Here is a 485,313-nt window from a genome sequence, read left to right on the forward strand (position 1 = left end):
CTGCATCTCCCCACTTTCTGGGGAGCAGCCACCCCGTTTGCGACGTTTACCTGTTTTGTCACGTTCTGAACCCAGCAGCGGCACTGATTCCCATACGCTGCCCTGCCGCCAGCACCTGCCTCTTCCCTTTACTGTGCTCACCTGTCTGATGTAACTTCCTGTTTCGTCAGAGCTGCAGTAAAAGGAAGAGGCGAGTGCTGGTGGCAGGTCAGGGTATGGGAATCGCTGCAGCTGCTGTGTTTGGAATGTGACAAAACAGGTAAACACCGCAAATGTGGGGGGGGGGGGGCACATCTCGGCCTGGGGGAGGCGGCATCTTAGCTCCCTCTCAGTTGGTATCTTGCCTTGGGCTGGCACTGTCCGGGGGTACAGATCACAGGGAAATTATGCATATAATTTAACTTTGAAAATTAGTGTAAAGTCCACAAGTAAAAGATATCTCTGGAATTTACACGAACGTAAACAGCTAAAAAATTACCCCCATGAATAACTGAAAAGCCTAAAGGGCAATTCTATAATTGAGCACTTCCAGTCAGGTATGCCAATATCATTTGCTGAGCACCAATTCTGTATTGATAACTTTGTGACAGGATGCCACTATAGAATGCTAGTGTAAGTCAGTATTGACATACCTAAAGTTAGGTGTGATCATTTACGCCAGGCTTAATTGATGTGCCTAAGTGTTCCATGCTATGCGCATAGGGGTGAATTCTATATATGGCACCAAAAAAGTGCTATTCTATAAGCCACGCTTAAAATTAGGTGCGATTTATAGAATAGCATTTATGCCCGGGAATCATGCCTTACTTTAGGCATGGCCATTTACATCAAGTGAAACATGGTGGAAATGTATGTGCCTACATTAGGAATGTATCCCCCCTCATTCTATATCAATGCCCATAAATGTTAGGAACATCCCCATCCCATCCATGACCCTCCTATTTCTGCACCCCCTTTTTGAACTCATGCCTAAATTTACACACGTATATCCCAATTAAATCTAATTAGTGGCAATAATTGCTTGTTCAAAAGCCAATTAGTGGTGCTAATTAGCACATTATTCACTTAAATTGCCTGTGGAAATTGGGCACACACCCAAATTTGTATGTGCAATTTTTAGTGACTTGTATAGAATTAGGGGGATAAAGGCAGATTCAGTAAACAACACCCAAAGTTAGGCACTGTTATGATCTGCGCTTAGACCGGAGCAGTTGGGGGGAAGAGGGGGTGGTGGTTGGGAGGCGAGGATAGGGGAGGGCAGACTTATACGGTCTGTACCAGAGCCGCTGATGGGAGAGGGGGTGGTGGTTGGGAGGCGAGGATAGGGGAGGACTTATACGGTCTGTACCAGAGTCGCTGATGGGAGGCGGGACTGGTGGTTGGGAGGCGGGAAATACTGCTGCGCAGACTTATATGGTCTGTGCCCTGAAAAGGACAGGTACAAATTCAAGGTAAGGTATACACATATGAGTTTGTCTTGGGCAGACTGGATGGACCATGCAGGTCTTTTTCTGCCGTCATCTACTATGTTACTATGTAGACAGTATACTGTAAAGGGCTCTCTGTGCAGAGCACCCTTTACAGAATAGTAGCTTGGCGTGCTTCTTGCACCTAATTTTGGGTACAAGCACTTATACCTGATGGCGGTTAGATGCACAAATGTAGGCATTCTATAACAACATGCCTAATTTCCAGGGCTGGTGATAGACATTCAGGGGCCCAGGGCAGAATTCGGGGAGGGAGCCCAAAATCCGGCCTTCAGCCTATGCCTCCTTTACCTTCAGGCAATATTGGGGCCCCCATGGTATGGGGGCCCAGGGCAATTGCCCTGTTTGCCACCTTCTAATGCCGGCCCTGCTAATTTCAGGGAACGCACCTGCCCCTCCCGTGGCCACAGCCCATTTTGAATTGCACAATATGAAATTTAAACTCACATGTTATAGAGTAGGGCTTAGGGCTGATCCACACGTAAGGCCTAATTACTGCCAATTAAGTGCTTGTTAACTCCAATAATTGATTACTAGTGCCTAATTGAGATCCACACCCAAATTTTGGGTGACCCATACAGAATCTGAGGGATACCTGATGGTATTTTACAATCCTTTCCTCTCCTATGCTCTGTCTACATGTGCGCTCTCCCCTTATAGGCTAGCATGTAGTGTGCTTATGTGCGTAAGTGCCACTTTTCTGTGCACTTACGCACGCAAGGCACACATAACTGCTCAAGCCCGGTTATAGAATTGCCCTTCATGTGTGCCTTTCATTTTCAATAGAATTGCAAAGGCTATTACACGTTTTCAATATAACCAAAGAATAGTTCTGTTAAAACAACAGTTTCATATATTATGTCATTTTAAAGTGAGCTATATAACACAACTACTAAATGCTATGCAACAAAAGGTATAAATACCTATCAGATGTAATTACAAGCAAATTAGAAGAAACATTCTGTTCCTCTCTCCAATTCCAAACTCATCATTGTATTTTAAGCCCTTTCCATACTGTTTCAGTCTTGTTCATGCACTAATGTCAGAATTTTATGCTTTTCAAATGGTGGAAGGTTTTAATCAGTTGCCCAAGACATAAGAAAGTATTAATTAATGGTCTAATGCTAGATGTAGGTCCTGCAAGCCCTGTAGTGCAATGTCTTGTTCTGAAGCATCAAACAAAGAAGTCCGTACTCAGTAAGAGCATTATGTATTTGGCTTGGCTGGTGCTTTTCTTTTCTTTTCTTTGTAATCATTCGATATTTATTAGTCACAGAGAGAAACAACTTCCAGTTGATACCTCTTTTAATGAATTCATTGGTCGGTACATGTGTGGAGCTACAACTAACTTTATTTTTGCTTGAGTATCCACAGTTTGCAGGATATTAGCAGCTTTGAGAATTCTAGATGTCTCTGCAGAAAAACTCCATATTTCAGCAGTGTAGTAGATATGACCGTCTTTGCCGGACTTGCTTAGTGCCGCTGGCGTTGGAGGCCTATTTCACTTTAATTATGGTGGGTCTTGTCGGCTAGCTAGCTTTATAGAGTGCGACATTCAAATCTAGATCTTCTCTCAAGAAGGGATGAATATCGATCTACTCAACTCCTGTTTTCCATCTCAGGCATACGTTTCTCCAGATTTTAAGGCTGTGATTTCTGAGTCCTCTCCATATTTTCCATTTAACTGTTCACTGTTAGAGTCATGATGGTAAAGGTAGATTGGGACTTCAGTAATGGATGTTGCAGTGCAGGATGTGGATCTCATGGAACAATGTTCCCTTCGTCTTTGGCCCCATTGAGTTTTGTATTGCATCCACTGTCTTTTCAGTGCTCCTTGTACCTAAACAATGCAAAAAACACACACACATTTTAAGCAGGTCTATATATACGTTCACGAAATTATTTATTTATTTATGGTTCGCTTATATCCCACATTTTCCCACTCATGCAGGCACAATGTGGCTTACAGAAAGTTAAGTAAAATTACAATGTAGGAATCTTAGAAAAGTATACAAGGAGTAGACAGGGGGAACAGTAGCTAACAGTGTGAAACTAAGCAGGGTAAGGGTCAGGGAGGGTGCATCAATCAGTCTTAGCAAAGAAGTAGATCTTCAACAACTTCTTGAAGAGGGTGTGGTCTGCTTGAGTTTTAAGGTGTTGCGGGAGAGCATTCCATACTACATATGAGTCCATAAACTGCATTTGATTCATACTCAGAGCATTTTAGAGTGCCACAGTACCAAAATAATAGTATCAGAATGAACTGAATATTCCATTATTATGTCAGAGGTCAATGAAAAGAGTGCTATTGTCAAAATATCAGTGGCAACTAATAAAGGAAACAACAGAGATTTTAAATAACAGAATTTACCAAAAATACAACTTTGTGTGTTTGTGTGTATGTGTGTGTGTGTGTGGAATCTATCTATCTGTCTATCTATCTATCTATCTATCTATCTATCTATCTATCTAACAGCCTAATCGCTAGGAATAGTACTGCAGTACTTGCCCAAGCGGGGGTTTTGATGAGGGATGTAAGTTTCACCTCAAGCTTTCAGGTGATATTGGGGAATAGAGAGTTTCAGAACATGGGCGGAGTATGGGTTGGGCAATTGGCAGGGTTCTCACAGAGTTTCCTATAAGCTGTGCATGTCCTTGCTGCTTTTATGTCACTGGTGTAACTGTGGGTGCATAAATGTAAAGTGAGCTTGATACTGGGTTATGCTATTGTTCTATAATGAAATCTGGGTGCTCAGATGCTGTTATGGAATAGACTCTCAAAGCGAATCCTCAGGGTGATTAAATGGAGGCACCCAGTTATAAATTTGTCCCATAATATTTCAGGCTGCTCAAACCACACTCCCTTGAAATAAAACAACATAAATAACTAATGGACAGATCTAGGGGCCCTTATACTAAGCTGCATAAGCATCTACGCGCACCCAACGCATGCCAAAATGGAGTTACCATCCGACTACAGTGTGGATCTTACGGTAATTTCATTTTTGGCGCGTGTCCAATACGCACGTCTGAAAAATATTTTTTTATTTTTTGGTACGCATAATAGACGCGCACCAAGTGACATTTGGCATGTGTAGGTCATTACTGCCTGGATTCTTTACTGCTACATGAAACATTACCATCAATGGCTGATGGTAAGGTTTCATGTAATTGAACAGAAAATTTTCAAAACATAGTTAATAAATATCAATAAAGAATATACAGCACAATTGGCTAAGGAAATTGGAAATTATAGACCACAAAAAGGAGAAATAGAAAAGGGGGAGGGAATCCTATAGAAAATCCCAGGGAGAATTTAAAGAAAAATAAAAAGGAAAAAGAGCAGACTAAGTCAAGCTTATATAAATGTCCCTATAACGTAGACCCGCAAAAAAGGTCCAAAAATTTCCACAAAAATCCAACACAGAAAAGAAACAGGTGGAAAAAACAACTTCAAGAGATCAATCCAAGGCAAGAGGTGAGATGCTCCAGAAAAACTTTATTAAGGACCCAACACGGTCCGTGTTTCGGTTTTTAAAAAAACCTTCATCAGGGGTCTATAACATAACAACAAAAGAACAGAAAAACAAAACACATATATAATAAAATGAGAAATGAATGGAAACAAATTAAATCGAATGTATTACAACAAATTTCAATATAATATAAAGATATAACAAAATATTAAAAATATTAAAAATTATTAGAATATTAAAAATATTTAAAAAAATTAGTTATGCCTAATATAGATTAAATTTTCTGACATATAATCTGATATATTACCAAAAACAATACTATTACTATACCATCAGACAAACAACCAAGTAGGTAAAAGATAAAAGGTAAATAGACTCTATGTAATTTAATTGGCAGTATAGGGATCTATTTCCAGTAAAATCTAATAGAACAATACATAGTTGTGCATGATATGTGGTGAATTACTTTCAATAGGAAAGGTGATAATAGTTACCATGTTTCAAATAGTAACATATTAAACAAATGACAAAACATCAATAGCAGAAAATTTCTTAATCCATACATATAAAATAGTAATAAAAATAGTAATAAAAATGAATATAGAAATCCAAGCAGAGCACAGGGTAACCTAATGTTTAGGGCAATGGCCTGAGAAGAAGAGGCCCAGCTTCAAACTCCACTACAACTGTTTATGAAGTTTTTTTTAAATTGTGAGCCCTCCAGGGACAGAAAAATACATACTGTACTTGGATATATACCATTTCAATAGCCTTCAGGCTTCTTATGCATTTAGGTACAGTAGGTATTTTCCTGTTCCTGGAGGGCTCAGAATTTAAACCCCACAAAAAAGTTGAAGTGGGACTTGAACCTGAGGCCCTTGGTTCTCAGTCCACTGCACTAACCCTTAGGTTACTCCTCAGATCTGCATGGAAATTTATTAAGAATGCCTGTAGTTCCTGAAGCTGTCATAAAGCCAATTCACATCAGAGGAGAGGAAGGGGAACAACAACCACTGATGTGCCTTAATCCTTCTAGTAGACAGCTGCTCAATCAAAAAAACCCTCTGTAGCCTGGATGCGCCAAGTACCAGGTCTTAAATAATAACATCCAACTTTTTAGAAATAGATGTCCCTTCCCCCTTCTGAGATTGGCATTGGATGTCAATATTTTGGCCCCTCCCTAGTCCCACCCAAAATACACCCATACCACACTCCCTTGCCATGTTTAGATATACTGCAGTTTTAGATGTCCATATTGTCCTTTTCTTTTGGGGGGTTAGTGTTCGGTGAGGGCAGTTCAGGAGTTATTACATGAGGGAAACTTGGAGGTCTCCTGGTATCTTGTGTGGTTCTAATTCTTCTGCACATTGATTTATAGTAGTATGTGTGCTTGCCAGTCACCAGTAGGCATCCCCTTGTATACAGTCATAAGGAAAAGATTCTGTATATATAAGAAGTCCCCCCTCCCAATGTGGAGGCATCTCGGTAAGCTTCACTGCTTAGCTCCTTCAAGGGTAGAATATATTGTTTGGTTTGTTTGTTTGTATGCTAGGTGTTGGGTGTGTGTTGTTTGAGTGGAGGGTAGGGAGGAGTGGAAGAGGTTTGGGATAGGTGTGCGGTTTGGGAGTTCTGTATTAACATTTTCCTTTTGTTCATATCTGTTGGATTTATCTCCTTCCCAAATTTCGGGTTGGGGTACAGAGGGTAATGGGAGGTTGGGTTCGGGGGGGGGGGGAGGAGATATCCTATGGGAAATATTTGGTGGCTCACTTGTATTGTACATAGATTCTATTTTTTTCCTGTTGTCTTTGTAAACACCGGATCCTTGATTGAGTTATTACAGTTTGTATGAATGTAAGTCACCAATAAAAAGGTTTTTGCACTAGATGACCATATTGTGGCTTTATAAAATTGAGACTGCCATGCAACATGGACATCTAATTGCCAGTTTCCAGACATCCAAAACAAGAATATAGCTTCTAAGATAGCCATCATAGTGTTACTTTCAAAGGCATACAGGCAGGGTAAGTAGCAACAACCCATTGAAGTACTCAAAAAGTGCAGAAGTAAAAGCGAGCAGTCACAGTCAGTTTTCATTCTTAACCTTGGACAAGTATTTTAATGGATAGAAGGAATGAGTGACAGTCTACCAGTGCCAGGGAAAGAAGAAGCAGAATTTTATTAAAAAAAAATAAGAGAAAAAAAATCTATTTAAAGAATTAGACCAGCAAAAAAGTTGAAATAACTGTTTAAACAACAGTGGAAAATATAGAGTTTCTTCAGAAACCACAACAAAAATTGACACATAGAGCCCCTTCATTGATGGTCACCACTATTTCTCTAGCTGGACTCTCCTAACTTTCAGCTACTGAACTGTAGACAAACTCTGCAAGATTTATTTTCCAAGGCCAGCCCTACATAAGAGTAGCTATAGTCTTACATTATAGAAATTGCAATATTTATTGGGAGTATTTGATTTTAAAGGAGAAAAGCTAGATTCTAGAAAAACTTGATTTTGTTTCAAACTGTCTCATTGCTTGCCCCTCCTACAGAACATTTTTAATTGTAGTACTTGGCTGAATCAGTGGGAGACTTATAGTCCTGCACACCCACCCCTAGGTTTGCTACTTATAGTTAGACAATCCAAAAATCATTAATAATACTCCTCAGTTACAGGTATTCTTATAGATTATTAACACTATCATAGTACACCTGTTTATACCATTTCCAACTAATCAAGGTGACTTTTATTCAGTGTAATAATTGTGGTGTTTTTGTTCCAAGACACACCATCAGGCAGCTTAGGTCTTGCCCCAATTAAAGCAGCTTCCATTACTACACAGAATCATACCAATTAACCACCACTACTTCAAAGTATAAAACAACCCAGGAATAGATGGGTCACAGTAGGCATAGGCAGATAATGACATGTGACACAGAAGCACCTGCCCTCACAATTGCTGCCCCTACATAATTCTTTTGCTGCATTAGAGCATTATGATACTCAAGAAAAAAGAACTGAGGTGGAACCAGAACCAATGGCTGTAGCCCTAGAGCAAAGACACCCCCAAAGGACTAATAAAGAATCTCAAACTAGAAAATTGTTGCTGCTAGGGGATTCCATTTTCAGAGGCATTAACTTTGGAACACATTTCAAGGGGCCCAACAAAGTGAAATGCCTTTCGGTATCCTCAGTTAGCAGGAGTACCAGGCAAATACTGACTATAATCAGAGAAGAGACTAAGAGGCTCATTTTTGAAAGAGAAAAACTTCCAAAAAGTGTCATAAAGCACCACTTGGACAAATTTATTCTCTAAACATCCAAATCAAAACACTGAGTGGTGAAAAAATACATATATAAGAATATTCAGTAAGGCCTATGGATTTCAAGAGAACTCTAATAAATAAGGTATAAGAAGTATGATACACAGAATCTAAAACTATATAGAATCTAAAACTTTTAAAAGTATGTAAACACAAATGAAAATGTTACAAAATGAATTAATCATGACAGTATCATAAAATAATAAATGCTAATAAAACATAAATACTTCAAAGTGTAAAAATGTGCATCAGCAATTATAAAAGCTTTAAAATGCATTTACAAAAGCTTTTATGATAATTGAAGACTCCATGCTTAAATGTATGTAAAAATGAATGACTATCATGAACGAATCTTATCAGAACAGTTTCCTAAAGACATAAATTATAGTCTTCAATTATCATAAAAGCTTTTATAGATATATTTTAAAGCTTTTACAATTGCAGGTGCATATTTTTACAATTTGAAGTATTTATATTTTATTCGCGTTTATAATTTTATGATACTGTCATGTTTAATTCATTTTGTAACTTTTTCATTTGTGCCAACATACTTTCAAAATTTTTATATTTTGTGTATCATATTTCTTATACCTTATTTATTAGGGTTCTCTTGATATCCATAGGCCTTGCTGAATATTTAGATTATATATGTTTTTTAAATATATATATATATATATATATATATATATTTTTTTTTTTTTTTTTTCACCACTCAGTGTTTTGATATTTTCATTAATGTATTTTAAAAATGTTTTAACTTCTCAGGGTCCCTTTTACTAAGCTGCGGTAAAAAGGGCATGTGCTACCGGCGTGGGTTGTTTTTGCCGTGCAATGAGGCCCTTTTTACAGCAGCAGGTAAAAAAAACCAAAAAAGACATGACCATGCGGTAAGATTGTTCTTAGTGCATGGCCATATGGAGGAGCACTTACCACCACCCACTGAGGTGGCAGAAAGGGCTCCTGTGCTAACCCAGCAGTAACTGGTAGCATTTGACCCTTCTTGATTACCGCTGGATAAACCCCTGTGGAAATATTTTTTGAATATATTCACTAGCACTGGAAATGTTGCAAACTGGGGGTGGAACTACTGCTGGCACCCACATTGGGCCGGCGGTAGCTCTAGAATGGCAGAAGAGAAGCCTGAGGTGGGCTTACTGCAGCTTACTAAAAGGGCCTCTCAATGTTTTAATACCACGTTTACTCCCCTGTTTTCTATGCTGCATTAGCGGCTGCCGTGTGCTAATGCTAATGACACAGCTCATTCACTTTGAATGATCTGTGTCGGCATTGCCGCGTGGCTTAGTAAACAGGGGGTTAATGTTTTTAGCCTCCTGAGGCAGGAGCCTAGCACTGAAATCCGTGTACGAAGAACTTTTGACTCCCTTGTGGTTTTGGAAGTGCCATTCTTCTACCCTACTACATTAGATTTTTCCTAGCCAATAATACCCCACTTGTAGCACAGAGAGCTTTCCAAGAGTTGGGAGAGGGGTTAAAACCTTTGGTATGGACTGTAGCATTTTCTGAAGTTCTACCAACTTATGTAAAGGTAGAGGAAAGACTACAAAATACTGAGAACTTCAATAACTGGCTCAAAGCCTTGTGTCAACAAGAAGGTTTTAGGTATATAGGAAGATGTGAAATGATGGGCTGCATTCACTGTGGCAGGAAAATGAATCCTTGGTGAGAAATTCTGGCAATATGTTTCTACGTATTTAAACTAGAAGGTGGGGGTGGGCTATTGGAAACAGGTCAATTCATGTAGTCAACCCCAGCAAAAAACAAGCTGTGACAGAAGTAAAGAAAGCGATGAAAAGAACAATCTTAGCAATTCACTTGTTAGCAATACCGTAGATGGTGAGACATTCGCTAGATGTAATCTACTTGGATTTCAGCAAAGCCTTTGACACAGTTCCTCATAAGAGGCCCTTGATTAAACTTGACAGGCTGAAGTTAGGAACCAAAGTGGTGACCTGGATTAGAAACTGGTTGACAGACAGACACCAGAGGGTTGTGGTCAATGGAATTCACTTGGAGGAAGGAAAGGTGAATAGCAGAGTGCCTCAAGGATCGGTGCAGGGGACAATTCTGTTCAATATATTTGTGAGCAGCATTGCCAAAGGGTTAAAAGGTAAGGTTTGCCTTTTTGCAATGATACCAAGAGTTGTAATAGAGTTGACATCCCAGAGGGAGAAGAAAACATGAAAAAGGATCTGCAAAAGTTAGAACAATAGTCAAATATTTGGCAGTTAAAATTTAATGCAAAGAAGTGCAGGGTGATACATTTGGGGACTAGAAATCCAAAGTAGCTGTATTCCTAGGAGGTGAGAGGCTGATATGCATAGACAGGGAGAGGGACCTTGAGATGATGGTGTCTGAGAATCTTAGTGTAAGAAAACAGTGTGATGATGGTGGCCATAGCCAGAAGGATGCTAGGCTGCATCGAGAGAGGTGTAACTAGCAGAAGATCAGGTGTTGATGCCTCTGTACAAGTCATTGGTGAGGTCCCACCTGGAGTATTGTGTTCAGTTTTGGAGGCCGTATCTTGCTACGGATGTAAAAATACTAGAAGCAGTCAAGAAAAAGGTGACAAAAAGGGTATGGGTTTTGCATCAAAAGGCGTTTGAGAAGAGACTGGAAGATCTGGACATGTATACCCTAGAGGAGAGGAGGGACAGGGGAGATATGACACAGACATTTAAATACTTGAGTAATGTCAGGAAATTCTTTTTCACGAAGAGGGTGGTTGAAGCTTGGAATGCCCTCCTGAGGGAGGCGGTAGAGACAAAAACAGTGACAGAATTCAAAATGGCATGGGATAAACACAGAGGATCTCCAATTAGATAATGAATAGTATAAAAAAAAACCCTAAACATAATGGCTGTGTGTGTGTGTGGATGTGTCCAGTGGCACTTAGATGGCAACTCCGGCTGTGAAATACTAAGGCCGGTGCCGGGCAGACTTGTACGATCTGTATCCCATATAAGGCAATCCGGTTTAGGATGGGTTGGAAAGGGCTTCGACAGTAACTTCAGTGGCTGGGACCTAAGGACAATGCTGGGCAGACTTTTACGGTCCGTGTCTCGCAAATGATAGGCTGGAATGGGCTTCAACAGCAACTCCAGTAGTTGGAATGTAAGGACAGGTCTGGGCGGACTTCTATGGTTTATGTCCCAGAAATGCAAAAGAAAGACATGATCAAGTATGTTACTTCACATTCATTGTTGATTTAATCATGAATTGATAATGAGTGTGACAGTTGGGCAGACTGGATGGATTGTTCAGGTCTCTATCTGCCATCATTTACTATGTTACTAGGTTTGTTTTGCATCAGTTTTTGTTCATTTTAAGGAGCTCTGCCATACTACACTTATTTATTTATTCATCTTATATATCTTTATCACATAAAAAGATTTTAGAAAGAACGCTCATATTGGAATTTGACACCCAAGTCAGAATGTCTAAAGGAGTTCCGCTGGTATCTTGGAGCAGCATCTGCTGACATAGAGCCTGTTCTAAAACACATGGTGAAATGGATATTCATGTGCTGCTTACATGCAGCATGACCATCCATTTTAGAAAAATAGATGTCTAAATTATCAAGGAGGTAATGCGTAAATGTCATGAACATCTATGACAATATAGATATCTATGTGCTGGAATGTAAATATTTATGTCAAGCCATTTTAGAAACACAGGGGGCCAATATTCAAAGGGGATTAACCACACAGGAGAGGCTCCTGCTTGGTTAAATCCTACTGAGCTGGCTGGCTACCAATATGCAGCAGTACTTAACCCTTTAGTGTCCAATGTTCCCATCAATCTGTTCCCATATGGCTTATTATGGGAACATTGGACACTAAAGGGTTTTAATTGGATAGTGCTGCAGAATATCACCGCTAACCAGCCATTAAGAAACCAGCTATTTAGGAGCAGTTTAGGGTGGAGTTTGGGCAGAGCTATTACTTAGCTAGTTAATATTCGGTCTACTAACCAGCTAAATAAGAAGATAAAATTAGAACAGGAAAAAGTCTGTCCTAACTTTATCCACCTAGTTAATTTCCGGGTTGCTGCACTAACCTGAATATTCGGTATTGGAGGCTGGACATGTCTCAGCATTGAATGTCTAGGGTTAATTCAGCTCGTGGATGTGAGCAGTTTATAAGTCACTTACTTCTGCATTTGGATATTGGGACAATAGACATCTATTTCTCCTGAAGTTGTCACACAGCCCAATATCCCTTGCTAGTTTCACATTCAAGGAAGACACCAACCACTGGGGGATGAAGGAGGTGATTTCCCCTAATTTCTCCAGTGGCGTGCAGCTCAATATGAACACTTTTTTGAAACCTGGACCTCCCAAGAAACAGTTCTAACTCCCAGCATCCATCTTTTTAGAAACAGACATTCATTTCCTTCTGAAATGGGGAATAAATGTCTCTAGTCTCACTGATAATATACCCAGACCACCCCATTTGTCACTTAGATGTTTTTCAGTTTTAGACATCCATATACCTATTTATGTGGTGAATCTGAGTGTTGTTTGCAATCTATTGTAATTGTGGAGTTTTTTCCATTGACCAATGATTGAAGGGGAACGTTGAACTACTATCAGATGTGGCTGTATGTTTTAAAGCCCTGTTATTTCTGAGGTCTTTTTTCTCCACATTTTTTGGGGGATTGTAAGGCAGCCAGAAGCCCCCTTAACAGAAGAGAGGTGATTTTTTTTCTTGAGTACTGAGTGATTTCAATTACCTCAATATTGACAGGATAAATGTTACATCAGGCAGCGCCAGGGAGATAAAATTCCTTAATGTAATAAATGACTGCTTCTTAGACCATTTGGTCCAGTCCAGGAACCGACAAATGGGGGAGCCATTTTAGATTTAGTCCTTGGTGGAGTGCAGGGGATAGTATGAGACATAACGGTGTAGTATGAGAGGTAACAGTGTTGGGTCCACTGGGAAACATGATCAAGTCTGAACTACTATCTAGAATGAAGCCACAATGGAAATCTACTGTAGCAACATTTATTTTTTGAAAGGACGACTATGATAAAATGAGGAAAATGGTTAAAAAGAAACTAAAAGGATCGGCTGTAAAGGTTAGGACATTAAGAGGCATATTTTCAAAGCACTTTGGGAGGCTAAGTTCCATATGTTTCTATGGAACTTTGGGAGGCTAAGTGCTTTGAAAATAAGCCTCTAAATCAGGCATGGACATTGTTTAAAAATACCATCTTGGAAGCCCAGACCAGATGCAATCCATGCATAGACACTGAGAGGGGGGGGGGGCAAAATTTCCCGGACCCGGTGCAGGGGTCTCTCTCTCCTGTTTCTGACGGGACCCGGGTGATCGTATCCCAACAGGAGCAGGAGAGAAACAACTCTGGCATCGGACCCCCTTGCACTGCCTGCCTAGCAGCTACTGGGCCCTCAGGCCGTGCATGCTCAGTTTTGAGGAAAGCAGCCACAGGGGTAGGCAATGCTGGGCAGGAGAAGGAGCCACGCTGCCAGGAGCTGGCGGGGCCAGCCAAGGTACTTCATGCGGGCGGGAGGGGGTGGCAGCGGTGATGACGATTTGGGGGGAGGTGACAGCGGTGGCAGTGATGACTATTCTGCCCCGGGCCTGGCTCAGTCTCTCAGCGGCCCTGATTCCACATATTAACAAAGGTGGAAAGAAGAGCAAACAACAGTTGGCATGGCTAAAAGTTGTGCAAACAAAAGCTGGCACTACCAAAAGTCGTGAAAACAACGTACGACCACCTAAATTTCCGGAAATCTCTAAAAATCAACCTGTTCAAAAAGGCATACCCTATCGACCCAACCTAAGGGCCTAAACCCTGCAACACAAAGAAACCAAAGCTTGTAAAAGACACTGCATAACTCTTTCTCTCTATGATTCCCCAATGTGTCTATAATACATGAAACTTATCCAACCATAACATCTCTCTGTATTTGTTTCTCTACCAAAATGGCGAATGCCTTACGGTACTATCCAGCTTATTTTTGAAAGAGAAAAACGCCTATAGTGCGACCTAAATCGGGAGATAGACGTTTGTCTCGCAAAGGCGCCCAAATCGGTATAATCGAAAGCCAATATTGGGCGTTTCCAACTGCACTTCATCGCGGAAACGAATAAAGTTGACAGAGGCGTGTCGAAGGCGTGGTGGAGGCGGAACTGGGGCGTGGTTATCAGCTGAGGAGAGATGGGCGTCTTTAGCTGATAATCGAAAAAAAAGGTGTTTTTACCGTGATTTTGGGTCACTTTTTTTGGACCCTTTTTTTTCACGGACAAGTCACAAAAAGTGCCCCAACTGCCCAGATGACCACTGGAGGGAATCGGGATGATCTCCCCGGACTCCCCCAGTGGTCACTAACCCCCTCCCAATAAAAAAACCCCACTTTAAAAACTTTTTTCCCAGCCTGTATGCCAGCCTCAAATGCCGTACCCACCTCCATGACAGCAGAATGTGTTCGATCCTGTCACAGCCTTTCCCTGGGTCAGATGTGGCTCTCGGGTGCAGTACAGGGTCACATCAGCATTGCATTGTGGTGGGTGTAGGGTATTGGGCTCCGTGATTTCATTAGCTTGTGTTACAGTCTCACAATGTTGGTAGTTGGTAGGCTCTTCTCCCATGGTGCTTTTCCCCCTGCCTACTAGGTCAGAGTGTGCCCTGTTGTGTTTCCTGTTGTAGTCCATGCGGTAGTGGCCATTTTTGTAAGCCAGTTTTAGTTCCCTTTCCTGTGTTAGCCACGTTAGACAACTTAGTTCTTCCCTTGAATGTGGCTGAATGAGGGCATTGTACAGCATTCTGCCAGTTCTGACCTACTGCTCATCTCAGTACCAGGGAGACTCGTTGCCAGTGGGGCACAACCTCTGATCTGCAGTTAACTGTGAGTAAAGGCGGTTATTCCAATAAAGGACGTTTTCGTAGAGCTTAGTCTTCAGGTGTCAACTGGTGTGCCAAGGTTATATAGCAGCAACCAGTCCTAGAGGCCTGCGTGTATGCAGGTCCCTGGAGCACCTTTAGTGGGTACCGCAGTGCACTTCAGCCAGGTGGCCCCAGGCCCCCCCCCCCCACCTGTAACACTTGTGCTGGTAAATGGGAGGCCTCCAAAACCCACTGTACCCACATGTAGGTGCCCCCTTCACCCCTAAGAGCTATGGTAGTGTTGTACATTTGTGGGTTTTAGGGGAGGGGGGTTGGGTGTTCAGCACCCTTGGTAAGGGAGCTATGCATGTGGGAGCATTGTCTGAAGTCCACCGCACTGACCTCTAGGGTGCTCAGTTGGTGTCCTGGCATATCAGGGGGGCGAGTGTACTATGAATCGGGGCCCCTCCCACGACAAAATGGCTCAGATTAGGACGTTTTTGAGCTGGGCGTTTTTAGTTTCCATTATCACTAAAAAAAACAAACGCCCAGCTCAAAGACGTCCATTTTTTTGAAAATACGGTTCGGCCCGCCCCTTCACGGACCCGTTCTCGGAGATAAGCGCCCATGGAGATAGGCGTTTCCGTTCGATTATGCCCCTCCACGTAAGCCACATTGAGCCTGCAAATAGGTGGGAAAATGTGGGATACAAATGTAACAAATAAATAAAATAAAATAAATAAATAAAAGGTGAAGTGAAAGAGGCTATTAGAGCCAAAAGAGCATCCTTCAAAGAATGGAAAAAGGATCCAAATGAAGAAATTAAGAAGCAACATAAGCACTGGCAAATTAGATAAAAGCATGGACAAAGTTTCAAGTTCAAGTTTATTAAAGACTTTCTATCCCACTTATCAATCATATATCTAGGTGCTTACAATCTAATGGTGGAAAGAGAAAAAAAAAACATACAACAAATTAAGAAGGCTAAAAGAGAATATGAAGAGAAACTTGCTGCAGAAGCAAAAACTCACAGTAACAACTTTTTCAGGTACATCAGAAGCAGAAAGCCTATGAGAGTATCCTTGGGACTGTTAGATCATGAAGGAGCAAAAGGGGCACTCGGGGAGGACAAGGCCATAATGGAGAGACTGAATTAATTCTTTGCTTCAGTAATCATGGAAGAAGATGTAAGAAATAGACCTGTACAGGAAATGGTTTTCAAAGGTGATGATGCGGAGGAAGTGAAAGAAATTTCGGTGGACCTGGAAGATGTACTGAGCCAAATCGACAAGTTAGAGTGATAAATCACCTGGACCGGATGGAATGCACCCCAGCATAGTGAAAGAAATTGCTGAACTGCTGTTAGTAAAATGTAACCGGTCGCAAAATCATCTGTAGTGCCTGAAGATTGGAGGCTGGCGAATGTAACGCCGATTTTTAAAAAAGGTTCCAAGGGTGATCTGAGAAATTACAAACCAGTAAGCCTGATGTCAGTGCCAGGTAAAATAGTAGAAACTTTTATAAAAATTATAAATAAACATGCTTTAATGGGCAAAGTCAGCATGGTTTCAGCCAAGGGAAGTCTTACCTCACCAATTTGCTTCATTTTTTTGAAGGCGTGAATAAACATGTCAATAAAGGCGAGCCAGTTGATGTAGTTTATTTAGATTTTCGAAAGCTTTTGGCAAAACTCCTCATAAGAGACTCCTGAGAAAATTAAAGAGTCATGGGATAGGAGGCAATATTCTGTTGTGGATTAGAAACTGATTTTTGGACAGAAAACAGAGGGTAGATTTAAATGGCCATTTTTCTCAATGGAGAAGGGTGAATAGTAGAGTTCCACAGGCATCTGAACTGGGACCAGTGCTATTTAACATATTTATAAATGATCTGGAAATCAGAATGATAAGTGAGGTGATTAAATTTGCAGATGGCACAAAACTAATCAAGGTTGTTAAAACACATGTGGACTGTGAAAAATTGCATCCAAGAAAATAGATCTAGGTGTTGTTGTAGACAGTATGCTGAAATCTTCTGCCGAGTGTTCAGCTGCAGCCATAAAAACAAACAAGATGCTAGGAATCATTATGGTAAATAAGACCAAGAATACTATAATGCCTTTGTACACCTCCATGTGCATCCTTACCTTGAGTATTGCATTCAGTCCTGGTCACCATATCTCAAAAAAGATATAGCGGAACTAGAAAAGGTTCAAAGAACAGCGACAAAATGAAAAAGGGGGTGGAATGCCTCTTGTATGAGGAAAGGCTAAAGAGGTTAGGGCTCTTCAGCTTGGAAAAGAGATGGCTGAGGGGAGATATGATCAAGGTCTACAAAATCCTGAGTGGTGTAGAATGAGTAGAAGTGAATTTATTTTTTTTCGCTTTCAAAAAGTACAAAGACTAGAGGACACTCAATGAAATTACATAGAAATGCTTGTAAAACAAATCGGAGGAAATATTTTTTCACTCAACAATTAGTAAAACTCTGGAACAGTTTGCTGGAGGATGTGGTAACAGTGGTTAGCATATCTGGGTTTAATGGGGATATAATGGGTGTAAACGGTATGGTCTGAGCACATTTAAAACAATTTAAAACACTTTAGCATTTTTTTAAAGTGCATACATATATATATATATATAAAAAGATAAATTATTCTGAACCCAAGTTTACTATAGTGAGTTTAAGGTTTAACTTGGTTGGTTGGATTTGATCTTCCTGATTTTTTGTAATTTTTTAAAAAAGGTTTTGACAGGTTCCTGGAGGAAAAGTCAATAGTCTGCTATTGAGACAGACATGGGGAAGCCACTGCTTTCCCTGGGATTGGTAGCATGGATTGTTGCTACTGTTTGAGTTTCTGTCAGGTATTTGTGACCTGGAATGGCCACTGTTGTAAACAGGATACTGGGCTAGATGGACCATTGGTCTGACCCAGTATAGTACATAAGTACATAAGTATTGCCATACTGGGAAAGACCAAAGGTCCATCGAGCCCAGCATCCTGTTTCCAACAGTGTTCAATCCAGGTCACAAATACCCAGCAAAATCCCACAAATGTACAAAACATTTTATACTGCTTATCCCAGAAATAGTGGATTTTCCCCAAGTCCATTCAATAACGGTCTATGGACTTTCCTTTAGGAAGTCGTCCAAACCTTTTTTAAACTCCGCTAAGCTAACCACCTTTACCACATTCTCTGGCAACAAATTCCAGAGTTTAATCACACGTTGAGTGAAGAAAAACTTTCTCCGATTCGTTTTAAATTTGCTACATTGTAGCTTCATCGCATGCCCCCTAGTCCTGGTGTTTTTGGAAAGCGTGAACAGACGCTTCACATCTACCCGTTCAACTCCACTCATTATTTTATAGACCTGTATCATATCTCCCCTCAGCCGCCTTTTCTCAAGCTGAAGAGCCCTAGCCGCTTTAGCCTTTCCTCATAGGGAAGTTGTCCCATCCCCTTTATCATTTTCGTCGCCCTTCTCTGCACCTTTTCTAATTCCACTATATCTTTTTTGAGATGCGGCGACCAGAATTGAACACAATATTCAAGGTGCGGTCGCACCATGGAGCGATACAAAGGCATTATAACATCCTCATTTTTGTTTTCCATTCCTTTCTTAATAATACCTAACATTCTATTTGCTTTCTTAGCCGCAGGTGCACACTGAGCAGAAGGTTTCAACGTATCATCAAAGACGACACCTAAATCCCTTTCTTGGTCCGTGACTCCTAACGTGGAACCTTGCATGACGTAGCTATAATTCGGGTTCCTCTTTCCCACATGCATCACTTTGCACTTGCTCACATTAAACGTCAGTATAGCTATTCTTATGTTCTTATAAGAGAAGCCGCATGCTTTTTAACAGCGATGAGGATTGCATGAAGGAGTATCAGCTTGCAGAGAAGCACAGTCTCAGATCAAACATGGCTTCCTTGAAGTGTGTGAAGCCGGAAAACAGGAAGAGAAGCCAAGTGCTTAACGGGTACGCGATGACGTCACCAGGGGGGTCTGTCAGATATGCGCTATGGTCAGATTAGTGAAGGTCAGATAATCGAGACTGTTCTGTATATGAAGATCTGCATGTTCAAATCTGCTTTTTACATGTGCGAACAGCACCTAGTGCTTCTTAAATATTTTCCAAAGCCTGTTCAGGTTCAGCCTGCACTTTAAGAGACTCCTAGGAGCATTATTTACAAAGATAAACTTGTATTCTGAAAGGGACTTGTTCACATCAGCATCACATATCTTAAATTTATGCATTAAACTAATGAGGTCAGAGCAGGTTTTACCAGTCAGTGCAAAATGTTGCAATTACATAGTTAATTGGCTGAAACATCATGCCCAGCTGTATTTATTTGCCACTGCCAAAGAATATGAATCATCTCCAAGCAAGTTTAAACCTGATTACTGAATCCTAATGAAAACAGTCTATTCAGGTACATATATTTTAAAGGCATAAAGTGTGAAATTAGAAGTCTTCTAAGAAAAAAATGTGGATGACGTCATTGTATTGGATGCAGTGCTACAGATAGAACCATGCATGATGTGTTACAGAACAGTGCGTGCTACAGTGAGTCTAAAATAAGGGGAACAGTGAAAATTAAGTGGGCCCCACGATTTGTATCTTATTTTTCTACAGTTTTCTTCTTTACACCGGGATGGGCAGGGTGGTAATATATGTATGCTTTTCTAAGGATCTAATATAATGCGTGAGAGACCCAGAGACTGTTGGACCCAATATTTTTACTGGGGTGGGAGGGGGGGGGGGGATGTCATACAGGATGACAAGCCATTCCTGGCACATCTGTGCTTTGCTGCTTATGATGCTTCTGATGAATGGATGTCAAACAGGTGTGGACTGTGCAGTGGCGTACCAAGGGGGGGAGCGGTCCGCCCCGGGTGCACGCCGCTGGGGGGGGGGGGTGCCGTGGCGTGCACCTGTCAGCTGAGTTCGCTGACTTCGCTAACTTTGCTGCAGCTCCCTCTGCCCTGGAACAGGTTACTTCCTGTTCCGGCTGGGGCAGAGGGAGCTGCAGCGAAGTTAGCGAAGTCAGCGAACTCAGCTGACAGGCGCGCCACGGCACCCCCCTCCAGCGGTATGCACCCGGGGGGGGTGTCGTTTCGCCAGGGGGGGGCGCTGCACCCGGGGGGAGGGGCGCATCGGCGATCCGCCCCGGGTGTCATGCCGGCTAGGATCGCCACTGGGACTGTGTGAATTGGAAGGTGACCTGAGCCTAACTTGCCAACATTTATATCCCGCACTATCCAAACTTTACTTTGTTTCAGTGTGACGTACAATAAAAATCATAGAAACAGTTAAACTGACATTTATTTATTTATTACATTTGTACCCCGCGCTTTCCCACACATGGCAGGCTCAATGCGGCTTACATAGTAACAATAAAAAGAATTACAAAATCGTAAAAAAAAGGATTTACAATTTGTAGTAAACGCAATATTAATGGGGTTAACGGATAAGTAAGTTGAGCATGGGTGGAATCAAGAATGTAAATTTGAACAATCAAGGTTCTGTTACATCAAAATATCTGAACAGCAGAGTCAGTTCCTAACCTAAGAATGACCAAACCTGCTTTGCTATCATCACCAAAAAATGTCATAAAAAAAGAAAGCCTTTAGATGCTTGCGGAAACTTAATAGCTATCCATACCTCTTATTTCTTTGGGTAGAGAATTCCAATATTTTGTGCATTGTTAAGCAAATCCCATAGAACACATTGATTTATACATGAAATTCTGACAACTATGGAAATGGAGAATAAGATAGTACCTCGTCCCCAACACCACATTTCGTAATAGTAAATTTATCAATCCTGACATATATCCTGGAGCAAGGTCAAAAATAATTTGGTATACCAAAGTACATACGTTAAAAGCAATGCACACATTGATTGGGAGCCAGTGCAATGATCGCAACAACGGACTAGCTCTATCAAAATGTGACTTTCCATAAATCAGCCTTGCAGCTGCAGTTTGCACTGTTTGTATAATTAATAATTGGGACAAATTAAACTTAAAAATATTTCCTGAACATAATTTGTTTTATATAGATTTAAATAAGTACTTACCTCCCCATTGAAGAAACAGAATATAGTTGCAACAAGTAAACCCTAAAGAATTAAAACAAATACAAAATGTTGTCAGCTTTTTTCACAACAAGTACTGTATTTCAGATGATCTTTTTAATTTCTACTACTAAAACTTGCCATTTTTGTAGTGCTACTAGATTGACATAACATTGCACATGTACATATATATACCTATATATACTCTGGCCGATATTCCTAGAGATTTAAGCAGGCAGGAGAGGCTCTTGGCCGCTTAAATCATCTGTGGCCACCTGTCCCCCAATATTCAGCGGCACTAAACTGTACAGTACCACCGAATAATGCCTCTGACCACCCATTAAAAAAATGTGAAGGTCAGGGGCGGTACAAAGGATGGTATTAGGGAGGAGCATGGGGTTATATGGGTTCTGGCAATATTCAGTACCAACACTCGCATAGCTAAGCGCATGAATTTAGGACAGTCTTATTTCTGCTCGCTTAGCTATGCGGGTGGCAGCTGAATATTGGCTGGAACCCGCATAACTTTTTTTAACAGCTTTTTATAGCCCCCCATTCCCCCTTCTGGTCAGCAACAAAGCCCCCCATCCCCCCCCAGTCTGCTGCAATGAAGAAGTCTCCCAACCATCTAGGTAGCCCCCCCCCCCCCAAGCCTATCCAATGTTCCTGGTGGACTGTTGGGGGCAGGAGTGAAGCCTCTTGTGGCAGCTCACAGTGCTACACAAAGCATCAGCCAAATTAGCCCCCGTTATTCAGTGCTGGTGCCCGGACATGGCCCGACAATGAATATCTGAGGCTAATTTAACTGGCAACACTCAGGGGGGATTCATTAAGGTGCAGTAAAAGTTCACCTTTTACCGTACCCTGATTTCCCATGGGATTCAGCAACCTGCAGGATCTGAATCCTGCCTTACGAGTAATAACACTGCTTATGAGCTACCTTGTAAGCAGCATTATTCCAGTGGCCTGGAAGCATCGGGCTGCAAAGCCATGGCTTGATGCTCTCGGGCCAGTAGCTTAAGGTCCCCCCCCCCCCCCACTCACGATCCCCTGATGGTAAGCTCTCCCACTCAAGCCCCCTCCTGATGGTAAGCCCCTCACTCCCCTCTCCCCAGATAGATTGGTGGTCTAGCATTGGGATCTTCAGGCAAGAGTGATGCCCAATTACTCTGGCCCGGTTCCAGCGCCACCTTCATAATGGTGCCCCTAACGATAGCATATTAATACTTGTGTAAGTGTTCACTTACTCATGGAAGTGCCATCAAGATGCCTAAGTGCTAGTCTATAAGAGCTTGCCGAAGTGGAATAGCATGTGAATGCAAAGGGTGTACACACGGACAGAACAAGGGTGGGCCCCCAGGTACATAACTTACAGAATATTTACAGAATAAGTTACACATGCCCCTGCTGAATTTACATGCCTGCCACTATGCCTAAGGCTGATGTAACTGCGTATGAAAAAATGTAAGGATTCTATGAGTACTGTATGAAGTTTGGCACTGGGATGCTGCAGATTCTATAATGGCAATTTCACATGGAATTACCGTTATAGAACACTAGCGTAAGTCAACAGTTCGTGATCACTTATGATAGACAAATGGCTGGTGTCTGTGATAGTTTTAGCTGATTTTAATTATATATGTTTATCTGCCATGAATCCTAGATTAGTGGGTTATAACATTTTTAAATAAATAAATACATACATGCATAAATACACAGCAGAAGTGATTTGCTCCACCTCTGCTATCAGTCCCCTTTCACATGTATGTTAGATTACACATCATGCTTTTCGGCCTATTGTGACGTGCTGGGTATGGCTTTTGTTTGGAGTAAATTACATCACATTACAGATTTTCCTCATGTATTTAGTGCACTATAGAAATCATGTTAACCAGAACCTTAAATGGTAATTTTTCCAGAAAAAAATCTACGAGACAGATGTCATGGTTGGGAATTTCTTTACTACCATTTGCCATACCTGAAATGCGATGTTTCAAGGGATGTATATATTATTAGGTAGCTGTTTAACAAAATCCCACTGCTTCTCTGTAGTGACGGCTGTAACTGCTTCTAATTTTGTGGTTTTTTTTTTTTTTAAAGAATGTAGGAAAAAAATCAAGGGGTAGATATTCAGAACAATTTAACTAGGCAGGAGAGGCTCTTACCTGTTTAAATCATGGTGATTGGGCCATGTCTGGATTTTAGCAGCAGTTAACCACACAGCGCCAGTGAAAATCTGTTGTGATCCTCCACGGCACTATCTGGTTAGTGCTGGGGCAGTCTGGGTGATGGAACTGGGGCAGTGCCAAGATTTACACTGTTAGGGCCAGATTCTATAAATTGTGCCTATGAAATTGGCACTGAAAAAACTCTGCGCTTAGTGCTATTCTATAAACCTCTCCTAAAGTTAGGCGCAGTTCATAGAATACGCATAGCACCTATCCCCGTGACTAAAATTTAGGCGTGATCATTTATGCCAACTAAACCTGGTGTAAATACCCATGCCTAATTTAGACACAGATCGGACACGTTCAATAACGGTGTGCGTAATTTTTAGGAATGCCCATGACCCGCCCATGCCTCTCTCATGGCCACACCCTCTTTTGTGATCCGCACGTTAGAATTTATGCATACCACTTAACAGAATATGATTAGAAAGTTGCACATGTAAATTCTAATTGGTGTTAATTAGTGCTAATAATTGTTTGTTAGTGGCCAATTACTGGCACTGATTAGCTTGTTAAGCAATTAAGTTGCATGCACAAATTGGCTACATGCGCTGATTTGCGTGCATAACTTTAGATGCTATTTATTGAACCCGGGAGTTAGTGGAGATATTCAACTGGCTAACTGAGTAAGTGCCTAGATAAAGTTAGGAGAGCAAAAGGGCTCCCTTAACTTTATCTGGGTACCAATTTGAATAGTGCTGGTACGTGGATACGTTTCAGTGGCTGTCTCTGACCCTGATAAAAGGCCCAGCACTCAATATCTGGGTCAAATTCAGCCGGCAGCGGTCAATGCCTTTGGAAAATGGTGACCACTGCTGGCTGAATATTGGGGGAGGGGTACCCCCAGGAGATAACAGGGGTTGGAGGCAATGCGATGTGCCGGGGGGGGGGGGGGGGGGGTTGTGTAGTGGCAATCCACCCCAGGTGGCAGCAGACCAAGGAACACCATTGGGGAGGGGGTGCAAGTCTATAGAAAATATACACTATTATGAACAAATCTCTTTATAAAGGTGGATAATAAATCCCAATACATAAACAAAGAAATAAAAATATTGACATTTACAATTTGGCCATCATATTTTAAAGCTATTATTTTATAAGGCGCAGACTTGTAAGCAGAAAAGAATGTCATTCACGTTAATCTTTAGAGGCTCATATGCTTGGTTTGCTGTGGACTAAATGTACTCTTTCAAGAGATGGAGCAGTGATTTATTTAACCTGCACTGTATTCCTGGAAAGAACAAATTTACAAGAATTTCTTTGACACCTGATAACCTATTTAAATCAGATGTATATACAAGTAAAGAAAATCAAGTAAGGGCAAGCCTGGCAACCTTGGTCATACCTATTCAAATTTCAGCACTACCAACCAAGAGTGAAATTAACAGGAACTGGAGCCTTCAGAGAGCAGTGATGCTCTGCGTACACGCATGACTAAACTAAAATGCTAGCGTGGGTAAGATACCTCCCTGAACCAGAACACACACCAGGCATGACAAAGTACAAAACCAGTTATATAGCTGCAGATTTTCAGTGAAAACAATTATAGTCTTTGCAGAAAATTAAGAGCTCTGTCACTAAAACTTGTAGTAAATGTGTGTGTGTATTGCTAAAATTTTAACCATCACTAAATTATACTCACAAAATTATCAGTTCCATAGCATACTTACATTATTGAAATGTCAGTAACAGAAACTGTGGCTGAGGCTCCTGACCGGTTAAACCCTGTTGAGCTGGCCACCTTAAGTGGTCAGTTCCATTGAATATTACCTGTGACTGCCTAGGCACTGCCCCATGACTGCCAAGGGTTGTCCGGGGGCAGAGGCTGGGCAGAGCTGGAACTTAACCAGTCAGCGGCGAAATTCAGTCCACTAACGGGCTATGTAAATGGATAAGGTTAGGGTAGCAAAAAGTCTGTCCCATCTGCAGCAAGGCGCGACCCCCCCTCTGCAGCGCAACCCCCCCCGGACCGCATTCTTACCTGCGGGAGGGCCGATCCGCCCCGAGTGCACGTCACCCGGAGCTGCGTCGGCCCCGCTGGTTCCCTGCTCTCTCTGCCCCAGAACAGGAAGTAACCTGTTCCGGGGCAGAGAGAGAAGGGAATCAGCGGGGCCGGCACCCCCCTGAGCACGTGCACCCGGGGCGGACCGCCCCTCCCGCCCCCCATTCCTACACCACTGCCTATCTGTCGAGCTAACTGGGCACCTGACTGAAAATCGTCTGGTGTCCAGTTCACTTCCGGGTGACCATACAAACCTGAATATTCAATGTTGAAGCCTGTACATGGCCCAGCATTCAATATCTGGGGTTAATTCAGAAGGACTCCCATCTCCCAATTTGTGTCGGAAGATTGGCACCCTTCTCTTTGGAAAATTCACCTGAGTGTGTATTCTTTAAGGAGCATGAGCACTATCCTCCGGATTCTATATGGGTTGCCTGAAGTTGAGTGCACAGGACAGAGGCACATTCAAATCAATGAGTGAACGAGGTGTCAACAAGCAATTATCAACATTAATTGGAACTAATGTGGATTTGCATGCCCATCTGCCATGTATATCACTGCACACCTAAATTGTCTCACATGAGACCCAAAAGGGGGTGTGGCTATGGGAAGGGCATGGGCAGGTTGGACACCCCTGGTTTAGTACATGGATGACATTCCTGCTCTGTTAGCTCGCATCCCTTCTCTCCCTTTTGCATGTATCGGTATTCTGATATGGAGAGTGCAGCAGCACCCCAAGACAGTTCACTTCACAATGATAAAAGCGGTGAAGTAGATGAAGTTTTGAGAAACTTTTAATATTTATTGATTATAAAAAAGATTAAGGAACATTCTAAATGAAAAATTTTTTAAAAAATGCTTTTCCCGGTGATGTTAATCATTCTGAATTTGACTGCTTTAAAAAATTGTTGCCTTTTCTCAATGCCTCAGTGCACCACTATATTTCAGAAAAGATTTACAGAAAAAAAAAAAAGCTGAACAACCTTATTGTATTATCGGTGTAGGGAGTAAATGTCAAACAAGTTACTTACAGCAAAGAAGAAGAAGAAGTTAATTAAGTTACATATTATACTGACACCAGCAGAAAAATTAATTTACATAAATTAGAATCCTCCACACTGCAATTTTGTGGGAGAATAGAACTCATGCATTTTTCTAATAAATTTCTGTTATATCTGTCTATTTAATATCTATACCTATGGGCTGGGATTTCAGGTGGCACTATGAGTACATTAAACACCAGTACCGACTTTTAAATTAATAAGTGTTTTTAGTGCTATTCTTAGTGGGGCTGAATATAGAGAGAGTGCAGTCACTCTGCTGGCAACATCTATTATACTGGAGATCTTATTTTAGAAGAATCTGACCTATAAACAGCAGTTTTTACACATATAAAAAATCATTTTAAAAGGAGGTCATTTGTATGTGGGGAAGCTCATCCCATCTAAATATCAAGGGGGAGTGCTTATAAGTAGGAGAAGCAAAAATTGACACTTCCAAATGCTACACTAGCACTTATACATAGAAGCTGCAAGCGATGTCGCTCTTTTCTCTGCATGTATTGGTTAGAAACATGATGGCAGATAAAGACCAAATGGCCCATCCAGTCTGCCCATCCTCAGTAACCACTAACTCCTCCTTTTCCTAAGAGATCCCATGTGCCTGTCCCATGCTTTCTTAAATTCTGACACAGTCCTCGTCTCCACAACCTCCACCGGGAGGCCATTCCATGCATCTACCGCCCTTTCTGTGAAAGAGTATTTTCTTAGGTTTCTTCTAAGCCTGTTTCCTGTTAACTTCATCCTATGCCACCTCATTCCAGAGTTTTCATTCATTTGAAAAAGGCTCACCTCTTGTGCATTGATGCCACTGAGGTATTTAAACATCTCTGTCATATCCCCTCTCTCCCGCCGCTCTTCCAGCGTATACGTGTTGAGGTTCATAAGCCTGTCCCTATATGTTTTGTGACTGAGACCATTTACCAATTTTGTAGCCACCCTCTGGATCGACTCCTTCCTGTTTATATCTTTCTGTAGGTGCAGTCTCCAGAATTGCACACAGTACTCTAAATGGGGCCTCAGAGACTTATACAAGGGAATTATCACCTCTTTTTTCCTGCTGGTCATCCCTCTCCTTATGTTAGAATCATTGCTACTGCTATAAATGGCAGCATATATAGGTGTTTTTGCCGGCATCCTTATGTCTATTATAAAAAAGGTTCCTCATTCAGCAGGGTCTTTTACAAAATATTGATTAAACTGTGAATATCCTGACCTAAAAAGACCAAATCCTACCTCAAAATTCTATACGTACATAAGTATTGCCACACTGGAACAGATCAAAGGTCCATCAAGCCCAGCATCATGTTTCCAACAGTGACCAATCCAGGTCACAAATACCTGGCAAGATCCCAAAAAAGCTCAATACATTTTATGCTGCTTATCCCAGAAATAAGCAATGGATTTTCCCCAAGTCAATTTAATAATGGTCTATGGACTTTTCCTTTAGGAAGCTGTCCAGACCCTTTTTAAACCCCACTAAGCTAACCGCCTTTACCACATTCTCTGGCAGCGAATTCCAGAGTTTAATTACACGTTGAGTGAAGAAACATTTTCTCTGATTCGTATTAAATTTACTAGTTTGTAGCTTCATCACATGCTCCCTAGTCCTAGCATTTTTGGAAAGAGTAAACAAACGATTCACATCTACCCATTCCACTCCACTCATTATTTTATAGACCTCTATCATATCTCCCCTCAGCCATCTCTTCTCCAAGCTGAAGAGCCCTAGTTGCTTCAGCCTTTCCTCATATGCAGATCAGGGCTTTTAACTTCAACTTATCTTTACAATGAATCTATACCATATGGGGTAAAAGGGCATAACAGAGCATTTATAAAATTACTCTAGGGGTTATGGACTAGGGGACCCTTTTACTAAGGGTGCCTGACATGCTCCGTGCTAGTGTATTTTGGCGCTCAAGAATCACACGCTAGTTCTTACCGCCACTTAGTAAAAGGACTCCCATATATATTTATAATGATTAGAAAAACACTGGAATTCATGTTGGATAATGGATATGATAGATGGCAGTGAAAGAGTTAAGGGCAAGATAGCCCCCCCCCCCCCTGTGATGCCCCTTTCCCTTCCCCCAGCCCCCTCCCCCATGTGGTGCCTTAAGCACCTGCTTATTTTGCTTAATGATTAATCCATGGTTGAATATTAGAAAACATTAAGGGCCTGGAAGTGTTTTGTCAAACTCAGAAAAAAGTTCTTGTTGGTATTTCTCTGACATTCTGTGTAAAAGGAATAGACCTCCATAAATACTCCATATACATTCTCAACTACGCGCCTCGTGATTCCAGCAGCACATTTTGAACTGCCTGTTAAACTCACATATGTTCCTACCTAAGGTAGGAAAATATATCATTTCATTAAGTGGTCCTCACAACAGCATGACATTTACTGAATACCTCTTACTACAAAATTTCTCTTGTAAGTGGTTTTTAAATTGTGTTTATGAACTCTGAATCATGTAGCTATTGAGGGCATTTATAAGTGTGCTGTTCCTTGCAGAGCTGTGTTCATTCTGTATTCTATTTAATGTTATGTTGATATCATGACAACTACTGGAATAATCTCATGACCATGGGGTAGGTTTCTGAACAATCTTTTCAAAAAGTTGTTTTAGTGAGATTACTGAACTTATGAACAAATGACAGTGCCATTGAATATTCCCCCTGACCACCCTAGCACTGTCCAAGCAGAGCTGGGGTGGTCTAGGGATGAAGTCGGGGAAGTCTTACAGGCACAGCTGTATTCAGTGCCAGTGCCTGCCTAGCTAACTAGGCAAGTAGAATTAGTTTATTAGCATAAGAACATACGAATATAAGCATCATCATACTGGAACAGACTGAAGGTCCATGAAGACCAGCATCCTGTTTCCAACAGTGGCCAATCCAGGTTACAAATACCTGGAAGATCCCAAAACAGTACAATACATTTTGTGCTGCTTATCCTAGAAATAAGCAGTAGATTTTCCCCAAGTCCATCTTAATAATAGCTTATGGACTTTTCTTTTAGGAAACCATCCAAACCTTTTTTAAATCCCGCTAAGCTAACTGCTTTTACCACATTCTCTGGCAACTAATTCCAGAGTTTAATTACACATTGAAGAAATATTTTCTCCAATTAATTTTAATTTTACTAATTTGTAGCTTCATTACGTGCCCCCTAGTCCTAGTATTTTTGGAAAGAGTAAACAAGTGATTTATGTCTACCCGTTCTACTTCACTCATTATTTTATAGACCTCTATCATATCTCCCCTCAGCTGTCTCTTCTTCAAGCTGAAGAGCCTTAGCCACTTTAACCTTTCCTCATAGGAAATTCGCTCCCATCCCCTTTATCAATCTCGTCACCGTTCTCTATACCTTTTCTAATTCCACAATATCTTTTTTGAGATGTGGTGACCAGAACTGCACACCACATTTGAGTCCTAACTTTGCCTGGTTAACTATGCAGGTATGGCATTAAATATCAGCCATAGGTGCAAAACTTCTGGGTATCGCCACTAATATGGGTTATTGAATGCCAGTGCTCAGATGTGGCCTGGAATTCAATATCCAGATCTAACGTAGCTGGTGGCAATTAGCATTTAAAAAATGCTCACCATCATTGCCTAAATATTGACCCAATTATTTCCATTTGTGAGTGTGTGAGTACCAGTTTGCCCCTTTCACCATTTGGCTTAAAAGGCATCCATGATCTCCCTATTTATTTGACCACACTTGATATACCACACTGGGCCTACACACAGGCAGTTCACAAAAAAAAGAAAGAAAGGAAATAAGAAGAGAGTAAAGTAGAGAGGGTAAGTGAGATGAAGAATCCTCAGGAAATAACAGTCACGGGATATGAGGCAATGTCCTATTGTCAATTAAAAGCTGGTTAAAAGACAGAGAGTAGGGTTAAATGGTCAGTATTCTCAATTACAGGGTATCAGGGTATCTTTGGAAAACAGGTAAATTTAGGCTTTGGATTATTCTGTGCTTTTTGTTTTTTGGCTTTTTACCAAAATTCACTGCTACTGTTTATTCAATCTTTGGCTGCTAGCCTGGACTCCTGATGAAGGCACATGCCAAAACACAGACCATGTAGAGTCCACACACCAGTGAATGTCTGATCCTTTAATTGTGCTAACGTTAAGTGGATATCTACTATAATAAAACTCACCCTCAACATTCTGAAGACAACGTTCTGAAGTCACTCAGTCACTCCCTGAAGGGTTCGTCAGTTCATGGTGGTGAAGCCACAACACTGACCATGTCTCTCTGCCCCGCCCTCGCATGACAGACCAATCAGAAAAAACACCCTCAACGTTCTGAAACACAAAGGACCATCACAAAACCGTTCCCAGGCAACGCTAGGCGACGTAACACGGACCTATCAGAGGAAACTACGTTGCAATAAGGGAGGAGCATTCACCAGCAGAACGGCTCATTATCTGTGCAGCACCACCGCTTGAACGAGAAGAATATTTCTGCTGTGGGTATGTGCAGAAATAGACCGGGGGGGGGGGGGGGGGGGGAGAGAAATTTTTAAATGCCTAATGCCGGTATTGAAGAGTGCCGGAGGGCCTATAGCACAGACTATATTTGGGTTCGCTTGACGTGGAGTCGGTGGAGCCGGAGAACAGCGTGCCCCTCACCACCTGGGATGTGGGTGAACAGGACAAGCTGCGGCCCAGCTGGAAGGATTACCCATGACCCAGCCAGCAGCAAACAGCAACCAAGGAAGGGTCCCTACTCCTTCCCTGCTTAGGAATCACTGGAGACTGGCTGCCAAACTAACGAAACAACCGCACACCGACGCACCACCTCCATCATTCGAAAGGCATCCACTCTTTCTTCAACAGAAATGCAAACTAATAATACAAAACAAACAAAGAATACCCGGTTTCTCACGCGGCTGCAGGTAACTGCCCACCCCCTTCCTCTTTCCCTTTTGCCAAAGCGGCCAAGGACGTGCCCAACCATCCCCAGCCTCAGGCAAGCCGTCTCCCACCTCGGGGATTCCCCGAGCACCTGGAAAAAGATGGCGCTGCTTCCCGCAGCGCATAAATGTTCCAGCATTCTCCTGCAGCCGGCCTGAAATGGACCGAACATACCGGATCACCCCCCGACGGCCTGAGACCGTGCTCTTCTCCCTTCCGCCAACTTAAAACAACCATCCCCATCCTCAGGCAAGTCGTCTCCCACCTCCAGGATGCCCAGAACCCCAGCCCAATGGAAAAAGATGGCGCTGCTTCCCACAGCACATTTGTCTTCCAGCGTTCCCCTACAGCAGCCCTGAAACGGCTAAAAAATACCGACAGACCAAGAACTTGCTCCTCTACCTTCCACCCATCTAAAACAACACTGCTGTCTCAGCACAACACAAAAAAAACAAACAAAAAAAAAAAAAAACGGAAAAACAATCCACCACTCAGCAAAGGCTGACCCCCCTACAACCACATTTACATTTCACCAACAGAAAGACCCCCCTCCACAAACCTCCTTGACAGACAAAGCCACACACACATAATACAACAGAAACACACCCTCAAAGCCACACACCAATCCATCCCACTTTGCAAGCACAGCACAGTACATCCCCCAACCCCCCAAGCAAAAAACAAAACAAAACAAAAAAAAAACACACATCAACAACCTGCACACACACCCCACCCTCACACACTCACACTCACACTCACACACACACACACACACACACACACACACACACACACACACACACACACACACAAAATAACTCTGACACATACACACAGAAAAAAAAAGCCATATGCTAGCGCCCATTTCATTGGTTTTGGAAACGGGCCTTTTTTACTAGTATATATATATATAATAAAGAATAATTATACATATGTACATAAGTATTGCCATACTGGGAAAGACCAAAGGTCCATCAAGCCCAGCATCCTGTTCCTAAAAATAGCCAATCCAGGTCACAAATACCTGGCAAGATCCCAAAAAAGTACAGAACATTTTGTGCTGCTTATCCCAGAAATAAGCAGTAGAGTTTCCCCAAGTCCATTTTAATAATGGTCTATGGGCTTTTCCTTTAGGAAGCCATCCAAACCTTTTTAAAACCCTGCTAAGCTAACCACCTTTACCACATTCTCTGGCAACGAATTTCAGAGTTTAATTACACGTTGAGTGAAGAAAATTTAGTTTTTAAAAAAAATAATTTTACCAAAGGCATTTTACACATGTATACTGAAACATATGTACAAAAACTCCTCTATACAATTACCACTTAAGGGGGAAATTTTACAAAGTCATTTTCACCTGTATGCGACCACATACATGCCTAAATGGCCTCTTACTAAATTCTGACTGATATAAAAGTGTGCCCTTTGACATGATGGCATGTCCTTTGCTAGTGGGCATACAGAGGTGACGGTTAGGTGGAACATTGGCAGAGTAATGCTATGTATGCATCTCCTTAAATAATCTATGCACAGATATTTACACCTACTTGACAGCGAGTGTAAATATCTTCTCCTTTGAACAACACAATTGCTAGAATTAATTTTATGTAATGTTGAAACAACTGTTTATATCCAACCATTATAAAGTAACTAAAAGTAATATATTGCTTTCACGGTAACTTATTACTTTTATGAAATAAACAACCAGTAACTGTAATATATTACTTTGTCCATGCAGAAACTAGTGACTGTAATACATTATTTTTACAAAGTAACATAGCCAACACAGAAAACAAATCATAATAATAGCAATGAATAAACTTGAGTTATTACTATAAAGTCTCCATCTCTTTTTCCCCTTTCATTTTCATGATGAGGAACTGAGATCACAATGTAGAGAACAACATTGTTCGGTGATTTGTGGGGGAGTTATCATCATGGGCCACTGTTAAGATGGGTTATTTTACTCATAACCTCTGCTGCTTTAGCACAGTTCCCATTTTATGCAGTGAGACCTTGTTACTAATAACTGGTATTAGTAGTAAAATGACACATCTTAACAGTAGTCAGCATTGAGAACTGACTCTCATATTATCTTATAATTCCACATATTACCTACAGTCCTTCCTAATAACATGTCCATAGACCTTTTTTAGTCTCTCTTACCCTTTCCCTTTTTCTTCTTACCCTGTTCCTTCTATCCTATTTCATGTAATTGTATAACAACTGGTCTGGCGATAGCCTTATCAGTACATTGTAAGCCACTTTGAGTCTGCATACATGTGGAAAAAAGTGGGGTATAAATGTGCATAAATAAATAAATATCCTGAATTAAGTGGTAAAGTTAACTGACTGAAATGTGGTATGACAGAAGCAGGACATTACGGGGCCGTTTTACAGAGCTGCGCTAAAAGTCAGCCTGTGTTATTTTTAGCGCATGGGTATCCCATGCGCTGAAGGTACTTTTAGCATGGCTGTAATATGGCTGCAATTTCTTTTTTTTTTTCCATTAATGGCCACGTGTTAATTTCCTAATTAGCATGTTGCCATTATCATGTGAGCCATTACTGCCACCTATTTTGTAGGTGGTAAGGGCTCAAGCGCTAACCCTGTGCTAATTGGCAGAACGTGATGATTTGCCTGCAGTAACCAATTAGTGCAGGGCACACCTGCTCTCTACCCCCATACACACCCCTATGCTAACAAATCCTGTATAATAATTTGCACCTCCAATGTTCTATGTCTGGCTGCCTGGGTTCGTAACATCTCCTGACGTCAGCCAGCCTCCAGCATTCCATTCCCCCTCACTGTCCCGCCCTCACGTCAAGACATGACGTCAGAGGGTGGAACAGTGAGAGGGAAGGGAATGCTGGAGGCGAGCTGACGTCAGGAGGGAATTTACAAATGGAATGGAAGCCAGCGCCAGCCAGCCAGAGAACGTTCAGGTACAAATCGAGGGGAGGAGAGAATCGCGGGACATCAAGTGGGGGGGGGGGGGGGGGGAGGGAGGGAGGAAGGGGAGGGCAGGGCAGAGGAGAATTGATGGATGGGATGGGAGGACAGTAGAGGAGAGAATCGCGGGACACGGATGGGAGGGCAGGGAAAAGGAGTATCGCTGGACATGGAGGGGAGGGGAGAGAGAAAAAAAAAAGCTTACATGACAGCCTTCCTAGGGCCCGTTTCATTGTTGAGGAAACTGGCAGGGTTCCACTAGTATTATATATTTTGTTAGTGCAGTATTGGTGCGCTACTATCCCAGAACTACCATAGAATGCTTGGGCGCATTCCACGGTAATGCCTTTTAGCATGTGGTAAGCACATATGCAAACTGAAATGTTTGATTGAAAAATGCACCTTGTCTTTTGGCACGAGTGCAACACATTGGATATATAATACAGGGGCTGGATGCTATGCAGGCAGTACCAGTTGTGCAAATTATGGAGCCCAACCACAAATGATTGTTAAGGCTCAATCTAGAAGCATGAGAGAAGGGTGAGGCTTGGCAGGGGCTCCATCATTTTTTGATATGTTAGCCCCGGATTGGGATTGCAGAGAGTGGAGTAGGAGGTACCAGTGGCATAAAGAATTATTTTTCTAACTCCAATCTTTGCGCATGTTACATAAAATTAGCCATGAGAGAAAGCAAAGTCCTAAGAATAATATCTGCTACTTTAAATGACTGTCTTAGGGGCCTTTTTACTAAGCGGCAGTAAGCCCAACATGGGCTTACCGCTAGCCATTCCGGAACTACCACCAGCCCAACGCAGGTGCAGGCAGTAGTTCCACCCCCAGTACGTGGGATTTCTGGCACTAACGGAAATATTTGCAAAATATTTCTGCAGGAGGTTACCACCGGGTTAGCGCAAGAGCACTTACCGCCACCTCAGTGGGTGAACGGTAAGTGCTCCTCCCACATAGCCACACGGTAAGTGCAATCTTACTGCATGGGTATGTCTGTTTTCGACTTTTACATGTTGCGGTAAAAAGGGCCTCAGCATGTGGGAAAAATGGCCCCTGCCATTAGTGCAGGGCCCTTTTTACCACAGCTTAGTAAAAGGGTCTCTTAGAGCTTTATTGATGAAGTGTGTTTCTGAGAGAGCGAGAGAGAGAGAGAGAGAGAGAGAGAGAGAGAGAGAGAGAGAGAGAGAGAGAGAGAGACCATGTGTGTATGTACATTGGTATGTGTCTCAGAAAGAAAGAGTGCCAGAGAAACTGTGTATATGAAATGAGCTTTCTCTGCATGAAAGTTATGGCCTGCTAAATTTAGTTGCACTTGCTCAAAGGGTATCAAGAACAAATAAACACATTTTTCATTCTCTTTCTCTCTCTGGACAACAATAAAACATCGATTACAGCTAAAAGTAACAAAAAAGTATACAGTCCCTCATTCTATAACAGGTTGTCTAAATTTAAGCACCATTTGTATGATTACATTTCTAGAATTCACATGGCACTAGTGCGGCTAATGCCTTTCTGTAAATCCTCAATAAAAAGGTTTAGCATGTAATTGCAAGGGGGGCATTGACAGAGGAGGGGCATGTGTGGGGCAGAGGCAAGGCTGACATTTACATACACCTTACAGAATGCTGTAATTCATGTGCATAAATCAGTAGTGTACCTAGCTTGCTTTCCACCTGGGGTGGATCGTTGCTGCACCCTCCCAAAGTGCCATCACCCTCACCATTCTTCCTTCTAGCAAGGGTGTGCACAGAGTATTCATGTGGCTGTTGGCTTCGCCGGTTCGGTTTCCTGCCCTGGAACCAGTAACATCAGAGTGGCAGGGGACTGGCGGAGCTGACAGCCACATGACTGATCCATGCACCCCCTTGCTGCCTGCACTCGGGGCAGACCACCCCCACTGCCCTGCTCTTGGTACGCTACTGCCATAAATGTTGCATTTATGCCAGCCAATGACCCATCATAAATGCATATGCCGAAATGTACATGCATCGATGCTGATATGCTAGAATCCTATAAGAACACTTATGTGTTGAAGTGTTTTTACAGAATAGGATCACAGCCTGCGGAAAGTAGGTACCTAACTTTTGGGGACCAACCTCAACTATCTCATCTCCCTGGTCTCCAAACTGCGGTGTACCTCAAGGATCCCCTTTATCCCCGATCCTATTCAATCTTATGATGATCCCCCTAGCCAAAGCTCTATTCAGGCATGGTCTCAACCCTTTCATTTACGCTGATGACGTTACCATATTCATTCCCTTCAAATCTAATCGAACAGAAATCTCCGACAAAATATCCTTGGGCATGAACATCTTAACCTCTTGGGCCAACGCCTTTATGATGAAAATGAACAAAGAAACTGCAATGCCTAATCCTTTCATCTCAGCACTCCGCGCTCCTCCCAACTAATCTTAACACCTCCGACATCACAATCCCCATATCTGACAACCTGAAAATCCTTGGTGTGACATTAGACAACCATCTCTCTCTCGAATGTCATGCAAAATTCATTACAAAGAAAACGTTCAACATGATGTGGATACTGAAATGCGTAAAACCATATCTCCCCCTGAAAACATTCCGGAACTTGGTGCAATCCACGGTACTCACCCACGCCGACTACTAAGTACATAAGTACATAAGTAATGCCATACTGGGAAAAGACCAAGGGTCCATCGAGCCCAGCATCCTGTCCACGACAGCGGCCAATCCAGGCCAAGGGCACCTGGCAAGCTTCCCAAACGTACAAACATTCTATACATGTTATTCTTAGGCTGCAAGACCCATATCCTGAAGAAACTTCAGACTGCCCAAAATACAGCAGCAAGACTCATTTTTGGCAAAATCACGATTTGAATGCGCAACACCTCTTTGTGAAAAACGTCACTGGCTCCCTATCAGAGAACGAATCAACTTCAAGGTCCACACATTAATCCACAAGATTATCCATGGTGAATCTCCGGGTTATATGCTCAAGCTGAGACCTTCCCACCAGAAAGATGTCTGAAACTTCGCGAACTTATCTCAACCTACATTACCCCAATTGCAAAGGACTCAAGTACAAAGCCTATTATGGATCCAACTTCTCCTTTTTAGGCAACCAACTCTGGAATGCCCTCCCCAGACCCATCCGATCAATCAGCGACTATCTATCCTTCCGGAAATCACTAAAAACCCATCTGTTCAAGCAAGCCTACCCAAATGACCCAATCTAATCCTACGATCACATCTACCCAACACATATCCAGAAGACAATGACAATGACTCAGACTACATCTCCCACCAAATTTCCCTATGCTTTTCCCGTATCCTATCCCCTCCCGCCTCCTCTACCCCTCATCCAATGCTCATCTACCCCTTGCTCATACCTTTCCTACTTCCTTCACCCTTCCCCATCTCTACCTACCTATCTCTTTTATTAATTCTGCTATAATTAACTTATATTTTTTCTATCAATACTCTGTAATCCATATTGTTATGTAAGCCGCATTGAACCTGCTTAAAGTGGGAAAGCACGGGGTACAAACGTAATAATAAATAAATAAATATCACACAAAACTGGTCAACTTAGCAAAAGTTTTAAGCTTGAGAAAAGCACTCTTACTGTCAGTGAGTCTTGAAATCATATTACTATCCCAGTCACTTGCTTCTCAGAATCATTCTGTCTTCACATCTAGCTCCCACACAGCCAGTGAAATCGATTGCCAAGCATTTCTTTGATGATCAGTCTTTGCTAGCTAGATGTGATTGAATGATTCTGAAAGGTGAGTGTCTAGAACAGTAATGGTTTTTTGTGACCAGGATGACTGTGTGGCTGCTTTCGCATTTCAAACCTGTGTTAATTTAACCAACCTCTTGTCTAGTGAAAACACAATATAAGCTTCAAACATAACAGTAGCCTGTAGTGCAGTGAGGAAACTGTCATAAATTTTATCTTGGTGGCTGACAACACATAACTTTATCTAATCTAATCCAGTGCTTATTAACTACTAATTCCTCTGTGGGTCCAAAACAGTGTATAAATATACATACTAATACATTCAAAATACTAATTATTAAAATAATCTTTCTGCATACAGAGATAACTACATTTCTCAGCTGAATTTAGAGATCAAATGATCATTAAATAAAACAGTTTTTAGCTGTTTTCGAAAGGAATCATAATGAGTTTGAGATCTTAAATTTGCTGGCAGAGAGTTCCAAATGTTTGCAGCTTGATATGAATAAGATCATTCATGATTTCTCTTAGATATTACACTTTGAATAGATGGATACAAAAGATAATTATTATTCTTACATTAAACGTCAACCTAGAGAAAGAGCGATAAAGTAGATTATAAACAAGACTTGTCCATATAAAGACGTATAAACAGTCACACAGTTTATGCTGTGATTATTGAAATTCACTGGACGCTGGAAGCTTCCTAGAAACATAGACTATGACAGCAGATAAGCCCCACGTGCACTCCCCTCCCCACACCCCCCCAACATAATTACTGTCTCTTCCTTGCCCCTCCATTCCTGGCAAAATCACTTCCCATTCGTCTTCTTATCCCCACCTTTAGCATAATCACTTCCCCATGTACCTACCTGGACAATCATAAGGTCCTACCTCTCTGGAAAAATCATCTGTTCTATACCCCACCCCTTCCCAATCCCTATTTTTTGCATAATCCCCCTCAGTTAGCAGTAGCCAGTCAAGCAATGCTTCTTTCCTGCTACATCTTCCTCCATCTATTGAGTGAGGGGAGAGGGGAAGGTAGCAAACAATTTTCCTGAGGGGGCAGTTCCTTTGGCCTTCCCCATTTCTTTTTACCATGGTGACTCTTGCTCAATTGTGGAAACATTTGCCAGCATATCTGTGCTTCTGCTGAGGCACACAGGTTGAGAACCATTCATTTTGACATTTAGCATACTGGTTCTGAATGTTACATATTTAGTTTATTTTCAGGTAGCTTTTATGCTTGGAACAGAAGCTGGTCAATATTGAAGAACACTTAAGTTGTTGGTGACTGCATATTTTTCAGCATGGGATTAGAACGCGCTGAGTGGCACATTATTGCGTGTCCCGCTGCAGTGCTTTTTAGAATGCGGTAGGCATGTGCTAGGCCTAGCATGATTTAGTAAAAGGGCCCCATAGTTTTTTATGCAGGTAATTGTACTAAAAGTATTTTACATATGTATACTGAAATATATATCAAACCAGGGGCGTAGCCAGACACCCAACTTTGGGTGGGCAGAACTCCTCCCTGTCCCACAGGTGATTTGGTCTCTCCTTGTCTCACCTGCATGTCATCTGCTATTTACAAAAGTTGTTGGGAGTTTTCAGCTGGTGGGGCTTGGGAATCCCTGCCAGCCACACCATAGGCGTGCTGCTACTGGGTGGGCCTGAGCCCAAAGCGGGTGGGCCTGGCCCACCCAGGCCCACCCTTGGCTACGCCACTGTATCAAACATATAAAAGGTGAGTGTTGTACTCACTCGCAAATGCGCAGTAGAGACTTCCCTCTCTGCCCCGCCCCTGCATCAATACGTGATGAGGGGGGCGGGACAGAGCGGGAAGACTCTACTGCGCATGCCGCAGATGTACTCGCAACCGCTCCGCCCTCCCCCCCGAGGTCACTGCCACCGCTCCCCCACCCGGAGTCGCCGCCACCGCCGCCCCTCCACCCGGCCCGAGCACTGTCTTTCTTATTGAACTTACATCGCACCACGCAGACGCAGCAGGCACATCAGCAAAGCTGCCGTCGGGACGGCCTTCCTTCTTTGCCTGTGTCCCGCCCTCACCGCGTTACGTCACACGAGGGCGGGACACAGGCAGAGAAGGAAGGCCAACCCGATGGCAGCTTTGCTGATGTGCCTGCTGCGTCTGCGTGGTGCGATTTAAGTTCAATAACAGACAGTGCTCGGGCCGGGGGGGGGGGGGGCCGAGCAGCGGCGACCTCGGGGGGGGGGGCCTCGGAACCCCCCCATTCCAAAATGAGCCCATTTACACGGGCTCAATGGCTAGTATATATATATATATATATATATATATATATATATATATATATATATATATATATATATATATATATATATAAATCCTCTATACAATTACCATTTAAGGGCAAATTTTCTAAAGTAATTTCCACCTGTATGCGACCACATATATGCCTAAATGGCCTCTTATTATATACTGACTGGTATAAATGTGTGCCATTTAACCCGATGATGTGTATATACAGAGGTGGAGGTTAATGGAAGGGAATGGGACTTAATATACCACCTTTCTGTGGTTACATTTGAAGTGGTTTACATATTATATACAGGCACATATTTAGTACCTGGGGCAATGGAGGGTTAAGTGACTTGCCTAGAGTTACAAAGAACTGCGGTGGGAATTTAACCCAATTCCCCAAGATCAAAGTCTGCTACAATAACCACTAGGCTACACTTGTCCAGTGGAACAGGGCAGAGTAATGCTAATTTATGCATCTCCTTAAATAATCAAATTACACACAACGGGTAAATATTTTACAATATAGTTGTATTTAAGCAACAAGGCATAAAATACTGACAACTATTCAAGTACAGAATTCCTTTATTAAGTTTCAATAAACAAAAATGAATTAAAATTCTATTAAGCTCCTAATATATACCCATCCTCACACTCTTACATACAAAACACCTCCTTCTCTCACACACTTTCACCTCTCATGCACAATCACCAATCATTAACCTTCTCATCAATCAAACATATAAATTGCAAGTGACCGTACTCACCCGCAAATGCGCAGTAGAGACTTTCCCTCTCTGTCTCGCCCCCGCATCAATACGTGATGACGGGGGTGGGACAGAGAGGGAGAATGCGTGGAGGGAGGGAGGGAACTGCCAAGGTTGCTACCGCTCCCCCCACCCGGAGTCACCACCGCCGCCCCACCTCCACCCGGCCCGGGCCCTCTCTTCGCAATTCAATGTACAGCGCTGAAAACGCAGCAGGCAGATCAGCTGAGCTCCCGTCGGCCTTCCTTCCCTGCCTTTGTCCCGCCCTCGCCGACGTTACGTCACACGAGGGAGGCAGAGAAGGTCGATGGCAGCTCAGCTGATCTGCCTGCTGCGGTTTCGGCGCTGTAAGTTGAATCGCGAAGAGAGGGCCCGGGCCGGGTGGAGGGGCGGCGGTGACCTGGCGAGGAGGGTAGCTGGAAATCTCGCCCGTTTTAACGGGCATAACGGCTAGTATAACATATAGTGTAACCAGGGGCACTGCAGTGGACTTCATAAAATGCTCCCAGGAACACAGGTCCCTTACCTTGTGTGCTGAGCCCCTCAACCCCCCCCCTAAAACTCACTACCCACAACTGTACACCACTACCATAGCCCTTATGGGTGAAGGGGGACACCTATATGTGGGTACAGTGGGTTTCTGGTGGGTTTTGGAGGGCTCACTGTTTCCTCCACAAATGTAACAGGTAGGGAGGGAGATGGGCCTGGGTCCACCTGCCTGAAGTGCACTGCACCCACTAAAACTGTTCCAGGTACCTGCATACTGCTGTGATGGAGCTGAGTAAGACATCTGAGGGTGGGAGGGGGTCAGTGACCACTGGGGGAGTAAGGGGAGGCCATCCCGATTCTCTCCGGTGGTCATCTGGTCATTTTGGCCACCTTTTTGTGCAGTTGTTGTAAGAAAAACACAACCAGGTAAAGTCGTCCAAGTGCTCGTCAGGGCCGCCTTTCTTTTTCCATTATGGGTTGAGGATGTCCATGTGTTAGGCACGCCCAAGTCCCGCCTTCGCTACGCCTCCGATACACCCCTTTGAACTTTGGCCATCCCTGCAACGGAAAGCAGTTGGGGACGTCCAAAATAGGCTTTCGATTATACCGATTTGGTCAACCCTTGGAGAAGGACGCCCATCTTCCAATTTGTGTGAAAAGATGGGCATCCTTCTCTTTCGAAAATTAGCCCAATAGTTAACATGCGGTGGTTACACCTCATTATCACTGTTCCCTCTAAGCTAAGCAAGAGTCCTCCACCTACAGTCCTGCCAGTGGGGGGGGGGGGGGTGCTGTTTCGCTATCACATTTCCAATAGTGAAGGACAAACAAGCTCTGCAGAACTCCAAGGAACCTGTTTGTCCCTAGCAATTGAAAACACAATATTGAAGCACCATCAGTGCTCATCACTAGATGTAGGGTTCAAGATTGCAGGATTCTGTGATGAGATCTATTGATTGAATGAGTTTCCCAAGGACGGCTGGGAGGGGGTTATAAAACAAGGGGAAAATTCCAAGGATAGGTGAGAAAGTAAGTTTGCAATTTCACGTCTCATCCTTGGCAGGAAACCCAAGCTGGAGGATACTGCCTGGTCAAAAATAAATCCACTGGTTATTATTTTATTCATTACAATAATTACAGTAAAAAATGAGGCCGAGTTATAACAATCTGAGTTGCACCCTGTAAGTGAAGTTTCATTTTCAATAATAGGCTGTCCAAGAGAATAAATATCAAGCCTCTGGCATTGCTTAAACTCAGCAGAGCTGTCTGCTGTATAATAGCTCTGGAGATTGGGACTTCAAAATGTAATATTGCAGTGCAGTCACAAGTTATTTTGAAAGTTGCTGTTGGATATAATGGGGTCGGTTTTCACAGGATTTCTTTAGTTCTATGTCACAAGAGGTCATGATATTGAACTACAGTAGATAGATTTATAGGATGACTTTATATCACTGTAGCCAGTTTTCAGTGACTGCATTCTGTAAAACTTTTTGTAGTTTCTGCACTGAAATTATAAACTAGCTTTTACTGATTTTAGTTTGAGATCATAACATTCCCATTAGCTTTGTATTGTCAGCATTGCACCAAATCCATGTTCCTTTTCAAGCACAGTAAATGAAATGTATTTTACTGGCAACATATGGCCTTGATACTGACAAATAATGCGTTTGATACCAGATGCAATGGATAACATTACTTACAGTATGTTTATATTTTCAACCCATATACAAATAAATCAGGTAATTTAACTTGCTAAATGGGAAAAACAGAGCTGGCATTTATGGGCCCAATATTTAAAAAAAAGGTGAATTCCTAAATTGATGCTCTTAAATTAGGCTCCTGTATTTGTTACCTATTTTCAGCCAAACTTGGGAGCCTAAATTTTCAGCTGGAAATTCATCTTGATTTAGGAGCTTAAAATTTGTAGGGTTGATATTCAATGCCACGCCACGCCTTGTCCAGGCACCAGCATTGAAAATCTGGGTTTATGCAGCCGGCTATCTCTTATGAGGTTAAGTGCCATATTCAGCACTTAACCACATAAGCGACACTGCATAGAGATAGGATTAACTTTTATGAGGTCTGATTTGAATGCTAAACTTAGAGGCCCTTTTACTAAGCAGTGCTAAAAGTGTCCTGTGCTATCTCCAGCGCTGGTCTTTCCTGCGTGTTATGGCCACTTTTAGCGCTCCCAGTAAATGGCTGAATTTCATATTTCTGCAATAATGGCCATGCGACAATTTTCCCATTTGGTGTGTGACCATAACCTTGTGAGCATTTACTGATACGTATTTGTAGGCGGTAAGGACTCAGGCATTAATTAGTCAGCATATGGCAATACCCACACGCTAACTGATTAGCATACCTAAGGCACTTATCCATAGAGTGACTGCCTTTGTATTTTAAGAATCAACTGTGCTTAATAATGTCAGCTTCCCTCAAGAAAGAGCCAGGAGGCTACGCCATTGTAATGAGAAGGAACACAGACAGTCTGCTGAAACAGTTTTGGCCGAAAAATTGAGCATGTCCCAGCTCCTTTCATGGGCACCTAAAAAAGGGCCAATTAAGCACTTATTTAGAAAATACACTCTTGGGCGCTGAAATAGTAGGTGCATATTTCCAAGATGGCTGAAAGGAGACCCACTCTCCTCAATAGTAATTTTCCCTCTGGAAAACTGTGCCTACTGGTTAGGGAGGTTGTTGCTAACTACAATATCCTGTATGGGGCTGTAGCCTCCCGGTCAACTGCCAATTCAAAACTGGAAATCTGGCGGTGCATCTGCCAGTGCCTCAATGCTGTTCATCATCAGAATTGTGATTTGGAAGATTTGCCAAAACAAATGGAGGGATCTGCATAGAAAAGCATGGAAGAAGCATAGAGCAAGAACTCAGCAGCAACATTACCTTAACAGTCCTTGAGAGTGAGGTACTGGTCACATGCGATTGTGCACCTGTGGCTAGCGTTGGTGGTTGAGATGTTGCCAACAGGTGCAGAGGTAAGACTGTGCACCATACATCCCAGCTAGCATACTTGGTACATGGGTCCGTCTACACCCTCATGTAATTATTCTACTGGGCCTCCATCCTTCTTCCCCATGTTCACCCATGTTCTTTCCTATTTGATGATGGATATCCAGAACATAACTGCTGCTTCAGTATGTATTTTCAACGCATGCCACTTCTCAATCCCCACAATACCTTACAGAATACCCACTATGATAGTGACCACTGCTTGGCTAATAGTACTACACAAACCCCATCCTAACATTTCTACATGCCAGCACCTTGGGTTCCATTATCTATTTCAAAAACATGTATAACAATTTGTAAATGAACACTTTCCCTAGTAATAACTTTGTGATGCGATGCAATGCCAAAGGGCTCACTTGTCATGCCTGGCAGTGATATAGGTTGCTCCAGCAAGTTATGTAGTAAAGGTGCTGTTTCCTGGAACCAGAAGCGGGGCAGGCATGGTCCTTGTTTGGTGTGCAGACACCACCATTTGTCAGAGGTCTGGTAATGCTAATGCCCCATTTGTTTCTTTCATGCAGATGCTGCAGCTGCACGGGGCCATGATGAGGAGACAGTCATGGAGCCAGAAGAGGATGCCGCAGGTACTCAAGAATAGGCTGCCCAGCCTCACGTAGATGGGCAGCAGGGTGCAGCAGCGGCAGCAAATGAAGAGCAGGAGCCTCCTAAGGACTCTGATAATGGGGACACAGCTGTGGACCCAGAGGAGCTGGAGGAGGAGGAGGAGCCAGGGGAGAGGAAATACCTGGAGGAGGACTCTTCCCACATCCAGGCCACCCTGAGCAGGCAGAGGAGAAAGAAGAGGAAAAGATCATCACTACCCTTTCACACAACATTATACAGCAACACATCCTGCTCAGGGAAGAGGTTGCTGGTGTGTGGAAGGAGATTGTGGGTGTCAGGGAGGACATGGGGGTTAGGAGGGCCTTTGAGGAAAGAATGCTAACAGCCTTCACAGGCATCTGCTCAGACATGGAGACTTAGAACAATACCCTGGCCTCCACTCTCCCTCAGCTGCTCCAAGCCAGATATGCAGATCTCAGTTCGCCAAGCTCTACATCAGCTACGTCCCCAGCTTGCAGCCCACCCATCTTAAGAACACTAGGGCCTACAGTGCAGTCTGAACTGTTCCCAGATTTCCATGGGGGTGCAAGTCCATCAAACACAGGGGCTAATGGGGTACCCCCTGTACCCGCCCAGCCCTTCATGAGCCAGGAGTGCACTAGTGAATGAAAACAGGGTGGATGTGGTGGTTGCTGTAGCAGAGAAAGAGGGAAGCCATGACGGGATCACATGTGGCTTATACCTCCCTTTCTAGTGCTTTCAGGGATATGTTACTGCTGGGAACTCTTGCCTTTCCAGGTCTTCCCACATGGATCCCTTCCATTTATTTTCATGACAAACCTCCACCTCACGATTCTGTGATATCAGCAATTGAGACACTGGCAGATGTGATAACAGACACCGGTTTTGGATTGGCCCTGATCTATGATGCTGCATCCCCATACAGGACATTCTGGTCTGTAGGGGGAGGGGGGGAAGGGGGATTCATGGAGTCACATTTTTGTTTTTCTTATGCATAGCCAGGATCCCAGTTATGTGTATGTTTCATATTCACAAAGATTCACTGTTCTTGCTATAGGATGGAGAGGGGGAGAGCGATAAGGGGAGGAGAGGGGTGGAACTGGGAATGCGGGTGGGGGAGGGAGAGGGGTATCACATTTAGGTGCACTTTAAAAATAAATTTGTTGCTTAAACAGGGGGCGTGGCTAACATGAATGCTGACAGCATTCCTTGCTCTGGTATCTGATTTGCTGTCAATTGAGCTTTTACCTTCTACCTGATGCCGCACACTAAGCGAAAGGGGGTGGTCATAAGCCTGTTCCTCCGCCAGCTTCCACCTCCTTTCCAGTACATAGTAACATAGTAACATAGTAGATGACGGCAGAAAAAGACCTGCACGGTCCATCTAGTCTGCCCACGATAAACTCATGTGTATACCTTACCTTGATTTGTACCTGTCTTTTTCAGGGCACAGACCATATAAGTCTGTGCAGCAGTATTTCCCGCCTCCCAACCACCAGTCCCGCCTCCCATCACCGGCTCCGGCATAGACCCCGTATAAGTCTGCCCTCCCCCATCCTAGCCTCTCAACCACCAACCCCTCTTCCCCCCGCCAGTAGACTATGGAAAGGTTCGCAGTCAGGATTCCACAAGCGATGCGGGGAGGAATCCCCATAGCAAGTGAGGGCAGAGGAGAGTCTTCCTTGCAGGAGTTGGATGCTTCGCTGCCCCCATCCCCCCACGGTCAGCCCACCACCATGTCCAGCAGAAGCAAGGGGATTGGCTACATTGCTCTTGGAGGTGGAAGGCACTACACCAGGAGTCGATGCAGAGGGGTCAGCCCTGGTGCCTCTGCTGTTGTTGAGAACAAAGGCGCCAAATTGACAGCATCCGTGGTGATTACACTGGATGCTCTTTGGAAAGTCCTGAACAGTTGGAAAATCAGCTCCGTAGTTGACAAATCTTACAAGTAAAGTTGATTCTTTGGCTCTTTCTTTAGAAGAGGTTAAAAAGAACATGGAAGGACAAGTGGAAGAAGTTAAGACTGAAGTAAAAGAACTTAAGGAAGATGTCTCATCTGTGTTAGATATAAAAGATAAAATGGTGATTTACTGCAAAATTGAAAAATTGGAGAACTATAACAGGAGACTTAATTTGCTTTTATTAAATTTCCCTAAAGTCCTAGGCATGTCTCTTCTGGAATTGTTTAAAAAATACCTGATTGAAAATTTGAAGTTGCCTTTGCCAGCTATCCCCCCATTTAATAATATATATTATTTACCTGATGCAGTGGGGTACCTAGGGTAGTTGACACCCGGGGCCGGTTATTTTTTAACACCCCCCCCCCCCCAAATCCAGTACTAGGCAGACCGAGAATACAAAACACTCAGGACCTATAGAGCAATTCTACCATACCATAAGCAGTAATTTCTACGAGTCACACAAGGAAAAGGAAAGCATTTTAAACACTACAGTGAGCACTAGAACATCAATTCACCTATTGTAAAATGAAAACAGACAGATTAGTACAGATCGTCGATCCTGCACAGTCAATGCCAACTGAAAGCCATGTCTTTTTCACAAACACAGATACACCCTAATCCACTATAGAAAAAGTAATAATAAACTTTCTATTTAGACAAAAATTAAACTGAACCCCCGATGCCAGACTCTGCATACAATGTAACACCACAGAAACAGAAAATGTTCCCTAGTACTGTGCAAAATATAAAGAAAGCAGATGTAAATTTGAAAAAACTAACACATACCAATCACCACTTTACAAATTAACAAATAGAAATAAAACAAATACAGAAAATAAAATAATACCATTTTACTGGACTAATACATTTAGCTTCCAGAGACCAAAATCTCCTTCCTCAGGTCAGTACAATATAGTGCTGTTACAGTATCTTATCCTGACCTGAGGAAGGGGGTTTTGTTCTCTGAAAGTTAAGTCAAAATGTATTAAAATTAGTCCAATAAAAAGATTACCTTAGTTACATGTTCTATTTATAAACAACACAGCTACAATACTATATCCTAAAGTAAAATAATAAAAATATATATTTACAGCTTGTTGTCTCTGGTTTCTGCTTTTCTCATCTTCTTTTCACTGTCTTCCTTCCATCCAGGATCTGTCTTTGCTCTCTCTCTGCCATCTAGTGTCTGCCCTCTCTAATGTCCCTTCCATCCACTGTCTGCCCTCTCTCTCTCTGCCCCTTCCATCCACTGTCTGCCCTCTCTCTCCCTTCCATCCACCATTTGCCCCAGTCTGCCCTCTTTCTCTCTCCTCCTTCCACCCACCATCCGCCCTCTCTGCCCCTTCAATCCGTCTGCCCTCCCTCTCCCATCTATCCAGGGTCTGCCCTACCTCACGCTCCCCACTTCCATCCAGGGTCTGTTGTCCCCTCTCTCTGCCCCCCCTTTTCAGCCCCCAGTTCCACCTGCCCCTAGTTCCAGCCCCCATCTCCCACCTGCCCCCCTTTTCAGCTCCACTATCCCACCAGTCCCCAGCCCTTTTCTCCCATCAGTCCTGAGCTTCAGACCCCAGCCACTTCTCCCTGTCCCCTTTTCAGCCCCTAGTTTCAACCCCTGCCCTTTTCTCTCACCAGTCCTGAGCATCAGCCCCAGCCAGTTCTCCCTGTCCCCTTTAAAGCCCCCAGTTTCAGCCCCTGCCCCGTTTCAGCCCACAGTTCCAGCACTAGCCCCCTTATCCCAAATACCCTCCTTTTCAGCCCCCAGTTCCAGCCCCCTTCATCCATCACATGCTTTGCATCCCCCCTTTTCAGCCCCAGACCCATTCTCCCTCCTGCCCCCTTGTCAGACCCCAGTTCCAGCTTCAGACCCCTTCTCCCCTCTGAGCACCTCCACCCCTCCACAATCCCCTTCTCCCCTCTCAGCTCCCCTACCCCTCCCCAGTTCCCTTCTCCCCTCTGAGAACCCCTCTCAGCTCCCTTCTCCCTTCTGAGAACCCCTCTGAGCTCCCTCCACTCCTCCCCAATTCCCTTCTCCCCTCTGCGAACCCCTCTGAGCTCCCCCACCCCTCCCCAAATTCTCTTTTCCCCTCTGCGAATCCCTCTGAGCTCCCCCACCCCTCCCCAAATTCCCTTCTCCCCTCTGCGAACCCCTCTGAGCTTCCCCACCCCTCCCCAGTTCCCTTCTCCCCTCTGCGAACCCCTCTCAGCTCCCCCACCCCTCCCCAATTTCCTTCTCACCTCTGTGAACCCCTCAGCTCCCCCCACCCCTCCCCAAATTCCCTTCTCCCCTCTGCAAACCCCTCTGAGCTCCCCCACACCCCTCCCCAGTTCCCTTCTCCCTTCTGAGAACCCCTCTCAGCTCCCCCACCCCTCCCCAAATTCCCTTCTCCCCTCTGCGAACCCCTCTGAGCTCCCCCACCCCTCCCCAGTTCCCTTCTCCCTTCTGAGAACCCCTCTGAGCTCCCCCACCCCTCCCCAATTCCCTTCTCCCCTCTGAGCTCCCCCACCTCGTTCTCCCATCTGAGCCCCCCCCCTCCATGCAGATCGACAGAGCCCTCTTCTCCTGCCACCACCCTGCGTTTTTTTTTTAATCCATTCAGCCAGGGACGCAGGCAGCACCTCGTGTCTGCCCTGCTGTGTGCTTTGAAAAAAGAAAATCGCTTCGCTGGCGTCGGGCCGGCCTTCTTTCGCTATGTCCCGCCCTCGAGGAAATAGGAAGTTACCTCAGAAGTGGGCGGGACATAGCGAAAGAAGGCCGGCCCGACGCCAGCGAAGCGATTTTCTTTTTTCAAAGCACACAGCAGGGCAGACACGAGGTGCTGCCTGCGTCCCTCGCTGAATGGATTGAAAAAAAAACCGCAGGTGGTGGCAGGAGACGGCGGAGCACCCCCTACCCGCCGACACCCAGGGCGGACCGCCCCCACCGCCCCCCCCCTTGGTACGCCACTGACCTGATGCCCCTAATAAATCAGAGGGTATACCTAGGACTTCTGAAAATGAACAACTAAAAAAATGAGGAAAGATAATAACTACAAATTTGACTACTATTTTAGAAGAATCTTTTTCTAATTTGAAGGACAGATTGACATTACTTGTCTCATTTTTTGAGCAGGGCTTAAATGCCATTATGAGGCGTTATTTTTCAAATAGTCAAGCAAAATTTTGTGGTCAAAGGATTTGGATTTTTCCAGATGTGACAAGGTCAACACAGGAACGGCGGAAGGGTTTTCTATCAATGACAGATGAAGTTAAGAAGCTTGGGGTTTCCTACTTGTTAGCCTATGCATGTCAATGTCAGATTCATTATTTAGGGGTTAAGTATGTATTTTTCGCTCCTGAACAGTTGAGATCATTTTTGGACCTAAAAAGAATCTCCACTGAGGTTTTGCCATCAGGAAGCTGACTTCATTTTATAATATGTAGAATTAATCATGTTAAGCTTTTTTCTTATTGTATTTTCTTTCTTTTCTTTTTTTCTTCTTCTGTGAAATCTCCTATATTTAACCACTTCCCTGTCATTGGTGGTCTAAGGAAGAGATGTTTTATTGTGGTTTCTTATTATTTACCTTGCAAATTTTTCTTATTTTATTGTCTCTGTATTTCTGGTACAAGTGGTATGCTTGGATACTTATATTAAAGTTTATAAATAAAGAATAAATAAAAAGAAATAAAAAAATGGAATACATTTCTCACCATTTTCTCAAGAAGCTCTTTCTCATGCTGGTGTATATCTTTCACATCTTCTTCTGTGTTGCTGTCCTTCCTTGCCTGTCGCTCTGGCATATGGTGTGTAATGGTCAGATTATGGAGCAAATATTCTATAGGTTAACACGTATCTCATTGAAACACTATGCTGCAATTTAGATTAAATTAATATGTGAATCACAATTAAATTTTTGTGAATGGACTTCAACATGGTATGCCTACTGTTTTTCTTAACAAGCACTGTGCCATAATATCATTATTAGTCCATGTGAAATGTTTGTGCTCATATAGAAACTTGATGTTTTCTGGTGGTGGTGGTGGTGGGGAGCACTAACCTGGTGGTAACCGGCAGTGATTACTGTCGGGTACACACCGGCACTACAAAAATAAAAATATGTTTGTAGTGCCAGATATGACACATGCTGGGGGTGGGAACTACCGCCAGGCTGCTGCGGTACTTCCCTTTTAGTGAGCAATAAGCCTGTGTTGGGCTTACCGCCGCTTTGTAAAAGGGACCCATAATTTAAGGTTTTTATGTTGACTCACAAAGCACTTACTACTGGAATCCCAGATTATCCAGCTGCCATGAGAATTCCTTCTTTGCTGACTCAGTTATTAAGATCTTTGAATGACCATCGTTTGGTTCTCCCAGCCCCCAGAATCCCAGATTATCCAGCTGCCATGAGAATTCCTTCTTTGCTGACTCAGTTATTAAGATCTTTGAATGACCATCGTTTGGTTCTCCCAGCCCCTTGAGGGCTTATTGTGAATCTACCAGAAGAAGAGCTTTTTACTTTTTAGCTCTTTTTTTATGGAACACCTTTCCATTGGCCTTTTGTTCTGAGTTGTCCTCTTGTAATTCAAGACTAAACTAAAAAAAAAGTATCTTTTTACTCTTGCTTTTTGGAGACTTACTGGGACAGGAGATGAAATGACAGGGGGTGTTTGCACTTAAGAATGCAACAGTTATTGATTTATTATGTGAATGTTCTCTGGAATGATTGGTATCTGTCCTATGTTTTATGCAGTTCTTTTCAGATTGATTAAGTTTTTATTTTACATTGCCCTGATTTGCTTTGTAATTAAGGGCAATCTCATCAAATGTCAATAAACAATAAATATAACCATAACATGTCTTACTCTCTGTCTGATGCTGTCTATGAATCAATTTCTCCCTATTCAGAGGCTTCCAATGTGTTCCACTTATAGTAACATACATAGTAAATGACAGCAGATAAAGACCTATATGGTCCATCCAGTCTGCCCAACAAGATATGCGATACTTTATATGTATACCCGAGTTTGATTTGTCCTTGCCATTGTAGAATCTTGGTTACATTTTTGAAGTCTATCCCTAGAAAGGATACTGGCCTACAGGACCCATAAACAGTTAGGTCCTTGCCTTCTTTAGTTATGACTAATACCTACTAATTTCATACCATATGTCCAATCCCTATTCTGTTCAAATCAGTTGAGTAAGTTTGTCAATGGTTCCACTCAATTCTATAAACAGGGCTTTACCAATTCTTGTGAACTCAGGGCAGTTAGGACTATCCAAGAATTGTTTATTTTGTGGATCAAATCACAAAAGAGTGACTTCTGCTAGACAATGGACAAAAGTCTCTCCCTGTATTAAATTCTATAACACATTAAAGAATTCCACAAATCTCTTGTATGTCTACCTTGCATTAGGTATTTACCTTATTTCTTTCGTTTTTTAGAATGCGATTTCTTCATGATTTTGAGCTTCTGAACCATTAGCTTATTGGCTTTACTGCCTTGCTGAACTAGTTTTAATTTAATCATACTAAAATTAATCTTATGAGTATGCAAAGTGTGCAAGGCTCCTCCCTCAGCTTCCAGATGCCTTAATACCCTAGCAGAGGCCTGACCTATTTAAATATTTCAAACAGAGCAATTTCTGCTAAGAATTGTTCCTCTCCATTTTTGTTACTTTTTTCTTTGTTTTAGTTGTAAAGGGCAATAAACCTCCCTCTGCGGACCACCATTAAGTGTTCCCAATTAATGATAAAATGTGGTTCTCTGTGCCATTAAATTAGAGGCATTCTTCTATTTCCCCTCTGTTTCTTTCCTGATCCCCTTGTCATCTAGGTAGCCATCATTCAACTTCCAAAACTGCTTCCTTTTATTGGGGTTTGCAATTTCAGTTCAACCCCAAAAAGAATATGGTAAGGCCAGGTAATGTGTGACCATCTCTGGTCAATGGTGACTAAAGTCTCCAGAAAAAAAATGTTTCAATGAATATAGTGAACCAATACCAGTGTCAATTGCCACAAGGTTGATGTCCCACTATTTAGTCATTGTGGAGAATGGCAAAAACACAAATTAATGTATCAAACATATCATAATTTTTAGATGACAATAACACATCTCTGTTGATGAATCAGGCACATCTGTATGCCTGCTTTAGCACACAATCAGGATACTCTTGCTGTTGGAATCTCACAAACTAATCTTGTGCTGCTTATTTAAAACCATGAATAGAGGGAAAATTACATTGTAACTGAAAAAATTGACTCACTGGAATGCCTGCTTTCAATTTAAATGGATGAAAGATCTCAAAGCATAAAACGTTGTTATGATCCATTGGCTTGTGAAACAATGTTGTTCCCAGCCAGTTTCCATCTTTATAAATTTGCACATCCAGAATATTAATCCTCTGTAGGCTATGTTCTTCAGTAAAATTTAAATTAGAATCCAGTGTGTTCAACTGTTTGCTCTGGCCTTCACACAACCATAAAAAACCTCATTAAAGAATCTTCAGACCCTTTCCAAAGTAACAGTACATCATCCAAAAATCTTTTCCAAATTATAATATGTCCAAACCATGAAAAATTTCCTCAAACCGAGCTACATATAATGTAGCACTAGATGGCCCTCTGGCTGGTCCCATTACAATACCATGCCATTGTTCAAAATATTGGTCAGTAAAACAAAAATAATTACAAGCTAAAGATATGGTAAGTAATTCCATTACAAAGTCCACTGGAATTCTATGAGACCATGTTTGACTTCTCAAAATATTTTCTACTAGTTGTATAGCTTTATATTGGGGAAAAGATAAACACAAACCCACTATGTCCATAGATACTGTACTAACCAGATACAGTACATTCATTATGTTCAATAAATGTGTACATAAGATTTGACTTTTGAGCTAGAGGTTGCCCATATGTCAGATACAGTACAAGGAGATAGACATCACATTTTAAATGATAAAGAATAATGGCAGATCTTTAAATTAAATACCTTGTACCCCAATGGCTTAAGTAGTACCATAGAGTAGCTGTTGTTATTACGATTGGTGTGTTTAAAGTGATGTCATAGTGACGTATGTGCAATGAGTGATAAAGATGGGATGCCATTTATCTCTTTGGTAGTTACAAAAGTTTCTATATGAGCACAAACATTTCACATTGACTACTACTACTACTACTTGACATTTCTAGACCACTACTAGGGTTACGCAGCGCTGTTCAGTTTAACAAAAAAGGACAGTCCCTGCTCAAAGAAGCGTACAATCTAAAGGTCGAAATGACAAGTTGGGGCAGTCTAGATTTCTTGAATAGAGGTAAAGTGGTTAGGTGCCAAAGGCGACATTGAAGAGGTGGGCTTTGAGCAAGGATTTGAAGATGGGCAGGGAGGGGGCCTGGCGTATGGGCTCAGGGAATTTATTCCAAGCATGAGGTGAGACGAGGCAGACTAATGATATTGTGGCACTGTGCTTGTTATGAAAAACAGTAAGCACACCATTTTGAAGTTCATTCACAAAAAAGTAATTGTGACTCACAATGTATATTGGTAGTACAGCATTTCAATGAGATATGTGTTAGCCTATAGAATAGCTGGTTTACATAGAAGGACATAATCGAAACGGACGCCCAAGTTTTGCTGAGGACGTCCTTGCAAAATGTTCCGGTGGAGGGGTGGGGAAACCCGTATTATCGAAACAAGATGGACATCCATCTCTCGTTTCGCTAATACGGTCGGGGACACCCAGATCTTGACATTTAGGTCATCCTTAGAGATGGTCATCTCGAGACTTGGTCGTTTCTGATTTTCAGTGATAATGGAAACCAAGGATGCCCATCTCAGAAACGACCAAATGCAAGCCCTTTGGTCATGGGAGGAGCCAGCATTCATAGTGCACTGGTCCCCCTGAAATGCCAGGACACCAACCGGGCACCCTAGGGGGCACTGCAGTGAACTTCAGAAATTGCTCCCAGGTACATAGCCCCCTTACCTTGGGTACTAAGCCCCCCAAACCCAACTCTCCATAACTGTACACCACTACCATAGCCCTTACGGGTGAAGAGGGGCACCTAGATGTGGGTATAGTGGGTTTCTGGTGGGTTTTGGAGGGCTCACATTTACCACCACAAGTGTAACAAGTAGGGGGGATGGGCCTGGGTCCGCCTGCCTGAAGTGCACTGCACCCACTAAAAACTGCTCCAGGGACCTGTATACTGCTGTGATGGAGCTGGGTATGACATTTGAGGCTGGAATAGAGGCTGGAAAAAATGTTTTTTAATTTTTTTCTTTAGGGTGGGAGGGGGTTAGTGACCACTGGGGGAGTAAGGGGAGGTCATCCCCGATTCCCTCCGGTGGTCATCTGGTCAGTTCGGGCACCTTTTCGAGGATTGGTCGTGAAATAAAAGGGACCAAGTAAAGTCGACCAAATGCTCATGAGGGACGCCCTTTTTTTTCCATTATCAGCCGAGGACGTCCATCTCTTAACCACGTCCCTGTCCTGCTTTCAGTATACTGCCGACACGCCCCCGTGAGTTTTGGTCGTCCCCGTGACGGAAAGCAGTTGAGGATGCAAAAAAAAAATCGGCTTTCGATTATGTTGATTTGGGTGACCTTGAGAGAAGGACGCCCATCTCCCGATTTGTGTCGGAAGAAGGGCGTCCTTGCCTTTTGAAAATAAGCTAGCTTGTCTTTATCTACTTACATTTTTCTTTGTTTCTATCAGTACCATAGCAAACTTGCTATTGCCAGCTTTATGGAAGTGGAATAGATAGAATCTAGCTGTGCTAAAGTTGCTTGAGAAGGTACAGCCAGTGCTATATATGTCTCTAGAGTGTTCCAATTAAAGACACTAGGTTTGGAGGAGATGTGCAAGTGAGACTAAGGAGTAAGAAAACTAAATAGTGGATACTGTTTAACATTTGTAAATGTTCTGGCTGGTTGAAAGTTTGTGAGGAGTATGTACATTGAGAGGAGGGCATGCCTGCAGGAAGGGTGCATGACAATTATCACATGACAACTAAAAGCCATTTGACTGGCTAATGGATAAAGCAGTAGGTTCAAAGAAGATGTTTAGTTGAGACGTTTAGAAAGAGTTGGTTAGTGAAACTGAGTCCTGAAAAAAGGAATTCTTTGGCTAGGTAGACTGAGAGATCTGAGAAAAAAACAACTCGCCAAAGTTTAGAGTGAGAGACTTATCAGTGAGGGATAAATATATTATCTTCATATAATAAAATCTGATGATTTAGCTGTTTCCGTCTGTCTTTAAGGGCCCTGTTTCCTAAGCCATGCTAGCATTCCTATGGGTGTCTCTAGCATTAGCTCGCACTAAAAACGCTAGCGTACCTTAGTACACAAGGGACTTAGTCTGTTCTGATCCTGTTGAAGTCTGTGAAGCTATGGACTATTGGGGGAGTGGGGAGGTTGAGAAAGGCAGGGGAGGGAAATAGAGAGGGAGCAATGTGGGACGCAGCCTCGACTTATATATGGGTCACACCATAACTGCCCTCGACTTATACATGAGATAGACTTACAGACAAGTATATATGGTAATATCAGGAAACATTCTAAAAGAACAATTGGAAAAGGAAATTTGGCACCGTTGTGTAATATGGGTAGTAACAGGTCTATAGATGACGACATGCTCCCTGTCCTCTGGGTTGGTGTAAGAGACATAGGATGAGGCAGAGGAGGAGGAGGAACAGACACAGGGCCAGATGCACTAAACTTAACGAGCCATTAATGAGCCATTAACGAGCAAGTAGTAAACCCTGACATGCACTAAAGACTTTTTTCCGATGACTGTAGCAGCTAACGAAAACGGAATGCAGATGAGCAAATTGTGTAGAAACCCTATTGTAATGAGATGCACTAACCTTTTCCGATTGCCTTAACTCTGGAAAATCTAACGAGAGGTGTGTACCTCTCATTGAGGCTGCGCGGGATTGAAAAACTGCTACAAAAGTAAAAAAACAAAAAATCGGGGAAAAAAGTCAAGTGCTCGTCTATTTTGGCCGTCATTCCCTCCCCCCATGCAATAATAAAAACGTCTTTTTTGGCAGTGCTTCACTCAGCTGAGAGACCTGGAAGTCCTTGAACCAATCACAGTGCGTTTAGACAAGCTAAACACGCTGTGATTGGCTCAGGGACTTCCAGGTCTCTCAGCTGAGTGAAGCACTGCCAAGTGGCGGCGACCTGGGGGGGGGGGGGATCTTGGATGTCCTTGGCATGCGCAGAGCAGCCAGCATAACGCTTGGCTGCTCTGCGCATGCTTGACCGGTCGACTGGCCGACTGTTTAACGACGGAATAGAGAATGCAAGTGAGCTACAATGAGCAGCTCATTTGCATTCCTATTCCTTGATGCATGCCTGTTCTTTACCGATTCGCTAAGGGAATCGGTAAGGAAAGGGCTTTAACGAGTCTTTAGTGCATCTTGCCCACAGTCTCTTAGACTCTGCTTAATGTGGATTCACTGTATTCAGGGTATACATCAGGGGCCACCCAATTATTGCACCAGATTCCATTCCAGCTTAAAGTCTGAGCCATGCAGTAAGTAAACTAGGCCACATAGGCAAGAATTCAATAGAGCGTTTTGTTCTATTGCACATGTGGACTTCTAGTCCTAGTTTTCTTACAGGCCTTTTTACTAACCCCTCTGTTTACTAAGCTGCGCTAGTGGCTGCCGTGCGCTAATGCTGACACAGCCCATTCACTTTGAATGGACTGTTTCAGCATTGCCGCGTGGCTTAGTCAACAGGGGGATAAAATGCGCTAAGAAATGGGCTTAGCATGTTTTTAATGCAGAGCTTTCCCATGTGCGATGCCCAGTTCTAATGTGCCCTTAAAATAGGGCTTTTTTTTTTCTTTTGTAGGTCCCTTGCTAATTTTTCCATTAGTGCACCAGACCTGCAAAAATCCAGTTAGCATGCACTAATGCGAATGCACTAGCTGGACAATGATTCTACCCCCATGACATGCACCCTCCAGAAAAAAAATGACAACCCCCCCCCCCCACACACACACACAATTAGTGCAGGGTGATAGGCAAATTAATATGATGCTTTAACGTGTTTTGCGGTAAGCTTTTTTTCTCATGTTAAACATGCATTAGTGCTTAACATGGTTTAATATAAAAGACCCTTAGCGAATACCAGAAGAAAAACAAATGAATAAATCAAATCAAATCATAAATGCAATGGAGCAAAACCAGGACAGGCAGGACTGCTGTTCAGTAATCATTTTGGCCAGTATATTCTTCCCTTCTCATTACTGATCTTCCTTCAAAGGCTGCATTAAACAGGTAAAATGCGATTTTATAAACTAGGTACCCACTTTTATATGCCACTTAAGCATATAAATCTATAGAATACTAGCACGTTTGCACATAAGTGTACCATAATCCGCGAAAGTACTAGCATATCACTATTCTACAAATACCCATAGGTCCAGATTCAGTACATGATGCTGAAAATAGGCACTGGGAAAAATCAGTTCTCAGTGCTGTTGTATAATGTGGGCTCTGAGATGAGAATAGCACGTAGCAGTGATTCACACACCCAACTTTGGGAATGTTCATTTAATTTCTTTTTCATTTGGTCATTTTTTTGCCAAAGGAGTAGTCATTGACCCCCCAGATTCTACATTGTGTGCCTAGAGATTGGTGCTGAAATCAGCATGGATTCTATAACAATGCACATAATTTAACAAGCATAACAAGCTAAAGAGCGCTAACAGCACTTAATTACTACTACTATAACTACTATAAATCACTTCTATAGCACTACCAGTCGTATGCAGCGCTTTACAATTGAACATGAAGAAGACAGTCCCTGCTCAAAAGAGCTTACAATCTAAATCAGGACAAACAGACAAGCAATAATGAGCATTAATTGGCACTGATTAGAATTTAGGTGCACAACTCGCTAAGCATATTCTGTAACAAAGTGCACCGAGCTTCTAACATACACAGGCAGAGAGGGGCATGGTTATGGGCGGGGAAATGGGCACTTTGTGGGTGTTCCAAAATTTAGGTGTCTAGTTATAGAATATGACCCAGTGCATCTAAATCTATGCACCGTGATTTACACCACATTGAATGCGCTTAATCAGAGCAGATTTCAGCATTGATTTTTTGGGTACCATATACAGAATCTCCCCTTGAATGTGCACTCTTTTGAAAGAGGGCACACTATGCACATATAAGCAGTGGTTTGCACATGTGTAATAGTTTACGCATGCACAGTAGATGCCTTCTTTGCAAACAGTAAGCACTATTATCAGTAAAACAATAAAACATTAATTTTCATGGTTTTCCTGCTCATTTTCATATGATAACAACATGCAACAACATGGGATATGCTGTTGACATTTCCCATACTATTGCAAATGAATGCATTTATTTATTTTTTATTTACAAAATTTGTAACCCACACTATCTTACAATTTTAGGTGGTTAATAATAAAAACATACACAGTAAAATATACAAACTCTTTATAAAGTGAAATAATATATAAGAAGTATCCCTAATAATTCCCAAAGTTTTATAAAAAATATATATCAGCAATATCAACAATACAGAAAAGACGAAAGAAAGAGAATGCTACGAGCATGATATTCAGCCGGCGGCAATCAGCATTTTGCTGACCATCACTAGTGTTAAACTCAGAAATTCAATGCTGGGACACATTGGGGCACTAGATATGGCCCAGCATTTCCGGGTTTGTGTAGCCAGCTAACACAATCAGCAGCATAATCGAAAAAGAAGGACGCCCATCTCTAAGGATGACCATCTCAACATTTAGGTCGACCATCGCTTAGGTCGACCTAAATATCGAAATTTGGGTGTCCCAAACCGTATGATCGAAATGAAAGATGGATGCCCATCTTTTTTGATAATACAGGATGCCCCGCCCCTTTGCGGCGACATCTTCAGAGATGGGCGCCCTTAGAGATGGGTGTCCCCGTTTGAAAATGCCCCTCATAGTCATTTAAGCTGTGGTAAAAGGGACCCCTTGCGGTAGTGTCAGCACGTGGATTTGCTGCACGCTGAGGCTCCTTTTATTTCAGGAGGTAAAAGGCAAAAAAAAAGGGAATGGTTGTGTGGGGCATTTCCCGGAGAAGCCCTTACCGCCACTTATTTAGGAAGTAGTAAGGGCTCCCGGGCTAACCCAGCTTGTAACTGGTAAGCCCCTGGCGCAAAACAAAATATATTTTTTGTCACGCTGGAAATGGTGCATGTTGGGAGTGGCACTACTGCCAGCTCCTGTGGTAGGCTGATGGTAGTGCCAGATTGGCACATGCCAATGCTGCATCATTGTAAAAGGGCCCCAAGTGCAATATTCAGCTAGCTATGGGTTGTTACCGCTTAAGGATAGGACTGATTTTTATGCAGTCATATTTATGCGGTTAACCTGGCCAGTTAAGTGTAGACTATCAGCATTTAACCAGCCAAGTGCTGACTCCGCCCTAGGAATGCCCCCAGAATAGCCAGTTTTCAGTTTGGCACTAAGGGCTTTATTTTATAAAGGTTATACTCCTAATGTATGAGAATAATTTATGCTCCTAAATTACGAGCATAATGTATTTTGGAGCATAGAGTGTGCTCATAATTTAGGAGCATAGATTTAGGAGCATAAATTATGCACATAAATTTAAGGGGCAGGGGAGCTGAGTTTGATTTCCAGTACAGCTCCTTGTGACTCTAGGCAAGTCACTTAACTCTCCATTTGCCCCAGATACAAATAAGTACCTGTATATAATAAGGGGGGGGGGGGTCTATTACTAAGGTGCACTCATTTTTTTAGCACGTGCTAAAATTGGGTGCATGCTAAACATTAGAGAAGCCCATAGGAATGCTTGGGCATCTCTAACGTTTAGTGCGCGTCCAATTTTAGCACATGCTGAAAACATGAGTGTGCCTTAGTAAAAGGGGGGGGGGGGTCTATGCAGTGCTGTGCTGGAGCTGGCTTGTACCGGCTCGCAAGTCGGAAGAAAAGTTAACAACCGGCTCTTGCGAGCCGGTTGTTAAAACCCGTGAGCCGGCTCTCCTCCCTCCCTCCTCCCTCCCTCCCTCTGGATCCGTCCCTCACCGACCTGTCCTTCGAATTCTTCAGGGCAGGCTAACTCTCCCCCGCTGCTGGTTCGCGCTTTAAAAATGGCCACTGAGACTTCCAGAGGTGGTGAGGGATGGATCTGGAGGGAGGGAGGAGAAGTCGCCGCTGAACAACTCGGGAGGGGTGGCAGGGGAGAGAAGGGAGTCCCTGGGCATGGGTGGATGGAGGGGAGAGAAGGGTCGCTGGGTATGAGTGCATGCAGGGGAGAGGAGGGTCACTGCTGGACATGTGTGGATGGAGGGCAGGGGAAAGGAGGGTCACTGGGTATGGGTGCATGCAGGGCAGGGGAGAGGAGGGTCACTGCTGGACATAGGTGGATTGAGGGCAGGGGAAAGGAGGGTCACTGCTGGACATGGGTGGATGGAGGGCAGGGGAAAGGAGGGTCACTGGGTATGGGTGCATGCAGGGCAGGGGAGAGGAGGGTTGCTGGGTATGGGTGCATGGTGGGCAGGGGGAGAGAAGGGTCACTGGACATGGGTTGATGGAGGGCAGGGAAGAGGAGGGGAGAGAGAAGAAATGCTGGACATGGATGGAGGGGAGGGAAGAGTGAGGAAGGAGATGAGATGAGGGAAAAGGAAGAGAGGAGAAAAACTGCACATGGATGAAGAAAATAGGCAGAAGCTGAGGACCAGAAATGAAGAAGAAAGGAGGAAAGGAAAGAAATAAATGGAAAGGAAGCCCTGGAAACGGAGTTAAGAGGACAGATAGCAGCAGAATCGGATACTGGGCCAGCATGATCAGAAAAACAGTCACCAGACAACAAAGGTAGAAAAAAATAATTTTATTTTCATTATAGTGTTTGGAATATACTCACTTTGAGAATCAGGTGTTCAACATTAAAAGTTTATATTTATTTACTTATTTATGGCATTTTATCGCACATTAAACATGGAGGAGTGGCCTAGTGGTTAGGGTGGTGGACTTTGGTCCTGAGGAACTGCGTTCAATTCCCACTTCAGGCACAGGCAGCTCCTTGTGACTCTGGGCAAGTCACTTAACCCTCCATTGCCCCATGTAAGCCGCACTGAGCCTGCCATGAGTGGGAAAGCGCAGGGTACAAATGTAACAAAAAAAAATTAGATTGGAACCTGGGATCATTTAATTTTTTTTCCTGGAGTAATGCATTGCCACCCCCCCAGACTCTCTCCCCGGCTATAGCCAGCTCTGCAATTTGGGGGGGGGGGCACAGAGGGGGATGGGGGGGCACAGAGGGGGACTGGGGGCACAGAGAGGGACCGGGAGAGAGCCTGTTGTTAAACATTTACCAGCACACCACTGGGTCTATGTAAACCGCTTTGAATGTAGTTGCAAAAACCACAAAAAGGCGATATATTAAGTCCCATTTCCCTTTATAGAATAAGGCCCTAAACGGTTACATGCCACTGAAAATTGGTTGTTATCCCCAAACAGGCGATGCAACTGGCCAGGAGCCGTTTCTGGCTGGTTAAATCGCTTTGAATATTGACCCCTACATTTATTGTCTGTTCTGTCAATATTATTCTCCAAAAAGCTCAATGATATTTTATATTTCTTTTCATAGTTTAGGCACAAAAATAAAATGCTTAAAAAAATTATTGTATTTTAGATCATGTTATGATGATTTCATGTTTCCGCAGATTCATATACTAAAGCAAGATGATAAAGTAGCAAGTAACATTCATGTTTCTTATCAAGTTTAAATCTGTTAGGGGCCATTTTTTACTAAGCTGTATTAGGTGCTAATGCACACCCAGGTTATTTTTACAAAGGCGCACTAGCGTTTCTAGTGTGGGATAAAAATTAGCGCATGCTAAACACTACAGATGCCCACAGGAATAAATGGGCATCTCTAGCATTTAGTGCGAGCTTATTTTTAGTGCATGCTAAAAACACTAGCGCACCTTTTTAAAAGGACCCTCCAATGTAGCTTAAAATGGCAAAGAGAGGGACACTCAGGGGTCCTGCAGTAAGTGCCAAATGTCAGTGTGCTAACCGCATGTTAAAAATATCTTTAATTTTTTGAGGGGGCGTGTCTGCAGGGTGGCAAGCGGGCATTCCTGCGCTACTCAGGGCAGTTGGATTACCACATGCTGATTAGCGCTGGAATAGTGTGTGAACCCTTACCACCTACAAAATGAATGGCAGTAAGTGCATACGCACTAATGCTTTTTTAATGGCCACACGCTAATGGCAATGGCGCATGACCATTAATACAAAAAATATTTTTATAGCTGCAATAAAAATAGTCTTAGCATGTGGGGAAAACCCATGGAAGAGTGCACTAAAGCCACTTTTTACCACAGCTAGGAAAAGGTCCACGTAGTGATTTAATTCTAGCCTTAATGAGGGTAATTTTATAAAGCACTTTCTGTTATTTACATAGAAAATGGCTCTTATAAAATTGAAGATAAAATAAAACAAAAAGGAGGTAAAATCCTCACGGAACCGTGAGATATAAAAACAAAAAGTGAGGAGAGTGGACGAGGATACCAATTAGTTTATTCATTCACATAAAAAATGTTAATTACGTTATTTTTTATGTGAATGAATAAACTAATTGGTATCCTCACTTTTTGTTTTTATATCTTATAAAATTGTGCAGGGGTATTTGTGTGCAAAATTCTCATGTATATAAACAGGCAAGAACAGAATCACATATACCTGGTAATGCATTAATATATGCATGATGTAGTCATATATTTCTCCAGCGAGTCGATATTCTGGCCTCCAGGGAATAATGACAAACTGAATTCCTAGTAAAGGTACGAGGATTAAAGTGGCTCTGACGGCTTTCATGTACATGTTGGACTCCGCCCGATGAGTGTCTCTTAACTTTGTCACCAGAACTCGTACAATGTTTAACAAGAAGAACAGGTTGACCTGTAAGAATAAAAGGTTGTTTCGTTTTTCTTGTTTAATTGGTAATACTTTTATGCACACATATATAGCAGTGAGTTAGGAAAACAATTCATTTAAAACAAAATATAATTTGCCCATATATACATTTATGACATCCAGTTATTCTGAACTGGCACAGTACTTACATGGTTCAAATCCTATTTGTCAGACAGACAACAATCAGTTCTGTTCAACAACAGCACACCATTTTATCTTGGGCACTGAACTGTGGGGTGCCACAGGGATCCATACTGTCTCCCGGTTTATTTAATATCTACCTCAAGCCTCTGGCTAAGCTGCTTCAGTCAATGGACACAAAATTCTACATCTATGCTGATGATGTGCAACTACTTATATCCATTGAACCAGATCTATCCACAGCTCTGAGTAAACCGACTGCCTGCCTAACCGCAACTCAGAAATGGGCAACCGACAACAAACTTTGCCTGAACCCAAATAAAACAGAGATTCTTTGGTTACCAAACACAAGTGGACAAATACCCAACTTCAAAATACCTCCTCCTAAAATCACAGGCCAGAAATCTTGGGATACTGCTAGACTCATCACTCATTCTGATCCCGCAAATTCAAACAACCTTTAAAAATTGTCTCTTTCACCTACAATAGCTATGAAATCACTCTCCATATATTGAAAAGACGAGTCAGACCACAGTGGTCCATGTCATGATAACATCACGACTAGACTATTGTAATGCCCTGTACACTGGCCAAACCAAAAAGAGTTTGCATCAGCTCCAACTAATTCAGAATGCTGCAGCACGACTGAAAGAAGGCTTCAAGTGGCTTGACCACATCACACCCTTCTTGCTAAAAACTACTCTGCTTTCCAGACTTTACAGGCATAATTTAAAACTCTATGTTTGATTTTCAAGGCCCTCAAACAAAATGGGCCATTAGTGTGTTATATTTTCTTCATGTTTATGGTATCAGTTTGCTCCTATTTAAGAGTGGTTCTGAGGATTTCTCGATAATGAAACTGCACATAAACTGGACAAGTCAATTAAAGATGTTGGCATAATACCTCTCCTGAGAACAAAGGGGAATAACCTGTTTCTGAGATTTAAAATTACAGGCACTAGCGTGATACAATAAAAATTGATTCTTACCAATAAGGCTGCCATAATGGGACCATGAACAATATATAACAAGTGTGTCTCAACACTCATCCAACAACTGGAAAAAAAGCACAGAAATAAGAGAAAGATAAAACAAATATATGTATATTATGAATAAACATAACACAGGAAAACAGACAAATTAAAAAACACTAAACTTGGAAAAGCAGAGTTCTTTTATACTTACTTATCATCAAAATATTTAGTTCTTGCAACAGCATGGATAGACGCTGGTAGTAAAGGAAATCCTGAAAGAATTAAAACAAACATTACTGTGAATGTTAGAAGGCAGTTTATACATAATCACAAAATAATAACTGTTGTCAGGATTGTGTTGATATTATTGTTCAAGACTGCTGGAGAATATGAGGTGCCTTGAGGTCACACAGTAGGAGCCTTTTTTAATAACAGAAGTTAGACATCTAGTTCCATTATAGAATACTAGCATAAGCCGCTGTTGGTGCATTTAACATGTCATAGAGCCATAGAGCTGGTATAAGTGTGGGTGCTTAGATGTGGCAGGACATGTGTAACATAGCATTCTGTTAGTTACACATGTAACCATGCTCTGCACATTTGTACGCCCCCTTGGAAAAACCTGTTATGTAAGTTAAGCAGGTATTTGCAAGATAGCGCTTAGGCAGCACATTGGCATTTACCAATTCAATTTACTCTCTTATATCCCGCTGGATCCCAGCACTTTGGTCCAGAGTGGCTTACAAAGAGAATAGAGGGAAGAAAGATACATTAACATCAATTTAAATAAAGCCCATCAAAGAAAAAATTATACAACTATATTGCCAAATATTTCTCGAAGAGATACGTCCTTAAGGAGCACTGGAACAAGCTATACATGACTGAGATTTATCTGAGTTGGTAATGCATTCCAGAGCAACACGACTTGATAGGAAAAAGATGTTTCAAGAGCCCTTCTTGATGATACATTTTTAAATAATGAAACGTTAAGAGAAAAATGATATAGAGTCCCATATAAAGGACCCCCTATTTCTAAAAGAGATTAGATTGTTTAAATAAACTGATCCAAGACCATATAAAATTTTAAATATGTGGCAAGCCAGCTCAAACTCTATTCACGCACTTATCGGTAATCAATGAAGAACTATCAGTAAAGGAGTCACATGCATACACAGATTGTTTAAAAATCATTCTTGAGAAATATTCTGGAGTAGCTGTAGACAGCAAAAACAGAGAGGGTCCAAACATACATAAAGCAAAGTAGTTTTGGCAGTTCTTTTGAACTACGAGTTAAGCGGTTGAAAGCAACGATGTAATCTGCTTGATAATTGGCAATTTTACACACAGGGGTACTCCGTTCTCCTTTAATATACCTAAGGAGATCGATGCTGACCCCTGAGGCAGGGGCTGTTGTGTGCTGAAACACGGCCCGTGTCAGATCCAGTCCATTAAAGATTACATCATTGTTTCCAGTTCTGGGGCCCTTTTGTGCTTTTTTTGTGTACTGCAGTAGCTGTAACGTTTGCAGTTTTTGCTCGTTAAACATGTGTAAATGGCATTACAGTAATCTAACTGTGATAGAATGAATTGCTGTGTTAGCCTAGTAAAACTTTCCTTATAAAATAGTACTCTCAAATTGTGCAATATAAAAAAAACTTATCTGGATAAATTCTGAATCTATATGAAGAGTCTAAAACAATACCCAATATCTTAATGGATTTTTGGACTGGCATGATCTCACCAGACCTTAATGTAATACAGACTGGTATCAGTTGTTTATTCTTTTAAAACCGTTTATTCTTTTTAAACCAGAGAACATTTGTTTTAAAAGTATTTTTGAGTCTATGAGAATTAGCCCAATCATTTAAATTAGTAATACAATCAGACATTTTAGAGGAAATCAAACAACTATCTATAAGAGTAGTAGTAAAAAGCAAAAAGATATCTTCAGCATAGGAAAATAATGTTGTATCAATACTGTAAAACAAGGGAGACAGTGGGGAACCCTGTGGAGTTTCACAGGGGAGTCTTCGGGAGTGTGAAAGGTGGTCAGATTTCTTCATTACTGAGCAAACAGGTCAAATTTTCAGAGTGATTTTAAAGTTCTTCAGCGAGGGTTCCATGTAAATTGATAGTGGGTGGGAGTTCAATAAGGCAGGGGCAGCAAAATAAAAAGCACAGTGTCATGTGGTTTCTGACTGGGCTTGTTTGTTGGGGTAGGGTGGTCAAGACCCCCAGGCAAGTAAAAGCCCTCAGGTAAGTGAAGCACTAAATACCTCTACATAAATGGGAAAAGGGGCAATGACTGGGAACAGTATATACTAATGCCTGAAGTATAGGAAATAAGCTTTTAGATTTTGAGGCTGTGATGAAAGAGGCTGATTTGGATTTAGTGGCAATCACAGAGACACGGTTCACAGAGAACCATGCCTGGGATTTATTCAGGAAAGACAAGGTAGTAAGAAAGGGAGAGAGAGTGGCATTATATGTTAAAGATAATATTTAAGCTACACAATTGCAGAACCTACACGGTAAGGAAAAGGCACTGTGCGTCAATCTGGAAAGAGGGAATGGTAAATGTAGTTACACTGGTGTGATATACAGGCCTCCTTCACAGACGAAAGTGGACAGAGATTTAATTGAAGACATTCAAAATATATGAAAGGAGAAGTACTATTAATAGGTGATTTTATTATGCCAGATATTGATTGAGGTATCTCTATTGTGTGATCTTTTAGAAGCAAGGAGATCCTGGATTCATTACAGAGGTACTATTCCAGAAGTTGGTAATGGATCAAACGCGGGATGGGGCCATACTGGAGTTAGTGTTTACTAATGAGGAGAGTGTTCCAGACGTTACAGTAGGTGATCTTATGGCATCCAGTGATTACCAGATGGTGTGGTTTAATATTAAAATAGGTGTAGAGAGGGTTCATTCAAAAGTGAAGGTTCTAGACTTTAAAAAACTAACTTCATTCAGATGAGGGATTACCTCAAGGAATTATCATCTGCATGGGAACATCTGGAAACATTTCAAAATCAGTGGGAAAATTGAAAGGAGCTATTGTAAGGGCAACAACCTTTTTTTTATAAGGAAAATAAATAAAAGTGGAAAAGGGGGCTGCTTTGGTTCTCAAAAGTAGTGGCTGAAAAGGTAAAGAAAAAGAAGTCAGCCTTTATAAACTACAGAGATCACAGACAGAGGAAGATAGGCAACAATATCTGGAAAAGCTAAGAGAAGCTGGTAGGGTAGTCAGGAAAGAAAAGATGGAAATGGAAGAAAAACATAATAGCTAATCTGGTAAAATGGGGGAGATAAGACATTTTTTAGATATGTTAGTGATAAGAGGACTTGAAAAAGTGTCACTGTTAGACTCAAAGGTGAAGGGGAGGAATATGTAGAAGTTACTAGAGATAACACACAATTGCTTAACACATATTTCTGTTCTGTGTTCGCAGCTAAAGGGATGGGAGAAGAACCTCAGAAGATATACAAATATAATAATAGAGGGGTAGTAGTCTATGAACAATCTTCAGAGGACTGTGGTTGTGAGAGGCTGGCTAAACTAAAGGTGGACAAATTGATGGAGCCAGATGGCATACATCTGAGGGTACTGAAGGAACTTAGGGAAGTTCTAGCAGCTCTACTGGCTGACCTTTTCAATGATTCTGTAGAGTTGGCTGGAGAAGAACAGATGTGGTCCCCTCCACAAAAGTGGAGGTTGGGAAATACAGGCCAGTAAGTCTGACTTCTGTGTTATGTAAATTAATTGGAACACTTTTAAAACAGAGAATTGTAAAGTTTTTGGAATCCAATGAATTACAGGAATCGAGGAAACATAGTTTCACTAGAGGAAGGCCTTGTCAAACAAATATGATTTTATTTTTTTGACTGGGTGACCAGACATTTGGATCGAGGGAGAGCATTAGATATGGTGTGTTTAGATTTTAGCAAAGACATTGACATGGTTCCACATAGACAACTAATAAATAAACTGAGTGCCCTTGGTATGGGCCCTAAAGTGACTGACTGGGTTAGGAACTGGTTGAGTGGAAGGCGACAGAGGGTAGTGGTAAATGGAGCTCATTCTGAGGAAAAGGATGTTACCAGTGGTATGCCGCACTCTAGACTGAGAGACGACAGGTAAAGTCCTCAACATGTTCCAGTGTCTTTTAAGTATGTGTGTCACATTCCAAGCCTTAGAGGTGTATCTCATAAGTACATAAGTATTGCCATACTGGGAAAGTCCAAAGGTCCATCAAGCCCAGTATTCTGTTTCCAACAGTGGACAATCCAGGTCACAAATACCTAGAAAGATCCCATAGGCGGTCGGTGGCCCAACTGTTTGGGGAGGCTAAATGGGGCAGGGTTAGGGGTGGGGCCAGGGGTGGAGCTTAAATCCATAATTGTCTGATAACACGCAGAAAAAATAAATAAATAAAAATAAAAGTCACAATTAATACCTTTTATTAAATTTAGATATTAGATATGTATCATATGTCAAAGAATAAAGTGGTTACTCAAAGCATATTCTAACCACAATTGCTCAACTGCAAAACACTATGCACAACTTTGTCCAAAAACACACTCAGAACCTTACTGTACCATAAATATTACACTGGGCAGACCTAATACACCAATATACCACCCATACGGAAAATGCAGACTGTCAACAATATGAAACAAGGGATCATATCATCACAATTCTCATGTAGAGCCACAAAACACCCTAATTCATGTTTAATGTGGGATAAAATGCTATAAATAAGTAAATACATATAAACCTTTAATGTTGAGCACCTGATTCTCAAAGTGGACATATTCCAAACACTATAATGAAAATAAAATGATCTTTTCTACCTTTGTTGTCTGGTGACTTTTTCTGATCATGCTGGCCCAGTATCCGTTCTGCTGCTATCTGTCCTCAGTGCAGGTCAGGAAGTCATCCTCCTTAAATATCTCCCTGGCAACCCAGGACACCTCCAGCCACCCCCCCCCCCTGCTTTCCCAGCAGGAAGGTAAACAAACCATAAACCAATTTCTACAACTGCTAGAGGGCTTTCACTGCAGCTCCTGTTGTGAGGATGGAGGTAAATCAACAATTTAATCCCCTCAGAGCAGCTGGACTCCATAGCTGATCCATTCTGCTGCAGCAGGGGGGAGGCTTAGCCTCTCCAAGCCTCTTATACCGGGTGCCTATGAAAGATCCCCAAAAAGTACAAAACATTCTATACTGCTTATCCCAGAAATAGTGGATTTTCCTCAAGTCCATTTAATAATGGTCTATGGACGTTTCCTTTAGGAAGCTGTCCAAACCTTTTTTAAACTCCGCTAAGCTAACCACATTTACCACATTCTCTGGCAATGAATTCCAGAGTTTAATTACACGTTGAGTGCAGAAAATTTTTCTCCGATTCATTTTCAATTTACTACATTGTAGCTTCATCACATGCCCCCTAGTCCTAGTATTTTCGGAAAGCATAAACAGACGCTTCACATCTACCCATTCAACTCCACTCATTATTTTATAGACCTCTATCATATCTCCTCTCAGCCGCCTTTTCTCCGAGCTGAAGAGCCCTAGCCGCTTTAGCCTTTCCTCATAGGGAAGTCATCCCATCCCCTTTATCATTTTTGTCGCCCTTCTCTGTACTTTTTCTAATTCCACTATATCTTTTTTAAGCTGCGGCGACCAGAATTGAACACAATATTCGAGGTGAGGTTGCACCATGGAGCGATACAAAGGCATTATAAGATCCTCATTTTTGTTTTCCATTCCTTTCCTAATAATACCTAACATTCTATTTGCTTTCTTAGCTGCAGCAGCACACTGAGCAGAAGGTTTCAACGTATCAATGACAACACCCAGATCCCTTTCTTGGTCTGTGACTCCTAACGTGGAACCTTGCATGACGTAGCTATAATTCAGGTTCCTCTTTCCCACATGCATCACTTTGCACTTGCTCACATTAAACGTCATCTGCCATTTAGACGCCCAGTCTCCCAGTCTTGTAAGGTTCTCTTGTAATTTTTCAAAATCCTCCCGCGATTTAACGACTTTGAATAACTTTGTGTCATCAGCGAATTTACCTCACTAATTAGTCCCATCTCTAGGTCATTTATAAATATGTTAAACACACAAGTCTAAACATAATTGTCTTCCTCACCATCTTGAGATTGGGGCAGTACAAGAAGATCTCTATTGCTATATTTAGCCCTATGATAGACATTTGAAACTACCTTCTTAGGGTACCCTCGGTCCCGAAGCCGCTCACAAAGGCAATGAGCTTGAGAATGAAACTCTCTTTCTTCTGAGCAGATCCGTTGATATCTTAAGAGCTGTGAAAAAGGAAGGCTATCCTTAAGAGCTTTTGTATGACAGCTAGAGTAATCCAAAAATGTGTTTACATCACTATGTTTACGATACACCGCGGTGTTAAAATAATCATATTTCTTACATCTAAGTAAGTTATTTCCATTTCATCACATTGAACAGTGAACATTTTTGGGTGGTACCTGCCTTTTCTCAGTCTAGAGTGCGGTTTGCCTTTAGTAGAGGCAATAATTTGAAAGAGCTCTTATGCCCTTCTGTGTTGCCTGTGATCGGTTCTGATATGCAAGTATTTGAAGGACATAGGAAGTATAATGAGTGTGGCATGTGCCCCAACATGTTGGAAACAAAAGTGTTTAAAGACCCCTCCACCAAAAAAGAATTTACTCTTTTTGTCAACACAACTTCTAGATCTGACCATGTTATTTACTGCATTATCTGCCCGTGTGAAAAGCTATATGTGGGGCAGACATCTCAACAATTGTATATGCGACTGGTGGAGCATAAGACTGCCATTAAGACCCAGAAGACGACGTCACCCTTGACGATTCACTGTGTTGCCAATCAGCATTTGTTTGAGATGCTACTGTGTCTAGTACTACAACAAGTTAATGTGTTAGAGAGAGGTGGAGATAGGCGCCGTTTATTGTTACAAAAAAAGCAACAGTGGATTTTTAGATTGAATTAATTGACCCTGCAAGGTCTAAATGCCAAACTAGAATGGTGTCATTTTTTTCTGATTTTTTTAAAAAATTGTTTGTCTTATTTTTAATTTTTTAGTTGGCGCCATTTGTTGATTGGCTGCTGCCTCTTTAGGCATCTGACATCATCCACAGGCTATTTAGAGGGATCACCATTGTTCCAGGAGAGTGTCTCCAGAGTTCCATCTGTTCGTGAACGGAGTTGAAGTAAGCAATTATGGGTCGAAGGAAACATTATGAAATTTTGGAGTGTATGTTTACTATTCTCTTTTCTTTCTTGTAGACTTTTTGACCGATTGACCCTGACGCAGCTTCATGAAACACTGGCCACTATTGGTCATGGGCTGCTCTGTTATAGTTGGAAGGAAGAGACTCCGCAGCTAAGAACTGAAAGCTGTTATTTTTGATGTTTGCTTTTGTTTAATTTAAAAATTTTTGTGATTGAAATTACCAAGGAGGTTTTTTACTGCTGCTGATGAAGAAGTCCTGCTCTTTCAGCTTGTAGCTGGGAGCTTCTTGAGACTTTTTCCTCCTTGTTTATTATTTAATTTTTCCTACTGCTCACAGTTTTGATTATAGAGAATTTTTTTGTTGTTTTATATGGTTTGGTATCTTTTTGATTCTCTTCACCTGCTAATGTTCCCATTAGCACATGCCCATTAGCTCATGAGCTCCTACTGCCACCTGTTTTGTAGGTAATAGGGACTCAGGCACTAAATCTATGCTAATTGGTTAGCGTGTGTGGCAATGTAGCTGTCCACTCTCCGGCCCCAGACACGCCCCTATGCCAAAATATTTATTTTATTTTTTGGCAAGTGGGTAGCACATGCCCAATGCAGACTTACCATGAGACACCTAAGCATGCCCCACGGTAAGCCATTTTTGCTGTGGTAAGCATGTGATAATACTTACCACAACTTTGTAAAAGGGCTCTTTAATGTCCAACATATTAAGGATACAGTCAAAGGAATCATCTCATAGAGCAACTACTGCTAAATCTGCATTGCTTTGTTAAAAGTTGGGGTTATTTTATCATGATTTATGGACCCCAATATGACTCGCGGTACATCACTCCAAGTTGCATTATAGCATTTACATAGTAATGAGATGCAAAACATGTATTTGCATGCTTGCATCTTGTTACTATTGGGCTCATTTTCGAAAGAGAAGGACGTCCATCTTTTGACATAAATCGGAAGATGAACGTCCTTCTCCCAGAGATGTCCAAATCGGTATAATTGAAATCCGATTTAGGATGCCTCCAACTGCAGTCCATCATAAGGACTTCCAAAGTTCAAGGGTGTGTGTCGGAGGCGTGGTGAAGGCGGTACTTGGGCGTGCCTAACACTTGAACGTCTTTGACCCATAATCGAAAAAAACAAGGACGTCCCTGACGAACACTTGGACGTTTTCACCCGGATGTGTTTTTATTACGAATAAGGCACAAAAAGGTGCCAGAAATGACCAGATGACCACTGGACAGAATCAGGGAAGACCTCCCATTCCTCCCCCAGTAGCCACTAACCCCCCCCCTCAAAAAACATCTTTAAAAATATGTCGTGCCAGTCTCTATGCCAGCCTCAGATGTCATTCTCAGGTCCATGACAGCGCATGCAGGTCCCTGGAGCAGTTTTAGTGGGTACTGCAGTGCACTTCAGACAGGCGGATCCAGGCTCATACCCCCCCACCTGTTACATTTTTGGAGGAAACAGCGAGCTCTCCAGAGCCCACCACAAACCCCTGTACCCATATATAGGTGCCCCCTTCACCCATAAGGGCTATGGTAGTGTTGTACATTTGTGGGTGGTGGGTTTTGGGGGCTAAGCACACAAGGTAGGGGAGCTATGTTCCTGGGAGCAATTTATGAAGTCCACTGCAGTGCCCCCTGGAGTGCCTGGTTGGTGTCCTGGAATGTCAGGGGGCCAGTGCACTAGAAATGCTGGCTCCTCCCACGCCCAAATGGCTTGCATTAGGACGTTTTTGACACGGACGACTTTGGTTACAAAAATCGCCGAAAGTCGGAAACGTCCATGTCTAGGGACTTACAAATCTAGGGACGTCCAAATTTAAGGATTTGGACGTCTCTGACAGTATCTTTGAAATGAAAGATGAACGTCCATCTTGTTTCTAAAATACGGGTTTTTCCGCCCCTGGATTTCACCGTTTTGTAAGGACATCCAAATCGCAACTTGGACGTCCCTTTCGAAAATGCCCCTCCACGTGACCCACAGCAACTTAAATATCACTATGGTAAACTAAGCAAAGCTGTGTTAGGACCCTTTAAGTCGCATTAAGGGGCAACTAACACGAATTAAAAATCTAACATAGCTTGATAAGTTGTCCCCCCCCCAATTGTGCATGTTTTTGAGAAATGGGACATTAATATAGAACAACATATGGCTTCTTTTTGAGTGCTACCAATATTTTGTAAGTGTCGCTGATCGTTTTGTGATTATAAGAATGGCCAAGCATATAGTATGTGTTATATTTAAATAAATTCAAAATGGTGTGTAGAATACCTTTTTTTTCTTTTTTTTTTTTACTGACTGTTGGTCCACTGATATCAAGGGCCCAATTCAGTATTTTTATGACCCTTTCAATGGGTCACCTATCAAAATGAAATAAAAATGTCTGGTATTGTGCCAGGGATAACAGTTTTACATGTCTGATATCCTGTTGGCAATACTGGCTAATATGAACTTCCACACTGGCTCATGGGCAGACTGTTATAGTCAACAGTGGGATGTAAAACTTGATGACTGAATATTCTGCAAAGCTTTATAAAATGCATGATAAAAAGCTGTTCATATAAGCTCTATATTGAACTGAATCCCTTTTAAACACTACTCTTTAGATTCTATGAAGAGCTGTTTACCACAAATTTAAATTGAGATACTGATGTCTAGACTAAATTCTTCATAATCTGTTTGGATCTCAGTGGTCTTCGGATTCCCACCGGGGAGTTCAAAATAATCAGTTATTTGTGCTTATCTACATGAACAGACACAACATAGTAGGCATAAAGATATTTTAGTCTTTCTGAAATGCAACAGTGATAAAGGAAGAAATATTCTAGAATGATGCATTTCCTGATTACTCCTCAGACTTCAAATTATCATGAGGGCTGAGAGGATATTGGTTTGAGAAATCCAAGTATTAGTCTGATTACATTGTCTGATAGTGTTTCTACAGTGATGCTAATTGTATTTCATAAAATGTATTGTTTTCATATTTAGATATGCTATAGCTGTTCTAATTTCATTTTAATGATTTCCAGGCTCTCTGCTTTGAACTGGATACATCGAGTATGCATTTATCTGGCAAGCTTGAAGGCACTAATGCGCATTGTATTTATCTTTTTAAAACTGTAGCTTAACCTTCAAAGTTTGGTTGGGGTCTATAGAGTTTCAATTCACTAATGGGGTTAGGTGGCAGGGTATTAACCATCCATTTTATACAAGTTCTCAACCTCATCCAGAAGGCTAAGATAACACACTTAGGGGTCCTTTTACAAAGGCGTGGGAGGGCCTACGTGCGAAGAGCACATGCCAAATCAGCACAATCGCCCGGTTAGCGCATGAGCCGAGCGGTAATTCCAAATTTGGCGTGCGCTGAATCCTGGGTTGGGCGCTTACCCGGCAGTAAACAACAGTTGGCATGCGCTGCATGCTTACCTTATGGGTAGTGTGTGACACCTTGCCGCTAGGCCAACGGGTGGCGGTAAGGTCTCAGGCCGAAAATGGATATGCGCTGGTTTCATTTTTAGCGCATGTCCATTTTCTGGCCCCTTAATAAAAGGCCCCAGCGTGCACCCAAAAGACGCACTTGCACTACTGTAGGCCACTTTTTACCATGGCTTAGTAAAAGGACCCCTTAACTTGGGACTTAGACCAGAATTTTTAAACCTGGGATCCATGGATAAATTTCATTGGGTCTATGAACCAGGTGCAAAAACAGTTTTTTTTTTTTCAGTTTTCTTATTATTATTTTGAACATTTCTTTGTGAAAAAATATTTTTATGTCAATGTATTTTGTTTTGTTTAATTCCAAATAAGTGTAGCGTAGCACAGGATACTACTGTACATGGTCAGGTAATATACAGTCATGATTATTGTCGTGTTATGATGTGTAGAATAGTTTCCTGTTGGTAGGAATTAAAGAAAGCATACCCTGTCATTAAGATTATAGACATCTGCCTTTGATTACATTGGATCTTGTGAATTTAAGGAAAAAATCAGTCTTTTCAAGGGTTTTTTTTCCCATTCCAGAGTAGATATTTAATATTATTTAATACTAGTAAAAAAGGCCCGCTTCTGACACAAATGAAACGGGCGCTAGCAAGGTTTTCTTCGGAGTATGTATGTTTGAGAGAATGTGTGTGAGAGTGACTGTGTGTGTGTGTGTGTGTGAGAGAGAGAGAGTGAATGTGCGAGTGTGTGTGTGTGACAAAGAGAGAGTGAGACTGGATGCAAGTGTGTCTGTGAGAGAGAGAGAGAGAGAGAGAGAGAATGAGACTGGGTGCGAGTGTGTCTGTGAGAGAGAGAGGGAGGGTGTGTGTGTGTGTGAGAATGAGAGTGTGTACCAGGGGCCCCCCTCCCTTCCCCCTCCCTCCCCCTTCCTTCCCCCTCCCTCCCCCTTCCTTCCCCCTCCCCCTCCATTCCTTCCCTCCCTCCCTTCCTTCCCTCCCCCCTTCCTCCCAGTTCCAGGGTCGTTCCCTCCCTCCCTCCCTTCCTCCGACTTTCAGGGTCATTCCCTTCATCCCTCCCTCCCACTGACTTTCAGGGTTATCCCCTCCCTCCCTCTCTCCCTCCCTGCCTCCGACTTTCAGGGTCCCCCCCTCCCACTGACTTTTAGGGTCCTTCCGACTTTCATGGTCCCCTCTCCCTCCGACTTTCAAGGTCCCCCTCCCTCCCTCCGAGTGTCAGGGTCCCCTCCCTCAGGGTCCCCCCTCCCTCCCTCCGAGTTTCAGGCTCCCTCCCTCTGAGTTTCAAGCTCCATCCCTCCCGAGGAGTCGTTGCGTCTGCCCATACACCCTCCCATGGGGCCCGGAGAGGCAGCCGTGGCTGTTGCCTGCTTTCCTCCTCTTTTGCACCGCTCCGACTCCTGAGGTCCCCCCTCCCCCGCGCCCAGCACAGGAATGCACGAGCGCACCCGTGCGCTGGCTCAGCACAGCAGCACATTCTCCATGGCTCTGCCCCCTCCACTGATGCCCAAGGAGGACTCCGACCTTTCTTTCCCTGCCATTGGTCGGGATGCTGTCAGCTACTCCACCTCTCAACGCTTCTGTTTCTTTCAAGCTCCACCTCCGCCCCTGTGCCCTGCCCCTTTCGCCCCTCCTCCTCCGGCTCTGGCGTTCTACGTGACGTCAGCCTGATCTACGGAGCCTAGCAGACCAACTGCGAAGAAAGCCACGGACACAGGCAGCAAGATAGAACGTTGGAGGTGAGATTATTATATAGGATTTGTGGATTCTTGATGTTAAGTGCGCATGCATTTATAGTACAATACAATGAACTCAAAGTTTGTGTATGAAAAAAAGCTGTAGTGCAGCAGGAGCAGACAGAGAAGAGAAAATCTGTGCAGGACTTTTTAGCAATCACCAGTTCTCCAAACCTTCATGTACTGGTTACTATGGTAACAGGAAGACCATGCTAGAGGAGGGGTCAGGGCTGCGGCTTGCGGCTTGATATGTGTGAGTCTGTACCTGCTAACAGGTCCTGATTGTATATGTGTTTATATACATTTTTCTTGTTCTGATCAGCCAGGGGTAAACATTCCTTGCAGTAGTATAGTTTAATATGCTTTCAGGAATATTCTCGGTGGGCTCCTTGTAAAGAGAAACCAGGGGCAGAAGTTCCAAAGATCATAAAAGTCAAATTGTGGAGAGAAAAGGGTCTTTCTTTCCTCTTTTCTGTTGAGCTGAGACAGAGAGCATAGGGCTTGTGATACAGTGGTTCCTAAATACTATTCTAGGTTGTGGATAAATGATTTGCACGATTGTTCATAAAATCATTTACGGAGACGCCCCGTCATACATGCTAGATCTCGTGGACCTTCCACCCAGAAACGCTAAAAGATCTGCCCGCACTTTTCTTAATCTGCACTTCCCCAGCTGCAAAGGATTAAAATACAAATTAACACATGCGTCCAGCTTCTCCTACATGAGCACGCAGCTATGGAATGCACTACCAAGGCATTTGAAAACAATCAACTAAATAATTGACTTTCGCAAATCTTTGAAAACCTATCTCTTCAACAAAGCTTACCACGACAATCCATAATTAGCCACAACACTCCACCACTCCTCCCTTATTCTGACTGTCTTCTGTTATAAGTGCTTGACTATATCGCCTTGCTATCCTTGATATCTTTGTAACATCAATTGTATCTTTTGTACCCTAAAATGGTGATGCCATAACAGGTCTTTGTAAGCCACATTGAGCCTGCAAATAGGTGGGAAAATGTGGGATACAAGTGCAATAAATAAAAAATAAATAAAAAGGAGTGGAGGTTGAGTGCTAGCCCAGTTTAAGCACAACCCAAGGACAGAGGAAGTGGAAGTTTCCCCTTTTCCTGCCTCCCAGAATAGTCAAGAGCCCAGAACTGTGTGGAGAGTGGACCCCAAAGTGCAAATCCACCCAGGGACTGGGGAAGAGAGGAATGCTCTTAGATCCTGCACCAAAAGCCCGGCATGCTGGACAGTGGCAGGTCAAGGCTGATGCCTAAGGTGAGGGATGAGATGGCACTTCTCCCCTTCCAAGGCACCCAAAAGAAAGGGATTCCTCAACATTCTGGGCATAGGTCAAGGTAGGGAGGTCCCCTCATTGAGGAGTCCTTTTACCAAGCTGCGGGAAAAAGGGCCCTGCACTAGTGGCGGGAACCGTTTTTCCCATGTGCTAGGGCCCTTTTTACTGCAGCGGGTAAAAAAAGCCCCCAGGCACACATGGTCATGCGGTAAGAAAACTCTTTATTGTGTGGCCATGTGGCGGGGAGCCCTTACCACCACCCATTGAGGTGGCGATAAGGGCTCCTGCGCTAACCCAGCGGCATGGGTGTAGTTTGACCATTTGGTGGGGGGGGGGGGGGGGCAAAGAGTGTGGCTTCACATGTTAGCATATTCATTTGCATACATACATCTCATACATATTCATTATGGTTATTAAAAAAAAACACCACACACATGCACTAGACCAAAATGCTGAACATGAAGCCAGCATATCAAAACAATGAAGATACATTTCTTAAACTGAAATGAGCCAGCAGCATAGGATTTTTCTATCATTATGCCTCCTCTCACATTCACATGAATTAACAAGGAGAGAGTGCAATTTCTCACTCCCCCTTCCCTAGGCCTGACACCAGCACTCTACCTTTTTCTCATCCAAATCACAGCCTTTTCTCTCTCCTTAAAATCCCCCCCCCCCCCCTAAACAGGCAGCACTTTTTTTTCCTGGGGCCTCCGGCACTGCAGTCTTCAGGCTGTCCAGTCATAGGTGAAACAGTGTTAGTGATGTAAGCATGCTGCCTTCGGCCTGCTCTCCTCTGCAGCAACTTCCTGTTCCCGTGTAGGCAGGATGATGCAGAGAGAAGGCTTCCGGGGAAGGCTGAAGGCAGCATGCTTACATCGCTAACACTGCTGGCGGCCCTGAACAACCTCCTTGGCCCTGAACCAGACACCTTGAAGACTGCAGCACCAGAGGAGGGGTAGGGGAGGGGAGAGGAGGGGGAGTGCAATACCGGAACCTGCAAGGAAGGGAGTGGAAGCAGAGAGGGAGATGCTGCACCACTCGGGGCAGGAGGTGGCAAGCCGTATGGGGGGGGGGGGGCAATGCCCCCCTCACCCCCCCTCAAACTACACCCATGGTTCCAGTCAAAGGTGAAACAGCACACACCACTTCCATATCAGTGTTGTGTGCTGAGGAATAAACCAAGCAATTAATGCTAAATGTGAGATATCATTTATATCAGTACCCTCACCTAAAGTCAAACTAACAGCATCACACTTTGTGGAATCAGTTTTTAACTGCCTGTTGAAGATTGTCAACAATGTCACATGCTCTTCACCGAACAGTTTTAGCTGAGAGAGCTATATTGCAAACTCTATCTTATCTGTCTTTACGTTCCAACTCCACTTCTACCTTTGTTTATTAAGATGCTTAACTGTATATTGTGTTGACACTGTAAGCAGCCTACTATGCCATAATGGGGCTCATTTTCAAAACACTTAGACATACAAGGTACCATGGAGGGGCATAATCGAATGGGGCACCCAAGTTTTCCTGAGGCTGTCCTCGCAGGATGTCCTCGCGAAGGGGCGGGGAAACCCGTATTATCGAAACAAGATGGGCGTCCATCTTTCGTTTTGATAATACGGTCGGGGATGCCCAAATCTCAACATTTAGGTTGACCTTAGAGATGGTCGTCCCCGGTTTACAGCGATAATGGAAACTGAGGATGCCCATCTCAGAAACGACCAAATCCAGAGGTCAATATTCCATTCTCATTCTTCTTGATCTTTCCGCTGCTTTTGACACCAACCGGGCACCCTAGGGAGCACTGCAGTGGACTTCACAAATTGCTCCCAGGTGCATAGCTCCCTTAATTTTTGAGCTGAGCCCCCCAAACCCACTCCCAACAACTGTACAACTCTACCATAGCCCTAAGGGGTGAAGGGGGGGGGGCACCTACATGTGGGTACAGTGGGTTTCTGGTGGGTTTTGAAGGGCTCACATTTACCACCACAAGTGTAACAGGTAGGGGGGGATGGGCCTGAGTCCGCCTGCCTGGAGTGCACTACACCCACTAAAACTGCTCCAGGGACCTACATACTGCTGTCAGGGAGCTGGGTATGACATTTGAGGCTGGCAAAAAATATTTTAAATGGTTTTTTTGAGGGTGGGAGGGGGTTAGTGACCACTGGGGGAGTAAGGGGAGGTCATCCCTAATTCCCTCCAGTGGTCATCTGGTCAGTTCGGGCCCCTTTTTGAGGCTTGATTGCAAGAAAAAATGGACCAAATAAAGTCAGCCAAGCGCTCATCAGGGATGCCCTTCTTTTTTCCATTATGGGCCAAGGATGCCCATGTGTTAATCATGCCCCAGTCCCGCCTTCACTATGCTTCCGACATGCCCCAGTTGTTGAGGACGCCCAAAATCGGCTTTCAATTATGCTGATTTGAGCGACCCTGGGAGAAGGACACCCATCTTGCAATTTGTGTTGAAAGATGGGCGCCCTTCTCTTTCGAAAATAAGCCTGACAGTAACCTAAGGTACTTTGTGTGTCTAAGTGCTTTGAAATATGAATATTTTTTCTGCTGAAATTCTCTACTATGTTCTCATTGATCTTGCTGTACACCGCCTTGAGTGGATTTCTTCAAAATGTAATCAATAGAAATAGAATAAAATAAAACATAGAAAAGAAAACAAGATGATACCTTTGTTATTGGACTAACTTAATACATTTTTATTAGCTTTCAAAAGCAGCCCTTCTTTATCAGATCAGAAATAAGCAAATTTTGATAAGTAACAGCATATATATAAGTGAAACATCAAAGTATTTCAGTGACAGTCTGAAAGGATGAGGGAGGGGTGGGTTAGGTGAGAAACAGGGAGGGCTGAGAGGATGAGGGACAGGGAGATACACATGGTGATCAGAGGGTGACAAAGCAGTAGAATTTCATGGTTTATAATGGGCTAGAAAACCCAATATTTGTTAAGTCCTGTCTGGTGGGTGTCAAATTATTTAATCATTTTGACTTCAAAGGTCTTGCGTTCTGATCACCATGCATATCTCCCTGTCCCTCATCCTCTCAGCCCTCCCTGTCTCTCACCTAACACACCCCTTCCTCATCCTTTCAGACTGTCACTGAAATACTTTGATGTTTCACTTATATATGCTGATATTTATCAAAATGTGCTTATTTCCGATCTGATGAAGAAGGGCTACCTTCGAAAGCTAATCAAAAAATGTATTGTTAGGCCAATAAAAAAGTATCACCTTATTTTCTTTTCTATGTTTTATTTTATTTTATTTCTATTGATTACCTTTGGAAGTGGACTAACACGGCTACCACATCTCTCTATTCAAAAAGGTAGTAAGTAAATCCTAATAACTAAGGGCTCCTTTCACTAAGCTGCATTAAAAAGTGGCCTTAGCACACTCTTATGCATGTCTTTCCCACGTGTTAAGGCCATTTTTAATGCAGCCGGAAAAAGGATGATTTTCCCATTTTCCGAATTAATGGTCATGTGTTAATTTTGCCATTAGCACATGGCCGTTAACAGAAATTAGCACATGAGCACTTACTGACACCTATTTTGTAGGTGGTAAGGGCTCGTGCGCTAATCCTACACTAACCAGTTAGTGTGCGGTAATGTAGCTGCACTAACTGATTACTGCAAAAATGCCCACTTTCCACACCCCTCAGACACTCCCCCTCTGCAGAAAAATATATATATTTTTTTCCGCATGGTTTGTGTGTGCACATTGCAAAATTACCATGGGACACCTCAGCAAACATTTCACCTGAATACCGTAGCTCCGAAAGAGCTTAGGGCCCTGTTTACTAAGGTGCGTTAGCGTTTTTAATGCACCCACAATTAGTGTGTACATTTACTGTGTAGATGCCTATAGGGATATTGTAGGCTTGTACACGGTTAACCCGCATTAAACATGTTCCAGTTATTCTATAAACACATTTTTACTTATGCAATTTCAACAATGAACATACAAGTATTACACTGGAGAGAAATAGAAATAGATAAGTTTATAAAATAGAAATGTAGCACCTAAAAAAATAAATACAGTAATACAACACAGCTGACACTTTTAATATATCTCCAAACTCCTTAAAGAACTACTCGTGAGGGGCTTAACTTTAAAACACACTCCATAACCTGGCACCAACTCTCACCCTCACACAGGTGGCACATTTGAACACAGCAGGGAGGGACCCCTTCATTGTACGGCTCTGGTGCAGCTGCATCATCTGCTTCCCACCAGTATCTCTGTTACTGATACTAATTTGCATGCTGAATAGATTTCAGGGATATATGTGCCAAAAAAGCAAAACAATGTTAACAATCATAATAAAATCAACAATGCATAATTAAAATTAAGCAGTCAAACATAAGTGAACATAATGCCATAATAATAATAACTCTTTCCTGTCTGTTTCTCATTTTTCTCTCTCCTCATGTCTTCTTCACTTCTTGCCCTACATCCATCTCTGACACTGATCTTTTCCTTTCTCAGCTTCCTCCTCTGTTCTCTAAATTCATGAGTTCTGTGTCTCTACCTCCTATTCTGTTTGATAGAAAAATTACACCAGTACCATTGTTTAGGTAATTTGGAATTATTATCAATTCAGCTCAGATTTCCCAAGTGATCAAGACTGGTATCTTCTTTTTACATAGATTAAGATCAATTCAGACTATGATTGATTTTGATTCACTTTGCACTTTCTTTTCTGCCTATGTACACTCTAGATATGACTACTGCAACATTATTTATGCTGGTATTACTAAGTCTAATTTCAATCAATTACACACCCTGCAGAACACAGAAACGTTTACTATCAAGCTCCACAGTCAGTTTTCTTCCCTTGTCCATGGCACAAGTATGGAGTGGATTGGGATGTGAGTGTCTCAAATTGATGAATACTGACCTGGCTACAGCCCATTTTCTTCTATCCAAGGCATGGCAGTCTTGAGGTGATCGGGGGAGATGCAGCTCACATGGGGTGGAGGCACTGGGCTCCCTACTGCTCTGGGCCCTCAGGCAGTTCCTGGTTGCTTGAATGGTCAGTCTGCCCTTGATGTCAAGTCACTTCTGTCCAATTGCACTACCAAGATAATTGGATATTCTCTAATCCAGGCATGATAATGCAAAAGGAACAACAGCTGCCACTATTGCATTCTCCACACGCTTGGCCAAATAATAGAAGCTGCATCAGTCAAGTAGAATATAAGTTTTCTGCATTGATAAAAATCTTGGGTGTTCTGGTTGACAGCTCTGTCTCTATGGAAGCCCAAATCACTTCTTTAGTAAAGAAATCATTGCTGTTGATGAGTGAACTTTGTTGCATTCAAAACTGTTTTGAAATAGATCAATTTAGACTTTTGGTATAGGCTCTGCTGCTCTCACAATTAGATTAATGTAACTTTGGTTACCTGGGTTGCACTAAGAGGCAATTCAAAAGGCTACAGACTGTGCAGAACACAGCAGTACATCTGATCTTTAGCTTAAGTAAATTTGATAAAATTTCATCATTCTATCTTAAACTTCATTGAGTTCCTAACAAGGCTAGAATTCTTTTCAAAGAGGCCATTTTCTTTTTTTAAATATATATTCAATGATACATGAATTGGCACCAAAGTATTTATATTTCCATCTCCATTTTTCTGCATCTCCAAGGAACAGAAGGCTAAATTGTGCAACTTTACTACTACTACTAACTAGCATTTCTAAAGCGCTACTAGGGTTACGCAGCGCTGTACAATTTAAACATAGAAGGACAGTCCCTGCTCAAAGAGCTTACAATCTAAAAGACAAGAAAACAATCTAAAGACAAGTGAACAATCTAGAGGACGAGTGAACAGTTAGTCTGATAGGGTGGATAGATTTGATCTCATTTCCTTCATCATGAGGCAGGAAAAGGTTAAAAATATTTGAGATGACATTAGCATTTCAGGCTGCCAGATACTGGAAAGAGTTTGCTGGGATATTCTGGTTCTTTCATTCCTATTTGTCATTTAGGAAAAATAATAAGACTTTGCTCTTTCAGAAATTTGTATTACGTAGTGTTTTTTTTAAACTTGTTTTCTCTTTTAATTGCTCTCCCGGAGGTTTATTCTGGCTCTCTATGTTTCTGCAACGCTCTTTGAACTGCAAGGTGTAAGTGGGATATAAGACTAGATGTTATACTAGTAACATAATAGATGATGGCAGATAATGACCTGTTTGGTCCATCCAGTCTGCCCAACTAGATAAACTCATTGTATGAATTACTTTATATGTATATCCAAGAGGACAGGAGGAGCCTCCATGGAAAGTCAAAGCAAAACAGCAAAAGTAGAGGCTGACAAATGCACAAACCAATAGGGAGATAATATCAAAAACCAGTTTATTCAGAATATTGATATCAATATCAAGGACCCAACACGATCCTTGTTTCGGCGCCAAAGCGCCTGCCTCAGGGGTCACAATCAACTTTCTCTGAGAAGAAGCTGATAGGCTTGAATAATTCCTTTATGTATGCAAGTTAATCCACAGAGAGAACAAAAGAACAGCCAACCGATCAGCAAACACCATGTGAATATGAATATTCTGAATAAACTGGTTTTTGATATTATCTCCCTATTGGTTTGCGCATTTGTCAGCCTCTACTTTTGCTGTTTTGCTTTTACTTTATATGTATACCTGACCTTGATTTGTCTTTGCCATTTTCAGGGCACAGACCATAGGAGTCTGCCCAGCACTAGCTTTGCTTTCCAATGGTGTTGCCACCTAATCTCTGCTAAGCTTCTGTGGACCAATTCCTTCTAAACAGGATTCCTTTGTGTTTATCCCACACATTTATGAATTCCATTACTGTTTTCATCTCCACCACCTCCCGTGGGAGGGCATTCCAAGTATCCACCACCCTTTCCATGAAAAAAATAGTTTCTGACATTTTTCCTGAGTCTGACCCCCTTCAACTTCAATTCATGTCCTCTAGTTCTACCGCCTTCCCATCTCCGGAAAAGATTTGTTTGCGGATTAATACTTTTCAAATATTTGAATGTCTGTATAATAACACCAGTTTCTTCTTCCTCCAGGGTATACATGTTCAGGTCAGTAAGTCTCTCCTTGTACGTCTTGTAACGCAAATTCTATACCGTTTTTGTAGATTTTCTTTGCACCGCTTCAAGTCTTTTTACATCCTTAGCAAGATACAGCCTCCAAAACTGAACACAATACTCTAGGTCAGTCCTCACCAATGACTTGATATCACCGAAGAGGAAACTGCCCACCTTCTTTCCTCCTCGAAATGCACCACTTGTTCCTCTGATCCCATCCCCACCAACTTACTTAACACCATCTCTCCTACTGTCACCCCCCCCCATCTGTCATATCCTCAACCTCTCTCTCTCCACTGCAACTGTCCCTGACACCTTCAAGCACGCCGTAGTCACACCACTCCTCAAAAAACCATCACTTGACCCTACCTGTCCCTCCAACTACCACCCCATCTCCCTCCTACCCTTCCTCTCCAAAATACTTGAGCGCGCCGTTCACAGCGGCTGCATTGATTTTCTCTCCTCTCATGCCATCCTCGAACCGCTTCAATCTGGTTTTCGCCCTCTACACTCGACAGAAATGGCACTCATTAAAGTCTGTAATGACCTGTTCCTTGCCAAATCCAAAGGTCACTACTCCATCCTCATCCTCCTCGACCTATCCGCCGCTTTTGACACTGTCAATCATGATTTACTTCTTGCCACACTGTCCTCATTTGTGTTCCAGGGCTCTGTCCTCTCCTGGTTCTCCTCTTATCTCTCCCACCATACCTTCAGAGTACATTCTCATGGATCTTCCTCCACCCCCATGTCGCTCTCTTTTGGAGTTCCCCAGGGATCAGTCCTTTGTCCCCTTCTTTTTTCAATCTACACCTCTTCCCTGGGCTCGCTGATTTCATCTCATGGTTTCCAATATCATCTTTATGCTGATGACACCCAGCTCTATCTCTCCACACCAGACATCACTGCGGAAACCCAGGCCAAAGTATCAGCCTGCTTATCCGACATTGCTGCCTGGATGTCCAACCGCCACCTGAAACTGAACATGGCCAAGACCGAGCTTATCGTCTTCCCACCAAAACCCACTTCTCCTCTTCCTCCATTCTCTATCTCAGTCGATAACACCCTCATCCTTCCTGTCTCATCTGCCCGCAACCTCGGAGTCATCTTCGACTCCTCCCTCTCCTTCTCTGTGCATATCCAGCAGATAGCCAAGACCTGTCACTTCTTTCTCTTTAACATCAGCAAAATTCACCCTTTCCTCTCTGAGCACACCACCCAAACTCTCGTCCACTCTCTCATTACCTCTCGCCTTGACTACTGCAACCTACTCCTCACTGGCCTCCCACTTAACCATCTATCCCTCCTTCAATCCGTTCAGAATTCTGCGGCACGTCTTATATTCCGCCTGGACCGATATGCTCATATCACCCCTCTCCTCAAGACACTTCACTGGCTTCCGATCAGGTACCGCATACAGTTCAAGCTTCTCCTTCTAACCTACAAATGCACTCAGTCTGCAGCCCCTCATTACCTCTCTACCCTCATCGCCCCTTACGTTCCCACCTGTAACCTCCGCTCACAGGACAAATCCCTCCTCTCAGTACCCTTCTCCACCACTGCCAACTCCAGGCTCAGCCCTTTCTGCCTCACTTCACCCTATGCTTGGAATAAACTTCCTGAGCCCTTACGCCAAGCCCCCTCCCTGCCCATCTTCAAATCCTTGCTCAAAGCCCACCTCTTCAATGTCGCCTTTGGCACCTAACCTATTCAGGAAATCTAGACTGCCCCAATTTGATTGCCCCTATTTGACTGACTGTACATTTGTCCTTTAGATTGTAAGCTCCTTGAGCAGGGACTGTCCTTCTATGTTAAACTGTATAGCGCTGTGTAACCCTAGTAGCATTTTAGAAATGTCATGTAGTAGTAGTTGTAGACTTGTACAGTGGCATCAACACCTCCTTTCTTCTGCTGGTTACACCTCTCTGTATATTATGTTTTGCAAGGCCCTAATGTTGACTGTATGACCAAGTAGCTGATCACTGTCTAGCCCAATAGATAAAAGAATGTCCAACCAACCATAATGCCATCTTGTGAAATGTCTGATCTGCAATATAAACAATAGCTACAAATGGGAAGAACATTCAACAGCTCTTGGCTGAATAAAAACTGGTATAGGCACCTGAGTTCCACCTACTGATAAGTTTAGTGATCACCTCACTCATCCAAGCCTGAGCAGCATTAATAACTGCACCAATCTGGAATTATTAAGTTCTGAACTGACAAGAATTGAAACCCACAGATTCCAAACTATCCTCAAAACAGTTGTAAATTGAAAACATGTCAAAGGTGATGCATCCAAAGTTTTAAAAAATATGACCTCCACAGATGGGCAAAACAACAAATACTGGACAAGTTTCATTCTCATCAATGCAACTGAGAACCATCAAAACACCTCACTTCATAACCCTGACTACAAGTTTGCCTAGCAAGACCTTGGCACTAACTAACCCAGAATGCCCCAAAAAAGGCATAGCAGAAGGCTACCCAAAAGAGAGCCAGCTCAAATAGTGAGTTGCCACTGCCAGGAACCCATGCCTCAAGTGCATTAGGAGCCATGTGTAATGGATTTCCTCACATCCTTAAACTTTGGGAATGACTTTGCCCAATCACATAACATCTTGACCAGAAACCAAGCCCTTGGGTTCCTCCAGTACAATGCTTTAGTGAAGAAAGGAAAACCGCAAGACATGACTTAAAATTGTCTGTGAGAGAATGGATGGTATAGTGAAGACCACTCACTCACTGATGTTGCAGTTTAGCCACCTTAAAGCATGTGGCACTAGACAGCTGAGTCTGAGGCTGAGTCAGAGGGGTGGGCTCAGACCATGCTGGAATTAAATACTCTGAGCCAGTGTAGAGCGAGTGAGGCCCCGAGTGTAGAGGTTTCCAGGAGGAAGGTCATGAGGGAAGAGGATTCCATTCTAAGTGAGCTATAGTACCTGAGGAGAGGATCAGGGAAGTAGTGTGGCTCAAGCTTAAGGCTCCACAATCTGTGTGGGAAGACTGAAGGTAGGAGACAACCTTGAAGTGTATTCAGAAGGTACTTGCTTTTGAAACACAGACAGATGTAGGCAAAGACCATATGGTGTATCCAGTCTGCCCATCCATGCCATCTACTCTCCCTATCACTCCCTTAGAGATCCTATATACTTGTCCCAGGCTTTCTTGAATACAAATACTGTTTTCATCTCCACCACTTCCACTGGGAGGCTGTTCCATCAATTCACCACCCTTTCTGTGAAGATGTATTTCCTCAGGTTACTTCTGAGACTTTTCCCTTTCCCCTTCATCCTATGCCCTCTTGTTCCAGAGCTTCCTTTCAATTGTGTGATATCCTTTGGAGAGGGTCCAGTTTGGGATACTCCTTGGGAGAACCTTGTACATCTGTCCCTTAAAATGTGTTTCAGAGGAAGAATGTAATCCCATGAGTGTTCTCCTTATCATGGTAAATGTTAACAGAGACCTGAAAACCGATTTTTCAAAGGCGAACTTTTTGAGTTTCCCATGGTAAATCATACATCAACTAGCACCATGGGAATGATTTTACCTCACATACTTTGCCAATGTAAAGTGTTCAGAGTAAGGATTATGCTGGGTTTTGAAAATGAAAGTCCCATGGATAGCTCATCTGGCCTGCCCTGACCCCACTAATCCCACCCTTTTCTCTGCAAGTAAAATTAAGCACACTGTGATGGTATCTGACATAGGGGCTCATTTTCAAAGCACTTAGAATTACAAAGTTCCATAAGTTACTATGGGGCTCATTTTTAAAACAGAAAAACATCCAAAAAGTGTTATAAAGCACCATTTGAACATATTTCTTCTTCAAACGTCCAAACTGGTATTTTCAAAATCTATTTTGTAGATGTTTATCTATGCATTCGAATCACAAAGGGGCGTGTCAGGTGTTTTGAAGGCAGGATTAGGGTGTGCCTAACACTTGGACGTTTTATAGCCATAACGGAACAAACAAAAATGTCCAGGACTAAAACCAAGATGTTTTGGTCTAGACCTGTTTTTAGAACAAATAAAGCACAAAAAAGTACCCTAAATGACCAGATGACCAATGGAGGGAATCAGGGGTGACCCCCCCCCCCAATACCCCCCAGTGGTCACTGACACCCTTCCACCCCCCCAAAAATGTGAATAAAAATATGACTTACTAGCCTCTATGACTACATCATGTCTATTAGAACAGCATGCTGGTCCTTGGAGTGGTGTAGTGGTCAGTACAGTGCACTATGGAGTGAGGGAACAAGGTCCCTATCTCCCTCTATCTGTCACGCTTATGGTGGAAACTATGACCCCTTCCAAACTCACCAAAACCCTAATGTACCTATATATAGGTGCCCCATTCACCCATAAGGGCTATTGTATTAGTGTACCGTGGGGGACAGTGTTTTTTGGGTGGGTTTTGGAGGGCTCAGGGGACAAGGTAAGGAAGCAAAGGTGAGATATATACCTGGGAGCATTTTTATGAAGTGCACAGAAGTGTCCTCTAGGGTACCCCACTGCTCTCCTGGGATGTCTGGAGGACCAGTCTATTAAAAATGTTGGCTCCTCCTACATCTCAATGGCATGAACCTCTACGTTTTGCATTTATTCATTTTGTTTTTAAAAATGGACCAAAAAACAAAATGTCCAAAGAACAAAACCTTGTTTGAAACAGTATTTTCAAAAAAGGGAAAAAAAAGATAGACATTTTTCTTTTTCAAAAATGACTTCCTTTCCTATTTGGATTTTGGACATTTTGTGCAAAACATCCATAATTGGACTTAAATGTCATATCGAAAATGCCCCTCCACGTAACTTTGTAAGTCTATGTGCTTTGAAAATACGCCTCAGAATGAACTTTGGCCCTTGAAAGCTCATGCCTCAATAAATTGGTTAATCTATAAGGTGCTACCTGCCTCTGCCTTCTTTGGTTGACAGCAAACTATGGTTTCCCTGCAAAAGAGAATAGTAATTTGGGGTCATGTGGGGTATAAATGCTATAAATAATAAAATATTATTTATAATCTGCCCTTACCAGGGTGAGGTACAAAATATATGTACATAAAATATAGAAATCATACAGACCAAAAAATACTACAAAATATTACAAACTGAAACCTATTTCATAGTCCACCAGCAGTCAGCAAGAAAATCTCAAGCACTACCTTAAACTGAGCCAGCAGTAACATAATATGTGCCTTCAATTAATGCTTAAATGCCAACAAATGAATCTCATATTTTAGTCCAGTTGGCAATTTATTCCATTTAAGTGGCCCAGCAATTTAAAAAGTTCCTTTTCTGGTCACATCCAGGTGAAAGTGGTTCAAGGCAGGCACAACTAAATTACCAGCATTCATTGACCTTCACTGTCTCTGTGGTATATATCGCTGAACAGCATTCTTCAAATACAAAGTAGTATCATGAAAGAAAACTCGGTGAATTAACTTCAACAATTTAAATTTCACCCTAATGCAACTGGTAACCACTGCAATCGCTTTTATATTTCAACAAACCAAAAACTAGGTGTACCGCCAAATTCTGCACAGTTTGCAAAGCTTGAACACAAGTTGCAGGTAAACCCAAATAGACAATCTTATAATTGTCCAGGCTTAGTGAATAGGGGGGTTAACCAGCAATACACTGAATATTAGCGGATAGTCAGTTATATCACATGGTATAACCGGTTATATTGTATGATATAACTGGTTTGCCACTTAGTGCTGACTGAATATTCAGCAGGAGATAACCACCTATCTCCCACTGAATATTCGCAGATAGCTGGTTAAACGCTATTTATTATTATTATTATTATGATCATATTGATCTTATATTCTACAACATCCACTTCAGTTCCTTGTGGATCACAAATAAAAAACCCAACATATTCAACTGGGAATATACACTAAATCACACAGGGGCCCTTTTACCAGGCCGTGTAGGTACCTACATGTGCCCAACGCGTGCCAATTTGGAGTTACTGCCCGGCTACCGTGTGGCTCTTGCGGTAATTTAATTTTTGACGTGCAACTGAAAAATAATTTTTATTTTCTTATCCGCGTCATCTACGCACATCAAGTGGCTTTCTACACATGTAGGTCATTACCACCCGGTTAATGCGTGAGACCTTACCGCTAAGTCAATGGCTGGCGGTAAGGTCTCAGACCCAAAATGGTCGTGTGCCAATTTTTATTTTGCCGCACGTCCATTTTCGGCCAAACTAAAAAAAGGGCCTTTTTTGCAGATGTGTGAAAAATGGATCTGCACAAGTCCATAACACGCGCCTACACTACCACAGCCCATTTTTGAGCACGCCTTTGTAAAAGGACCCCTCAATAATCTAAACTTTACATTAACCCACAGACTGCTCAAATAACACTGCTTTAAGTTGCTTACGAAATAAAAGTTAATGAGCGAACCGCTACCAGAAGCGAATTCCACAAGGAAGCAGCCTGATATGGAATGGAAGACGAAAGCTGTCTAAAATACCTAACCGACTTCAATGACAGAAATTTAAAGAAATCTGCCCTCTCAACAACTGTCTACCTATTAAAGGGAAAAAACCTATCAGATAAGAGGGTACATTTCCCTGTAAAGACCAGAAAATTAATGTAAAGGGGAAATGGAACTTGATATACCACCTTTCTGAGGTTTTTGCAACTACATTCAAAGTGGTTTACATATATTCAGGTACTTATTTTGTAACAGGGGCAATGGAGGGTTAAGTGACTTGCCCAGAGTCAGAGGGAGCTGCAGTGGGAATTGAACTCAGCTCCCCAGGATCAAAGTCCACTGCACTAACCACTAGGCTACTGTGATTGAGCAATCATTGGTAGTTAATGTAGCTTATAATAATAAGGTATCACAGATTCTTCTCTTCTTAAGGAGAAGATAACTCTAATTGCCAGGTTTTGTACTGTTTGTAACCTCTTCATTATTGATTTTGTACAGCCATTCCTAGCTGTTTAAATAGTGCTGAATGTTGGGTTGTATATATATATTTACCCTAATTTGTTCTTTAAATGCCTTTCAATTCAATTCATACATTTCCTTAAGCTTCATACAGATTTGAACACCACTTTGACAAGAAAATCTACCATCTCTATGGAAAAGAACATTCTTGAGGATCTTTCCTTTTTAAAGAAGTTGGGATACTCACTGACAGCATGTCTATAAAGCACTTAGGAAAAATTAGTTGAAATGCAGTGTATGTGCTCAGTGCCAAGGCTTATCTCTTATTGGAAACTCTTTCATTTTATGCATTTTTTACACTGGAATTAAGAAACTTGGCAGGGGAGGGAGGATGTGGAGAATATTCCACTTTTTTGTTCTTTTAATCCATAAAATTAGCACTTCCATTTTAAGTCACAATGAGGTCCTGTACATTATAGCATGAATAACTGGTTCACCATATAGCATGTAATCATTCTGCATTCATTCTAAAATACATAACGATCTCATCATATCTAGAAGAGAGAACTAATCTTAGATAATTGTATACTACCAAGTGAGCCTGGAAAAAAATGACTGAATTCTTCCACTTTTCTCTGGTCAGGTTCTAATGGAATCATCTGTAAAAGTGAGAATTTTATTAGTTAACACACCCTTCTAGCTCTGGTAAGCACTAATGTGTGCTTACTGTAGCTAAAACTGCCTTACCATCGGAAGTGCTCAGGCATCCCATGGTAACTGTGGGATCAATGTGCGCTACCCACGTACTAAAAAATAAAAAGTTTTAAATGGCAGTACAAATGGCCTTAATGCACAGGAATGATCCGTACAAGAATGCGCTAAGGCCACTTTTTACCACAGTTTGGTAAAAGGCACCCTAGTTTGGTCATTCTGTGTTAAATGACTTCAAATATTCTGCTTATGTCGTTTCTTTCTCTTTAACATCAGCAAAATTCGCCCTTTCCTCTCTGAGCACACCACCCAAACTCTCGTCCACTCTCTCATTACCTCTCGCCTTGACTACTGCAACCTACTCTTCACTGGTCTCCCACTTAACCATCTATCCCCCCTTCAATCCATGCAGAACTCTGCTGCACGTCTTATATTCCGCCTGGACCGATATGCTCATATCACCCCTCTCCTCAAGTCACTTCACTGGCTTCCGATCAGATACTGCATACAGTTCAAGCTTCTCCTTCTGACCTACAAATGCACTCTGTCCACAGTCCCTCATTACCTCTCTACCCTTATCTTCCCTTACGTTCCCACCCGAAACCTCCGCTCACAGGACAAATCCCTCCTCTCTGTACCCTTCTCCACCACCGCCAACTCCAGGCTCCGCCCTTTCTGCCTCGCCTCACCCTATGCTTGGAATAAACTTCCTGAGCCCATTTGCCAAGCCCCCTCCTTGCCCATCTTCAAATCTTTGCTCGAAGCCCACCTATTCAATGTCGCTTTCGGCACCTAACCTTTATGCCTCTACTCAGGAAATCTAGACTGCCCCAATTTGACTGCCCTATTTTGACTGACTGTACATTTGTCCTTTAGATAGTAAGCTCCTCGAGCAGGGACTGTCATTATCTGTTAAACTGTACAGCGCTGCATAACCCTAGTAGCGCTTTAGAAATGTTAAGTAGTAGTAGTAGTAGTTATAAAAACTGAGAAACTATGAGCTTGATTCAGTAAATCAGGGCTGTGAGCCATTTTTCCAATGCTATTCTGCTGGTCATGTATATGCTTCTGACCAGCACTCATCTGGACAAAAATGAAATGCCTTGCAATGATTATAGGATGGCTACAAGAGTAGCATTTAAAATTAAACCAAAAAAAGATACGCAAATGTGGATTTCTGGAAAACAATACTCCTGGGGAATTCTGCACAAAAAATGACAAATTTTGTGTACAGGTAAAAAAAAAATCTGCACAAATCTATCCTCTTAGGGCTCCTTTTACTGTACTGCGCTAATGGGTTTAGTAGGAAGCTCATAGGATAAAATGGGCTGCATAGCACTAAATGCACACTAATTTATTAATTTGCGCTAAAACCATAGCACACCTTAGTACAAGGAGTCCTTTATTTGTCATTGTTTGGCATAGAATTCCCCTACTAAAAATGTCTGGCTCTTCTATGCTCCTCTAAGCTGTCTATCAGCTCGGGTTCATTTTCCTCCCCCCTTCCCCCCACCAGCAGACTCTTCAACTAACTTGATCTCCTATCTAATGGATTCTTTACTAAGCTGCATTAAGCCCTAAGGCATCCTTAACACATCAAAAATAGCTTAACGTGAGACCTTCTGTATTAGTTTGGGGGGCAGATAATAGGTATGGGTGTATGCATTACTGCCGTACTAACTGGTTAGCATGTCCATAACGTGGAAGCCCTTAACGCCTGCTGAATAGAAGGCGGCAAGTGCTCCCACAGTAATTTTTTTAAATGGCCAGGGGCTAATGCTAACATTAGAGCAGAGCCAGAAATAAAAATACCCTTTCTGACAGTTGCACAAGAAATGGACTTAGTGCATGGGAAAAGCCTGCATAAGGATGTGCTATGCCCATTTCTTAGCATGGCTTAGTTTAAAGAAACCCTAAGGGGCCCTTTTTTTTTGTTACATTTGTACCCTGTGCTTTCCCACTCATGGCAGGCTCAATGTGGCTTACATGGGACAATGGAGGGTTAAGTGGCTTGCCCAGAGTCACAAGGAGCTGCCTGTGCCTGAAGGGGGAATTGAACTCAATTCCTCAGGTCCAAAGTCCACCACCCTAACCACTAGGCCACTCCTCCACTCCTTTTAATAAGGTGCGCTGAAAAAAACGGCCTGTGCTGCTACAGGGCCATGTTTTGGACGCTCGCAGATCCATTTTTCAGCACACCTATAAATAATGACTTTTTTTTTTTACCGCAAAATGGACACGCGGCAACATAAAAATTGCCACGAGTCCATTTTGGGTCTGAGACCTTACCACCACCCATTCACTTAGCAGTAAGATCTCACTCGTTAACCGGGTGGTAATCGTCTATACGCGTACAACGGCGATTACCGCCTGGTTAGTGCTGCGCGCTGGAAAATAAAATATATTTTCAGGCATGTGTAGCGTAGCAGCCGTGCCTAAAAAATGAAATTACTACCCGGGCCACGTGGTAGCCGGGCGGTAGTTTCAAATTGATTCGCATTGTGCATGCGTAGGCACCAACGCAGCTTAGTAAAAGGGCCCCTAAGATTGATGTCCCTCCCATTGCCCCCTGGCAGGTTCAATCTCCAGCTTTCTCTGTCTCCTCAGATTTTTTTTTCTCAATCTCTATCCTTCCCAGTGCATAAACATCCCATACCTCTCTGTCAATGCTCCCTCCTCAAAAACATACCCGGAGCTCTCTCTCATACCTCCCCTTAGCACACACATACACTAGCTCTGTTTTTAAAATGTCTCTTGCCCCCAGCACACACATTCCATCCAGAATGCTCTCCACATACCCCCCCAGCAAGGAACCAACATAGCTCTCTGTCAATCTTTGCCCCCTACCCAGGCACACACTTCACCATAGTTTTCTCAATCTCCCCAGCAAACACAGAATCATAACTCTCTCAGACTCATTCTCACACTGCACATACTGTCTTCGTAGCTCTTTGTGAATCAGCCCCCAATACACCTCCCCAGCCCTTTTTCTCTCTATCCCCCCTCAGCACATACATACACTACTACTTATTTCTATAACACTACTAGGTGTATACAGCACTGTACACTAAACACTTATGAGACAGTCCCTGCTACAATCTATTTGAGACAAAGAGGAGAAATAAGGGATTAGGGAATTACTTATGGTGGGAATGATTAAAACTGACATGGGTACTGAACATGTAAATAGGAGTTAGGAGTTAAAAGCAACCCCCTCCCCACCAGGCTTGCCCTCCTCTTTCTATTTGCCCGCTGTATTTTTGCAATGCACATCCCTTCTTGGGGTATCCCTTCCTTAGCTTGCCCCTTTCATCTTCTCTCATGTCTCACTCCTCAAGCTATCTCCTGTCCCTGGCACACACTGCCCAGCTTCTTCCAGTCATTCCTCTGGGGCTCAACAAAAGCAGAGCAGCAGGAGGAGAGCGGCTGCAAGTCAAGATGCTTCCTGCTCCTTTGTCACACCTGTTTTCACTGCTGACTTTGAACCCTGTGGAACACTGTAAAGCCTTGCTTCTGTTCTGGTGTTGAGTATCGAGAAGGGAGGAAGCTGAGAAAAAATGAAGGGAGTAAGCTGGGGGTGCAAGCCGTGGTGACGGTAGGGCTCTACGTGTGAAGTCGAGGGAATTAACTGTGCCAGTCGTCCTGCCTCCCTGAGGCCTGTGCAGCATTCTGCAGGACAAAAGCAGATTTCCACACAGGAGGGGGATTCTATATAAATTCTGCATTGCGTAGTTGGGCAGAATCCCCTTAGGAGTTAAAAACAAGTACAGCTCAATGTAGTTCCCATACTAGTAGTTTACCCAGAGGCTATAAGTGATCAATCAACTAGCCTAAGGATAAAGACTGATGTGATTCTGTCTATGATTCCTCTATATCTTCTGTTATTGGGTCATATTGTTGCCAACTTAAATTTTTGCTGAATTGTATCCAGGAGCAGGAGAATTCAGTTCAACTCATGCATTCTCTGATGCTCTTCAGAATAGACTATTGTAACGTAGGGATGTGTATTCATTTAAAATGACTTTATAAAAGATCAACGACACTTCCCATGCTATTTCATGATGCTTTTCTTGCCTGAAATGACAGGAAAACTCTCCAAATTTTGTTTTTTTTCCCATAAAAGAGTGTTCTCTATTTTTGCCCGCATTCCTTTTGTAGAGTTTTACTCTTTTCCAACGGTGGGCACGTGGGAATAGTGCATGCATATCTGTACTACTGGGAAAGTGTGTGCACTGTTTCGAAAGATTGCATGCTTTTTCAGAATATTGGGGAATAATGTGCCTTATTTGTGAATAGCATGCACTCTTTCCAAAGAGTCTACGCTAGTTACGATATTGCTCTTGAAACAATATTCCCATAAACAACATGGAAAACTAAACAAAACAAAAATATGTTGGCTACTGTTTATTAGTTTGAATAGGCTGCAGTTCATACAAAATATGGCTGTTAGGTTGCTTTACATTTGGGAAAAGATCCGATCAAGCCACACCATGATTACAGTGCTTTTGGACTTTAGGACATAGTTTAGGGTCACTTAGGGGGTCTTTTACTAAAGCTTAGCTTGAGTTGTCTGCAGCAAGGCCCATAGGAATAAAATGGGCCCTGCTGCAGATAACTCGAGCTAAGCTTTAGTAAAAGACCCCCTAAAGTTTAAGGTACTGTGCCTGAGATTTTATTATTATTATTATATATTTATTACATTTCAAATACAATACCACAAATCTTTTTCTTGCAAACAGATATATAAACAGAGGTCAAGAAAGAAAATGATCACAAATCAAGAAATATAAAAATGAAAAATACGTAAGACCAGAATATATAGGGGAAGGAGAAAAAAGCATGGAGAATTCACAAAGGGGCCCTTTTACTAAGCTGTGGTAAAAAGGGCCCTGTGCTTTTTGTTATCATCCCCTCCTGCTTCAGGCTGATACTCAGAGTCCTCCCTCCCCCTACACCTACCCACTCTCCCTCCCTAACCCTCCCTTGCGGACGTTACCCATTCAAGATCCTACTACGTGCTGTAGGCGTTCATTGTATCCTCTGTTGAATAAATAAAGTCTAAAAAAAAGGGCCCTGTGCTAGTGGTGGGGGTGGTTTTTGCAACGCACTGAGGCCCTTTTTACCACAGTGGGTAAAAAGGCTGAAAAAAGACATGACTATGCGGTAAGATTGCTCTTACCGCATGCCCAAGTGGAGGGGGGAGCACTTACTGCCACTCACTGAGGTGGTGGTAAGGGCTCCTGCACTAACCTGGTGGTAACCCCCTGTGGAAATATTTTCAAATATTTCTGCTAGCGCTGGAAATGCCGCGTGCTGGGGGGGGGGGGGGGGTGGAACAACTGCCAGCCCCCGCGTTGGGCCGGCGATATTTTTGGATTGTCGAGTGTTCGGCTTACTGCCGCTTAGTAAAAGGGCTCCAAAGGAAACAGTTCAAAAGAAAAAAATGCTGTAGATGAGGTACTCTCCCGAAATCAAGAATGTGTTGACCATCATCCCCGCCCTGTTGACCTGAGGAAATGAGAAAAAAAGCAGTGCCTAGAGCCACAGTCTCCTGGCACACGGTAAGAAACATTCTACATCTTTCCTGAGTGGTGCAATATATATGCCCCATACACAAATGTATATTCATGCGTTATGCACCAGAAAATGGTGTTATTTGTGAATATTCAAACTATGTAGTTGGTTTATGCAGAAATATTTTCACTTTTCATTTAGTAAGCTACATGCAGAAGCAGTCCTGACCACTGATATTCAGCTATATGTCTATGTACAGACAATACAGGCTGTGGATTCAGTAAATAGGGCTCAACATTCAGCACCCCTCCCCCCAAAATCAGCACTGAACGGTATTGTATAAAGAGTGCTCTGGGATGGGCACCGATTATAGAACAGTGCATAGCACCAGGATCTGCACTCAACTTTGGGCGTGAGGATTTATACCAGGTGTAAATCCTGGCACACAAGTTGGACGCAGATCTGCACTATTCTATAACACTGCGCATATCTTAAGGGAACGCCTCGACCTCCCCATGTCCATCCCATCATCATGCCCCCTTTCCAGATCCATGCAGAAACACTTAGGTGCTATTCTACCAAAGGGCATGAAAGTGTATCTTCATGCGGATCTGCAGTTTCAGCCCCATTTCGGCGACTTGCATTCATTAGAACGCTTTTTTATGCCGAAAACTCAGCACAGAAGTAGCGCTTGAAGTTAGGTGCCATATATAGAATCCGGGGGTATATGTTCAATTTTTTTCTGTTTGGAAATTCTACCTTTTTGTGGCCACCACTAGAAAAGGCTGTCCATGAGAATCCTTACAAACAACTTTCTAAATTCTGTAACTTCAACAGTAATATTAGTAATAAGAACATAAGGGGGTAGATATTCAGGTGACAGCCTTGTGCCCTGATGTTCAATACTGAGCCATGTTTGGACTTCAGCACTGAATATCTGGGCATACGTGGCTGGCTAAAACAGTTAAGTACAAGCAAAGCACCAAGAGCCTTCAAAAATGGGACACGAAATTTGTCCTATATTAGCACACATTTGACCCCTGATGCAGGCGCTGTGCGCCAAAACACGGCCCGTGTCGGGTCCACAACTGAAGATAGTTTTTCAAGTTTCACAATTAAAAGAAGTGTGTCCTATTTTTGAAGGCTCTTGGTGCTTTTTTTGTGCTTTGGATTTTGTTCTGTACTTTGGACCCTCTCTGTGCTGTTTCGTAAACAAGTTAAGAGCAATATCGAGCACTTAACTGGCAAAGAAGAAATGCAAGATAGGACTGTGTTTTATGCGGTCCTATTTATATAGTTATCTTAGCTAGTTAAGAACATAAGTGTTGAATGTAAGCACTTGACTGGCTAAGTGCCAACACTGCTCCAGAAGCTCCCATGAAACAGCCGGTTTTGGCTTGGGCACTAATCGGACAATTTCAGCAGCACAATCCGGTTAAGAGCTGCTGATTATGTTTGGTTAGTCCTGGGCTTTCATTTTGAAAACTGCCTAGAGAAAAAGTACCCACAGGCACTTTGTAACATTAGTAAATGATAGCAGACAAAGATCAAACTGGATATCATAAAATTCGGTTACACTCTGTTGAGGATATTGGTATTACTGGCAATGTGCTTGACTGGTTTGGTGATTTCTTGGTTCATTCTTATAGAGTTAGGATGAAAGATGCTTTTTTCCTCTTCATGACGGAAAACAGGTGGCGTTCCCCAGGGATTGCCCCTTTCACCATTACTTTTCAATATCTTTTTACGATCTTTAGGTCTTTTGTTGCAAAACGTAATAGTTTTTTTACATTGCATCTATGCAGACAATATCTCAGTTTTGATACCATTTGACTCTATATCTGGAATTGATCCCCTGATGATTCAACAATGTATGTTATTACTAGATAACTGGATGTTTTGTCATAAACTGAAATTGAATACAGAAAAAAATTAAATTTTAATGCTTTGATACTAATCCAGTGAATATTCCTAGGTCAATTTGCATTAATTAAGTCAACTTAGAATTTTCTTCACTAATTAAGAGTCTGGGTGTTTTAGCTGATAGCGCTATTACTTAGGAAAATCAAGTTTCCTCTCTAGTCAAGAAATGTTTCTTTTTAATGAGGAAGCTAAGGTATGTGCATAGTTATTTTGAACAAGATCAATTTAAAATATTGGTTCAGGTGCTTTTGATTTCTCAATTAGATTATTGCAACCTCCTATACTTAGGATGTAACAAAGGTCTTCTTAGGAGATTTTCGGTTTATTCAAATATGATAGTATTTCTCCCAGTTTTCTAAGATTACATTGGTTGCCTATTGAAGCCAGAGTATACTTTAAGTTAGCTTGTTTTCTATTTAAGGTTTTATATGGTTTAGCACCTGACTGTATGACTGTTTTTTTCTTACTCAGAGAACAAGACGAAAATATGTTGTTGGTTATTCATTTCAATTGGCTAAAGGGAAGAAGAGATTATTAAGCCTGGCCTTTCAAGCAGCTACTCTCTTCAAACTTACTTTGTTTTCAGGAAAAGGATAAAATGTTTTTTTTCAGAAATACATTTTGCACTCAAATTGTTGATTATATCTAGTAGTGGAATTTTTTTCCCAGATAACTGATTCTGGTCTCTTGTGATTGAGTAGCCTGCTTTGAACTGTGAGGTATTAGCAGCATATAATACCAGTTTATTATTATTATTATTATATGCAGTCCACCAAGTTTATCTTTCTGTAGATGCACATATATAATTCTCACATAAAACCCAATGTCTTAAATACACCATTACCCATGTCCTACTTAACCTTATAACCCTTCCTTTATGCTTGTCCCAAGCACACCTAGATCCTTGTTTTCTTAGGGCTTCTTGTACTAAAGGCGCATTTAGGCCACTTTATAGCACAGCTTAATAACAGGACCCCTGAGTGACATGAAATATCCCTTTGCTGTTTAGGGCTGTAAATGCCACTCCATTTAGACTACCTCAGTGCTAAATTTCCTTCCTCTTTTTACTAGAAATCTTCTGTGCTTATCCCATGCTTTTTTATTTACCATTTTTCTACCACATCCTCTGGAAGGGAATTCCAAACACCTGTGGAAAAATATTTCCCCGACATTGTTCTCCAATTTTCCTTCCTTAGAGCATTGCATCATGATCCCCAGTTCTACAACTTTTCTTCCACTGAAAAAGTTTGACTATTCTGCCTGTTTCTACCTGTCAAGTATTTAAATAACTGTATCATACTCCCCCTGTAAGGTGCAATTACCCTATTTTTTTTGTCTCCTAAGTCCTTTAGCTTTTAGTACAGTCCCCACACTGCCTTTATTGTCTTTTTCTGAACTACCTCTAAACTAAAAACAATGCACATCGTTTTGAAAATATTAAACTGTGCATGTTAAAGCAAATCTTCTGCTGTAGGCTGGTTCAGTGCTAGACATGATGGGGCCCAGGACAGACACTATGGAGGGGCTCCAAAGCTTGCTTGCAGATTGTTCCTCTTTCAGCTTCAGGCAAGTTTGGGGTCCTCAGTGACATGATGGGCCCAGGCAATTGCCCTGTTTGCCCACCCCTAACGTCCGTTGTTCATGGATAAAAGTACACGTGTTGTGGAATGCACCTTTATGAGCACACATGGGATGGGCAATTTTCAAGTAGCCTTTTAACTGTGTAGCTAGTCATTCACATGTGTAAATGGCATTGGGAAATTACCCTCATGCTGTTTTGACAATGGAGACAACAGGTATCAGTTTGCACATATGCCTCAAAAATACTTACCCCATCCTAAAAGATAATACCAGTGCAGATGCTGCTCCTCGGCAAATACTGCCACCACTATTAAGGTATGAAGATAAATGCCTTCACAGAGCATCCAGAAATAATTACATCCCAGCATGTACTGGTGAAAAAAGTGTAGCACTTTACAGGTCACCTGCCAGCAAAACAGAAACCGCAGTATTAAATGTGAGAAATTTACAGGTAGACTGTATTCCATCCTATAGATAAGCATAGAACTTCTTATGAATATTTGCATAATACATGCCAATGGTAGGATTCTAAAAATGTCTAAAACTGTGGCAAGCACAATACCGGGTCTATACGCTAAAGAGCAGTAATGCTAACACAAGCACTTATAGAGTGCTAAACATGTTAATCTATGTTAAATGCCTGTGATACTTTGTGCATTTTAGCTTGTAGACTTAATACAGTCTAAGGAAAATACAAGGGGCTATGGAACTTAAACATGCAGGCTAAATAGCTCAAGAATAATGAATTAATTTATTTTTTAATGTAGGTTAACACAAACCTCATTAAGCAAAATGAACTGTACTACACTTGTCAGTCATGCTACAACTTTGTTAGAGTCTCTGGTGTCATAGTTAAACTTTTGTGCTAGCTGTTCAGAGCTCACACAGCCTCCAGTCACTCTCCCCGAGATGCTGTCAATAAGGGCCTCTGATGATTTAAACTCTTTCCCCCAAGAGCTATTATCAAGAGCCTTTAATAACCCAATTTACTCCCTTGGGCCCCATATCTTGAGGGCTTCCATCAAGGGCCTATGATGACCCAGTTCAACCCAACATGTCCCCAAGGATTTTCTCCCTCCCTCACACAAGAGCTGTCATATGGAGCCTACTACAATGGCAAATCCACCTTCTAGCCCCTGCCCCTTATCTCTAACTATTCCTTTCAATGCCTTTGGGGCATGAGATAGCACTGCTGCTGAGATCCAAAATAGAACTGGATGACCTGTCATACTTCCTTGCCAAGCAATGGAGGGGCAAGAGGGAGGGGCAGACCTGTCTGCCTCAACTCCTTGGGAAGGCATCAGAAGAGGTAGAAAAAAGTTAGTAACAAAAATGGAGAAAAACATAATTTGACTAAACTCCCCTGCCTGAACTGCGACCTTACCTGCCCACCAGACCCGCTGCCTCTCCCCTCCCATCTATTCCTTTTTTGCCTGTTTTTTTTTTTTTAGGGGAGCAATAGTTTTTTTCTCCTTTGTGGAGTTGTCTTCTAATGCTCTTGGGTTTGGGGCTTTCTTCATTGGAACCTGTGATAATAGCCAATGAAGAAGGTAAGACATTGTAGCTCTTCCTTGGCAGCTGAGGTTTACTTTCTTTTATTATTATTATTATTATTATTATTATTATTATTATTATTATTATTATTATTATTATTATATTTGAGTCTGTAGCTAGGTTGTTCATAATCAATGTTAGCAACATTTTGAATAGTATAATATTTATATTTTGCTCTCCAATGAACAATTTTTCTTAGGCCACATCTACAATAGCCATTATACTTGCAGGTGACATATATTCAGGTACAGTAGGTATTTTAATGTTCCAGGAGGGCTCACATATTTTTACAAAAATAAGAGTTCAGTTGGGAGTTACACCTGGGTCCCATTGTTCAAAGTCCGCTGCACTGACCACTAGATTATTCCTTACACTTGCTTGCTGCTCTATTAGGAATGCATTTTGAAGGATTTTAAAGATCTGATAGAGTGATATTAACTTGTTATTAAATGGTTTAAGAAGGGGAAGCAGAAGGCTAAGGTTAAGAATCTGATGACATGTACTTCAGTCGTTAGAGGGTCTATGGATAGACATCTTGGAAAGACCACCCCAGCTGTGAATACTTTGTTGGTATCCTCCGGTGGTATCTCCTTGAGTTCAGAGGCACAGATTCCTCCTATACTGCCCACAAATAAAGACATTCACCAGGCCATGAAACCCATGCAATTGCAGCAGTGAGGTGAACTGGAACTTTCTTCCTTATCTTCTTCCCTGTGTGAGGAGCAGCCTCCTAAATTAGAACCTGTTGTTTTTGGCCCAGGTCTTGATATTCCATAAGCCAAGTTGGTGAAGGAGAAATTTCTTTAGTAGATATATGGAGAGTTGTGACCAGAACCAAGGAGTTATTGAAAGGGAAGAGAGTCCAATTGTGTACTTTTTCTTCTAATGTGGCTTCAAATTTTTCAGATTTGCAGAATAAGTTCACTAAATTGAATGCCGTTACTAGTGCTATGCAAGCGCAGGTAAAGCCTTTGCAGGCTGTGCAGGTCTCAGCAGTGAAGGATTGCCTGACGCTTCATCACAAGATCAAACATCTTAAAAATCAATGATGTATAAATAATTTTAGGTTTCTAAATGTTCCTGTAACTCCATTGATTTCAGCGGAGATTTTATTAAGGAAATATTTAAAGGAAATTCTGAAGATGGATAATCCTGATTCAATTTCTTTTTTGAAATGCTCTTACCTTCCTATGTCTGTGAAATGGCCCTACGAGGAAGTGGTTAAAAGAATACCTGGCCTTGGACCAGGGGAATTGACTACTTTCCTGGAGGACACACAGGATATTATTGCCTCTTGCTCTACTTTATTAGTGACTTTTGCAACTAATATTGAGCTCATACTTAAACTTCTAGAATTTGTTTTGTGGGCACCCTATACAAAATTCTCCTCCCCCCCCTTTTACAAGCTGTGCTAGCAGATGCCGCATGGCAATGCTGACATAGCCATTCACTTTGAATGGGCTGTGCTGGTATTACTGCACCAGCAGCTACTAGCATGGATTTGTAAAAGAGGGGTTTTTGATGGACTTTTTTTGGTCATTTTCAGATGTCCATCTGCTTACAGTTGCAAGACTAATATACAGATTGAATAGATATACTAGTGTTTCAACTAATCTAAATAAACTGCACTGGCTTCCCATGGCAGAAAGCAGTGGCGTAGCCAAGGGTGGGCTCGGGTGGGTGCAGGCCCACCCACTTTGAGCTCAGGCCCACCCAGTAGCAGCACACCTATGAAGTGTCTGGCAGGGATCCCCAAACCCCACCAGCCGAAAATTCCCAACAACTGTCCTTCCTGCATACCAGCCTTCCCTCTAATGTATTCCCACCTATGCAGAAACAGGAAGTTGCATCAGAGGGAAGGCTGTGGGGCCAACATAAGCAGTGTGTATTAGTTGCTGCTAGCTGCCAGTGAAAATCTGCTATTTAAAAGGTATGGGGGAGGGGGATGTTTGAGAGACCATATGGCATGCAGGTGAGAGAGGGAGAGACCAAATCACTTGTGGGACAGGGCGGAGTTCTTCTGCCCACCCATCTTGGGCCCAGGCCCACCCAAAATTGGGTGTCTGGCTACGCCCCTGGCAGAAAGACTCAGGTTCAAAGCTGCTTGCTTAGTTTTTCAAATATTACAGGGCTTTACCTCTGAACTGCTGACTAAGACCACTTAACTACATCTGGTCCAGTCTAACAGACTGAAACAACAACTAATGCTAGCATCACCATTTCAAAAGACAATTCGAAATCAGAAGATTTTCAGCTCTCTATTCCCCATATTTGCAGTCAAACTCTCTATTCCCGGCATCAACCCCATCAGAACAGAGAACAGCTATTTCGACTTCAGGAAAGAGGCTAAAAACCTTTCTCTTCCCAAAAACTGCCTCATAATAATCCATCATGACTTCTACTTCCTAGTATCATCCATTATCCTTTCCTTTAATGTTTTTAGTCTCATGCATTACACCAATGGTCTTTAATGTTTCTCATACCTCATACTAACACTATCTACTTTTGTCTCACCTAGAATGTAAACTGCACTGAACCCTGGAAAGGGGATATTAGCGGTATACAAGAATTGAATTGAAAATAAGCACCAGAGGTTTTAAATATATCACCACAGCTGCCAGTTCTCAGTTATTTTAAATCTGAACAAAAAAAGCATTTGCTGAGTTAATTTTTCTAGGTAAACCTGGTAAGTCATACATGAAAATGTTCCAGGAACAAGGGCTTTAAGAAAACGTAAGAACTATTTTAATAATTATTCAAAAAAGAGAATGTAATTTAATAAGCTTGATTGCAGAAGTTGTAAAAGACTTACACCATTGAAAATTAACACCTTGAAATTATGTTTTGCGAGGAGAAGAATATGCAGTCATTTAGATTTGCTTAAGTGGCTGATTTCATAACTGATTTAAGTTAAATGCAGCAATTCAAAGGAGAGAGAGTTATAATCAGCTACAACACTAAATACTGAAAAATGCTGATTAGACAGACTTCAATAACACAATGGTGAAATCACTGACATTAGTAACATGTGGCTTATAGTCAAAAGATGTGAGAGATTAATTTTAGGAGTTAATCAGGTATAGTTTCAACTTTTAATGTCCTGGGTTGACAACTCTCATACGTTTTGTCTGGGCATCTCTGCTTTTTGTAAACTGCTTTAAAACTCTGCTGCATTAAATGGTATTTCAAGTTAATAAATCAAATCATCTCAAAACGCTAGTTATTAAGAGGGTCTTTTACAAAATGCGCTAGTGTTTTTAGTTCACGCTAAACATCAGCTGGCGCTAAGCACTGAGGGGCCCTTTTACCAGGGGTGTAGCCAGACTTCGGCAGGACGGGGGTCCAGAGCCCGAGGTGAGGGGGCACATTTTACCCCCCCCGGCACCACTGACCCCCCTGCCATTTTTGACCTCCATGCCACCACCGCCACCGCCACCACCACCACCACTGCCACCACCACCACCACCGCCACCACCACCTTTGACCCCCCCCCGACATCAACCCTTTTGACCCCCCTTCCCGCTGTCAGGTACCTTTGCTGGCGGGGGTCCCAAACCCCCGCCATCTGAAGTCCTCTTCTCCGGCGCGGCCGCATTGCTGATCTGCAAGCAAGGCTTCTGTTTCTGTGAGTCTGACGTCCTGCACGTTGTACGTGCAGGACGTCAGACTCACAGAAACAGAAGCCTTGCTTTTAGATCAGCAATGCAGCCGTGCCGGATAAGAGGACTTTGGCTGGTGGGGGTTGGGGACCCCTGCCAGCAAAGGTACCTGACAGCGACGGTGGCGAGGGAGAGATGGCAGTGGGAGGGGGGTTGAGAGGGTCAGCTGCGGGAGGCCAGGGCCAAATCTATAGGGCCCATGCCCCCGTGCAGAGCCATAGTGAGGGCAGCAGCCACCCGGGGCGGTTCGCCACGGCGCACCCCCCCCCCCGGGTGCAGCACAGCGCAACCCCCCCCCCCCCGGCATGCACCCCCTCCCGGAGTGCATTCTTACCAGTGGCGTAGGAAAGAGGGCGGGCGGGAGGGCCGGTCTGCCCCGAGTGTACGTTGCTGGGAGCTGTGTCAGCTACGCTGGTTCCCTGCTCTCTCTGCCCTGGAACAGGAAGTAACCTGTTCCGGGGCAGAGGGAGCAGGGAACCAGCGGAGCCGAAACCCCCCTGCAGCTTGCACCCGGGGCGGGCCGCCCCTCCCGCCCCCTTCTTACACCACTGCCCCCGTGGCCCCACATAGCTACGCCTCTGCCTTTTACAAAAGGGTTGCCACATGGCAATGGGCTTGCTGTGTGGCAACTTGGAACTACTACTGGCCCAATGCAGCCACCTGTGGTAGTTCCGTCTCGAGTGCACACCATTTCCGACATGCTGGAAAATATTCACAGATTTCTAGTGCGGTGCTAACCTGGTGGTAATCGGGCAGTGTTATTGCTGAGTTACCATGGGAGCCCTTACTGCTACCTCAATGGGTAATGGTAAGTTCTCCCCCCTGCATGGCCATGCGGTAAGAATAATCTTACCGCATGGCCATTTTTTGGGAGGCTTTTTACCACTGCAGTAAAAAGGGCCCTTGCGCGTGGGAAAAATGGCCCCCACCTCTACCACAGGGCCCTTTTTACCACAGCTTGGTAAAAGGACTCCTGAGACACCCATTATATTCCTATGGACATCTTAGCATTAAGCATCAGCTGATTTTTAGAAAGAGCTAAAAACGTTAGCGCACCTTAGTAAAAGGCCCCCTAAATTAGAAGATGTGAAGTAATAGCTGGGTAATTTATGTGCTTTACTTTATGACCATAAGAGACAGCTATTTAGGTGCTAGTGAGTGCTGAGCCTCCACCCCCACAATATTGAGCAAGCTCCTTCATTGTGTTCAGGCAGGGTTAATTTGTATTGTGTTTGGCACCCCAAACATTTTGAAATGTTAATGCCTGTGTTTTAGAAATATGACGTAGAGTCATGTTGCCCTCACCCACTCACACTGCTTATTCAACTGAATTAACCAAATAATGGAGGAAGTTATCGATGCGGGCTACTGTTGAGACATGTTATTTTACTGTTAACCTCAGTTATTAGTAACTAGGTCTCATTGCATAAAATGGAACCTATGCTAAAATAGCACAAGATAGTGGAATGATAAAACACTTTAACAGTAGGCCCACAGTTGACTAACGGCCTTATTTTTGAAAGTGATGGGCGCCCATATTTCGACCCAAATTGGGAGCCGATTTTGGGCATCTTCAACTGCACTCCGTCGCGGGAACGAACAAAGTTGACGGGGACGTGTCAGAGGCGTGGTGAAGGTGGGACTGGGGTGTGTTTATCAGCCGAGGAGAGATGGGCGCCTTCAGCCGATAATCGGAAAAAAGGGCTGCAGAAGCGAGAATTTGGGTCACTTTTGCTGGACCCTTTTTTTTCACGACACAAGTCCCAAAAAAGTGCCCCAACTGGCCAGATGACCACCGGAGGGAATTGGGGATGACCTCCCCTTACTCCCCCAGTGGTCACTAACCCCCTCCCACCACAAAAAAAGAACTTTAAAAACTTTTTTTGACAGCCTGTATGCGAGCCTCAAATGTCATACCCAGCTACCTGACAGCAGTATGCAGGTAACTTGGAGCAGTTGTTAGTGGGTGCAGTGGATGTCAGGCAGGCGGACCCAGGCCCATCCCCCCTACCTGTTCCTCTTGTGCTGGTTAATGTTGAACCATCCAAAATCCCCCAAAACCCACTGTACCCACATGTAGTCGCCCCCTGGCACCCCTTAGGGCTATGATAATGATTTAGACTTGTGGGCAGTGGGTTTTGGGGGGATTTGGGGGGCTCAGCACACAAAGGAAGGGTGCTATGCACCTGGGAGCTATTTTAATTTTTTTTTTAATTTGTAAAAGTGCCCCTTAGGGTGCCCAGTTGGTGTCCTGGCATGTGAGGGGGACCAGTGCACTATGAATCCTGGCCCTTTCCATGACCCAATGCCTTGGATTTGTTCATTTTTGAGCTGGGCGCCTTCGGTTTCCATTATCGCTGAAAACCGATCATGCCCAGCTCAAAAACGCCCAAATCCTGGGCATTTGCCCCGCACAACCTGTAATATCGAAAAAAAGATGGGCGCCCAACTTTTTTCAAAAATACGGTTTGTCCCGCCCCTTTGCATGGCCGCCCACGGAGATGGACGCCCATGGAGATGGGCACCCACTTTTGATTATGCCCCTCCACATATCTGGTTAAAGATAACTGCATTAACTGGATATTGGTTGGCTGAATATCAATCTTCATATGTAAAAGATGGAGAGAATAATTAGTCTCCAATTCAGTTTCATTTTGAGCCTGGAAGCTAATTTACCAACTGTTTTGAGTTTTACATTTAGAAATGAAAAATCAGTTTGTAAAAACACTGTGGGAATTCAGAACTGATTTGATTTCATTTCAAATTTAAATATCCCCACAGTTTACATATTATATATAGGTACTGATTTTGTATCTAGGGCAACAGAGGGTTAAAGTGACTTGCCCAGCATCACAAATTGCTGCAGTGGGAATTGAGCCCAGTTCCCCTGGCCAGCTGCTGAATATTACACAATGTTTGTTGTAGTCTGGGGTAAATGATCCATATTTTCAGTTAGATTTGTCATTAGACCTATCACCCATTTAGTTTGTGTTTGGACTTAAGTGTTTGGATATGTCATTATTTGGGTCTATTAACATCATTGGGGCAAGCAATTTTCACTCTAACAGTGGGGTTTCGTACATTTATAATCAAATTTGCTTAAAGATTTCTGGTGGAGAGGCAACAGCACTCCAAAACATCAAGTGGCAAAGAACCCATGGAAACCTGAAAGGCGAAGGACTTGAACAGTGACATGAGGACTCCAAACCACTGTCAGAGGGGGTAAAAAGTGGCACCAAGAGTGGAATGAAGATCTCAAGGCACAGGAATAGGGGCAACACAGCACCAACATTGTCAGGAAGATCTCAGTGCAACAGGAGATGGGTAACGTGGCACGAAGACTGACAGGAGCACTCTGAAGAAGTTAGAGGGGAAATTCCATAAAGTGGCACTAAAATGTAGTTGCGACAAAAGGGTGCACTTAGCACTAATTCTAGAACAGCGTTAAGGCATATCTAAATTATTATTATTATCTACTATAATAAAACTCACCCTCAACATTCTGAAGACAACGTTCTAAAGTCACTCAGTCACTCCCTGAAGGGTTCGTCAGTTCATGGTGGTGAAGCCACAACAATGACCATGTCTCTCTGCCCCGCCCTCGCATGACGGACCAATCAGAAAAAACACCCTCAACGTTCTGAAACACAAAGAACCATCACAAAACCATTCCCAGGCAATGCTAGGCGAAGTAAGATGGACCTATCAGAGGAAACTATGTGACAATAAGGGAGGAGCATTCACCAGCAGAACGGCTCATTATCTGTGCAGCACGGAGAGCACAGAACCACCGCTGGAACGAGAGAAGAATATTCCTGCTGTGGGTATGTGCAAAAATAGACCGGGAGGGGGGGGGGGGGGGGAGAAAATTTTTAATGCCTAATGCCGGTACTGAAGAGTGCCAGAGGGCCTATAGCACAGACTATATTTGGATCCGCTTGACGTGGAGTCGGTGGAGCCGGAGAACAGCGTGCCCCTCAACATCTGGGACGTGGGTGAACAGAAGCTGTGGCTCAGCTGGAAGGATTACCCGCAACCCAGCCAGCAGCAAACAGCGACCAAGAAAGGGGGAGGAGTAGGTAAACATGCGGAGTGTGTTTTCCTACTCCTTCCCTGCCTAGGAATCGCTGGAGACTGGCTGCCAAACTAACGAAACAACCGCACACCGACGCAACACCTCCATCATTCGAAAGGCATCCACTCTTTCTTCAACAGAAATGCAAACTAATAATACAAAACAAACAAAGAATACCCAGTTTCTCACGCAGCTGCAGGTAACTCCCCACCCCCTTCCTCTTCCCCTTTTGCCGAAGCGGCCAAGGACGTGCCCAACCATCCCCAGCCTCAGGCAAGCCGTCTCCCACCTCGGGGATTCCCCGAGCACCCGGAAAAAGACGATGCTGCTTCCTGCAGCACATAAATGTTCCAGCAATCCCCCTGTAGCCGGCCTGAAATGGACCGAACATACCAGATCACCCCCCGACGGCCCGAGACCATGCTCTTCTCCCTTCTGCCAACTTAAAACAACCATCCCCGTCCTCAGGCCAGCCGTCTCCCACCTCCAGGATGCCCAGAATCCCAGCCAAATGGAAAAAGACGGCGCTGCTTCCCACAGCACATTTCTCTTCCAGAGTTCCCCTACAGCAGCCCTGAAACGGCCAAAAAATACCGACAGACCAAGAACGTGCTCCTCTACCTTCCGCCCATCTAAAACAACACTACTGCCTCAGAACAACACAAAAAAAAACCCCGGAAAAAACAATCCACCACTCAGCAAAGGCTAACCCCCCTACAACCACATTTACATTTCACCAACAGAAAGACCCCCATCCACAAACTTCCTTGACAGACAAAACCACACACACACAATACAACAGAAACACACCCTCAAAGCCACACACCAATCCATCCCACTTTTCCAGAACAGCACAGCAGTGGCGTAGCAAGGGCGGGGCGGTGGGGGCGGTCCGCCCCGGGTGTCATCGGGTGAGGGGGTGCTCCGCTCCCGCTGCTCTGCCTTTACATTTTTTTTTCGAAGCGCCGGAGAGTGGCAGGCAGCGCGCCTCGCGTCTGCCCTGCTAGTAAAGAAGATCTCGCTGACGTCGTCGTCCTTCCCACACTGAGTCCCGCCCACCCTCGCGGTAATAGGAAGTTGCCTCAGAGGGGGGGGGGGGTGGGACTCAATGTGGGAAGGGTGACGACGTCAACGAGATCTTCTTTACTAGCAGGGCAGATGCGAGGCGCGCTGCCTGCCACTTTCCGGCGCTTCAAAAAAAAATTTTTTTTAAGCAGGACAGGGTAGGAGAACGGATCTCGGGTCGGGTCGGGATGGGAGGGGGGATTCAGAGGGGAGAAGGGGATTGGAGAGGGGTGGGGGCGCTTAGAGGGGTGCTTAAAGGGGATTAGGGAGGGTGGGAGAGCATCAAGGAGGGGAGAAGGGGATTGGGGAAGGGTGGGGGACCTCAGAGGGGTGCTTAAATGGGATTAGGGAGGGTGGGGAGCTCAGAGAGGGGAGAAGGGGATTGGGGAAGGGTGGGGGAGCTCAGAGGGGTGCTTAAAGGGGGTTAGGGAGGGTTGGGGAGCTCAGAGAGGGGAGAAGGGATTGGGGAAGGGTGGGGGACCTCAGAGGGGTGCTTAAATGGGATTAGAGAGGGGATTGGGGAGGGGAGGGGACCTCAGAGGGGTGCTTAAAGGGGATTAGGGAGGGTGGGGAGCTCAGAGAGGGGAGAAGGGGATTGGGGAGGGGAGGGGGCCTCAGAGAGGGGAGAAGGGGATTGGGAAGGGGTGGGGACCTCAGAGGGGTGCTTAAAGGGGGTTAGGGAGGGGAGAAGGGGATTGGGGAAGGGTGGGGGAGCTCAGAGGGGTGCTTAAAGGGGATTAGGGAGGGTGGGGAGCTCAGAGAGGGGAGAAGGGGATTGGGGAGGGGTGGGGGAGCTCAGAGGGGTGCTTAAAGGGGATTAGGGAGGGTGGGAGAGCATCAAGGAGGGGAGAAGGGGATTGGGGAGGGGTGGGGGAGCTCAGAGGGGTGCTTAAAGGGGATTAGGGAGGGTGGGGGAGCTCAGATGGGTGCTCAGAAAGGGGAGAAGGGGATTGGGGGGGAGGGGAGTGCTCAGATGGGAGAAGGGGTCTGAAGCTGGAACTGGGGTCTGACAAGGGGGCAGGAGGGAAAATGGGCCCATGCCTGGGGCAGGTGGGAGAATGGGTCTGGGGCTGAAAGGGGGGGATACAAGGCATGTGGTGGATGAAGGGGACTGGAACTGGGGGCTGAAAAGAGGGGGCAGAGAGAGAGGGGACAGATCCTGGATGGAAGGGGGGCACGTGAGGGAGGGCAGACCCTGGACGGATGGGGGAGGGAGGGCAGACGGATTGAAGGGGCAGAGAGAAAGGGCAGATGGTGGGTGGAAGGGGAGAGAGAAAGAGGGCAGACTGGGGCAAATGGTGGATGGAAGGGGCAGAGATAGAGGGCAGATGTTGATGGAAGGGGGAGAGAGAGATGGCAGACTGGGGCAGATGGTGCATGGGAGGGGCAGAAGTGGATGGAAGGGGCAGAGAGAGAGGGCAGACACTGGATGGCAGAGAGAGAGAGAGAGAGCGAAGACAGATGCTGGATAGAAGGAAGACAGTGAAAAGATGAGGAAAGCAGAAACCAGAGACAACGAACTGTAAATATATATTTTTATTTTTTGCTTTAGGATAAAGTAGTATTGTAGCTGTGTTAATAAATGTTTATAATAGAACATGTAAATAAGGTAATCTTTTTATTGGACTAATTTTAATACATTTTACTTTCAGAGAACAAAACCCCCTTCCTCAGGTCAGGATAGGACACTAACAGTACTATACTGAATTGACCTGAGGAAGGAGGTTTTGGCCTCTGAAAGCTAAATGTATTAGTCCAATAAAATGATATTATTTGTTTTATTTCTATTTGTGAATTTGTAAAGTGGTGATTGGTATTTGTTAGTTTTTTCAAATTTACATCTGCTGTCTTTATATTTTGCACAGTACTAGAGGACATTTTCTGTTTCTGTGGTGTTGCATTGTATGCAGAGTCTGGCATCGGGGGTTCAGTTTAATTTTTGTCTAAATAGAAAGTTTGTGATTACTTATTCTATAGTGGATTAGGGTGTATCTATTTGTGAAAAAGACATGGCTTTCGGTTGGCATTGACTGTGCAGGATCGACGATCTGTACTAATCTGTCTGTTTTCGTTTTACAATAGGTGAATTGATGTTCTAGTGCTCACTGTAGTGTTTAAGATGCATTCCTTTTCCTTGTGTGACTCATACAAATTACTGCTTATGGTATGGTAGAATTGCTCTATAGGTCCTGAGTGTTTTGTATTCTTGGTATGCCTAGTATTGGATTTCGGGGGGGGGGGGGGGGGGGGGGGGGGGGGTGTTAAAAAATGACCGGCCCTGGGTGTCAACTACCCTAGCTACGCCACTGCAGCACAGCACATCCCCCAACCCCCTACCCAAAAAACAAAACAAAACAAAAAAGACACACATCAACAACTTGCACACACACCCCACCCTCACACACTCACACACACACACACACACACACACACACACACAAACACACACACACACACACACACACAAATAACTCTGTGACACATACACACACACACAAAAAAAAGCCACATGCTAGCGCCCGTTTCATTGGTTTCGGAAACGGGCCTTTTTTTACTAGTTATTTTATAATAGTAGTGTAAACCTGCTTTGAAGCACTAAAAGTTAGTTCAATGGCAGGTATAAGCTGGTGAGCCTAAGTGCACCTAGTAATATGCTTATCTGATACTATTCTATAAGATGTGTGTATTGCTAGGCAGAATGCCCATGACACACCCATTCTCCGCCCACTGGTACTGCCCATTTGATGTTACATGTCATGCAACTAGTGCACTTATTATATCACATAATATAACTGACTATTTGCCGATTTTCAGCACGTTTGGCAACCATATTTGGCCAAGTGAATACCAGGCCTGTCTTTAGGCAGTTCACATTTAACCAGCCAGCGCTGAATATTCAATATTATATGAGCACGCAATTCTGGAATACACTACCACGCAACCTGAAAACGATCTACGAATTAACCGACTTCCGCAAACTATTGAAGACTCATCTCTTTGAGAAAACTTATCGCAAGGATCAAAACACATGAAGTCCATACACACTAATAGAAATGCATCAATACACTCTCTTCTGAATTCTCTTCCCCCGTATTTTCACCACACTTAAAACTCTACCCACAGATAAAATTGTCATACCCAAATGTTCTCTCGCTATTGATCTATCGCCCTACCATTTTCCCATTGGTACATTCCATTGCTCTATTCCCCTAATGATATTTTGACTTTGTCTTCCCATAACTCTTCATAATGTAACCCATAATCGAATTGTAACAAACTGTTTTTTCATCATTCACAATGTATTGTAAGCCACACTGAGCCCGCAAATAGGTGGGAAAATGTGGGATACAAATGCACTAAAATAAATAAATAAATAAATAAATAAAATATTGGCTTGGCTGGTTAAATTTGAACCAGCCAAAAATAAACTGGATATTCAATGCTGGTCACTGGAATTGGCCTGGCATTGATTGTCTGGGCTCGGCACTGACTGCGGGCGTTACCCGGGCTAACTCCCACGGTCTGAATATTGGGCTCTTGTATTTTTTTTTCATTCTCTGATAATAGTGCAAAGAGTGTGCATCTTTCCCAGGTAGTGTGCACATGCATGACCTATTATACATGAACGAACTATTGCGGTTGCATGCACTAATCCAGAAAAGCGTATGACTTCTTTGCAAATAGTGCACACTCTTGATGACATTGCTCCCATAATGAACAAATGCTTAGACAAAATGAACAAAATGAAAATTTCTGGAAACAATGCAGGAAATGACAAGAAATTAAAATTATCTGACTTCCCATCCCTATCAGTTTGCAGAACATTAAACTCTAATGTCCATCTTAATTTATAGCTAACATCCCCTATACATTACATTTGAAATCTTACATGTAGAGACCCCTAAGGTTCTGCTTCAGGTGGATGACAGAGACACTTGGAGGGGCATAATTGAAAGGGGCGCCCAAGTTTTCCTGAGGACGTCTTCGCAGGACGTCCCGGTGAAGGGGTGGGGAAACCCGTATTATTGAAACAAGATAGACACCCATCTTTCGTTTCGATAATACGGTCAGGGACGCCCAAATCCTGACATTTAGGTTGTCCCTAGAGATGGTCGTCCTTAGACTTGGTCGTTTCTGATTTTCGGCGATAATGGAAACTAAGGATGCCCATCTCAGAAACGACCAAATGCAAGCATAACGCTTGGCTGCTCTGCACTTGCTTCCCCTCCTTAGGAAGGAAATCGTGTGCAAATGAGCTAACAGCGAGAAGCTCATTTGCATGCGATTTCCTTCATGCATGCCCGTTCCTTTCCAAATCTCTAAGGGATCAGTAAGGGAAGGACTTTTTCTGTTCAGTTAGTGCATCTGGCTGAAGGTAAGGGAGCTATGTACCTGGGAGCAATTTGTGAAGTCCACTGCAGTGTCCCCTACAGTGCCCGGTTGGTGTCCTGGCATGTCAGGGGGACCAGTGCACTACGAATGCTGGCTCCTCACACAACCAAATGGCTTGGATTTGGTCGCTTCTGAGATGGGCGTCCTCGCTTTCCATTATTGCTGAAAATCAGAAACGACCAAGACCTGGGGACGACCATCTCTGCTGGAGACGACCATCTCTAAGGTCGAGCTAAATTTGCTGATTTGGGCATCCCCGACTGTATTATCGAAATGAAAGATGGCCGCCCATCTTGTTTCGATAATACAGGTTTCCCCACCCCTTGCTGGAGCCGTCCTGCGAGTATGTCCCCAGGAAAACTTGGGCATCCCTTTCGATTACGACCCTCCGCGAAACACAGTCTCTTGTGGGGGGGGGGGGGGTACAAATTAGGAGCAAGACGAGAGGCCTCTAAGGGGATGAAAGGTAAAAAAAAAAAAAGAATGGTTCTGAAGTGAATTGGTTCTTTTCTTTTGAAAAGAAAAGCATATTCGTAACAATTTTTCTTTTCTTTTCTTTTGTTTTTAAAGAAAGATTTTAGCAAGTTCAGATTTTCCACATAATGAATAACTGCATGATTTGTTTTCAAGCTGGAGTCAATTAGGTATGGCAGAAGATAAATGTACTTCACTGAAGTGCCATATAAGTATGCTGTGTATGTTCTTTATCTCCAGAGCTTTGGATCCAGCAGGTTGACGATGTCTGGCCAACACCCCTTTACTTGGAGCATACATATTGACTTGGAAGTGAAACCTAATTCTGATGGGAAAAAATGTTAGAGTTGTTCTTGTGTCTAAAAAGGATATTGTTTGGCTTTAACCTGCTCCCAAAATAGACCAAGCGATTAAAATTTGTAGGACTAAAATGAATTATTAACATGCTTATATATCATTTTGGTTATTGCAAAATGTACTGCATTGTAGTATGAATAAAATTGGATTATTTTCCTTTCTGAAACCCCAGGGAAAGCATAAAAAACAGCATCAATATTTAGAACACAGTAACTTAACATGTCTGCTTCCATCCAAAAAATGCATTAAGTTTTGCTATATGGGAGAGATTAAAATGTGAATTGGGAAGAATAACCTACTAGTACAGATCTATAAAGTTATTCATATGTGGTAAACATTTAAGGTAAGTGACTGAATAGCCTTATTACTGCTTATATTACTACCATGACTACTGCTACCTATTTCCATAGCACTACGAGACATATGCAGCACTGAACAGATATGCTTAAGAGACAGTCCCTGCTCCACAGAGCTTACAATATATTCAAGATAAACAGGGAAATATGGGAAATCATTTAAAACAATGGGTATAAACAAAAGAATAATGGGTTATAAATTAAGAGCAGCTCTCAGCCTGGATTTGAATAGAACCAGAGAGGGAGCATAATGTAGTTACTCTGAAAGTCTATTCCTGGAATATGACACAACATGGTGTAAGGTATTAAGTCCGGAGCTGGTGGTGGAATAGGGCACAGATAAGTGTCACGAAATCAGCAGAGCTCTCAAGCAGGGGTGTAGGGAGGGCTAAAAAAGATGAGGTAAGGAGGAGCTGTAAAATGAACGCACTTTTAGGACAGTAAATGAGTGTGTAAATGAAATGCATGGTGCTCCGTTAAGCTATTCTCAGTATCGTGATCAAAAGCTCTGTTCCTGAGGAAGCCTTGATGTTAGGGTGAAACGGAGGTGGCCCCCGTCGAACATAAAGATAAGAGTGTTTTACTTTTGTTATTAAGCGAAGCAATGCTGGAAGTTTAACAGTTTAGCAATCAAGAATCATATCTTTAGACAAAGTTAAAATGTTTGATAAAACCTTGAAAAAATCCCAATAAGTAAATAGTGGAGCTTTTATACCCAATGATAGAATCTGAGCGGGTGTTACTTTTGATGTCAGTAACCTCGCTCTAAACCTGCGACTGTCTGTCCCAGGTTTCTGAGGGTTTTCTCCACTTCCAAGCACATCTTTTTGAAATTTGTTTCCTAGAGTCACCGCACATTTTGTATTATATTACGAGCCTTTAGACTCTAGACGATACTGCAACATTGTAGTCTTTTCAAAATATACACACTAACTGATCCATTTACGCAAAGAGAGACTTCTATTTGAAATATCAACTTGAAGGTAAAGGAAGGAAAAGCCTCAAAGAGCTCCAAACCCAAATGTCTATAGAGATAAATGTGATCCAATAGATCTACTCTTCATCATCGGCTAAAAAAAAACCTTCCCAAAGTTTTAAATTTGTATAATTGTTAGTATTCATCAAGCCTAACACAGAATCCAGCGTCCATAAAAACATTTTTTGCAAAACATTTTTTCAAAACATTCAATATTCCACTAGATAATGTTCAATATCAATGGGTGTTTATACAATGCTGTTCTCACTCCCAGCGCGCTCCATTTCTGGTGCTACAAAAATGTTTTTATTTTTGTAGAGCTGGTGTTTACTCGGCAGTAATTGGGCAGTGCTACATGCTGCTGGTTACTGCCAGGTTAGCGCAGGAGCCCTTACTGCCACCTCAATGGGTGGCGGTAAGTGCTCCTCCCCCCCCCCCCCAAATGGCCGCATGACAGGTTTTTTAAAAAACAGCCTTTTACCTGCTGTGGTAAAAGGGGGCTTCAGCACACATCAAAAACACGTGCTCACACCAGCGCAGGCCCTCTTTTGCTGCAGCTTGGTAAAAGGACCCTTAAATTCTTCTGTCCACAGACATCACTGGTCTTCTGGCCTCCTTGTCTCTGCCTTGAATGACAGATCATCTGTCTTCACATGTCCTGAGGACTCAGGGTGGGAGGGGGATCGAATGTAGATAATCCTCTCCATACCCTTTCATATAACACCCCCCCACACACACACACACACATACATACACACACACCCTCACAACTAAAGCAAGCTCAATTTTGGAAAATAAAAGTTGTGTGGAGTGGGTATAATTCTGAATATCTACTCCAGATATAGATAAAAAATTGCCCTGGCTCTGGATTAGTGTGGAAAATATAAAGAAGCATCTAGCAATGCTTTGGAAATCATTTGAAGTGAGAAGCTAAGTTTTAATGCAAAAAAATGCACTTGGACTGCAAAAACTCAAGGGAACAGTACAGGATCTGGAAGTGATCATATGTAATGCTCTTAAGGTGGCCAAACATGTAAGTAGGGTGATGGCAAAACTCTGAAGGATGCTTGGCTACATAGGGAGAAGAGCTGCCAGCAGCAAAAGCAGGTGAGATTACTTCTGAAAGAGTTTCTGGTGAGACTGTGTGCAATTCCAGAATCAGTCCAGAGCACAATATCAATAGTCTTCATAATAAGGTACTTGCAGTTAACAAATGTTAATTTAACACCTAATGCAGAAAGGGGCAGAGAATGGGTGGAGACTAGAAAGAGAATTAGAGGCCAACTGAAACTGTTTTTGTTTTCCAGTTTTGGCGAAAACCGAAACTGCCTGAAAGCTCCCGGCTGAAATTGAAAATGCAGCCGAAACTCATCACCAGTAAGGGTCGCTGGGGTGTGTCAAAGTTTGCAGTCCGCATCCCTCTGCTAAATCCACAGTATCCATGCAAGAATATTAGAATTTAAATAATGAAAGACCTCATTTTACTTCCAAGCAAAATAGCCTCCGTACACATAGACCGCAGCTAATAAAAACTGAAACTAAAACCTATGGTAATTTTACAGTGACTGATATTGTGCCACACTCAGAGTGACAGCTGACATCATAACTCCTTAGAAGCTTAGGATCTCAAATTTACAGACAAATTCCAGCTCATTTTTTGTATCAATTATCAGAAGCATTTAATTGGAGCACTGTATTATAAAATAATCTGCAAGATCATAACTGCATTACTTGCAATCGCAGTACAAAAAAATAATACATAGAGTACCCCCCTCTTCCCAGGACTAACTTAAAATCCCTGGTGGTCTAGAGATGTAGTCAAGGCATGAGCGATGTCCCTTGTCATGGCAGCCATTTTGAGAGCAGAGTCAGAATGGCTAGGAGTAACTGGGGACCACTCTTGCTCCAACTAAACACCTACTACACCACCAGAGATTGTAAGATAGGCCCAGAGGGCCGTATGGGTGAGGCACTCATGGGAGTCTAGGAGGAGGGGCAACTCCTGTTTGGGGGAGGGAGGGAAACAAATATGACGAAGCACATATTTTTTGCTTTCACATTTTGGGCCGAAACTGAAAATATGGCTGAAATTTAAAATAACCTTTCGGCCACAACTGAAACTGGGCAGAAAATGGGTTTGGGGCCTGTTTCGATGCCCTAACCGAAACCAAAACCGAAATTGACCTACAAAAGAGAATGGGCATATGCACTACCTTACGGTTAATACAAACACTCTTTGACACAATGCAAGTACTTTGGTGAGCACTAGAAGTAAATTTGAGAGATTGAGATCATTTTCCACCTGCCCTGGCTTAGGAGTGAGGTTCATTTCTGTCATGGTATGCGCAAAACTAACCCATTTGAAGAAACTGCCTTTAATACAGAGATAGTTACCACTCTTAAATGTCAATGCAGCAGATAATGTGACAGTTACTGTCCCCTCAATAGATGCAGCTCACTGCACTGCATCATCTCCAATGCAGGTAACCTGTGGTAAGAAACTGCCTCTGTGTTATCTGTATTGTATTATTGATTATTGCCTTGGGTGATGATGGGGCAGTCTATAAAAAACAAATTATGGGGTCCTTCTACAAAGGCGCGCAGAAAAATTGCTTGTGGTAGTGTAGGCACGGGTTTTGGGCACACACTGATCCATTTTTTAGTGCGCCTATAAAAAAGGCTTTTGTTTTGCTGAAAATGGACGTACAGCAAAATGAAAATTGCTGCGCATCCATTTTGGGTCTGAGACCTTACCGCCAGCCATTGACCTAGCAGTAAAGACTCATGGGGTAACCGGTTAGTAATGACCAACACGCGCCAAATGCCACTTGGTGCACGTCCGTTATGCATGCCCAAAAATAAAAAAATATTTTTCAGATGTGTGTATCGGTTGCATGCCAAAAATGAAATTACCGCAAGGGCCAGGCAATAGCTCCATTTTGGCACGCGTTTGGTGCGTGTAGGTGCTACGCGGCTTAGTAAATGAATAAGCTGTTTGAGAAGATACTTGGAATGTCCTCTACAGTTAACACAGGGGTTTTGCAGTTACTGTGCTATAATTTTTGTAATTACTTACATTAACTGCAAATACCATACTTTAATAAATAGTCATAAAATCTGAGAAGTAGCATTTAATGTACCCCCTTCTTAAAATCCTTCAATCATCTTGTATCTCTACTGGTTACAGTAGCTTTTGATAATATTAAAAATAATAATAATAAATCATTATCATAATCAAATTAGCTTTATTTGGATCTTACATGCTACTACTACAATTAGCGCCCAAAGCATATTCCAGCATATGTAAAACAAAATCCTCATAGAAGGAATGGATCCTAAGGATCTTAGCCGAGATTGGGTGGCAGAGCCGGTGGCGGGAGGCAGGGATAGTGCTGGGCAGACTTATACGGTCTGTGCCCTGAAGAGAACAGGTACAAATCAAAGTAGGGTATACACAAAAAGTAGCACATATGAGTTTATCTTGTTGGGCAGACTGGATGGACCATGCAGGTCTTTTTCTGCCGTCATTTACTATGTTACTATGTATATAGTAATAATACTCATAGCACAGTAATAGTTTCAAAATTAAATACTAAAACAATATTACTGAAAAAGCATTCAAAACATATCAATAAATAAGAAAACATTAAAATAAAGCTGCATCAAGCATAATCAAGTAAGGCTGTTGACAAAGAAAAACCTGTACACCATCCCACAATACGCTGTAATTGCCATTAGCATTAAACTAATCTAATTGAATTCAGTTACACTTGGCAATAATAGATTGTAATAACAGGCACCTTGCCTGGCCTTCATTAATTTCCAAACCACCTGCACAAAGTGCCAAGTTTTCAGCATATATCTAAATAAAAGATAATCAGATATCAGACAAAACTCTTTTTGACAGATTTTTTTCCAGATTTTATGGGACAGTGCAGGAAAAAGCTCTTTTACGAGTTGTCACTAACAGCCTGTTAAACAAATGGAATTATTAGCCCTAACCTCTCCTGCACAACTCAGGGAATGGGTTACAGCTCAAATCCAGAACCTCTAGGGTAGCATTTTCTGAAATGCTACCCGTTCCACATGCAGGGCCCAAGAGACAGGCAGAGCTCCGGAGTCTCAATGCGTGGATGAAATGATGGTGCAGGGAGGAGGGTTTTAGATTTGTTAGGAACTGGGCAACGTTCTGGGGAAGGGGGAGCCTATTCTGAAAGGATGGGCTCCACCTTAACCAGGGTGGGACCAGGCTACTGGCATCAGCATTTAAAAAGGATATAGAGCTATAGAGCAGCTTTTAAACTAGAAACGGGGAGAAGGCCGACAGTCGCTCAAAAGCACATGGGTCGGGATAAGGTATCTTTTAAAGATATCACCAAAACAGGGAAGATAGGGTATCCTGATAGTGAGGTTGCAAAAGAGACCGTAGTAGATCAGGTGTCCTTAAATAAAAATAAAAAACAGACAAAAGATTGCAAATTAATACTGTCAAGTACTGAGCATGATGTAAATTAGATATAATAGCCATCTCTGAGACCTGGTGGAAGGAGGATAACCAGTGGGACACTGTCATACCAGGGTACAAATTATAACGCAGTGATAGGGTGGATCGAATTGGTGGAGGGGTAGCTTTGTATATTAACGAGAGCCTTGAATCAAATAGATTGAAAATTCTTCAGGAAACAAAGCACTTCTTGAAATCACTATGGATTGAAATTCCATGTGTAAAGGGGAAAAGGATAGTGATAGGAGTGTACTACCGTCCATCTGGCCAGGATGAACAGAAGGATGCAGAAATGTTAAAGGAAATTAGGGGCGCAAACAAACTGGGCAACACAATAATAATGGGTGATTTCAATTACCCCGATATTGACTGGGTAAATGTAATATCGGGGCACGCTAAGGCGGTAAAATACCGTGATGAAATCAAGGACTGCTTTATGGAGCAGCTGGTACAAGAGCCGACGAGAGAAGGAAGAATTCTAGACCTAGTCCATAGTGGAGCGCGTGATCTGGTGCGGGAGGTAATGGTGCTGGGGCCACTTGATAACAGTGATCATAATATGATCGGAGTTGATATTAGCTTTGAAGTTATACATAGGAAATCAAATACGTTAGCGTTTAACTTTAAAAAAGGAGACTATGATAAAATGAGAAGAATGGTGAAAAAAAACTTAGAGGAGCGGCTGTGAGGGTCAAAAATTTACATCAGGCATGGATGCTGTTCAAAAACACCATCCTGGAAGCCCAGGCCAAATATATTCCGCGTATTAACAAAAGAGGACAGAAGACAGCTGGCATGGTTAAAAAGTGAGGTGAAAAAAGCTATTAGACCTAAAAGAAAATCCTTCAGAAAATGGAAGAAGGAACCGACTGAAAATAATAAGAAACAGCATAAAGAATGTCAAGTCAAATACAAAGCACTGTTAAGGAAGGCTAAGAGGGACTTCGAAAAAAAAGATTACGTTGGAGGCAAAAACACATAGTAAAATTTTTTTTAGGTATATTAAAAACAGGAAGCTGGCAAAAGAATTAGTTAGACCGCTAGATGACCAAGGAGTAAAAGGGGCGATCAGGGAAGACAAAGCCGTAGCGGAGAGATTAAATGAAATCTTTGCTTCGGTCTTCACCGAGGAAGATTTGGGTGGGATACCGGTGCCAGAAATGGTATTCGAAGCTGACGAGTCAGAAAAACTTAATGAATTCTCTGTAAACCTGGAGGATATAATGGGGCAGTTCTAGAAACTGAAGAGTAGCAAGTGGTATTCATCACAGAGTGCTGATAGAACTGAAAAATGAACTTGCGGAGTTATTGTTAGTAATATGTAATTTTTCCTTAAAATCAAGCGTGGTACTGGAAGATTGGAGGGTGGCTAATATAACGCTGATTTTTTAAAAAGGTTCCAGAGGAGACCTGGGAAATTATGGACCGGTGAGTCTGATGTCGGTGCCAGGCAAAATGGTAGAGACTATTATAAAGAACAAAATTACAGAGCATATTCAAAAGCATGGATTAATGAGACAGAGTCATGGATTTAGTGAAGGGAAATCTTGCCTCACCAATCTACTACATTTCTTTGAAGGGGTGAACAAACATGTGGATAAAGGGGAGCCGGTTGATATTGTGTATCTGGATTTTCAGTAGGCATTTGACAAAGTACCTCATGAAAGACTCTAGAGGAAATTGGAGAGTCATGGGATAGGAAGTAGTGTTCTACTGTGGAGTAAAAACTGGTTAAAAGATAGAAAACAGAGAGTAGGGTTAAATGGTCAGTATTCTCAATAGAGAAGGGTAGTTAGTGGGGTTCCCCAGGGGTCTGTGCTGGGACCGCTGCTTTTTAACATATTTATAAATGACCTAGAGATGGGAGTAACTAGTGAGGTAATTAAATTTGCTAATGACACAAAGAGGGGCATAATCGAACGGGGTGCCTAGGTCTTCATGAGGGCGTCCTTGCAGGGCAGCCCCCATGAAGGGGCGGGGAAACCCGTATTATCGAAATAAGATGGGTGGCCATCTTTTGTTTCGATAATACGGCTGTCCTTAGAGATGGTCGTCCCCGGTTTTCGACCATAATGGAAACCGAGTACGCCCATCTCAAAAATGACCAAATCCAAGCTCGTTGGTAGTGGGAGAAGCCAGAATTCGTAGTGCACTGGTCCCCCTGACATGACAGGACACCAACCGGGCACCCTAGGGGGCACTGCAGTGGACTTCACAAATTGCTCCCAGATGCATAGCTCCCATACCTTGGGTGCTGAGCCCCCTAACCCCCCCCCCCCCAAACCCCACTACCCACAACTGTACACCACTACCATAGCCCTTACAGGTGAAGGGGGGCACCTACATGTGGGTACAGTGGGTTTCTGGTGGGTTTTGGAGGGCTCACATTTACCACCACAAGTGTAACTGGTAGGAGGGGATGGGCCTGGGTCCGCCTGCCTGAAGTGCACTACACCCACTAAAACTGCTCCAGGGACCTGCATACTTCTGTCATGGAGCTGGGTATAACATTTGAGGCTGGCATAGAGGCTGACAATAAATGTTTTTATATTTTTTTAGGGTGGGAGGGGGTTTGTGACCACTGGGGGAGTAAGGGGAGGTCATCCCCGATTCCCTCTGGTGGTCATCTGGTCATTTTGGGCACCTTTTTGAGGCTTGGTCGCAAGAAAAATGGACCAACTAAAGTCGGCCAAGTGCTCGTCAGGGACGCCCTTCTTTTTTCCATTATCAGCCGAGGACGCCCATTTCTTAATTATGTCCCAGTCCCTCATTTGCTACGGTGCCGACACGCCCCCGGGAACTTTGGTCGTCCCCGCGACGGAAAGCAGTTGAGGACGCCCAAAATTGGCTTTCGATTATGCTGATTTGGGCGACCCTGAGAGAAGAACGCCCATCTCCTGATTTGTGTTGGAAGATGGACGCCCTTCTCTTTCTAAAATAAGCCTGCTAGTTATTCAAAGTCGTTAAATCATGGGAGGATTGTGAAAAATTAAAAGAGGACCTTACGAGATTGGGAGGGCGTCTAAATGGCAGATGATGTTTAATGTGAGCAAGTGCAAAGTGATGCATGTGGGAAAGAGGAACCCGAATTATAGCTACGTCATGCAAGGTTCCACGTTAGGAGTCACAGACCAAGAAAGGGATCTAGGTGTCATTGTTGATTATATGTTGAAACCTTCTGCTCGGTGTGCTGCTGCGGCTACGAAAGCAAATAGAATGTTAGGTAGTATTAGGAAAGGAATGGAAAACAAAAATGAGAATGTTATAATGCCTTTGTATCGCACCATGGTGCAACGCACCTCGAATATTGTGTTCAATTCTGGTCGCCATATCTCAAAAAAGATAGAGTGGAATTGGAAAAGGTGCAGAGAAGGGCAATGAAAATGATAAAGGGGATGGGACGACTTCCCTATGAGGAAGTATATCGGTTCTGGCAGAATATAAGACGTGCAGCAGAGTTCTGAACAGATTGAAGGGGGGATATACTCATATCACCCCTCTCCTCAGGTCACTTCACTGGCTTCCAATCAGATACCACATTCAGTTCAAGCTTCTCCTTCTTACCTACAAATGCACTCAGTCTGCTTCCCCTCACTACCTCTCTACCCTCATCTCCCATTACGTTCCCGCCCGAAACCTCCGTTCACAGGACAATTCCCTCCTCTCATTACCCTTCTCCACCACCGCCAACTCCAGGCTCCGTTCATTCTGCCTCGCCTCACCCTATGCTTGGAACAACCTTCCCGAGCCCTTACGCCAAGCCCCCTCCCTGCCCATCTTCAAGTCTTTGCTTAAAGCCCACCTCTTCAATGCTGCATTCGGCACCTAACTCTTACCTTTCAGGAAATCCTGACTGCCCCAATTTGACTGCCCCTATCAGACTGACTGTTCACGTGTCCTTTAGATTGTAAGCTCCTTTGAGCAGGGACTGTCCTTCTATGTTAAATTGTACAGCGCTGCGTAACCCTAGTAGCGCTTTAGAAATGTTAAGTAGTAGTAGTAGATACCTTTAAGCCAGGCCTGAACAGATCCTCCAATTCTTCAACATCTCTAAGCAATCTATTACAATGATAAGACCGAGCATAACAAAAGCCAGTGTTAGGATCAGAACAGATGACCCTTTTTAATCCACTGCCTTTAATCAACTATGATGGAGGTAAGAACAGATTTTCTGGCATATATGAAGTCCATTTTACTCATAAATTCTTTTAACTGAATACATAAATTAGAAAGAACTCTTTTATGGAATTCTTTGATGAAGATATTTATGTGAAAAGAAAACTCACTTTACATTCCTCACTGCTTTATCATAGGTAATCATTTTCTCTTTTATTGCCCACCAGTCACTGACTGTAGCTTAATCTATTTTTTTTCCAAATGTGTTCTCTCTTTTTTCTCTCTGAACTCTGCAGTGAACCAAGGAGGTGCATTCTTCTTCTTTTTTTTTTAAACATAATTCTTCATGGGGGCTATCTTATCTAAGGCAGTCTAACATTTTTGAATTCCACATGTCTACCAGTTGTGTGCCAGATATTTGAGTCCAGACTGCGAGAGAAATATCCAATAATTCTAATAATCTGCTTGGGAGTCATTACACTTTCCAGTGTACATGGTATGCTTTTTTATTCACCTTAACTGTTGAAAAATCCTTCAACAATTGCCATATAATTTTTTAATTATCTAAATATGGTACAAGGGTTACTGTCCTTGGACATCTACAATTCCCTATTTCCTACTGAATCCCCTATGAAAAAAATTAAATCAAGACAGTGACCTACTCTGTGAGTGGGCTTCTTAACCATCTGTTCAAAGCCCATCATTTCCATATTTTCTAAAATTTAACCAACTGTGGTTCACTTAAGTCATCTATGAATATTAAAATGGCCCACTAAAAACAAATTAGACAAATTCAAAGCAGCTGCAGGCAGCTATTAAATTTAAGAGGTTCTGACGAGATGAAGACAGGTGTCTTCTAAACCAACAGATACTAATCTCACATTTCACATGGGATCTCAAACCCTCTGGTTGTGTAGTAGGTCAAAACAATTTCTGCACCCCGCCACTTCTATCTCTTTTTCATTGGTGGAAGACAGAAAATCCAGTGGACTCATCTGATTCAGTGTAACATTATACTGGCTTTCTATCCAAGCCTTCATACAAATCCTCATTATGCATTAAGGTCTTTCCCACATGCTAAGTCCAGTTTTAGAACAGCAGTCAAATGGCTGATTTGTGAATTTTTGTATTAATAGCCAATGCATTAATGTTGCCATTATACATTTTATTTTTTTTTGTTACATTTGTACCCCACGCTTTCCCACTCATGGCAGGCTCAATGCAGCTTACATGGGGCAATGGAGGGTTAAGTGACTTGCCCAGAGTCACAAGGAGCTGCCTGTGCCTGAAGTGGGAATTGAACTCAGTTCCTCAGTTCCCCAGGACCAAAGTCCACCACCCTAACCACTAGGCCACTCATGATCATTGAAAAAGATTACAGCGTGAGCCCTTACTGCCACCTATTTTGAAGGTGGTAAGGGCTCGCGCACTAATCACATGCTAATCAGTTAGAGCGCGGTTATGTAGATACACTAGTTGATTACCATAGAAATGCTCACTCTCCACCCCCCCCGACATGCCCACTTGGAAAAATATAAATTTTTTTAGCTAATGGTTTGTGCCGTCACATTGCAAATTTACCAGGGGATGCCTCAGCACGCCAGGTGGTAAACCCTTTTAAGCTGTGGCAAGCAATCATTAGTGCTTACCGCAACTTAGTAAAAGGACCCCTAAGTCAGGAATCAGATTACAATGTGGGCAATTCTATAACTTGGTGCCAAGATGTAGGAGCTAGAGTGGAGTGCCCCTAGAGCCAGTTCTATAATGGCAATTAGGCATGCCTATGCCTTTATACAGAATACTAGCATAAAATTGCATAGGTGTCCCAAAATGTAGGTGCACTCACTTATGGCAGTTGAATGGCTGGTGTAATGCAGCACAGCTAAGTGCTCTATGCAATCTCCACAAGTGATTATCCTATAAGTTATGTGCATTGCTTAGTGACATGTCCATGCTCTGTCCATGTGTATGCTCCCTGCAATTCCATGCTAAGTGACTGTCAGGCTTATTTTCGAAAGAGAAGGGCGCTCATCTTTCGACACAAATCAGGAGATGGGCGTCCTTCTCCCAGGGTCGCCCAAATCGGCATAATCGAAAGCCAATTTTGGGCGTCCTCAACTGCTTTCAGTTGTGGGGACGACCAAGAGATGGGCGTCCTCGGCTGATAATGCAAAAAAGAAGGGCGTCCCTGATGAGCACTTGGCCGACTTTACTTCGTCCATTTTTTCTTGCGACCAAGCCTCAAAAAGGTGCCCAAACTGACCAGATGACCACCGGAGGGAATCGGGGATGACCTCTCCTTACTCCCCCAGTGGTCACTAACCCCCTCCCATGCTAAAAAAACTTTAAAAATATTTTTTGCCAGCCTCAAATGTCATACCCAGCTCCCTGACAGTAGTATGCAAGTCCCTGGAGCAGTTTTAGTGGGTGCAGTGCACTTCAGGCCCATCTCCCCCAACCTGTTACACTTGTGGTGGTAAATGTGAGCCCTTCAAAACCCACCGGAAACCCACTGTACCCACATGTAGGTGCCTCCCTTTACCCCTTAGGGCTATAGTAGTGTTGTACAGTTGTGGGGAGTGGGTTTTGGGGGGCTTAGCACCCAAAGTAAGGGAGCTATGCACCTGGGAGCAATTAGTGAAGTCCACTGCAGTGCCCCCTAGGGTGCCCAGTTGGTGTCCTGGCATGTGAGGGGGACCAGTGCACTACGAATGCTTGCTCCTCCCACGAGCAAATAGCTTTGATTTGGTAATTTCTGAGATGGTCGTCCTCGGTTTCCATTGTCGCCGAAAACCGAGGACGACCATCTCTAAGGACGACCATCTCTAAGGTCGACCTAAATGTTGAGATTTGGGCATCCCCGACCATATTATCGAAACAAAAGATGGCCGCCCATCTTGTTTTGATAATACGGGTTTCTCCACCCCTTCGCCGGGACGTCCTGCAAGGACGTCCTCAGGAAAACTTGGGCACCCCGTTCGATTATGCCCCTCCATGGTGCATACTTACAGAATAGTGCCTAACACTTATGCGATAAATGCCATTTATTGCTACCTCTGATGCACGTGTTGCTAATAACTGCACTTGCCCCTGGATTCTACATATAGCGCCAAGTGTTAGGCACCAGAATTTGTGCGCATAAATGAGGTAATAGGCACCAATTGGCTACTTTATTGGTGCTAATTAGTGTCTAGTTGAAGTTGTTCTTGGATCTCCCCTGCATGCTATTCTATAAATTGGTGCCTAACTTTTCTTGTGCACAATCAAAAAGGGGGAGTGACCATGGGAGGGTCATGGGCAGCCCCTAACAGTGATTGTCAAAAGTTACAGAGGAAAAATGAATTATATCATTTTACCTTTGCTTTATTATGTAAATGGAATAAAATGACATAGGAAATGTCAAAAGCACTTCCTGCTTGATATTCAGTGCAATTTAACTGGCCAGGAAGGCTACAGGCTGGTTAAATAGGGCTTAACTGGCTATCCACGAATATTCAGCAGAAGATAGCCGGTCATTTCCCACTGAATATTCCTGGTCAGGGTTTAGCAGATAACCGGCTATATCATACGACATAGCCAGCTGTCTGCTAATATTCAGCACATCGTCAGCTATATTTGGTGGCCAAATTGGGCCACCAAAATAGTAGGCCTATCTTTGGAGGGATTAAACTTAACCGGCCAGCATTGAATATCAACTTGGCTGATTAAGTTTAAACCTGCCAAAAATAAACCAGTTATTCAATGTCAGTCACCGGAAATGGCCCAGCATTGAATATCCAAGCTCAGCACTGGCCATGGAAGTCAGCCCGGCTAACCACCACCGTCTGAATATTGGTCTCTTCCTGTTTTGTTTCACATGAAAACAAATACTTATTATGTAATGACAGCATTTGGTATTCCAGACAAAAAAATAATACATTTATTAGACTGTTCTTTATTCATAAATAAAAATGATAATTTTAGGATGCTTGCAACATAAGGCTCTGACTTACCCCCCCCCCCCCCATTTACTAAGCCATGCAGCAATGCCATTAGATCACCTTGAATGGTCCCTGGGTAAGTCCTGGGGTTGTTTGAGGGGGTTGAGGTGGGTGAGAGGCATCAAGGAGGTTGGGTAAGGAGTGATTGGATTGGAAAGCAGGGTTTTGAGTGGGAGGAGAGTCTGATTCAAAAGGGGAGCTTTGAGTGTGTGTAGTGGGGGGCATCTAACAGAACAGAGATCACCACATCGACCCTCTCCTATCACCACAGACATTGGAAAAATGTGTATGGTAGAATGTAGAAAAACTAATGAACTTATAGTCTGTCAAGATGAAATCACAGACTAACCAAAGCATGCCCAAAGTTTGCAAAAACCAGCTCCTTAATCTGACTCCTATGTTGGTGTAACAAAGTCAGCACACAACCCTCAGGTTCATTGTGGCTCCAGCATCTGGCCCGGCCTTTTCATTCCACGGTGCATATGATAATGTCACTTGGGGGCTGAGTCAGCAATGTTCTTGGTAAGGCCACTGAAGATCCCAGAAAGCATGATGGGAGCTATATTAAGGCAGGAAATGCTGATGGTAAGATCCTGGTGTGCTCAGAGCTGATGGAAGCAGCCCTTGAACCTCTGGTGATGAGGAACTTTATGACATCACCATGGGCTACAGTCAGCAATGTTACAGGTTGGCAGTGGCGTAGCAAGGAGGGCTGCCACCCGGGGCGATTTGCCGTTGCACCCCCCCGGGTGCAGCACGATGACACCCCCCCTCAGCGCATCAACACCCCCCCCCCCCCGACCCAGTGCCTACCCTCCTCAGCTCCCTCCAACCTGCTGAGAACCCTACCTTTAAAGAAATTTCGGAAGCCGTGGAGAGGCGAGGTGCAGCGCCTCGTGTCTGCAAGTAAAAGAAGCGAGGATCGTCATTGGGCCTTCCCTCACGCTGTCTGTCCTGCCCTTGCGGAAATAGGAAGTTGCATCAGCGGAGGGCAGGACAGACAGCGTGAGGGAAGGCCCGATGACAATTCACGCTTCTTTCACTTGCAGGTGCGAGGCGCTGCGCCTCGTCTCTCCACGACTTCTGAAATTTCTTTCTTTCTTTATTTTTTTTATTTAAATTCTTTATTGATTTTCAATTTTACAAGTACAACAACTTGCATAGGAAACACAGAAAGCAATAATTTCAAGAATCAGTTATAATGCACTTCATTGTCTACATTGTGACATTTTTCATTCTTCCTTAGACCTCAAATGTGTGTGTGTGTGTGTGGGGGGGGGGGGGGGGGCGTTAAGAAACATGAGGAGAAATTTTAAAACATAACAATTAATTAAATAAATCGGCTAACCTTAATTCCACAAACTATCTTAATTGGTCTGATGTTATTACACTGTGGGGGTTTGGATCCTTTTAGCTTCCACAAAAACTTTTAGCTGTAGTGGATCAGAAAAAACATACTTATTTCCCTGGAAGTTAACTCTACACTTACAGGGATAAGCTAACAAGAACGATGCTCCCAAAGCTTTTACATTCTGTCTTAAATCCAGGAATTGTCTCCTTCTCTCCTGAGTTGCCTTCGCAACATCAGGGTACATCCAAATTTTCTGTCCATAAAACAGTTTAGAAGAATTCTTAAAATACAATTTAAACACATGGTTCAGATCTTTCTCAAATACAAACTGAACTAACAATGTTCCTCGATCTGTAATCTCAAAATTCGAGTCTTCAAGGAATTGACTCGATTTTCCTATGAATTATTTGTTTGTCCTTAATTAAAGCCGTTACTGAGGATTTTAAACCAGACATTTCCTCATGTGTCTTTTGTATTTGGGCATCCACATTGTTCTTAATTTTCTCCAAAGATTGATCAAACTTTTCAATTTTACTCACTATTACAGCAAACTCTTTTGTTGAATTTGAAACAGCTGACGTTAATGCCTGTACTGCCTTCCAGACCACCATCAGGGTAATCTCTCCCGGTTCTTCCTGGGACTCTAAGTCCTCCCCGTCCGATCTCCGAGGTGCCTTGCCGACCAAAATCCCACCAGCAGCGCCTTCCACATCCAGTGAGGTTTCCGGCCCTCGGATCAAAGCAGGGCAAGGAGGCGGGACCAACTCCAGCGGCGTGAGGGAAACCTTGCAGCCCAGGAACGCCGATGCTCCTCCGTAGGGGCTTAACAGCGGGCTCGCCATGCCGGTCACTGGTGGAATATTCTGCCACAGTTTATCGAGCGACTGCTGCACTGGGGTCGACGCCATAGCCTTCGGCAATGCGCTTTTCATTGCCTCTTTTCTCTTAGTGTGTGGCATGTTGTTTAGAAGAAAAAAATTCCAGCTACCACTTGCTTCCTCTAGCAGTACTCAGGCGGCCATCTTGTAACGCCCCCCGAAATTTCTTTAAAGGTAGGGTGCTCAGCTGGTTGGAGGGAGCTGAGGAGGGTAGGCCCTGGGTCGGGGGGGGGGGGATATCATCGTGCTGCACCCGAGGGGGGGGGGAGCTGGCAGGGAGCACCCCCCAAGCTGACACCCGGGGCGGACCGCCCCTCCCCCCTTGCTACGCCACTGCAGGTTGGGCCACTGAAGATCATAGAAAAAAAAACAAAGGGAGCTAAATTATGACAGGAAACACTGATGGTAAAGTTCTGCTCAGCTGGACAGGCATGTTCAAAGCTGGTGACATTTTATGACTGAGCAAAATGTTTTAGGTTCTTGACAGTTGGAATTTCAACATGCTCAAGTAAAGAGACAATTTTGGTATCAGTAATGGATGACTTTTTTTCAGAGATAAATGTGGGTAATTAAGTACTTATATTTATTTATTGAGGGATTTATGAACTGCCTTTATGAAGAGATTCATCCAAGGCAGTGTACAGCAGGTACAGTTTAACATAAAACATACAATTTTGTTAACAGCATAACAATAGTAAAATGACCAAGTATAAACATAAATACAATAAATGAGGTAAACTTGAAAACAGCAAATTGAAACCTATTAATAGATCTACCATGAAACAATATAAAAAATATATACATTTAACAGTATTGAAATTAATATCAGAGATATAATACAATGTTAGCATAATACTAATGATACATTTAATAAGCACACATTAGAATATTTAACTAACATGATACTAAAGATTTTCTATAATATGGCTTTACATCTTATTTTTTAGGCTTCTAGCAGTTGTATACAGGCAGTTCAAATTGTGTTTTTTTCCTTGGATCTACAAGCTGCTTAGAAGTCGACGGGGATAATGTGCATCCTTTATCCAGCTCTCTCATTAAGCACACCTAGCTTACTTTCAGCATTGTTGAAACCTCTCTACTGGGATTCACTAAATGCCCTATTTCAATAGTATCCTTCAAGGATACTCCACACCGAACCATGTGTTTCTGGGCAACTGTCGGTTTTCCCCCCATTCTAGTTTAAAAGCTGCTCTATCTCCTTTTTAAAAGTTAGTGCCAGCAGCCTGGTTCCATCCTGGTTAAGTTGGAGCCCATCCTTTCGGAACAGTCTCTCCCGTTCCCAGAATGTCGCCCAGTTCCTAACAAATCTAAACCCTTCATCCCTGCACTATCATCTCAACCACGTATTGAGACTTTGGAGTTCTGCCTGCCTTTTGGGTCCTGCGTGTGGAATAGCGAGCATTTCTGAAAATGCTACCCTGGAGGATCTGGATTTCAGCTTTCTACCTCAGAGCCTAGATTTGGCATCCAGAAACTCGCTCCTACATTGTCCTATTTCATTAGTACACACATGTACCAAGACAGCCGGCTCCTCCCCAGAACTATCTAAGATCCTGACTAAGTGACGTGTGAGGTCCGCCACCTTCGCACCAGGCAGGCAAGTGACCAGGTGATCCTCATGTCCACCAGCCACCCAGTTATCTACATGCCTAATGATTGAATCACCAACTACAACAACTGTCCTAACCCTTCCTGCCTAGGCAGAAGTTCTTGGACACATCCATTGTGTGAGAGGATAGTGCATTCCCTGGTGGGCAGGTCCTGGCTACAGGAGTACGTCCTACTTCACCAGGGTGAAGCTGTCCTTCTAGGAGACCTTCCTCCTCCAAGGCAGCATAAAGGTTGCCAGACTAGAGGTGGGACTTCTCTACAATGTCCCTGTAGGTCTGTTCTATGTACCTCTCTGTCTCGCTCAGCTCCTCCAAGTCTGATACTCTAGCCTCAAGAGAACAGACACGTTCTCTGAGAGCTAGAAGCTCTTTGCACACATATAACCGCTCACCAACTGGGTGATAATCATACATGTGACACTCAATACAAAAAACTGGATAGCACCCTTCTCGCTGCTGGACAGCTGTCTCCATCTTAGAATTTTTGAGTTTTTCAATAATTTAAAACTTTATTAGGGATATTAGTCTAATTTAAAAATGTCTTTCGCTTATATGGTATATTGTGTGATTTATTTAGTGTTTTCTTAAGGTAATGAAATGTAATTAAAATTCTATAAGAGCATTCATCCCTTGTTATCCTAATTAGAATAACTGACTATAAATGAAGAGTTGTGCTAGGGGTGGGTGGGACTGAAGACTAAACTAGGTTCTGCTGTGCCTTCTAGAGGCTATCTGTTAATGTTTTAGGCTGTGACAGAAAGTTCAAGCTAACTCAGTAATCCGAATGCCCTTAATAACCTCTGCAAATATTCTACTTCCTCACACCTTAATTAACACCTAATTGAGGTTAGTAGCAGTGCTACCTTTCCAGCAGCCAAAGAATAGAAAATAACTGTATTTTAGAACAAAATTTGAGCCTTGCTACTATCCTTTTTAATTTTCTTTGGCTACGTTTCTACCTCTAGAAAATGTTTCAGTTTAAAACTATGGGAAACATTTCTACCTCTAGAAAAAATTTCAGTTTAAAACTACAGGAAAAGGGTTGTACACTATCCAGCTTATAATTGAAAGAGAAAAACACCTATATTTCGACCCAAATCGGGAGATGGGCGTTTTTCTCGCAAATGCGCCCAAATCGGTATAATCGAAAGCCGATTTTGGGCGTTTCCAACTGCACTCCATCGTGGAAATGAATAAAGTTGATGGGGGCATGTCGGAGGCGGGACTGGGGCGTGGTTATCAGCCGAGGAGAGATGAGCGTCTGTAGCTGATAATCGAAAAAAAAGGCATTTTTACTGCGATTTTGGGTCACTTTTTTTGGACCCTATTTTTCATGAACAAGTCCCAAAAAAGTGCCTCAACTGCCCAGATGACCACTGGAGGGAATCGGGGATGACGTCCCCGGACCCCCCCAGTGGTCATTAACCCCCTCCCACCAAAAAAACACCCCACTTTAAAAACTTTTTTCCCAGCCTGTATGCCAGCCTCAAATGCCGTACCCACCTCCATGACAGCAGAATGTGTTTGATCCTCTCACAGCCTTTCCCTGGGTCAGATGTGGCTCTCGGGTGCACTACAGGGTCACATTAGCATTGCATTGTGATGGGTGTAGGGTATTGGGCTCCGTGATTTAATTAGCTTGTGTTACAGTCTCACGATGTTGGTAGTTGGTAGGCTCTTCTCCCATGGTGCTTTTCCCCCTGCCTACTGGGTCAGAGTGTGCCCTGTTGTGTTTCCTGTTGTAGTCCATGCAGTAGTGGCCATTTTTGTAAGCCAGTTTTAGTTCCCTTTCCTGTGTTAGCCACATTAGACAACTTAGTTCTTCCCTTGAATGTGGCTGAAAGAGGGCATTGTACAGCATTCTGCCAGCTCTGACCTACTGCTAATCTCAGTACCAGGAAGACTCGTTGCCAGTGGGGCACAACCTCTGCAGTTAACTGTGAGTAAACGTGCTTATTCCAATAAAGGACATTTTCAGAGAGATTAGTCTTCAGGTGTCAACTGCTGTGCCAATGTTATATAGCAGCAACAAGTCCTAGAGGCCTGCGTGTATGCAGGTCCCTGGAGCACTTTTAGTGGGTACCGCAGTGCACTTCAGCCAGGTGGACCTAGGCACACACCCCCCCCCCCCCACCTACAACACTTGTGCTGGTAAATGGGAGGCCTCCAAAACCCACTGTATCCACATGTAGGTGCCCCCTTCACCCCTAAGAGCTATGGTAGTGTTGTACATTTGTGGGTAGTGGGTTTTGGGGAGGGGGGTTGGGAGCTCAGCACCCGTGGTAAGGGAGCTATGCATGTGGGAGCTTTTTCTGAAGTCCACCGCACTGACCTAGGGTGCCCAGTTGGTGTCCTGGCATATCAGGGGGGCCAGTGTACTATGAATCGTGGCCCCTCCCACAACCAAATGGCTCGGATTAGGACGTTTTTGAGCTGGGCATTTTTAGTTTCCATTATCGCTAAAAAAAACAAACGCCCAGCTCAAAAACGTCCATTTTTTTCAAAAATACGGTTTGGCCCACTCCTTCATGGACCCGTTCTCGGAGATAAACGCCCATGGAGATAGGCATTTGCGTTTGATTATGCCCCTCCACGAAAACTAGTTAATAATGCTTGCTTCTCTCTCTTTTTTGTCCCCCTAAGACTGAACTAGGCCCTGCAGTGCCTGCTAGAGGCTGTTAATGCTGTGGTACAAAGTTCAAGTTTTAAACATAGGGGGGAAAGGGTATGGGGATTAGCAGATAAAGTTTGTTTGTTTTTTTTAAATCCTGCCTATCAATAACCTACAATTCCTCCTTTAAACCTCAATCTTTAAGGGGCCCTTTTACAAAGGTGCGGTAGGCTTTATGCATGTGCTGCGCATGCCAAAACAAGAATACTGCCAGGCTACCGTACCCCCCCTGGCAGTAATTTTGGATTTAGTGTATGCCCATACCGCTGGGACTAATTATTTTTTAATTTCCTACAGCGTTAATTGTATGTAGTGTGAGAACTCTCACAGCTATATCAATGGGTGGTGTTAAGGGCTCAGGCCGTAAATAGGCGTGTGCTGGTTTCAATTTTACCATAGGCCCTTTTCCCGGCCCATTGAAAAAAAAAAAAAAAACTTTTTCCCAGACATGGTAAAAACTGGTCCGGCGTGTGCCAAAAATACACGCTTACGCTACCACAGGCCACTTTTTTTCCTGTGGCTTAGTAAAAGTACCCCTAAGTTCCCAAAGCACAGAGCAAAATAATGTTCACTTACCAGAGAAATGTCCTCTTCTCTCAGAAGAAAATAATTCAGTTTCAGGTATAAATTATTCATGGATTGTTACAAATAATACAAACATATTTTTAGAGTTCATCATATCAGACCTTTTACTTGACAGCTGCTATATTTGATTTTGGCTGCTTGATTCACAGCTGAGAATGTAAGATAGCATGGGACCTCAAACTTTCCAGACTCGGTAAAAATTCCAAAAATAGGTCATCCCACACACATTTGATAATTTACTGGTTGAAGGTGCAAATGAATGTATCAGAATGAGGAAAAGCAGAATGGTTTCATTTCAGAAAAGGAACACAGCAGAACTGCATTTATATGTCCTTGCATAGGTTTTGCTGTTCATTCACAATTAGTAATGTGTTCTGCTCTTGCTAGTTAAAGCAGGAATTCAGAATTATAAAGGGCAAAATAATGCAACAATTACAGATTCATTACTGATGTCATTCATATCAAGAAACAAGAAGCATGTGAGAGTTTTCTCCATAGGCACAAAGAGCTATGGAAGTCATTTTCTAAGCGACTTGAGCATGTGGCATACAAGCTCTTATAAAACTATTCAGGGGTATACGTGTGTAAGATGTAAGCATACACAGACTTTCCTGGTGATAAAAAATAAGGGGAGATGGGTTGGACACACTTCATATTTAGCAAAATCTATACACATGTGCCTAGTCTTTCTGACACACAATAACATACATGCAAAACTACACCAGCCTCAGAGCAGTAGGTTTATGCACAGATAAAATATCTGGTTTATATTCGAGACTTTTCCCTCTGACTTTCAGGCATTCTTTTTAGTTTGTTTTACATATTCAGTTTATTAAAAAAATGTGTAATGCATATTAGAACTTGTTTAATGCATGCAAATGGATTGCTTGCATATTAAGTCATAGGTTACAGCACATTTAATCAATTTTGCCTGCACTCAATTTTTTTTTAACTTTTCATTTATCTCTCAACAACACAATATTACACAACAGTTCTCTAGTTCCTTCAGTGCACCAGCATTAAAAACCATGAAACAATATAAATGTCAAAGTTTCCATTTCTCCCCTTCACCTAAGTCCTTCCTCCCCAACATTCCATAAACCCTACCCTCCTTATTTCCTTCTACCATTCTTACTATACTATATAACTCTGCTGGTTCCCAAACAGCAAAGTTGTCTCCCTTAATTACTGTATTAACAGCATTAACAATAAACGCCTGCTTAACTAAGGTACACTAATAAATCAACTTTGGGATGATCATAATTTTAGCTCCTGAAAACCAACACTCTTACCACCCTTCCCTCATTCAAAGATGTCCGCTATCCCTTCTTCCTCCTAAGGCTATCTCTCTCGTTGCTTCCCATCTTTCCCCACAAATGATGGTCCCCATCCCTCTTACTCTCTCCTTCTTGCTACTTATCCTTCCTCTTTGCATCCCCCTGTCTGCTGCACCACCCATTCCAAAATTTAACATCTCCACATTTCCTCAAATTGCCATCATCTGTTAGTCCGCAGTGCTGTCAAATTATACATGTAAGCCAGCTTCTCTTGCTTTGCTGATATCAGAGGCTCCTGTGACCACTTCCTGTGCCTCGCTAGCACTATCCATGCCAAATACCAGTAACCTATCTCCTGCTTTCCCCAAGCCTGCCACCATAATATTCAGTAGAACAGTTCTCATATCCATCATGTCATTCTTTTCAAGACTTCCCCCGTAAAATGAAAGACTGATAGTTGAATCATTCCATAATCCTACCATATGTATTTAAATGTCCTTTCCCACCAAACTCTCTCCAACCTTCCACAGTCCAATGGAGAAATGCCCTGTTTAAATATTATGTGGTATGATAACCACCCCAACATTACCTTAAAACCATTCTCTATCATCTGACTCGCTGTAGGTATTTTCACTGTCTGCTCAGCTACTCTGCCAGCTCTCTTCTCAAACCCATTTTCTACTTCACCCTGTACTTCAGTACCTTCCTTCTCTTCTTGTTGAGTAGTGCATATGTCCTCACCACTATGCCCTTCCAGTCTTTACCCATAATCAACAATTCAAAGGGTGTTTGCTCTGCCTGCAGGCGTTTATGAATCTCCATCCCTATAATATATAATATGCCTTCAATTGATATCTCTCCACTAGCTCGTTAAATTCCAAAATCCGACCTTCCTCATATCTGCCCAATATACCCTAAGCCCAATTCCTCCCACCTCTGGAAGATCTTCATATCCCTTCCAGATTTAAATTCATAATTGTACCTAATAGGGGTAAACAGTGAAACTACCCTGGTAAACAGTGAATATTTCCTTCCTTCCAGCAGGGCTTACTTACAGTATAACCATATCTACATCATTAACTTTGTAATGGGATTGGTGATCTCCATGAACACACTTCTCCTTTCAGCCACACAGGGCAGATGGTTCAGCAGTATATCATGCTCAGCCATCTGCTCCAGGTCAAGTAACTGCTTTTCACACTTTACCTGCCATTGCATATGACCTGCAACTGTGCAGTGTGAAAATATCACTCAAGATTTGGTACCAACATTTCCCCCTTCCCACATAGCACAGAACAAGGTAGCACAAGCTACTCTCAGTGGGCTCTTGTTCCAGATAAATGCAAACAGCTTCCTATTCAAGAGACAAAACATTCTTATGGGCACCGCTACTGGTATGGGGCTTCCACAAAAAAATGTATGAGAAGAGTTTGGAAGACCTGAAAATGTATACCCTAAAGGAAAGAAAGGACAGAGGAGACATGACACAGATGTTTAAATACTTGAAAGGTATTAATATAGAAACAAATCTTTTCCAGAGAAGAGGAAATGGCCAAACTAGAGGACAATGATTCAGGTTGCAGGGTGGAAGACTTAGGACAAATGTCTGGAAATTCTTTTTCACGGAGAGAGTGTTCAATGCCTGGAATGCCCTCCTAAGGCATGGGATGAGCACAGAGGATCTCTAATTAGAAAATGGCTGCATGAATGTGGATGTGTTAAGTGGTGCTTAAATGGTGATTCTGTCTATGAAGAACTAAGGCCGGTGCCCCGTATATAGCAATCTGATTTGGGATGGACTGGAAAGGGCTTCAACAGCAACTTCAGTAGCCGGAAAGTGGGGACAGTATTGGGCAGACTTTTATGGTCTGTGTCCCTCAAATGACAAGATGGATTTGGATAGGCTGGAGTGGGCTTCGATGGCAACTCCAGGCAGTACCATAAGAGCATATGGTACATAAGGGCAGTACCAGGCAGACTTCTGCAGTCTATGTTGCAGAAATGCCAAGAAAGACCCGGATCAAGTATTTTATATCACATCAGTGGCATACCTAGCTTGTATGCCACCTGGGGTGGGTCGCCGCTGCGCCCTCCTGGTGCGTCACCCCCCCAAGGCGCATCTCCCTCATCACCTTTCCTCCAAGCAAGGGGCTACTGTTAAGGCAGATCATTTTACTCTTAACTCTAGTTATTAGTAATTGGGTCTTATTGCATAACATGGGAGCTCTGCTAAAATAGCACAAGTTACTGGTAAAACAACACAACTTAAGGGTAGCCCATAATAATAACTATGACCCTAAATTGAAAATTATGTAGTATATATACAAAGGAATAAAACAACTACTTTAGAAGACATATGAGATATGCATTTTGCTTCCATAGTGCACTAACCAGCTCATTTTCGAAAAAGATCCCCGGCCATCTTCCGACACAAATCGGGAGATGGCCAGCAGTCTCCTGAACCCGGCCAAATCGGTATAATCGAAAGCCGATTTTGGCCGGCGCCAACTGCTTTCTGTCGCGGAGCTGGCGAAACTTCAAGGAGGCGTGTCGGTAGGGTAGTGAAGGCAGGCCGGCACCGTTTGATTATGCCCATCTAAGGGTCTCATTTAGGGGCCGTTTTACTAAGCTGCGGTAAAAAGTGGCCAGCGCTAGTTTTGGCATGTGAAATTGGTACACGATAGCCACTTTTTACCATGGCAGAAAAAAAGGCCTTTTAAAAAATGGGGCATTACTAACTGCCTAACTTTACTTCTACTTACTACTTCTTCCTGCTTACAGATATTAATAGTAGTTAGCATACAGGGGGATGGGGGGGGGGGGGGGGGGGGGGGGGGGGGTTGGGAGGAAGGGAAGGGGATAATTAATCATATAATGTTTGATAGCGAGGAAGATGTCATGTAAATTTATTGCACAGATTTGACTTTATTACGTAGTTGCTGTCAATAAAAATCATTGAAATATAAAAAATGGGGCAGTCAATGGCTGTGCGTAATATTAAAATTAGCGCACAGCTATTTGCAGCCTCAGCTCTTACTGCCACCTATTCAGTAGGTGGTAAGGGCTCACACGCTACTCATGTGATAATTGGGCTGCATACGGCAATGTGACTTCACTGACAACTACTGCCAGGAATGCCCACCTCCCCATGGTACAAAATATAAAATTATTTTCTACTGCAGGAAATTGAACGCACCAAGTACAGAACTACTGTGGGGCTTCCATGCTATCCCAGCAGTAGGGCCGATTTGGCATGCACTATTCACACGGTAGCCCTACCGCAGCTTAGTAAAAGAGCTGCTTAATGTGTCTTTTTTTCCACAGTCTGTATCTAAAGGAAAAGCTTAGTAGATCAGGACATGTGGAAGGTAGTTTTATAACAGTGTGACTGGTTTAAGGGGGTACATAGACGTCTGTGTACCTTTATAAAATACTAAAATGAGTGGCAGAAATACCCCCAAATTTTATATATCACACCTTGATTTCTGTGTGGAAATCGAAGTGTATTCTATAAGAATGGGCATAACTTACATGGTTTACTAGCTAATTAGTGCTGTCAATTGGATGTTAACAAGCAATTATCAGCACTAATTGGCGTATTCTCTAATGTAGTGTGCCTAAATTCTAAGTTGCATAGTTGAAAATGGGTGTGACCATGGGCAGGACATGGGCGTTTCTACAATCTATGCACATTATTACAGAATACACCCGCTTCACGTGCACCGGCACTGAACATCTGGGTTTATACGGCCGTCTGTCTCTTATACAGTTAAGTGATATATTCATACTTAAGCGCCTAAGTGATACCACATAAAGATAGGAATGACATTTATGCAGTCGATTTGGACACTTAATTTAGGTGGTTAAGTGCTGAATATCAGCCCTTAACCACATCAGCTCTGACCTCCAAATGGACTACTTTGACAATATGTATTTAAAGCTTAGAATCTTCATGGCATATTTCTATGTTAAAGAAAAAGAGGAGCTACCACAATACTTACAGGGCTCCGTTTTACCAGGTCTGAGTTAGGCACCACTGCAATGAGGTGGATAATTGTAAACACAGAGTTCAGCACATAGGACAAAAACAGATTCTTATGTAGTGTGATCCTCTGACAGCTGAGGCTCCTGAAATACAGATCAAAGCTTACAAAGTCAGAACTTTTATCCTTAAAGTATCTTTTTTAAAGATTCAAATGAATACTTTTCAGAAGCTTTGGTACAAATTTAGAATAAAAATATTAACTTATCTTGCACTGAGAAATCCCATTGTAGGTCATTTGAGAAACATTTTTATTCATACTTCTTAAATAGACAAAAGGGGGAAGTTACCAACATGAGCTACTGTTATCATGTGTTATTTTACCATTAATCCCAGTTATTAGTAACTAGGTCTCACTGGATCAACTGGAGCCTGTACTAAAATAGCATGAGTTAGCAGTAAAAATATCCATCTTAACCGTAGCCCACAGTAGAAACTTTGCCCCAAAGTGTTTTAAGTAGTTGGGGGATCAGGAGGGGCTAACCTGGACATTTCCTTCTGCTTCTTTGGGCTATAATTTAAGGAGTCTTCATTCACAAATATCCAGAGTGTTTTCCCCATGACAGCGATGGTCTTCATCAAGGGACATATACTCTGCTTTCTTCTGAAAGCTGGCAACATGGTGTCTGGTCACTAGACGTCTCTGTCGTATAAAGTCTGAGCTTTTGAAACAACCCAACCATAGTCAGCCTGGGGACCAGAAGACCTGAGCTGGGAAGTGAATCCAGGCACTCTGGATTCAGTATAAACAAGACAACTGAGGTACAGGGCACACCTTCTAAATCAATGGTGTCAAATTAAAATTCAGGACACCCGGAATGAATATGTATTTGCACAGAGTGAAGGCACTGCATATAAATATATATCATACATATTCATTAGAGGATATCCTGAAAACCTGACTGGTTTGCGACTCTTAATAATTGCAGATTGACACCTCAACTCTATTTAGTTTCGATATTATCTATTTTCCCCCAGGGAGCAGATTTGCACACCCTGAATGCAGTCAGTCTAGGACTCTAGGTAGAGAATGATGCTCTTGTGACATGATTGCCAATGTGAACAAATCAGAAACTAGTATGTATCATAGGTTTTGCCATTTTTCTCATGTGGAACTTGAAATTTGTAGTGTGGCTATCTAAAGAATTAAAAATCAACAATCTGCCCGATATTCAAAACAATTTAGCCAGCTGCTGACCAGTTAAATTGCTTTGTCGGGGCTAGCTGCTAATATTCAGTGGCACTTAACTGGCTGAGTCACTGAATATCATGGTTAGTGCCAAACTCAAAGCCGGCCATCTTGGCTTGGCCACTTAAGTACCAAGCCACTAAGCGGCCAGGGTTAGCGCTTAAATGGGACCGCATAAATGCCTGTCCTATCTTTATGCGCTAACCCATGGCCACTTAAGTGGTGAATATCAACTTAAGCAGCTATGTATTAGCCAGCTTAAAAATAACCAGATATTCAAAGCTGAAGCCTGCACAAGTTCCGACTTTGAATATCCAGGAATAATGCAATCGGCAGTCAGCAAAACGCTCAGTGCAGATGGCTGAATATTGACCCCCAATAACTTTAAATCCAATTTAAAGTTTTACAGTACTGAATAGTGCTTTGTATGGGTGGGAGGAGGGAAACTGACATTCTAACTCGATAAGCCATATAACATTCTTTGACTTGCTGTGTTAATGCCGCTTAAAGATAATTATTCTTAAGTGGTCCTAGTCTGGAAAATTCAGAAGAATATATAATATTCACATAGCCTAACTGCCCCAAACAGTATTCAGTTGTGCTCTCCAATATTTGACAATTTTCACTGCTCTGGCATTTGTAGAACATAGATCCTCTTCAAAATTGATTTCTGGTTCTCTTGATCTGTATTATTATAAACCACTACCACAAAACATAATGCCAAATTTGAAGTGAACCCAGGCAGCTTTGTTACTTGACAAGTGGCATTTTGAGATATTGAGCAGTGCAAGGTAAACAGGCCTTTCAAATCAGAAATCAAAAACTGGCTCTCAAAATTGTCCTTTCGCAACATACATTTGAGAAATAAGCCAAGCCAAGAGGTTAATATGAACTTCACTAACTTTACCACACATATTCTATGTGATTAACAGTGGTTGGCTTTGATAGCAGACACACTTGAATTTGATTTCTTTTTAAAATAGAAAATTATTACAGAAATAACTTTCACTGTTTTGAAAAAAATACAGCTGAATTGGTTTAAGCAATCAGGATATCAGAAGCAATAAAGTTATTATTGCTATCTTGTGCTTCAAGGTGTACGCAGCGCTTTACAGAGATTCAGAAGGTATAATTCCTGCTCCTTCTAATTTACAATATAGTCAAAAATGAGGATGTTATAATGCCTTTGTATTGTTCCATGGTGCAACCGCACCTTGAATATTGTGTGCAATTCTGCTCACCATATGTCAAAAAAGATATAGTTGAATTAGAACAGGTACAGAGATGCATGATGCGCATAACTGCATGTACCCAGTTAAGGAATTGCCCTGCCTTTAGTGACCTCTTGGGGATATTTTCAGTAGCTGCCCTTGTATATATCCTAGAAAAAATACAATTAGTCAGCTTTAACTGCACCACAGATAATGCAGATACACATAATCTCACCTACTAAGAGGCATTAAATATTCTGGATTATCTACTCTGTAGGCACACACACACATGATGACTAACACCAACTGAACATACTGTAGCAGGACCAGCTTATCCACTTCTACCCCAGTTGAGAGTATATTCATGTACCCTTCTAACTTCACACACAACTTTCTTTAAATTAGTCCCCTTATTTTCCAACTCCTGATACGCTATTTTATCTGTCTACATGTTCCACCTTCGCTTACACCCTATGCTGTATGTTCATATATATTATTGTGTATTGAGTTCACTCTGTAAGTCATCCTATGTGCTGTTATTTGAATACTTTTACTGCTATACATCACACTGGCTGCATTTCTTCAAAAAAGTGGGAAATAAATTCTAATGAACAATCAAAATAAATAAATTAACAGGAGGTTATTACTAAATGTATACTTTCTCATGTATTTCCACTATTCATGATGTATTGTAAGCCACATTGAGCCTGCAAAGAGGTGGGAAAATGTGGGATACAAATGCAACAAATAAAAGTAATTCTGTTATGGGGTGCCTACTATAGGAACTGGCTACAGCCTTTATTTTAAGCCTATTCTTTAATGAAAAGTAATGCAAGTGGCAGAGAACACACGCATATCAAGGCGCGACCACTTACACCAGTCATACACACTGTTCTATCTAAGCTGAATGGGAGTCATCCAACTGCCAGTGGGTGCTAGTGCTTCAAATTACATGGGACAGGTAGGTTCCCTGGAGTCCTGCAGAGTTTATATGTCCTTCACTATGGAAAATGTGGTAGTGAAACAGTACCACCCCCCCCCCCCCCAACTGACAGAACTGTAGGTGGAGGACTCCCATTCAGTTTTAAAGGAACAGTGCTCCTAAAGCTGATGTAAATGCCTGTCCTTATATGCATGCATGAACGCACATACATAGCAGTTTATAATTTATGCACATGCATGTGCACTCTGCCCAAACTCTGCCCATGTGCATGTCCAGCAGTGAAGTACACAAAAAGCATGGAACATACTATTCAAGTAGCTGGTATGTTATAAGAGCTCATTTACACAAGTACTCACCTTCACCTGTAAATTGCTAGAATACTACCAGTTTTGCACCTTCCTACCACCGAAAGCTAGGTGGCTCCTGAGAGAATTACCCTTTACCTTCTCATTCTAGAACTTGGTGCTTACGTTTATGATCCAATCAGATGCGTAAATGTACGGAATAGAAACAATTACATTGGTAAGTGCACTCTTACACGCATAAGTGCTAGCTGAGTACTCAGTACTGTTCTGTAAATAATGTTTGCAACTCGCTTACCCCTGGATTCTATATAAGGTGCCCAGATCTGTGTGCCCAAATTTGTGCATGTACCCAAGATATGCATGCAAATGAACTGCTTAACAAGCTCAATAACATTAATAATCAGGTGCTAACAACCAATTCCTGATGCTAATTGGTACTCGTTAATATTTGCATGTGTATCTGGCTGCGTGCTATTCTATAAGGCAGTGCGCCTACCTTCCATAGCACATATCTTGAAAAGAAGGAGCATGGGCATGTCAGGGGCGGGCAGAACATTTTCATGTGTAGTTCTAGAATACTGGGTAAGTGCACCGACCTTGGGCGCCAGCATTTGCACCAGGTTTCGCAGGCGTTAAATCTGGCACCCAAAGTTAGGCGTGAGATCCACGATTAAGCATTATTCTATAAAGGATGCATGCCCTTTATAGAATAGCGCTTAGTGCTGATCTTTTCCGGCATCTAATTTGAGTGCCATTTATAGAATCCAACCCTTGATGTGTAGATGCAAGGTGAGCATTCACAAAGGAGGAGGCTAGGTAGGACATTGCTACACCAACATTTACCCACATAACTTAAAGAATATTGTAAGTTATATATTAAAGGGGTTAATTTATGTGCACACAATTATGTGTGCCATTGAAAGAGTATAAGTGGATGCACCTTAATGTAGTAGTATTTTATAATGAAATCTTGACATCCAGATGCCATTAGAAAATTAGCATTCTAGACCTACCATCTAAGGACCTAAATTGTGGCACCCAGTTATAGAATTTGGCCTAACCCTGGATTCTACATATTGGGCCAAGATTTCGGAGCTGAAATTTGAGCACAGAGTCAACTTGTACGTTAATCCTAATTACCTAGCAATTAATTATCTACAATCCCGCATGCCTAAATACCATAGTATGCAACTTAAAAGGAAGTGTGGCAAGGGAGGGGGGCAAAAGCATTCAGAAAAGTTTCATGTGGGGTAATAAATTGGCCTATATTCTGTTCTAAAAGGCCAGGAGTTGGGCGCCGGCATTTATACCAAGTTTCAGATGACATATATACCGGTGCTCAACTTCGGGTACTGGAATCGGCACAGAGCCCCATTCTATAAACAGTACTCAACACAGAACACAATTTATAGAATAGTGCTCCATGCCGATTTTTTTCCAGCGCTGATATTTCTGCACCATTTATAGAATGCCCTCTTAATGCATAGTAAGTTGTCATGCATTGACTGCATGGCACAGTCTATGCCCCGTACCAAGCTATGCAGTTAATACAGGAATTAATGTGCAGTGAGTGTCAAATCACCACATTAACTGTTTATTAGTGTACTGTTAGAATGACTGTACACTAATTCCTGCATTAACTGCTTAACACACTTTGGTAAAAGGCCCCCTATGTAAGAAAAAACAGTGGGACAACTAGAAGGTTTGAATAATAGTATACTCAGAGAGCCTATTTTACTTCAAGATGGATTAAAATTTAAAGCTCAAGTTCTTTGCAACTCAAAGCAATGTTCTAGAGACAAGAGAATAAGGGATACAATGTAAAAGCTGAATAGTGAGTAAATAGATGGAGGCTAAAAAACAAATTAAAAAAAGGCATAAAAAGAACCACACTCCGCAGAAGGTAAACCAACAGAGTGGAGATGGCCTAAGAGTGGAAGGAATGACCACAAGAGACTAAGTAGTTGATCAACCTTTATTACAAAGATCCAACATAGCCGTGTTTCAGCTGATGCCTTCATCAGGGGTCTTTAGATACCGTGCAAACAGAGTTGAATGGATAAATGTACAGATATGGTTTCCCTTATATGAACAAATCCTGCTTGAAAAATCAGGAAAGAATGGGAAATATGGCTTCCATAATCTATTTTTATGCATTACTATTAAGGGACAAGTTTCATGAGTGTATTCTTGATTGGTACATAGGGAGAAAATCTCTTAAAACCATCAGTTTATTACAGCATACTTTCAGTAACCATTGTTCTGGGTTAAATAGCCAAAAAAAAGAATATATAATTCGAAGGCACATACAATTATACTTATACATAGTAACATAGTAGATGACGGCAGAAAAAGACCTGCACGGTCCATCTAGTCTGCCCACGATAAACTCATATGTGTATACCTTGCCTTGATTTGTACCTGTCTTTTTCAGGGCACAGACCGTATAAGTCTGTGCAGCAGTATTTCCCGCCTCCCAACCACCAGTCCCGCCTCCCATCACCTGCTCCGGCACAGACCCCGTATAAGTCTGCCCTCCCCCATCCTAGCCTCTCAACCACCAACCCCTCTTTGGTTGCAGAAATATCAGCGCTGGAAAAAAAGGGGAAGATGGAAGGGGGGAAGGTGACAGGAGGGGAAGATGAAGGAAGATGGGAGAGGAAAGAAAGAAGAAAAAGAAAAGAACGGGGATAAGGGAAGGGAGTGAGAAGGAGGAAGGGAATGGAAGAGGTGAGAAAAAGAGAAAGGGGAGAGGAAAAAGGGGATAGAGGATGTGGAGAAAAAAATGACAACCAAACTGCAACCATATTACAAGAAGTGTCATAAATCAAATTTCTGATTTAACCCTTTGGGGCCCAAGAGCAATACTCTTTTATTATGCAAAATCATTTAAGTTCTACGCGGATAACATAATTAATAAGAGGCTCAGACAGTCACTGATGGGCAGATGATCGAAATCCCAGTGCTGTTCCAAACAGTGCTCTAAAAATAGCGCTGGAACAGCACAGGGCTATTATCTCTGATCGTAGGATATAGTGTGGGAGAATTGTGCCTGAGCCTCCTGCACTTGTTTGACAGGTCTGGGCTGTCAAGACCCCAAGCACCTCCATCCCACAAGACTCCAAATACCCCCACCCCAAGCCAAGCAACACGGGGGCTGGAAGTCCGGCGGAGCTCCAGTCCCCCCGACCCCTCCAACACAAGTTCAGGGTGGCTGAAGATCCGAGGGTCTCCATCTCCCTCTAACCCTCCTAACATCCCCTGAAATAGTGGGCTGTGAGTCAACCCCCTCATCCTACAACCCCCCCCCCCGACACAAGTTCAGGGGGGTTGGAGATCCAGTGAGTCTCCAGCCCCCCTAACCCCCCCAGCATCCCCTCAAATGGCCCTGGTGGCCCAGTGGGCTACGAGTCAACCTCCCGACCTGGTGGTCTAGCGGCCCTCTTCCCCACCCCCTCCTGGGATGTGCTGGGCAGGGCCACTTCTAAAATGGTGGTGCCCAGCCCTGCCCAGCGCATCCGAGGATGCACTGGGCAGGGCTTGGCACCACCATTTTTGAGGCGGCACTGATGGAAGAGGAAGGAGGCCACCTCTCTCCTCCAGTGGCATACCAAGGGGGGGGGGGCGGTGGGGGCGGTCTTCACCGCGTGCACGCTGCTGGGGGGTGCCATGTGTCTGTCTGCTCCACTCGTTCTGTGCTCCCTCTGCACTGGAACAGGTTACTTCCTGTTCCGGGGCAGAGGGAGCATGGAACGAGCGAAGCAGACAGGTGTGCGGCACCCCCCCAGCAGATAACAATGCACCTGGGGGGGGGGGTCCTTTCTCCGGGGGGGGGGGAGGTGGCCTTTTGCCAGGGGTGGAGGGGTCGTACTACTCCCCGGGATGGGAGCGCATCGGCGATCCGCCCCGGGTGTCAGCCACCCTAGGAACGCCACTGCTCTCCTCCAATGAAGGTAGGGGGTGGGGAAGATGGTTGCTATGCCAACAGGTCAGGGGGTGGTTGACTCACAGCCCACTGGACCACCAGGGCCATTTGAGGGGATGCTGGGGGGGGGGGGTTAGGGGGCTGGAGACCCACTGGATCTCCAGCCCCCCTGAACCTGTCGGGAGGGTCAGGGGGACACCTTCAGCCCCCATGTCGCTGGGGGCGGGGGGTCTGGGTCAGGGTTCCTGCTGCTGCATTGGGGGAATAGGGGGCCTGCTAGCATACAAATACATGCTGGACAGGGCACACCATTTCTCCCCAATGGTCTGAAAACCCTAATGCCAGCTCCGAGCTGGTGTAGGGTTTGCCGCAGACAGCACTCCAATGTTTGGCACGCTGCTCACTGATCATTGGGGAAGAATACATTTAGCATGCATTTGCCCTGTTTTGCATGTATTTGCATGCTGGTTGCTTTCAGAGCCCTCGAGCGCATTGTTTCATGCGCTTGAGAGCTCTGATCATGGGGCGGTAGCAAGCGCAGGCGCTAGTATGGTGCTAACAGCCTCTAGCACCTGCATTTGCTTCTGATCATCGGCCCATGCGGAAGAACAAAGACTATTACACTTCTTACAAAGTCTACATTAAAATCTGCTTATAAAAGGAAGCCTCCAAATGCTTTCTACATAAAACATAGCCCATAAGTTTCCTGACTTGAGTAGGATGAACATTCCATACCTCTGCTGCCAAACAAGCATAACAAGATGAAAAAGCAACTTTAGAATGGAGACCCTTCAGATTTGGAAACTGCAACCATAACGGATTCCTAGTCATAACAGACCTAACTAAAGATGGAAAACCAATCAATACTAACATATAAAATGGAGCATTTCCATATAGTATGTTAAACTCATAGTGCACAATTTAAATTTAATATGGGCCTCTATAGAAAGACAATGTAATGTCCTCAGCAAAGGTGTTATTCTTTCATACTCATGGGCCTTCAAAATTAATTGAGCAGCTGTGCTTTGAAGAGTTTGAATTTTCTTCAATAAAAACGTTGAACATCCTAGATAAATACTGTTACAATAATCTAAGACGGTCTTTTACTAAGGTGCGTTAGAGTTTTTAGCTCATGCTAAGTAGAGGAGTGTGGTAGCCGTGTTAGTCCACTCTTAAGGTTATCAATAGAAATCAAACAAAATAAAACATGGAAGAGAAAATAAGATGATACCTTTTTTATTGGACATAACTTAATACATTTCTTGATTAGCTTTCGAAGGTTGCCCTTCTTCCTCAGATCGGAAATAAGCAAATGTGCTAGCTGACAGTGTATATAAGTGAAAACATTCAAGCATTACTATGACAGTCTGACAGGGTGGGAGGAGGAAGCTGTATGTCTCTGTTGATCACCCTGCCCTCACCTATCCACACCCACCCTGTTAGAATATCAATGATATGCTTTGATGTCCCCATGCATACTTCCTACCCACCCCCCTCCTCCCACCCTGTCAGACTGTCATAGTAATGCTTGAAAGTTTTCACTTATATACACTGTCAGCTAGCACATTTGCTTATTTCCGATCTGAGGAAGAAGGGCAACCTTCGAAAGCTAATCAAGAAATGTATTAAGTTATGTCCAATAAAAAAGGTATCATCTTATTTTCTTTTCCATATTTTATTTTGTTTGATTTCTATTGATAGCTCATGCTAAAAATCAGATGGCGCTAAACATTGAGACGCTCATTATAATCCTATGGGCCTCTCAGCATTTAATGTCAGCTAAAAATGCTAGCGCGCCCCCTAACTGTCCAATAATAAGACTCCGTGCAGCAATTTTAAAAGCAGATGGCTCTAAACAGTTCCTAATTCTCCTTAGTTTTCTCATCATAAAAAAGGGGGGGAGGGGATTTGTTTTTTTGTTAACTAAAGCATTCATCTGTTGCTCTGGACTTAGATATAACAGTATCTAATTCATAAATGTATCTTTGCTTCTCTTTCAAAAGTAATGCTGTAACGCTTCAAATATGTGACTTTAAATTTGTGTATGCCTTTCAACAACCATTTATAGGAAACCTATTGATAAAAATAAATTCTTAAATTATAGCATTTTCTATGCAAGAGGATAAAAATATAATGTACCTTATTTACAATTTTTGCAATTATGCAAACTATGTTCAGACCACAGTGAATATGAAATACAATCAGAAGAGATGATGGACAGGTTTACTAAAAGATGTAATCCAAGCCAATGAATTAATGAAGTTTACCTAAGGGCATGGAGCGAATGTAAAAAGGAGCAAAACCCAAGGACATCATCTGAGATTTTCAAGTTTAGCCAATCAAGTATATAGAATAATCAGAAAAAATTGGTACATCCTGGAAGGATATGAAAGTTTTAAATACAAAAAAACTGACCATTGCTTATCCTAGAGGGAAAAATCTAAAAGGAAAGTTGGTTTCCTGAACAAATCCAGAGTTAACTGGTAGCAATGCTGAGGTAAGTGGCCACTTCAAGCGTGGTAGCTGTGTAGTGAGCCCTATCTCCATGCCCATTTTTGGTTTTCAACACCTATTATTAAACATAAATTCCACATTAGCCCCTGCCTGGTTTACTAAGCTATGGTAGGGGCTGCTGTGCTGACACAGCCCATTCAAAGGGCCCTGTTTACTAAGGTAGAGGCTCATTAGCATTTTTAGCACATGCTAATACTGAACAGGCTGTGTTGGCATTAGCGCATGGCAGCAGCTAGCGTGGCTTAGTAAACAGGGGAGTAGATGTCACTCATATTGCAATACTACCAATGATATTTATGTTATAAAATATCCTTGTAATTTGCTATATGTGGGAAACACTAAAGAAAAATTAAAACCAGGATGATTAAGCATAAAAGTTGCATCAACAGGGCCATAATGCCAGCACCCCTGGTTGAACTTTATCTATTGGCCACACATTTGAAGCATTACTGTTTTTTGTTATCAAAGAGGTTTTTTGTTATCAAGAAGGTACATACCTTCCTTTAATATGGTTGCATTATAGTTTTCAATTTTTCTGTCATCCTCTATCTCCATCTCCCTTCCTACCTCATTCCTTCCTCCCTGTCTCCTTTTTCTAACCCCCTCTACCCTTGTCATATCCCTTCCCTTGTCCCCTTTATTTTCTCTTTCCTTCCCTCTTCCTTTCCTTTTCCTCCCCTCCACCTTCCCCCTCTCCCTCTCCTCCCCTTCCCTCCTACATTTTCCCTTCCCCTTTCATATATATAATTTTATATACCTTGGTATAATATATTCTTTGGATATTTAACCCCAAAAAATGGTTACTTAAAATATGCTATAATAAACTGATGGTTTTAAGATAGATTTTCTTTCTATTTACTAATCCAGAATTCACTCATGAAACTTTTCCTTTAATAGCAATGCATAATGGAAACCATGTTTCCCATTCTCTCTTGTTTTTTATTTTTATTTTTTCACAAAAGAGGAGTAGGACTCGGGTCTGATCGTATGTGATGACCTTAAGGTGGCCAAACAGGTAGAAAAGGCATTGGCAAAAGCTAGAAGGATTCTTGGGTGCAGAGGGAGAAGAATGCATAGGAAAAAGGAGGTGATGATGCCCCTGTATAAGACTCTGATGAGACTCATTTAGAATATTGTGTACAATTCTGGAGACCACACCTTCAAAAAGATATAAACAGGATGCAATCGGTCCAGAAGGCAGTCAGTCCGTGGTCTTCATCATAAAGCCTTTGGGGACAGATTTAAAGATCTTGGAATCAAGGCAGGAGAGGGGCAATATAACAGAGATGTTTAAATACCTATACGGCATAAATGCACAGGAGGTGAGTCTCTCAATTAAAAAGAAGCTGTGGAACAAGGGGGCACAGACTGAAGGTGAAAGGGGATAGACTCAGAAGTAATCTGAGGAAACACTTCTTTACGGAAAGGGTGGTGAATTCATGGAATGGCTTCCAGGTGGAAGTAGTGGGGATGAAAACAGTATCTGAATTCAAGAAAGCTTGGGACTAGTACTTAGGATCTCCAAGGGAGTGATAGGGAAAGTAGATGGCATGGATGAGCAGATTGAACAGACAATATGCTCTTTATCTGACTTCATTGTTCTATGTTTTTAGGTTTCATATAAGAGGAAACCATATCTGTATATATATATCCATCCAACTCTGTTTGCACAGTACCTAAAGACCTCTTATGCAGATATCAGCCGAAACACAGCCATGTCAGGTCTTTATAATAAAGGTTCACCTGCCATTTAGACTCTTGTGGTCATTCCTCCCAACCTTAGGCTATCTCACTCTTCCTCATTGACTAATAACCAAAAGCATTTATATAGTCAGTGGCACATGCTTTTAAAAAAAAGTAATTCATGGTGGTTGTATATATAATTTTGGCCATTTTACTCACAAAAACACAAAAGTTATGTTTGGATAAGGGGCATGGTTGAGGCAGGGGCATAGCCAGACCTCAGCAGAGGGGGGTCCAGAGCCCGAGGTGGGGGGGCACAGTTGAGTCCGCCTCCCCCAGCCATCTCCCCCCACCACTTTTGACCCCTCCTGCTGCCGACGACCCCCGCCACTTTCAAACCCCCTCCCGCCGCCGACCCTCCCCCGTTGCCGCCGCCGCCAGGTACCTTTACTGGCAGGGGTCCCCAACCCCCGCCAGCCGAAGTTTTCTGCACGGAGCTACATACAGGACATGCATGCAAGACGTCAGGACTGACGAAACAGATCAGCGAAGGCGCCGGAGACCGGCGCTGAAGAAGACATCAGATGGTGGGGGCTGGGGACCCCTGCCAGTAAAGGTACCTGCTGGCAGCGGGGGAGGGTCAACAGCAGTGGGATCGAAAGTGGCAAGGGGGGGGGGTCAAAAGTAGAGGGGGCCAGGGCTAAATCTGTGGGGGCCCATGCCCCCACCTAGCTACTCCTATGAGTTGAGGGCAGAGTGTGGGCTGATGAAAATATTACACCTTCAGTGGTGCAATTCAGAAGCTGAATATGTGAAGGCGGATTTTAGATAGAATATTGAGAATGGAATTCTTATTTCCAAATCAGGACAGGGGTTCTCATACTATTTTATAAAAGGCTCTGCCAAATACAGAGCCTCTTAAAAATTAGATGTGCTCCACTGCATATCAAAGTTTCTCCATGTATAGAGGGAGTAGTGATGCAGCTTTCTAAAATCGCTACTTTCTCTGCAAAGGTCTCCAATCCCAGCATAGGTGCCCCCCCCCCACCCTGAATGCCCCCTTACTTTCTTAGAGCTCTCTTAAGTAAACCCCTTCCATTGTGATACCCAACCCCCTCTAAGAAAACCCCTGTCATGGCACTCAACTCCCCCCCCCCCAGCAACCCCCTGTTGTGGAACTAATCTACCTTGAGCAAACCCCCATCAGGCACAGACCTCTTCCCAAGGAGTCTTCCCCCCAGTGAACAGGAAGTAAAAAGCCCTCTGAAGAGAACGGAGAGGACCTGGGAGGACAGGAGCTGCCCTGGTGTATAGGTCTCTACTACCTTTATGTAAGGTACCAGAACCTGGATAAGGTAGGCCAAGCTTTGACTTTAGCTTTATAAGAATCCCTCTGACTACTATTGGGAAACCCTGTATAAAGTTGTATTACTGTGGGCTTGTGACCCATCAGATACAGGCCTGTGTGGAGTTTGTGCCCGCACCTAAAGAGACCTTATTCTTCACCTTACTGTCCCTGTGAAATAAAAGGGCTCGGTATTTCTTAAATAAAAGGAGTTTTGTTTTCATTTTCCCCTTGTCTGGCTGTATTTTATGAAGGCCTCCTGCACTACCTCAGTGCACATAATCACAAAGGCTAAAAGAGAATATAAAGAAAAACTTGCAGAGACAAAAACTCATAGTAAAAACTTTTTCAGGTACATCAAAAACAGAAAGCTTGTGAGGGAATCCATGGGACCATTAGCTCATGAAGGAGCAAAAGGGGCACTCAGGGAGAACAAGGCTATAATGGAAAGGTTGAATGAATTCTTTGCTTTAGTCTTTATGGAAGAAGATGTATGAGACCTACCTGTACCAGAAATGGTTTTCAAGGGTGACAATGCGGAGGAAAGTAAAGACATCTTGGTGAACTGGGCCAAACTGACAAGTTAAAGAGTGATAAATTACCTGGACCAGATGGTATACACCCCAGGGTACCGAAAGAACTAAAACATGAAATTTCTGATCTGCTATTATTGATCTGTAACCTGTCATTAAAATTGTCCATAGCACCTGAAGATTGGAGATTGGCCAATGTAATGCCGATTTTTACAAAGGGTTCTAGGGGTGATCCAGGAAATTACAGACTGTAAAGCCTGACTTCAGTGCTGAGCAACATAGTGGAAACTATCTAATATAATAATTTGCTCCTGCAATGTTCCAATGTGTCTCACTGGGATCGTAACCAGCTCCTGACGTCAACCAGCCTCCAGCGTTCCATTCCCCCTCACTGCCCCGCCCTCGTGTCAAAATGCAATGACGTCAGAGGGCGGAACAGTGAGAGGGAAGGGAACGCTGGAGGCTGGCTGACGTGAGATGTTATGAACGGTAAGTTACGGAAGCCAGCCAGAGCTTTCAGGTATAAATCAGCAAGTTGACTCCCACTTCCTCCTCCCAGGCATTTTGCTGTCAACACCTGCCTTACCCCGTGCCGCAGTCCACCATGCAAGCTGGCAGCCTACCCACCATTGTAGCCGCGTCATCCTTCTCCTGCCAGCAGAACACAACAAATGCACACGAGACTGTGGAAGGTGTTCCCTCCTTTCCTAGCGACAGCGCTATCTAACCATTCAAAGGCAGAACCGCAGCCTTGGAGCTCTCCCAGCCTGCCAACTTTCCACTTCCGTGCTGACACACAAGGCGGAGGAAGAGAGAGGGAGGCCCAAAGGCCAAGATGGTTGCGCATTTGCTCCCCGCCCAAACCAATTGACGGTCGCTATCACCTGTCAATCACGCCGTGCCTCAGCGAACTTCGCCCCTTTCCTGCACAGCTGAGTAAGCTGCGCCGCTACTAGAGGAGTGGAGAAGGGAGAAGGAAGGTTTACTGGTTTAACGACTGTGTGGTGTGCGAGCCATGAGAGGATGAGATTTTTTTAAAGACTTATTTTATCATTACTCTCTCTCTCTCTCTAACACACAAACACTCTCTTTTTCTGTCTCACTCACACACACACACTCTGTCTCTTACACAGACACAGACTGTTTCTCTCACATACACAGACACTGTCTCTCTCAAACACACACACAGATTGTGTCTCTCTTTCACACCCACACAAACAATGTGTCTTGGTCTCACACACTCTCTATGGCTCTCTTTCTCTCACTGTGGCTGGAGGGGGGGGGGGTGGGCAGGGGAGAGAGGAGAATTGCTGGGTGGCTGGAGGGGGGGCAGGGGAGAGAGGAGAATCACACACACTCTCTCTCACAGACACACTCGCACCCACTCTCACTCTCTCTCTCTGTCACACACACACACTCGCACATTCACTCTCTCTCTCTCACACAGTCATTCTCACAGACACTCTCTCAAGCATACACACTCCGAGGAAAACCTTGCTAGCGCCCGCTTCATTTGTGTCAGAAATGGGCCTTTTTTACTAGTTATAAAGAATAAAATTACAGAACACCTAGACAAACATGGTTTAATGAGACAGCATCGATTCAGCCAAGGGAAGTCTTGCCTCACCAATTTGGTTCTTTCTTTGAAGGCACGAATAAACAAGTGGATCAAGGTGAGCTGGTTGATGTAGTGTATCTGGATTTTCAGAAAGCTTTTGACAAAGTTCCTCATGAGTGATTCCTGAGAAAATTAAATAGTCATGGGATAGGAGGCAATGTTCTTTTGTGGATTAGGAATTGGTTATTGGACAGAAAGCAGAGAACAGGGTTAAATGGCCATTTCACTCAATGGAGGAGAGTGAAGTGCCACAGGGATCTGTACTGCCTCTGGTGCTATTTAACATATTTATAATCTGGAAATTGGAATGGCGAGTGTTGAAGCAGGTTACTGAGCTAGATGGACCATTGGTCTGACCCAATAAGGCTATTCTTATGTTCTTAAGAATTCTCCCCCCACTCCGCCCCCTACATCTCAATGGGTTGTTTTTATGCATTTTTCCTTGGATTTTTTTTTTTTCAAAAATGGTCCAAAAAGATAGATGCACTGAGCACAAAACATCTAGCAAATTGCCATTTTGGAAAGAAAAAGTTGGATATTTTTCTGGTTTGATAATGGGCATGTTCGCTACTGGATTTTTGGATATTTTCCACAAAACATCCAAAATTGGATTTAAATGTCACATCAAAAGTGCTCCTCTACATGTCTATGCTGCAGATATATTTGCTCAAGCAGTTATGGATTTCCCTACTTTAGCTCCTCCTTTTGCTTAAGGGGATATAGACTCAAGGAGTACTTGGCAGCTCCCACTTGCTTACATAAGTACATAAGTAATGCCTCACTGGGAAAAGACCAAGAGGGGCATAATCGAACGCGAACGCCCATTTGTAAAAACGTCCATCTCCGAGAACGGGTCCGTGAAGGGGCGGGCCGAACTGTATTTTCGAAAAAAATGGACGTCCATCTTTTTTTTCGAAAATACATTGGATTAGGGCGTTTTTTGAGCTAGGCATTTTTGTTTTTTAGCGATAATCGAAACCGAAGCGTCCCAGCTCAAAAACGACCAAATCCAAGGCATTTGGTCGTGGGAGGGGCCAGCATTCGTAGTGCACTGGTCCCCCTGAGATGCCTCTATGCCAGCCTCAAATATCATACCTAGCTCCATGACAGTAGTATGCAGGTCCCCAGAGCAATTTTACTTTAGTTGGTGCTGCGCGGGACCCATGCAGAGAGGAAAAATCGGAAGAAAAAAAAACAAGCAAGCAAGTGCAGTCAGGGACGTCCAAATTAAAAGATAGTAAAAGGGGGAATTGAACCAGCAACCTTTTGATTACAAGCTCAGTGCTCCAGCCAGTGCACCACTGATTAGACGTCCTTCCCTTTCCATTAAGTCTCTCCAAGTTTCTGTCAGCCAATCACAGCTCATTTAGCTGACATCTGTGTCAGCTAAACAGCGGTGATTGGCTGACAGAAACTTGGAGGGACTTAATGGAAAAGGAAGGACCTCTAAGCACCTGAATAATGTGGCTCACTGGCTAGAGCACTGAGGTTGTAATCAGAAGGTTGCTGGTTTGATTCCCCTTTTACTATCCTGGTAATTTAGACGTCCCTGACTGCACTTGCTTGTTTTTTTTCTTCCGATTTTTCCTCTCTGCATGGGTCCCGCACAGCACTAACTAAACTAAAATTACTTCGTGGACCTGCATACTGCTGTCATGGAGCTGGGGATGACATTTGAGGCTGGCTTACAAGTTGGAAAAAAGTGTTTAACATTTGTTTTTTTTTGGTGGGAGGGGGTTAGTGACCACTGGGGGAGTCAGGGGAGGTCATCCCTGGTTCCCTCCGGTGGTCATCTGGTCATTTAGGGCACTTTTTTGGGACCTGTTCGTGAAAAAAACGGGTCCAACAAAAGTGACCTAAATTCTCTCTGAAAACGCCTTTCTTTTTTCCATTATCGGCCGAGCACGCACATCTCTGCTCAGCCGATAACCACGCCTCAGTCCCACCTTCACCACGCCTCCGACACGCCCCCGTCAACTTTATGCGTTCCCGCGACGGAGTGCAGTTGGAAACGCCCAAAATCGGCTTTCGATTATACCGATTTGGGCACCCACAAGAGAAAGACGTCCATCTCCCGATTTAGGTCGGAGTTTGGGCGTTTTTCTCTTTTGAAAATAAGCCTCCAAGGGTCCATCGAGCCCAGCATCCTGTCCACGACAGCGGCCAATCCAGGCCAAGGGCACCCGGCAAGCTTCCCAAACGTACAAACATTCTATACATGTTATTCCCGGAATTGTGGATTTTTCCTAAGTCTATTTAGTAGCGGCTTATGGACTTGTCCTTTAGGAAACCGTCTAACCCCTTTTTAAACTCTGCCAAGCTAACCGCCTTCACCACGTTCTCCGGCAATGAATTCCAGAGTTTAATTACACGTTGGGTGAAGAAAACTTTTCTCCGATTTGTTTTAAATTTACTACACTGTAGTTTCATCGCATGCCCCCTAGTCCTAGTATTTTTGGAAAGCGTGAACAGACGCTTCACATCCACCTGTTCCACTCCACTCATTATTTTATATACCTCTATCATGTCTCCCCTCAGCCGTCTCTTCTCCAAGCTGAAAAGCCCTAGCCTCCTTCATAGGAGCCAACTTTTCAAAATTATTGGGGGTGCTAAACCCAATGAAAATAATCCCTCCCTGGACACATGCAAGGAACTTTCTTAATATTGGGGGTGCTCAAGCACCCACAGCACCCACAGAGTCGGCTCCATAGGGTCTTTCTTCATAGGGAAAATCACAAATATTCTGTTTAGATGGTTTCTGGCTCCTGTCAATAGATGGGATTAAAATCAGTTTGTAGAAGTCTAATGCATAGGTCAGAGATAGACCTGTTGAATTATGACTAATTAGCAACTGTAATAGCGTCTATAATTCTTCAGTATTTTGGAGCCTGCCAGTTCTACCATCAGTCACTAGTCCTAATATAATTTTCTAATCCACAAATCATGACTGCAGACTTCAAAAGATCAATATGAATGAAAGGAATGGAATCTCTAAGTGCTAGTAACATTACCACTGCTCATATTTTTGATAACATAATTTTATTTTCAATAGGGCATATTTTTAGATTTGATATTGCAGCTACTAACATATTTTTGACAATTTAAAATCTTGTCTCAGTCCTCTGTTCAAGTTCACAGCACAATGAAAGTCACATATTTACTCATTTACTGTCTAGATCCTGTTTAAAAGGAAGATTCTGTGATTCAGCTGAAAATAAGAATAGAAAAATGGATATAGCTTTTGTATCTCACTTGTTGTTGCATAGTCAAAGTCACCGTAATCTACTATGCTTTAGAAAAATGGTGCACAGTCCCATAGAAACTCAGGGCCCGATGCACAAAGCTTACCATACTGTCAATGTTTGCTTTAGACTGGTTGTAGCCAGTCTAAAGCAAACTTTATGAAGCGAGTAATGCACAAAAAGGTTTCCCAGTGGCGTAGCTAGGGGAGGCGCAGGGGGAGCGGTCTCTTCCCCAAGCAGGTTTTTAGAAAAAATGGTGCCTATGCGCCTCTCCTGCCCACTCTTCCCGTCTGCGTGGTCACTTTACTGTCCTGAAGCGCCATTCTCCCTCCGGCACCGGCGATTCCCATAGTCAGCCTACTCTAATACAACTTCCTGTTTTCCACAGAGGTGGGACACGCCTGAGGAGAGGCCCCGATGCTTGCAGAAGGCTGACTATGGGAACTGCCGGTGCCGAAGGGAGAATGGCACTTCAGGGCAGTAAAAGTGACCATGTGGACGGGGAGAGCGGGCAGGAGAGGCGTATAGGTGCCATTTTTTCTAAAAACTCAGGGGGGGGGGGGGGGGGGGATGGCGAAGTCCACTATAACCAAGGAAGCACATTTGGTTAATCTGTTTCCAGTCCCCCCCTCCCCCGTGCAGCCGTCATTTCAGGTCACTCAAAACAAAGCAAGCAAGCTTAAAAGGAGGAGGAGAAAAGAAATAACAATTGAATATCACTAAAACATCTTCAAAAATTATTGTAGCTGATAGAAACTGCAATTCTAAACTCTAGTTTGTGCTCATTTTTCTTCACTATTCTTATGTATAGATGTCCAGATTTAAGTGAGGCTATCCTGTTTCCTGATGGGTTCATCTTAACTGTAGTTGTAATCTGCCTTCATAAGCCTGGTGTTATTAAGATGATAGAATATACCAAAATTAAATGGAAGTAGAATTAATCTCTCCTGTCATTGGGGCACATGGAATCACATCTTCATTTGTTTTGTAGACTTTTACCTTTTAGATACAGAAAGGGATTATTCTGTGTTGAACTTGTTTCAGGGGCAAGTAGTTTTATAAGTCGAAATAAAAATAAATATTTTGTTTCATGCAGATCTCTTTTGTTTAAACATAAATGGGCTATAAGCCCCTAATTCAATCCACTGGTTTTCTTATATTTTGTTCTTGTGATGACTTATATTGTGCCAAAACTGAAAACTCTTACCTCTATCTGGTCGATAATAAAAGGAACACTATCTGCCCTAAAAAGTTGTTTTGTGGCTCTACATGAGGAATTGTGATATTGGATAAATAAGTGTATGTTTGTGCCCCTAGTCATGCATCCTACATTTACTGTATATAATCCTTTCAAGAAATCCAGTTAACTGTTTAACATTAGTGATACATAGCCACAGAGGCATGGTATGGTTGCATTTTTTATATGGTAATACTAGGGCCCAGCTAAGAAACAGGTTGAGTTAGTCTTCACTGGACTAAACTTGCTTTCCTTGTGCCATCACTATCCAGTAGGATAGGCAGTGTCTTAAAAGATGGAGGATAAAGGATTTTTTTTTTTTTTAACAATAAAGAGTGAGAACGTGGATGCAGCAGCTCATAGGTTTGCTTGCTTTGTTTTGAGAGTACAGCAATGACAGCTGCATGGGGAAGGGGAAAGTGAGATTGGCCTAATTGGTTTCAACATTTTGATGTCACTTGGTCTCCTGTCTATTAAACCTCCTTGGAGCTGTCAGAGGATGGACCATGGAAGCAGGCCAGGGAGATATGTGGCCCCAAGGAGGATGGGGAGCGCTAAAAGAGACAGGAAAGAAGGTTAACATGGGGAGAGAGAAGGGTAAATGCTGGACAGGGAGGGAGAAGGACACAGAGTCAATACTGGACAGGGAGAGGAGAGGGACATTGGAACGCAAAGACGCAGGGCTGGAAAATGAAGAAATGGGGACACAGGGGCACTACTGAAAAAAGGGGGGAAGATAGGGGCTCTACTGAAAAGGAGGGGGATAGGGACACAGAGGGGCACCACTGGAAGGGGGAATGGAGATATGGGGACAATGGTGAAAAGGGGCGAGATGGGGACAAAGAGGTAGTGCTGGAAAAAGGATAAGATGGTAACACAGGGGTAGTGCTGGAAAATGGGGGAGGATGGGTACACAGGGCAATGCTAGAAAAAGGGAGAGATGGGGACACCTGGACAGCAGATGCTAGAAAAGGGGGAGATGAGGAGACCAGGTAGGCTTGTGCTGAGAAAGGTGGGGGGATGGGGACACAGAAATGGCAGATGCTGAACTTGGGGGTAGGATAGGGACAAGGGGCACAGAGAGGAGATGCTGGACAGGACAAATAGTGGTGCAGAGGAAAGAAGGATGGTGCACTTGGAGACAGAAGAAATGTCAGATGGGCAAAAGACCCTGTCAAGGCAGAAGAAACAGAGAAAAAAGAGACTGTGGGACCAAAGCAAATGAGAAAATAAATTGTTCAAACAACAGTAGAGGGGTCCGAGTGCATTTTCTTAAGTAATTTTGGGTGTACTGCAGCACAGATTTTGCTGGGTAGAATCAGGGACTGCAAATCCCATATGAATTTGGGACGTGAGTTCACACTAGGACTGGTTGAAAAATCTCCCTTCTGGAACTGGATCACTTGGCAGCGCTATACAAAGCTATTTGATAGTGGGGATGTAAAATGCAAGATCAGTGACAAACAGATGTAGAGAAGGAAAGGAAGAAGACAAGAGGCGAGAGAAGAAATGGAAAGGCCAACCTGGAAAAGAATTTGTAAGGCTGACTCATGGAACATGGACAAAAAAAAGACTGGGACCAGCCAAATTCCCAGACAACAAAGGTAGACATTTTTATTTAATACTTTGTAAAGAATGAGATGTACCTGCTTTGTAAAATGTACAGGAGAAAATGCATTTCTGTCTCTTTTTTTTTTACCAGTATTGCACTGTTTATAGAGTCTGGCTTCCTTGGACAGAGAGTGGGGGGGGGGGGGGGGGGGGGGGTCTCTATTTCAATTCTGTTGTTGTTGTTGTTGTTGGGGTTTTTTTGTGTGGCTCCCTATTCTGTATTAGATTGGTAGAATGAAATGTTGTCACAATTTGGGTTTCTGCCAGGTGCTTGTGATCTGGGTTGGCCACTGTTTGAAACAGGATACTGGGCTAGATGGACCGCCAGTCCAGGGACCTCTTCTGTGTCCTGCCTGATGTAACTTACTGTTTCCTTGTAGGCAGGACGCAACAGAGACAGCCTGTATTAATCATTGCCCGCCATAGCACTTGAGCAACAACACAGACACTGCTGTCTAGCTGACATCAACCGGCACCTATTTTATAAAAGTCTGCTCCCCCTGAGATCAGAACGTGGCTACACTTCTGGCTCTAACATGTGCCATTAGCAGCCACTGAGAACCTTATGCAAATGTTTACAACAAGCTCATTAGTATTTTAATGAGCATTCCGCACCATGCACAGCTCCAGAGCGCCTAGCTTTAACAAGCTACATTTTACGGCTGCTCTGGAGGAGTTGGAAAGGAGGGAAACACAGGCAATTGCAAAGGCTGTCTGCTTGTGCTCCCTACCTCTCCCCTCCTGATCCCCCTCGAATCAAAAATCCCTGATGGTCCAGTGGACCCCTTCCTGACCCCCCTCACTGTAATCATCACTCCCTGGTGGTCCAGTGGACTGCCTCCCAACTTGATTCTCACCAACTCGACCCTACCCAACCCCACCCCCCAGATTTTTAAAAAATGTCCTGGTTGTCCAGTGGTCCCTTACCCCCTTCCAACCCCTCCCAACCCCCCACCCCAAAGCAAATGAACCCTGGTGGTCCAGTGGACCACATCCTGACCCCCCTCACTATAACATGGGAGAGGCTAAACACCATATAAGGAGTTTCTTTTCCCTTATATGGTGTTTAGCCCTTTCCAGTGCATCCCAGGAAGCACCAGGCAGGGGCTGGGCACTGTCATTTTGAGAGTCGGGCCCAGATGCAGGAGGCATTGCTCCTGTCCTCCTGCACATTAGAGGTACATGGGGGTGTAGGGAGGGGGGGTCACTACACTACCAGGGTGGGGTTTGGGAGGCAGTCCATTGGACCGCCAGGGTTCTTTTGCTTGGGGGGGGGTCCACTGGACCACCAGGGAATTTTTAAAAGTTCTTGGGGGGGAGGGTCATCACTAGACCACCAAGGAGTTTTTTTGAGTTGCAATAACCCAAGGAAATGGTACAGTAAAGGAAATGAAGTTCTTCTGTGCACAAAGGAAGATTAAGACTTCGGAGTAGCCACACCTGATTATTTCAAAGTATACAGGTTAGACATGGCACAGGGAGCAGAATGGCCAGCAGGAAAAAGAAGGTGTCAGTACCTGTCTATATGTCTCTGGTGAGATCTCATTTGGAGTACTGTGCATAATTCTGTATACTGCACCTTCAAAAGTATATAAATTGATGGTGTCAATCCAGAGGGCAGCTACTAAAATGGTCAAAGGTCTTCATCATAAAACATAGGAAATTAATTTAAAGATCTAAGCATGAATACCAATTTACAGTACACATTTGCTGAAAAAAACAGATCAGGGCAAATTTTATAAAACAATTTTTTTTTTTAGGATTGGCACTGCCCATGCAGGACTACCTGCCAGTACCATCAAAAAGATCAGGCTTTGGAAATGAACAGGCTATGCCAGCCATATACACTAACATTATTTCCATCTAACATGTTCTCTGGATCATCAGACTCTCCTAGCTTTTGGCAGGCAAATGTGCGTGTTTACAGTGATATGGGAATGACTTAGGGGTCCTTTTACTAAGCTGCGGCAAAAAGTGGCCTGTGGTAGTGCGGGCAAGAGTTTTTGGCGTGTGCCAGGCCAGTTTTTACCCCATCTGGGAAAAAGGGCTTTTTTTTCAAGGGGCCGGGAAAAGGGCCTGTGGTAAAGTTGAAATCAGCATGTGCCTATTTATGGCCTGAGCCCTTAATGCCACCCATTGATATAGTGGTAAGAGCTCATGCGCTAACTTGCGTGGTGACCAGTCTGCACGCACCAACTGCTGAGCAAAACAAAAAACCGTGTGCAGCAGGAAATAAAAAAAATAATTTGTCCCGTCAATATGGGTGCGTGCCAAATCCGAAATTACTGCTAGGGGGGCGTGCTAGCCTGGCAGTAATCTTGTTTTGGCATGCGCTGCATGCGCATGGAGCCTACCGTGCCTTTGTAAAAGGACCCCTTAGTCTGACGGCGGTGGTTTACATATATATACCCCCTCATTGTATAAATGGCATCCAAACATAACCACATATGAGCATGTGGTTATAGAATAGGGTCATTTATGTGTGTAAACTAATTGGCAATAACTATCAATAATTAGCTTTAACAAGTGCTAATTGCTACTAATTAGTAGTAACACATGTAAACTGTTCTATGCCCCTAGTCAATAAACAGCGAACCTCATTTTTATAGCATGCAACTCCAAAGAGGGCATGGTCAAGAGAGGGGAATGGGCGGGGTCAGGGACGTGCCTAGCATTTAGACGCACTTTTATAGAATACTTGCATTTATGTGTGCAAATGCCAGTTGTTAGGCGCAAGTTTTTACACCAGCCTTTGGCTGATATAAATACTCACGCCTAAAGTTAGGTGTGAATATGCGGACTTAAGCTAGTATTCTAGCCTCCTATCAATTTATCCCAACTGATTCTGTACCACACACAGGGCCGGTCAAACCCGGTAAGCAGGGTAAGCACTGCAGGAGGGCGCCTGCATTCAAGGGCGTCACTTTGCAAGCAATCAAGCTCTGCTGAGTATCTAATCTCTGCTGCTCATCTCAGTCTGGCTCCAAAGCTGTCAGCTCTCTGTCCCATCCCCTCCCCCCTCCCAAGCAGAGAAATATCCTCCTTGTGTTTGTCAGAGGATGTCACTGCTCCAACTGAATCTGGCTCTGAAATAACTTGTGGGAGCTCAGCTAACCTCTGTCCTCTGCCCAGAGAGGGCACAGACAGAGACAGCACAGCAGAGCCTGGACCCTTGTTTTGTCAGAGACTGCGGTTCAGTGCTGCACCTGACCCACCCTTTTCCACCCCCACCCCCCCCCCCCACCCCAACACAGCAACTCACAGGACAGGAGGGCTAGATGCCTGCTTTCAATTCCTAGCCATCACCTATCTCTCATTCCCACTTCAGTAACTCCTGTTAGTCTGTCCAACTCAGATTGTAGAATATGTTAGTTTATGCTGATTAAGTTTGTCCTAGCTAGATCCTAAGCTGTGCTGGATGGGAAGGCTATTGTGCTGCATGCAGAGTCTAACTTCTTAGGATTTCAGGTTAATTTTTGAAGAATTTGAAGAGGGGCTATCTCTGTTCTACATGTGTGTCTGCAAGGCCAAGTGTCTGAATAGGGATCTGTTTGTTAGATTTTGATAACACATTGTTTTTCAGAGTTGGCAAGACTGTCTGTTCTCCTAATTCCTGGTCTGTGTGCTAAGTTATTTTTCTTCTATACTGGTGTAATATTTTCAATGATGCCATGGCTGGTAAAAGGGGTGTGTCTACTGTGGGGGTGGAGCCATAGTGATCCCGCCTCTGGATGGGTAGGGGCGCCGACTAATAGACTGCAGGAGGGCGCTAGAAACCCTAGGGCCGGCCCTGACCACACATCTTGTTTCCATCTATATGTCTGCATTTGGCTCCTCAGCTATATGGTAAGCTATCTTGTAGAAAAGCATTTGAATGTTCTAATATGTACTTATTAGATATTTCATTAGTATTGTGCTGACATCACATTATTTCTCAGTTATTTGAATTTCAGTGCTGCTAAATGTGTATATTTTTGATACTGATTCATGATAGTACTATTATTAGGTTTTAATTTGCTGTTCTCAAGTTTACCTCATTTATTGTCTTTATGCTCATATTTGGTCATTTTACTATTATGCTGTTAACAAAATTGTTTTATCTTAAACTATACCTGCTGCACTCCGCCTTGGGTGAATCTCTTCATCAAGGCAGTTAATAAATCCCAATAAACAAATAAATGGCAGAATAGAGTCCGTGCTTAGCACAGTGTATCCTGATGCCTAACTTTAGGATCCCTTTACTGGGTTACCTTATACTGATTTGGGTAGGATGGTATAAAGTGGGGCAGCTAACTGCTCCTATATAGTACTTATAAGCCAAACACCCTTATCATCACCTCAGTGACAGTGATCCTGAGGTACCCTCTTGCAGGTAGCTGCTAGCCAGAACACTGAAGGACATCAGGTGTTTACTGGATACCCAATGCCAGTTTTCTGTCAGGTCCAGGTCTACATTCATAAATTTGCAAACTGAAGGCAAGCACATTTTCCCACCATCTGTGCTGTGTGGAAGTACAAGAGAACTGCTGGATCCAGATATGGAAAATTACTCTGAAAGGAAGGGGATTTTGAATGAGTTCTGTGCAGAGTGCCATATAAATCTTGTTTCTGTACTGTTTCTCTTCCAAATTGAATGCATTTGTAGAAGTAGTCACTATGGAAGCCATTTTAAAAAGGATTTCTTTTGTGCATGAAAGGCCTCTTATATAAAATTATCTTACAGGTTTTGTGTGTAAAAGTATGAGCTGTTCCAAGAAGGCATACACTTTTATGCAACCAGAGTGTAGGCTTTCCTGGGGGTATGGTTTGGGAGTCACAAAATATACATGTGGAGGGCAATTCTGTAAGATGCCATGAATGTGCCTATTCAGAGCCTATTCTATTAAGGAAATTAGGTGGCTTCCTTTCCTTATTGAATATTAGTGTAACTCATTAAATACACCCATATGTTTTTACATGTGAACACTTACACCAGTGCTTGCATCTAAATAGGGGAGCTACATTTCACATTTCATCTTTGTTTAATATACCACAAATAATGGAAACATCTAAGCGGTTTACAAAAAGTAAAGGAGGAAGTACATAAGACGAGAACCTAGTGAGACAAGGGGATGAGGCTACTGTGTGAGCGAATGCACTCATACATTCCAGTATTCTATAATTCACAGGCGCTGCCCTGCCACCAGCCCAACATCTTCTCTACTGTGCGGCCTGCCCCAGCGGAAACAGGAAGTTACCTCAGAGAGGGCGGGCCACCACAGTAGACAGAGAATGTCAGGCTGGTGGCAGGGCAGCATGACTGAATCGCTGCCACTACTCAGCAAGTTTTGAAACAAATTAAAGGTAGCACTTGGGGGAAGAGGGTTGAGCGAGGGAAGAAGGAAAAAAGGAGCTGCCAGTCCAAGGGCGAGTGGTGGTGGCAAATAGAAGGGAAGGGAAAGATGTTGTTGGAGGAGTGCGGCAGAGTGCCTCATTATAGGACCTCCCCTGTCAGCGGGAGACTTGGAGTGTGGGAGATGAGCTGCAAAAGCAGGAGTCTCCTGCTCAATGCGGGAGACTTGGAAGGTCTGTGACAAGAAGGTGGAAGAGATGGCAGACCTCAGGGGCCCCCTGGAGCTGTGGGGCCCAGGGCAACTGCCCTGTTTGCTCCCCTAATGCTGGCCCTGAGGGGCGTGACTAGAGGACCCAGGAGGATCTCAGAGGTTTTAAAAGGGAAGTTCTGGGGGAAAGATTTTACATGGCTGCCTGAGGTCTGAGCTACCTATGGCCCCTGCCAGGTGACCCATTGCAATAAAGAGGGGGTCCTGTAGTGCCATGGAGCGATACAAAGGCATTATAACATCCTCACTTTTGTTTTCCATGCCTTTCCTAATAATATCTAACTTCTATTTGCTTTTTTAGCTGCCACCGCACATTGAGCAGGGTTTCAACGTATCATCAATGATGATGCCTAGATCCTTTTTCTGGTCGGTGACTCCTAATGTGGAACCTTGCATTACGTAGCTATAGTTTGGGTTCCTCTTTTCCAAATGCATCACTTTGCACTTGCTCACATTAAGCGTTATCCGCCATTTGGATGCCCAGTCTCCCAGTCTCACAAGGTTCTCTTGTAATTTTTCACAATTCTCCTGCAATTTAACAACTTTGAATAACTTTGTGTCATCATCAAGTTTAATTACATCACTAGTTACTCCCATCTCTAGATCATTTATAAATATGTTAAAAAGCAGCGGTCCCAGCACAGACCCATGGGGAACCCCACTATCTACCCTTCTCCATTGAGAATACTGACCATTTAACCCTACTCTCTGTTTTCTATCAACCAGTTTATAATCCACAATAGAACACTACCTCCTGTCCCATGACTCGCCAACTTCCTCTGGAGTCTTTTATGAGGTACTTTGTCAAACGCCTTCTGAAAATCCAGATACACAATATCGACCGGTTCACCTTTATCCACATGTTTGTTTACCCCTTCAAAGAAATTTAATAGATTGGTGAGGCAAGGTTTCCCTTCACTAAATCCATGTTGGCTTTGTCTCATTAATCCATGCTTTTGAATATGCTCTGTAATTTTGTTCTTTATAATAGTCTCTACCATTTTGCCCGGCACTTAATTTCCCAGATCACCTCTGGAACCTTTTTAAAAAATTGGCGTTACATTGGTCACTCTCCAGTCTTCTGGCACCATGCCTTATTTTAAAGATAAATTACATATTGCTAACAATAGTTCTGCAAGTTCATTTTTCAGTACTATCTGGGATGAATACCATCCAGTCCAGGTGATTTGCTACTCTTCAATTTATCAAATTGTGACATTACATCCTCCAGGTTTATGGAGATTTCATTCAGTTTCCCTGATTCGTCAGCTTTGAATACCATTTATGGCACCAGTATCTCTCCCAAATCTTCCTCAGTGAAGACTGAAGAATTCATTTAATCTCTCCGCTATGAATTTGTCTTCCCCGAGTGTCCCTTTTACCCCTCAGTCATCTACCATTCCAGATTACCTCCGGCTTCACTTTAACTCTTCCCCTGGATGACCCTGGCACTAACTGGATAGTTGAGAGGTTGTCAGACTATTCAGTGGTTATGTGCCACTGAAAAATGTGCTGGATCTAGTGGGAACCACTCCTACCTGGTTAACTCCTGCTGAATATTAACCCCTAAGTAAATTACATATACTTATAAAGCTGACTGACAAATATAATTTTGGTAAGAAGAAAGAAATCTGGTGGAAATGCATAGTTCACCTGTCTATCTTACCCATCAGAGGCGTAGCTAGGAGGGGTGCAAGGGCTGCTTTCCTAAATAGATGGTGAATGAAATAGTGCCAATACAGATTGGCTCTTCAACCTTGCGGCAACACCTATTTTACAAGATTTGTGCCCCCTAACATAAAAACCTGGCTATGCTGCTGCTATGCTACAAGTGGGCCTGGGTAGGTTCAGGCCCATCTACTTTGAGCTCAGGCTCACTCAGCAACAGCATAGCTGGCTTGTGGCTGGCAGGGATCCCCAAGCCCCACCAGCTGAAGACTCCCGGTGATCTGGAGTCTCTTCTTCACTCCCCCAATCTCTCTAGTACCATTTAACCCCTTCAGTGCTGGGCCAGGAGCGAGAAGTGGCTCATTCCAGCTGATTGTGCCAACCTTTTTATGGGACTAGGAAATTGCATCAGAGGGAAGACTCAGAGCTGGCATGAGCAGCCGGTACTGGAGGGAGGGGGGAGGTTGGGGGAGTGAAATTAACAGATGCCAGATTGTCTGAGTTCTTGTGCCCACCCCTCTTGGGACTCAAACACACCCAAAACTGAGTGTCTGGCTACCCCCCTGCTACTCATATAAAGTGGATATTGCTCAAGGTGGGGAGGGGGTGGCACACACAGATTGCAGGTAAAAGTCAAACTACTTTATTCAGGCTTGGTGCTTCTAACAAAGTCTCTTCAAACACAATCTCAGTTTCAGTAGCCTATTTCTAACATGGCTACATACTTCAGTATGCAATAACTTTCTCTAGCATAATCATAGTTCCAATAGCCAAGGCATGATTGGCCTACCTTGGCAGTCTTCAGTTACCTCTCAAACAGTCACACAATCCCTGGAATCCCTGAAGTCATAGACTTGAGGTTCCTTACAACACAGTGTGTAAAGCTCTGAGCTAGGGCCACTCCTCTTCCCTGGAACTCCCCTCAGGTACTTCAGCCAAGCCAGAACACCCTGGGAGGATCCTTGCTTGGGGTCTCCCTGACCTGTTCTGCTAGAGGGCTTTTAACTGCTGGTTCTCTGCTTTAGCCCACCCTCCTGGCCAGATAGGCTAACATACCCATTTTTAAGGTGGCTCTTCTTCAGTGAGGGAGTGTTCCTATGGAAACCATCCCTTGTACCATCCAGTCCCCCACAAATCTAATATCATGACCAATGCATATGCTTCTGGGCCATGTTTTCTAGATGATACAGTTCCCACATTTAAGGCAAAGAAGCCTTAGGTGGGAGGAGATAAGAGAGCACTTAGGGGGTAGAGGTGGGTAGTTAGGAGTGGATACATCATATCATAAGAAGAGGAACCTGTGGGAAGGTGGTGGGGGGCTAGGGAGGGGGAGCGGACATAGGAGAAATAATGTTATGTGGTTGATGATACACTGAAGGATCAGTGATGCAGCTGGTGGTGTTTGTTTGTTGAATACAAACTAAAAATAAAGTTAAAAAATCCACCATCGCACACTTTTGCTTAATAAACATTCTGTTTTTCCTGTCAGCATTTCCAAAAATAAAGTATATATATATATATATATATATATATATAAAAAAAAATCCACCCTCATGCACTTTTGCTTAATAAACATTCTGTTTTTCCTGTCAGCATTCCTTGTTTGCTTGTGCTTTCAGTCCTGACTCCTAATATACTACAGATGTTGCAGCATACAAATAATAGTTATATTTCCTGAAATAATTTGATTAAATAATATGGACATGGAGTTGAGTACCAAATTAGCATCTGCAAGAAAACAGAAAGAAATTATCCTCATAATTTTAAATAAAACATGATTCTGCTTCAGTCTTCATCATGAACATGATCAAGTTGAATATTTTCTGTTCTTATGAAACATTTTTTTAAATGAAAACTGTGGGAATTATTTTCCCAAAATGACTAACATTATCTATATTACACCAAACTATTGTATACGGATAGCGTACCATGCAATGTAAAATTATGGCTCTATAACAGGTTCTCCCAGCTAGTAATATGTCACTAAAAGCAGAAGAGTTATAAAACCATATTAGCAGGAAAGAAATAATATTTATTATCACATAGCAGAGGCCTCAGATCTCTATCCCAGCCAAAAAGAACACCCTAGAATCCCCGCTCCTAAGCTAAACTCTTGTTGCAGTATGATATTATGAAAGCTCAAATTTCTTGCCCCTCAGAGGACAGAAGGTATCTCTTCTCTAATTTGGAGGTAAGCGCCTATAATCTTTCATCAACAACAAGTCATGGGAGTAAGGAGAGGCTGACTGAGCCCACAGCTGGGGAACAGCACAACCTGGGCACTGCATCCAATGTGATCCCACTTCTATAGGACAGGAGTCATCCAGTATGAATGTGGGTTTCAAAATAGCTATCCTAACCCCTTGTGGTGGTTTCATGGGACTACCAATAGGGGTCACCCATATAAAGAATAGGAGGGAGGGTCAATCCTATTAGATTCCAGGAAATTCACTATCCTTTCCGTCAGCATCACTTCCATTACTTTTCCAATTACTAAAGAGAGGCTTACCAGCCTGTAGTTTCCAGCTTCTTCTTTGACCACATACACTCTTCTCCAATCACCAGGAACCTCCCTCATCTCCATGGATTTATTAAACAAATCTTTAAGAGATCCCGCCAGAACCTCTCAAGGATATTGAGAGAACTCAGAGAGGTTCTTGCGGGTCCTCTTAAAGATTTATTTAATAAATCCTTGTACACTATATATCCAAAGGGGATCAAATAAATTAACTAGAAGTACACTCCTGCATGCACAACCCAATATACGTACTCCTATTATAATTTTTTCAAAAACTTCATTATGAATAACAATTTTGTCAGTAAATATACATCCAACCCTCTATGCAGACATTGGAACTCACTCATACCAGCCTTTCACTGCCACATTCAACTCAACCACGCTCCATCTAAAGCATATCATATATAACTACATGCTGAGGGAAATTAGGGAAGCGAATAAAAAGGGCAATGTAATATTAATGGGTGACTTCAATTATCCGGATATAGACTGGGTGAATGAAACATCGGTACACGCAAGGGAGGTGAAATTTCTTTTTGAAATCAAGGACGGCTTCATGGAACAGCTGGTTCAGGAGCCGACGAGAGAATGGAAAATACTAGACTTAATCATTAGTGGGGCTCATGATCTGGTTCGGGGGGTAACGGTGCCGCTTGATAACAATGATCATAATATGATCGGTTTTGATATTGGCTACGAAGTAAGTGAACTCAGGAAATCAAATACACTAGCGTTTAACTTTAAAAAAGGAGACTACGATAAAATGAGGAGAACGGTGAAAAAAAGACTGAGGGGAGTGGCTGAAAGGGTAAAAAACTTGAATCAGGCGTGGATGCTGTTCAAAAACACCATCCTAGAAGTACAGGACAAATATATTCCGCGTATTAGAAAAATTGGAAAAAAGACCAAACATCAGCCGGCGTGGCTAAACGGTAAGGTAAAGGAAACTATTAGAGCCAAAAAATAATCCTTCAGAAAATGGAGAAGGGAACTGACGGAAGACAATATGTTAAAGCATAAGGAATGTCAAGCCAAATGCAAAAAGGAGATAAGGAGGGCTAAGGAGGACTTTGAAAAAAAGCTAGCGATAGAAGCGAAAACACATAGCAAAAATGTTTTAGGTATATTAAAAGCAAAAAGCCGGCTAAAGAATCGCTACGGCCGCTGGACGACGGTGGTGTTAAAGGGGCGATCAGGGAAGACAAAGCTGTAGCGGAGAAATTAAATGAATTCTTTGCTTCGGTCTTCAACGAGGAGGATTTGGGAGGGATACCGGTGCCAGAAAAGGTATTTGAAGCGGACGAGTCGGAAAGACTAAATGATTTCTCTGTAAACTTGGAGGATGTAATGGGGCAGTTCTGCAAACCAAAAAGTAGTAAATTGCCGGGTCCGGATGGTATTCATCCCAGAGTATTAATAGAGCTGAAAAATGAACTTGTGGAGCTGCTGTTAGTAATATGCAATTTATCCCTAAAATCAGGTGTGGTACCGGAAGATTGGAGGGTGGCCAATGTAACACTGATTTTTAAAAAGGGTTCCAGAGGAGATCCGGGAAATTATAGACCAGTGAGTCTGACGTCGGTGCCGGGAAAAATGGTGGAGGCTATTATTAAGAATAAAATTACGGAGCATGTACAAAAGCATGGGCTGCTGAGACAAAGTCAGCATGGATTTAGTGAAGGGAAGTCTTGCCTCACAAATCTACTGCATTTTTTCGAGGGGGTGAACAAGCATGTGGACAAAGGGGAGCCAGTGGATATTGTATATCTAGATTTTCAGAAGGCGTTTGACAAAGTGCCTCATGAAAGACTCCAAAGGAAACTGGAGAGTCATGGGATCGGAGGCAGTGTATTATTATGGATTAAGAGATGGTTAAAAGACAGGAAGCAGAGAGTAGGGTTGAATGGTCAGTATTCTCGATGGAGAAGGGTAGTTAGTGGGGTCCCTCAGGGGTCTGTGCTGGGACCGCTGCTTTTTAACATATTTATAAATGATCTAGAGATGGGAGTAACTAGTGATGTAATTAAACTTGATGATGACACAAAGTTATTCAAAGTTGTTAAATTGCAGGAGAATTGTGAAAAATTACAAGAGAACCTTGTGAGACTGGGAGACTGGGCATCCAAATGACCTTGAGATGGGAGTAACTAGTGAGGTAATTAAATTCGCAGATGATACAAAGTTATCCAGGGTCGTCTCGTCGCGGGAGGAGTGTGAAAGATTACAAGAGGACCTCATGAGACTGGGGGATTGGGCGTCCAAATGGCAGATGAAGTTCAACGTTGACAAGTGCAAAGTGATGCACATGGGAAGGAGGAACCCGAATTACGGCTATGTCATGCAAGGTTCCGCTTTAGGAGTTACGGACCAAGAAAGGGATCTGGGAGTCATCGTGGATAGAACGTTGAAATCTTCCGCTCAATGTGCTGCGGCGGCTAAGAAGGCGAACAGAATGTTGAGTATTATTAGAAAAGGGATGGAAAACAAGCATGAGGATGTTATAATGCCGTTATATCGCTCCATGGTGCGACTGCACCTGGAGTATTGTGTTCAGTTCTGGTCACCTCATCTCAAAAAAGATATAAAGGAATTGGAGAAGGTGCAGAGAAGGGCGACGAAAAATGATAAAAGGGATGGGATGACTACCTTATGAGGAGAGGTTAAGACGGCTAGGACTCTTTAGCCTGGAGAAAAGGCGGCTGAGGGGTGATATGATAGAGGTCTACAAAATAATGAGTGGGGTAGAGCGGACAGATGTGAAGCGTTTGTTTACGCTTTCTAACAATAATAGAACTAGGGGACACAAGATGAAATTAGAATGTGGTAGGTTTAAAACAAATTGGAGAAAGTTTTTCTTTACTCAGCCTGTGGTTAGACTCTGGAACTCATTGCCGGAGAAGGTAGTGATGGCAGCTGGCCTTGCTGAGTTTAAAGGGGGTCTGGACAGATTCCTGAAGGAAAAGTCTATTGATCGTTAATAAATTCTGGGTTTTTGCCAGGTTCTTGGGGCCTGGATTGGCCGCTGTCGGAGACAGAGTGCTGGGCTTGATGGACCTTTGGTCTTTTCCCAGCGTGGCAGTGCTTACTACTTATGAGTCTCTACTACATATCCATGAGTACATACATCCTAAACAAAAGTTCATTTTATTACATCCTTATGTCTTTCACGTGTTTCATAGTCCCATGTAAACAGTTTTTTCCTCTTCCAGCAACAAGTAGTCTCACTAAGCAGTGCACCTTCAGCTACTGAAACTCCGTAGCCAACACGGTATCCTCACAAATTTGGGTTTAATGTCCCAGCACAGCTTGGCAAGGGCTTCCAATGGCTGCATATATCATTCAGCCTTTCAATTCATTCTACTTCCTCATTCGCTCCTCGATGCGAGAACCGCATTTCAGATCATCCTTCCTCAGGAGGAACAACTCTCAACACCTACAACGTATATTAAACAAATACTATCTTCTTATTACATATATTCGTAACCACCTTAATGTCATACATTCATAATATATTGCTTAACTCAAATTTACACAAGCAGCCTACCTTAGGAATAATGAGTCCAGCACGGGACTCCCTGCCGAGTGTCTCAGATACGCCAAAAACTTTAACACTCTCATCGCTCTCACAATCTAATTTATTACACCTGTAGGGGGAGGAGCCCAACTACCTCAAAGTTTAGACCCCTGGGAGCCACCGTATCCCATTCAAAGATGAATCTTTGTTCCACAGAAAATTACAATGCAGTGACATCACCACCTCCTCAGCTTCTCCTCAGGGGCGATCTGCCTCAACACAACGCATTTAAATGCCCTAGTGGTTGGAGCATAGTGGAGGTGTCAGTAGTCTGCAGACAGCACACAAAGAGTCGAAAGGAGCAAATCACATGTGATGAAAGTATAAAATATTTATTCAATATTCAGTACTTCAAAAGGGCAAACAGAGGGTAGAAACACTTAACACAAGCAGCGTGTGACTAGCAAACTAAGAATCATGTTTTTATGCACTTCCTTTCAAGAGGTCAAAGTGCACCAAATGAATTAACAGAAAACAATTCCAATGAGTCAGAATTAAAGAAAAACACACAAAAAGGAGCAAAGGACAATAAGAAGCATTTCAAGAAGTGTTTTTTATCATCAAAAATGGAGTGATTCAACTCACATTTAAAAATGCACTGAACGCACATATTTAACTAATCCAAGGTCCTGGAGCATGAGAAATTGCTTTTTATCTGAAACTGCATTCATTTTAAGGAAAAAAAACAACAACTTATTAACTTTAAAATGCTGCTTCCTGAGTGGCAGTGTCAAGATGATGGCAGTAGGCTGAGGCACACTGTAAGCTGTTTTCCTTTTGGTTTTATTCTTAATGGCTCCTAAGCATCAGGGGAAGATTTGGGTGTACCCGAATGTTGATTCTGTATTGATGACAGCTCAGCAAGACATCAAGCAGTATGCCCAGCCACTTCCTATTTCTTCTTTGGGCCTTTCCTCTGCTGTGATTGCTAAAAGTGACCTTATCTGGAGGAGGGGGTATCCAGCCTGAGTTCTCACTCCTCTCCCGTGCTCTCCCCTAAGACTCCGAAAGCATTAGCAGCTATGCAGCACACTGATGCTTCAACCATGGGTACAACTCTGGTAGGACTGGACCAGCAGTCAGTGCTGAGAGGAGACCCGGCTACTTCTAGTAAAATGGGTTCCAGTGTTTGGCAGACTCACTTGGGAGGAGGAGGTAGCTATACTAGTGTGGGAGAAGCTGCTGTGAACATGGAGGGTGTTGGTAAAGAAGTTTCTACTGCTCCAGGTATGATTCCATCAGTGCCAGGAACAGAGGTTTCTTTACAATCAATTTGGCAAATGTTAGTTAAGATGGACTCTTCATTGACCAAATGCTCCTCAGATCTTTCTGCATTAGGCTTTAATACCCCAGATTTAACAGGGTACGGCATAGCACTCTTAGCAGATGTTAGGGGGTAATTAAAGTGTTAAATGTAAGGAAAAGATGGTTGAGAGGTAAGGAAAGCAGCCAAAGCTAGCGGTTGAGCAGGTCAGGTGGTGGAGTTTGAGGGTAGGGATAGTTGGACAGCCAATCAGGATAGGACATTCTTCAGCTGGGTTAGGCGGGAATGTTATGAGTTGACATCATTTGGGAAAAGTTTTGGGTGGGGAGGGTTGGTTTTGGTGAAGTGTTGCTTGGCCTTGCCTTGGAGTCTGGGTCAAGTAGTTACTGTTGGTGAGCAAGTGGCATTTGTTGAAGTGGCAAATTACAGCCATAATGGAACAAAACAAAAACGTCCAAGACTAAAACCAAGATGTTTTGGTCTAGACCTGTTTTCAGAATGAATAAGGCACAAAAAGGTGCCCTAAATGACCAGATAACCACTGGAAGGAATCAGGGGTAATCCCCCCAATATCCCCCAAGTAACATAGTAACGTAACATAGTAGTTGAAGGCAGAAAAAGACCTGCACGGTCCATCCAGTCTGCCCAACAAGATAAACGCATATGTGCTACTTTTTGTGTATATCTTACCGTGATTTGTATCTGCCATTTTCAGGGCACAGACCGTAGAAGTCTGCCCAGCACTAACCCCGCCTCCCAACCACCAGCCCCGCCTCCCACCACCGGCTCTTCCACCCAATCTCGGCTAAGCTTCTGAGAATCCATTCCTTCAGAACAGGATTCTTTTATGTTTATCCCACGCATGTTTGAATTCCGTCACTGCCCCCTCCCCCCGAAAATGTTAATAAAAATGACTTATCAGCCTCTATGACAGGCGCAGATGTTAAAGACAGGTCTATTAGAGCAGCATGCAGGTCCCTGGAGTACTGTAGTGGTTCGTGCTTCCTCTACCTGTCACACTTGTGGTGGAAACTGTGACCCCCCTCTCAAGGTCACCAAAACCCTACTGTACACACATATAAGCACCCCTTCACCTACAATGGCTATTGTAGTAGTGTACAGTGGGGAGAGTAGATTTTGGATGGGTTTTGGAAGGCTCAGGAGACCTGGGAACATTTTTATGAAGTGCACAGAAGTGTCCTCTAGGGTGCCTCATTGCTCTTCTGGGATGTCTGGTGGACCATTCTACTAAAAATGCTGGCTCCTCCTACATCGCAATGGCATGAATCTCTATGTTTTGCACCTATTTGGGTTTTTTTCCCCCTAAAAATGGTTCCAAAAACAAAACGTCCAAATCACAAAAAACAGTATTTAAAAAAAAATGGTAAGACTTTTTCTTTGTTTTAAATGACCTTCTTTCCTATGGATTTTGGACGTTTTGAGCAAAACATCCAAAATCGGACTTAGACATCATTTTGAAAATGTCTCTCCACGTATCTTAGCTTGAAGCTGAAAGGTAATATAAGTAACAATAATACAACTGGATTAAAAAAAAAAATCCCGCTTCACCAAGGAGATGATTTTATAGGTGACTGGAGCATGAAGAACAGCATTTTATTTTCTTAAATGGACACTTATAATAAAATTGCCCAGGGATGTAGATGCATAAAAGTAGATTCTCAGAAAACAAAGCACCTATATTTATGAGGTATATGTGTAGGTATTCCTGGGGCAGGATGTGCATATATTTGCATTGAGTTACTCATGCCTCATAAATAAATGATACAAAACACACTGAAAATGGAAACGTGTTCAAAATCTAATGTTAATATCAGTGGTGTACTAAGGGGGGCGGTGGGGGCGGTCCGCCCTGGGTGCACGCTGCTGGGGGGGGTGCCGCGCGTCTGTCGGCAACGCTCGTTCTCTGCTTCCTCTGGCCCCAGAATGGGTTATTTCCTGTAACGGGGCAGAGGGAGCAGGGAACGAGCGTTGCTGACAGACGCGCGCCACCCCCCCCAGCAGGTAAAGATGCAGCTGGGGGGTGTCGTTTCGCTGGGAGGAGCTGCCCCTTTCACGTCCCCTGTCCCGCCCCTTCCACGCCCTCACCTCCCCCCTGTCATCTCTCTCCTCCCCCCCTCCCCTCCCCTTACTCTGCTATCCCTGGTGGTCTAGAGGTACCTCTTCGGGGCAGGAGAGAGCCCCCTCTTTCCTGCCCGGAGCTGCTAGCTGCCCTGCATCCTGTCCTGTGGTGAGTCCAGCACTCGGCGTTTCAAAATGGCCACCGAGAGTTGAAGTCTCGCGAGGCTGCTTCAACTCTCGGCGCCCAATTTGAAACACCCAGAGCCGGACTCACCACAGGACAGGATTCAGGGCAGCTAGCAGCAGCGCTCCGGGCAGGAAAGAGGGGGCTCTTTCCTGCCCCGAAGATGAAGAGGTACCTCTAGACCACCAGGGATAGCAGAGTAAGGGGAGGGGGGATAGTTGCGTTTCGCCGGGGGGGGGGGGGGGGTCGCGCTGCACCCAGGGGGTGCTGCACTCGGGGGGGGGCGCATCGGCGATCCGCCCCGGCTGTCAGCCCCCCTAGGAACGCCACTAGTTAATATGACAAACCAAAAGCCAGTGTAGAGTTTTACATTTATTTAATGCAACTAATATTTTGCCTTTCTGTACAACATGCCCGAGGTGAGGAATATTACAAAATAAGTAATATAACCACATTAAAAGTGCAAAACCAATAAAACTAAAATAATGAAACAGCATAAAACTTAAAAGATAGCAATAAGACAAATCATAACTGTGTGTCCAAGCAAAAAAGTATTTCAATGGTATAAAAACTATGCAGAAGTAAAACTTCTTTCTCAAAGTAGAACAATTTAAAAAATAATTTGCTTGTCTACAGTATCAGGGATTATATTCATTAGTGAATATTTGGTTCATTAATGCACCCTATAAAATTTAGGGGCCCTTTTACTAATCTGCATTAGGTGCTAACACTTACCTAATGTGGCTTGGGACATGCTCAGGCATCCTGCAGTAAGTGCCATTATAGCACACGTTAATCCATATGCTAACAAATTATTTGCATTTGTTTTGGAGGCGGCGAGTCGGGGAGTGTTTCTGTGTTAATCAGTATAGCTACATTATCGCGTGCTAACCGGTCAATTCAATGCTTATTGCCTACAAAATGGGTGGTGATATGTGCTCACACAGTAATTTTTATTAGTGTCGTGCTAATGGTAACATCAGCACATGGCCATTAATACAAGAAATGGAAAATCAACTATTTTATGTCTTTGCCAAAATGGCCTTAACACACAGAAAAAAAACATGCAAGGGTGCACTAAGGCCATTTTTTTCCACACCTTAGTAAAAGGGCTTTTAGGGGGTAATTCTATAAAGGATTTTTCACACATAAAGGCTGTTTTCTGTCAGATTCTAAATAGCGCACCTAGAGATCCGCACCAAAATCCAGGCATAATCTGTAACAATGTGTGTAAATTAATTGGCTTAACAAGCTAATCAGCATTGATAACAGCACTTAACAAGCAATAATGACCACTAACAGGCAATAATTAGAATTTACATACACAACTTGCTAAGTGTATTCTGGAATGAACTGCTCCTAAATTCTAAAGCACACAGTTTAAAAGGAGCATGGCTATGGGTGGAGAAATGGGCCTCCTATGGATGTTCCCAAATTTACTCGCATAGTTATAAAACATCGCCCAATGCGTGCCGCAAGGATTTACACTATGCTTTCTTGGTGTAAATGGAGTTGCATAGTTTTAGGTGCTGGAATATTAACTAAGCGTATTCTATATACCGCGCCTAAATCTAGGAGCTGCTTATAGAATACTCTCAGGCGGAATTGTTTACTATGCTGATTTTTTAGGTGCCTTATACTGAATCTGTCCTTTTATGCATGTAAAAACACTTTCAGAAAATTACCTAAAATAAAACTAAGAAAATAAAATAAAATGATACCTTTTTTATTGGACTAACAATACATTTTTTGATTAGCTTTTGATGGTAGCCCTTCTTCATCAGATCAGAAGGAGGGCTATCTCGGAGTGGAGGAGTAGCCTAGTGCTTAGTGTAGTGAACTTTGATCCTGAGGAATTGAGTTCAAATCCCATTGTAGCTCCTTGTGACTCTGGGCAAGTCACTTAACTCTCCATTGCTCCTGGTGCAAAATATAAGTACCTGAATATATGTAAACCACTTTGAATGTAGTTGCAAAAACCTCAGAAAGGCAGTATATCAAGTCCCATTTCCCTTTCCCTATTTCTATTGATTACCTTTAAAAGTGGACTAACATGGCTGCCACATCTCTCTATAAAATTACCTGGCTTTACTGAGGCAATTCTGTAATCTATGCTCTAACATTTATGCATGAACTAGTTTATATACAATAGCAAGTTGCCTATCCACTATTCTGTAAATACTTCTTAACTTACATAGTATTTATTTGCAAGGGGGAATGGACATGCAATGGATCATGAGCGAGACCCCCATGTACAGAATTAGGGCTAGATTCAGTAAATGGCACCTAAATAAAACCTGCTTAAGCATTATTCTATAAGTCATGCTTAAATTTCAGTGCAGTTTCTAGAATAAAGCTTAAGCATTACGGTCATGCGTAAATTTAGGCACCACAATTTGCACCAATGAAAACATGGTGCAAGTGCCTGTGTCTAAATTTATGTATGGCTCACCTTTATTCAAAGTCATGCCCCCATTCCACCCTGAAACGTCCATGACCATCCCCTTTCCACACTCCTTTTATGGGCTGCGCGTAATGTTTAGGCACATATCCTGTGCCTAATTTTATAGATGTAACACCCGATTAAATCTAATTATTGGCACTAATTGCTTGTTAAAAATATTATTGGGACTAATTGGCTCATTATCCTATTAACTTGCGTGCGCAAATCAGGACTGTACCTAAATTTGTGTGTGCAATTTTTACTAACCTTTATAAAATCAGGGGGATAATTTACAGAATACTGTACATAATGCAGGAATCTGCTGCACTTAGGTACTGTTGATATAAGTGCTCACGCCTAAAAGTTAGGCATGTATGTACCAAATTACTCTACTATTCTGTAAAGGAAATCAGGGGCCTAGGAGTAGCCTAGTGGTTAGTGCAGTGGACTTTGATACTGGGGAACTGAGTTCAATTTCCACTGCAGCTCCTTGTGACTCTGGGCAAATCACTTAACCCTCCATTGCACCAGGTACAAATAAGTACCTGTATATACTATGTAAACTGCTTTGAATCGCGGAGGCATAGCAAAGGACATCCTTCACCCATACTCTAAAAAAAAAAGAAAAAAGTTTTTTTTCGGGGTGGGAGGTGGTTAGTGACCACTGCATGCCTTACTCCATTCAGTTAGTGCATCAGTTAGTCCACTGCAGTGCCCAGTTGGTGTCCTGGCGTGTCAGGGGGACAAGTGCACTCTGAATGCTGGCTCTTCCCACGACCAAATGACTTGGATTTGGTCGTTTTTGAGATGGGCATCCTCAGTTTCCATTATCACCGAAAACCGGGGATGACCATCTCTAAGTTCGACCTAAATGTTGAGATTTGGGCATCCTTGACCGTATTATCGAAACGAAAGATGGACATCCATCTTGTTTCGATAATACGGGTTTCCCCGCCCCTTCACCGGATGTCCTTAGATATGGACGCCCTTAGAGATGGTCGTCCCTGTTCGATTATGCCCCTCCACATTACCCAGTAGTGCACAAAAAAAATCAATTTAACTTACAATAACAAAATAATTAACACATGTACAAGAGATGTGTAGATGTGTATACATTAAAAAGTTCTAATGTGTATTCAATTTTTTAAAAATTACAGTTGATGTAAGAATCAAATCACATCGGGGCCTTGTTTACTAAGCCTTGATAAGGGCGCATTAGCGTTTTTACCATGCGCTAAACATTAGCACGCGCTATGTAGATGCCTATAATATTCCTATGGGCGTCTACATGGTTAGCACATGGTAAAAATGCTAGCGTGCCTTAGTAAACAGGGCCCATGGGATTCAATTCTGTAAATGAACGCCCCCCCCCCCAAAAAAAAATGCATGGTAAGCACTATTCTATAAACAACAATCCAAGTTGGGTGCCAATTATAGAATAGCTCTTAGTGCTGGGATCCCCGCCCAATTTTGGGTGCGAGGATTTATACCAACTGAACCCTGGTGTAACTCCCTGTGTCTAAATTAGGCGTGGATCTCCCGATTTCTATAACACTGCACACAAATCCTAGAAATGCTCCTGACCCACCCATGCCCCATTTTTAGGTCCATATGTAAAAATGTAAGCACACTATACAGATGTGTGCTTAAATTCCAATTATTGCCAATTAGCACCAACAAGCTAATTAGCACAGCTAATTGGATGCTAACAATCAGAATCCAATTATCTGCGCTAATTAGCTTGTTGAGCAAATAAATTGCATGCACAATTTGAGTGCACGCTCATATTTACGTGCACAGTTTTGAGCACTATGTATACAATTACGGAGAAAATGCCTGAAAATTGTGAAAATGTCTACAAATCTCTATACTGCAATGATTCTTAACCCAGTCCATGAGACACATCTAGGCAGTCAGGTTTTCAGGATATCAACACTGAATATGTTTGAGATAGATTTGCATAAAATGGAGGCACAGCAGACAAATTTAATGAAACCTTGGTGTAAATCCCCTCACCTAAATTGGGCGCAGATCCCCCTTATTCTATAACAAAGTGCCTAAATTGCAGGAATGCAACTGATCCACCCCCATGGCCACATCCCCCATGGATCAGGGCGCACAGATTTTAATTAATGCCAATTAGCTCTGATAATTGATTGTTGGGGCCCAATTAGTGCTAATTGTCTCATTATTCAATTAAATTGCATTAGCAAATTGGATGTGTGCCCAAAAGTGCACCTGCAATTTAAAGCACCATGTATAGATTTTAGGAATATATATCAATTATTTCACAAAACAGGCTTTAGTTGTAAAACAAAAATGAATAAGTATTCACAATGGCAGTAGGGTTTGCACATTTAGAGGTGTTTAATACATTTTTTGTGAATAAGCCACATTTGTGAAATTAATTCACAATTCAGTACAACTCAGAATGGATAAATTTTGTAAGGTCAACTGAAAAAGAGAATTTCATTACTATTTAAGGGTTGTCATAACTATAGTAGCAATGTGATTGCAGTTGTTAAAATGGCAAGAGGGGAGTTTGTTTCAGTAATTCTCCAAAAGTAGTATGGACAATACTAAACAAGTCAGAAAATTCATAATGCTAGTGATACCAAAATTAACTTAGAGAGGGACCAAATGTAAATTAAGTTTTAGTGAACCAGCATAAGAAACACTTACTTGAAATAGAAGAAAATTCCCAGCGAAATCAACAGCGAGGCTATAGACAACGCATGGCCTGCTATAGCCATATAGTAAAGTATGAAAGCCATCTAGAAAAACAAAAGCCAAATTTGAAATATACAAGTAGCAAAAATACAGTATTAGCAAAACACCTACATCTTCATACATTTCTAACTTTCAATTTAATCAAAACTTCCTGACTCAGCTCCTTTCCAGGGGATACAGCAAATGTTGGCATTTTAAGGTTTTTTTGTTTTCCCCTAGGGGAAGGAGGACAATCAATGGGACACTGAATTATCAGGGTACAAATTATATCACAATGATAGAATGGATAAAATTAGAGGGGGGGGGGGTTGCGCTATATGTTAAAGAGGGAATTGAGTCAAACAAAATAAATTTCCTACATGCAACAGCAGCGTGGAATCCTTGAGGATAGAAATTCCATATGTCAAGGGAAAGAGTATACTAGTATGGCTGTACTACCGTTCACCAGGACAGAACAAACAGACAGATGAAAAAATATTTACAGAAATTAGGAAAGCTGGCAAATTGGGCAACATCATAATAATGAGTGATTTCAATTACCCCAATATTGACTGGATGAATGTTACATTAGGGAGCGCTAGGGAGGTAAAATTCTTAAATGAATAAATGACTGCTTCTTGGAGCAACTGGTCCAAGAGCTAACAAGAAGGGGAGCCATTTTAGATTTAGTCCTTAGTGGAATGCAGGCCATGGTATGAAAGTTAACAGTGTTGGATCTGCTGGGAAACAGTGATCATAACATGCTCAAACTTGAGCTGATATCAGGAGTGAAGTCACTAAAGAAATCTACTGTAGCAGCATTCAATTTTTGAAAGGGTGACTATGACAAAATGAGGAAGATGATTAAAAAGAAGTTGAAAGGTTTGGACACAAAGGTTAGGTTTTAAATCAGGCATGGATGTTGTTTAAAAATACAATCGTGGAAGCCCAGACCAGATGTATTCCACATATTAACAAAGGTGGAAAGAAGAGCAAACGACAGCAAGTGTGGTTAAAAGGTGAATTGAAAGAGGCTATTAGAGTAAAAAGATTGTCCTTCAAAGAATGCAAAAAGGATCCGAATGAAGAAAATAAGAAGCAACATAAGCAGTGTCAAGCTAGATGCAAAGCACTGATAAAGAAGGCAAAAGAGAGAATAACAAGAAAAACTTGCTGTGGAGAGAAAAGCTCATAATAACACCTTTTTCAGGCACCAGAAGCAGAAAGCCTGTGAGGGAATCCGTGGGACCGAAGAAAGAGCAAAAGGAGGAAAGAATTCTTTGCTTCGGTCTTTACGGAAGAAGATGTAAGAGATACTACTACTACTACTTATCATTTCTATAGCACTACCAGAAATATGCAGCACAGCGCTGTACACAGAACATGTAAGACACAATCTCTACTGGACAGAGCTTACAATTTAATCAAGTCAGACAAACAGGAAAAATAATGGATAAGGGAATTACTTAAGGTGGGAATTATAAAACAGACATGGGTACTGAACAAGTGAATACGAGTTAGGAGTTAAAAGCAGCCTCAAACATATGGGTTTTTAGACTAGATTTGAAGATTAACAGAGCTGTAGCTTGATGACCTGATTCAAGAAGTCTGTTCCAGGTGTATGCTGCAACAAGATAACAGGAACAAAGTCTGGAGTTTGCAGTGGAGGAGAAGGGTACAGATAAGAGAGATTTACCTGATGAATGGAGTTCCTGAGGAAGAGCGTAGGAAGAGATAAGAGTGGAGAAGTACTGAGGAGCTGCAGAATGAATGCACTTGTAAGTCAATAAGAGGAGTTTGAATTGTATACGGAAACAGATAGGGAGCCAATGAAGTGATTTGAGGAGACGGCTAATATGAGCATAGTGACACTGGCAGAATACAAGACTTGCAGCAGAGTTTTTGAAGAGTTTGAAGGGGAGAGAGATGATTCAGTGGGAGACCTGTGACAAGCAAGGTGCGGTAGTCTAAGCGAGAAGTGAAAAGAGTGTGGATAAGGTTTTTGGTAGTGTGCTCAGAAAGGAAGGGACCAATTTTGGTGATGTTATAGAGAAAGAAACAACAGGTTTTAGCAGTCAGTTGGATATGTGCAAAGAAAGAGAGAAGTCAAAGATGATCCCCCAAGGTTACGAACTGATGAGGCAGGGAGGATGAAAGTGTTATCCACAGAGATAGAGAATGGGGGAAGAAAAGAGGTGGGTTTAGGGGGAAAGGTAAGAAGCTCAGTCTTTGCCATGGTTAGTTTCAGATGGCAGTAAGACATCCAGGCAGCAATATCAGACAGGCAGGCTGATACTTGGGCCTAGATTCCTGCTGAAATTTCTGATGTGGAGAGGTAGATATGGGAGTCATCAGCATAAAGGTGATACTGAAACCATGGGAGAAGATCAGAGCACCACAGGAAGAAATGTAGATGGAGAAAAAAAGAGGTCTCAAGATAGAGCCCTGAGGTACACCAACTGATACTGGGATAGAAGTGGAGGAGGATCCACCAGAGCATACACTAAAAGTGTGATAGGAGAGATAAGAAGAAAATCAAGAAAGAACAGACCCCTAAAATCCAAGTGAAGACAGTGGTGATCAACAGTGTCAAAAGCAGCAGATAGTTTTCAGAATGGAGACCTTTGGATCTGGCCAGGAAAAGGTCATTGGAGACTTTAGCAAGGGCTGTTTCAGTTGAATGTAGAGGGCAAAAGCTAGATTGAACTGGATCAAGAATAGCTTGAGTTGAAACTAAGTCAAGAGAAATGGTTTTCAAGGGTGATGGTGCAGAGGAACTGAAAGAAATCTTGGTGAACTTGGAAGACATACTGAAACAAACTGACATGTTAAAGAGTGATAAATCACCTAGACCAGATGGTATATACCTCAGGGTTCTGAAAGAACTCAAACATGACATTGCTGATCTGTTGTTAGTGATATGTAACCTGTCGTTAAAATCATCTGTAGTACCTGAAGATTGGAGGGATGTCAATGTAGTGCTGATTTTTAAAAAGGGTTCCAGTGGTGATCTGGGAAATTACAGACCAGTAAGCCTGACGTCAGTGCCAGGGAAAATAGTGGAAGCTATTATAAAGAATAAAATTACAGAACATATAGGCAAACATGGTTTTATAGGACAGTCAGCATGGGTTCAGCCAATGGAAGTCTTGCCTTACCAATTTGCTTCATTTCTTTGAAGGTGTAAATAAACATGTGGATAAAGATGAGCCAGCTGATTTAGTGTATCTGGATTTTCAGAAAGCTTTTGATAAGGTTCCTCACAAGAGACTCCTAAGAAAATTAAAAAGTCATGGGATAGGAGGCAATGCTCTGTTGTGGATTAGGAATTGGTTATTGGACAGAAAACAGAGGGTAGAATTAAATGGCCATTTTCTCAAGGGTGAATAGAGGTGTGCCCCAGGGATGTGCACTGGGACTCGTGCTATTTAACATATTTATAAATGACTAGGAAAAAATGCCCGTTTCTGATCGGAATGAAACGGGCGCTAGCAAGGGGCCCCCTCCCTCCGTCCCTCGAAGCTACTTGGCTTTTTTCGCTGTGGGCCGTTTCGGCCCTCGAGTGTCAATAGCTCCGCCCTCGACGTTATGACGTTTTGACGCGTCATGACGTTTTGACGCGAGGGCGGTGCAGACACTCCAGGACACACCGGATATCTCGGGCGCCTCAACTTCCGTGGAGGCTTCAGAACGTTGGGGTTGCCTTTTATATATATAGATCTGGAAAACGGAACGAGTGAGGTGATTAAATTTGCAGATTACACAAAACTATTCAAAGTTGTCAAAGCACATATGGATTATGAAAAATTGCAGAAAGACCTTAGGAAACTGGAAGACTGGACATCCAAATGGCAGATGAAATTTAATGTAGACAAATGCAAAGTGATGCACATTGTGAAGAATAATCAGATTCATAGTTACTTAATATTAGGGTCCACCCTGGGAGTCAGCACTCAAGAAAAAGATCTAGGTGTCACTGTAGACAATACACTGAAATCTTCTGCCCAGTGTGCGCCAGCGGCCAAAAAAGCAAATGGGATGCTAGGAATTATTATGAAAGGGATGCAAAATAAGACCAAGAATATTATAATGCCTTGGTATCGCTCCATGGTGCGACCTCACCTTGATTATTGCATTCAATTCTGGTCGCCTTATCTCAAAAAAGATATAGCAGCATAGGCGCCGACTCCGTGGGTGCTGTAGGTGCTCGAGTACCCCCAATATATGGAAGTTCCGGTTCCAACCTCAACCCAACCTGCCCACCCACTTCTCCCACAACAGTCCTCCATCCTCGCCTTCCTGCTGCCCAGAATTTAAAACTCATTTTACCTCAGGTCCCAGCAGCAGCCTTCCTTTCTCTCAGCTCTGGTCCCACCTTCGCGGAAACAGGAAATGAGGACGGGACCAGAGCTGAGAGACAAGGGAAGGCTGAAGGCGATCCTGCTCGTCTTTCACTGCTGCTGGGACCTGAGATAAAATGAGTTTTAAATTCTGGGCAGCAGGAAGGAGAGGATGGAGGGCTGTTGTAGGAGAAGAGGTCAGGCTGGGGTTGGGACTGGAACTTGGGGGGGGGCTGAAAAGGGGCAGGTGGTGACGTTTAGGGTGAGTTACTGGACACAGAGGGGAGAGGAGGGAAGGGCAGGGTGGAGAGGAGAAATCGCTGGACATGGAGGGGAGGAGAGGGCAGGGGAGAGAGGAGAAATTGCAGGACATGAAGGGGAGGGGAGAGAGGAGAAATCACTGGACATAGAAGAGAGGGCAGGGGAGAGATGAGGTTTGTTGGACATGGATGGATGGAGGGAGGGGAGGGCAGGGGAGAGAGGAAAAATTGCTGGAAATGGATGAGAGGGGAGAAAGGAGAAATCGCTGGACATGGAGGGGAGTGCAGGGGAAAGAGGAGAATTGCTGGATTTGGATGGAGGAGAGGGCAGGGGAGAGAGGAGACTTGCTGGATATGGAGGGGAGTGCAGGGGAGAGAGAAGAAATTGCTGGACACGGAAGGGAGGGCAGGGGAGAGAGGAGAATTGCTGGATATGGATGGAGGAGAGGGCAGGGAGAGGAGATTTGCTAGACAAGGATTGATGTAAAGGCGGTTAGCTTAGCAGAGTTTAAAAAAGGTTTGGACGGCTTCCTAAAGAAAAAGTCCATAGACCATTATTAAATGGACTTGGGGAAAATCCACTATTTCTGGGATAAGCAGTATAGAATGTTTTGTACTTTTTTTGGGATCTTGCCAGGTATTTGTGATCTGGATTGGCCACTGTTGGAAACAGGATGCTGGGCTTGACGGGACTTTGGTCTTTCCCAGTATGGCAATACTTATGTACTTATGGATGGAGGGGAGGGCAGGGGAGAGAGGAGAGTTGCTGTATATGGATGGAGGGGAGGGCAGGAGAAAAGCTGGACATGTATGGAGAAGAGGGAAGACAGGAAGGAGATGCACATGGATGGAGGGAAGGAGATGAACATGAATGGAGGGCAGTGGAGAAAGGAGAAATGCTGGACTGGAACTCCCATATGAGGAAAGGCGAAAGAGGTTAGGACTCTTCAGCTTGGAAAAGAGACGACTGAGGGGAGATATGACTGTGGACTATAAAATCCTGAGTGGTGTAGAACGAGTAAAAGTAAATTGATTTTTCACTCTTTCAAACAGGAAACAGATAGGAGGAAATATTTTTTCACTCAAAGAATAGTTAAGCTCTGGAACTCACTGCCGGAGGATGTGGTAACAGTGGTTAGCCTATCTGGGTTTAAAAAAGGTCTGGACAAGTTCCTGGCGGAAAAGTCCATAGTCTGTTATCGATAGGATAGATAACATGGAATGTTGCTACTAATTGTGTTTCTGCCAGGTATTTGTGACCTGGATTGGCCACTGTTGGAAGCGAGATATTGGATTGACCCAATATGGCTATTCTTATGTTTTATTGTGTACTATATTGACATTGTAATATAGCATAGTATGCTATACCTTGTACTGTTTTTTTGAATATTTTTACTGCTGTAATTGTCTATTACCTATATCTAATTTATTTATCCTGTGTACTGCCTTGAGTGAATTCCTTCAAAAAGGTGGTAAATAAATCTTAATAAATAAACACACAAACATTCAAAGCAGAAAGATGTAAAAAATTCAGTCAAAGCAGACAAATTTCAGCCTGTGTAGAGTTTGATGAAATTTTTTCTTCCACCTTGGGACTAACAACAGGTACCTACAAGAAACCACAATAAGGTGTAGGCACCTGTTGGTGTATATATTAGTCTCACTGTGGACTATTTCTCAATTATAGCTTATTCTATATAAGGTAGGATGCTGAAGAAGAAAATATGTGGTGAATCAGTACAGTTCATTTGCATGGTATTTATTTATTTATTCATTATACTTATACACACACATTTATTATAATTGAACACATACATATATCTTTCTCATATATTTTTTCACATTTGGTGTCTCTTCTGTTTTTACAATTTCTTCAATTACATGTAGGGCCCTGTTTACTAAGCTGCGCTATAGGCGCACAAACTTTTTAGCATGCACTAAAAATTGGTGTGTGCTAATGCTAGAGACATCCGTAGGAATATAATGGGTGTCTCTATCATTAGCGCACACTAAAAGGTTTGCATGCCTACAGCGCGGCTTAGTAAACAGGGTCCATAGTTTTTATTTACAGTATACAGAAAATTAGCTTTTTTGAGAATGATTATACACACATATGTACTCTGTTTTAGTTCACCTGCATCACTCTTATGGTACACATTCATTTTGATCACAATTTCTCTGTTTTTTTATATTTTCATTGTTGATTCCTGAGGAAGGCAAGTTTGCCAAAACACAGCCCATGTAGGGTCCATCCATATAGCATATGTTTTTGACATACTGAGATTGCATTTATGTTGGATTTCCATCAGTACTGTTGTGTGGACTTATATATGCTTTTTGTGAGACTATCCTGCTTATAATCGAACGAGAATAACGCCCAAGTTCCGACCTAAATCGGGAGATGGGCGTTCTTCTCACAAAAACAAATAAAGCGGCATAATCGAAAGCCGAACTTTGGACGCTTTCAACTGCACTCCGTCGCGGATGCGGACAAAGTTGACGGGGGAGTGTCGGAGGCGTGGTGAAGGCGGAACTGGGGCGTGGTTATCACCCGAACAGAGATGGGCGCCCTTCGCCGATAATGGATGCGTTTGTAGCTAGAATTTAGGGCACTTTTCCTGGACCCTGTTTTTTGACGAATAAGGCCCCAAAAAGTGCCCTAAATGACCAGATGACCCCCAGAGGGAGTCGGGGATGACCTCCCCTGACTCCCCCAGTGGTCACTAACCCCCTCCCACCACAACAAATGATGTTTCACAACTTTTTACTTTCACCCTCAAATGTCATACCCTCCTCCCAAGCAGCAGTATGCAGGTCCCTGGAACAGTTGTTAGGGGGTGCAGTGGACGTCAGGCAGGTGGACCCAGGCCCATCCCCCCCCTACCTGTTACAATTGTGCTGCTTAATGCTACTAGTCGTCCAACCCCCCCCCCAAACCCCCTGTACCCACATGTAGGTGCCCCCCTTCACCGCTTAGGGCTATAGTACTGGTGTAGACTTGTGGGCAGTGGGTTTTGAGGGGGATTTGGGGGGCTCAACACCCAAGGGAAGGGTGCTATGCACCTGGGAGCTCTTTTACCTTTTTTTTTGTTTTTGTAAAAGTGCCCCCTAGGGTGCCCGGTTGGTGTCCTGGCATGTGAGGGGGACCAGTGCACTATGAATCCTGGCCCCTCCCACGAACAAATGCCTTGCATTTATTCGTTTTTGAGCTGGGCGATTTCATTTTCCATTATCGGTGAAAAGCAAAAACGCCCAGCTCACACCTTGGCGAATAAAGCATGGGCGTCTATTTTTTTTAAAAAATACGGTTCACTCCGCCCCTTCACGGACCCGTTCTCGGAGATTAACGCCCATGGAGATAGGCGTTTCTGGTCGATTATGCCCCTCTATGGGGCTCATTTTCAAATCATTTAGACTTACAAAGTTCCATAGGTTACTATAAGTCTGTGAATAAATCTTTTTATCTTGATACCCTGGGGCATTTTTTGTGGTCATGTCCACCCTTTCGGTTGAACTGATGGTACACAATCATACTAACAGTTATTGCTGTGGAATTAATGCTAATTCATGTGCTAATTGCATAGCATTGAAAGGAGAAGAACAGGCATGGACTGTGCCTTGCAGTTAATGCATGGTAACTTATCATACATTAACTGTTACAGCAGACGATGCATCTCTCTTTGGGGGACGTATCGCTGAAAAACGATACCGCCCAGCTCAAATCCACACAAATCCGATGCATTTGGCTGGCACAAACCGTAGTATCGGAAAAAAGATGGACGCCCATTTTTTTCCAAAATACGGTTTGCCCTGCCCCTTCACGTACCCATTCTCGGAGATAGACGCCCATGGAGATAGGCATTTACGTTCGATTATGCCCCTCCACGGGGCCCTTTTACAAAGTATCAGGTTTACTGCATGCTAATCTGGAATTACTGCCAGCCCAATGCGGGCACCAGTTGTAGCTCCAGCCCCAGTGCATGCCATTTGCCACGCTAGGGAAAATAGCTGGCTATTTTCTAGCGCGGCTCTAATCCGACGGTAATCAGGCAGTGGCAAATACTACCCAGTTACCGCTGGGTTACAGTGGGAGCCCTCACTGCCACCTCAATGGGTGACAGTAAATTCTTACCCCTTGCATGGTCATGTGGTAAGAGCAATCTTACCACATGGCCATGGCTATTTTCAGACATTTTTACCTGCCACTGTAGAAAGGGCTGCGCATGCAGCAAAAATGGTTCCTGCTGCTAGTGCAGGGCTCTTTTTACCGCAGCTTAGTAAAAGGACCCCTGTGAGTGGAAAGAGATAGAGTTCAGGGGAGTGACTCAGCTTCTATCTGTTCCATCTGTATGATCATCTTTGAGAAGTAGATTTAGATTAACCTTGGATCAGGGGCGTAGCCAGGCTTCGGTGGGAGGGGGGTCCAGAGCCTGAGGTGAAGGGGCACATTTTAGCCCCCCGGCGCCGCTGACCCCCTGCTATTGCCACCCCCCCGCCGCTGCCGCCACCACCACCACCACCACCAACAACAACAACTTTGACCCCCCCCCCTGCCGACGACCCTCTCGACCCCCCCTCCTGCCGCCAACCCTCCCCCGCTGTTGCCTACTTTTGCTAGCAGAGGACCCCAACCCTCGCCAGCCGAGGTCCTCTTCATCCAGCGCAAGGCTTCGTTCTGTTTCTGTGAATCTGACTCCTGCACGTGCAGGACGTCAGACTTACAGAAACAGAACGAAGCCTTGCAGATCAGCCAGCAACGCGGCTGCTGGCTGATCTGCAAGGCTTTGTTCTGTTTCTGTGAGTCTGACGTCCTGCACATTGCACGTCCTGCAAAGGTAGGTGACAGCAACAGCGGCGGTGGGGGAGGGTTAGCGGCAGGAGGGGGGTTGAGAGGGGGGTCCAGGGCCAAATCTACGGGGGCCCAGGCCCCCGTGGCCCCACGTAGCTACGCCACTGCTTTGGATTACCCTTCATTGGAAAATATTAAGTTAAAGTTGGTCTGGGAATGTTCTTTTAAGTATCAAAGCACTAAAATTTGGAACAGCATTTCAGTCAATATTCGTCAGACAATTTCATACTTACAGTTTCATAAAGTTTTAAAACCTTATCTGCTTTCACTGTATTAAGTTTCATAATATTTCTGTCGGGCTTTGTATCGGATATATTGCTGTTAATATTGTTAATGTAATTCCCTTCTAATTTGAAGGGGATGTGATGACTTCCCTATGAGGAAAGGCTAGGGCTCTTCAGCTTGGAGAAAAGACAGCTGAGGGGAGATATGGAGGTCTATAAAATAATGAGTGCAGTCGAATGGGTAGACGTGAATCGCTTGTTTACCCTTTCCAAAAATACTAGGACTAGGGGGCAAGCAATGAAGCTAGAAAGTAGTAAATATAAAACAAATCAGAGAAAGTATTTTTTTATTCAACATGTAATTAAACTCTGGAATTCATTGCCAGAGAGTGTGGTAAAAGCAGTTAGCTTAGAGGGTTGAAAAACGTTTGGATAACTTCCTAAAAGAAAAGTCCATAAGCCATTATTAAGATGGACTTGGGGAAAATTCACTGCTTATTTCTAGGATAACCAGCATAAAATGTATTGTACTGTTTTGGGATCTTGCCAGGTACTTGTAACCTGGATTGGCCACTGTTGGAAACAGGATGCTGGGCTTGATGGACCTTCAGTCTGTCCCAGTATGGCAATACTTATGTTCTTATGTGATCCGCTTTGTAGCTGCAGTTAAAGGCGGAATACAAATGAAGTGAACAGAATAGAATAGTGTAGTCAACAAGACTCTTCCAAAGAAACTTGAGGGATACAATATAATTCAAATACTGGGTTTATTCAAGAAAAGACTCGACACGGCACTGTGTCATGAAATTTCAGTATTGTGTATTTTAATCATGTATTTCTATCAGACATTCTTTCCTAGTCTTTTGATTTGTTCAAATTCAAATGTCTTAAGTATTGTTTCTATCCTTTTTGCAATATATGTGTATAATTGTTTACCTAATTACTCTTCTAAAAAAACTTTTAGGACCCTGTTTACTAAGGCGTGCTAGAGTTTTAAGAACACACTAAAAATAAGCACGTGCTAACACTAGAGATGTTTATATTCCTATGGGTGTCACTAGTGTTAAAAACGCTAGCATGCCTATAGCGCAGCATAGTAAACAGGGCCCTTATTTTTACCCATTATTTTTAACCTTTTAATGTAAATTGTAACTTTTTAGCATTGGATTTATTTATTGTTTTAAATTTGTTTTTCATTTTAATATGTACCTTTTATGATATGTTTGTATATTATTGAATTTGTTTTCAGATTTCTGATTCAGGCAGTTTAGCCGAAACACAGTGCTGTGTCAAGTCTTTTCTTGAATGAACCCTGTGTTTGAATTATATTGTTTCCCTTGAGTTTCTTGTTGGCTACACTATTCTCCTGATACTTATATCTAGGGCTTCCATCTTACCTATTAGACGCCTTGCAGGTAGCTCAAAGTGTGTCAGTCTATTTGTATGGCCTATCACATTGCAATCATATCTTCCCATGCTGATCAAGTTGCACTGGCTGCTTATAATGTGGCACATTCAGTAAAAAGTTCTGAGACTAATTTATAAAGCACTGCAAAATGATAGTCCATTATAGATTGCAACTTCTTTGAAAATCTATCTACCATCTAAATTGCTTTGCTCTACACATAAACATTTAATAGATGTGCCCTCATTTCTCCAAATTAGACTTGAAGCATTCTGCACTTCTATATTCTTGGTGCCAGGTTTCTCACTTTGAAATACTTTACCAATTGACAGGTAAATATTCAGTCGGCAGCGATCAGTGATTTTATTAAACGCTGACCACCATGGGCAGAATTAGCCCTAGATATTCAGTGCTGAGCCATATCCGAGCACTGAATATGCTGGTCACTGTGACCTCTAGCAGCAGCCTTGCAGTACTTTAGAGTACTGCATGGTTCCTGTGAGAGGTAATGGCAGCCATTTTCATGAGGCAGCCACTAAATGGGGTTTGTTCCTGCCTCTGTTGTCCCAGTAGACCACCAGGAACTTTAGGTAGGTCCAGGGGGCCAATCATGAGTGAGGGAGTGCGTATAGATCTGGGGAAAGGCTAAGAAGGGGAATCTTCAATCATCAGGGGGTGGGAGGGAGGATCAGCGGTGGGAGGCTTCATCTTGTTCCAGGGGTGTAGGAAGAAGTGAGAGAGGATCAGAGGGGGGCTTCTTCTTGTTCTGGGGGGGTGGGAGGGAGAGGGTTGGCACCATATCAGGACCAGATGATATTCAGTCCAAAGCTCAATTAACTCTATGCATAAAGTTAGGACAGACTTTTTTCTGTCTTAAATTTATGCTGTTGCTCAGACGGTTAGCGGAGCGAACATCACCACTATCCAGCTAAGCTTCTGCTCTGCCCTAACTCTGGCCCTGCACTGCCTACAAACTAGCTGGTTTCAGCATGGGCAGTTAGGGGGGATATTCGGTGGCAAGTGCCACTGAATATTGCTGGTTAGCTTCAACTAAGTGATTTAAATGCCTCTCCTGGCTATTTAAATCGCTTTTAATAATTAGTCATGATTTTTTATGTAAATATTTATTATAAGACTTGCTATAATGCTCTATCCAAAAGTAGTTTACAATAAAAGTGATAAAATAAAAGAAATATAACGAAATACAACAAATAAAACAAGCTACATTAGTAATTTGGTTCTCTTTAGAAAACAGTTAAAGGCTTATGCATTTAAAAGGGTTTCCGTCAACTCATTTCTTGAATGCTCAATTTCTTATTGTGTTTCATCCTAGTTAATTGCTGTGATGATTACCTCCTGAGTTGTATAATGCCTGCTGACTTAGGGGCCCTTTTACTAAGCTGTGAAGCACAAACATAGGCTTACCACAAGTTGAAATCTACTACCATGGGGCATGCTTAGGCATCCTATGGTAGTTTTGTATTTGGCAGAGAGCAGACATGCCCAGAACTAATCAGTTAGTGCAGCTGCATTGCCACGAGCTAACCGATTAGCACGTGGTCACCACGGGAGCCCTTACCACCTAGTAAATAGGTGTTAGTAAGGGCTCCCACATTGATGGACAAGCACTAATTGGGAAATTAGCACATAGGAAGTAACTATTGAATGTGGGTAAGTTAGATGGAAAAAGTCCTGCTGCAATATGTAGATCTGGTGTTAGTCTTTGTGTATGTGTGTCTAGCTAGCTAATTGCTTCTTCCATTAAAGGGTTGGGAGAAGAGCCAAACTTTCACGTGTTTCCTGAACTAGAGTGAGTCTTAAGTGAAGCTTATTTGGGAGTGTGTTCCAGATTGTGAAAGCTACTCTGGAGAAGCCTTGTTGGCGGGTGTCACATCGCATGATTTCCCTTGGAGAAGGTGTAGTTAGAAATATTCCTTGGGAGGACCTTAACAATGTTGAAGGTGTGTACAGGGAGATCCTGTTCTTTAAATGCTCTGACCCATTACTTTTAAGAGCCTTGAAGACCAGATATAGGGGTTGATACTCACCTGCAACAGTGAGAGATTTTTTAGTCACTGGTGTCATTATTCCTGGTTATTCAGTATCCAGGTTTATGTGGCCAGCTATCTCTTATGCAGTTAAGAGAGGCATTCAACACTTAACTGCATAAGCAACATCACAAAAATATAGGACTGACTTTAATGCAGTCCAGTTTGAATGCCGACTCTGCCCATTGATTGCCCACAAATAGCTGGGTTTGAGTTTAGTGGTCTGTAGTGATACTCAGAGGCACTAACCAGTTAAGTGCCACTGAATAACAGTGGATAGCCCCGAACAAGTGATTTAACCAAACAGGGTCCGTTTCTGACCAGTTAAATTGCTTTGAATATCAACCAACTACTACTACTATTTAGCATTTCTATAGCGCTACAAGGCATACGCAGCGCTGCACAAACATAGAATAAAGACAGTCCCTGCTCAAAGAGCTTACAATCTAATAGACAAAAAATAAATAAAGTAAGCAAATCAAATCAATTAATGTGAACGGGAAGGAAGAGAGGAGGGTAGGTGGAGGCGAGTGGTTACAAGTGGTTACGAGTCAAAAGCAATGTTAAAGAGGTGGGCTTTCAGTCTAGATTTAAAGGTGGCCAAGGATGGGGCAAGACGTAGGGGCTCAGGAAGTTTATTCCAGGCGTAGGGTGCAGCGAGACAGAAGGCGCGAAGTCTGGAGTTGGCAGTAGTGGAGAAGGGAACAGATAAGAAGGATTTATCCATGGAGTGGAGTGCACGGGAAGGGGTGTAGGGAAGGACGAGTGTGGAGAGATACTGGGGAGCAGCAGTGTGAATACATTTATAGGTTAGTAGAAGAAGTTTGAACAGGATGCGAAAACGGATAGGGAGCCAGTGAAGGGTCTTGAGGAGAGGGGTAGTATGAGTAAAGCGACCCTGGCGGAAGATGAGACAGGCAGCAGAGTTTTGAACCGACTAGAGAGGGGAGAGGTGACTAAGTGGGAGGCCAGCAAGAAGCAGATTGCAGTAGTCTAAACGAGAGGTGACAAGGGTGTGGATGAGGGTTTTGGTAGAGTGCTCGGAAAGAAAGGGGCGGATTTTACGGATGTTGTAAAGAAAGAAACGACAGGTCTTGGCGGTCTGCTGGATATGAGCAGAGAAGGAGAGAGAAGAGTCAAAGATGACCCCAAGGTTTCGAGCTGAGGAGACAGGGAGAATGAGAGAGCCATCAACAGAAATAGAAAACGGGGGGAGCGGGGAGGTGGGTTTGGGGGGGAAAATGAGAAGCTCGGTTTTGGTCATATTTAATTTCAGGTGGCGTTGAGACATCCAGGCAGCAATGTCAGACAAGCTCCCAGGTGCATAGCATATGCAGGGGTAGAAAGGTAGATTTGGGAGTCATCAGCATAGAGATGGTAGGAAAAGCCATGGGATGAGATTAATGAACCAAGGGAAGAAGTGTAGATAGAAAAGAGGAGGGGACCAAGAACAGAACCTTGAGGTACGCCGACAGGCAGAGGGATAGAAGTAGAAGAGGATCCACCAGAGTGAACACTAAAGGTGCGGAGGGAGAGGTAGGAAGAGAACCAGGAAAGGACAGAGCCCTGGAATCCAAGTGAGGACAGGGTATCGAGAAGTATGCTGTGATCAACAGTGTCAAAAGCAGCGGAAAGATCAAGAAGAATGAGGATGGAATATTGACCTCCGGATTTAGCCAGTAATAGGTCATTGGAGACTTTAGTAAGCGCAGTTTCGGTTGAGTGGAGAGTTTTAAATGTAGCCCTTTATTGTACTGGCAACAGTGAAGGTTTTGCAGAAATAGTGGGAAGCGATGACATCACTTACAATTTTTTATTACCATTCTGAATCAGTTGGTAGTTAGACCAATGTAGAATGTATAGTATTATAGTAATCCAGCTTTGCTGTTTTCATATAACTACTGTGACAATATTTGCCTTCTCAGTGAATGGGGAGAGACAATTTAGTTGTCACAAATGATAGAAGCAGCTCCTGAAGGTTGCTTGGATTTGGGGGAGCAACATAAGTGTTGCGTCTAGCTGTTCTCCAAACTTCCTGACCTCTGATTTAAGGGGGAGCTCATAGCTCCCAAAAGGGGTTTTGATGACAGGTATGTGACTACCTGTGTTCAGGACTCACAGGAACTTAGTTTTACTTGGGTTAAGGCAACGTTTGTTGTTTTTAACCTATTCTGGAATTGCAGTTGAACAGGTAGTCAGTTTATTCAGGGATGTAGGTAAGTCTGTTTCAGTGGGTATGAGTTACTGCATGCCATCCACATCGATGTAGAACTGAGTATCCATTGACCAGATCAGCTGGGTATGACATTTGAGGCTGGCATAGAGGCTGGCAAAAAATGTTTTTAAATTTTATTTTTTGTGTGGGAGGGGGTTGGTGACCACTGGGGGAGTAAGGGGAGGTGATCCCCGATTCCCTACGGTGGTCATCTGGTCAGTTCGGGCATCTTTTCAAGGCTTGGTCGTGAACAAAAAGGGACCAAGTCGGCCAAATGCTCGTCAGGGCCACCCTTCTTTTTTTCCATTATCGGCCAAGGACGGCCATCTCTTACCCACATCCCTGTCCCGCCTTCGGTGCACTGCCGACACGCCCCCTTGAACTTTGGTTGTCCCTGCGATGGAAAGCAGTTGAGGATTGCCAAAATCAGCTTTCGATTATACCGATTTGGGCGCCCTTAGGAGAAGGGCGCTCATCTCCCAATTTGTGTCGGAAGATGGGCGCCCTTCTCCTTCGAAAATAAGCTGGCTAGTCACCTAGGCTCCTATCGCACATCCTCTGGGCTTCTAAATGGAGGAACCCAGCTATTAGACTTGCCTAGAAGATTGCCTAGCCCCCTCGTTGGATATTTCCCACTGTACTATCCCTTTTTTTCTATATGATGTAGTTCGTTTCCAGTATTTTTTAAATGTATTATTATTATTATATACCACTCAGATTATCTCGTTAAAGGGTGGCATTTCAAGTCTCAATAAACTAAACTAAACTTCAAAATAGAAACTCATTCAATCCATCCCTTTGCTACCTGTTTCTGATCCTTTTGTGTATTTGTCTTCTAACAGTTCACTCTCTGCCTCTCAACCCCAGAAATGAACACAAAATGATGCTGCTACCTGCTTTTAGTTTTCTGATGACATCATCAGCCATGGGATTTGGAAAAAGTGAGGCTTAGATAGGCTTGTTTGGCCACTTATCAATAGGTTTCAATATTACTTAGTGAGTCCTGCTTCTTTGTTCTCCCTCTCCAAAGCAGCTCCACCTTGCCTGGCTCCATAGATTATAATGATGCTGAAAATGAAGAGAAACGAATGATAGGGGTGTTCACAAGAAAAAAATGTTTTATTTGGTTCATTTTTTGATCAACCACCTGTTTCAGATTCCAAATTATTTGGATCATTCGTTTCATTCATTTCCATTCAAGTGAATTGAGCGAGCCATTTTATACTGTAACAGTAAGGTTTCCATTCATTTTAAATCAAACTTTCTTAAAACTTGATATAAGGTATCTGCCACAGAGGCAACAGCACTGTAAAACATCAAAAATATCTTGAAGATGCAATGGCATGAAAAGAGGAGCAAAAGGCACTAACAGTAGCTTGAAGACTTAAATCACAATGAGAGGGGTAAAGTAACACCAACATATTACACTACATTAAAAAGATTTTATAGCTCACAGTTACCATTCAGGTTTAAAACAGCTAGACAGTAACTAGGAATTACCTAAAAATAAAATAATATAAAATCAATGCAATGACAGTTAAAAAAACACCGGCTAGGACAATAGGACAATATCAAATGCTATAACGTCATTGCAAACCTAACAAATATTTTCTAAACAAAACAATTTTCAGTGATTTCCTAAAACAAAGATAATCTGTAATTCCCCTAATAGGTAAAGGAAAAGCGTTCCAAATTAGTGCTGCCAGATAAAGTAATAAACTGCCTAACAACTTATGAGCTTTTACAGTTCTGTAGGAGTATTTACTAGTGATCTCACCTTTGCTGGTCTGGGGCCTATACAAGCCTGAACCATTCTTTTATAACAATATGGAATCTACAGCCTGTGGCCTGAATACATCTGTAACCATCAGAAACCAGCTTTTCTACAAAAAGAAAATTACTGCTGGGCATACCAAGATGACTTCATCCAAGGATACAATATTGTTTACTGCAAACTAGCCCCAGTTATCTCCTGGAAAGAATGGAGGAGGGAGACACAGATGGCTCCAGGAGTATGGGATCCATCAGGAAGGTTTGCTTGCCGTCTGATAACAGTTTCTTTGCTAATTACAAAGCCTCTCTTCATGACCATGAATTTGGCTGGACATTGTTACGCCAGTTGTGATTGGTCCATAGGTATCATCTGACCCAGATGGATGCCAACGTTGGACTGAAGAGAAGGAGAAAACCAGAAGACTTGCTGGAGGATAGAAGGCTCTGAGAAAGAGAGCAAGAGACTGATTTCCTACACCAGTGAACGGTGTACCTTGTAACAAACTGACAAGATTAAATCAGCTACAATACATGGCCTCACTGAAAGACGGTGCCATCTGTATCCAGAATACAGACCTTGGACTTTATTCCTGGACTGAGAAACTCGCTGGGGGCTTCAGCTTGAGTCTCAGGGGAGGAATCTGTTTCTTTACTATTGGAAGTCTGCCAGACGGCAAGGTGAGATTACTGGATATACTACCTATAGTCAGGGTTTAGTTAGTCCACGGTTTATCTGTGATAGATTGGTTGTCAGGATTAGTGGTCAGTGAATCATTAGCTGCTAAGTGTTTTGCACAAGTCAGGTTAGTGGTGTATATTTTCATAATCAGCAAGATATCAGTTTTGTGATTAGTGTGTGATCACTCATTTAGATAGTTCTTTTGGATAATCTTATATATTTTTTATATTTTGGTGATAATCTATTTTTGGTACAAGCTATATTTGTAATATTGCTTTGCATTTTGCCATAGATAACTATTATTTTTCTGTTCATAATAAATAATAATATATTCCATCTGTGGCATTGTTCCTTTCATTGGTACAGCTAGCTAGCCGAACGGTCAATTAGGTACTGTCATAACCCTGAGAAAACGAGTCCGGAATGATTGCTTTTCTGTGTGATTATCTGATATAAAAGTACACACACACACACACACACACACACACACACACACACACACACATATATATATATATATATATATATATATATATATATATATATATATATATATATATATATATATTAGGAGTTTATCCTTCTAATATATCTAATATATCCCTACAGTTCGTCTCTCATATTCCTTAAATATAATCCTGACAGCAGTTGAAAAGTATCTGCCATACATGTACAGTAAGTGGTTCTCCATATAGAAGCTTATAGACAAAAACAAAAACAAAAACTTGAAAATGTAACCTGGCTTTGACAGGGACCCAAGGTAATGTCATCAATAAGGGAGTCATAGAATCATATTTAGATGCAGAACAAATCAATCTGGCTGCTGAATTTTGAACCTGTTGAAGTCGAGATTTCTGGAACTTGGTACAACCTAAGAAAATAGCACTGCAATAGCCCAACTGTAAAGGACTAAAGATTGAACAAGAAGTCTAAATACTTGTAGTTCAAAATCCTTTCTAACTGCTCTCAATTTTTTTTCTATAGTATAAATGAATTCTTAATAATCTTGTCTACTTGATTACTCAATGTGAGAAGACTATCCACTGGAAGGAAGATCCTGGACACTTGAGAGATAAACACAGTAGCACTAAAACTGGCATGAAGACCTCCGAATCTCCTGAGCACTGAGCAAAGAAGTCTCAACAAGGTTAGTGTATGATAGGAGTTCTATAAAGAAATGAGCCCAAGAGAAGAGTTCATGAAGGAGCTTTTTAGTGTCCCATAGACAGGTTTGCTAGGGAGAATTTGACAGTGACGTCAGTGTCCTCAGAACGTTGAGGGTGAGTTTTATTATATAGGATGTTTATCTACCAAGGTGTGAGGTGAATCACAGAATATTGGACCCAAGAGAAATCTGATCATTTCTATAGATCACCTATTAGGGAATCTATAAATCACCTATTAGGGAATCATATAAATATAACAAATGAGAAATATTGAACAAAGAAAAAAAAATAATGATTGAAAAGATTCAGCCGCTCTTTTTCTATTTTGAACAAAATAACAGCATTCAAAAAGAATCCAGAGCCTGGACTTCTCTTAATCCTCTTAACTATTGGGCTATTCCTTCACTCCATAAAAAAAGAAACCACCAATAAATAGCAAAAAAGCATTAAGATTCATTTTATTGGTGGTTTCCGTTTTTATGAAGTGAAGGAATAGCCCAATAGTCTTTAAAATTGTGAAACAGTATAGAGAGGGTCCAGGGAGGAATGAAGGGAAAGGCCTATGACAACGGAAATGAGCAGTTAGGCAACATTATCAGGTTCCATTCGCAAATCAACAAGAGTACAAGACCACTTTGGTTCCAGCTCTCATACCTTTTACCTTGATGCCTTAATGATGGCACCACACAAACTGACTGTAGCCCAGCCCTGCCCTCCTTGTACAAGGGAGCTTCATAGCCATCCAGTCCTAAAGGGGACAGGTTTTCTCCCTATGCCAGTTCCAACAGTCATCCAATTCTACAGGTAACAGACACTCAGTGGTGTGCTGGTAAATGTTTAACAACAGGCTCTCTCCCCGGTCCCCCTCTGCGCCCCTGTCCCCCCTCTGCGCTCCCCCCCTAGATTGCAGAGCTGGCTATAGCCGGGGAGAGAGCCTGGGGGGTGGGGGGGGGGTGGGGCAATGCATTACTCCAGGAAAAAAAATTAAATGGTCCCAGGTTCCAATCTAATTCATGTTTAATGTGCAATCCTACAGTGACTATGCCGTTTTGCTTTATGGCTTCATCAGGGGACATATGTATGACAACTAAGACATTCTGCAGTATACTCATTCTTTGAATGGCTCTGAATTTTATTACAGTCAAAAATGTAGACACTTTTAACACTGGTGTAAGAGTTTGGCAACCAAAAGTGTCTACATTTTTTACTTTATTATCTGTATCAGCTATACCTAATGGTTGGAGCAGTAGGCTGCCAACCAGTGAAACCAGGGTTCAAATCCAACTGCGGCTCCTTGATTTCTTGGACAAGTCACTCAACACTCCATTGCCTCAGGTACACACTTAGACTTCAAGCCCTCCAGGAAAAGGGAATATTGTCACGTCTGATATCTACTGTACCTGAATGTAACTTGCCTTGAGCTACTACTGAGAACAGCATAATCCTAAATTCAAATCCAAAATCCAGTATCAGGCATATTTTAAAGTAATACAAAACCCTACAATTGTCACTCAGGAACTATAGAGCAATCTACCATACCATAATAGCACTAATTTCCAAGAGTCACACAAGAAGGGCCTACTTAAGGAAAAGCTGCACTGTAAACATTGTGGTGGGCACTAGAACATAAATACACCTATTGGAAAACTAAACAAGCCAGATTAGTACAGAATGATCCTGCACAGACACTCAATACAAACAGAACATCTGGTCTCGTTCACACATACATAGAATGCAAATAGATCCTCACAAAATATGGAATAAGTAACTACAAAATAAAAATAGATATATGTAGACAAAAATTAAACTGAACTCCCAAAAAGCCAGACTTTGCACACAACACCAGACAAACAGCAGTGTCCCCTTATACTGTACAAAGTATAAAGATAGCAAGTGTAAATTTCAAAACCTGATGTATTTCAATTATTATGTTAGAAATTACTAAGGTGTGGTAATGTCTATTGTGGTAAAACTATTGAAGACCCATCTCTTCAACAAAACATATAACAAAGATCAAGACATGTGAAATTCCCTACATGCACCTAGAATTGTCCTATAATGTTTATCTTGTTCTATCGCTACTATGCTTTATCATTATCATGTAACCCAAAATCCTTCTGTAATGCCAAATGTCTAAACTGTCCTATCTCCAGTATTCATGATGTATTGTAAGCCACTTTATGCCTGCAAAGAGGTGGGAAAATGTGGGATACAAATGCAACAAATAAATAATGGATTTTGCACGCTAACGATTAATGTATGGTACAAGCTAAGAAGCCCATTTTATACCTATGGACTTCTTAGCATTTATGCATGCTAATCATTAGCACACCTTAGTAAAAGGACCCCTAAATATGGTACACTGTCCTAACCAGAAGGTGGTTTAGACCTCTGAAAGCTAATTGAAAAATGAATTGACTTTGTCCAATAAAAAGCTATCATCTTATTTTCCATTTTTTAAAATTTATATTTAGTTTGTAATATGCCAGTTTTTAAAATTTACACCTGTTTTGATATTTTCCACAGTACAGAGGGACAGACAACACTGTTTCTGTGGTGTTGCATTGTGTGCTGAGCTTAAGGGTTCCGTTTAATTTTTGTCTACATATTTGTTTTATTTTTATATATTAACCTTTAGAGTAGGATACACGGCTATGACACTACTTTATCCTAAATTAAAAATTAAAATTCTTTGTTTCTACCTGTGTGGTCTGGTCATTTAATTTTTCTAATTGTGTTGATTTCAGTCTCTGGTTTCTGCTTTCCTCTCTCTTCTCTTAACTCTCTTGCCAGGGTTTCCTTTTCCATTTGTCAATTTCCTCTGTCCTCCTGTCTTTTTCATTGATTTTTTTTCCTTTCAGTTTCTTCCATTTATTTTTCTGCCTCTCTGTCCAGGCTTCACTATAACTAGCCAGTCTTCAATGTCCCTCTTTTTACTGCATCTACCTACAGGTTTTCATCTCTTTCCCTCAACATGGCTCTCCCATTCCCCTTCCTCATATTTCCCAGACGTTCACTAACTCCAACCATCCTCATTCTTCCTATTCCATCCCATTTCCCCTTCCTTACCCTATTCCATCCAGCATCTCTGCTCTTTCTTCTTTCCTCTTCCATCCTGTCTCTCACCTCCCCTTTCCATCCCACATCTGATCTCCCCCTCTCTTTCCTACTTCCATTGTCTCCCCTCTATCCACTTCCATGCAATGCCTCTCCTTTTCCCCTTCCCTCTTCCATCCTGCATCTCTCCTTTCATTGTCTCCCTTTTTCATCCACTGTCCCCCCCCCCTTTCTCTTCTTCCATTTCAGTGTCTCTCCTTCCCCCCTTCCATCCCTTCCTCACCCATTCCATCCAGACTTTCCCTTGTCCTGGGCATCTCTCCCCCTTATGCCACCACCATTCAACATCATCCCTCTGTTCCTCTTGCCCCCCCCCCCCCCCCACCATTACCCTTCTATCATTCCCCAGCACCAAACATTACCCTGTCTCTCCCTTCCCTCCCCTCATTTAGCGTGGCCTGTCTCTCCCCAATACTATTGTCTATTATTGCCTTCCCCCATTATACAGCATAGTCCCATCTCTCTTTCCCCTCACCCCACCATTGTCCCATCTCTCTCCCTCACTCTTTCCACACCACCTCCTCCTGATGACTAATTAAAACCTCTTGAGTCTACAGCTGCCTGGAGGCGAGCTTCCCTGCCATGCTTCTTGCTCACTCCCCTCCCTTCCCCCCTCACCTGTGGCAAAACAGAATGAATTCCCTGCTGCCCCTACCTGGGCAGGGGTAAGGGCACAGGCACCCAGACACAGACTTCCTCCCAGGCTGCTACAGCTTGCTCGCACCAACCTCCGAAGCCTTCTCTCTGATGTAATTTCCTGTTTCCACATAGGCGGGAAGCATCAGAGAAAAGGCTCCGGGACTACCAACTGCTAGAGACAAGAAAACTTTTAAAAGGTATATGGGGGATGTCACGAGCGACAAAGGAAGATGCCTGGTTGCTGACTGGAGAGGGGACAGGAGGGAGAGATGCTGGACTATTTGTGAGGGTGGGGGTGGGGAAGAGAAGATAAATACTGAACTATTTGTGGGAGAGGGGGAGAAGGTAAAAATGCTGGACCATGTGTGGGGGTGCGGGTGGGGTGGGTGGGAAGAAAGTAAAATGCTGGACCATGTGTGGTGGTGGTGGTGGTGAAGGCTTGTGTGTGTGGGGTGGGGTAGAAGGTATAATGCTGGACCATGTGTAAGGGTGTGCTTTGACAATTTTAGCACTGTGTAAGTGTGTTGTGAGATGAAAAAGGTTGAAAATCTCTGATCTAACTTCTAGTTTGGGCAGGGTATGAAATTACACATGTATTTTATTAAATATATGCATAAACATGCCAAATAAGACAAGACATATGTGCATGCCTTAGAGCCAATGTAAATATCTCAGGGAACTTTCTGATGAGTAATTTTACAAGTGAATCTACTTGTTCATATGTGTGCATTGCTGCTTCACAGGTTTGGCAGAGTGTTTTAAAATCCCTCTGCCTATTAACTCATCTAGGATGCCTGGTTATATCATGCTTAGAAGAGAAGCTATCAACGTGGGTTACTGTTAAGTTAGGTTATTTAACCATAAGTTAAATAACCTAAATAACCCAGGGATCCATTTACTAAGGTGTGCTGAAAAATGACTTTTGTTAGTGTAGGTGCGGGTTTTGGGTGAGTGTCGATTCATTTTTCAGTGTGCCTGTAAAAAAGGCCTTTTAAACATTTTTGCCGAAAATGGACATGCGGCAAAATCAAAATTGCCACGTGTCCATTTTGGGTCTGCAACCTTACCGCCAGCCATTGACCTAGTGGTAAAGTTTCACGTGGTAACCGGGCAGTAATGACCTATGCGCATCAAATGCCACTTTCGTGCATCTGAAAATAAAATTTATTTGTCATCCACATGCCAAAAATGAAATTACCGCAAGAGCCACGTGGTAACCGGGCGGTAACTCCATTTTGGCACATGTTGGGCTCACGTAGATGCTTACGCAATTAAGGGCCCCCTGATTTGAGGTAAAAGAATCCAACTTAACAGTAGCCCATGCGGATAACTTCCCCCCCTTAATTACAACTTTCATTCGAGTGAAGGCAACAAGGAAAACAGCACAAAGAGGTTATTTTTTTCCCAACCTGTACATCTAGAATAGTTATCAGTGGTTAAATTTGTTCACGTTTTACAAATATTAGTACTAAAAACATGATATCAATCTAGGCCCTTAAAAAAAAGATTATTTGTTCCATCCATACTCAGTGTGTGACTTCAGTCCATTTGTTGTCCTATAGAGACTTCTATTTACATAATAAATAAACATGGAGATGAGGTTTCTTTGAGGTTAATGAAAAGCTATAGGAATTGACGTGGTTTATTTTTAATTTAGGAGACATCAAGGATTAGCTAATAACCTGGTTTGCTACTCTTATAAATCTTTCTGAAAGCAAATTACTAGAGTGTCCATTCTCACTAAAGCTCATTATAATAATTAATCATATTCTCTCCCATTAGGAGTTTGCATCAACTCATTCAGGCTTCAAGTCAGCAAAATGTCAAGAGACATGTAATTGGCTGCATATATGGGGATGATCACACATGGCATTTTGAAAAATAGATAATTTGACTTGCTCATAAAGAATTACTCCCATATACAATTTTATACCTCTTTAACTTCTACAAGGTAAACATATTTATGAATTTAAAGTGGAGTAATATCATCTGCAGTTGTGAGTACAGCTATAAATGAATCTATTATTTTATCATTTATTGTATTCTAATTTCTTGATCTGTTATTTTTTTCAATTCCAATATATTCTTTAATTTCACTGATAGATCATAGCATTTCTTCCCTTCAAATGAGAAAAAACCCATTGTATGACAGGAAGAGTCTGGGGTACATCGCATGACTAGAAGAGGAGTTGGCACAGGAGTGAAGGACTCAAAAGGATTGATTGGATTCCTGTTTGAAATTTCTGGTACCGAGGAGGAGTGGCCAGAAATGGACTTTGTGCAATGCAGTGATAAGCGATGGAGGCAAAAAGAACTGTGCACAACCTTATGGTGAAGTGCAGCATTTAGAATTATATGGATTTTTCAACAAGCTCTTTGCTGGGGTTCACAGGCATTTCGAACAGTTAGATTGAATATGTATCCATTTAAGAATGGATACACACAATATATTCATGTCTGCAATAGTTTTGAGGACATGCCTTTAAAAATGTGTTAATGATTGCTCTTTGGATTCCAGTGAAAGTGAATGTTCATGAATTCGAAATCTCTGCAAAATGTGAGGACCTTTTCAGGCAAACAAGCAGATCTATAAACAGCTGAAATTGCTAGGAAAGGAATTTGTGTGACGCTACAAATATGGCCTTAAAAATCTAGCATTTTCTAGGTGGGATATTATGTGTAGAACAGAAATGAATACCTACCTTCAGTTTCTCAGAAGTAAAAGAGATGCACATTGTGTAATTAGACCAGGTCCGATTACTCTCTGGATGTCGGAACCAGTTTCCTGTTTCATCACAGTACTTCAATGCTTTTTCTGTCAATAATACGTAATAGATTCAGCATTAGGAAGCAAAACAAAGGATATTATGAGAGGAACAAAAATCTGAATGTTGCCTATATAATTTATTTACTTATTTATATAAAAAGCTTTTACCCTGCTTACAAGGAAGCAGCTTACAGAAGATCAATATATAATTCAATAAAAAAACATAGAAACATAAAACAACCCAAGTGGCTGCATGCGCAGCAGGAGAAAAACATTTCATTGGGTAAGTAGTTGTGAATTTTCCTTAATGATGAAATATTAGCTTCAGGTTTATAAAGTAAACTTTGGGGATAATCATATAGAAAGGTGTGTGCTGTTTACAATACACTTCATTTTCAATCCTGCATCCCAGACACATCCTGCATCATCATTATCCATTTTGATAGTTTTCTTAGCCTTGCACATAGGGAAGTCCTAACTTGTGTGGTAGGTGTACTGTTAGGGTACATCATTTTCCTACAGGAAAATATAATGAATACTTCCCCTCTGAACATTATCCCATGACTTGTAGGCATGTGCACTGACATTTTTCGTTTGTTTCAAAACCAACAAAACCTTTTAAACAAGGAACTTGAAAAGTGAAAGAAAAAATATCTGTCCCTTCTCCTTCCAAGGTCTGTTCCTGCCACTTAAATTGTTTCCACAAAGACTCCTCCCTGATCTTTCTGATGCCACCAACCTACCCCCATCCTATTCCCCTTTTGCAGCAGCAGCACTTGTGTTTTTCCATATAGCCCCTAATTCTATAAAAGACATCAAACATTGTGCATGCAAATTGGGGTGTGTGCCCAATTTGTGCATGTAATTTAATTGAATAATGAGCCAGTTACTGCCGATAGTTGGCTTTTCAACAAGCTATTATTGGCACTACTTGAAATCAATTAAGATGTACACATATAAATTTAGACACTTGCACTCTTTCTGATACACCATTGGAATCTAGTAAATATCATTAAATAATAGTCTATCAGATCGAAGGCTGCAGATGGATAGAATTGTAAAAGCATTTGATGATCATGAGCTATCTGCATATATATTTCTGAATGCAAAGTCCCCTGTAGGGTCTCAGTACTGAAGTCTTTATGGAAAGCAGATTGAGAAGGAAAAAGAATATTATGGTCTTATAGTTAAGGGGTCAGTTGGAATGCCAAAGTGCTTTCCGCAATTTTTGTAAACAATGGAATACCAGCTATTTTCTGTAGTTTGATAGGTAGAATCCTTCAATATAGGTGTCAAAATAATCTCACCTAGAGAACTGGGGAAATGCCCTTGTCAGAATAGTTCTAGTAATATTGTTTGGAGTTACTAAGATTTGTAACAGAGTGGACAACGGGGAGGGAGTAGAAAACATGAAAAAGGATCTGCGGAAACTAGAAGAATGGTCTAAGGTTTGGCAATTAAAATTCAATGCGAAGAAATGCAAAGTGATGCACTTAGGGAGTAGAAATCCACAGGAGAAGAATGTGTTAGGCGGGGAAAGTCTGATAGTTACGGATGGGGAGAGGGATCTTGGGGTGATAGTATCTGAGGATCTGAAGGCGACGAAACAGTGTGACAAGGCGGTGGCCGTAGCCAGAAAGTTGCTAGGCTGTATAGAGAGAGGTGTGACCAGCAGAAGAAAAGAGGTGTTGATGCCCCTTTATAAGTCGTTGGTGAGGCCCCACCTGGAGTATTGTGTTCAGTTCTGGAGGCCGTACCTTGCTAAGGATGTAAAAAAATGGAAGCGGTGCAAAGAAAAGCTACGAGAATGGTATAGGATTTGCATTACAAGACGTATGAGGAGAGACTTGCGGACCTGAACATGTATACCCTGGAGGAAAGTAGAAACGGGTGATATGATACAGACGTTCAAATATTTGAAAGGTATTAATCCACAAATGAACCTTTTCCGGAGATGGGAGGGCGGTAGAACGAGAGGACATGATATGAGAGTGAAGGGGGGCAGATTCAAGAAAAATGTCAGGAAGTATTTTTTCACGGAGAGAGTGGTAGATACTTGGAATGCCCTCCCGCGGGAGGTGGTGGAGATGAAAACGGTAGCGGAATTCAAGCATGCGTGGGATAAACATAAAGGAATCCTGTGCAGAAGGAATGGATCCTCAGAAGCTTAGCCGAGATTGGGAGGCGAGGCTGGTGTTTGGGTGGCGGGGCTAGTTCTGGGCAAGACATCTACAGTCTGTGACCTGAAAATGGGGCTAGTTCTGGGCAAGACTTCTACAGTCTGTGTCCTGAAAATAGGGCTAGTTCTGGGCAAGATTTCTACGGTCTGTGTCCTGAAAATGGCAGATACAAATCAAGGTAAGGTATACACAAGAAGTAGCACATATGAGTTTATCTTGTTGGGCAGACTAGATGGACCATGCAGGTCTTTTTCTGCCGTCATCTACTATGTGCCTAAATTTTAAGTGCATCCCAAAAATGGGGGCTTGGAAACGGGAGGGTCATGGACAGTACAGGATGGATCATGGGTGTGATTTTGGGTTATGTATCTAATTATAGAATAAGGGCATTCCATGCATAAATTTAGGCAGGGTCTTGGTGAAGATTAACTAACGCACTTTTCTGGACTCCATTGTTGTGCGGAGTTTTTGGTCTCTCCACTGTTGTGTGCTTGCTGTGCTGTATCCATGGAGGCAAGTTCTTCTGTGCTTGCAGTTGGTAAATTTAGGCAGGGATATTTGCACCACATTTTCATTGGTGCAAATGGATGCGCCTAAATTTACACGCAAACCCCAGGAATTAAATGCTATTCTATAAACCGCACCTAACTTTGGGCCCCTTTTATTAAGCGGCAGTAAGCCCAATGAAGGATTTCTGCTCGCTAAACAGGAAGTACCGCCTGGCAGTACATTTCACTCCTAGCATACCGTAATATCCGGCGCTACATAAATATATTTATTTTTGTAGCATCAGACTGTACCTGGCGGTAATCGGGCAGTACCTCAATGGGTGGCGGTAAGGGCTCCCCCTGAAATGGCCATGCAGCAAGTGCTTTATTTGCCGCACAGCCATTTCCTGCAGGAAAGAAAGACTTCTCTTTTACTCGCCATGGTAAAAGGGGGCATTGGCGCGTATGGAAAACACACACCGATTCCAGCGCAGGCCCCCTTTTGCCGCAGCTTGGTATAAGGGGCCCTTTAGTGCAGTTTATGAAAAGTGCTTAAGTGGGTTTTTTCAGCACAGATTTTTTAGGCACAATTTATAGAAGTCACCCCATAGTTCTGATTAACCCAAATCATTTTGTTGTATAGCAACTGTGCTTTTGCTCTCTATTCATTTTCTGATGGATTTTCAATGTGTTTCTTTGTTTTTATCTTGATTTTGTTCTCCATTATAGATATGACCACAGCTAGTGAACACATACATAGACTGTACATTTTGGGGCCCTTTTACTAAGCTGTGCTAGTACATGGGCTTAGATCATCCTAAACTGGAACTTTCCTGTGTGTTAAGCCCATTTCTAGCATGACCATCATATAAAGGATTTTTTTCCATTTGTTGCATTTCTGACCTGCGCTAATTTTAGCTTTGCAAGCTGCCTTCAAAAACTAACCAATTAGCATGAGGTACAATGAGTGCACTAATTGGTTAACGCTTCCATGCCCACTTTCTGCCCATTTCCCAACCATGCCACGCCCATTCCTAGAAATAAATTTTAAAATATTTTTACTGCATGATTACTGCACACAAATAGCTGCAGTAAGCACTTTTAGGTGCGCTAAGGAGCTTATTTTCAAAGCATATGGGTGTCTCAAAATGCCCAAATGGACGTCTATGTGCTTGAAATGTCCAAATTCCAATTTTGAAAAAGGCATAAAAGGGATGTCCAACACTGTAATACATTCAAATAGCAAAGGGGGGGGGGGGGTGTTGTGGGCGTGTTTTGGATAGGACTAGGGAGGGCCCAAAATCAGGATGTCCAAAATCAATAACCAAACAGGAAGAAACATCCAAACCTAAAAAGAAGGGCATCCTAAATTAGACCTGTTTCAGTCACATCCAGAGTACAAGAAGGTGCTCTGATCCACTAGAAGGATTAAAGCATGACACCTTCTTAATCCCTCAGTGGTTGCTCCCTGAAAATGAAACTGAAAGGGGATACTGAACTCTATGACAACTTCAGGTATTATGGGCATCTTTGCAAAGCAGAAAACATGTCTGAGGAGTAGCCTAATGGTAGGTACAGTAGACTGCAAACTAAGGGACCCATGTTCGGATCCTACTTTAGCTCTTTTTTTTTTTATTGTGAGTCGTCCAGAAACACCTAAAAATATAAGCCACCTGCAAACCTGAAGTCTATTGAAGTGGTGTACATTCAGGTACAATAGGTATTTTTCTGTTCCTGGAAGGCTGACAATTACAAAATAAAAGAGTTAAAGTGGGATTTGAATCTGGGCCCCATGGTTTAAAGTCCACCCCATTAACCACTAGGCTACTCCTCTGCTCAGCTGTGGCATTGGTGTGGTCATTCTTCTAAGAATACTTCCAGACAGGCATCTTTGTTACTGCTTTTTTGCTGCTGCTATGTTGGATGTTCCTGTTTGTAAAATGGCTGTTCATACAGGACGTCCTCAGCACATGGACATCCATGTCATGTATTTCCTGTTGGAAAATACATGTGAGATGGGCGTTTGTTTTGGATGTTATGAGCTGGATGTCTCTATTCTGATTTGGGCGTCCTTTTGAAATGCCCCTCCGTGCCTGCATTAGGGCTTAATAAAAAGGGCCCCTTTATTTGGTTTTAATTGAATGTTAGTTATATGCCTGTTGCAGGCTATGTATAATTTATTGGTATAGTTTGTAAAATCAATATTGTTTTCAAAATTGTTTATCTAATCTTCTTGCAAAGATTGGCTCACTCAATAAGCCTTGTAAGCACCTACGCACGCCCAACGCATGCCAAAATGCAGTTACCGCCCGACTATTGCGTGGCTCTTGTGGTAATTTCATTTTTGGCGCACTTATGATATGCTCGTTTGAAAAATATTTTTTATTTTCGGGCGCGTGTAATGGACATGCACCAAGTGGCATTTGGCGTGGGAAGGTCATTACCGCCCGGTTACCACATGAGTCATTACCATTAGGTCAATGGCTGGTGGTAAGGTCTTAGACCCAAAATGGATGCACAGCAAATTTCATTTTGCCGCACGTCCATTTTTGGCAAAAATTTTAAAAAGGCCTTTTTTACAGGCATACTAAAAAATGGATCTGCGCAAGCCATTTTTCATCTCGCCTTTGTAAAAGGGCCCCTTCATAAGTTTTGATAGTGCATACTAAGGATTTATGTGTGGGGGAGAGAGGGGAGTGGAATTTAGAAAGTTTTCTCAATGTATGAATAATTTTTACAATTGGAAAATGGCTCTTACAACATTTTCTAATGATATACTCATGTAAAGTTAAGCGCATTGCAAGATAAAATAGACAGTTTTTAAACATTTCATTTAGATGTCCTGTTATGAAGTTAATTGAACATGTGTAAACTGAGAAAAAAAATAGCAAAATAGTAAAAACCAGTAGATAACGCAGGAACTATCTGGGGCATGAAGTGTTTGTGAAGATAAGCCCTTTATACTAACATATATGATTGCCTTAATAAATCACATTATAAAAGTATGAAATTAAAATTTAATTTTGGGTGTTGTCTGGTTACATATTTTAATAATATGAATTTGCAGCATTTACTTATACATGCCTCTGTGAAGTGGTTTACAGAATCACTGACCAGTCAGTAATAGCCTAGAGGTCAATACTCCAAAACTTTGTCTGGATAATTTTGGAATATTTGCTTTTCTAAATTACCCACTACTGGGCAGTTATATTTTGACCAGCCAACCTAGTTGGACAAAATTTATCCATGTAAGCTGGGGGTGTTCAGGTGGTGAAGTTACAGGTTAGCTGGACAGTGCTCAACTTCATCACTATCCAGGTAATCAGACCTGGAGAAATCAGGTGACCACAATAGCTGAGCTGAAGTTATGCAGATAACTTCAAGCAGTTATATTCCACAGCATCTTCCACAAACCATAAGTTTCATTGAAAATCCAGTTAATGTTAATCAGATAACTTAGCACTCACCATTCTGCTGAACATTGGTACATTTGTTTTGTACAAAGTAATTTGGTTCTTCAGTGATTCACTAATACTCAAACAACATTTTGCATTGTGTTTTATACATCCACAGCATCAACAATTAACTTTAGGCATTAAGGGTCTCTTTTACTAAGCTGTAGTAAGAAATGGGCTTAGTACGCCCTTATATGGGTCTTTCCCATGCACTAAAGGGCCCATTTACTAAGGCACGGTAGGCCTAACATGGGCCTACCGTGCACTAAAAGGGCACAACCATGGGTTGCACTGAGGCATCCCACAGTAGCTTTCCGCTGACTGCACGCTAATCCCACATTGTAAAATATTATTTATTTTCTAGTGCAGGAGGCATGCCCATGGGCAGAGAGTAGGCGTGCCTACGCTAGAGAGTAGGCATACCTATGCTAATTGGGTAGTGTGGGAATAGTGTGGAAGCCCTTACTACCTCCTAAATAGGTGGCGGTATGGGCTCTCATGGTAATGGCCACACATTAATAGGGAAATTAACGCGTGGCCATTACAGAAATGGTTGGCAAGGTGGCTATTGTACCGCCATGCTAACAGTGGCTGCAACACATGGAAAACTCATGCGCTGATACCAGCACCAGCCACTTTTTAGCATAGCTTGGTAAAACAATACCTGAGTCGTTTTTTTTTTTTTTTTTTTTGCTTAAGCATTTTTTTGTATTTGTTTCATTTATGGCCATATGCTAATGTTACCATTTAAAAAGAATTAACAAAGGATCCCTACCACCGCCTATTTAGGAGGCGGTAAGGGCTCCTGCGTTAACCCTGCATTAACTAATTAGTAGGCACTAAGCACTAACTGGTTACTGCTTCCACACCCACTCTCTGCCCATTTTCCGCCCTCTCACAAAGTAACATAAAAAAACAAATACCACGCGTTTTTGCGTATCCTGGGTTAGGTCATTGTTGCTGCATCAGGTACGTGTTAGCGCCTAACATAGCATAAAAGGGCTTCTAAGTAACATGGTACCAATCTCTTTCTTCTTCTTTTAGAAGTTTTTGAAAATCAATTACCATGATTATGTTGGAGGTATGTCATGCAGAAATACAGAAATAAATGCATAATTTAGTCTTATTTTAATTAGTTGTTGCTTTATCTTAGTAAGGATTCACTTGCAGTCAATAGGATTAAGAAGCTGAGATAATAATTAAATCAATGTAAACTTTGCATATGAAAATATCAAAGCAGTGAACAGTGATTATGTATAATGTCAACTGAGTTCCGATTAGCATCAAATGCCTATATCACTACAATATTTTCCTAAATGCAACAAATTATTATGATAAATCCATTACAAAAATAGTTGACCAGTGAAGTCCTCTGATTAGTTTCCAGCATGATACAATCTGGTTTCATAGCAAGTTTCTTAATGTAAAAAAAAAAAAAAATCATTTAATTCATCATAGTCATGAGTATGCAGATGGAAAGGTAGACCCTATAGCTGAGGACACAAATGCCTCTGTTAGGGGAGTTAGTGACAATTTATATTGCATTAACATTGAGGGACTTGTTGCAGCTGTAAGGGTCATAGTTGGCAAGTAGCTGAGTAAACTGAGCTGGTGTCTTAAGAGGGTGATTTGACCTGTTGGACCATCTATGGCCTAGACAAGTGAAAAGGTTCCTCATGACAATAGTAGAAGGAGATATGGTAGATGGGGAATTTGGTAGTCTCTTGCGGTTACCATTAGGGGCACAATATTGTTGATGGTGCCGGACTGGGAAGGAATGACTGCCCAAAGATCCCCTGGACCACCAATGAGCTAAATAGTAGGCCCTTTTGATGGGGGAAGGAATCTTTTTTTTTTTTTTTTTTTTTTGGGGGGGGGGGGTAAAGTATTATAGGGTGGGAGATCAAGAGCCATTGAAAGAGTGGGGGTAGGCTTTGCAGCTCGATGCTAATGGATGATACAATAACCCTATTTAAATGCTGGGGTTATTTTACCATAATTTATAGGCCATAGTGTGACTTAGGGCTTTACATAGCTATGATAGGGTTTCTACTGGGCCTTCAAGACTGAGACAACAGGAGTATTTTATTGGTAAATGACCCGACACGAGCCGTGTTTCGGCGTTAAATAACGCCTGCCTCAGGGGTCAAAGTTCAATTGTGAATATTATGAGAATTGTGCCTGTCCAATGCCAAAATTCAGTCATAAAAGAGTATTGGACTTCTGTCTATCCGGTGTCTCCAGAGGAGGGGATAGAAAAAAATCTCTGGAGCCAGGTAAGGCTGTCCGAACCGACACCCACTATGTGGGAAAAACTCCTATATTAGCCTCGTCTTGATATAAAATCAAAATTGCAAATTTAATTACCTCACTAGTTACTCCCATATCTAGGCCATTTATAAATATGTTAAAAAGCAGTGGTCCCAGCACAGACCCCTGGGGAACCCCTTCTCCACTGAGAATACTGACCATTTAACCCTACTCTCTGTTTTCTTTTAACCAGTTTTTAATCCACAATAGGACACTACCTCCTATTGCTGGACTTGCTGTGTCCCTGACTGAACTGCAGAAGTACTATGGCAGGATCCAGTGCATTATGGGGAAGTGAGGCTGCCTGCCCAGGAGGGAGTGGTTTCCCAATAGACAGGAAGTCAAAAGCCCTAAGACAGAGCAGAAGGGGGAGGCCCTGGGAGGAGAGCCCAGGAGGAGCAAGGTCTCAATACAGAGACCTTGGAGATACAGAGAGAGAACCTGAGGGAAAGAAGTGGCTGAATTGAGAGGACTGGAGTGATTGAGTTGTTGGTGAACCGGTTGAGAACTACCATAAGCCCTGAGTCCAAACACTGTACAGCTGTGATAAGCCCGTGTACGTGTGGGAGTTAAAGAACTGAACTGTATAAGTACACTGTGCAAGAGTGCTGGAACATTTGGTACTGCGTACACTGAACTGTATAATTGTGCTGGAGGCCGGGCTTGGGTGAGATCTGACCCAAAGAGTAGAAGTGAGAGAGAGAGAGAGAGACTGTGTTTGGGTGTGGCAACTTTGCAGCCACAGACTGTGGTTGAACCGCCGCTAAGGCTGGCTCATGGCAACTTGTTGAACTGCTGGGGTGGTGCCCCTCTTTGTGTCACAGGCTCTGGGAAGAAAAAGTCCGAGAGTACATGAACATAAATATTAATAATTGCTTGTTGAAACGCAGTGGATTATCCTTGCTATGATCTGGCCCTGTGAAGTAACAGGACCAAGACTGTTTGTTTTGTATATAAACTCCTTTTTAGGTTGAACTCATACCTCCTGTCCAGCTGTATTATTAATCCAGCCATGCTGAAACCTGCACGGGCTTCTTACGGTGATTTAAAGCACTAACGCAGCTTGATAAGAGCAAAAAAGCCTTGAAGCAAGAGCTATAAAAGGCAAACTTTCAGGAAAAAGCACAGTCTGAAAGTATCAGGGGAACTGGGCCAACAGGACTCAATGAGGTGTCACTTTGCAGCCAGACCACCACTCCCTGACCTTCAGCAAGGACTACACCTGATGCAATGCAGGCAGCCATGAGTAGCTCCAGGAGAGAAGTTTGGAATAATGCATGTCTTCCCAAGACTGAGAAGGTGCTGCCAGGAGCAATTCCTTGCACTTCCCCGTGTAAGTAGGAAAAAACAAGTAGGAAAAAGCAATACAAATAAATGACCACTAGAATTCTCAAGCTGGCATTGCTCGAGCAGCAGCCATCTTGGATCTTGGTCATCCTTATCCAGTTTTAATCCATTAAGTAAATAATGAGCTTCATCTGGTGTTCCAGTGAGTGTTTAGCAAGTAAGAAAAGAAATGCATATGACATGTAAAACTTTCACTTCCCCATGTTATTGATTGGAAAGGAGAAAATCAGTTCACTGTATCCTTCACTTAAGTACAGGGAAACATTTTTTGTACACAGCAGCAAATTAACATACAGTAATTTACACTTATTGTTTTCAACAAATTGAGCCAGTGTTGAAGACACATTCTTGAGAATGAATTTACATAGAGTAATGTCCTTGGCAATACAAACATGTGAAGGAGAATGAACCCTATTCATGATTATACAGTTCTTGAAGAATATGTGAAATTAAAAGATGCACAGCATTTCATTATGATAGACAGTTTGAGAATTGTATTCAGCTGTGGGTCGTGGTTGCGTTTACAGTGACTCATTTTCTTTCTTTCACTACAGAGTATGAGTTCCTCAGCCATAATCTTAGACATGGATTATGAAATAAATGGGTGTAATTCTATAACTGGGCACCTTGATTCAGTTATAGAATACTAGTGTAACCCGGTATCATCACACCTAACATGTAGGTGCCCATGCTTACACAAGTCATAAAACTGGCATTAGTGCATGCACCTAAATGTGGCAGGTACAACGTAATTTATGGTATTCTGTAAATTACATGCACAAGTGGGGGCCCTCTATATGTTCAGTCCATACTCCATCTCCGGTGCAACCCCCTTGTTGTATTATGTTATCAAAGATTTATCTCTCGCCAATTCTTTACATATGGATTCAAGGCGAGTTACAATCAATAAGAGACTGATAACAAAACACCAGGAATTACAACCCCCCCCCCCCCATAATTCATTACAATCTTATAAAAATATTTAAAACCCTGCAGGCCTAGAGAACAAATATATTTTCAAAGCTTTGCGAAACATAAAATAGCTCCCCATTAAATACATTTCACATGGAAGATTATTCCAATAGCGAACAGCTACAAAGAAAAATGATTGAGCATACGCATTATCAGGGTGATCCTATAAAGGATGATAAAAGTAAGATGTCCAAAATCTAAGTACTAAGCTAGTATTCTATAAAGGCAAATTTGTGCACCTAATCCGTTATAGAATACTAGCATAAGACAGCAATTAACGTCTAGATTCTATGTAGTGTGCCTAGAGATCCGCACCACATGTATATTCCAATGGGAAATACATCTGGATTTCCTGTTCGAAAATACCTGTGATGGATGTCCGTGTGCTGAGGTCACTCAGCATGAACAGTCATTTTACAAACTTGAATGTCCAACATATGAATGGCACAAAAGCAGGGACAAGGACATCAGTCTGGCAGCATTCTTAGAAGAATGGTCACGCACAGGCATCCCTGTAGAGCAGAGGGGCATCTCAGTGGTTAATGTGGTGGACTTTCAAATATGGGACCCAGGTTCAAATCCCACTTTAACTCCTATATTTTGTAATTGAGAGCCCTCCAGGAACAGAAAAATACTTACTATACCTGAATGTACACGACTTTAATAGCCTTCAGGCTTTCAGTTGTTTACATATTCAGTAGGTATTTGTTTTCTGTTTCTGGAGGGCTCACAAGAAAATAAGAAAAGAGTTAAAGTGGGATTTGAACCTGAGTCCCTTGGAGTAAAGTCCATTGTACTAACCACTTACGCCTCAGACCTGTTTTCTGCTTTACTAAGAAAGCTCATAATACCTGAAGCTGTCATAGAGCCTGGAATCCCCTTTCAGTTTCACTGCCACCCCTTCTGTAGGTGGTAAATGCTCACAGGCTAAGCAGACCCTAATCCAGTAGTTCCCAAACCTAGCCCTGGAGGCAACCCAGCCAGTCAGGTTTTTGGGATATCCAAAATGAATACTCATGAGAGCAGCGGCGTACCAAGGGCGGGGCAGTGGGGGCGGTCCGCTCCGGGTGCATGCTGCTGGAGGGGTGCAGACAGCCACACGCCTCTCAGCTCCACTGGTTTCCTGCTCCCTCTGCCCCGGAACAGGTTACTTCCTGTTCCGGGGCAGAGGGAGCAGGGAGCCAGCGGAGACGAGAGCCACGCGGCTGCTCCCAGCAGCTAAGAATGCACCCGGGAGGGGGGGGGGGAGCGCATCAGCGATCCGCCCCGAGTGGCAGCCGACCTAGGATCGTCACTGCATGAGAGATATTTACATGCACTGCCTCCATTACATGCAAATCTCTCTCTTGAATATTCATTGTGGATATCCCGAAAACCTGACTGGCTGTGGGGTGCCTCCAGGATCAGGTTTGGGAACCACTGCGCCTAATCAGTTAGGGGTCCTTTTACAAAGGTGCGCTGAAAAAATGGCTTGCGGTAGTGTAGGCGTGGGTTTTGGGTGTGTGCAGATCCATTTTTCAGTGTGCCTGCAAAAAATGCCTCTTTTTTTGCCGAAAATGGATGTGCAGCAAAATCAAAATTGCCGCACGTCCATTTTGGGTCTTAGACCTTACCGCCAGCCATAGACCTAGCGGTAAAGAATCTGGGTGGTAATGACCTATGTGCGTCAGACGCGCGTAGCGGATGTGCACCAAAATTCAAATTACCGCAAAGGCAACACGATAACCAGGCAGTAACTCCAATTTGGCACGAGTTCGGCGTGCATAGGCACCTACGTGGCTTAGTAAAAGGGGCCCTTAGTGTGCAGCGGTGTTGATGCGCTAATCGATTAGTGTAGATCACACCTACTCTCCAAACCCCTGTCACGTTCCATCCACAAAAAAATAAAATTTGTTATTTAACACATGGGTAGCACGAACATATCCCAAAATTACCACTGGATGCCGTGTTATGCCATTTGTTTGCAGCAGTAAGCACAAGTTAGTGCTTACTGCAGCTATGGAAAAGGCCTCCTAAATGTTTAAAATGATTACTCCTGTTGTTTATACACTGTAAATGTATTATGTGTTTTATTTACTTGTGTAAGTCGCAGCTGATATTATAGGATGTTTATAATGTGAACTATATGAAGATTATTGTATGCTTGATTTAAATTTGCAATCCACCTTGAACTATTTTGGTTTAATTAATTAATTAAAGTTCAATTAAAATATAAAAACAAAAAAAGATATATTTAAGGGATTTGATGCTTGAAATTTGAAAGAGAATAAAATAACTGGATGTCTATTCCCGTCATTTAAAACCAGATGTATCATTGATGTTAAATTGCAGGGGTGATATGATGCAGACATTCAAATATTTGAAATGTATTATTCTGCAAGCAAACCTTTTCCAGAGGTGGGAAGGTGGTAGAACTAGAGGATATAAATTTAGATTGCAGGGGAGCCAACTCAGGAATAATGTCAAGAAGTACTTTTTCATGGAGAGGGTGGTAGATATCTGGAATGCCCTCCTGTGGGAGGTGATGGAGATGAAAATGGTAAAGGAATCTAAAAATATGTGGGATAAACACAAAGGAATCCTGACTAGAAGGCATGAAACCAAACAAGCTTAATGGTGGCTAGATAGCAACACTAGTAATTGGTAAGCAAAGCCAGTGCCAGGCAGACTTCTACAGTCTGTGCCCTGATTGTGGCTGGACAAATTTGGATGGGCTGGAGTGGGGCTTCAATGACAACTTCAAGAACAAGGCCAGTACTGGGCAGACTTCTATGGTCTGTACCTTGAAAATGGCAAGGACATATGTAGTATCACATACCTTATGCTATGAGTTTATTGTTGGGCAGACTGGATGGACTGCACAGGTCTTTGTCTGCCATCATCTACTATGTTACTATGATGTACAGATTACCTGGGGAAGCCTCTCATAGTTTCCAAAAGAGTCTGTCAGAGTGTTTAATATCTAAACATTCTTATCTTATTGCTGAAAGTGGTATTTGTTTCTATTTTCTGTTTCATCCTAAAAATCATTTTGAATTTAGCTGAAGCATCCCAGCCTATGGGAATATTCAGCTGGGAATAGTCAGTATGTCTGGTACTGAATATCTGGATCTTGGCAGAACATGAAGCTATCTGGGTTTGGCTGATATTGCATACTATACCCGCACTGCTAAACAGGCAAAGTTAAGACTGCTATTTATGTGAGCCAACATATCCAATTAGCTCTGTGAACACCAGCACTGAATTATCACCAATGCCTGCATAACCCCCGGCTTTGCCCCGACTCCACCTCTGGATCATCCCAGCATTAACCAAAGATCGCTGCAGTGGTCAAGGTGGATATTACTACTACTAATAATACTTATCATTTCTATAGTGCTACTAGATGTTCACAGCGCTGTACACTAACCCCATAAGTACATATGTATTGCCACACTGGGACAGACCAAAGGTCCATCAAGCCCAGCATCCTGTTTCCAGCAGTGGCCAATCCAGGTCACAAATACCTGGCAAGATCCCAGAAAACTCAGTACATTTTATGCTGCTTGTCCCAGAAATAAGCAGTGGATTTTCCCCAAGTCCATTTAATAATGGTCTATGGACTTTTCCTTTAGGAAGCCGTCCAGACCCTTTTTAAACCCCGCTTAGCTAACCGCCTTTACCACATTCTCTGGCAACAAATTCCAGAGTTTAATTACACGTTGAGTGAAGAAACATTTTCTCCAATTCGTATTAAATTTACTACTTTGTAGCTTCATCGCATGCCCCCTAGTCTCCCTAATTTTATATGTCACCACAAACTGCATGAACAATTTAACTGAATAATGACTCAATTAGTGCCAACAATTGGTGCTAATTGCAATCAATTAACATGTTTGTGCATAAATTTAAGCACATGATCAATGCCTAAATTTTACATGTGTCTTGAAAAAGAGGGCATGGAAATGGGAGGGTCATGGGCGGTTTGAGGTGGATCATGGGTGTGGTTTTGGGTTGTGTGTGTAATTATAGAATAAGAGAGATCTGTGCATAAATTTTGGTGGGCACATTTGTACCACGTTTTTGTTGGTGCAAATGGATGCAACTAAATTTATGCATGATCCTTGGGAACTTAAGCGCTATTCTATAAACTGCACCTAAATTTAGGTACGGCTTACAGAATAGTGCCTAAGAATTATTTTTTGGCGTGATTTATAGAATTCACCCCTAATTGGTTCCATAGTTTCCTAACTGTAAGAACATATCAGGTGATATTTAAATCGATCATATCATCACCATGGAGACCTGTATGTGGAGTGCCTCAGGGATCACCACTTTCACCGATTCTCTTTAACTTAATGATGTTACCACTGGCTAGATCATTATCCAACCAAGGTCTAAACCTGTACATTTATGCTGATGATGTTACGATATATATTCCATTTAAAAATGATATATCAGATAAAATCAATCAAAGCTTCCAAATAATGAACTCATGGGCGGATGTATTCCATCTTAAACTCAATGCAGATAAAACACAATGCCTTATCCTTTCATCGCAGTATAATAAAATCAACTATACCAATATAAACACACTAAACCACACTCTTCCAGTTGCGAACACCCTTAAACTTCTGGGTGTTACAATCGATCGAAATCTTACCCTAGACAGCCATGCAAAAAATGTAAAGAAAATGTTCCATGTAATGTGGAAGCTTAAAAGAGTGAAACCTTTCTTTCCAAGAGAGGTATTCCGCAAACTGGTGCAATCATTAGTGCTGAGCCATTTGGACTATTGCAATTCCATCTACGCAGGGTGCAAAGCACAAACCATCAAGAAACCTCAGACTGCCCAAAACACCGCAGCCAGACTTATATTCGGAAAGGCGAAATATGAAAGTGCCGGACCCCTTAGAGAAAAATTACATTGGCTCCCATTAAAAGAACGAATTGCATTCAAGGTCTGTACCTTGGTTCATAAGATCATTCATGGAGAGGCCCCATCATATATGTTGGACCTAATAGACTTACCAGTAAGAAATACAAAAGGTTCATCAAGTACTTTCTTAAACCTCCACTACCCCAATTGTAGAGGACTTAAATATAAATCGATACATGCATCTAGCTTCTCCTACCTCTGCACGCAAATATGGAATGAATTACCGAATACCATAAAAACAACGCATGATTTGACAAACTTCCGGAAGTTACTGAAGACAAACTTGTTCAAAAAGACTTACAATAAAAACCCTTCACATTCCAAGATGGCTGCCGAATAGGACGGACGCGTTTTCTCTCGTCTCTCTCTTACCTGAAAATTTCTGTAATGCCGAAGAGAAGGGGAAGGGCTGCGGCGACTGCCTCCCAGCAGACGAGGAATCTACCCCCTCTAGGCTCGATAGAGCCTTTCTTGCAGAGGGCCGCAGGCATGGCAACACCGTCGATGGGCAGCCCGCCTGTCCATTCACTAGATGGAGATAGTGTTTTGAACACAGGGCTGGAAGTCTCATTGAGCCCCGACGGTAGAGACCCGCCTCCACAACCAATTGGAAGCAGTTCACCGACGATGTCGTACCCGACCGCGAAGACCGGAGAGTCATGTAGCGGAGGGGAACGGGAGGCAATTCAATCCTCGTCGGTAGGCTTGGGAAGTTTGTTTTTCCCCACCTTAACTGCCTCCATAGAAAGAAGAACTGATGAGGAGACGGCAGGAACTAAGGGAAATGTAAGTCAAATACACACTGGAACAGAAGAGTTTTTTCCTTTTAAAAAACCTACTGAAGTAACTTTAGACAATCTTTGGCAACTAATTGTGGACCTTGGTAAGGCTCTAAGCCCACAGATGAAAAAGATCTCAGAAGAAGTTGCCTTAATAGATGGGAAACTTAAGGAAGTAGAAATTAAATTTAACTCTGTGGCCTCACAAACTGAAAAACTTGAAAAAGAAATACATCAAATACAAACAGTGCAAACAACTACTGTTAAAGATCTGACAAACCTAAGGAGAAAATCTGAGTTTCTTGAAAATAGTCTCAAAAATAACAATTTACGCTTTATTAATTTTCCTGTGCAACCTCTAATTTCTCCGAGGGAAATGTTAAGGAATTATTTTAAAGAAGTTTTTGAAATTAATGAAGAACACTTTCCTCCTATTTCCCAGGTTTTCTACATTCCGACTAAAAAAGTGGAACATTTAAATACTCAGGCAATAGATGTCTCTGCATTGTTAGAAAGTTCAGATAGTGAAACTCCAACTGCCTCTACTTTGCTTGCCACAGTTGCGTTGACCTCAGACAAGTCATGGATATTAAAAAAATTCTTTCAAAAGAAAGAGAAAACCTTTAGAGGATTACAAACACGGATATTCCCTGACTTGTCGAGAGACACGCAAAAGAGCAGGCAAAAGTTTTTGCAGTTAAAACAGGAGACGCTCCAATTAGGAGCAACGTTTTATTTAAAATATCCATGTAAATGTTTGGTTAATTATTTGAATGTTAAATATGTGTATTTTGACCCTTCCCAATTATGTTCCTTTTTAACATCTAAGAGAGCTCTTTAAGTGTAATACATACCAAGCCTGAAATGCTGAAATCTTATTTTTTCTTATTAATAATATATATGAAATGTTCAATTTCTTTTCCTTACATCTCCAGTTTATCCGTATCTTGGAATCCTAAGTTGAGGACTTTTAAGCATCCAAAGGAGAATATTTTTCCTATTTATTTGTGAAGCAAATTTCTGTAAATTTGAATTTTTTTTTTTTTTTTTTTTTTTTGGCTGCCTTTTTCTGTCAAGTTAGATTTACTTGTGAATTATTGAAATAATAATAAATATAAATTAAAAAAAACAAACAAAAAACAATAAAAACCCTTCACAATGACTTGACTCATAAACTACACCTGAATCAACCAAAACTGATTTCCTTTTTAATTTGATTACCTCAATCACAATATCATTATTAATCATTATATCTCATCCTGATCTCACTCATATGTTATGTGTTACTTATTTACTTATCCTAATTTACCTATTATTCTTCGCATCTTAATTGTAACAATATACTGAGCTTCTTACTCTGTTAATGATAATTGATATTACGACATATTGTAAGCCACATTGAGCCTGCAATTGGGTGGGAAAATGTGTGATACAAATACGGCAAAATAAATAAATAAATAAATAAATAAATAAATAAAACACATACGAGACAGTCCCTGCTCAACAGAGCTTACAAACTAATCAAGACAGACAAATAGGGCAAAAAAAAGGAATTAGGGAATTACTTATGGTAGAAATGATTAAAACAGATACTGTCCAGTTAAGTGCTACTGAATACCCCCTCCCAACCAATTCATCATGATTTAGCTTGGCAGGTGTCTCTCCTGCATTGTTGCCTTGCTTTGAATATTGAACCCCAAGTTTTTTGTATCAGCACTTTCATTTTCTTCTAACTTTTGGTCATTGTGGCTCCATCCATTAGGATCTATATTCTTTTTGTTAGTTTTTCTCCCTTTCTTTTATCTGAAAGCCATTTTTCATGATTAGTATAAAGTGGCTGTTCTGAGCATTTTGCAGGAAGATGAAGAAAGAAGCTCATTTTAACTTCAATTTTCCATGCAAAAAAAATAACTTGACTTCTTGAAAATGCTCTCTTTTTGAACCTGAGCTCCAGCTGTTAAACTCGCTGCTTCATACCAGGTCAACAGGAAAATTACAGATATGTTCTTTCTCCACGGTTTAAGAGTACTAAATGAAACAGAACAATTTCACTTCTGCTCATTAAATCTCTCTGTATCCAAACTTCTGATGGTTCTGATGATTCAGGGTATTTATTTATGGGGCCCTTGTGCCAAATGGAAGAGAAAAGAGAATGATGACATTTATGAGTTATATTTGTTATCTTTCTATGCCCAGCCTTTGTTAAATATAGAAAAGAGTTGGAATAAATAAACTTTCACCCATCCAAGAAGATCAGAATTTTGGAAGCATGGTTCAGTTTAAGAGTTTTCGGGGAATTAGAAAACTGCTAGCATAGAGTCACGAAAATAGCCTACCATATTAGCACATGCAACCCTGTTTTAGGGTATGTCAAAGTGTGAGAGTTACCCACATGGACACAAAAATATTGGCAAGTCAAATGTAAACTCTGTGGTCAGCATTTGCTAGAAACGCTGGCCATGGTGTTTATATTGTTCACAGATTTCAGCCCCACTATCCAGATAGCGAGCAGTGCTAAATATCTGTTCCTCAGCGGGAACTGCACTGCTATCTGCTTAGTGGAAATATTCAAACCACTATCTAGATAGCTCTCCTGATAAAGTTAGGCAGCAATTTTTCTGTCACAGCTTTATATGGACAATTTGAATAGCAGTCTGAATGACTCACCACTCTGCCCTTGCTCTTCCCATGCACAGCCCTGGCATTATTTGGATAGTGCTGAGGACTGTAAGGATATTTGGTGGTGCTATCCCGATAATGATGTCCTATCCACTTAGCCATCTATTGCTGTTCAGAGGTACTATCCAGAAGGAGCCATTGAATATCCTTACAGACTGCCTTGGCATTATCTAGTTCATAAATTCTTTCATCCAGGGGCAAATTCTCCAATGAGAGGAAAGGGATTCCCCTCCAAGACCCAAGGTATGTATTTTCATGCTTTGCTAAGAACACACAGAGACTCTCGCCATAGCCGCTGAGCGGGGGGGGGGGGGGGGGGGGGGGGGGGGGGGTAGTGGGGGCAAAATTCCCCAGACCCGGGCCTCCAAGGTACCGCAGTCCCACCCGCCCTCCGTCGTCAACCATCTGCATCGCAGTATTACCTCCGTGAAAGCAGCGCTGCAGGCAGCAGAATGCCTCCCTTCGGCCCTCCTTCCCTCCCTGTGTCCCGCCCTCGTCTGATGTAACTTCTGCGAGGGCGGGACACAAGGAGAGAAGGAGGGCCGAAGGGAGGCATTTTGCTGCCTGCAGCGCTGCTTTTAAGGAGGTAAGACTGCGATGCAGATGGTCGACGACGGAGGGGGTGGAGCGGGGGAGTGGTGTCGACCTTGGGGGGGTAGAGGAGTGGAGGGGGGAGCGACGGCCTAGGGAAGGCGGGGCAGTGAGGGCAGCAGGGGCGGGGCCTCGGGGGCGGCCTTGCCCCGGGCCCGGCCCAGGCTCTCGGCAGCCCTGGCTCTCGCACAAAACGGCAGTCAGGTGCTATAACACCAGCAGCAAAAACAAAAGGGAACGACATCAAGAATCTGGAGAATCAGAAGTTCAACAAAAGTTTATTCAACTTACTGCACCCGCCAGGGCCACATGGGCATTAGGGGTGATATGACATCAAATGTCGCAGTGACAAGATTAAGGAACAACTTCCACTTCTTCAGAGCAATGCTATCAAACGCCTTTTCACAGGTAGATGCAGTTGCAATACTTGTGTGGCAGGATGCAAAAGCCTGTATGTATGACAAACCTTTCCAGACAGCCCTGTCTGAGCGATATTGTGGAAGGGCGGTCTGGAAAAATGTTTCTCTTTGCAAAATGTAAAGTGGAGGAGTGGCCTAGTGGTTAGGGTGGTGGACTTTGGTCCTGGGGAACTGAGGAATTGAGTTCAATTCCCACTTCAGGCACAGGCAGCTCCTTGTGACTCTGGGCAAGTCACTTAACCCTCCATTACCCCAGGTAAAAATAAGTACCTGTATACAATATGTAAGCCGCCATGAGTGTAACAAAAATAAAAACAGCGTAGACACTCCTGATGGTGTGGATAGCATGATGTAGCAAAGCTTGAAGAATGGTCTAGAACAGTGGTTTTCAAACCATTCCTTCAGACCACCTATTTTTTTTATTTATTTATTAAGTTTTAACATATTTACAAGCATAATATCTTGCAACAGGAAAAATCGGATAAACAGAAAAAGAATATTTTTAAAGGAAAATATAATTATTAAAGCATTAACCACCTAATTTTTAAATTGTAAGTTTCCAAAGAGCTGTGAGAAAGTTCCAAACTGTTCAGCAGCGAATGCTGTGTCTTACATGTTTGAGAAGTGAGAGATCACCCCTGTCCCACTGTTTTGTGCACAGAATTACTTCACTCCCTATTCTGCTCCCTCACGTTTTTACATGACCCTGAATTTTTAGGATTAAATCTTAGCTGCCAAATTCTAGACCAGTGGCTTTCAACCCAGTTCTCAGGGACCATCTGGCCAGCTGGGTTTTCAAGATATCCACAATGAAAATGCATGATATGTTTATCCACTCCTACCTTAGCTGAGATAATATTTAACCATCTCTCTGACCTCATGTGCAACTTTCTTTAAATTAGTCACTTTACTTTCTAACTCTTCTTATTCTCTTACCTATCTGTATGTTTCATCTTTGCTTTACCCTTCACTATCAATTAAATGTTCTATTACATATTGTGTTGACATTGTAAGTAGTAAACCATCTATCAAAAAACAAGGAAAATCAAACTAAATATATCAAAATTCTACCTTACTAAGAAGTTTGAAAATAAAAAATTAGTTTGCGGGTGTCTCCCAGAAGTGAAAACCATGCCATACTTTGTATTGTTATTTGAATATTTTTACTGCTGTAATTGTCTATTACTCATGTTTGATCTATTCTTACTGTACACCGCCTTGAGTGAATTCCTTCAAAAAGGCGGTAAATAAATCCTAATAAATAACTGTATTAGCATGTGCTTCTCTGCTCTAGTGCATGCAAATATCTCTCATGCATATTTATTGAGGGTATCTTGAAAACCCAACTGGCCAGGTGGTCCCTGAGAACTGGGTTGAAAACCACTGGTCTAGAATTTGGCAGCTAAGATTTAATCCTAAAAATTCAGGGTCATGTAAAAACTTGAGGAAGCAGTGCACAAAACAGTAGGATAGGGGTGATCCAAGTACTCTCACGTCTCAAACATGTAAGACACAGCATTCACTGCTGAACAGTTTGGAACTTTCTCACAGCTCTTTGAAAACTTACAATGTAAAAAAAAAAAATCATCAGATCCTTATATCTCCATCTGCTTTTTCTTGTAGGGATCAAGAATATTAATGCTCTGTTCTTTAGTCCATCTTCCTTAATGGAATAAAATAAGTTAAGATACCAAAGGAAAGATTGAGTAATATTCTCTCGCTTAAGACAAGAAAGGAAATATAGTCATCACACTCTCTGTTCTGGCCAGCAAGAATTTGTAAATACTTAACATATGGATCTACACAGTTTCACCTCTAGAGAATAAACCATACTCCATTACCTGTTGAGCACATGCCACTATATATATACATCTGTGTTAGGGGGATCCATAGCAGCATGTCTCAAAATTTCAATGGAACCTTGGATTTCCAGCATGAACATACAACGTGAGGTTTCCATGATCCATTGACAGTACCACTCAAGACTAAAAACATCCCATACTGAAGCTGAATGCACATCAATAGCTAGGCACACTTCTATTTGTAGTCTCCCATCTATTTCAAGTCTCCTTAATATATCCTAGATTCTAGTGTTGTGTAGTAACTAAGTAAATGTAACTAGTTACTATATTAAAGTAAACTTTTTGTCACTTTTACTTATAAAGAAGTACAGGAAATATTTTTTTACTTTTACTGAGTTAATAATTTCCCCGATTTTACTATTTTTGCTCAGTTATATCTGATGCTTGCAGTTAAAAGTAAAAAGTAAAAGTGGAAGTGAGATGTAAATGATGATTCTTCAGTAAACCATGTAAAACAACAAAGCCCGGAACACGTAAATAGTGGATCATCTCATCTTAAGTTTTGCTGTTCAGTGAATATAGCCTATGAGAACAGTGGCCTTGCCAGTTTTTATTGAGTTAGTTACTTGTCTCCAGCCAAACAGAAAAGTGATGAGTTGGGTCACTTTGATGCAGAGATGAAGCTGAAGCTGGATGCAGTTCTATCACAACAGACTGCTGGTCATCCTATGGAAAACTCTAAACTGTAGCGAATGTCCACTGGATTGACAGAGTCTTCAGAGAGGAAGTCTCCTTGTCTGAACTTAAGTTTCCACACATTTGATATTCTTGCATCAGTTCTTGAAGATACTCAAAAGGAGTTTGCCATCAGATGAAAATTTGTTAGAACAATAACAGACAATGATTCCAACTATATGAATGCTTTCTCTGTAATTAGATGGCATGAGATGAAGATGATGAAAGCGATGAATTAAGCAGCACTGCTTCTAATGCAGATGATAATGACAATGATAATGATAAAAGCATTCTTTGCCATAAGGAAATTAAGTGTTTCAGACGAGTTTCCCCTGCTCAATGCCTGCAGACCCAAACAGAAGACATCACTAACATTGCAGCCTGGCCTGATTTGAATGAACTTTTCATCAGATTGAACACTCCACTTCCTGCCAGTGCAGTTCTTGAAAACCTTTTTAGTTATGCAGGATTAATGACTTACAAATGCACTCACATGAGTGACAATCATTTTCAAAATGTTTGTTTTCCTAAAAGCTTTAAAAAACTTTATATAGCTATAAGAGCATGCACAGTACTCCAAACACACATGCAGGGGGGGAGTGATGGGTGTGGTCCGCCCCAAGTGCACGCCACTGGGGGGGTGCCGCACGCCTGTCCGCTACGTTCGTTCTGTGCTCCCTCTGGCCCGGAACAGGTTACTTTCTGTTCTGGGGCAGAGGAAGCATGGAAACAAACGAAGCGGACAGGCGCGCGGCACCCCCCCTCCAGCGGCATGCACCGGGGGAGGGGTGTCCTTCGCCGGGGGGAGGGTTGCGCTGCACCCGGGGGGCGGGGTGCATTGGCGATCCGCCCCGGGTATCAGCCCCCAAGGATCGCCACTGGTGCCTTCCCGCCAACCATTAGAGTGCAGAACCACTAATATAATGAAATAGCAGACAGACAACTTCAACGGGAGACGGAATGGTATGTAAGAATATATGGCCTACTGTCCTCAGAGAATACCTGCTACAGGTAAGTATCTTCACTTTCTCTGAGGATAAGCAGGCCAATAATTCTCACATGTGGGAATCCCTAGCTACCAGGTTCATTAACAACAGTGGTCAATTGAACTGTGCAATGACAAAATCAAAATACAGATTAACCTGAAAACTATATACAAACTGTGTGAGAGTGCAACCTGGAACAGAACAAAATGAGCCTAGGGGGTGGAGTTGGATTCTAGACCACAAATTCTGTAGTACCATCTGTCCAAACCAATTTTTGCATCAGGTATCCTGCTCAAGGCAGCAATGAGATGTGAATGTGTGGACTGAAGACCATGTTGCAGCCTTGCAAATTTATTCAATGGTGGCTGACCTCAAGTGGGCTACTGATGAACCCATGGCCCTGACATTGTGAGCCTTGACATGACCCTCAAGAGTCCAGCCTGGGTGTGAGTAAAGGAAATGCTGTCTGCCACTCAATTAGAAATGGTGTATTTCCCGATGGCAACCCCCATCCAGTTGGGATCAAAAGAAACAGAAAGCTAAGTCTATGGGGCCTAGTCCACTCCAAGTAAAAGGCTAATGCTTGCGGTCCACGCCAGAATGGGCAAAAGGTCTGGGAAAGAATGTTTACAAGACAGTCGACTGGTTCAGATGGAACTCTCACACAACCTTAGGCAGGAACTTAGGGTGTATGTGGCGAACCACTCTGTTGTGATGAAACTTAGTCTAAGATGGATTCACTACTAAGGTCTAAAGCTCACAGACTCTGCGAGCTGAAGTAACAGCCATAAAAAACAAGACCTTTCACGTCAAGTACATCAGATGACAGGAATCAAGTGGCTCAAAAGGAGCTTTCATCAGCTGGGTGAGAACAATGTTGCGGTCCCAAGACATAGGTGGAGGTTTGACAGGAGGCTTTGTCAACAGCAAACATCTCAAGAATCAAAAAAACTAGAGGCTGTCCAGCGATGGGCTTACCGTCTACATGATGCTGATAAGCACTAAATGCACTGAGGTGAACTCTTACAGTTAGTTTTGAGACCAGACTGAGAGATGTAGAAGGTATTCAAGCAGGGTGAAAGAGTAACATATCTTAGTGGAATCTTTCCTGGAAGCCAGCAACACCCTTTGGAAGATGCAAGGAAGCAAATTCTAAGCTCTCAACAACCAGGCCACGAGGACCAGAGACTGGAGGTTGGGATAACTCCAGAAAAAGAGGGAAACAGATCTGCTTGGGGCAATATGGCATGATCAGAATCATGGCCCTGTGGTTTTGCTTGAGTTTCAGCAAAGTCTTCCCCACAAGAGGCATGGGAAGATACACATAGAGGAGTTCCCCCAAATGAAGGAGGAAGGCATCCAATGCTAGTGTGTCATGGGCCTGGATCCCAGAACAATACTGGGGGACTTTGTGATTGAACTGAGTGGCAAAGAGATTTACCAAGGGGGTGCTCCACAATCGGAAGATCTCACAGGCAATGCCCAAGCTGAGAGACCACTCGTGTGTTTGCATAACTTTCCTCGGTCTCTTGGTCAGGCTGTTGGATTTGTCTGTCAGGTATGTGGCTCTGAGAACTATCCTGTTTTGGACAACCCGTTGTCACATTTGGTCGGCCCCCCCTGCTTGTTGGTGTAGTACATAACAACCTAAGTGCCCATTTGAATGAGTACAATTTGGTTCTACAACTGATCTCTGAAAGCCTTTAGAGTGTTCCAGATTACCTGAAGCTCCAGAAGGTTGATGTGGAGATCTGTCTCCTGGGATGACCAGGCACCCTGAGTGTGAAGCACGACTAAATGAGCTCCCAACCCCAGATGGGATGCATCTTTCATCAGCATCTTCCAGGGCTGATGAATTTGGAATTTGAGCCCCAGAGTCAAATAGGATCAAATTGTCCACCAAAGCAGAGCTTGAACCAGTTTTAGTGGCACTCAGATGACATCCACTAGGTTCCCCATGGCCTTACATCACTGGGAAGCTTGGGTCCACTGGGCAGATCTCATGTGAAGAAGTGCCATGGGTGTCATATGGACAGTGGAGGCCATGTGGCCTAATAACGTTTTTTTTCTGAGAATGTTACGCACAGATGGACGTGTTGAACATAAAAATGTTTAGCGCAAAGCCATTACTGAACCAGAAATTTAGAAGTTTTTCTGATTCAAATATAGCTGTGAGTTAGATGGGGTTTTTTTTAGATACTCTCAGCAAAACATCTCAGTTCGGACTTGCATGTCATATCGAAAATGCCCCTCCACATGTTTAGGAATGAGCATTTACACCAGCCACAAAGCTGGTGTAAATGCTTGCAGCTAGAGGGGAGAAATGATAGTGGTCTATAAAATAATGAGTGGAATGGGTAGACGTGAATTGTTTGTTTACTCTTTCCAAAAATACTAGGACTAAGGGGTATGCAATGAAGCTACAAAGTAGTAAATTTAATACAATCAGAGAAAATGTTTCTTCACTCAACGTGTAATTAAACTTTGGAATTTGTTGCCAGAGAATGTGGTAAAGGCGGTTAGCTTAGTGTGGTTTAAAAATGGTCTGGACAGCTTCCTAAAGGAAAAGTCTATAGACCATTATTAAATTGACTTGGGGAAAATCCACTGCAATTTCTGGGATAAGCAGCATAAAAGGTATTGAACCTTTTCAGGATCTTGCTAGGTATTTGTGACTGGATTTGCCACTGTTGGAAACAGGATGCTGGGCTTGATGGACCTTTGGTCTGTCCCAGTGTGGCAATACACATGTAACTTGCACCTGACTTAGTGTGGGCATGTTCTGGGGGGAAGATTGGGTGAAGCATGGACACAGTTACAATTTATCTGCATATTTGACACTTGAACATGTTACACCTGTTTCTGAGCAGGAACAAATGTTCAAGGCTTCAAAATAGGCTACATATAGGCAGAGCGGTTTTTCTAGCATAAAAGGTGCTGGTACTCAAATGCCAGGCCACTCTTCAGGGTTGGGGTGATCACTGAGAGACCCACCCCACAATGTCCAGGACCTCTGCAACCAGTCATAGAATCTATGACAAGGCAGAATTTGTATGTAGGGCCTGAGCTCTTTCATTAAAACTTGGGGACCATGGGTCAATTTTAGCAGACAATGAAAAAGGTGCCGGTACTCAGTACCCCCAAGTACCCCCTCAAAAAAAGCCCTGCATATAGGCATCTTCTTGCCCTCTCTATCTAGGTGACCTGTAATAACATTTCTCTCTATGTGGATAATTTTGTAACAGGGCACCTAGGCTGTGAATGAACATTGTGGGTATGTCGTGCTTATTTTATAAAAGCATATGCAAGATCTGAGCATAAAGTGAACTATTCAAAACCACAAAATACTGAACCATCAAACTTAAGGAGAGCACTTCAGAGATAGTAACCTATGGTCTTATCACTTCTTCCCTCAATCTCATCATTTCCAGAAATATTAAAGCAAGTCTTCATTCAGTTCAAATCAAACAGCTTAAATGCAGTTTTCTCAATAGTTGCACAGTTCCGTTGTTGCACCGCCTTGACATAATATCATATTTTGACGAAAACATATGCCTCAGGGATATCTCCTCATATTGTAGCAAGATACATTTTCCACCAGCACATCTTATATTTTAATGCTGCGGGGCCAAACTAAATCACAGTGTTGGAACTGTGCAGATAATGAGATAAGTACATTTAAGATTACCTATAGGTACCTATTTTGTCGTGTTATTAAAATTTCTTGAATCTGAAAAGAGCACCAGAAGTGGCAAAAGAAGAAAACAAGAGAGAGAAAATCTATCTATCTATCTATCTATCTATCTATCTATCTATCTATCTATCTATCTATCTATCTATCGTGCACTCTTAACTTCTCCAAATCTCTTCAAACATTGTGATTCAATTGTTCATAAAATGTTGCATTTTCAAACATATAAAGCCCTTTTACTAAGCCGCGTAAGCATCTACAAAATAGAGTTACCGCATGGCTACTGCGTAGCTCTTAAGGTAATTTCATTTTTGGCGCGCATCTGATACGCATGTCTGAAAAATAATTGTTATTTTTAATGATTATTTTAATGATTATATATTGATTTTTAATGATTATATATATAGCAATTTGAACATTACATTGAATACAGATTAGAGATTTACGAACACAGTGAAGTTTTCATCTTGGAAGTTTGTTAGATACATTGATTTTTTTTTTTTGCTGAAATTGTGTCTAGTTATCGGTTTGCGAATACTAATTGCAACATTTGTGCACAGCCATTAATGAAATAAATACAGAATTGTTTTTTTTTTTTTTTTTACATTTGCACTAAAAATAGCTTTAGCGCATGGGAAACACCCATGTAAGGATGCGTTAAGACCAAGTTTTACAATAGCTTTGCAAAAAGACCTCTCTGTCTTTCTTCCATAATGCCCAATACAAGTGGGAGGAAGATTATGCTCTGACTGCATTCTGCAGTTGGTTGCAGAGAGCAGGGTTACTGTGGGTGTGTGGGGAACTGAGTGCATCTGAGTGCCATCATCTTTCTTTCAGGAACAACAAAAAAAAAGCATTAGTGATATAGCCTTTGAAGTGAGCAGAACAGCATTCATAGAATGGAGATTTGGAATTAAAGGCAGAACAAAATACAGAACATGAGACATGATCAATATTTGCTTCATTACAAGATACAGTAGACAACTGATGGAAATTTAAAAGCTTTTAGGGTCTAAGACGGGAAGATCTCACAATGTGATACGTGGAGAGGCATTTTCAAAATGACGTCCAAATGTCAAGAAAAAAAAAGTTTATCAGAAAACATTTAAGAACTGAAATTCATAATGGAAGAAAAAACTAACCCCTCCCTCCCATTCACTTTGAATCGGCTGTGTTGGCTTTTTCTAGCGTGGCAGGCGCTAGTGCAGCTTTTGTAAACCGGGGGGGGGGGGGGAGTAAATGATTTCTGATAACCAAAAATATACACAAAAAAATTGTTTTGAAAGAGGACGTACAGAAAACTTCCTAGATGTTTGGATATAAAAGTTTCCGCCAATAAAAAATACAAGATGCAAAATGTTCATTGAACAGTGGTACTGGTTCCTGCGTCAAAAAAATGTATGCAGCAAAGGCAGGACGTTTCTTCCATATGCAAAATGTGCATATATACCTCTGCATGTGGAGGAACGTTCATCAGAGCACTCAGCTATATTTCTAAGAAGGGAACCAAATTTTCTGTGGAGGAGACAGAGTTACTGGTCCTCCCATGTCTCAGGCACAGGAGACAAATAAAGAAACACCACCATCATCTGCTACCGGAGCAGTCTAGAAGGATGAGTATGAAGTATTAACCCCTAGGATGACAGCATCACTAATGTGCAAGTATCATACATAGGCAGGGTTGCATGCACTGAGGCCCCTTTGTTGTTCCAATACGTGTTATTGCTTTTTCATAAGTAAATAAAAGAAATTGCTGAAATCAGAATATCCAACAACAATTATGGTGCTCCCATCCACTAACCATGCAATACAAAAATGAAGGGCTACACATATATGGACCCCCTATTCACCCCCCCCCCATCCTGACCCATGCCTACATACTGATAGGAACATTAGCAGCAGCTCACCAAAGTACATTGAGTCACGCAAAGGCACAGCTGCTTTACCCCACTGCCCATCCCCACCTTCCAGCAACAATGCATATGCTCCACAGAAAGGCCAACATGTCACCCTTTGTCCCCATGGCCACCTAAGCTCACACAGCACCTGTGCCTGTGTAATGTAGACCCAACCGCTCAGCTGCCCTCCGCAATCTGCCTCTTGCCATCTGTCACAGGCTATGTGAGAAGCATTGCACAACATGTGTTAAAAATGTATGTGATGCCAAGAAGGCCCATCACCTGAACCCTGCCTCCACCAACTTGAGTTTTGCAGAAGCTTTGGAATTCACTGGGACCTTGAGTTGCTCTGTTGCCAGTACAGATGTGTCCGATGTAAAGACCCCGCCCTAATCAGGCACTTGCAAAAGTGCCTCAGTGCTTGACATAAGTATCACAGATTCAGCACCCCTACAACAGCTCTGTCCCCGATCAAGGCCTAAGTATGCGGTTACCATCTTTCCAGTGTTCCCACAACCACCATATCTACTAGAATGTATTGCAGCCAACCCCCAGCCTATCAGATGAAAAGGAAAGAAAAAAGGAGGAGGAAGCCTTTTGGCCAGCATCTTCCAGCGACCAATACAAAAGTGCCCAGATTTTCACACACACACACACACACCTACCTTGCAAATTGCAGCCGCTATGGCAAGGGAAATAAGAGTCACCTCAAAACACCCACAGTAGAAATCAAACCCACATCCCATGCATTCAGGGCACTTAGCCCTAACCCCTATGTTCGTGTTGATCTTGATGTATTTCTGGTTGGTAGGTCTATAAGATCTGTCATGTATCCCAGGGCTTCTCTGTAGATGATTTTATGAACCAGGGTGCAGATTTTGAACACAATATGTTCTTTGATTGGGAGCCAGTGTAGTTTTTCTCATAGGGGTTTGGTGCTTTCGAATCTTGTTTTTCCAAATATAAGCCTGGCTGCTGTGTTTTGAGCAGTTTGGAGTTTCTTTATGATTTGTTCTTTGCAGCCCACATAGATTCCATTACAGTTGTCCAGGTGGCTTAGTACCATAGATTGTACCAAGTTGCGAAATATTTCCCTCAGGAAAAAAGGTTTCACTCGTTTGAGTTTCCACATTGAATAGAACATTTTCTTCATTGTAGTTTTCACTTGGCTCTCTAGTGTGAGGTTTCGGTCGATTATAACTCTGAGAATTTTCAGGCTGTCTGAGACAGGGAGGGTGTAGTCTTAGTGCCCCCCCCCCCCCCATATTAACTCTGGGCCCCCTCAAAATGTCAGGTCTGGTTATGCCCCTACTATTGCAGTGCTCTTTATGTATGCCTTCCTAAGTATGTGCTGTGGAAACTGCAACATGTTCAGAATATGGCCATGTGTTTGATAACCTTCCAGAAACTGGGGGATCAAGCCACCCCTTTGCTTTATGCATTACACTGGCTACCACTTGAGTTACGTGAATTTTTAAAGTTATGTTGTTTGATTTTTCAGGTGCTCTGGGGGATGGGATCTCGGTACTCGAATGTTGTGTTACCTTATCACCCTTATCATGCGTTACGGTCTGGTAACTTCTCATAGGGGCCTTTTACTAAGCAGTGCTAAAAGTGGCTTATGCTACTTTTAGTGTTTGGGTTTCCCTTGTGCTGAGGCCACTTTTAGTGCAACAGTAAAATGGCTACAATTTCTATTTTCCCATTAATAGCCACAAGCTAAGTTCCCAATTAGCACGTGGCCATTTCCCTTCAATTGCTGGTGCAAATCACAAGTCCAAAAGAGCAGTTAGCTCACACTTATGCCCAACTCAGAGCAGGTGTAAAGAACCAGGCACATCCGTTAAAGGGAGGCCGACCACAACCGGGCTGAAGGCCAGCGAAGACAGAAGTGTGGGGGAGGGTACAGGGAGGGCCAGCTAGAGAGCAGAGGTAGTAGTGGGAGGGAAACAAGGGGTAGCAAGGGGAGGGGGCAGGAAAGAAGGGGAGGAGCAAGGGAGGAGGAGAGAGGAATTCGAACTGCACAGGAAGACCTTTTGAATTTGGAGGCAGGAGAAGAGCAACGCTGGGCAGCAGCTTCTAAAATTTTACAAGCACACGTTTTGTATCCACCCCGGGCACAGCTTGTGCAGAGTACAGTCAAAGAAGCTCTTCCAGTGTAAATGGCATCATATCATTTTTGTTAAGTATCAGTATATTGCTGCTGTAAAATCAGAAATTTAAATGTATACTTTTCGGACTGTCCAAACCTGCCCACAACATGCCCCCCCCCCCCCTTGAAAATGGTGTGTGCTACAAATCAACATGTGTAAATTGTAGCTTTCTAGTGTAGATATGTACATGCATTAGGTATTCGCGAATGTAACCACCTCTATTAATATGTGTAAAACAGGTCAAGCCTTCTAATGATGATGATTTGGTACTGTTGTAAGAATTACCGTTCGAAAGAAACAAGGCGACCAAGCATGAGAAGTAAAACATTTATCCTATGCAGTGGATCTTTGTAACACTTAAATAATAATAATAATATACGAGCTCATGATGTGAGCAAGTGATAAAGAATAACATGTATAAGAAAAGGAAAAGTAGAACTGGTTCTCACAAGCAGGGAGAGCAGCAGCTTTCAAATAAGTATTGTTAATTTAAAAAATAATAATCATGAGGTAAACTGAGCTCAATCTCACTTCTGCATGAACTAGATAAGCAAGACAAGATGCAATCTCAACACTTTCATGTTGCTTCTTGCTCACTGAATAATGTCTAAAGAGTGTGAAGTATAGCTCATTTGCACTACAGCAATTTAAAACATGCTTCTAAATAAAATGCATTGACAGTATTGCCAGACTGTGATAAAATTGAAGCATTTTAAAATTAACAGTAAAATTGCTAACAAATTAATGATCAATTATTCTCTAATATCCGAATGCAACACAATTTCATAGCACAGCAGCAATACAAAACCGCATGGGTGAAATTTAAACTCAGTAGGTATGTTTTGTTTTTCTATTGGGGTGTTGGTGGAATGCAAGCCATTTATGGGGTTGTGGGGTGAGGGGTCTGGGGCTTTTGGCAATGATCGTTGATCTGAGGTAAAGTGCCATAATTTTATCTCCGAAAACCATCTGGATCCATACTGCATCTTTATGCTAGGCTCGAGCTGGCGTAAAGATTTAGCGCTACTGAGGGGGTCATTTACTAAAGCTTAGCTCGAGTTATCTGCAGCAGGGACCATAGCAATAAAATGGGCCCTGCTGTAGGTAACTCACGCTAAACTTTAGTAAAAGACCCCCATGAGTAAAAAACTGTACTAGGTTTTAGTGCAGTTTTTCACATTGGATACAATCTCTAATTTAGCATGTTGCATGCCCACGGCTCTACTCTTTAGCACATTGGTTTTACACTGATTTTCCTGCACTAATCGATCCTCCTACATCGGAGTAGAATTAACATGAGGAAATCAAGCATAAACAGCTGTGCTAGTGCATTGACTCTTCATGTGTTTTGCTGGGACAGCCCTAGCATTGCCTCAGCTTCATTCCCTGCTCTGGGGGTGTGGCAGTTTTTTTAAAGAGGATCTCTGGGTGTGTAAAGAGGATCAGTTATGTAGCTTTGACATAATTTTAATTTGCATGCATGGCAAGATTATTACTATTACACAGTATATGGCACACAACTTCAACCAGCATTAATAAAACAGATTTACTTTAGGGATTATACGTTTCAGTAAGTATAGCAGATTTTCCTTCATTTCCTTTCACCTTGCATTAAATGAGCTTCTTAATGTGCACAGCAGGAATTCTTGTTGGATTATATAATCTGATTTCATACCTTGAAGCATTTTCTCTACAGGGCTAGCAGAAAATCTCCCAAGGCCTCTAGCCTGTAAAATTCAAAAGCAGTCTAAAAACAAATTATGCTTTAAAGTAAGTCTCTGCAGGATACAAGCATCTCCTTGAGCTGGCACCACACATTTTTTTCCGCATCATGAAAAAATTCTAGAATTTTGGAGTGCGATGATCTATGTGATTGATACTAGGCAGCAGCTCTGTTCCACCGGTCAGACACCCAGCAGCATATTTATAAGAAAACTTGCTACCAGGCCTGATTTGAGGGTGAGAAAATCCTAAAACATTTTTTAAAGGAAGAAGCATCTGGTAGCTGCTCCACAGGGCGCACACCGTAGCTATAATCTTTTAAAAGGCAAAAATGCCAAGATAGGAGGAACATGAGTTCTTATTAGCGCTGCCTGCTGTTAGCCATAGGTTTGGTTGGAAAAATAAGGGAAGCAAACAGACAGAAAAATAATGCATTAACTAGGGGAACAAAAAGTCACTGTATCTGGCTGCCTCTGTCAGATTATTCATGATCAATGGATAAGTGAAATAAAATGCTGAGAAATGCTATTACATTGTTAAGGGTCTTTTGTTCTCTACTGCTCCACTGCTATTGTCACCGCTTCGAAAGAGTCTGGGCAAAATTTAATGCAGGCTCTTTTACACCACTCAGCACTGGTAATTGTTTTAGTAGGTTTAGTTTCAAAGTACCCGTGTCATGATTAAAATTCACAAGACAATTATGGTAAAAGAAAACAAAACATGCTTAATATTCAGAACCCCTTGTAATTATTCAAACAAAAGTACAACCAGACAACCACATATTTATGTTAATGTAAGTAAATGAGATCTTGTTATGTTGATTACATTAGTTAACTGAAGCACATTTGGGGTTTTTTTTTACAGGACACTAATTGGCTCATATAAAGCAAAGCTTTCTGATAAAATGCTTTGCTAACTTGACATTATAAATAGACCAATATAAATCAAAAGACAACCATTCACGGTTACACCTATAAGATTCAGGGCTTGATTTACTCAATCAGAGCCTGGGAAGGAAGGCTATGATTAGCAATTATTCAATCAGGTCAGGTGACTAGTAGGGATGTATATTTGTTTTAAAACAAATGGGAAAGCACTATGAATGAGGCCTTTTGGGGTTGTTTCCTTTTACATGAACTGAATAGGGACTTGCACGCATCCAATACACGCGTCTACACCAATGCAGGCCACTTTTCGGTGCACCTTAGTAAAAGGACCCCTTAGGATTGCCATCAGTTGTCAGTTGTCCGTGACATTCTGTATCAGCTACCCTGATATTCTCTTGTTTTCATGGGGGTGCTTTGTCCCCCCCTAAAAAAAGAGAAAACACATGAAAAAAGTTGATGCTTATATCAATATGTAGTTTTATAAGTTTGGCGTGAATATAGGAACACTAAAACAGAAAATGATGAAAGATAAAAACCAGAAGGGCAGTTCTATAAAGGCCGCTCACATCTATGAACACCTGCAAAAACAGAAGCACAAAAATGTTTCTATATATTCTATAATGGATGCACAAGCAGTGACACACTTTACAGATTAGGTGTGTATACTATAGGGCTGTACTGAATATTTATATAATGCCCCAAATATATTATTCATATTTGGCCAAATACTGATTTAAATTCAAATATGAGTAACTTGGGGCTGTACTGTGCTAAATCCTATTGAAACAAACACTTGATCTCTGATTTCACATTGCTTCTTTTATTATAAGTTATGTTGAAACTCAATGCCCATTATTCGTATTCAGTTGAATAATATTTTTCATTATCCATATTTGGCCAAATAGTAACATAAAGCATAAAAACATGACAGCAGATAAGAGCCAAATGGCCCAGCCAGTCTGCCCATCCACAGCAACCACTATCTCCTCCTTTCCCTAAGAAATCACACATGCCTGTCTTATGCTTTCTTAAATTCAGACACAGTCATCATCTCCACCACCTCCATCGGGAGGCGATTCCATGCCTCTACCACCACTTTCCATAAAAAGTATTTCCTTAGATTATTCCTGAGTCTATAACCTCTTAACTTCATCCTATGCCCTCTCATTCCAGAGTTTTCCTTCATTTGAAAGAGGCTCACCTCCTGTACATTAACACCACAGAGGTATTTAAATGTCTCTATCATGTAATGTAAGCACTCATATGCAGAGGGTTGCCTATTGATCGGCACACATGTTCGTATATGTGCCTATGTACATGATGTATGCATTGATGCCACACACTCAGGACACTCACAAAATGGCTGCCACCTTCAGACTGCCAAATTTCAATGCTGCAGACACCTTTCTCCTGGCCAGGAGGAGCATCTAGGAAAGGCTTGAACAAAGGACTCAACAGGATGCAGGGCACCCCAGTAAGGTAAGTGCCACTAGAGGGACAGAGCAGGGAAAGATGAACAAGATGGAATGTGCATGGAAGACAGATATGATAGAAGCTACCCTCGTACAATCCAAAGGTCCATATGCAAGTGATGGCCCAATGGCACAACAATAAATTCTCAGAGCAGGACCTCATTTGGACCAGGAAACAAATAATGAAAGGAGGCAATATAAGGTCAGGGTAAATATGGGCCAGCTGTGCTCTCCAAGGAGCATCACACCTCATCTCCCAAAACACAAATTCCCACATGCAATAACAACATGAGTGCCTCAGTCTATAGCGTTTTGTGAGGGAGGGCAAGGATACTGGAAGTAGCATTCTGATTCCATCCCTCTGTCAAGTCCACTGGGTATTACCATGCCTAGTCATGTCTCCCAATTAAACTGTAATATGAAACAGTGCACTGGCCCAATGCCTCACAGGAGTGATAGAAAAGGCAGAAAAAGTGGGAGTAGAAAGAAGGCAACAACCTATACAACAGCTGTAAGGAGCAGCAACACAGAATGCTGGAAAGGGCTGTAGCACCCTTTATCTTATCTTTATTAAAAATTTCTATACTGCTTATACAGGTAACAAACACAAAAACAGTACATTTATAATTAGAAATATTTTACAATAAACAACATCCCGTATACAGATGGAATTACATCATTAAATCCAGCTTCCCTTCATAAGACTATTCAACCTGGAACCCCCCCCCCCCCCCCCCTCCCAGGTTTTTAGCTTCTTTCTATGTTGTTATAAATTGGTTTCCATCCTAAAATCTTTTTGGAGAGCGTTCACAAGGTAGGTACCATAATAGAAAACATCCTTGATCTTAATTGTGCTTCTTTGTCAGTAGGGACTTCTAACAGAAGGTCTTGATTGGATCTCAGATTTCTGCTTGGAATATATCTTTTCAACCTATCATATAAATATCTTGAACCTGCATTTTTCAGGGCTTTAAAAGTCAACAAGAAAATTATAAACATAACTCTCAATAAAACTGGGAGCCAATGAAGTTTACTCAAAAGAGGAGATATGCTCATACATCTTGAGCTGCCCAGTAACATTTGGGCTGCTGTATTCTGTACCATAGTAAAAAACATAGTAACATAGTAAATGACAGCAGATAAAGACCTGTACGGTCCATCCAGTCTGCCCAACAAGATAAAACCATTTTGCATATTATGTGATACACTTACCCAAGTTTGATTTGTCCTTGCCATTCTCAGGGCATAGACCGTAGAAGTCTGCCTAGCAATGTTCTTGTACTAAGTTCTGAAGCTAACGTTGAAGCCCCTTAAAATTGACACTCCAGCCCATCCCTATCTATTCAGTCATGATCAGGGCATAGCCGTAGAAATCTGCCCAGAACCAGAACCAGATTTGTTTCCAAATTACCGGTGTCGCCACCCAGGGCCGCTGAGAGGGGGGGCAGGGGGGACAAAATTCCCTGTGCCCGGGTCTCCAAGGGTGGCCCGGCACCGCAGTCCCACCCACCCGCCCTTGGCTCCGTCGTCGACCGTCTGCCACCGGGCCGGGCCCCCTGCATTGAAATCACAGCGCCTCTCACCTCCATGTGAAAGCGTTGCAGGCAGCAGCAGATTGCTTCCCTTCGGGCCTCCTTCGCTCCCTGTGTCCCGCCCTCATCTGATGTAATTTCCACGAGGGCGAGTCACATGGAGGGAAGGAGGCCCAAAGGGAGGCAATTTGCTGCTGCCTGCAGCGCTTTCACATGGAGGTGAGAGGCGCTGTGATTTCAATGCAGGGGGCCTGGCCCGGTGGCGGACAGAGGGGGGCGGCATCCTCGGGGGGAAGTGGCGGTGGCAACCTCGGGGGGGGGGGGGGGGGCAGCATTGCCCTGGGCCCGGCCCAGTCTCGGCGGCCCTGTCACCACCTAAACTTCACTAACATTCCGTGGAACCATTCCTTCTAAACAGGATTCCTTTGTGTTTATCCCACGCATGTTTGAATTCTATTACTGTTTTCATCTCCACCACCTCCCGCGGGAGGGCATTCCACATATCCACCACCCTCTGTGAAAAAATACTTCCTGACATTACTCTTGAGTCTGCCCCCCTTGAACCTCAATTCATGTCCTCTAGTTCTACCGCCTTCCTGTCTCTGGTTGTACTCTTCTGACCAATGTTTTAGGAAGCCCTAGCAATACAGCATAATCCAGAGAAGATAGTATAAATGAAACAACTACACTAATCACAGCCTGTAAAAGTGGATAATGTTTCAGCCCTCTTAACCATCACAACTTCCCACAAACTGTTTTAATTAATCTCTCAAAAAACAGCAAAAAGCACCAAAAGCCTTCAGAAAAGGGACACAGTTCCTTTAATTACAAAAATCAGTATTCCAGTATGGACCTGACACGGGTGCATTACTGTTGGTTTATTAGTCTCGTAAGTGTGCAGTACCGCAGTGGACCCCTGACGCAGGCACTGTGCACCGAAACACGGTCTGTGTTGGGTCCATACTGGAATATTGATTTTTTTATAATTAAAGGATCTGTGTCCCGTTTCTGAAGGCTCTTGGTGCTTTTTGCTGTATTTTGGACTTTGTTCTGTACTTTGGGTCCTCTTTGTGTTGTTATATATGTTATGTTTAATTAATCTCTCCACATGTGTCAAAAAATCAACACCAGAAGAGATCCAAACACCTAAATCTCTTACACACTCTGTAGTAGTTTTTATAATATCAAACTCAATTTTGGTGGGGAGACCTTAGATATATTAATTCTCAACACCTCTGTTTTGTCCATGTTCACAAGCAAACCATTTGATCTAAACCAGCCAAATATACTCTCTAACCCAGCAGACTGATGCAAGAGGTCATGGCAACCATTTTGGAAAGGGAGATGCTCTAGGGGCATGAGTGAGTGGGCTTTACCCCTTCCCCGGTGGGAGGGGGCTATCCTGCATGTTGGAGGGGTGAGAGGTGAATGGGGGGGGGGGGGGGGGGGTTGCATAGGGGAGGGGGCTAGGAGTCCCATGACAGGGAAGGGAGGATCAGGATCAGATGGGGGATCGGAGGGTCTCTACAATTATTTTTTGTTATGCAAGTCCCAGCTGATATTCAGCCAGGGTCCATATAACTGTTTTATGTGGGTCCTAGCTGAATATTGGCCAAAACCTGCATAACCTCCACTGGCCAGCACTGAACATCCAGGGCTAATTTAGCCAACTACAGTCAGCATTTAAAAAAAAAAAACACTGATCACCACTGGCTGAATATTGACCCAATTAAGTATTTTAAAAAACGACAACTGAAAAATGAAAGAGTGCATGGATTTAAGCTGTCACAGACTGTAGTGATAAATCAGAAATATAGTGGAAGTAGAAAAGGTACAAAGAAGGGTGACAAAGATGATAAAGGGGGTGGGATGACTTCCCTATGAGGAAAGGTTAAAGAGATTAGGACTCTTCAGCTTGGAGAAGAGATGGCTGAGGGGAGATAGAGTGGAGTGGAATGGAATGGGTAGACAAATATCACTTGTTTACTCTTTTCAAAAATTCAAGGACTAGGAGGCACACAGTGAAGCTACTAAGTAGTAAATTAAAAAATGGAGAAAATATTTCTTCACTCAATGTGTAATTTAACCTCTGGGATTCATTGCCAGAGAATGGGGTAATTGCAGTTAGCACAGTAGGGTTTAAAAAAGGGTTGGACAAGGTTTTAAAAGAAAAGTCCATTAGTCATTATTAAGATGGACTTAGGAAAATCTACTGCTTATTTCAAGGATGAGCAGCACAAAATCTGTTTTACTCTTTTGGGATCTTGCTAGGTATTTGTGACCTGGATTGGCCACTGATGGAACTTCAATTTGTTCTATCTCAATTCCTTTTCCTTCTTCTTTTACTCTATTTTCCTAGATACCTTTCTAATGTCTTCTTCTTTTGTGATTTTTAATCTTCTTCTTCGTATGGGAGCTCTGTTGATTTCTTAAAGATCTTAGACTTTGTCTTTAGTACCTGTTACTACAATATCTTAAGACACTGAAAACCAGAATCTGACTACCTGAATCCCCTCCACTTTTAAATTAGCAATCATCTATACATAAAAGAAACCCTTCCCCTCCCCCCCGCCAGCCTGTTTAAACTACCCGGTAAAACTATCATTATATAATTACTAGCATCATTCAACAAATTCTTCTATGTGGGCGTGAATTTTGGATTCTCTACAGGATTGGTCAGAATCTCAATGTAAACCTTGAAGCTCCAGTTCTGTATCACAAACTCATATTCCCCAACAATGAAGCTACCTCCTTACAACTAGCCACATAAAAACAAATATTCATATTATGACAATCTTCCAATGCCAGATACACAAATAAAAAGCTAAGTACATAGCTTTTTATTTGTGTGGTGACTCTACCGCAGTGCTTCTTAACCTTGGGCACACCCCGCCAGTCGAGTTTTTGGGTTATCACATTGAAGATGTATAAGTCTGTATAACAAGGAGGCATTGTATAAAAATCTCTTTCATGCATCTTCAATGTGGATATCCCGAAAACCCTACTGGCTGGGTGTGCCCAGCATTGCTCTACCAGAAGTGAAGACCCCACTAGTCCTAAGCATTTTTATTTTTCAAACAGGCCAGACACTTTGAAAAATAACACAAAACCCTGCAAAATGGCACTCAAAACCTATACAGGAAACTTACCAAACCATAATAGCCCTAATCCACCTATGAAAACAGGCCCTAGAGCACCAAAATAACCTGCTACTGGGAAACTGGAACAAGAATGATGGTTTCATAATCCCACACAGACACCATATGCCAGCAGAATCCTTCACCTCAGTTGCAAATGCAGAACATGACTTTCACCTGATACAAAATAGGGAATCTCAAAAATACATGCAAACAAAAACTGAAAACAGAGACACCAGACTCTGCATGTTGTGCAATACCAGAGAAATACAAGAAATGTCCTGTACAGTACAAAATAAAGCTGATAGATGTAAACCCTCAACACTGACATAATTCAATCACTAAACTGAAAATAAAATTATTTTCCTATTTTCGTTGTCTGGTGATTTTATTATTCTAATCATCTTGTTCCCAATCTCAGGTTCTGTTTTCCTCTGTATGTGTTCTTAACTCTGTTTCCAGGGCCTCCATATCATTTATTTTTCTCGCCTCCTTTTTCTTCACTTTCTGCGTTATATCTGACTGGCACTGATCTTTCACATTCAGCTTTCTTCAATTTTTCTGCCTCCTTCTCAAATATGTCTAGCTTTTCCTCTTCCCTTCCCCTCATGTGCAGCCTGCCCCCCCCTCTTCCTTTCCCTTTATGTGCAGTCTGTCATTCTCTCTCTTCCCTTCCCTTCCATCCATGTGCATTTCCCCCTCTTCCTGCCCTCCCATCCAAGTGCAGCATTTTCTCCTCTCCATTCCCTGCCCTCCTATCCAAGTGCAGTATCTCCTTGCACCCGATACCTTCGCTCCTGCGCCCGTTCGGCTGAACGCCGCTGGAGGAAATCTCACGCCCATAATGACTTCATACACTTCAAATTCATGCTATCCTCCTTCCAATCCTCCCTATTCCTCGCTAAACAGGACTATTACACCCAATTGACTAATTCCCTCAGCTCTAACCCTCGTCGTCTCTTCGCCACCCTCAACTCCCTCCTCAAAGTGCCCTCCGCTCCCACTCCCCCCTCACTCTCTCCGCAATCTCTGGCCGACTACTTCCGTGACAAGGTCCAGAAGATCAACCTTGAATTCACCACTAAACCTTCTCCTCCTCTTCATCCTATAACCCACTCTCTCAACCAACCTACCCAGGCCTCCTTCTCCTCTTTTCCTGCTATCACCGAAGAGGAAACCGCCCATCTCCTCTCCTCCTCGAAATCCACCACCTGTTCCTCAGACCCCATCCCCACCAACTTACTTAACACATCACTCCTACTATCACCCCACCATCTGTCATATCCTCAACCTCTCTCTCTCCACTGCAACTGTCCCGGACACCTTCAAGCATGCCGTGGTCACACCACTCCTCAAAAAACCATCACTTGACCCTACCTGTCCCTCCAATTACCGCCCCATTTCCCTCCTACCCTTCCTCTCCAAGATACTTGAACGCGCCATTCACAGCCGCTGCATTGATTTCCTCTCCTCTCATGCCATCCTCGATCCGCTTCAATCCGGCTTTCGCCCCCTACACTCAACAGAAACAGCACTATCCAAAGTCTGCAATGACCTGTTCCTCGCCAAATCTAAAGGTCACTATTCAATCCTCATCCTCCTCGACCTATCCGCCGCTTTTGACACTGTCAATCACAACCTACTTCTTGACACACTGTCCTCCTTTGGGTTCCAGGGCTCTGTCCTCTCTGGTTCTCCTCTTATCTCTCCCATCGTACCTTCAGAGTACATTCTCATGGCTCATCCTCCTCCCCTATCCCGCTCTCTGTTGGAGTTCCCCAGGGTTCTGTCCTTGGGCCCCTTCTTTGTTCAATCTACACCTCTTCCTTAGGCTCCCTAATCTCTTCTCATGGTTTCCACTATCATCTTTATGCTGACGACACCCAGCTTTATCTCTCCACACCAGAAATCACTGCGGAAACCCAGGCCAAAGTATTGGCCTGCTTATCCGACATTGCTGCCTGGATGTCCAACCGTCACCTGAAACTAAACATGGCCAAGACGGAACTTATTGTGTTCCCACCCAAACCCACTTCTCCTCTCCCTTCACTCTCTATCTCAATTGATAACACCCTCATCGTCCCTGTCTCATCTGCCCGCAACCTTGGTGTCATCTTTGACTCCTCCCTCTCCTTCTCTGCGCATATCCAGCAGATAGCCAAGACCTGTCGCTTCTTCCTCTATAACATTAGCAAAATTCGCCCCCTACTCCCTGAGCACACCACTCGAACTCTCATCCACTCTCTCATTACCTCTCGCCTTGACTACTGCAACCTACTCCTCACCGGCCTCCCACTTAGCCATCTATCCCCCCTTCAGTCCATCCAGAACTCGGCCGCACGTCTTATCTTCCGCCTCAACCGATATACTCATATCACCCCTCTCCTCAAGTCACTTCACTGGCTTCCGATCAGATACCGCATACAGTTCAAGCTTCTCCTACTCACCTACAAATGCACTCGATCTGCAGCCCCTCCTTATCTCTCTACTCTCATCTCCCCTTATGTCCCCACCCGTAACCTCCGCTCTCTTGACAAATCCCTCCTTTCAGTACCCTTCTCCACCACCGCCAACTCTAGGCTTCGCCCTTTCTACCTCGCTTCACCCCATGCTTGGAACAAACTCCCTGAGCCCATACGCCGGTCCCCCTCCCTACCCATCTTCAAATCATTGCTCAAATCCCACCTCTGTCAATAAGGAAAAATAGTGCTTCTCAGCCATATTAATTTTCTGCTTATACGTATATGTCAGAAACTTGTAGGCAAGTAAAAGGTCCTAGTGTAATGTATTTTTTCCATCTAGATTCATGGGGAAAAATCTCTGTTATAAAGAAGCTAGCTTATTAGCAAATTATTCCAAAGCTGCACTTTATTATCTAACGACAATGCAGCAAAATGATCAATAGGCCAATTAAGTTCTTTTTGAAATGTTTCTGAGGTGAGTGCTTGCAAATTGTGAAAATTCCCTTTGCACAAGAGTAGAAGAGGCAAACGAACAATGCATTTGAAAAGAGATACAATAATGGTCAGTTCATGGTCACAGGCAAGTAGAAAAGCCAGACAGCAACAGAGGAGGTGCTACAGTGGAAATAAACATCTAACATGACCTGCTGCATATATAGATGAAGTAGTATATTGCATACAAGAAAGGTACTGTGTAAAGGTAATGAAATCCTTAGAAAAGGAGGCTGTATTGTCATCAAAGATGTAAATTGAGATCATCTAAAACAATACGATGTGAAGAATCTAATAGCTGTTGAGCAATTAAGCCCTGAAGTTCGCATATTGAAGCAGTAGTAGGCAGGGAAGATTGATATAAGAAGAAAAGGTCAACAAAGACAAAAGAGCACAAATGGAGTAGAAAGTATTCAAATGATAAATTATATTGCAGAGAACCTGCCTGAAGAGGTAATTGAGATGAAAATATTACTGCCATACTACATAATACAGGATAGTCTCGATTGTCCTATGTAAACAGGACTGAGCCTTTGTCAGATTAGTGAAAAGTCAGATAATACAGAAAACAATGATAACTCCTTTAAAAATGCACAGAAAACGTACTTTGTGATTAAAGAACAGGCATAGGGTATCACGGAAAAGATTACCGGATTAAACTCAAAGAAGCGAAGAGGGACATACAGCTAGTGACAACACAGGTGGAAGAAAAAAATGGCTAAAGTAGTAAAGAGAGGTAACAAGACCTTTTTACTACTACGACTACTACTACTTTCTATAGCACTACTAGATGTACTCATCATTGTACACTTGAACATGAAGAGACAGTCCCTGTTCGAAAGAGCTTACAATCTAATCAGGACAGACAAACAGGACAAATAAGGGATAAGGGAATTACTAAGTTGGGAATGATAAAACAGATATGGGTACTAAACAAGTGAATAGGGTTTAGGAGTTAAAAGCAGAATCAAAAAGGTGGGATTTTACCTAAATTTGAAGACGGCCAGAGATGGAGCTTGACGTATTGGCTCAGAAAGTCAATTCCAGGCGTATGATGCAACAAGATAAAACTAATGGAGTCTGGAGTTGCCAGTGGAGAAGAAGGGTACAGGTAGAATAGATTTACCAAATGAACTGAGTTCCAGGGAAGGTGGTTAGGGAGAAATAAGAGTGGAGAGGTACTGAAGAACTGCAGAGTGAATGCACTTGTAAGTCAATAAGAGGAGTTTGAACTTTACGCAGAAACGGATAGGGAACCAATAAAGTGATTTGAGGAGAGGGCTAATATGAGCATAGTGACACTGGTAGAATAAGTCATGCAGCAGAATTTTGAACAGACTGAAGGGGAGAGAGTTGGCTTAGTGGGAGACCTGTGAGAAGCAAATTGCAATAGTCTAAGCGAGAGATGATAAGGGTGTGAATAAGGTTTTTGGTAGTGTGCTCAGAAAGGAAAGGACAATTTTTGGTGATATTATAGAGAAAGAAATGATAGGTTTTAGCAGTCTGTTGGGGATGTGCAGAGAAAGAGAGTGAGAGAGAGGAGTCAAAGATGACCTCAAGGCTATGAGCTGATGAGACAGGAAGGATGAGAGTGTTGTCCACTGAGATAGAGAATGGTGGAAGAGGAGAGGTAGGTTTAGGGTGAAAAATAAGAAACTCAGTCTTGGTCATGTTTAGTTTCAGATGGGGGTGAGACAACCAGGCAGCAATGTCAGACAGGCAGGATGATACTTGGGCCTGGATTCCTGCTGAAATTCTGGTGTGGAGAGGTAGATCTGGGAGTCATCAGCATAAAGGTGATACTGAGAACCATGGGATGAGATCAGAGCACCAAGGAAAGAAATATAGATGGAGAAAATAAGAGCTCCCAAGACAGAGCCCTGAGGTACACCAACTGATAGTGTGATAGATCTGGAAGAGGATCCACCAGAGTATACACTAAAAGTGTGATGGGAGAGATAAGAAGAAAGCCAGGGAAAGAACAGAGCCCTGAAATGCAAGTGAGGAGAGTGTATCATGGAGTAGGTGGTGATCAACAATGTCAAAAGCAGCAGATAGATTGAGTAGGATGAGGATAGAATAGAGACCTTTGGATCTGGCCAGGAATAGGTCATCAGAGAGTTTAGCCATAGCTGTTTCAGTTGAATGAAGAGCAGATTGAAGTGGATCAAGAATAGCTTGAGATGAAAGAAAGTCATGACAATGGCGGTGAATAGCACATTCAAGTATCTTGGATAAAAACATAAGAGTAGCCATACTGAGTCAGACCAATGGTCCATCTAGCCCAGTATCCTGTTTTCCAAACAGTGGCCAAACCAGGTCACAAGTACCTAGTTACAGAACTGCCTTTCACACTCATAAATTAGGTTTAAAAATCTAGGCAAATGAATGGTAGTGCAAATTTATATGCATAACTTTTAAGCTGCTAAATTAAGATGAATTTTCATCTGAAAACGTGGAGGGGTATAATCGAACGCGAACACCCATCTCCATGGGTGTCTATCTCCGAGAACGGGTACGTGAAGGAGCGGAACAGACCGTATTTTCGAAAAAGATGGGCGTCCATCTTTTTTTTCGATAATACGGTTTGTGCCGGGCAAATGCATCAGATTTGTGCGGATTTGAGCTGGGCGGTATCGTTTTTCAGCGATAATGGAAACCGAAGGCGCCCAGCTCAAAAATGAACAAATCCAAGGCATTTGGTTGTGGGAGGGGCCAGGATTTGTAGTGCACTGGTCCCCCTCACATGCAAGGACACCAACCGGGCACCCTAGGGGGCACTTGTAACAATTAAAAAAAAAGTAAAATACCTCCCAAGTCCATGGCTCCCTTCCCTTGGGTGCTGAGCCCCCCCCAACCCCCCCCCCCCCAAAACCCACTGCCCACAACTCTACACCATTACCATAGCACTTATGGCTGAAGGGGGCACCTAGATGTGGGTACAGTGGGTTTTGGGGGTGGGTTGGAGCGCTCCCATTTACCACCACAAGTGTAACAGGTAGGGGGGATGGGCCTGGGTCCACCTGGCTGAAGTCCACTGCACCCACTAACAACTGCTCCAGGGACCTGCATACTGCTGTGATGGCATTTGAGGCTGGCATACAGGCTGGAAAAAAGTTGTTAAAGTTGTTTTTTTTTTTTTCGGAGGGGGAGTCAGGGGTGGTCATCCCCGATTCCCTCCAGTGGTCATCTGGTCATTTAGGGCACTTTTTTGGGACTTGTTCGTGAAAAAAAGGGTCCAAAAAAAGTGACCTAAATTCGCGCTAAAAACGCTTTTTTTCCATTATCGGCCGAGGGCACCCATCTCTCCTTGACCGATAAACACGCCCCAGTCCCGCCTTCACCACGCCTCCAACACGCCCCGTCAACTTTTCCAGTTTCCGCGACAGATTGCAGTTGAAGACGCCCAAAATCGGCTTTCGATTATATCGATTTGGGCGCCCACGGGAGAAAGACGCCCATCTCCCAATTTGGGTCGAAATATGGGCGTCTTTCTTTTTCGAAAATAAGCTGGTTAGGCTCCTAAATTTAGTTGACAATCCAGCTTATAATCGAAATAGAAAAACGCCTATATTGTGACCCAAATAGGGAGATAGACGTTTATCTCACAAAAACGAATAAAGCGGTATAATCGAAAACCGAATTTGGACGTTTTCAACTGCACTCCGTCGCGGATGCGGACAAAGTTGATGGGGGTGTGTCGAAGGCGTGGTGAAGGCGGAACTGGGGCGTGGTTATCGGCCGATCAGAGATAGGCGCCTTTCACCGATAATGGAAAAAAAATATGCGTTTTTAGCGAGAATTTAGGGCACTTTTCCTGGACCCTGTTTTTCCACGAATAAGGCCCCAAAAAGTGCCCTAAATGACCAGATGACCACTGGAGGGAATCGGGGATGACCTCCCCTGACTCCCCCAGTGGTCACAAACCCCCTCCAACCACAAAATAAACCGTTTCACAACTTTTTATTTTCACCCTCAAATGTCATACCCACCTCCCTGGCAGCAGTATGCAGGTCACTGGAGCAGATATTAGGGGGTGCAGTGGACTTCAGGCAGGTGGACTCAGGCCCATCCCCCCCCACCTGTTACACTTGTGCTGGTAAATTGGAGCCCTCCAAACCGCCCCCCCAAACCCACTGTACCCACATGTAGGTGCCCCCTTCACCTCTTAGGGCTATAATAATGGTGTAGACTTGTGGGCAGTGGGTTTTGAGGGGGGATTTGGGGGGCTCAACACACAAGGGAAGGGTGCTATGCACCTGGGAGCTCTTCTACCTTTTTTTTTGTTTTTGTAAAAGTGCCCCCTAGGGTGCCCGGTTGGTGTCCTGGCATGTGAGGGGGACTAGTGCACTACGAATCCTGGCCCCTCCCACGAACAAATGCCTTGGATTTATTCGTTTTTGAGCTGGGCGCTTTCATTTTCCATTATCACTGAAAAACAAAAACGCCCAGCTCACAAATTGTCGAATAAAACATGGACGTCTATTTTTTTCGAAAATACGGTTCGGTCCGCCCCTTCACGGACCCGTTCTCGGAGATAAACGCCCATGGAGATAGACGTTTTCGTTCAATTATGCCCCTCCACGTCACACATTTAAGTGCCTAACTTAAGAGAATAATTTTAAAAGCTCAACTTTTTTTGGATATTGAGCCCTTACCCTCTTAAATATGTCAAAGCTACAATGTACAGAAGGTGGACTTTTTTCAAAAGGAAAATTCTACAACAAGGGGTTATAGGATGAGGGTAGGAGGGGTAGACTTAACATAGACATGGGGAAAGCCACTACTTGGCCCTGGAATCAGTTGCATGAAATCTTGCTACTCTTTGGGATTTTGCCAAGTACTTGTGACCTGCATTGACCAGTGTTAGAAGCTGAATACCAGGCTAGATGAACCATTGATCTGATAGTAAGGATACTCTTTTATTCTAAAATATTTCTTTATAGAGAGAATGGCAGATGCATCGAAAAGCCTACTTTTGGAAGTAATGAAGACAAGGAGAGTATCTGAATTAAAGAATGCTTGAGACAATCACAGAGGCTCTCTAGGGGAAAGAAAGGTATTCTGAAGATGACCAGCTAGTATGGATGGGCTGACTAGACAGGCCATGAGGTCTATATCTATCATCATTTTCTATGATTCTTCTGCCATACAATTAATAACTGCTAAGGTAACCTGTGTGCATAACTTAGAGGGTTAATAAATAAAACTGTGAAACAAAGTAAAAACTTGATCAAAGAAATTAATATTGAAGGTCAAACTTTCTGTAAGTATAAACATTCTGTCTTCCTTCTGACTTGGCCCTTAGCCTGAGTGACAGTTCAATGAATGATGAAAAGTCTCTTTGACTGATGAGACCTTGATAATGTTCTCCGCAGTAACTACCATTAAATTGTATGTTCCACCTTTACAGTCTAATATTCACAGTACTAGTTATCTTTAGACTATGAAGTAGGTATTAGCTAATTAGCACAATTACTGATTGTAATTATTAGTAAAATCTTGTTAGAAAGTCTTGGTAGTTTAGTATAACAGAGGCTGCCTGCAATTAAGAATGGAGAAGGAACAAATCCATGAGAGCAGAAACTGAAGCAGTGGCATAGCCACAGTTGAGCCTGGGTGGGCCAGGGCCCACCCACTTAGGGCTCAGGCCCACCTAACAGTAGCACACGTTTAGCGGTAGCTGGTGGGGATCCCAAGCTCTGCCAACTGAAGTCTTCCCCTTGATGGTAACAAAAACGCTACTCTCCACAATACCGGCATCTGCACATGCTCAGTTTTCAGTGCATGCCTGCTGCAAACTGCCAAAGTGGAAAGGAGCATTTTCCCACCTACTGAGCTATTTCTTTGGTGGTGATTGGGGGGGGGGGGGGGGGGAGAACACTTGGTACCCACCCACTTCTTGCCTAGGCCCACCTAGTGGTTGGAGCACTAGTCCTGATATTCAGATGTGGCTGGTTGAAATCCCACTTCTGCTCCTTGTGATGTTGGGCAAGTCACTTAACCCTTCATTGCCTCAGACACAAAATTAGATTGTGAGCCCTCCAGGGACAGAGTCTACCCAGAATACCTGAATGTAACTCACCTTGAGCTACTACTAAAAAAGGTGTAAGCAAAATCCAAATAATTAAGATGAGATCCCCTTTAACAGAAGAAAGAGTAATAAGAATTATTTATTTATTAGGATGCATTTACCACCTTTTTGAAGGAATTCACTCAAGGCGGTGCACAGTAAGCAATTAGGCTGCAGATGAAGACCTTGCATTTATTTGTACCATATCTCTGACTCCTTCTCTTTATTACAAATACAACCATAAAATTCTGAAGAAGCAAAAGGACTGAGAGTGTCTGCTAACTTCAGTAAGATTTATAAGGTGATCCTGGCAATACAGTGAACCAGGGGCATAGCCAGCTCTCCATTATTTATTTTTTTTGGGGGGGAGGGGGCAATGCATTTTCTCCCTTCCTCTCCGCATGTTAAAAATATTACCTTTGTTGGAGGGGATGCTGAAGCACTCCCCTCCTCCTCATACTGCTGCAGTAAAGAGAAAGTCAGTGGCATGCTTCCATCCGCTGATGCCAGGACTCCTGCAATGCTCAGTTCACGGAACCATGCTGCTGATTTTCTCTTTAATGTAGCAACATGGGCAGGAGCGGAGAGGCTCGGGCAATGTATCTCTTTAGCTGGTAAGGCTTCAGCATCACCAGCCATTTAACAGGTTCTGCAGGTTTGAAGGGGCCTGAGCCCAAAGTGGTAACATCATTGTAGTGAATTAATTGTTACCTTTATATTATAATCAATCCACACAAATCAAAGCACAGTGTGAGTGTAAAATGGTATCAATCAACAGTATAAAAAGCTCACAAAAACACATATACAGTTTACACTGGTACAGGTTACAACCATTTATTAATAGTCAAGTTTAAAAATCTATACTACCCATAGCAGTGTTAACTATATAAGTGCTTTCATGCCTACACGTAGCAGTACAAACAAAGCACAAGAGAGGCAATGTCCTGTTTCAGGATTCCACTGTGGCACACATCTATATATATAAAAGGCAACCCCAACGTTCTGAAGCCTCCACGGAAGTTGAGGCGCCCGAGATATCCGGTGTGCCCTGGAGTGTCTGCACCGCCCTCGTATCAAAACGTCATGACGTCGAGGGCGGAGCTATTGACACTCGAGGGCCGAAACGGCCCACAGCGAACAAGGCAAGTAGCTTCGAGGGACGGAGGGAGGGGGCCCCTTGCTAGCGCCCGTTTCATTCCGCTCAGAAACAGGCATTTTTTCCTAGTTTATTATAATCTATACTGTGTGGCCACTTTCTGCACTTTGTGGTCTATTATGCTATATGAATTGGACTCCCGAAGAAGGCTAATGCCAAAACACGGACCATGTTGGGTACATGCTCCAGTGGAGCCTGTCATTTTACTTGTTTGACATGCTCTCTCTAAGCAAATATATTTGTGTCACACAGTAAAGACTTGTTTTTATCTCATCTGACTCATCGCAGTGGTCATTCCCACTTTTTTGCTTTGTTAAGTGCTTTCATGACCTATTTTACATTATTGATTAATAAGAACATACATAAGAACATAAGAGTAGCCATACTGGGTTAGACCAATGGTCCATCTAGCCTAGTATCCTGTTTTCCAACAGTGGTCAAGCCAGGTCACAAGCACCTGGCAGAAACCCAAATCATGGCAGCACTCCATACTACAAATCCCAGGGAAGCAGTTGCTTCGCATGTCTGTCTCAACAGCAGACTATGGCTTTTTCCTCCAGGAATTTGTCCAACCCTTTTTTAAACTCAGATAAGCTAACTGCTGTTACCACATCCTCCGGCAAAGAGTTCCAGAGCTTAACTATTTGTTGCGTGAAAAAATATTTCCTCCTATTTGTTTTAAAAATATTTCCATGTAACTTCCTCAAGTGTCCCCTAGTTTTTGTACTTTTGGAACAAGTAAAAATTCGATTTACTTCTACTTGTTCTACACCACTCAGGATTTTCGATTATATCTCTCCTCATCCATCTCTTTTCCAAGAAGAAGAGCCCTAACCTCTTTAGCCTTTCATCATATGAGAGGAGTTCCATCCCCTTTATCATTTTAGTTGCTCTTCTTTGAACCTTTCCTTATTCTGCTATATCTTGTTTGAGATACGGTCAGTGGCGTTCCTAGGGGGGGGCGGTGGGTGTGGTCCGCCCCGGGTGCACGCCGCTGGGGGGTGCCGCGCATGCCTGTCCATCATTCGTTCCATGCTCCCTCTGCCCCGGAACAGGTTACTTCCTGTTCCGGGGCAGAGCGGGAGCATGGAACAAACGAAGAATAGGCGCGCGCAGCACCCCCCCAGCAGCGTGCACCAGGGGGGTTCTTTCACGGGGGGGTGTGTCCTTTCACCGGGGGGGGGGCTGCACTGCATCCAGGGGGGGGCGCTGCACCCGGGGGGGCGGGGCGCATCAGCGATCCACCCCGGGTGTCAGCCCCCCTAGGAACGCCACTGGATACGGTGACCAGAACTGAAGGCAATACTCAACGTACAGATGCACCATGGAGCAATAAAAAGGCATTATAGTATTTTCAGTCTCATTCATCATCCCTTTCCTAATAATTACTAGTATCCTGTTTGCTTTTTGGGCCGCTGCCGATCACTGAGCGGAAGATTTCAGTGTATTATCTATAACGGCACCCAGATCTTTTTCTTGAGCATTGACTTCAAATTGGACCCTAGCGTCAGGTAACTGTGATTCGGATTATTCTTTCCAATGCACATCACCTTGAATTTGTGCACATTAAATTTCATGTGCCATTTGGATGCCCAATCTTCCAATTTCCTAAGGTCTTCCTGTAATATTTCACAGTCTGCAAGTGTTTTAACAACTTTGAATAGTTTTGTATCAAATGCAAATTTGATCACCTCACTCGTCGTTACGATTTCCATATAATTTATAAATACGTTAAATAGTACCAGTCCTACTACAGATCCCTGCGGCACTCCACTAAACTAGGTCCTGCGGTACCTGCTAGAGGCTATCTGTTAATGCTATGGTACAAAGTTCAAGTTTTAAAACTAGGGGGGAAAGAGTATGGAGATCAGTTGATAAGGTTTGCTTTTTTATATTTTTATTCTGCCATCACTAACCTACAATTCCTCCTTTAAACCCCAATCTTTAAGTTTCCAAACCACAAAGCAAAATAATGTTCACTTACCAGCGAAATATCCTCTTCTCTCAGAACTTCTCAGAAAGTTATATTATACACAATTCAGAGGTGAAACAAAAGTGTTCCATATTACCCTATGGTACATTGAGGTCCTGATTAACTAAAGGTCACCCTCCCCCCTGCAATTTTGTGTTCTTGGAAACAAAGCTTAGTAAACAAGCCTACAGTGTACCGAGTGACTGTATACAAACATCTCTTTTATGAATATATACTACTTTTATAAAGAAACAGATATGTTCACATCAAGAGGTTGCTACAACTACTGTGTATCCTTTGTCTTTGTGGATAGTATTGACTGCACATGTAATTCCAGTACAAATATCTCTATAGAATCATCCCCCTCCCCCCGCCAAAGGTATTTTGTAGGAATCCCCATGCCCTTAGGAGGCAATTTTACATCACCCATTTGGCTACTGTAAGTGCTCGCATCTAAAGTTAGGCATGCGAATGCGGACTTGCACTAGTAATCTGTAAAGACATTTCCATGTGCAATTGCCATTATAGAATTTGCATTCAGCATGCAGCATCCTGGCACCCAACTTGAGGTTACCTTTTAAGAATTAGCCCCATAGTGCTTAAAGTAAGGGGGTATAATCAGGGGTGGGGAATTGGCAGGGCCGCCACTAACAAGTAAATTATGCCCACCCTTGCAGCATTTGGGTTCTGACAGTTACACCGGGTCTTTGGCTAGTATATGTGCCGGGGGTGATGCGCTGGGGGAGTGTGCAGTGGCAATCCATCCCGGGTGGCAGCCGACATTGGAACACTACTGCTTGAAGAATAGTTTTTGCATCCCAATCTGCTGATACAATTGATCATCTGACTCTGAAGAGACCTCTTAGAAACTAAACAATATGCATCTCCCTTGCAAAGGAACCTGCAAAGACAGAACCAATTTGAGTAGAAGGCTGCACCAAGCTATTGGACACAACTGTCATAGCTATTTACTTTTTTGCTTGATCCTAGTAACATGGTAAACATTGACATGGAGGGGCATTTTTGAAAGAATGTCCAAGTCAGAATGACTTGTGCCTAATGACCCCCCCCCCCCCCCCCAAAAAAAAAAGAAGTCTATTTCACAGTGATTTTCGAACAGGAAAGACATCAAGGTTTCCTGTTTGACAATGCGTGAGGACATCCTTACACTGGAGATGTCCATTCTAAACAGGAACATAACAGGAACATAACATGACTAATGATCATACTGGACATCATGCAATCCTCATCCTTTCCGATCCTCCACATATACCTCATTCGATCACTATACAACTTGTATTTGTTATCAACCGACTGGACAATCGCCTTTGATGGCACTATGTAAGCCACATTGAACCTGCAAATAGGTGGGAAAATGTGGGGTTTAAATGCAACAAATAAATAAATAAACCATTTTACAAACTGAAATATTTAAAATTATAAACAGGGGGAAACAAGGCACAGGAATGTCTGTCTGGCAGCATTCTTATGAAAATGGCCACATAGATTTATCTATTTAGTTATTTAGTTATTTAGTTATTTAAATGATCAGCAAAAATGTCCCTGAACTAAATAGTAAATCTATCCTGCTTCAGAAGGGACCTCAATCTATATAAAGACTTAATAAAACTATAACAAAAATAGTTCAAATTTTTGTATGACTTTCACCTGTTCATATCAAATAAAATTTTAAATAACTAAGATCTCAAATTTCCCAATAGGGACAAATTTTGCTTATTGACCGATGATAATACCTTACTCCGATTTAAGATAGTGGTATGTTGTGATGCCTATGGTATTTGTCCTTATCGGGAGATCTGAGGTCTTGGTTATTTAAAATTGTATTTGATATGAACAGGTGAAAGTCATACAAAAATTCTAACTATTCTTGTTATAGTTTTAGTTATTTACAAAAATGTATAATCCGCCCATCCAAAAATCTGGGCGGAGTACAATAAAACAAACATAATCAGAACACAAAAAACACCATCAATAGACTCAATAAATATAAACAGAGCCTTAATATTGATCTAGGAGCTCAAACCCTCCCACCAACTATGCTTCACACAAAGCTCTCTGAAACACCAAAGCCTTTATCTGTTTCTTAAATACCGCCAAAGAAGTCAATTGCCAAAAAGAACGAGGCAAAGCATTCCACAATTGAGGTCTGACGATGGAAAACATCCGCACACAAACAGCCTGCTGTCAAATACTGTGGACAGAAGGAACAGTCAACAATTCTTCTAGAATAATACTTCTGCAACTTTGGAACCACAGCAAGAGAAGCCTCATCATGCAGGGGACCTTTTACTAAGCCATGGCAAAAAGTGGCCTGTGGCAGTGCAAGCACATCTTTTGGGCACGCGCTAGTCCAGTTTTTACCGTGTCCTGGAAAATGGGCCTTTTTTTTAAGGGGCCGGAAAATGGACAGGTGGCTAAATAAAAAACAGCGAGCATCCATTTTCGGCTTGAGACCTTACTGTGACAAATTGACTAAGCGGTAAGGTCTCACACGCTACCAGGGTGGTAGGCATGCAGCGCACGCCCACTGCCGTTTACTGCTGGGTAAGCGCCACATGGTAGAAAACAGAAAATATGTTCTGCCGTGTGTTTGTGGTGCGCGCCAAATTCAGAGTTACCGCCCGGGGCATGCAGTAGCTGGGAGGTAATGCCGATTTGGTGCGTGTTGGATGTGCTTAGGCTCTTATGCTCAGTGTCTTAAAACCCAATACCAGCAGTTTAAATTGAATCCGTTGGGCAATGGGTAACCAATGCAATTCTTTCAAATGTGGGGTAATATGTTCAAACTTATTTGCTCCAGTAAGCAATCAAGCTGTAGCATTCTGTGCCACCTGCAGAGCTCACAACAGTCCACATGGTTATCCACATAACAAGGCGTTACAATAATCAAAATGTAGAAACACATAACTTTGGAGTGGAGGAGTAGCCTAGTGGTTAGTGCAGTGGACTTTGATCCTGAGGAACTGAGTTCAGTTCCCACTACAGCTCCTTGTGACTCTGGGTAAGTCACTTAACCCTCCATTGCTCCTGGTACAAAATAAGTACCTGAATATATGTAAACTGCTTTGAATGTAGTTGCAAAAACCTCAGAAAAGCAGTATATCAAGTCCCATTTCCCTTTGCAAAACTGCATGAAAATTCTGCTCCGAAAGAAAACCTCATAACTGAACCACCAAACACAGTTTAAAAAACACTGCATCAATCATCGACCCAACATGTACCTTTATTGACAAAGTCATGTCTAAGGTCACTCCTAAACTCCGAATAGAATCCAACACTGGCACAAAAACAGAATCCAAATAAAGACCTGAAAAAGTACAAACGTCATCCACCCGCGACAACCACAAGAATAGAGGAGTATCCTAGTGGTTAGTGCAGTGGATTGTAAGCTAAAAGACACAGGTTTAAATCCCACTGTAACTTTTTTTTTTGTTAATGTGAACCCTCCAGGAATACAAAATGCCTACTGCACCTGAATGTATACCACGTCAATAGTCTTCAGGCTTACAGGAGTGATATCTTTTTTGAAACAGAAAAATGTCCCAAAAACAGCACAAAGCAGCAGATGGACATTTTGTTTTTGTCCAAAATGTCCAAATTGCTATTTTTCAAACACATTTATAAGATGTTTTTCTATGCAGTTCATCTACAGTGCATATAAATCACAAGGGGGCATGTTGGGGCAGGATTTGGAAGTTCCCAAAACTTTTTTCTGCCATAATGAAATAAAGCAAAAATGTCCAGGGCTAAAAGATGTTTTGGTTTAGGCCTGTTTCAATCACAACTAAGTCAAAAAAGATGCCCTAACTGACCAGATGAGCACTGGAGGAATTAAGGCATGACCCCCCTTACTCCCCCAGTGGTCAGTGACCCCTTCCCACCCCCTCAAAAATGTGAAACAGTATATACCAGCCTCTATGACAGCTTCAGATGTTATGGCCAGTCCTATTAGAGCAGCAAGCAGGTCCCAGGAGTAGCCTAGTGGTTGGTGCAATGCACTGTAGAGAAGGGAACACAGGCCCATATCTCACTCTAAATCCTACACTTGTGGTGGAAAATGTGAGCGTCCAAAATCCACCAAAAACCGACTATACCCACATGTAGGTGACACCTGCAGGCATAAGGGCTTTTGTAGTGGTGTACAGTTGGGTACAGTAGGTTTTTGGTGGGTTTTGGAGGGCTCATCATACAATATAGGGAGGTAACAGTGAGATGTGTGCCTGGGACCTTTTATGTGAAGTTCACTGCAGCGCTCCCTAGCGTGTCATACTGCTCTGCTGGGACATCTATGTAGCCACTCTTCTAAGAACTCTGCCCCCCTCCACAATATGTTCCAATGTTTTGTTTTTGTTTATTTTCCATTGTACAGTTTTTTTTTCTTTTTTAAATGGTCACAAAAGAAAAATGCCCTGAGCACAAAGCATCTACAAAACATCTAAGAACTGGCCATTTTCGAAACAAAACGATGGATGCTATTCTGGTTTGAAAATCACCATGTTCAGCACTTGATTTTTGGACATTTTCAGCAAAACAGCCAAAATCAGATTTAGATGTCATATCGAAAATGCCCCTCCGTGTATTTTTCTGTTCCAGGAGGGAGCCTCAAGAAAAAAAATTAATAGAGTTACAGTGGGATTTGAACCTTCATTTACAATCTGCTGTAGTAACCACTAGGCCTGCTTACTACTTTGTTCAGAATGGTTATAACAGGTGCAGTAGACATAAAGCCTGCTTTCCTTTTCAGGGGAGAGGGAAGGGGAGAGCTAGAGAATGACGTGGGAATGGGGAGCTGTGGTAAAAGAAACAAATTTAGCCCGTTTACTGCAGTTGCGAGAGCAAAACCTTTTACTACCCTGCTGGAGCAGTGGAAAGATTTGCTCCCACGGTAAAATTTTTAAAAGTTGCAATTACTGCTTCCCTGGGTCCAGCGTCTCCGTGCCTGCCTTCCTCTCTCCCTCCTGCATTAGCTCTACCTTATGCAGTAGCCAGCTGAGTCAACACTGATCCCCATAGCCTTGATCCAGGACCTTCTCTCTGCTGAGGCCTACCTTCCGATGCAACTTCCTGTTTAGCAAAAACAGGAAGTTGCATCAGAAGGTGGGTTCCAACAGAGAGAAGACCCTGGAGCAGGCCTGTGGAGATCACTGTCGGCTCAGCTGGCTGCTGCATAAGAGATCTGCTGTGGTGGGAAGGGGGAGGAAGACAAAAGTTCTGGGCCTACGGGTGGAAGGGGAGCACTGGAAGTGTGGGGGGAGGGCTGCTGGACCCGAAGGGGGAGCTGGAGAGAAGAGAGAAAGGTGCTGGACCATTGAAGGGAGAGAGGGCTGGCTGGAGGGAAGGAAGAGAGAGAGACGCTGGACCCATGGAGGGAAGGCTGAAAGGAAGGGAGAAAGAGGCATTAGGCCTAAGGGGGGCCTAGGGACAGGGTGATAGGCACTGGACCCATGGGAGAGGAGCTGCTGGAGGGAAGGGGGAGAGGTGCTGGACCTGCAGGGGAGGAAAGGAGAGAAGGGAGGGGAAGGGATACAGAGGGGCAATGCCAGACATGGGAGGGGGTATATGGATACAGAGAGAAGACACTAGACATGGGAGAGAATAGGAACGCAGAAGAAAGATGCTGGACCTGTGGGGGGGGGGGGGGCACAGAGGAGTGGTGCTGGACATAGGTGGAGGGGATAGGGACATACAGTGGTGGTGATGAATGTGGGGAGATGGACACAGAAGATGCTGGACAGGAAAGTATATGGGACAGAGAGGAGAGATGCAGAACATGGGGAAAGACAGGTACACAGAGATGGAAGATGGAATGGTGAACATAGAGAAAGAAGAAATGCCAAATGGGCAGGAGATCCTGGTGAGTGAGTTGAGAAGACAGAAGGAAACAGAAACCAGAGCCTGAAACCAATATGATTTGAAAAATAAAATGAACAGACAACAAAAGGTTGAAATTTTTTTTGTAATTTTTTGATTAGAATATGTCAGATTTTAAATGTGTATCCTACCAGAGCTGGTGTTAGATGTGGCAAGGGCCCAGGGCAGAAATTTGGGAGGGGACCCCAAAGCCCACTACCAGGCCATGCTTTCTTCAGCTTCCAGCAAGCTTAGGCTCTCTGTGGTCAGGAGGGAGTTGTCCTAGTTGCACCCCCCCCCCTAATACCATCTCTGGCTTTTGTGATCTTTATATTTTGCACGGTATAGGAGGAAATGCATCTCTTTCTATTTCTGTGGTGTGGCTTCTTGTGGTTTTAGGTTAATATATGTTTATCATTTTGGTCAGCTGTTATGCATTTGGCATTTGTGTTCTGTGTGTGTGTGACTGAGATATTCTGTTAGCATGAATTGTCTACGTAGTATTCTGTAGTAATTTAGCTAGTTCAGTCTTCCTGATAGTAGAGGGGATATCTGTGAGGAGAGACAAGGATTTTGTTGATCCTTGTTCTGTATTGTTTTTTATTTAGAAAACGACAGCTGTACAGAATATTGTTTCTTTTTATACTTTAATAAAATGATATATAAAATCAGAACTGTTCGAGGCTTGTGTGGATGGGATCCGACAGAGCTCATGGGGACGGGGACAGAGCTCGCGGGGATGAGGACGGGGCAGGGACGGGGACAGAGCTCGTGGGGATGGGGTCACAGCTCACGGGGATGAGGATAAACTTTGTCCCTGCGTCATTCTTTAGGGAGAGCAACCACTGGGGGATTAAGAAGGGCTATGCCTTAATCCCTCCAGTGGTCAGCTGCTCAATCAGAGCACTTTTTTGTAAATTGGACATTACTGAAACGGGTCTAGATAAAAATATCCTTCATCTTAGACATGGACGTTTCTTCCCATTTGAAAATCACTGTTGGATATCCTACTTTTGGGCCCTTCCTTGTTCCACTCAAAACACACCCACAACACGTCCCTTGCTATTTGGATGAACTGCCATGTGAAACATCCGAATTCTGACTTTCCAAAATCGGGATTTGGATGTTTTTAGCAGATAGATGCTTTTTTAGGCATTTTGAGGCATCCGTCTGTTTTGAAAATGAGTACCATATAGTGTATATATTTTCACTGTATTTTTTTCTTTTATTTTTAAAGGAAGACTGGATAAAAGGTTAGCATTATTTCTAATTAATTATATCTGCAATGTTAATCACTAATGTGAAACAAAGTGGTTACCAAGCTTTCTGGCAAGAATGATTCTATATTGAAAGATACTTTTGGAATTCTGTACATGACACTCTTGCTACTTACTAGGATTCTTGCAAAATGCTAGTTGGTATTGATATTGAATTTGATAATTGGAAGACATAATTGAAAACTTGGAATGAATAATAAAGGTCATGCTGGATGGCAAGCAGAAGCCTGTTGAATCCAACTCACTAAGTCACAGTGTAAATGTTTTTCTTTGTTACAGAATGTTGTCACTTTGTCCTGGATAACAGAATGAAAATGACCCCCCATCAGTAGTTTCGGTTCCGGAGACATTCTTACATGCAAGGTTATCAATGTTTGAAAAGGCAGTTTTTGAATTAGACTCTGTTACACCCTCTCAACTACATCTATTGCAATGATTAAACATTGTGCAATATTGTCAATGAATGTTAAAAGGGTAAATAATTCCCTTAAGCAGGAGAAAGCTGTGATAGTGTTTCTGCTTGAGACTCATCTGGACTCTAGGGAATTTTAAGCTGCCAGGCTTTTCATCAGTGGTTAATTAAACTGTGAAGTTGTCATAGTTATGTATGAGGATTTATTTACCACCTTTTTGAAGGAATTCACTCTGGGGCTCTTTTAGCTGCATAAGGGCCTATGTGTGTACAATGTGCATGAAATCGGCACTACCACCCGGCTAGCGTGTGAGTTGGGAGGTAATTCTGAATTAGGCGCGCCCTGAATCCCACGGTAGAAAATAATTTTCTATTTTTCTACCATGGGCCGCTTACCCAGCAGTAAACAGCAGTTGGCGCGCGCTGCATGCTTACTGTGTGGGTAACACATGATATCTTACCGCTAGGTCAATGGGTGGCGGTAAGGTCTCAGGCCGAAAATGGACGTGCGCTGGTTTCAATTTTAGCACACATCCATTTTCTGACCCCTTAAAAAAAGGCTTTTTTTTCCTAGACACGGTAAAAAATGGCCCAGGACACACCAAAAATACGTGCTCAGACTGCCGCAAGCCACTTTTTACTGCGGCTTTGTAAAAGGACCCCTCAAGGCAGTGTACAGCAAGAATAAGTCAAGCATAGGCAATAGTCAATTACAGTAGTGAAAATATTCAAATAACAATACAAGGTATGGCATAGTATGCTACATTACAATGCCAACACATTTTAATAGACATCATAGGGTGTAAGTAAAGATGGGGCCAAAGCGCCTGCCTCAGGGGTCACAATCAACTTTCTCTGAGAAGAAGCTGATAGGCTTGAATAATTCCTTTATGTATGCAAGTTAATCCACAGAGAGAACAAAAGAACAGCCAACCAATCAGCAAACACCATGTGACAAGAAACCCGTGTCGGGTCCTTGATATGAATATTCTGAATAAACTGTTTTTTGATATTATCTCCCTATTGGTTTGCGCAATTGTCAGCCTCTACTTTTGCTGTTTTGCTTTGACTTTCCATGGAGGCTCCTCCTGTCTTCTTGGATTTGTAAGTAAAGATGGAACATATAGATAGATTATAAAGACAGAGTAACAGAAGCTAGAAAATATGAGGATTAATTTAAAGAAATCTGCACATTAAGGGCTTTGTTTATTAAGCTGTGCTATAGGTACGCTAGCGTTTTTAGCACGCACTAAAAATAAGCGTGCGCTAATGCTAGAGACACCCATATGGATGTCTCTAGCATTAATGCACACTAATTTTTAGAATGCACTAAAAATGCTAGCACACCTTAGTAAACAGTAAGTCAGAAAAGTGCTTGAATATTATCCCAGCTAGGGTAGGAGTGGGTAAACATGTCTAGTTATAGTATGTGATCAACCTGGGCTGGTGTTAAGGTGTATTGTTTTACTGTTAACTAACTGCATAAAATGAGACCTGTGTTAAAGGAGCACTAGGTAAAATAACAGGTCTTTAACAATAGGTCACATTGATAACTACAACCCATAGTCCCCGAAGTCCTTACCAAAGGTAGTCACATTGGGCCCAATATTCAGACTGCGGGAGGTAGCCGGGCGGCCTTCTGTGGTCGATGCTGAGCCTGGACGTTTCCTGTGACCGGCATTGAATATCCGGGTGTTTTTGGCCGGTTTAAATTTAATCAACCAAGCCGATATTTAGCACTGGCCGGTTAAGTGTAAACAAGCCAAAGAGATTCCAGCTATTTTGGCGGCCTAATCTTATTTATTTATTGGGATTTATTAACTGCCTTTATGAAGAAATTCACCCAAGGTGGTATTTTGGCCTCCATACTTAGCCAGCGATGCACTAAATATCGACGGATAGCCAGTTATATCGCAAAATATAACTGGCTATCCGCTAAGCGCTAACTGGCAGTATTCAGTGAGAATAACCTATCTCTTGCTAAACATTGCTGGATAGCCGGTTAACTGCCATTTAACCAGCCAGGAGCCATTCCTGGCCTTTTAAATGGTTTTAAATATCAGGTAGATTATTTTCATGTCAGTGACAAAGTGAAGTGATGCTTCTTACATTTTTCCTTAAACCTGAAGCCAAACCACATAAGAAGCGCCTTCACACTCTGAACTGCACAGCAGCTCTCATTTACCATCTTAAAAGAACCAAATCAATCTGAAAATCTATAAAGCTATTTATCTCCTTTGACACCAACAGAACTGGTGTTCCGGTATCCATATGAACTTCAGCACATTAGCCAGGGTTTTGTATCCAGTTCTTTTATGAGCAAACTTTTTTTTTTGTAAATGTCTTTATTGAGGGAAAAGAGACAGGCATACATTATGTGCCAGCAGCTGTAACAAGCATAAAATTACATACTGTATAATAACATAATGGAAGAATACCAAGGGAATAACATATTTGTTCGTCTTTCTGGAATTTCTACTCCCTCTATAGCTGCTGAACTCAGTACAGTGAAATGCTCGTCCCTCAGAACCCTCTGAAGTTTTCTTGTTTTTGAATATGGTTGTACCCTCCACTCATACCTGTTACACCCAACATCCTTCCATTCTCTCACCTCATCACAATCATCTCCTTGCATTTGCTCCCACACACAGTAATAATGTCAAGTCGAACAGAGGACTATATGCCGGGGCCTCCCAGACATCCAAACCCCAAAACCCTAGGGCATCCCGGGCAGAGCATAAAATGAAAGCCATGATGTTTCGTAATATTCCCATTTAGGGGTATGTCTTAGAGAAGCATTCTTGAGCTCATAGGTACCCAGCTCTATCATTCTGTGCTGCCACTCTGCATAGCTGGGAGGGTTGGCATCCACCCAATGGCAAAGAATAACACAAAGTACCATTAGGGTGGCTAGGTGTAGGAATTTTGTGCCCATGGGTCTTATCCCTTGCTCCCTTAGATTCACCTGTGCGGAACTGTGTCAAAGGCTTTGCTGAAATCCAAGTATACCACATCAAGCACCCCTCCCACATCCAACTGTTTGGTCACCCAGTCGAAGAAGACAGTCAGATTCGTCTGACACGACCTACCACTAGTGAAGCCATTCTGCCTCGGATCCCGCATTCCATGTAGTTCAAGAAATCTCACAATTCTCCTCTTTAGAAGTGTTTCCATTATTTATTTATTTATTTATTTGTAGCATTTGTATCCCACATTTTCCCACCCATTTGCAGGCTCAATGTGGCTTACATTATGCCGTAATGGCGATCACCGTTTCCAGGTCGAGAATTACAAATGATATTACCTTAAGGTACATACATGGTAAAATATGATACAATTTGATATTGCATAGAGGTTCCTGAGTGATAGAGTTAGTTATAGCGTGTTGGATAGTCAGCTATAGAGAGTTCGTTTCTAACATAAGAAATAAAGTGATAGTGAGTGTTGCGTAATTTTCATTAGTAGTCATTTGGTTATCAGTCAGGTGTGGGGGAATGGTTTTGTCTAGTTCATTTAAAGTCTGTGGTTAGGATGGAACGTTGTGGTATGCCTTCTTGAATAGGTCGGTTTTCAGCAGTTTTCGGAAGATTGTTAGGTCATGCATTGTTTTTATGGCCTTTGGTAGTGCGTTCCAGAGTTGCGTGGATATGTAGGAGAAGCTAGATGCATATGTAGACTTATATTTTAGTACTTTGCAGGGGTAGTGGAGAATCAGGAATGTTCGGGCTGATCTGTTTGTGTTCCTAGTTGGCAGGTCTATGAGGTCTGACATATAGATTGGGGCTTCACCATGAACAATTTTGTGGACCAGGGTGCAAACTTTGAACGCAATTCGTTCTTTTAGTGGGAGCCAGTGAAGTTTTTCTCTTAGGGGTTTAGCACTTTCGTATTTCGTTTTTCCAATTATGAGTCTGGCTGCTGTATTTTGGGCAGTCTGAAGCTTCTTAAGGATTTGTTCTTTGCATCCTGCATAGATGGCATTGCAGTAATCTAGGTGGCTTAACACCATTGATTGTACCAGGTTGTGGAATATTTCCCTTGGGAAGAAAGGTTTGATTCTTTTTAGTTTCCACATTGAGTGGAACATTTTCTTTGCTGTGTTTTTCGCATGGGTTTCGAGTGTGAGATTCCGGTCAATTGTAACTCCAAGAATTTTCAGACTGTCTGAGATTTGAAGGGTGTAATCTGAGGTATTTATGGTGGTGGGTTTGTTCGTGTTGCATTGTGAGGAGAGAATAAGACATTGTGTCTTTTCTGCGTTTAGCTTTAGTTGGAATGCATCCGCCCATGAGTTCATTATTTGGAGACTGTGTTTGATTTCATTTGTGATTTCAGTTAGATCGTGTTTGAACGGGATGTAGATTGTGACATCGTCTGCATAGATGTAGGGATTGAGTCCATGGTTGGATAACGTCTTAGCTAATGGTGTCATCATTAAGTTGAAAAGGGTTGGTGAGAACGGTGATCCTTGTGGCACTCTGCCTTCTGGTTTCCATTGTGATGATGTTTTTGAGTTTGATATCACTTGATATGTTCTTGCGGTTAGGAAGCTGTCAAACCATTTGAGTACATTTCCTCCAATCCCGAAGTACTGTAGGATGTTCAATAGTATTTGGTGACTGACCATGTCGAACGCACTCATGATCAAAACCCATTTAAAGAGGACTGTGTTCTTGAGGAGCTTGCCAAACTAAAAGTAGACAGAGCGATGGGGCCTGATGGGATACACCTGAGGGTTCTTAAGGAACTCGGAGAAGTTCTGTCGGCTCCACTGAGGGACCTCTTCAATGCTTCCTTAGAAACTGGTGTGGTCCCGGTGGACTAGAGAAGGGTGGATGTGGTTCCTTTGCACAAGAGTGGAAGTAAGGAGGAGGTTGGGAATTACAGACCTGTCAGTCTGACCTCGGTGGTGAGTACTACTACTACTACTATTCCATCCCCTTTAGCCTTTGTTTTCTGCAGCCCTACCCCACCCCCCGGTCTTTCATTCGTGAACACAGAGCTAAAATAATCGTTAAGTAGTTCAGCTTTATCCTTATCATCTTCCATATATTTCTCTCCTTCAGCTTTGAGCCTCACAATGCTATTATTTATTTATTTATTGCATTTGTATCCCACATTTTCCCACCTGTTTGCGGGCTCAGTGTGGCTTACAATACAGTGTGAATGATGGAAATACAATTTGTTACAGTACAGTTATGGGTTACATAGTGAGGAGTTATGGGAAGACAAAGTCAAAATCAAAAATCATTTGGGAAATAGAACAATGGAGTGTATCAATGGGGAAATGATAGGGCGATAGAATGTTATTTGGGAAGTAGAACAGTGGGATGTATCAATGGACAAAATATCATTTGGGAAATAGAACAATGGAATGTATCAATGGGGAAATGATAGGGCGATAGAATAAAAGCAAGAGAACATTAGGGTATAGCAATTTTATTTAAGGGTAGGGTTTTGAGTGTGGTGAAAATACGGGGAAGAGAATTCAGAAGAGAGTGTATTGATGCATTTCTGTTAGTGTGTATGGACTTCATGTGTTTTGATCCTTGCAGTAAATTTTGTCAAAGAGATGAGTCTTCAGTAGTTTGCGGAAGTCGGTTAATTCGTAGATCGTTTTCAGGTTGCGTGGTAGTGTATTCCAGAATTGCGTGCTCATATAAGAGAAGGTTGATGCATGCAGTACTTTGTATTTTATGCCTTTGCACTTAGGGAAGTGGAGATTGAGAAAAGTTTGGGATGATCTTTTAGCGTTTCTGGGTGGCAGGTCTATTAAATCAGACATGTATGCAGGGGCTTCACCGTGAATGATTTTGTGAACTAAGGTGCATACTTTAAAGGTGATACGTTCCTTGAGTGGGAGCCAGTGTAGTTTCTCACGTAAGGGTTTTGCACTTTCGTATTTTGGCTTTCCGAAGATGAGTCTGGCTGCTGTATTCTGGGCTGTCTGAAGTTTCCTCAGAATTTGCTCTTTGCAGCCTATGTATAGTGAGTTGCAGTAGTCCAGGTGACTGAGTCCGAGTGATTGCACTAGGCTGCGGAAGACAGATCTTGGAAAGAATGGTCTTAGTCTTTTCAGTTTCCACATGGAGTAGAACATCTTTTTGGTTGTGTTGTTCGCATGAGTCTCGAGTGTTAGGTGGCGGTCAATAGTGACTCCAAGGATTTTTAAAGTTTCTGAGATTGGAAGATTTAGTTTAGGTGTGTTAATAGCGGTGAATTTATTCGTGTTGTATTGGGAGGTAAGTATGAGGCATTGAGTTTTTTCTGCGTTCAGTTTCAGTCGGAATGCATCTGCCCAGGTGTTCATGATGTGTAGACTTTGGTTGATTTCGTTGGAGATTTCATTAATGTCTTGTTTGAAAGGAATATATATTGTTACATCATCGGCATATATGTATGGGTTAAGGTTATGATTTGATAGAAGTTTTGCCAAGGGAATCATCATTAGGTTGAAAATAGTTGGTGAGAGGGGGGATCCCTGTGGTACTCCACACTAAGGTGTCCATGCAGCAGACGTAGTTGAATTTGATGTGACCTGATATGAGCGCAGGGTTAGGAACCCCTTGAACCAGTTTAGGACACTGCCTCCAATGCCAAAATATTCAAGTATGTGTAATAGGATTCCGTGGTCAACCATATCAAAGGCACTTGACATGTCAAATTGTAAGAGGAGTATGTTGGTGCCGGTTGCAATCATTTGTTTAAATTTGGTCATTAGGGTAATTAATACTGTTTCTGTGCTGTGATTTGACCGGAATCCTGATTGGGCATCATGTAGTATTGAGAACTTGTTGAGATAGTTTGTGAGTTGTTTGGTTACCATCCCTTCAGTTATTTTGGTTATTAGTGGTATAGATGCAACTGGTCTGTAGTTAGTTATTTCGCTTGCATTTTTCTTTGTGTCTTTGGGTATTGGGGTGAGTAAAATTTTTCCTTTGGGAAAAGTCTGTTTTGTAGCATGAAGTTCACGTGGTTCGTTAGGTCTATTATGAATTGTTGAGGAGCTGATTTCATGAGGTTGTTTGGGCAGATATCTAGTTTGCATTGGGATTTGGCAAATCTTTTGAGCGTTTTGGAGATGAGGTCCTCTGTCAGTGATTCGAATTCGGTCCAGGTCCTGTCTGCTGGATATATTCCGTCTTCTGGGTCTAGACAGTTTAGGAGTGTGGCATATTCAGTGGGGCTGGTGGGTATTTTAAGTCATAATTGTATAACTTTCTCCTTGAAGTATTTGGCACTTCCTCTTGTCACTTACATATCTGAAAAATGTCTTGTCCCCCAATTTTACTGTATTAGCTATATTTTCCTCCATTTGCCGCTTCGCTTTCCTGATAGCTTTTCCAGCTTCTCTTTGCTTATTTAGGTATTCTCTCCTGTCTTCATATTTCTGAGTCATCTTATAACGTAGAGGCTATATCGGTGTTTAAATTTTACCATTTTTATCTGGGATGTGGGTATGTCCCCATACCTATGTGTCCTACAGCCAGTGAACAACACTGGCTGTAGTTTTCACCACACTGTACTAGGTCAAAGAACTTAAGAAAAATTAAAAATAAATGAATAAGTTAATACTTAAGTAAAAGTACAGTTAAGAACACATTAAAAAATGTACTTAAGTGAAAGTAAAAAAGTTATCGCCTAATATAATACTTTTGGAACAAAAAATTCCATTTTATGGAATGTCTAGCACGGAAGGCTCTCCACAGAGTGGATGAACACAAAATCCCACGGGTACAGATACAGAAAAACAAAGTAGGAAGTGGACCAATGACTTCAGGATGCCGAGACTATGGTGATATAAAGAAGAATAAATTTTATTGTAGACTCAACACAGTACTGTGTTTCGGCCACAGGCCTGCCTCAGGAGACTTGAGCGATGTAAAGAATTTTTTGAATCACTGGTTTGTCTTGGATGGTGCCAAAAAAAGTATCAAGTATCAAATCACTCTCAAGTTACTTCCCTGTGATTTCTAGGTACTGGGGTCACTCTCTCAGGGATACTACAGTTCCTAGCAAGCACTCACAGACCCAAAACACAAACCACCAGGATTCTTAGCCTGTCCAAGACTACAGAGCTAATAAACTAAGCCCTATGCACACCTACTGGCACAATACAAGCCATTTTTGTCCTAGTTTTTAAGGTATTGAATATTTGTGAATCTCCGATACTCAGCACCACTCTAAGATTCTATCAAACCTCATGTTCTCTGAGATCTTCACAAGAAGTTCCATCATTTCAGCAGGTACATCTAGAAGAGTATAGATCTTCCATTTTCTATATTAAAGGCCCAAAGTTGTGGAACACATCACTTGCCAAGCTTCGCTCTGTGCAGTTTGCTGCTCATTTTAAGAAAGACCTGAAAAGCCATATGTTTATTCAGCATATGGGTCATTAGACTAATGATTTGGTTTTGCTGTTATCAATGAAAATCAGTGGTTCTGTTATATTGTTGATTGTGTTATTATGTTTTATTTTGTATGGCTTGCATTGTTTTATTTTAATTTGTATATACTTTTGTTCCCTGCCTAGAATTTTTAGATAATGCGGGTTAGAAATACATTTTATTATTATTATTATTATTATTATTATCATTTCAAACTGTATACTTTGTACCGGTCAGCATTTTATAAGAGGTCATTTATGTGCAAATGTGACTACATCCATCCACAAATCAGTGGTACACTCCAAAGTGGGTGCATACTTGACAGCTTAAAAGATGTTCCCTCATAAAATTGCCCTCAAAATGGGACTTGTTCTAAATAATACATGTTAGGCACTACCTTAGTAAAATCCACTTTCAGTAAATCTAGCCTATTCATTTTGTTTTCCCTTTTTTTTTTTAAATGAAAAATATGATCTGGGCTGTTTGTGTATACATATATTTCAATTGGTTTTTACTAATAAATTACGTTCTGTTGCTTTAAACGATCTGCTCTGTTAATTTTCCATCTTGGAGTTTGCAGACCGTCTGCCTTTGTGCTTTCTTGGACCCTAAAATACATTATATGCATATGATCCCAGATTCTATAAAGGTTGCCCAAATGTATGTACCAAAATTTGGGCGTGATCCTGAGATAGGCATGCAACTTAATTGGTTAACAAGTCAATTAATGGCAACAATTGGGCGCTAACAATTATTGAGATTAATTGACACCAATTAGGATTTGCTCACGCATCTGGATGCACGCTGTTCTATAAGGCAGTGCATCTAACTCCCATAGAACGTATCCCAAGTGGGGGCATGGCCATGGGAGGGGCATTCCACATACTTGTGCACATAGTTATACAATACTGGGACAGCATGCCTAACTTTGACACCAGCATTTACTCCAGGTTTTAGCAGGCTTAAGTCTGGTGCCTAGAGTTAGGTGTAACATCCGCGCATAAGTGCTATTCTGTTAAGAGCATGTACCCTTTACAGAATAGCACTTTGTGCTGTTTTTTTTCATTGCTTAATTTGGAGCACCATTTATAGAATGTGGCCCATCATGTCCCCCCAATTCTATAAATGCTGCATGCAGTTAGGTGCACAAATGCAAGCCTAGTTAGAGAATAGGATCACAATTAGCTAAGTGGTGCTAAATTAGTACTTAATTGGAGCTAATTACCAATAATTAGCATTAACAAGCGCTAAATGGCACTAATTAGCAGTTGAGTGTGTAACTGACTTATGCTGCTATTCTGTAAACGGAGCACCTAACTTCTCTCGCGTGCAAATGCACAGAGGGTGTAATCATGGGAGGGGTATGGGCATATGTGGGATGTTCCAACTATTCCTGTGCACACTTTTTAGAATAGTTGCATTTAAGTGCCAAACTGCTGATTTTAGGGCCAGCATTTATGCCAGTTATAGACATGGCTAACCATAAGTTGATTTACCATGGGACGTGCTGAGGCATCCCATGGTAAGCTTCATATGGGCACATGCACACTATGTGCTAAAAAATATTTCTGCCATTTTTCTGGGAGGGGGCATGTTCAGGCATTTCTGCACTAATCAGTTAGCACATCTACATTGAAACTCTCCCCACTCTGGACTGCAATTTCCTTGTGATTAATGTACAGATTGATAGTAGTATTTTTACTTCTATTTGACTTTTTCTTGTATTGGAAGATTTCTATTCATTTGTTTTCTTGATGTATATTATATACGTAATAAATATAAATAATTTAATTGCAGCATTAGTGCATGGCCATTATTTCGGAAAATGGAAAATGGGCCGTTTTCTGGCAGTGGTAAAAATGGCCTCAGTTCTCAGGAAAGACCTACGTAAAAGCACACTAAGACCACTTTTTACCATGGCTGCTGAGAGGGGAGGGCAAAATTTTCCAGGCCCGGCCTCCAAGGGGGAGGCCTGGACCTGGCGCTGGCAAGCTTCTTCCTGCTTGCCTGCTTCTGGATCTGTCCTTTCCTGTTGTTGCGTGCCGCCCAGGACCCGGATGATTGTATTAGCAGGAGCAGGAGGGGACAGACTGTGGGAAGAGGCTTGCCGGTGCTGGACCTGGGTCCCCCTCCCTTGAAGGCAGAGGAGTGGCGGCACGAGTGGGGGGAGGATGGCAGTGGCGGTCCGGCTCTGCCCTGGGCCCGGCTGTGTCTCTCAGCGGCCCTGGTTTTTACCACAGCTTTGTAAAAGGACCCCTTGGTGTGCAACTCTGTTGTTATAGAACACTACCTTAGCGCTCAGTTTTTTGGTATCTAAATTTGAGCACCATTTATAGAACTGCCCCCAGTATGTGCTAACATTTAGGACCCCAAAAAAACCACACAGGCAAGCGGTCTGCAAGATCCAGAACAGCAGAAAAAAAGAACAGACCCATGTGATGAAATAAGACAAAATTTATTCAATACATGTAAATAAAATCAGCATACAGTTGTCCTCTAGTTGCCCAACATGACCGTGTTTCACCCTCTCAAGGGCTGTGTCAGGGGAGTAACATAAACTATAGGCTTTTTATTCTATCTAATTTTATTGCCTTTTTTACATTTTGCATATGAGAGCAGCCTGTGTGTCAGGCTGCAGCTGCTTGGTAAAAACAGTGCTTTAGCTTATATGCTGCTCTGGAGAGTAATCATTTTGATATTTTTACACTTTGGCACATTGAAGAGACTATTTTTGAGGTTTGCTGCTATGCGGGCTTTTTATTTGATCTAATCTCATTGCCTTTTTGTGTGTTTTTTTTTTTTTAGTACTAACCAGACAGGGAAAATATTATATTGCTCCTGCTGGGTATGTAATGCTGGTTTTCCTGTATTAACATCTGAGATGTTGCTGTTCTCATATGGTATGTCATGCTGTAAGTGGTTTCCGCTACAAGATATTTAGTTATTTCACAGTTTATGATACTCCCCTGACGCAGCCCATGAGGGGGCAAAACATGGCCATGTTGGGCAACTAGAGGATAATTATATGCTGATTTTATTTATATGTATTGAAAACATTTTGTCTTATTTCAATACGTGGGTCTGCTTTTTTTTTTTTTTTGTTCTGCTATGCTAACATTTCTGCTTGTTCCCAAGCAGGTATAAAGTAAATTTCAGCAATCTCAATCTAGGTGCTATTTCTGCAGGATTTATGCTAATATTCTATAAAGATACATAAAGGTGCATAATCGAATGGTGCTGGCCAAATAGATGGCCGGCCATCTATATGGCTGGCGCCGTAAAGAGCTGTCCCCGACTGTATTATCAAAAAAGATGGCCGGCCATCTTTTGTTTCGATAATACGGTTGGGGCCGGCCAAATGTCACAGATGGCCGGGTTTGAGATGGCCGACATCGGTTTTCGCTGATAATGGAAACTGAAACCGGCCATCTCAAACCCGGCAAAAATCCAAGGCATTTGGTCATGGGAGGAGCCAGCATTTGTAGTGCACTGGTCCCCCTGACATGCCAGGACACCAACCGGGCACCCTAGGGGGCACTGCAGTTGACTTCACAAAAAGGCTCCTAGGTGCATAGCTCCCTTACCTTGGGTGCTGAGCCCCCCATATCCCCACAAAAACCCAATCTGCACAACTCTACACCACTACCATATCCCTAAGGGGTGACGGGGGGGCACCTATATGATCTCTGCACACTCCCTATTATTTTTATTTCTGTTGTTTCAGTTTTCTGTTGCTTCAATTTAGATCTATTTTTATGCCCTGTTGGGTCAGGAGGGGGAAAGGTAGGTGGGAGAGAGTGGGTTAGGACAAAATATTCAGAAAATAGGTATGGGTGTTGCTCTTTAGTCAGAAACTTTGTCTGGGGAGTATTAAGATAATGCTTCAATTTGTGGTCACCATTGTTATCCTTAATATTATAACTACTATTAATATTTATTGCAGGATTGGGCATTTCTAACGGTATTGTCCACATAGTAAGAACTTACTGCAAGCCTGGTGCCTGTTTCGTTGTTCAGTTTTGATGCAACTTATTGACTGTTATGAAATTTGGAACTCCTCTTCCAAATTTCATAACAGTCCTCTTATCTTGTACAGTTTGATGCACTCAATAAACATGATCTTAAAAAAGAAACCTAGCCCTTTTAGTACTGTGTATAATTCTGGAGACAACACCATCAAAAGGATAAAACAGGATGGAGCTAGTTCAGATAATCAGTGGTCTTTGTCGTAAAGCTTGTGGGGATAGACTTAAATATCTATGCATGTATACTCTGAAGGAAAGATGGGATAATAAGAGATATGGAAGAAATAAACAGGTCAATATTTAGACATATGGGCACCCATGCAGAAAACTTCCTGCAAGGTTAAGAGGGGCATAATGCAGTTTTAGTGTGGGATATCAATGCAGGAAGGGTTTCAGTGCAGGTGTTAACACATATGAAAACCCTTACTGCAGACCACATTAACATGCATTTAAATACATATTAATGTGTGCATTGGCTATCCCACGACTATGCAAGAAAAAAATGTTTTTCCAGCATGCTGTGCATATGTAACTGTGCGCCAGGTCCAGGGCAGCATAGAAAGGTTGGTTGAGAGGAGTGGTGTCTAGCGACATCTCCTCTCTCACTCTAACATGACCACCCTGCCCCAAATCTAACAACCTCCTTCCCCAACCTGACCTGACATGACCCCATGTCCCCCAACAGTAAAAAATAAAACTCTTCTCTGGTGGTCTAGTGAGCCCCCCACCCACACCCCTCTGATACGTTCTCCCTGCCTCCCACCTCCAACATCAGCACAAATGCCCTGGGGATATGGGGATCTAATGGATCCCCTCCCAACCAGAGCCCTGTCCACAATTTAAAAAACAATCTTATATGTCTAGCGGCACCCTCAACTCTTCCCTAAACCCCTCTGAGCCCCCCAGAACCATACCTCAAAAGAGGAGCGATGCCCATTTGCTCCTGCCTCCAGTGCCACTTTGTTCAAATTGGCAGCATGATGTACCTACCATATAAGGGATTTTTGTTGCACTGTTTTAACATGCATTAGAGGTTAGCATGGGTGTGCACGTCTGTCTAATGTGTGCGCTCATGTCTAACCCCTACTAGCTGTTTACTGCACTTTAGTTAACATGCCCCTTTGTCTCAAAGTCTGTGTGCAAGGCAATGGAGTGTGAAGTACCCTGCCCAAGGTGCCAGGGTATCACTGGGAAAAGCAGAATTTGAATCCTGACTTCCCCAATTCTCAGACTATCACTCTACCCAATAGCTTATTTTTTTACTGGGTCATTTTTTTCAGTACTCTTTTCTTTTTTAGAATAAGAATTTGCACCTGTTCCTTTGGAAATTAAGGAAATAATATTTTTTTATCCCTATGACTAAGGCTACTCAAAGGGTTTACACAACACTCTATAATTTAATGCAATAAAAATAATGAGGATCTAAGAAGTTATTGCTTGAATCACGTTCACGTTAACATCATTATCTATTAAAAAAGAGAAAAATCTCTTTTCTATATTGTAGAAAATACATGGATGTAGTAGTTAGCCTTCTTGGTCTGATTTTTGAACAAAGTTTGGAAAATTAAAAAAATAAAAAACAAAATCCTTCAGAAATCTGCAGACTGATCCAAAAATTAAAGATATTAATCATCTATTTCTATTTTTTTTTATTATATACATACATATATATGTGTGTGTGTTTTTATTATATACATATGTGTGTAAATAAAAAGGTATACCTACCTGTTTGATCAAAGTCTGGAAAATAATCTGGGCAATTTTGAGTTGCATATCGTCCGGCCGGTGTGTCATCCCAACACAACCACCCATCCCATGTTCGATTACAAAACAGGCCTGTATATTAAGAAAGAATGTTATATAGAAAAGACAATAGACTATCACATATAGACAGGCATTCCATTATACTTCATAAGATGATAACAATGTAATGAGACGGGGACTTAAACATATGGGGACAGATTCAGTAAATGGTGCTGAAAAATAAGCAATGGGAAAAATCAGTGATCAGCTTTATTCTATAAAGGGCACTCCAGGAAGTGCGTCCTTAACAGAATAGCGCCCAGCGGGGATTCCTGCGCCCAACTGAAACTTTGTGTAAAGCCTGGCATGCAATTTGGCAGATCCCCAGATTCTATAACACTGAACATGTCTTTTGAGAATGCCCCTGAGCAGCCCATGCCCTCCCATGGCCATACCCTCATTTGGTTGAGGCTTATAGAATAGCGCACAGCCAGATGCGCATGAAACCCCTAATTGGTACCTACTAACATCAAAAATTAATTGTTAGTATCCAATTATTGATGCTAATTGGCTTGGTAGTCATTTAGATTGCAAGTGCATGTCGGGATCATGCCCAGGATAATTGGGCATCCTTTATAGAATCCAGGGGATGGTGTTAATTTGCAGCAGCAGCAGTGAGCTGACTAATTCAAATGCCAGTTCTGACATTTGCACTAATATGTATATTCAGTGTTGTTATGAGTTATCTAGAGAACAGACTGAATATTGACAGTATCCGTATAAATTCCAGGACAGAGCTGGCTCTGCCTATGCTGTGTTCTGACAATATTTGCATAATGCGAGGTGGTCTGTATGGATATTCAGAGGCATTGTCCCCCAGAGTTTATATATGGTGATTACATTTTCACATGCAAATCAGCACACATTGACAATTTGTGCATACAAATTAATTGATTAATGAGTCGATCAGCGCCAATAATTGCCTGATAACAACCAATTATTTATTTATTTGCTGCATTTGTATCCCACATTTTCCCACCTATTTGCAGGCTCAATGTGGCTTACAATATGTTACAACGACAATCACATTAACAGAATACGAATTTCAGAATTGTTACAAATAAGGTTCATAAGATTATCATGTAGGATTAGAAGTGGATAAATAGATAAAACATAACATAATGATATCAGGACAAGATATAATATTCAGTAATGAGGATGTAATTAAAATAAACAAATTAGAAGAGTTCCATAATAGTTGTATCTGGTGTAGTTTAGGAGTCAGTTCGTTATGGGGGATCCTTTTTGTACGTCTTTTTGAACAAGTAAGTCTTCAGTAATTTCCAGAAGGTTGTCAAGTCGTGTGTTGTTTTTATGGTGGTTGGTAATTCATTCCATAGTTGTATGCAGATATATGAGAAGCTAGATGTATGTATAGAGCAGTTGGGATAATGGAGGTTTAAGAAAGTACGTGATGAACTATTGGTGTTGATTGGCCTTAATTGGGATTTACATGTAGCATCGTATTTTATAACAATGCGTGTGGAAATCCTACAGCACAGAAATTCAAATGGGCACGGACGGGGGGGGGGGGGGGGGGGGCGTTCTGGGGCCATTCCCAGAATTCACTTGCATTGTTAAAGAATAGACCTGATTAGCACTTAAGTTTGGCGCCTGCATTTACATCTGCTTTCAGCAGACGCAATTGCTAACACGCCTTAGTAAAAGACCCCCTTAGTCGCTATTCTATAAAGGACATGGATCCTATATAGAATAGTGCTCAGTGCTTACATTTTTCAGCACCAATTTCTCGGTGCCATTTATAGAATCTAGTCCTATGTGGATAGTGTTGCTGATTTTTCCAGTCAACAACACTTACCCAGATAGTAGTTGCTGTTATCTGGTAATGAACTTTGTAATATTGGCCTGATAGATTTTCCAGATATTGGCTGAAGCCTTCACTATCGGGATAATTTTTGTGGCCTACCCTTGTTCTACCCTCTCTTTGCCCATTTTCTATATAGATTGTAGCAGGCTGTTTAGAGGGATTTTTAGCCTAGTACAATCCACAAAGCAGATGAAAATCCACAGATAATGGACTTGAATGCTTAACAGCCGCTAGTGAATGCATAACTTCCTTTGGATATCTGCCCATTAATGGATAGCTTAGTCAAATATAGCATTTTAGTTACAATTACTATTGGCCGCTTTCACCAAGATGCGGCAAAAGGGGACCTGTGCTGGCGTCGCTGCATGTTTTTGACATGCATCAAGGCCCCATTTTACCACAACAGGTAAAAGGTAGGTCTTTCTTTTTTAAGAAATGGCTGTGCAGCAAGTGAGGTGACAGTAAGGGCTCCCGCACTAACCCAGCGGTAACTGAGTAGCACGCGGCACTGCCCGATTACCGCCAGGTACACACCAGTGCTACAAAAATAAATAAATACATTTTTGTAGCACCAGATAAGACAGTGTACTGGGAGTGGGAAGTACTGCCAGGCTACTGTGGTAGCCCGGCGGTACTTTCGTTTTAGTCAGCAGTAAGCCCACGTTGGGCTTACCACAGCTTTGTAAAAGGGACTCTCTATATATTTTCAGTAGACATCCAAATTATGAAACTTCCTGCACAAATAGAAGCATTACATAGACACTGCAGGTGTGATTTATTATATGGGATTTACTGTGTATTTTCCTTTTTCGGGGTATTTCTTTCCACAGTAATATTTTTAGGCAACAAAGTTCTAAATGTGCCAAGGAGGAGTTAGAAAGAATAAGTTATGTGCACTGTGGCAAGCATTTTATAATAATCACAAAATTGCTAAAAGTTTATGGCAACCAAACTAACTTTGAGGATGATTCACAGTATTTGGGGTCAGAAAGGCAGTCATAAATGTGTCTTTAAGAGGGTCAACAAATTTATGCACAGACAAAGCAAGAAAAACACTATTCAAAGGTGGAATAGAGATTTCATGAGAGGGTAAATAGCAAGAAACTGGGTGATGATGAGAAAGTGGAGGGCATTTCTATAAAGGGTGTCTACATGGAGCCTATTCTATACAGAAAAGTGGAACCTTCTGTTCTTTATACAATACTAGTGTAACAGGTAAAATACATGCCTATATTAGACCACACTCGTGAAAAATGTGTGCAAATTATAGTATTATAAATTTACAGGCACAATTGTTTTTCTCACCTACGCTACACCCAGGTTCTGTCCATGAGAATACCCACCATGCAAAGTTTGCATATTTAAGATTGGCGTTTACTTATAGAATAGGGCATAGCAAACAAATGTTCATGTTCACACATAACTAGCCACTTACCAGCATAAATGACTAGAATTCTGACGTTTCCATGTGTGTTTTTCCTTCCTAAATCTAGGTGGATCCTTACAGATTTAATCTCAAAGGGACCCTTTTACTAAACTAAGGTAAAAAGTGTCCTGCGGTAGTTTGGACACATGAAATTGGCGCACACTGGGACATTTTTTCTGAGGCTGGGAAAAAAGGCTTTTTTTTTTCCTGGGGCAATAAATGGCCATGCACTAAAATTAAAAGTAGCGATCACCTATTTACTGCCTGAGTCCTTACTGCCATCCATTGACCAAGAGGTAAGGGCTCACGTGCTACTTGTGTGGTAATCATGTAGCGTGCGCCAATGTGGTCATGCCACTGATTACCGCCAGGAACAGCCCCCCCCCCCCCCCCCCGCGATAGAAAATAGAAAAATATTTTCTACTGTGGGACACAGCACATGCCAACTTCAAAATTACTGCCAGGTGCCTGCGCTAGCCTGGCGATAGTGTCGATTTGGCATACACTACCCGCGTGTTAGCCCTACTGCTGCTTAGTAAAAGGGTCCCATAGTGTAGCATTTGGAGTCACCAGGCTCAAAGTTGTTAACACATTGTGCCCCATGCTGAACAAGTGTTCTTGTGGAAACCACATGCATTTTAGAATTCTACGTAATATAACATGCACAGCACAACTCACCTTCAATAACATGGTTATGGGATTAATGTGAACGTTAATACAAAGAAAGTCAAACTCCACATTAGTCCCAGCGTAAGGTCTCCCATGCAAGCAGCCTAAACTGAAAGAGCTGAATAGCAGAGGAATTCATACGCTTTATCCCTAGAGCAAAGAGAAAGGAACAGTACGACCTGATCCAGCTACTGAAGCCTCAACTCACTCCCAAGGATTCTACTACTGTATCAAATACCTGCACCCCCAGCAGTGATGCTATCATAAACGTGTTTCTTCCTTCATAGTCCCACTCAACAAGCAACCAGATACATTCTGAAGCATTTCTACCACAGCAGTGTGTCTTCCAGAATGGAATACTTGGCAAACTATACCTTCTACTATCACTGATTTGAATTAGGATACACGTCAGTATTCACGGCATGGTAACCATGCTGCATGTGGAAACATCTGGAGGCTAAAGGCTGACTATTGCCATCGTTCTTTCTCCATAATCCTACTAATACTCTTTATGACCTTGGGCAAATCACTTAATCCAGTATTATCAAGGTACCATCTTAGATCGTAATCGCTCTGTGGACAAGGAAATACCAAGCATACCCAGAAGTAACTCGCCTTGGGGTATTACTGAAAAATCGTGATCTAAAGCCAAATAAAGAAGTAACTGAACAGTTGGTTTACTTAAAAAAAACACTAACATGCATATGATATGTATTATTTGCCTCAAGCCCATTGAATGTGAAGGGACCTATTTACAAATAATACACATTAAGGAGGTAATTCTACAAGTTGGTGTTTCAAATTAGGTGCCACAGTGGGGCACAATGAGAGCCAATTCTATAACAGCACTTAGGCCCACCTAAGATGTAGAATAATAGGGCATGATATTCAGAAAGTACTGACCCCCATATTCTGCCAGTATCAGGCTGTGTGGTGACTGCCCGACACCGGCGGTCAGACCGGATATTCAATGTCGGGCCATATTCAGTGACCGGCATTGAATATCCAGTTTCATTTTTGACTGCAGCAACTTAACCAGTTAAGATGATATCCAGCATACCATGGATCTGCCATGCCTCCCATCCTGATGTACCTTTTTGCTCTGTTGGGTCCCACAATGCTCCTCTGGGTGGCACCCTGCATCCTTCTGTAGCTGTGTGCTGTAGGTCTTTAGTCCTCATAGGGTGTGCACGAGCTGAAGAGTCATTGGTTATCCTCTGTGGTGGCGGCACTGGGAAAACCCATGCAATGGGGCGGTGTCATTTCCTGCGCCGCCATATTTCAGAAAGGCCCCAGCATTTCCTCAAGCCTTCGCAACAAGTTCTCCTGCCTTGCAAGTTCTTCCTGGTTTCCTTGTGTACCTTGTCTCCAAGTTGCTGCCAAGCTCCAGTCCTTCCTTGTCTCTGAGTTCCTTCCAAGATTCAGTCCTGCCTTGTCCCCGAGTTCCTGCCTTGTCTTGTTTCTGAGTTCCTGCCTCACCTTGTCTCTAGCCCTAGTCTTGTCCCTTGTTCCAGTCCTTGTCCTGCCTGTCCTGTCCTATTCAGCCTTGTTTTGTCTGTTTCTAAGTCCTGCCTTGCCTTGTCTGGATCCAGTTCTTTTTTTTATCATTTATTTATAATTTTTCATTTTACAAGGGTCACTTGCAAACAGTAATACAGAGATGACTGTACCATAATACAATATTAGAAGAAAACCATCTCAACTAGATAAATGGATTATATACAATCTTTCTCTTTCTTAGACCACAAAATAAATAGGGAGAGTGCAACAAGACAAGGAGATCAATTAAACAACAGTAAACAAAGAAAACGTGGTATTAACCTGATTACCCCCAGTTATTATTTATCTAAATCATTATTCCACATTGATCATCTGGTTGGCTTCTTCAAACCCAAGACGGTATATAGTCAATTAATTTCATTGGAAACATACTTATTGTCCAATATTAGTGGAAATAATACACCTGATTTCATTTTTTTCTATTTTAAAACCAGAAATTATTTAACAATACAAACACTTCAATCTCTAAACCAATTCCCACTGATTAAGGTAATCCCAGTTTCACAGGCTTCACTCCTTTTGAATTAATATACTAAGAGGAATCATTTCAGAGGAAAAAAAAACTTTAGGAGTCATACCCGGAACTCTGGGAAAACAACAATCTCAATATTAATCATCTGTAATAATATTCATTTTGTTCAAATATTTCTTGTCTATTAACATTTTCAAAATCTTAACCGTTTCCTATTCCTGTAGAACTTCATTTGCTGTATCAATTTTTCATTCTCCAAGGATTCGATTAGATTATCCATGTGGCTCACTAATAAGATTATATCTGAAGCAAAATTATTTACTACCACCATTAGGTCCTAGCGCGCCTTCCAGATGATATTCGATGTAACCTCCACGGGAGCCAAAAACTCCAAGCAGATAGCTCTTACGGGTTTAGGAGTGACACCGCCGACACGGGTTCAGCTGTAAATGACTTCCGTTTCAGCATACACTCCTAACTCACTCCTCCACCCCTTTGGGCATGGTGGTTAAATGATTTGAGAGTGATGAAGTTGTTTCCAGGTCCAAGAGCATCGACGCTCCTTCGCTGGTGCTAATCAAAGGACTCATCAACCCAGTCATCTGTGGGCAGCTCGTCACACAGCGGTCCCACACTTGCTGCACAGGGGACAAAACGCTGGTCATCGGCAGCTGACCCCCCATTGTCCCCTTCTTCTCAGTTAAGGCAACTGCAAATGCAAAGAGGAAACTTCAAGTAAACAAAGACAGAACTTCAGAGGACAGCCGGGTCGTTGAGCGTACGAGCCTCAGGTCACCATCTTTCCACTCTCCCTAGTTTGGGACACTTTAAGGGGCATAATTGAATGGAAACGTCTATTTCCGTGGGCGTTTATCTCCAATAACGGGTCGATGAAGGGGCCGACTGAAGCGTATTTTCGAAAAACATGGACGTTTATCTTTTTTTGAGCTGGGCGTTTTTGTTTTTCAGCGATAATGGAAACCGAAAGCGCCCAGCTCAAAAACAAATAACTCCAAGACATTTATTCGTGGGAGGGGCCAGGATTCGTAGTGCACTGGTCCCCCTCACATGCCAGGACACCAACCGGGCACCCTAGGGGGCACTATTACAAAAAAAAACAAAAACAAGGTAAAACAGCTCCCAGGTGCATAGCACCCTTCCCTTGGGTGTTGAGCCCCCCAAATCCCCCTCAAAACCCACTGCCCACAAGTCTACACCATTACTATAGCCCTAATGGGTGAAGGGGGGCACCTACATGTGGGTACAGTGGGTTTGGGGGGGTTGGACGACTAAGCAATAAGCAGCACAATTGTAACAGGTAAGGGGGGATGGGCCTGGGTCCACCTGCCTGAAGTCCTCTGCATCCCCTAATAACTGCTCCAGTGACCTGCATACTGCTGCCAGGTAGGTGGGTATGACATTTGAGGGTGAAAATAAAAAGTTGTGAAACGGCATATTTTGTGGTGGGAGGGGGTTTGTGACCACTGGGGGAGTCAGGGGAGGTCATCCCCGATTCCCTCCAGTGGTCATCTGGTCATTTAGGGCACTTTTTGGGGCCTTATTCGTGGAAAAACAGGGTCCAGGAAAAGTGCCCTAAATTCTCGCTAAAAACGCATATTTTTTTCTCATTATCGGCGAAAGGTGCCCATCTCTGATCGGCCGATAACCACGCCCCAGTTCCGCCTTCACCATGCCTTCGACACGCTCCCATCAACTTTGTCCGCATCCGCGACGGAGTGCAGTTGAAAACGTCCAAATTCGGCTTTTGATTATACCGCTTTATTTATTTTTGTGAGATAAACATCTATCTCCCGATTTGGGTCACAATATAGGCGTTTTTCTATTTCGATTATAAGCAGGTAGCACGAGCCTCAGGTCACCATCTTTCCACTCTCCCTAGTTTGGGACACTTTGTCTGGTTTCTCCTCAGAGGCATGTCTGATATGGGTAACCCTTCAGCATAGCCCCCTAAGTCATTGAAACACGGAAGCCCCTCCACCACTACAAGGTGGTGTCCCTTCGGAGGGGCTGGATCCAGTTCTAGCCTTGTTTGCCTTGTCCTGTCTAGTCTTGTTTGCAATGTCCAGGCCAAGTCTTGCCTGTCTTGTCTCTAGTTCAAGTCCTGCCTGCTTTGTCTTCTGCCAAACCTTGCTTAGTACTTTGCCTAGTGCTGCGCCTAGCCCGAATGACTTGCCTGTCGTAGTCAGACCTGGTTACGGTCCAAGGGCTCACCGTCTCCTTGAAATATGAGACAGCACTAACTGGTTACATGTTTAGTGTTTAAAGATAGGTCTGCTATTTATGTGGCCTATTTTAACTGCTAAACATAGCCAGTTTAGTGCTGAATATCTGCAAACTGTGAATATCCAGAGGAGATGACCAACCTGGAGCCATTCCTGGCCAGTTAAATAGTTTTGAATATCAGCCAGCGAGCTCCTAAATGTATGTTTCTATGTTAGCCTCCTAAATTTGTGCCAAATTTTCAGTCAGACTTAGAGGCCTAACTCTTCAGGTGAAAATTCATAACTTGGAATTTTCACATGAAGAGTTAGGCTTCTAAGTCTTGGAATTCATTTTATTTATTTATTTATGCATTCTGTATCCCACTATTATCCAAAAACCAATTTTGATTCAAAGTGGCTTACAATTTACATTTTGGTGGAGTTATAATCATGCTTAGTAATGTGGAGAGGACATCTGTCATTTGTGTGGTTATTCATAGAGTTTATGAAGAGACAGGTTTTACAAGAAAAGGCGACAATAGTTTTTGTTGTTATTTGTATCGTTTTGGAATTATTTAGTCAATTGTTTTGAGGGTTGATTTGAAAAAGGAAGGTGGATATAGTTTTTGTAGTTAGTTGTAGAATTTTTTGAAGAGGTAGTTTTTCATTTCTTTCCTGAATTGGAGGAGGTTTGAGATGCTTCGTATGGTTTTTGGTATGCTAAACCGTGCTGTGTAGATGGTTTTGTAGGTAGTGTTTCTGCAGTTGGGTATATGTAGAAGTAGGTAGCTTCTGGTTTCTGAGTTTCCATTTCTTGGGGATAACTCGATCATGTCTACCATGTATTCGGGTGCCATTCCAAATAGTATTTTGAAGATTAGGGTACTCACTTTGAAGTGTAGTCGTGTCTTGATTGGTAGCCAATGTAGTTTTTCAAGCAATGGGGATGCTCTCTCGTATTTTGATTTCTTGAAGATCAGTCTTGCTGCCGCGTTTTGGACTGTTTGTAGAGATTTTGGTGTGTTTTCCTTGCACCCTACATATGCTGCATTGTAGTAGTCTACTTGTGATAGTATCATTGATTGGACTAGTATCCTGAATGAATCTCTCAGGAAATAGTCTCTTATTCTTCTCAGTTTCCGTAATGGTCTGAAGCATTTTGATGTCACTGCTGATATTTGATTGTCCAGTGTTAGGTGTTTGTTGAGGATGATTCCTATTATTTTTAGATGTATTTTGATTCTGTATGTTTGTTGGTTGATTTTGAAGTTTTGGAAAGATATGGGATTGTGTGGGCTGGATAGGATCAGGAATTTGGTTTTGTCTCTGTTCAGTTTGAGTTTAAAAGTTGTTGCCCATTTCTCCATGAGGTCTAAGCCTTTTAAAATTTTGTCCAGTACGATGTGATACTGTTGTGAAAAGGTATGAAGATGGTGACATCGTCTGCATATATGAATGGGTTGAAATGCATTAGTTCCAGTTTTTTTGCTGAGTGGTGCCATCATTATATTAAATAGTGTCGGCAATATTGGTGATCCAATTTTATAGCCCTTGATGCAATATCAAAAACGTAGCATATTGCTAATTAAAATACTAGGGCCAATATTCAGCCAATGCAGTGACCAGTTTAAAGTAACCATCTGCATTGGTAGCTAACAATCCATTGATTTAGTCCACTATTAGGGATGGTCACAGATCCAAAATGTTGGATTTGTTTTCAGTTTTGCTTTCATTCTTGGCAGTTGGCGGTGCAGAATATCCAGATAATATAGTGACTGTGCTGGCACTATCTGTTTAAGCCTGCTATTTAATAGGCCTAATCTAAATGAGTAAGTTATCCATTACCATGGGTAGTGAGACTATGCTATAAGAACAGTTACCTGTGTAAGTGTCCTTATAGAATTCTAGTGTAAACCCACATCAATGTGCCAAAATTTAGGTATGAGAATTTACAACAGGTCAATAGCTCATATAAACATTAGCATCTAAATGTGATATTTACACACATAACTTACAGTATTTTTTATTTGGACTATGCCCTAACCATGACCCTCCCTTGTCACACATAGATGCATGTTCCTAGTACTTATAGATGCTATTTCAAAGCTAGCTCAAGTTGTCAAAAACGAATAATAAAGCACCTTAGTCTGATAAAGTACTTTTATTGAAGGTAAACTTCTTGAAAAAGACATGCTTCTCTGCTTGCAGGGAAACCTCAATTATCTAATCAACATCCTTTCAAGAAAAAAAGGCAATCTGCATTACACTAACTAGTTATCAAATGCTGCTGTTTACCATTCATGTGTCAATCAAACCAAAGTTGGAAAGAAAAGAATGAAGATCAGGACCAGACAACAGAAGTGACAAGTGCCTGAACAACAGATTGCTAAACCTAACAAGGCAAAATTGACTTTGTTGCTAACCAGAAGACCGATGCCAACAGAAAAAGGAGAAAGACTTCATTCAAATAAAGATCACATCAAATGATACAGCTTTAAAGATTTCTACAGTTCATGACAAACGTATAACTTACCTGTGTTTTTGTATGGTGCATCTCTGTTCATTTTCTCATAGCAATTGAATTGTGAATCTATTATCTTCTGTCTTACCAAAGCTGGCTCAGTGACTACCGGCTCTACTGTAGGATCACCATAATTTACAGTAGAAGTGAGACTTGGAGCCATTCTCTGCACAGAAAGGAAAATCTATAAATTCAAAGCAATAAATACATGGATAGAGCCAACTCATGTAATTTGAAAAGTCACTTCATTCTGCCTATATCTTTTTATGGGCCATTTTTATTTTCCAAGGTCAAATGTTCTTTATATATAGACCATTTATACATCAGGAATTTTAAACCAAAACTTTTCCTTTCACTCACTGCTATCATGGCTGATCTAGGATTCTGATTGTAGTTTTTCAATTCTAGGACTTCTGCATGTAATTTAAGCTCACCTCATTCATGCACCATATCTGTCCAATTCAGAGTTGAATCCAATGAGGAGGTTTGATTTTATGTTCAATTCATATGACTGTGGGTCTAGGATCCTAGCCATTGTAGATCTTTACAAAATGTTTTTAAGGCAGAAAATTATTTTGGATAAAGGCAACTGTTTGTATTCAGTATAGGATCACTTTATTTGCTATTTCTTTGTCAAGTGTACTACTTGTTTAGCAAGCTGTGTTCCTCTCTTAAGGTCATACTACCCTCTGTCAAGTTCAAGAAGTCTGTTCTGTTCACTCAGCTGTGAATCTGATAGTTTAAAAAGTATTACCGACGCAGAAGCATGAGAATTCTGACCTTTATTATTTCCAAACCAGATCTAATAGTTTTGTGATAAATTATTCCTAAACCTGATCTAATAGTTAATCGATAAATTTTTGAAACAAGCTTAGTATTGGTTTTATGTTATGACTCTTTTGTTTTAATCTATGGATTTCCTTTTGATTGTTATTTCCCAGATATGCCTGGTTTCTTTTTCACTGTAAACTACTAAGAACCGTCAAGGTGGTTGCAGTATAAAAGTATGATTTAGTTTAGATTCTGTATTGAGGGGGGAAAGGATGGGAGGGCTTAGCAGTCTGTTCCTGCTCCTTTGGAAACAGGGCAGGAATCTTCTGCCATGAGTTTTCATTAGCAGCTACTGGTTTGTTATTCCCCCTCCCCTACTTTAAATCCCATCCCCACCCACTTTAGTCCAGTTATTGCATCAGCAGCCCACAGTCAGGACTTTCTTCCTGGAAGTCTACATTCATGGTTCTAGAATATGGCTACTTGATATTGTCTTTACATGATGACTAGGATGGGGATATGAGTGCTGGTTTGTAATAACTTCAGCCTTGGCTGGCTCAGGAATTAGAAGTTCTAATCTGGCAACTAAACCCAAGTCTGCTGCATGGCAGTATAGCAACAATTATAACAAAATACTACATTTTCCTTACACTAGAATGATGCAAAAAAATCAGTGTACTATGATGGAATTATAATGTGGAGGAAAAAGAGCCTCACAGAGCTCCTGGACAATATATCTGTCTATTGGAGCTGAAACGGATCTTAAACTGATCCTCTGTTCATCATTGGCTCTAAAAAAACCTCCAAGAAAACATATTAATCATTGCTCACTAGCAGATTTAACAGAAACATTTTTTACTGTAGTCGCAGATTTAATATTTCCACAATAGTGACAAATATAATGGTTCCATTCAATTGTTACTTCACAAGATATTGGAACTTAGTGCAAAATGAACACTTATCTTCAGCGCTAGAAGACTTCAAACACTCTTCTTAAGGCGCTCCAAGCCAACGTGGCCAGCGTTTCGTAAAAAACTGCTTCAGGGCTTAGGTAGCGCTAGTCTTCTAAAAAAGAAATTCAAATTATTCATCACTATAATTGTGAAACAATATTCAACTGATTTTAACAAACTTGCCCACTCACATGAAAACCGCTGTAGCGGTAGTCTCTTGCACTCGACATTGCGATTCCTTCAAAATGGCTCCGATTTATACTGAATGATGTCAGGCGCTGTGCCGTGGATTAACCAATAACCATATAGCAATACTTAAAGTTTTAAAGGTGTACTGCCACTCACGGCAATTTAAAAGAAATGGCACCATTCAACTTTTGAATTGAGCCCTGCAGGTTCCAAAGAATGCAATCGGTAAATCCACCTCTGCTCAAGTTGTAGCAACAGACGTCAGAGATCTCCTCCTCTCGGAGACTTCCGAACACTTTGCAAAATGACACATTTAAAATCTTTAAATTTATGTAATTTTTGTTTGCAATGCGTGACCAATGGCGAACCAATCTTTTCAGTGTGTATCGCACTCCTGTGCTCAATTAACCATGTGGTTAACATCCGAGATGTCTGTCCTACATAAATTTTGTTGCAGGGACATCTTAAAGTATATATTACGTTCTCTGACGTGCAGGTTGACAACGATGTTAATTTATAGATCTTATGGTCAACTGGATTAACAAAAATCATAGTTTCATCCATGATGTCACAAAAACTACAGTTACCACATTTAAAGTGCCCATAGGCATTAGATGTCTTAGTAGAATCGTCAATGGGGAGCACTGCTGGGCATAAAGATTCTTTCAAGTTTCTGCCTCTGTTATATGCTATTCGTACACGAGACCCCCTGAAGATGGAATGTGATTGAATTAAAGGCCAATATTTCTTAATACTTTTAACTACTTGAGGTGTACTTGCAGTATATTGTGTCACAAAAGTAAAAACATCTTCCTCTACATCCATCGGGGTAACTCTAGGCATTAAAAGTGATTCTCTATGATTAAATTTCGCTCTTCAATATGCTGTGTGTACGACTTGTTTAGGGTATCCCCGTCAAAGTAATCTAGCAGTCAAATCTTTTGATTGATGTCGAAATTCATGGTCATCTGAACAGACCCTACGATATCTTAGAAACTGTGAAAAGGGTAAACTGTTCTTGAGTGTACTAGGATGACAGCTGCCATAAGCAAGAAAAGTGTTCCTATCTGTTGTCTTGTGAAAAACTGTAGTCTTAAAATTTTTCCCGGTATTTAAAACTTGAACATCAAGAAATGAAATACTACTTGGATTTGCATGCATGACAAACTGAATACGTGGATGGCATTGATTTAAATCTTCTACAAATTGAGTTAATGTGTTGATGTCTCCATTCCATAATAGAAAGATATCGTCAATATATCTTACCCATAAACTGACCTTATCATATGCACGTAAGGTATAAACATATTTCAATTCAAATGCTCTCATAAATAAATTTGCTACTGAGGGAGCCATCGTGGCTCCCATCGCAACGCCCGATATCTGTTGGAAAATAGTGTCTTCAAATTGAAAATAATTCTTTTTCATGGCTAACATGGCTAGAGATATGATGAAAGAGGTAGTAACTCTACTAGATCTTCTTTTGTCTAGAAAGACTTTCAATACTTCTAGTGCCTCACCTTGTGGAATGACAGTATATAATGAAGTGACGTCTAAAGTAGCCATCAAAGATTTCTCTGCAAGGTGACTATTGGCTTCTAATTTCTGTAGAAACTCTGTTGTGTCCTTTATATACGATTCACCTTCTATGACAAATGGTTGCAAAAAACAGTCAACAAACATAGAGAGCGGCTCCAAAACGGAGCCTCTGCTGGAAATAATTGGTCTTGCCGTGAGTGGCAGTACACCTTTAAAGCTTTAAGTATTGCTATATGGTGATAGCTACAGCGGTTTTCATGTGAGTGGGCGAGTTTGTTAAAATCAGTTGAATATTGTTTCACAATTATAGTGATGAATAATTTGAATTTCTTTTTTAGAAGACTAGCGCTACCTAAGCCCTGAAGCAGTTTTTTACGAAACGCTGGCCACGTTGGCTTGGAGCGCCTTAAGAAGAGTGTTTGAAGTCTTCTAGCGCTGAAGATAAGTGTTCATTTTGCACTAAGTTCCAATATCTTGTGAAGTAACAATTGAATGGAACCATTATATTTGTCACTATTGTGGAAATATTAAATCTGCCACTACAGTAAAAAATTTTTCTGTTAAATCTGCTAGTGAGCAATGATTAATATGTTTTCTTGGAGGTTTTTTTTAGAGCCAATGATGAACAGAGGATCAGTTTAAGATCCGTTTCAGCTCCAATAGACAGATATATTGTCCAGGAGCTCTGTGAGGCTCTTTTTCCTCCACACTGATTTTTTTTGCATCATTCTAGTGTAAGGAAAATGTAGTATTTTGTTATTATTTTTTGCAAGTAAATTTTTCCATACCTTGTAGGTTGTTTTTTAGTATAGCAACAATGCCACTGAGCCACAAAGCCTTCCTCTTTTGTTTACTATTTTCATGGAAATAGGAAAGGTTTTTCTGACATTTAACCAAGTGGCAATGACAATATCCAAGAGACATGAAAAACACTTTTTAGTCCTATGTTATATTTATAATTTTGTTTCCATATGTATTACCTGGACAAAATATAGGATTGGGCTATAATTAGTATTACTAGGAGTTAGAAAGATAATTTTTCATCAATTCATATGCATTACTTAGCAAAAGAATGTTTGTTTTAAATTAGTATATCCCATCCATTTGGCAGGTTTTCCACTATTAACTTCTGGGTTCAATTCCCGCTGCAGTTCCTTGTGACCTTGGGCAAGTCCCTTAACTCTCCATTGTCCCAGGTACAAAGACTTAGATTGTGAGTCTTCTAAGGACAGAAAAAGTACCTGCATACAATGTTTGCAGCACTGCATACATCTAGTAGCGTTATAGAAATGATTAGTAGTACATTTTGAATATGTACAACAAACTATAAGAGCAATTCTACAACTGGGCACCTCTATTTAGATGTGCCAAGGATATGTGGAAGAAACTTATTCTGTAAGGGAACCTGGGCACCCAAATTCTATTATAGAATTCTAATATAATCTGGTATTGGTGCACCTAACATTATATGTCCACAGTTATACCAGCTAACAATAGCGCTCCCCAGTCATTCCTCCCCACCACTGTCGTAGAGGACCCCGCTGATGTCATGCAGGAGCCCACGCAGGCCTCGCGCTGCCACACCCAGGTCACCATGACAGATCCATCATTGCCATCTCAGTTGAGTTCTGTCTTATTTTTCAGTTGAATTGGTTAAGTGACTCAGAACAGCTTTAATTTTAGAGATACACTGTGGCATTTGTTTTATTACTACTATTTACTTGTGCTAGCGCTGTTTTAAGGAACTCGTTTTCCTTTTTCACATTAGCCTTGAAAGCAAATGAGTATCATGACCCCTGAGGCTGGCTTTGTTACACCAAAACACGGCCCGTGTCGGGTCTATGTGAATAAAGGACTCTAGATTATTCTAGTCTAGGAGGCGCTGCTGTACTTTCTTCTGCTACAGTTATACCAGTCATAACTGCAGGCACCTAAATGTGGCAAGAATACACAGTAGTCTGTAATTTACATGTGTAACTTGGAGCCCTGTCTGTGTACATCCTCCTTGCAAATAAGCGCTATGCTGCTTAATTGGGTATTTGTAGAAAAGGCACTTTGACACCCAGCTTGTACTTTTGTGTGTAAGTATATTTTACTTGCCTATGTGCTAGTATTCTAGGTCAATGGCTCTCAATACAGTCCTCAGGACACACCCAGCCAATTAGGATATCTGCAGTGAATATGTATAACATAAATTTACGTCGAACTAGCAAATTGATCTCATGCATATTCATTGTGTATATTCTGAAAACCTGACTGACTTGAAGGCTCATTTTCAAAAGAGAAAAAAGTTTAAAAAGTGGCACAAAGTAATATTTGGACGTTTTGCTTATCAAAACATTGAAATTGCTATGTTAAAAACACATTTTCTAAACATTTTTGTATGCTGTTCATCCGCAGTGCATTCAAATCACAAAGGGTTATGTTGGAGGCGTGTTAAGGGAAGGATTTGGGTGTTCCCCAACACTTGGATGTTTTTCTGCCAAAATGGAACAAAACAAAAACATCCAGGACAAAAACTAAGAAATTAATGACTAAGCCACAAAACAGTGCCTAATTGACCAGGTGGCCACTGGATGAATAAAGGAATGACCCCCCTTACTCCTCCAGTGGTCACTGACCCCCCCCCCCCATGAAAGAAACAGTACATATCAGCCTCTATTACAGCTTCAGATGTTATGGCCAATCCTATTAGAGCAGCAAGCAGGTCCATGGAATAGCCAAATGGTCAGTACAGTGCACTGTAGAGAAGGGGGCCCATGCCCATGACGATATCTCACTCTAACTATTACACTTGTGGTTGAATGTATCAGGCCTACAAAACCCACCAAAAACCTACTGTATCTAAATCAGTATTTAGATATTTATAGTGCATGAATGTAAAAAAAAAAAAAAAAAACAATTTTCCAAAGCTGGGATATAAACATCTAAAGCTGAAGAATATCCCTATGGCAAGAGAGTGTGGCTTGAGTGTGTTGTGAGCAGGACTAGGGTGGGCCCAAGATATGTACATTCATACCCCATTTCAGAAGGGGAATGTACATCTATGTCCAAGATGATAGCTGGATGGATTAGGGGAGGTCACCTCATTAATCCCCAGTGTTTGATGTCTTCTCTACCCGCCCACCCCCGAAAATGAAAATGGCAAGGGATACTGGACTCTGTGACAGCTTTGGGACAAATGAATGTTTATGTTTCAAAAATGGCTGGCATAAGCATTTATGTTCATGTACTACCACAGAAACATTCATTTTCCTGCATTGCCCTATTGAAATGATAGAAAAATGGACATCTAAAATAGACATTCTTGCCACATATAGCCAGTGCATAAACATCCATTTTTCTATGTGTTTTAGAGCAGGCTCTAAATCACTGTTCTAAGATTCTAGCGGACCTGAATATCTGAAGTCTCATTTGTACATCCTTTCTAAAATGCCACTGTAGATATCCCAAGGGGTTGATATTAAAGTGATTTAACTGGGCAGGAAAGCCTCCTACCTGGCTGTATTGCCTTTCAAGACTAGCGGCACTTAGCCAGATAGTGCTGCTGAGTATCAGCACCAGCCATTCCCGTACTGTCTTGTTAGTGCAGGGGAGGTCCATGGCAGTGGCATTCCTGGCCTGGATGGCACCCGGGGCGGAGCGCCGATGCGCCCCCCCCCCCCGGGTGTAGCGCGCCCCCCCCGCTAAATGACACCTTCCCCCCTCTGGCGAAATGGCACCCCCCTGGGTGCACGCTGCTGGGGGGGGTGCCATGGCGTACGCCTGCTCCGAGTTCGCTAAACTTCGCTTCGCTGCAGCTCTCTCTGCCCTGAAACAGGAAGTAACCTGTTCTGGGGCAGAGGGAGCTGCAGTGAACGAGCGACGAAGTTTAGCGAACTCAGAGCAGGCGTGCGCCGCGGCACCCCCCAGCAGCGTGCACCCGGGGCGGACCGCCCCCACGCCCCCCCCCTTGGTACGCCACTGGTCCATGGGTGGAGCCTGAGCAGAATCAGTACTTAACCAGTTAGCAGTGATATTGAGTCTGCTAACCAACTCAGCAAGAGGATATAATTAGGATAAGAAACAGGATGAATATATGCCGGCACCTGGTTAACTTCCGGGTGACCACACATATCCGGACATTTGAAAAAACACTGACTTCTGTGGGTTGAACATTACTCCCTAAATTTTCAATTATTTTATAATTTTGTATAATATTCTATTTTGGCTCTATACCCCAGCATTCTAGTCAGTAAAAGTCCAAATTAAATGAATGCACTTGGTATGATCAATTAAACAGTAAAAATAAATAGTTTATCTAAAAAATGTCAATGTTTTACATTTATGTTATTGGATTTTATACTTTCTGTAAACCACTTTTAATAATGGTTAATCCTGGAATGGAGTATAGAAATTAGCTAAATAAAACAAACAAACAAAGACAGAAACAAAGCCCTGCTTCCTAAGACTCACCATGTCCATAATCCTCATTCTGTCTACCTTTGTAAGAACTATAATTTTGTTTTTCTTTATTTTGTTACATAATTAATGCTGCACATAGTATAAGATTGTCACAGTGCTCAGTTTGTAGCTATTTTATTTATTTCAGCACTTGATATACCACAAGTGATCCCTGAGGTGACGTGGAGGCATATTTTCATAGCACTTAGACTTGCAAAGTTACATAGAGGGGCATTTTCGAAAGAAACATCTAAGTTTGGATTTGGACGTCTTTGTAAAACATCTAAATCTGAGGGCGGGGAAAACCGTATTTTCGAAAAAAGATGGACGTCCATCTTTTGTTTCAAAAATGCCAAGGATGTCCTTGAATTTGGACATGGATTTCTTTGGTTTCGAAAATCGCCGAAAGTCAAAAGACGTCCATGTCAAAAACTTCCAAATGCAAGCCATTTGGACGTGGGAGGAGCCAGCATTTCTAATGCACTGGTCCCCCTGACCTGCCAGGACACCAACCAGGCACCCTAGGGGGCACTGCAGTGGACTTCATAAAATGCTCCCAGGTACATAGCTCCCTTACCTTGTGTGCTGAGCCACCCAAAACCCACTACCCACAACTGTACACCATTATGATAGCCCTTACAGGTGAAGGGGGCACCTATATGTGGGTACAGTGGGTTTCTGGTGGGTTTTGGAAGGCTCGCTGTTTCCTCCACAAATGTAACTGGTAGGAGGGGTATGGGCCTGGGTCCACCTGTCTGAAGTGCACTGCACCCACTAAAACTGCTCCAGGGACCTGCATGCGCTGTCATGGACCTGAGTATGACATCTGAGGCTGGCATAGAGGCTGACATGAAATATTTTAAAAGATGTTTTTTGAGGGTGGGAGGGGGTTAGTGACCACTGGGGGAGTAATATGTCGAAAGATGAACATCCATCTCTTTCAAAAATGAGCCTGATAGTAACCTACAGAACTTATAAGTCTAAGTGCTTTTGAAAATGAACCCTTATGTGATTTACAATTTTTATTACAGGTACTTTGAGCTGTCCCTAATGGGCTCACAGTCTAAGTTATATATTGTACCTGGAGCAATGGAGGGCTAAGTGATTTGCCCAGGGGCACATGAAGCTACAGAGGGCATTGAACCTGGTTCCCCCAGATCTCAAACCACTGATGACCATCAGGCAGTAGCAGGAATTAAACCCAGTTCCCCAGGTCCACAACCCAATGCACTAACCATTAAGCCACTCCTCCACTAGGGATAGGTTGTCATTTACAATGACATATCCCATGTTGTTGCATGTCATTAATGAATGAAAATGAGTAGGAAAAAAACACATTTTGTGTGTTTTATTTGCTGATAATAGTATGCAGTTTTTTTTTTTAAAGAGTACACACTATTTGCAAAGAGGGCAGTGGAACCCAGGCACGAGTGGTACCCCTCTGCTCCAGCCCAGTACTTCGCTGGGTTCTAAAATGGCCACCGTGACCCCTAGCAGTAGTTTTGTGATAACACTGCTAGGCGGCATCCGTCCATATAAGGAAATGTCTCCCCTAATGCTACTTCAACCCCACCTTCTACAGGGAGTGTAAAACTGTACAAAATGGCTCTGCATACTTACATTTATCAGCAGTAGACAGTCTTATGTGGATAATGCACTGCTTTATCCATTGACACGCCTTTTAAGATTGGCCTTAGAAGGGGCAAACACTTTATGAAACTGTTTAATTATAAAATATTTATCCTAATTCATTTAGTGGTCCTTTTACTAAGCTGTGGGAAAAAGGTCCTTGCACTAGTGTTGGGGGCTGTTTTTCCCACGTGCTAGGGCCCTTTTTACTGCAGTGGGTACCACAGAACTCTTACCGCATGGCCATGCGGCAGGGAACCCTTACCACCACCCACTGAAATGGCAATAAGGGCTCCCACGCTAACCCGGCAGTAACCGGTCAGCGCGTGGTGTTCCCGATTACCACTGGGTTACCGCCATGCAAGCCATTTCTGGGAGTTTTCCATTTCCCCCGGAAATAGCGAACGCTCAGGGCTCTGTGAAAGGGCCCCTTAGATATTTACCTGATATCAGACACATTTCAATTAAGTGCTTCTTCCCAAGAAAACCTCTGAAGAAATGATGTCTCGTGTAGCAGTTTAGCAGCCGTACATATGATGTCACTCCTACAAGTCCAAGTAAATGACGTCATACATACGACCACCAAGCCACCACGCAATATATGATCCTGGTGAAGCCTTCTCTTGATATGACCCTTAGACAGGTCTATCACAATAGCCAGAATAGACCGTTAAGGATGCCAGTAGTCTCTGTATAAGTAGATGTAATTTGAGAATGCAGCCTGGAGAAAACATAAGCAATCTCAGTTTCCTGGCCCTCCATCATTTTACCTACTTCTGTGCTATATACAAACTTCTCATTAAAAATAAGAAATCATGCTAATATTCACTGTCAGTTTTGAAAAAGGGGGCACTTTTTCCTAAATTACTTGTAGTCTTGTATAATGTAGGTAACAGGTTTCATGATAAAGAACCATTTTTTTACTACAAACTAATGTACAAATCTGCAATGTACTGCCTCAAATAACAGCAAGCATTGCACATTCCAGTACAAATCATAGGTTCAAATATAACATAAGTTATACAGCATAATATAGTATAAGGTAAATATAAGGAATTACTAATGTTTAATTTTTTATAAACATATTATTTATGTATATTTATTTATTTGAATATTTATCATGTCCAGATATTAGTCTCAGGATTAAGCATTTACACTAATAGAATTAAAAACATAAAAACAATATAAACCTAAAGATAATCCTCCTCCCACCCTGCGCAATAATACATTTCTATAGATAAAAAATAAACCACAAACAAAGGAACTTTAAAAACAGTAACCCTACCTCCTTATCAGTCAGCATGGGTTCAGCAAAGGGAAGTCTTGGTTCACCAATTTGCTTCATTTCTTTGAAGGCGTGAATAAACATGTGGATAAATTTGAACTGGTAGATGTAGTGTATCTAGATTTTCAGAAAGCTATTGATAAAGTTCCACATGGGAGACTCCTAAGAAAAATAAAGAGTCATGGGATAGGAGGCAAGGTTCTGGTATGGATTAGGAATTGGTTATTGGACAGAAAACAGAGGGTAGGGTTAAATGGTCATTTCTGTCAATGGAAGAGGGTGAACAGTGGAATAACGCAGGGATCGCCACTGGGACTGGTGCTATTTATCATATTTATAAATGATATGGAAATTGGAACAACGAGTGAGGTGATTAAATTTGCAGATGATACAAAACTATTCAAGGTTGTTAAACATGTACGGACTGTGAAATAGTGCAGGAAGACCTTGGGAAATTGGAAGACTGGGCAACCAAATGGCAGATGAAATTTAATGTGGACAAATGCAAGGTGATGCACATTGGAAAGAATAATCCATGTCATAGTTACCTGATGCGGCCAAAAAAACAAACAGGATGCTAGGAATTATTAGGAAAGGGACGGTGAATAAGACCGAAAATATTATACTGCCTATGTATTGCTCCATTGTGCGACCACACCTTGAATACTGAGTTCAGATCTGGTTGCCGTATCTCAAAGAAGATATAGAGGAATTAGAAAAGGTTCAAGGAAGAGCAACCAAAATGATAAATGATGCAGCTTTGTATAATAACCCCTTATTTATTTATTTATTGCTTCTAAGAAAATCCTCAAAGCAATAAACAGTATAATAAATACTATAACAAAGTAAATAAAACATAAAAACAAATAATAAAACCATTGATCAATAAAGTCTAATCATCTATTTTACTCACTAACATATGTTAACTCCTACAACCAAGACTTTTACACCTATCATACGAGGTGCTGTATTCTTCAATATTTGGACAAAAATTAAAGGGACTCTTTTACTAAACAGCGTTAGGTCCTAACACATACCTAATGCACAAAGATGGCCTATTGTGGAAGGGGCTAAAGTATTCTGTGTTAGTTTTGCCATCAGCATGTGTTTAGAACATGGTATTTATTTTTTAACATTTTTATGGGAGGGGGGCTGTCAGGGGTAGGCAATGGATGTCAACATAACTGGCACACTAACTTGTTAGTATGTACATAACGTGGGAGCTCTTAGCGACTCTTAAATAGGTGTACATTTCTATAGCACTTCTAGATATAAGCAGAACTGCTGTTACAGAATAACTACATTACATTATATTAGTTCTTGTATTCTGCAACTACCCAGAAGGCTCAGTGGGGATCACAAAGAACAAAAACAGGCAAACCCTGTGAGCAACAATCTACTATAATAAAACTCGCCCTCAACGTTCTGAAGACAACGTTCTGAAGTCACTCAGTCACTCCCTGAAGGGTTCATGGATTCATGGTGGTGAAGCCACAACACTGACCATGTCTCTCCCCCCGCCCTCGCATGACGGACCAACCAGAAAAAACACCCTCAACATTCTGAAACACAAAGGACCATCATAACACCGTTCCCAGGCAACACTAGGCAAAGTAAGACGGACCAATCAGAGGAAACTACGTGACAATAAGGGAGGAGCATTCCCCAGCAGAATGGCTCATTATCTGTGCAGCACGGAGAGCACAGAACCACCGCTGGAACGAGAGAAGAATATTCCTGCTGTGGGTATGTGCAAAAATAGACCGGGGGAGGGGGGGGGGGGAAATTTTTAAATGCCTAATGCCAGTACTGAAGAGTGCCAGAGGGCCTATAGCACAGACTATATTTGGGATCGCTTGACATGGAGTCAGAGGAGCCGGAAAACAACGTGCCCGTCACCATCTGGGACGTGGGCGAACAGGACAAGCTGCGGCCCAGCTGGAAGGATTACCCGCGACCCAGCCAGCAGCAAACAGCGACCAAGGACAGCACAGCACATCCCCCAACCCCCAAGCAAAAAACAGAACAAAACAAAAAAAGACACACATCAACAACCTGCACACACACACTGCACCCTCACACACACACACACACACAAAATAACTCTGTGACACATACACACACACACACAAAAAAGCCACATGCTAGCGCCCGTTTCATTGGTTTCGGAAACGGGCCTTTTTTACTAGTAGAAAAATAAGATAAAACTATCCCGTACACAGTGGCAGCTCTGCTATTAGGCCACCTGAGGCAGGGGCTCAGTTGGCACTCTTCTGAGAAGGCATCACCTCCCGCCCTTCCTTCCCCAACCCCCTTTCTCAAACTTACCTTTTCTTTTCTTGTTTTTTAAAAGACGGAAGGAATAGAGGCAGCAGTGATTCCCATATGCTTCACTGCTGCCGGTCCCGGCCCCTTCTCTCTACTGAGGCCTGCATCTAGCTAAATGTTTTTGAAAAATACCATTGACAAAATTTCTCACAGGTTAGTACATTGGCATCTTAATTGCACAGGTCAATTTCACTAAATGCTGTTTATGGTTTATTTCCTTTTGATTTTCCTACTTGTGCTTCACCTTTTTTTTCCAAATGCACTAATATTCCTTGTATATTTCTCAGTACAAATTGATAAATTGTGAAATGAAAAAAAATAAATACATTTTGCAAAAACTGAAACATACACAGGTTCTAAAAAGAGAAAAAGAAGATATAGGGGTCCTTTTACTAAGCCATAATAACAAGTGGCCTTAACATTACCCTTACACAGGTCTTTCCCGTGCACTAAGGCTATTTTTAGCGCTGCCAGAAAATGGTCAATTTTCTGTTTTCTGAATTAATGGCCATGCACTAATTTTACTACAAAATCAATATTTGGGAAAAGAACCTGAAATGCTATCAACACAGACGAACATAAAAGAGGCTCTGTACATGAGAATATATAAGCAATGAAAATAATGAAAATGGGAGGAAAAAGCCTCAAGAAGCTCCTAGCTATCAGCTGGTAGAACAGGACTTATTCATCATCGGCAGAAAAAAAAACTCCCAAAGAAAAAAATGTTTTTATTCAATTACAGAACATCAGCTTTACAATTTCAAAATGTCTAATTGACTTTTAGTTATATAGTGGGGTTGACATTAGGGCTGTGTCTGCCTCCCTTGTTCTGTCACAGTTGAAAGGAGTTTAAACTAAGGGGCCCTTTTACTAAGGCACGTAGGCACCTATGCACGTCCAACGCACTTCAAATTGGAACTACTGCCTGGCCACCATGTGCCCCGGGCAGTAATTCCATTTTTGGTGCACGTACAAAACACGCGGTAGAAAATATTTTTTATTTTCTACCGGTAAGCACCAGTTTACGGGCACTGACGCTTACTGCCCGGTTAGCGCATGAGAGATTACTGCCAAGTCAATGGGTGACGGTAAGGTCTCAGGCCGAAAATGGACATGTGCTGGTTTTAATTTTGCCGCACATCCATTTTTGGCCACAAAAAAGGTCTTTTTTCCAGGTGCACTGAAAAATGGAACTGCACACATCTAAAACACACACCTACACCAGCGCAGGCCATTTTTCAGCGTGCCTTAGTAAAAGGGCCCCTAAGTAAGCAATGTCCTGTTGATGTTAATATGATGATAACTTTGCAAATATTACTGCTGTTTTCTCGTTTTCACAGATTTTTGACTGGTTGACCCTTATCGAAACGCTGGCCATCGTTGGTCACGGTCTGGTTTCTGCTTTGCTGGGAGAAAGAGACTATGCAGCTAAGTACTTTTTGAAATTGTTAAGCTAATGTTCTGTAATTAAATAAAAACATTTTTTCTTCAGGAGTTGTTTTCTGCCGATGATGTAGTCGTCCTGCTCTACCAGCTGATAGCTGGGAGCTTCTTGAGGCTTTTTCCTCCCTTTTTCATTATTTTCATTGCTTATATATTTTCATGCACTAATTTTGCCATTTGCACTTAGCCATTAAAAAAGGTTAGGCAGTAAGGGCTCACACACTATTCATGCACTAATCAGTTAGCCCACAGGAATGCAGACACGCTGACCGATTAGCGTGGACACGCCTCCTTGACAAAAAATAAAAAAATAAATTTAGCATACAGTTTGTGTGCACACATTATAAAATTACTATGGGACTCCTCAGTGTGTCCCGTAGTGAGACCTTTTCAGCTGCAGTAAGCACACGCTAAAGCTTACCACAGCTTTGTAAAGGACTTCATAGTAAAGATACTACAGGTAAAATAATGGATCTGACAGGCCATCCCTAGTGAGCATGAAATGTATCACAGCTCGGAAAGCAATTTCAAGAAAGTATCTTAACAAATGCAGACTTGATAAGCCATTTATCTATCCTATGGGAGAGTTAGTTATGCAAAGCAGGAAATCTACTCAAGATTGTGTCTCCTTTGATTATGCCTTCACATAAAATCACAGGAAAGATGCACTTGACGGCTAGGATCAATATCTACCTGTTAGTTATGACCAGAAAAATCTGATTGTTTTTAGAAAATTCTAATAATTTATACATATGACAGGTTAGTGGTAATCCAGGATCTCCCAACGTCTATATGACACCACAGCAGGGATACCCCAATCAATATCTGGCATATTGAAATCACATATCAGTAGTACTTCCATTTTCATAGCTATATTGTGAAAGTCTTTAGATAAATCTAGTGTATGTTTTTTGATGTATCTATTTTATGTATGTTTTATTGTACTCCACTTAGTTTTAAGGCAGAATATAAATTACTAAGCCGCAGTAAAATTTTTAGCTCACAGTAGAAGTCAGTAAATGCCAAGACGCCCACAGGAATATAATGGGTGTCTCTGCATTTACTGCCAGCTGATTTATACCACAAGCTAAACATGCTATCGCTGTTTACCCCCTTAATGAACAAAATAAATGAATAAATAGAAAAAGATTTTTGCAAGATAATAAGACAACATTCACTCTCTGAAAATAATTTTCAAATATTAAAGCGATAAAAATAGGAAGGATAAGCTCCACAAAAAATGTAATACTTTCACTTGAAAGTTATAGCAATTCTTTTTTGAAACATCTCTTTGAGTTTGTTTTTAATAGGCTGAACATTAACTTTTTTTTTTTTAAATAAAGGCCTTTCTTTGTGAAATGCCAATGGAAAAGGGCTTTCATTATTATTTTATTACATTTGTATCCTGCACTTTCCCACTCATAGCAGGTTCAATGTGGCTTACATATTATATACAGGTACTTATTTGTATTGGGGTAATGGAGGGTTAAGTGACTTGCCCAGAGTCACAAGAAGCTGCCTGTGTCTGCAGTGGGAATTGAACCCAGTTACCCTGGACCAAAGTCCACCACTCTAACCACTAGGCCATTCCTCCACCCTTTAATAAAGGTTGTTCTTTGTGAAATGCCAATGGAAAAGGGCTTTTATTAAATTGCATGATGCTATACCTGCGTATAAGAAGGCATGGCACCAAGACAATATGTACTTATTTTCATACTGCTTTAAGGGGCCCTTTACTAATGATGCATTGGAGCCTCTTTTTTTTGGCTAACACAGGCCTAATGCAGCTTAACATGGCATACTGTGGGATGTGCTCAGTCCTTCTGTGGTAAGGGCCAGATCAGCTTGTGCTAACCACGCATTGAAAAATATTTCTTGAGGGGGCATTCAGGGAGCAGAGCGTGGGCTTTTCTGATGCAGCAGCTACAGAGCCACGAAATGCTGGACACGTCAGAGTTATTGAGTGAGATTGCATATATGATTCAAGTTGGGCTGCCTTCAAAATAATCATGACTCTCCCTTCTATTTGCGTGCAGCTCTTCATCATTATGTACCATCAAGGGTGTTGCGTTTCACTAATGCTGGTTTGCTTGTTATTCCAGATCTAAGGCGTCTGTGATTACAACTTACAAAAACTGGTACTTTTTCTACGGCTGGACCTCAGGCGTGGAATAAACTGCCTTTTTCTTTGAAAATTCAACAGAACACCACATCATTTAAGCAGATGTTGAAGTGTTACCTGCTAGACCATCTTGTTGATCAATGATGCTTTCACGAGTCTTTTGCTGCTGTTCTTGTGCTGAATTGATGTTATTGTATTGATTAGTGGTCTATATTGTTGTTATTTTATATTATGTATGTTGTGTTGTTACCCACCTTGGGTATAAGGCATGATATAAATAAACATAAACATATCAGATACCAGCACTGAATATACAAGCGTAAAAAAAACCCCAAGGTGGCCAGTGTTTAAAATCACATGCTGACCATACATCTGAATATCTGAAAAGAAATATGCCTAAAACTTCAGTTCATACATAGTAACATATAGTAACATAGTAGATGATGGCAGAAAAAGACCTGCATGGTCCATCCAGTCTGCCCAACAATATAAACTCATATGTTCTACTTTTTGTGTATACCTTACCTTGACTTGTACCTGTCCTTTTCAGGGCACAGACCGTGTAAGTCTGCCCAGCACTATCCCCGCCTCCCAACCCAGCCCTGCTTCCCACCATCAGTTCTGGCACAGACCGTATAAGTCTGCCCAGCACTAGCCCCGCCTCCCGCCACCGGCTCTGCCACCCAATCTCAGCTAAGCTCCTTAGGATCCATTCCTTCTGAACAGGATTCCTTTATGTTTATCCCACGCGTGCTTGAATTCTGTTACCGTTTTCATTTCCACCACCTCCCGCGGGAGGGCATTCCAAGCATCCACTACTCTCTCCGTGAAAAAATACTTCCTGACATTTTTCTTGAGTCTGCCCCCCTTCAATCTCATTTCATGTCCTCTCATTCTACCTCCTTCACATCTCCGGAAAAGGTTCATTTGCGGATTAATACTTTTCAAATATTTGAACGTCTGTATCATATCACCCCTGTTTCTCCTTTCTTCCAGAGTATACATGTTCAGGTCATCAAGTCTCTCCTCATACCTTCCATCTAAAACTACCACAGAAATAAGAATGCTTGGCAATGTTTCTAAAACATGTTAGAAACTTCTCTTCACTCAACCAGGAGTGTATTCCAGCTTTTGGAGCCATTATCTACTAGGAAAGCAGCTTTTTATTTTTAGCACTTTCTTTGTGGAATAACTTGCCCTCAGAACTTAGATCTACTACTACTTATCATTTCTATAGCACTACTAGACATATGCAGCACTGTACACTTGAACACGAAGAGACAGTCTGAACTCTTCCTTCCATGTTTTAAAACCCTATTGAAGACCTATTACTTTCAATTGGATTTCAGTTGTTCTCCGGCTTGAACACTTTATTATAATTCCTGTAATATAGTTCAAGCATAGCTTTGCTACTTAAAATTTTAACTTTAATGCTTTTATTATATGATTGAATCACGTATTAAATATGTCTTTCCTACTGTAAAATAGAGTTCTTTTCCTTGCTATATTCTTATTATTGTTATTGTAATTGCAAACTGCTTTGACCTTCTTAGAAAAGGCAGCGTATCAAGTACCAATTAAACATTAAACATTATCAAAAATGTCCTTGATCTTCATGTAACGTTCCTCTTGACCTTTGCTATGGAGCAACTAATAAATGACCCTGTGAAGGTTGCAGGTTTCTCTTGGCGTGTACTGTTCAATCTGATCCTTCAAATATTTTGGTTTTTGGTTGCAGTATACTTTTAATGTCATTATTACCTTGTCCTAAAATTGGGCTCAACATGTGTTTTAAAGGAAAGCATATACTTTCAGATTCTATATATGGCACCCAGATCTGGGAGCCCATCCTGAGATGCACGCCCAACTTAATTGGTTAACAAGCTCTTAACTGTCAATAATTGGTTGCTAACAACCAATTACTGACATTAATTGGCACCAATTAGGATTTGCATGCTATTGTATAAAGCTGGACGTTTCTTGAAGTCTTACTATTTTGTAAAGGCCTTTCTTGAAGAATGAAGTAGATGGTTGTGTTTTTTGATTATCTTTATGTTTTTATGTATGTAAATTTGTTTCCCACTTTGGATAAAGGCAGACTATAAATAAGATAAACAAATAAATAAATCCCATGGTGTTTACCTTAAAAGCAGGAGTGGCCAAGGGAGGGGCATGGGCCTGTCATTGTTGTGTGCATTGTTACTAAATAATAGGTCAGCGTGCCCAGCTTAGGTGCCAGCATTTACACCAGGTTTCAGCAGGCATAAGTTTTGCACCCAACGATAGGGCACAGGAATCAGAATTAAGCATGATCCTATAAAGGGCGTGCACCCTTTAAGGAATTCCACTTAGTGCTGATCTTTTACGGTGCTCATTTTTGAACATCATTCATAGAATCTGGCTCATTGAGTATACAGGTTAAAATGATTCATGTAGACCTTTATTTTAGATAGGTCATAGAAATTGGAACTGAGACATCTACATCGGGCTCAATTCCCCCTTTAGTTTAAAAAAAGGTTCTGCCAAATGCAGATCCTTTTGTAAAATATGTATAAGGGAATGCAAGAGTGCACTTGTATTTGCAGGCAAGTACAGCAGGTACAGTCAATTTACAAATGTATACATGCAGGAAAAGTGTGGCATCAACATCACATCTACCATATAATAGTGCCAACACTTACATGTGGAAGCGGTGGTTTTGCAACTTCATAAGAACATAGGAAAGGGGATGGGATTTGATATATGCCTTTCTGTGGTTACAGTAGCCATACTGGGTCAGATCGATGGTCCACCTAGCCCAGTTTCCGGCTTCCAATAGTGGCCAATCAAGGCACAAGTACATGGCAGAAACCATAATAGAAGCAAGATTCCATATTACTGATTCTAGAGAAAGCAGTGGCCTCCTCCATGTCTAGCTCAATAGCAGACTATAGACTTTTCCTCTAGGAACATGTCCAAACATTTTTGAAAACCCATATACGCTAACCGTTTTAACCATATCCTCCGGCAATGAGCTTGTTCATTGAGTGAAGAAATATTTCTTCCTATTCTTTCTTTAAAGTATTACCATGTAACTTCATTGAGTATCCCCTAGTTTTTGTACTTTTTGAAAGAGTAAAAATCAATTCACTTTTATCCATTCTACACCACTCCGGATTTTGTAGACCTCTATCATATGCTCCCCTCAGCCTTCTCTTTTCCAAGCTGAAGAGCCCTAACCTCTTTAGCCTTTCCTCATATGAGAGGCATTCCAACCCCTTTATCATTTTAGTAGTCGTTCTTTGGACCTTCTGCTACATATTATTTTTGCGATATGGTGACTAGAATTGCACACAATAGTCAAGGTGAGGTCACACCATGGAGCGATACAGAGACATTATAATATTGTTCATCTTCTTTTCTATCCTTTCCCTAATAATTACTAGCATCTTGTTTGTTTTTTGGGGACCACTGCACACTGAGCAGAAGATTTCAGTATATTGTCCACATATGCAGTGCCTCTACCTGTCACTGGCCTATTATTTCTCTCTCTCTAATCTGGTTCTCCAGGTATTACAAACAATGATAAAGAAACTTCTTATCTTTCACTAAGGCTGAAATTATACCCTCTAAAGTCTGAACTTTAGATTCCAAAATATTCAATTTAAAGGATTGCTAAAGAGTAGCTTGTGCCTGGACCAGCACCGGTTCAGAAATAGTCTTACTTCCTTACAATTCTCCACAACTAAAGGTTGCAAAGAAGAATGCACGCCACAAGTAATATCCTATAGTGCTTCTCTAAGTCACAAGGCTGTTTTGTTTCAAAATCTCAGCTTCTAGCCTCAACCAGAGTACTTACAGTATAGGCAGGAAAAAGTTTTGAAATATACAGCAATATGCTCATATTACCCCTCTCCTCAAGTCACTTCACTGGCTTCCGATCAGGTACCGCATACAGTTCAAGCTTCTCCTACTAACCTACAAATGCACTCAATCTGCAGCCCCTCATTACCTCTCTACCCTCATCTCCCCTTACGCTCCTACCCGTAACCTCCGCTCACAGGACAAATCCCTCCTCTCAGTACCCTTCTCCACCACCGCCAACTCCAGGCTTCGCCCTTTCTGCCTCGCCTCACCCTATGCTTGGAATAAACTCCCTGAGCCCATACGTCAAGCCCCCTCCCTGCTCATCTTCAAATCCTTGCTCAAAGCCCACCTCTTCAATGTCGCTTTCGGCACCTAACCATTGTACCTCTATCCAGGAAATCTAGACTGCCCCCAATTTGATTGACTGCACTTTTTTGTCCTTTAGATTGTTAGCTCCTTTGAGCAGGGACTGTCCTTCTTTGTTAGATTGTACAGCGCTGCGTAACCCTGGTAGCGCTTTAGAAATGTTAAATAGTAGTAGTAGTAGTATGTCTCCTCTGGGCTCTGAAGCAGTCATAGCTGAAGTTGAACTCCCTCTCTGCAAACTCCCATCCACCTCCACTGAGGTACGGGGAGCAGGATCAACAGCGACAAACTCACTCCCAGACTAACAGCCTTATTTTTGAAAGTGATGGGTGCCCATATTTTGACCCAAATCGGGAGATGGCGCCTTTCTCTGGTGGGTGCCCAAATCGGTATAATAGAAAGCTGATTTTGGGCGCCTTCAACTGCAATCTGTTGTGGGAATGAACAAAGTTGACGGGGCGCATGTTGGAGGCATGTTGGAGGTGTGGTGAAGGCGGGATTGGGGCTTGTTTATCGGCCGAGCAGAGATGGGCGCCCTCAGATGATAATTGAAAAAAGAAAAGCGTTTTTAGCAAGAAGTTGGGTCAATTTTTCTGGACCCTTTTTTCTCACGAACAAGCCCCCCCCCCAAAAAAAGTGCCCCAACTGCCCAGATGAATACCGGAGGGAATCGGGGATGACCTTCCCTGACTCCCCCTGTGGTCGCTAACCCCCTCCCACCAAAAAAGAACTTTAAAAACCTTTTTTGCCAGCCTGTATGCCAGCCTCAAATGTCATACCCAGCACCATCACAGCAGTATGCAGGTCCCTGGAGCAGTTGTTAGTGGGTGCAGTGGACTTCACCTAGGTGGACCCAAGCCCATCCCCTCTACCTGTTCCACTTGTGGTGGTAAATGGGAGCCCTCCAAACCGCCCCCAAAACCCACTGTACCCACATCTAGGTGCCCCCTTCAGCCATAAGGGCTATGGTAATGGTGTAGATTTGTGGGCAGTAGGTTTTGGGGGGGATTTGAGGGGCTCAGCACCCAAAGGAAGGGAGCTATGGACTTGGGAGGTATTTTACTTTTTATTTTAAAATGTTACAAGTGCCCACTAGGGTGCCCGGTTGGTGTCCTGGCATGTGAGGGGGACCAGTGCACTACGAATCCTGGCCCCTCCCATGACCCAATGCCTTGGATTTGTTCGTTTTTGAGCTGGGCACCTTTGGTTTCCATTATTGCTGAAAAACGAAACCGCCCAGCTCAAATCCGCACACATCCGATGCATTTGCCAGGCACAAACCGTATTATCGAAAAAAAGATGGGCGCCCATTTCTGTCGAAAATACGGTCTGTCCCGCCCCTTCACGTACCCGTTCTCGGACATAGACGCCCATGGAGATGGGCGTTCACGTTCGATTGTGCCCCTCTAAGTGAGGTGGGGGCGTCACTTGACAGGGCTTAGGGAAGCACCGTCTAAGCTGCTGGCTGACTCTGATGTGGTGGCACCCAGAAAAGGGGAGGAAGTCAGCAGAACTCCTGCAGCAACCCCAGCCTTGAGGGTTAAGTGAAACTCCCTCACCTTCCCTCTTCTCTTGCCTATAACAACCACAGGCAGAAAGCCAGATTGGGTTGAAGAAGTCGTCGAGAAGAGAGATCCTGGTGGTACGTCTTCCCTCTACAGTGCCCCTACCTGTAGTCTTTCTGTACTATGAAGTAATTAAATGTGCAGATGACACAAAACTGTTCAAAGCTGTCAAAACACATGCAGACTGTGAAAAATTGCAGGAAGACCTTAGGAAAGTAGAAGACTGGGCATGAAAATGGCAGATGAATTCAAATCATAGTTACCTGATGTTAGGGTCCACCTTAGGAGTCAGCAACCAAGAAAAAGATCTATGTGTCTATGTAGGCAAAATGCTGTGTGTCCTATTTTATATCTATAGGCTATGTGGTACTTAGCTTTAGCAAAAATTCTCCTAAATGTTTTCAATAGGGCCTCATCTTCTAGGATGCCCCCCCATCAAGCCCTCCCCCCCCCCCCCCGAAAATGATTTCTGAATCATCCCCCCAATCTGACTAGTTTCCCATAGCAACAGTCCTCACCATGAATCTCCCCAAAGCCTGAAATCCCCACATCTTCTCCTCCATTCCCTAAAAGCCTCCCTCCACTCCCTTTTTTGTATGTTTGTTATAACAGGTAGTACAGATGGGTTGCATCAAACTTGGCAGACATTAATGCAAGGTTTCTCGTTTTGCAGAAATTCCTACTGGTCACTGAAATTTTCTGCCCAGTACGTGGCAGCAGCCAAAAGGGAAAAACAAGATGCTAGGAATTATTAGGAAAGGGATGGTAAATAAGATCAAGGATATTATATTGCCTCTGTATCGCTCCATGGTGCAACCTCACCTTGAGTATTGAACATTTAGGTCGACCTTAGAGATGGTCGTCCCCAGTTTTTAAAAGTATAGGAAACTAGGAATTTGGTGCCTTTCTTTTGACAAAAAAATAATTTTTCTTAAGGAAAGTGACCAGTAGGAATTTCTGCAAAACAAGAAAGTTTGATGCAACCCATCTGTACTACCTGTTATAACAAACATACAAAAAAGGGAGTGGAGGGGGGCTTCAGGGAATGGAGGAGGGGATGTGGGGATTTCAGGCTTTGGGGAGATTCATGGTGAGGACTGTTGCTAAGGGAAACTAGTCAGATTGGGGGGATGATTCAGAAATCATTTTCGGGGGGAGGGCTTGATGGGGGGGGGCATCCTAAAAGATGAGGCCCTATTGATAACATTTAGGAGATTTTTTGCTAAAGCTAAGTACCACATAGCCTATAGATATAAAATAGGACACACAGCATTTTGCCTACACTAATGTCCGTTACTGCATGCTAAGCTTTAGAAAAAGGGCCCTTTACTGAGCTGGTGCTGTCCAATTTACATAGCGGCACAGGGACATCAAGGCCATAGCTTGGTGGTCTGGTTTTCCAGGCCTGATGGACTAATGCTGCCTGCGAGATAGCTCATAGGCAGAGTTGGTCCTTTACCACAGAAGTCAGCAGTCTGTGATGTGGAGATAACACAGGTTAGTGACTGATGATGAGGTAAATCATGGTGTGGTACAAGCTTGCCTTTCACCAAATCTTGATAACTTTCCCATGAACTGTGTTCATTTTAGAATTATGGAACACAGAGGAGCTGGTGACAAATCACTTAATAGACTTGGACCTGCCAAAATTTTCTATAAATTGTTCCAGTTTCCACGTAAGCCTTTCTTGAATAGGAGGGAAAAAGAAGAATATTGCTAAAGCCAGTTTTGCTGTAAAATCAATTGATAAATTCCCATGATTTAATGTTCATAAAGGCTAAAGAAGAATGAATTCAATTAGGAAAGTATTTTGTGTAGAACATTAAAAATGTATTTAGGCAGTATTGTTTCAATGTTTTAATAAAAAGTGTTTAGCTATGCCTGTAGCATTTTATACAATAAAAAGAGTAAATAATGATTGTCCTTGTTAAAATGTCTCTTTCTATGTGAGTTAAAGATCAATGGATATCCAGGAATATGATATGTTTATATTATCTCACTTTCTAATGCTATTTTAATACATACAATTTAAGACATTTTTTCAAGATATTAAATAATACAGTCATTACATTATACAGAAAAGTTTGATAAATGACTCAAAACCTGGTGTCAACAAGAAGGTTTTACATGCATAAGATTGAGTAATACATGGAGAAACTAAAGGTTATACTGTAATGATGGAATGCATCTGTCATGGCTCCGTCGTGACTCCAAACATGACCCCAACCCCGACCCTGATGGACTTACCAGGGCAGCCTATGAGACGGCATCCTCCCAGCATCCCATGCACACCACAGCCAGCTTGATATAGGGTTACCAGCAGGATGCCAGGGGCATGTATGGGTGTCATCACAGGGCTGTCTGCTTTTGAGGATGCCCAGTCCTGCCTCGTGTGCCTCCTCCTGATGTCTCCTGCTTCCTGCTTTGCCAAGTTCCACTTGTCTCCTGGTTCCTGATTGCCTAGTCTAGCTTGTCTCCTGGTTCCTGCTTTGCCATGTCAGCTTGCCTCCTGGTTCATGCTTTGCCAAGTCCAGGTTGTCTTCTGGTTCTGCTTGCCAAGTCCAGTTTGCCTCCTGGTTCCTGCTGTGCCAAGTCCAGCTTGCTTCCTGGTTCATGCTTTGTCAAGTCCAGGTTGTCTTCTGGTTCTGCTTGCCAAGTCCAGGTTGTCTCCTGGTTCTGCTTGCCAAGTCCAGTTTGCCTCCTGGTTCCTGCTGTGCCAAGTCCAGGTTGTCTGCTGTTTCATGCTTTGCCATGTCTAGCTTGCTTCCTGGTTCATGCTTTGCCAAGTCCAGGTTGTCTTCTGGTTGTCTTCTGGTTCTGATTGCCAAGTTCAGTGTGCCTCCTGGTTCCTGCTTTGCCATGTCCAGCTTGCTTCCTGGTTCATGCTTTGCCAAGTCCAGGTTGTCTTCTGGTTCTGCTTGCCAAGTACAGCTTGTCTCCTGGTTCTGCTTGCCAAGTCCAGTTTGCTTCCTGGTTCCTGCTGTGCCAAGTCCAGCTTGTCTCCTGGTTCCTGCTTTGCCATGTCCAGCTTGCCTCCTGGTTCCTGCTTTGCCAACTCCAGGTTGTCTTCTGGTTCTGTTTGCCAAGTACAGCTTGTCTCCTGGTTTCTGCTTTGTCAAGTACCTCCTTTGCTGTTGGTTCCTGCCTTGCCAAGCTTCAGCCTTGTCTCCTAGCTTCCTGCTGTGCCAAGCTCTTGTCCTGCCTTCTCTCCTTCTACTCTGGAAATGACCTGCCTGCTGTGGCTGGGAATCTGTGTATGGTCCTAGTGCTCACCATTCATAATCGCAACAACATCTCTCTGTGGCAGGAAGGACTTGCACCAACTAAAACTAGGTATAAATTCTAGCATGCAAGTTGGGTGCAGATCTGTGGCATTCTGTAATACTGTGTACAATTTTCTGGAACACCATGACCCATCTATGCCTCGCCCATGGGAATGCCCCCTTTGCAGCTGCAAGCAGATACACTTATGCACTATCCTATACCTGGATGTGTAAGTGTATTTCTGCTTCGATCTGCAGTTTCAGCCTTGTTTTAGTGTTTTGCATTTGTTGGAATGCGTTTCCACACTGAAATTTGGGCACAGATCTACTGCCTAACTTCAGGTACCATTTATAGAACTTCCCCTTATATTTCCAAGTGTTTAAACTAGAGGGTGGGGGTGGGAAACAAAACCAGGCAGCAAAAGCAAAAGTGGAACACCAATGAGAGATAGAAATAATAAAATAAACCATCTTAGCAAATCATTTATCAGCAACAAAGTGGAATAAGAGACTAGGCAAAAAAAAAACTTTTCAAAAGGTGAGAGAGTCAATATAATATAGCTGGAGAGCAAAACACATGAATGATCACAGCTTAAGCAACAAAGTACAGTATCTGCAAGCCCTGATGTTAGAAGCAGACAGATTTTGTTGCTATCACAGAGACATGGTTCAATGACACCCATGAATGGGACTCAACCATACCAGGCTATAATCTTTTTAGGAAGGATAGAAATGGCTGAAAACAACTGAGGAAAGGAGGGAGCAATATGGATCATCTTGGAGAGAGAAGATGGAAACAGGTGTCGTCTACAGATCTTCAACACAAATGGAGAATCTGGACAAAGGTCTGGTTATAGATGTCTAAAGACTGGGAATGAAATGGGAGGTGTATTGCTGGGAGATTTCAACCTACTAGTTTAAGATTGGAATGCTCCATCTGGAAAATCGGAAAAAAGTACAGCGATCATGGATGCCTTTCAAAGTGCTCTGCTCAAACAAATGGTGATGGAACACACAAGAGAAGAGGCAGCACTAGATCTCATGCTCACAAATGCAGATAATGTGTATAATGTCTGGGTGGGTGCCTGACTGGACAGTAGTGATCATCACACCATATGGTTCACTATATAGGTCCTAGACACACGAAACTCAAAAGTCCTGAATTTCAAATATGCTGACTAGTAAAATGAGAGAGTAGTTGAAGAAAGAGCTGGCAGGATGGGAGGATATAAGAGAAGTGAAAAGTCAGCTGTCCAAGCTGAAAGGAGTTATACAAATGGCAACAAATCTTCATGTAAGGAAAGTAAACAAAAGCAAGAGGAAAATGAAACCAATATGGTTCACAACTACTACTACTACTACTATTTAGCATTTCTATAGCGCTACAAGGCATACGCAGCACTGCACAAACATAGAAGAAAGACAGTCCCTGCTCAAAGAGCTTACAATCTAATAGACAAAAAATAAAGTAAGCAAATCAAATCAATTAATGTGTACAGGAAGGAGGAGAGGAGGGTAGGTGGAGGCGAGTGGTTACAAGTGGTTACGAGTCAAAAGCAATGTTAAAGAGGTGGGCTTTCAGTCTAGATTTAAAGGTAGCCAAGGATGGGGCAAGTCGTAGGGGCTCAGGAAGTTTATTCCAGGCGTAGGGTGCAGCGAGACAGAAGGCGCGAAGTCTGGAGTTGGCAGTAGTGGAGAAGGGAACAGATAAGAAGGATTTATCCATGGAGCGGAGTGCACGGGAAGGGGTGTAGGGAAGGACGAGTGTGGAGAGATACTGGGGAGCAGCAGAGTGAGTACATTTATAGGTTAGTAGAAGAAGTTTGAACAGGATGCGAAAATGGATAGGGAGCCAGTGAAGCGACTTGAGGAGAGGGGTAGTATGAGTAAAGCGACCCTGGTGGAAGACGAGACGGGCAGCAGAGTTTTGAACCGATTGGAAAGGGGAGAGGTGACTAAGTGGGAGGCCAGCAAGAAGCAGAACACCAAATAAGAATCTGAAGGAATAAAAGCAAACGAGGTTGCATGTATGAAATATAGAAGAAGAGCATAGGAAAGAACACCAAGTAAAATTCAAAGACGTGAAGAGAGAAATGCAGCTGGTAAAAGCACAGGTGGAAGAAAAAATGGCTAGAGATGTAAAGAGAGGTGACAAGACTTTTTCAGGTATATTGGGGAAAGGAGGAAGGCTAGAAATGGAATTCTGAGACTCAAATATGCTGAGAATTGATTTGTGGAGAGTGACGAGTTAAAGGTGGATATACTAAACAAATACTTCTGTTCTGTGTTCACAGAAGAAAATCCTGGAGAAGGACCTCTGTCGGCTGAAAAAGGTATATATGGGAGTAGATATCACACCTTTCAAAGAAGAAAATGCTTATGAACAACTGGAAAAACTGAAAATAGACAACGACATGGAGCCAAATGAGATACACTCAAGGATATTGAAAGAGTTCAAAGCGGTTCTGGTAAACCCTCTTAACATTTTGTATAATAAATCTTTGAAGGCAGGGAAGGTTCCATGGGATTGAAGAAGGTTGGAAGCTCTCTACAAAAATGGTGACAGAGGAGAAGTTGACAACTACAGGCCAGTAAGCCTCACTTTGGTGGTTTGAAAAATAGTAGAGGTGCTACTAAAGAAAAGGAGGGTAAACTTCCTGGAAGTTCTGAGGCAACATGGTTTTACCACAGGAAAACTGTGACATATGAATCTGATTGATTTCTTTGACTTGGTGACCAGAGAACTGGATTGAGAATATGCATTAGATGTGATCTATTTGGATTTCAGAAAAACCTTTGACATGGTTCCTCATAGGAGGCTCATGAACAAATTAAATGGGATGAAGTGAAGATCCAAAGTGATGAACTGGATTAAAACTGGTTGGCTGATAAACAGCAGAGGGTGAGGCTGAATGGAATGCACTCAGAGAAAAGAAGGGTGAGTAATGGAGTGCCTCAAGGTTTAGTATTAAGGCTGATTCTATTCAATATATTTATGAGTGACAGAAGGATTAGATGGGAAAAGTTTGCCTTTTTGAGGATAACATAAAGATTTGCAATAGATTGTACGTCCTTGAGGTAGTGGATAACATGAGATGTGATCTAAAAAAATTAGAAGAATTGTCTAATATTTAATTATTAAAATTTAATGTGAAAAAAGTGCAGAGTGATGCACATGGGGTGTAGAAACACAAAAGAGCAGTATTTGCTAGGGGATGAGAGGTTGATAGGTACAGACCAGGAGAGGGCCCTTGGAATGACAGTGTCTGAGACTCTTAAGGCCACAAAACAATGCGACAAGGTGGTGGCCGTAGCCACAAAGATGCTAGGCTCAGGGGCGTAGCCATGGGTGGGCCTGGACGGGCCCAGGCCAAGTCACTTTTGCTCCAGGCCCGCCCAGCCTCTTCTGCCTGCTCTCCCCGTCTGCGTGGTCTGCTCACTTTTACTGCCCTGAAGCACCGTTCTCCCTCCAGCACCGGCGATTCCCATAGCCAGCCTTCTGCCAGCATGCGTCATCGGAGCCTCTTCTCAGGCACGTCCCACCTACTCTGGAACTTCCTGCATCCCAACTTTGCGGAAAACAGGAAGTTGCAGAGTAGGCGGGACACGCCTGAGAAGAGACTCTGACGACACGCGCTGGCAGAAGGCTGGCTATGGGAATCACCAGTGCTGGAGGGAGAACGGCACTTCAGGTTAGTAAAAATGACCAGAACTGACCATGTGCAGGGGGCTGTCGTGGAGGCGGGGGGTAGCGGGTAGCGGTTGGAGAGGAAATGCGTCGGCGACGGGCGGATGGAGAGGAAATGCGGCGGCGGGCGAGCGGGCAGGGGGGGTGGCAGTGGGTGGAGAGGAAATGCGAGGCCTGTGCCCACCCAGTCCATCTCCAGGCCCATCTAAAAATTAAACTCTGGCTACGCTACTGGCTAGGCTGCATAGAGAGAAGCATATTCAGAAAGGAGATGTTAATGCTCCTGTAGAAGTCATTGATGAGGCTCCATTTGGAGTCTTGTGTTCAATTATAGAGGCTGTGTCTTGCTAAGGACATCAAAAGACTTGAGGTGGTTCAGAGGAAGACAATAAAAATGATATGGGGATTGTACCAAAAGACATATCAGAAGAGACTTCAAGACCTGAATATGTATACTCTAGAGCAGGGGTTTTCAATCCATGCCCACACAGTCAGTCAGATTTTCAGGATATCCATAATCAGGGCTTTTTTTGAGGGGGGTACTTGGGGGTACTGAGTACCGGCACCTTTTCCATTGTCTGCTAAAATTGACCCATGGTCCCCAAGCTTTAATGAAAGAGCTCAGGCTCTACACACCAATTCTGCCTTGTCATAGATTCTGGGACTGGTTGTAGGGGGCCTGGCTATTGTGGGGTGGGTTCCTCAGTGAATATGCTACCCCTGAAGGGTGGCCAGGCATTTGAGTACCGGCACCTTTTTTGCTAGAAAAAACACACTGTCCATAATGAATATGCATGAGATAAATTTGCATGTGCTGCCTTCATTGTATGCAAATTTATCTCACACATATTCATGGTGGCTATCCTGAAAACCTGACTGGCCATATAGGTCCCAAGGAATGGATTAAGAACCCCTGCTCTAGAGGGCTTAGGGGGAATATGATACAGACATTTAAATATTTAAAAGGTATTAATATGCAAATTAATCGCTTTCAGAGTCAGGGAAATGGTAGAACTAGAGGTCATAAGTTGGATGGAAAAGACTCAAAGCCCAAGTCAATAAATACATATATGATTTAATTGGACAATTACTTAATCAGCAAAAACCCTTCCCTAAAACTGAAGTGCTGAAGATTTTTCCCTCTTATTCTGTGTCTTTGGGAAGCAAATCTGCATCCTATGTGCTAGGAAACTTCAGAAAATAGCTTCTTTGAAGTTGAGAAAATGTGTATTTAAAATTTTTCTAATGTCCATTTTAGTTTAATTATCAAAAGAATGCAAGAACTGTTGCAGTACACAATATACTTGTTATTCATTCAGTCCTAAGTGGAAACTCCATAAGAATCTTTTAATCAGGCGGCCAGCACATTATATTTTGTGTCTCAAACCATTAAATGAAAAAAGATTTCACATTACTGTCTGCCTTAAGAACTCTTTTCAAGAGAGCCAGTCATAATGACAAGCAAATGATTCCTTCTCTCTGAAGATATTATCCTGAAGTCTGCTTCCTTTCAACATTTCTAGTGAAGTACACATGATCTGGTTTTTGAAGAAGTTTTCACCCATTTTGGAATTGCAGCCTGGGTCTCTCCCCTAGGCTAGGCTCAGTTTGCTCAGACCCAGGCTCACAGGGACATTTCCACTATCTCTCTTAGTTTAGTCCACACTCATGATGAGCTGGGAGTGGGTTGAAATTCTGAAGTTATGATCTGGGGATTTGGGAGACACTCACGCTCTCTCAGGGGTCTGGCCCTTCTCGGCCCTCTGTTCCCAAGAAGCTCACTTTAGGCAGTAGTTTAATGCAAAACTCAAACCTTATTTCTCTAACTCTGCTACATCAAACCAGTTTCAGCACCCCTATTTTAGATAAAACTCCAGCTAGGTTCCAGTTCTTCTTTTGTTCTTCAGAGGAACTCCCATGCCACTTTTTCTTTCAGGGATATTTACAAAGGCAAGTTTCTGAGCAAAGTATATACATATATACAGTTCTCCAGTTATGCCTATCCTGAGGCAGCATGACTCCCACTGGCTGGTTCTCCTTCCCTCAATACAGCTCAAATTTCTGTAGGCTCAGACCCTCCTCTAATCTGACCCTTTTCCAACAGTGACTCCCTCTGCGTCCACCCTGGTCTTGGGGACCGAGCTCTCCCTGGCTCACAGGCTGGGTCTCTCCTATGCAAGCCCGCGTAGCTCATCACATTTTCAATAGTGAGAGAAAGGCAAGCTCTGTAGGATTCCAAGGAACCTGTCTGTTCCTAGTTATAGAAGACACTATATTGAAGCAGCATCTCCCACTGGCAGCAATGTAGTTGGAGGACTCCTGCTCAGCATAGAGGAAACAGTGGTGTTGACGTCTGTATACAATCAACTCTGTTGCTGACGTACACATAAAATCTCCTGGTTTGGCTGTAGCAGGGGCGTAGCCAGACATCAGATTTTGGGTAGGCCTAGGCAAGAAGTGGGTGGACACCAAATGTTCTCTCCCCCACCCCCACATCAAAAAAATATCTCAGCTGGTGGGAAAATGCTTCTCTCCAGTCTCCACCTTGGTAGTCTGCAGCAGGCATGCGCTGAAAACTGAGCATGCGAAGGTGCCAGTATTGTGGAGAGCAGCATTTTCATTACCATGTGCTACTGTTGGATGGGCCTGAGCCCTAAGTGGGTGGGCCCCGGCCCACCCCCACCTGTGGCTACGCCACTGGGTTGTAGATGTAGTTCAGAATGACTTTACTGTCATTGTAAAAACTGTGTCTATTTGAATGTCCATTTCACTTAGAATCATCTCAGCTATCTCTACTGCCAGCACTGCTCCACACAATTCTAAGCATGGAATGATATGATTAGGATGTGGTGCTAACTTGCTTTACCAAAGATGAAGCCCACATGGGATAGCCCATCTGCATCTGTATTTTCATGTAGACCACTGCAGCAATTTTTTTTTCTGAAGCATTTGAGAAGATACAGATCTCTTTGTGACTGGCAGTACCGAGCGCTACAGGGATGTAAGTGCATGGGATGTGCAGTTGTTCAAGACTCTTTAGAGAGTCAATTTCTCCCAATCTTGTCACATTTCTGGTGGCAGTGGGACATCCCACTCATCAGTAGTTTGGGAAGGCTCCCTCAGTCGGGATCTTCCTTGGAGGTAACTGGAGCCACAAACCCCAGTGGATCATACAGACTATTGACTGTGGATAAGACACATCTGCATGTACAGTATATGGTTTCTCTTGGGCAGAGACTTGAAAGGTAAAAATGTTTCTTCAGCAGGAAATGCTCTTATTACTTCTGAACTGTTGAAAGTGATTTTATGAAGTTTCAGATTGCCCTCTGCCAACATTGTTTGTGTTCTCTTTAAGAAGTCAATGGCTTCTCCTACAGTAGATAAGGACTTCAGACCACTGACAACATAAAAGTCTCTTTAAATGAAGCATCTGGCATTCATGTCACATTCTATTTCTCCTTCTTAGGCTATCCTTCTAAGCCTGTAGGTTTCTACTTCAAGTGATGGACTGTTACCAAAGACTTGAACTCTCGTTCTGTGTTCCACAATCTCCTGGATGATGTCATTGTCATGGTACCACAGGAATCTCAAGTAGTTTCTCTAGTCTGGGTATATGGCAAGGCAGTAGAACATTTGCTGGATATCTACTGTTACGGAAATGTGTTCCTTTCTGAAGCGAATCAAGATTCCTAATAAGCTGTTGATTATGTCAAGCCCAGAAAACAGCACATTATTGAGTGAGATTCCTTGAAATTGAACATTGGAATTGAACACAATCCTGATGTGGCCTGGTTTGTGTGGGAGATACACACCAAAGGTAGATATGTACTAACATTCTTCATTGTCTTTTAATAGTGGAGGTGGCTATGCATGGCCATTATCTAGAATACTTTGCATGAAAGTTTTAAAGTGCTGTTTTGTCTCTGGTTTTCTTCTTAGAGTCTTCTACAATGAAGTAAGTCAATGTTATTAGGGAGTTGTGATCTGGATATCTGAAATGATAAAGGAGCTGCCCAACTGTTTGACTCATCTGTGTAGAATTCCTTATCCTTGATTCTCAAGAACTCTCTGTCTTCTACAAAAAGAGTCAGTTTATCATTATCCTTGGTGACTTGAGTAGAGAGGTGTGGTAGCCGTGTTAGTCCACTCTTAAAGGTTATCAATAGAAATCAAACAAAATAAAACATGGAAAAGAAAATAAGATGATACCTTTTTTTATTGGACATAACTTAATACATTTCTTGATTAGCTTTCAAAGGTTGCCCTTCTTCGTCAGATCGGAAATAAGCAAATGTGGTAGCAGATAGTATATATAAGAGAAACATCAAAGCATGTCTGACAGAGTGGGAGGGTGGGGGTATGCATGGGGACATCAAAGCATTTCATTGATATTCTAACAGGATGGGTGTTGGTAGGTGAGAGGAATTTCCCAGATGTTCTCCTAATTCTGGTGGAGAGGTGTTCTGACAGGTGGTTGAGCCAGGGTCTGGTTCTTACCAGCTGAAAATCTCCTTTACATGCAAATGGTTATGACAAGGCTTGAACAAGGTGGTATACTGTTAGTCTGGATCTTCTAATTTCTCTGTAGTAGGACAATCAGACAGTTGGGTTGCTGTGAGCAACACATCTGTCATGTGTACAGCTATAGGCTTCTTGGTGTTGCCTTACTTCTTGGCCAGCCTTTCATCCAGAAAGTAGCCTGTCTTGCCTCCTTAAGGTATATCAAACACAAAGCTGGAATTGCTTCTCCTGTTTGCTAAATCTCAGATAAACGTTACGAAGGTTGTGGAGGGAGGAAACGTCTCTTGGTGGTCCTCTTTATACTTTGTGCCTAATGATGACCATTTCTGTCTTATATTATATGGCAGCTTTGTTATAATCTCGATTATGACCCATATCTCTGATGGGATCATGCAAATATGCATACTTTAATCTCTTTGTATGATCAGCTGACTCTATTCCCAGCCCTTTTATTATCAGGTTCATTTCCTGCTTTGGGCTTCATAATTTTATGACATCCTTAAAGTCAAATTTCCACCCTCTATACTTTTTGGGGGCAGTCATTGAATTGGGTTAGCTCCATGTTCACCATCTTACTGTGAGCCATATATGTTGCTAGATCTCTTTTTTTTCTTTTTGAAAATGGCCATTTCCTAGATGTTTTTTTATGTTTTATGCATTTATTTTTTTGATCATTTAAAAATAAACAAACAAAAACATCCAAGATAAAAATGTAGGAGGAACCAGTATTCTTAGTAGACTGGCACATAGACATCCCAGTAATTCATGATTCATCTTTATCTCTATTTAAACATCTTATAACAGATGTATTTTTTAATCTTAAAGTAATTCATTACTTATGCAATTTTTTAACAGATGAACATTTTCATTCAGTTGTTCAAAGCATAATTACGTAATTTTGATTATTGTAATGCTATTTGGGATTACCAAATTACTTATTTGTGTTCTTCAAATGGCATGGAAAGTTGTTGCATATCTAATTAAGAATGTTTCACATTTTGAACACATTTCACCAATTTTACAGTCTTTACAATGTCTCCTGGTCTTTTGACAGGTTCAATTCAATCTCATGACATTAATTCATTGAGCTTTGAATTTGAATAATGATGCACTGTTGTGTATACCTTCTTTGCTGAGAATCTATTGTTCACCTAGAGCCTCACAATCTGCAGAGGAATGGCTAATGGATATTCCATGTTTTTATCAAATCCATTTAGATAAACATTGTTCATCTATTTTTAGGGTAGCTGGATTTTATAGAAACACCTTATCATCTTTGTGATCTATTCCACAGACAAAGAACTTTAGGAAGTATCTTAAAGCTTACTTATGTAGAAAAGCATATGCCCATTGACTGATACACACCGTTGTATTGATTGAAAAGTAATGCTGTATAAGACTTTGATTGATTATATGTTGATAATGAGATGTGAATCCCTATATGTTGTATTTTAGTCACATATGTTTTATGTATTTTATTTTATTTTTATTTTATGTAGGTTTGGCTATAAATTTCTCAGAATTATAGGTTTATTTATTTCATTTATATCGGACATTACCCCAATAGATCAGGTTCAATGTAGCTAACAACTTATTGTAATTAATAGTACAAAAAGTGATGCTCGATAGTATACATCAAATAGTAATAAAGTAAATGAGGATTGCGTATTATAATATGTAATAAGAAAATGAATGCTAGATGCAAAAAGGTAACAATTTATAGTCATCAATGTATAATAACAATTAGAATGGAACTGAGAAATTAGAATAATTATACATTTAGGAGTTTAAATTTATTATGATCATCTGTGAGAAACTGCTTGAACAGAGAGGCTTTAAGGTATTTCAGAATATCAAATTATTAGGTTGCCATCGCATGAAATTTCAGGAGGAGATTTCACCATTTGGTACAGAGGTAAGGGAATCCTTACATGTAGATTGACTTGTAGATCACATTTTTGCAACTGGGTTAGTGGAGGATTAAATAATTTTTTGAACCAAGGAGAGCGTTGTAAAGGCGGAGATCAATTAAAGGTCGCATATAGGGTTAAACCATATTGGGTCCTGTTTACTAAGCTGCGTTATAGGCGCTTTAACATTTTAATGTGCGTTAACCATGTACGCACATTAACTATGTACACGCCTACACTATCCCTATAGGCGCCTACACAGTTAGCACACATGCTAATTGTAGGCGCGTTAAAAACACTAATGCACCTTAGTAAACACGGCGCATAGATTTTTCAAAACTGTTTGAATGTTATTCTGGCTTTGATTGGGAGCCAGTGTAACTTTATAAGCAAAGGGGCTGCACTTTCAAATCTCATAGCCTTGTAGACTACTCTGGCTGGTGTGTTTTGAGCTGTATGCAGTTTTTTCAAGGAAGATTCTTTACTGCCAGCATAAATAGCATTGCAATAATCAAAGTACAATAATACTAATGTTTCTACTAAGGTTCTAAGCATATCATTAGGGAAGAGATGCCTGATTCTTTTTAGTTTCCATATTGCTCTATAGGTTTTTGTGATGACTGCTTGGACTTGGATGTCAAATAACATTTTAGAATCAATTATTATACCAAGGGCCCTGTTTACTAAGCCATGCTAGCGTTTTTTGGGGTGTACTATAATTAGCATGCACTAAACACTGGAGTCGCCCATATGTTCCTATGGGCGACTTAGCATTTAGCGCATGCTAATCATTAACGCATGCTAAAAATGCTAATGCGCCCTTACCACTGCTTAGTAAACAGGGCCCCAAGTATCTTTAGTTGGGACTCCAATGGATAAGTTACATTATCAATTGTGAAGTTTTGACAGCTGATGACACGGTGAGGGTTAGATAAAAACACAAATTTTGTTTTCTCTCTATTCAATGTTAAAGGTGGAGGCCCAATTCTCCATCATGTCTAGACCAGATCTGATGATAGACAGCACTTCTTCAATAGAATCTTTGATGGCATGGAATATATATTTCCTAACTAAATAAATAAACAATGGGAGAACACCAAAGTGAGACTTATACAGGGATAAGGGCTACCAATGATCCATGATGCAATTGTTATGGAAGGACTCAAGATGAGTAGATGTTGATAAGGCCAGGTAGCAATTCTGTTAAGAACACTTCTGCAGTTGCATCAGATCAGGGTGAGATGGATCTGCATGTGCAAGATGTAGGATATCTATAGTATGAAAATAAAAGCTGATGGTCAAATAAACGAACAGTGGATCCAAATAGAAGTCCTCTCACAAATGGTGTTTCCTAAACAAGGTTTTTATTCACATCAAATCAATAAAAACGACCCGACACGAATCATGTTTCGGCCGTAGCGGCCTGCCTCAGGGGTCTATTGATCTTTGATGTGAAAAACTGATAAAACAGATGACTCACAATCAAATGTATTCAAAACAGAGATATCACATGCAATTCGCCGCTGCACAAACCTCTCTGTCAGTTCTAATATGCCAAATGAAATCGCCGAAAGCTGATGCCCAGATCCTGAATTATAGTGGTTAGGGGGCTGAAAAAGACATTGAAATGTAAAGTAGCACACACAGAATCCTGTGGTATACAAATTTATAGAGAATTAAAGTAATCAGCTAATGGTAAGATCATAGCCTGCAAAACCACCCAAAAGTCATCTTCATTTGAAAAAAATGTTCAACCACCTTATTAAACACAACCAAAGAAAATCTTACAAACTGTTATTCTAATATGAGATTGTAATGACAGTTTCTGGTCAAGCACACTGCCAGGCAGCTAATTTCAGTATGCAGCTCGTGACAGGATTGTGAAAAATTACAGAAGGACCTTACGAGAGTGGGATACTGGGCGGCTAAATGGCAGATGACATTTAATGTGAGCACATGCAAGGTGATGCATCTGGGAAAAAAGAACCCGAATTATAGCTACGTCATACAAGGTTCCATGTTAGGAGTTACGGACCAAGAAAGGGATCTGGGTGTCGTCGTCGATAATTCACTGAAACCTTCTGCTCAGTGTGCTGCTGCAGCTCGGAAAGCGAATAGAATGTTGGGTATTATTAGGAAAGGTATGGAAAACAGGTGTGAGGATGTTATAATGCCGTTATATCGCTCCATGGTGCAACCGCACCTTGAGTATTGTGTTCAATTCTGGTCGCCGCATCTCAAGAAAGATATAATGGAATTGGAAAAGGTGCAGCGAAGGGCGACTAAAATGATAGCAGGGATGGGACCACTTCCCTATGAAGAAAGACTAAGGAGGCTAGGGCTTTTCAGCTTGGAGAAGAGACGGCTGAGGGGAGACATGATAGAGGTATATAAAATAATGAGTTGAGTGGAACAGGTGGATATGAAGCGTCTGTTCACGCTTTCCAAAAATACTAGGACTAGGGTGCATGCGATGAAACTACAGTGTAGTAAATTTAAAACAAATCGGAGAAAATGTTTCTTCACCCAACGCGTAATTAAACTCTGGAATTTGTTGCCGGAGAACGTGGTAAAGGCGGTTAGCTTGGCAGAATTTAAAGGACAAGTCCATAAACCGCTACTAAATGGACTTGGGAAAAATCCACAATTCCAGGAATAACATGTATAGAATGTTTGTACGTTTGGGAATCTTGCCAGGTGCCCTGGGCCTGGATTGGTCGCTGTCGTGGACAGGATGCTGGGCTCGATGGACCCTTGGTCTTTTCCCAGTGTGGCATTACTTATGTACTTATATATGCAAATAGTGAAGGAGTAGCCTAGTGGAGCCCAGTTCAAGTTCCACTGATGCTCCTTGTGATCTTGGGCAAGTCATTTAACTCTCCATTGCCTTAAGTACACAATTAAATTGTGATTCTAGCAGTGATAGGGAAAATACCTGCTGTACTTGAATGTAACTGAGTTACTTTCGAAATTGGTGTGAGAAAATCTAAAATAAATTCTGCAAATTGTCAATCATCACCTTCATATTAGTTAAATTGAAAGACATGCCATTCTCAGCATGATATAGATCTCTGCTACCAATTTAATTGAAAGTAGTCCTACAGCTAGTGAAAAAAGGCACAAATTAAAGAATATCATTAGCATAGATTCAAAATTCACAGCCCAAAGCTCTCAAGGTATGACATAGTGGCAATAGATATATGTTAAACAAGATGGCTGAAAAAGCAGAACTCTGCAAGGCAGATCTACTCAGTCTGAAACATCTAATCCCACATTTACCTACTGGGAGTAATTAGCTAAAAAAGACTGGAACCTATCTAAAATAATTTTGAATACAGACCAGAATGTTTCTGTACCACGAAGAGATCTACATCCATGCTGATTTTTTTAATCCAAAAGATTATTATTACCTAGATGTTCCTGCAACTATATATGCACTGACCAGTCAGTAATTTTACTTAGAAAAGGGAGACTCAGAATTGACTGATAGCTATCAGGCACACTTAAATTTATCTTAGTATTGGCTATTCACTCGGCCTTTTAAGGGTCACTAGAAGGTAGCTTTCTGCAAAAGATGTATTTACTATATCAAATAAAAAAGGGCTCACAAACTCATAAGCCAGTTTTATAGAAGGAACAGCAGATAGCTGAATTAATTCTAGTAGCAGTATCCTTGATCTTCCTCATATCTACCTAATTAAAAATGCCCCATCAATTTCCAGAAGATTGCAGATTCGCACCATAATATCCTTTTGTGATTATTCTATCTTAGTTTGAAAGTATACAGAAAAGTCTTAGGAAGTCAGCAGTGGTTTACATAATGTGTTTCTACAAGCAGTTGTTACATTTGTAAGTATGTCAAATAATTTTTGGGTGGGTGTTGTCCCCATCACCACCCTTACCTCTCGGCCAACCATAAAATTAAAGCATTAGAGCTACATAGACTCTGTAAGCACAGGCCATCACTGAAGCAATGCTTTCTTTCCACCCATCCCCACCCCTGCCCACTGTAAAGTCTGTCAATGCTTCCTTAGTCTTTGCACCTAAGCTATCTGGTACTACATGCAATATGGTGCCATGTGGTAAGTATCTGCCCTGCATGTTAATTGCAGGGAAAATGCTGGGCACATCCACTGCATTTACCAAACAGGCTTTGAAACCAGTGTTTGCAACTAACGCATGGTAAGTGTAAAACCCTTTACTAAATATTTGTAAAAGGGCCTCTGTGTTTCTTAGAAATGGGCTTTTAATCAGTTGCAATGATGAGCCCACTGGAGAAAGATTAGTTTAACCCTGTGAATGGATAGTGGAAGCATTCATTATGATAAGATGAACAATAAAAGTATAAGCGTGTCTGCTGGACTGAAAGAATCATCTGTCAAAATATGGCCAAGCCAGGCACAGGAATGTGGTTTAAGTGTCACACCTATGTCCAACAATTTTGCTCTCTCCTACCCCCCCTGCAGCATCTTTCAAAGATTTCCCTCTCTCCTACCCTCCCCCCCTGAATGTAGCATCTTTCAAAAATTTCCCTTTCTCCTACTACTCCCCCTTCCTCACACACAGTGTTGCCAGGTGGGCGGTTTTCCGCGACCCGCCGTGGGAAATTTTTGCCCGCGGCGGGTTGCGGTTTTTTGGGCTTCTTTTTTGCCTTTTGGGCGGTTTTTTTGGCGGTTTTTTCGGCCGCGGGGGACGGGGTTAGTGACGTTTTGGGCGAGGTTAGTGACGTTCTGGGCGGGGCCGATGACGGGGGAGGCAGGGCCGATGACAGCGGGGGCGGGGTTGATGACGGCGGGGGCGGGGATGATGACGCGGGGGCGGGGTGTCAGGGGCGGGGTTTGAGTTTGGGCGGGTTTTGGGCTGGATTTAGGCTGGTTTGGGTGGGCAAAAAATTTTCCACCTGGCAACCATGCTCACACATGCAGCACCTTTCAAAGGGTCGCCAACAGTGTGTAAAAATTGCTACTGCTGCTGCTGGTTGACCCAGAAGCTTTCCCTAGGCCCTGTTCCTCCTGGGCTGTAAATGGGAAGTTGCAGCAGATGGAAAGCTTCAGGGTCTGCTGGCAGCAGCAGTGGCGATTTTTACACGCACCTTTGAAGATCGATGTGTCATAGAGGAAGATTCTAGACTGCAGCGGCTCCCCAATCCCAATGCCGGTGTTTTCTACGATGCACCGCTGTTGGGTGGGCCCAAGCCCAAAGTGAGTGGGCCCAGGCTACGTCCCTAAGCACAACATAAAATATCAGAAACTGGAAGCACCTTTGGTTGCTCACAGTACAGAAACTCCACACGCATTTTGGGATTACAAATGTTTAATAATTGATCATATCCCTGCATCTATATGAGGGGATAGGGATCGTAAATTGATTCAAACTGAACAGCGTTGGATCAATAGATTAAACACCTTAACTCCCAACGGGCTGAACAACAAGATTGAATGGAAAGCCTTCCTGTAAGAAAAAGTGTAACTCTTCCGCGTTAATAACAGTCAGCAGGTTAGAAGAGCCGGTCCCTTTAAGTCATAGACGTGGCAATGATTGGAGGCGCTTGACGGAGGAGCGCCATTTTGTCTGTAGCAGTCCTCTTAGAAATCAGATTGGACATAGCACAAGGTATGAGTAATTAATAGTTTTTAAAGCTATTCACATTTCTCCTTTACTTTTGTTAAGGTTATCCTGTTGTACTTCTTCATAGGGTACTTGGAGAGATGGGGGGTAATGCTCCCAATGAAGCACTGGCGAAACAGGGTCTTGCTGTAGAGTGTAGCCAGCAGTTCACGCTAGAAACAAGATAAGTACCTTGCGCTTTGAATCTTGAGTTTGATCAAGGATAAATACAACAGAATATATATTTAATAAGATAAAATTAAAAAAATTAAATACCAAAAGTCAGAGATTTTTTGACTTATGAAGAAGTTTGCCAGAAGTTCACATTTCAGAAATCTGTTTTCAAGCTGTGAATTCTGGGCAGCGAAGCATTCATATTGATAAAATCAGAAGCGAATGCGGAGCATCTGAAGTCTTTTCCTCTGCAAATATAACGCAGCATAACTGCACCTAGGAGAGTATTGCTTGCTTTAATGGTGATAAAAATTATGAGCGTATGCAATTAAATTGAATGGCAAGCCATTTGGTGCCTATAATTGAATGCTACAATCAATTATTGGTGCTAATTGCCATTAATTAAAATTTATGCATGTAAATTTAAGTGGATGGATCCACATGTAAATTTTACATGTGTACCCAAAAAAGGGGTGTGGCCATGGTAGGGACATGGGTGGGTCTATAGTAACTATAATATTGTAAGAATATTGTTTCAGTTTTTAACAAATGTAATTACCCTTAGAAAAGTATTACACCTATTATTACCAGGGCCAGCGTTAGGGGGTGGCAAACATGGCAATTGAAACCCAGGAGTTATGCAACCAGCAAGGCACTATGACAGCAGGAAGAAAGAAATATAGAAAAAACAACTTTATTCTATAATGGCCGATATGGCACTGTGTTTTGGCAAAGTACCTGCCGCAGAGGCCTTGATATAAATGTGTGTAGGCTCGAGAGTTTTGAGCACTTGCTGCCTTTAAAAAGACGCTCAGTGCAAAAGAGTATCCTGGTTTACAGCGATCATCACTATTTTTGTGTTCCTCCTTTGCACTGAGCTTCTTTTTAAAAACAGCAAGTACTCAAAACTCTCGAATCTACACCCATTTATATCAATGTCCCTGAGGCAGGCACTTTGCTGAAACATGGTACCGTGTCGGGCATTGTAGAATACTTCTGTCTGCCTGCTGTCATCTGAAGTGCCTTGCTGGTCGCACTAGTCTTGGGTTTAGATTTTTCTACGAAGGGACAACAGTCATCCACTTCTGCAGTCTTAAACATGGCAATTGCCCTGGGTCCCCATATCATAGGAGGCCCCAAACCTGCCTCAAGCTAAAGGAGGCACAAGCTGAAGGCCAGCTTTTGGGCCCCCTCCATGGGTTCTGTCCTGGGCCCCTGAATGTCTAACACCAACCCTGATTATTACTATAGATTATCATGCTAAAAGAACCGGAACTTTGTTTTTTGTCATAATAAATACTGTTTTATAATTGATATCAAAGTAGCAATTGAGACACAGCATCTCATGCTTCCATGGTGAATTTTCAGTGTCTGTACAACTGGATATGTTTTGTGTATGGAAAAAGCAGAACAGTTAAAGTTCTCCACTGTACAGCTTATCCTTTGTAGTAGCAACCTCAGCAAGTAATAGTGAGATTTCTTCCTTAGAAACACACACAAAAAAACAAAAAACAGAAATAGGTGGCTACTTTTTCTACATTATTACTTACATTTATTGTTGGTTAATGTTAATAATTCCTGAATAAGAAAAAGAATGTCAAAGCAATCTTAATGCTTGCATGGCCTCTCTTCAACAATTCACTCATACTTACGATTAGAAGTACGATTAGTAAGGTGCAACAATGTCTCATTGGTTTATCCACCTCCAGATCATTCAGAGTTGATATCTCTATCCAGACCCTTTTAGAAGGAAAACCAAACACACTGATTATTTTTCTATGTCTAAGAAATGGGTATTTATATATATTGTATATTTTGCTAACCTTTATATATAAGAAGCTTATGTAATAAAAAATGAGCAAATTATACTTTCAGCATGCACATGAGCAACACTAACTTTCACATGGTAAAACGTATTGCTTTACCATACTAACTGTTTTTTTTTTAAATATGCATACTTCATTTTTGCCACACTAGCTTGGCAATGGTACTAATGGATATGGTAATTCAAAAAACTACTGTGGATGCTAGTTGCCAGCAAAAATCCTCCATGCTAACCAGAATAAACTGAAAAGGTGGGTTTGCACAAGATATTTCTTGCCTTGCTCATCCCCTTCCACTACCACCATGATAGCAAATGCTATGGCCTAAGGTCTCATTCTATTCCCATATCCACAGAGATCATCTGAAGTGAACCCAAGTCCAGGTCTCCCTTCTGAAAACAGGCAAAGGACTTCTATACCATATGCAATTCAAGAGCCTTTATGTTTTCATACCCCTCCAACAGCCTTTCCCCTTCACCTCGAGCACAAGTGAAAAAATCCCAATCCCTGACCCTCAAGGTTCAGTCCTCTCCCACCTATGTAAAGAATTTCTGGAGCCAGATTCCTTTCCCCCTAGCACAAGTGAACGCAGCCAAGTCCTGGCAACTCTACCCATCTCCAAGCATGTGAACTGCTGCTCAAAAAGCGGTATTTGACACGGTTCCCCATAGACGACTAATAAATAAACTGAGTGCCCTTGGTATGGGCCCTAAGGTGACTGATTGGGGTAGGAACTGGTTGAGCAGAAGGTGACATAGGGTAGTGGTAAATGGAGCTCATTCTGAAGAAAAGGATGTTACCAGTGGTGTACACGATAACATAGTAGATGACGGCAGAAAAAGACCGGCATGGTCCATCCAGTCTGCCCAACAAGATAAACTCATACTGCAAGGTTTGGTTCTTGGGACAGTTCTTTTTAACTTTTTGTAAGCGATATTGCTGAAGGACTGTCTGGTAAGGTTTGCCTCTTTGCAGATGATACCAAAATCTGCAATGGGGTATACACCCCTGATGGTGTGGATAACATGAGAAAGGACTTAGTGAAGCTATAGGAATGATCTGGAATTTGGCAGCTTTTAGATTTAATGGTAAAAAATGCAGGGTCATGGATCTGGGATGCAAAAAGATAAGGGAATGGTACAGTTTAGGGGGTGAAGAACTTTTTTGCATGAAAGAGGAACAGGACTTGGGTGTGACTGTATGTGATGATCTTAAGGTGGCCAAACAAGTAGAAAAGGCAACAGCGAAGATCAAGTGCACCCCATATACTGCATTCGAAGATTATAGAGTAAATATTCCCATCAATTTGAAGAAATAAACTGAATATTCTGGTTTGTTTTGCACTTTGTCTTGGTGCCTTCCACTCTTTTTGTAAGACTCTGGTGAGACCTCATTTAGAATACTCTGTACAGTTCTGGAGACCGCACCTTAAAAAAAGATATAAACAGGATGGAATCGATCCAGACAGCAGCTACTAAAATGGTCAGTGGTCTTCATCATAAAGTGAATGGAGATAGAAGATTTCTCTGGAACAAAGGCAGGAGAGGGGAGATCTGATAGAGGCATTTAAATACCTGTGTAGCATAAATGCACAGGAGGCGAGTCTCTTTCAATTGAAAGGAGGCTCTGGAATGAGGGGACATAGGATGAAGGTGAAAGGGGATAGACTGAGAAGTAACCTGAGGAAATACTTCTTCACGGAAAAGGTGGTGAATTCGTGAAATGAGCTCCTGGTGGAAGTGGTGGAGATGAAACATCTGAATTCAAGAGACCTTGGAACAAGTACATAGAATCTCTAAGGGAGTGATAGAGAGAGTAAATGGCATGAATGGGCAGACTGAATAGGCCATATGATCTTTATCTGCCTACATTTTTCTTTGTTTCTATGGGGCTCATTTTTCAAAGCATTTAGAGTTATAAAGTTCCATTGGTTACTAGGCAATGGATAATAAGCTATGGAACATCAAGTCTAAGGGGCCCTTTTACTAAGGCGCACTGAAAATGGCCTGTGGTAGTATAGATGCTTGTTTTGGGCGTGCACAGAATCATTTTTCAGTGCACCTGTAAAAAATGCCTTTTTAAAATGTTTGCCACAAATGGACATGCGGCAAAATGAAAATTACCATGTGTCCATTTTGGGTCTGAGACCTTACCGCCAGCCATTGACCTAGCGATAAGCTCTCACACGGTAACTGGGTGGTAATGGTCTACGTGAGTAAAATGCTGATTACCACCCAATTACTGCCTGCGCGCAAGAAAATAAAAATATTTTCCAGTGCACATAGTGGACACACATCAAAAATGAAATTACTGCAAAGGCCACGTGGTAGTCAGGTGGTAACTCAAAATTGATGTGTGTTGGGCACACATAGGTGCCTACGTGGCTTAAATACAACTCTATGTCTTCATGGGGCAAAATCTGTGCCTATCTTTTACCTGCAGGTTTTTTTTATCAGTTCTCAAAGCAAATGTATGTCTACCTTGAGTATTTTGTGCTGTGCCACTGTCAGAAACAAGATGCAGAGCTTGACGGACCTTGGCCTGATTCAACACAGTTTTTCTTACGTTTTTATGCTCTTATACTGTTGTGTCTGTTTTATGTTTTCTAGTGTGGCTTTTATGTGAAACTTGTAAAAGAGGCCCATTTAGAAAGAAAGGAAATGGGCGCTAGCAATGTTCCAGGGCCCCCTCCTCCTCCTGTTCCCACCTCATCCTCCTCCTCTTCTCCCCCCTCCTCCCTCCCCCACCCCCTCTTCTATGTTTGTGCAGCGCTGCTTATGCCTTGTAGCGCTATAGAAATGCTAAATAGTAGTAGTAGTTCTCCCTCCCTCCCTCCCTCCTCCCCTCTTCCTCCCCTCCCTACCCCCTCTTCTCCCTCCCTCCTGACCCCCTTCCTCCTCTGACCCCCTCCTCCCTTCCCCCTCCCCCTTCCCCCCTCCCCTCTCTCTCATCTCAGGAACCCCCCCCCCACTCTCTCTCTCGTCTCAGGACCCCCACCCCCTCCCCCCCTCTCTCGTCTCAAGACCCCGCCCTCTATCCACGCCCCCTTCTCTGATTTTCGCCGCCCAGCACCTCCCTCCCTCTGTGTCTGTGGCCTGCGAGTGCAAGGAGGATGTGTGCTGTTTAAAAGGTTTTACCTCCTGCTCGGCCGCCAACACTGAAGTGCAGCAAGTACAAACGCCGCTTCAGACAGGCTGTGGTTTCAGCTGTTCCTCTGGTCCCACCCTCATTTCCTGTTTGCGGAAACTGAGAGCGATTGCCTGTGGTTGGTTCCTTCTCCTTGTGATGTCGCGTTTCTTTCCCTGGCAACTATACAGAGTTCCCTCAAGGACGGGGCGATTGCAAACCCTACGAACACTACACGGCTTCACTGCCACACTGACATGGAGTCAGTTTCAGAACATTGGAGGTGCGAATTATTATATTAGATTGTATTTTGATTGACCTTCCAACAAGAAATGGTTCAAAATCTTCTCGAACTTATCTCAATCTTCATCTCCCTAATTGCAAAGGACTTTAGTACAAAACATATTATGCATCCAACTTATCAGTTTTGGGCAGCCAACTCTGGAATGACTTACCAAGATCCGTCTGTTTAGTCAATGACCATCTACCTTTTCGGAAGCTGCTAAAAACTTACCTCTTCAAGCAAGCCTACAAGACTTGATCTAATCTGCGAGTCCATCTGTACTACCTGGATTAGACTATGAAGACTATATCTGGAATATGTCCCCATATTATTCTTCTAGTACACTCCTCTTCCTGCACCTCCCTATACATTCTAGTGCATCCCTCTTCTTCCCTCCCTCTCACTCTCCCATTATAAATAATACGCTAACCCCATTACACACCCATCTCCCATTCCCTACCTCTATCATCCTCCTTCCTTGCCCATCTCACCTATCCACATCTTACGATCACTTCAATTTTATTATATTACATCTACATGCATTTTATATTACTTTGTTTATCTGCATTACTATTTAAACGACCTTCTCCTTACTTACTGTATCACAGCTGCATCTATTCTATGCTACTTTGTTTAACCTGTAGGATTTGTAAGCCGCATTGAACCTGCTAATGAGTGGGAAAGCGCGGAGTATAAATGTTACAAATAAATACATAATTTTTGTTTTATTTTTATTTATTTTTTATTTATTTGTAGCATTTGTATCCCACATTTTCCCACCAATTTGCAGGCTCAATGTGGCTTACATTTGCCATAATGGTGTTTGCCATTTCTGGGTAACAGAATTACAATGGTATTGCATTAAGGTGCATACATACATGGTAACATATATAGAATATACATGGAACATAGTATATACGAAACAGATCATGGTATATATATATATATATATATATATATATATATATATATATATATATATATATATATATATATTTATTTGTTTGTTACTTATATCCCACATTTTCCCACTCATGCAGGCGCAATGTGGCTTACAGAGAATTAAATAAGAGTACAAACTTAAAAGCTTAGGCAAGCATAAAAGAAGCAAGTAGGAGGGGAGAAACTAACAGCAGGAACTAGGCAGGGTAAGGGACAAGGGATGCATCAATCAACATGGTAAGTTGAGGGGTAAGTCTTAGCAAAGAGGAATGTCTTTAACAACTTCTTAAAAAGGGCATGGTCCACTTGAGCTTTAAGGTGACGAGGTAACGTGTTCCAGTGTTTGGGACTCCAATAACGGAAGGACGAGGCGAAGATTTTCTTGTACTTGACACCCTTACAATTCGGAAAATGGAGGTGGAGATAGGACCGAGCAGCAGGGTTGGCATTTCTAGGCGGAAGGTCGATCAAGGGGAGCATGTAATCCGGGGCAGCCCCATAGATGATTTTATGTGTTAGGGAGCAGATCTTAAAAGCAATGCGCTCCTGTACAGGCAGCCAATGAAGTTTAAAGCGCAGGGGTTCGGCGTGTGCAAAACGCCTTTCTCTAAGGATGAGCCTCGCCGCAGTGTTCTGAGCCGTTTGGAACGTTTTCAATAAGGAGGCCTGGCAACCCACATAAATACCACTACAATAATCCAGATGGGATAGGACAAGCCAGTGGACAAGGGTACGAAACAAGTCTCTGGGAAGGAGGTATCTGATGCGCCGAAGCCTCCACATGGCCTGGAACATTTTTTTGGAGACCAAGTGTACATGATCAACCAGCTGGAGATGTGAGTCCAGATGCACTCCTAAAAGTCGCAGGCTGTTGGCAATCGGGAGGGCAGAGCCCAGAACTAGAAGCATTGTGTCAGATACATGAGCGTGCGTGGATGAGAGGATGAGACAATGAGTTTTTTCCCTGTTTAGCCTGAAGCAGAACACCCTGACCCAATGTTCTAAAGTGGAGAAACAGGCATCTATGAGGTTGGCAACTTCTGATACTGTGGAGTGAAAAGGGATGTAGACTGTAATATCATCCGCATAGATGAAAGGGTTGAGGTCCAGGTTTGCAAGTGCTGTGGCTAAAGGCATCATCATAATATTAAATAGGGTAGGTGAAAGGGGAGAGCCCTGAGGGATATATATATATCCTGTGCATGCATACATGGTAAAGAGGAATACATTATGGTATTGCATGAAGGTTCCTGAGTAGTGAATGACTTTACATCTCTTCAGATGACACTTTTGTAGGGTAGGAAATATTGTTTATAAGTATTTTTAAATAAATAACTAACTAAATACAGTCTTTATTCACTGCTCACTATATTTAGCATACACAAAAAAAGATTTAATGTGTACATTAAAATTTATCAGATAGGCCCCTAAAGGTATACAGAAATGCAAATCTGTTCTTTAACCATACATTTACTGTATAACTAGTAGAAATGGAAGTTTACCATAAAACATAGGTCTGTTATCACTCAAAGTCTTTTAATTCTGGTATTACATGGTCCAAACAGTGCCGCAGGCTGAGACCCGAGGGAACCTGGTTCAAATAGCACTGCAGCTCCTTGTGATCTTGGGCAACACACTTAGGGGGTCTTTTACAAGGCCATGCTAGTTTTTTTTAGCTCATGGTAAAAAATCAGCTGGCAGTAAATGCTGAGACACCCATTATATTCCTATGGGCATCGCAACGTTTACCATCAGCTGATTTTTACCGCAAGCCAAAAACGCTAATGCGACTTTGTAAAAGACCCCCCTTAACTCTCCTACCTTAGGTACAAACAGATTCTTAGCCCTCCAGAGACAGAAAAATACCCACTGTAGCTGAATGTACACTGCTTCAATAGCTTTCAAATTTTCAGGTGGTATTTAGGAAATAAATAAAAATGTATAATTTTTAACATTAACATCTTATACAAACATCCGATGAACATAGAGTACATAAGTACATAAGTAGTGCCATACTGGGAAAGACCAAAGGTCCATCTAGCCCAGCATCCTGTCACCGACAGTGGCCAATCCAGGTCAAGGGCACCTGGCACGCTCCCCAAACGTAAAAACATTCCAGACAAGTTATACCTAAAAATGAGGAATTTTTCCAGTCCATTTAATAGCGGTCTATGGACTTGTCCTTTAGGAATCTATCTAACCCCTTTTTAAACTCCGTCAAGCTAACCGCCCGTACCACGTTCTCCGGAAATGAATTCCAGAGTCTAATTACACGTTGGGTGAAGAAAAATTTTCTCCGATTCGTTTTAAATTTACCACACTGTAGCTTCAACTCATGCCCTCTAGTCCTAGTATTTTTGGATAGCGTGAACAGTCGCTTCACATCCACCCGATCCATTCCACTCATTATTTTATACACTTCTATCATATCTCCCCTCAGCCGTCTCTTCTCCAAGCTGAAAAGCCCTAGCCTTCTCAGCCTCTCTTCATAGGAAAGTCGTCCCATCCCCACTATCATTTTCGTCGCCCTTCGCTGTACCTTTTCCAATTCTACTATATCTTTTTTGAGATACGGAGACCAGTACTGAACACAATACTCCAGGTGCGGTCGCACCATGGAGCGATACAACGGCATTATAACATCCGCACACCTGGACTCCATACCCTTCTTAATAACACCCAACATTCTATTCGCTTTCCTAGCCGCAGCAGCACACTGAGCAGAAGGTTTCAGCGTATCATCGACGACACCCAGATCCCTTTCTTGATCCGTAACTCCTAACGTGGAACCTTGCAAGACGTAGCTATAATTCGGGTTCCTCTTACCCACATGCATCACTTTGCACTTGTCAACATTGAACTTCATCTGCCACTTGCACGCCCATTCTCCCAGTCTCGCAAGGTCCTCCTGTAATCGTTCACATTCCTCCTGCGACTTGACGACCCTGAATAATTTTGTGTCATCGGCGAATTTAATTACCTCACTAGTTATTCCCATCTCTAGGTCATTTATAAATACATTAAAAAGCAACGGACCCAGCACAGACCCCTGCGGGACCCCACTAACTACCCTCCTCCACTGAGAATACTGGCCACGCAATCCTACTCTCTGCTTCCTATCTTTCAACCAGTTCTTAATCCATAATAATACCCTACCTCCGATTCCATGACTCTGCAATTTCTTCAGGAGTCTTTCGTGCGGCACTTTGTCAAACGCCTTCTGAAAATCCAGATATACAATATCAACCGGCTCCCCATTGTCCACATGTTTGCTTACCCCCTCAAAAAAATGCATTAGATTGGTGAGGCAAGACTTCCCTTCACTAAATCCGTGCTGACTTTGTCTCATCAGTCCATGTTTTTGTATATGCTCTGCAATTTTATTCTTAATAATAGCCTCCACCATCTTGCCCGGCACCGACGTCAGACTCACCGGTCTATAATTTCCCGGATCTCCTCTGGAACCTTTCTTAAAAATCGGAGTAACATTGGCTACCCTCCAGTCTTCCGGTATTACACTCGATTTTAGGGACAGATTGCATATTTCTAACAGTAGCTCCGCAAGTTCATTTTTTAGTTCTATTAATACTCTGTGATTTGAATATGTAGAACAGCATTTTACATGCTCTAGTGCACATTTCTAAAACTGTTCCCATACACACACGAATAAAGATAAGTGCTGAAAACATAGGAGAAGATCCTATAATTTATTTATTTTTATTTACTTAAAAATTTCTATGCCACTGTATCGTAAAACGTTCTAGGCAGCATACATACCTAACATCCACACTATCAATTAAAACAGACATAAAACATACTACATTACATCAATCCAACTAACCTCATATACTTCATATCATTTGTTTGTCATTACAAATACCTTCAAACCTCTACAGCTGATTGAGGACTATTACATAAGATTGTAATATTTTGCATTGCCTATCAACCAGTTCATATTCCTTCACAAGCTTGGCACCTCCATTTAGGCATACTGATATCATGCGTTGGCCACCAATTCTATAGTGCATCTGTGCACCAAGATGCTGTTATAGAATATTAACATAAGTCAACATGGGTGTGCCTCAGTTTAGGTGTGACCATTTATGCCATTTGATGGCAGGTGTAAATGGGTGCCCCTACATATACCAAATGATGCACATAACTGATAGTATTCTATGTTATGTGCATCACTTGAAGACATGCCCATGACCCACCCTTGCTCCACTCACATACAGGTCCCCTCCCCCACATTTACATACTGTAGCACTTAGGTGCTACTTTATAGAACAGCACCTAGTGCACATTCACATGTAACTACCAATTATTGGTGCCTTTGATGTGTATGTGGCACATATGTCTAGATGCCAACTTAGAGAATTACCTCCTTAGTTCCTACCTTTATGTGGCACGTGTGTTTGGCATCTGTATTCGAAGGACAAGTCATTTCACATAGCTGTTTTTTTTTTTTTTGCAGAACTGACAGTATTTTCCAAAGTTGATAACAGCTACCAGCCATAAACCTGCTTTGAACCAATGATCCTTAGGTTAGAGGGCACCTGTTTTCCAGGAGGAAGTGTTCTATCTCTTGGAAAGTTGGTACTAGCTAGCCTATTCCTATCTGTGTCTTGTGCTTCTGGTAATCTTAGTTCCTGATTGACCCAGCAGGCTTCAGTATTTCTGATGTATCTCTAGGATTGTTACTTTGAATACACTTCTTGGAGGTACAGTGCCATTAAGATTTACCTTGAGCAATACTAACTCATCTTGTTCTTGTCTACTGTACAAGCCTTAGGAATCCTAGTCTAATAGCTGCCTACATCCTGGCTAGGGATTCTGTGACTGAATGAACTAGCCCAAGTAAAGGTACTGCTATATTGACTCGGTTACCTAAATTTAAAAAAAATAAAAAAAACCCCGATAAAAGGACTCAGGTAAATTTGAGTGCCAATAGTAATAAACAGGAGAAAAAAGACATCAAAAGGTGTCATTTTATTTGTGTGTGTGTCCTGTTTTTTTAATGTATTGCTTTCAAGGTGGTATAATACAACAATCATATTATATTGTCCACAGCTACGTAGCAGATCTGCTAAGTTATCAAGTTGCCCAGTCCTGGCTTTCTGACAACTCAATCATTTTGCATTATGGCACCTGCAGCATGTATTTCCTTAGGTAGAATCAGGGACTATAAATTCCGCTCTGCTTTGGGATGTAAGTTCAGAACAAGGATTGGCCAAAAAGTCTCTCTACTGGAACTGGGTAACAGCAGCTCTGCATTAGAGCGATTCCTTATGAATTCATTTGCTTGCTCCTCAAAGGACAAACCTTATTCTGGATTACTTCCCTGTTGGATGAAAACAGCACACTTCTGTGCAATGTGAAAAACATTTGAACTGCTATTGATCCTCAAGCCATCTGCTTCCAGGATTCTAATTCCTGGTATTCTAGTACAGGATACACCTCCCCTTTCCTCAGTCATTCCTGATTTCAAAACTCCAGCTCCTGGTATCCCTGTCCAGGGGTTACAAACTACCTTCACTTTGGTGCAATGAACCTGGGAGTGAAGAGAGATTGTCCCTGCCCTGACACAATACCATTAATATCCCAGGTAAGTGTCAGGGAGATTACTTTAAATTACTGGTAAGTAATGTGAATTAATGGCATTAACTCACACTACCAGTTAGTAAATTAACCCCTTATCTTATTAGTTCATGCTGGAAGTTAAGCCAATAAACTAAGTCTTCAAAAGAAAATATGGAAATGGAAAGAAGTAATGGAGATCTGCTGTACACTGCCTTGGTGAAATCTCTTTATAAAAGTGGTTAATAAAGTCCAATAAATAAAATGTCTTCAAGATTTCACTATAAACCTTGATTATAGGAATGCTCATCCATTCATCTTTGAATGAATAGTAAAATGAAATGAATAAGAGTGTTTTTGGTCCAGATACATTTAAAAGAACTGAATGGGGCAGAATGAGCCAAATCCTCATTCATTAGCATTTATTTCAGCACCATTACAATACAGACTATGGGGACAGCCACAGAGGAATTGCTTTTGGTGGGCAAGTCATTTAGGGGGGAAAATTATCAATGTGGGCTATTGCTAGGACAGGTTATTTTATCACAAGTCATGTTATTTTAGCACAGGGTCCCATTTTATTCAATAAGACCATGTGCTAAAATAGCATGACGTGTGGAAAAATAACTCATCTTAATGGTAACCCACATTGATAGCGTCTCCCCTTAATGATATTGAAACTGATTGACAAAGACTGAACAATCCTAAACTTTACTTTTCCCAAATCCCATTGTTGAAAATGTCAGTAGCTTAGCAGGAAAATGTAAACAAACAGCCAAGCCAGTACCATTTTCTCTCCTGAATTCAAAAAGAGATGGTCAGAAAGAATGATGCTACAGTAGCTTCAGAAACAACTTTGCTGAAGTAAAAAACGTACTTAAAAAAACAGAACTAGCAGCATAACAGTACAGACAAAGAGAGGCAATAGCAGCACTGCTTCTGTGCCACAGAAAACTGACTTTTTCAAATCTCTCTGACTGTTCGAGGGTAGGCCAGGAGCAGATAAGAGAATAGAGAGGGAGAAAAAGAACCCATACAAGACAAGGCAGAGGCATAGGCAGGCAGTTAGGGGGTAATTCTATAACACTGTGCGTATATATAGCTGCCTGGGAGGGGTCTATGTGGCACTTGTTCTATAAATTCTCCAGGTCTTTTATAGTGTGTAATTTTAGAAAGTCATTCCATGCATTTGTGGCCACATTAGGCTAGATTCAGTAACTGGAGCTCAAAATTCAGGGCTGAAAAATAAATCGGCGCTCAATACTAATTCTATAATGAGTGTTCAAAAATGAACTCCCATTATAGAAAAGCACCAAGTGCCAGTTTGGGCGCCAGGACTTATGTCTGCTGAAACCAGGTGTAGTTCCCGACGCCCAGTTTGGTCAAACATCCCCGGTATTCTATAACACTATGTGCAAATCTAAGGCACACCCCTGACACCCCATGTACCTCCCATGTCTATGCCCCCTTTTGAATTGCATGCTAGGGTTTGGACACACATTGTTATACAATAGCATGTAGCACAATGTACGCCCAACTCCAAATTGGTGCCAATTAGCACCCAATTATTGGGAAAATTGGCCACACATCTTGGATCGATGCCCAAATATTGACGCCCAATTTTGGAATCTGAGGGATAGTGTGTATAAATAATGTCTTATAAAATACTGACTGGCATAAGAGTATGCATCAGGACATGATGTTTTGTACTTTTCTTGTAGGCAAGCACTGGGGTGGAGTTTGGATGTGTGTTGTAAGTACATATACTCACAGATTATGAAATACCATAATCTACGGATGTACTTATGTTTTTAAAGTACAAGCCTTCATTTACACAAGCTCTTGAGCAGGTGTAAGTGATTACCAGTACACGCAAGCTGCGTTCTCCGCCACATAAGCTAATGCTTTATAAAGACAAGTAGGCTTCTACCCATGATGCCCTGTTATAAAATACTTATGCATATACTGGTAAATACATCCAAAATATCCTTCATAAAATTATCCTTGTTTTAAATGTTTATTCTTAGAGATTTTGTTCTTTAATTGCTGAAACTGTAACTACATAGGAGAAGAATTGGGAAGTAAATGCAATTTTACTGGCATGGTATATTGATATTTAGCTTGTTCCTCAGAGATCAGATCTCTCATATATCCACTTTTTCAGTGCATCTGCAAAAAAGGCCTTTTTTTTGCCAAAAACGCCTTAGTAAAAGGGCCCCTTAGTGCCTTCAAAATAGGAGACGGTAAGTGCTCCAGTGTTCATTTTTTTTGCAAGTCCCGCATACTAATGGTAAATTAGCATAGAACCTGCAAAAATAATTTTTAAAAAAGCTTTATTTTATGAACATGCTAGAAATGGGCTTAGCACACAGGAATGTCCCGCCTCAGCACACGCTAAGCTCATTTCTTAGCCCAACTTAGTAAATGGGCCCCGACAATGTGCTTTCCAAAGTGTTCAAGCTGCTTTTCTATGGAATTAGGTGCCTAGAGCTTAAGTAATTAAATTTTACCACAGCTAAATGCTATCAAGAGGCAGTTATTTACAGTCACGTGAAAAACTGGCAATCAGGGAAGTGTGATTCAGTTGAAATATGTATGTGGTGGTGGGAGAAAAAGAGACTTATTAATCTAGTTCTGAAATTTCAAAGTTAGCTGATTCCATTCTCTGGGTATCCTTGCTCTCAAAGCTGAAAATGTGCTTACTGCTCTGCAGCTTAATAAAAATTGACTCATTAGCATATACATTAAAAATAAGAGTTTCATCAAGGCTAGTGCACATTGAAGAAAAATTTAAACCGATTACACACACTGAAGGAAAACTGAAGACAATGTTGTGTTTAAATATATCTATTTTGTGAAAGAATATAAGATACTATAATTACCAATACTAGTCAGCTGCTGGGTGGTTAATGTCTTGGTTTAATACATGACCTTTTGTAGGCCTTCCAGCTAAATCCGTTCTGGTCATGTTTTGTCCATTATAGCTCAATACGTGATTGAATATGAATGATTAAAAACTGAGATGATGATGAAATGATTTACTTATTTTGTATTTCATTATTTTTATGCAAACAGAGTATTATGAAGGATAAAGCTTACAAGGCCCAGCTGGCCTGCCCATTTTCTGTTCCTGTAGCAATGCAGATCCCTAATGATCTCCAATTTTACTTCTATTTTCCTGTAGCTATCTCCTATGGACCTGTTATTCAAAATGATTTTAAGCAGGGAGGAGAGTCTCCTGCCTGGTATCACAGTTAGTTGGCTGACCACTGATATTCAGCAGCACCTAACTGGTCAGTGCAGAGTTGAAAATATCAGTCATGATTACCCCGGAATAATCCAGGCAGTTCCAGGGTAGTCTGGAGGCGGAGTCAGGGTCAGGGCTGCCAAGAGACTGCGCCGGGCCCGGGACAAGGCCGCCCTTGCCCCCCCCCCCCCGAGGTCACCGCTGCTCCCCCTCCACCCGCTCCCCTCCATCCGCCACCGGGCCGGGCCCCTGCACTATATGTAGATCCTTCAAGAGGTAGTGTGTCATGATTTAGGCTCTACACCTTTTCTGATGTTTTGGTGCCAACACACAATCTCTCCACAGCAAAACACTATACATAAACTTGTGCAAAAACACACTCATAACCTTACCAAACCATAACAGCACTAATTCCAAGGACAGGACGAGCTACAACCTTGTGCGTGGAAAGGCAGCACTGTAATTACACCAGGCTCTAAAACACCAGTACACTACCTAATGAAAAACAAAACAAAAAGGGCTGCAAATACTACACATTAAAAGAATACTGCACCTTGATCACACATGAAAAACACATGACAACAGATATGACACAAGGAACTAGAAATAAAAAAAAATATGAAGGCAAAATACTGAACTGGAAAGTTACCTCGAGAAGTCAGACTCAGCATGCAGCAATACTAGAAAAATTGAAACTTACATGAAAAATATCACAGATATACATTTCCAAAAGCTGACATATTCCAATTGTAAACAGTGGCATAAGGATACCTCCTCTTCCACTATCAGCTGGAGCCACACACTGATTTTTGTTTTTTTTTTTGCTGCACTTTCCTCACGTGCTCTGGTGGGAGGGGGGAGGGGGAGCACACTGATAATTTCACAGCTGCTGGTACCTTTCTTTTTGTGTTGCCAGGGTCTGACCTCCATGGCACTCTGTATCTCACTGTTCTTCCCCTAAAGTTTTTTGTCCAGATGTATACAGATGGCTGGACAGAGACAGATGGGTTGATCCTCAAAAATATGTGTATTCTCATTTTTTTAGAAAGTGCTAAAAATAAAAAATGATGAAACCAAGCTGTCATCTTATTAACCCCTGTTGAAGGAGTACAATAGGCCTCTGTGTCATTTTGGAAAGGCATTCTTCTATACAACAAACAGAATAGAAAAATATTAGAGCCTGACACCTACACAAATGATACTAAGAGGGGCATTTTTTCGATATGACGTCTATATTCGACTTTGGACGTTTTGCTCAAAACATCTAGAATCGAAGTGGCGAATATAGCAATTTTCAAAACAGCAAAACATCTATCTTTTTTTTTTTTTAAATGGCCACTTACTAGATGTTTTTGTGCTGTGTGCTTTTATCTTTTTTGGGGTCCATTTTTGAAAAAAAAAAAAAAAAGTCCAAGTGAAAAACACACAAAATCAAGCCATTGGGATGAAGGAGGAGACCGCATTCTTAGGGCCCGGTTTACTAAGCCGTGCTGTAGGCGCACTAGCATTTTTAGCACATGCCAATGCTAGAGACACCCATATTTTCTTATCAGTGTCTCTAACATTAGCACACACTAATTTTTAGAGTGCACTAAAACTGCTAGCGCACCTTAGTAAATAGAGCCCTTAATAGACTGGCCACACAGACATCCTAGCAGAGCAATGGGTCACCCTAAGGGGCACTGCAGTGGCCTTCATATAAAAGCTCCCAGGTACACATCTCACTATTACCCCCTTATATTGTATGAGGAGCTCTCCAAAACCCACCAAAAATCTACCATTCCCAACTGTACACCACTATAATAGTCCTTATGGCTGCAGGTGTCACCTATATGTGGGTACAATAGTTTTTTAGTGGGTTTATGAGGGGGGGGGCTCACATTTTCCACCACAAATGTAACAGAGCAGTTAGAGTGGGATATGAGCCTGGGTCACCTTCTCTACGGTACACTGTACTGACCACTAGGCTACTCCAGGGCAGGGATGCCGAGAGACTAGGCCGGGCCCGGGGCAAGTCCGCCCCACCTCCACCCCCCCCCCCCCCCCCCCCACCGCTGCCACCCCCATCACTCCCCCTGCCGCTGCAGTCCTTTGTCTCACCTGCCTGCCTCCCCGGCTCAGGGCCCCCTTCATTCAAAGCGGCAGTCGCAGATCGCGTCTCTTCTGGCCTTCCCTCCATGTGTCCCGCCCTTATCTGATGTAATTTCCGGTTTTCACGAGGGCAGGACACAGGGAGGGAAGGCCAGAAGAGACATGATCTGTGACTGCCGCTTTGAATGAAGGGGGCCCGGAGCCGAGGAGGCAGGCAGGTGAGACCAGGGACTGCAGCACCGGCAGCCTGACCCTGGCGCTGGGCCCCCCTTGGAGGCCCGGGGAATTTCGCCCCCTTCCCCCCCCCCCTCTCAGTGGCCCTGCTCCAGGGACCTGCCTACTGCTCCAATATGACTGGCTATAACATCGGAGGCTGTCATAGAGGCTGGTATGCCCTGTTTATTTCACATCTTTAAAGGGTGGAAGGGGGGGTCAGTGACCACTTAGGGAGTAATGGGATCATGCTCAAGCTCTCCAGTGGTCATCTGGTCATTCAGGGCACCTTTTTTTTCTGATTTAGTGATGATAAAAACAGGTCTAGACCAAAACATTTAAACTGTAGCCCTGGGTGTTTTGATAAGCACATAAGTACATAAATACTGGCATACAGATGATCAGAAGCAAACGCCGGCGCTAGAGGCTGTTAGCACCATACTAGCACCGGCATTTGCTACCGCCCAATGATCAGAGTCCACGAGCGTGTGAAACAATGCGCTCAAGGGCTCTGAACGCAACTAACATGCAAATGCATGCAAAACAGGGCTAAACCTATTCATCCCCAATGATCAGCGACCAGCGCGCCAAAGATTGGGTCACTGGCCGCGGCAAACCCTACGCCAGCTCCAAGCTGGCATTATGGTTTGCAGACCATTGGGGAGGAATGGTGAGCCCTGTCCAGCATGCATTTGCATACTAGCAGACCCCCATTCCCCCCAACGAAGCAAACCCCCCAACTGAAGACACCCCAGAGACAGGGGGCTGGAGGTCTGGCGGACCTCTAGTCCCACCCTCCGATGATCCCTCCAGGTTCAAGGAGGGCTGTAGATCTGGTGATCTAGTGGTCCAGTATCAATCCCCAAACCCCCACACCCCCAACTTGAATTGGAGGAGGGAGGTAGCCTGCCTCCCTCCTCTTCCTTCGAAGATGACGCCTGCAAAATGGTGTGAAGCCCTGCCCAGCACATCCCAGGATAAACTGGGCAGGGCTGGATGCCGTCATTTTGCAGGTGGCGGTGTCGAAGGAAAAGGAGGGAGGCAGGCTACCTTCTTCTGCCAACTCAAGGTAGGGGGTGGTGGGGGTAGGGGGATTGACACTGGAAAGCAGGGACCCCTTGTTAATGTTAGGGGGGCTGCAGACCCACCAGATCTCCAGCCATCCATGAACTGTGTCGGGGGGTGTCGGGGGTCCGTAGGTCCGGCGGACCTCCAACCCCCTGTCACTGGGGGGGGAGGGGTCGGTCGCCCAATGGGCCACCAGGGACCTTTTACAAATGCTGAGAGTTAGGGGGAGCTGGAGACCCACCGGATCTCCAGCCCTCCCTGAACCTTGGGGGGGTCATCAGGGCAGGAGTAGTTGGGGTCTGCTGGTCCCATGGACCTCAAGCCCCTGTGTTTGACAGGTCTGGGCATTTGACAGCCTAGACCTGTCAAACAAGTGCGGGAGGATTGTGCTGAGCGCATGCTCAGGCACAATTCTCCCACAGTTCTACCCCATGATCAGAGATAATTGCGTTCTTAAATTTGCATGCCATTATCTCTGATCATAGGTCTAATAACACCCCGCGCTGTTCCAGCACTATTTTTAGAGCGCTGTTTGGAACAGCGCGAGGCTTTTGATCATCTGCCTGTGGGTGTTTTGATCTTGTTCCATTATGGCAGAAAAGCATCCAAATGTTAAGAATACCCTAATGCCACCCCAAATATGCCCCTCCAACACACCCCCTTGTGATTTGGATGCACTAATGATGAATTGCATAGATAAACGTCTGCAAAATAGGTTTTGAAAATAGCAATTTGAATGTTTTGGCAAGCAAAATGTCCAAATCCTGCTTTACAAAAAAAGTTAAATCAAACCTTATATAAGGAACCAATCAGAGGGCAAGCTTTGACGCTGCCGGTTTGTTGAAACAAATGAATCAGGTTGAGGCCAGTAGTGGACTAAGTGGTTTGATTTGTACTATTGGGGGTATACTTTGGTTATAACCCCTTTTAGTTTTTTTTACCCCTGACGCAGCCTGAGGGTGAAACGTAGCCACGTCGGGTAACTGTTTTAATAAAACCACTCCTCTTTTTATTCACTTGTTTTTGTACTTTGTATGTGATCTGCTTTTACTTTGTTTGCATCTTAGTAGGCAGATCAGTGCCTCTTGTTTTTGTTCAAATCCTGCTTTATACCACTTTTTAAACATTTTTGAGCCCCAAAGAGGCATATTTTCAAAGCACTTTGGGAGGCTAAGTTCCATAGGTTTCTATGGAACTTTGGGAGGCTAAGTGCTTTGAAAATGAGCCTCTTTAAAGTCTAATAAGAACCAGGAACAGTGTGCGTTATTGTTCTAACCATTACGCTAAGAAACAGAGAAATAGAAAATGATAGATGATAAAGGCCAAAGGCCTACCCAGTCTGCCATCCATACCAACTACTAAGCTATAGAATCCCTTCCTCCCTTAGAGATCCTCTCTCTACTTGTCCCTGCTTCCTTGAATTCAGATACAGCCCTTGTTTCCACCACCTTTGTTGAGAGCTGTTACACACATCCACTAGCCTTTCCATAAAGAGACTCAAGCTACAAATGCAGAGCATGTCTCCAAAATTTGAAACCTAAGATGAAGCAGTTTGTAATATTTCTATTGGTTCAAACATCTAAGATGTAACCACAGTTTGCTGAGGAACTGGCCAGGTAAGTATTAATGTTACACAATCAAAGAAATGTTGCAGAAATGCTTTTAGAAGTCTGTTTTTATTTCGATCCTATCCCTAGGACATCAGTGTCACAGTAAGAAGCATATATTCTGATGAGTCCTGTGCTAAAGATCACCATGGCTGACAGACTTATTTAAAATGAATTATCAGAGGTGTGCTCAAACCTCATTCATTCTCAGTTGGAGTGGTAACTTTCCATGATTAGAGCTATCCAGCGCCTTAAACAAGTGAAAGCCCAGAGGAATTTATGCTTGTACTGTGAAGAGAAAAATTAATAACCCTAAGGAGTGAATATATCGGTAGTAACATTAACATTTTATCAAAACAGATATGATCCTTTATCCCAAATCACAGCATACAAAATCTAGCTGCTCTCAGATGGTTATCTCTGCATCCTATTTTTTTCACCTGTGTAACAGTGCTGCTGTATAATGTGTTTCAAGAAATGCTAGAAGCCTGAATTTGAAAGCAGTCTTAGTGGAAATCTTTAAAGTACAGAAATGCCCATAACTTGAACTTCATTTCTCATCCGCATGTTCAAATGTTAAAATAATACAAAAGGTTTGAGTTTCCGTGAATTTCACAAGGTGTAAGCATTCTACCCTCTAACTGCAACCTTAATTGTTTCTGTTAAGTCAGAGAACCCTTTTAACAAAATCAAATTTTTCCATTAAACAGGTCGATGTATTAACCAAGATGGCCTGGCAAATGTGATCGTGCATGGCTAAATCTAATGATATAAAAATTACATTTTGCACAGAAAATCTCCCAAAGTACTTATTTTCCACAAATTTGATGTATTATCTATCACAAGATCAGAAAGCGATTTACAATATATAAAAAAATGCAATAATACATAAAAGGACTAGATAGTAAACGGCATTCAAAAAATAATGCTGAAAAAAATCCACGCAGAGCGCTATTCTATAAACAGTGCTCTGAGTTGGCATGCTGTTTATAGAACAGCACTTAGAGCTGATTTCTGCACCAGTCTTTGGGCACGAAGATTTACACCAACTAAAACCAGGTGTAAATCTTGGTGCATAATTTTAGCCGTAGATCCCCAGGATTCAGTAATTCTGTGTGCATCTTTAATGAATGTCCCTGACCCGCCCATGCCCCTCCTATGGCCATGATCCCTTTTGAGTTGCGCACTATACGATTTGCATGCAGATCTTTCTAGAATAGTGCTTAGCAAGATGCATGTGCAAATCCAAATTATTGCCAATTTATGCCAATAATTGATAGCACCCAATTATTGGCGCTAATTGGCTCATTAGTCAATTTAGTTGCACGCACATCTCAGGATAGCGTGCAGTTTTGCACCTGGGAATTTGCATGCCATTTATAGAATCTGGGGTATCTGGGTAATTCTATAGAAAGGCGCCTACAACGTACCTACTTATTAAATTGTACAGCGCTGCATGACCCTGGTAGCGCTTTAGAAATGTTAAGTAGTAGTAGTAGTGTAACATGCCAACAATATTTCCATACTATAGGCATGATCACTTACTGTATGCCAGCCATAGAACTCATATAAATGATCATTCCTAAGGGCCCATTTTACAAAGGCATACTAACGTTTTAAGCACACGCTAAAAATAAGCTGTGCTAAACACTAGAGATGCCCATATATTCCTATGTAATATATAGAGTGTCCCAAACAATCATTCTTCATCCATATTTAACAAACTCAATGCAAAAGATATATCACATTTTTTTTGGGGGGGGGGGGGGGATCATCAAATATTGTCACAACTCACACCATGAGAAACTTTCCGTTCCTTTTTCAATTATGAAAAGATGGTTGTGGTGCCAGTGGCGTAGGAAGGGGGGGGGCGGTGGGGCGGTCCGCCCTGGGTGCACGCGCTGGGGGGGTGTCAGCGCCGCTGGTTACCTCCTCTCTTTGCTCCGGAACAGGTTACTTCCTGTTCCCGGGCAGAGAATGCAGGGAACCAACAGAGCCGACGCTGCTCCCAGAGACGACGTGCACTCGGCGGGGCAGAGCGCCAGCGGTAAAGATGCACTCTGGGGGGGGTTGCGTGCGCCGAGGGGGGGTGCACCGTGCTGCACCCGGGGGGGGGGGGTGCACAGCGGCGACCCGCCCCGGGTGTCAGCCGGCCTCGCTACGCCGCTGTGTGGTGCAAATCTTCATCGGATCACCCTTCAATATATTTTTTTGAAATAGTGCTTTTTTCTTTTACAAAAACATTCTTAACCTGCGCCAAGTAGAAATTGCTGCTGCTTTTTAAGGTAAGTGCTGAGTTACTAAGCACACTCATGAAATTTATGATATCTGTTTTATTGCACTTAAGAATGTTTTTGTAAAAGAAAAAAGCACTATTTCAAAAAAAAATATTGAAGGGTGATCCGATGAAGATTTGCACCACAACCATCTTTTCATAATTGAAAAAGGAACGGCAAGTTTCTCATGGTGTGAGTTGTGACAATATTTGATGATCCCCCCCAAAAAATCTTTTGCATTGAGTTTGTTAAAAATGGATGAAGAATGATTTTTGGGACACTCTATATATTATAATGACAGTTTAGTCCCCACATATATATATATATATATATATATATAGAAATATGGTCTATCTATTGGAATTTTCATATATTCCTATGGGCATCTCTAGCTTTTAGCACGCATTCCCACAATGTATTCATATTGCTATAGAACAATGGGGATCCGTGCCTAATTTAGGCATGGGGGATTTACGCCAAGGTTTCATTGGTGTAAATGGTCATGCCTAAATGAAGTCACAGTTCCTGGTACTAAACGCTATTCTATAAATGATACCTACCTTTAAACACCATTTATAGAATTGTACTGTAATTTTTTTTGCACTGATTTTTTTAGGTGCCATTTATAGAATGTAGTCTACAATGGGAATGTGACGTTATGGGAGAGAGAGGGGAGTTTTTGAAATCAAGGGAGGAAGCGGTAACTGTCTGCTTAGAATCTGATTCTCAATCAAACTTCAGAAGGATAATTAGGGCACAAAAAAAGGTAAATCAAAATAAGTACTCCAGATCCATCATATAGATCTGCAGAGTGCAGAGACTAACTGAAGAGGCTTAGGTGGTTGCTGATTGAAACCGAAGCTTTCTCTTGCCCGAAGAACCATCTGTCATAGAGACACCTGAGATCCAGAGCTCGGCTGGCAGCTTTCCCCACAGGACTTCTAAGTTAAAAAAAAGGAGCCAGCTCTAATGTATACCATTTATTTTTAATTAGTCAAGGACAAGAGCATGCAGCAGTAAAAATCCCACCAAAGGGTTTGTGCCACAGTGCAACACATAAGTGCAGGTTGAAGAATTTTGTTGTTTCCATACTGCTGTGTGCTTGTTTTGTTACATTACCCTGACAATCTTGCAGCATAGCTCCTCAGCATACAGGTTCCTACTAGCATGCAACAGGCCTGGTTCAATGAAGATGTGCAGGTAGTGGTACCTGTATCCCCAGAGGAGAACAAGCTAATGTGTCACTTTTACCAGCGAGCATGTATATTCAACCTTGTAATCTTTTTTTTTTTTTTTTGCAAAAGCATTTCAAGTCCTTTGTTTTATTAATGCATATTTTTGTCCCCCCCCCCCCCCCCAACCCTATCCCTTTTCTCAGCTTAAAGCATGTCTTGTGCTGGATTTCAGATAGGCTGTCCATTCGTCTCTTTAACATTCCTATCACTCCTATGAAATGTTTGTGCTACTTGGGTATTATTGTTGACTAGTAAAAAAGGCCTATTTCCGAAACCAATGAAACGGGCGCTAGCATGTGGTTTTTTTTGTGTGTGTGTGTGTATGTGTCAAAGAGTTATTTTGTGTGTGTGTGTGTGTGTGTGTGTGTGTGTGTGTGTGTGTGTGTGTGTGTGTGTGAGTGTGTGAGGGTGCGGTGTGTGTGCAGGTTGTTGATGTGTGTCTTTTTTTTGTTTTGTTTTGTTTTTTGCTTGGGGGTTGGGGGATGTGCTGTGCTGTGCAGTGAAAAGTGAAACAACACAGAATCAATATCGTCACAGGATTCTAGAATGTTGGAAAGAAAAATTATGCTAAACTAGTAAAAAAGGCCCGTTTCCGAAACCAATGAAACAGGCGCTAGCATGTGGTTTTTGTGTGTGTGTGTGTGTGTGTGTGTGTGTATGTGTCACAGAGTTATTTTGTGTGTGTGTGTGTGTGTGTGTGTGTGTGTGTGAGTGTGTGAGGGTGCGGTGTGTGTGCAGGTTGTTGATGTGTGTCTTTTTTTTGTTTTGTTTTTTGCTTGGGGGTTGGGGGATGTGCTGTGCTGTGCTGGCAAAGTGGGTTGGATTGGTGTGTGGCTTTGAGGGTGTGTTTCTGTTGTATTGATTGTGTGTGGTTTTGTCTGTCAAGGAGGTTTGTGGAGGGGGGGTCTTTCTGTTGGTGAAATGTAAATGTGGTTGTAGGGGGTGTCAGCCTTTGTTGAGTGTTTTTTTTTGTGTTGTGCTGAGGCAGCAGTGTTGTTTTAGATGGGCGGAAGGTTGAGGAGCACGTTCTTTGTCTGTTGGTATTTTTTGGCCGTTTCAGGGCTGCTGTAGGGGAATGCTGGAAGAGAAATGTGCTGTGGGAAGCAGCGCCATCTTTTTCCATTGGGCTGGGATTCTGGGCATCCTGGATGTGGGTGACGGCTTGCCTGAGGACGGGGATGGTTGTTTTAAGTTGGCGGAAGGGAGAAGAACACGGTCTCGGGCCGTCGGGGGGTGATCCGGTATGTTTGGTCCATTTCAGGCTGGCTGCAGGGGAATGCTGGAACATTTATGCGCTGCAGGAATCAGCGCCGTCTTTTTCCGGGTGCTCGGGGAATCCCCGAGGTGGGAGACAGCTTGCCTGAGGCTGGGGATGGTTGGGCACGTCCTTGGCCACTTCGGCAAAAGGGGAAGAGGAAGGGGGTGGGGAGTTACCTGCAGCCGCTTGAGAAACCATGTATTCTTTGTTTGTTTTGTATTATTAGTTTGCATTTCTGTTGAAGAAAGAGTGGATGCCTTTCGAATGATGGAGGTGGTGCGTCGGTGTGCGGTTGTTTCGTTAGTTTGGCAGCCAGTCTCCAGCAATTCCTAGGCCCTTCCTTGGTCGCTGTTTGCTGCTGGCTGGGTCGCGGGTAATCCTTCCAGCTCAGCCGCAGCTTGTCCTTGTCCCAGATGGTGACGGGCACGTTGTTTTCCAGCTCCTCTGACTCCATGTCAAGCGATCCCAAATATAGTCTGTGCTATAGGCCCTCTGGCACTCTTCGGTACTGGCATTAGGCATTTAAAAATTCCCCCCCCCCCTCTCCCCTGGTCTATTTTTGCACATACCCACAGCAGGAATATTCTTCTCTCGTTCCAGCGGTGGTTCTGTGCTCTCCGTGCTGCACAGATGATGAGCCATTCTGCTGGGGAATGCTCCTCCCTTATTGTCACGTAGTTTCCTCTGATTGGTCCGTCTTACGTTGCCTAGTGTTGCCTGGGAACGGTGTTGTGATGGTCCTTTGTGTTTCAGAATGTTGAGGGTGTTTTTTCTGATTGGTCCGTCATGCGAGGGCGGGGCAGAGAGACATGGTCAGTGTTCTGGCTTCACCACCATGAATCCATGAAACCTTCAGTGAGTGACTGAGTGACTTCAGAACGTTATCTTCAGAATGTTGAGGGTGAGTTTTATTATAGTAGATTCTGACCTATCATTTCAAATGCAAATTTGAAATGTAAAAACTGGACTTTCTGCTTTGCATCGTATTCGCTCTCTTCACGGTATTTTGAACAGAACACTTCTGCTCTTCCAATCTTGGTCCATACCTTTGTTATGTCACATATCAACTACTGCAATACTATTTATGCTGAGGTGACCCAGTACCACCTCAAACACCTACAGACTCTACAGAAAATTGCAATGGAAGTTATGTGGTGCAAGACGTTTTGATCATGCTTTCTCCTTGTTATTTTGCCTACATTGGCTCCTCGTTCATATTGTGCTTCAATGCCAAATCTTTTTCCTGACCCAGAACCTCATCTTATCTTTCCTCCTGCACACTTCCTTATGCTCCTATATGGTCACCGTGGTCACTAGATTCTCAACACCGAGTATTACCTCCACCCTGCTGTGCTGATTTGGAGTCTACTAGACATTTTGCATTTTTCTTCCTAGTCCCACAACTTTGGAATGACCTACCACCCTTGCTTCGGGCTGAGAGATTTCTTCCAAATTTAAGGCCTCTCTAAAAACTCATTTTTTGAGGCAGTCTTCAAACATATGTTCTAACTGCTCTCATGTCCACATGCTACCTTCTCTGAGTCTCCCACCCTTCCCTAAGTGTTATCTTGTGTGTCTTCTTGTCAGTCTGGTTGGCTGTTCCTATTCTATCTAAATATGCTGGTGTCCCTTCTTCATTTTATGATTTTTAATTTTGTAAACTGCATTGGTCCGCTAGTCGAATTAGGCAGTATATCAAGCTTACATAATAAACATATAGATCCTGCCAGCAGAGGAGACAGGTACATGCTGGTGACTTTCAAACAGACTCCATATGAGATCAAGGTAACCCCCTCCTTCCCCTGTTTAATCCCTCTTTCCCCCCCGCCCTGCCCCAAATCTGCTCTGTGCATGACTCGTTTTTGCCTGCCAACTCATTGCTGTGAGTGAGGCAGCATAGACAGCGCTGAGAGCTGACAGAAATTAGGCTGACAATTTTTTCCTCTCTGTTGTGCCAACATTGTATTGTCTTCTCCTTCATTAAACCTCTTTTATTTTCATTCTTGTGGTTTCTTATGTATCTACTACTAAAGTAATTTTCTTCTTAGGATTAATAGTACATCAAATTCTTTGTACTTTGAGCATTGTGCTACACAGTTTGGCGGCTTTTTATTTTCCAATAGAAGGCTTCGCATTACACTGTAAAGACTCTTCAGGCAGGCCGGTTAGCCGAAACACAGCCATGTCAAGTCTTTTAAGTTACATAATAAATGTGGACTCTTCAAGCATCGTCTAGAGACCATATCTTTCTGTCATCTTTGCTGTGTCCTGTGTGATTTCGAGTGTGCGAAGACTTGTGTTCTTCTGTGTTTACATCAACTTATCCTGTATACATGCCAGATTTCATGCCCTTATAGAAAAGTTAGTTGACTGATGTTTCTAAATATTGCATATAAGGCCTTTGGCACTCCTCTTTTAGGGGCCCTTTTACTAAGCTGTGGTAAAAAGTGGCCTGCGTGACTTTGGATGTGTGAAATTGGCACAAGCTTGGCTTTTTTTTACTGTGGCAGGTAAAAAGACCTTTTTAAAAATGAGGCAGTAAATGGCCGTGTGCTAATATTAAAAGTAGTGCAAGAGATTTCTTGAACTATTGTTAATACTTATAAATAAATAATAATAAAAAGTAGTGCATGGTTATTTACTGCCTGAGCTTTTACCGCCACCTACTTACTTGGTGGTAAGGGCTCAAGTGCTTGTGCGGTAATCAGGCAGCATGCGGCAATGTGACCATGCTGCCAATTACTGCTGGGAAAGCCCCTGCAGTAGAAACTTATTTTCTACCACGGGAAACAGCACACGCCAACTTTGAAACTACCACTGGGTGCCCATGCTACCCTGGCAGTAGGGTTGATTTGGTGTATTCTACCCACGAGTTAGCTCTACTGCAGCTTAGTAAAAGGGCCCCGAATGTTTTTTAAGTGCCTAATTTAGCTATGCCTTAATCCTTATGATGGAAGATTTTAAAAAGAATATGATTACAGTGGATGACAAGAGGGGTTTAAAAAGAGAGAAAGAGAGAGAGAATATGACATTGATATGAGGGAAAATTGAAGAGAGAGAGAGACAGAGATGAGATGAAGGTATTAGAGAGAGAGAGAGTGAAAGAGTGCTAGGGATAAGGAGGAATTAAGAGAGTTGCCACTTGGTTGAGAAGGACTGAGAGAGATTGAGTGATTGCAGGGGATGAAAGAGATTGAGAAATTGACTGTTGGAGATGAAGGTGATTGAGAAAGAGAGAAAGAGAGAGAGAGAGAGAGAGAGAGAGAGAGAGAGAAAGAAACTGCTATGGATGGAGAGGGACACAGGAGGCATTCTAAATAAGTATCCTTATTTAAGATAAACTTGCTGCTCTCAAACCATTTTGAAGAAAGAAAAACATGGAAAAAGCTCTTCTGCTTTGAAAGGTTGCAGACCCCTGATCTAATTGGTTCACACCAGAGATTACAATACTGTACTGCAACAGAGCACTTTGTGACTTTGAGTTCTGCTATATGAGAGGATAGATAAGTGCAGGTAGTATTTTTAGCTCTTAGTATTTGAAAGCTCAGAAAAGTTTCCTAACTTATGTTAAAGTATTCAGTGTTTTTACCATAGTAGTACTAATATTTGCTAATACTAATATTTGGTAGCACTAACACAGACATTTAACATACATTAATGAACATGTTGGGCAACTGGTCAGTTCACAGAGCCTTAACGTATGTTGTATTGGTGGTGTTGCACATATATAAGCCACACAGCAGCAATAGCAGGATAGAAGAAACGGAGCCTGAGGAGTCAGGGAAGAGGATAAATGGAGCCTGCAGGAAGGGAAGGCCGAAGAAGAGACCATCTGAACCCAATGACAATTATGGCATTAGGTAAGATACTTTTTAAACCACAATGGTGGCACCTAGTAGGGGTGTGCACTGAAAACATTTTTATTCCATTTCAATTTTTCTAGTTTCCAGTTATTTAGTTTTTTAAAATACTTTGTGCGTTCTTCCTTTGATTAGCACACATTGGGGTTCTTTTACAAAAGCTTAGCAAGCATTCATTTTGTATATATGGGATTCTTAGTATTTTGCATGTGCTAATTCCGATAGCACTCACTAAACTTTAGTACAAAGACCCCATTATTCTGCTCAGAGTACATTATTTGATGGTGCATGCTATTCATGCATAGTGCATGCCAGACAAGAATAGTGTATGCTAAGTAACACTGGCATGTGAAAAGTAAGCACAGTATTGACGGCACACCCCTCAAGATATTTTGTTTGTTTTCCCTAACATTCAATTTTGAAAATGACACAGGATATATTATTGACCTTTCCTATGTACATTCAAATGGTAGCACATCCCTAACACCTCAAGAAAAGACTCGAGGTTCATAAACTCAAGAGATGGTTGAGGGGAGATATGGTACAGCTCTATAAAATACTGAGTGGAGTAGAAGGATAGACATGAATCACTAGTTTACACTTTTCTAAAATGCAAGGATTGGGAGACATGCAATGAAGTTACTAAGTAGTACATTTAAAACAAATTGGAGAAAACATTTCTTCAATCAGGAGCCTTTTACTAAGCTACAGTAAAAGGGGGCCTGCGCTAGCATCAGCGTTTGTTTTTGATGTGCGCTGAGACCCCCTTTTACTGCAGAGGATAAAAGGTTGACATTTGTTTTTGGAAAAGAAATGGCCATATGGTAAGTGACCCACTTATCCAATGGCCATTTTTGGGGGGGAGGGGGAGCAACTCTTAAAAGTTTGTTTTCATCAGCTGATTTTCTGTACAAGTCTGTAAAGAATCTATTCCTGTCATACATTATTATTATTATTATTAGCATTTGTATAGCGCTACCAGATGCACGCAGCGCTGAACACCTGACACAGAGAGACAGTCCCTGCTAAATAGAGCTTACAATCTAAAATAATACAGACAGACAAGACAATTAAGGGTGAGGGAAGTACTGGGTGAGAAGGAACAAGGGGGAGGCAAATGAGTAGTGGCTAGGAGCCAAAAGCAGCAGTGAAAATTAGAATATTCAGAAATCGAATGGTTTTGTTATCTAATTGAATCTGAAACTTCAAATTCATATATAGATTATTTAGGCACTGATAAAAAGACTGTAATTCTTGTAATGTACCTTGCCATACCATAAAGACATCTTTATAGCACTTACATAAGATGATGTTATCTTTATATGGATGTTAGAAAGGAATTCGTTCTCAAAGTCTACAACATATAGGGGTCCTTTACAAAGGTACACTGAAAAATGGCTTGCGGTAGTGTAGACGCGGGTTTTGGGCGCTCACTGATCTATTTTTCAGCGCGCCTGTAAAAAAGGTCTTTTTTTTGTTTGCCAAAAATGGATGTGTGGCAAAATCAAAATTGACACGTGTCTATTTTGGGCCTGAGACCTTACCGCCAGCCATTGACCTAGTGGTAAAATCTCACGCGGTAAGCAGGTGGGAACGACCTATGTGCTTCAAATGCCACTTGTCGCACGGCCGATACGCACGGCCAAAAATAAAAATATTTTTCAGACGTGAGTATCAGACGTGCACCAAAAATGAAATTACCACAAGAGCCACATGGTAGCCAGGCGGTAACTCCATTTTGGCGCGCGTTGGGCGTGCGTAGACGCTTACACAGCTTAGTAAAAGGACCCCATAAATTGGCTACTCTGGGTGCCATAGTGGCACCCATGGCAGTGCCCTTGATTTGTTGATAAAATGTGTTCTAGAATACAAAATAGTTTTTGGTCAGAGTTAAGGACCCCTTTTACCAAGCTGTGGTAAAAAGGGGCCTACGGTAGAGTCAGCACGTGGATTTAGCCACTATGGTAAAAGAGGCCCTTTTTTACCATAGTAGGTAAAAGGTTGTTTTCTGCCAAAAAAATAAATAGCCCTGATATAATCACAGGGATTGGCACACGGTCATTTCCAGGGGGAGCCCTTACCACCATCTATTTGGTGACAGTAAGGGCTCCTGCGCTAACCTGGCAGTAACTGGGCAGCACCACGATTACCTCCGCTTTAGGAGTTACGGACTGAGAAAGGGATCTGGGAGTCATCGTGGATAGGACGTTGAAATCTTCCACTCAATGTGCTGCGGCGGCTAAGAAGGCGAACAGAATGTTGAGTATTATTAGAAAAGGGATGGAAAACAAGCATGAGGATGTTATAATGCCGTTATATCGCTCCATGGTGCGACCACACCTGGAGTATTGTGTTCAGTTCTGGTCGCCTCATCTCAAAAAAGATATTAAGGAATTGGAGAAGGTGCAGAGAAGGGTGACGAAAATGATAAAAGGGATGGGACGCCTACCTTATGAGGAGAGGTTAAGAAGGCTAGGACTCTTTAGCCTGGAGAAAAGGCGGCTGAGGGATGATATGATAGAGGTGTACAAAATAATGAGTGGGGTAGAGCGGACAGCTGTAAAGTGTTTGTTTACGCTTTCTAACAATAATAGAACCAGGGGACACAAGATGAAATTAGAATGTGGTAGGTTTAAAACAAATTGGAGAACGTTTTTCTTTATTCAGCGCATGGTTAGACTCTGGAACTCATTGCCGGAGAAGGTAGTGATGGCAGCTGGCCTTCCTGAGTTTAAAGGGGGTCTGGACAGATTCCTGAAGGAAAAGTCTATTGATCGTTATTAAATTTGGGGGTTTTGCCAGGTTCTTGGGGCCTGGATTGGCCGCTGTCGGAGACGGAGTGCTGGGCTTGATGGACCTTTGGTCTTTTCCCAGCGTGGCAGTGCTTATGTGCTTATGTGCTAGTAACATAGTAACATAGTAGATGACAGCAGAAAAAGACCTGCACGGTCCATCTAGTCTGCCCAAGATAAACTCATATGTGCTACTTCTTACCTTACCTTGATTTGTATCTGCCATTTTCAGGACACAGACCGTAAGCCCTGGTGCTACAAAAATAAAACATATTTTTATTGTGCCGGAAATGACATGTACTGGGGGTGGGAACTACCACCAAGTTCCTGTGGTAGTCCTAACTTGGTGTGTGACAATGCCACGATAACTCTACCGCGGCATTGTAAAAAGGCCCCTAACATTGCTATTTCAACAATAAATTCTGTTTGCAGCCTTAAATGGAAAGCTCTTTTAGTTAGAGTGGCTCTAGTGATTTATGTTGCTTCTTTCTGAGGTATGTTTCTATAGAGTGTCTCATATCTAAGGTTATTAGCAAGATTTCCCTTCACATACAATGTTGTTGAGAATATTAATGATACCTGTCTGGGTAAGTATAATAAACTTTTGATACCTATTTATAGGTCACCTATTTAAGTAGTTTTAATTGCAATTTTGGAGTGACTATTAGTTATTTTATTTTTATCTGATATCATATTGGTGTTATTTATTTATGATTTTATTGTTTGCTTTAAATTAATTTTTAGGCACTTTTAGGGCCACTTTTTACCATTGCAGATTAAAAAGACATTTTCGGAATACAGGCAGTAAATGACTGTGCACTACTTTAAGAAGTGGTGCATGGCCATCTACTGCCAAAGCCCTAGAAGGCAGTGAAGGCTACAGCGGTAATGGGGCAGCATGTGGCACTGCCCGATAGCTGCCAGGCATGCCTACTCCCCACCCACCAACACTAGAAAATTAAAACTATTGTCTAGTACTGGAAATGGAAGGCTCCTGGGTGAGCCCAATGGTAGGGCTGATTCGCCATGCATTATCCCAGCAGTAGCCCTACCACCGGTTAATAAAAGCATGGGTTTCACAACTGCAACATAATATTCAACAGCATATGCTCCTCATTGCAGAAACACCATAAACATTAAAGCAAATCACTGCTTTTGTCCCCTTTACCATTATATTATACCAAATGCATCCCCCTCTTAATAGACGTAGAAGGTGTCTAAGTTGGACTTTGGACGTTTTATGCTAAATGTACCAAATCTGAATACGAAATAAATCCATTTTTGAAAAAAAGAAAGACATCTTTTTTTCCCGAAAATACCGTTTTGAACAAGGTTTTGTGCTTTGTGCATTTATCTTGGGATGTAGGAGAGACCAGCATTTTTAGCGTACTGGTTCCCCAGACATCCCAGGAGAGCAATGGGACACCTAGGGGGCCCTGTTGTGGACTTCATGTAAATGCTCACAGGCACACATCTCACCACTGCTCCTTCATCTTGTCTGCTGAGCCCTCCAAAAAAAAAACAAACCCCACTACCTCCAACTGTACACCACTACAATAGTCCTTATGGGTGAAGGAGGCACCTATATGTGGGTACAGTGGGTTTCTGGTGAGTTTTGGAGGGCTCATAGTTTTCACCACAAGTGTAACAGGTAGGAAGAGGTATGGGTCTGGGTCCACCTGTCTACAGTGCACTGCACCCACCACTAGACTATTCCAGGGACCTGCATGCTGCTCTAATGGACCTGGCTATAACATCTGAAGCTGTCATAGAGGCTGGTGATTACCATTTTTATTCATATTTTGGGGGGGCCAGAGGGGGGTCAGTGACCACTGGGGGAGTAAGGGGGTCATCCCTGAATCCCTTCAGTGGTCATCTGGTCATTTAGGGCACCTTTTTATGTCTTATTCATTAGAATAACAGGTCTAGACCAAAATGATGATGATTTCACCCCAGATGTTTTGGTTTCGTCCCATTATGGCTGTAAAACATCCAAGTTTACATGCCATAATCCCACCTTTGAAACACCCCAAAATGCTCCCTTATGATTTGGATACACTGCAGATGAAATGCATAGATAAACATCTGCAAAACAGGTTTCGAAAATATCAATTTGGACATTTTGAGAAGAAATCCATCCAAACGGTGCTTTATGACACTTTTTGGGGATGTTTTACTTTTTCAAAAATAAGCCTCATAATCACCTCTGGATCTCCAATTTCAGATTGACTTTTCTCCATGTACAGTACTGTACAAGCAGTACCACCAATCTTGCCCCTCTCCCTCCTACCAGCAACCCCAAGGTAATCCACATCTATGGGGCTCATTTTCAAAACAAAAATATGTCCAAAAAATGTCATAAGGTGTAAGAAGGATATTTTTCTCTCAAAAACATCCACGTTGTGATTTTTGATACCCCAATTTTAGATATTTTACTCCACAGTTCATCCAAATTTCAAGGGGGAATGGTGGGGGTATGTTTTGAGCAGGACCTAGGCAGCCCCAAAAGATAGACATTTTTCTACAATAATGGAACAGAATGAAAACATCTAGGGCCACAATTATTTTGTCTAGACCTGTTTCAATCACAACTAAGTGTCTAAATGGTCCCCACAATGACCAAATGACCACAGGAGGGATTAAAGCATAACTTTCCTTACTCCCCTCCCAGTGGTCACTGACCCCCTTCCAGCCCCCTAAGATGTGACAGTGACAGCTCTATGACAGTTTCAGAAAGGATGGCCATTCCTATTAGAACAGTAAGCAGGTCCCCAGGAGTAGCCTAGTGGTCAGTGCAGTGGACTGTAGAGACGGGGACCCAGGCCCATATCCTCCTCTTGTGTGAGCTCTCCAAAATACACTAAATACCTACTGTACCTAAATATAGGTGACACCTGCAAGCTTGAGAGCTATTGCAGTGGTGTACAGTGAGGCACAGGAGGTATTTTTCTGCTCCTGGAGGGTTCACTATACTATATAAGAGGGTTATGATGAGATATGCACCTGGGACCTTTTATGTGAAGTCCACTGCAGCGCCCCCTAGGCTGCCCCACTGCTCTGCTAGAATGTCTGTGTGGCAAGTCTACTAAGAATGAAGACCAACAGATATCCTAATGGCTGGTTTTGGGGAATTTTTCTCTTCGAATCATATCACCCCTCTCCTCAGGTCACTTCACTGGCTTCCGATCAGATACCGCATTCAATTCAAGCTTCTCCTTCTTACCTACAAATGCACTCAGTCTGCTGCCCCTCACTATCTTTCTACCCTCATCTCCCCTTACGTTCCCGCCCGTAACCTCCGTTCACAGGATAAATCCCTCCTCTCAGTACCCTTCTCCACCACCGCCAACTCCAGGCTCCGCTCATTCTGCCTCACCTCACCCTATGCTTGGAACAACCTTCCTGAGCCCTTACGCCAAGCCCCCTCCCTGCCCGTCTTCAAGTCTTTGCTTAAAGCCCACCTCTTCAATGCTGCGTTCGGCACCTAACCCTTACCGTTCAGTGAATCCAGACTGCCCCAATTTGACTGCCCCTATCGGACCGACCGTTCACTTGTCTATTAGATTGTAAGCTCTTTGAGCAGGGACTGTCTCTCTTTGTTAAATTGTACAGCGCTGTGTAACCCTAGTAGCGCTCTAGAAATGTTAAGTAGTAGTAGTAGTAAGTTTTATTTTCCAAAATGGTCCAAAAAGAAAAGTGCACTGAGCATAAAACGTCTAGAAAAGGCAATTTTCAAACCAAAAACAGACTTTTTGGGGGTTCAAAATGGCTATGTTCACCACTCCAGTTTTGGATGTTTTTAGCAAAACGTCCAAAATCAGATGATTTATCGAAAATGGTCATCCTCATGTACATCTTTCTCTTAATGGTTAAGAAGCAGGCTTATGTGCAGGTGGCAATAGCACTTCTAATGCAGGGGCCCACACTCATCAAAATGTCTTCCATATTCATGGGGGTGCTGAGGATACCCCCATCCATTCACATTTAAGAAGCTGCACCAAATCATTCTTCCTCTGCATAAATGTTGGGGTTTCCCTTGACCTTTTGGTACACTTTATATGCTGCTTCTAAATAAATGCATATCAAAGAGCTTTGCAAATAAGAATAAACAATATAAGAGAGAAAGAAAAAGAGAGAGAATGTGGAAATAAGAGGAAAAGCAGTTTCTAGTCTCCCATCCCAGCACACCTATGTCTATAAGTCACTGGGAAAGGCAGAGGCAAAATAGTGGGATTTAAAGCTTTTTCAAATTTCTTTAAATTAGTTTATCTATGAAGATCAATAGAAAGTGAATTCCATGGGGCAGAGGCAATATAGAAACAAGCAGTGTCATGAGTGGAATCTAAGTGAGATGTTGCAAGAGAAAGAAGAAGTCTATTCTGACCTTGGAAATGTAAACATTGGGAAGTGCTCCGAGCTGGGTGCCATTTATAGAATAGCAGTTGTTGCTAGGATCTTGTGCGCTAGGATTTACACCGACTGAAACCTGGTGTAAATCCTCGCACCTAAATTAGACATGGATCTGCCTAATTCTGTAACACTGAACGCAAATTCCAGGAATGCTCCTGACCCGCCCATGCTCCTTCCATGGCCTTGACCCTATGTGAATATGTGCATAAAAATATATACACACATCTTTATAGATGCAGCTTTTAGTCACTAGAAGAATTGAATGCTAGCACCCAATTATTGGTGCTAATTGGCTCGTTATGAAATTAAATTGTGTGCACAATTTTTAGCACCATATATATAGAATTAGGGAGTAAATGTCACATTAAACAACTAATAGGCCCCAAAATGTTTTACACAGTACTGGCCCATTTCTACCAAGCCCTTTGTGGTGCTCAACATTGATGTGATAGAAAGAAAATTTCTCAAGAATTTAATTGTTCCATAGGCAGTAGAATGGGGTGGGCCTCTGGGGCCATAGACTCATCAATATTTTGTCTGACATATCATCATAAACTAGAGATCTTGGGCAGGGCTAGAGATTGATTGATACGGTTCCTTTAACCAAAAAAGGTGTTCCTTTGTCCCTGCATTATTTAGGTTACTGGAATGCCAAAGGTTCGTTAAGTAGGTCATGGTAATCCAGTGAGAGAAAGAGACACATTTGAGAAGAAGGACCCAGCAGAAGGATGACTAAAAGATGAATACAGTCTGCCTAGAATAGCTAACCAAAAGCAGATGTGGATTTGTGCATATAAAGTGTACTGCCGCATATCAGATTCAATTTCACATTTGTACAACAATGCAGAAGGACATATACTTTTTTCCTGGAAAAAAATCTTAGATGTTACAGCTATAGCTTAGCAGATATGCAATATAATACCGATGTGTTCTTTGACCGCAAAATGATAGAACATACCCGGAGTTCTGTAACAATGCTTTGAGAATTTGAAGGTATTGAGAAATAGTGTTGCATTTTTTAACAAGCTGGGCAAAATCTGTTCTATTCATGCCTTAAATAACTTTCCAGCAAGTCTTCACAAATCATTGCTTCACTGAAATACCTTTGGAAAATATAAGAGGGAAAAAAAAGCAAAAATGGGAATCAAGTACTCCGTGACCTTATTTTGCTATCATCTGGCAAACAGATATGGATTAGTCATTCTCATGTAAACAAACAGGCCCATACCAAGACAGCTGGAAAGTCAATTTAATTTTCATGAAATTCTATTAATACTCTATTCTTTGACCCCCAGACATATATATACACAAATTTCAATACATTCTACAAGAAAAATTCTTGAATAGAAAAACAATGTCACAAATCAATAAAGGAAAAAACAATTATAATCATATAAAATTTTCTTATAAGTGATAATTATATCTCAAGTCCACGTAATGGGGGGAGGCAAGGCACAATTCAAGGAACCATATTGAAGAAATAGAGGAAGAACAACCCAGGCTTTACAAAAATTACGGAGTAGATGTCACAGGAACTGATAGCAGGGGAGATGAGACAAAGGTCTGTTTGGAGTCCAGAAAAAACACCAAACGATCCATTTTAAAGAAAACATATTTAACTGACTGTAATTTAATCACACATTTACATGGAAAGTTAAGCCAGAAGGTTCTCCCCAATTGAGGAACACAAGAGCGTAATTTCAAAAAAGATTGACGCCTTTTTTGAGTTTGTCTAGATATATTGGGGAAAACTCTAATTTTATGATTCAAAAAGAGTTCTTGTCTATGACAAAAGAAAGTCTTTAGAATCCAATCATGATCTGGCTGTAGGACAAAGTCTACTATTAAGGTAGCAGTTTGAGCTCCAATAGTTTCATCTTCTATTGTCTGAGTCAGATTTAACTCATCAAATGGTAGTTCAGGACTCACTGTTAGTAACTGACCAGAGGGTTTCTTAACATAAGGCAAAAGATAATAAATTCTTGTAACCGGGGGATATACTTACTCTGGTATTTTCAAAATTTCTGATAGATTTTTCTTGAAGGTAATTAAAGGAGCAACAGCTGGTAATTTAGGAAAATTTATAAACTGCAAAGATTTCATTCTTTGCTGATTTTCCAAATTTTCTATTTTCCTTTGTAACAGTAAATTCTCGTTCATGACCATCTTTAAGTTTATCAATATCAGACTTAGTTAGCTGTTGAAAAGACTTTGTTGTACTTTAGTTTCCAATTCAACAATTTTTTCAGGAAATAACTGAGTAGACAACACCATCGTAGAAATCTGTTTAGAAAAACTGTTTTTCAAAATCACTAAAGGGTCCCAAATCATCTCTAGGGTGATCACTTCTGGCTTCTTCAGCGGTAAAGATTTAAATTGTTGCAGTGCCCTTACCTGGGCTCCTTCGCTGCCCAAATCAATTGCCTCCTCTGTTTCTGCTTGTAAATCCTCGACAGATGATTGAGCAACCCTAACTTGTGTTGCTATACTTGGCACTCCATTGCCTTGGCCTGCCCCTGATCCCAGAGTAAGCGACCCCTCCTTGGGTCTCGCCGATCCAGGACACTCATTCAGCAAGGCTGCCAGCATTGTTGGGGGGCTTCACAGTTCTGGGCTAAAAGAGATGTCAGCTTCAAGTGGGGGGAGCGGTTCACCTCCTGCCGCTCCGACCCGCAGCGAAGAACTTTACCCAGCTATTCCACCTGGAATTGCAAAGCGGTCCATCGGTCCCACCAAGGGAACAGCAGAAGCAGCAGGATAAGCCCTCTGCTTTCCCCTTCTTTTAGGCATACGGAGAGGAAGGAAAAATAAGAAAAAAAATTAAATGAAGCTACGGTGGGATAGAGGAACAGCCTGCAACTGCTTCCTATTCAGATGCCATCTTGCCGACCCCAGACATATATTGATTGGAGGAAGTTAAGATATACAATCTTAGCTCAATGGTATCAAAATTCCTATGACATTTTGAAGGAAAAATAAAATAGTATCTGATTACTGATTTGGCATTTCATCAGTACTGCAAAGAAAGCTTTTAAAAGAATCAAAATATATGCCGTATGCTGAATGTTGCTTTGCAATATAATTGTACTCCATTAAACACTAGGAAAACTTTACTATTCAAAAGTCATAATAATCAGAAGTCTCTTTATGGAAACATATATTTGGCAGGATTTTTAATGCATGTTTGCTATCTTTGAGAAGAATAATTTACACGTCTGTTGGGGGGATTCAAGATGGCTGCAGCCTAACATCCATGTGTAGCCATACTCCAGTGAAACTCACTTTCTTATCTCTTTTGGAAAGTAGGCATAAAAGCAATTCAGTTTTACTCAGTTTTGCCTGGGTATATACAAGATCAACTAGCAGTTTTGTTTCTTCTTGTAGCTCTGTGGTCATGCATCTGGGAGAGTGATTGAGGATAGATGGCAGCAGAGGAAAGTTTATTGTCCACCCCAGATGCTGAGGAGCAAATCCATCTTCTTCCCTGCCACTCCCCCCCCCCCCCCCCCCAATAGCCCTGCAGGTCAAGGACCCTGAAGAAAATCTATTGCCAAGCGTGGTGTCCTGATTTCAGAGCAGTGGGGTTCCTGGATGCAGCATTGACTCGGCAGCAGCTTGAGCTCTGGCAGATCAATTCCTGATATCTGAAGTAATATCTATACAAAAACAGCTTGAACACTTTTACATATTTGAGTCCAGTTCAACAGCAATATGTTAGGATTTACCTTTATGCAATCCACACTTAACTATATTTAGAAGGAAATCTCATCACTATTCAGCCTTTAGATGTTTGATTTCTGCAGGATTTACTTGTCAATTTTTTTCTTATACAGGGAATATTTTGTCACCCTGTGAATAAACAGTGTGTTTTAAGCCTGTAAAATGTATTGGATATTTTCCTGTCTTAAATATATCTGAAATGTATGTCTCCTGTTTGGCCAGTAGATGGTGCATGTTTATGCCTAAAGCTGTTACAGAGGACTGACTTCTCTTTCTTTTATTTGGCACATAGATAATAGGAAGTGCCTGTAATGATGTAACCAGTTTTTATTTGAAACATGACTGTGCTGGGATCTGATTGGCCTGGAGTTTTGAAATTACCCAGCAGTGGGTTGCTGTTGCTTCAGTCTTAGCCTGGAAGAAGAGGGAGACAGATCTCTTTGCTAAGGCTCTGTGAACAATTATATGTCCTGATCTTCCCAGGTACTGTTTAGACAGCTTAGTTAGTTTTCTAATTGATCCATTTTCAGCTACTTGTTACTGTTTGCTATTTGCACATTTTTGTTCCACTGTTCAATATGAGAATAAACACAATTATTTGTTCATTCTGCCTGTCTGGACTGATAAAGATTTCTGGTGGGTTGTGTGTTGGGTCTCTGAATGTTTTATGGGAACTGAGGGACCACTGGGAGTATGGCCTCCAGTAACCTACAAATCACTGGGGATAATTTGGGTGCAGGAGACTCGCCCAGAGGCAGTTGTTACCCAGTCGGTGGGAGGAAAGTGCAAGTGTAGAGCATAAGCTGCAGGTGCAGGTGGACCTGAGCTGTGCTGGGGATAGACCCTCTGAGTGGCCGCAGGGTAACCCCAGGTGGGTGGCTAGGCATTTCATTATACACCCAAAAAGCAGTGAAGGTTAGTGCAGTGACATAAAACTTTGGGATCTGGGTTCAATTCCTACTGCAGCTTCTTGTGACTCTGAGCAAGTCACTTAACCCTTCATTGCCCCAGGTGCAAAATAAGCTCCCTTATATAATATGTGAACTGCTTTGATTGTAGCCACAGAAAGGCAGTGTATCAAGTTCTATCCCCTTTCCCTTATATATTTAAGTCAGCTGGCTGAATATACATTTACAAATAACCTATCCATATAAATATGACTGCTAGCACTGCTTGATCTCTTGGGCTGAATTTGATCTATAGCAGAGGAGCCAGCTATAATAGTTTCCCTTTCTCTCCTTTTTATTTCCTCCATTTTTATGTCATATGTATTGCCTTCAAGTTGGTCTTTGTGTCTGATGTGTTATATGTATTTCATGTATTTGTGAACTACTTTGTTTATGATCATAAACTAAATAAGCTAAATATAAATGCATACAGATTAAGGGTAATTTTACAGCAGGTCAACAAGGCACCTATGTCATGACTATCTGATAAAGACATGTTGGTGTCCATATGACGTTATAACATTGCTCCACAAAAACTGCAGAAATTGCAACCAGATATTGAAAGTGAACTGACCTTCTTTGTTTCACTTTGGAAATTAGCCAGTGAAATATATGCATATTAAAAGTGTCCACCATTCATTGCACTTGCCGTTTCTGTGAATGATGAAAGAGAATAAAATAGCACATACACAGTTGAAAATTAAATGCATGCATGCTTGGAGACTATTTATTTACAAAATCTTGATACACCGTAAAAGGCTAGAGTTGGCTTCTATGTGTTTTAAAAATATATTAAGCTCCAAAGAAGAGAGGAGGGGGGATATAGAATTAATGGCTGGTAGGCTATGCAGTTTTAAAAAGGTAGGTTTTCAGGGTTGCTTTGAAATTTGCATAGGAGGGTTCATGGTGGAGTTTCAGGGAGTGAATTCCAGAGTCATGGTCCAGAATAGTTAATAGCAGTGGAACGGGTGATATCAAGATGAATAAGGGATGGAGGAGGTAACCAGAGTGGCCCACATGTAGAGGAACGGAGTAACCTATATGGAGTGTAGGGGATGAAGAGGCGAGATAAATAATGAGGTGCTGAGGAAGATGAGATTTAAAGACAAGGATGCAAAGTTTATATTGAATCCAAGCATATAGGGGTAACCAGTGTTCTGACTGGAGCAACAGAGTAATGTGATCAAAAGGCCTTGAACAATGAAGTAGATGGACTACGGTAGACTATATGCTCTGGCTGTTTTTTAAAGCACCACGAAAAGCTTTTGATCATCTACAAAGACAGGATCTATCCTGAAATAGCTAAGGTCATGCAGAAGGAAGTAATTTTTTTTCTGATGAGTTGTTTGAAAGGGTATAAAAATGTTGCCTTACTTTCTTTGAGCCTAGACATCTCTCTAGTTTTCTTGATGATAAAATACTTGAGGAGGGTCAACCCCCTTCCCTGTCTCCTTCATTAAAAAATCTCTTTCTTGGAACATCCTGCAAGATATTTGGATGCTTCTGTGTCTTCCTGTCTTTTGTAACTTTACTTATAGTTTCCTTGCATTGGAACTTGGATTCTCCAATTTAATGCCAGACATTGAATTGCAACATGATATGATTGTACATTAGGTATTAATATGATTAATTCCTTTTTTGAACATTTGATTTTCCTCTCAAGATGCTGTATTAAAAACTTATTACAGTTTTTAAAGAAATGTATATCTAGTGTTGTTCAGACTCATGGGTCTATGGAGCCCACACATATTTGAGGAGAATACTTTTCAGTCAAGCTGCTTTACCCAGACAATTTATATACTAAAGCCCTCGGGAGGTTTGATCTGATTTGCATATATAGTGCCAACAGTTATATAAAATGTGGCAAATTTTTCTAAATGCATTTAAAAGAATATAAAGAATTGTTAAAGTGGAAACATGAACTGCAGGGCAACAAAAAACCTGTGATTTTGTTGGAATATAAGGACACTCATCACTTTTTACCATGCTGATAAGGGAAGGGGAGGGGAGGGGAGAAGAATTGAAATGAGATTCACTTCCATCAATCTATGTACAACATTAACCTCCGGATTCTATATATCACACCCAGCGTTCCAAACTGAAATCCAAGTGTATTCTATAACAATGCACGTAAGTTACTTGACTTATCGAGCCAATCAGCGTTGATAACAATGCTTAACAAGCAATTATGAGCACTAATTGGCAATAATTAGAGTTTATATGCATAACTTGCTAAGCGTATTCTGTAACTCACTGTGCCTAAATTCTAATGTGCACATCCAAAATGGGGCGTGGCTATGGGCAGGGAAATGGGCATGTTGTGGGCGTTCCAAAAAACTACACGCATGGTTATAGAATACACCTGCTCTGTGCATAATTTAAGCGCCGGCATTTACACCAGGCTTTATTTGGCGTAAATGGCTGTGATTAAATTTGGTTATGTGAAAAAGCGCTTAATGTATTCTATATATCGCGCAGAAATTTAAGCCTACTCTATAAAATTTAGGCGTACTTTAGAGAATACGCCTACGCATAATTTTTTTCTCCGTGGATTTTTCAGGTGCCATATATAGAATCTCCCCCTAAATGCATTTTTTGTTTTTCAGTTAAGCATGATTATTTTGGTTTCTAATCTGTGAAACTGAAGGGTATGCATAAACTTATCTAGGTTAGCTTGCCTTCATTGTACAACACTGATTTTCTCCTGAGCCAGCTTCATTTATTTTTTTTTTCATGAAAAAGTGCTGCATTTCCCAATATTTGACCATTTACATGGCAGCTCATGAACGTTACAAAACTGAGGCTTGTGTGAAAAGAATATCAAAAAACCAATGTTTATGATGCAATGACTTAAAAAATAGAACTGGATCTTTTTTCTTTAATGTTCTCTAGATATTTTCAGCAATATTTTTACATAACCAGTAATGCTCCGCTATGTTTAGTCTTACTGAATCCTTCAGCACTGTCTGGCAAAACTCAAACTGTGCCCTCAGAGACTGGCTATGCATTATGGGAAAGGGGGTTAAACAGACACATACAGGTAAACTGTAAAATTATCCAGACAAATCTTTTGGGTTATGGCCTCTCTTTATAGTCACTTGTACATCACTGTGACTCAGAAACTGAGAGCACCAATTCATTTTAACATTAACATCCTAAAAGATCTACCTATTTTATCCTGAGTCTTGAGAAAATTCTGAAAATGGATCGAACTTATTCATTTTTAGTTATTTTATTTGTAGGCTATACTTCCAACAGAAGACTCTGGGAAAACAACAAAACATGTGAAGGGTAATTTTATAAAAATTCACATAGGTTAGGAGGCCAAGTAGGTGCCTATTTTAAGTCTATTGTATCAAGACATCACACAAGCACACATCATTATGCCTTACTCCCACAGGACAAGTCCACAGTGTCTGGGATGACCCCACTGCATCCCTGATGTTTATTCAGTGCCTGCAGGGGAAAACATCTAGCACCACCTGAGGTGGCAGTACTACATGTATAGTGCATACAAAACATTTAGCACTGCAAAGTGTTTTGCATTACCCTGGGGCGCAACAGTTATAATTTGTTTGAATTTTGCTGACAGCTTTTTTAGCAGTAGCTCAAGGTGGGTTCTATCATCAGGTACATTGACATGAAGTTTAGTGATGCTCAAAATCACAAGAAGCAGCAGTGGGATTTGAACCACGCACCCCTAGATATCAAGCTCAGGGCTCTATCCACCCCCCCCCCCTCCATCTTGCATTGCAAAATGTTTAGCACTACTATGAGTACATGTACATATCTTGTTCCATTTCTGTGCAGTGCTGATTAAATAAAGGTTAAAAAGAAAGCAGGCTGCTAAAAGCTTTGCACTGCTCTGAAGGTGATTTAAATTAGGCACCACAGGCTTTTAAGCCTGGTGATCTAGCCACTAAACTGCTCCTTTACTCCAGGTTGTACTGCGAGATGCTTTATTCACTCCATAAGACACAACATACTGCACAGTAGCTTGGCGTGGAAGAGTAGCTTGGTGGTTAAATCCCCCTCAGAAAAGTGCAAAGCATTTTACAGCAGGCTTTTATTGTTTTTTTTAACCTCCATTTACTCAGCAGTACACAGAAATGGAATAAGGTACATACACCATTAGCAAATACAACATAACAGGCATCAAATCACAAAAAGCAATTGAAATAAAAAGAATGTTGTACCATCCAGATCTTCTATAAACAACTCTGACTCATGTTTTAATACTGAACCAGAGAAGCTGCTGGCTTTGTAAAACCGCAGGCATAGATGTTTTGCAGCCTTAAATGTTCAGAGCTGCTGAAAATTTCAGAAACTTAGACACACCAAGTAGCAAGGTTTACAGCCCTCACACCTAGATGTTCTTGTAAGGTATTTGTAAACATCATGCTTGCCATTTTACAATCACTGGCAGAGGCTGCATGGGAAGCTTTGTACTGGCTCCAAAGCAGCAGTTGTTGTCCTGCAAGGAAAATCTCACCTTAGATGGTAGAAGGGGGCAGAATCATGAACATGCTGAAAACCAGACAGGATCACAGAAAGGACCCAGAGAGGGAGGGGAAGAGTAATGAGACAGGTGAGGGACAAGAGGTATTTGGCATGGTATTGGAAGGTGGGGGATGAAGGGAAGGGGAGGGAAATGGGACTTGATATACCGCCTTTCTGAGTTTTTTTTTTTTGTAACTACATTCAAAGCGGTTTACATATATTCAGGTACTTATTTTGTACCAGGGGCAATGGAGGGTTAAGTGACTTGCCCAGAGTCACAACGAGCTGCAGTGGAAATTGAACTCAGCTTTCCAGGATGAAAGTCCACTGCACTAACCACTAGGCCACTCCATGAAGGAGTGGGGATGGAGGAGTTTCAGATGACAGACCTGAGTGAACAGAAATGGCAATCAGGCTCACCAACTCTCTCTCTCTCTCTCTCTGCTTTCTTGAAGTGAGCACCAATGCAGACAGTCATAGTTACATGCTGTGGTGGCACTTATTCATGACTTAAAGGTGGTCTAAGTCTTGATGTTGATCTGGCAATGGATGTACATTGGTCTGCTATCCAGAATCAGGGATAGATGTCGCTGACACAGCACCACCCTTGACACTCCCTTGTACTGCCTCCAACACATCTCTAATGGTCTTATACATTTTAGTGGTATAAATGTTTTGTCCTGCCTTTTTGTAAAATACTGACATGTGTTTTGGCCACAAAAATGTATAAGTGCTGGGGATTGAGACATTTAAAGTGTGAATAGTGCTTGTAGAATGATCGCCACAATGACTGCTAAAATGAAGCTACAGTCATTTACGTCTTCTTGGAACCAGGTGAAAATGTTTGTGCATATGTTACATGCAAAGTCATGTATTTTATAAAATACAAGCAACAAAGCTCGTTTTGTGAAAAATGAAACGGGGCCTAGGAAGGCTCTCCTCTACGCAATTTCTCCTCTTTCCCCTGCCCTCCCCTCTGTGTCCCGCGATTCTGGCCTCCCCTCCGTGTCCTGCAATTCTCCTCTGCCCTCCTCTCTCATCCCATCCCATGTCCAGCGATCCTCCCCTCCCAGCCCATGTCCAGCGATCCTCCCCGCCCTCTCATGCCCTCCCATTCATGGCCAGTGACTCTGTCCTTCCTGCCGCCCTGCCTTTAAGCCATTCATCTTACCTCAGGTGGCAGCGGCGGCAGGCTGGGTGCGCGTCGCCTCCAGCCTTCCCTTGCCTTCCTTCTCAATGTCCCGCCTCCTTTGACATCATGTCATCTTTACTTGAGGGTGGGACACTGAGAGGGAAGGGAACGCTGGAGGAGAGCTGACATCAGCATGCTGTTACAAACCCAGCCAGCCATCCATGATGTATTGTAAGTCACATTAAGCCTGCAAAGAGGTGGGAAAATGTGGGATACAAATTCAATAAATAAATCCAGGGAAGCAGAATTACAAATTATTATTTAAGATGTGCATAAATCATAATCTGCCCAAGGTCCACCAAAAGCATACTCCTAAGATCTCCTCCACCTGAGTCACATGTAAGTACACACACTCTTGTCACTATTCATACTTTCAGGTAGGGTTACATATGTTGCATTTTACAAACATATACCTGCAATAATAACCAAAAGAAGCCTTAAAAAATTATCTTTATAGTGAAAAACACAAACATAAAATATAACATAATTACTAAAGAAAAACAAATTATTAACAACAAATAAAAACTACCCCCCCACAATTCTATATAGCATGTCTAGCATTCCGCGTTGAAATCCAAGCATATTCTATAACAACACATGTAACTTAATAGACTTAACAAGCCAATCAGTATAGTTAACAGCACTTAACAAGCAATAATGACTACTGATTGGCAATAATTAGAATTTACGCGTACAATTCCCTAAGCATATTCTGAAATGCACTGCACCTAAATTTTAATGCGTGCAGGCAAAAAAGTCATGGTTATGGATGGGAAAATGGGCATTTCGTGGGTGTTTCAAAAATTTACATGCATTGTTATAGAATATGGTCCTCTGCACCTAAATCTATGCACCAGGATTTACACCACATTTTCATTGGTGTAAATGGAGGCGCACAGTTTTAGGCACTAGGATATCAACTAAGTGCATTCTTTATACCACACCTAAATCTAGGCACTACTTATAGAATACACTTAGATGGAAATGTTTTCCGCAATGATTTTTTAGGCACCATATATAGAATCTGGCCCTAAATGGGTAATATTCAACCGTGGTGGTCTTTTTTTTAATATACACTGACCAAAGCTACCAAAATTATACCTTGATATTCAATACTGGGCCATGTCTGGTGCCAGCATTAAATATTCAGGAAGCTATGGCTGGACTTAACTGGGTAAGTACCGATATTCAGCCCTTAACTGATTAAGTTAAACTTCCCAAAGACAGGACCAGTTAAAGACTATGACCCAATGCACAAAGCTTACCATGATTGCAATGTCTGATTTAGACTGATTCTAGCCAGTTTAGTGTTCACATTATTCAGTGAGTAATGCACAAAGGGGTTCTGTGTCAATCTTTCTGTTTGTGGTAGCAGTCAACAATAATCGTATGCAAATATATTGCAATGAGCTGTTAGAATTAAAATGAGGTTCCAAGTGATGTACAGTCATTTCTGAATAATGCACAGAAAGGAACGCCTATCTTTAATGTGAAAAATTTTATGGGAGGTTAGGAGCTGTCATAGCATGCCAGCGACTTTTCGGCGGAGCAGTTTGCGGTGATATTTTAATAATATTTGCACGTGAGTGTTAAATATGCTGTATGCGTGTGTCCCGCATGTAACAGCACTGTGAAAAAGTTGTCAAGGAACAAAAAAAAAGGCTGAAGCACGTTATGAAGGCATGTCCACAGCACCCGCAGCTAGAGAAAAAGATACACACGGCTTTTATACATGCACATATAAACAATAAACCCTACAAACTGTAAAAAAGTTGTCATGGTACTAAAAAAAAAAAGGTGGTGGACATGTATGATGCACACCTCGGATGCATGTCTAGGATGTGGTTGTAACTTTTTATTTTCTTGGGCATGCACATAGCATCGATGCTCAGGGAGTGACTGTTCTACGCATGTGCTAGACGCTTTCCCTACCGAGTTGTTTGCTGAAATTGCGTACAGCTCATTTGCGTGCAATTTCCTTTGAGCATTGCTCGCTATTTCAAAATCGGTAACTTCAACCGCAGATCTAAAGACATGCGGTTTTTAATGGCAACTTTTGAGCATCGGCCCCTGAATATCAGCACTTCTCCGGTTAAGTGGAGATTCCACCTTGAACCACCCACATAATTGCTATGCTCAGCTTTAGCAGTTGGAGGGGATATGCAGCAGCACTTTCCAGATAATTGCTACTGAATATTCACTCAGTGCCAGTTAACCAAGCAAGAGATTCTCTTAGCCGCTAATTGGCTTTGAATATCGACCCATAAGACAAAAGTGAACATAGACATAAACAACCAAGCCTTCTAAAAACCTAAGAAATCCACTGTAGCACGTTTTTCAGTAGATAGTTAATTTCAAAATACCAAGTCTCAAACAGGAAAAGCATAAGTGTAGTTTGACTGATTCATGGGAAGGGGGAGCAAAGGGTAAGGAAGTCAGATTTGGGGTGGGGTGATTTTTCTCTTCCCCTCCTTCTCCTCACTTACAGTGGGGGAAATAAGTATTTGATCCCTTGCTGATTTTGTAAGTTTGCCCACTGACAAAGACATGAGCAGCCCATAATTGAAGGGTAGGTTATTGGTAACAGTGAGAGATAGCACATCACAAATTAAATCCGGAAAATCACATTGTGGAAAGTATATGAATTTATTTGCATTCTGCAGAGGGAAATAAGTATTTAATCCCTCTGGCAAACAAGACCTAATACTTGGTGGCAAAACCCTTGTTGGCAAGCACAGCGGTCAGACGTCTTCTGTAGTTGATGATGAGATTTGCACACATGTCAGGAGGAATTTTGGTCCACTCCTCTTTGCAGATCATCTCTAAATCATTAAGAGTTCTGGGCTGTCGCTTGGCAACTCGCAGCTTCAGCTCCCTCCATAAGTTTTCAATGGGATTAAGGTCTGGTGACTGGCTAGGCCACTCCATGACCCTAATGTGCTTCTTCCTGAGCCACTCCTTTGTTGCCTTGGCTGTATGTTTTGGGTCATTGTCGTGCTGGAAGACCCAGCCACGACCCATTTTAAGGCCCTGGCGGAGGGAAGGAGGTTGTCACTCAGAATTGTACGGTACATGGCCCCATCCATTCTCCCATTGATGCGGTGAAGTAGTCCTGTGCCCTTAGCAGAGAAACACCCCCAAAACATAACATTTCCACCTCCATGCTTGACAGTGGGGACGGTGTTCTTTGGGTCATAGGCAGCATTTCTCTTCCTCCAAACACGGCGAGTTGAGTTCATGCCAAAGAGCTCAATTTTTGTCTCATCTGACCACAGCACCTTCTCCCAATCACTCTCGGCATCATCCAGGTGTTCACTGGCAAACTTCAGACGGGCCGTCACATGTGCCTTCCGGAGCAGGGGGACCTTGCGGGCACTGCAGGATTGCAATCCGTTATGTCGTAATGTGTTACCAATGGTTTTCGTGGTGACAGTGGTCCCAGCTGCCTTGAGATCATTGACAAGTTCCCCCCTTGTAGTTGTAGGCTGATTTCTAACCTTCCTCATGATCAAGGATACCCCACGAGGTGAGATTTTGCGTGGAGCCCCAGATCTTTGTCGATTGACAGTCATTTTGTACTTCTTCCATTTTCTTACTATGGCACCAACAGTTGTCTCCTTCTCGCCCAGCGTCTTACTGATGGTTTTGTAGCCCATTCCAGCCTTGTGCAGGTGTATGATCTTGTCCCTGACATCCTTAGACAGCTCCTTGCTCTTGGCCATTTTGTAGAGGTTAGAGTCTGACTGATTCACTGAGTCTGTGGACAGGTGTCTTTCATACAGGTGACCATTGCCGACAGCTGTCTGTCATGCAGGTAACGAGTTGATTTGGAGCATCTACCTGGTCTGTAGGGGCCAGATCTCTTACTGGTTGGTGGGGATCAAATACTTATTTCCCTCTGCAGAATGCAAATAATTCATATACTTTCCACAATGTGATTTTCCGGATTTAATTTGTGATGTGCTATCTCTCACTGTTACCAATAACCTACCCTTCAATTATGGGCTGCTCATGTCTTTGTCAGTGGGCAAACTTACAAAATCAGCAAGGGATCAAATACTTATTTCCCCCACTGTATATTCACATAAATTAGTAGGGGGGCACATTCCCCTCTCCCCCTCCCTAGACTTGATGCTTTCACTCTCTTTTTCCCCCACCAACCCAGCCTTCTCCATCACCAAAGCCCAGCTCTCTCATCCTCCTTTCCCTATCACCCTATAACTCCCATTTCCCCCACTACTCCAACATTCTCCCCCTTCCCCTATCATGCCAATACTGATGCTACAATACACAGCCTTTTTAATATAGAAATGCTATATTTGGACTGCAAGATAGATGTCAGTAGCAGCAGGTAGCTCCTTGCCTTTCTAGGTAATGTCTCCAAATGGGACAGAAATAAACCTTACTTTCAAGTCGGGGTATATTGGAGATGATCTCCCAGATGCACTGCTAATACTTAGTTCAACACTTAAAATATGTCAAAGACAACCTCCCTTTGATGTCCATAAGGTGTAATACCTACATACAACATATAAAGCTGTGTTTGGAAATTCTGGAGCACTCAGTAGATTTAGGAATATTTCTATATTTTTCTACCACATTTTCTTGTATTCTGGTGCACTTCTTGGTAGATGAAATTCTATTTCTCTACAAGACCAAACAAATGTGCTTTATTGAAGGACAAGACACAGGTCCAGCATCAGGGGTCAATCCTCAAAGAAGCACATAAAAAGTGTAAGAAAGCGTTAAAAAAAAAGCCTAGTCTCTGCTCAAGCAGATCTTCTCAGCAAGAATTAGGGCGAAGAATTTCACCACTCCGGTGCCAAAACAAGGGGGGGTTTGGCAACGATGAAGGAGTACGACTAAGGAGCTGGTCGCTCCTTAGGAATGGCTTGGGGCGGGACTTGGGGAATAGGGGAGGGCAGACTACATAAAAATTCAATAAATGGGGAACAGTGAACTCTCATCAACACCGGTGGGCTATAAACCAGACACAAATGCAATCTTTCTCCAGTCAGTATCAAAATTTCACCATAATCAGTCACTTCTGAACAACACAGCTTCAAGTCAAGATCTTTCATTAAAATAATCACCCTCCCCTTATATTTCCTGTGCTGACCTAAATGCAGATGGACAGCACTGATTTACAACAATCTTATCTGTATTCAACAGCCATGATTCAGTTATAACACATCAAGTCTCAAATCACCACTAGCTTATTCTTTACAGATCTAGTGTTCAATAGACCAACCTGCAATAAAGCTGACTTCAAAGTATATTTGTGTATCATTTCCACATATTGTAAATTCTCCATATTCCTACCCATTGCTCTTACACAGCTAGAGGAAGAAACCAAATCACCATACCTCCCCCTTCCCAATATTCACCTGAATATCATTCATTCCAATCATTGACAACCCACAAAAAACGCAACTTAACCTCCACCACTTCCCCAATCAATCTCCCTCCCCTATTTCCCAAGCCCCCCCCCCCCCCACAAGCCATCCCAAAGGAGCTCCCTAAGGAGCAACCAGCTCCTTAGTCGCACTTCTTCATCAGTGCAACAAAGAAGGCACCCATTGCCCGGGTGCCTTGTATCTCTGGTGCTACTCTGGGTCTCTTCACCTTACACACAGAGTGACATCACTCACGGGGTGGAGCTAGCTGTGTCCCGGACCCGACCAGCTGATGGAACAAACGGAGGCTCCTAAAAGATGACCCAGAAACAAGCTGGAAGCCAAAGCAGCAGGAACCACAATCTGGAACAGCACAAAAAGCCAGCTGTAGAGAAGGGGACCCGGGTCTGTATCCCACTCTAACTGATATACTTGTGGTGGAAAGTGTGAGCACCCCAAAACCCACAAAATACCTACTATACCCACATGTAGGTGACACCTGCAGGCATAAGGACTATTGTAGTGGTTTACAGTTGGGTACAGTACATTCTTTGCTATTCCTGGAGGGCTCACCATGCCATATATAGTGGTTATGATATGATATGTACCTGGGATCTTTTATGTGAAGTTCACTGCAGTGCCCCCTAGGCTGCCCTACTGCTCTGCTGGGATATCTGTGGCCAGTCTATAAGCCAGTTGGCCCCCAGACATTCCGATGGCTTGTTTTTGTGCATTTTCCCCTTGGACGTTTTTTGTTTGAAAATGACCCTAAAAGAAGGACACACTGAGCACAAACATCGTCTAAAACAGGGTGATTTTTGAACCAAAAATGTTTTTCTGGTTCAAAAATGACAGTGTTTGGCACTGGATTTTGAGACATTTTTTTTGCAAAACATCCAAAATTGGATTTGGACATCATATTGAAATTACCTCTCATAATATAGTTTACAAAATATAGGGCCCTGTTTATTAAGCAGCGTTATAGGCACATTAACATTTTTAATGTGCGTTAACCATGTACGTGTGTTAACCATATACTTGCCTACAATATCCCTATAGGTGACTACATGGTTAGTACGCACGCTAAGTGTAGGCGCACTAAAAACACTAACGCATCTTAGTAAACAGGGTCCATAGTATTTAAAAACAATCAGGGAGCAGAAATGCACACAAAGACATATACAGAAATAGTTAAGAGAAGGGAATATTCAAAGAGAAAGAAAAAAAATGTTTTAGGCCTCATTTCTAAAATAAGAATGGATAAACAGATTGTGTGGCTTTGGATCCCGATCAATATCAACTGTCATTACCAATTGGTCATAAACACACTTCACTAGTCTCCAGATGCAACCAGAAATAGAAAGGTTTTTAAGCCCTTCTTAAATGTTTGAAAAGTGGTTTCTAACCTTAACTGAATGGGTAAAGAATTCCAAAGAGAAAGACCTGCTGTACTGAAAACTGAATTGAAGATAGTATCCATGGAAATATAACAGAAAGAGGGGACCATATGTTGATTTTGGTATGTAGATCGCAGAGATCTAGTGGAAGAGTAGGGAATCAGTAATCGTGAAATAAATTGCAGTTCCCAACCTTGTGCGTAAGTGTCAGTATTCTAAATGTTATTCTAGGTGAGATAAGAACATAAGCATAAAATGTAACTGTTACCATATGGGAACAGACTAAATGTCCATCAAGCCCAGTATCCTGTTTCCAACAGTGGCCAATCCAGGTCACAAGTACCTGGCAAGATCCCAGAACAGGAAATCAGATTTTAGCCACTGCATATCCTAGAAATAAGCAGAGGATTTTACCAAGTCCATCTTAATAATGGCTTATGGACTTTTCTTGTAGAACATTATCCAAACTTTTTTAAACCCTGCTAAGATTTGTAACTAATGCTCTCTTTGCAGAAGGGGAGGTGGGGAGGTTACACGGTCCCACTTCCTTGCACCAGAAAGATGCTTGACAGCAGAATTTTGAAGTAATTGTAAGCGTCGGATATCAATTGAATGAATTTCTTTAAACAGGGAATTACAATAAGGGAATGCACTAAAATTCTTAGTGCTTTTGGAGACAGTAAATATGACAATGAGTGGATTGTTTTTAACTAAAAACCCCCATTTACTTTATAGATCTGAGATGTAGTGTGATCTTTGACCTTTCCAGTAACAGACACACCCTACCTAACCAGTGTTTGTAGTCAAAGAGCGGTCGATACCTCAGGTGTGATCTTCCCCTGACGATGCAAAGGTGCACAGAAATACAGTGTACAAGGGGAAACTTAAAATATATTAGCAATTAAATATAAGTAATTCTTTAAATAACAAAACACCAAGTAGCAATTACATTTTAAATAACAGTTTATCTTTTCTTTCAGAGCCTTAACTAGATCCAGTTTACAGATCTAAGGAATACAAAAACAACATCAGATAAATGTTCAAACTATTTTCTGTAACTTAACCCTAACAACCAAAGCTATTTTGACTAACCTTCCAATGAATTGATTCTTTGTGTATTTCTGTTCTCCAAAGGTATAGCAGTCCAAAAAGAATCCAAGATACAGGTAAGTATGAGTTATGTCCTTTTACTATACTGTCGCTTTCTTTTTAAGTTTGTTGAGTCTTATCTTTGTTTCTTATCCCACCAATCTTCTCCTTTCTTTAAATCTTCTGCCTTTGTCTTTCTTTACGTTGGAACCCGTGTCTTCTTCTAGGTTCTCCTTCCTCTGAAGACACCTACTCCCTGCCTTTACAAACTCATTGGAGAAAAAACTCTATCATGGTGAGCCCAAGTACATAAGTACATAAGTATTGCCACACTGGGACAGACCAAAGGTCCATCAAGCCCAGCATCCTGTTTCCAACAGTGGCCAATCCAGGTCACAAATACCTGGCAAGATCCCAGAAAAGCTCAAAACATTTTATGCTGCTTATCCCAAAAATAAGCAGTGGATTTTCCCCAAGTCAATTTAATAATGGTCTATGGACTTTTCCTTTAGTAAGCCGGCCAGACCCTTTTTAAACCCCGCTAAGCCAACCACCTATACCATATTCTCTGGCAATGAATTCCAGAGTTTAATTACACATTGAGTGAAGAAAATGTTTCTCTGATTCATATTAAATTTACTACTTTGTAACTTCTTAACATGCCCCCTAGTCCTAGTAACTTTGGAAAGAGTAAACAAACGATTCACGTCTACCCGTTCCACTCCACTCATTATTTTATAGACCACTATCATATCTCCCCTCAGCCATCTCTTCTCCAAGCTGAAGAGCCCTAGATCCTTCAGCCTTTCCTCATAGGGAAGTCGTCCCATCCCCTTTATCATATTCGTCGCCCTTCTCTGTATCTTTTCTAATTCCACTATATCTTTTTTGAATTGCGGTGACCAGAATTGAACACAATATTCGAGGTGCGGTCTAACCATGGACCAATATACAGGCATTATAACGTCCTCACTTTTGTTTTCCATTCCTTTCCTAATAGTACCTAACATTCTATTTGCTTTCTTAGCCGCCACAGCACACTGAGCAGAGGATTTCAACGTATCATCAACAATGACGCTGAGATCCCTTTCTTGGTCGGTGACTCATAAAGTGGAACCTTGCATTACGTAGCTATAGTTTGGGTTCCTCTTTCCCACATGCATCACTTTGCACTTGCTCACATTAAACGTAATCTGCCATTTAGACGCCCAGTCTCCCAGTCTCATAAGGTCCTCTTGTAATTTTTCACAATCCTCGCGCGATTTAGCAGCTTTGAATAACTTTTGGGCTCATTTTCGAAAGAGAAGGACGCCCATCTTTCAACATAAATTGGAAAATGGATGTCCTTCTTATAGGGTCGTCCAAATCGGTATAATTGAAAGCTGATTTTGGACATCCCCAACTGCACTCCGTCGCAGGGACGGCCAAAGTTCAAGGGGGCATATCGGAGGTGTAGCGAAGGCGGGACTTGGACGTGCCTAACACTAAGACGTCCTCGACCCATAATCGAAAGAAACAAGAATGTTCCTGACGAACACTTGGATGACTTTACCTGGTCGTGTTTTTCTTATGACCAAGGCACAAAAAGATGCCCGAAATGACCAGATTACCACCGGAGAGAATCGGGGATAACCTCCCCTTACTCCCCCAGTGGTCATTAACCCCCTCCCACCCTCAAAAAACATCTTTAAAAATATTGATTGCCAGCCTCTATGCCAGCCTCAGATGTCATACTCAGGTCCATCAAAGCAGTATTCAGGTACCTGGAGCAGTTTTAGTGGGTGCAGTGCACTTCAGGCAGGCGGACCCAGGCCCATCTCCCCTACCTGTTATGTTTGTGGAGGAAACAGCGAGCCCTCCAAAACCCACCACAAACCCACTGTACCCACATCTAGGTGCCCCCCTTCACCCATAAGGGCCTTTGTAGTGGTGTACATTTGTGGTTAGTGGGTTTGGGGGGGTGGGGGGGCTCAGCACACAAGGTAAGGGAGCTATGTACCTGGAAGCAATTTATGAACTCCACTGTAATGCCCCCTAGGGTGTCCGGTTGGTGTCCTGGCATGTCAGGGGGACCAGTGCACTAGAAATGCTGGCTCCTCCCACAACCAAATGGCTTACATTTGGTCATTTCTGAGATGGACGTCCTTGGTTTCCATTATCACTGGAAATCAGAAATGACCAAGACTAGGGACGACCATATCTAAGGACAACCAAATTTCAAGATTTTTGCGTCCCTGACCGTATTATCGAAATGAAAGATGGACGTCCATCTTCCTTCAAAAATACGGATTTCCCCACCCCTGGATGGGGGATGTTTTGTGAGGACATCCAAATCGAAATGAGGACGTCCCTTTCAATTATGCCCCTACATGTGTCAACAATAAATTTAATTACCTCACTAGTTACTCCTATCTCTAGATCATTTATAAATATGTTAAAAAGCAGCAGTCCCAGCACAGACCCCTGAGGAACCCCACTATCTACCCTTCTCCATTGAGAATACTGACCATTTAACCCTACTCTCTGTTTTCTATCCTTTAACCAGTTTTTAATCCACAATAGGACACTACCTCCTATCCCATGACTCTCCAATAACTTCTATCTAAATAAAATAAGAGATGATTAAGATCCCTGCTAGATCCATCCACAGAGCAACTTTTTTTCCCCATTCAGTGCATTCATAAATTCTTCTACAATATTCTTATGATCAATCCATTGACAGGTTCTTGCAAATCAAAAAGTTGTTCCTGAATTACTTTTCTCTTATTTCATTTAAGGCTGGCACTGTTTTTCTCGCTGAGTTAGCTATAACAAGATCCTCTGAAAATTCAGTTGACTGGAACTATTTAACTCAAGTCAAAGGTATTCCTTTAAGTACACTACTTTACTCCATTTTTCCATCTGTCTGGACCACGACTTACTTTTGTCCTTTTCTATATCCAGAGCATAAAGAGCATCAATAGTGGACAGAATTTGTATGTCATCTGCACAGGGAAATGTTGTGAGATCAAAAGATTGAATAAGGCCCAGTAGATATTATACAGAGTTGGTGACAGAGAGCCTTGTGGTACACCACATGTAAAAGAGTAAGGAGTAGACTGAGTATTGTTCCAATGCACAGTGTATGTTCTTCCTGGATTTTGCCCCATCCACAGCACTGAAAAAGTACTAATTACTCTCCTAGCCCAATTCAAGCAGGAAATAGCAACAGGTAAAAGCATACTTCTCCTCCAATTGGACATGTCTAGTGCGTTCAACATGGTAAACCATAAAATACTACTAAGACTCCTAGATTACTTAGTTGGATCAAGGGTTTCCTAACCACTAGAACATATCAAGTGAAATCAAACTCAAACATATCATCACCATGGAAAGCAGACTGCGGAGTACCTCAAGGATCACCACTATCACTGATCCTCTTCAACCTAATGATGACCCCACTAGACAAGTCCTTATCCAACCAAGGCCTTAACCCTTTCATCTATGCAGACGATGTCACAATATACATCCCTTACAAACATGATCTGACAGAACTCACCAACAAAATCAAACTCAGCTTGAATATCATGAACTCGTGGGCAAATGCATTTCAACTAAAACTCAACACAGAAAAAACACACTGTCTCATCCTCTCATCCCAATACAACACGAACAAACCCACTAACATAAACACCCCAGATTACACCCTCTCTATCTCAGACAACCTGAAAATTCTCGGTGTCACAATCGACCGTAACCTCACACTAGAGAGCCAAGTGAAATCTACAACAATGAAAATGTTTCACTCAATGTGGAAACTCAAATGCATGAAACCATTCTTCCCGAGGGAAACATTTCGCAACTTGATACAATCAATGGTATTAAGCCATGTAGACTATTGCAATGGAATCTATGTGGGATGCAAAGAACAAATCATAAATAAACTTCAAACTGCTCAAAACATGGCAGCCAGGCTTATATTTGGAAAAACACGATTCAAAAGAGCCAAACCCCTCCAAGAAAAACTGCACTGGCTCCCAATCAAAGAACGTATTGCCTTCAAAATCTGCACCCAATCAAAGAACGTATTGTCTTCAAAATCTGCACCCTGGTTCATAAAATTATCTACGGCAAAGCCCCGGGATACATGACAGACCTCATAGACCTACCAACCAGAAACACAACAGGATCAACACGAACATACCTAAATCTCCACTACCCAAACTGCAAAGGACTCAAATACAAATCAACTTATGCATCCAGCTTTCCCTATATAAGTACACAACTATGGAACACATTACCAAACGCCGTGAAAACAATGTATGACCACCTAAACTTCCGGAAATCACTAAAAACCAACCTGTTCAAAAAGGCATACCCTACCAATCCAACTTAAATGCCTGAACCCTGCAACACAACAAAACCAAAGCTCGTAATGGACATAACTTAACTCTTCCTGCCTATGATTCCCTAATGTGTCTGTTACACATGAACTTTATTCTACCACGACATCACTTTGTATTTGTTCATACCGGAATTGGCGAACACCTTTACGGTTCTATGTAAGCCACATTGAGCCTGCAAATAGGTGGGGAAATGTGGTATACAAATGTAATAAATAAATAAATAAATAAGAGGAAACCAATTTAGAACTGCGTCCTTGTACTGTTTTATCCTGATTGAGTCAAGTTTTAATATAGGTAATCATTCTGATCAATGCTAGCTGTGTACGGTGTTATTTATGAAATCCCATTTGGTGAGGATATTATTCTGGTCCAAATAGTCATTTAAATTAGAGACAATAAAACGTTCACATTTTAGATATGATAGGTATATTCGCTACAGGGTGATAATTGGAGGGACACTGATTTTGTGAACTATAATATGGGGGCATATGGTTTCTGCTTTCCATGCTGCTGGTATTAAATCAAGCTTCAAGCTCAGAGTGATCATGTGAAGAAAAGGAATTATGAATGAATCCTAACTCTTCAATAATTTAGAGGGAACTAGGTCATGTGGTTAGATTAATGGTTCCTAAAGCTTTTGCTATATCGTAAAGCAGAAGTGCTCAATGTTGTTCCTTTAGGTCCACAACCCATTCAGGTTTTCAGGATTTCCCCAATGAATATGCACGAGATCTGTTTGTATGCACTGCCTCCATTGCATGCAAATTGATCTTATTTGGAGAAATCCTGAAAACCTGACTAGGTTGCAGACCTTGAGGACTGAAATTGTCCTCGAGGTGTAAGGTGTGCACTTAACAGGCAACACTGCTCATGTCCCTCCCATGTGAATGCCCCCCTTACATTCACATGCTATGCAACTTATGCGTGTTCTTACACAATAGCACTCAGTTGCTTTGCTGCCATTTACATACATAAATGCTGGGCTTTTTTTGAGGGAGTACTTGGGGGTACTGAGTACCGGCACCTTTTCCATTTTCTGCTAAAATTGACCCATGGTCTCCAAGTTTTAATGAAAGAGCTCAGGCTCTACACAACAATTCTGCCTTATCATGGGTTCTGTTACTGGTTGCAGGGGGCCTGGCTGTTGTGGGTTGGGTCTAGGGTTACCATATGGCTCCAGAAAAAGGAGGACAGATTGAGCCAGCCGGGTTTTACTTCCATTGCTTTAGCAATGGAAGTAAAACCCGACTGGCTCAATTACTTCCATTGAAAGCAATGGAAGTAAAACCCGGCTGGCTCAATCCGTCCTCCTTTTCTGGAGCCATATGGTAACCCTAGTTGGGTCCCTCAGTGATCACTCCCACCCCTGAAGGGTGGCCTGCCATTTGAGTTCCGGCACCTTTTTCGCTAGAAAATATGCACTGCATAAATGTACATTTACCTGCAAACATGCTGGTATTCTGTATGTTAACATGTGCAAGTGGCATGTAAATACAGGCAACCAGTTATTGAATTGCTCTTATAGAATCCTCCATTGTTCATACTCTCTTGGTCCTGAGAGAGGAGGTATTAGCACCCAAAAGCTAGTCGTGTTGAATTAGTCCAGTAGAAGGTTATCATTTTTAATTAATTTTTATTAATTTTTATTTCCATGTAGTCTTGACCTGCACTTTTCAGAAATACAATCTACAGCACAACTTAAAAGTGAAAGAAAGATCCATTCTGCCTGAAAAATGTTTTTGTTAGACTTCAAATTAATTGCAGATGTTAAGGGCCCATTTACTAAGCTGTGGTAAAAGGGGCCATGTGTTAGCAGAGGCGACCGTTTTTTACGCTCTCCCGGACTCCTTTTACCAGAGCGGATAAAAAAGCCAAAAAAAAAGAAATAGCTGTGCAGTAAGTTTGCACTTGCCACGTGGCCATTTCAGGGGAAGCACTTACCGCTACCCATTGAAATGGCAGTAAGGGCTCCCACACTAACCCAGCAGTAACCCCTGTGCTAGGGATGAAACTACTGCTGACTCCTGCGTTGGGCTAGCGGTAGTTCCAGGTTGCCACACAGCAACCTTTTAGTAAAAACGCCCCTTAGAGAATGAAAAGTGTTTGAGTGTACCATGTCAGCTTCTGAAGGTTTGAGCAGCCTTTTCACAATATTATGAAACTTTAGGAATTAATTGTGTTGTATTCACTCCCATTGAGAACTTAGAAACATTGTTCACTGTGTCAGGTAAACAAAAATGATCACAGCCCATATATCAAGTGGAAAGAGGTAGTCGAGAGATTTGGCACCTTAGAGAAGTCAAAAATAATCTCCCTCATACAGGTTTTCTGGCTAATGCCAAATCTTTAATGCATAACCACACTATTAGGTTCATTACAATATATATGAGCCTCACTATCCATCTTCAGAAAAGTCACAGTCTGGAACAATTGTAACATCTGGGATAAAACTGTAATTTCACTGACTCTCACTGTGATAGTTTGGCAACCTCAAAATCATTAGATCCTTCCCCTGTGTATTGCAGGTTGGCATAAGTGCCAGCTCTATGTGTGTTGGTGATTTCAGATGAGTTTAGCAGTTCTAGGTCAGTTCCCACCCACCAGTTCCCATCTGGACAATTCCCACTGAACCAATTCTCACCACACCAGGGAGGACAATTCCCACCCATAACCCAAAAAATACAAAACACACTAGGCAAGTAATCTCCCTCCCTTTTCTCTTCCACATCATTTGGGGAGTACCCCTCCCCCCAACATTATCTTTACACATCCCTTTCCCCTTCCAGACATGCAAGTTCATGTGGGGGGAGGGGGAATGCCCCCACACACCCCCAAACTAGGTTTCAACCTAATTCAGCCCCTCAAAATGACACACTGATTATAACAAATTACTGCTCTACCTATGAAAAGTGGGTGCATTATTATACGTCCTCTGTGTACATCCTTTTGCTGCTGTAACCTCCTTGTTTCAGATGCTGTTAAAAAAAAAAGCACAGCCAGGACTTTTGGGACCCGATACAAGAAAGAAGCTATAGTCAATTAATAAAAAAGGCTATGGAGGGTGGGAAATGTCTGGACGGTGGGGGAAGTCTTTGGTGGGAATTGTCCCCTTAAGGGGGTATTGTCTCAGGTGGGAATTGTCATGAGGGGGGGGGGGGGGGGGCAGGATTTGGTGGGTGGGACCTGTCCGGATGGTAACTCGCCTGATGCCAGGTTTAGCACCCCCAGTTCTTTTGAAAAGTTGGTTCCTATGCATGCCAGCACATTCCTCTGGATACATTCTACACTCAAGGTGCTATTGCTCACAAGATTCAACTCTGGCAGCCCTTTTACTAAAGTGGATTAAGCAATTAGCATATGAATTAGTGCATACTGCTAGCATGAGTACAGTAACCACTACTGCCCTGGCATGTCAGCACCCATTAATTTGTGCTTCTATATTTTGGCACCTATGTGGCACTTAATCTATACAGGAAAATAGGTGCCTACTTTCCTTTATAGAATACTAGCTTAACAGGTAAAATACTCACCTATAATTTAACATGGAGCTATTGTAAGTGCTCACACCTAGATGCCAGAGATACGTTTATAATATATACCATTTTATAGGTTATGTGCATAAGTGTGAGTTCCGCCCATGCTCTGCCCATGCTGCACCCATGCATACTCCCATTGGTAAATGCATGCTGTGTAAGATATATGTACATTTACAGAATTGTGGTTAGGCAGAATTTTGGCTTTTATGCACATGTGTGTGCACATACACATCTATATGCTATTATTCTAACCATTATTATTACTGGTACCTAAATTTCATGGCCTTATTAGCGGCTTATAAAAAGTGAATAAATATAGGGCTTTAAGAATTGATTAGAAGAATACTTCTGAAAAAAGAATTATTGGACCAATGATGATATCAGCAAATCAGAGGGTTATATCTCTATGTGAAAAAAGTTGCTACAGAGGTCCATGAAATTTAGGTACCGTAATATAAATCTTCATTTTATAGAAGCACTGGGTTACCATAACAATTGTTGACTTTATATACTCCACTTCTGAATATTTTGGACTTTAACTTTTGATTATTCTAACCATTTACTCATAATTTCCACATGAGTTAGTGCCCACTGTTTAGAATTGTCACCAAGCTGCACAGCCTGATATGAGTGGAAAACAGATGGGAATAAACTGCATGTAGCATTTAGTGCACAGTAAATGCAACAGCCCTGTGAATATGCACAATGTGAGGTAAAGAGTTTTCCTGTGCACCATATGAGAACATGCTTGGAATGTCCCCAAACGTTGCTGCGCAGGCTTTGCACCTACCATGCATTAATTTTTGCATTTCACATGTGGTCAATGCAAACCTTTCTCATGCTTTTAATAAAAGAGCTCCGTGGCATCTATATAACCCAAATGAAAGGCTTTACTTTTCTGCAATAATTATATGTTGCCAAACTCCTCACTATTCTTATATCATTTCCCCTTCTTTTCACTCTAAGTACAGTGCCAACCCCATTGTAGATTAGTAAAATGGAATATTTTACCTCATACTTTATAACCATTCATAAAGGACATATTGAATTGCTCTCACTACTAATACTAGTCATTTCTATAGTGCTACTAGACATATGTAGCACTGTACATGTTACATGCAGGTACTATCTCTGTCCCCAGAGAGTTCACAATCTAAGTTTCTGTACCTGGGACAATGGAGGGTTAAGTGACTTGCCCAAGGTCACAAGGAGCTGCAGTGGAAAAGAAACCAAGATCACCAGGCTCAAAACCCGTGCACTAACCATTAAGCTTTTTCATTGATCTTTACATCAATATGTTTTTCACTTCACTAAAGTCTCAAAGCACTTGAACAGCACAGTTAAATCTCCATTATTTTACGTGTTCTTAATCTCAGCCAAACAAGCAAACAAACAAACAAACAAACAACTTAGATTGTGAGCCCTCCTGGGACAGAGAAATATCCAGTGTACCTGAATGTAACTCACCTTGAGCTTCTACTGAAAAAGGTGTGAGCAAAATCTAAATAAATAAATAAACAAAAAGTCAGGATTTTATTTATCTCATTTCTTTGAAATTTTATATGCCACATGATCTGATATTGTCAGCAGTTGCTGAGGAGGAAAGTCACTATTTCACCTCCCTGTGATAGCCTACTTGTGACAGTCCCCTTTCCTTGGATCTAGCTTCATTTCCTATCCCCATTTGATGCCTATCATCAGTTTCCACCCAGTCAGGACAGTAAGACCCCTCCTTAGGCTGACTGCATGTTAATCAACATCCCATCCTGAAACAATGTCAATGGCCTTACTAAAAGCCAATCACACTACTTCCAGTGCACTCCTCTGATCCCTGGTTGCTAATCAAAAGAACTGAAAAGATCAGCTTGACATGATTTCCGTCTGATAAAGCCATTGCTTCAGATGCTGCTAACACTAAAATAATCAGTATCTGTTGGATTCAACTTATTTCACTGTCCTTTCTTTTAGTCATTTTTCTGTTAGTTCCTTATAACTAAATTAGGACTGACTGCTTCTTCCCTAATACAGATTTTCTGTTTGTTCCAGCCCTCTGTAGAGCAATGACATGGGGAAAAAACAGGTTTCAGGGAGAGATGCAAAAGATGAGCAACAGAAGGAAGGATATTGAGGAAAAGGAATCATGAGAAGACAGGCTGGAAGTAGCAAAGTACAATGAGAAAAAAAAGTAAAAAAAAAAATATGGGTCTATTTTCCAGTGCTAGGGTGGATACCATTTTTTAAAAAACCACTAGCCATGCTATTAAAAAAATGTATATTCCAGATTACTTTATGAATAGACAGTGGTACTGGATACTGAAAGGACAGTGGTACTGAGTACAGCAGAATGGACGTTCAAATGGGAATTAGATGTCTAGGTCAGTTCTTCATAAGTTTTGCTAGTATTTTAGAACAGGATCTGTTGACAATGAATCTTTTCAAAAATACAGGGAGAAATAGATATTTATTTGTCAGACCAAGTACCAAGTAGAGCGCTACTAAGCCCGGTACTTGGATCAGGTTCTGTTTGGTGGCTGGACAACCTCGGGTTTCACCTGCACTGACCGCCGTTCCCCAGAGGTTGAGCCCCTAGGTGCGGGCGGCCTGCAGGACTTACGGGACGGAGCTGGAAGAGGGGTGATGAATGTATCGGCAAGGCAGGCAGCAGGTCAAGAGAGTAATCCAGGTACAAGCGGCAGTCAGTAGGCAGGCAAGAGAGTAATCCAGGTACAGGCAAGTCAGTAGGCAGGCGGCAGGCAAGAGAGTAATGCATGTACAGGCGAAAGTCAGTAGGCAGGCGGCAGGCAAGAGAGTAATCCAGATGCAGGCAAAAGTCAGTAAGCAGGCGGCAGGCAGAAGGGTAATCCAGGTACAGGCAAAGTCAGCAACGAGGAACCAGTAGATAAGAAGCAGACTACAGAGTTAGAAACACCTACCAAAGTAGAAGCCAAAGCATGTAGTCCAGGCAGAGCTCAGCTGATAAAGTGCTGGCATCTGACATCAGCAGGGAGAAGGGGCACAGCCATAGGACAAGAGCAGGGGAAGGAAGAACCGGAAGATCAATAGGAGAGGAGCAAGGGAAGCCAGGCAGAGGAAGAGCAAACCCAGGTGGGTGGAAGCAAAGCAATCAAGGAGCCTGGAAGCCAGGCAGAGGGAGAGCAGAAACAGGTGCATGGAAGCAAAGCAATTAAGGAGCCTGCAACCACTGCTCTCTGGACAAACCCAGCCAGGACTACACACACATGGCTCAGGCAGTGCCAGTCAAGTGTGCATGTCGATGGGACCCTGCGCAGCCCAAGGACGCCACTTGCATTGAGGTAGGGGACATGACATTATTTTACTGTTCTGAAATCTTGCCAGGTCCTTGTGACCTAGATTGGCAACTGTTGGAAACAAGATACTGGGCTTGATGGACCTTTGGTCTGTGCCAGTATGGCAACGCTTATGTACTTATGTTCTTTATGTGCAGGTTATGTGTTGTATGAACATCGATTTTAGAAAAGTTTTATTTACTGGGATTTATTAACTGCCTTTATGAAGAGATTCACACAAGGTGGTGTACAGCAGGTAGAGTGTAATATAAAACTTACCATTTTGTTAATAACAGAACAACGGAGGTAGGTGGAGTCAAGATGGTGGCATGAGCTGGTCAGCATTTTTCTGGAATGCTACCTGTTCTTAGATTTTTCCTCATATCGATATGCTCCACACTAAGAGGAAGAGGATGATCAAGACTGTATCATCGGCAGCCAGGGCCTCATTTCCTGTCCAGCAATCGATTGTCAGTTGTACTGCCAGGACCCCTGTGGACTTAACCGGGTGACAGCAACCTGTTGGAGATTTGGGCACAGGAAAGCCATTTTTCCTTGGGTTGGATGTCACCTTATCACCCCCAGCATTGAATCCTCCACCATGTCTGCTTGATCTCATGACACCGGAGAAGTTTCCCAGTGCAGTAGTGGAAGCTCCAATCAGGGATCCGGATGCTGTGAGGTGCAGTGGTGAAAATGTCAGCATTGGAGCTTTAGTTGCTGAGGCAATGAGGAAGGATCTGATTGTGGTTTCTCTGGAAAGCATTTAGGAAGATCTCCAGAGTTTGGACTTGATGGTTGACAAGTCAGTGTTGGAAGTCTCTAACCCTGTGAATAAAGATGATTCTGTGTCTAAAGGATTGTAAACTACCAATTTGGAATTGACATCTCAAATTCTAAGAGTCAAAGAAGTGAAATCTTTACAGAAATTAACATCAGCTATTATTAAGGACAAAGGGCCCTGTTTACTAAGGCGCGCTAATGTGTGCAGGTGTCCCTAGCATTAGCATGCTCTAATTTTTAGCGTGCATACAGTGTGGCTTAATAAACAGGGCACAAAACGTTATTGACCAGAAAGATTGAGCAATTAGAAAATTATAACCAGAGAATTAATTTCCATCTCTTGAATTTCCCAAGGTCATGAGGAATTTCACCCATAGATGCCTTTAAGAGATACTTAATTGAAGCCTTGAAATTTTCTCCTCAATCTATTCCACCAATTAACAGGATTTATTATGTTTCTTCCAAAATTTTGATTGGGGTGCCTGGTGCTATGGGTCAAAGAACTGCTTCAAGTCCCCTGCTCCTTTGTACATTTGGAGAGCAGTTTGCAGCACTCAGAACAGGGAGAAAGCGGCCTCTGTAAAGCAGATACTGGTGGGTGACATCACTAACTGTATTGTTATTTGAATGTGTGCTGCCTTCTGAGCTCTTCACCTGCTTCAAGTCCTCTGCTCCTTTGTACATTGGGAGAGCAGTCTCCAGCACTCAGAACAGGGAGAAAGCAGATACTACATATCTGGAAGTGCTGGGGCATATCTCTGGTTCATGGACAACTGACTGCTCCCAGTTAAGAAAGCAATGTATATATGAAGCCAGCAGATGTTGAAATATTTTGAATGTATTTGAAGACTCCTGTAATATTATAGTGTTCCAGTAAAGTTGAGTCTGCATTTCATATAGACCTCATCATCCTAACGAAGGTAGCAAAGTGAAACCATAGTGGGACAGGCCTCAGAAGTGATGCAGAAAAAGATACGAGAACCCTAGCTGCTAATCAAATGTAGCACATCTCCCCAACCGAATCGGAAAGCAGGCCAGACAAAGAAACCTCTATACTGCAAAGGGTGGAAAAAAGTGCCAAATCAGAGGATAGGATCCTTACTCCTTATGGGACAGGTCTCTACCAAGGTCATAGAGGAAACGGAAGGGAAGACCTGAAAATAGAAGGTCTGACACTTGCAGGATTGTCCAAGTTGCAATTGGAGCCTACGACCTTGGACCCATGAGCAAAAGTCCACATGTCCTCAAACCACATCAACACTCCAACATACACTCACCTTCATATATTCACACACTAAACAGCACAATTACCAATCGACTGGATACACCCTTGAGAAAAAAGAATCAGAGCATAGCTGGGTACCATATCATAAACACCCACGAATTCATATACCCTCTTTCTTCATCATTCTCATACTTTTACACGCACACTCCTCGTTTACTTCACGAACTTAGTCCAGATAAACCTCACTTCATAAAAAACATTACCCCAAACAACACTACACTCTCCCCCACAAGTTCATTCTTAGAAGTCATTTAACACGCAACAGATCACATAGGATCCCCTGAGAAAGTGCAAAACCGAAAGCACTCGCTATTACACAAAGGATCCAGAATGAATGTAATGAAATTACTCCTAGGATTATACTCCTTAACATTGGTCCAAATACTGTTAGCCACACCTCTCGATGATTATAACACCATACCAATACTACACAGCCGATTCAGGATTACCAGACACACCAACCTCAACCAAACCGTCAACAGAACTTACAATAGCAAAACATTATCCCACAAACAAACTGCACAACCAACACAAAAAAGCTCTAATAAATCCAAATCAATATACAAACGACAACTATTAAAGGTCCCCACTTTCACCATTAGGGAAGATCCATACCTTACAATTCAAATAGGTTACATCAATGCCAGATCAATAGTAAACAAAACAAAAATTATAAAAGACTGGATCACATCAGAAACCTTACATGTACTCTTCATCAGCAAAACCTGGATCCATGACCAAAAAGATCCCATAATACTGGACCTTTGCCCTCCGGGATACAACATTACACACTGGACCAGAATAGGTAAAAGAGGCGGAGGCATTGCCATAATCTACAGATCCCATCTCACTTTAGAAACCACTGCTGAATCAATCACACTTCAACTAGAAATTGCCTCAATCAGGTTGCAACATAAAAGTATAGCCGGCAATCTAAATTGTGTCCTATTCTACAGACCGCCAGGCACTTGGAGCAAAGCATATATAACCCTAATGGACTTCATATTGGCCACTTGTACATCTAACTCAAACATACTAGTCATTGAGGACATAAACCTTCATTTAGAAGACCCAAACTCAACTGGTGTCCAAGATTGTAAGAAATTCTTCCAACTATGGGATTTCGAATGGCCACATCCGAATGTAACCCCCACACTTGACCTGCTAACCCATAAATTCGCATGAGACCAAATCATTAAAGTCATTGACCACAAATGGGAGATCACTTCAAATTAAATCTGACCCTACCCAAATCATGTCCAGGCCACATTTCCTTTCCATTTGCACATTCTTCAATTTTAAACATGAACATCCTGGCTTTGTAAAATCAGAACTTGGACATTATGCAAGATAAATGATTAAGTGCTAGTGTATGCATGTCTAAAATGCAAATGGTGCCTCTGAAACAAGCTCCACAATGCAGTGACAGTATATAGCAGTAATATTTAGTCACTAGCATGTAAATATTTAGAATACAGGCATATATCCCTTGTGATCCGCTTGCCTCTTCTGACTAAAAGCACAATATCATCAGACGTCCCCCCTCCCCCCCCACCGGCAGAAACACTGGTGGAAGATTCTCGCACAGCTGAAAGTTGCTTAGTGGGAACATTGGGAGTCCTTTTACAAAGCTGCAGCAAAAGGGGGCCTGCACTGGTGCTGGCGTGTGTTTTTGACACGTTCCGAGTCCCCTTTTTACCGCAGCAGGTAAAAGGCAGGTCTTTGTCTTTTTTCAAGAAATGGCCGTGCGGTAAGTGAAGCACTAGCCATGCTGCCCGAATACCACTGGGCATGCCTACTCCCCACCCACTGGCACTAGAAAATAAAAACTATTTTCTAGCACCAGAAATGGCATGTGGCAGAAACAGAACTACTGCTGGGCTCCTGGGTGAGCCCAGCGATGGGGCTTATTCAGCGTGTGCTATCCTGGCAGTAGCCCTACTGCTGGTTGATAAAAGGACCCTTAAATTAACTACAGTATGTGGTCCCCAACCATTTCTTCCCATGACATGATTCAAAAATCACATTTACTATGTTAGCTACTTAACATGTCAATTAGTGTGTGCAAATAGTTCATATGGTGCATTCACTACTAACAGGAGCTACAGTAACTGTTAGTGTGTGGTACGTCCTGCTTTAAACACTAACCCAGCTTAGGGAATTGACCAGTGATGGCAAAACTATATGAAAATCTTCAGTTGATAAAAATATATTTTAAACGCCAGACCAACCACAACTTATAAAACCAAAATATGAGAGTGCAAAACCATTACGAGAGAAACTACACTGGCTTCCACTAAAGGAACGCATCACTTTCAAAGTATGCACATTAGTCCACAAAATCATTCACGGTGAAGCCCCAGCCTACATGTCTGAGTTAGTAGACTTACCACCCAGAAACGCCAAAAAATCATCCCGAACCTTCTTAAATCTCCACTTCCCCAATTGCAAAGGCGTGAAATACAAAACGCTACATGCATCAACCTTTTCTCACATGAGCACGCAGTATTGGAATACACTGCCACGCAACTTAAGAACAATCAACGAACAAGCTTCCTTCCGCAGATCACTGAAGACCCATCTTTTCGAAAAGATTTACGGAAAGAACCAAAACATATAAAGTCCACACCTACTATTCACAAATGTATCACACATTCACCTCGGAACTCTCATTCCCGTAATATCACATCATTCATAACTTCAATCACAGAAAGACATATATCATATTTCTTCATGCCTTCTTATCGCCCTCTAAGCTCCCATTGTTTCCTCCCAATGTTTCAATGTTTGTGCTCCATTGTTACACCCCCAAGGACACTCCAATTGTTTCGCATAATGATACAAAATGTAATCCACAACCAATCTGTAACAAATTGTATTTCCAAAATTTAACTCATATTGTAAGCCACACTGAACCCGCAAAAAGGTGGGAAAATGTGGGATACAAATGCAATAAATAAATAAATAAATAAATAAACGAATGTACTACAACTTTCTCTTGAGTGCACATTGATGGACAAAGATAACCACACTTCCAGATTCTTTAGTTTGGAACCCAACATTTTGGGAGAAACAAGGAACTCAAAAAACAAAATCCATCAGTGAAGCAAGTACATGATGGACCCCCAAAAGCTAGGCTGATTTAGATAGCACTGTATTTTGTATTAGTTTCACTGAAACAAGCTGCAAAGTTCATTAGGAAGAAAAAATGGAAGACATTAATGTTTTTTCATATCTCCACTGAAATGAAACCCAGCATCTCTGATAACCCAACCCTGTAACAGCAACCACATAAAAATACATTTCATTTTTCCTGATATTGTCCAATTATAAAAGTCTCAAGCAATGCTTTTAACACCTTAAATCAATAGTGTTGTCTAAGCTTTTTCAACTCTTTTAAGTTGTTAAGTTGTATTGGATTTTTTTAAAGCCTCTTCAGACAGTGAAACTTGAGGCATGTGAAAATGTGAGCAGCAAAACCAAAAATGATTAAAATCAGACAGTTTACTTTTGTGGGGAAAAAACTTTCAAAAACATCTACTTCTGTAAACATTTTACAGAAAAGGAGTGAATTAATAAGCTATTTGCACAAATACAACAGAGCTTTATGCATGGAAATGGCTTGATATAAAATTGCATAGCATTTATGCACATACATTTATGTGCCTATAACCACTTTGGGAGTAATTCTATAAAGAAAGTACTATAAATACATATGCAAATGACCAAAGTACCAGAATATATGCTCATATGAATGCACATAGACATGTAAATGCTGGAAATCAGGCTTCATGTTATTTCATAACTACATATCACCCAATGGAAACCAGGACTTAGGAACAATGTGTAAATCACCAAACTATTCACATCCCAAGACCCAAAAACTTTACTGTATTATTCAATAAACAAACACATCAATTATTTTAGAGAGGAAAGACTTCAGTGGCCTCATACCCCCATTAGGGATATACCTGGCCTCACATTGATTCCACCATCATTTATTTATTTTATTTTTGTTATATTTGTATCCCACATTTTCCCACCTACTTGCAGGCTCAATGTGGCTTACATAGCACCGGAGAGGCGTTTGCTGACTCCGGTGTGAACAAATACAAAGTGATGTTGTGGCAAGATAAAGTTCATGTGGCACAGCCACATTAGGGAATCGTACAGTGGTAGAGTTGTGTTAGGTGCGTTACATACTTCAGTACATTGTGTTGCCAGGATCAGGCATTTAAGTTGGCTCGGTAGGGTATGCTTTTTTAAACAGGTTAGTTTTTAGAGCTTTCCAGAAGTTTAGGTGGTCGTACATTGTTTTTAAGACTTTTGGTAATGCATTCCACAGTTGTGTGCTGATGTAGGAAAAACTGGATGCGTAGGCATTTAAGGCCTTTGCAGCTTGGGTAGGGCAGATTTAGATGTGTTTCTAGTTGGTAGGTAGATTAAGTCTGTCATGTATCCCAGAGCTTCCCCATAGATAATTTTGTGAACCAGGGTGCAGATTTTGAAAGCAATGCGTTCTTTGATTGGGAGCCAGTGTAATTTGATCATTGATCAGAAAACCTCCTTTCTTTTCTAACCGATGATGACATAAGAGACCTCCCCGCCCCCCCCCCCCCCCCCCCCCAGAGTAAACCAGAATGTCCTTTAGGAAAGATGGGGGTACCTAGTTTCACGCTATATTTTATTGCAGCTCTCCTCCAGATGGTGGTAGTGTGGCAGAAGGGGGATTCTAAACCATGGATATTGACAAACATTTGATAGGGGATACATCTCTCTGGTTCTTTCCCTGGTTTCCTCTGCCTGCCTTGCGTGGGCTCTCAGCTCGGGTGGAAGAACAGACTAGGGTAGTGTTGGAGGCTTGGGTGAGGTGTACAGCTCTAATGTTCTCTGAACGCCACTATCATTTAACAACCCCCATCATGAATGCTTTGGGTTATATCCTGGGTAAGTCTGACCCCGCTTATTGGAGATGGGCATTGTCTTCCCTTCGTGTGCTGGGTTAGATATGGAAGCATGCGGAATTTATCACCTTTGATGTTTTGAAAGATTAATATGGTCTTTTGGAAAGAGATTTATATCACTATACACAGCTAAATGATTTTACTAATTGTAGAACCAAAACTGAGTTAATGCTTGTAGAAATGGAGATGGTTACTTCCTGTTCCGGGGCAGAGGGAGGGAGCTGCAGCAAACGAGAGAATTTAGCGAGCATAGCGAACTGGGAGCAGACAGGCGTGTGCTGCGGCACCCCCCCCCCCCCAGTGGCGTGCACCGGGGGGGGGGTGTCATTTTGCTGGGGGCACGCTGCACCCAGGGAGGGGCGCATCGGCGATCCGCTCTGGGTGTCGTCGAGGCTAGGAACGCCACTGCACTCAGGTGCATTGGTTCTGGTTGTTTAAAGGAAACTGCTGCAGGAAGTATTAAGATGTAAAGAGAGTCACGGGTTAGGAGTGGCTGGGACCAGTCGGAATTACTACTACTACTACTACTTAACATTTCTAGAGCGCTACTAGGGTTACGCAGCGCTGTACAATTTAACAAAGAGAGGCATTAGGGTCAAGGCAGGAAAAGCTCTCAATTTTTTTCCTTGATGATGACTAGGGGTAGATGTTGTTTTTGCGTCTGGCAACCCAGCAGTCCAAGTGTCATGCAAGGAATCAGAAAGGCCATGACTGGTAAAATTTGTGGTGACAGGAAACCACATGGACATGGGAGGAGAGCTAATAATTGCTAAGAGAAAAAGATAATTCAGTTCAGGGACATGTTTCACTTACGCTGCTATTTGTTAGAACTGCAATAGGACTGAAAAAGAAAACAAATATGAATGTTCTAGAGAAAACTATGCATTGCAATTGAGATTTTTTGATCATTCTAAATTATGTTCTTTAAAGGGAATACTGAAGGATTCCCATCTAATGGATGTCTGTGTGCAGAGGGAGCAGAATTTGAGTACTCAGCCCAGCCTGTCAGTTATTCATACTGTCACCCCCGCCATCTGTCGCATCCTCAACCTCTCTCTCTCCACGGCAACTGTCCCTGACACCTTCAAACACGCTGTTGTCACACCTCTCCTAAAAAAACCTTCACTTGACCCTACCTGCCCCTCTAACTACCGCCCCATCTCTCTTTTACCCTTCCTTTCCAAATTACTTGAGCGCGCCGTTCACAGCCGCTGCCTTCATTTTCTCTCCTCTCATGACATCCTCGATCCACTTCAATCCGGTTTTCGCCCCCTGCACTCGACAGAAACAGCACTCTCTAAAGTTTGCAATGACCTGCTCCTGGCCAAATCCAGAGGTCATTACTCCATCCTCATCCTCCTCGATCTTTCCGCCGCGTTTGACACTGTCAACCATGATTTACTTCTTGCCACGTTATCCTCTTTTGGATTCCAAGGCCCTGTCCTCTCCTGGTTCTCCTCTTATCTCTCCCACCGCACCTTCAGGGTACACTCCCATGGATCTTCCTCCACTCCCATCCCATTATGTGTTGGAGTTCCCCAGGGATCTGTCCTTGGACCCCTTCTCTTCTCAATCTACACCTCTTCCCTGGGCTCGCTGATCTCGTCTCATGGTTTCCAGTATCATCTTTATGCCGATGACACTCAGCTATACCTCTCCACACCTGACATCACCGCGGTGACCCAGGCCAAGGTATCGGCCTGTTTATCCGACATCGCGGCATGGATGTCCAACCGCCACCTGAAGCTGAACATGTCCAAGACCGAGCTCCTCGTCTTTCCTCCCAAACCCACTTCTCCTCTTCCTCCACTCTCTATCTCTGTTGATAACACCCTCATCCTCCCCGTCCCATCTGCCCGCAACCTCGGAGTCATCTTTGACTCCTCCCTCTCCTTCTCTGCGCATATCCAACAGACTGCCAAGACCTGTCGCTTCTTCCTCTTCAACATCAGCAAAATTCGCCCTTTCCTCTCTGAGCACACCACCAGAACTCTCGTCCACGCTCTCATTACCTCTCGCCTTGATTACTGCAACTTACTCCTCACCGGCCTCCCACTCAGCCATCTATTCCCCCTTCAATCAGTTCAGTACGCTGCTGCACGTCTTATATTCCGCCAAAACCGATATACTCATATCACCCCTCTCCTCAAGTCACTTCATTGGCTTCCAATCAGATATCGCATACAATTCAAGCTCCTCCTCCTTACCTACAAGTGCACTCAGTCTGCGGCTCCTCACTACCTCTCCACCCTCATCTCCCCCTATGTTCCCGCCCGTAACCTCCGCTCACAGGACAAAGCCCTTCTCTCAGTACCCTTCTCCACCACTGCCAACTCCAGGCTCCGCTCATTCTGCCTTGCTTCACCCTATGCCTGGAACAATCTTCCTTTACCCATACGCCATGCCCCCTCCCTACCCATCTTCAAATCTCTGCTTAAAACTCACCTCTTCTATGCTGCCTTCAGCACCTAACCGCTCTAGATAGACAGAATGCCCCTATCTATCCACTCTATCAGATTAACTGTTCACTCGTCCTCTAGATTGTTCACTTGTCTTTAGATTGTTCTCTTGTCTTTTAGATTGTAAGCTCTTTGAGCAGGGACCGTCCTTCTATGTCTAAATTGTACAGCGCTGCGTAACCCTAGTAGCGCTTTAGAAATGCTAGTTAGTAGTAGTAGTAGTAGTATTCCTGATTAAGTTGAAAAATCTGCTCAGAATTTTATGTCTCTAGACAGTACCAGTGTCCTGTTTATATGTGTGTCTCCAGTGTGGTCTGTTAGCTGTTGTGTTTTGTGGCCAGATTAGGGAACTATAGGCTGACTGCAGTCTTGTGTTGGTCTGTTCTTGTCTAATGCTGTTTGCTGTCCATTAACAGGCTCATTTTTGAAAGAGAAGGATGCCCATCTTTTGACACAAATTGGAAGATGGGCATCCTTCTCACAGGGTCGCCCAAATTGGTATAATTGAAAGCCGATTTTGGGCGTCCCTAACTGCTTTCTGTCGCGAGGACGACCAAAGTTCACAGGGGCGTGTCGGAGGCGTAGCGAAGGCGGGACTTGGAAGTGCCTAACACATGGACGTCCCTGATGAGCACTTGGACGACTTTACCTGGTCCTGTTTTTCTTACGATCAAGCCACAAAAAGGTGCTCGAACTGAACAGGACCTCCGGAGAGAATCTGGGATGACCTCCTCTTACTTCCCCAGTGGTCACTAATACCCTCCCACCCTAAAAAAAACATCTTTAAAAATATTTTTTGCCAGCCTCAAATGTCATACTCGGGTCCATCACAGCAGTATGCAGGTCCCTGGAAAAGTTTTAGTTGGTGCGGTGCATTTCAGGCAGGCGGACCCAGCCCCCACCCTAACTGTTACATCCCCCCCTAACTGTTACACTTGTGGTGGTAAATGTGAGCCCTCCAAAACCCGCCACAAACCCACTGTATCCACTTCTAGGTGCCCCCCTTCACCCATAAGGGCTATGGTAGTGGTGTACAGTTGTGGGGAGTGGGTTTTGGGGGGATTTGGGGGGCTCAACACACAAGGTAAGGGAGCTATGTACCTGGGAGCAATTTCTGAAGTCCACTGCAGTGCCCCCTAGGGTGCCCGGTTGGTGTCCTGGCATGTCAGGGGGACCAGTGCACTACAAATGCTGGCTCCTCCCATGACCAAAGGGCTTGCATTTGGTCGTTTCTGAGATAGATGTCCTTGGTTTCCATTATCGCCGAAAATCAGAAACGACCAAGTCTAGGGACAACCATCTTTAAGGATGACCTAAATTTCAGGATTTGGGTGTCCCCGACCGTATTATCGAAACGAAAGATAGGTCCATCTTGTTTCGATAATATGGGTTTCCCCACCCCTCCACCAGGACATTTTGCGAGGACATCGTCAGCAAAACATGGTCCCTTTCAATTATGCCCCTCTAAGTGTCTGTCTCACCCTTTCTGTGAGACAGGAAAGGAAGTAATGAAATTTTTGTAGTGGAGATAGCAGCTGTATTTAAATGTTTAGAATTTTAATCAAAAACAGCTTTAAGAATGAGTGTTAACATATTTTTTACATTACCTTTAAGTACCTTTCACCTAGCAAGAGTATTAAAATAATATGACTTTGCCATGCTTTGCCACGCCAAGCTTTGCAATTGAATTCAGCTAAGCGATCTGTAGGTGAAATGAAAGTAAAGGTTTCTAAGCTATGTGATTTAAGAGAGCTGTAAATCCCTTTGTCTAATGTGTTTTTAATCCTCCACAGTTGAACAATATGGGCATAGGCGCCCCGTATAAGAGGCTTGGGGAGGCTAAGCCTCCCCAGCCCAATCGTGGACTTCCCTTGGCTGCTGGCCGGGGCGCAAGGGGAGCGGTTGCTCCCCCAAACACATCTTTAGAAGAGATGGCTGGTCTCTGCCTCCTCCCCCTCCCGCGCGAGTCTTGTACTTCCCCCCCCGCTCTCACCCATCCACGTGGTCATGGACACTCTCTGGCCTGAGGCGTTCTCCCTCCGACGCTGGTGCAGCGATTCACATAGCCAGCCCTAATCTGCTTGCGTCGGAGCCTCTCCTTCAGACGCGTCCTGCCTCTGCGTAAGACAGGAAGTTGCATTAGAGGAGGCGGGACGCGTCTGAAGGAGAGGCTCCGACGCAAGCAGATTAGGGCTGGCTATGTGAATCGCTGCACCAGTGTCGGAGGGAGAACGCCTCAGGCTGGAGTGTTTGAGGACAATTTCAAGAGGGCAAAACAGGTCAGCAGAAGTGCAGCTGCTTGCATGGGGTGGTTAGAACTTTGCAAAATTTGAGCCCTGGCTCTAGCTGAGAAGTCCTGATCTTTCTAGAGCTCAAACATTTTGTTTCCTTGCTAGGAAATTACTAGCAGACAGCAAAAACTAGAGGGAACAAAACAGAATATCATCTGAGGCCTGGGAGATTCTAGAATGTGAGATATTCTTCTTCACAGTTGTTCAACTTTCATTTTAACAAACATGTTCTTTAATTTAAAAATATCTAGTGGAAAGTGTTTGCAAAAATCAGACCGTGACCCCTGAGGTTTTAATCTTTATGGAGCAATGCCACTCTCAGTACATTTCAATAATCCAAAAGCAGTGATTTGCCCATCAGACTAGCAGATGGCCGATCGTCACCTTCATTTTTTCCCTTATTTATTTATTTGTCTTAGTCCTGCATGATAAAAACCCCATGACAGTGACAGTATATGGAAAGTCAATAATCAAGCTTGACAATCTATTTTGCACAGTGTTGCAATGCTGTCTTTTCATTAGAGCTTACAAAGTAAACAGAAAAACAAAGGTAGAAAAGATCATTTTATTTTAATTATAGTGTTTGGAATATGTCCACTTTGAGAATCAGGTGCTCAATGTTAAAAGTTTATATTTATTTACTTATTTATGGCATTTTATACCACAATGTTAACAAATCTATGTAAGCCACATTGAGCCTGCAAATAGATGGGGGAATGTGGGATACAAATGCAATAAATAATAATAATAATAATTAAACATGAATTAGGGTGTTTTGTGGCTCTGATTGAGAATTGTGATATGATCCCTTGTTTCATTTTGTTGACGGTCTGCATTTTCCATATGGGTGGTATATTGGTGTATTGGGTTCTGCCCAGTGTAATATTTATGGTACAGTAAGGTTCTGAGTGTGTTTTTGCACAAAGTTGTGCATAGTGTTTTGCGGTTGAGCGATTGTGGTTAGTATATGCTTTGAGCAACCACTTTATTCTTTGACATATGATACATATCTAATATCTAAATTTAATAAAAGGTATTAATTGTGACTTTTATTTTTATTTTTTTTTCTTTCTGTTATCAATTATGGATTTAAGCTCCACCCCTGGCCCCACCCCTAACCCCACCCCCTTTAGCCTCCCCAAACAGTTGGGCCACCGACCGCCTATGAATATGGGGTAAGAGGAAAATGCTGCAATGTTATGCGGAGCTACAGAACCTCATATTTAGGGTAATGTATTTGTATGTGACATGTTACAATCAAAAAGGGAAAAACACCGCTTCACTTATGGTAGTACAACAAAAGATAGCAGGTAAAATCAAGCAAAAAACATGACAATGGAAAAAATAAAGGAGGGGAAAAGAAGGACCTCAGACTGGTGACATTCAACCAGGTTAATGGGATTACTCGTGCGAAAATGCAAATATGCAAATATGCACCATCTAGTGCAAATATGCACTAGAGGGGTGCAATAGCGTTCCCTCTAGTGAGCCCAGCAGGACAACCAGTTTGACGTTGCTGTCTACTTTTTGAGCAGTGTTCTTCATTAGGGCGTCCTTCCCCTGACGAAGCTTGTGATTGGCGAAACGGACCGTTGGGGAGGCCCGATTATGAAACTGCTATAAGATAAGTGATTATATCTGCTTTAATGTCCTGAGAGGATTTATTTAGCACGTTTTGTATGAATATGACTATAAAAACAAATATTGATTAACATCTAGGGAGGCGGTGGGTTAAGGACCAGTGATTAAAATATGGGGATGGTGCATATTTGCATTTTCGCACGAGTAATCCCATTAACCTGGTTTGAGTGTCACCAGTCTGAGGTCCTTCTTTCCCCCTCCTTTATTTTTTCCATTGTCATGCTTTTTGCTTGATTTTACTCGCTATTTTTTGTTGTATTACCATCTATGTAATAAGTTACAAATAGTGTGTATTTTCTCGAATCTATCTGTTAGAGGAATGTGTCATAGGATTGTTTTTTTTCTCTCCTGCACAATGTTAGTTTCTGAGATTTCTGTGAAACGTAGTTGCCTTTGCAAGCAATGTTTATTTGTCTGGGTTTTGAGGTTTATAGATACTACATTACAGTGAGGGAAGAAGAAGAAGATCTTTCGTAACTTTTTTTCCTCCAAGTTTAAATCTGTTATGTTTGAATGAAGTTTTATGTTGCCATACTGCCTAGAGTGGATTTGAGGGAATATTTTCATCTTTATCATAGCATAGAATAAATAGAGAATTGTGGCTATGGTTGAATGTTATAGAGCTAATATGTATTGTTTAAAATATGCAACAGTGAATGTCAATCTTAACTTGCTCTGATAATAAATGAAGCTCCCTATATTAGACATGAAATGTTTGCTTGTTTCTGTGAGATTAGTGGCCATATCCCATTTCCTTAGTGACAGGAAACAATGACAAAATTGAGACACTAAAAAATTAATTGACCAGACCAAAAATAACTGACTACTTCTGCTTCTGCATTATGCAGGAGGATGGTGTACAAACACCAAGGATACATCAAGGGTCCTGAATGTTTTCCCAGGCTTTGAGGGATTTATAAGGACCCGGTGCCCTCCCTTCTGGTACAGTATGTAGACGATTTATTTGTGTGTGCTAATATTTCAGAAACATGTTAACAAGCTATGCATCATATAGGATTTAAGTTGCAATACTGTTAATCTAGAATGACATTTTTTTGAAATGTATTTAATTTATGAAGGGAAGGAAATAGCCATGATTCTTAGAAAAGTTATCTTAAAAGTGTCTTCCCCTTGCAATATATCTGCAAATTGCCTGTGTTTTTGTGAATAGATTTCATGCAGAGTACTGAATTTTTTTATTTCGTGGTAAAGGAATCTGGAAAAACAGTTAAGGCATCTTTAACCAGAATACCCTGTCTGATTACGCTGTGTTTGTTTGTTTTAATAAGAGCCTGTGAGTTAGAACAATTTAAAGCTCTGAATATTTATAGACAGTGGATAGGGGGTTCACAACGCTTTGAAGTGTATGGATTGAAGCTATAAAGAAGCTGGAGGGAAATTCTTAGGGAAAATCTGTGTTGAAGAAAATATATAAGTAACAATTTCTGAGGGAGAGAAAATTGTATTGTTAGTTGCCATTTTAAAAGTTATGATAACAACATAGCAGAGATAGGATGGATGTCAAAATGAAGATGTGAATGATGGTGTATACATGATTGTCACTGTAAATTATGCACTTGTTCAAATAATTATAGTATGCACATTTAAAATGATGGTTATATATAGTACAGGAAGAGATGAAGAGATGAACATTACTGAAAAGTATTTTTCTTTCTGAAAGTAACTTCTTAAATTTATCAGGACCTTTCAGATTAAGTGCACCCTGCTGGGCTCCTTTAGGTAGGGTTGCAACATTTTCATAGCAAGTGGGACTGACATACAGACTGATCAAATTTTGATCAATTTTCTTCTGTCTCTATGTGTTGGAACCTATTGAACGGAAGTATGAACTGTGTATTTTTATTTTTTTTTATTTTTGTTTGAACAGAACTGTGTTTTGAATCTTGCTGTGGGGATGATCCCAAGTTCAGGCCTCTTATAGGCATAAGCTGTTTTTTTCCTGGGAGAATAATTTTGTTTTTGTTTGGTTTTTTTTAAAGCACAAGTGGCTTTGTATAAAGGTTAGAAAGAAAATCATGAAAGCCCTAGATTTTCCCTTGAGCGGGATTTGCAGTTTGAGAACTTGAAGCTGTTCTGCTGCAGTCTGCTGATGCTGCACTGTTAACCTGTTCACTGAGTACCTTCCTGTGTTGTACTTGAAGTTGCAGAACATTGAAAACTTGAGACAGACCGTCTTAAATGATTTTGCGCTACCAAGACCCTGAAGCAGTTTTTCGAAATGCTGGCCATCGTTGGCTTGGTGCAACAGAAAGAAACGGGGTCCAAGTCCTCCAGCGTGAAAGATAAGTGTTCTTTCGGTAATTTCTGCTGGTTTGATGTGTAAAGTGCAACACAGGATAGGATCTGCTTTTGAGCACGAGCAGCCATTTAACAGAGATTCTTTTTGGAGGTTTTTTTGAGCCTATGATGAACAGAGGACAGCTTTGCGTCCGTTTTAGCTCCAATAGACAGTTTCTCGTCTAGGAGCTCTGTGAGGCTCTTTTTCCTCCTTTCAAAATCATTAGAAATTATTATAATGATTTTAATGATTTAGTTGTAGGCGGCACTGATCCGTGTACCATTTTCATTTCAGTGGAAAAGACAATATTCTGGTACTTGAAGTTGCTACATTATCATCTGCTACTGCCTATGCATTCTGCCTTACTTTCCAGCTGACACCCCTGAGAGGTGACAGTATATAAACTAATTTGATGAAAATTTAAAAAGAACTTGGCTGGCTACTATTAAAGCCCATAGGGACAAAAGAGGCTGTTTTGGGAAATAAAGGAAAATGTTTGCCATTATATGCATCTTTCTTTTAGAAAGGCTTTGACAAAAATTCCTATTTGACTATCATCATAATTATTTCTAGAGAAATTTGTAAAGCTATGTCTTAGTAATTTATAATTATTTTTAGTATTATACTTTGTTATACACCCTTTAAATATGGAAATTGATCTAGATTAACTGCTATGAATCCTAATTTGGAAAAACATCAATCGATGTTGAATAGAATAGAAAACAGGACATCAATAATCATACCCTAAGCCTCCACCAGAAACAGCTGCACTTGAAAAAAAAAAAACTTGTAAAACACCCTGCTAATGCAGACACATTGAAGAAGAATTGTGGAAAATGTTTTATCCTTTGACTGTGTATTTGGTATCATCCACAGTGTCCTGAGCACACAGAAACAATGGTCCAGGTCTTGCATTCATGGAAAGAGAAGACAAGTCAGATCAACTCCTCCACAGATCCCCATACTTGGGGGGGGGGGGGGGGGGGGGAGGGGCATTCCTATACATACAGATTGATCACACCAAGCTGCCAATGGGGGAGGGGGGTTAAGAGCTTAAATATCTGTTTGTGACTGTTTGCAACAAATTTATTACTATAAAGAAACTGTTACCATTTTCTTTTTCTCCAATTGGTAACCTCTTCAGTTTGTGCTTTGATTTTGCTATTTTGAATTTATGATGTATATTTGTAGAGCCTTCTTTTAATATTTGTTGAGGCCTTCCATTCACAGTTTTTTCATTGGAGGCCAGACTACATGAAAGGTGCCACAACACAAGCCTTCACTGAAACTTTATACAAAAAAAATGCAAAGAAGGCCCATAAGGCTCATAGTACTGAGGCCCATCATGAATCTGCATGATTTATAACATCAACTACCTTGAGCAACCAAATGACTGTGGTGGACTCATCTGTCATCAGGATCACAGGCCTACTATTGCAGCACAGTTTTGTGGGACTGAACCTTAAAGTTTTCCAGCTTGTTTTTGATTTTCTTGCATTTGAAGACTTATTCCTATTATTGTTTTAGAAGTTTATTGTTTTCTTTAATTGTTTTGTGTGTATCATTGGAATTAATACTAAGGGGTCCTTTTACTAAGGTGCACCGAAAATGGGCTGCGCTATTGTAGGCGCGTGTTTTGGACGCGCAATCCATTTTTCAGCATGCCTGTAAAAAAGACCTTTTTAAAATGTTTGATGAAAATGGATGTGCGGCAAAATAAAAATTGGCGCATGTCCATTTTGGGTCTGAGACATTACCACCAGCCATTGACTTAGCAATAAGGTCTCATGCGGTAACTGTGCAGTAATCATCTGCATGTGTAGAATGATGATTAACGCCCAGTTTCTGCCACATGCAGGAAAATAACAATTATTTTCCAGTGTGCGTAGCAGACATGCGTAAAATAAATGAAATTACCACCCAAGCCTTGCGGTAGCCATGTGGTAACTCCAAATTGACATGCGTTGGGTGCACGTAGGCACCTATATGGCTTAGTAAAAGGGCTCCTAAGTTTGTGAGGATTAAGAAAAAGTGACAGGTCAGATAAAAGACATGCGTGTTTTATTGAATGTAGTTCTAAGAAAAATTGTTTTCGCTCTATCCTGAATCTTATGTCTGTTCCATATTTTATGCTCATTTCAAGAGACTCTCTCCCTGTTCTCCTTACTGCCTAGATGAAATGACACCTGACACAAGGTGCAGGGAAGAAAATGAGAAAACCATCTGCTGATAAGAGATGGGAGTCATGGCTACTTCAATAGATGCTGCCTTATAACTGAAGCTCAACCATATTCCTCATCCAGAAGTGGAAGCCTCTGGATTAGGGAATTGAATGCTGAACGCAAGAACATAAGAGATTCCAGCATGGTTAACTCAGACTCTGACATCTCCATTTGTGAGCACAGCCTGAAGAAGTCCAAAATAAACCCAGTCTGCACTGGTTGAAGCCTTTTTAGGAGAACATGTGGTCAGCAGTTTTTTCTAGAAGTGAAGAGTTTGTTAACTCTTTCTTATAGGTGCAGTCAGTAAGTTCTGGACAGGAAGAAAGTATATATATATATATATATATATATATATATATATATATAAAGAGAGAGAGAGAGAGACATGAAGACATGTTTGAAAGAGAACAGGGACGTGAATGTGATGCATGCAAATGTCTGAGCATACAGATGATGTATAGAATAATGTATGATAGTTCCACATTCCTATAAATGTTAGATTTTTACTGGAACCACTAGCAGTTTGGGAAAGTACTTTGAATCCCCTGAACTTGCAGATGTAAGCAGAATATAATCAAGCCAATGATTTTTCAAAGTTTGTGTCCCACGATTTGTGATGTAACCAGTTAATTTATGGCAATACATTCTTAATAAAAGAGCAGAGGACCTGAGGGATTTTGAGACAGTTCTAGATGAGCTCACTGTCATTAAGTGGGACCCATAATCTCTCCCACAGGCCTTTGATATATATATATATATATATATATATATATATATATATATATATATATATATATATATATATATATATATATTTTTTTTTTTTTTTTTTTTTTTTTTTTTAATTGGTCTGCCCAACAGTCACACTCATTCAAGATTAAACCATGTTTATCCACATGTTTATCTACTCCTACCCTGAGATAATATTTAACCATCTCTCTGACCTCATGTACAACTTTCTTTAAATCAGTCACCTTACTTTCTAACTTTCTAACTATTCTTATTCTCTTACCTATCTATATGTTGCATCTTTACTTTACCCTTCACTATCAATTAAAACGTATTGGGTTGACATTGTAAGTAGTATACCACGTCATACTTTGTATTGTTATTTGAATATTTTACTGCTGTAATTGCCTAATGTTCATGTTTGATCTATTCTTACTGTATAGCACCTTGAGTGAATTCCTTCAAAAAGGCAGTAGATAAATCCTAATAAATAAATAAATAAATAAATAGGAAAATACATACTGTAGCTAAATATATAAGCCACCTACAATCCTGAAGGCTATTGAAGTGGTGTATATTTACGTACTGTATATATTTTTCTGAAATATATACAGTACGTTTCTGAAGGGCTTTCTGAAGGGCTCCCAATCACATTGCTATTTTCAAAACACATTTTTTAGACATTTTTCAATGCATACAAATCACAAGGGGGCATATGTTGGGGTGGGATTTGGGTGTTCCTAACATTTGGATGTTTTTCTACCATAGTGAAACAAAGTAAAATGTCCAAGGCTAAAACGTAGATGTTTTTGTTTAGACCTGTTTTAATAATGACTAAGTCACAAAAAGTTGCCCCAAATGACCATTGGACCACTGGAGAGATTAAGGCACCCCCTAAAGATGTAAAAGAAACAGAACATACCAGACTCTATGACAGTTTCAGATGTTATGGCCAGTCCTATTAAAGCAGCAAGAAGGTCCCTAGAATGGCATAGTGGTCAGTGCAGTGCATTGTAGAGATGGGAATCTAGATCCATACCCCACTCTAACTTGTGGTGAAAAGTGTAAGCCCTCCAAAGTCCACAAAAAGTTACTGTACCCAGATATAGGTGACACTTGTGGGTATAAGGACTATTATAGTGGTGTGGTGTACAGTTCAGTACAGTATTTATTAAAAAAAAACTTCTTTACCGCTCAGCCCCAGCCTCCATGGTGGATTACAATTATACATATATAATAAACTAATAAGCAACATTCAATAACAGACAATCACAAGTTTCTCTGTTTCATAATTATTGTAAATATCATGCCAGTTTTACTGCTTCCTCAGGTCTCTGATATGCCTGGATGAACAAAAAGGTTTTCAGTTCTTTTTTAATTTCACTCATGTTTCTGATCTTTCTAGATGGGGGCATGAGAGTAAACTGGAGACTTGCGAGCAGAACTGGAGGGGCCACTGGTGGAAGCTATGGCCAAGGTGTTGAGCTCCAGCAGCCAAAAGAAAAGCTTGGTGCTGCTCATCACCAAGTTCGTGTCACTGCACATTGGGATGGAGGGGAGGGAGGGAGGGAGAGATGCTAGACAAAGGGACGGAGAGAGGAAGAAACGGAGAAAGAAAGAGAGAGATAGAAAAAAATGGACCCCAAGAATAGACCTGGGGGAACGGGAGAGGGAGGAAAGGGAGACATGTTGGATTGGGGGGGGGGGGGGGGGAGGGAGGATCATTAGGCATCTATGAAAGGGAAGGGGGATGGGATTAGATATACTGCCTTTCTGTGGTTACAATCAAAATAGTTTACATATTATATACAGGTACTTATTTTGTACTCAGGGCAATCGAAGGTTAAGTGACTTGCCTATAGTATAAGGAGCGGCAGTGGGAAATAAATAAATAAAACACCTTTAATCACACAATGAACTGTATGATTAATCACCACTAAAAAATGTAATCAACATGCAGCCTTAATTAAATCTAATTCAAAATCCACAATAAAAAGTGGGTACCTGAGAAAAAGAGAAATAAATGCAGCTTACCCAAGGCCACAATGAATATCAGGGAAGCAGCAAAAATTGAACCCTGGTCTCTCTGGTTCTCAGCCCTTTGCTCTAATAATTAGGGCACTTCCTCGCCCAGGGGTCTCCAGGGTTCAGCTAGAGCCACTGGCACATTCGCTCATGTGACTCAGAGGGGCTCACAAACTTGTTCTTAGCACATAATTAGGATCTTGTCTAATGCTATCATTTTTGAGTTCTATTTTAAGCATTACTAAACCTAACATGAAAGGAAACTGGATCATAACATGCTGCTGAAAGGCAGCACACTGTTTTATTTATTTATTAGGATTTATTTACTGCCATTTTGAAGGAATTCACTCAAAGCGGTGACCAGTAAGAATAAACCAAACATGAGCAATAGACAATTACAGCAGTAAAAATATTCAAATAACAATACAAAGTATGGCATAGTATACACTACTTACAATGTCAATACAATATGTAATAGAACATTTTAATTGACAGTGTAGGGTACAAGCAAAGATGAAACATATAGGGGTCCTTTTACTAAGGTGCAGTGAAAAATGTCCTGCGTTGTTGTAGGCGCATGTATTGGATGCTTGCAGGTTCTTTTTTCAGTGCTCCTGCAAAAAAGGCCTTGGGGGGGGGGGGGGGGGGCTGAAAATGGATATGCGGCAAAATAAAAATTGGCGCACATCCATTGTAGGCCTGAGACTTTACCGCCACCCATTGACTTAGCAGTAAGGTCTCACTCGTTAACCGGGTGGTAATTGACAGTGTGCGTATACTGCCGATTACCACCTGGTTAGTGCTATGTGGTAGAAAATACAAAATGTTTTCTGCCTCGCATATTGGATACGCATACAAATTGAATTAACGCCCAGGACTCGCGGTAGCCGGGTGGTAGTTCCAAATTGATGTGCGTTGGATGTATGTAGGCACCTATGCGCCTTAGTAAAAGGGCCCCATAGATAGGTAAGAGAGTTAGAAAATAAGGCGACTAGTTTAAAGAAAGTTGCACATGAGGTCAGAGAGATGGTTAACATACACAATCGGGTGGAGTGGAAAGCCTTTTTGTAACACCTATGGACAATGCCTGAAAATTCAGTATCTATCAATTGTTACACATTGTTCTTCACCGTTCTTTTCCAGAGGGCTAGTCTCCTTTAAGTATTTTCTTCAGTTTGATTGGTGGGTTCCCAAGGCGTCCTATTTAAAAATGTGGCTGTCATCTTAGAAATTGGATATACCCCATGCAGACTATTAAAAGCAGGTAGTTGCATTATCCTTTGGATGTCCTCGAGCTCTCCACTCTTTCTGCTTAGTTTTTGATTTTGTCTTGAACTTAGGGTGATGTAGAAGACATCAGTGTGATGTAGAAGAAGATTGCTGGGTTCAGCTCCTTAGAAGCATCTGTGAACCAGGAGCTCACTGCCGGGCGTTCCCAGCAAGTGTGGAGCTAATAGAAGCTAAGTATCAATTTTACCTACATTGCTATACTACTACTACTTAACATTTCTAGAGCGCTACTAGGGTTACGCAGCGCTGTACAAAATAAACAAAGAAGGACGGTCCCTGCTCAAAGGAGCTTACAATCTAAGTAACGAAATGTCAAGTTGAGCAGACTAGATTTCCTGGGTAGAGGTGTAGAGGTTAGGTGCCGAAGACGACGTTGAAGAGGTGGGTTTTAAGCAGAGATTTGAAGATGGGCAGGGAGGGGGCCTGGCGTATGGGCTCGGGGAGTTTGTTCCAAGACTATTTAATAAATATGAGGTTTTTCTGACTAATGAGGATACTCGCCAGAGGATTGACCAAAAGGTATTTTATTATTCTAGAGTTAACGCTGAGCGTCTCGGTTCACGGGTCCCAATCAACGGTTATTTGAACCGGGTATCTGAAGTCTTTTCCTCTACATATATAGATTATTATACTAGCAGACAAGAGAGTTACTTGCTATCAGTGGACTTATAACATATAGATAGGAAAGATAGGGCCCCTTTTACCAAGCTGTGGCAAAAGGGGGCCTGCACTGGTGTAGGCGCATGTTTTGGTGCGTGCCGAGGCTCCCTTCTGTGCAGCCAGTAAAAGGTGGGTCTTTTTTTTTTTAATATAATAGAAATGGCCATGCGGCAAGTGAAGCACTTGCCGCATGGCCATTTTGGGGGCGAGGCCCTTACCGCCACCTATTGAGGTGGTGGTAAGGGCTCACGTGCTAACCTGGTGGTAACCAGGCAGTGCACGGCACTCCTCAATTACCGTCAGGTGCACACCAGTGGTAGAAAAATAAATATGACAGCACACTGGGGGTAGGAACTACAGCCGGACTGCTGCTTTAGCCTTGCAGTACTTCCTTTTTAGCGAGTAGGAAGCCCGCATTGGGCTTACCGCTGCTGTTCGATTCCCACTGCAGCTCCTTGTGACTCTGGGCAAGTCACTTAACCCTCCATTGCCCCTGGTACAAAAAATAAGTACCTGAATATACCACTTTGAATGTAGTTGCAAAAACCTCAGAAAGGCAGTATATCACGTTCCATTTCCCTTTCCCTATTTGAGATTCTACATGGAATGTTGCTATTATTGGAGATTCTAGATGGAATGTTGCTATTCTACTAGCAACATTCCATGTAAGTCTGCAACGTGCAGGACATCAAACTCACAGAAACAGAAGCCTGCACGGCCGCATTGCTGATCTGCAAGGGCAGGCTTCTACATGGAATGTTGCTAGTGGAGGAGTAGCCTAGTGGTTAGTGCAGTTGACTTTGATCCTGGGGAACTGAGTTCAATTCCCACTGTAGCTTCTTGTGACTTTGGGCAAGTCACTTAACCCTCCATTGCCGCTGGTACAAAATAAGAAACTGAATATATGTAAACCACTTTGAATGTAGTTGCAAAAACCTCAGAAAGGCTGTATATCAAGTCCCATTTCCCTTCCCCTTCTAAAAGGGGAGGAGTTAGAAAGATGACTAATTTAAACCTGTAAATGGGGCTTCAGGTGAGAAGGACCAGGTAACTAACATCTGTAAGGAAATGTGACAAGTGCTATCCTTAATAAATTCCTCATTATGACTGCATATCTTTCCAAGAAAATTTAAGAAAGCAATGATGGAGTCGATAAAGTGATTTAACTGGCCAGAAATGGTTCCTGTTTCTTATCGGTTTTTGATAAGTCATGGTTTGCCACAGGGTTCGGCATTGTCATCTCTACTTTTTAATCTGTTTTTGGTGTCATTGAATTTGGCATTTCAGGAATTTAAAGTTTCATACAGAATGTATGCTGACAATTTGTAGGGGGATTTTTTCCAGTTCAGGAAGGTTAGGTGCTTGTGAATCTGAGATTTAAGGAATGCTTTTATAAAATCAATGTGTGGATGGGGAATCATAAATTATTGCTGAACCTAGCAAAAACTGAAATAATGTATGTAGGAAGGAAGGTTGACTCCACATTATCTGCACTTCTTATCTACCAGAATGTGAATCTTACAGTGAAATGTTATCTTAGAAATATAAGAGTATTTTTTAGATTCCACTTTGGCAACTACAAATCTTATTAAGTGATATCTATGTCTTTCTGACAGTTTTGTTTGTTGAGCAAGCTGAGAATGATGATTTCAGGATGGTGGTGCAGAGACTGGTATTAACTAAAATTGATTATTGTAATTGTCTTTATTTTATGACATCTACTTGGTTCCAGGTTCTATAGATCATCCAGAATGTGGTGGCACATTTGACTGTAGGGTTGCCAAAATCATCTCTTGTTATGCCTATCTTAAAGTCGTTTCATTGTTACCAGTGGTGTACAGGGTATGTTTTAAGATTCTGGTATTAATTCATCAGAGAGTATATGCAAATGTGCCAGCATACTCTTTGAAAGTGTTGAATACTTACCAGCCAACTCAATCATTGCACTCGGACGTGATGAAGCAATTAGTTAAACCTTCGGCTACAGCATATCATTATGGAGAGACTTGTGCTCATGCCTTTTCAATAGATGGGCCTTTACTGTGGAACAAACTTCCAGATACTCTGTGATTATGTGCAAATGTTTCTCAGTTTAAGAAGTACTTGAAGAATCACTATTTTGTGAAAGCATTTTTGGAATGATGGTGTTGGCCGTTAGTCACTGCCATCTGGACTGTCTGAATTTTATTATGTTTATGGTAAGTTTTTATGGTCTTATTATGAGGGGCATTTTCGAAAGGTCTTTGTAAAACTTCCAAATCCGGGGGCGGGGAAAACTGTATTTTCTAAAAAAGATGGACCTCCATCTTTCGTTTCGAAAATACCAAGGACGTCCTTGAATTTGGACATCCTTAGACATGGATGTCCTTAGACATGGATGTCTTTCAGGCTTATTTTCGAAAGTGATCGCCGGGCATCTTCCGACATAAATCGGGAGATGGCCGGCGATCTCTCAAAAGCGGCGAAATCAGTATAATCGAAAGCTGCTTTTTTGACACCATCGCAGCTTTCCCGTCGCTGAGACGGCGAAAGTTCAAGGGGGCATGTCGGCGGCGTAGCGAAGGCGGGACATGGGCGGGCATGGGTGTGGCTACCAGATGGCCGGCTTTCACGGATAATGGAAAAAAAAGCGGCGTTAATCAGTATTTCGCCGGGTTTACTTGGTCCTTTTATTTTCTCAACTAAGCCTCAAAAAGGTGCCCCAACTCACCAGATGACCACCGGAGGAATGGGGGATGACCTCCCCATACTTTCCCAGTGGTCACCAACCCCCTCCCACACTAAAAAAATAAAAAGAAACCTTTTTTGCCAGCCTGTATGCCAGCCTCAAATGTCATACCCAGCTCCCTGACAGCAGTATGCAAGTCCCTGGAGCAGTTTTTAATGGGTGCAGTGCACTTCAGGCAGGCAGACCCGGGTCCATCCCCCCCCCTACCTGTTACACTTGTGGCGCTAAGTGTTGAGCCCTACAACCCCCCCCCCCAAAAAAAACCCACTGTACCCACATGTAGGTGCCCCCCTTCACCCATAAGGGTTATGGTAATGGTGTAGAGTTGTGGGGAGTGGGTTTGGGGGGATTTGGGGGGGGGGGGGTCAGCACCCAAGGTGGACGTGGAAAGAGCCAGCATTTCTAGTGCACTGGTCCCCCTGACATTCCAGGACATCAACCGGGCACCCTAGGGGGCACTGCAGTGGACTTTATAAAATGCTCCCAGGTACATAGCTCCCCAACCCCCTCAAAACCCACTACCCACAACTATACACCACTACCATAGCCCTTACGGTAAAGGGGGCACTTATATGTGGGTAGAGGGTTTCTGGTGGGTTTTGGAGGGCTCGCTTTTTCCTCCACAAATGTAACAGGTAGGGGGGTATGGGCCTGGGTCCGCCTGTCTGAAGTGCACTGCAGTACCCAGTAAAACTGCTCCAGGAACCTGCATGCGCTGTCATAGACCTGAGTATGACATCTGAGGCTGGCACGAAATATTTTGAAAGATGTTTTTTGAGGGTGGGAGGGGGTTAGTGACCACTGGGGGAGTAACAGGAGATCATCCCCAATTCCCTCTGGTGGTCATCTGGTCATTTCAGGCACCTTTTTGTGCCTTATTCGTAATAAAAAACACGTCCGGGTGAAAATGTCAAAATTTTACTTTAGGACGTCCTTGCTTTTTTCAATTATGGCTCAAAGTCGTCCACATGTTAGGCATGCCCAAGTCCCGCCTTTACCACACCTCCAACACGCCCCCTTGACATTTGGACATCCTTGCAACGGACTGCAGTTGGAGACATCCAAAATCAGGTTTCGATTATACTGATTTGGATGTCCCTGGGAGATGGACGTCCATGTTCCGATTTATGTCAAAAGATGGACGTCCTCTTTTGAAAATGAGCCTGAGAGTAACATAGTTGATGCTGGCAGATAAAGACCTGCATGGTCCATTCAGTCTGCCCAACAGGATAAACCCATAGAATATGGTATGATATGATATAACATAGTATCTAAATATGTCATCAACAGGGATTGATAAGTGATTTATGAATTCTGGTTGTCCAAGATGTCATATTATTTTGATCTGTTTGTCTGTGTCTTTATACTCTGTTAGTGAATTTTAAAAAAACAATTAAAATAAGATATACCTTTATATTGGACTAAATACATTTTTGACTAGCTTTCAGAGGCCAAAACTGCTTTCCTCGGTGTAGTTTTGTTGCATTAACAAATGCACAGTTGATTTCCAAGGGTAGTAAAAAGATTTTACACACATTAAAATGTTTTCAAACAGGAAAATTGTGAAATAAACCGATAAGAGTATCAGAAAATTTATCAAGAATTCCACAAAACAGATCAATGTTTTTCCACATGTACACCTAGAAGTGGTTAGAAACCCTGCAGAAAGTAAATGCATTTGTGGCAGTCCCATGAGTCTTCAACTTTTTCATAAACCATAAACTATTTATCTGTGTGGTGAAAGAAAAATAGATGAATGAAGGAAAAATTGCAGATGAATCAGTAGAAAGAAGTAAGACAGAGTGATGACAGGATCATGTGTGAGGTAAACTGGCAAGCTGGGGAGGACACAAGAAATAATTGATAAGAAAATATTTACTGCAGATTGTACCTGCCAAGCACACTCCACTAACCTATTGCTATTATCTTAATCAATAATATGACTAATCCCTTAATCCATATAGCAATTTAGATATGACATAACAATATACCTTGTGGTACCACACATCATTACAGTCAACTATTTAAATCATATAATTAAGCAAAATTTCAATAAAATCCATAACAATGATATAAACAGAAGGGAGTTTATATATCGCAATGATGATCTGTCAAATTCTCTAGCAGAATTACTACTTTATCCCACATTGATCTTTCAACAGATTCAATTTATCTTTAAATTCTGTGCTGAAGGGATGGCCATAAAACCTGCACTGTCTGACAGCCATCCTCATGAGAAAATGAATGTGTCCTAAAGCCACTGATGCATACTAAATGGCCATTCTATGAATCAAGTCAAATGCCCCAAAGGATTTGGATTCCTTCACAGGGCATAACGCATACTGTGATGAATTATTTCAATGTTTCAGTGTTAGCTCTTAAAGATTTGGGAGGACAGTTTCCAGAGTGATTTGGGTACGTTGTCCCTGAATAAAGCTGTCCTTGTCACAGTACTTAGAAATATGTATGGACTTTCTCAGGTCTTGTTCTTTTAGCCTGGTTAAAAGAAGCATTTCCCATTGTATATGTTTGGTGGCACCGGGGAGTTAGTTATTGGAGTAAAGAACATGCAGATATTTGCATTTTCAAATGTGTCCGTATGCTGTTCTATCCCTAATCAGCTGCCCACATACTTAGCAAGTGAAAAGTAAATGCACCTACTGTTAATTTTCCCAAGAAAACAGCACAGGTAGCTGTCTTTTGCAATGGGGTGGCTATTTAAAATTGCTTACTATATTCTACAGTTGGGGGTCTCCAATTTTTTTCCCTATTAACATGGAGACACTGTTCACAATGAACAAGTGGCACAGCATAATTTTGTCTTCAGTGTAATCAGAAAAAAAGTATCTGGTTATTCAAATGTGGATAAGTACTACTACTAACTACTACTACTAATCATTTCTATAGCACCACTAGGTATATGCAGCACAGCAACTTGAACAGGAAGAGACATTCTTGCTCGGCAGAGCTACTACTACTACTACTACTATTTAGCATTTCTATAGCGCTACAAGGCATACGCAGCGCTGCACAAACATAGAAGAAAGACAGTCCCTGCTCAAAGAGCTTACAATCTAATGGACAAAAAATAAATAAAGTAAGCAAATCAAATCAATTAATGTGAACGGGAAGGAAGAGAGGAGGGTAGGTGGAGGCGAGTGGTTACGAGTCAAAAGCAATGTTAAAGAGGTGGGCTTTCAGTCTAGATTTAAAGGTGGCCAAGGATGGGGCAAGACGTAGGGGCTCAGGAAGTTTATTCCAGGCGTAGGGTGCAGCGAGACAAAAGGCGCGAAGTCTGGAGTTGGCAGTAGTGGAGAAGGGAACAGATAAGAAGGATTTATCCATGGAGCGGAGTGCACGGGAAGGGGTGTAGGGATGGATGAGTGTGGAGAGATACTGGGGAGCAGCAGAGTGAGTACATTTATAGGTTAGTAGAAGAAGTTTGAACAGGATGCGAAAACGGATAGGGAGCCAGTGAAGGGCCTTGAGGAGAGGGGTAGTATGAGTAAAGCGACCCTGGCGGAAGATGAGACGGGCAGCAGAGTTTTGAACCGAGCTTACAAACTAATCGGAACAAACAGGACAAATAAAGGAAATACTTAATGTGGGAACAATAAAACAGACATGGGTACTGAACAAGTGAATAGGAGTTAGGAGTTAAAAGCAGCCTCAAAAAGGTGGGTTTTTAGCCTAGATTTGAAGACAGCCAGACATGGAGCTTGACATACTGACTCAGGAAGTCAATTCCAGGCATATGGTGCAGCAAGATAAAAGGAACGGAGTCTGGAGTTAGCAGTGTAGGAGAAGGGTACAGATAAGAGAGATTTACCAAATGAATGGAGTTCCCAAGGAGGAGTGTAGGGATAGATAAGAGTGGAAATGTACTGAGGAGCTGCAGAGTGAACGTACTTGTAAGTCAATAAGAGGAGTTTGAACTGTATGCAGAAACGGATAGGGAGTCAATGAAGTGACTTGAGGAGAGAGCTAATATGAGCATAACGACACTGGTGGAATATAAGCCATGCTGCAGAATTTTGAACATATTGAAGGGGAGAGAGGTGACTTAGTGAGAGACCTGTGAGAAGCAAGTTGCAGTAGTCTAAGCGAGAGGTGATAAGCGTGTGGATAAGGGTTTTGGTAGTGTGCTTAGAAAGGGAGGGATGAATTTTGGTGATATTATAAAGAAAGAAACGACAGGTTTTAGCAGTCCATTGGATATGTGCAGAGAAAGAGAGAGGAGTCAAAGATGTTATCCACAGAGAAAAGGAATGGGGGAAGAGGAGAGGTAGGTTTAGGGAGAATGGTAAAAAACTCAATCTATAAACATTTCTGGCTCACAGTTCAATACAGTAAGCCAGAGAAGCTGCCGACTTTGTAAAATGGCAGGCATAAACATTTTGCAGCCCTAAATGTTTAGAGCTACCGGCAATTTCAGAAACTTGGACGTTCCAATACAAATAGCAACATTTATAGCCCTTCCACCTAGATGTTTTTTAAGGCATATGTAAACATCATGCTTGACATTTTACAATCTCTGGCAGAGGCTGCATGGAAAGGTTTGTACTGGCTCCAAAGTAGCAATTCTTGTCCCATAAGAGAAATTTTACCTCAGACAGTACAAGTGGCAAAATGATGAATGTGATCACAGAAAGGACCTGCTGCACCCCAGAGGGGGAGAGAAAGGAGGAAAGCAAAGTGACAGGTGAGGGGCAAGGGGTATTTGACATAGCATTGGAAAGTGGGGAAAATAGCAGGTATGGAAATAGAGGAGTTTCAGATTTCAGACATGGGTGGACAGAAACAATAATCAGGCTCAGACTCTCTCTCAGCTCTCAAAGTCAGCACCAATGCAAACAATCGCAGGGACATGCTGTAGCAGCACTTATTCATGATTTAAAGGTGGTATAAGTCCGGATCTTCATCAGAATTGGATGCACACCCACTTGCTATCCGGAATCAGGGATAGACATCACTGACACAGGACTTCCTTTCACATTTCCCTGTACTGCCCCCAAGACAACTCTGTCGGCCTTATATGATTTTGTGGATTACACATATTGTCCTACCCTTTTGTAAAATACTGGTTTATACATTTTGGCCATAAAAAGTGTTAGTGCCAGGACTGGGAAGTTTAAAACGTGAACAATGCTTGTAAAATGACCACCATAGAATATAAGATGATACCTCTAGTAAATTAATACATTTTTTGATTACCTTTCTGGAACTAAAAACCCTTCCTGGCATCAGGACAGCATGCTCAAAAGATTAGAATATGTATTGAATCATGAAAAGAATTCCAATGCTAGCCTGAGGGAGAAAAGTGAAAGGGGAGAGGAGAAAGAAAGAGAATTACAAGGTCTTCTTGCATTCCTTCCTATCAAAGAGGTTTTAACTCCCAAAAGCTAGTGAAGAACTTTATTATGTTCATCCAATAAAAAAGAAATGACTTTATATTTTATGTTTTTGTTATTATAATTTATTTCTGTACATTTAAGTGGGCTAAGAAGGCAATCACATTCTTTTATCCAAGAAGGAAAATGCTACATATTGCCATATAAGAAAGCAAATGAGCAAGCTAACTTACAGGAAACAAACTGAGTCACCATTACTCTGAAGTCCTTTTTTTTTTTTTTTATTAAAGGTTTTGTCATACAGAGAATACAAAAGTAAACACAAAATCAAACAACCCCCCCCCCCCCCGGAAATTAACCCCCCTCCCCCCCAAAAAAAATCATAAGCATAATCAAAGTCAAAGTTCCATGGCAATACCTGGAGACAAATTGCAGGGTTACCCAAGGTCAAGGAGTGCTACGTGGCTCCTGACAAAAAATGTCTAAACGAGCCCAGGTCCTCAAAACAGACCTAATGTTTCGACGCCTATGGGCCAAAATTGTTTCATATTTTCTGATCACGCATACATAACTCCACCATTCATTATAATTCAGGTACACATTATTTTTCCAATTGGAGACAATTAAATGCAAGGCAACAGCTAGCAGTATGTTATACAATTTCTTATCAGACTCCAAAAGAGGGATAGTAGGACAAGAAGCTCGTAAGATCACAACCTCATAAGAGAGCGCAGTGGACTCAGGCAAGTGAAAGATAAGACACATTTTTGACCAAATTAGTTGCCAGTAAGCTCTGACGTTTTTACAGTAGAAAACCATATGTGCCAGTGAACCATCTCTTTCCTGACAAGACCAGCAGTTGAAGTTGACACTCTTAGTGATTCTGGCCACTCGAGCAGGAGTCTAATAGGCTTTGTGGAAGATGAAATATGAGAATTGAGATATCGCTGCTGACTTCGTGGGACGTATGGAGTTAACCCAGAAAGTAGACCAATCAAATTCAGATGCATCCAAACCAAATTCCGCTTCCCAAGTCATCCTCAATGGAGCAACTGCATCAGCATATAGATCCTGAAGTTTTTTATGTAGCAGAGAAGCCTTCTTACGACCTGATGTAATGGTGTGACAAAAGGAGATAAACTCTGAAGGATTCAAGATAAGTGAATTGGAGACCTGAAAGGTTGAAATATATGTGGAGATGTCCTTCCATGTGCCAGAATCTAGCAAAGAAACATTATACAATGCAGACAGAGCAGCAGGCGATAACAGAGTACCAGCAATAATCAGTTGCGACAGCTGCCATACACCCCTCTCTTGCCATTCCGCTGAAGTCCTTTTACCAGTTGTGGTAAGCGCTAGCTTGTATTTACTTCGGCTTAAAATGGTATACTAAGTGACATGCTCAGGCATCCTACGGTAAATGCCAAATTGCCAATTTTTGTGAGGAGGGGGCGTGTCTCAGGGCGGAGAGTGAGCATTTCTATGCTATCGGTTAGTGCAGCTACAGGGCATTACTCCACACTAAGAGGGACATTTTCAACATGGCATCTCAGTCTGACTTTGGAGCGTTCTGTAATAAAACCCACCAAAAACTTACTGTTCCCAACTATACACCACTAAAATAGGCCTCACGTCTGCAAGTATCACCTATATGTGGGTACAGTAGGTTTTTCTTGGGTTTTGGGGAGCTGACACTTACCACCACAATTGTAACAGCGTAGATTATGGACCTCGGTCCCCTTGTCCACAGTACACTGCACCAACCACAAGGCTACTTCAGGGACCTGCTTGCTGCTCTGATAGGACTGGCCATAACATCTGAGGCTGGTATACTTTTCTTTCACATCTTTGGGGGTGGGGGGGTGGGAGGGGGATCAGTGACCATTGGGAGAGTAAGGAGGGGTTATTCCTTTATTCCTCTAGTAGTCATTTGGTCATGTAGCTGGAGTTACTGGGCTCATTATTAAAACAGGTTTAAACCAAAATATCTTAGTTTTAGCCCTGGATGGTTTTGTTTTTCCATAATGGCTGAAAAATGTCCAATCTCAAGGGGGAGGGGGGTGTTGAAGGCATATTAAGGGTGGGATTTAGGAATTTCCCCCCCCCCCCCCCCCCCCCCCACTGAGATTTGGGCACATTCCTGATGAACTGCATAAATAAACATCTGCAAAATGGGTTTTAAAAATACTGATTTGGACGTTTTGGTGAGAAAAACATTCAAATTCTATTTTATGCCACTTTTTAGACATTTTTCTCTTTTGAAAATGAGTCCCTAACTGATTAGAGCAGGATTATCACATGAGCCATTACTGCCTACAAAATAGGTGCTGGTAAGTGCTAATACAGTCATCTTTTTAAATAGTTGCATATTAATGGCAATATTAGCACATGCAAATTAATACAAAGAAATGGAAAATTGGCCCTTATACCACTGTGGTAAAAATGGCCTTAGCACATGTGAAAAGCCCGTATAATGGCACACTAAAGCCACATTATTCTACAGCTTAGTAAAAGGACCCCTTTCTGACAAACTGCAAGACCATCTCATCAACCATCCATCTCTTCCCTCCTTTAGCTTTTTCCTTTCAAACTATCATGGATGATAGTCAGTAGCGTAGGAAGGGGGGGCGGTCCACCCCGGGTGCACGCCGCTGGGGGGTGTCGGCTCCGTGCTGGTGCACTGCCCTCTCTGCCTCGGAACAGGTTACTTCCTGTTCTGGGACAGAGAGAGCAGTGAACCAGCGCGGAGCCGACACACCCCAGCAATGTGCAGTCAGGGCGGATCGGCCCTCCCGCCCGTCCCTCGCTGCAGGCATGCGCTCCGGGGGGGGGGGGGGTATGCGCTCCAGCATGAGGAGGGTGCGCCATGCTGCACCCAGGGGGGGTGCGCAGCGGCGACCCGCCCCGGGTGTCAGCTTCCCTCGCTACGGCTCTGATGATAGTGCTTGGAGAAGGGAGAGTGCATTGGCAATCGCAGAGGCTTTTCATGATTAACTTAGATTTCTTTTTTGAATTGCTGTTACCCGTTATTCAATGTTGGAACCCAAGGATGGCATTGAATATCCATACTTCATTTAGTCTTCGACTGTTAGTGGCTAAAGAACCCCAGAATTTCACAGTTTAAGACATAGTTCTCCTTTTCTCCATGTTTTAGGACACAAATTCCCAGTAGGTATATACTCCCATGGGCATTTGCAGGCACTGACACCTAGATGCTGTACTGAAATAATATACTTTATATAACTCTGACATCACTAGTTGCCAGAGAAAAGTATCTTTCATGGCGACCAGCATTGTAATGGGGGGAGGAGACTAGTTTTGGAGGGAACTTAAAAGGGGTATAAAATCCTCTGCTCAATTCAAATCCTTGTCTTTGACCGCTTGCCTCCTTGGTCAAATGACTTGCATGTGAGGGGAGCGCCATTTAGTCAAAGGTCCTAGCCTTCTAAGCCCAAGCAAGCATAGGAGACAGAGGCACCCGGTTACCCCAGTCAGGACAATCTCATATTGGCATGATATGGAGAAAATATTGGAGTACTGGGGAAGAGGGAGCACAGGCTAAAGAGGGAGGGAGAGAGGGAGGAACAGAGAAAGAGCAGGGCTTTGGAGAGGGAGAAAGAGAGATCAGGCCACAGTAGTGTGGAAAAGGGGAGAGTGATACAGTGTTCACTGGCCGTGATAATTCATGGGAATGTGAGTGGGGGCACCATGAGACAAACTTCCCATGGTGCTGGCTCATTTCAGTGAAAAAAAATCTTCACTGTCCAATAAACTGGGTTCGTATCCAGTCTATTTTTTTAGATAACCATAATGAATATGTATGAGATGTATACACACTATGAGATGTATACACACACTATGCCCCCACCCCCACCCAAATGGAACTATGCCTATGGATTTGGTTCAAACTGAGAAAAGATAAATCTCTGTAGAATATAAATTGAATACTTATTTGCTTTGCAATATAATGTAGTATAATGTGATCCGTGATTGACTCATTTCAGAAATTACATGACAATATTCTCAGAGGTTTGAGATAAGAAAATTATGGACATAAAAATAGAGATCAAACAAGGCCAACATTTAATAGAGGATTTAGAAATGCAAACATGTTATTGTACAATAATCCAATTAGGGCTGGCTTATAGGGGCACTCAAAGCTTCCACCAAAAACCTGCCTCACCAGTTCACCTCTTCTAGTGGCAATAACTTGTTGATTCCCTCCCCCCCCCCCCAATCACCCCCATTAGCTGCCTGCAGCAAGGCACAGACTGATGCCAAACAAAGCTTGAATACAAGTGGATTTTAACAGTCTGATTTATTTCCTATCAGCAAGAAAGACATTAAGGCAGCAAAAGTTTTGAACCATCCTATATGGGCTGCTTCTTCACTATTTAAATATGAAAAGACTGTACTAAAGCAACCTTTCTAGAATGTCTCATTCCCTCCAGAGTTGTACCTGGGGGGGGGGGGGGGGGGCAAGGGGAGTGGTTGCTCTCTCAAATGGAGTTTTCAAAAAGACAGTGCCTATGTGAATGCACCTTAACCCTTGCACATGGTGGCATGCTTGCTGCTAAGCCTCCCCAGTCCCAACCGCTACCTTCCCCTCTCTGCCACTGCCTTCTGACATCCATGACTGCAATCAAAACTAGAACCGCAAGCCTTCCCTTCACTCCATGATTCATGCCAACAGGGTTGGGGGGCTTGAGGCTGGAATGGGGACCCTTGTAGCTACACCACTGTGTCACTCACTTACTGTCTTGCTCACTGGCACCTCCCAAGCCACTGTCTTCTGGAGTCTGTGAGCTTCCCTTCCCTTCTATTCACTCCCTGATTCGTGCCGCTGCCTCTCCGATTTGGCTGGAAACAAAATGAAGCCCCACATGGAGCCATAGCCCTCAGCACACTGCTGGCTCTCCAATTCCCTTTCCTCCTCCTCCTCCCCACACTCTGATACAGGAAGTTATATCATGGGTGGTGGGGGACAGGTGATACTCAGTCTTCCAATTTCCTAAGGTCTTCCTGCAATATTTCACATTCTGTTTCATGTGTTTCAGCAACCTTCAAATAGTTTTGTGTCATCTGCAAATTTAATCATTTCGCTCGTCATTCCGATTTCCATATCATTTATAAACATGTTAAATAGCACCGGTCCCAGTGCTGATCTCTGTGACACTCCACTGTTCACCCTCCTCCATTGAAAGAAATAACCATTTAACCCTACCCTCTGTTTTCTGTCCAATAACCAATACCTAATCCACACCAGAACCTTGCCTCCTATCCCATGACTCTTCAATTTTCTCAGGATTATCTCTTGAGGAACTTTATCAAAAGGTTTCTGAAAATCTAGATACACTACATCAACTGGCAGACCTTTATACACATGTTTATTCTCACCTTCAAAGAAATTAAGCAAATTGGTGAGGCAAGACTTCCCGTGCCTGAACCCATGATGTCTCTGTCCCATTAAACCATTATTTTGCTCGTCACTAACGTCAGGCTTACTGGTCTGTAATTTCTTTGTACCCTTTAAAAAAATCGGTGTCACATTGGCCATCCTCCAATCTTCAGGTACTATGAATGATTTTAATGACAGGTCACATATTACTAACAGCAGATCAGCAATTTCATGCTTGATTTCTTTGAATACCCTTGGAGGTATGCCATCCAGTCCAGGTGATTTACTACTCTTTAATTTGTTAATTTGGCTCAGATCATCTTCCAAGATCACCGAGATTTCTTTCAGTTCCTTGCATCATCACCCTTGAAAACCATTTCTGGTACAGACAGATCTCTTACATCTTCTTCCGTAAAGACCGAGGGAAAGAATTCATTCAGTTTCTCCGCTATGGCCGTGTCCTCTCTGAATGCCCTTTTTTCTCCTTCATGATCTAACAGTCCCACAGATTCCCTCACAGGCTTTCTGCTTCTGATGTACCTGAAAAAATTATTACTGTGAGTTTTAGCTTCTGAAGCAAATTTCTCTTCTTATTCTCTTTTAGCCTTCTTTATTAATGCTTTGCATCTGACTAGCTAGTGCTTATGTTGCTTCTTATTTTCTTCATTTGAGTCCTTTGTCCTTCAAAGAACAGAAATTATTTTGGCTATAATAGCCTCTTTCACTTCACCTTTTAACCAAGCTGGCTGTCGTTTCCTCTTCTTTTCACCTTTGGAAATACTTGGAATGCAAGATGGTATTTTTGAATAACGTCCATGCCTGATGTAGTAGCCTTTGCAGATGATCCTTTTAGCTTCTTTTTTTTTCACCATTATCCTCATCTTATTATAGTAGCCCTTTCAAAAATTAAAAGCAGCTACATCAGATTTCCTTTATGGGTTCATATCAGATAGTAGCTCAAACTTGATCATGTTATGATCACTGTTTCCCAGGGAACCCAACACCGCTACTTCTTGCACTATGCCCTTCATGCCACCAAGGACTAGATCCAAAATGGCAACCCCTTTTTCGGTTTCTGGATCAGTTGCTCCAGGAAACAGTTGTTTATTACATCTAGAAATTTTATCCCCCTGACCACCCCTGATCTAACATTTATCCAGTCAATTTTGGGGTAATTGAAATCACCAATACAAAATAATTCTTCTACAGATTTAATATCCATATCCACGAGTATACACGTGTTATTCAATGAAAATGTAGTGGAGAAAAAAGACCTCAGTATATATCAGAAACACCTCTGTTTGAAATATAAATATTCATAAACACAGAGGGTTCTTTAATCATCAGTCAGAAAAAAACTCCACTTCTTTCATCACTTTTCACAAAACCACAAGCTCACCTCTGAAAAATACAGAATAATGTGGGACAATGAGTTGCTGATAATTATAAAGTAGTACTTATCTTCAATGTGGGCTCCTTGCTCCACTTTCTTAATGCTATTCAAGTAGGACCTCCAGAATCCCAATAGGGGTTCGCTGTTTCACCTTCATTAGGCTGCTTCAGATGAAAACATTTTTTTACATACAATCCATCCAAGAATCACAAACTTGCAACTTGTGACCATAGTCTCCACTGGCTCTAATAAGATGGCAGCTGGTTTTCAGAAAACACCAAGGTTTAAACCCTCTACGCTCAAGACCTGATATAAGGACGTCATCACGTGCTCATTATACACCCTCACAAAAACGCTTTCTATTCAATGGAGACATTTAGTCCTTTTGGTATAACAGTCTGTAGTATAAATATCCATCTTTGTTCACGCTGACAAAGTATTCTTCGCACATCACCCCTTCTCTCCGTGACTCTTATTTGTTCCAATACAATGCACCTCAATTCTGAAAAAACGTGTTCTCTAAAAAATGCAACACTAAAGGTTCATGTGTTTTCTGCACCTGTATACAATGTCTATGCTCTATAAGATGTGTCTTCAAGGCACGAGAAGTTTGTCCAACATAGTATAGTTTGCACGAGCACATCAGAAAATATATAACATACTCAGACACACAGGTCGTTTGTACTGTAAAAAGGTATGTTTTGCCAGAGTGAATATCCATGAATTGATTAGAATCCCACATCACTGAACATGTCGAACATGATGACCCTGTCCTTTCATTGTTACAACATCACATTGCCATGTCTCAGCTAAACACAGCATATCATTCTTGAATAGCATTAAGAAAGTGGAACAACGAGAAAGGAGCCCACATCGAAGATAAGTACTACGTTATAATTATCAGCAACTCATTGGTGATATTGAATTCTACAGATTCCATTTATTACAGTGGTAATTGAAATCACCCATTATTATAGTGTTGACCAATTTGCCAGCTTTCCTAATTTCTGTAAACATTTCTTCATCTGTCTGTTCGTTCCACCTGGCAGATGTAGTACATCCCTACAAGAATACTCTTTCCCTTCACACATAGAATTTCTATCCATAATGATTCCACATTGCTATTTGTTTTATGTGGAATGTTTATTTTATTTGACTCAATTCTCTCTTTAACATATAGTGCAACCCCCTTCCAATTTGATCTTTTTTATCATTGCAATACAATTTGTACCCTGATAACACAGTATCCCATTGGTTGTCCTCTTTCCACCAATTCTCTGTCATGCCTATTATATCTACCTTATCATTTAGTGCTATATACTCTAACTCTCCCATCTTATTTTTTAGGCTTCTAGCATTTATATACAGGCACTTCAAATTGTGTTTTTTTCCTTGGATCTACAAGTTGCTTAGAAATTGATGGAGATAATGTGCATTCTTTATCCTGCTCTTTCATTAAGCACACCTGGCTTAGTTTCAGCATTGTTGAAACCTCTCTACTGGGATTCCCTGTTTCAATAGTATCCATCAAGGATACTCCATACTGAACTATGCACTCCTGGGAGGCTGTCGGCTTCCCACCATTCTAGTTTAAAAGCTGCTGTACCTTTTTGAAAGTTAGTGCCTACAGCCTGGTTCATCCCAGTTAAGGTGGAACTCATCCTTTCTGAACAGTCTCCTCCTTTCCCAGAATGTTGCCTAGCTCCAAACAAACCTAAATACCCCATCCCTGAACCATTGTCTCAACCAAGCATTGAGACTTCGGAGCTCTGCCTGCCTTTTGGGTCCAGCAAATCGAACATGAAGTATTTCTGAAAATGCGGCAGCTTGTGAGAATGGCTCCAAGGGCCCCTTTGAGAAGGAAAATACATTTTTGAAGATCGGAAACGGAGGAGGAGAAGACAGTGGTGGAGAGAAGGGAAGAGATGCCTATTTATTTATTTATTGCATTTGTATCCAACATTTTCCCACCTTTTTGCAGGCTCAATGTGGCTTACAATACATCATGAATGGTGGAAATATATACGAAAATAGGCATTTAGTATTGCAGAAGAATCTTGGGTAACATGATAATGAGAAAACATGATAGTAATATAATATAACAAGCAGATATTATAAGACAGTTCTGACTGTATGTGGAGGAGTGGTGTATGTTCACACTTGTTGATCTTTGTGGTATACCTTATTAAAGTGATGGGTCTTCAGTAGTTTGCGGAAGTTAGTTAGATCGTAAATCATTTTTAAGTTGCGAGGCAGTTCATTCCATAACTGTGTGCTCAAGTAGGTAAAGTTTAACGCATGCATTAGTTTGTATTTTAGACCTTTGCAGTTGGGGAAGTGCAGATTTAGGAATGTGCAGAATGATTTTTTAGCATTCCTGGGTGGTAGGTCTATCAGGTCTGACATGTAGGTTGGTGTGTCTCCGTGAATGATTTTGTGAACTAAGGAGCATATTTTGAACGTGATGCGTTCTTTAAGTGGGAGCCAGTGTAACCTTTCTCATAGGGGTTTTGCACTTTCGTATTTTGTTTTGCCGAATATGAGTCTAGCTGTAGTGTTCTGGGCTGTCTGAAGTTTCTTGATTATTTGCTCTTTGCAACCGCCGTAAAGTGTGTTGCAGTAGTCTAGGTGACTGAGCACCATTGATTGTACCAGGTTACGGAAAACTGTCCTTGGGAAGAAGGGTCTTACTCTTTTTAATTTCCACATTGAGTGGAACATCAATGTGGGGCCATGGGGACCCCTGGAGTTTGGGGCCCAGGGAAGCTGCCCTGTTTGCCCCCTCCCCCCCTCCCCCCCCCCCCCCCCCCCCCCAACGTCGGCCCTGATTCTATCACAATTGTACTGGGGAAAGACTGAGGAAAAGAAAGTTTAAAGGGTGAGAAAACTAGTCAAAAGGAAAAATGGGAGGGGAGGGCGAGGCAATCAGAATACCCAGAAAGGAGCATAAATCATTTGAATATTGAGCTCATAACTGATACTTTATACTAGGTTTTCTGCATTTAGTTCTCAGAGCTCAGCTTTGTTTATGTAACTTCATTTTTTCTCTCTGTTATAAGAGGCATAATACAAAACTTGTAAGTTGGTTAAAGTTTCTTAAGTAGCTTCAGTAAAAAAGGTATCAGCATATATATTTGCTTTATATTTATTAACCTGTATCTCTGTGTTTTCAAGAGGGAGTAACATGCAACTCAGTAAAATATCAAAACAATTATCACAGGCTTAACCCCCCCCCCCCCCAACTGTTCTGTCACATTGTGTGTATGTATATATATGTATATATACATACATGCACTGTGAATATATATGTATATATCTATACATATAGCAGTGCTAAATGTATGGATTAAGTTAAATAAAACTCCTGCATTTAAGTTAATCCAGTTACTGTGCTGGTTGAATATTGATCCCTATGTCCCCTATGTCCACAATAAATAATAAAATAGTTCATCTTTACATAAGATTATCTGGAATGCCTTTCAAAATTCTTCATTTCCTTGTACATTTTTTACATTCTGCTGTCTAAAAAATACAATGACGGTGGGAGTTTGTTTCACTACAGTTTCAATACAAAGAGCAATATTAAAAGTATTAAAACCACATTTAAGAGTGAGAAACAGAACAATGTTGATTGTACAAATCTTCACAAGTTTTGTCATAGCAAATTCAAATTAGCTCCATTTCCAACATGGAGCTAATTTGAATCATATCAAGATATGACAAAACAATTTCCAACATAAGCTAAAGAGAGCCCACTTCTGTCCAGTCACAGTAGCTGAGATGATTTGAATATTACTGGATGAAGAATCAAACAGTTTCTGTTGTATGAAGTGAATTTGAAAGCAAAGTAAAAGGACCTCTAAGTCCTCCAATGCAGGAAAATGACTTAAACATGCAAAGCAATTAATAAAATATTGATATACATAACTCCAAAGACAGATACTGTATGTTGATACACTTTCAGGCTTATTTTCGAAAGAGAAGGGCGCTCATCTTCCAACACAAATCGGGAGATGGGCGTCCTTCTCTCAGGGTCGCCCAAATCGGCATAATCAAAAGCCGATTTTGGGCATTCTCAACTGCTTTCCGTCGCAGGGATGACCAAAGTTCACGGGGGCATGTCGGCAGCGTAGCAAAGGTGAGACTGGGGCATACCTAACACATGGGTGTCCTCGGCCAATAATGGAAAAAAGAAGGGCGTCCCTGACGAGCACTTGGCCGACTTTACTTGGTCCATTTTTTCTTGTGACCAAGCCTCAAAAAGGTGCCTGAACTGACCAGATGACCACCGGAGGGAATCGGGGATTACCTCCCCTTACTCCCCCAGTGGTCACCAACCCCCTCCCACCCTAAAAAAAAACTTAAAACTTTTTTTTGCCAGCCTCAAATGTTATACCCAGCTCAATGACAGTAGTATGCAGGTCCCTGGAGTAGTTTTAGTGGGTGCAGTGCACTTCAGGCAGGCGGACCCAGGTCCACCCCCCCTACCTGTTACACTTGTGATGGTAAATGTGAGCCCTTCAAAACCCACCAGAAGCCCACTGTACCCACATGTAGGTGCCCCCTTCACCCATTATGGCTATAGTAGTGGTGTACAGTTGTGGGGAGTGGGTTTTTTTTTTTGGGGGGGGGGTGGGGGGCTCAGCACCCAAGGTAAGGGAGCTATGCACCTGAGAGCAATTTGTGAAGTCCACTGCAGTGCCCCCTAGGGTACCCAGTTGGTGTCCTGGCATATGAGGGGGACCAGTGCACTACAAATGCTGGCTCCTCCCACAACCAAATGGCTTAGATTTGGTAGTTTCTGAGGTGGGAGTCCTCGGTTTCCATTATCGCTGAAAATCGGGGACGACCATCTCTAGGGATGACCATCTCTAAGGTCGACCTACATGTTGAGATTTGGTCGTCCCCGACCGTATTATCGAAACAAAAGATGGACGCCCATCTTGTTTCGATAATACGGGTTTCCCCACCCCTTCGAGGGGACGTCTTGTGAGGATGTCCTCAGGAAAACTTGTGCGCCCCATTCAATTATGCCCCTCCACATCTATTAATTTATTTTTATAGCATTTATTGAATTCTTTGGATTTATCTGTTATAATAAATACACATCTTTATCTTAGCTACTCTTACTTATTTTTTGCTACCCGTCTGCTGTTTGGCTATTCCTGTTTGCATTGATAGAGCATTATGTAGGCAAAGAATTCAGCAAGAGCTTTTAAAACGCATTCTTAATGCAAAAAAGATCTCAATTGCTAATTCTTTGCATGATCCATTAACAGAAAAATATTTCAACAGTAATAATAACTGCACACTTCGTTTCCATGTACTTTCATGCCAGTTAATATTGGTGTAGTCTGATACGGGTGCCCTCAGGAATATGGTAAGGGCAGATAACATTGGCTGAGCTACATTACAATGCTAGTGAAAAGTGTGGTGGTGGTGGGGGGGGGGGAGAGGGGTTGAGAAGGAAGGTAACAGAAGGTCCAGGAAGGTGGTGATTGGATAACTGGAAGGGAGAAGGGGATTGAGCGTGGGAGCTATGATTGTGGAAAACTGTCAGGCTTCAGTTATTGTGGGGAGGCTAAAAGGAGGGGAGGGAGCTGAAAGGAATTATTAGAGTATTGTGCTTTATTCTGAGGAGTTGTTGAGGTTAGCAGGGAGTGTCGGTGATTTTGATATTACTGCTTTACCTTTGCTGGTGTGGGTCTCAGGTGGTAGTTGTGCTGGTGGGTGATACTTGGGGCCTTTGCAGCTGTAGGGTCCAGCCAAATAGTGCGGGATCAACTATTTCCTGCTGGGGCCTGAAGTGCTGAGGAGTCTATTTTGGTTGGGTTGCAAGCAGCCAAGGCACTGTTCAGATTGGTTCTCATGACAGTTCGGGCTGTGCATCTTACGAGTCGGTTGATAGCGTCATCAGTAATTGTGCTGTGTGGGCCCAGCATGCTTTGCAGCTGTGCATCTGGGGCCTGCTTATTTACTTGTGCTGTTTTCTTTCTGTTTTGTGGATAAGTGTGCATTTTGAGGATTTTGTTTTTAAGACAATTTTGGGGCATTTATATAAAAAAACTGAATTTGGGGAGAATTTTGTTAGATCAGTTGGGGGGGGGGGGGGTAAGAATTTTGTTTGCTTGTGTTGTGAGCAGGTGTGACATGGCCCCTAGTAAGGTTGTTCAAGGGGGTGAGAGTAGAATAACAGGACAGGGAAAAGGAAAAAAGGAGAAAGTGGGTCCTAGCCTCTCCCAGACTATTGCTGGGTCCAGTCGGTCAAAAAAAGGGAGGGAGTGCTTCTAAAGGTGGGCAGGGAGGACAGAAAGAGAATTTTAGTCAGCAGGTCTTGTGGTCCACAGTGGGGCACTCTGCCCATGGGTGACATGTTGGGCAGAGGGTACTCCTCAGCCGATCAGTTGAGACTGCAGATGTGGAGCCCTCAGCTCATGGTGCTACTTTAGATGCTGTCCCTGGTTTAATTCATGGTGAATTGGATCCAGATGCCTTGGGTTATTTGAGGAGGGGTGGGGGGAATTGGGTGGGATCGTCAGCTTGTCTGGGAGAGGGTGTGATTTGCCCAGGGAAGACAAGGGTAAGTAGTCTTTTTTAGGTAGACACCTGAAAGATAAACATTTGTGCCAGTTGCGCCATGTTGCTAAAAGGTTTGATGTTGAAAAGAAGATGAGGAAGATTACTCCTGAGGATCCTATGGGGGTACAGGAGTCATCAGATTCTTGGGACTCTTCTGCAGAATCCTCCCCAGCTTCAGAGGTGAGGGTTGAGTGTGTGTAAGGATCAGCAGATATCCTGCACAGGTGTCTCGTAATAGGCACATGTTGTGTGAAATTGCAACATTGGACTGCCAGATTTCTCAAAGGTTGCATCAGATGATCCTGCAGGGGAAGTATATTAATCTATTCTCCTTGTTAGCTAGGGAGCAGGAGGGAGGTGACAAGAAGGAGGAGGATGGAAAAGAGGAAGGTAAGAAAAAAAAAGAGCAGATGCCCAAAACTATATTTAATTGGATGCTGGCTTTCATATCTATGTGAGTGCTTTAGAAGTGGCTTATTGCATTATTCTGACCTATTCTGCAGACCCATAGAATGTATGGTGGGTGGGCATAGTTCAATTATGATGAGCAGTTTAGGAAGGGTCTAGCAAAAGATAGGTCAGAGGCTTCGGGTTTCCAGGATGTGGATCTTTGGCTTTCCGAGAACATAAGAATAGCCATATTGGGTCAGACAAACGGTCCATCTAACCCAGTATCCTGTTTCCAACAGTGGCCAATTTAGGTTAAAAAGTACTTGGTAGATACCTAAATAGTAGCAACATTCCATGCTACCAATCCCTGGCAAGCAGTAACTTCCCTATGTCTATCTCAGTAGAAGACTATGGGCTTTTACATCTAAAATAACAAAGGTGCCAAATACAGCAGCTCTATAGAAGACCCTTAAAACTCTCAAGACCTATTGTACTGCTTCAGATTATACAAGTAACTTTTTTTTCCCTCTGCCCAATCCTTGGCAAAACATTTTGAAGACAAAATTCTCACTCTTCATTGTTCTACATATTCTCATCTCTCTTCTGCTGTAAAGTAATCATTTTCTTCCAAATTTCCCCATTCACAGCCATCAGCCCCTTCTGGAATTATTCCATGTAGCACCTTTTCAGCATTTACTTTACTACTACTACTTATCATTTCTAGAGCGCTACAATGCATACGCAGTGCTGTACACCATACACACCATCCTCGACAGATCTTACTAGACTTATTGCTAATATACACATTACTATTGCCCCATTAGATCCTCTTCCTTCATCATTTATCAGAAAGTTCCTATCAACTTTTCTTCCATATTTTCAGCTTATGCTAAATTCCTCCCTTACCTCAGGACAGGTTCCACTTGATCAGAAAACTGCCTGTATACAATCCAGTGCTATCTCTTTATGATCGTTCAAATCAGAGATGAATTGCAAATCTTCCTTTCTTAGCTAAGATTACGGAAAGCATAGTGGATTTACGGTTATCAGATTTCATTTAAAAAACAAAAGTTCTCCATCTCAATCAAACTGGCTTTCATAATAACCATAGTACAGAAACAGCCCTTCTAGGAATCACTACAGTTATTTGTGCACATTTAGATAAATCTATATCTGTCCTTCTCCTCTCTATAGATCTTTCTGTAGCATTCGATCTTATAGATCAGTCAGTTCTCCTCAACTGTCTCCATGATATAGGGGTGAATAATACAGTGCTTGATTGGTTTTCTTCATATTTAGATAATAGTATATAGTCCATTGCAATACTACAACTTCTAATCCTTTTTCACTTGTATCTGTGGTACCACAGAGTTCCATCCTCTCTCCAATGCTCTTTAACATTTTTTGATGCCCCTTCTTACTTTAGTTCAAGGTCTCGGCTTATGTTTGCCTATGCTGATGATATCCAAATCCTTTACCCTCTGTATTCTCTTGAACTTCAGGAAACAGCTAATATCAATGTTAAATTCCAACGTATTACATTTTGGTTTCACACTAATAGGCTTGTCATAAATCCTAACAAGTCTAAAATAATTATATTTTCTGATAAGGACCAAATTACCCCTCAAACAGTTGTTACAGTTTGACATTTCAGCTGCTTTTGATGTATTTGATCATGAGCAGCTGTTGATTACGCATAGTATGGTTTGCATGGGCAGGTTCTAAATTGGTTTGGAAAGTTCTTGCAAAAGAGAACATATAGCATCAAGAAAGGTGCAAATCTATCTTTAGAATGGAGGGCTCCCCGCTTCCACCATCTCTATTTAATTGTTATTTGAGTAAGATGGGTTATATGCTATCAAAGCTTAGTGTCACGGTCTTCTCATATGATGATGATATTTTTTGCTATTCACTGCTTTAAATAAATTTGATGATTCAATGGGATTCTTGAAGAAGTTAATTACTATGACAGAGAATGGGGCTACAGAATTGTTGTTGTTGTTGAATAGGTTGAAGACAAAGCTAGTCTGGTTCGGAGCTTATGATTTATTACCAACAAAATACCTATTGCTAGATTCAGGGGAGGAATTATGGATCGAGGATCATTCCAAAATTCTTGTAGTACTGCTTGATTCGAGTTTGTCCTTCAAATTACAGCTGAGAGTGCTTATGAAAATTTAAGGACCATACGTTCAATGTTAAATTCTTGCAGTTTCAGAAGTGTGGCATAGGCCATCCTTTTGCCATATTTAGACTACTGTAATTCATTATATAGAAGTCTTTCAAGTAATTTTGTTAGAAATTGCAATTTTTGCAAAATATGGCAGCAAGATTGATATTTGGATAGGGTAAATATGAGAGGGCTATTCCATTATTGTATAATTTACATTGGCTTGGGGTTACTTCCAAGATTAAATATAAGATAGCCTATCTAATATATGTTGCTTTATGGAGATAGCTCTAAATGATTAGTTTGCTATATTTAACATCTTTATGTATAACTAGGAAGGAACAATATTTAAAGCTTAATTATCCATCTGTCAGAAAAATGCAAAGAAAATTTTATTTGGAGTCCTCTTTCTTATATCAGGGAGTAAAAATTTGGAATAGCTTACCATTGCATATTAGGTCAATTCAATCATATACATTGTTTCAGAGATCTCTGAAAACCTATTTATCTACAGATGTGGAACAATAGATGAGGTGACAAAGGATATTAATATATTGGCCTTGATTAATTTTTGTGATTAACTTGTTGTAACTCCTCTGGACTACAAGATCCTATTCTTAACTGTAATCTGTTTATAATCTTAACTAGCCGTTAAGCCTGTAAAAACGGGCGAGTATTGCAGCCCTCCTCTCTCCCCTGGCCACACCCCGTCCACCAATCCTCCCCCCATATCCAGCAACCCTCCTCTCTGGCCTGCTCTCACCCCATGTCCAGCAACCATGCCCTCTCCCCCCTGCCCTCCCCCCATGTCCAGCTACCCTCCTCGCCGCCGCTCCCTCCCCCCTTTGTGCCGGGCTCCCTGCACTGACCTGACAGCGCCTCTCACCTCCATGTGAAAGCGCTACAGGCAGCAGCAGATCGCTCTGTTGCTGCCTGCAGCGCTTCCACACGGAGGTGAGTGGCGCTGTCAGGTCAGTGCAGGGGGCCCAATACGGAGGGGGGCGGAGCGGCGGGGGGGAGGGTGGAGGTTGGTTCGCATGATGTTCGTTTCCAGGCGACAGCGGCGGCATCCGACAGTCTGACTCCGTTTTCCTCTCTGTTCCACCCTCTGATGTCATGACGTCTTGACGCGAGGGCGGGACAGAGAGGGAAGTCTGCACTGCACATTTACAGGTGAGTCGGTCACTTGCCATTTATATGTTTGATGGAACTTAGCAGAATATAACAGAGTAGAATAGCATAGCATAGAATAGCATACCTTCTCCTATACTTCTTGATAACATATCTGTCCCTCAATTGCAAACCATGTGAATTCTAGGTTTTCGTCTAGATACCAAACTTATTGTTCAATAACAAATAGCCCAGGTAGTGTGACACTCTTTCCATAAACTTGGATTAATTAGATCCATCCATCCATTATTACACCTCCCCCTGCATTAAATATACTAGTACATTCTCTAGTAAATACCCAACTTGATTACTGTAATTCTTTATATATGGGTATTTGCGTTAAGAACCGCCATAGGCTTCAACTAATTCAACATATGGCAATGAAACTTATCAATGGTCTTTAAAAAATGTGATCATGTAACATTCTTATAAATGCTCATTGATTGCCATATCCCATTGGATCACATACAAAATTTTGCTGACTGTTTTCAAGACCTGTAATGCTGAGGAATCCTCCTATCTTGCTCGTTATTTAACCCCCTATGACCCTCTACGAGATCTCCAATCAGCACATCACAATTGTCTCATTGTACCAACCTACAGAGAAATTCATCATGAACACTCTCATCATGCAATGTTCTTAATACAGGGCCCTGAGTTATGGAATGCCCTTCCCTTACATCTTCATCAACTTACATCCTTAGAACAAGTTAAAACTAGTCTCAAAACTTTCTTATTTCAGGACACATATTCCCAAAATTGAGGTGTTTTTCTGCTGGAACTTGGTGGATCTCAGGTGGGATCCTATAATGAGTGCTGTGATACCACCTGTTTTTACGCTCCCTCCCCATTTTCTTTAGAAGATTGTAGTTTTCACTCCTAACCTGATGTATTCTCTCTGGTCTATTAGTCTCTTTTCCTTATTTTAGATTTTAGACACCTTGATGGTATTTACTGTAGGGCAGCATAGGGCAGCATAGGAAATGTTTAATAAACTTGAAACATTCCCATGTATATCTCAATAGAAGACTATGGACTTTTTCTCCAGGAACTTGTTGAAACCTTTTTTAATCCCAGATATGCTAACCACTGTTACCACCACATCTGATTCATTGAGTGAAAAAAATATTTCCTCCTATTTGTTTAAAAGTATTCCCATGTAACTTCACTGAGTCTTTGTACTTTTTGAAAAAGTAAAAAATGAATTCACTTTTACCCATTCTACACCACTCAGAATTTTGTAGACCTCAATCATATCTTTCCTCTGCTGTCTCCTTTCCCTGCTGAACAGCCCTAACCTCGTTAGCCTTTCCTCATGAGAGGAGTTCATCTCCTTTATCATTTTGGTTGCTTTTCTTTGAACCTTTTCTAATTCTGCTATATCTTTTTTGAGATATAGCAACCGAAACAATGTAATACTCAATGTAAGGGCACACCATGGAGCAATACAGAGGCATTCTTGTATTCTTTGCCTTATTTACCATTCCTTTTCTAATAATTTCTAGCATCCTGTTTACTTTTTTGGCCACCAGCGCACACTGGGCAGAAGATTTTAGTATATTGTCTACAATGACACCTAGATCTTTTTCTTGGGTGCTGATTCCCAAGATGAACTCTAGCATCAGGTAACTATGGGCTCTGTTTACTAAGACATGCTAGCATTTTTAGCACGTGCTAAAAATTAGCGTATGCTAATGCTAGACACATCCATATATTCCTACGGTTGTGTTTAGTGTTAGCACGCGCTAATTTTTAGAACACACTAAAAATGTTAGTGCACTTATAGCGCGGTGTAGTAAACAGGGCCCTACGATTTTTGTTATTCTTCCCAATGTGCATCACTTTGCATTTGTCCACATTAAATTTCATCTGCCATTTGGATGCCCATTCTTCCACATTCCTAAGGTCTTTCTGAAAATCTAGATAAACTACATCAACTGGCTCACCTTTATTGACATGTTTATTCATGCCTTCAAAGAAATGAAGCCAGTTGGTGAGAGAGACTTTCCTTGGCTGAATCCATGCTGTGTCCCATGGGAAGCACTGCCTTCTTTAGGGCCCTTGCCAGGTTTGGTGCCCTCATTTGGAGGATTGTCAGCTTGGCTTCACGCTTTAGGGGCATGAAAACCAAGTCTTCTGTTCTTTCCTAGTGGGGTAAGGAGTCAGACAGGCCCTCTGGACAGCAGAGTGACCCTAGGGTCAATTTGTGCTATTCATTATTGGGCACTGCAATTGCTCAACCTGACGATCTTGGCACTGATGTAGCCAGTGTAACAATGCCCCCCCCCCCCCTGTAATTCTACGGTGTTGGTATCAGGGGCTGGGATAGAGGAACAATTGGAAGACCAACATTGCCCCATCCCGTTGACATGCCAGGTCAAGGTGTTGTTTCCCACTAAGTTATCTGCATTGGTGGACTGGCTGCCAATATATCCAGAGCAGGCTGTGGCTCAGTTATTGTGGGATGGGTTTTCTACTGGGTTCCGTAATCCATTCGAAAGTTGAATTTTGTCTCACAGGTATTATAATGCTTCTTCAGTGACAGCTAATCCTTCAATATTGAGGGATCAGTTGTAAAAAGAGTTACATAAATAAATGCACAGGAGATGAGTCTCTTATCAGTTGAAAAGAAGCTCTGGAATGAGGGGTCATAGGATGAAGGTGAAAAGGAATGGACTCAGAAGTAACCTGAGGAAATACTTCTTTATGGAATGGGTGGGGAATTTGTAGAATGGCCTCCTAGTGGAAGTGGTGAAGATGAAAACAGTATCTGAATTCAAGACAGCATACAACAAGTACATAGGATCTCTAAGGGAGTGATAAGGAGAATGGATGGGCAGACTGAATAGGCCATAAGCTCTTTATCTACCTACATTTTTCTCTGTTTCTATTTTGGAAAGCACCAGGGAATTGGTCAGATGCAAGCAGAGGAAGGTATTTTAGTAGCTGTATTCACAGTTTACATGTGCTTATCAAATAAATGTTGAAAATTGCAGCTGGACCTAAATATCCATGTACTGTAGTGACCACCATTCTAAATAGTGATGATGTTTGGTCTACCATCCACATACTATCAGGATAATTTAGCACACTTTTTTTTTAAATCCTAAAGTAATCTTGGTTTGACTATCACTGCTGTCTGGATTACTCGTCTCTGAACCCTTGCTCCACCAACCTGCCACCCCAGCACCCAGCACTATCTATATAATGCCAAAGGATTCTGTAAGGATATTCAGCAGTGTATCCCCACATAACTGTGGCATTTATCTGGAAAATTGCTGTTATCTAGATTAATGCCTTGGAATATTGGGCTGATAGAATATGAAGGCAGAGGAACAAGCTCAAGTCCATCTAGTCTGCCCAATTCAGTTCCAGTAGCAGTGTCTAGACACAACCTATCTCCAGCCTTTTCTTCACGTTTTTCTTCATATATTTGCTCTTCAGATATTCATGTAAACAATGAAACCAAATATAGCATACCATCCTTAATCTAGACTTATTGATTGTAATAAATAATTATAACATATCTATTGTTTTTGAGAGGTCATTTTTCTACTGTTACATTGATTGCCCACAGTAATATTAAACGTTCTTCTGCTCTACCACTGTGATATTATCAAGTTTCTACTGCAGCTCAATATGTAATTATGTTACTGCATGGGGTTTGTTTTATTCATCATCAGTGATTCACTGATAACAGGGACTGTTATTGCAGATACACAGGTATTGACTACAGACATAGATACTGTATGTACACATAAGGAAAGCTTTTCTCTCAAAGCAACAAAATTGAGTCTAATAGAGAAGGAAGGGGGGAGAGAGAGAGAGAGATAAAAGGAATATGAAAAGAGAGAGAGAGAGAGAAAAGGGAGAGGTAAAAGGAATATAAAGAGAGAAAGAGAGATAGAGGGAGCTGACTGGCCCACAGGCAAAGAAGGGGGCCAAGAACAGTAGAAGACAAAAAGAAGGAAACATTAATCTTCATATCCAGATCTACCTCATTGGTACTACCAGAAGAATTGGCAATCACTTAAACTGAGACATCATTAAGGTCCTATACATGGATTTAATGCCTAACATTGGTTCTTATATAGCTAGGTCTCATATTATAACCTTGGATAGCCAGTTCTTGTGCTTGATACATTATTTTTATCTCTTGGGGGCCAATGCAGAAAGTCTTGTATTAGAATTGTGCACTACACAGGGTTTCCTAATGCACGCACAAACAAAAAAATTGTGCTCAATGCAGTAACCAAATATGCAAATAAGCTGGGAGCAAAAAATATGTGCTATCCTGGAAGAGCACACCGGACATATGTGCACATGGGTCTGCGCTAGCAGTAGTTATATTGTGCACACAAAATACTGTATTGGTACTGATATTGCATGTGCATATATCTGCACATGTGCTAAAGTGCTATTGCACGCATACAGCTTTTGAAATACCAAGATTGCAATGGGTCAGGTTTCAAAAGTTTTGGCTGTGAAGCTGCATGTGTATCAACCAATAAGATCCTTAAGATCTGCAGATCAGTTAGTACTAGATGTACCATTACATTGTATAATTAGGTTAAATGAGTTCAGGTCATCTATTTTTTATGTAAAAGGTCCTATACTATAGAACAGCCGAATTACAAAGACGTTTGCACTTTTTACAACATTCAGCAGCTAAATTGATCTATGGATTCTATGGATCTGAATGATTTGCATGGGCTAATGGTTAACAATGTATACAGTTTAAAATCATTAGTTTAATTTATAAAACTGTGTATGGTTTAAATTCTGAGAGGGTAGGAGATTTACTATTTCATTACAAAGTCGTTGGTTATGTTTTTCCAGGACCTAATATTTAGGATTTCCATCTATTAGGAATATATGTTATAAATCCATTCACGATAGTTTATTCTCAGTACAAGGGACTAGACTTTGGAATTCATTACTAATAGATTTAAAAGAAGTATTGTCTCCCTTAAAGTTTCAGAAACTTGAAAGCTTACCTATTTGAGTCTTCTTAATTAAGGCATTTTAGGGTATTGAATGGGGTTTTATACAATTTTATTTAATTGACCTAATTGATATATATTTTGTATTTATTTCTCTTCAGGAGAAGAGCTCTTCTTATTGTGAACTGCCTTGAAGTCTGTTCTGGTTAATATATGCAGTATACAAGACAGGATATACAAGACAGGACAGTATAGCATAACAGGCTGCGGACGTCTAGTAGTGCTATAGAAATGATAAGTAGCAGTAGTAGCAACAGTTTACCAGTGAGGTTAAGAAACAGTCAAGATGTAAAGCAGTTTAAGAGGGATTTAAAGACCTATCTCTTCATACAAGCTTATGGGGAGGTGTAAAAATTGAAGCAAGATGACAAGAATAGTGTTATTATAGCATTTAGGACTAGAATCTATATATGGCACCTGTAATAGTGATGCTGAAAAAAATTCTTGCCTAGGTGTATTCTATAAACTGTGCCTAGATTTAAGCTTGGTTTATAGAATATGCCTAGTGGGTTTATAGAATATGCCTTGCGGCCATGCCTACGGCTAAATCTAGGCACATTCATTTACACCAAGTAAAATTTAGTGTAAATACTGGCGCTTATGTTAGGCGTGAAGCAGATGTATTCTATAACCCTGCGTAAATTTTCTGAATGCCCAGACCTGCCCATGGCCACGCCCCCTTTTTGGCAGCATGCATTTGAATTTATGCACACCATTTTATAGAATACGCTTAGCAAGTTGTGCAAGTAAATTCTAATTTATGCCAATTAGTGTCAATAATTGCTTGTTAAGTGCAATTATCAGCGCTGATTTTCTTGTTAATCAAATTGCACAGAATACGACCGGATTTGCACATGCAATTTCGGTCATTCTATATAGAATCTGTGGGTTAATGTGTAGAATTGTTCAGATAAGTTAATGTGTGGGTCCCGTGAAGTATATGAAGGAGGTATTTGTATGTTTAATTATATGTGCTTTGCTTTATATATATTATGAATGTGTATATTGTTATCCGCCTAGAATGATTGGATTGTGTGGAATACAACTTTTTAAATAAATAAATATTTATGCACAGACTAGCAATCCTCAAGTCGTTATAGGCAATATACTTTAAGAAACATCAACGATCACACTCCAACAATTTTATGTTTCTTATTATAATTATTTCACCTGAACCTTCAGCGTTGCCGCTTATCAATATCATAGAACGCTTTTCATTGGCAAGTCTTATGACCCCACCTTGTCATTGGGCATTAAGTGTGTGTATATACTTTTATAACTTTGAAAATATTATACATTTCTTAAATCTTATTAACTCTTAACAATTCTCCACGATAATAAATATGATTATACTCATCTTTTCTGAGTACGGTTTAAGGATTTAACCCAGGGGAAATTCATCCAACATGGAGTATTATTCACCTCTTAAGGCTGTATCAAGGCAATCCCCTAAAAAGCCATCAGGTATCTGCAAGTCTCCATACTTTGACTTAAAAGAACAGCAATCCAGCACGTGCAGATGCAGTCATATGCAACTCCAAATGCCAATAAAATGTTTGAACTACTAATAATAGTGTGCTGCATTTGTTAACAGTCCAGCACTTTACTCTTTGTTCTAGCAAACCTCCCCCTAAGCTCCGCATCCTGGTCTTTTTGTTTTTGGCCCACAACTTCTTCTATGAGGTTTGAAAAATACTGTGAATCCTCTATACTCACTTTAAAGAGAAGAACTAGGCGTAAGATCCTCACTAACATTGACTGCAGAGAAACGAACTAAACTTTTATTCGTCCTCAGACCTTGTGTTAAAGCCCCAACATGTCTTTGCATCTGTGTTAAATAGCTAATACCTTCATTCCCTTGAGATATTGAGCTGTGCACTGATGTCTACCTAAGCCTATGCACACAGTTGGCTCATATGCAAAACGCACCCACGGTACAGCACAAAATTGCATGCAAAAGCCAAGCTAAGTGTACTTTATTACACTGGCCCCTTGGTCATTTCAAACCACAGTGGCTACATTGAGTGAAACTCAGCAAAGCACATCTGCAGATGTTTCCACTGCTCCACACCGATGCATAGTCATATATATTTAATATTCCAATTGGAGGTAAAAATGCAGGATGTTTGTTACATCACTGGTCTGTGTAACATAATGGGTGCACCAGAACAGTACCAAGATGAGCAATCAAAAGGATAAAGGGTCTGGAATAGCTCCCTTATGATGAACGGTTAAATGGGTTGGAGCTTTTCAGCCTGGAGAGCAAGACAATTGAGAAGGGATATAATATCATGTGAGGTGGCGCAGATACATAAATAACAATGGTTTACCATTTCAAATAACACTAAAACTACTCTTCAAGTCTAATAAGCTGCAAATTTTAAAGAAGTGGAAAGCAGCATATAATTAAACTGTGGTCAAGGCAGTTAACAGCTGGCTTAAATAATATTTTAGATAAGCTTCTGGAGGAAAAGTCCATAAACTGTCATTTATTTATTTATTTATTTATTTACTCGTTTTAAAATTTACAGATCACAATTCCAGCAGCAAACTGTCCAATGCTGGGCATAAAGTACAACACAATACAATAAAATAATACTAATGTAAGCCCCTCCCCCACTCCTGGTTTACCAAATGTATTCAGTTTCAGATTTCCAATGTAGTCTGGACAGGGTGGCACAAACACATCAGGAGCGGAGAGGGGATACAAAAAAAATATTAGAGAGATGGAATTGATTTTAAAAAGTTTCTTTATTTAAACATTTGTTTAACTTAACAATGTAAGAATTTCTAGCAGACACACTAAATGGTGTTACCTTTAATCCCTTGGAATGCTAAATCTCTCCTTTACTTACATCAATAACTATTAATTTCTACCCCGATTAAACAGAAGTGCTATTAACACTTGTTCCCTTTCTTCTGTACAGGAACCTTTTGCGAATAACCAACCTCCTCCTCCTCCGGTACAGCAATAGTTCAGATAAGTATATCTTCAACTTCCAATATTAACATGCATGTCACAAAAACTGTTTAGAATTTGCTAGTTTTCAAGAATTGATTCTTTGTGGTTTATTTTCTTTCCCTAGGTACCCCTTCAGGTTATGGTAAGTATGAGTTCATATGTTTATTTTTCTCTCTTAATTCAGTCTCTGCACATCCTTAGTCAATGCACAATTTGTGATGTAAAGGATACTTTTTTCTCTTTCTTGTTTTCTCTTTTCTTCTCCTTTCTTGATTCGGTGGGTACTATGACGTCACGTGTTGCTTGTACAAATGGAACTGTCCGGGTACCTACTATCCTAAGCTTTAATTAACTTAAGGCAAAACCTTACACCCTACCTATTGGCTGTAGAGGATAACACCATTTTCAGCTTGCAGGGGTAATTGGGTTTTTTTCTCTGGCTAGCTACCCAGTAAAAAAAAAAATGATAATCCTATGTCCCTACTCTTTCCCTCCCACAGTTAATAAATACAAGTAGTATTGAGAGTAATTTTCCTTAAACCCGATGAGAACATAAAACAGCAGTAGTATGGGTAATATGACAGGGTAATATGTGTTCTCCTACAAATAATTGCTCATTCAAAGTGCCTGTACATCTTTCCACTTTTAATTCTCATTCCCAAATCTTTTAGATTTGATGGAACCAGGGGCGTATCTGCGTGGGGCCACAGGGGCCTGGACCCCCGCAGATTTCGCCCTGGACCCCCCTACCACAGACCCTCTCCACCTCCCCCTCCGTCCCGCCCGCCACCAACCCGTCGCCGATCTTTGCTGGCGGGGGACCCCAAGCCCCCGCCAGCCGAAGTCCTCTCTTCCGTGCAGGATGCAAGTTGCAACGGTTCCTGTTCTTCTGAGTCTGACGTCCTGCACGTACAACGTGCAGAACGTCAGACTCAGAATTTGGAATTCAGTCTGACGTCCTGCGCGTTGTACGTGCAGGACGTCAGACTCAGAAGAACAGGAAGCATTGCAACTTGCAGCGGCGCAGCCTGCATGGAAGAGAGGACCTCGGCTGGCGGGGGTTGGGGTCCCCCGCCAGCAATGGTAAGTGACAGCAGCGGGGGAGGGTTGGCAGCGGCAGGAGGGGGTGGAAGAGTGTCATTGGTGGCGAGGGGGGGGGTCCAGAAATGGCGGGGGGGGATCTGTGGCACCGGGGGGGGGGGGGGGGTAAAATGTGCCCCCTCCCTCTGGCTCTGGCCCCCCCTACCGCCAGAGTCCAGATACGCCCCTGGAACATTTGAGAGCGCTACCTTCAGCACCTATGCTGGAAACAGCAAATAGTACACTTTATTAGATTAACCCGTTTCACCAGCTCATCAAAGTAGTAATGGTCTGGTAAGATTTATTGAGTCATTATCTTTCTGCTCTCACCACTTCTCAAACAGCTCAGTCCTCTCTAAAGCTTCTAAAACGCGGCAGGCTTTTTTTATTTAAGTAATAAAACTTATTCATTCACTCCACACTCATTCATGTCCCTCAAAATACTCTCAGATCTGTTTTAACACAGATTTTCTATGACAGCTGAGCCCAGATCATTAATACCGGTCTGCTCAGTGTCTCACTCACCTCCCAACTGACCAGCAAGCCGTTGCCAAGGCAACCAGGTCTCAGCTTGCTCATCTGCTGTTCTCTGGAGGAGCCCAGTCAAGATTATTTTAACCCCTAGGGTTACACTAAAATACAAATATATTAAAAATATATTTTTAAAAATCATGTACTCAGCACATTAAAGTCATATCAAGTCACATAGCACTGTTATTAATAGGTTATGGGAATAGCCATGCCTTAACTTTCTTCCTTAAGTTTATCCTTCTAGGGCCCATCTTAACCCTGTCACCTTGAATATGCACTGTGCATAATGGGGGCAATTCTATAAAGAGGGTGACTATCAGGCTTATTTTTGAAAGATGATGCCCATCTTTTGACACAAATCGGAAGATGGGCATCCCTCTCCCATGGTCGCCCAAGTCGGAATAATCAAAAGCCGATTTTGGGCATCCCCAACTGCTTTCCATCACGGGGATGACCAAAGTTCCCAAGGGCATGTTGGAAGCATAGTGAATGCGGGACTGGGGTGTGCGTAACACATGGGCGTCCTCGGCCGATAATGGAAAAAAGAAGGGTGTCCCTGACGAACACTTGGCCGACTTTACTTGGTCCATTTTTTCTTGCGACCAAGCCTCAAAAGGTGCCCGAACTGACCAGATGACCATGTGCGAGAAGTCTCAGCATGCTGCTCAGAACCAGAAACAAACAGCGGGGAGTGGTAGCAGTCCATTTATTGGCTGGTGGGGCTTGGCATCCCTGCCAGCAAATGTATGTCTAGCATGTCTGCACAATAGGGAGGGGGAGAGAGGCATGTGTTGCCCCCTGGCCCCGCCAAATTGCAGGGCTGGCTACACCTGGAGAGAGAGCCCATTGTTAAAAAATTTACCAGCACACCTCTGTATGTAGGGCACCATATATGCACATATGTTATAGAATACAAGCCTTTACCTGTATCTGCGTGCACGTATTCATGTAAATCCCAAGTGGCTTACATGCTATTCAATATTACGTGTGTATCTCCTATAGCACATAAATAGAAGGTGGACATTTACACGAGACAGAGCACACATTTATGTGTGTAACATATAGAATACTATAACTTATGCACATATCTTCCATATTTAGGTGCAAGCAGTTACAGCAGCTCTATGGGTGACATTCATGCTCATGCCTAAAATACAGGCTGGCATTCTACAAAGGAAAGACAGTGCCTATGTTCCTTAATAGAACAGGCTCCTACCAAGTACCATCTAGACACATTCTCCACAAACAGGAAGCAATTTTCAAAGGTTTTTTTTCATGGCAGCTGTTTACTTACATGTTTTTGAAAATTGCCTTCTCAGTTTTTAATATCATACATGCTAACTCTATTTTAGCAAAAGACTTACTTTATTTATTTATTTATTGCATTTGTATCCCACATTTTCCCACCTCTTTGCAGGCTCAGTGTGGCTTACAATAAGATATGAATAATGGAAATACATTTGTTACAATTTGGTTATGGGTTACATTGTACAAGTTATGCGAGATCATCGAAATATCGTTAGGAATATAACAATGGGACATCAGCATTGATACATTGGAAGGAGACAATGGAAAGCATAAAGGGCAGTATTAAGACACAAAGACATATGGTGTATATATTTCTGTGAGTAAATGTATAAGTGATGTGGAATTACGGGGGTTGAGAGATCAGAAGTGGATGTATGATGCATTGATGAACAGTGAGTGTGGACTCTATGTGTTTTGGCTCTTTCTGTAAATTGTTTCAAACAGATGGGTCTTCAATAATTTGCGGAAGGAAGCTTGTTCGTTAATCGTTCTTAAGTTGCGCGGCAGTATATTCCAAAGCTGCATGATCACGTGAGAAAAGGTTGACACGTGTAGCGTCTTGTATTTCACGCCCTTGCAATTAGGGAAGTGGAGGTTGAGGTATGTTCGGGATAATCTTTTAGCATTTCTGGGTAGTAGGTCTATCAACTCGGACATATAGGCTGGGGCTTCGCCATGAATGATCTTGTGGACTAATGTGCATACTTTAAAAGTGACGCGTTCCTTAAGTGGAAGCCAGTGTAGTTTCTCTCGTAGTGGTGTTGCCCTTTCATATTTTGGTTTTCCGAAGATGAGTCTGGCTGCTGTGTTCTGGGCTGTTTGAAGTTTCCTCAGTATTTGCTCTTTGCAGCCTGCATATAGTGAGTTGCAGTAATCCAGATGGCTGAGGACGAGGGATTGCACTAGGTTGCGAAAGACGAATCTTGGGAAGAATGGTCTTATCCTTTTCAATTTCCACATGCAGTAGAACATCTTCTTAATTTTGTTGTTTGCGTGGGTTTCAAGTGTTAGGTGGCGGTCGATAGTGACTCCAAGGATTTTTAGCGTTTCTGAGATTGGAAGGTTTAGGCTTGGTGTGTTTATCGCATTGAATTCATTTGTGTTGTATTGGGAGGTGAGTATCAGGCATTGAGTTTTTTCTGCACTTAGCACCAGCCACTCAGTAACAGTTGGGATATGTATTATTCTGTGTTGAACAGATCATAAAGGACAGTAAAACAAGCAAAAATATGTCTATGTACAACCCCCAAATGTTATATATGGCGCCTTAAGTGGTGCTCAACTTAATTGATTAACAAGCTATTCAGCGCTGATAATTGGTACTTGACAACCTATTAGTGGCACTAATTGGCTTCAATTAGAATTTACACACACGACTTTCTAGGTGTATTCTATAACGTAATGTGCATAAATTCTAATGTGTACAGCTGAAAAGGGGGCATGACCATGGGTGGGTTGTGGGCACTTCAAAAAACTATGTGCACTATTAGGGAACACACCTGATCTGCATCTAACTTACGTGCAAGTACTTAGGCCTGATTTTAGGTGGCCTAAAAGGGTGCGCCTAAATTTTAGTCACAAGAACGGCGCATAGGCATATTCTATAAATTATGCCTAACTTTAGGCGTAGTTTATAGAATCACGTTGACCACGTAGTTTTTCGGCACTGATTTTTATTAGATGTCATTTATAGAATTTGGCCCAAAGTGTTTTTCAGTGCCTTGCTATAACTTAAAAAAGGTTAAAAAGCACCAAAGAAGCGTTTTTATTAACTGAATATATGAGTACAATTTGACAAAACTTTCAGACAAAGCATAAATAGGTAAAATAAATAAAAGGCATGTGGAATTTTTGTACACTATAGATCTTTTTTATAGTATGAATCCTTTTTCAAGACACCAAGGAATAGGAATGCAACTTTTAAGCTGTTCTTAAATGTGTCTCGCATGAAAGATCATCACAAAGCTTCGAGTGAAGCTTTGCTGTCCCCCCCCCCCCCTCCCCGGCAGTACGTTAAGATTACTGTAAGATTTCACTTGGGATTACTTTGCTCTGAAACCGTGGAAGCACTTTGATTTGTAAAGTTTTTTTTAGGACCATTAGAGAGCACATATATTGGTCTTAGTTCAGAGCTATTATGCCACTCAGCAAAAGCTATTTCTCATGGTGGATTTCTATCTCTTCCTTATAACAGCAGGGGAAAAATTTGTGCAAAAGAGCTTAACAGATCAAACGTTCTTTCCATTTTGGATAAGCGGCAGGGTTTAGCTCCAGCAGAAGTGCCTGAAATAAGATAGATATTAATATGAATATAGTATACATTAACCTTTACAAAAAAGTTTGTGAAAACTTAGGGCCCTGTTTACTAAGGTGTGCTTGTGTTTTTTGGAATATTATGGGCATCTACATGGTTAGCATGTGCTAATGCTTAGCGTGTGCTAAAATGCTAGCTCGCCTCTAGTGTGGCTTAGAAACAGGGCCCTTAAAGTTTAATATTTATCCATCATAGAAGCATTGGGCAATAATCAAACTGTCTGCATTGGTACAAATACCATGGGTACATTTTACTCAATGAGTCTGCACAAGTGTGGCCTGATTTTATAAAATGATGCCTATGAGAGAAGTCTAAAAGGGCACCTATTTTATAGGGAAAGGGAAATGATATACTGCCTTTCTGTGGTATTTTGCAACTACATTCAAAGCGGTTTACATATATACAGGTACTTATTTTGTACCTGGGGAAATGGAGGGCTGAGTGACTTGCCCACAGTCACAAGAAGCTGGAGTGGGAATTGAACCCAGTTCCCCAGGATCAAAGTCTGCTGCACTAACCACTAGGCAACATAGAGGCATACTGGCGTAGTAATCAACATGGGCTACCATTAAGGTTATTTTACTGTTGTCCTAGTAAGTAGGTCTCAGTACATAAAACAGGACCTGTGTTAAAATAGCACAAGTTAGTGGTAAAATAACACATCTTAATGGTAGTTCATGTTGACAACTATGCCCCATAGATGGAAGGCTATGAGCCAAATTCTATAAATGGTGCCTTAAAAATTGTTGCTGAAAAACCACACGGTTAGCGTGATTCTATAAACTATACCTAAAGTTCCACATGGTTTATAGAATATAGTAACACACTGTTCTTGCGACTAAAATTTAGGCACACCCATTTAGGCCACCTAAAACCAGGCCTAAATACCTGAGCCTAAACCTAGGCACAGATCGGGTGTATTCCCTAATAGTGCGCATAGTATTTTGAAACACCCACAACCCGTCCATTCCATGCCCATGGTCTTGCCCCCTTTTCCACCACACACATTAGAATTTACGCGCACTGTGTTATAGAATACGCATAGAAAGTTGTGCATGCAAACTCTAATTAAAATCAATTAGTGCTGCTAATTGATGGTTAATTACCAATTATCAGCGCTGATTGGTTTGATACACAATTAAGTTGTGGACACAATTTCGCCATGCGGCCAAATTAGCAAACAGAATTTAAGGCACCATATTTAGAATTTGGGGGAAAGTGCCTAGGATCCTAGTAGTGGGTACATACCAACATACACGTTTACAACTGCTCCAGAACTGTGCTCCACTCAAAGCACAAAGCACAGTCCCGAGAACACCTGCATGCGGTGTGCTTATAAATGCACACTGACTTCTCACTCTATACACTTATACATAGAACCATTATATGCAAAAAAAAACCTTATATTCCAATGATTCATTTTATGAAGCTTTTTCCACGTGTAAAGTCTATTTTACATCCAGCTAAGGATTTTTATAAAATTTTGTGACTGTATACTCGTATAAAACTAAAGTACATGTAAAGAAAGGAGGGAATTCTCTACGTGGTGCTAAGGTTCGGCACCAGAAAAAATCAGCCTAAATGCTGGCACCCAACTCTTTGGTCACCCAGTGAAACAAATCAATCAGATTTTTCTGACAAGACCTGCCTCTAGTGAAACCATGTTGCCTTGGGTTCTGTAATCCATTTGATTCCAAAAAACTTTACCTATTTTCTGATTTAAAAAAAGATTCCATTAATTTACTTACTACAGAAGTCAGACTTACTGGTTCCCAACCCTCTTCCTTACTTCCAATTAATCTTTAGTTGTATATGATGTTCAGGCCCTCTACTATCCATGCCCATCCAATACTAGGAATGCACATTTCTTAGCATGCACCCAGTTCATTAACCTGACTTAATCATTTTAGTTTATGCAAAATTGATTTAATGTGAATGAACCTACAAATTAATCTATACTGTTTCTGCCTCTCTGCAATTGAACTGATTTTTCTTCAGTGCAGGAATTGCAGTATATTTGGATACTTATGCAATTACCAGAGGATATATTTGGAAACCAGTGTGACCCCTGACGAAGGTTATCCGAAACTTGGCCAGGTTAAGTCTAGTTTCCATTACAGTTACATTTGAGTGACCTTTTGTTGTCTCGTCCTTCCTTTGATCACTGCTGCTGTTTGTACTGTCTGCTTGGATTCTGCAGTGGGTTGTCTTCTGTTTTGTTTCTGAGAATTGCCCAATCTTATCTTTTGCAAATCGCATACACCTCTATTTGGGTAATTATGGAGTAGAAGAAATTGATTGGAATGGAATTAAATGAATGTGCGAGATCAAACAAACAAACAAAAAACACCTGAAAATAGAGGAAAAAAGCAAATGAAAACAAGCCAGAAACATTTGACCTGTTCATATCCCTATCCAGTACTGCTCAACCTTGTTAACTTCTCCAAAGATGATTCTACCTCTGGATACTGCAATAAAACTATTGAATGTTAAAGAAGTAGTATCTTTTGTCTCTCAGTTAATGTTCTGGGATGTTTCTAAGTCATCTCAATAACTTTTCTGGTTGGGCTGTGCCATCCATGAATATTTAGAATGTATGTTTGGCTATAGTAAACAAATAATATCTATAGGTGTGATATATAGCCTGGGGGCCACCGTGCATGTGGCCAGGAAAGTAGGAAAAACAGGGAAAATCTTCTGCTCAAGTTCAGGTATTTTTAGGCTTGGTCCCTTTTAAAAGAGGTTTTGACTACAATTCCCAGAAAGCCATGCATTCTGAAGCCAGGAGAGTAGAAAGACAGTCAAGTAGAAGCATGGCACTCCAGGGTTCAAGAGAGGCTCTGGGAGAGGGCTCTCTAAGGTTAGAAGGAAGGGCAAGGTTTAACCCTGTCAGCTTGTAGTAGAGAATGACACGGGGACAAAATTTGTCCCTGTCCCCACCCCATCTCCATGGGTTCTGTCTCCGTCCCCACCCCATCCCCACAGGCCCTGTCTCCATCCCTGTCCTGTCCCCGCAGGCCCTGTCTCCATCCCCGTCCTGTCTACTACTACTACTACTATTTAGCATTTCTATAGCACTACAAGGCATACGCAGCACTGCACAAACATAGAAGAAAGCAGTCCCCTGCTCAAAGAGCTTACAATCTAATAGACAAAAAATAAAGTAAGCAAATCAAATCAATTATTGTGTACAGGAAGGAGGAGGGTAGGTGGAGGCAGGTGGTTACAAGTGGTTATGAGTCAAAAGCAATGTTAAAGAGGTGGGCTTTCAGTCTAGATTTAAAGGTGGCCAAGGAAGGGGCAAGACGTAGGGGCTCAGGAAGTTTATAGGCGTAGGGTGCAGCGAGACAGAAGCGCGAAGTCTGGATTTGGCAATAGTGGAGAAGGGAACAGATAAGAAGGATTTATCCATGGAGCGGAGTGCACGGGAAGGGGGTAGGGAAGGACGAGTGTGGAGAGATACTGGGGAGCAGCAGAGTGAGTACATTTATAGTTAGTAGAAGAAGTTTGAACAGGATGCGAAAACGGATAGGGAGTCAGTGAAGCGACTTGAGGAGAGGGGTAGTATGAGTATCTAGGGTTACCATATGGCTCCAGAAAAAGGAGGATGGATTGAGCCAGCCGGGTTTTTACTTCCATGCTTTCCATTGAAAAACAATGGAAGTAAAACCCGGCTGGCTCAATCCGTCCTCCTTTTTCTGGAGCCATATGGTAACCCTAAGTAAAGCGACCCTGGCGGAAGACGAGACGGGCAGCAGAGTTTTGAACCGATTGGAGAGGGGAGAGGTGACTAAGTGGGAGGCCAGCAAGAAGCAGATTGCAGTAGTCTAAACGAGAGGTGACAAGGGTGTGGATGAGGGGTTTGGTAGAGTGCTCGGAAAGAAAGGGGCGGATTTTAGGGATGTTGTAAAGAAAGAAACGACAGGTCTTGGCGGTCTGCTGGATGTGAGCAGAGAAGGAGAGAGAAGAGTCAAAGATGACCCCAAGGTTTCGAGCCGAGGAGACAGGGAGATGAGAGAGCCATCAACAGAAATAGAAAACGGGGGAGTGGGGAGGTGGGTTTGGGGCCCTGTCTCCATCCCTGCCCCATCCCCATAGGTTGTGTCCCCGTCCCCACCCCATCCCTGTGGGTTCTGTCCTTATCTGCAGAAGCCTCAAACACATGATTTTATATTTTAAATCTTTTTATTAAAATAAAAAGTTGCTGTGCAACTGGTGTGTATAAATTACAAATAGAAAACAATAACAACAACTAGGAGCTATAATAACCCTCCTACCACCACCACCCTCTACCCTTCCAACTCCACAATACCTGACTTCTACTACCCCAAGGAATCCTAAAATCCTAATCCACCCTGTTAAATTGTCCAGTGGTACAAAATACAGCCCGTTCTGTATGCCTTAGAGGGGAGATTTTTAAATCTATGGATGAATAAGAAGTCATCAACAATTTTAGCATTCTAGCTCTCCTGTCTTCCACAGTCTCTCCTGCAATAGAAGGTGTCTCTTAGGAGATGTGCTGGTAGCAGGATGTGCAGGATCCCCCATGCAGATTTTGCTAGCTGTGGCTACCATGTTTGCTTGTTTTTCCAAAAATAAAAATATTGTCGTCTGCATCAATCAAACATAAAATAACAGTCCAGTTCATTAACAGGCTTCAAAGTAGAAAGTGACACGGGGACACAGTTTGTCCTCGTCCTCACAGGCTCTGTCCCTATCCTCGCCCTATCCCCATGAGCTCTGCCCCATCCCCATCCCTGCGGTTACTGCAGATCCCCATCCCCTTGTCATTCTCTAGCTTGTAGCCATGCCTGGAGGGGAGGGGAAGGAAAGCTCGTCCAAGTAAGGGGTGGAAACCAGGGTTGATAATTTTCTGCTGCAAAGCGGCCCCAGCAAGAAGGGGGCAGTGCTCCAGTAGGTTACTGAAGGAGCAGCCAGGATTCCCTAAGGCTAGGAATCTGTACAGTGGTTGGGTTCAATCCATAACAGAGAAGAAATGGTATTAAAACCCTGGTTTGTAAGATAGCATAGTGGGTGGGGGAGTCAATAAGAACTACTCTACAGATTACTTGGATGGTTGAAAAGGAATATGATTTAACTCTGGTTAAAATGTCTGAAGAAAAGGTCCCATTATTGCTTGTTTATAAAGTAAGTTGTGCTAGAGTTTTGTTCTGTTGGACCAGTGGGAAAACCTGGCCTGGATTGTGAGTTTGGTGCAATGTCAGGCAGAAGCCTTAAGTAAGAGGTTGCAGGAATATGTGGAGTGTATCTTTTGACAAAGTTATGTTGTATGCTGGTTTAGTTTAGACTTAATAAAAGAACCTGCATCTTACTGACTGGTCTTAGTTTGTGTCTCATCGTGGTCATTCCAAAAGGTGTGGGAGGCTTCCCAGAGCAGAGGGTAAAAGGCCAGAAAGGGGTGTCCCAGTGGGAGATATCACAAGGTTCAGAACATCATATCACTAATATTTTCTGCCTTGATATATTTTTAGCCTTTGATCTTATGCACAGCCAAGCTGTTCCGCTGCATGTACTTATTCAATGTTATAATGGCCAGTATCAAATTATGACTGCTGTGGGAATTTATCTCTTGCAGGCAGGGCAAGGTCAGAATATTTGTTTTCAATGATACATGGCTCAATGTTAACATTTCTACAGTGCACAATAAAAATGATGTGAGCTTAAAAAGTGCTTATTTTATTCATATCCTCATGATCTATTAAGCTGGGGAGATTACCCATGAGACCTCTGCCATTTCCATTCTGACAGTGACAGCAGAATCTTAAATGAGTAATTTTATAACATTTTGTTCTTGCATATAGCAAGTATACACACACAAAATGTCACGATGACAAGAACAAGTGCACTTTCCTACACTCAGGTGTAGGCATGTTTAGGGGCAGATTTTGAGTGGAGTATGGCTGGAGTATTTATTTTGTGATTGTTTTTATGTTGTCTGTGTTGGAATCTGAACATCTAAGAATATTAGAAGGATTTTATTTTATTTTTTTATTTGTTATATTTGTATCCCACATTTCCAACCTATTTGCAGGCTCAATGTGGCTTACATAGTACCGGAAAGGCGTTTACAGATTCCAGTGCGAACAAATACAATGTGATGTGGTGGTAAGATGAAGTTCATAAGGCAGAGCCACTTATGCTATACATATTGAAGCTGTATAACTTTTTTAATTAACAAAAAAGTTATACAGCTTCAATATGTATAGCATACTTGGTTTCAGTTAGGATGGGATGACTTCCCTATGAGGAAAGGCTGAAGCGGCTAGGGCTCTTCAGCTTGGAAAAAAGATGGCCGAGGGGAGATATGATAGAGGTCTATAAAATAATGAGTGGAGTGGAGTGGAATGGGTAGATGTGAATCGCTTGTTTACTCTTTCCAAAAAACTACTAGGACTAGGGGGAACGCAACAAAGCTACAAAAAATTTCTTTACTCAACGTGTAATTAAACTCTGGAATTCATTGCCAGAGAAGGTAGTAAAAGCGGTTAGCTAGCAGGCTTTAAAAAAAGTTTGGATAGCATCCTAAAGAAAAGTCCTTAGACCATTATTAAAATGGATTTGGGAAAAATCCATTGCTTATTTCTAGGATAAGCAGCATAAATGTATTGTACTTTTTGGGATCTTGCCAGGTACTTGTGACCTGGATTGGCCAAGATGCTGGGCTTGATGGACCTTCGGTCTGTCCCAGTATGGCAGTACTTATGTACTTATGAAAACATTTTGTTCTGTCCTAAGTTAAACTGCTTACCTAGCGTGAGCGGCTGAATATCGCTGCCATCCCTATAGCTAGATAAAATATATTTATTCAACCCTCACTCTGCCCGACTTTATAATTAGGAACTAGATTTGTTTTGAAAGTATTTTGATTTTCAGCCAGGGTGAGTAGTTTTATTATTTAAATTTGTTTTAATTATTGTTTTATGATGTATTAATGAGGTTTACAGTTGAAGAGATTAGTGCCTCATACATGAGATGAACTAAGTTTTTAGGGGCTCCATACGACTTTTAGGTTTATGCATTGTATTTTATTAAAATATGTGATTTAAATGTGATTTTTTTTACCTTATTTATGTACTGTTTGATGCCTTTTTTTTTTTTTACTGTTTTCTGTGTAGATGAGACAATTTTAAAATGCAAGGAAATGAGACACCCCTTTGCTAAAGTGAAAAGCCTGTGTGGTAATCACAGGGGCTGTGCCCAGTACCTGCTGTGCATTTAGCACACAGGGAAGATACTTACCGCATAGGTAGCATGTTATATGCCTTGGCAGATAGCATGGGTGCTCCTGGCTATTCGTCAAAGCTTATAATGTAAGACATGCCCAGCACTGCTCTTTTGTAGTAGCACAATCCAACTCCCCACCCCCACCCCACACCACCACCACCAAAGCAGACCCCCTGAGCATTTGTGCACTATTGGAGCTGGTTCTGGGAGCCTATTTTACAAAGCCATATAGACATCTATGTTGTATTTATAAAAGAGGCTGACCAAATTTTGGTTTGGTTTCAACTTTGGCATTGAAACCAGCTGCAAATCAAGTGCATTTTTGGCTGAAACTGAAACTCTCCTCCCCCTCTGCAAAAAGCATGACCACTTTCTACACTCTGCTCCCCTACCTGACAAAAAGCATGACCACTCTCTGCCCCCTCCATTCACCGATGCTGCCATCCTCCTCTCTGGGCATACCTTAGGAGCCTGGTAGTCTAGTGGCCTCATCAGAGCAGGAGTGATCCCCAGTCACTCTTGCTCATGCCAGCTCCACTGTCAAAATGGATGCCAAGACTGTTGAGGTTCCAATCTCAAAATGGCTACTGTGGGAAGTTGTGGCAGCCATTTTAAGCGTGGAGTCTGTATAGGCAGGAGAGAGTCCTACTCCAACAAGTATTAGACTACTATGGCTTCTAAGGTAGGCCCAGGGAGGACTTATGGGTGGTGGGGAGGGTGATGGCTTTCATTTTGGGGGGACCACCAGTGGCAACTTTGTGTGGGGGGGGGGGTGCTGGGGGCCACCTTTCAGTAGCAGGCTAGGGGCTCATGTAGTCCCCTTTTGGTCAAGGGGAGGATATGTTGCCTGGTTTCCGGTTTGGCTTCAGTTTGGCTTATACTATGTCGTGAATTTCAGCTGGCCAGCTGGCCAATTCAGTTTTGGCCAAAATGAAAACCCTGGTTTTGGTCGCCCTCTACTTACAATAGATGCCTTTCCCTGACTTTGATATACATGTATGTGCTTTCTATCAGCATACTTTTACAGTCTAGGCATTATAATTTACTCTTGCTCTATGGCTGGTATAAGTGCTAGTATCTAAAATATAGGAGCATATTGATCTGACACACTAATATTCCATAAAGAAAAGTAGGTGCCTAATTTTCTTTTTAGAGTAGGCTTGAAATACTCATGTTCTTGGCATCTAAAAGTAGTCACCCCTTCATAGAATTACCTTTTTAGAAATATATTTAGTTTTTGTTTGAAAATTAGAAAGCGCAAAGTATACACACCACAAGTACCCATGCAAGTTCTGCTTGCCATTTGTGTGGGTACTGTAGGAAGTTAAAACAACATTTGCTTTTGAAAGTGTCATGTATACCAGTGTTTCCCAAGTCCAGTCCTGGAGTACCCCTTGCCAGTCAGGTTTTCAGGATATCCACAATGAATATGCATGAAAGAAATGTGCATATAATAGAGGCAGAGTATGCAAATCAAGTTCATGCATATTCATTGTGGATATTCTGAAAACTTGACTGGCAAGGGGTACTCCAGGACTGGGCTTGGGAAACACTGATGTACACACTGCCCTAAACAGTCTCCTCCTTCTCAAGAATATTTCCCCTTAAGTTCACACATACCTTTTGTCAGAGGAGGTATGCATTTTTAGAGAGGCCAATTCACCCAGTTAAATGGGTTAGAAAATTGCCCTCACTAGGTGCATCAAACTGGATGAACATTTTGCTGTCCCTCTTTTTTTATCAGTACAATCTGCTTTAAATAATGTGTAGCCTGCAATATTTATTACCCAGTCAGAAGTCTGCTCCCAACAAGCTTTAGTGATTCCAACAATATGATATCCATCTCAGGCAACCATTAGTGCTAACTCACCGGTTTTATCTTTGAAGCGTTCAGTATTTGCCTGCAATGCTTATCGAACAGGAAGAGTTAGTGGTTACTGAAGATGGGCAGACTGGATGGGCCATTTGGCCCTTATCTGCCATCATGTTTCAATGAATATTCCCCCAAATTCTATATAATGCAACTTAAGTTGCGTGTATAAGTCCGGTTGTACTCTGGATTTCCACATGCAACTTAATTGGCTTTACAAGCCAATCAGCACTGATAATTGAGACCTAAGCAATTATGATACTAACTATCTTTAATTAGAATTTGTGTACACAACTGTCTAAGCATATTCTATAAAGTGATGCACGTAAATTCTAAGATGCGAATCTGAAAAGGGGCATGGCCATGGGCTGGTCATGAGTGCCCTTAAATTTACATGCAGTGTTATATAATATGCCCGCTCTGTGCATAAATTAGGCGTTGGCATTTATTATTATTTATTTATTTATTTGTTGCATTGTATCCCACATTTTCCCACCTCTTTGCAGGCTCAATGTGGCTTACAATACATCATGAATAGTGGAAATGAGAAGAGACTATTGGTATTACTGAAGGATTTTGGGTTACATGATAATGATAAGCATAATAGTGAAATAACAAGAAAACAATATAAGATAGTTCTGGGTACATGTGGGGATTTCATATGCGTTGATCTTTGTGATATGTTTTGATGAAGAAATGAGTCTTCAGTAGTTTGCGGAAGCTGGTTATTTCGTAGATGTTTTTAGGTTGCGCGGCAGCGCATTCCAGAATTGAGTGCTCATATAGGAAAAGGTTGATGTGCTTAGTTGATATTTAGACCTTTACAGTTGGTGAAATGAAGATTAAGGAATGTGCAGATGATTTTTTAGCATTCCTGGGTGGTAGGGCTATCAGGTCTGACATGTAGGCTGGGGCATCGCCATGGATGATTTTGTGAACTAGGGTGCATACCTTGAATGCGATGCGTTCTTTGATGGGAGCCAGTGTAGCTTCTCTGTAGGGGTTTAGCACTTTCATATTTTGATTTCCCGAATATGAATCTAGCTGCAGTGTTCTGGGCTATCTGGAGTTTTTTGAGTACTTGCTCTTTGCAGCCAGCGTAAAGTGCATTACAATAATCTAGATGACTGAGTACCAGTGATTGAACCAAATTACGGAAGACGGTCCTTGGGAAGAATGGTCTTATTCTTTTTAATTTCCACATTGAGTAGAACATCTTTTTGGTAGTGTTTTTTGTGTGATTTTCTAGTGTTGGGTGCCGATCAATAGTAACTCCAAGAATTTTTAGGGTGACCGAGATTGGTAGGTTCAGTTTTGGTGTGTTGATGGTGGTAAATTTGTTCGAGTTGTGTGAGAGGTGAGTATTAGGCATTGGGTTTTTCCTGCATTAAATTTCAGCTGGAATGCATCTGCCATGAATGCATGGTCTGTAGACTTTGGTTGATGTCAATTGAAGTTTCCTTTAAGTCTTGTTTAAATGGGATGTAGATTACGTCAAGCGTATATGTATGGGTTGAGGTTTTTGTTTGATAGTAGTTTGGCCAAGGGTATCATCATTAGGTTGAATAAGGTTGGTGAAAGGGGAGATCCCTGTGGAACTCCACATTTAGGTGTCCATGTGGCTGATGTAATTGAATTTGATGTCATTTGATATGAGCGTGTGGTTAGGAATCCCTTGAACCAATTGAGAACGTTACCTCCAATTCCGAAGTACTCCAGGATATGTAATAGTATTCCATGATCAACCATGTCGAAGGCTGGACTTGTTGAATTGTAGAAGTAATACGTTCTTGCCAGTTGCAATCAATTGTTTGAATTTTGTCATAAGAGTTACTAGTACTGTTTCGGTGCTGTGGTTAGACCGAAATCCTGACTGGGAGTCGTGTAGTATTGAGAATTTGTTTAAGTAGTTTGTGAGTGTGTTTGGTCACCATTCCTTCTGTTAGTTTGGTTATTAAGGGAATTGATGCTACTGGTCTATAGTGGTTAGGTCGCTCACACTTTTCTTTGCGTCTTTGGGGTAAGGGGGTTAGTAAAATGTTTCCTTTCTCCTCGGGAAGAGTCTATTTTGTAACATGTAGTTCAGATGGTTCGTTAAGTCCATTGTAAATGTTGAGGTGTAGATGTCAAGGTTGTTGGGCATATGTCTAATTTGCATTGAGATTTGGCGAATCTTTTGAGCGTGTGTGAGATGAGTTCTTCCGATATAGTCACAGCTTTATGATTTTCATGAAGTATTTCGCTAGATGTCTGCATCTGGTTGTGACTGGTGTGGTATCTAGTAGTTGATTCACAAGTTGGAAGAGTTTATTTGTGTCCTTGTAGTTTGGTCCTTTGGTTTTGTAGTATACCAGGCTTTCATTGGTGCTGATGGCTGCAACTAAATATAGTTGCAGAAAATGGCATTGGGTGTATTCTATAAACTACTCCTAGATTTAGGCATATTCTATAAACTGCACTTAGCTTTAGGCATGTTACTGAACATGCCTAGGCACTATATATATATATATATATATATATATTATATATATATATATATATGTGCCTAGGCATGTTCAGTAAACAATGCCTAAAGTAAGTGCAGTTTATAGAATATGCCTAAATCTAGGAGTAGTTTATAGAATACACCCAATGCCATTTTCTGCAACTATATTTAGTTGCAGCCATCAGCACCAATGAAAGCCTGGTTATACTACAAAACCAAAATAGGACCAAACTACAAGGACACAAATAAACTCTTCCAACTTGTGAATCAACACTAGATACCACACCAGCAAACCAGATGCAGACAATCTAGCGAAATACTTCAATGAGAAAATCATAAAGCTGTGACTATCGGAAGAACTCATCTCACACACGCTCAAAAGATTCGCCAAATCTAATGCAAATTAGACATATGCCCAAACAACCTTGACATCTACACCTCAACAATTTACAATGGACTTAACGAACCATCTGAACTACATGTTACAAAATAGACTCTTCCCGAAGGAGAAAGGAAACATTTTACTAACCCCCTTACCCAAAGACGCAAAGAAAAGTGTGAGCGACCTAACCAACTATAGACAGTAGCATCAATTCCCTTAATAACCAAACTAACAGAAGAGTGACCAAACAACTCACAAACTACTTAAACAAATTCTCAATACTACACGACTCCCAGTCAGGATTTCGGTCTAACCCAGCACCGAAACAGTACTAGTAACTCTTATGACAAAATTCAAACAATTGATTGCAACTGGCAAGAACGTATTACTTCTACAATTCAACATGTCAGTGCCTTCGACATGGTTGATCATGGAATACTATTACATATCCTGGAGTACTTCGGAATTGGAGGTAACGTTCTCAATTGGTTCAAGGGATTCCTAACCACACGCTCATATCAAATGACATCAAATTCAATTACATCAGCCACATGGACACCTAAATGTGGGTTCCACAGGGATCTCCCCTTTCACCAACCTTATTCAACTAATGATGATACCCTTGGCCAAACTACTATCAAACAAAAACCTCAACCCATACATATACGCTGATGACGTAACGATCTACATCCCATTTAAACAAGACTTAAAGGAAACTTCAATTGAATCAACCAAAGTCTACAGACCATGCATCATGGGCAGTGCATTCCAGCTGAAATTTAATGCAGGAAAAACCATGCCTAATACTCACCTCTCAACACAACTCGAACAAAATTTACCACCATCAACACACCAAAACTGAACCTACCATCTCGGTCACCCTAAAATTCTTGGAGTTACTATTGATCGCACCCAACACTAGAAAATCACACAAAAAACACTACCAAAAAGATGTTCTACTCAATGGAAATTAAAAAGATAGACCATCTCCAGGACCGTCTTCCGTAATTTGGTTCAATCACTGGTACTCAGTCATCTAGTTATTGTAATGCACTTTTACGCTGGTGCAAAGAGCAAGTACTCAAAAAACTCCAGATAGCCCAAACACTGCAGCTAGATTCATATTCGGGAAATCAAAATATGAAAGTGCTAAACCCTACAAGAGAGCTACACGGCTCCCACTCAAAGAACGCATCGCATTCAAGGTATGCACCCTAGTTCACAAAATCATCCATGGCGATGCCCCAGCCTACATGTCAGACCTGATAGCCCTACACCCAGAATGCAAAAAATCATCTTGCACATTCCTTAATCTTCATTTCACCAACTGTAAAGGTCTAAAATATAACTAACGCATGCCAACCTTTACTATATGAGCACTCATTCTGGAATGCGCTGCCGCGCAACCTAAAACAATCTACGAACTAACCAGCTTCCGCAAACTACTGAAGACTCATTTCTTCATCAAAACATCACAAAGATCAACGCATATGAAATCCCCACATGTACCCAGAACTATTTATATTGTTTTTTGTTATTTCACTATTATGCTTATCATTATCATGTAACCCAAAATCCTTCAGTAATACCAATAGGCTCTTCTCATTTCCACTATCATGATGTATTGTAAGCCACATTGAGCCTGCAAAGAGGTGGGAAAATGTGGGATACAAATGCAACAAATAATAATAAATAAATTAAATAAATGCCAATGCCTAATTTATGCACAGAGCGGGCATATTATATAACACTGCATTAAATTTAAGGGACACTCATGACCAGCCATGGCCATGCCCCTTTTCAGATTCGCATCTTAGAATTTACGTGCATCACTTTATAGAATATGCTTAGACAGTTGTGTACACAATTCTAAAAAAGATAGTTGTATCAATAATTGCTTAGGTCTCAATTATCAGTGCTGATTGGCTTGTAAAGCCAATTAGTGCATGTGGAAATCCAGAGTACACCGGACTTATACACGCAACTTAAGTTGCATTATATAGAATTGGGGGAATATTCATTGAAACATGATGGCAGATAAGGGCCAAATGGCCCATCCAGTCTGCCATCTTCAGTAACCATAACTCTTCCTGTTCGATAAGCATTGCAGCAAATACTGAACGCTTCAAAGATAAAACCGGTGAGTTAGCACTAATGGTTGCCTGGATGGATATCATATTGTTGGAATCACTAAAGTTGTTGGGAGCAGACTTCTGACTGGGTAATAAATATTGCAGGCTACACATTATTTAAAGCAGATTGTACTGATAAAAAAGAGGGACAGCAAAATGTTCATCCAGTTTGATGCACCTAGTGAGGGCAATTTTCTAACCATTTAACTGGGTGAATGGCCTCTCTAAAAATGCATACCTCCTCTGACAAAAGGTATGTGTGAACTTAAGGGGAAATATTCTTGAGAAGGAGGAGACTGTTTAGGGCAGTGTGTACATCAGTGTTTCCAAGCCCAGTCCTGGAGTACCCTTGCCAGTCAAGTTTTCAGAATATCCACAATGAATATGCATGAACTTGATTTGCATACTCTGCCTCTATTATATGCACATTTCTTTCATGCATATTCATTGTGGATATCCTGAAACCTGACTGGCAAGGGGTACTCCAGGACTGACTTGGGAAACACTGGATACATGACACTTTCAAAAGCAAATGTTGTTTTAACTTCCTACAGTACCCACACAAATGGCAAGCAGAACTTGCATGGGTACTTGTGGTGTGTATACTTTGCGCTTTCTAATTTTCAAACAAAACTAAATATACTTTCTAAAAAGGTAATTCTATGAAGGGGTGACTACTTTTAGATGCCAAGAACATGAGTATTTCAAGCCTACTCTAAAAAGAAAATTAGGCACTACTTTCTTATGGAATATTAGTGTGTCAGATCAATATGCTCCTATATTTTAGATACTAGCATTATACCAGCCATAGAGCAAGAGTAAATTATAATGCCTAGACTGTAAAAGTATGCTGATAGAATAGAAAGCACATACAGTATATCAAAGTCAGGGAAAGGCATCTATTGTAAGTAGAGGGCGACCAAAACCAGGGTTTTCATTTTTGGCCAAACTGAATTGGCCAGCTGAATTTGGCCAGCTGAAATTCACGACATAGTATAAGCCAAACTGAAGCCAAACGGAAACCAGGCAACATATCCTCCCCTTCACCAAAAGGGGACTACATGAGCCCCTAGCCTGCTACTGAAAGGTGGCCCCCAGCACCCCCCCCCCACCAAAAGTTGCCACTGGTGGTCCCCCCAAAATGAAAGCCATCACCCTCCCACACACCATAAGTCCTCCCTGGCCTACCTTAGAAGCCATAGTAGTCTAATACTTGTTGGAGTAGGACTCTCTCCTGCCTATACAGACTCCACGCTTAAAATGGCTGCCACAACTCCCACAGTAGCCATTTTGAGATTGGAACCTCAACAGTCTTGGCAGCCATTTTGACAGTGGAGCTGGCATGAGCAAGAGTGATGGGGATCACTCCTGCTCTGATGAGGCCACTAGACTACCAAGGCTCCTAAGGTATGCCCAGAGAGGAGGATGGCAGCATCGGTGAATGGAGGGGGCAGAGAGTGGTCATGCTTTGTCAGGTAGGGGAGCAGAGTGTAGAAAGTGGTCATGCTTTTGCAGAGGGGGAGGAGAGTTTCAGTTTCAGCCAAAAAATGCACTTGATTGCAGCTGGTTTCAATGCAAAGTTGAAAAAAACCAAATTTGGTCAGCCTCTTTTATAAATACAACTAGATGTCTATATGGCTTTGTAAAATAGGCTCCAGAACCAGCTCCAATAGGCACAAATGCTCAGGGGGTCTGCTTTGGTGGTGGTGGTGTGGGTGGGGGTGGGGAGTTGGATGTGCTACTACAAAAGAGCAGTGCTGGGCTGTCTTACATTATAAGCTTTGACGAATAGCCAGGAGCACCCATGCTATCTGCCAAGGCATATAACATGCTACCTATGCGGTAAGTATCTTCCTGTGTGCTAAATGCACAGCAGGTACTGGGCACAGCCCCTGTGATTACCACACAGGCTTTTCTTTAGCAAAGGGGTGTCTCATTTCCTTGCATTTTAAAATTGTCTCATCTACACAGAAAACAGTAAAAAAAAAAAGGCATCAAACAGTACTAATAAGGTAAAAAAAATCACATTTAAATCACATATTTAATAAAATACAATGCATAAACCTAAAGCGTATGGAGCCCCTAAAAACTTAGTCATCTCAATGTATGAGGCACTAATCTTCAACTGTAAACCTCATTAATACATCATAAAACAATAATTAAAACAAATTTAAATAATAAAACTACTCACCCTGGCTGAAAATCAAAATACTTTCAAAACAAATCTAGTTCCTAATTATAAAGTCGGGGCAGAGTGAGGGTTGAATAAATATATTTATCTAGCTATAGGGATGGCAGCGATATTCAGCGCTCACGCTAGGTAAGCAGTTTAACTTAGGACAGAACAAAATGTTTCATAAGTACATAAGTACTGCCATACTGGGACAGACCGAAGGTCCATCAAGCCCAGCATCTTGGCCAATCCAGGTCACAAGTACCTGGCAAGATCCCAAAAAAGTACAATACATTTTATGCTGCTTATCCTAGAAATAAGCAATGGATTTTCCCAAATCCATTTAATAATGGTCTAAGGACTTTCTTTTAGGATGCTATCCAAACTTTTTTTAAAGCCTGCTAAGCTAACCGCTTTTACTACCTTCTCGGCAATGAATTCCAGAGTTTAATTACACGTTGAGTAAAGAAATTTTTTGTAGCTTTGTTGCGTTCCCCTAGTCTAGTAGTTTTTGGAAAGAGTAAACAAGCGATTCACATCTACCCATTCCACTCCACTCCACTCATTATTTATAGACCTCTATCATATATCCCCTCGGCCATCTTTTTTCCAAGCTGAAGAGCCCTAGCCGCTTCAGCCTTTCCTCATAGGGAAGTCATCCATCCTAACTGAAACCAAGTATGCTATACATATTGAAGCTGTATAACTTTTTTGTTAATTAAAAAAGTTATACAGCTTCAATATGTATAGCATAAGTGCTCTGCCTTATGAACTTCATTACCACAACATCAATTGTATTTGTTCGCACTGGAATCTGTAAAACGCCTTTCCGGTACTATGTAAGCCACATTGAGCCTGCAAATAGGTTGGGAAATGTGGGATACAAATATAACAATAAAAAAATAAAATAAAATCCTTCTAATATTCTTAGATGTTCAGATTCCAACACAGACAACATAAAAACAATCACAAAAAAATACTCCAGCCATACTCCACTCAAAATCTGCCCCTAAACATGCCTACACCTGAGTGTAGGAAAGTGCACTTGTTCTTGTCATCGTGACATTTTGTGTGTGTATACTTGCATATATGCAAGAACAAAATGTTATAAAATTCTCATTTAAGATTCTGCTGTCACTGTCAGAATGGAAATGGCAGAGGTCTCATGGGTAAATCTCCCCAGCTTAATAGATCATGAGGATATGAATAAAAATAAGCACTTTTTAAGCTACATCATTTTTATTGTGCACTGTAGAAAATGTTAACATTGAGCCATGTATCATGAAACAAATATTCTGACCTTGCCACTGCCTGCAAGAGAAATTCCCACAGCAGATCATAATTTGATACTGGCCATTATAACATTGAAAAGTACATGCAGCGGAACAGCTTGGCTGTGCATAAGATCAAAGGCTAAAATATCTATCAAGGCAGAAAATATTAGTGATATGATGTTCTGAACCTTGTGATATCTCCCACTGGGACACCCCTTTCTGGCTTTACCCTCTGCTCTGGGGAAGCCTCCCACACCTTTGGAATGACCACGTGAGACACAAACTAAGACCAGTCAGTAAGATGCAGGTTCTTTTATTAAGTCTAAACTAACCAGCATACAACATAAACTTGTCAAAAAGATACACTCCACATATTCCTGCACCTCTTACTTAAGGATTCTGCCTGACATTGCACAAACTCACAATCCAGGCCAGGTTTTCCCAGGGTCCAAAGAACAAAAACTCTAAGCACAACTTATTATAAACAAGCAATAATGGGACCTTTTCTTCAGATCATTTTAACCAGAGTTAAATCATATTCCTTTTCAACCATCCAAGTATCTGTAGAGTAGTTCTTATTGACTCCCCACCCACTATGCTATCTTACAAACCAGGGTTTAATACCATTTCTTCTCTGTATGGATTGAACCCAACCACTGTACAGATTCCTAGCCTTAGGGAATCCTGGCTGCTCTTCAGTAACCTACTGGAGCACTGCCCCCTTCTTGCTGGGCCGCTTTGCAGCAGAAAATTATCAACCCTGGTTTCCACCCCTTACTTGGACGAGCTTTCCTTCCCCTCCCTCCAGGCATGGCTACAAGCTAGAGAATGAAAGGGGATGGGGATCTGCAGTAACCGCAGGGATGGGGATGGGGCAGAGCTCATGGGGATAGGGCGAGGATAGGGACAGAGCCTGTGAGGACGAGGACAAACTGTGTCCCCGTGTCACTTTCTACTTTGAAGCCTGTTAATGAACTGGACTGTTATTTATGTTTGATTGATGCAGACGACAATATTTTTATTTTTGGAAAAAACAAAGCAAACATGGTAGCCACAGCTAGCAATCTGCATGGGGATCCTGCCATCCCTGCTACCAGCACATCTCCTAAGAAGACACCTTCGATGCAGGAGAGACTGGGAAGACAGGAGAGCTAGAATGCTAAAATTGTTGATGACTTCTTATTCATCCATAGATTTAAAAATCTCCCCTCTAAGGCATACAGAACGGGCTGTATTTTGTACCACTGGACAATTAACAGGGTGGATTAGGATTTTAGGATTCCTTGGGGTAGGTAGAAGTCAGGTATTGTTGGAGTTGGAAGGGTAGAGGGTGGTGGTGGTAGGAGGGTTATATAGCTCCTAGTTGTTGTTAT

At 42.1% G+C, this 485,313-nt stretch overlaps 1 protein-coding gene across 2 annotated transcripts; it reads right to left on the bottom strand.

Annotated features, from left to right (window-relative positions):
- Positions 1-2,301: 2,301 nt before the first annotated feature.
- On the bottom strand, positions 2,302-416,915 carry CALCR (calcitonin receptor). 2 transcript variants are annotated; one of them, XM_030200551.1, is made up of 13 exons: positions 416,839-416,915; positions 341,729-341,816; positions 298,447-298,600; positions 287,659-287,769; positions 213,589-213,701; positions 188,145-188,236; positions 144,736-144,862; positions 103,084-103,237; positions 65,541-65,601; positions 65,345-65,411; positions 63,981-64,199; positions 21,249-21,290; positions 2,302-3,327 (listed from the first exon to the last, which is right to left on the bottom strand). In XM_030200551.1, the coding sequence occupies exons 2-13, from the start codon at positions 341,765-341,767 to the stop codon at positions 3,106-3,108; spliced, it is 1,401 nt and encodes a 466-aa protein (XP_030056411.1). In that variant the 5' UTR covers positions 341,768-341,816; positions 416,839-416,915; the 3' UTR covers positions 2,302-3,105. The 2 variants fall into 2 exon arrangements, with proteins under 2 accessions (XP_030056411.1, XP_030056403.1); XM_030200543.1 differs by having other exon boundaries at positions 298,447-298,618.
- Positions 416,916-485,313: the final 68,398 nt, after the last annotated feature.

This window comes from Microcaecilia unicolor, chromosome 1 (assembly GCF_901765095.1).
Source record: "Microcaecilia unicolor chromosome 1, aMicUni1.1, whole genome shotgun sequence".
In the NCBI taxonomy this organism is placed as follows: domain Eukaryota; kingdom Metazoa; phylum Chordata; class Amphibia; order Gymnophiona; family Siphonopidae; genus Microcaecilia; species Microcaecilia unicolor.

Excerpts from the sequence above, each read along its gene's own strand:
- CALCR (XM_030200543.1), bottom strand. The coding sequence starts at position 341,767 with ATGAGACATTGTTGCACCTTACTAATCGTACTTCTAATC. Across the intron at positions 144,863-188,144 it reads GGAATTTTCTTCTATTTCAA|GAGCCTCAGCTGTCAGAGGA; the intron begins GTAAGTGTTTCT and ends TCTGTATTTCAG. Across the intron at positions 21,291-63,980 it reads ATATATTAATGCATTACCAG|GGTTTACTTGTTGCAACTAT; the intron begins GTATATGTGATT and ends TTAATTCTTTAG.